This window comes from Ursus arctos, unplaced genomic scaffold, assembly GCF_023065955.2.
Source record: "Ursus arctos isolate Adak ecotype North America unplaced genomic scaffold, UrsArc2.0 scaffold_36, whole genome shotgun sequence".
NCBI lineage: Eukaryota > Metazoa > Chordata > Mammalia > Carnivora > Ursidae > Ursus > Ursus arctos.
This window is the reverse complement of record NW_026623050.1, coordinates 16822769-17348392: the sequence shown is the minus strand read 5'-3', so window position 1 is coordinate 17348392 and position 525624 is coordinate 16822769. Positions and strand designations below refer to the sequence as shown.

General features: G+C 40.2%; 6 protein-coding genes and 1 long non-coding RNA gene across 17 annotated transcripts; 4 read left to right on the top strand and 3 right to left on the bottom strand.

Moving 5' to 3' along the window:
- The first annotated feature begins 7290 nt into the window (after positions 1-7290).
- On the top strand, positions 7291-9248 carry LOC130542517 (uncharacterized). Its single transcript, XR_008957138.1, has 3 exons — positions 7291-7468; positions 8162-8224; positions 8993-9248. It is a non-coding gene; the product is annotated as an uncharacterized LOC130542517 (long non-coding RNA).
- A 37440-nt stretch (positions 9249-46688) lies between these two features.
- LEO1 (LEO1 homolog, Paf1/RNA polymerase II complex component) lies at positions 46689-102086 on the top strand. Of its 2 annotated transcripts, XM_057306334.1 has the most exons (16): positions 46704-46874; positions 55667-56419; positions 58703-58807; positions 62565-62659; positions 63650-63795; positions 64545-64629; positions 70058-70152; positions 70684-70818; positions 71953-72088; positions 74290-74476; positions 76522-76619; positions 92147-92241; positions 92768-92902; positions 95129-95264; positions 96175-96334; positions 101579-102086. In XM_057306334.1, exons 1-16 carry the CDS (start codon positions 46817-46819, stop codon positions 101632-101634), a joined length of 2475 nt encoding a protein of 824 aa, XP_057162317.1. In that variant the 5' UTR covers positions 46704-46816; the 3' UTR covers positions 101635-102086. The 2 variants fall into 2 exon arrangements, with proteins under 2 accessions (XP_026374272.1, XP_057162317.1); XM_026518487.4 differs by lacking the exons at positions 92147-92241; positions 92768-92902; positions 95129-95264; positions 96175-96334; positions 101579-102086 and adding an exon at positions 83733-83972 and having other exon boundaries at positions 46689-46874.
- Positions 102087-105038: 2952 nt separating this feature from the next.
- On the bottom strand, positions 105039-181603 carry TMOD3 (tropomodulin 3). 2 transcript variants are annotated; one of them, XM_026518484.4, is made up of 10 exons: positions 181385-181603; positions 148303-148501; positions 141735-141891; positions 124098-124220; positions 122571-122660; positions 117125-117255; positions 115374-115481; positions 112676-112819; positions 111604-111748; positions 105039-107848 (listed from the first exon to the last, which is right to left on the bottom strand). In XM_026518484.4, exons 2-10 carry the CDS (start codon positions 148426-148428, stop codon positions 107814-107816), a joined length of 1059 nt encoding a protein of 352 aa, XP_026374269.1. In that variant the 5' UTR covers positions 148429-148501; positions 181385-181603; the 3' UTR covers positions 105039-107813. The 2 variants fall into 2 exon arrangements, with proteins under 2 accessions (XP_026374269.1, XP_057162318.1); XM_057306335.1 differs by having other exon boundaries at positions 105039-111748; positions 181385-181587.
- Positions 181604-190220: 8617 nt separating this feature from the next.
- TMOD2 (tropomodulin 2) lies at positions 190221-242693 on the bottom strand. Its single transcript, XM_026518483.4, has 10 exons — positions 242541-242693; positions 229108-229302; positions 227431-227587; positions 222962-223084; positions 219217-219303; positions 215325-215455; positions 213181-213288; positions 205166-205309; positions 199741-199885; positions 190221-197819 (listed from the first exon to the last, which is right to left on the bottom strand). Exons 2-10 carry the CDS (start codon positions 229231-229233, stop codon positions 197785-197787), a joined length of 1056 nt encoding a protein of 351 aa, XP_026374268.2. The 5' UTR covers positions 229234-229302; positions 242541-242693; the 3' UTR covers positions 190221-197784.
- Positions 242694-265677: 22984 nt separating this feature from the next.
- Positions 265678-281723, top strand: LYSMD2 (LysM domain containing 2). 6 transcript variants are annotated; one of them, XM_044391032.3, is made up of 4 exons: positions 265999-266071; positions 269483-269563; positions 279775-280106; positions 281184-281723. In XM_044391032.3, the coding sequence occupies exons 3-4, from the start codon at positions 279775-279777 to the stop codon at positions 281224-281226; spliced, it is 375 nt and encodes a 124-aa protein (XP_044246967.1). In that variant the 5' UTR covers positions 265999-266071; positions 269483-269563; the 3' UTR covers positions 281227-281723. The 6 variants fall into 6 exon arrangements, with proteins under 6 accessions (XP_026374266.3, XP_044246967.1, XP_044246965.1 ...); XM_057306239.1 differs by lacking the exon at positions 265999-266071 and adding an exon at positions 266176-266264; XM_044391031.3 differs by lacking the exon at positions 265999-266071 and adding an exon at positions 266278-266609.
- A 343-nt stretch (positions 281724-282066) lies between these two features.
- SCG3 (secretogranin III) lies at positions 282067-318781 on the bottom strand. Of its 3 annotated transcripts, XM_026518478.4 has the most exons (12): positions 318449-318781; positions 317716-317768; positions 317168-317213; positions 316858-317073; positions 312218-312360; positions 311029-311178; positions 308448-308625; positions 305388-305504; positions 302889-302972; positions 300688-300819; positions 289515-289595; positions 282067-284839 (listed from the first exon to the last, which is right to left on the bottom strand). In XM_026518478.4, exons 1-12 carry the CDS (start codon positions 318537-318539, stop codon positions 284721-284723), a joined length of 1410 nt encoding a protein of 469 aa, XP_026374263.3. In that variant the 5' UTR covers positions 318540-318781; the 3' UTR covers positions 282067-284720. The 3 variants fall into 3 exon arrangements, with proteins under 3 accessions (XP_026374263.3, XP_026374265.3, XP_048075937.2); XM_026518480.4 differs by lacking the exon at positions 317716-317768 and having other exon boundaries at positions 318449-318591; XM_048219980.2 differs by lacking the exon at positions 311029-311178 and having other exon boundaries at positions 282804-284839; positions 318449-318681.
- Positions 318782-381535: 62754 nt separating this feature from the next.
- DMXL2 (Dmx like 2) lies at positions 381536-522995 on the top strand. 2 transcript variants are annotated; one of them, XM_026518476.4, is made up of 44 exons: positions 381536-381915; positions 413069-413194; positions 415709-415780; positions 418877-418955; positions 419816-419951; positions 420617-420683; positions 440473-440651; positions 442365-442548; positions 444981-445155; positions 447506-447745; positions 448240-448511; positions 449154-449850; positions 450201-450322; positions 464434-464523; positions 466665-466782; positions 471230-471349; positions 475065-475292; positions 476919-478595; positions 481532-481642; positions 485763-485932; positions 488860-488957; positions 489382-489547; positions 491456-491720; positions 495206-496287; positions 496934-497125; positions 498865-498941; positions 500751-500878; positions 502806-503054; positions 506345-506523; positions 508513-508643; positions 509163-509248; positions 509668-509869; positions 510652-510769; positions 513949-514011; positions 514801-514887; positions 514978-515099; positions 516260-516398; positions 517073-517133; positions 517265-517392; positions 517913-517990; positions 519353-519444; positions 520094-520146; positions 521212-521429; positions 521582-522995. In XM_026518476.4, the coding sequence occupies exons 1-44, from the start codon at positions 381829-381831 to the stop codon at positions 521789-521791; spliced, it is 9174 nt and encodes a 3057-aa protein (XP_026374261.1). In that variant the 5' UTR covers positions 381536-381828; the 3' UTR covers positions 521792-522995. The 2 variants fall into 2 exon arrangements, with proteins under 2 accessions (XP_026374261.1, XP_026374260.1); XM_026518475.4 differs by having other exon boundaries at positions 500748-500878.
- Positions 522996-525624: the final 2629 nt, after the last annotated feature.

The following is a 525624-nucleotide window of genomic DNA, read 5'->3' as shown; positions in this document are numbered from 1 at the left end:
GGAGGGGGAGGGTGTTTACTGCGCACGTAAGACTCGCAAGCCACTGGGCGATACAAGAGGAATGAACCTTCGTCCATGTGCCCAGGGATGGGCCGGGAACACGAAAGGCTGGGCCTGAAGATGGATTGGCTGGAAGGCAACAGCCGAAGTACCAGGCAAACCGTTGTTAGAGCCAAATGCTAAGAAGGTCATTAATTCTGCCTGAGGATACGGAGGAAGGCTTCTAAGTGAGGTCGCCACTGGTGACCTTTCAGCTGGATCAGAAGGAGCCCAGTATAACCGGAGGAGGCGAGGGGGAGAGGGGAGGGAACTGTGAGAGCGAGAACAGGAAGGAGGAGAGCACCTGGCTCGATGCTGAGCTGGGACTAGGCCTGAGTCGTAGAATTTGGGAAGGGGTGTACTGTGAGATGTAGTGGGAAATGCGGATTGGTGTCTTCTTGGGAGCACTTGGAGGAGAATAGACTTTTTTTATTTACCATGGCTTATTGGGTCCAAGGAGCCTTTCCAGTGTTTATGGGAAATTTATGTAGGTATTTATGAAATTAGAGACGCGGGTCAGCATGTTTTTTTCAATGACTTAATCATTTCTGATGCGAACCAAACGTTTGGCAGTCCCTTATCCATTATTAGGCACATCCTCAAGCTTGAGGCAAATAACCACTTTAAAGATCACATAGTAGCTTGAAGTTACTTGGTTGGGATGGAACTTGAATATTTCCTATTTTTTATATTTAAATAATACCATCTGAGTACTAGGTGTGAAGAGGAGATGGTGAGCAGATAAAACCAAGAGAAAGGGAAGGCCTGGTCCAACCGCAGGATTTCTAATTTGTGGTTGCATCCTTTCTGCAACAAGAGCTCCTTACCTGTGACTACTATAAATCCCTACTGCCCCTGCAATAGGATACTCTCAGATTCCTGAGACACCTTTCCTTCCTTGTCCATCAATGTTTCATCACCAGGAGGAGGCAGGAGGAAAATAAATACTGCATTTTCCCTTTAGAGCTTATAATGTAGTGTCAGCTCCTGACTTCCAGCAAAGACCACCGAAAGAACCTGTTGATTAGACAAAGCTAAGTTTATTGCTTACAACAGCAAGTGATACCAGTGTGTTGACAGAGTCTTAGTAGCATCTCAAAGAGGGAGGTCAAGTGTAGAATAGTTACAAGATTCAGGGCATCTGGTTTAAGACAAGTCTTTCAATGAAAGCGTGATTGCGATTGGACTACATTTGTGATATAATCATTTAGGATGATTACAGGGAGGGGAGAGTTTTGAAGCAAGCCTAGAAGAGTAAACAGTTGTTTGATAAACCCAAGAGTAATTGTGTCGAGGAGCAGGCTTTTTATCCTGATGAAGGCCATGTCAGTCAGTGGTCTATTGTTCAGATAAATAGACTTTGAGGAAGTTCCTGAAACTGCAATTAAGTTATTTGCAACTTCATCTTCTTGGGCAAGAATTTCTTGGAATTCAAGTCATGTTTATGCAAACGGTGGAGTTGTAAAGTCCTGTTACTGTAGTCGGTCTTAGTTCTTAATCCTATTGTATGGCAGTAAATAGTTTCAGTTCTCAGTTTTTCAAACTGCAGGTGATGATCCAGTAGTAAGTAGTGAGTGATTTTGGTGGATTATGACCAGCATTTTTTTTCTTAAGGAAATAGAGCAAAAAACTAGAGAGCATTGCCCGCAATAAAGGGTAAGTATGGTTTTATGAAACTTTTGTTTCCATTATGTACTATATTTCGACAAGTCTGAAATGTCATAAATTATGGCACACCATTACTTCATGTACTATTGTTTGAAAGGGAAAACAACAACAAAAAAGGAAACAAAATTTCTTATCAGAATGTGATACTCTATTGCTATATCCTGATTTCAGAAATATTAACATACACATTTCTTAAACTTGATGAAATAAGGTATATATAAATGTGCCGATTGGATAACAATGTGAAATGTATTTCTACTTATCGCCCATTATTGCTACAAACTGTGCAATTGTTAAAAGAGTCTGAAAGCCACTATTGTAGTGGAGTAATGCAGGAGAGGATCAAGTAAGTACACCATAAAGCAGCATGAGATGAGTGCTTCCAGAGCAGAAATGCAAATTACCTGCTCTTATTGGAAGGAACAATTAATGAGAACATCAGGAAAGATTCAACAGGAAGAGAAAATATCTGAGCTGGGCTTGATTCCATCAGGAAGCATCAGGAAAAAGATTTCTGAATGAGAGAGCAGAACATACAATGGCAGGGCACTTGGGTGGGCTCAGTTAAGCATCTGACTATCTCAGCTCAGGTCTTGATCTCAGGGTTGTGAGTACAAGCCCCACATTGGGCTCCACGCTAGGCATGAGCCTATTAAAAAAAAAAATGTACAAAGGGGGTACCTGGGTGGCTCAGTCGTTAAGCATCTGCCTTTGGCTCAGGGCGTGATCCCAGAGTCCGGGGATCGAGGCCCGTGTCAGGCTCCCTGCTCCACTGGGAAGCCTGCTTCTTCCTCTCCCACTCCCCCTGCTTGTGTTCCCTTTCTTGCTGACTGTCTCTCTCTCTCTCAAATAAATAAATAAAATCTTTTAAAAAATAAAAATAATAAATAATAAAAAATTTTAAAAATGTACAAAGGCTTGAGTGTGCAGGGCACACTTTGGAAATGGAAGAAATCTGACAGGCCTTGGGGAATGAAGACAAGTTAGCACCAGACTGAGAAGTCCTTTTTTTTTTTCTTTTTTTTTTTTTTTAAAGATTTTATTTATTTATGTGACAGAGAGACAGCCAGCGAGAGAGGGAACACAAGCAGGGGGAGTGGGAGAGGAAGAAGCAGGCTCTCAGCCGAGGAGCCCGATGTGGGACTCGATCCCGGAACGCCGGGATCACGCCCTGAGCCGAAGGCAGATGCTTAACGACTGCGCTACCCAGGCGCCCCAGACTGAGAAGTCCTTGATTTTATGCAAACACTTTTGGATTTATGCTAGAGGAAGTATTTGGAGACGCACTTAGATGATACAACTAGTGTTTTAGACAGACGATTCTGGCATATATGGGAAGGGTAGGTTAGACAAGAAACTGGAGACAGGGAGAGGGTAGGAGAATCCATTATTTTTTTTGCCCTGCATCCTTAATCTGATAACAATACTCATGTCCTCTAAGAGCCACCCTTTCCTGAGTAAGTCAGAATTCTGTCACAGGGATGGAAAATCCAATCCAAAGTCTGGTTTAAGCATGAGAGAAAAAGAAAGGGAGAGAATGTGTCTCTACTGGGCACAGAAAGGAGATGACAATACAAGTGATATTATTGGGGCAGAATCACCTGGTCTGGGTGAATGCTCAGATGAGTGACGGGTGAGTCTGGAGTCACCCAGTAGCTCCCAATTCACCTGTTTGGCTTTAAATTCCCACATTAGCTACTCGTTTTATCTTTTTCTTTTGATTACTATCTTCCTATTAAGATACTTGCCAATATCATGATTTGCAAGGTGGAGGGAAAAACAGATTTTGAAAATACAGACCACTAAGCTTGATGCCAGTCCCTGGAAATTTTACGGTATAAATCATTGAACACAGTGTGTTGGGAAAATGTAACCGTTAATAGGAGTCATGGATTGTTTTCAAGTAAATCATTACAAAGAAACACCACTTCCTGGGGCGCATGGGTAGCTGAGTTGGTTATACATCTGACTTTGGCTCAGGTCATGATCTCAGGGCCCTGGGATGGAGTCCCACATTGGGCTCCCTACTCAGCAGGGAGTCTGATTCTCCCTATGCCCCTACCCCCTCCACCCTGGTCGTGCTCACTCACTCACTCTCCTCTCTCAAATAAACAAAATCTTTTTTAAAAAAATCATTTGAAAAGGGCCAGGATTTGGGAGATTCAGCTTGACCTGATACTGTATACAGTAAGTTACAGATGCTCGTGCAGTGTGAGCAACCCCTAAAAATCTAACAATGTAAACGGTGTTAAAGTAAAACAGCATTCAAGTTACAGGGGTACCAGACCTGTGCTATTGAGCTCTGGATTTCTGAACTTAGGTGTTCAAATGTAGATATCACATAAAAAGAGCTACCACACGTAACAAATTAGGATTCATTCGGAAGAGACATCCAGGAAAAGTGTGTAAATCTTGTCCTCTGAAGAAAAGATGAAGGAATTGGGTCTACTTTCACCTGCAGAAAAGAGATCTGATAAAGGGTTCTTACGCAGAGGAGAGAGTTGATTTATTCCATGTTGCTCTGGAGTTCAGATCGAAACCATCAGGCGGGCAATTTCCAAGAGGAAAATCTTGGCTTAGCATAAGAAAGGACAGTTTTGAATATTGGAACTGAGCCACAGTGGACAGGACTTCTGGTGAAGTGAGCTTCATCCTCGTCACTGGAAGCATTCAATCAGAAAACAATGGCCACCTGTCAGGGATGCTATAAAAGGAATTGATGGGGGGAGGTGGGGCCCGCAGAGAGGTGAGAACATCCAAGATCTTCTCTAATGTAAAGCTTCTATGTGTCTATGTTTATACTCTTCATTTAAAATGATTGCTCTCTTAGACTTGGTTTCTAAAAGAACACATTGTCATTTGATTTATAAATAAAATAACTTTCCGCTGAAGAAATTCATTGCCAGGTACAGTTGAATCTTTGTTCATGGTAGCTTTGTTCCATAAAGTCACCAAGAACACTGAATTAGTGACTGCTGAGCCGTTGCTCCTAGGGGAAATACAGGATTAGTTTCCTGCAAGCCTCTGGTCACAACATTTTTGTCAACCGGTCAATATATAATTTTGTTTTATGTGTGTTTATGTTTAAAGACACCTAATTTAATATATAGGGCTGATTCTCATTAATATTTAACCCTTGACCAAAAGCACTGTAACTCATGCTAAATGAAGGTTATGTAACATATTTTCTCTGGAAGACATATCACACCTTTTCTCTCTTACACTTAGGGACGCTACCCACCACATCAATATTATGCTTGGAGGCCATTTTAAATAGCTAAATCACCAACAAAGAAGAAAAAAGGGCAAAAAAACATGGCACTAAATAGACCATGGAAAAGACCTTTGTTTCTAGCATGTGAGTTGAAACAAGAAGGCAGAGTACTGCCTCGTTCAACCTCAGTGGGAACATACACATAGGACAACAAATTTTTCACCACTCTGTGCATGTCAGCAAACGACTGTGAAAATGCTGACTATTGATTTTGCTTTTCTTGTGTTCTTAATGGATTGACATCTGCAGACTCTTTGGGACAAATAAATTGAAACAAGCAGTCAAACTTGCACACAGAATCTGTGAATCTGTGAATTGACTGTAGTTAAAATTATGAAGGGCGGGTACCCGAGTGGCTCTGTTAAGAGGCCAACTCTTGGTTTTGGCTCAGGTCTTCGTCTCCTGGGTGGTGGGTTCAGGCCCTGCAGGGGGCTCCACGCTCAGCAGGGAGTCTGCTTGAGAGTCTCTCCTTCTGCCCCTTCCCCTGTGCACACGCACACACGTGCACTCTCTCTCTGTCTCTCTAAAATAAATAAATCTTAAAAAAAAAATATGGGGGCGCCTGGGTGGCACAGCGGTTAAGCGTCTGCCTTCAGCTCAGGGCGTGATCCCGGCGTTCTGGGATCGAGCCCCACATCAGGCTCCTCTGCTGTGAGCCTGCTTCTTCCTCTCCCACTCCCCCTGCTTGTGTTCCCTCTCTCGCTGGCTGTCTCTGTCTCTGTCAAATAAATAAAATCTTAAAAAAAAAAAATATGAAGGGGGGGCACCTGGGTGGCTCAGTGGGTTAAGCATCTAGCTTTTGGTTTCGGCTCAGGTCACGATCTCATGGTTCATGAGCTCAAGCACCGCATCTGTCTTTGTGCTCAGCAGGGAGTCTGCTTAAAGATTCTCTCCCTCTGCCCCTCCCCCCACCCCTGCACATGCACGCACTCTCTCTTTTTCAAATAAATAAATAGATTTCAGTTTAAAAAAATTATGGAGAATGTTTTCAGTCAAAATCAATTGAAGCTGAATGTAAAGTTCATCAAGAGGCAGATCCGTTGAATGCTCTTTTGCAGTGGGAGACCCCTATAAATGAAAATCAGAGACCCCCCATTTCACTTGGTGGGACAACAAAGAGCTTTCCCCTCAGGAGGATGGTAATAGTGTCATTTATCAAGTTCCCACCAAATAGCCTGTTCCAGGTAAAGACTTCATAAACATTTTATCATTCTCTCAGGCTATGATACATGGGATTTTGTAGAAAAGCTGCAGTAAGCTACTTAAATTTTGTAGACAAAGCCAGGCTTTCTGTGTAATAAAATTGCCTTCTGAAACAAGGATCTGTACACTTCTGGAATAATGGTTATGTAACTAAACAAATGTACTGGGAAATACCTATTGGAGTAATTTTGAGAACAATCCAGGCTTGTGCCACGTGACTACTGTAAATAAAAGGAAAGAATAGACATGATGTCCTTCAGCCCATCCACAGGGAGTGATGAATATTTTGAACTGTGGGAACAACGCAGCTTCCACTCTACAAGGTCATTCTCTTCCCTTTTGCACTCCAAAATAGACGAGCTATCTGTCACTTGGGGAAGAAGGGAATCACTATCTGTAACTCTAAGTAATCTTGTGTGGAAGATTTGTTTACATTGATCATTCTTAGTACTCAAGTTATCAACTAGTTTATAATATGGTTTAGTAGGTCTGCCTTCCACAGTCCTGTCTCTCAGCTTCTGTTTGACTAATATTTTGCCAACTGGTCGTTGCCACTACTGGAATACCCTTTCCCAAAAATGTCATCATCCTTAGAGGTCAGTGCCCACCCCTGGGGTCTTGACTGAAGCCGTTACGGTGTCTAACAATACCCTAGGTGTGGTGTCCTGAAAGGAAAATGCCCAGGCCCTCAGGAGGCCTAAGATGCATCTGCCCACCCTGGGTAGCTCTATCTTGGTGAATGCCCACCCTAGGCTGCCACAGGCCTCCTCCCCCCTCCCCCACCCTTCCCATACCCAGGGCATTATACAGAACCCCACATTCAGAAAGACCCCATGCGGGGCGCCTGGGTGGCACAGCGGTTAAGCGTCTGCCTTCGGCTCAGGGCGTGATCCTGGCATTATGGGATCGAGCCCCACATCAGGCTCCTCCGCTGTGAGCCTGCTTCTTCCTCTCCCACTCCCCCTGCTTGTGTTCCCTCTCTCGCTGGCTGTCTCTATCTCTGTCGAATAAATAAATAAAATCTTAAAAAAAAAAAAAGAAAGACCCCATGCTTGGTTTAATACTCTATTGCTGCCACCTTGGAATTCCTAACAATTTTATCTTTGAACTCATGCTTTGTAGTGCAGTTGGTGAGATAATGGAGCAGGCATCTGGGCAAGAGAAGACACGATATGCAAGACCGCTGTTCCTTGCCGCCCCATTCACATATAGCGTTCTCGGTGCCCCAAGAGCACAGAGCTCTGGTAGACCCACAATGTGCTGGAGCTCAGCGAAACCAAGCAAGTAAGTACAAGGTGTGCTATGCCTACAGCTGAGTAAGTGGGGGTGCTGATAGCTCTGAAAGGCCATGCTTTCCACTGAAACCAGAACTTGCTTTGAACGCAGAAACAAGGCAATGGCATTCTAAGAAACACAAAAGACTGAGGAACCCTATCATACCCTTTCTTTCTTGTGTTCCTTCCCTGTATTAGCCAACGACCTACGCTGAAAACATTTGTTTCCTTTCAGTCCTTTCTTATTCCTCAGTGTGGTAAAGGTAGGCAGTGTTGGTGGAATGTGTGTGTATCACGAAGTGAAATAGTAATGGTTAAGTTCGTTTTCTGCAGTGTTCCCACTGCTCTAGTAAGAAGAAAATGCATACGCATGTATGAACCACAGAACAGAAATTGTGTCATTTCGGTGATTTAACATAGGAGGTAAATGCTCTCGTATTTCAAACTGGCGTTGTACAATAGAAAAATTAACTATGAAACTCAGGCTAGTAACAAAATATTTCCTTACTTGGAATGATATTATATAGTTGTAATAAAATAAAAATTAATAAATAAAAAATATAGTTGTAATAAAATAAAAATAAAATTGTCTATCTAAATTAAAAACACCAGGACAAGTGGAGAGAGAGAGAGACCAGAAGAAAGGAAAAAAGCTTTCTGTTTTAGTACTTTTAGCTGCATTTTTTTTTTCTTTTTGAACAAGAGGCCCCAGGAATTATGGCTTTGAACCCCTCAAAAGAATCCCAACAGCCCTAGTCTGAAAAAGGTGAGTTGCGGAAAGACTTCCCACCTTTCCCCCCACTCCCCTCACTGACAGGCTTAGGGCAGGAGAGGTGAGAGACTATCTCTGGCCAGTGGGTAAAGCATGCAAGGCCGCCACAGTGCCCAGCCACCCACACTAGGAGCTGCATTTCCTGTAGTAAACACAGTGGCTTCATTACTCATGGAGGTAGGAAGTGAGGGAGGAAGGAAGACCTTCTTCCGCTGCTGGCGCACATTTTCCTCATAGAAACAATGTTGTGGTCACACAGTTCTCATCCTCTGGTAGAGCTGCATATGTGCTAATGGGCTCCTAAGAGGGGCCTGAGAGCCTGACCCTGGTGTGTCACATTGTTTCTCTGGGGAAAATGCATTTTCAGTTTCAAACAACCAAGTTAGAAGTCGACTTTTGGGAACATATCTTGATCTTGCAGGGGCTGTCTGTACCTTTCCTAGCTCAGAAATGCTAACCACAGAGGAGGATGGTGTCTGTAAGACTTACGTAAACAACTAAACATTAACAAGAAGGTTATTAAAAGTAATAACTTCATAGGGCGCCTGAGTGGCTCAGTCAGTTAAGCCTCTGACTCTTAATTTGGCTCAGGTCATGATCTCAGGGTCGTGAGATAGGGCTCCACGTCTGCTTAAGATTCTCTCGCTCCCTCTCCCTCAGCCCCTCCCCCTGCTCACAGACAGCATGCTAAGAATGAATGAATGAATGAATGAATGAATGAATGAAAGTAATAACTTCACTTTCTCCTCTCCACGTATGAAGAGTCCAATCCTGCAGATTTGTAGCTCAAACAACTTGACTGCAGGTTCACCAGGGGTGATTGGTCTCGGGAACCAGCACACGCCTACCAGACCCAAGAGACTGAGTACCCAAACCGAATGTCAATGCACTAAGAACACAAGAAAAGCTGTGCTCATCCGGACTAAAGATCCAGCCAGTCCGGTATTCTCTGACAATGGTTATGAACTTCTGTGTTTTATTCATTGTAAACTCGAATGTTGAGCTAATGCCTGAATATCATGTTCTCTCAATAAATGTTTGTAGAAAATGAAGTGTTTTTGAATATTCTAGTTGCTCTCTATGACATAAACTTCAGAAAGGTAAGGATGTTCTCCAAATATCCACTTAAGACTTCTTTTTTTTTTTAAGCAACTGTCTTCTTGGAACGCTATCTGATTATTTTCGTGGCCCTTTACGATGACCTCATGTATCTACTAGGCTCTTTTTTTTTTAAAGTTTTGGGGCAGAATTCGGTGCATGATTCCGGGTATAGCTTCATTATCATTTTGTCGAATGTAAGATAAAACCATGCTTTCAGTTTTATTTTCCACATTCTTAGCAACAAGACCTAGCATTTTAGATGCCTTTAAGCAACAGTCAACAATAACTTATGGTTCTGTTTCTCTCTCTCTCTTTTTTTAAGTAAGCTCCACGCCCAGTGTGGGCTCAAACTTATGATCCCTGAGATCAGGAGTTGCAAGCTCTACCAACGGAGCCAGCCAGGGGCCCCTCACGGTTCTCTTTCTTGAAATAAAACATAGCCCCAGGGGCGCCTGGGTGGCGCAGCGGTTAGGCGTCTGCCTTCGGCTCAGGGCGTGATCCTGGCGTTCTGGGATCGAGCCCCACATTGGGCTCCTCCGCTATGAGCCTGCTTCTTCCTCTCCCACTCCTCCTGCTGTGTTCCCTCTCTCGCTGGCTGTCTCTTTGTCGAATAAATAAATAAAATCTTTAAAAAAAAAAACATAGCTCCAAACTCATCTTCTTTTAAGTGTGCTTCAGACTAACAACCCTAAATACATTGTCCAAAATTAGTACAGAATGAAACTCATTTGCCATGCTTTTGTCCACTCACATAGCTTTGTGCAATTGGTCTTTTCTTCAATTTAGATCCTTCTGCTTGGTATTTACTACTCTGGAGAGCCTAAGGACATCTCAGCCCAGCGACTTTTTTTATATGAGCCTACTTCCAAGCAGTCCCTGCAAGTTTTAAATATGACAAGTCCCCCAGCAGTAATCCCTGAGGGCTCCACTCTGAAATCTGAAGAATCCGTCTGGTGTCCAGGCACCAACAGTAGAAAGCAGACCTGAGTACCGGCCCCAGTTCTGCCAATTATTAGTTGCTAGCTTCAGGCAAATCATCGAATCTTGTTGTTTTTTTTTAAACGTATCAGTAATACCCGCCTCACCTCCCTCCAGGATTGTTCCCAGGATCACCTGAAATAATGTGCATGAAAGCACTCTGAAAATGCTGAACAACCGCATAAGTAAGGGGTGTTATTAATATTTTCATCCAGAAGCTTGCCTGGTTAAAACATGGTTTCCTGAAGTTCTCTCTTCTTTCGTTCAATTCATTCCACAGATATTCTTCAAGTGCCTACTTTTATCCAAGATAGGACTTTCTCCCCACTTTCTTGGTAACTCAGTTGGCTGAGATTTTTTCCCCATTGTTTATTGTGTAAATTGGTAGAAACTTTTTAAAAAGTGCAATGTTCACTGTTTCCATGCTTATTTGTCTCTCAAAGGAATGTGGTCAAATAGGGAAGCAGGAGACGTGCTCAAGCCTGTTGCTGCAAAGGTGGACGGCCAGAGCACGATCTCTGCCTGCACCTCCCCACAGAAAGCGAGAATGCCTTCTCCTGCTCTGAGGCTAGGAGAGACAGAAGGCAAAGCCCAGCGGAGGTTCAGCAGAGGGAACAGTGAAGAGGGCATGAGGAGTAACTGTATCCAACCTCTCAGATCCCAACAATCAGTATTACAATAAATAAATTTACTTACATGAAAGTAGCTTAAGGCAATCTCCTTTAATTTAGCCTGTGGTCCATTCAGCAAAGACAAATGTCTTCCATTTTTAGAAGCTTCTTTTTTTTTTTTTTTTAAAGATTTTATTTATTTATTCGACAGAGATAGAGACAGCCAGCGAGAGAGGGAACACAAGCAGGGGGAGTGGGAGAGGAAGAAGCAGGCTCATAGTGGAAGAGCCTGACGTGGGGCTCGATCCCGTAACGCCGGGATCACGCCCTGAGCCGAAGGCAGACGCTTAACCGCTGTGCCACCCAGGCGCCCCCATTTTTAGAAGCTTCTGATGAAGATTGATAGATACTGTTTCCAAAGGAAGAAATAAAAGGCAAATGATTGTTGGAGAAGAGGGAAAAAGACAAAATTTTAAAATGATTTAGCTGTACAGCAGGTTATGAAGGAGGGGAAAGGAAGAGATTAAAATGGTTCTTTCCCTCCTCCCCCTGTGACTCAGAGATTCATCCTAAAAATAATTTTCATCCCGGTTTGGGGAAGCTGAGCAAAGACTCACATCTTCACATTCCAAGTTCCATGATGGCCTTGGACAGGGAGGGGACAAAAGGAAGATGAAAATAGGAAACAGTAGCTATTAAAGGTAATCTGGAAAAGACTTTACCTATTCAGAAGAGGTGAGGTAAAATTAAAGACCAGGCTAGCTGTGATGAAACAGGCATTTTCTGTTCTTGCCCTAGTCTGAAGTGCGTCGTGTCAGCAAGGATGAAGCCTCAACTTGCCTTTCAGCCCGATTTCCCACCAGCTCTTTTGGTGATCTGTGTTTTACTCATTCAAATGAATTTTTGTCTTTCAACATCATTCCCCTTGCTTGTTTTTTTTTTTAATTTCTATTTTTTATTTTTGTTATTTTTTAAACTTTAGGTATAATTGGTCATTTTCCTTTCTTTGTATCAGCAATAGGGGTGTTTCTTTTTTTTTTTTTTTAAAGATTTTATTTATTTATTCGACAGAGATAGAGACAGCCAGCGAGAGAGGGAACACAAGCAGGGGGAGTGGGAGAGGAAGAAGCAGGCTCATAGTGGAGGAGCCTGATGTGGGGCTCGAACCCATAACGCCGGGATCACGCCCTGAGCCGAAGGCAGACGCTTAACCGCTGTGCCACCCAGGCGCCCCAATAGGGGTGTTTCTTTAGTCATATTTAATTTATAGAAGTATGTCCATTTTCTAAAAAAAAGATTTTATTTTGAAAGTATTTTTTTTGCTTCTTTTAAATTAAACTTACAGAGAAATTGTGCATATAGCATAATGAACTTTTTTTTTTTAACCTGAACAATTTGAGAGTAACCTGACGTGATATCTGTGGCAGACATTGAACTGCATGGACTAGAAGCCCTTCAAGGAAGGACTTACTGCCCAGCTGTGGGCACTGTGGTCAGCACACAGCTGTCAGCTGTCATTTCCTTCCGAGTCGGCTTCATCTGCAGAGAGCCACCTTGCCCAAGAGATGCCCCTTTTCCCAGGTGGCCCAAATTCAGTGGCTGCTCATGGCAAGGAGAGAAAGGCCTGGCTATTTTGGCCCTGTGCGAGACGACCCTGATGGGCCATATCCACCCCAGAGCTCCCAGTGGGGTTAGCTGAGGCTATCAACCTGCAGCTCAGATCAACGTCTTCCTCTGCCCAACCCTGTTTGCTTCCCCTCCCATCCACAGATGTTGATCCCAAGAGCTCTCCCCAATAATTATGCTGAACACCGAAGTCCGCTTCAGAGTCTGCGTCCTAGGAAACCCACACTGCCGTGTTGGAGCCAGGAGAGGTCTGAGAAAGCAGACAATAAAATAGACTTTTGGATCTGGATCACTCGCCACTCAGCTGGTAGGAGGACCTTGTCACTGTGGAGTGCAGATCACCCCTGGCACAAGGTAGTAGCCCAGTTGTTAAGACTTTCACCAGTGGTGAATTGGGATAGTATACCAGTGAAAGGGAAAGGATGAGCTGGTGCACTGCATGGAGGAAAGAGTAACTACAAGGGGATTGAATGGTTATTGTTTAGCTCCACTGAAACTTCAGGCGAAGAAATAAAAAAGCCGAGAGACTGACTAGCCGGCAGCTGAAAGCCAAGTGTGAGAGCCAGAAGGCCTCTTTCATAGCAAGAGGCTTTCATCACCTGCAGTAGGACAGCAGAGAAACCTGAAGACCAGATGGAGCTAAATCATCACGTAGCCAAGCTCCGAACAGCCAACTAAACTAGGTCTGCGATGCTAGAGACGCACCGTGGGTGGGAAAGAATGAGACCCTGGCACATGCAATGGGGACATCTGAGTTGATACCCCCCAAAATCTTGAATTCCCAGATTTCTCTTGACTCTGAGCCTGCTTGTCAGAGAGAGAGAAGCGAACTACCCTTCCCTACTAAGAGCTGCATATTCCCCTTGTTTGAGACAATGCCAAGGGCTCTCGGCAAAACAACACGTCACTGCTCAGGATCTGCCCCCACCTACCCTCCTATCCACTAAATCTATAACTAGGGTTAAGGGGCAGCATAACCCAGCTGGGGACATGCTAGGCATGATAAGGAAGGAAAGAAACCAGATCCCAAAGGAGCAAAAAGATCGAACCAGCACAGCCTGCAGGAGGTTGGGGAATACATGTGGGAATAGATTCTGAGGGCATTTGATTAAAGGGGGATAGAACATGAGATTAGATAACAATTTGTGTGGGCTCTCCCAAAGTATAAAATTTACACCCTGAGAAAGCCCCCAGGAAATGGTGCAAACTTGCTAGTAAGAAGGCTTCTATGAAGCATGGTAAAAGTGATGACCCATGCTAAGGGAAATCAAAATACCATAAATGTCTTGGCAGGTGGTAGAGGAAAGGATTAAAATGTTAAGAGAAATACAGGACGCCTGGGTGGCTCAGTCGGTTAAGCATCTGCCTTCAGCTCAGGGATTGAGTCCCACATCAGGCTCCTTGCTTGGCAGGGAGCCTGCTTCTCCCTCTGCCTGCTGCTCCCCCTGATGCTCCCCCTGCTTGTACTCTCTCTCTCCTTTCTCTCTCTCTGACAAATAAATAAACCTTAAAAAACAAACAAACAAAAAAACCCATAGCCAGCCAAAGAAAAATAGGTAATTTGGACTTCATCAAAATTAAAAGGCTTTGTGCTTTGGAGAATACCATCAAGCGGCTGCCTTTGGCTGGGGTCATGATCCCCAGGTCCTGGAATAGAGTCCCGCATTGGGCTCCTTGCTCAGAAGGGAGCCTGCTTCTCCCTCTGCCTGCCACTCCCCCTGCTTGTGCTCTCTCTGACAAATAAATAAAATCTTAAAAAAAAAAAAAGCATGCCATCAAGTGAAAAGACAACCCACAGATTTGGAGAAATAATTTTCAAATCATATATCTGATAAGAGTTTAATATCAGAATATATATTTGTATATATATCTATATATCTTTACTCAATAATAATAAGAGAAATAGCCCAATTCCAAAATAGGCAAAGAATTTCAAAAGAGATCTTTACAAAGAAGATACACGAATGGACAACAAGCGCATGAAAACATGTTCAACATCAGTGGTCAGTAAGTAAATGCAAATCAAAACCACAGTGAGGGGCGCCTGGGTGGCTCAGTCGGGTGACTGTCTGACTCTTGATTTCAGCTCAGGTCATGATCTCAGGGTCCTGGTTTCGAGCCCCATGTCAGGCTCTGGGCTCAGCCCAGTGTCTTCTTGGGATTCTCTCTCTCCCTCTCCCGCTGCCCCTCCCCGTGCTTGCATGCATGTTCCCTCTCTCTCTCTCTCTCTCTCAAATAAATAAATAAATAAATAAATAAATAAATAAATAAAATCTTAAAAAATAAGCCACAGTGAGATGCCACTTAGCACCAACAGAATGACTATTAGAAAAAAATGGAAAATAGGGGCGCCTGGGTGGCTCAGTCATTAAGCGTCTGCCTTCGGCTCAGGGCGTGATCCTGGTGTTATGGGATCGAGCCCCACATCAGGCTCCTCTGCTGGGAAGCCTGCTTCTTCTTCTCCCACTCCCCCTGCTTTTGTTCCCTGTCTCTCTGGCTGTCTCTCTCTCTGTCAAATAAATAAATAAAATCTTAAAAAAAAAAAAAGAAAAAATGGAAAATAACAAATGTTGGTGAGGATGTGGAGAAATGGGAACCCACATACGTTGCCGGTAGAAATGTAAAATGATGCGGCAAGTTGAGAAAACAGTGACAACTGCTGCAATAGTTAAACCTAAAGTTACTATTTGACCCAGGAATTCAACTGCTAGGTATACCCAAGAGAATTGAAACGTATGTCCCCACAAAAACTTGTACACAATTATCTGTAACAGCCTTCTTTATAAGAGCCAAAAAGTGGAAGGAACCCAAATGTCCATCAACTGATGAACAGATAAATAAAATACGCTGTATCTATACTGTGGAATTCTATTCAGTTATAAAAAGGAATAAGACTCTGATCCATGCGACAGCATGGATAAACTTGGAAAACATTATGCTCAGTGGAAGAAAGCAGACATGAAAGGCCACATTTATGATTCCATTCAAAAGACATGTTCAGAGGAGGCATATCCATAGGACACACAGGAAATGAGGAGTTGCCAGGGCTGTCGGAGGGGACAACGAGGAGTGACTGCTAACTGGCACAGGGTCAGTTTTACCGTGATGAAATATCCTACACTTGATTGTCATGATGGCTGCACGACCTTGTGAACCTATTAAAAACCACTGTTGCATGCTTCAAAATGGAGAATTTGATGCATATTCATGGTACCTCCATTTTTGCAAAAGGGTTCACGGAAGTGGGAGTGCTGGTGCGGGTATATTACATAAGATCAGAAACCCCAGCAGATGACTGTTCCGCAGGAGGACCTTGCACAGCGTCCACCAAAGCAAAAAGAATGTGCTGGTTAGTGGCACCAGGATCACCGTGAAGTCTGGTGGTGGCTTTCTTTTGAAGGCTGGACTTACAGCAGGGCAAGCTGTTATAAAACTGAGCTCCTTATTAGCAATGGAGATAATATAACCCAGAAATAATTGAGCCAGATGGCATCATGCAACTGTCAGAAATCATGTGGATGCAATTATGATAATGAGTGGCGAGATCAAAGTGGCCACCATGAGTCCCTTACCTGCAGAGGATTAAAGAGATGGTTAATAAAACATGGTGTCACTTGCTGACAGTAGATGAGGAGCCAATAAGGGTACCACTCGGTCTGTGTAAGCGAAAGAAAACAAAGGGCGTGAAAGGAATGGAATATTTGGGAGCAAAGTTCTTGTATACTATTGAAATTAAATTGGGATTAATCTGAACTAGGTCGTTATAAATTAAGACATTAATTGTAATACCCCAAGCAACCACGAAGAAAATAACTCAAAAGATAGATACATATGTACTAAATAAATAGAGAGAGGGAAAGAGAGAGAAATGACAAGGGAATTAAAACGGTCCATTGGAAAATATCTTTTTAGCACAAAAGAAGGCAATAATATAGGAATAAAGGAACAAAAAAAAGACATGGCATATAGGAAAGAAAGCAAAATGGCAGACGGGCAAATATAAATCCCACATGTATGAAATGACTCAGCCAGCTGAATCTGCTTCTGTCACTGACCACACCATTACTGGCACAATGGATACATGAATGAAGTGGCCATGGTGACAGAGACTGAGGTCTTTCTGGGTAAACAGCATGGGTTCCTACTTATCAGGACTCATCTAGCTATCGCCACTGCCAAATATCCAACTTGACAGCAAAAGATTGGTGCTGAGCTCCTGATAGAGCATGATTCTTCAAGGAGACCAACTAGGCAGTTGGTGGCGAGTTGACCGCTTCGGGACCTTTCTACCTTGAAAGAGCCAGTAATTCATCTTGATAGGATGAATACATACTCTGGGTAAGGGTTTAAATATCTCATCTTCAGGCATCGCCCTGGCCTTACACAAAGTTTGAGCCACCAGCAGGGGACCTCCCATAACATTGCATCAGACCAAGGAAACCAACTTACAGCCAAAAAAGGTGTGAGAGTAAACTTGTGACACTGTTATCTACTGGTCATATCACTGATTGCAGCACTCCCAAGCTTCTGTCCTGGTAGAGGACTGGAATGCCTTGCTGAAGGCACAGCTGAAGTATTAGCTCAGATGAAATGCTCCGAGTGCCATCTTCCAGGATACGTTAAACCTGTTGAATAAAAGATCTTCATATGGTGCTGTGTACTCAACAGGAAGAATACATGGGTCTGTGAGGCAAAATATGGAAGTAGGAGTGGTCCTGCTAATCATCACTCCCAATGGCCCCTTGGGGAATTTATTCTTCCTGTTCCTGCTATTCTGGACTCCACAGGGTCAGAGGACCTGGTTCCTAAAAGGGGAATATTTCTACCAGATGGTACATCAAGAGTCTCTTTGATTGACTAGCTAACACTGCTGCCTGGGCCCTTTGGGCTCCTAGCGTTCAGGAACGAATGGGCTGTAAGTAGGGGACCAATCTTGGCATGGGTATTTACCCTGATCATGAGAAGGAGTTAGGTTTACTGTCATAGGGTGAGGGTAGGGAGGAATATTGATGAAGGAGAGGTGGAAGGAAGGCAGGCAGGGACAAGGGGTCCCCACCCTAAGAGGAAACCACCCTCGAGAGGATTTTACACCATCCTGGAAGGAGCCCTCCAACCTTTCCCACAGGATAGATAGATGACAGGCGCATGGAGGATTAATCAGATTAAAACAGCCCACCAACAAGCCCATAAAAAACCCCAGACTTAGAAACTTCCATGGCAAGCCTCTCAGGTCCCCTCCCACTTTGGGAGCTTTGTACTATCGCTCAATAAACTCTGCTTTGCCAGCCACCACTCTTCGTCTGGTCTGCCACTTCAATCTTCGAAGTCGGGTGACCAAGAACCATGGGCACTAAAAAAAATAAATCCTGTAACTCCCCAAGACCAGCCGCAGGGGAGGGGTGTAACTAGTCCCACAAACCTTCCTCTTCTAAGTTTTCCCAGGAGGCGAGGCTCATCAGGAGCCTGGAGAAGCCACTCCTCAACAAAAATGAAGAAGTAGATCGGAGAGCAGCACAGGGAATGGACATGGAGATGAGCCACTGAAATTTCCCTTTGCAAGACTTCTTGTCCAGGCTACCTGGAGGACCGTCAGCAGACAGCCTTTAGTTACCAGCTCCTACAGCTGCAGAGAGCTGCCTTATCAAAGCTCACACCCTTTGGGAAATGGCCCATGTCTAACGCATGATCAAGGCCTGATTTAAAGCCCAGCCCTGGCACCCTGGTTTGGGACAATAACGAAGGGCCATTTCAGCTCCAGAGCTCCTCGTGGGGTTAATTGAGGCTGCTGGGCCTTCCTTAGACGCAGCTTGCTTTTCATTCTGTCCAAGCCTGTTTCCACCTCTTCCCTTCCACAGGTGTCAATACCAAAGGCACTGCCTAATAAACATCCTGGACACTAAACTCTGACTCTGACTCAGAGTCTTCTTCCTGCAGAGCCTAAACTGTGAAAATGCCCTGTCATCTCAAATACTTTGGGGTGTGTTTCTTACTAATGAAAACTTTCATCTTGATAACCCCAGTAGAATGATCAAAATCAGGAATTTAACATTGATGTGTTACTATCTAATCCTCAGCCCTCGTTCAAATGTTGCTGGTGGTCCCAATACTGTCCCCCTTTTTTTTTCCAGAGAGAGAGCTCGAGCAAGGGGGTTGGGAGGAGCAGAGGGAGAGGTCGAGAAAGAATCTTAAGCAGGCTCCATGCTCAGCATGGAGCCCGACACGGGGCTCGATCTCACAACCCTGAGGTCATGACCTGAGCTGAAACCAAAAGTTGGACAATTAACCAGCTGTGCCCCCCAGGAGCCCCCCAGTAATGTCCTTCTTAGAGGAAAAGGATCCTGTCCAGAGATTACACATTGTATTTAGTTGTGTCTTCAGTCTTCTTCAGTCTTGCAGAGTTCCCTCGTCTTTACTTTCATGACCTTGACACTCTTTAAGATTACCAGCCATTTTTTTTTAGAATGTCCTTCAATTTGGGTTTGTCTTGAGGTTTTTTTTCGAGACCACCTTCGGGTCGTGCATCACTGGCAGAGCTATTAGAAGAATTGTGCCTTGTTCCCGTCATTGCATCCTACAGGTGGCACATGACTGATTTGTCCCGTCCCTGATGGCGCGATTAAGATGGTGTCTGCCCGGTTTTTCCACCATAAAGCTACTCTGTTCCCCTTTATAATTAAGTATTTTGTGGAGAAGTACTTTGAGGCTATGTAAACATCCCCTTCTTCATCAAATTTCCTATTTCTTCTTTTACTTGTATCCCTATTGACTATGGAAGGAATTCCTATACTTTATTTTGATACTCAAACTGTTCCATATTTGACCAGTGGGAGCCCCTTCAAGTTTGCTCCTTTATCCCTTTGACATGTCTCCACCATTCTTCTTACACTGCCTTGCTTGCTACACAAGATTGTCCAAGCTTATTTTATATTCTCCCTGCCCCAGCCCTAGAATCAGCCATTTCTCCAAGGCGCTCTGGTTCCCTTTGGTGGAGAATGGCATTTAGAAACTAAGATCTCAGCATTAGGTGTGCTCATGGCTATTGAGATGTCACTGTTCTCAGTCCCTTTCAGTGGGCAGAGCTAGGGACTACATGACATACATGTATGTATATACATAAATACACGTGTGTATATCTATATTTATGTTTGTTTACATAAACACACATTTGCATCTATATTTCTGTATGTATACATATCAAAATCATGAGTTTATACTGACACCTCTAATTCCAATCCAACACCAACTAATTCATTCTAATTTTTTTTCACCTTCCATATATTTAACTACCATGTGTACCAGTGAGAAAACTGACTCTTATCATCCCATTTCTACTTGTTTAATCAATCCTTCTGCACATAAACAACCTCCTGTGATTGCTCCTTCCCCCAGTGTGGGCGTGCTTCTCACCCTGCACTGGACTGCTGCTCTGCCCAGATACCTTCTACATCTTGCCTGAGCTCCAGTGCCCCAAGATGGACCACCAGGATGAGGAAGACTACGTGGGCACCTTCCTCTCCCTCATCTGACTCTGACACCTGTGCCAGGTGGCCTTCCTTCATGGATGCCCCCCCCACCTGGATCTCTGCACCCACACTAGTCCTCCTCTCTCCTACTCCGCTTCCCTATTACATGTAGATAGCTATCGTACTGCCCTTGGGCTCCAACACCTGGCACCTGGCTGTCCCACTACAGGGACTCCGTTCTCACTCTGCCCATGATATTACACTGCTTTCCCCCTCCTTATGGGGATACCTTTCTCATCCCAGTTAGGTCACCATCTTACCCAGATGCCCTCCTTTTACCACTTGACCACCATGACTCCACGCTCACCAAAGACATCCACCTTGCTTGGCCTCTGTAATGACTTTTGGACTGACTTGTGCAGGAAGAAGGAAGAGAGTGGAAAAATGGAGGAAGAAGCAGCAGAACATCAGTTCATCTTTTAGTTAATTTTTAATAAAGTAATTTTTCTGAGGTTCACTTCCATTTTAATTTCTCGATAGATCTATTTCTGTCATCGTGTCTGTTAAATTTATATTTCCTGGGAAAGCTGCCTGCTCAGGTCATTCCTTATCTATGACGGTTACCATCTCCTCTTCCAGAAACATTGTAGTTCACACAGGCCAATACATAACTGAAAATCCCCCTCTCTTATCCTTCTTTTCAGTGGGGTTATCAGGATAATACACAGATATAGGCATGCATATTTGAGGGAAGGGCACCTTGTTTCAATACTTTCAACTTCTTTTCCCTGTTTCCTTTTCTCCCCTTCCTAACAGCACTCTGTTAATCTCATGAGGTTCGTTTAAATGGAACCTCAGTTGTTTTAACTTCCTGCTAGAGTTTTTCTCATAGGAGGGTACTTTAAATGTCCTAAAGCTCTATGTACCCCAGATCCCAGTAAGAATGGATTATTCACCTCTCTTCGAATGTGTCCCAAGCTCTTCTACACATCTGCTTTTATCCAGTCCATCCTCTCCTTGTTTTTCCAAAGGTCAAAGCCCCACATCCTGCAAGGTACATTTCACATGCTATCTCCTACCAAAGCCTTTGCCAATATCCCCAATTCAGGACCCCCACAGAACTTTGTATGCATCTGTGATATATATCCTTTCCTGACATATTCTAATCATCATTCTTAAGACACTGGAAACGAGTTCCTTAGGTACAGGCACTGTTAATTTTTCATATCTTTACTTCATGGAGGATTTGCACATAGTAGAGGGTCTATGTATGTTTAATTGAAACATAATAAAGGCTTATATATTTTATATTATTTTTTCTTTACATAGTTCCATCTTCAAAATAATTAAAGTTTCTAGTACTCTTTTCTGGCATGAGACCTAAATTTTCTACCTTATAGAAGAGAAAGATGTTTACTTTCATCATCTAAAGGACAAGAGAGTGAAGATGTTCATCTTTTTTTTTTTCTTTTAAAGATTTTATTCATTTGACACAGAGAGACAGCCAGCAAGAGAGGAAACACAAGCAGGGGGAGTGGGAGGGAAAGAAGCAGGCTCATAGCGGAGGAGCCTGATGTGGGGCTCGATCCCAGAACGCCGGGATCACGCCCTGAACCGAAGGCAGACACTTAACCGCTGTGCCACCCAGGCACCCCGAAGATGTTCATCTTTTTTTCGAACATGACACACTAGGCTGCATTAATGTATCAAGAGATAAAATCTACTCTCAAAGGAAATTCATATAAACCTACGGACACCTGTATTTTTATCCAGCCCAAATGACACTTTAAGTTTTGAAGACTTTTTTTTTTGGAGGTGAAAGCAGAGTTTATTGAAGATATGGAGAGAGCAGGTATAGATGGAGTGTTCAGGAGACTCGGAAAGGAAAAAAAGGAGCATGAGTCTCCAGTTTTAAAGTTATTAAATATAATATTGTCATTGTCTCTAGAACATACGCGTTTGCTTTGCATAGTGAATAAAATCATATTTTCACCTGCAGAGAGATGGCCCCAATTTCTCACTCCCCATAGGAATTATGTAACCACATGAGGAGACCTGCTTCTTTGTGTTGGTCTTAGCCTGGATTCTCATAATCTGTCCCAAAGTAGGGCATTATCAAAAATCTAGGCTACTTTGTTATATTTTTTCCTCCATTTCTCCATTGTTTATTGCAAGGGCAATCATTCAATTGTAAACACTTTAACTCAGGTGTCTTCTAGCCCTTTTGTATTATTTGGTGTATGATAATAGCACATTATATAGATGTGCAATGAATAATTTCGCCAAATTGCTCTCAGAGTGCTTTGCTAGCCTGTCACTACCGATCTTGCTGTGTTCAGTAGCCACAAATATGAACTTTTGGTGTTTTTCTCCTCACGCTCAATCCTACTGGTTTTAGACCTCTCTTCATCCCTAGTGGTCTGACAGCCATGACACCAAGGTTTTAGAGTTGGCAGTTTGAAGAATTTTAAGCTCCTCTTTCTATATCATGCCACCAAATGGTAAGAACTGGGTGAGGAAAAGAGGCCTGGGGTCCACAAAGAGCTTTCCTGTGTACTAATAGGACTCCTTCTAGCAGATACCTGTGGTAGGCTGAATCATGGCACCCCAGAAGACCTCTTCGCCCTAATCCCTGGACTCTGCGAATGTTACCTTGTATGGCAAAAAAGGACTTTGTAGGTGTGATTGAAGATTTTGAGATGAAGAGATTATTCTGGATTATCTGGGTGGACCCTACATGCAATTACATGTGTCCTTTAAATAGGAAGACAAAGGGAGTTTTGACACACAGAAGAGAAGAAGATAATGTGACCATGGAGGCAGAGACTGGTGTGACAGGATCACAAGCCAAGGAGTGTTGGCAGCCACTAGAAACTGGAACAGGTAAGAAACAGATTGTCCCTATGTCTCTGGAGGGAGCACAGCCCTGCTGACACCTTTATTCAACACAGTGGAACGGATGAACTTCTGGCCTCCAGAAATAAGAAGGAATAAATTTCTGTTGTTTTAAGCCACCAAGTTTGTGATGATTTGTCACAGTGGCCACAGGAAGCTAATACTTATAGACTTTGTGTGGGGGGTGGGGAGCAAAAAAGAATAAACATAAACTCCATCCTTAAATATTTAAATTAAATCAGAAACAATTTGTAAAATACATCACCCAGTGGGTGATAAAATGCAAAGATAAATAGCAACGTCAGGAAGTAGTGTAGAAATTCAGAAAAGTGGGGGCGCCTGGGTGGCGCAGTCGTTAAGCGTCTGCCTTTGGCTCAGAGCCTGATTCCGGCGTTCTGGGATGGAGCCCCACATCAGGCTTCTCCACTAGGAGCCTGCTTCTTCCTCTTCCACTCCCCCTGCTTGTGTTCCCTCTCTCGCTGGCTGTCTCTCTCTGTCAAATAAATAAATAAAATCTTAAAAAAAAAAAGAAATTCAGAAAAGTGAGTAATCTTTGGTGAGGAGATGGAGTAGATTAGGTGGGTTTTACTGCATAGGCAGATTTTGAAGGTAGGCACTTAGACAAAAGGAGAGGAGTTTAGATCATCCTCTGGGCAGTGGGAATTCAGTCACAAATTCCCTCCTCATTGTATTTCTTTTTGCAGTAGAAAAGTAATCTAGGTTTTTCTTAAAACATCTCAGAGACATAAAAATTAGAATGTAAAATTCCCCTATAATTCCACTCCTCCCAGAGAAAAGCCTTGCTAACAACTTGGTATATGTTCTTCCAGATTTTTTCTGTATATATATAGTAAAATGTTTATATTAAGTATTACCCAAATGGGATCATGTTGTAAATATCCTTTTGCAACCTGCCATTAAAGACTTTTCAGCAAAATGGAAAGGGAAACCATATTTTAAGATGATTAGTCTTTTGGCAACACACACGTAGATCTCCCTAATCTGTCCTAATTACAGTATGGACTGTACTGAGTGGAGAAATGAAAACAGAGAGAAAGAAAGAGTAGCTAAAGGTTGTTACAATCATCTGGGCAAAAATTAGGGTAGGGTCTGTGGCAATAACTAGTAAAGTAAGGGATTGGGAAATTTTTCTAGTATGAGTCAGGAAATACGTATATGTATTTCAAGATCTTAGGCCACATAAATAAAAAGTAATTCCTCCTTATGCCTTTGAGGGAGAGGAAAAACAGGAAAGATTCCACTTACCCACATTTGAAGATAGTCATATGCTCTGATCGTAGTAATAGCAATCCTAAAGGGAAGAAATTGCTTCTAAGCAGTGATAACAGGGCTAAGTATTTTATATACAGTGATGTGTTTTCTGATTATGAAAGCATTATATATTTACAAAAGCATTTGTAGAAAACATGGGAAATATTGCAAAGTAAAACAAAAAACATAATCACCCAGGGTCACCTGTGTGCTTCAGTTGGTTAAGTGTCTGCCCTCTGCTCAGGTCATGATCCCAGGTTCCTGGGATGGAGCCCTGTTCAGCAGGGAGCCTGCCTCTCTCTACGTCTGCCGCTCCCCCTGCTTGTGTACTCACTCTCTTTCTCTCTCTTTCTCTCTGTTAAATAAATGAATAAAAAAAAGAACTCACACAAAAAAAACCACCTAGAGTTCCATCTCTGAACTATAACTACCATGTGGGTTATAGACAATTTCTTTCAGACAATTTCTTCGGTAAAGGAAGAGAGAGAGAGAGGAATATATATAAAGGATTTTATACATATATATATAAATGAAATAGAGATAATACAAGATACTGCTGTGTGACATACAATTTTTAACTGACAATGTGTCATAAGCAGTTTCCCATGTATTTAAATTAAGTAATTTGTTTGTTTGTTTGTTTGTTTGGTAGGCCAGTATGGAGCCCAGCATGGAGCTTGAACTCACAACCCTGAGATCAAGACCGAAGCTGAGATCAAGAGTCTGATGCTTAACCAATTGAGCCACCCAGGCGCCCCTAACTATTCTTTTAAAAATCTTTGTTTTGGGGTACCTCACCTGGGTGGCTCAGTCAGTTAGGCATCTGCCTTTGGCTCAGATCATGATCCCAGGGTTCTGGGATGGAGCCCCGCATCAGGCTCCCTGCTCAGTGGGGAGCCTGCGTTTCCTTCTCTCTTGGCCTGCCATTTCCCCTGCTTGTGCTCTATCACTCTGTGTCAAATAAATAAAATTAAAAAAAAAAAACAACCTCTGTTTTTCCAAATTGGTGGTGTTTTGTTGTTGCTGTTGATTACAACAGTCCAATTTCATTATAAAAAATGCAAACAGGGGCGCCTGGGTAGCGCAGTCGTTAAGCGTCTGCCTTCAGCTCAGGGTGTGATCCCGGCGTTCTGGAATCAAGCCCCGCATCAGGCTTTTCCGCTGGGAGCCTGCTTCTTCCTCTCCCACTCCCCCTGCTTGTGTTCCCTCTCTCACTGGCTGTCTCTCTGTCAAATAAATAAATAAAATCTTTTTAAAAAATGCAGACAAATGCAGAAGTATATAAGGTAGAATACTGAATGCCTTCTCATAATGTCACCCCCCAGAAGTACAGAGACATGCTGGGCAGTGCTCACACAGGCTCATTGAGCTAACTGTGTGCGTTCCTTCCCAGATCCGTGTTCCATAAGTACAGCTTGAAATCAGCCACGGCAGGAGTATTTACACCATGCAAAGTGGCAAACATCACTTATCAAGGCTTTATGTTTTGGAGAGCTGGATGTTAAACTTTTACCATTACATCACTATGTGTATCTTCTCAGACATTTAGTGCATATTTAAATATTTATTTACATAAACATAGAAAGTATGCAATTTTCTCTTTCCCCCCAGCTTTATTGAGATATAATCGACATGTAACATTGTATAAGTTTAAGGTATACAATGTAAAGACCGATATATGTATATATTGCAAAATGATTACCATAATAAGGTCAGTTAACACATACATCACCGCAAATAGTTGCAGATTGTGTGCGTGCGTGTGTGCGTTTGTGGTGAGAATATTTAATATTTATTCTCTTAGCAACTTTCAAGTATACAATTCAATATATTTTTTAAAGATTTTATTATCAGGGGCGCCTGGGTGACTCAGTCAGTTAAGCGTCTGCTTTCGGCTCAGGGTCCTGGGATTGAGATCCGCGTTGGGCTCCCTGCTCAGCGGAGAGGCTTCTTCTCCTTCTCCCTCTGCTTGCTCTCTCTCTCTCTCTCTCTCAAAAAAATAAGTAAATAAATCTTAAAAAAAAAAAAAGATTTTATTTTTAGGGCAGCTGGGTGGCTCAGTTGGTTAAGCATCTGTCTTCAGTTCAGGTCATGATCTTGGGGTCTTGGAATCTAGCCCTGTATTGTGCTCTCAGCAGGTAGTCTGCTTGTCTCACTGCCCTTCCTCCCACTTGTGCTTGCTCTCTCTCTCTCTCTCTCAAATAGTCTTTTAAAATAACTGTTTGTTTGTTTGTTTTTTAAAGCTTTTATTTGGGGGCACCTGGGTGGCGCAGTCGTTAAGCGTCTGCCTTCAGCTCAGGGCGTGATGCCGGCGTTATGGGCTCAAGCCCCACATCAGGCTCCTCCGCTATGAGCCTGCTTCTTCCTCTCCCGCTCCCCCTGCTTGTGTTCCCTCTCTCGCTGGCTGTCTCTATCTCTGTCAAATAAATAAATAAAATCTTAAAAAAAAAGATTTTGTTTATTTATTTGACAGAGAGAGGGAGAGAGAGAGAGCACACAAGTAAGCAGAGCAGCAGGCAGAGGGAGAAGGAGAAGCAGGCTCCCTGCTGAGTGGAGAGCCCCACACAGGGCTCAATCCCACAACCCTGAGCTCATGACCTGAGCTGAAGGCAGAGGCTTAACTGAATGAGCCACCCAGGCACCCCACAATTCAATATTTTAAACTAAAGTTACCATGCTGTGCATTAAATCCCCAGGACTTACTCATCTTATAAATGGAAACTTGTGGGGCACCTGGGTGGCACAGCGGTTAAGCGTCTGCCTTCGGCTCAGGGCATGATCCCGGCGTTGTGGGATCGAGCCCCACATCAGGCTCCTCCGCTATGAGCCTGCTTCTTCCTCTCCCGCTCCCCCTGCTTGTGTTCCCTCTCTCGCTGGCTGTCTCTATCTCTGTCGAATAAATTTAAAAAATCTTAAAAAAATAAAATAAAATAAATGGAAGCTTGTACCTTTTGACCCCCTTCACCAATTCTCCCCTCCTTACACCCCTCTCCAGACTCTGGCAGCCATCAGTTTGCTCTGTTTCTATGACTTCCTCCCCTCCTCCTCCTCCTCTTCCTCCTCCTCCTCCTTCTTTTCTTCTTCGTCTATAGATTCCACATATAAGGAAAATTTGTCTTTGTCTGCTTTATTTCAACTTTGCACGATGTCTTTAAGTTCATCCATGTTGGCCATGGCAGGATTCCCTTCTTTTTTATGGCTGAATAATATTCCATTGCATATTTACCACACTTTCTTTATCCATTCATCTGCAGATGGACACAGGTTTTGTTTTGTTTTGTTTTCCATGTCATGGCTATTGTAAATACTGCTGCAGTTAATATGGGGATGCAAATATGTCTTTGAGATAGCAATTTCTTTTTTTTTTTTTTTAAAGATTTTATTTATTTATTTGACAGAGATAGAGACAGCCAGCGAGAGAGGGAACACAAGCAGGGGGAGCGGGAGAGGAAGAAGCAGGCTCACAGCGGAGGAGCCTGATGTGGGGCTCGATCCCTGAACGCCGGGATCACGCCCTGAGCCGAAGGCAGACGCCCAACCGCTGTGCCACCCAGGCGCCCCTGAGATAGCAATTTCATTTCCTTTGGATATATACCCAGAAGTGGAAATGCTGGATCATATATTAGTTCTATTTTGAATTTTTAAAGGAACCTCCATACTGTAAAAAAACAAAAAACAAAACAAAACAAAAAACACCATTTTCTAACTGTTTTTGGCAGTCCAACAATATATAATGTTCTTCTCTTCAATACACATTCACCTACCCAATCCTAGCTACTTAGTATTTCACTGTATGACTGCATTATAATTTATTTGAACAATCCTCCACTGATGGGTGTTTTGATAGGTTACAATTTATGGCTATTACAAACAAACTTTCAGTGACTATTTTGTTCATATATATTTGCATATCTGTCATTTTCTCAGGATAAATATCTAGACATTGAAACGTTGAATCAAAGTGTATACCCATTTACAATTTAAATAGATGATACCAAATTGCCCTTTTAAAAGGTTATCTTATTTTTGTACTACCTTCACCAGTATGTGACAATGCCCTGAAAAACATAATTTAAATGATTGTGTAGGATTTTGGTTTATGGATGTCTCATAATTTATTTGATCCTTTCCTACTATGGTGTTTCCAATATTTCTCATTTCTATAAATAATGCTATGATAAATACCCTTATATATTTTCATGCAAATCTCTTATTTTCCCAAGATAAAGTCTTTGATATGGAATTACGGAGTCAAAGGTAAGAATATGTTTATGACATTTCGATACATATTATCAGATTCAGGTCAATATTTGGAACTTAAGGTTTTTAAGAATCTACTTGCTGTTAAAAAGAAAAAAAAACTTCTAATGACTGCTAGGACTACTATTGTTTTTGGAAATAGTCTCGTAGGCTCAAATACCTTTACGCTATTTTCCCTTTAGTTTCGTCTTTAGCATTTTAGACCCAGGATTCTACCCTTCCAAATTTTGTTTCTGTGTTAGATGGCAGATAAAAAGTTATATACATGTGTGTTTGCAAGTTGGAAAATTAGAGGTACCCCTACATCAATACGAATCATTATTAACCTAAAATGTCCCACCCATTTATGGGATTAACCCTGCCTGCCATTTCCTTAATGAGTAAGAAAATAAATTGCAGTCAAGGCAATAAAATCTTTACTGGATTCTAGGAAAATTTCATTTTATGGAGCCCAAGAAAAAGAATGGAAATTTCCAAAAAAGACAATAGTTACATTATTCAAATGTATCACTTTATTAATAGATACATAATAATCAGATACAGAAAGAATTTTCTTGGTGTTTACCAGTCTTAAGAGTACTGCTTTCATTTTTTTTTTTAATTGGGAAAAAAAGAGAAACCAAATGGATAAATACTTCTAAGTTTTGTTAAAGGAAGTGTTTTTATTATTATCTAAAGTTAGCGTTTTTCAAATCTCTTCTCTTCTTCGTGCCACTGTCCCTCCCTTAGCCAATTTTTTACAAGGAGAAGCTGGTAAGCTGGGGGGGGGAGGGCGGGGAGCGGGGAGTGCGCGCGCACCTCATTTTGCTGATGAATGAGGTCTCTCCAGGGTATACCATCACCATCTTGTGGCCTTTTGCCATATTACCGCTAAGGGTTCTAAGACGGGAAAGCATTTTTGCAATTGCTCAAGTGTGAAATACAGTGTATCTCCTTTTGGTAATCCCTCTGTAGATTAGATAAAATACGTTGAGGGCCAGATACAGCCAGGAGGGCCCACTTCAGAGTGAGATGATATCTTTGCATTTGTGCTGTGCTCTCACCTGATTCTAAAACAACCAATTGAATAAGGAAATCTAGTGAAAAGATTGATTAGATTTATTGTAAAGTGACATTTTCAGTTTTGTTTTAGGTTTGAGCTGAATCTGTTTTAGTGGTTCCTTGTGATTTGTAAAAAATACTGGTTGGCAGGGTAGTTTGTAAATCACCTCATTTTTTTGTCTGTCTCTTTGGTTATAACGTTGGGAGTGCTTTCCACGTTTGTTTCAATACGCCCTCCCCCAATCTTAGTACTATTTTATTATGTTCTTTAAAAAGAGCGGTTTTTTTCGCATTCTCTTCTCCTATGGATGCTTCCTCCTTTCCCCTTGTCTCTTTAATCTATTTTTCCCTCTTTTCTCTCCTTCCTTATGCTTCTCATCTTGCTTCTTTGGTATCCTTGCTGCATATCGCTTTACTCACTCGGCTTCCTCTACTAATACCCACAAGCACAGCGCCCCGCCTCCCCTTTCTGTGTCCTCCTTTCTTTGTTCCTTCTAATTCCTTCCCCCGGTAGTCGGTGTTCCGGCTCTTCTAGTGTCGAGTGCATCAACCTCGAGGGCTCGCTGCATAGGTCTTTTAAGGACATAGCTCCCTGGTAACCCTGAAGCTTCAGGAAGAAACCTAAATCCTACCTGTTCAAGAAAGCCGTTCTCTCAACCAACTTACATTCAAGAGGAAAGGTTTCAAAAGGACAACCTTTGTTTCAGTCCTGAGAAATGCATCATTACCTGACTCATTATTTTTCTTCTGTTCTTTTTTATTTTCTCAACGTAAGTGCAAATTTTCTTAGGAAGTGTACTGGGACATTCTCCAAGCTCATATTCGCTGCCCAAATTCTCATCTGCATAGGGAACAATTATTGACTAGTGCTTTGGAGTTGACACTTGAGTCTTATAAAAGTGAGTGAGATTAATAATGATGAGAGGAAAGAGATCTGGGGAAAGGGCTGCTATCATTTTGGAAAACTGCTGAAATTTTATTATGAGATGTGTTTTTCTGTCTTTTTCTTGGTAGCCTGAAAACTCTCCCATGAGGTAATTAGCTTTACATTCAAATAACTTTTTTCTTTTCTTTTCTTTTCTTTTCATTTTTTTTAAAGATTTTATTTATTTATTTGACAGAGAGAGACAGCCAGCGAGAGAGGGAACACAAGCAGGGGGAGTGGGAGAGGAAGAAGCAGGCTCCCAGCGGAGGAGCCTGATGTGGGGCTCGATCCCATAACGCCAGGATCATGCCCTGAGCCGAAGGCAGACGCCCAACCGCTGTGCCACCCAGGCGCCCCTCTTTTCTTTTCTTTTAAGAGAGGGAGAAACTGGGTGTGTGTGTGTGTGGGAAGCATGTACAGAGAGGGAGGGAGAGAGAGAATCTTAAACAGGCTCCACACCCAGCATGGAGCCCAACTTGGGACTTGATCTCACAATGCTGAGGTCATAACCTGAGCTGAAATCAAGAGTTGGACGCTCAACCGACTGAGCCACCCAGTAGTTCAAATGACTTATAACTCCAACTGAGTAAACAGAGCTTCTATAAAAAATTACTTGAGGCCCACTGTGGATTATGACAATAACAATTGTCATTTATTATTAGCCAAAGAACCCAAGATTTATTCACTCTTCAGAATCTGAAGACTTCTATAGTCATAGGATCCTAGACACCGAAGTAGTAGGAAAAATATAGTTAAATAAAGAATGTACTTCCTAAAGAAAGATTTTTTTCCCACTTACTCTGAAACTAATACATGTATATTGTACAAAATTTAGAACACATAGAAAAGAACAAAATACACTAGTCCCTTCATTGTCTGCCCCTAGTGAGTACTAAATATACACTATGACTTTTCCTGTACATCTATATCTATGATAAAATTTAACTTATAAGTTAGGCACAGTAAGAGATTAATAAAAATAACTAATAACTAGCATTATTAGTAACTCTGTAGAATTAAAATATGAAGTTTTGTTTTGTGCTCTTTCATTATTTATTACAACAAATTTTTCCCTGCAGGATGACTGTTTGTAATCTTCAGTTTGTTTACTCATTTTGTTGTTTTGGTTTCTGATCTGTTTGTGTTAATTAAAATAGAATTTTGCGTGAGTAGGGAGTTTCTAAAACAAGTTTCACTCTTCTGACAGCAATAAAACATGTTAGTACAAAGAAATAACTAATAATAGGGGCGCCTGAGTGGCTAAGTCAGTTAAGTGTCTGCCTTCGGCTGAGGTCATGATCCCAGAGTCCTGGGATCGAGCCCCACATTGGGCTCCCTGTGCAGCAAGAAGCCTGCTTCTTCCTCTCTCTCTGCTGCTCCCCCTGCTTGTGCTCTCTCACTCTCTCTCAAATAAATAAATAAATAAATAAATAAATAAATAAATAAATAAAATCTTTTTAAAAAGTGAGAGAGAGAGAAAAGAAATAACTAATAATAATATAGAACAATTATAACAATGTATTGTAATAAAAGTTATGTGACTATGGTCTCTCAAAATATCTCACTATGCTGTACTCCTTCTTCTTGTGAGGATGTGAGATGATAAAATGCCTACACGGTGAGTTAAAGTGAAGCGAATGACGTAGGCGCTGTGACGCAGCCTTAGGCTCCTATTGACTGATGCATCAGGAGGGGGATTGTCCTACTTCAAGATGTGGTTGACTGCGAGTACCTGACACCGTGGGAAGTAAAAGCAAGACTAAGGGAGGACTACTGTAGAACAAAATCTGAGCATCTGGAGTTCACTAAGAAGTACTGACACTTTGGTATCTATCCTCTCACTATTTTTTAATTAAATTTAGTTGAATCTCGAACATAGTCACTGGGTATAAAATTCAAATATTTCGAAAAGTACACAGTGAAAAGTGAGGTTTCTCTTCTCCTCTCTGCCAGTCCCCCAGCTCCTCTCCTCTGTTTCCGCTTCTGTTGCAGTCTTCCGGAGACTGTGTATCCATTTACGTGTTACACACACATTTAAAATTTGATGGTAGCTTTATATACACACTATTCAGAATGTTTTTTCCTCTGAACTCGTGTGTCTTGGATCTTTCTATATAAAAATCCTCCTCACTAAAATTATGAGTGTGTGTGTGACATTTTAGAAGTCAAATAGTACTACTAAACTTAGTGTTTACATAATTATGACCAAGCAAGTCTCACTAGCTGTGTAACCAAGGCCAGAGCCACTTAGGTTCTCTGTGTTTCCTTCAGGTTCCTTATGTATAAAATAGGAATATAATAGGATTGAATACTCAGCTCTGGCCCAGAAGCCCTTATTCACAATTATGAAAACCAAAAAGCTCTGAAATAGAAAGTATGTCACATTTGGTGGCAAATGCTGCCTGGAATTGACCTAAAGCTATTTAAAGTTCTGTTTATCCCTCTTAGTTTGGATTTTTGTACATTTTACCATAGAAATTTAATTTTGATTTTTGGATACTCCTCAGACCTAATTGGATGTTATATATGTGTTTTATTCCCTTTCTAAAATCTGGGGAAATATCTGAATTTTGAAACACATATGGCTCTAAGAGTTTTGGATAAAGGACTGTGGACCTATATAAAAAGCACTCCAAACCGTGCCTAGCACAAGGCATAGGTAATATGTGTTATTTGTTATTATTATTACCAGCTGAGCTACAAAGCACTCCGTCTGTACATTCATTTTCTTTTTCTTGGAGGTGATAATTGCCTTGGTTTTCTGTTTGCTTAGTTTTAATTTGTCAGGTACAAATTTTTCATATACTAATTACAGAAAAATACCCATTCAAAATAGTCAAACACATCAAATATAAATATGCAAAACTTAAAGTGTATTTCTTCATTAATTTATTAGTATATTCCTTTATTATGTCTCATCTTCCACCAAAATGCAAGTTTCTGAGAACAGATGCTTGTCTATTTTGTTTTCTGTTGTTTCTCAAGTGCCTACGATAGTGTCCGGCGTAGAGAAAGCCCTTAAACCCCTATTGGATGAGTGAATGTAGCAGGTCTTCTATTAGCTTCGTTTTCTTCTCAGGCTGTTCTCTCTTGGAGACTTCTGTCCTCTTGCTCCATTCGGGATCAGCAGCCTTCTAGCATAACAGGGATTCTTTTTGCCTCTTTCTTTTCTTTCTTTCCCTTTCTTTTTCTTTCTTTCTTTCTTTCTTTCTTTCTTTCTTTCCCTCTTTCTTCCTTTCCCTCTTTCTTTTCTTTTTTTTTTTTAAGTAGGCTCCACGCCCAACATGGCGCTTGAACTCATGACCCTGAGATCAAGAGTTGGTCCCTCCACTGACCGAGCCACCCAAGCGCCCCACCTTTTGTCTCTTTCCAATCTTGGGCTTCCTTTTTCCCTAAAGCTTTTCTCTTCCTTGGATTAGTTCTTCATTTTGGTGGTCACAATTCATAGATCGTAAAATGTTTGAGTAACTCTTCAATTGCCATTGCTATTGCTATCTAACAAACCACTTCAAAACTTGGTGTCACTCTGCCACAACACCCACACGTTGTATTCTGCATTCTGTGAGATTGGAATTTCAAAAAGGCTCAGCTGGGCATTTGTGGCCTGGGGGTCTCTCACTGAGGTTGTATTCAGATGGAGCTGGAACCACAGGAGTTCTACAGCAGCTAAAGGGCTGGTTAGGTCTCTCTCTCTCTCTTTATTTCTTTGTATGTAACTGAAGTCCTCTCCATTTGGTCTCTCTGTGTATCTAGTTTGGGCTTCTTCACAGCATGGCAGCTTCAGGGCAATTAGACTGCTTACACAGAGGCTGCCTTACATAGAATATCATTATCGTTTCCTTCTACTTAATGATAGGCTGGTGGGTATAGAATTCTAGAACGGATCATTTCCCTTCAGGGTTTTGTTTTTTAACTTTCAGAAGTATTGTTGAGAAGTCCAATGTCATTTTAATTCCAGCTGATTTTTCTCTCTAGGAGCTTTTAAATGTTCTCTTTATCCACAGTGTTTTGGAACTTCATGTAAATCAGGGAATCGATTTAATTAAACCAATGGAAGTAGGTCTTAGTTGAATTTTAGGTTCTGCTCAATTTTATATCCTGAAAACTGGGTTCCTTCTCATTACTTCAATAATCTAGCTTGAATCAACCTGAGTCCATTTGGACTGCTTTAACAAAAATACCACAGACTGGGGAGCTTACATGTAACAGAAATTTGTTTCTCACAGTTCTGGAGGTTGGGAGGTCCAAGATCAAGGTGCCAGCATGACTGCATTCTGGTGAGAGCCTTCTTTTCTTCCTGGTTCATAGCCAGGACGTTCTTGCTGTGTCCTCGCATGTTGGAAAGGGCCAGGGAGTTCGGTGGGGTCCCTTTTATAAGAATACTAATCCTATTCATGAGGGCTCCATCCTCATGACCTAATCACCTCCCAAACTTCCCTGGGAGCCTCTTAATATCATCACTTTGTCATTAGGATTTCGACATGAATTTTGAGGGGACACAGACATGCAGACCAAGAAACCTTTCTGACTAACCACCATTCATGTTGATCATTTTCTGGCTTTCCATTCTTCAGCACCTGTATGTAAAGTTGTTCTTCTTCTTCTTCTTCTTCTTCTTTTTTTAAATTGGGTTGTCTCACTATTATTAGGTTTTAACTTTTTTTTTTTAAAGATTTTATTTATTTATTCGACAGAGATAGAGACAGCCAGCGAGAGAGGGAACACAAGCAGGGGGAATGGGAGAAGCAGGCTCATAGCGGAGGAGCCTGATGTGGGGCTCGATCCCATGACGCCGGGATCACGCCCTGAGCCGAAGGCAGACGCTTAACTGCTGTGCCACCCAGGCGCCCCAAGTTGTTCTTCTTTTTAAGATTTATTTTTTGGAGAGGGAGGGAGGGAGAGAGAGAGAGGGAATGAGCGGGAGGGGCAGAGGAGAGAATCTCAAGCAGACTGTGCACAGAGTGTGTAGCCTAACGTGGGGCTGGATCTCAGGACCCTGAGATCACAAGCTGAGTGGAAACCTAGAGTCTGGCACTCAATGGGCTGTGCCACCCAGGTGCCCCACCCTGTGTGTAGTTTATAATTTACTTCTAAGATCTAAGTTCTTCAGATGTTTTAGACTGTATGTTTCATTTCCCTCAAACTCTTATATATATATATATATATATAAATATATATATATATATATATATATATATGTTTGCACTTATTTTTACATCACTATAGCACTGATCGCAGGGCCCCAATTCAGTAAAGAACATAATAAAGGCAGAGTATGACTAGAATGCTCCACATCTTCCAAGAAATGAGCTGCCCCATTGTTGACGTACTGCTATAGACAGAAACTGCAGGACTTCTCTCTTCCTCTCTAGTTCAGATCAGCCTGTCCCTTTTAAAGTCTAGCTCCTTCCGCAGTATGGGAAATAAGTCACGTGATCGTCCTGTGGCGCAGCTGCTTGCCATAAACGGAGTGAAATTTCAACTAATGCATTGTTAAATCAAGCCTTTGTTTTCCCTCTAAGTCTTTAAGATGTTATACTGTTTTGCAACTTAATGTTAGTATATATTTTGTAAATCTTAAAGTTATTGTTACCTTGTAAAAATGTTTATGATGCAGTAATTGGGTTATGTTATGTAATCCACCTGGTTGAACCTCTGTTCTTTGGGGATATTTTGCTGTCTCTAAGGTCACAATTCTGAGGATCTATCTTCACATTATAAAGGCAGAAAATGGGGGAAAGAGGCAACCTCTTAAAAATTTGGAAACAAAGTAAAGTTGCTCTGCAGTTGTTTTACTTAGTTACACATCTAATAGGTGAAATTCTCCATCCCTGGAAGCACATCAAGAGACAATCTTAACGCTCAAATTTAAATTAATCAAACATAAACCCCATAGGATGAACTTCTCTGTCTTTGGTAGTAAGTGGAAAGATTGTTTTACTACTCTAAACATCAATGAAAGTGACCTGAGTGTAGCCTCAGACAAAGCAGTCCATCAACGACCGTGACTGATTTAGCTGAAATCTAACCGAATATATTGTATTCTGTACAAAGAAAGACAATGAGTAGAAAAAACAATGATCAGCATAAAGTATAACAAAAACAACATAAAATTAAAGAACCGGAAGTTATTTGTTTTGCAGTAGTCATATGAAATAAACACAAATTCTGTTAGGCATGAATACAGGCAAGGTGATTCAGTAGGCCTCATTATAACTCAATTTATTGAGATTTAGTAAGTGCACTTTTCAAAGATGTTACCCTGAACGAAAATGAAATTGAATCACAGATAGAATACTTATTTTTCCAGTATTCCTGAAAGTTTTAAAGTGATCCCATCTACCCAGTCTTACATTTTCCACTTCATGCATAACAGCTCTAGGACTGATAACATACCAGGTCCCACCTTTTGCCCATTTGAACCCTGTCAGGCCCTCTTTTTTGCAACAAAAATATATCTCATAATCTCCAAACTAAAAATCCATTGTTGCCTGTCTAACATCAAAACTCTTATATGAGACTAACCAGATAATAATTTAACACAAGATGTACATTTTTAAAAACCAAAATATAAGCTTTCTAAAAAAGACCTGATCTTTAACATGTGCAAGTCACTTCATTTCTTTAAGCTTCTACAAAGCAAGAGGGTTTACCTAGCACTAACCTATTATGAAAATTCTCTTACGGTCTGATTTTATAACGTTCAATTATAGCCACATTTCCTACCAAAATAAAACTTTTTGCCAGCAAAATAAACACAATGGAACCCTCTGAATAGTGTTTTCCTAGCTGCAGGTTGCAATCCAGTAGTAAATCATGAAAGCAATTTAGTGGGCGTACCACTTGCGGGCATTAGAACCAAAACAAAACAAAAGCTGAAACAGAATAAAAGAGAATAGTAAATCTCAGACTGTATCTTAGTGGTAAAGGAAGTTTTGTTTTGTGAAATATTTATTTCGTTTTATACATGAAGTGTGTACTGGGCTAAGATGGAAAGTTTGTTTGAGATTCAGTGCTCTAAAGCTGCTGTCGTCAAAAAGCGGGCTGAGGAAGACCCTTTCAAGGAGTCTGAGAGACCCTCTCCTTAATTACGTACATATCCGTATGAGGCCAGATTTTCTTCATCCAAATGCCTCAACCAAAACATTTCTCAGCAGATCGAATGTAGAAGTGATGAAATTGGGGAATATACATGAGGTTCAGTGGCGTGGGGTCCGGAGCTGAGGACCGAGAAAGAATTCTTGAGACGTCTTTGGTGCAAAATGGTGGTTTATTAAAGCACGGGGACAGGACCCGTGGGCAGAAAGAGCTGCTGCACCGGGGTTGTGAGGAATGGCTTATTTTATACCCTCAAGTTGGGAGGGGGTTAGGGATAGCGTAAGTCTCTAAGGAATTCTGGAAGCAAGGGTTCCAGGACCTTGAGGGGGCTAGCTGTTGTTGGGAAAAGGTCATTCATTACCGTCTAATAAAACCTGAGTCCTGAGACCCTTCAGATGTATATTGGTGGGCCATATGCTTGGGGGATGATTGCCAATACGTATCTTAGGGGGTTAGAGATAAAGGAAGTTTCCAAAGGAATTTTTATACGTTAAAGTAGACTTACAGGATCTTGGTGGAGGGGAGGGGGTCAGGCTAGGACTGCCTTTTGCCGTTAGCAAAGTATTAACATGGGGCAGCTGAGTTCCTAGAGGAATGTCACCATGGCTGTTTCAAGGACTTGTCAATGGGCTGTAGGTAGTAAGGACTGTTTCTTTGTCCTTTAGGGCAGCCAGGAGTGCCTGAGGAATGTTGCATACATCCCATGGTGGGGGAGGGGGGGGGACGACTTCTGCTTTGTCCTCAGCTTGCCTTCCGTTCCCTCATCATTTCCCCCCTGAACAATTTTGACCCTTTAATCTTTAAGGTTGTTGAAGGTGGAAGGTCTCATCTTCTGTAACTTCTTCCTGCTGAATAGGGGTGTAGAGATGTCCCTACCTATGGGTCAACATTGGTCAGTTGGGGAACATACAGGGGAGTTATGAAAGGGGAGGCCGCTGAATCCAACGTGGACAACATGGATGAACCTCCTTGAGGAGAAGGTATTATCTGTTACCGTGAATTGCGGTGGTGAAGGAGTCTTGGCACTAGGCAGGGAGACATCAGATATGACAAAACAGGGTTAATATTATAAGAAGAGATCTGAAAAAAAGATCTTTGATAGTTGACCTTTGATAATTTTCCTCCAGTCCAGGAGTTTAAAGCAATCACTAAAGGAAAGAAATCATTTAAAGCACCAATTTGAGCATTCATGTCAGGTAGAAACCCAGAAGTATTTTGTGGTAATCTGGACTGTATACACAGCATTGTTTTTATGCTACCACATATTTCACCCTGTATAGCAGTTAAAAACATCTAACATCACTCTATTCTGTAGAGTATCACTTAGGGCTTTGACCATGTATTCAAGAGTTTCCATGTGCCAAACAACATTCTCCAGTCTCAAAGAGGTAACAAAGATAGATGCTAGGTGGTCATTGACCAGTGAGACACAGAACATGTCCACCATGGTTTTAAATTTGGAAGGTTGGCTGGGTTGGTAATGGTTTTAATAATGCATCCATGCATCCAGGCAAAACCCAGAGTACAGTGGCTTATCCAGCAAGGAGGAAGCTATGGACACAGGTTAAGTTGCAGAGCCATTGGGTCCCAGCCAGGAGCCAGTCATGTAATACTGGGCCTCCTTGAAACTGCAGTCCGGATTTCAAGGGCTACTTGGTTTTGGAGGGCCATACATGCAATGATTTCAGGCCCCTATTTGATTGGGGAATTATGGCTTGATAATAATCCCCTTTTCTTCCAAATTGCACCGTGAGCATGGAGGACCAGGGAAATATAATTAAAGTCAGTATAAATATTTTTAAGTCTTCTGCCAATTGCAATGCACGGGTGGGCGTTATTAATTATGCTTTGGGGGCAGATATGTTTGCTGACAGGGCTTTGCCCTCAACAGTCTTGACTATAGCATACCCAGTTTTTCTTACCCCTCTTTTCCATGAAACTATTACCACTGGTGAACCAGTTGTCCTCTGTATTTTCAATAGGGACATCTTAAATCTGATCAACTAGAATAAACAAGATCAATAACCTCTGAACAGTTATATTCTATAGAAGTACGATGGTCAGGTCCAGGCTTAAGGGTAGCTGGGTTTAAAGTTTGACAGGTTCTAAGCATTATTTCAGGCTTATCTATAAGCATAGCCTGGTATTTAATAAGTCAGCCTCCTACCACCTATTGGTGGCCTTTGGTCTCTAAAACATTCTGGACCTGATGTGAAGTCATTACAGTCAGACTGTCCCATAGTGAGCTTTGAGGCTCCTTTTACCAGGAGGGCTGTTGTATGTTCGGCTAAAGCCTCTCCTTATAATTGTACATTCAGAGAGGTGGCTTCTAGGATAAATGTAACTATGCGGGACGAAACCATTAAGAAGTGTGGAGGTCCCTTAAAAAGTTAAAAATTGAGCTACCCTATGACCCAGCCATTGCACTACTGGGTATTTACCCCAAAGATACAGACGTAGTGAAGAGAAGGGCCATATGCACCCCAATGTTCATAGCAGCATTGTCCACAATAGCTAAATCGTGGAAGGAGCCGAGATGCCCTTCAACAGATGACTGGATTAAGAAGCTGTGGTCCATATATACAATGGAATATTACTCAGCCATCAGAAAGAACGAGTTCTCAACATTTGCTGCAACATGGACGGCACTGGAGGAGATAATGCTAAGTGAAATAAGTCAAGCAGAGAAAGACAATTATCATATGATTTCTCTCATCTATGGAACATAAGAACTAGGAAGATCGGTAGGGGAAGAAAGGGATAAAGAAAGAGGGGGTAATCAGAAGGGGGAATGAAGCACGAGAGACTATGGACTCTGAGAAACAAACTGAGGGCCTCAGAGGGGAGGGGGGTGGGGGAATGGGATAGACTGGTGATGGGTAGTAAGGAGGGCACGTATTGCAGGGTACACTGGGTGTTATATGCAACTAATGAATCATCGAACTTTACATCAGAAACCAGGGATGTACTGTATGGTGACTAACATAATAAAAAAACATTAAAAAAAAAAAAGAAGCCTTCTTTGTTTGATGTCTAGCCTTAATATCTTAACAAGGAATCACTGGCGAGTGGGGGGGAAGACTTGTCAAGAGATAAAGGCATCCCCAAGTCATCATCCAGTCCAGTCACAAGGAAAGTGGGGTCATTATCTCCACAAGCCCATAGTTAACCCTATGGAGTGGGGTATGCTCTGGCTTTTAGGGAATGATTTCATCATCCCAGCCACACTGGTCAAGGTGATAGCTGAGTTATACAATCGTTGGGGAATCTATCCCATTTCCCAGTTGTTCAAATAATTAATTATATGCCCATGGGGTCCTGTTATTAGCCCCATAGAATAAAAAGCATGAAGATTATCTACACATGAGCTATTGTATAAAAATAGAGAAAAGCTATTTCTCTGAAGTTCACCTCAAGTTGTCTAGCTTAAGCAAACATTTAAGGACAATCAAATCTAGAATTTAACATCCACAAAGGTGGGTTATTTAAACATAATTTTTCTCTCTAAAATCACCCTCATTCCAGAGATAGCCAAATCAGGACTAATTTGTTTGCAAAACAAGTCCAGTTTTAACAAAGTTGGCCTGATTATTTACATAAATTCAGCAAGAATAGTGACTAATCGCATAGATCTTTTAGAATCTGCTTTGCTGGAACTTTTGTAAGGAATATCCAGGTTGAACTTTTAGTAGCCTTTCCAGGCCAGAAGCCAAGCCAAGTACTTGCCATCAGTCATGCCTGTAATACCTGTAGATTTGGGCAGATTCCTCTCCACGAGGTCCCCAAAGTATCCTCAGGTTCCTGCACCTGCCGGGAAGTGACATTCTTTACTCACCTGGTGAGGCCGCTGGGAACTCTAAGCAAGGTTATAAGGCCATTTCCAGGGGCTTTATGGCTCCAGGTTTCATAAAGTCAACCTTAGCTCCTGAAAGCTGTTTGGTCATATCTGAGTCTATGCATGTCTCTCCAATATGACATTCCAGTCAAAGCCTCATGGTAAAATAACCAATGTTTCCAATGGTGTCCTGTTACAAGGAGAACAATACTTATTGAACTTATGCAAATCATTGTGATTGCCATGGAAGAAAGAATACTTACTGAGGCCTTTTTAATTTCAGAGGGTTCAGGTAGAGAGAAAAGTTAAATGCTTTAATTTGCTTTATTATTATTTCTGTATATCACTGATGTCTTAAGGGAAAGTTTCCTCAATCTGGAAGAGTAAACATTAGAGAATCAGTAATGTTTTAAGCAAGAGTCACAACACTATAATCTTTCAGTTAATTTAGTCCTATGTTACTAATTCTTGTTTAGTTTGAATGCAGCTTTAGTTAGTTCTGGAAATTTTTACCCATTTCAGTTTTAGGATTCCATAAAGATATCGAATACCTGTACCTGTCCTAAAAAGTCCTTTATATGAATCTCTTTGAAGATGAAACTCATTTTGGAAGAGAATAAGAACAGTTACAAATAACAAAAACACAGAATGGACATGGTTAGTAACTGACGAGTTTACAGTATAGCTGGCGAGGAAGTCAGGTTACTTCTGTGACACGCAACACTCCGACAGCCAGAAAAGAGTAATGACGACCTTATATTAAAACATTAAAACTTAAAAAAAAAACATTAAAACTTTAGGAATTGCATATTATCTCTAGAATAGTTACAGAATAGTTACAGCATTTACCCAAATGTAACCTAAGGCTTATCATTTGTTTAACAGTGCTTCCAGAGTAACTCAGCATACCAAAGAAAAAGGCCTAATGAGTTAAAGAGACTTCATTGACAATTTAAATCTTGGTAAAGTTTGTTAAAACGTTAAAATTATAGCACAAGCCTGAATAGAATTACAGATCACTACAAAACTCTATTTTTATTTAACCAAGGTGACAATACGAGATTTGAAGGTAATTATGTAGGGTTCTATAGTTGTCAGCCAAACTTAGCTTAATACGGAGAAGTTTTAACTAAGTAATTGAAGGCCTGTTAATGACAAAACATAGAAACTTTGTTTTCTGGGCAAAGAGAAAACTGTTTACATTTTCTTATCCAGAGCAGATGAACAATTCAAGAAACCTTTGTCTTTCCAAACAGAGAGAAAGCAGACATAGATCTTATACCACTGTATCTTAAAAATCCATTCACTTCCCTCTTAGTCGGTTCTGACTACACCTAAAATTCTGTTCCAAACCTTCTACAACTTTCTTTTGCATTCAGATTTTATCCCATGCCATCTTTCCAAACGACCGTCTTATTTAGGACAAAATTGTCTTCTTTTACCTTCAACAAAAATGCATTCCCATTCCTTATCCTTCTTCTTCCTTATCTCCTACTTTTCTACATACAGAGTTGCTTCCCTTATTTCCATCAGCCTTCATTATGTTTAGCAGAGTTTTGCATATTTTTTTTTAGAAATTGTAGTCTCCAGTGAAAACTAAGTAGTAACCAACTGTGAACTGTTACGCCGGAATTCTTTAGATGGCAAATTTATGAATCAATTAAGCACAAAACGTGTTTACCAACAGATTTAAATATCCTTAGTTTCTTTGCAATAAGAAGTCAAAAGCACAAACCTACATCCAGTACTCAATGCTTCAGCACTGTATTCTATTTTAAAAAGACCTAGATGTCCAACGAATTCAATCCCATTTACCATTCAAGCAATAAAGATTCAGGTTACCGAAGACTTTGAAAGCTATTTTAACAATTACCCATGAGGGGCGCCTGGGTGGCACAGCGGTTAAGCATCTGCCTTCGGCTCAGGGTGTGATCCCGGCGTTATGGGATCGAGCCCCACATCAGGCTCCTCCGCTATGAGCCTGCTTCTTCCTCTCCCACTCCCCCTGCTTGTGTTCCCTCTCTCGCTGGCTGTCTCTCTCTCTGTCGAATAAATAAATAAAATCTTAAAAAAAAAAAAAATTACCCATGAAAACGTTGAGACAGACAATTAACCATCATTTTAGTCATATTTTTACTAACAACTCACAACAGAGGTAACAGAAGTTTGTTTGACCTTCAGTAAACCTCGATAGAATAAAAGTTTTACATTTAGCGCCGATAACTTTAAAGACAGGTCTATCTTAATTAAACCAACAAACTTCACTTAGTTTAAATACTGAATTACATTCCACCTGGGCCCACCCCATTTTCAGTTTTTACCTGAGACACTGGTGGGGAAATCTGGAGTGGGTAACATTAGGTCCAGGGGGTGCTCTTCTTTGCTCCTTGATGGTGAGGGGAGGAGGAGCAGCCATGGTGCCTGAGACACCGAGGATGGTACACAAGGCAGTTGTGCAGGCCGCACCCCAGGTGGTGCAGAAAGAAGAGGGAGGGGGAGACAGTAGAGGCAGAGTGCTGCCAGAAGGCAGAGAAAGGGTTTCCGGTTTTAGAGCTCACCAGCTCCAACAGGAGCAGACGCCATGTTTTCCCGCCAACAAGGGGGAATAGGCAGTCTATGTCGGGCCAGAGAAGACAGGGAATTTCCCCGAAACAAAGGGAGTTTCGGCAGCTGCTTGGGAATATTCCTTCAACTCCCCGTCCCGAGGTAGACTAACCACAGATGGCTCCAGTTATAGCCATTAACCCGGGAAATGAGTGAGGGAGACGCCCCCACATCTGTTAGAAGGAACAGTGAGAGAAGAGAGTCAAGTCCCCTTTGCTAGGGATGGCCTGTGTTTCCTCCAGCAACCTGGGTTAACTCGGAGGAGGCCTATTTAGATAATTATCATCCAGTATGTCAGGAGAGTTTACTAGCTGACCCATTCGGGTGAACACATTCTGCAAGAGGCCCTTATGTCGGGATCCTGGTGTAGAGCAATGAAGGCCTAGGTACGAGCAATGAAGGTAACCTAGGTCCATCTGCCCTGTTCCTTCTGATAGATCCCACTGAGGCCATGCAGTATTACAGGAGCTCAGTGCTTTCCTAAATTTTGCAATCCCAATTGTTTCCAATGGGTTAGAAGGCACTCCAAGGGAGAGTCCTTGGGAACTGAAGAAGCAGCCTATTGAGGCCATGCACAGAAAAGTAAAGAAGGTCCATTACCAAATCCCCCCTGACTCCCGGGTGGCATCCCATGCAGGATATGTCAGAGGTTCCTGTGTGTCAAAAGCGACCGGAGGCGTCCCTCAACAAAAATTGCTATTGATCGCAATCCTGCCTTCCCGTGAAGGCATTCCTGCCATAAAAGGCCCATAGGAGGGATACCGGCGTCCCTCCCCTACCCCATTGCATCCTAGGCTGCCAATGGGTGCCTGGTGAATGGACTGAAATACCATGCCTTGAAGGTCATGCCGTGAAGGTCACGCCTTATTTTGCCTTGCCTTGAAGAACCAGCTGTTTTTAACCCATGGAGAAACCCAGAAAAATTTTACAAGGGGAAATTATCGAATTTTGTAGCCTAAGTAACTAGTAGAGGACATTGACGGAAAACAGTAAGGATAGAAGTCCATCATGGTCTAAACGACATTCCAACACATGTGGTCCTTACAGCCAACTTCCCTAGGAAATGGTCCCTGGTTGGGTTTTAGTTCAATCGGGTACTGGTTTCGGCTGGCTCCGAGTGGAGGTCCCGCGGCCAGAAGCGGCTAGACCAGCAATGTGGAGGGGATCGCATTAGATCCATCAGGAGGAAACCTCACACGGGAGTCTTAAGATTGGCAGCCGTGCTAGTCACTTAGGTGGCTGTCCCATGCCCAAGACAGATGACTTTGTATAAGGACAGCAGTAAAGAGGGGGCATTATTACCATCCCGGCCAGAGTACTAACTTCCAGCCAAAAGGCAGGCCTTTTCCTCCCCAGACAGTAGCCATGGGCTAGAGGATTATAGCCTGAGCAGTCGGCATGAAAGGTGTTCCAATAAGACCGTACTCCTTGAAGAGCCCCAGAAAGGAGAGTGAAGGAAGAGAAGGGAAAGTACTCACCAATTTTGCACGGAAGCTCAATGCCCCACGTTCGGGCGACATTATGATGAAGGTGGGGAATATACGTGAGGTTCAGTGGGGTGGGGTCCGGAGCTGACGACCGAGAAAGAATTCTCGAGACGTCTTTGGTGCAAAATGGTTTATGAAAGCACGGGGACAGGACCCGTGGGCAGAAAGAGCTGCTGCACCGGGGTTGTGAGGAATGGCCTATTTTATACCCTCAAGTTGGGAGGGGGTTAGGGATAGGGTAAGTCTCTAAGGAATTCTGGAAGCAAGGTTTCCAGGACCTTGAGGGGGCTAGCTGTTGTTGGGAAAAGGTCATTCATTACCATCTAATAAAACCTGAGTCATGAGACCCTTCAGATGTATATTGGTGGGCCATATGCTTGGGGGATGATTGCTAATACGTATCATGGGGGGTTAGAGATAAAGGAAGTTTCCAAGGAATTTTTATACGTTAAAGTAGACTTATAGGATCTTGGTGGAGGGGAGGGGGTCAGGCTAGGACTGCCTTTTGCCCTTAGCAAAGTATTAACATTGGGGCAGCTGAGCTCCTAGAGGAATGTCACCATGGCTGTTTCAAGGACTTGTCAATGGGCTGTAGGTAGTAAGGACTGTTTCTTTGTCCTTTAGGGCAGTCAGGAGTGCCTGAGGAATGTTGCATACATCCCAAGGCCCGGGTGGGGGTGGGGGGTGGGGGTGGGGTGGGGGACAAAACTTCTGCTTTGTCCTCAGCTTGCCTTCTGTTCCCTCATCGGAAGCAGCTATGAGAATTGAGCTGTCTTCTTTAAAGTCAGGCATTAAAGGTATTTTAAAACTGTAAATGAATCCGCTCTTATAATTTTTTGGTTTTGTAAAGAATATAGTCATTTAAAATTTTAAAGTGCTATTTATGTAATGTTTGTTATTTAAACACTTTGAATTTAAATTTAATATTTGAATATAATTACTTTAATTGCTTTAATTACTAATACGGTAAATAGCAATAGATATCACCTATACGAGAATCGTTTTGGAGCTCTCAACAATTTGAGAACAGCTGGTCACTATGAAACAAAGGACTCCAGGCCTGACTCGTGGCAGGTTTAACTCGGTCTGAGGCCCTTCAGCGGAGCACCTCAAGCACCACCCACTCCGCGGACACCGAGAGGGGGACGCCCCACCCTCGGCGAGAGTTCTTGCAAATAGAAACAGATATCGACTAAAGGGCGGGATTTGTCCCCTGTGAGGACGTGTAACACTGTACAAGCATAGGTTCCAATTGCAGGGGAAACCAGGTCACAGAAGGAAAGGAGCTTTTTAGCGAATCTTTGCGACACTGTCGCGTTTCATGGGTTCCGTGCCGTAAAAACAGTCGCGGAGCCGCCCCCAGCCGAGGCAGCGGCAGACGTGCGGGGCAATGGCGGATATGGAGGACCTCTTCGGGAGCGACGCCGACAGCGATGCTGAGCGTAAAGGTGGGATCTGTTGGGCTTCAGGGGAGGGGTGCGTGTAGGGGCTTCTGCGGCGGTAGCCCGACGGCGGTCCAGTTCCGGGTCTGCGAAAGCTAAGGCATTGCGGACCAGTGGTGCCGCTTCCTCCACTCCTTCCTCAGCGCCCCCTGCACTCCCGGCGGTACCAGCCTCCCAGGGCTGGCGGGAGTGGAGGGACAAACTGTGAGCCTCGGGGTTCTTGGTGTCCGTGGAGCATGCGGTGCCTGGGAGCGTGTGGGGTGTAGGGGGGCGCGGGACAGGGGTGGCGGCGCGGGCGAGCCTACGCAGCCCGCGTAGGAACCTTGGGGTCCTGCTCTGTCCTGTCTTGCACAGGCAAGCGCAAGTAAGAGCTGTTTGTGAATGAATGGACATTAGGTGCTCGGGAACATGGGGATGAGATGGATGAATTTACAGAGGGGTTCGGAAAAGCCACTTGATTGAAACCAGAGTGTGGCGTGATGCGGAGTTTGAAATGTCTGGGTGAGGAAGACCGGCAGGATACTGCGATAGGGCTATACAGAGGCGTAGTGCTCTGGAGACAATGTGTCTTCTGAGCCTGTGCAGAATTTCTTGAGTCTATAGTATTAGACTGGAGAGCGTATATGAGATTAGTGCTTGGAGAGGAAAGATGATATGTTGATGAAATGAATGATAATTGGTGCATGGAAATATTTCTGGCACAAGGACTGTAGTTTGAGTTTGAAATACGAATGGGCGTTATTTGAAGTGAGAAGGGCCCCAAGGTCAAGTTCAGAATTCTTGCACCCCTCCAGGCTCAAAGTAACGTATCTCCTTTTTTCGTTAGCAAAGTGCGTTATTGTGGTTGCTCTTTTTGCTCCGGCTCCAATTTATTGATACTTTTTCTTTTTTCTTTTTCTAAGAGTGTAGTGAAGGGAGCGCTCGGTGGAAATGTAAAGTGAGGGCTCTACGGAGATGCGTGTCCAGAAGATTCTAGTCAGGATGAGTCGGAAAGTATAAGCCCTGTATACTAACTCTTATTCTATTATCTTTGCTAATGTTTTCATTTCCCCCTCATTTTTACTTGTCTGTATTCCGTTTGCCTTTGAAGGCACAGTGCCGTGTGAGCCCTCCCATGACTCATTGTCATGAAGTTGTTCGTTCAGTAAATACCCAGCCCCATATTTGTTCCAGTTACTTTGTTAGGTGTTGGGAATAGAATGATGAAAAGATTGTCTCCCCTTGCCCCACCGGCTTACACGGATGTTTAATACGTATTTGATAAATAGTTGGATGGGTAGAAGCAATAGTTTATTTATTTTTTTAGATTTTATTTATTTAAACAATAGTAAGTGTACCCTGCATTGCTTTCCTATTGCAAACTCAGTGTATGGGAAGTGATATATGGAGATGGTTGCTTCTCTGGGCTTCATGTTTTACTTTCTTTTGAGTCTGTTGCTGCTTTCTTCCATGTTATCATTAGATAATAGGATGCGGTAGGATTTACTTCCAAATCTGTCCTTGAAGATTGCTATTGGACTTGAAGGTAGTATGGATGTGACAGGGTAATTGCTGTTAGGCCTAGCATATTTCATTATGTCCTTGTACTAAGAGAGTTGTGGAAAATAATTACACCTGACAAATTTCTTGCCATAACAATGGGTTTGTTCTACCTAGGCCCAACGTGTTTCTTTTATGTATAATTGTTCCAGGTGTCTTTAATTTCTTTCAACAGTGTTTTGTAGCTTTGTTTAAATCTTGCACCTCCTGAGTTTAATTTATTCCTAAGTATTTTATTCTTTTGGCTACTATTGCAGGTGAAGTTGTTACCTCAATTTCATTTTTGGATTGTTCATTGCTAGTGTATAGAAATACAACTGATTTTTGTATGTCCGTCTTGTATCTTGCAACCTTGCTGACTGTATTCGCTGTAATTGTTTTTTTTTGTGTGCATTCTTTAGGATTTTCTACATATGAGATTTCATCTACAACTAGAGATTGTTTTACCCTTTCCTTTCTAATTTGGATGGCTTTCTTTCATTTCTGTTTTTTCTTTTCTTTCTTTTTTTTTTTTTTAAGATTTTATTTATTTATTAGAGATAGAGACAGCCAGCGAGAGAGGGAACACAAGCAGGGGGAGTGGGAGAGGAAGAAGCAGGCTCATAGCAGAGGAGCCTGATGTGGGGCTCGATCCCAGAACGCCGGGATCACGCCCTGAGCCGAAGGCAGACGCTTAACCGCTGTGCCACCCAGGCGCCCCCTTTCTTTTCTCTTTTCTTTTCTTTTCTTTTTTCTTTCACCTAAATGCCCCAGCTACATACAACTTTCTGTACAATGTTGAATAGAAGTGGTGAGAATGGACATCCTAGTCTTGTTCCTCATCTTAGGGAGAAAGCATCCGTGCTATCACAATTACATATATTAGCTGTGGGTTTTCGTAGATGCCCTTTATCAGGTTGAGGAAATTCCCTTCTGTTCCTAGTCTGTTGAGTAGTTTTATCATGAAAGGGTGTTGGATTTTGTCAGATGCCTTTTTTGCATCAATTAAGATGTTCACTTTCCTTTATTCTGTTAGTATGGTCATATTAATGTTGAAACACCATTGTATTCCTAGGATAACTCCCACTTGGTCATGGTGTATATCTTTTAATATGCTGCTGGTTTAGTTTCCTAGTATTGTGTTTAGTATTTTTGCATTTGTAGTCATAAGAAATATTGGTCTGTAGTTTTTTTGTGTGTGACATCTTTGTCTGGCTTTGGTATCAGGATAATGCCGGCCTCATAGAATGAGTTAGGAAGTGTTCCCTTTGCTTCAAGTATTTTTTTTTGTTTCAAAGATTTTATTTATTTATTTGACAGAGAGAGACAGCCAGTGGGAGAGGGAACACAGCAGGGGAGAGGGAGAGGAAGAAGCAGGTTCCCAGCTGAGGAGCCCGATGTGGGACTCGATCCTGCAGCAACGGGATCACGCCCTGAGCCAAAGGCAGATGCTTAATGACTGCGCTACCCAGGCGCTCCCTGCTTCAAGTTTTGGGGAGACTTTGAGGATAGGCATTAATTCTTCAAACATTTGATAGGATTCAATAGTGAAACTATCTCGTCCTGGGCGTTTCTTTGTTTGATTTTTTTTTTTTCTTTCTTTTTTTTTTAAGTAAGCTCCACACCAAACATGGGGTCTGAACTCAGGACCCTAAAATCAAGAGTCACATGCTCTACCAATTGAGCCAGCCAGAGATGCCCCACATCTGTTGGATTTTTTTGATTACTGATTCAAACCTTACTTGTTGTAGGTCTTTGCAAATTTTGTATTTTGTCTTGAATCAGTTTTGGTAGTTTTAGTAGTGTTTCTAGGAATTAATCCATTTCATCTAAATCATCTAATATGCTGGCATAGAATTGCTTATAGTATTCTCTTTTAATCCTTATTTCTGGAAGGTTGATATTAATGTCCCCCCGTCAGTAATTTGAGTCATCTTTTTCTTGGTCTGTCTGGCTAAAGGTTTGTCAGTTTTGTTAATATTTCAAAGCACAAACTTTTTGTTTCATTGATTCTTTTATTTTTCTCTTCTCAATGTCATTTATTTCTACTCTAATCTTTATTTTTTTTTCATTCTGCTTGCTTTGGGTTTAGTTTTCTTTATCTAGTTCCCTAAAGTGAAAGGTTACCTTATCAGTCTGAAAGTTTTCTTTTTTTTTCTTTCCTTTTCAAGCTCTATGCCCAACATGGGGCTTGAACTCACGACTCAGAGATCTAAGAGTTGCATGCTCTACTGACTAAGCTGGCCAGGCTCCCCTTTTCTTTTTTAATGTAGGTGTTTACAGCTACAGATTTCCCTTTCAGCACCGCTTTCTCTACATCTCTTAACTTTTGGTATCCTATACTTTCATTATCTGAAAATATTTTTAATTTCCCTTGTGATTTCTTTGAGCCCTTGATTGTTTGAGTGCATTGTTTAGTTTCCATATATTTGTTCATTTTCCAAATTTGCCTTTGGTACTGAATTCAATTTCATTCCATTGTGGTCAGAAAAGATACTTCATGTGTTTTCAATCTTCTTAAATTTATTAAGATTTATTTTGGGTCCTAACTTATGGTCTATCCTGGAGAATGTTCATTGTGCACTTGGGGGGAAGAATGTATACTCTGGTGGAGTGTTCTATTGATGTCTATATAGCTGGTTGGTTAATAGTGTTTAAGTCCTCTGTTTCCTCATTGATCTTCTGTCTAGTTCTGGCTCTTCCCGTAAGTGGGGTATTGAAGTTATTATTTCTGAACTCTTTCTCCCTTCGGTTCTGTCAGTTTTTGTTTTTAGGTGCCTATATGTTTATAACTGTTATTATCTTCATGTCGGATTGACACTTTTTCCATTTCATAATGTCCTTTTATTTCATAACCATTTTGTCTTAAGATTTATTTTCTCTGGGTGCACCTGGGTGCCTCAGATGGTTAAGCATCTGTCTTTGGCTCAGGTCATAATCTCCAGGTCCTGGGATCCAGCCCCGACTTGGGCTCTTGGCTCAGCAGGGAGTCTGCTTCTCCCTTTCCCTCTGTCTCTCTCCCCTGCTCATGCCCTCTCTGTGTCTCAAATGAATAAAGAAAAAATCTTTAAAAAATTTATTTTGTCTGATATTAGTATGACCACTATAGCTCTCTTTTGATTCTTATTTACATGAAATATCTTTTTCCATCTTTTCACTTTCAACCTATTTGGGTATGTGGTTCTAAAGTGAAACCCTTGTAGAAAGCATATAGATGGATCATTTAAAAAATTCTGCCAATTTCTGCCTTTTCATTGAAGAAGTTAATCAATTTCCATTTAAAATGATTACTGATAAGGACTTCTGCCCTTTTGCTACTTTTTTTTCTTAAGATTTTATTTACTTATTTTAGAGATCACAAGCGGGCAGAGGAGGAGGGAGAAACAGACTCCCTGCTGAGCAGGGAGCCCCACGCAGGGCTGGATCCCAGGACCCTGGGATCATGACGCGAGCCAAAGGCAGACTCTTAACCAACTGAGCCACCCAGGCTTCCCCATTTTGCTATTTCTATGTCATATTTTTTTTGTTCCTCAATTCCTATATTGTTGTTGTCTTTTAAGACTGATTTTCTTTTAGGGTACTGTTGATTTCCTTCCTGTTTCTTTTTTTGTATAGTTTTTAGTTTTCTTAGCAGTTACTTTGGTGATAACAATTAACATCTTAATTTATAATCTATCTTGGATTAATACCAACTTAATTTTAGTAGTATACAGAAACATTTTTTTTCTACATAGTTGATCCTCTCTTGCCCTTATGTTGTTATGTCACAATTACATCTTTATACATTGTCTTCCCAGTGATGTGGTTTTATAATTATTGTTTTACATTACTGTGTTTTAAACCTAATCAAAAAAGGAGTTACCAGAAATACATTGATGTTGACTTTTATAATTACCTATTTAGTTACCTTTACTGTTCTTTATTTCCTCATGTGGATTCAGATTACTGTCTGTTGTCCTTTCATTTGAGCTTGAAGGGCTTCCTTTAGGAGGATGGCCTACTAGCAACCAACTGATTTTTGTTTATCTGGGAATGTCTTAATTTTGCAATTTTTTTTTTTGAGGTGAAATTCATATAACATAAAATTAACCATTTTAAAGTGAGCAGTTCAGTGATAGTACATTTATAATGTTTCCATCTTTTGACTGTATACTGCTGCTATGAACATTTGTGTACAAGTATTTGAGTTCCTGTTTTCAGTTCTCTTGAGTATATACATAGGGGTAGAATTGCCAAATCCTATGGTAATTCTTTAACGTTTTGAGGAACAAGTAAGTAAACCATCGTCCGCAGCGGCTGGACCATTTTGTTACTACCAGCAATGTTCAAGGGTTTCATTTTTTTCACATCCTCGCCAACACTTACCTTACTTTTTTTTTTTTTTTTTTTTTAAGTAGGCTCCATGCCCAGCATGGAGCCCAACACAGGGCTTGAACTCACAGCCCTGAGATCAAGACCTGACCTGAGATCAAGAGTTGGACCCTTAACCGACTGGGCCATCCAGGCACCTCCACATTTTTTCTTTTTTTTAATTGGCCATCTCTGTTGGTGTCAAGTGGTATCTCATTGTGGTTTCGATTTGCATTTCTTTTTTTTTTTTTTTTAAGATTTTTATTTATTTATTTGACAGAGACAAGAGACAGCCAGCGAGAGAGGGAACACAAGCAGGGGGAGTGGGAGAGGAAGAAGCAGGCTCATAGCCGAGGAGCCTGATGTGGGGCTCGATCCCAGAACGCCGGGATCACGCCCTGAGCTGAAGGCAGCCGCTCAACCGCTGTGCCACCCAGGCGCCCCTCGATTTGCATTTCTTAATGGCTAATGGCGTGGAGCAACTTCTCATGTGCTCATTGGCCATTTGTATATGTAACTTTGGAGAAATGTCATTTCAAGTCCTTTGTCCATTTTTTAATTGGGTTGCCTTTTTGTTGTTGAGTTGTAAACATTCTTTATTCTGGATACTAGACACTTAGCAGATACATGGTTTGCAAATATTTCCCCTCATTGTTTTGATTGTTTTTTCACTTTTTTTTTTTTTAAAGATTTTATTTATTTATTTGACAGAGAGAGACAGCCAGCGAGAGAGGGAACACAAGCAGGGGGAGCGGGAGAGGAAGAAGCAGGCTCATAGCGGAGGAGCCTGATGTGGGGCTCGATCCCATAACGCCGGGATCACACCCTGAGCCGAAGGCAGACGCTTAACCACTGTGCCACCCAGGCGCCCCTGTTTTTTCACTTTCTTGATGATGTCTTTTGTTGTGTAGAAGGTTTTCTTTTTGAAGAAGTCCAGTTTATCTATTTCTTATGTCACTCATATCACTTTCATTCTGAAGTATAGTTTTGCTGGGAATAGAATTCTTGGTTGACAGTCTTTCTTTCAGCACTTTGAATATATCATGGTTTCTGATGAGAAATCATAGTTATCCAGGATTCCTTGTATGGGACAAGCTGCTTCTCTTGATGCTTTCAACATTTTTTTTTTTTTTTGGTCTTTGTCTTTAACAGTTTGATAATGAGGTATATAGATGTGGATCTCTTTAACTTTATCCTTTTTGGCATTCACTGAGTTTCTTGAATGTCTTTCATCACATTTGGGATGTGTTTGGCCATTATTTCTTCAAAAAATCTTTCTGTCCTTTCTCTTCTTCTGGAACTCCCATTATGTATATGTTGGTACATTTGATGGTATCCCACTGTTCTTTTGGATTATATTCATTTTATTTTATTTTTTTCCTCTTCTGTTCCTCACTTGATCTTAATTGACCTATTTTAAAGTTTGCTGATTCTTCTCCCTGCTTACATTTGCTGTTTAGCTCCTTCAGTGAAGTTTTCACTTCATTTATTGTATTTTTCAACTGCAGAATTTGTTTGGCTTTTTAAAAATATCTTTTTTTGTTTTTTTAAATGTCTGTCTTTTTATTGATATTCTCTATTTGGTAAAACATTTTCATTGTCTGGGCTGCTTCAAGGACAGTTTCTAGCTTTTTTTTCATACGTATGGGCCATGCTTCCTTGTTTCTTTACATTTCTTTATACTTTTTTGTTAATAACTGGCCATTTTGAATATTATAATGTGGCAACTGAGGAAGTCACGTTCTCTCCTCAGGATTTGTTGTTGCTCTTTGTTGTTGTAGTGCTTCTTTTGAACTAATTCAGTAAGGTTCACAATCTTTGTTTTGTGTGGCCACTAAAATCTGTCGCATTAATTTAGTGGTCAGCTTTTGATTGGACAGAGATTTCCTTAAATGCCTAGAACCATAAAACAAACAAACAAAAAAAAAACAAAACAGAAAACCTCCCGGTCTTTGCAGAGACCCAACCAGACAGTTTATACAACCTGTTTTTGCCTTCATTTCTTGCTTGTGCAGAGACTGAAGGTCAGCCAGAAGTGAGAGCTTAGTGCTCTCTGTTCTTTCCTGAGCATATGCACAGCCCTGGGCAAGTGTGTGGCTTCCCAGATCTCTTGTAATATGTGAGAGCTTTTAAAAGCCCTTACTCCGGGGCGCCTGGGTGGCTCAGTCGTTAAGCGTCTGCCTTCGGCTCAGGGCGTGATCCCAGCGTGCTGGGATTGAGCCCCACATCTGGCTCCTCTGCTGGGAGTCTGCTTCTTCCTCTCCCACTCCCCCTGCTTGTGTTCCCTCTCTCGCTGGCTGTCTCTCTCTCTGTCAAATCAATAGATAAAATCTTAAAAAAAAAAAAAAAAAAGCCCTTACTCCCCATATTATGTAATTCTTCAGCCTTTCCTCCCAAGCTTTTTAGTTTATTATTTGCCCCAACTACTATCCATTGTCCCAGGAGCAGGCAACTAATATATTTGCCTGTAAATGTTTTTGACAAACATTCCAGGTGATTGCCTTAGCCCTGGAAGTTCTAAGTTAGCTTAAGTCAGCCCTCTGAGCCAGTCCTTCGGTGATCCACCAAGCAGATCAAAACTAACAACCATGATTCTTTGTGAATGAGGTGCCTCTGCTCCCTCTGATAGTGGCTCATGTACCAGAAATTTGGGCTGTCTTTAAGGCATTATTGAGTTGGGGAGCTGAGGGTTGGGGTGGAGGAACAGGGTAAGTAAGTTAAAACACCACGAAGTTTTATTGAGATTCAGCTGGTTTTTCTTGTTAAGCATTCCCTCGGTTGCCGCAACTTTTGGTTAGTTTCCTGAGCAGAGAGAAAATTCTGACAGTTTTTAACATGTTTTTTCATTGCCTTTATTTTGAGATTGACTTTTGGTGTTCTTTACTTGGCCTTTTTCACTGACATCACTGTGTGTTTATATGATCTCATAGATTCTGATTCTGGATCAGACTCGGATTCTGATCAAGAGAATGTTGCTTCTGGCAGTAATGCGTCTGGCAGTGAAAGTGATCAAGATGAAAGGGGCGATTCAGGAAAGCCAAGTAATAAGGAACTGTTTGGAGATGACAGTGAGGATGAGGGAGCTTCACATCATAGTGGGAGTGATAATCACTCTGAAAGATCAGACAATAGATCAGAAGCTTCGGAGCGTTCTGACCATGAGGACAATGACCCCTCAGATGTAGATCAGCACAGTGGATCAGAAGCCCATAATGACGATGAAGATGAAGGTCACAGGTCAGATGGAGGGAGCCATCACTCAGAAGCAGAAGGTTCTGAAAAGGCACATTCAGATGATGAAAAATGGGACAGAGAAGATAAAAGTGACCAGTCAGATGATGAAAAGATGCAAAATTCTGATGATGAGGAGAGGGCACAAGGATCTGATGAAGAGAAGCTGCAGAATTCTGATGACGACGAGAAAATGCAGAACACAGATGATGAGGACAGGCCTCAGCTTTCAGATGATGAGAGACAACTGTCTGAGGAGGAGAAGGCTAATTCTGAGGATGAACGGCCAGCAGTTTCTGATAATGATGATGAGAAACAGAATTCTGATGATGAAGAACGGCCACAGATATCTGATGAGGAGAAAATGCAAAATTCTGATGATGAAAGGCCACAGGCCTCAGATGAAGAACACAGGCATTCAGATGATGAAGAGGAACAGGATCATAAATCAGGTAAAGCATTTAGGAGGGCCAAAATGGTTTAGTAGAGCACCTCCATGCAGCAGTGGCCCGTTTATTCTTTCTGCATTCCCACCTTTAGTGCCCTGTTTTTCTCTTCCGTCCCTCCATTTCAGCCTTTTCTAAGTATACATTTTGCTTTAAAAATTTTTTTGTGATGCATTTATTATTTCTGTCCCTCTTCATTTGTTAATTCATGATAGGTCAAGAAGAAAAATATTTAAAGAGGACAGCCTTAGAAAAAGATGCATGGTGCTTAAGTAGCTAGATAATAGAGTTGGTTCCATTTTGTTGGGTAACTGAGAAGCGTGCCTCAGGTGAGAATAGATTTGCCTGGGGGAAGAAAAACAGTGCTGTTGAAATGTCTCCGGAGGGCAGCTGTACTGGGATGTAAATACCATGTTCCAGCTCAGTGTTTTGAGATCCAGAATGCGATCATCCAGAAGTAATTACGCTCCAAGGAGTTCACTCAGACTAATCAAATGCATAACAAACTAATTTATAAAAATCAAATTGCAAAATTATTTGTTTCAGGAGGATCAGTTATTTTTCTCTTGTCATTGTATCCTTGCTCTGGGGGAAAATTGACATTGGATGCCAAATGATAGTATCAGGAGATTGCCTGGGAAGTATAACATCCAGAAAATGGAAACATGGCTGACTGACTGCGGTGAGCTATGGTAGCTTGATACATGCATCCTCCTCGAGAGATGTGCTTGGGTCAGAATATTCATTCCTTAGAGGCTACAGGAAACACGTAGCCAGACTTTGGCTTCTTGACCCCCTTTTATAATATCCATTTACACTATTCTTCTCAAGTTAACACATTCTTCATACAGAATATTAAAGAAATTTAGAGGTCTTATTTCTTTATATTGTAAAAGTCATCTTGATTAGGTTAGAATTCTTCCTTAAGTAATTCTTGGATTGATTCATTTCCATAGGTGATTGATTATAATTACATATTGATCCTATCTTAGAAAACTTATATATGGGGGAGGAAGTCTTTAACCCTGTAATACATAACTCACAGGATAGCATTCAAGACCACATTTTGGCATTATTGAGGAGAGGAGACCAGAAAATTTGGAGAGATGGGTATAGATCTATCTAGACTACTGGGCTGCAATAAGTATTCAAAAACTAGTTCTGGGTAGAGTTATTTTTACTGGTAGCAGAATCATTAAGGCTCATGCATTACTTCTCCAATACTAGCAGAGTAACATAAGACTAGGGTTATGGTAGGGAATCTTACAGCTGGTCATTCTGCCTAATTCTTACCTAGATCGACAATGATTTTCTAAAGTTTACAATTAGGTAAACAATTGTACCATTCAGAGATAATGTTATACAGTTGACCCTTGAACAACATGGGTTTGAACTATATGGGTCCACCTATATGTGGATTTTTTCATTAAATACAGTACATTGTAAGTGTACTTTCTCATGATTTTCTTAATTTCTTTTTTCTAGCTTACTTTATTGTAAGACTATAGTGTGTAATACATATACAAAATATCTATTGTTTATGTTATCAGAAAGGCTTCCGGTCAATAGTAGGGTATAAGTAGTTGTTTTTGGGGAGTCAAACGTGGATTTTTGACTGTGTGTGTTTTGAAGGGGGGAGTCTATGCCCCTACCCCCCTGTTGTTCAAGGGTAAAATGTATTTGTCTCTTCCATTGCAATATTTTTGCTTCTCTTCCTTTTTTTGTAATGAGTCCTATAAATTTGGTCATAAGTTTCAGTACTACTTTTCTCATTCTATCAAATTTTTCTGCTTATAGAAACCAATGTTCCTTTAATGAACTTTATTTTTAAAGTAACTGCAGTTTGTATGTGTAAGTACAGTTCTGTTAATGTTAACGCATATGTAGGTTTGTGTAACCACCACCACAAAACAGTTGTGTCACCCTCAAAAACGCCCTCACTTTGTCCCTTTTGTAGTCATATCCTTTTTCCATCCCTGTCCCCTGACAACTACTGATCTGTTTTATCACTTTAGTTTTATTTTTTTGAGAATGTCATTAGAAAAATGAAATCATATAGAATGTAGCCTTTTTTCTTTGATTTAGACTTGTTTCACTTAGCATTATGCATTTGAGATTCATCCAAATTAGTTACATGTATCAGTAGTTCCTTCTTATTTGTTACTGAGTGATTTTCCATTGCATGGCTATACCACGGTTTGTTTATCCCCAGTGTTACTTTTAAAGCACAGAATTCAAAGTTAAGACATGACTGTGGTTATGAAGAACCTTTAATTCTACTCTTAACAGAATCTGCAAGAGGCAGTGACAGTGAAGATGAAGTTTTACGAATGAAACGCAAGAATGCAATTGCCTCTGATTCAGAAGCAGATAGTGACACTGAGGTACCAAAAGGTATTCCAGTTACTTCTTTTACATATGTATGTATATATTTCTGTCTCTCTGCATTTAACTGTAGTGCACTGCTGACTCTGGGCATTTACCCTAGACTGCACGACCCCCCCACAGAGAAGAGTGTGCATATACGTAGCGTACACAGGGAAGTTGTGTGGATATTAGAAACTGTTTATGCTTAATCAGTTGAAGAAGAGCTGCCTCCTTCTTTTTTCTAATGTAAGCTCTTTGCCCAACATGGGGCTCAAACTCATGACCCTTAGATGAAGAGTTTCCTGCTCTACCAACAGAGTCAGCCAGTAGCCCCTCTTTTTTTTCCCCCCCTGCATCATTTATAGGTAGATGAATGTGTTGGTAGGAGGCTGAAGCTCTCGTTGAGGTTGAGGTGGTAACCTCTCTTCTTTAGTTTGAATACTGATAGTTCCAGGACAACTTGTTCTTAAGTCCTTAACAGGTTAATAACGCATAAAGAACTTGATTCTACAAGCTGTGGGTTAGATGAAGAATTCATGAAAACCCAGGGTTAGGTAAGGTAGGTTTGTTGTAAAGATAAAAGATCTACCTATTCATCTCTATGTATGACTATTTTAAATGGCAGATTGCTATACAATAAAGATGTTAGTATAAAAGGTTCTACAAATACAATTTTGATAGTTTGATTATGCACAACCATCATTGTACTGAATGGTAATTAGACATTAATGTTAAATAGCTTATATAAATTATCATAAGTAACACTACAACTAAAGCAAGTAATTAGAGGGTCAACTAGAAAGAAAAGGAGAGAGCTGGCAGAATAGCAAGCTCTGGGATTTACTTAAAGACAACTAGTAATTATGTGCCTGGACTTTGGAATCAGATGATCTAAGTCAGAATTTTCGTGGCTCCACTTTCTAGCTGTAGGAGTTTGGTCAAATTAATTACTTACTGCACGTCAGTTTTTTTTTTTTTTTTTTTTAAGTTTTTAAAATTTATTTCTCAGCGTGCACAAGCAGGGGGAGCAGTAGGCAGAGGGAGAGGGAGAAGTAGTCTCCCGCAGAGCAAGGAGCCCAATACGAGACTCAGTCCCAGGACCCTGGGATCATGACCTGAACCGAAGGCAGACGCTTCACCGACTGAGCCACCCAGGCATCCCTCCATCCCTCCATCCATCCCTCCATTTCTTTCTTTCCTTCTTTCTTTCTTTCTTTCTTTCTTTCTTTCTTTCTTTCTTTCTTTCTTCCTCTGACAAATAAAATATTTAAAGAATCAATTTTCTGATACATAAAAGGGAAATGATGCTAACCATCTTAGAGGGTTGTTATGAGAATTAGATATATTCATTCTTTCATTTTATTCAGTTATTTATTGAGAATCTGTGTAGTAGGACTCTTCTGGGCACTGGGAATGTAGCAATGATCAAAACAGATAAAGACCTTCTTCCTGTAGAACTCACATTCTGGTGGGGTCAGGGTAGGGTAGCGAGACTGGCAATAACACAAGAAGTAAATTAAATTTATAGTATGTCAGATGGTGATAAGAACTAGGAAGAAAATGATTTGGACATGAGGGATGCCTGAGTGGCTCAGTCGGTTAAGTGTCTGACTCTTGATTTTGGCTTAGGTCATGATCTTGGGGTCCTGAGATCGAGCCCTTGTAGGGGCTGCATGCTCAGCGGGGAGTCTGCTTGAGATTCTCCCTCTCTGTCTCCCTGCCTCTTCCCCATGCATGTGCGTGCTCTCTCTCAATTAAGTCTTAAAAAAAGAAAAAAAAGGTGGGTCATGTGGGTGGCTCAGTTGGTTAAGTGCCTTCTTTAGGCTCAGGTCATGATCCTAGGGTCCTGGGATCGAGTCCTACATGGGGCTTCTTGCTCAGCAGGGTGCCTGCTTCTCCCTCTGTCTGCTGCTCCCCCTGCTTGTATACTCTCTCTCTGACAAGTAAATAAAAGCCTTTAAAAAAAAAAAAAAAGATGAGAGTGTTTGTCGGTGGGGTTTTCATTTTGATTTTATCATATAGACAAACTTTCAATACCCTGACCTTCCTTTCCGCCTTTTTGTTGTTGTTGTTGTTATGGCTTGCTTTATTTATTTATATATGTGTATATATACGAGATGTATATATATATATACGTATATATATATCGTATATATATATATACATCTCGTATATATATATACATGAGATCATATATATATATCTCGTATATATATACACATGAGATCATACATATATATATATACATGAGATCATATATATACATGAGATCATATATATATCTCATGTATATATATATATATATATATATATATGGCAGTTTAAGGTTCACTGTGAAATTGGGGGAAGATACAGAGATTTCCCATATACCTCCTGCTTACACACATGCATAATCTCCCTCGTTAACAGCATTGCCCACCAAAGTGGTCCGTTTGTTACAATTAGTGAACCTACATTGATACATCATTATCATACAAGGCCCATAGTTTATATTACTGTTCACTCTGGTTCACTCTGGTGTTGTACATTCTGTATGTTTGGACATATGTGTAATCACATATATCCATTATTAGGTATCATATCTGGCAGCATATGGAGTAGTTTCACTGCTCTAAAAACCCTCTGTGTTCTACCTGTTCTTCTCTCCCTCCCTCTAACCTCTGGCAACTACTGATCTTTTTACTATCTCTATAGTTTTTCCTTTTCCAGATGTCATATTGTTGGAATCATACAGAATGTAGTCTTTTCAGATAGGCTTCTTTTACTTAGTAATATATATTTCCTCCATGTCTTTTCCTGGCTTGATGACTTCTTTTTAGCACTGAATAATATTCCATTGTCTGGATGTACCAGTTTATCCGTTCCTCTACTGTAGGACATCTTGGTTGCTTCCAAGTTTTGGCAATTATGGATAAAGCTGCTATAAACATCTGTGTGTAGGATTTAGTGTGGACATAAGTTTGCAACTCTTTTGGGTAAATACCAAGCAGTATGATTGTTGGAGCATATGGTAAGAGTTTGTTTAATTTTGTAAGAAACTGCCAGGCTGTCTTCTAAAGTGGCCATAACATTTTGCATTCCTATGAGCAGTGATTGAGAGTTCCTGTTGCTCCACATTTTTGCTAGCATTTGGTGTTGTCAGTATTCTGGATTTGGGCCATTCTAATAGGTTGCCTCTTCTTTTTCAGTGATCTGTCCTCCCCCTTGTCTCAGTAGCTCACTCTCCTAGTTTATCCTAGACTATGTCATTGCCAATAATTGTAACTCTTCTATAATCCCAGTTGCAAGCAGTCTACTTTCTGACCACTCTCCTTTCTTTTTACCCCCTCTTCTACCCTACTTTGGTTTATTGGTTTATTACGGATTATTATTGTTTTGTCAAACCTAGGTGAAGTTCTGCCTCAGATGGTAGACCGGAGTCTGCAGTTTTAAAACTTGAGGGAGTATGTAGAGAATAGGCCTGTATTGAGTGCTTAAGCCCCAAATGTGAGTATCTAGACCATAGGAGGGCATTTGGGCTCCTGGGGATTAAAGGAGAACGGAAGAACAAGGTTGCAGTAAATGAAGGGAAAAAAACGTCTCTCGTGCAGTTTTGCCTTTAACCGAATTTGCCCCCTTCCCTCTCCACAGGCACTCTGGTCCTGTCTTTGAGAACCAGGGTCAGAGTTGTGCTTCGTGGTTTCCTGGTGCCTGGTCCAGAAACCTTGGGAATATGTGGAAGTGCTAGCTTTGAAAAGCCTTTGTTATAGATACTAATACTGTGACTTTTCCCTCAATATTAAAGATAACAGTGGAACCATGGATCTGTTTGGAGGTGCAGATGACATATCGTCAGGGAGTGACGGAGAAGATAAACCGCCTACTCCGGGGCAGCCTGTCGTAAGTAAAACCACCAGTGTGAACTGGGCCCTTCCCGAAGGCTAAGTAAATGTTTCAGAGGTTTCAGGTCACTGTTATGCCAAGAAGAGGAAGTTGCTAACTGATCTGCAATATGAAAACACAGGGAACAGATGACTGACTTAGTCATGTAGGAACTCTTGTTTATATGGGGGAGTAGAAATGACTGCCCTGGTGCAGCCACGCCATGGGACACTATCGAGCAAGGGAGAGGATTGACGTATTTATACACATAAGAGCTTGGATGAAATTCCAGGGTATGCAGAGTTAGAAAAAGCCAATCTGAAAAGGTTCCATGCCGTATGATTCCACTGACGTAGTATTTTTAAAATGGCAAAATTACAGCAATGGAGAAGAGATTAACGGTTGCCTGAGATTAAGGAGGAATGAGGGCAAGAACAAAGTGGATGTAGCTATAGAAAAAGGTGATATGAATCTTTCTGCTGATAAAAATGTTCTGTATCTGATAGTAGCAGAGTCGGTTTCCTGGTTATGATATTGTGCTATATAGTTTGTAAACTGTTACCACTGGGAGAAACTGGATACAAAAAGAAAGAAAAGAGAAAGAAGTAACAGCCCAGCATGAGGTTGGTGCCGCACCTGAAGAGACAAGACGGCAAGGATTTGTGATTTGAGACCCATTGATTTAAGTGTTCTTCTTGTTCATGCCAAGAAGTGTGCTGTGTTGAAAATCTCTGATTTTTTTTAATTGATAGAGTGACTTTTGTTGGTGAATATGTGAAACACAGATTTATCACAAAAGAGATCTTATATTGATGCTTCCCAACTGATCTTGTTTCCCTTGTGGTTTTTGGTGGGGGCTTGGGTGGGCTGGGGTAGAGATCGAGGGCTGCGTTAACTCCAAAGCCTCAGTATGCTTCTTGTCTACCTAAGTCATTAAAGTGTGGAGGTTGAGCTAGAATAGACCATTTCTCAGGTTCTTTCAAGCTTTAAAATTCTGACTTTTACTAGGATGAAAATGGATTGCCTCAGGATCAACAGGAGGAGGAGCCAATTCCTGAGACCAGAATAGAAGTAGAAATACCCAAAGTAAACACTGATTTAGGAAACGACTTATACTTTGTGAAACTGCCCAACTTTCTCAGTGTAGAGCCCAGGTAAGGGGGTCAATTAAAAGTGTTTCTAGGTGTTGGATAGAAACATGTGGAATGGTGGTATTTTTCTGATTTTACACGAGGTGACTAATCACAAAATGGAAAACTCACCATGTGTTTCTGAAAAAAATAAATCAAGCGTATCCTGTGATGGAAAAAGTATGGACTATTGGTAAAGGACACTTTTAATGCTTGTAATTGTTTTTAGAAGTTTGATACTTTCTTACAAATTAATAGACATCACAAGCCTTTGGTTGTTTTGACTAGTGCAGCCGTGAAAAGGCTGAAATCCGGAGTGGCGAACTTTGCTAGGGAAACTGCAAACACGCACTGTAGCTGCCATTGCGGATCTAGAAAACCTAACGGTTTGAGACAGTTAGTGTTGATGGCTGTTATTCACTGAGTAACATGCAAGCTGTTGTGAGATTTAAATTTTTTTTCTCCAAGCAAAATGATGTGGAAAGCTAGAGCATGTGTGGCCTGTTCTTTGGAAGACTTATGTAAGAGTAAAGAATATTTTGAATATTTAGCCTTGCCTTTCAAGCAGTATGTGTTAACACCAACTTTCAAGAAGGTATAGTGATTTGAATACTTCCTTAAAGTTGGAACTTGAAGATATTTGACCATTATGACTTTTAATTATGTTATGATTTTTAGTATGATGTTGCCTATTAATAGAAATGTTATTATGTAGGTGTAATAATATTCCTTAAAAATATGATCAGTAGGTTTATTTTGAAAACATTTTGTAGACCTTTTGACCCTCAGTATTATGAAGATGAATTTGAAGATGAGGAAATGCTGGATGAAGAAGGTCGAACCAGGTTAAAATTAAAGGTACTCTTCCGGGCTGTACTCATTTAGTTTTTTCTTTTGTGAAGTAAAACTTGGGGATAGTCACTTGAGACTTGAGCTTTTAAAAAAGATTTTTTATGTTTTTTGTTTTATAAACAAATGAATTGTCTTTTCAGAATATTTTTAGGAAGAAAATATATAGCTTTTTTTCTGTAAAGGTGGCACTTTTCCATCTTTTTCACTGTTACACTATTTTGATGCTTTAAAAAAATTATTAGCTTCTTCCTTCAGAATAAGTAGCATTGTGGTTTGGTGTTTATAATGACTACCTCCATAGCACTGTGGGTTACGTTCTAGCAACTTCCTGCAAGAGGAAATCCTTCAGGTTCTTTGATCTGTCCATAAAAAAATATATATACAAAAGGAGAATCTATTACTAGTGCCTTCCAGTTGCTCTTGTTGACTATTAGAGATTTTTGTTGTACTACATTCCTAGTAATGTTTCTCTTAAACCTTATACTAACTCTCTGTTCACGAAGGGCCTCTAATCTTCCTTGAATCAAGGAGGATGTAGGTTAAGCAGATGCTTTAAAGCTGAGTTGTACCAGAGAATGAGAAGCAGTTGAACTCATGGTACTATAACTGGAGCTATGCTTTTTGAATTCTTTTTTTTTTTAATTAAGATTATTTATTTATTTGACAGAGATAGATAGCCGGCGAGAGAGGGAACACAAGCAGGGGGAGTGGGAGAGGAAGAAGCAGGCTCCCAGCAGAGGAGCCCGATGTGGGACTCGATCCCGGAACGCCGGGATCACGCCCTGAGCTGAAAGCACACGCCTAATGACTGCGCTACCCAGGCGTCCCTGCTTTTTGAATTCTTAAATCCAAAAGATTTCTGTAAATACTTCATTTTTCAGTGGATATTATGTATGGTGTTTGAATGTTAAGAAGTGGCAGTGTGGCATTCTTAGAATTCAGGGACTGAATTTTTAGAACAATTCTATCTCTTCAAGTGTGATAGATCTACAGGTATCTAAAGAACCTCATATGAGATGGTTTCTATCCAAAATGTGTGGGCTTCCAAAGCTTTTCAGTGAAATTTCACTACTCCTTCCTCTTTTTTCCCCCCACTGCTCCTTCCTCTTAATGGAAATACAAATTAAATGAGAAAATAGAAATAGATACCAATAACTTGCTCCAGGACATAGAATTAATAGGCATAGTTCTTAGACTAATATTATTATTATTATTTTGCTGTCCTTTTCCTTGCCTCTTCCCCCGTTAGCTCATCTGTTAATATTTTTCCTTCAAGCATGTGTATTTATTGATACAGAGTTAGCACTATGAATTTTTCTTGCCTGGTTTAGTGCCTCTGATTTTATTCCACTGCTTTTCATTATTTCTCATCATTTATATAAATTAATGTATTTATTTACTCTATTGAATATTTTTGCATTTTTGCCTTACCTTCTATTAGGGTGCAGCAAATATCAGTGTGTCTATTTTCAGGCCAATATCAATATATCTGTTTTCAGCCCATGTAATATCAGACTAGTATAGACATTAAAGATTAAAAATGAGTATTTCTCATTTCTCTCACCAAAACCTTGGTGCTTAGGGGCACCCGGGTGGCTCAGTCGGTTAAGTATCCTGCCCTTGATTTCAGCTCAGGTCATGACCTGAGGGTCCTGGGATTAAGCCCCGCATTGGGCTCCCCATTCAGCGGGGAGTCTGCTTGTCTCCCTCTTCTTCTGCCCCTCCCCCTGCTTACGTGCTCATTCCCCTCCTTAAATAAATAAATCTTAAAAAAAAAACCAAACATCTTGGTGCTTAGAGTACAAAGATCGATGTGTGACAGACTGCTGTTTTTTAAAGCCTTGGTGTATGATGGAAAATAACCCTGGACCCTTTGTTTCTTGAGTGATGTTCCCGAGACTAAGATGATCATTGTTTTGTTTTGTTTTAAGATTTTATTTATTCATTTTTGAGAGAGAGAACACAATGGGGGAGGGGAGGTGGGGGGAGAGAGAGAAAGACTCTGAAGCAGAGTCCGCACTGAGTGCAGAGCCTGACGGGCTCAATCTCACAACTGCGAGATCATGACCTGAGCCAAAACCAAGAGTCAGATGCTGAACCGATTGTGCCACACAGGTGCCCCTAGGATGACCGTTCTTAGAGAGTTGATGGTATAATTAATTCTTTGAAGAATAAGGATCCAGGGTACCTGGCTGGCTCAGTTGGAAGAGTGTGTGATGCTTGATCTTGAGGTCTGGGTTGGAGCCCCACATTGTGTATAGAGAGTATTAAAAAAAAATAAACTTAAAAAATAAATTATAAGGAACCAGGTATAGTTTACGTATCTCTAGGAGGTCCTCCATCTTTAAAGCTACTTCATTGTGTCTTTCATCCCGGTAGGGTAAGACCTAACAGTGTACCCCGTCATAGCATCATTGTAATTTGAATCATTTTATAAAATACCATTTTTCAGAATGGCTTCTCAGTTACTAATGACCTGTATATGTGTGCATAGTTTTTGTGTGAGAGGGAGGGTAGGAATAGTATAGATTGTTTCTATCCTTTTGTTAAGGAAAATTTTAAACACATTACAAGTATAGTGAGAACCATATAATGAACTCTCATGTGCCTGTCTACTCACCTCAGTGGTTATCAGTTTGGACAGTCTTGTTTCATCTATATTCCCTAACAGACCCAGACTTTGGAAACAATCTCAGATATGATATCATATTTAATTAATGAATATTGATTTCTTTCATCAGCCAGCTTCATGGTTATTTTTTTTCTTTTTTATTTATTTTTTTAGTAATCTCTACACCCAATGTGGGGCTCAGACTCACAACCCTGAGATCAAGAGTCACATGCTCTTCCAACTGAGCCAGCCAGGCACCCTCATAGTTGTTTATTTAGTGAGAAATAAAGAGGAAAGGGGAAAAACTGGAGGGGAACCATTAGGACCCTGTTGCAAAGCCAGTTGCAGCTAACAGTGGGGGTCCAGAAAATCTAAGTGGGAAAGGGAGCTGCTGCTTTTCGGCTTGATGGTGGGGAGATAGGCATAGGGAAGCATGGGCTTGGATCTGTCGGTTTTCAAAGTATTGACTTTGTTGTCATCTTGATTTATATTCTGTTTATCCTTGTGAGTGTATCCTTTTTTAATTTCTTCACTGCCATTTCAGTGGGTTTCCCGGATGTAGCAGTGATAAACTACATGCATTTAATATGCTGTATTTTCCTGGTAGTTCCATTTTTTGTTTTTTGTTTTTTTTTAAGTTTTTTTTTAAATTTTTTAAAACTTTTTAAAAAAATTTTTTTAATTTTTAATTTTGTTTGTTTGTAGAGCAATATTGGTTTCTGGAGTAGAATTCAGTGATTCATCACTTATGTATAACACCCCAGCCCTCTTTAATACCTCTCACCCATCTAGCCCATCTCTTACCTCCCTCCCTCCATCAACCCTCAGTTCTCTGTTGGTAAGAGTCACTTACGGCTTCTTTCCCTATCTCCTTTTTTTGTTTATCCCCTTCCCATAAGCCGTCTGTTTTCTTTCTTAAATTCCGCATATGAGTGAGATTATATGGCATTTGTCTTTCTCTGACTGACTGACTTCACTTAGCATTATACACTCTAGCTTTATCCATATCATTGCAAATGACAAGATTGCATTCTTTTTGATGGCTGAGTAATATTCCAGTGTGTGTGTGTGTGTGTGTGTGTGTGTGTGTGTGTGTGTACACACCACATCTTCTTGATCCGTTCATCATGGACATTTAGGCTCTCTCCATAGTATGGCTATTGTTGATAATGCTGCTGTAATTATCATGGTGCATGTGCCCCTTCTATACCCCTTGTATCTTACTTAGTAGTGCAATTGCTGGATTGTAGGATAGTTCTGTTATTTAACTTTTTTAAGTTAAAAAGTTTTCCAGACTGGCTGCGCATTTGCATTCCCACCAACAGTGTAAGAGGGTTCCCCTTTCTCCACCACATCCCCACCAACACCTGTTGTTTCCTGTGTTGTTAACTTCAGCCATTCTGATAGGTGTGAGGTGATACCCCATTGTGGTTTTGATTTGCATTTCTCCAATGATGAGTGATGTTGAACATCTTGTCATGTATCTGTTAGCTATCTGGATGTCTTTTTTGGAAAAGTGTCTATTCATGTCTTCTACCCATTCCTTAACTGGATTATTTGTTTTTTGGGTGTTGAGTTTGATAAGTCCTTTATAGATTTTGGATACTGACATTTATCAGATAAGTCGTTTACAGTTAACTTCTCCCATTCTGTAGGCTACCTGTTAGTTTTGTTGATTGTTTCCTTTGCTGTGCAAAAGCTTTTTATCTTGATGAAGTCCCAGTAGTACATTTTTGCTTTTGTCTCGCTTGTGTTTGGTGACATATTTAATAAGTTCCTGTGGCTGAGGTCAAAGAGGTTGCTGCCTATGTTCTCTTCTAGGATTTTGATGGTTTCCTGTCTCACATTTAGGTCTGTTCTCCATTTTGAATTTATTTTTGTGTGTGGTGTAAGAAAGTGGTCCAGTTTGATTCTTCTGCATGTTGCTATCCAGTTTTCCCAACACCACTTGTTGAAGAGACTTTTTTCCATTGGATATTCTTTCCTGCTTTGCCGAAGATCAGTTTACTGTTTAAAGATTTATTTATTTATTTTAGAGAGTGATTGGAGGGGGTGAGGAGGGGTAGAGGGAGAAGGAGAGAGAGAATCTCAATCAGACTCCCTGCTGAATGTGGCGCCCTGACACGGAGCTTAATCTCAGGACCCTGAGATCATGCCTGGGCTGAAGAGTTGGGTGCTTAACTGACCGAGCCACCCAGGCACCCCACTCCCATTGAGTTTTTAATTTCAGTGGTTTTCGTTTTAGAAACTCTTGAATGTTTTCCACATCCACCTGTTGTGTCCCCTATATGCAATCAAGATAAAGTTATACTCCAAACCTCCTCAAAAACCTGGGGTTTTCATCTTCCTAGGGTGCTGCTTTTTCCTTACCCATATTTGGGGAGCTTCCCTGTTTCCCTGGGCAGGGAGGTTTTTGGTCCCACATTTCTTTGGTTTTTAGGTCTGTAAGAGAACCTGCTTTATAGAGGGAGCCTCGGGTCCACATTGCTACCTCCTGTGGCCTCAAGTCTTACTTCCTGTCCTCATAGCTCTTACTATGAGCTCTTTCTTCACATATCCCAGGGCTACTACAGATTTAGCACTAGCTCAAATCCTCTGGCACTCCACTTCCTTTGTGATTCCAGCATTAGGAGTTCAGAAGTTAAGCCAATTGTTTTTCCTGTTGTTAATTTATTCAGCATCTCTAGATGATTAAAACGAGGGTTTCAGTGTTGTCTGTTTTTCTGTCACTAAGTGTGTGACAGAAATTCTATGATTATATGTCTCTTGAGAAGAAAAGAAGCATAAATTAGAGCATTCTAAGGCACTTGTGTTTTGAACCAGGTAGAAAATACGATAAGATGGAGGATACGCCGGGATGAGGAAGGAAATGAAATCAAAGAAAGCAATGCTCGAATCGTCAAGTGGTCAGATGGGAGGTAAGCCCAAAATGCCTTGAAGAACATTGACATACCTAGAATGTGGCTAGGAGGGGTCAAACTTCAGAAGAAAACCTTATTTGGGGGATACCTCTTATTAAAGTGTTTCCATTGCTTGGTCTCTGGCATTTCATAGAAGACCTGAGAGAAATAGGTAGTTGCGGGTCGGACGGGCTGGTGAAAGACATTATAAGTAGGCCCAAAATGTGGTCATCCTCTCCGGCCACAGCATAGTAGTTTGGAAATGTTAGACCAGCTCTCCTCCCCATTGCAAGCTGCTCACTGTAAGGTGACAAGTTGGAAAACTGAGTACCCGGCAGAGCATGCTTTCCTTCTCAACACGCTTTGTTTGTAAACATAAACATACAACATGTTTTACTCCGTGTAGGTCATTTCTCACCTCATGCCACCTTTTTTCTTTCCTTCTGAACTCCGTGTAGGGAGAGAAAGTAGCTGTTGAATCACAAAGTAAAGTGAAGCGGTAGAACAAAGCTTTATGACTTTAATATGCGAAATGTTCCTTCTTTTCAGCATGTCGCTGCATTTAGGCAACGAAGTGTTTGATGTTTACAAAGCTCCGCTCCAGGGAGATCACAACCATCTTTTTATCAGACAAGGTACTGGTCTACAGGGACAAGCCGTTTTTAAAACCAAACTCACATTCAGGTAACTATTATCAACTACTATTTTTATAGAAAAAGCAGTGACTATATTGTCCAAAATACTTGACTCCTGATTGACATAACCTTCTGTATAGTTCACCAGGGATCAAGGTCTGGTTTTCAGCTCTGAAGCTTCAAAGGCTGTTTTGTCAAGTGCACTAAAAGTTGCTGTTTCACAGGGAACCGGGTCATAATGAGAAAACTCACAAGAGACTGTTATGTGAGCTAGTGTTAATTTATTAATTCCAGTGATGTCTGTAACTGCCAGGGGGCCTAGAATACTTGCTGGTCAGTGTGTCTGGTTTTTTTTTTTTTTTTTAATAAAATTGATCTGGAGGACTTACTGGTAACTGGAGGTTGGTTGTGTGCATGCAATTAGAGGAAGGACAATGAGCTGGGTGTGAAGGCTGGGGTCATCCCATTCTTGAGGCTGCTGTACCCCGTACCTCTCCAGGGATGTGTCCCCCAGGCAGCCCAGGACACTGAGGTCAGCTGGTGAGAGCATTCCCCTTCTTTAGACTGGTAGGCACTACACTGAAATGTTGCGCTTCCCTTTTCTTTATTCGAAGCAGATCATCCTCCTTGGGTAATGTTTATCTTTAGAGAGGGCACAGCAATCTTGGTTATGACTTAGCTTTTCGAGAATTGTAGTGATCAGAAGTAGAGGTTTCAGAATCAGACCTGTATGTCTGTCCCATTTCCCTTTGTGTGACCCTGTGCAGCTTTCTCAATCTCCGCCTCTCTTTCCTGATACGTAAAATACAGTAATTATAGCGTAGCTATGAGAGTGAATCATTTAACCCGTAAGTGTGAAGCACCTCGCTTGGCACTTTGTTTTCAGTAAATGCCCCTTGAGCCTGTGTATTTACTGATTCTGGAGGGTGCTTGTGCCTTGCAGAGACATTTATTCCAGCTTTTGTTTTTTACTTTACTTGTAAGATAAGAATGTTCCAGTGAGCCACAGAATGAAGAAAGTTTGGAATCCCATCACCTAGTATATGCAGTGGAGTGTCCCCACCTATTTTTTTTTTTTTTTTGGAGAGTAGGAAATGATGTCTGGTCTCTTGTTTTTGTGCTGTTGATATGACTGGCTCACAGATGTATGTGGTAAACAGGCATTTGTGCTCATTTCCTGCAGACCTCATTCTACAGACAGTGCCACCCATAGAAAGATGACCCTGTCACTTGCAGATAGATGCTCAAAGACACAGAAGATTAGAATCTTACCAATGGCCGGTCGTGATCCTGAATGCCAGCGCACGGAAATGATTAAGGTATGTTGGCTGAGCTTTATCCTGGCATTTTTGGTACAGGCATACCTCAGAGAAATGGCAGGTTTGGTTCCAGGCCTCTGCAATAAAGTGAATATCGCAATAAAGTGAACCAAATTAATTTTTTTGTTTCCCAGTACATGTAAAAGTTATGTTTACACCATAGTGTGCAGTAGCATTATGTCTAAAAGAAATGTATATACCTTAGTTTCAAACTTTATTGCTAACCATCATCTGAGCTTTTCAGTCGTAACCACTCATCACAGATCATCATAACAAATATAATAATGAAAAAGTTTGGAATATTGGAATAATTACCAAAATATGATACAGAAACGCAGCAAATGATGCTGGAAAAATTATGCCTATGGACTTGGTTGGCGCAGGGTTGCCCCAAACTTTCAGTTTGTTTAAAAAAAAGAAAAAAAAAAAAAGCACAATATCTGCAAAAAAAAAATGAGGTATAGCTGTATGTTAAGAATAGCATTTTCCAAAACTTTGTTTCTCAACTCTTCTGACCCACCTTTGCTCGCGTGCGCCAGTGTGAACACGGAGCCGGATCAATTCCCGAAGCATTTGCCCAACAAGAGTGATGTAGTGATGGTCACAAACCAGACGCAAGGGCTCGGGTTTCTCACCAGGTCCTGACAGTTCAAGAACAAACTGGTGACTGAAGGGATCTGAACCTTGGTATAGAATTTCAAAGATGATTCAGTGAGCTATGTCTGGCTTAGAATCAGTGTCAAAAATTAATAGAAATGCTAAAGATGTAGTCTAAAGTAGAAAAAAAGTAGACAAGTTTGAGTGGGAACATGCCTAAGGAGAGTCGAGCAAAGGTCCATTTATAATGTTCGACCTGTTAGAGTTGCCACAACTGCCAGGTGGGCACAAACTCGTCCTGGGGCATAGTCCCTTAGTGATGGGACTGTATGCTTGTATTGACGCCATTGGCCTTTTTTGCAGCACTTGGCTTTAAGAAGCCGAATGCAGCCGAGTAGTTTCATCCTCTGAAACCTGCTAGGCCTCACGCATTGCCCTGCCTGCTTCATGGGATTCCGTTCCCCAGTGCACCAGGGCACAGTGAGGCGAAGACACTCCGGCTGCTTCAGGGCCTTTCTCACTGATCTCACTGTCGGGCTCTTTTGATGGCCTGGCCCTGGGCCCCTGCTTTCTCTTCCTCCTTATATTTCATTCATGGAGGCAGGTTAACTAAACCAGATTCACAGCAGTGCCTAACCCAGTGGTGTGTAGGCGCATTGGCTTTGGAGCCTGACTCCTTGCTCCGTTTCCCCACCTTTTCTCCTCAAGCGAAGGTAGCTAGAGGAACCTTTAGACTCCGGTCTCAGCATTATCGGAAGAGTCCTCTGGACCACCTTAAACAATCCCCCAAGCCCTCCTCCACTTCCCCAGTTTCTATGGCAATGCATAAGGAATGGGCTAGTTTGTTCTTGATCCCAGTTGTACCAACAGTGATTTTTTTCCTCTATACTCTGCACAACCTTCATGAAAAATTTGCTGCATAGAATGTCTAGCAACATGGAGTTGTGTGCGGTAATACAGAGTAATTAAATGATGAATTCAAAGAAATGCCTTGATATCCCTGACCTCTCATGTTCTGTCTCTACCTTGTAAACGCTTGTGGATTGCCAGGCGGAGGAAGGGTGTGAATGGTCTGCTTTGGGGCTCAGGGACCCTACCCTACCAGCGCCACCTCCTCTGTCATCGGGGGCCATTGGGAAGCTCTCTGGGGTGAGGGGCCCAGACAGGACTCTCTGGGCACCGTCGTAGTTTGGTGGAGCCCGAGTAAGCCGGGTGTCTGTCTCAGGGCTTAGCAGAGACAGCCTCCCTCACGTGTCCACTGGGCCTGGCCGAGGTCCCTCAGGCTGGTTGCTGCTTTCTGGGCTCTGAGTGGCTGGCAGCACGGGGCACGCTGTGGCTCCCAAGGCCACGTGTGAGCCAGTTCTGATCGGGCCGTTAGCGCGAGGGAGCCTTCTGCCTCTTCACCCCGTGTTGCCTTCACACCTTCGAATGAAACTACACAAGGTGACTGCTGTGTGTGGTGACAGGTATGGAAGGGAGAGAACTGCAAAAATAGGTGTTATCCTGGGCTGGGCATTTTCACGTTCTTTGTAGTAAAAGTAGTTAAAGTGGGCCGTAAACGAGTTCATTTTTTAAAGTTCAGTATTTTATTTGCTTCTTTACAGAAAGAAGAAGAACGTTTGAGGGCTTCTATTCGTAGGGAGTCTCAGCAGCGCCGAATGAGAGAGAAACAGCACCAGCGGGGGCTGAGTGCTAGTTACCTAGAACCTGATCGCTATGATGAGGAGGAGGAAGGCGAGGAGTCCATCAGCTTGGCTGCCATTAAAAACCGGTATAAGGGGGGCATTCGAGGTGAGTGTGCAGAAGTTCAGTTTCACAATTTTGGGGTTCAGGAATTTATCTTTGCATTTGGCCTGCTCTGAGTGCCCAGTCACTGGGTATTTTATTTTTTTCGAGACAGCAGGGTGGGGGGAGGGACAGAGGGAGAAGGAGAGAAAGAATCCTAACCAGGCTCCACACCCAGCACAGAGCCTGACCTGGGGCTCTATCTCACAACCCTGAGATCATGACCTGGGCCGAAATCAAGAGTTGGGCACTTAACCAACTGAGCCACCTGGGTGCCCCTGGACTTTTTAGTTTTGAGGAACCAGTGTAAATGAGTGATACATTTCAAGGGCTACTGAACTAGACATTGCAGAATTCTTCCAGGTGAGCCTGAAAGGGTGGGAACTGCTGTCTTGTTCTTATTGAGGGAACAGAGACTTTGAGAGGTGGAATAACTTGCCCAAAGTTGCGTAGTTGGTCAGTGGACAGTTCTTGAACAGGGTCATCTGACTTTTGAGGCCTCTGTCTCAACCACAGTACTGCATCCAGGCATGTCCCCACAGCCCGCAGACTGAACCTGAGGTAGAAGGCTGCCTGGTCCCTGACTCAGTTCTGCCACTCTCTAGTTGGATGACTTTTAGAAAGTTACAATACCTACCTTCTGTTACCCCATCAGGAAAAAAAAACCCAAAAACCAACCTATTAATAATGACAGTACTTACAAAATGAGGTTGTTTTGAGAATTAAATGACGTAACACACGTAAAGTACTTTGCCCTGCACCTGGCACATACGAGTACTAAATAAACATAACCTAAAACCATCATTCCTATTCTTACCAGTCATCAGCTTCAGGAAGTGACTTTATATCTGAATATTGTGTCCCCATCTGTAAAATGAAACTCCAGTCCTCCCTAGATTAACCTGATAGAGCTTTGGGAACCACTGAACAGCGTAAGGTATACCATGGGTGACCATGTAGCCTAGTTTTGTCCATATCGAGTGACAGATTTTCAGAACACTCAAGTTTCCCCTCTCTGCCATCCTATAAAAGTCCTTTCTCCTTTTCTTGCAGTGACTGCATCTGTTCTCGTGAGCTGTTACACCTTCTTGCCTACCTGTTATTTATTTTGGCACTACACTACAGAGACTATTATTTGGTTAGTGCTCATCTCCCACAGAAAAGAGGAACTGTGGAAATAAGCCACATAAAAATGGAATAAAAACAAAAAAATTGAGGATGCTGTTAGGGGGAGAGATACATAATATTCGGTTCACCAGAGATTAAAAACCTAACTGACAAGTTCATTAGTGTTCAGTTCAGTTCCAGGGAAGACTCTGGGTTCTCTTGCGAGAGGGTTGGTCAGAGGTCAGCTGTGCTTGATTCCATCTTGAGTTCACCTGGGCTGGGGCGTCAGTGCAGACTGTTACTCATCTCCATCTCCTTTTGAGATGTCCGTCTGGCAACAAATGGTCTTTACAGCACTGGGAAGCCACCGCTTGCCTTTATCAAGCTTATTTTGAATTAACGGTTATCCCCTTGAAAGAATGACTCTGGTGTCAGTAGCTTGTTCTGGAAGAGAAGTGGTGTTTGTGTCTTTAGTGACCTTGCACACAGCCTTTTAATACTTAAAACTGGTCAGATGAACCATTCTTGTATTTTGAGAGGATAAGTGCTTCACTTCAACATATGAAATCTTACATTTATTATTTATTTATTTATTTATTTTAGAGATTTTATTTATTTATGTGACAGAGAGACAGCCAGCGAGAGAGGGAACACAAGCAGGGGAAGTGGGAGAGGAAGAAGCAGGCTCCTAGCAGAGGAGCCTGACGTGGGGCTGGATCCCAGAACGCCAGGATCACGCCCTGAGCCAAAGGCAGACGCTTAACGACTGTGCCACCCAGGCGCCCCTACATTTATTTTTAAATAAAAAATTTTTTAATGATTTGTTTCTTGAAAAAAGAAAAAAAAGTACAGAAGGAACTAAAGATATTCATCAGAAGAAGAATCCAGAAATGAACAGATCACCCTCTTTGAAAGTTACTCACAAATCATTCCTTTGCTTTCAGAGGAACGAGCCAGAATCTATTCTTCAGACAGTGATGAGGGATCAGAAGAAGATAAGGCTCAAAGATTACTCAAAGCGAAGAAACTGACCAGTGATGAGGTAAAACCAGATGTATTCAATGCTAGGGGTTTACCCTGTGTCCTCGGGTCCACTCCTGGAATGAAGAGTGGCTCCCAGCCCAGGAGCACAGACAGATGTCTGTGTGCCTCACGAAAGTCAGTGAGGTCAACGCAGTGACAGGACGAGGAGTGGCCGGAGGAGGGTCTGACCCCTGTGCTCAGGCGGGTGTTGGAAGGCTGCTCGGAGGAGACCTCTCACTGGGTGTGGAAGACAGTGTTAGCTTGCAGGACACACGGGCCTGGTGGGCGTCCTAGGGGGATGGAAGGGCCTGTGAGAAAAAGTGCGGGGCCCTGAGCTACCAAGGCTTGACTAGAAACTAGAAATCATTCAGTGTGGGTAGATCAGGTGATTTATGTCTTCTCTCTTTCTTTTGTTTTTATTTTCAATATTTTTTTAAATTATAGAAACAATTCTTATGGTAGAAAACCCTTTTTTTTTTCTTTAGATGAAATAGTATTTGAATAATATTGAGTAATTCAATAAATTAAAATTGTGTCAAAATAATACATAATTTCAAAGTAATTTAAAAATATTTTAACTTAATTTTCAACAGTATCCTTTCCGAATGATAAGAGTACAGGTGCTGAGAAATGTTGTCTTTTTTTTTGTGATGTGATTGACATGCAACATTAGTTTTAGGTGTACAATATAATGATTGAATCAGTAATTGTATATATTGCATAATGATCACCATAGTAAGTCTAGTTAACATTCATCACAGATAGTTACAAACTTTTTTCTTGTGGTAAGAACTTTTAAGGTCCTTTTAAGGTCTATGCTATTAGCAACTTTCAAATATTCAATACTGTATTTTTAGCTATAGCCACCATCCTGTACGTTACACCCCCAGGACTTCTTTTAGTTGAGTCTTTTTAGATCTTTCTTTGTCTTTGGTGTTCTTGAGTTGTACTGTGATATCTCTTTGGTATTTCCTTTTATTTTTCTGACTGGGATTTGTTCCTGAATGTGAATTCATCATCAGTTCTGAAAATTTCTCAGTCGTCAGTTTTTTAGATATTACTTCTGTTCTTTCTGTCCTTTCTTTATGAAACTGATTAAATGTTATTCCTGTTCCCTGTTTTTCCTTCTCAGTCCTCTACAACTCTCAGACTTTCGTATCTCCCTTGTCTTGGTCTCTGCATTCTGTGATACTTCTTTAGAGCCTTTTTCTCGCTCACTGCCCCTGTCTTCCGCTGTGTCTCATGTTGTCCATCTGTCATTGAATTTTTATTTCGATCGTTTTAGTTTTCATCTGTAGAGGTTTAGTTTCTTAAATTGGCCATTTAAAAAATGTTTAGTTGTAGCTGCTTTTTCAAAATGGTCATTTTAAAAACTCCTTCCCTTAACTCCTATTTCCAATTTCTCCTTTTTGTCTTTAAGTGTTTTAAACCTGTGTATGTGTAGTCTTTTACGTCAGATAATTCCAGTGTCTGAAATCTTCACATGTGTGATTTTACTGCCCATTTACTGGCCGTTTCTTGATGACTTATTTCTCTGTGTGTCCTGGGATTAAATGATTGATTTACTTATTAGCTCAGATGAATGGGAATTTTTGAGGTGTCTAGATTGATGCGTTCCTATAAAGATGATTTATATTTGCCTCTGCCAGGTGTGTTGGGTATCAGCCACCTTTATCACTTTATTTATTTATTTATTTGTTTATTTACTTACTTACGAGAGGTGGGGGGAGTGGAGAGGGAGAAAGAGAACCTCAGGTAGGCTCCACACCCAGCACAGAGCCCAAGGCAGGGCTTGATCCCACAACCCTGAGATCATGACCTGAACCATAATCAAGAGTCAGACACTTAACCTAATGAGCCACCCAGGCCCCCCAGCCACCTGGGATCACTTTAAAGTATGTTCTTGGAATGAGGTCTTTTTGGATTACCTGGAAGAATTCTGACTTGAGGTTATGAATTTTCCCAGAATTAATTAATTTTTTTCTGTTTTATAATGATGACAGATATTCTGTGATCCAATCAGTGGCTTTATTTATTTTTTATTTTTATTTTTTTTTAAAGATTTTATTCATTTATTCGACAGAGATAGAGACAGCCTGCGAGAGAGGGAACACAAGCAGGGGGAGTGGGAGAGGAAGAAGCAGGCTCATAGCGGAGGAGCCTGACGTGGGGCTCGATCCCATAACGCCGGGATCACGCCCTGAGCTGAAGGCAGACGCTTAACCGCTGTGCCACCCAGGCGCCCCCAATCAGTGGCTTTAACTCTCATTCTGTGAAAGCAGCTTTCTCATACTACTTGGTTCTTGGTTATTTTTTTTTTTCTCCAAAATCCTGTTCATTCTTCAAAGAATTCAATTATACACAAACTTGTATATGTGAGAAAATCGAGAATGCCAACTTTTTTTGTTTTTTGTTTTTTTAAGATTTTATTTATTTATGTGACAGACAGCCAGTGAGAGAGGGAACACAAGCAGGGGGAGTGGGAGAGGAAGAAGCAGGCTCCCAGCAGAGGAGCCCGATGTGGGACTCGATCCCGGAGTGCCGGGATCACGCCCTGAGCCAAAGGCAGACACTTAACGACTGCGCTACCCAGGCGCCCCCCAACTTTTTGTTTTAAGTCGAAGTGTAGTTGACCCACCTCAAGTGTATATTACAGTGATTCAGCCACTTTCTACGTTATGCTTTGCTCATACAAACTCGCTCATGGCAAATGACAGCTCACTAGCCTGCCAGCCGTTTTTTAAATAAAGTTTTGTTGGAAACCAGACATGCATATTCATTTATGTATTGTCTATGAATATTTTTTGCTACAATCGTGGAGTCGAGTAGTCATAACAGGAACCATGTGTCTTACCAAAGCCTAAGACGTTTATTATCTGGTCCTTTACCAAAGAAATTCACTGACTGCTGCCTCAAAGAAGTGGGCCTGGGCTTATTTCTGGTTTGCCTTTATACTTAAGATGTAGTCATTGGGGTCTGCTATTAATCTCCAACTGGCGTTTGTCTCCTGTCCTCGGCACCTGCGGGGCATAAAAGCCACAGCTGATGTTTACAGTTTGGTAAAGGTCTTCAGGGAGAAAGCCTGCTTTAGTGCTCTACTTGCCTGTTGGTTTCACTGAATTTTTGGCCTCTGATTATGCCTCATTTTCTTGCTATCGCTTTGATTTGTTTATATTTTCCCTCCAGGAGGGAGGGATTATTTTGTCACATTGAAGGAAATAGATGTTGCGTTTCTGTTATCCATGGTTTCAATGTATTTTGATCATTTCGGTTTTCTGTGAACCAGAAACTGCTGTGAGGCTCTTACGTGAAGCAGAATTCTGTGCTGCATTACTGTTTGTCAGTCACAGCCTGTCATATTTCCCAGTCATTGTTCGAAGTGGCATGCTATGGAAGATAACTAGACAGAACTTGTCAAATTATTCTGCAACATGTTTGTTTTAAATTATATAGAAAGCATCTTAATGATGGTTTTACAGTGTGTTGCGCTGTTGGCAAACGGGAATCTTCATCTAAGCAGATGCTATTTTATTTCTTGGCAAGGAGAAACTGTGGATGAAAATTAAGATTTGCCATGGAACTTCTGTTTATCTCTAGTATTTTCAGAAATGAGATTTTTAAACGTGATCCATCAAATAGCCTTCTTCTAGGCTGGGAAAACCTGTAACTGCCTGACCTACAAATGCCTCTTGTGAATACCTCCTAGCTGTCTATTATGGGAACTACCCTCTATCTTCCTCTCCCAAATACTCTGGTACGTCTTCCTCGTCCCTTCCCTTCCCCTTTCATGACACCAGAAAAATCTTCTGCCTGGACCTCCCGTCCCCTGGTCACTTTCTTCTCACTACTCAAGTCCTGGCTGTGGGTTGCAGTGGGAGAGAGAAGGTAAGGGGTCACACCTGCTCCAGGTCCCTCTCCCTGTTTGTACACTAAGCCCCATTCAAACGCTATGAGCCTGGGTGAGATGGACGGGAGCTTGCAGATTCTAAGTTCCCAGAGAACTACTATTATCAGCAGAGCTTTCTGTAATATAGGGGGAAAGGGCATGAGTCTAGATTATAATGAACCGGATTATTGGATCATGGCCACTTGTATGGCCTTGATCAAGTCATCTCACATTTCTGTGTCTGTTCCCTCACCCTCATCTCTTCAATGGCATTTATGCTTGCTGCTTTCAGAGTTGTTGCATGATAATAAATGACAGATACAGAAGTGGGTAGCACAGTGGCGTGTGGTATCTGAACAGGAAATGCTAGCTTCCCTTCCCCAACAGGGTCTGAGCTGCAAAAAAGGAGAAAAGTAGCTTTTTTATCCTCCCTTATTTTTGTAAGCAGTAAACTTTAGGAAACCTATATAACTTGAAAGGTAGAAAAATGGGTAAGAGGAGAAACTGGAAAAAGGAAAGACCCAAGTAGAAAGAAACAAGAAGAAAACGGAAAGGAAAGGATCATGGCCAGTCCTCAGCTTTCTTAGATGGAGCAGGTGACCTGCTGAGAAGGATTAGTTAGAAGGTGGTACCCAGTGGTCTGGTTCCTCTCCCAGCTCTCCCTCATGGAGCCTCCATTCCCCACCTTGGCAGTCCTGCCTTTCCTGTTAGAGGTCCTACCTCTGTTCGTGGGACCTTAGGTGACTTGGAACAAGCATAGTCCCAGCTCGCTCTCCAGTATAGGATTTCCCATGATCGGGATTCTGAATATATTTCCCTGGAGGACTTTGACATTCTTGGTGTTGGCCTCTTATACTTCAAGACACTCCTGTTTACATGTATTCTTAGGTATGTTTTGTGTTAAATAAACTCTGAGAGCGGGCTTATTAGTATGAAAAAAATTAGTTAATTTTAAAAACAATTGAAATTCGTTTTAAATTGTTGGAGGACAATTCCTTCAAAACTGGGCTGCCATTCCTATATCTATATGGGCTTGCATTCGTGGCTATGTAGGCAGACTTCGGTCTAATAGGGATATTTCTGTCACTTGTTGCATTTATACACGGCGCTAGGATATGTCCCAGCTCAGTTCAGTAGGGCGGAAGCCCACGTTTTTACTTGCACAACGTGAGCTCTCCGGAAGGCTGCCGTTCACTAAGCCCAGCGTGCCCTTGCTGTGCTTTACTGTGCTTGCCTGTAGCCGCGGGGAAATCAGTCCCGGCAGGGTTTCCCAGGCAGAATTCTGGAGCATCTGACCCTGGACGGTGGATTGGGATCGGTGCCAGCTGGACTTGTTTGGGGAGCCCTGATCGTTTCCAATCTGCTCGGCCGTGTCCTGCATCCTTGAGGACAGGCTCTACCACCTGTTACTTATTTATTTTACAGTTTTTATTTAAATTCGAGTTTGTTAACATACAGTGTGATATTAGTTTCAGGGGTACGGTGTAGTGATTCAGCCCTTCCATACATCACCCAGTGCTCAGCACAGCAAGCGCCCTCCTTACTCCCCCTCACCTTTCTCATCCACCTCCCTACCCACCTCCCCTCTTTGTTGTCTGTAGTTAAGAGTCTCTTTCTTGGTTTCAGGCTCTGCCACCTTTTAGAAGTACCATGCCAGTCCTTTAGTTCACTCAGACTAAACTCCTTAGAGAATTTTAGAGCTGAAGATGTTTAGAGCTGAAAATAAAATGAGGTTTACGTAGGGAAGGTTGCCACAGTGGGCTTGCATGTAAAGTGTTTAAAATAAGACTTTCATCTGAAAATAAATGAAAAGACAAACGGTAGGATTGAATGTCCTCTTTGCCTTTGCTGATGTTAGACTGGGAGAGAAGGAAAGTATCTGGATTTTCTCTAGGCTAGGAAGTAGAAGGGAGCTCTTGTCACACCCTGGAGGCAGGATCCATCTTCCAGATCGCTGTTTGGATAACTTCACTGTTGCCAGCTAGGAAGTAAGTGCAAGAGGACTTCTGAAAATCTCTCTGGATTCATAACTTTCCCCCTGGAATTCTCCTGTGGCACGTCAGGTCTGTGGGGATGCATTTGGGGTGATAAGGCAGGAAACAGGTGTGGGATGGTATCTTGCTCCTCAGAGGGCCAGCCATAGGGGGCATCAGAAAAAGTCGCTGTGCCAGCTTGTGCATCCAGAAACATTCTCTGGTCATAGCAAGAGAGCCTGGCCTTCCCCAGCTTCAGCCTTCTGACTGTTCCCCCTGTTGAATTTTTGGTGAGGAAGCCGGTTAAGGCAGTTCTGGAGCGCCATATTGCGTAGCGATCCATTTTCGCCAGTAATTAATATTATTTAGATGTTGCTATATTTGAATTCTATCTGTAAAAATTGTTTTTAGATAACTTCCTGAATTGTTTGTTTCTATTAGAACATCGTACATGATTTTAAGTATTGCAGACTTGTGTAATAGGCCTTTAATTTCTTCAAATATTTTTTTAAACCTTTATGATGGGAGTTTTTAGTATATCCCAAACAGGAAATCATTATTTTAAAAAATTGATGGGCTTTAAAATACTGAATTTTATTTTATTTTAGTTTTTTAAAGATTTTATTTATTTGAGAGAGAGAGAGAATACGAGGGTGGGAGGAGGGGCAGAGGGAGAGGGAGAAACAGGCTCCCTGCTGAGCAGAGAGCCCAATGCAGGGCTCGATCCCAGGACCCCGGGATCATGACCTGAGCTGAAGGCAGACTCTTAACCAACTGAGCCACCAAGGCGCCCCTAAAATACTGAATTTTAGATAACAAAGAGGTGAAATGCCAAGGAAGCAGAAGAAGAGTTTAATTAATCACCTAATCACAGTAAAAATATTCCACAGGATCAGTGGTTATGCAGGCAGACTTCTTTGGAGAGCCCTGACCCTTCCCAGGCAGTTTCCTGTCTGCCCTTCTCCATGTACAAGGCCTCCCTTTCAAGAGATTGCTAATACTTTCTTAGCTCTTCCTTCCAGTCCTGAAGTTGGGTTGTTTTATAGTTTGTAATTAGCTCTGGATAGTTGTCATTTTTTAATGCTTCTAGTACTTGTAGATTTGGAAACTGGCCATGACCTTCACCACTGGTTTTATTCATTCGATGAATGTTCTTATTTTAAAAATTATTTTGTGTTTTCAGAGGATCATTCAGCTCAGAGCTACTTTTGATAAATCTTCCTAGAAATATTTTCTATTGACTTTCAGATTTTTAAAAATTTTATTTGTTTAGGAAGGGGAACCTTCTGGAAAGAGAAAAGCAGAAGATGATGATAAAGCAAGTAAAAAGCATAAGAAGTATGTGATCAGTGATGAAGAGGAAGAAGATGATGATTGAAGCACAATGTGAAAACATTTTATGTATTTTTTGTACAGTTTATTAAATATGATGTAAACATGAGTTATTTTGATTGAAATGAATTGATTTGCTTTTGTGTAATTTTAATTGTAATAAAAAAAATTTTTAAAGCAAGTCTCTGTTCAGGAAGTCTATTTTACCTAAAGCAAATTGATTCTGTATAAGCCAGTGAATTCCTCCCGCTCTGCCCTTCCCCTGCCGCACAAAGAAGCTTCCCAGTCAGGGCCAGGTGAGGCAAGTGCGGCATTCCTCTGGGGTGCAGAGTTCAAAGGGGCCCGAAAAGAGCTTCTGTAATTGTTGTTTGCTAGGGCTGCCGTCACATAGTACCACAAACTGGGTAGCTTAAAACCACAGCAATGTGTCCTTTTACAATTCTGGAGCCTAGAAATCCTAAATCAAAGTATTGGCAGGGCCAGGCTCCCTCTGAAAGCTCTAGGGGAGAATCCTGCCTTGCCTTGTCCTAGCTTCTGGGGGCTCCTGGCAGTCCTTGGCTTTTGGCAGCTGAACTCCAGTCTTTCCTTGGTCTTCACATGGCTCATTTCCTTTGTTAGCTCTGTGTCTCTGTGTGTCTCCATTTCTTCCTCTCCTTATAAGGACACCAGTCAGTGGGTTTAGGACCAACCCTAATTCAGTGGACTTTATCTTAACTAATTGTATCTGCAGAGACCCTACTGCCAAATAAAGTCACATTCTGAAGTTCTGGGTAGATAGGAACCTTGGGGGGGGGGTGGTATCCCTATTCAGCCCATTATAGTAATCAAGATAAATACTATTGTGATATGACGTTAAAAAAAATTGGGACTAATGCAAAAATCCATGATGAACAGAATGTCAGCATTTTACATAAACAGGATCTGATGGCTGGAATGAGGGTAAGGCAGGTGAGGAGAGTAGCAGAAGTACACAGAGCTGGATGGATCTTTGCTTTACTTAAAATTTTGATATTTTGTTCATGGGGTTTTTCACATGGAGTTTTAAAAAACATTGTATTGCAGTGTCATTTATCTCGATCACTGAGATTTTGACATCCCTTGTATTTTTTACCCAAGGTGAATGTCTCACTTTTGCCTCCCAGTCCTGGCCCTGCTTTCTCACAGCATGCTGGCTGGGGTCCCAGTGAACATCCGAAGAGAGGGAGCCAGGTAAAAGCTGCATTGCCTCTTTGAGGTTTTATGGCTAGCATGGAAAGTCACATCCAAATCCAGTGCCTTCTGTTCATTAAAAGTGAGTCACTAATGTGTACCTGTATTCTGAGGGAGGGATTTGACTCCTATTGATGGCTGGAGTGGCAAAGAATTTGCAGGTATGTTTAATTTTTTTAAAGGATTTCTTTATTAGAGATGGATTGTGCTCTCACAAGTGGGGGGGGGGAGGTGGAGAGGCAGTGGGAGAGGGGAAGAGAATCTCAAGCAGACTCCCCCCCCCCCCCCGAGTGTGGAGCCCGACTTGGGCTCGACTCAGGGCTTGATCTCATGACCCTGAGATCATGACCTGAGCCGAAATGAAGAGTTCAACACTTAACTGATCGAGCCAACCAGGCGTCCCTGCCTGTATATTTTAAATGTACCACACACGTATTTGTCTTTTCTGTGGTCTCCTATGTAGACTAATCTTTCCCTTATGAGTGGATTCTGTCTGCTTCCTTTCTAGTGCTGTTGGTACAGTCTGGGAGTGGTGGCTGTGGGAGGCTTACCTGAACCCTAACGACAGAGAAAGAAAAGTGACATGGAAAAAGAAGGAGGTCTTAGATCCCCAATGTGCCACTTTTCTTTTTCTTTTTTTTTCTTTTTTTCTTTTTTATGTGCCACTTAGCACCAAAACCTTCAGTCTCTTGCTGTTTCTTTGCTTATCAAGTTGAAACTCCTATGCCTGGCTTTTAAGAGCCTTCATCCTGGCTGTCCTTTTTAAGGCAGTATATTTTCTGTTTTGTTTTTTTAACTAGTAGTCATGTGTATCCGTTATTAAGCTCTTTTCGTCTCTAAACCCACCGTTTTATACCAAGCTTTGTGATGCTGAAGCCGAGATTCTGCAAGCATGTTTCATCTTTGCCAGCTGCCCCCTGTTAGGGGGCGCTGGAGGAAGACCGGAAGACTGAATAACAAAGAAGAGATTGCTCCTTCCTGTTTGTTTATGGAACTTTCTGGAAGCTTCCTGTCAACTTGCAGTTTTTCTAAGGGGGCCCACAAACACTTCTTCACCTCAGCAGAGGCAGTTCCTTTCCGCAGCAGCTCATTCATTTTGCAGCTTTACCAGAACTTGGAGAGCCAGCTTCATTGTATCCCCTCTCCGCCCCCCTCCCTGAGGCATCAGTGCCAGCTGGACACTTCTTTTCCTCAGGTATGAGTTTCAGCTCCATACTATAAGTTTTTAAGTTTAATAATTCCACCTCTTCCCTTTGTTCCCTCATTTCTAGGAGTGGAAACTTAAGTAAAAAAATATTTTTAATTAAATTCTGTGTAGACAGCTGGTGTGTTTTCTGTTCCCCAACTTGAACCTGACTGGGTAGTCCAGGAGACAAATCCTTAAAGGTGTGATTTGTAGATTAGTTTGGGTTTGAATGCAGATCTGAGCTCCACACCAAAGAAACGGGATGTCGGCGATGCCCAGAGTGGTGGCATGGCGAATCAGATTATCCCCTCCGGCCAGGGGCTCAAGTGGCTGCTACACTGGTTAGGCAGTAGCGACGATTATGCGGACTACAGTGTGGGGTGGGTACTTCCAGGTGCCTGGGAGCACTTATAGAAGAAAATTACAAACTTAGGTCTTTGAACATTCAGCTCAGGAGGTGGTCAGAGAACAGTGAGCTTTCCTAACAGCCCTAACGAATCTTCTGTCTCGTAGTCAGAGGGCTGAGGTAGCTGAATATTAAACATTCAATTGTGCGGTTGCAGAATTGCAACATTAGTTGAAGTCACAGCCTCTCGAAGGCTTACGTGAAAGGATATTGATAGAGAAAGAAGCTAGGAGTGGGATGTCTGTTCGGACTCAGAAGAAACAGAAAAACTCAATTTCCTAGTCACTCTGAGCCTCCCTTGCCTGGGAGAAGCAGTTTGCTTCCCTGCGTCTGAGGAAACTGGTCTTTCCTTGCTTGAAAACACTGTAACAACGTCACCTGGAGCAGGTTCCGTTCTCCTCAAGACTCAGCCAACTGCATGCTGTCTGACCCACTTGGTACCAGCCACCCCACCGCTAGGATCTCCTACTCTGACGGAGAAAGCACAAACTCCCCACTGAAGAAGAAATAGCTTGTAGAGCAAAGGAACTGCAAGGTTTTGCTCATACAGGGAGAAGCCTAGGGAATATGTGTGGAAATACTTGCTAAGATGTGAGCTGAAGGACGGACTGTAACAATAGCTTGGGCCAGATCGACTGGTTTGCGTGCATTTACGTGTTCAGGGTCCGCTGTGTTAGCACGTACGGCGGGACATGGCTCCGGAGTCGCTGAGCTACAGCAAACTCACTGCTGGCCTCCTTGGAACGAAGCTTCCCTGGCATTATGTGGAGGGAATCCAAAGGCTTAGGGAGATAAGAGTGTTGGATTAAACATATCTTGTGTTACCTGCATACCGCCCCTCACCTTCTCCAGCTACTCCGCTTCTCCCCTGAGAAGCCCGGATGAAAACAACTAACATTTAATATTCCACAATTTCTGAGGGTCATGATTGGCTTAGCAGGGTAGTTGTGGCTCAGGGTCTTTGATGAGGCCGCACTCAAGGTGTTGGCTGAGAATGCATTCTCTACAGGCTTGCCTGGGACGGAAGGATCTGTTTCCAAGATGGCTCACTCACGTGCTCTTGGCAGGAGGCCTCAGTTAGTTGCCACATGAGCCTCTCCATAGCAGTTTGTGTGTCTTTGTGTTATGGCAGCTGGCTTCTCCAGAGCAGATGGCCTAAGGAGAGAAAGAACAAGGCAGAAAAGCGACACTGTTGTGGCCTAGCCTTGGAAGTGAGGTTTTATTCTATTGATCCCATAGGCCAACCATGACACATGTTGGAGGAGCCCGCAAGGGCAGGAGTATCAGAGGCAGGACCCACCAGAACTATGTTGAAAGCTGGCTATCACAGCAGCTTTGCTTTCTACCAACCAACTTAGCCACCTTCCTGCTCCACAGATACTTGTCAGGCTTCTGGGGGCTGGGCTCAGGGAGCCGGTTCCAGGTTGGCTTAGGGGAGATTTGGTTTCTGAATCTTGGGAAAATGTTGAAGAGATGGGCTAAGAACTGTGTGAAGAACCTCAATGAGAGAAATTAATACTGTCATTTTCTCCCAGCATTGAGGGTCACAGTGGGACCATGGATCTGTTTGGAGACATAGATGACATCTCTTCAGAGAGCGATGGAGACAGCGAACAAACTATCCCAGGGCAGCCTGCTGTAAGTACAATCACCTCAACAGGTCCTATTGGTCAAAGAAAGTTTCAAAGGCTGAAGGGTCTGACTCCTGTGGAGAGAGGACATCGACAATTGAGCAGCGGTCTGAAACATCTGAGGAATGGGTGACTTTCTCAGCTATGTTGGGAATTGCAGATATTTGAGGGCACAGACGGAACTGCTCAGAATGAGGTCAGTGCCATACTTTAGGGGCTAAACTGTGAGAACTCATAATTTGAAAACCTGTAAGTTTTTCTTTCTTTCTTTTTTTTTTTTTTTTTTTAAGATTTTATTTATTTGAGAGAGAGAGACACAGAGATAGAGCATCAACAGGGAGGAGAGGGAGAAGCAGACTCCCCGCTGAGCAGGGAGCCCGATGCGGGCTCAATCCCAGGACCCTGGGGTCATGACCTGAGCCAAAGGCAGGCGCTTAACCGACTGAGCCACCCAGATGCCCATTGATTTAAACCAGATGCCCATTGATTTCAGTTTTTTTTTCCTTTTTTTTTTTTTTAAGATTTTATTTATTTATTTGTCAAAGACAGAGAGAGAGAGAACACAAGCAGGGGGAGGGGCAGGCAGCGGGAGAAGCAAGCTCCCCACTGAGCAAGGAGCCAGATGCGGGACTGGGTCACGACCTGAGCTGAAGGCAGGAGCTTAGCTGACTGACTGACCTAGCCACCCAGGCATCCCTGATTGAAGTTTTCCTTAACGCAAACCTGTGCCAGAAGGCATGTGCTGTTCGACTTTCTTCTCTGATTTTAAGTTACTTAGTACTGAGGGGTTGCACATTTTCACAGTTCTGTCATTTAAAAATGTCTTATGAACTAGAATGATCAGTAGGGGAAGAAAGGGATAAAGAAAGGGGGGGTAATCAGAAGGGGGAATGAAACATGAGAGACTATGGACTATGAGAAACAAACTGAGGGCTACAGAGGGGAGGGGGGTGGGGGAATGGGATAGACCGGTGATGGGTAGTAAGGAGGGCACATATTGCATGGTGCACTGGGTGTTATACACAACTAATGAATCATCGAGCCTTACATCGAAAACCGGGGATGTACTGTATGGTGACTAACATAATATAATAAAAAATCATTATTAATTAAAAAAAAAAAAAAAAAAAAAAAAAAGAAATGTGAGGCTGCTTGCCAAGGTTACAGATGTGGAAAATAAACAGTTCCAACTTCCCTAAAAAAAAAAAATAAAAAAAAAAAAATAAAAATGTCTTATGAAACCAGATATGTTGACAGAATAGATATTTTTTCTGGTAATGCAGGCCAACAGATCTTGTTTCCCATAGTGGTATTTTTGGGGGAGAGGATGAAATTTTAGGGAGAGGGCTGGAGGGGTTGCTGACTGTTTTGTTCCTAAAGTGGTGTGTGAATTTATTTTCAGTCACACCTGAATCTCCTAGTACTCTAGAAGGGCTAGAGCATTTTTCATTTCACTTCAAGCTCTCACATCCTGACTCCTCTCTTAGGATGAACTTGGAGTGCCTCAGGACCACCAGGAGGAAGAGCCGATTTCTGAAACCAGAATGGAAGTAGAAATCCCCAGTATCAACTCCGATTTAGGAAATGAATTGTACTTTGTTAAACTACCTAAATTTCTCAGCATAGAACCCAAGTAAGAGGACTGATTAAAGTTTTTTTTTTTTCAAGATATTAAACTAAAATACGTGGAATGTAAATGTTTTTTTCTTATGAGTTGGAGATTCCTCATATACCTCTGGAAAAGTAAATTTAGGATGTGCTGTGGTAAAAACTGATGGGTTACTGTGAGAATTTTATTTGTAAAGATTTTATTTTAAGATTTTGTTTATTTGTCAGAGAGAGAGCACAAGCAGCGGGAACAGCAGACAGAGGGAGCTGCAGGCAGAGCAGGGAGCCTGATGCAGGACTCGATCCCAGAACCCTGAGCCCAAGGCAGACATTTACCCGACTGAGCCACCCAGGCGTCCCTAAAGATTTTATGTATTTATTAGAGAGAGAGAGAGAGTAAACGAGAGGGGGGAGGGTCACAGGGAGAAGCAGACTCCCTGCTGAGTGGGGAGCCTGGGGCGAGGCTCAATCCTGGGACTCTGGGATCAGCACCTGAGCCGAAGGCAGATGCTTAACGAACTCACTCAGCCACCCAGGCGTCCCTTGTGTGAGAATTTTAATGTGAATGATTTTTCTAGCATTTTGGCTCTTATAAATAAACAGACATGATAGCTGATAAGGTGGTTTTCACTAGCGTAAAGCTGAAAAATCAGAAGATGAGATTGAGAAAGTTTACTAGAGAAATCATAAATGTTCAGTGCAAAAGCCACTATGACTGGAAAAGACAGTGATTTGGGACAACAAAATAGTATTGATGGGTATTTTTCATAAAAGTTCATGAGTATAGTTCTTGTGTAATTGAACAGGATACTTTTCTTTAAAAAATAGAAAGATAGACCATTCTTATTTATATTTTAGAAGACACATTTCTTCAAACAAGACTTTGAATTATTAGCCACACTTGGATTTTATTTCAAATAATGTTTTAAAATCAAATTTCAAGAAAGTATACCAATTTGCATACATTCTTGAAATTTTACACGAAGTCATTTGTTTACTGTGACTTTTAACATGGTGTATGTTTTAAAGATGACTATTTTATAAGCATTAATATTCATTACTAAATATGGCTAATATGAGATCAAAAAACGATTTTTAGACCTTTCGATCCTCAGTATTATGAAGATGAATTTGAAGGTGAGAAAGTGCTTGATGAAGAAGATAGAACCAGGTTAAGATTAAAGGTACCATTCTATACGATTCCTTTTTCTTTTTCTTTTGAAATTTTTCGTTAAGTGAAACAGGTAATGATTTGAGACTTGAGATTATGAAATGATCATTTATGTTTAGTCTTCAGTCAATAAACAACTTTAGAACGAGGACTGAAATGTCTTTTCAGAATATTTTTAGGGGAGAAGTTATATACTCTTTTTTTAATCCCTGTAATCGTCACTTTTCTAACCTTTTTCTCGAAGTTGTAATGGTTCAGTGGAAGTAACGATACAGATTCTTGAAAATTGTTAGCTACTTCCTCGAGGATAAATGTAGTTAGGTGTGTGGAGCTGCCTCTGCTTAGATCCCGGCAACCACCCACGGCGGAAACCTCTCAGGCTCTTCATGGAGCTCAGACTCTGCACAAAGAGAGGCCTGGTCTTCAGGCGGCTCCTCTCAGGAAGGCCTGGGACGGCAGGACACCGGTGCTCTCGCAGGCTGCTGTCTTCTTGCTGGGGGTCGTGGACGAGCTGCTGCCGGGGGGCAGAGCCGATTTTTATGCTACCTTTGTGATTTGGAGTTCCCTACGACATGGGTAGGACACGTTTGAACTAAAAAACAGGGCAAAGTGGAAGTCTCCGGTTTTAATTTGTTGTTCATGTCTTCATCGTGTACTCTTTTATATTTTTAATTTAATGCCCAGAGCTTCCCTGTCTTACTAGGCCAGGCTTACTAGTCCCTCCGTCATTGGGTTCGTAGCCCTTCAGGTGGACTTGCTGCCAGCAGAGGTCTCCATTTTAACTGCCTACCCCATGTGGACCCAAAGCGTCATCCTCTCTTCTTTGGAGCTCCGTGTGTGTGTGTGTGTGTGTGTGTGTGTGTGTGTGTGTGTGGTAATACCTCCATCCTGCATCGTACGTGGCTTCTGCTTCCACTGCTATGAACTAGAGCTTAGGAAAGATTTAAACAAAATGGTCAGTTTAACCAGCCTCTGTAGGTATTTGTAGCGGGAGGGTTTCCACGTCTCCTGATGGGCTAGTTCTTTTGGGAGCTTCCTTTATCACTACCTATGAATTCTTGGCACGGGTTATAAGTCACTGGAGGAAAAAAGCACATGCAGTTTAGTTACATTGCTTTTCTAATGCCTTTGTGTTTTGAACCAGGTAGAAAATACGATAAGATGGAGGAAACGCCGGGACGAGGAAGGAAATGAAGTTAAGGAAAGCAATGCTCGGGTGGTCAAGTGGTCTGACGGGAGGTGAGCCCGTAATGTCTGGAGGGCGCTGGAACACCCAGAGGGATGCGGGAGGAACGGAGTTCTCTGTGCAGGACCTTACTTTGGGGCCATCTTTCATCTTTCATTTGGGGTTCTTTGTTAACTTGAGAATTAACAAAATCTAGGCCTCTGGGAGGACGCTTGAGAAGTGGGCCCAGGATGTGATCAGATTCACGGTAGCTGCCTTCTCGGGGGGAAAGCCTAATGCTTAGCTCACACACATGAGGCACTAATGGGCAGTAGAAATCGGTATGCTGGAAAAACATGTTTCTGTCTTATTAATGAAGGGGTCGAGACTGGGAAAATGACAAACAATTATATTCGTAGTTAAAGGAAGAATGAATTTTACCACCTTTTGCTTTAAAAGGGAATACGTTATTTATAGCGCCTCTGAGTTTCTCATGAATGGAGTACGTGGTTCCTCAGCATTTAAGTAAAATCAGGGGAGAACGGGAACTGTAGGATTTGTTCGGTGTCCACCGCAGTACTGAATGGTTTCTCGTTACAGCCTTTCCCTGCATCTAGGCAGTGAAGTGTTTGATGTCTACAAAGCCCCGATGCAGGGCAGTCACAGCCACCTGTTCGTCCGAGAAGACACTGGTCTACAGGGACAGGCTGTCTTTAAATCCAGACTCACCTTCAGGTAACTGTTCACGCCGGCATGTTGCTACTGGTAGTGAAAGAGCGGCAGGGCGGAGTTGGCAGAAAGCCTGACTCAGCCCCGATTGACGTGATTTCAAGGTGTAGCTCGCCAGGGACATGGTCTGGTTCCCAAGCTGGTTTTCCACTTTTACTACAAATCGCTGTTTCTCAGGGAGCCAGTACTTGCTGTCAAAACCAACAGGAGGCCACTGTGTAAACCAGACGACCAGCGAGTGAATTCACATTGGTCAGTGCACCTGGTAGGCCTAGAAGATGGGTCTTTGCCACTCAGTTGGCCCGTGTCCTTTCCCTTCAGTGGCATTTAGCTGGGAGGCTGGCCGATCACGAGCGCGTTGTTGGCGTGTGCAGAGGAGGAAAGGGCTGGATGATGAGAGGGGCTGCGGCCTGACCACACGCGGGCGGTGTTCCATATCCAGGCTGCAGCCTCTTCTCTGGACGCTACTCACTCCCTCCTCCACACACCTGCCCGCTGAGGACACAGTGCTTCTGTCCTTCATGCGGCTCTCCTCAAAGTGGGGCCCTTAACAGACTAACTGTGTGCACAAGCTTTCTTTTTGAGGTCATGGAAATGTTCTAAAATCAGAGTGTAGGGGCACCTGGGTGGCTCAATTTATAAAGATTACAGAATCCTTATAAATAAATAAATGAATAAATGAATAAATAAATAAATTCAGGTTGTAATAATGGTCACACAACTTTATAATTTTTTTTTAAAGATTTATTTATTTGAGAGAGAGAAAGAGCATGAGCAGAGGGAGAGGGAGAAGCAGACACCCCGCTGAGCAGGGAGTCCGATGTGGGGCTTGATCCCAGGACCCTGAGATCATGACCATAGCTGAAGGCAGACACTTAACTGAATGAGCCACCCAGGCACCCAACAACTTTATAATTTAAAAAAATTGTTTAGTTGTATATTAAAATGAATGAATTTTATAGTATGTAAATTACCCTTTAATCTGTTACCCCTTTCTAAGGCTAGACGGCTTTGAGGTGGTACCTCACTTCTGTGTAAGCTTGAAGAAGATTCTCAATCTCACTTTTATTTTTTATTTTTTTTAGAGAGAGTGTGTGACTTGGGGGGAGGTGCAGAGGGAGAGGGAGAGAGAATCTTTTTTTTTTTTTTTTTAAAGATTTTATTTATTTATGTGACAGACAGCCAGCGAGAGAGGGAACACAAGCAGGGGGAGTGGGAGAGGAAGAAGCAGGCTCATAGCGGAGGAGCCTGATGTGGAGCTCGATCCCAGAACGCCAGGATCACGCCCTGAGCCGAAGGCAGACGCTTAACCGCTGTGCCACCCAGGCGCCCCGGGAGAGAGAGAATCTTAAGCAGGCCCCACACTCAGGACAGAGCTCAACACAGGGTTCGATCTCATAACCCTGAGATCATGACGTGAGCTGAAATCCAAGAGTCGGACGCTTAACTGACTGAGCCACCCAGGCGCCCCTCACTCTCACTAATATTTTAGTTTCCTTATCTATAAAGTAGAGATTATATCTACCTCACAGGACATCAGTTAAGTCAAATAATACATAAGACGTCACGCAAGGCAGAGACCTGGCATAATAAATGTTGCTCAAATCCAGCCTCTTACTGAGCTCCTTCGAATGGTGTCGTAAGAGACGAACGATTCTACAGCGTGCTTTTTCCCCTTGTGCTCCGTGTTCCACACGCCTTACGTCCCATCTCTCTCCAGCCTCAGGGACTCTCCCTTTCTTCTTTCCCAAGCACTAAAAACCTGTCTCCCTCTCGTCAGGGCTGTACTACTTTCTGCGCCAGGGACTCCTAGTCCAGCTGCTACTGTCCTGCGCTGTCCTGAGGCCTCCTTGCTTTGACCTTCCTTCTAATCGTATTCAGATGGAGGGACGCCTCTCTAGTTCTCGAATCGAATTTTGACTTTTGGCCTCTGCAGCACCCTCGTGGAACTGAGATTTCATACCCTTCTTTTCTCTCTGACTGTCATGGGGGGGGGGGGTTGGAAAAGCCCTTGACCTTGCTGCCTGCTCTCCTCCTTCTTCCACTTGCCCTTCCCCCCATCAGCTTTCCCTGGAGAAGGGACGGAGGGAGGGAGGAGAGAATGAGGACGCCTCAGAGCGCCAGGACCCGCGGCCCGGCCTCCCTCATCTGCCGAAGGGGAAGTGGTCACTGTCCACACCTGTCTGTGCCCTTGTATAATCGCCTCTCAGTGTTCTTGTCTGTCCCCAGCAGACCTCACTCGACAGACTGTGCCACCCACAGAAAGATGACCCTGCCACTGGATAAGAGATGCGCAAAGACCCAGAGGATTAGGATCTTACCAATGGCCGGTCGTGATCCTGAATGCCAGCGCACGGAAATGATGAAGGTATGTTGGCTAAGCTTTATCCTGGGATTTTGGGGGCATTAAGAGCTGTACTTCCCAGAATACTAATTCACAATTTTGTATTGCCACAACCATTTTATTTCTTGTCGTTATCAGGGAGCCAGCTTAAACCCGAGCCTGTGGTGAACCGTAGTAATGTCAGTGGCTCCTGGTGCGATACAGCAAACCACACACTCACGTGCTCTCTCTTCAGTTTGAGATTTCAGGGGAAATCTGATAATTTAGAAAATGTAACCTTCGACAGAGATCATAAAACTTTGTTAGCCGGATAGGAAATGCTAGAAGGTCAAAAAGACATTCCCGACTCAGTCGACATGAGCTCTGCCTCGTGAACACCAGTGTGTGGATTGCCAGGTGGAGGAAGGGTGTGAATGGTCTGCTTTGGGGCTCAGGGAGCCTCCCCTACCAGCGCCACCTCCTCTGTCATCAGGGCCATGGGGAAGCTCTCTGGGGTGAGGGGCCCAGACAGGACTCTCTGGGCCCCGTCGTAGTTTGGTGGAGCCCGAGCAAGCCGGGTGTCTGTCTCAGGGCTTAGCAGAGACAGCCTCCCTCACGTGTCCACTGGGCCTGGCCGAGGTCCCTCAGGCTGGCTGCTGCTGTCTGGGCTCTGAGTGGCTGGCAGCACGGGGCACGCTGTGGCTCCCAAGGCCACGTGTGAGCCAGTTCTGATCGGGCCGTCAGCGCGAGGGAGCCTTCTGCCTCTTCACCCCGTGTTGCCTTCACACCTTCGAACGAAACTACACAAGGTGACCGCTGTGTGTGGTGACAGGTATGGAAGGGAGAGAGCTGTTCTCTGAAGACAAGAAATTGTCTTCAAGACACTTCAAGTGGTTTAAGTGGATACAAAGATAGTTCATTTTTTCAGTAAAAAAGTTGATTTGCTTCTTTACAGAAAGAAGAACGTTTGAGGGCTTCTAGTCATGAGACAATCCATCTGTGGGAGAAGCAGAACCAGCAGGGGCTGAGTGTCCCCTACCAGGACCCCAACAGTGTCCATGAGGAGGAGGAGGGCGCCAAAGCCATTAAAAGCCATTACCAAGGAGAGTTCCAAGGTGAGCTGGGCAGGCTGATGGGCTTTCACTCCCTTGTCCTGCTGTGATTTACTTAGGACAATAGTACAAATGCCTTTTATTTTTACTATTTTTGTTAGGGGCATTTTCCCCACAGAAAAGCTTAGCTGGGAAAATAAGGTACCCTCAAAATCAAATCAATTAAATAATTTATGTCCTTATGGGGGAAAATGTGTAATGAGCAGCTTGCCTCTTGTGTAATTGACCCAGTATTTAAACTTTGTAGTTTTTAATGTGTGCATAAAACTCTTGGGTGTTTAAAAGTGATGACTTCCTCAGAACAAAACCTCCCAAACTGAAGTCATTTCAGCAGGTCTGAAAGTTATACATACCTTCTCATCAAAACTTTAAAAATGTTGGGGCGCCTGGGCGGCTCAGTTAAGCGTCTGCCTTCGGCTCAGGTCATGATCTCAGGGTCCTGGGATCGAGTCCCACGTCGGGCTCTCTGCTCAGCAGGGAGTCTACTTCTCCCTCTCCTCCTCCCTCTCAAATAAATTTAAAAAAATCATTTAAAAAAATGTTGGCTCTTCAAGAAAAAATGTACAGTGGGAAGCAACAACATTCAGGAGAAAAACTCGGGAACAAACAGGTCTTCATCTTTGAGGGTCAGTCCCATGTCTGAAGTTCCTTTGCTTTCAGAGGAACGAGCCAGAATCTATCCTTCAGACGGCGATGAAGGATCAGAAGAAGAAAAGGCTTAAAGATTACTGAGACCAAGGAAGCCGACCAGTGCTGAGGTAGAACCACGTTTGTCCTGAACCCAGGAGTCCTCTCCTGGAATGAAGAGTGGCTCCCAGCCCAGGAGCACACACCGGTGTCTGTGGGCCTCACTGAAAGTCAGTGAGGTCAACGCAGTGACAGGACGAGGAGCGGCCGGAGGAGGGTCTGACCCCTGTGCTCAGGCGGGTGTTGGAAGGCTGCTCGGAGGAGACCTCTCACTGGGTGTGGAAGACAGCGTTAGCTTGCAGGACACACGGGCCTGGTGGGCGTCCTAGGGGGATGGAAGGGCCTGTGAGAAAACGTGCCGGGCTCTGAGGCACCACCATGCTCGACAGTAATTCAGTGTGGTAGAGCAAGGGGGGTGCCGTGGTCCTTGTGGTCAACAGGCGTCTTTCTTGTTTGGGTGTAATAGTAATTGAGGGTTATTCCATGTTCACATTATTAAAATACTTTCCCTTTATTTTCTTTTCTACTTATGATGTCCTAAGTGCAAATAAATTTTAAGTCTTAAAATACACAGGGAATCACTATATTATTGCCCACACACCATTTACTTGATTCACTGTTTTCTGAATGTTTAACATGCTTTACTCTGGGTTTGGAGTCACAAATCGGAGTAAACGTCACAGTAACAGAAATGTTAAGCATGTCAGTTAAGCACTAGTCACCTAAGGGAGGCATTCATTTTTCATATAAAAATATATATTTAAAACTTCAGGGGCGCCTGGGTGGCTCAGCTGGTTGAACATCTGACTCTTGATTTCAGCTCAGGTCATGATCTCAGGGTCCTGGGATCGAGTCCCCCATCAGGCTCCCTGCTCAGCGGGGACCCTGCTTCTCCCGCTCCCTCTGCCCCTCCCCACCGCTTGCTTGCTCTCTTTCTTTCTAAAATAAATAAAAGAAAATATTTATTTATTTTAAGGATTTTTTTTATTAGAGCAAGAGAGAGAACAGCAGGGGGTGGGGAGAGGGAGAGGGAGAAGCAGGGTCCCCGCTGAGCAGGGAGCCTGATGGGGGACTCGATCCCAGGACCCTGAGATCATGACCTGAGCCGAAGGCAGACGCTTCACCAACTCAGCCACCCAGGTGCCCTAAATAAAATCTTTAAAAAAAATAAAACTTTACAAGTATACTGAGAAAGCACATAAAATGCAAGAAGTCTTTTTTAAAAACCCACAGATTTTAAAATACTGAATTTTAGATAGAAAAAGTGAAATAATGAAGCAGGGGAAGTCATATGATTGGAATGTCAGTATAGAAGGAGGAGGAAGTGTCCCTCCTGCGCTGACCGCTGCCCAGGGGAAGCCCAGGTTTGTGGGGCCTGAGCAGCTAGAGACAGTGTCTGTGGACATGGGTTGCTGCGGGGGGGTGGCCTTTTTTTTTTTTTTTTTTTTTTAAGATTTTATTTATTTATTCGACAGAGATAGAGACAGCCAGCGAGAGAGGGAACACAAGCAGGGGGAGTGGGAGAGGAAGAAGCAGGCTCATAGCGGAGGAGCCTGATGTGGGGCTCGATCCCATAACGCCTGGATCACGCCCTGAGCCGAAGGCAGACGCTTAACCGCTGTGCCACCCAGGCGCCCCGGGGGGGGGGGTGGCCTTCTAATGTGAAGGGCTGGCTCCCCCATCAGCTCAGAACTTTATTTTTTTAAAGGTTTTAATTCCAGTTAGTTAACACCCAGTGTTGTATTAGTTTCAGGTGTACAATATAGTGATTCAAACTTCCATGCAGCACTCGGTGCCCATCACAGCAAGTGCCCTCCTTCATCCCCATCACCTGTCACCCGTACCCCCAGTCCCTCTCCCCTCTGGTAACCATCGCTTGTTCTCTATAGTTAAGAGTCTGTTCCTTGGTTTGTCTATTTTTTTCCCTTTGTTCATTTTTTGTTTCTGACATTTTACATGAATGAAATCATAAGGTACTTGTCTTACTCTGAGTTATTTCACTTAGCATTTTATTCTCCAGCTCCATCCACGTCAGTACAAATGGCAGGATTTCATTCATTTTTACAGCTGAGTAATATTCCATTATATATACACACCACATCTTTTTTTTTTTTTAAGATTTTATTTATTTATTTGACAGACAGCCAGTGAGAGAGGGAACACAGCAGGGGGAGTAGGAGAGGAAGAAGCAGGCTCCCAGCGGAGGAGCCTGATGTGGGGCTCGATCCCAGAACGCCGGGATCACGCCCTGAGCTGAAGGCAGACGCTTAACGACTGAGCCACCTAGGCGCCCCACACCACATCTTCTTTATCCATTCATCTAGCGATGGACACTTGGGCTATTTCCATAATTTGGCTCTTGATAATGCTGCTATTAACATCAGGATGCATGTGTCCCTTTGAATTAGTGTTTTTGTATTCTTCGGGTAAATACCCACTAGGGCGATTGCTGGATCATAGGGTAGTTCTATTTTTAACTTTTTGGGAACCTCCATCGTGTTTTCTAGTGTGGCTGCACCAGTTTGCATTCCCACCAACAGTGCAAGGGGAGGGCTCCTTTTTCTCCACATCCTCACCAACACTTGTTGTTTCTTGTGTTTTTGATTTTAGCCATTCTGACAGGTATGCGGTGATAGCTCTTTGTAATTTAATTTGCATTTCCCTGGTGACGAGTGCTAATGAGCATGTTTTCATGTGTCTGTTGGCCGCCTGGATGTCTTCTTTGGAGAAGTGTCTGTTCATATCTTCTGCCCATTTTTAAATTGGATTATTTGGTTTTTAGATGCCGAGTTGTATGAGTTCTTTATAGATTTTGGATACTGACCCTTTATCAGATGTGTCATTTGCAGATATCTTCTCCCATTTAGTAGGTTGCCTTTTAGTTTTGTTTTTCCTTTGCTGTGCAGAAGCTTTTTATTTTGATGACGTCCCAATAGTTTATTTTTGCTTTTGTTTCCCTTGCCTCAGGGGACCTAGCTAGGAAAAAAAATTGCTGCCTGTGCTTGCTTCTAGAATTTTTATGGTTTCAGGTCTCATATTTAGGCTTTTCATCCATTTTGAATTGATTTTTGTATATGGTGTAAGGAAGTGGTCCAGTCTGATTCTTCTGCGTGTAGCTGTCCAGTTTCCCCAACACCACTTGTTGAAGACACTGTCTTTTTCCCATTGCATATTCTTTCCTGCTTGGTTGAAGGGGACTTGACCATATACTCATGGGTTTATTTCTGGGTTTTCTGTTCTTTTCTGTTGATCTATGTGTCTGATTCTGTGCCAGTAGCCTAATGTTTTGATGACTACAGTTTTGTGATATAACTTGAAGTCCAGAATTGTGATGCCTCCAGCTTTGCTTTTCTTGTTCAGGATTGTTTTGGTTGTTCAGGGTCTTTGGTGGTCCACACAAATTTTAGGTTTATTCTACTTCTGTGAAAAATGCTGTTGGTATTTTGATAAGGATTGCATTAAAGGTGTAAAATGCTTTGAGTATACACATTTTAATAATACTTGTTCTTCCAGTCCATGCACATGGAATGGCTTTCTTTCTTCAATATTTTATCGTTTTCAGAGTTCAGAGTTTTTCACCACTTTGGCTGGGTTTATTCCTAGGTATCTTATTTTGGGTACAATTGTAAATGAGGTTGTTGTCTTAATTTCTCTTTCCGCTGCATCATCGGTGGATCGAAATACAACGGATTTCTGTATATTGGTTTTGGATCCTGTGACTTTACTGAATTTGTGTTATCAGTTCTAGCAGGTTTTTGGTGGAGTCTTGGGCTTTCTATATACAGCGTCATGTTATCTGCAAACAGTGAAAATTAATACTCCGTCCTCACTAATTTGAATGCCTTTTCTTTCTCTTTGTTGTCTGACTGCGGTGGCTAGGACTTCCCCTACTATGTTGAATAAAAGTGGTGAGAGTAGATATCCTTGTCTTATTCCTGACCTTAGGGGAAAAGCTCTGAGTTTTTCTGCATGGAGGCTGATGATGTTAGCTGTGAGTTTTTCACAGGCAGCCTTTATTACCTTGAGGTACGTTCCCTCTAAACTTATTGTTGGTTTTTATCATGAATGGATGTTGTACTTTGTCAAATGCTTTTTCTGCGTCTAGTGAAAAAATCATATGGTTCTTTCTCTTACTGATGTGATCTATCACATTGATTGACTTGCAAAAAAAAATTTTTTTTTAAAATATTTATGTACCTGACAGCCAGCGAGAGAGGGAACGCAAGCAGGGGGAGTGGGAGAGGAAGAAGCAGGCTCCCAGCAGAGCAGGGAGCCTGATGCGGGGCTCGATCCCAGGACTGTGGGATCACGCCCTGGGCCGAAGGCGGACGCTTAATGACTGAGCCACTCAGGCGCCCCGTGACTTGCAAATACTGAACCACCCTCACAACCCAGGAATAAATTCCACTTGATCAGTTGGTGAATGATTTTTTTAAAAAAATACATTGTTGGATTAGGTTTGCTAGTGTTTTGTTGAGGACAGCTCAGAACAATTGTAGACAAAATTTCTTGAAAATGTTTGATATTGAATTTTACATCTTATCTCTTGTATCTGTTCAGGAGGTGAGGCCTCTGGAAAGAGGAAAGCAGTGGGTGAAGAGGAAGAAAATGACTGAAGTATGAAATGTGCCCTCACTGTATGCATTGTACGGACCCTTGAGGAACACAGGTTTGAACTGCATGGGTCCACTTACAGCTTTTTTTTTTTTTTGATAAATATGGTACAGGGCTGTAAATGTATTTTCTCCTCCTTACGGTTTTCTTAATAAATTTTCTCTAGCTTACTTTAAGAATATATAATACATTTAATAAGCAAAATATGTATTAACTGTTATCACTAAGGCTTCTGGTCAGCAGTAAGCTATTAGTAGTTAAGTTTCTGGGGAGGCAACAGTTATACTTGGATTTTCGACTGTGCAGGGAGTTGGCGCTCCTAACCCCGTTATTCAAGAGTCAACTGTATATTGTTTTCAACAGTTTGTTTTAAGGCAATGGTGACATGACTTGTTTTGATTGAAATGGAGTGGCTTTTGCATAATCCTAGTTGTGAATAAAAAATGTTTAGCAGCAAGTCTGCGACTTCAGAAAATCCATTTTTCCCTAACGGGCAGCTTATTTTGGTAACTGTTCTAGGTCTTAGGTTTTTGTGCGTTTTGGCTGCTCTGCCCCACCTCTTGCTCCTGGCTGGGCCAGAGGTGGGCTTCGTTCAGGTCAGGTATTGCTTCTTCGGGGATATCCTTCTCTCCTGCCTGGCTGGGTCTGCAGCCCTTCTGCGCTTTGTTATTTATTTCCATGGGCATGGCACTAACTCCCGTTGACCGCATGGCCCTGTGGTCTCGTCAGAGCAGGCACAGCACGGGAAGGCTCCCTGGACACGGGGTGCTCTGCCAGGTGCCGTACTGGCCCTACCAATTCTTTTTTTTTTTTTTTTTTAAAGATTTTATTTATTTATGTGACAGAGAGACAGCCAGCGAGAGAGGGAACACAAGCAGGGGGAGTGGGAGAGGAAGAAGCAGGCTCCCAGCGGAGGAGCCTGATGTGAGACTCGATCCCGGAACGCCAGGATCACGCCCTGAGCCGAAGGCAGACTCTTAACCACTGCGCTACCCAGGCGCCCCAAGGCCCTACCAGTTCTAATCCTCAGAACGACTTGAAAGGCAGGTGCTGTTATCCCCATTTTACAGACTTGGAAGCTGAGGTTTAAAGAAGTCTAAGACTATCCAGAGACGCCTGGGTGGCTCAGTTGGTGAAGCCTCTGCCTTTGGCTCAGGTCACGATCTCAGGGTAGCGGGGTCGAGTCCAGCACTGGGCTCTGCCCTCAGCACAGAATCTGCTTGTGACTCTCTCTCCCTCTGCCCCTCCCTTCCACTCACGGGCTCTCTATAATAAAATCTTTTAAAAAATATTTTAAAAAAGACTTCTATCCAAAGCTTTTTCCTCCCAAGTAAAAAAAATAAGCATTTAAAAAAAGATTTTATTCATTTATTTGGCAGAGAGGGGCACAAGTAGGGGGAGCAGCAGGCAGAATGCGAGGGAGAAGCAGGCTCCCCACTGAGCAAGGAGCCCAGCGTGGGGCTTGATCCCAGGACCCAGGGATCATGACCTGAGCCAAAGGCAGACACTTAACCGAAAGAGCCATCCAGGCGCCCTGGAAAGCTTCACATTTGAAGGATAAAAGATGTTTGGTGATTTTGGACCCACATGTGGTCGGCCACCCTCATCATGGTCCCTGAAAGAGCAGGGGCCACTGTGCTGGGCACGAGGACACTGTCTCCCCAGGGCCACTCAGACTCACAGGAGCTGGAGCTGCCTGATAGTCCAAGCGCCGGGGCCTCCTTACTTCCAAAGAGGACAGGCCTCCAGACCTCCTGCAGGAGAAAGTAAGCCCGACAGCCATCCCTGGAAGGCCAGCTAACAGTAAAGATGCAACGGGAAGGTCTTCATTCCCCTACATTTCCGAACTCTGAAATTTTTAAATTATTTGGCGCTTGTCCCTAAAAGATTCCTCAAACCCATTAGAACCCATTTCATGGATTTTCTCTTCTGCTTGGTGGCTTTGGGTGACCGGTAAGAGATGTTTTTGCTTTGCTGTAAAAATTATCTCTAGTTTATTAATTAGTAGGATTGACTCTGTTTCGTCAAATTTGTCAACTCACTTTTATGGCCAGACCAGACCTAGTACCGACGGTATTTCAGCCATATGAAATTACTATTTTTAGGAGTTAAAATGGTTAAGTATTGACAGTTTTATATGGCTGAATGTAATAGACTGGACTGGGATAGAATAACTACCGGAAATAAACTTGTTCCTGAAGGGGTTTGTGAGAAAGTTTAGAACATAAGAACTAAAGGGATATTTCAAAAAGTTCAAGTCTACAGAATATTTGATAAACTTTACTGAAATTATTTCAGTATAATGTGTTAAGTTCTAAAAGCCTATAGTACAATAGTCTTCAAAAGAAACTTCACTATTATGAATCAAGTTTAATAATTTATCAGTATATTTAATATCAGTAATATTTGTCAGACTTATGGAGCTGAATTCTAATGCAGAATAGAAGAATGACCAAATTAAAATGACATAAAAATATAAAAAATCTTTGCTTATAAATATTCTCAATGTAAAAATAGTGAAGCATTTCTTTGATAAGCAAGTCTTGTGAGAATGATCTAGAAACATGAATGCTTAGTGAGAGCTGACAGAGAAGACAGTTCGATAAATGGTTAGATCCAAGAACTCACACCCTTGTCCGAGGGCAACAGGAGTTGTTGTTCTGGTTCATCCATGTGTTTGGTTCTCGTGGGTGCCTTGTGTTCAGTTAATACGGTACAGAAGTGAAGTGGCCGTAGAGGCATTATGCTAAGTGAAGTGAGCCAGAGAAAGACAAATACTGTATGATGTCACTTATATGACTATCTAAATACACTGAACTCAGGAAGAGAATAGTCGGGTGGTTTCCAGAGGCAGGGGTGGGGAGTGGAGGACACGGGCGAAGGTGGTCAAAGCTATCAACTTCCTGTTAGAAGGTGAATAAATCCTGGGGACAGCATGGCGACTATAGTTAATACCGTATTACATATCTGAAAGTTGCTAACAGAGTAGCAAGGAAAAATAACTTTTTTTTAAAAACCATGTGAGGTGATGATGGATGTTAACTGGGGGTAGAAATTTCACGCTATATATATATATATATATATATATATATATATATATATATAAAATCACATGTTGTCCACCTTTAATACAAAGTTATATGTTAATTATATCAATAATATTAGAAAAGCATTTTTTTACAAGAGTGGAGGGAAGCTGCTGGGGATCCCGGGAGCTCACCATCCTCAAGTCTGCGGGGAGGTGACTGTGCTGCCTGACCCTGTAAGGGCAAGGGACAGGCCCTGTGAGCACAGAACCAGAACCAGCAGATTTTATGAAACCTCGTGAATCTTTCCATCTTATTTTAATGACAGCAAGGATTAAATATAATGTATAATAGAACATGACTAACATTTTATCAAAACATTTTTCTTTTATAATTTTTATTATGCCATGGAATCCCCTTTTTAAGTGAAAATACATCAGATACTGTCAAAGGAAAAACAATTTACAAAGTTCTATTTACATGTAACTTTTCCAGAGTGCACCTATTGCACGAAGTGAGTACGTGGGTTACTTCATTCAAATAACAGGAATTTGCAATTTAATGAGTGAGATAATTCTCCTTGAAATCTCTAACAATCTGCTGGTTTTCTTCAACACAAAATGTTTATTTGGTCTTCTAAATGACAGGCACCCTTATGAAATGTATTTCGCCTATACTTAAGACTTCGAGATCTAAGCTACAAGTTTATAGCACCAAAATCCATTTTAATATCGGTATTATTGTTGCTTTTTTCAGTACAATTTCATGTAGACATAGTTGCAAAATCAACTTCAAATATGAATGTAAAATTTTACAAAATGGGAAATGAAAAGATTTTAAAAAACAGCAATTTAAAAATGCAAAGAGTATTCTTTGAGTAGATAACCAGGTAAGCATAAATCAGTTAGCCTACGGAATGTTTTAAGGCCTTGGAAAATCTTTGGTTTAAAAATCAAGGCTATTTCAGAACCCTAATCTAGTACAGCATTTTAAAGCTACATAGAAATACTGTGAGTTACTAAAAGGCTAAGAGGTGCCAGAATTTAAAGATCAAAGTAAACATCAGTTTTCTCCCTTATAATTCTTGATTTTCTGATTCAATTGGGTGAATGGTCTTTAAAGATTTTTATGAAAAAATGTTTTCTTCAATTATATAACGAACTGTTGTAGCTCAGAACCGGAATGGTACAAGGAAAACACATCTTCATACCTCGGTAAGTCACAAATGAGAAAGATATGACCCGTGCGTACGATACGCATACTGGGTAGGGCCCCACCTACCTAAATTTTAAAAAACCTTATGGTAGAAGGGGTCACATGCTTCTCAACGCACTGACTTACAGGACAGCGCAAGCCAGAAAGCCTTGCCGTGAGTGTAACGGGGGCTTCCAGACTTGCTGCATGTGGACCCCCGACCCTGTGGCGAGTAAGCAGTCTCTGGAATCGGGTACACTGCCAAAGTTGTACATGAAAAGAAAGACAGAAACACTTGTTAACTTGGAAAAAAAAAAAACCATCAGTGGTCTCTAACTGAAAGGGAAGGGTGCAGAGTCCATCTTTGGCCCCACTAAAACACTGGTTACGGACTCAGAAAAAATAAAGACAACCCATTCTTCCAAGGGAAGCTTTCTTTCGCCTGTTGACAGGCTTATTACCAGAGCACCCAAGATGCTCCGGGCTCGTTCAGCAGACTGTCCAGCCCAGGCCAAGGGAGTGACACTTTGTAATTCAATTTCAAAAACTCTTCTTTAGACCTGTCCCCTACTCTTAAATGGGATTCTTCCCTTTAGTCCCTGTAAATGATCTGGCCAGGCCTGAATCCCGGAGGCCAGGAGGACTCCGGTTCCTCCCCGCCGGTCTCCTGTAGCCGCGCGGGCTCTGCCATCTACTCCAGCGGCCGCCCTGCAACAGGGCCGGATCCCCGTCTCCGCCTGGGCGGGAGGTGGCGCTCACCCCAGTACGCTGTTCCAGCGTTCCCTTGAATACCGTGAGCATGAGCAGGACGAAACTTCTCTCACGAGACATGACTTTTACACAATGTGGACAAAAAAGCATAAGAAGAAAGGAAACATAATAAAAATCGGATTCATGGAGGGCGGTTTCCCTTACTGGCCGGACAATTCGTAGCGAGCGCTGAGTCACGACCGCCTGTGCGATGCTGGCAGCGCGCGCGCAAATTCTCACGCTACTGTGCAACAGCTAATTCACCCCAGGCCAGGTTCTCATGTACAGTAATCCTCAGTTCCAGTGACCGTTTTGCACGTGCCTCAGACTCAAATTCCAGCGCATTTATTATCTTTGATTTCACGTGTTTAATAACAGCCTTTTTTCTCTTTATCTTAAATAACCGAGAGCTGGCTCTAGGTCTTTCACAGGGAAGAAAACAACTGTGAGCTTTCACAAAAATTTAATAATGCCCAATTAAAATAAAAAACTATAATGAACTTAGACATAACGATAGTTTTAAACAAAGTACATAACGTGGCCAAGCTGATGACTTTGTTTAAACAAGTCTAGGTGTTGCTGACTCACATCCATCAGACAAGCGCAGTGGCCTGGAATATGCAGGAGGCCCCTTTCTCTCTCCCAGAGATGGGCTTGTACTCCTGAACAGAGGACCAGATTTTGAGTCATCTGTTGTGAAATTCCGCCATTTTGCTTTCTTGACAGAAACAGAAAGCACACTCTTGCCAATTTCATGTATTCTAAAACACGGAGAGGGCTCCTGCGATGGGATAAGGAAGGTTCTGAGGAAGGTCTTGTACCTAACAGGTGCAACAGCAATTCTCTCAGTCATGTCCCTTTTTGACTTAAAAAAGATTGGTCCTTAAAATGTTCGTATTATTCTACATAAATGATTTCCTAAACTTCTTTCATAATTGTACTTTTTAACTCATGAGTCATCACAAACCATTTAATAAAGCTAAATTAAAATTGATTTTAGCAGAAAGAAATGTTATAAAATATAAAATACCACCTACTATTGATTTTACAGTTTGAAACTGTTAACGTAAACTAGAAAAAAGAAACATGTAGTTAAAAAAAAAAAATTTCCAGTCTTTTCCCTTCTACCCAGGAAAATGTTACATCTGACATCACCACCATGAGCTCTTGGTGACCTCTTCAAGTCTCCCAAAGATTGGATCTTGGTGGACTTACTGGTGGTCTCCCTCCACTCGTCTTTTGCGAACTGTGAGGGGGAAAAAAAAAACTGTTAGAAATCCTGGTTACTTTGTTAACTTGCTCGTAAGGAACGAGTTTCTGTATGATCCAGTTAGAGCCGTACAGAAATGTCTATTTGTTGTTCACAAGGCCATTAAAATAAATTCACATCCTTCATCGTTGCCCTTTACTTGCTGAGAACTCAGGGGCTTCGAAATGTGAACCACGCGTCCTCAGCTCACTGGAGCTCCCACAGGAGCAGGAGAAATCTAAACCACTGCCCCGCATTCACCTTGACGTCACTGCACCTGTCTCATTTGTTACTAAGAACACTGATACCTGTTAAGACAAGGACTTACAAACTACCGTGTTAAATTTTGAAGTCACATTCAGACAGATGGGATTAGAAAGCATCAAAAGTAACAATTTGCATGTTCTCTGACGGGCACCACAACTCATTTCCTTAGTTTGTGAAAGCACATACCAAAAACATTTTTGTCATTTTAAAGGTAAGTGACTTGCTACTGCTTTCCAAATTCTTTTTCCAGGGTCTCCTACAAAATGAACTGGGCTCTGACAAAACAACAAAATACAAGGCAACGAACGCCTCGGACCCTAGTAATGTGCTGCGGTCCTATCTGGTGACCATAATAAACTTCGGCCACCAAAGGGGTCAGGAGCAAAAGAAAGGTGCATGTCTCAGGAGCCCCCAGCCGCTTCCCAGACTGGTGACCCCAAACCCATAGGCCATACGCAGTGATGGCAGGATAGGCTCTTCCAGCAGACATTCAAGGGATGTGCATAAAAGCTCGTCCAGCCATTGGGTGAGTGCCAGCCAGGAAGCAGAAACCAGGAGAACTAGAGTAGCAAGCTCCCATGAGCATTTTTACACTTCGCTAATTAAGTACAACCCTCACTCCAGATTTTAGTCCATGTTAATGAAAAGCAAGTCTTTGCTGAAATATTACGGGAAAAAATCAGAGACCGGAGTCCTCAAATACAAACCTAACTCATATACGTAGATCTCTGAAAAACACAGAAATACTTTCCTGAAAGACAAACCAGATTAACATTTCCAAGAGAATACTGAATTGCAGCAGGGTTTGGTTATTGGAAGATCATTTCAGATGTTAAAATGCGTGTCATAGAAAACACATGTAAAGGAGGTCTGTGACAGAGGGAGCAGACAAAAAAGGTTGGAAATGATGTGGCTAGTGGTGTGCGGACAGTAACAGAGTCAGAGTTCAAGCAAATATTGCATGTGTGCCACGGACCCTCTCTGCTGTTCGCAGCTGGGACGCTTCTTAGCTGGAGAGATGGGAGTAGACAGGATTATTTCCATGAACAGGGAACAATGAGAGGTAAGACATCCGAATCAACACTGAAGATTCCGACGCAGCCCCACGTGCAAGGTGAAAAATAACTAGCTGCCCCGGAGATTCTACGGTTCAAGTTTTGATCTTTGAGCTCTTTCCGGCGTCTATGTGTCAGACTGCCGGTACGCACACGTGCTCCTGATGCCTGCCACCTTGCCACGTGCGCTGACAGCGACGCGCAGGGCTGGGGAACAAGCAGAGGGTGCTGGGAGCACACACGGCAGAAGACCGGGCCAAGAGCCAGGTCGGACTCTTGTTCCTCACTCGGTGCCTACCTGCCACCAGCGATTCCTCGGTTCAGCCCCTAGATGAGAGGCTCATAAATTTGGCCCTACTACCAACTGCCTTTTTAAAAAAGATTTTGTCAGAGAGAGCACCAGCAGGGGGAGCGGCAGACAGAGGGAGAAGCAGGCACCTTGCTGAGCAGGGAGCCCAATGGGACTCGATCCCGGGACCCTGGGATCACGACCTGAGCCGAAGACACTCAACTGACTGGGCCACACAGGCGTCCCACCTATTAATAATTCTTTGGCAATTTCTTTCCAAACCCCACTGCACTAACAAGTTCTCGGTACTTTATGATCAATTGCAAGTAAGTTCTAACCTCACATCCTATCTCTAGAAGAATAAAAAATGGAGTTTTTGAAGTATCGTTTTAATCACGTATTCAGAGGCCAACAATGGCTCTCAAATGCCACCCACAAAAAATCCAAAGAAACTAGGTTTCTTCCCATCTAATTTTAGTGCCTTTTACCAGCACTGCCTCTTAATCTGCTGACGTGACTTCTTCGCAGTTAGCTTCCAGCAGCAAGGACTTACTGCGAGTTCACTCTGGGGGCAGCAGCCTGCAATGCGAGTCCATTCTTACAACCTGCAAGCTGTCCTCAGCATATAAATAACTAGCTTGATGCCCAATTTGAGCTTTTATCCGTGTGCTTCCCCACTCCAGCAATGACCCGATTCTCATTTCATGGCTGAAACTCTGGCTTGGCTCAGAGTGAAACCGCATGAGGTGGGGGTCTCCAGAGCTACCCACACAAAGCTGTCTGCTTTCTCTCACTTCCGCTTCGCATCAGACCACACCTTCCACGTGGCCTCCTCATCCTCTATTACTCGGGGCCACGGACACCTACTCAGCGGCACAGTGCCAACAATAAAGGACCCAGGAAATAATTTTCATGTGTTCTCTCATCGTTTGGCATAGTGTTGTTTCTCGATGTAATTAGCATGACTTTGCAAATTACACTGAGAATCAACAGTACACCAAACACACCAATTTTCTAAAATGCAAGAGGCTGGGGCGCCTGGGTGGCACAGCGGTTAAGCGTCTGCCTTCGGCTCAGGGCGTGATCCCGACGTTCTGGGATCGAGCCCCACATCAGGCTCCTCCGCTATGAGCCTGCTTCTTCCTCTCCCACTCCCCCTGCTTGTGTTCCCTCTCTCACTGGCTGTCTCTGTCTCTGTCGAATAAATAAATAAAATCTTAAAAAATAAAAAAATAAAAAATAAAAAAAATAAAATGCAAGAGGCTAAAATCTATGGGAAGCTAAGTCATCAAAGGAAACAGAAAGGGTTTGAACTAATACTCTTCACTGTAATTTGGGTGGAGGGAAGGAAGCTGTAACTTTTCTGCTTTAGAAACCTTTAAGAATGCAAACTCGAATACGGCGAAGCCTAAAAGAACTGCATCCCTTTGAAGTGTTACTCCCTTTAAGAAGTCTTATTTTAATTCTTGTCTGAACACATTTAAAAATATTTCAATGATAAAACACCAACTTAAAAGAAGACTCAATTACTGGAAACACGTAGAAACAAAATTCCAAGCATCATATTCTTTAATTCAGCCTTGGCTGGAAAACTTATTTCGAATAGAAGCACAAGCCTCAGCAGTATCTTCAGTAAGAACTGCGAAAAGAAACGGGCAGCTGCTGACCTTGACCGATGTGTGCAGCGAGAAGACAAAGTGCCCGGTAATGGCTATGTCAGGGAGACGGATTACGACAGCAGACACGTGCCACACAATACAAAACGTGGATCAAAACTGTAATCCATATTTTATCATATATAAGTGAATTTCTGTCTAGGCCTGTTTGATAAAAAGGCCAAAAACTTTCCTGAAATGTTGAAATCTTCAATAGCTCCAAGAGGAGACTCGTAACTAAGAACAAGATTTTTGGTCCAGGAAGCATTTATATTATGTTTCTGGTAGAAAACTGTTCGCTTAAAGCTGTGAAATGTTTGTGACAGAAGATTTCACCCACAAACCCAGTAATCACTACAACTGCGCTTAAACTGAACTCTAATTCAATCAATATAAAAAGGGCTGTGCAGTTAAAAAAAAAATCCCTCTAATACATTAGCTTAATGATACAATTCAGAGATTTGATTTGAAATGCATGTGTCTTACCTAAGTCATTGTTTTTTGTTACAGCGTTAGCGGCCCTGGTTCGGGGTCCCTGCTGTGTAAACTGATATCCAAATTTAAGGATATTTGTATTTTCCTCAAGCATCTTGGCCATTTCCAATTCTACAGCTGTCCCCAACTGCTGCCTCTGCAATAATTAAAATAAAAAATAGTATTAATAAACTAGATCAAAATACTTTTCAAGGTAAAGTCAAGACTAAGACATTCAGGTAAATGTTGACTCTGCTGGTCTTTTAAAATTTTCCCAATTCTTACAACATACATACATAAGAGAAACAAAATTTTAAAGCTCAGTGTATGTTCATACAGACATAAAAAAACTGGATTACCACAAGGAGATACAACTTCATACCCCTTATTATAAGATGATGATAACCAAAAAGACAATAACAAGTGTTGGCAAGAACGTGGAAACACTGGGAAGCTCACACATGCTGGTACAAACGTAAAATGGTGCCGTGGCTGTGGAAAACAACTTGGCCGTTCCTCGGAGAGTTAAACAGTTACCACGTGACCTTGCTATCCCACTCCTAGGTATATACCCGTGAGAAATGAAAACCTACGTTCATATAAAAACTCGTGTATGAATGTTCATATCAGCATTATTCCTACTATTCAAAAAGCAGAAACAGCCCACATGTAATATTCAGCCATAAAAAGAGTAACTACTGATAGATACTACAGCACGGATGAAACTGCAGAATATTCTGTAAGTGAAAGAAGGCAGACACAAAGACCACATATTGTATCATTCCATTTACGGACAAATGTGTAGAGACAGAAAGTAGATTAGTAGTTGCCAGGGCTGGTGGGAGGGGTGATGAAAATGTTCTGGAATTAGTGGCAATGGCTGCACAACTCTATGAACATGCTCAAACCCATACTCAAAATATTAAGCTAATATTCTGGATGCTTCTGATGTCCTCATCTCCTTTTAGGCCACCACCTTCCCACAAGGCTCCCCGAAAGCCCTCCTCCCACTTGCCTCCTGAGTCCCCAGCCCCTGACGTGGAGCGGACTGTGGCCTCCTCAGTTACTGCTACAGAACACTGACCTGATTGTCAATCTTAAGCTCTGCCAGGGTTTCGTTATCTCTTAAAGCATCCATCAGTGCCAGAATCCCAGCTCCGGTAATAAAGTTGGACTCCATATTTAAGCTCTTCAAATTCTTGTTCACTCTTAGCATATCTGCAAAAGCCTAGAAATTAAAGAAAATAGAGATAAAAACTGACGTACGTATCACATATTCTCCCTGCCATAAACAAATACAATAATCAGAACTGCTCTGGTGTTCCTCATTAGACTGTGGTAGCCTGACAGACCACCTCACAGGCCTCGCGTCTATTTTTTACACAACCCAGTCCCGGTGTTTAGATTGGTCGCATGAAATCCTCTGTCGGTAACATTCTCTGCTGCCGTCCACACCGTATGTTCACTCATACCGCACTCCTCCTTTCTCCCGTGTGTCTCACACTCGCTCTCAGTTCCTGTGTAGGACTAACTTCATCAAGGTGTCTTTGGAACATCTTTTCTTACTCGGGTCTTACCGCAGCCGGGTTACTGTGTGGCTAAAATGAAGATAAATTACGGACTGATTTTCAAGGCCGAGATGGGAAGGGATGCGTGAGGCAGAAGGCCAGAAATGCTCACAGCTTCCCAGAACTTAAAGTCAGGTTAAAAGAGAAGGCAAGAGGGAGCAGAGATACTAGAAAGACCTTGGGACAGCTCTCTATACATGTGTACTTCTCATTAGTGACAGCTAGCTATGTGGAACAAACCCCTCGTCCATCTGTATATACACTTCTCCAACTATTATCTGATTAAGTACTGCGCTGTAGGTTTAGAAATAAAACATACAAGTCTTTGCCTGATGGAACTTACATTCTAGTGGGGGGGAGGGTGGATAATCAAAATATAATGTCAGATGGTAAAAAGAGCTGTAGAGAAAGAAAACACGGTAGACAGCGCTGGGGGCAGGGGTGGTCAGGAAAGGCCTCACCAGGAAGGTGACATTGGAGCAATGACTCAAAGTGGTGACATAAAACAATGTGAAATATCTTAGGGAGAAAGTTCTGGGTACAAAGAGAAACCAGGATGAAGGCCCTGCATTAGGGGCACGCGTGGCACATCTGAGGAAGAGCGAGAGGCTGTACGTCTACAGTAGAATGAAAGAAGGGGCAACAGCGGAGCCTGGCTGGCACAGCTGCCTGAGCGTCCGACTCCTGGTTCAGCTCGGGTCTGCTCGTGTCGTGGGATTGAGCCCCACATCAGGCTCCGCGGCCAGCATGGGAGTCTGCTTGAGGTTCTCTTCTCTCCCTCTCCCCCTCCTTCTCAAATCCATATTAAAAAGAAAAAATGGGGCAAGTAAAGGATTATAAGACCACTGAAAGATTGTGATTTTTATTAGTGAGATGGGGAGCTGCTGGAGGGTTCTGAGTATAGGAATGAGGTAACTAAAGTTTTTAAAAAATCATTTCTGGGGACGCCTGGGTGGCTCAGTTGGTTAAGTGTCTTTGGCTCGGGTCCTGATCCCAGGGTTGGGGGATCGAGCCCTGCTCAGCAGGGAGTGTGCTTCTCCCTCTCCCCTACCCCCCACTTGTGCTATCTCAAATAAATAAATAAACAAATCGCTTTTGATGCTATGTAAAAAAGCTGGCTTGGAGTTGGGAAAGGTGGACGGACACAGGCAGCCCAGTGAGGAGGCTAGTGCAAGAATCCAGATGAGAGAAGATGCTGGCTTAGACCGAACAGCGTGGTAGTTGAGGAAATGGTGAGAAATGCTTAGATTCTGGAATATTTGGAAGACAAAGCTGGATATACATTTACGGGTGTGAGAAAGGGAAATCAAGGATAACTCCATTTCTTTTTGTCTTGAGCAAAGGAAAGAATGAAGTTGTCATTTAGTGAGACAGGAAAAAATAGGAGAGGAGCAGGTGTGGGGTGGAAGCCAGGAGTTTGGTTTGGGACCATATGGGATGTCTGTTACACAGCCAAGCAAGGGGTTAAGCAGGCGGACATAAGCATGGAGTCCAGGAGAGGGGTATGAACAGAGGATAACAACCCTGGGAGTCCGAAGCATGATAACACATAGCAACGAAACAGAGTGACATCACGCAGAAAGTGAGTGTAGACAAAGAAAAGAACAGGACCTAGGACTAAGCCCTGGGCCATTTCAATGCTTAGAGATTGGGAAGATGAGGAGGGACCAGAGAAGGATGTCCAGTGAGGAGAGAGGAGAATCAAAGGGAGTGATGTCCTCAAAGCCGAGTGAAGAAAAAGGTTCATACCATGACTGACTAGGATTTAGCTCAAGAATGCAAGGTTGACTTAATATGCAAAAGTCAGTCAATGTAATACACCGTATTAATAAAGGACAAACCACGTGACCATCTCAATACACACATTGAAAGCATTTGACAAAATCCAACACTGTAGATCCATAAATGGAATCCTCTGCAGATGTTAAAGGAATGGTGTAGAACTTTATGTAGTGATATGAAAAGATCTCTAAGATATATTGTTCACCGAAAAATTAAGTTACAAAACAGCATACATTGTGTGACTTCACTTAGGGTTTTTAAAATTGTAGGGAAGAAATATAGGAAAAAATAAACATAAAAGAGTAAATGCATTGCCTAATGGTGAGTTAAACATCAACTGAAAAGACAGTAAACCTTGATCATAAAATCAACTCGGCCACCTCTGTCACACACCACAGTCACACTTTCTATTCTCAGTAGCAGCTTACTTACAACAGCGACGGGGTCATTGCTCCGCGTGGCCGCAAGACTGAAGTATTTCACGTGTGTGTTGGTTTCCAAAGCTTTTGCAAAATCTTTTAGGGTTGGAACTGGGATGTTCTTGGAAGACAATAATGTGAAGTATAACATTTTAGTTTGCAGGAAATTCGGTCCATTAATCAAATATATTTGTACTTACTTTTTTTCATTAAATGTACTCAGAAATTATATAAACAAAACATTTAGCCTACAAAGGAAAACAAACGGCCTCCTTCCCATCTGTATGATTTCTCTATTACGGTACATTTGCACAAACCGCTGACCGAGAGCAGAGTAGGTATCATTTCTCTAGCATTTTTTGATTAAAGAAACTTTCATTATTCTACACTTAACTATTTGGATTATAAGACATCAACACCTGAGTATTCAAAATGGATCCACTTTTCTACAAAGGGAGAGATGTCACTTAGTTTAAGCTGTGAGATATTAAGAGAGATTAACCCTACACTACCTGAAATATGGAAAGATATAATTCTAGAAGGCACTAATTTCTCCCTTTAGTACCAAGACTACAATTCCCTGTAGCTTAGTTATTTTCAGATCATTACCTATTGATTTAGATATGCGAGGACTGACTTTTTTAAAAATTAAAAATCAGTGATCAACTAGGAATGTTAGCTTTTTCCAAGGCTTGCTTGCTTCCGCTCGCAGGAAGGAACACCTGCTAAAGGAGCACAGAGGTCTTATTCCCTGGGTTCTTATAATTCCCAGATGCTCTCTCAGCCCTCAATTCAGACAAATCAAGATTTAAAACGAGGGATTCTTAAAAATAAAATTAAATGAGGAATTCTTAATGCAGCTATTATACATTGACTAACACTCAAGAGATAATCTAAATTTACTCTGTGGTAATTCATCATCCTATGCCCTCCCAACTCATTTCTTCTTTACTCCAGGGAAGCATTGCATTTTTTTAAGACTCAAGATCCCAGAAAGCCCACTACTAGGTGTTTACTCCAGAGAAACGAAAACACATGTTCACCTGTTCATATGTGTTTAATGGCTTTATTATAATCATTCCAAACCAGAGGGAATCCATACGTCTATCAACTGGTGAACGGATAAACGAATTGCAGCATGTCCAACCAACAACAGAATACGACTCAACAAACTACTGACACATTCAACCACACAGATGAGTCTCAAATGCGTTATGCTAAGTGAACGAAGCCAGACTCAAAAGGCTCGTACTCTGTGGTTCCATTTACAGGACATTCCGGAGAAGGCAAATGGAGAAGGGAAAGAAAACAGATGAGCGGTCAGGGGCTAGAGCTGGGGGCAGAGAATGACAACAAGGGGGACTGACATGTTCCTCATCCGTGGGATGGCTGTACAACTTCTGCACTGCTCAAAACTCATCGAACTGTACACTGAGCAGGCAGAATTCAGTAGGTGCAGAGTTTGGTTCAATGAAAAACAAAAACAAGACTAAATGCTCTCAGAAGCAGGCAGTACTTTGGAAGCCAGAAAGATTTATGCTGACAGCGTGTAGGGTTTACATTTTTATATGATACTTTTTAAAAAGCAAGTCAGAAAAATATTATACTTTAATTTCTAAAATATAAAGGAATCTAAGCATACGGTTTCAAGCAAAAACTTTACCTTTAAGTAGAAAGAATCACACTATATCAAAACTGCCCAACTCTCATCCTAGATCTAACTTAGAGCAAGTCAAAACTTTATTATTTGCTTAGCACACATACCTTTATATTATTCAAATTAACTTCAACAAGACGAACATCATTTTCTTTAATTCTCTTTAAACTCTCTTCAACATTGGTTGGATTTGGTGGCTCATCAAATACTGGAAGAATCTTTTCACCTTTTACCACATCTGTAGTAACCAAAGAAAAGAGCAAGAGTCTCACTGGCTGATACTATTACGGAGAATGCATATATAACTTGATAACGCAAAGAACACGTACGTACACACACGTTCAATACAACTAACCAGAAAACTTTTTCCCCACAATTTCCAAAAGATCCTTTACATGCTGACATATATTGAAAGCATTCAAAATGTTATCCTCTCGTATCATTTTCTCTGAGATTTAACTGGTAATTACTATAAAGGGAGTACGAATCACAGACTTAAAGACACACAGCCTCAGTGAGAAGAGTAAGGTAATGAAGGACACGTGACCTCTTTCTCTTATGGGAAAAGGGGGAGGACGAGTAGGAATAGGAAAGAGGGAGACAGACAGGTAATGGTACACAGAAGAGCTACGGAGACAGAAATCCCCCAAATTACTGCCCTCCTTCACTCCTATCCCCCAATCGTTCACCAAGTATACCATATCCATCTACATGGCCAAAATACAACTAAGCAAAGTTGAAAGAGGACCCGGGAGCCTTGAATCCTCTAATGAGACGTAAGCACACTTTGATGTGTATATGAAGGTCTATGAACACAGGGAACAGGCAAACTTTAATGGATAAATTTTCTGGGGAGAAAACCTATAGCATCAGATTCATAGCAAATGACCAAAACAAGTTAAGAGCAACTGACAGAAAGATTGACAGGGTCATTATCCGGCTTAGTTCTTCCCTTCCCTCTAGCTTTTAGGAACAAAACTCATCTTAAGACAAAGTATACTGGGGGCACCTTCGCGCTCAGTCGGTTAAGTGTCTGCCTTTAGCTCAGGTCATGATCCCGGGGTCCTGGAATCAAGTTCCACATCAGGCTCCCTGCTCAGTGGGGAGCCTGCTTCTCCCTCTGCCTCTGCCCCTCCCCCTGCTCTTGCTGTCTCTCCCATGGTCTCTCTCTTTCAAATAAGTAAAATCTTAAAAAAAAAAAAAAGTCAAAGTATACTGAATAAATTCCCTCTAGGAGTACCTTGTTCTTTTCAAATTTATCACACACATGCACACATAGCATCCTGAGGAGATCAATTTAGACGATGGCCTGAAAATAATTTTCCTGAGGAAAGTGGAAAGATCTGGATATATCTAGCCTGGATGTATATATTAAAAGAAAGTATGCTCATGGTTTTCAGATTTATCCTGCAGAAGAAGAGAGAAATTTCAAGTTCTAAAAGGCTAGAACAGGTAGAGACTGCCTGGAGGCAAAAGAGATATAAGTAACACGCCTGATGGAAAATTTAAAGCAATGATCATAAGGATACTCACTGGGCTTGAGAAAAGAGTGGAGGACGTCAGTGAGACCACTGCCACAGAGATAAGGAATAACACACCACAGATTAAGAGCTCAAAAAACAAAATGAGAAACATGCTTGATGGAATGAACAGCAAGATGGAAGAAGCAGAAGAACGAATTAATGACCTAGAAGACAGAGCAATGGAAAGTAAGCAAGCTGAACGAGAGAGAGAAAAAAGAATTATGCAAAACAAAAACAGGGAACTCAGTGACTCTATCAAATATAACCTACATATTATAGGGTTCCCAGAAGTAGAGGAGAAGAGAAGGGGGCAGAGAATTTATTTGAAGAAATGATAGCTGAAAACTTCCCTAATCTGGGGAAGGAAACAGAAATCCAGATCCAGGGGTGCCTGGGTAGCGCAGTCGTTAAAGCGTCTGCCTTCGGCTCAGGGCGTGATCCCAGCGTTCCGGGATCGAGCCCCACATCGGGCTCCTCCGCTATGAGCCTGCTTCTTCCTCTCTCACTCCCCCTGCTTGTGTTCCCTCTCTCGCTGGCTGTCTCTATCTCTGTCAAATAAATAAATAAAATCTTAAAAAAAAAAAAAAAAAAAAGAAATCCAGATCCAGGAGGCAGAGAGAGCCCCCAACAAAATCACTAGAGAAGGTCCACCCTAAGACATATTGTAATTAAAATATATAGTGATAAATAGTAATTAGTAATAGAGTAATATAGTGATAAAGACAAACTATTGAAAGCAGCAGGACAAAAGACAGTTACAATACAAAGGAAACCCCATAAGGCTGTTGGGATTTTTCAGCAGAAACTTCTCACGCCAGAGGAGAGTGGCATAATATATTCGAAGTGCCAAATGGGAAAAACCTGCAGCCAAGAATACTCTATCCCAGCAAGACTATCACTCAGAATAGGAGATAAAGAGTTTCCCAAACAAAAACTAAAGGAGTTCAAGACTATTAAACTTGCCCTGCAAGAAATATTAATGGGGACTGTATGAGTGGAAAGGAAAGACCAAAAATGACAGTATGAAAGTAGGAAACACAAAACCAGCAAAAATGAATATTTCTGTAAAAAAAAAAAAAATCAGTCAAGGAACATACAAAATAAAAGGATGTAAAATATGACACCAGATACCTAAAACGTGGGGACAAGAGTAGTAAAGAATGGGTTCAAGCTTAAACAACTATCAACTTAACAGAGACTATATGCAGATGTTATATACCTAATAATAACCACAAATCAAAAACCCTTAATAGATATGCAAAGAATAAAGAGAAAAATTGAAATACATCACTTAGAAAACCAGCAAACCATGAAAGACAATAAATGACCAGAGAAAATCTTCAGAAACAACCACAAAACAATAAAAATGGCAATAAAAACATACTCATCCAATAATTACTTTGAATGTAAATGGGCAGAACGCTCCAATCAAAAGACAGAGAATGGATGAAAAAACAAGACCCATCTATATGCTGCCTAGAAGACTCATTTTAGACCTAAAGAGACCTGTACACTGAAAGTGAGAGGATGGAGAACCACTTATCATGCAAATGGATGTCAAAAGAAAGCTGGAGTAGCAGTACTTATACTGGACAAAATAGACTTTTAAAGCAAAGACTGTCACAAGAGGCAAAGAAGAACACTACATAGTCATAAAGGGAACAGCCCGACAAGAAGATATGACAAGTATAAATATTTATGCACCCATATACATAAAAGTCATTAACATGAACTAATCAATAACAATACGATTATAGTCAGGGATTTTTTACACCCCACTTACATCAATGGACAGATCATCTAAACAGATCATCTAAACAGAAAACTGTCAAGGAAACAATGGATTTGAATGACACACTGGACCAGATAGACTTAACAGATATATTTGGAACATTCCTTCCTAAAACAGCAGAATACACATTCTTTTCAAGTGCACACAGAACATTCTCCAGAACAGATCCCATATTAGGCCACGAAACAAGCCTCAATAAATCCAAAAAGATCCAAGTCATACCATGCATCTTTTCTGACCACAATGCTATGAAACGAGGAGTCAACCACAAGAAAAAAATCTGGAAAGACCACAAATACATGGAGGTTAAATAACATGAAAACATGCTCATCAACACTCATCAGAGAAATGCCAATCAAAACTACACCTCACACCTGTCAGAATGGCTAAAATAAAAAACACAAGAAACAACAAGTGTTAACAAGGATGTGGAGAAAAAGGAGCCCTCCTCTTCCACTGTTGGCGGGAATGCAAACTGGTGCAGCCACAGTGGAAAACAGTATGGAGGTTCCTCGAAAAGTTAAAAATAGAACCACCATACGATCTAGCAATCGCACTACTAGGTATTTACCCAAAGAATACAAAAGTGCTAATTCAAAGGAATACCTGCCCCCCTGTGTTAACGGAAGCATATTTACAATAGCCAAGATATGGAAGCAACGTAAGTGTCCATCCATAGATGAATGGATAAAGAAAACATGGTATATACAATACAATGAAATATTACTCAGCCATAAAAAAAGAACGAGGTCTTCCCATTTGTAATTATACAGATGTACCTAGAGGACATTATGCTAAGTGAAATAAATCAGACAAAGACAAATACTGTATGATTTCACTTACATGTGGAATCTAAAAGACAAAACAACAAACAACCAACCAGGCTCTTAAATACAGAAAACAAAGCAGTGGTTGGCAGAGGGCAAAGCAGTGTGGGGACAGCCAAAATAAAGGGAATTAAGAGGCACAAACTTTCAGTTATACGAGAAATGAGTCACAGAGATGAAAAGCAGAGCATAGGGAATATAGTCAATCATACTATAACAACATAATAATATTGTATGGTGACGGGCGATGACTACACGTATTGTGGTGAGCACTGAGTAACGTACAGAACTGTTCAGTCAAGATGCTGTGCACCTGAAACTAATATAACATATGTCAACTACACTTCAATAATAAAAAAGAAAATCATAAGGAAAATACATTTACAGTACTATACTGTAATTATCAAAAAGAATCCATGTAAAAGTGGCTCCACGGTCAAAAGTAATATTATTATTGAAAAATTAAGTTGCCAGAAACAGCCGCAGTATGATCCCATTTTTGTAAAAAACAAAAGACTATGTGTAATGTGTATGTATATATATATATGTATATAACATACGGGTATATATGTATATACATATATGTAATATATATATGTTTGTATGAACATAGTATAAGTCTAGAAGGATATACACCAAATTGTTAACAGGTTGGGCGTGGGGGGAGCAGAAAGCATGACGGCTATGAACAGAGAACTTTCACTTCTTACCTCATTTACTTACGTATTGCTCAAATGTGTTACAAAAGTATGTATTACTTTGGTCCTTTTAAAACATCCTATAAATGAATTTTTTTAAAAGCCTTGCCTTAGGCTATTTAATATCAGTATAAATTAATTTAGGGGTTGAGTTCTGTGGTTTCTCCTGAATCTGATTTTTACAACATAGTTTTTTTTGTCAGCATTGTTGCACATTTCTTGAAAATCAGTAACATTGAGAATAAAATGTCAACAAAAGCCACGTTTGATTAGGTTTTATATTGTTTACCATTAGTATTACTTAGTGAGGTTAGAGTGGTTCCAATTACATTTGCTGACACATTAAGAATAAAATATTTAGGGGTGCCTGGGTGGCTCAAGATGGTTAAGCATCTGCCTTCGGCTCAGGTCATGAGCTCCAGGTCCTGGGATCGAGCCCCGTGCAGAGGGCTCCCAGCTCAGCGGGGAGTCTTGTTTCTCCTTCTCCCTCTGCTTGTGCTCTGTCTCTCTCTCTCAAATGAATAAATGAAATCTTTAAAAATAAAATAGTTAATATTCTATTTTCAATGGTTTTCTACATCAATACTATCTAGCTGGAATCTCGGGTTTCAAGCACATATACAAAACATTTGGTATGCATATACTGAATACATGGAAAAAACAAAATACATTTAACAAAGGATTGGAATTCACAATGGATTGTAAGCACTTACTTGAAAAATGTTCTTGGTCGACACCATTACTACTTCCCACTATATCACATAACTGGGCATTCGTTATCAGGTTGTGCATCCCAAGAATAGCTGTAAATATAGAAAAAGAAAGTTATTTTTATTTTCATCATTTTTTAAACATAAAATTTTTTAAACATAAAAATTTGATTTTTAACATTTTCGGACATTTTCCTACTGAATTAACTATAGATTTTGCAGCCAAAAAAAGGAGACAATGTGATTAAAAAATCACCTACAATCTCTTTCTCATTAATACCCCTATTACTTCCCCCTTTATTTGGAATTTAGATTTCCCCACATTTCTGAATTCAGACACACAACTGGAGCCAGCCGAACCCTAAATGTAACTTAGCTCCATCTGGTGGTTATGAGAGAATACTGAAATGATCTATTTTTGCTGTTCATTCTTCTCATGAGGGTTCTAGAACAGTGTGATATAAGGCAGATTTTCAACTTCACCATTATTTTTACATTTGTTAACTTCATGTTCATTTACATTCATATTTGAGCTAAGAGTAGAATACCAAAAGTATAGCTGAATTCTCATCTTTAAGATTAAAGTAGCATCCCTCAAAAATGACAGGACAGAGAAATTTGGGTTTCAGCTTTGATGCCCTTTTGCACACACGTGTCAGAAGCTACAGTATGGCCCTGGCCCAATCAACTCTGATGACAGCACCACTGACATAGCCAACAGTCCTCAGCGTCCCAGGGAATGAGACACCCGCTCTGGCTGTAGCACCACACGTTGATTGTCCCTTTCCTGGGTCCTTCCCAAAGAACCATCACTCTTCCTTTCAAACATGTTAGCTTTTGGGGTTCCTGTGTCATATTTTTCACCTCGGTAAATGGGTGCACGTACAGGCAGGTCAGGGAATTACTTGTCCAGATAAGAAACCAGCAATGATGAAAATAACAGGGAGGTCTGGAGTGTTCCAGATACACTTCAGAAAGTAGGGAAGGGGGTGAGGATAGCTCGGGACTGTTTCATCTGCTTTCCAGTTACTCAACTTGGGGTCTTCCTCCCCCCCCCAATTTATTTTATTTACTTTTAGTAATCTTGATACCCAAAGTGGGGCTCGAACTCACAACCCCAAGATCAAGAGTTGCATGCTCTTCTGACTGAGCCAGCCAGGTGCCCCTCATCTTGGTGTCTTCTGATAAAATGGGACAGCAGTTGACCCTGGAGACTCTTTCAATGCTTAGATGGGACAGCTTCTAGCTGCACACCAACTGGTAAAAGATTTTTATAAAGACTTACAAATATGGTAACATGGGGAAAGATGTCAAGTAGTATAATACATTCAATTAACATAAAAATCTCACCATTGAGAGCATTTTAAAAAGTGAAATCCTTTATGTCAAATTGATAGTGTAAAAAAAAAGCCATGTGGTCCATTGATTCAGCAGTAGTCTGCTAGGCAAAGGAAGCACCTGTACAGTGTATGTGCTGGCATTCCCCTCCCTCCCCTCCACGCTCATTCACCCATTTGTTTTAGGAGATACCTGCAAGGTCACACAATTCTGTATCAGAAGCACTTGTCAAAGCTTCTTCTAATTCTGGATCAAGAGATACTTTTTCTTCTGTGAAAGTCTGCATAGGTTTCTGTTTAGGGATAAATATTTTCCCTGTAAAATAAAGCAGTTTGTTAATTCTGATACTACTGCTATGAACTAATTCATTACCATTTTACTCTTTTAACAAAAATTATGAAAGGTATGTACAATTGAGGCTGAAGAAAAAGTCAAGATAAACACCTACAATAATGCTGTTTCATCTTCAATATGTATTACAAGTTTCCAGGGCAATACTGGGGTGTACAAGTAGGAATGAAGGAAAAAAAAAATCAATTGAGAAACTGTTCTAGTTGTGAAAATAAAAATAGGCTCTTTTTGGAGTAATTATGAGTTACTCAACAAATACTAAATTAAAAGATGAGTGTAGGAATAAATTTTAGAAATCTATAAAACTTTAGTGATTAAAAAAAACGGAATCCACTTTCTTACTCTTCAGCAACTGTTGGCAGAGATAAAAATCAAGTTTATTATTCCAGAAATTCAAAATCTAATTTCAGAAGAAATTCCTGTATGTCCTAAGGGGTATTCTGAAACTTTAGGTCACCGTTTTTCTAAGCCTCGATGGACGCTAACAAGGTTACCTGTTAAGAAACTAACAGGTTTTTAGAAAACTAAAATCTTTATTATGTGAAAATCAGTATTTTATTACCATATGTTCAATGCAAGACTGAAGACACGAAGGGAATGGAAAATGATAATAACAAGACATACACATGGTGGGGACTGGGTTACCAAGAATGCCCCTGGTTTCTCTCCCAAGACACGTGAAAAGTCTTACTAAATGATCTAGAAAGGTCTACGTATAGGTTCACAGAAGTGCCAATTACTTTCTTTTCTATTAGGAAACTACCGGGGAAATACGCAAGAATATGTAGCCTGATGACTCTATGCAGTGCTCTATCAAAAGAATGTCTGTGGGCTTATAACTGGTACAGCGAGTGTTGTGTACTTCTTTTTCAAGGTACACATCAATCGGGGCAACCAAAAGGAATCCTTCCACAATGCAGACTGCTTCTAGCAATCTGGCCAAAACTGTTCAGCTATTTTCTGCTAAGCCATCTAAAGGATCTTAATTTCTGATATTGTATGTTTTTTATGGTGAGCATTTCCATTTGGTTTTTACTAAAAAAATGGTTTCCACAACTCTGCTGAAATTCCTCATTTGTTTATGCATGCTGTGTACCTTGTCTGCTAGATTCTTGGGCATTTTTTCATAGTTATTTTGAAGTCCCTAGCTGATAACACCAATATCAGGGTCATGTCTAAGTCTTGTATTAACTGGTATTTTCTTGAGTATGGAGAATAGGTGTCTTAAGATCTTTGACTGCATGCTAGGCATTTTTGTATAAAAGTAGAGCAGAGACGGAAAGAAATGGTCCTTCTTCTTAGAAGCATGCCCCCTAGGTCAGGTCTGAATCAATATGCTCTACAGTTCAGCTGAATCTGGGCTTTGTCACAACTCTAGTTTAAGTCAGTTCCTCACTGGCTTCAAACATTTTGACTAGGGGATCAGGACTTTCTCTTCAGTAAGGCCTCAGATTACAACCCTTATGAGGTTCCGGAGATCTGTGTTCCCTCCTTTTTTGAACCACGAACTGTGAGGAATTTCTACTGACATGTAGCCCAGGCTGCCAGCTTTCTGGATGAATAGGGAGCTGCCTTTGTTTTCCAGTCCCACCCCGATTTTTGGGCTTTGGCAGATCTCTCAGGCCCCTTACCTTGTCTACACTCTGTGAAGTTGGGGTTGGCCTGGAAGGGATTTCTCCCAGCCCTCCTGCCTCTCCCTTGGTCTCTCCTAGCTGAAAACCTATGCCTCAGAAATTTTCTCTCCACTCTGCTTCACTGCCTTTGTTCTTCTAGTATCCCTAGCACTAAAGGAAGACCAGAAGGAAAGAACTGGGGGTAATCTCTAAAGCTGCACTGTCCAATATGGTAGCGACAAACCAAATGTGATTATTTAAATTTAATTAGATTAAATTTTATTTAAATTTAAGTTAATTCAAACCAGAACTTCAGTTCCTCAGTCATACTAGGCACATTTCAAGTACTTGATAACTACATGTGGCTAGCATGTAGCTACCACACTGGTTAGCATAGACATTGAATATTTCCATTATGGCAGAAAGTTCTAGTGGAAAGCACCACTGTAGGGCTTTTCTGGATTTCTAATCTATCATCCAGTCCATACACAGTCATTAAAAGTTTGTTAAAAGTTAGGCTGGTTTCTCCTGACTCCTTTCTATGGTGGTTTTCTGCTTCTCCCCACATTTCAGCCAGTCAAGAGAGCAGAAGTGGGTCACTGATCTAATGGAGGGCTTGTCACATACGTTCTAGAGTCATTTAGGTTTGTGGCCTCAAGCTGATAGGTTTTTAAAAACTATAATGCACTTGCTCTGCTTGTTTGGGTTAGTATGTAAGAACAATAGTCTCTTGCAAATTTCTACATCTGAGTTAGAAGTCATTCTGGTCAAGCATTATTTAAAAAATGGCATTTGGTCAATCCACAATGTGTTTGTATTAGTAAGGATGTTTTAAACTGCATATAATAGAATACTCAATTAAAAGTGGTTTAAACTGGTGCTTCTCAGGCTTTAATGTGCACCTCACTCACTGGGTGATCTTATTAAAGTATGACTTCTCATCAGTAGGTCTGACATGGGATCTGAGTTTCTGCATCTAACTAATCTCTAAGGTAATGCCAATACTGATCCACAGACCACTTTTAAAGCAGCAAGAGTTTAAACAATAAGTATGTGTATTATCTAAGTCCATATATAGGTGGTTGTAGGGCTGGTTCAGCAGCTCAGTGTTGACACTGAGGATCCAGGATCTTTCCATTCTTCTCTTTGGCTATAATCAGCATAAAGGCCTTTGTTCTCAGGCCATCAGTCTCAAGATGACTTTTGCAACACTAAGTATCCTCACGCAACTAAGTCCTCATGCAACAAGGTCAGGGCAGGAAGGAGGGGCATAATTTTTATAAGGAAGTCTTTTACAGGGGCGCCTCGGTGGCACAGCGGTTAAGCGTCTGCCTTCGGCTCAGGGCGTGATCCCGGCGTTCTGGGATCGAGCCCCACGTCAGGCTCCTCCGCTATGAGCCTGCTTCTTCCTCTCCTACTCCCCCTGCTTGTGTTCCCTCTCTTGCTGGCTGTCTCTCTCTCTGTCGAATAAATAAATAAAATCTTAAAAAAAAAAAAAAAAAGGAAATCTTTTACAAGGAAAACTGTCCAGATTTCTCCTCAGGTTTCTCTGACCAGCACTGGTCATATGTCCAGCTGCAAGGGTGGCATTCTCATTCCATTCTAGAGAGCAGTTCTGCCAGTAAGGATGAAGGGATTTGTGAATTGTTACTGAACAGGCAACTACAGAGTGTGTTCGATACTGAACTGGATGCAGTACAGCTCTGTGCTCCCTTGATTCCCTGAACATTTTGCTATAGCTACACAGACACATTCCGCGTATTTGTCTGTCTTCTGTGAGTTTTACCAAGGCATGGTTTATGTGCTCTGTTTATCACTACATCCTTGCCTAGCGCACAGCAGGCAAACGAATTTGTTGAATAAATAATTTGGTGATCACCTCCAGTTCAGCTACATTATTTTATAAAGTATAATTTAAATACCCTGGTTCAAAGTTACATGGCAGAGCGAACACTAGAACACAGGTTCCCAAGCTCTCAATCCAATGCTTCTTCCAATAAACTGATCGTTTTCAAACTTAACTTTTTTAGCAGTGGACTTTCCCCCTCAAATACCTATGTATATGATGGTATCCATAACTGATCTTCTTAGTACCAAATTTTGGAGTTCTGATGATTATTAGATAATCTTTTATTATTGGTTCACAAAGGCAAATCCAAATCATTACATCCTGATAACCCCATAGTACTTTCCTCAGTGGTTGACAGTGTAATTTTTTTTAAAGGTTTTATTTATTTGACAAAGAGAGAGAGAGAGAAAGTGCACAAGCAGGGGGAGCGGCAGAAGGAGAGGGAGCAGCAGGCTCCTGCTGAGCCGGGAGCCCAATGTGAATGCGGGGCTCGATCCCAGAACCCTGGGATCACGACCTGAGCCGAAGGCAGATGCCCAACCAACTTAGCCACCCAGCGGCCCTGGTTAACAGTATAATAAAAGTGGCATAGAATTCATGCCTTTAATCGTCATTTCAGGATATTACATTTTCCTGAGCTCAGTCTCACCTGCATTTTCAATAGTCTATGGCAGGGGTTCTAAAGACTGGTGGCACACTGGATTACCTGGGGAACTTTAAAAAATTCTGATGTCCAAGTCCCACCGCAGGGATTCTGATTTAATTGGTCTGGTGTACTATACGAGACATCTGGATTTTTAAAAGCTCTCTAGGGATTCCAATGCATAGCAGTCAAGGTTGAGAACCACTAGATTATGGTATTCACTTACTAAACAAAACTACACAAGCTATCAAATAACTGCCCATGTCTTATTCTAGGGGCCAATGGAATCCAAAGCATTATAAAAATCTAAAAATGTTTATTTTTGTTATCCTCATCTACATTCCATAGAGGCACTATTCATACCTAATTTTTCCCATACATAAGCTTTTGCTAATACTTACAAATACAAAATGAATCTATCTCATCATAAAAAACAACAAAACAACAAAATTTCAAAGGGCTTATGGAAATTTTCCTGTGATACAGAATTTTATTAATTTATACAGCTCTGAGACCATTTGGTATCTCACCTGGCACTCCTCTTTATAATAAATTCTCTGTATACAGGCATTTTTGTTGTAGAGGTATTTAGCCTGTACAATATTTTAACAATATGAAAATTACTTCATATTTCTTCATGGTTAAACACTAACACTGTAACAATGATCTTTTAATGCATATATAAAAAATCTAGTTATAGAAAACAGTAAGGAAATTTAATTTTATAAGAAAAGATAAACTAGGCAAAAACGAAGTTTAATATTATGAGTACAAAACCTAAGGAGACCCCCCCCAATTAATTTATAGACTTAATCCCTTTCAAAATCTCAGCTGACTTTTTTGCAGAAAGTGACAAGGTAATGCTAAAGTTCATGGAAATCCAAGGGACCCAGGACAGCCAAATAATCTTGAAAAAGAAGAAAACTGGACTTACACTTCTCAATTTCAAAATTTAATACAAAGCTACTGTACTCAAGACAGTGCATAAGGAAAGACATCTGGATCAATGGAATAGAACTGAGCGTCCAGAAATAAACCTTTTATGTTTATAGTCAACTGAACGTCTACAAGGGTACCAAGACAGTTCAATGGAGAAAGAACTGTCTTTTCAACAAATAGTGCTGGGAGAACTGGACAGCTACTTGCAAAAGAATGAAGTCAACCCCCTACCTCATACCATACAGAAACATTAATTCAAAATGGATTATAGACCTAGATTTAAGAGCTAAAACTAAAACACTCTTAGAAAAAGCTGTAAATCTCCATGACCCTGAGTTAGGCAAAGGTTTTTAGATATGATACCACAAGCACAAATGATGAAAACAAACAAACAAACGAACTACATCCAAATTTAAAACTTTTGTAGGGCAAATGATATGATGCCAGGAAGAAACTGAAGAGAAAATCTACAGAATAGTAAGAAATTTTTTCAAATCATATACCTGATAAGAAACTTATGTTCAGACTATATAAAGAAAGCCCATCAATATTAAATCAATTAACTGATGTAAAACATCAGGAATTTTTTTTTAAGATTTTATTTTAGCCACTCAGTGCTCATCATAACAAGTGTACTACTTAATCCCCATCACCTATTTCATCCATCCCCCTACCTACCTGCTTTCTACCATTAGTTTGTTCTCTATAGTTAAAAGACTTTCTCGGTTTGTCTGTTTTTTTCCTCTTTCCTCAAAATAGAACTCAATTGTTCTATTTCTTTTTCTTTTTTTTTTTTTTAAAGATTTTGTTTATTTATTTGACAGAGATAGAGACAGCCAGCGAGAGAGGGAACACAAGCAGGGGGAGTGGGAGAGGAAGAAGCAGGCTCCCAGCGGAGGAGCCTGATATGGGCCTCGATCCCAGAACGCCGGGATCACGCCCTGAGCTGAAGGCAGACGCTTAACCGCTGTGCCACCCAGGCGCCCCGATTGTTCTATTTCTTAAATTCCATACATGAGTGAAATCATATGGTGTTTGTCTTTGTCTGACTGACTTATTTCACTTAGCATTACACTCTCTAGCTCCATCCAAGTCACTGCAAAGGGCAAGGTATCATTCTTTTTTATGGCTAATATTCGTATGTGTGTACGAGACATCTTCTTTATCCGTTATCTACTGAGGAACACTTGGGCTATTGTAAATAATGCTGCTATAAACATAAGGGTCCCCGTATTCCTTTGAATTCGTGTTTTTGATTCTTTGGGTAAATACCCAGCAGTGTGATCGCTGGATCATAGCATAGTTCTATTTTTAACTTTTTTTTTTTTTTAAGATTTTATTTATTTGAGAGAGAAAAAAAGTGTATAAGCAGGGGAAAGGGAGAAGCAGACGTGGGGCTCAATCCCAGACCTTGGGATCATGACCTGAGCTAAAGGCAGACACTTAACCAACTAACCCACCAGGCGCCCCTCTATTTTTAACTTTTTGAGGAACCCCCATACTGTTTTTCCACCGTGGCTGCACCAGTTTGCATTCCCACCAACAGTGCAAGAGGGTTCCTTTTTCTCCACATCCTCTCCAACACCTGTTGTTTCTTGTGTTTTTGATTTTAGCCATTCTGACAGGTGTGAGTGATATCATAGCTTTGATTTGCATTTCCCTGACGATGAGTGGCTGATGAGCATGTTTTCATGTGTCTGTTGGCCATCTGGATGTCTTCTTTGGAGAAATAAATGTCCTGTTCATGTCTTCTGCCCATTTTTTAATTGACTGTTTGGTTTTGGGGTGTTGAGATATGTGAGTTCTTTATATATTTTGGATATTAACCCATTATCAGATATGTCATTTGCAAATATCTTCTTCAATTCGGTAGGTTGCCTTTTCAGTTTTGTTGATTGTTTCCTTCGCTGTGCAGAAGCTTTTTATTTTGATAAAGTCCCAATAGTTTATTTTTGCCTTTGTTTCCCTTGCCTCAACTCAAAAGACCTCACAAAGTAATTTTTAAAAACCTAATTTAAAAATGGGCAAAAGATTTGAAGAGACATTTCTCCAAAGAAAATACAAAGATGTCTAACAGCACATGAAAAAAAATGCTCAATTATCATTAGTCATTGGGGAAAAGCAAATCAAAACCACAACACATGACCACCTCACACCTACAAGGATGATTATAATCAAAAGGACAGACAAGGGTTGACAAGGATGTGGCGAAACTGGAACCCTGATATATTGCTGGTGGGAATATAAAATGGTGCCGCCACTTTGGAAAACAGTTTGGCAGTTCTTCAAATTGTTAAACATAGTTACCATATGACCCAGTAATTCCACTCCTAGGCATACACCTGAGAGAAATGAAAACGTGTCTACACAACAACTTGTACACAAATATTCACAGCGGCATTATTCATAATAGCTAAAAAGTGAAACAATCCTAATGCCCATCAACTGATGGAAGGATAAAATGTGGTATATCCATACAATGATTCAGCCAAAAAAAAAAACCCTGAAGCATTGATACATGCTACAACAGGGATAAAACCCCCAAATATTTTGCTATGTGAAAAAAGCCCATCATAAATATATATTGTATGATTCTATTTATATGAAATGTCCACATAGGCAAATTTAGAGAGAGAGAAAGTAGATTAGTGGTTTCTTAGGGCTGGGAATAGAGTGAGGAATGGAGATTGACTGCTAATGGGTAGGTATATGATTCCTTTTTGCGTGATGAAAATGTTCTAACCTGAAGACTGTGGTGATAGTTGCACAACTCTGCAAATATACTAAAAACCATTAAATTGTATACTCCAGGTGGGTAATTTTATGATGTAGATTGCATCTTAATAAAGATGTTCAAAAAACCACTAAGGGGCTGATATATTAAGTACAGGTTTTCTGTCTTCCCAAGTCAATTTATATTCACCCCCTAAAACGTAAAGAAAAAAAGATAATTTTCTGAGACATATTCTGAGTGAGACAGGTTTGTGCTTCTTACCCAAAATCAGCTGTTTTCTGAGAAATACATCAGTAGCAAACTGCTGGATTGATTCCATATAACAGCAAATGCATTTCTAAACATGTGTCCTAATTCAGTCTTTAATCAGTTAGATTTAAGCTAAAAATTTTAATGACTATGAGACATTGACAAATATAATAGATCTTTATAATGGTTAGTTTGGTTTATGCCCTCAGTATCTTGCAGGATGAGTGAAGTGTTAGGCTTCTGTTCCATGCAGAGGTATTTTGTATGGTGGTGTTTTTGCAGACAGTAAGGAAATGCACAACAAATCTGATACTGCTTTTACATAAAACTATTAAACTTATTAGTATTCTACTTTATTATGATCATCTTGATTCTTTTGTGTTTTCTCAAAACATGATTATTTCTTTAAAGGAATCTCCATCTCATTCTGGTAAAATGATTTAACATATATAAAGGAATTGGTATATAATAAACATAATAGATACACATTAATTCTTTATTCTTATTTCCCCTGGAATTTCTTGCATTATGTGTGTGTGACAGACAGAGACGGAGATGGAGTTTTCCACAACAAACTAACAAACCAAGAAGACTGAAAACCATATAGTCCCAGGTATTTTTATCAGTGGTTCTTAAACTCCGGGAATGAAAATAGGCTAGGCGTGGATTATTTTTGAAAAAGCTCCCTGGGTGATTCTGATAATTACCTACTCAAATTGATAACCACTAATCTCTATGATTAGAGTTCTGAAAAGACTAGGATGAGTTACCCTGGACTCACCTAATTTACTTTCCCTCTCCTTGAAATATGGTCAAAAAGCCCTGACATAACTTTTAATATACACATTTATTTGAAATAACGTAACGTCTGAGGAAATAAATGTTCATTTTTGTCCTTCAGTAGACAGCTTTCAATCTAAATGACTTTAATTTCTTAAAAACTGAAATTACAATTCTTTATATTGAAGCAAAATAAGAAAATAATGACTAGATCAGAAAAAAATCTGTCAGACAAGTATGATATGACATGCCCCCCCACCCCAAATGGAACAAAACAAAAAAAAACAGGGCTATGACTCTTGGTTGCTAAGAATGTTAAAATAGTTCAGTAATGTTTACGCAACTACCAACGACAGCTAAGGAAATAAAAGAAACCAAGATAAGAATTCATATAATAGCAATTTAAATGCATGGCACTGAGCCAAACTCCTGTTTGTGCCAGGAAGGGGGGGGGGGAAGGGAAGATCCTGCCAAGACCCTTGTTATTGTCACAAAATCAGTAAGAGATACTGCCAACCATGTTAACAATTTTATTGCCAGACCCCTTCTTTACTAGTCTCCATCTCTTTTGCTATGATATCAGGTTATAGCTACCACAAATGCTATTAAGAGTTATCTTAGTCACAGCTTCCAGCCCTGCTGAGCATATAAAAGGTATAATAACAAGAAAAAGAGATGGCTCTTATTTATTTCATTTCTACAGAGGTGAAAGGCCCTAGCTAATTTTGCTGTTTGTTGTTTTCTGTTCCAGAACAGAAACAAGGCAATCAGGCCACTTCAATCTCCAAAGGGGCTTTGGGATATGCCTTTTGACCAGATGCACACCAACCTTCAATCAACCAAACTAAAGAATGAAGGACAGATCCTGGAAAGGCATTTTTGTTTTCACCCAGTGACACACGATAGCTGCTCAATACTGTAAAATGATCACTAATAAATGCTCATTTATTCAACAGATGTTCAGTGAGTTTGTGTATACTAGATAATGAGCTAGAAAGACTCTGCAAGGAAAATGAGAGATCTTTACTTTGCGGAGATAGGATTCTGGAGACTTCTGGCCAAAGTGAAATAATAAAGACAGGATTTACCCACAAGCCTGAAACCCCAAAATGGACAAAATAGATGAAAGAAGTTTTCAAGACACTAATAATCATCAGGCAACTAAGGACAGTGATCCCTGAGAGATGAGAAACAAAGCGAGCCCTCTGACCGCTCAGCTTCCTGCCTGGAGAAAGTGTCCAGCTGTAGCACAAGGGAGCGGGAACCCAGGCAGGGCCTGCGGAATGTTCTGAACTAAGGAGACAGAGCTGACAGAAAGACCAAAGCAGCTGGCATCTGCAGGACAGAATTCCAGAGAGGAGAGAGTAGCAGAGATGGAGCTCTGGAGATCTGCAGGGGCTGTCTTTTCATCCTCAGCAGAGGACTGCTCAGCACATGTGTGAGGAAACTACCTGGGGCCAAGGAACACACACCTGAGAAGATGCCAGATAATAGTGCCTGTGCTCATGCAGGGCTGGGAGTGAGCCCTGTTCCCAGCAGCCAGACTGTAAAACCTCATAAATCACAGGGCCCTGGGTAGGGAACTCATAAGGGTCTTGCCCCAATAGTAGAGAAAAAATTAGCCCTAGAACACTGCTCCAGTCCCACTTAACAAATCTTAAAAATAAGACCCTAAAAAATTAAACTGCTTCCAAGTAACTTAATCATGTCCCAGAATGAAACTCAAGAATAATTTACAGGGACACCAAAATATCCAGCATGCAACAAGTTAAAATTCATGCCTGAATCCATTAAAAAAAAAATAACAAAAATGCCCAGTATGGTAAGAAGCAGGAAAATTCGATCCAAAAGGAAGAAAAAAGAATCCATCGTAACTGACTGAGCAACAGATGTAAAATTAGCAGGTAAGGATATTAAAAGTTATTATATTCCATGGGTTCCAAAAGTTAAGTAGAGACATGGAAGATATGAAAAAAAAAAAAAAAAAAGGGAGGAAAAGGAGAACAAAGAACTGATTGATGGGACAACAGAAAAGATATACCATCCTAGCACTGATGAAAAGTATGATTGGCTGTATTAGTATTAGACAATGTAGATTTCAGAGTAAAGAATATTTTACCGGGGTAAAGATCACTTTATAACGACAAATGGTCAATTCATCAAGAGGACTTACCAATCCTAAATGAACAGAAACTAATAACAGAGCCTCATAGTATATGATTCCAGAACAATTAACACTACTATTTGACAGTATGTAAATTACATACAAAAATGTTGGAGGGAAAGGAATATTCATTCCCTGGATATGGTTATCCAGGGAAAGTTTCCCATAAAATGAGGTCTTAACACGAGTGATGAATGATCCATCTGACTAACTCCTTACCCAAAGAGTAAAGAGTGAATTGTTCAGAAGACGCAATGACCAGTCTGAAAAGGAGACACCAGCACCCGCATTACTAACTTAAGCAGCCCATTTCAAATACCAGCTTCGGTGCCAGAGAAAACCACTTTTTTAGAGGCCCATATAAGGGATATTTAGACTCATAAGACATGAATACAAAAATAAGAGCCCGTCTGCATCTTGAATTTAGTGGAAACCAACTGCCCGCTGGCAGTTACATAATCCTGTTGATTTAGGGAGGTTATAATCACTATCTTTCTGGTTTACTAAGGGATGAGGCCTGCCTTTTCTCAAGAAATCGTGTACTCAGCAAGGTGAGGGAAGCTTCTTTTAGTTTAAGAGTGACTAGAATAAGTTTTCTGGAAAGCTAATGTAATTGTGAATAATTAACTTGGAAAGTGTATGAGCAGTTTTTAGTTTAAAACAATCTGGTTAAATTCACCTTTAGTAATAAGCAGGGTAAGGCAGGGCCCATGGGATTTGTGGGAAAGAAACCCAAGGGCCTTCCCTTCTCAGGGAGGGGAAGGGGGGGGGCGGAGGCAGAGATGACTCTACCCTCAGGGCTAACAGGAGAACAAGAGGCTTGGCAAGGAAGGGAAGAGCCCCACGTGGTGAGTCAGTGGCTCAAAAGGAACTCCCTGGTGTACCCGAGTATAGTGTACAAGGTGCATGCGGCATGGCTCTGGTCCTTTCGTGAAATAAGGGACACTCGGGGGGAAAACACTTAGGCTAGGTTAAGGGTGAAGTGTGACACCAGAAATGCAGAGGAAGACTCCTGGCAAAGAAAAGCAGAATGAGAGTCAGTAAGAAATATCAAAGACTAGGGCAAATTATTTCTCCAAGTGTCAAATTCATGGCAAAGATCTATGCCTTATCTATCTTGGAGACAGAATATTCAAGATATGTAAAAATATGATGGGAGGGGCACCTGGGTGGCACAGCGGTTAAGCATCTGCCTTCGGCTCAGGGCGTGATCCTAGCGTTATGGGATGGAGCCCCACATCAGGCTCCTCCGCTAGGAGCCTGCTTCTTCCTCTCCCACTCCCCCTGCTTGTGTTCCCTCTCTCGCTGGCTGTCTCTATCACTGTCAAATAAATAAATAAAATCTTTAAAAAAAAAAATGATGGGAAATAATCATCAGCTATATAGTCAGCACTCTGCATTTTCACCATTCTCAAGAGGGAAAAAGAACTGGATGAATGCTCTCCTTCACCTTTGTCCTGGTCTCTACTGCAGTCATGTATTTTGTAGAATTTCAAGGAAAAAGAGGTAAAAAGCTCCCAAACATTATAATATTTTATTTTCAAGTAAAAGGGATGTATATTGGAATTATATTGTTTTAATTTTCTTACACACTTAGTTTTTCAACATTCTGAAGAGTAAACTCCTAAGAAAGACCTTTTTCTTTAATACTTGCCAAGATTCTTGATACCATATCATACCTAGCATGAGCTTATTAGATTTCGATGAACTTAAGAGGTGCATCCTGTGACTTCTACTGTAAATGATGCGCTTAAAAACAATCTTTAATACATCTTTTGTCGACTGCGCCTTACCAGCTGCCTAATACCTTCTTTTTGCTGTTAATAAAACAACAGTATTAAAAGCGAAACATTTTCTAGTGTTGGACAAAATGTTCCCAAAATGCATCTAAGACATAATGCCTTGAATTTCACCTAACTAGGATTAATTCCTCCTTCTCAGATGTTGACATACACTTTCAATTCTGTAAAATATACAACCATAATCATTTCACAAATCACAAAATGAACCTACTAATTTATATATAACAACTCTCAAGCATCCTTTTTAGTCTGTCATGTCTTTTTAAAACATTTTGAGATGATCTGGAAAGACAAAATTTGGCATGAGAATATAGTTTTTGTTCATGGTCAAAAGAAAAAAAATCCCAAAATGTCCGATTTTCAGTTTTATGTGGATTCCCTTCTGTCATACCAATCCTGCGTAATTTTTGCTCCACAAAGAGGGTGTATCTTTTAAGCAAACAATAAGTATAATTAATCATCATTTAATTAGCCTCAGAATATGAGAAAGCAGTCAACTTTAATGACTGGATAATTGTTTTAGTGGTTCCCAATTTTTGGCCTAAAAAAAAAAAAAAAATCAATGGGGGGCCTGGGTGGCTTAGTTGGTTAAGCTTGATTTCAGCTCAGGTCTTGATCTCAGAGTCATGAGTCATTAGTTCAAGCCCCACATTGGGCTCCAAGCTGGGTCTGGAGCCTACTTAAAAAATAAAATACAAAAACAGTGAGTAGTTATCTGTTCAATCTTTGACAATAATTTACAATGTGAGATCACTATGTGATTTTGGCATACGACCTAGAGCTGAGTGACCTTGCTATCACATGCACTGGCACAGAAAGCTAATGCTGTCACTGGTACTCAACTCTGCAACATGTCATCCTAGTGTGACAAAAAAAATTTAGAGACTAATGGCACATCTTATATGTTCTACCTAGTCCAACTACACCAAAAAAGTAGAGGCTTTTGTCTGCAAACTTTTTAAACAAAGAACTAGGAGAACCTCTGCTGCCTAGAAGGCATCCTCAAGCTGAAAGTCTATCTCCTATGTAGTAAGTTAAATTCAGGGCTCAATCCAGGTGTTCAGGGTAAAAAGTCATAGGAGAGGCATTTAAAAAAAACACACACACACACAAATAAACAAGCTTCGGGATTTTCAGAGCTAAGGAGGGGATTCACACTTAGTTCAACTGGGCGATATGCTAATAAGCTGTGGGTGAATTATTCTCAGGACCTTCCTTAATGTGATCAACATCTTGAGGATGAGACCCAAAGAAAGGAAGGCTTATTAAGTGACAAAGGATAAGCAAAGCTAACTGACTTAAGGCTGAGAACCTAGGATGGATTTGAGACCACGAAAGCTGGCTTTTAGCTCTATCTCAAAGTAGAGCTCTACGACCAAAGTTTCCCAACTGTTGAAGATGAATTTGTGCCTCTTCGGGTCTAAGGCACTGTCACGTGGCTTTTATGGCTTGACCTACCCCGTCTAGGGTGGTAGTATTTGCTTCCAGCAGATGGACTGCTGACAGTAGGCAAAGCAGATACTCAGACTGGATGATTCCTTTTACAGAAATTTCAAAACAGGCAGAACTAATTTATTGTATTAGAAGCTAGGATGGTGGTTACCTCTGAGAAGGAAAAAGTGAGTAGGAAGAAGCCGGGTAGTGACTACATGGCTGTGCTCACTATATAATCCACTGAGCTATATCCTTCTGGTTTGTGTATTTTCTGTAAGCATGTTATGCTTCAATAAAAAGTTCGTTATTTTTAAAGATTTTATTTATTTATTTGTCAGAGAGCGAGTGTGAACACAAGCAAGGGGAGCAGCAGGCAGAGGGAGAAGCAGGCTCCCTGCGGAGCAAGATGCCCAATGCAGGACTCGATCCCATGACCCTGGGATCATGACCCGAGCTGAAGGTAGCCACTTGACTGACTGAGCCACCCAGGTGTCCCAAAAGTTCATTATTTTAAAAAAATGTCATAGTCACTACATCATAGCTGCCCATAAATAGTATTTAACAAACATACATAGCTAGAAGAAACAGTAAAAATACTGAATGTATTTTTTTTAAGATTTTATTTATTTATTTGAGACAGAGAGAGAGAGAACAAGCAAGCGAGCATGAGCAGGGGTAGGGATAGAGAGACAAGCAGACTCCCTGCTGCGTGCAGATCCCAACACAAGACTCGATCCCAGGACCCTGACATCATGACATGAGCCAAAGTCAGGTACTTAACAAATGAGCCACCCAGGTGCCCCCCAAATACCGAATGTATTATAAAAAGAAAACCACTAAGGGGCACCTGGGTGGCTCAGTCGGTTAGGTGTCTGACTCTTGATTTTGGCTCAGGTCATGATCTCAGGGTTGTGAGATTGAGCCCTGCCTTGGATTCTGAGCCAGCAGGGAGTCTGCTTGAGAGTCTCCCTCTCCCTTTCCCTCTGCCCCCACATGTGTGCACGAGCGTGCATGTGCTCACTCTCAAAAATAAATAAAATCTTAAGAGAAAAAAAAAAACCACTGATTATGAACGCAAAATTACCTTTTTAACTACTTGTTTATTTCATACCCATCCAAAATCTAAGAAATAAGGTACAATTTAAAGAAGTTATCAAAGGAAACAGAAGCCATTACACTTCAGTTGAAGACAGTGTTTTTTTCCTTGTCACTCATATTCCTTCCTCTATCATTTCTCCCCTCTGATATTTTCTTGTTTTCCACAATTCTTCTCTACCTTCTTTCCTCCTTCCTCTAATCCTCCGAGATCTTTCCCTAGGCAACTGGAGATTATGAAACAAGAGCATACTGGGAAGCCTCCTGGGTCAGCTCAGGACAAACCCAGCTCTTTCACATCTCTTATTTTCTCTTCTTGTCCTCAAATTCCACATTTTTTTTTTCCTGCCATCTCTTTTTTTCACATCTCTCCCTGATTCTACCTCCATTCTTCTTCCTAATTATACCCCTTGAGTTTACCTGAAACACACATAATAGCTAAAGGTGATCAATATTTATTCTCCTGAAATTATGTTTTCCTATATAAACAGGACTGAAGCTATAAACACTGTGTTGTTATAGGTACGGCCATTCAGATGAAAACATAACCAGTAGTTGTTTCTATGAGAAACACAAAGGAGCTGATGCTTCTGCTCATCTTTGGGATTTCCCACACTTCAAAACTATGCATTGGTTTTTAATCCTTTTTCTGGCCCTAAACATTTGAGGGACAAGACAGTCCCATCTTGAACAGTAGTATCATGGTTAACTTTATGAACCAGTTTGGCTGCGTATGGTGCCCACATAATTGGTCAAATATTATTCTGGGTGTTTCTGGAAAGGTGTTTTTTTTTTTAGATGAGACTGACATTTAAATCAGTGCACTTTGAGTAAAGTCGTAAGTGGTGGGCCTCATCCAATCAGCTGAAGGCCTTAACAGAACAAAGACTGATCTCCTCTGAGCAAGAAGGAATTCTACTGGCAGAATGCCTTTGGATTTGAACTGCAACTCTTCTCTAGGTCTCCAGCCTCTGGCCTATCCTACAGATTTCAGATTTAATAAGCCTCCATAACCACACAAGCCAATTCCTTGCAATAAATCTCACCCTCTCCCCAACACAGCCTTTTGGTTCTGTTTCTGTTTCTCTGGGGAACTCAAATACAAGCAGCTACAGTAGTGATGCTGAACTAGAGATAAGGGGGATGTGGGGTCTAGTGAAAGAGCAGAGGAATTGGGGATGACAGATAATTTTTTAAAAGGCTTAATGCAGACCTCATGAATTACCTACTTAAAAGTCATTTGCTAGCCTTCTGCTATTACAGCGACTACAATGCTAAAATGAATTTTCCAGCCTCCCTTGGCACTAAGAGGTAGCCATGTGACCGAGCCGAGGCCGAATTCTTGAGAAGGGCTTCCTTCCTAAGTAAAAGCTAAAGCCTAACTAGGAGAAAGCACTACGCTCTAACTGTTCTTCCTGTCTGGATTACTCAGGATTCAGATGTACAAACAGTGCCTGGAAGAGCCCATGTTCAGATTTTGCAACTGTCGCCACCATTCCCCAGTGTCCCACACCCTCAACAAGAGGGCAAGTACACTGTGGCTTCTCGGGCCAACCTGTACTGAGAGCTGAGAAACTTAACCTACTTCACACTGTGTTCTACACGGAACTTGAAGATATACAGCTGTACTCGGTCTCCACTCAGCTTACCTAATGTCCAACTCTGCAAGGGGAGGGACCTGGACTAGAAACCTGAGAGTAATGGTTACAAAGCGTTGATGACTATAGCTATGAATTACTAAGGAAGGCTGTAGGATATCCTTTAAAAAGAGTCTTTGAAAATATGGCCTGAATTATGTTATGGCATTTCTCCTTCAAGAGAGGGGTTGGAACAGAGCAGTGCTTTGTCATCCTTTGCATTCTAGAACACACTAGTGAGTTTAACATTTTACCTCAGCACACTTTTATATTTGTTACAGTAGAGAACTAGAGTGTTATGTAAAATCACCGTATTATAAGACCTCGCTTACAAATCATCAAAAAGGAACTCACTGGCCAAGTTGATGCAAAATGCAAAAGAAGTGCCAAGTTACCTCACAAGTTTTTAAGTCAACAGTGTCCCATCTTTAAGGCTACGAATGATGCATCTCGAAAAATATTATCTCTCCAGACCTACCCTACCTATAAAAAGAAAAATTAAGTGCTATCGAACCATGACTTCAGAGTTCTATGTTTACCTTTTTTTTCTCCAGTGTAGGGCACATAGTCTTCCCTGTCCTTATGCTCCAACGCCTCCTTCTCCAGGAACGAAAGGAGGTGCTCTCTATCAAACGGCCCTGTGGCAGACTTTGACGTCTGGTTCTTCTGCCGGAACCCTGCAGGCAGAAGGGCATTCTGCCAAAGAGAATGAATCAGCCATTATGACCACCAAGAATGCCAACACTATATGCTTCCACAGATTACCCATTTAAGAAAGGCTTATGGACCGGAATGGGATACAGACATTAAACACTTCATTAGCGGATTTTAGGGCAGCAATGTAAAAGTGTTCCACACAAAGTTTTTATCAGGTAGAATTCAATTACATCACTAAAATAAGCACACACACATTTTCTTCAGAAAGTATTCTACTAGAAGGAAACACCCTTTACTTTCTAAATGTCTTGGATGGTAATTTTAAAAGTTTTCTTTTTTGATTAATAAATGCTCAGCATACATGCATATACAGAAAATATTTCCATTACAAAAGAATGTTCAATGATATATACAACATATTCCATAATGATTTCTATTTCATGTTAAAGACTTTTTTTTTTTAAAGATTTTATTTATTCATTTGAGAGAGAGAGAGAGAGCGCACAAGCAGGGAGAGAGGCAGAGGGAAAGGAAGAAGCAGACTCCCTGCTGAGCTGGGAGCCCGACATGGAGCTCAATCCCAGGACCTGGAGATCATGACCTGAGCCAAAGGCAGACACTTAACCATCTGAGCCACCCAGGCGCCCCCTGTAAAGACTTTTTCATATAAAAACATGTATGCTGTACAGTAAGATATCAGAACGTCAGTGGTCACTTGTTTGTGTTTAAACACACTGTGAAGGGCTCAACTTCTTTGTGCATGCATGCATACACCAGTACGAGGCTGCATCTGCAGCAACCCCGGTCACTGCTACTCAGGCACCGAGGCACGCCAAGGTACTCGGAGCACGAGCTGTATCACTGGGCTTCCCTGTGGGTACAGTACGTGTGAGTGCATGGAGGGACTGAGAGTGGGGAAGGCGGGGAGGCAATGGATTAAAGTTGTCTCTTACAAGAGAATTTTCTGAATTTTTACTAAGTCCAGGAACAATAAGCAGTGATTAGACAACATGAGCTCTATCCTTTTGCTCGTCGAAAGGCAAAGTGGTGATAGTGCTTTGTCTCACTATTCCCAGATACTCTTTTGCTTTGGAAATGGAAGGCAGCCCAAGAAGTCACACAAAAAGGACAGCCTTCTTTTAAACACATCCCCAAGTTGGCAATTATGCTGAATCTCATGGATTTTATAATTTTCATTATAAAGGAAGCTCTTATATAAATAATAGGGAATGTACATTTTATAACGAGAAAATATAGCACTTCCACTGTGGTCATTTGCTGAGATCCATAATAATTTTCATAAAACTCACCTTTGTGTTCTCCTCCTGGAAAGGTAGGCATTACGCAGAAAGCTCACATATAAATATGAAACACAAAGGAGGTCTATTCCTAACCCTGCACTAAAAATGTTTTTGTAACACAAAATTGTGTTAGGGAACATAAATAAAGAAACAAGATTTCTACCTACCAACTTCGAAATAGCTCCCCAAGAAGAATGCACTCCCAACGAACCATCACGTCCTACCCGTTTTTACTTTCTAAAAAACTCATTCATCTGTTTACTTCCCTCTATCTCCACCATCATTACTTTGGTCCAAGCTATGATCAGGCTGGCATGGAATAGTTAGCTTTTCAACTGGTCTCCCTAGATCAATTGTCTGATACTCCAACTCCTACTCTATGATGTTGCTCTAGCCTCACCCATTCTAGCCACACTAGCCCTTCTTCCTCCCCTGTGCTTGTCACACACTTCCTTCTACCAGAAGCCTTCTCTAGAATGCTCTGTCCTCCATTTTTGCTACTCATTTTTAAAAAAGATTTTTTATTTATTCATTTGAGAGAAAGAGAGCAAGAACACCAGCAGGAGGGAGGGTCAGAGGGAGAGAGACAAGCAGACTCCCTGCTGAGCAGGGTGTCTGACGCAGGGCTCAGTGCCAGGACCACAAGCTGATGACCTGAGCCAAAGGCAGTCACTTAACTGACTGAGCCACCTAGGCGCCCCCTACCACTCATTTTTAAGACTGCAGCTCCATTCCCCCAAGGGAAGCTTTTCCTGACCTCGCATTATATGCTCTTATATTAATATGGCACAATTATTTGATTAATGCCTGCCTCCCCCCCCACTCCTGCCAGCCTGCATCATGAGGGTAAAGACCACATTTGTCTGCTTACTCTTGTATTCCTAACCTAGCATAGTACCAGAATCTATTGGTTGCTCCCCAATTATTTATTGAATAAAGATTTGAGAATAATTTTTTAAAAGATTTTATTGATTTATTTGAGAGAAAGAGAGAAAGCACAAGTGGGGAGAGGGACAGAGGGGAAGGCGAAGCAGACTCCCTGCCACATAGGGAGCCTGACGCGGGGCTCAATCCCCGGACCCAAGCCAAAGGCAGATGCTCAACTGACTGAGCAACCCATGTGCCCCCTGAGAATAGTTTTAAAGAAAAATGCTCAGGGCACCTGGGTGGCTCAGTCGGCTTCAGCTCAGGTCCTGATCCCAAGGTCCTGGGATCAAGTCCTGCATCAGGCTCCCTGCTAGTGGGGAGCCTGCTTCTCTGTGTGTGTGTGTGTTCTTTCATCACTCTCTCACCCTCTCTCTCACAAATAAATAAAATCTTAAAAAGAAAATGCTCATTAAGGCAAATTAATAAAAGTCACTTTCCGTTACCATCAATAATGCATACATTTGCTCTTTGATGGTGGTAGTGATGGAGTTGCATTATTCCCGTGCACGCTCAAGCCCATGTGAAACACGTAAGTTTTAAGTGGTATGTCAGTTGGACTCCTGGCTCCTTAAATACAGTTTCTGAACACCTGGCTTTGGAGGCTAAAAACCCATCAACCATGCCTTATTAGAAGTATACTTTAGTCAAGTTAATAGATCATAATTATTTAAGAAACAGGTAAAGATCATTAAAATGATTGCCACTAAAAAGTACATGTTTCTCCCTCATAGAATTTTGTTGCAAGGATATATTCCAAGCCTTGGAAATGAAAAAATAGCTTTTGCCTAGGCTGGCGGGCTGGCTATCTTCAGAGACAGGTGTTTTGAGAAAATGCAGTAAGCTGGTAAATAAATATACTGAATGCAGCATAAAGAAAGTAAAATAGCCCTCCAAAATATAACACAGAACCATATTCAACCTCTATCTGCTCTTCTCTTCTGAGACCTTATAAGTTACAAAGGGGTTTCTCTGCCTGAAGTAGCTGCTACTACCCTTGCTCTCTTTTCTTACCTCATCTTTCACTGGCACTCTTCCCCCAAATTTTACCCAACAAGTGGCATGCTGTCAATAAACATCACTGTTCTTCGAGTCTCAACTAACAGTATCTGAGGTTGGGGGAGCTGCAACTGGGGTTGGGGAACTGGCAAAATACAGCCAGAAGTTAGAACTCAAGCCTCCCCATACAAGAAGCAGGCCATGGTTTTGCAAACAAGAAAATGCAGGCCATCAGCTTTTACAAATGTAGCACAGTGCATTTGTTAATAGGGGCCTCACTGCAGTTCAACGGAAAGACCACTAGATTTTGCTGGGGAGCAATGAGGCAGTGAGGAATCCAGTCTCAGTTCTTTCCCTAATTGTAGTAATTGAGGCAAGTCACCTAACTTTTGTTTTCTATCTATAAAACAGAGGGCAAGTGCTAGCCCGATGATTCTCAATTGAGGTGCTCCCACAGGGGAGCGATGTCTGGCAATGTCTGGAAACATTTTTGGTTGTCAGAACTAAGGAGAGGAAGTTTTTGTTTTTGTTTTTTTTAAAGATTTTATTTATTTATTTGACAGAGAGAGACAGCCAGCGAGAGAGGGAACACAAGCAGGGGGAGTGGGAGAGGAAGAAGCAGGCTGCCAGCAGAGGAGCCTGATGTGGGGCTCGATCCCAGAGCACCGGGATCATGTCCTGAGCTAAAGGCAGACGCTTAATGACTGCACCACCGAGGTGCCCTGGAAGTATTTTTTTTTTAATAATAATTTTTTATTATGTTAGTCACCATACAGTACATACTTAGTTTTTGATGTAGTGTTCCATGATTCATTACTTGCGTATAACACCCAGTGCTCCATGCAATACGTGCCCTCCTTAATACCCATCACCGGCCTATCCCAATCCCCCAACCCCCTCCCCTCTGAAGCCCTCAGTTTGTTTCCCAGAGTCCACAGTCTCTCATGATTCATTCCCCCTTCTGTTTACCCCCCCTTCATTCTTCCCTTCCTTAAGGAGAGGAAGTATTAATCATGTTTTTTATTTTTTGTATTTCATGATGCTTTGCCATCTGTGGGCCCTGCTCATGTTAAGAAAGACTACCTCTCCTGGGGCTAGCTGATTCCTAGGGATAGCAAACAACTCTCCCTGCCCCCACCCAAAAGTGTGCTTTCCATATGAAAACCAACCAATCCAGAGCTTGAACCCCAACCACCTCCTTTATCTCTCTCTCCCACCAAGCCAATTTTCCACCCCCACCCCCCCCACCCTAAATCACCCAGAACCAGCTAACTAGACAACTGGAGACTACTCCTATGGCCCAAAGCCCACTGAAATTACTCAAATTACCCAAATCTAAACTCGCCCAAACTTGCCAACCCTGTCCCACCCATTCCTTCCCTCGGAAACCACAAGAAAGGTGCTGGGCCACATTTGTTCCTTGCTGCTTCTGCTTCCTGACCAACCCAGGTGCTTTCCCAGGCGGCCCCGCGTGCTTCCCGCTCTTGGGAACTATAAGTATTAAGTTCTTTCTCCATGTCTATAATCTTACCACAGCTAATTAAACAAAATCCCAGGTCCATTTTTAAATAGGGGGTGTGCTATTGGCATGCAGGGACCAGGATGCTACTAAATAACTTAAACGCACAGGATAAGCCCCATAACAAAGAATTATCCAGCCCCCAACGTCAGCAGTGTCGAGGTTAAGAAACTCTGGGCTAGATGAGCTCTTCTGCTTCTGCCAGTTCTACAACCACTCGATTCAAACAGGTCTAACAGGGGCGCCTGGGTAGCGCAGTCGTTAAAGGTCTGCCTTCGGCTCAGGGCGTGATCCCGGCGTTCCGGGATCGAGTCCCACGTCAGGCTCCTCCGCTGGGAGCCTGCTTCTTCCTCTCCCACTCCCCTGCTTGTGTTCCCTCTCTCGCTGGCTGTCTCTCTGTCACATAAATAAATAAAATCTTTAAAAAAAAAAAAACAAAAAACAAAAAACAAAAAAAAAAACAGGTCTAACAGGTAATCGCCTATAGAAGATATTGCAGGGACACGATCAAAACAGTACTGTTATCCTCAGTTATCCCCCAGACTCAGGAGTAATGCAAACTCTTCCCTGTGGTAACAATTACGGTCAAGGGTTTTGATCTATGGTATATACACATTATCGAAGTGAAGTAATGCTGAGAAAAGGAGTATAATTCTCAATAAAAATTCAAACACATTCCAGCAGGAAATGTGTTGTAGTAACAAGGACAATTTTATAAAACAAACTCTACCTCAATTCTTAAAAGGCACTAAAAATCAATGTCTCAACATAAACATGTAGTAAGAAGCAGCAGCCTAGCAAATAACCCTTACCTTCAGGTTAAGCAGCTGTAACCTTTGGGTTCTCCCCTCAATGACTCCCGCCCCCCCCCCCCATAACTACCAGGGAATAACAATTCAGGTGTCAAGGGGCTCTACCTTAGCCTTGCATAATTTGTAAGACAAATAACACCCACTGTGCAAATTAAAACACTGATACATATACTCAGGTCTGCTCCACATGGATTGCAGGACTGCTGAGCCTACTAAGATCTAGTCTACTAATGACTGGAAACGTATTCAATTTGGTCCGTATGTTTCAGAAAGGTACAGTTAGATTTAACATCGCAAAGAACCTTCTAGAGCCACTCTACACAGGGCCATTACAGTATAGAAGCTCTGAAGAGGCATAAAGTTGGCATACGTCAAAGAGCTAATCATGTGCTTCATCGCACCAAAAAACGTTCCTCCCTGCCCAGAGAGGAAAAGTTTTGTTTTTTTAAAAGAATTCATTTATTTGTGAGGGAGAGAGAGAAAGCAAGCGAGAGCACAAGAGCAGGGGGAGGGAGAAGCAGACTCCCCGCTGAGCAAGGAACTCAGATGGGAAGCTTGATCCCAGGACCCTGGGGTCACGACCTGAGCAGAAGGCAGACACTTCAACCGACTGAGCCACCTAGGCACCCGAGAAAAAATGTCTTACAGGTCAGACTTCAGAAATTTGAGAATAAGAATGCTGGTGAAAATAGTTCAGAACAGGCATGTCAGTGGAGCCGGGGGCGGAGGGGGGGGGGGCAGAAGTGCGGGAACCGAGAAGAGGCAAAAAGTGCATCTGGATAAAGAGAGAACAGTGGGGGCGGGGAGTGCCAGAGAAAAGTCAAGAGAAAGATAACTGCTCAAAGGAAGTTACTTAGTTTCAAAGGGTTTGAAAAGTTATTTCATCACCACCTACCTCAGGGTCAAGATCATCCAGAACAGTTTCCAGTTGCTTCAGTTCTGTTTCTGATAGATTCCCAAGGAGCTCATCTTCATCTAGGTCCTTGTACTTTTCTAAGTCCTTCCGGAATGGTAGCGCCATGATTTGCAGTAGAGGAAGTCACTTAATTCTGCTGTTTAGTTCAGTCAGGAGTGATTTCCACTTTTTCTTAAAGCTATAGAGAGAAAAAAACACACACATTTCAAATATTAAGTCATCTCCACCTACTTCAATCTATTATTAGGTTGAGTGAAATGTAATTTCCAGCCGTCATATATTCTTTGGCCATCTATCACACACTACCCTTGTCTGTGGATCATTCAATGTCCTTACCTTTTATTTTTTGTTGATGAAAAACAAAATCGACTGGGAAAAATAGGGGGAGGAGGGAATATAAAATTCAAATTTATAAAACAGCCCTATGGTAGAATTGAGAATTTCTGATAACTGAGTTTTAGGAGGAAAGAACTCATGTGTGCCAAAATAAAATCTTTTCCATCAGTGACTTTCAAATTATTGCTACCAGAGTACTTTGTTTAAGCACGTTATGTTTAAGACACATTTGTTTTACTGTAAGTTGTGTAGAACACTATTTTCTGACTCAATAAGGGGGGACGTTAATATACTCCCCCAGTGAGGAGTGGCCAGTTGCCACTGGGCCGGGGGGGGGGGTGGTTCTGAAAAGATACATCAAAAAAAATTTTTGGAAAGGTATTTTTAAAGGGAAAAATGCAGCATTTTGAAAATGTTTCCATAAAATACTCCAAACCATGCTGGGATATGTCACCCACTGACTGGCACGGGTGGTCACAAGGGTCTCATTATAGGAAAGGACCTTCGCCATTTCTTCACCGTGTGGATCTTTCCTAAATGAAGTAAAGCTCAACAAACAGCCTCTTTCCAGGTACAGCAGAACTGTCCCACGGGAAAAGATAGTTCGAATAAATCCCACAAAACATGCCAAGTAAAAATAAAGTATTTCTGTAAGTTCTAGCTGTAAATGTGAATCATTTGTTTCATAAAATGTTCCTATGTGAACAAGAAATAATCCTTAGACTTAGTGATTTGGCTCAATTTTTCTTGGCTGCAAAACACCCAGTACTTCAAAGTCTGGATATATTTCCTTTACTACTGCTTTCTCCCAAGTTTTTCCAACTTAATATTTAAACTAATATATTTTCGTCCTCAAACCAGCAACAGTTTATGGATCCTTTTACATGTTTTCCTGTCCTAAGAAGAAAGGAAGGATCACCACAGGGGTCTGTCAGCTCCTGACCTGACTAGCAGCCACCTGGGTCCAATAACAAGCCAATTAACAGAACTGTGCTGATGCAGATGTTCAACTGCAGGCATTTTGTGTAACTGCCTGAGACAGGTCTGGCTTCCACCTGTTCCACTTGGCATCTCTTCTGGTTTAGCAGTTACCCTGGACTTTTTCAGTGGTTTTTTTGGGTTTTTTTTTGTTTTTTTAACAAATTATTATCGTTGTCATTACTAAGTTTGGTAAATCTCCACTTGATACTTCCAACTTTAAGATACTAAGCTTACGAAGTTTCTTCAGAGTATATTTTCTCAATTAAAAATAATACACTCTGCAGAGAAGATTAAATAGAGAGTATAAGCACTTTCAAATATATTTACCATCAAATGCAATTTTAAAGAAAGTAGCAGGCAATTTTAGGCGGAAAAATAAAAATTGGAACATTTGGGAAAAAAAACAGTCAATTCATAAAAATACCACTGACATGGTATTTGAGACAGATAAGGGTGAGAAATTGATAAAAGTATATGAGCACATACCAAGAGTAATTATTAAGAGTATGCTGTTTTTTTAATGCTTAGACAGTCATTATAAAAAAGTTTTTAATGTGGTTTGATATAATTTATTTTTGAGGTTTACAGTATATAACAAAGCCAATCTCTTAGTCAATAAATTTTTTTTTTAAATACTAATTATTTTGAGCATCCCCTCCCTTTACTCTCAAAAGTGTTCCAGTATGGGCCATAAATTCAATAGTAAGGCACTATAATGGACAATATGATAGGAATGAGATATTAGAGGTGAAGGCAATGCTGTATCACCCACGTTTGGAACACGACGGTCCTTGGAATGGCTAAATAGCTTACTCCAACAGATTGCTCTTTATCTCAGAGTAAACTCTGTCACACAAAGCTTGTTTATAGAATGGCTTAAAAAATAAAATGAACACCCACGAATGCACTGTCCAGCTTCAGAAAGAGAACATTACAAGGACTCACACATTCCCCTTTCCAGCTGCATCTCCTTCCCCCAACGAAGTAGCTACTGGACTGCATTTTGAATTACCCATTCTCTTGCTTTCCTCTACAATTTTACAGTACATGTACCTGTCCTTGACAGGTTTAGGTTTGTTCTTTTTTTGCACGTTACACAAATGGACTCCTACAACATTTATCCTTTGGTGACTTGCTCAACGTTGTTTTGAGTTCGTGTTTAGAGCTGTACTTTTTTCATTTTCATTTTTGTAGAGTATTTCATTGTATAAATGAACACTTGACTGAACTTGCAGTCTTTCCCCTCTGTTTTTCCGCTATAAAACAATCTTGTTACCTATTTCCTGGTATACGTGTGCAAGAGTTTCTCCAAGTTATTGAAACCTAGGAATGGAATGGCTGGGGAAAGTGGTAATACTCAACTTTACTAGGTAATGTTAAACTATTTTCGAAGTGGTTGTATCAATTTACATTCCTAGAAGATTCCCTGCATGACAATTCATGTTGCTCATCCTTGCTAACAGGTTGGCTGTTGGCTAATTGTTGCTCTTAATGGTTCCTTATCTATGTTGCCATTATCCTTGCATATACCTCCATCTTAACCGCAGATTGTACCTAAGTATCTTCAAAACTTTAGGGTTTAACTGATATTTATCAACATACAATGGTAAGAGATGGTTTCCCAAAGAAGTAGATAAAATAATTTACTACTGAATGGTGGTAACGTAACTAAAGAAGGGAGTAACCATGCAAGTGTAAGAAAATGGGGGTCATCAAGCAAGATCTGGCCATGTTCATTAAGTGGGAGGGATGCACGGTGTCCTGACCAGCAGATGTGACTGGCTCGCTCCCAGTGCAATGACAGTACTGGTGTGGAGAAGCAGCAACAGGCAACCAAAGCCTGATGTCATTTGACATTTCCAGGACCCAATCCCTTCCCTTTGTTCTCCATGCTCATCAAGTAATCTCATTAAAACTTGGCTATTCACATAGCTTTCCTCACTGTAAATTACTAAACTGGTATTTTGGCTTACGTACCAATCTTTCATGAATGTGGTTAATATGGGCCACTTTTTAAGAGATCAGGCATCTACTGGTGGATTGAGATCAGGTCTCTCTGAAAGTAAAGCTGAGGACCACCATGCGAAATCCTAAGCATGGACTGGCTGGCCAGCAACTCCTAAAGATACGGATCTCATGTCAAACCAACAGTAACACTGTATTAGAAGTCATCATTCATCTGTCTTCCCTGCTAGACAACGTAAGCGACTAAGAGCAGACATTCCCTCCTATATCTCATTCCTTCTGGGTTGCCATCACCAGGGACAGTACCTGGTGGCAGGTAAATAAGCCAAATTTGATTGAATTAGATCATATATCATCTCCCTTTCCCTTTTTTCCCTTTTCCTCCCCCCAGACACCTACTGTCCCTCTTGTTCCCTAACTCTACTCTCCTTATCGCAATTAAAAAAGCACTGATAATTAGTCTTTGATACTTCTGTTAACCCTGCGCAGCCTCCCCATTACTCACCTTCTCTTCCCTCAGTGTCGACCCATTTGCTTTGATATTGAGAGTTCCCCACTGTCTAATCTTCCCCAGTTAAAACAAAACACATCTGATTGTCAGTCGTAAGAGCTCTGGAATTAAATATAAACCCTGATAGGGGCGCCTGGGTAGCGCAGTCGTTAGGCGTCTGCCTTCAGCTCAGGGCGTGATCCCGGCGTTCCGGGATCGAGTCCCACATCGGGCTCCTCCGCTGGGAGCCTGCTTCTTCCTCTCCCACTCCCCCTGCTTGTGTTCCCTCTCTCGCTGGCTGTCTATCTCTGTCAAATAAATAAATAAATAATCTTTTAAAAAATAAATAAATAAATAAGTAAATAAATATAAACCCTGATGAAAATTTGATTTTCTTTTGGGTAAAGAAATGAGTTTCCTCCTCGGGAGGCACGAGGCCTTATTCTTTAGATATACTAGGCTCAACACTGTGTGTCTTTTCCTCACTGGCTTCTCCTAGGAGCCCTAGGTACTTAACCAAGCTGACCTACCAGATCAGAAAGCTTTCTCTCAAGATCCCAGATGAATATTTGTTTTCCAATATATGTGCTGTTCATTCAACGAGTATTTTTAAGCATCCTCTGTACCAGGAATTGACTTGTTCCAGACAACAGGCATACACAGTATACAACAGAGACAAGTTCCTTGCTCTAATTCATTTTGAAGGTGGCATACAGACAAAAAATGACAAGCAAAGGAACAAGATAATATCAGATAGCAATAAATACTATAAGGAAAAACTCCAGGACAATTTGCTAAGGGGGAGATAAGGGTCAGGAAAGTTACTCTAAGTGGTTCAGAAAGACTGTTCTGAAAGGTGACTTTTGAGCCAGGTCCAAAAGGTCCCTAGCGGCTCTCTGAGGCTAGGACTCTGCTATCTAGGTGAGAAACAATGGTTGTAGGGTTGTAGCTGTGGAGATGGAGAAAAGTGGATAAATGTGTGACATATTTTGGAAGCAAAGCTAAAAGGACTCGCGCACAAATTGGTTGTAGGGGTAAGGACAAGAGATGCACTACGGGAGGACTCCTACGTTAACTTCAGTTAGTATTTAGCATTATTTTTTTGTTCCATGCCTATTTTTTCTGAGAGTTTAATACGGCCCTACAGCACCTCTATTTCTCAGTCTGGTTTCATTTATTTATTTTTAAAGATTTATTTATTTGAGAGAGAGAGAGAATACAAGCAGGGGGAGCAGCAGACAGAGGGAGAAGGAGAAGCAGGCTCCCTCTGAGCAAGGAGCCTGATGTGGGGCTTGATCCCAGGACCCTGAGATCATGACCTGAGCCGAAGGCAGACACCTAACTGACTTAGCCACCAGGTTCCCTCAGTCTGGTTTTTTAAAAAAACGTTTCTTGGTTAATATTTTCATAATGGTTTTGAGACCCACACTGTGAACTGTTCTAATATGACTACTGTTGAGCACAGTTTTGAACAATTTCTGGACAAATTTTTGAAGAATAATAACCAATGAACTAAACAAACCAACCAACTGCAAAATACTAAATAAAATAATGGCTGGCTATTTAATACATTTAATACATTTTTATGCTAAACTAAGGCACGTGTCTTTGCTAATATCATTTCTCGTATCATCCATTGCAAAGAGCTAGATCTAAAAAGTGAAACGAGCAAGTAATTTGTCATGATTCTTTTTTAATGTTACAACTACTCTAATTTATTTTCTTTCAAATATTTTCCATTAGGGGCACCTAGGTGGCTGGGGTCCTGGGATCAAACCCTACATCAGGCTCCCTGCTCAGCAGGGAGTCTGCTTCTCCCTCTCCCTCTGCCCCTCCCCTCCACTTGTGTTCTCTCTCTCAAATAAAATGTTTTTTAAAGATTTTATTTGTTTATTTGACAGAGAGACAGCCCGCGAGAGAGGGAACACAAGCAGGGGGAGTGGGAGAGGAAGAAGCAGGCTCCTAGCGTAGGAGCCTGACATGGGGCTCGATCCCAGAATGCCGGGATCACGCCCTGAGCCGAAGGCAGACGCTTAACGACTGAGCCACCCAGGTACCCCTCAAATAAATAAAATCTTTAAAAAACAAACAAACAAACAAACCAAAATAGTCATTCCAATATTTTCCATGCTTAGAGTCAAACTGTTAAAGAAGAGATGGTCATGAATTTGGCACCCAGCAATCATAGTGATTTTAAGATCTGCACAGCTACCCTTCCAACACCTAGTCTCTGACCTCTCTTCTAATGGTCCAGTCCTCCACCCTACCTCAATCCTACAATCCCACGGTTGTAACCTAATCCTTATCATTAGCAATAATTGTACCATTCCAGTACTCTCAAGAACTTTGATCCTCTCTGTCTCTGAACTCCTCTGGCAAAACCCCAACCCTGGTTAAAACTCTCTTCCTACTCCTCCCCTGCACAGGGTGTCAGATCAAGTGGGAGAAAAACACACATAGTGAAGAGCTGTATTTAACATTTATAAAGAATACTGCCTAGTAATCTTATGGCATGTCCCTAGTCCAGTCACTCTCCCACTCTCTAATAGGACTATTTTGCCTCTTTTTCTCCCTCAAATCTTTAATATTTCTTATTGCTCGCTCTCAAAGACCTAATCCTAATATTTCACTGAGACTGTAGAAACTATCATAAAAGCAGACATCTAAGCTCACACTGCTACACTTACCAGCCTACCTGTATCTATAACCCTATACCTTCCTTTTTGCCTTAAGATTTTATTTATTTATTTGTCAGACAGAGAGAGAGAAAGAGACAGAGCACGTGAGTGAGCACATAAGCAGGGAGAGCAGCAGGCAGAGGGAGAAGCAGGCTCCCCGCTGAGCAAGGAGCCCGATGTGGGGCTCTATCCCAGGACCCTGGAACCATGACCTGAGCGGAAGGCAGACACCTAACTGACTGAGCCACCCAGGAGCCCCTGTCTTTTTGCTTCCATAGATGAACTGTCCATACTCTTATCTAAAGCCAATATCACCTCTTGTGACCACATTCCATCCCTTTTCCTTTATACATGATTGCTCCAGTAATTGTGACCCTTCTTTACTGGATCATGCCCATGAGCATACAGACTGTAATATATCCCCCAAATTAAAAACAAACTTTCCTTTGACTTCATATCCCCCTCCAGATACTACCTTACTTCTTGGTTCCTCTTTATAGAAAATTCCTTGGGGTGCCTGGGGGCTCAGTAGGTTAAGTGTCTGCCTTCAGCGCAGGTCATGATCCCAGGGTCCTGATATCCAGCTCCGTGTTAGGCTCCCTGCTCAGAGGGGAGTCTGCTTCTCCCTGTCCCTCCCCTCATTCATGCTTTCTCTCTCTCCCTCTCGTTCTCAAATAAATAAATAAAATCTTAAAAAAAAAAAAATCCTTGAAAGAAAAATTCATTATCCCTAGACCTCTCCTCTTACTCTCTCAAACCTTCTCCAATCTAGCTTTTGTCCTCAGCACTCGCTCCACCCCCAAATGATCTGGTTAGCAATAATCTGCACAACAGCAAATCCAAGTGTCAGTTCTTACCCCTCATCTTATGGGATCTATCAGCATTTGACAACAGATCATTCCTTTCATCCTCAGTTGGCCCTGGGGACATTATTTCCTCTTGGTCGCCCTTTACCTCTTTGGCTATCCCATCTCACTCTCCTTTACTGGTTTCTTCTCATCTGTCCTATCTTTAAGTGTTGGAGTATCCCCAGGACTTAGTTCTTCAGACAGCTTCTTCCTATACTCACCACCCCCCCAGGTGATTCACACATTGACAGTTCTTGGATTTCTGTCTTCAATCTGGACCTCTCTCCTGAATGCCATACTTAGAAATACTCCTAATTTTCTTCCCTATACCTGCTCCCACTACATTTTTCACCTTTTAATAAGTGGTAACTCCATTCTTTTAGTTGGTTGGGCCAAAAATCTTGGTTTCACTTTGACTACTCTCACACTCTACATCTGATCCATCACGCAAATCCTGTTGGCTCTAATTTGAAACCACCATGTCACGCTACCTCCACTGCTTCCACTCTGGCTCAAGGCATCATCATTTCTGACACGCCTACTGCAACAGCCTCCTAACTGGGGACCATACTCCCACTCTAATGCCCACACAGTCTATAGTCAATCTTCTGCTAAGGTGCCAGGACTAGCTTGTTCTTTGTAACTGAAGTTTTTATTGAGATAATTATAGATTCACATGTAAGAAATAATACAGAGTACACTCTGTCCAGTTTCCCCCAGTGGTAACATTTTGCAAAACTATAATACACCACCATACTGACATTTATATAGTCTGCTGATCTTATTTTGATGTCCCCAGTTTTCTGGTACTCGTGTGTGTCTGTGGGGTGGGGGTGGGGTCCATACAATGTTATCACCTTGTAGGTTTGTATATCCACCACCAAAGTCAAGATACTGAATAGTTTCCACACAAGAAGTCCTCATGTTGCCCTTTTATAACCACACCTGCCTCCTTCTCTAACCCCTGGCCAAATACTGATCTGCCTCTATTTCTAAAATTTTGTTTCCAAAGTGTTATATACATAGATTCATGTAATATGCAACTTTAGGAACTGACATCATTAAACATAAATCTCTAGACTTTCATCCAAGTTGCTGTGTCAATAGTTCATTCCTTTTTATTGTATTCCATGGTATGTATGTACTACAGTTTAACCATTTACATGTTGAAAATGATTGGGAATGATTCCAGTCCTTGCCTATTACAAATAAATTGTCAGTGAACATTCCTGTACAGGTTTGTGATAACTAGTCAGATTGCATTAATTCCACTGCTCACAACCTCCTAAAGGCATCTCATCTCAATGAGAATAAAAGTCAAACGGTCCACAAGGCCCTACAGGATCTCCCTGCAAGCCCCAGCTCATTTCCAAGCATTCTATCCCCTTGCTCACAGCACTTGATATTCTCGCTCTTCCTCCAACAAACTGGGCACATGCTTGCCTTAGGGCCTTTGCACTTCATGTTCCTTCTGCCTAGCACGCTCTTCCCTTACACAGCTGAACCTGCTCCCTCACTTCCTTAACGTCTCGGCTTAAATGTCAACTGATTTGAGACGTCTTCTCTGTTTATTATATATAAAAGATGAACCCCACAGGCACCACCCCAGTGCTGCACAAGGCAACCTCTTCTTACCCCGTATTTCCCTCTATATTACCTGACATTACATATTTATTGATTCATTGTATTCTGTCACTAAAATCTAAATTATATTCAAGCAAAGACTGTTTTGTTCACTCCTGCATCTTCAAAAGAGAACAGACTGTGGCACATCCTAAGGAATAAAAAATAGCCAATATAACTAATTTCAATGCTAACAGTAAATTTATGAAAGTCATATAAGTTAACCTGGAGTCGGGGTGCCTGGGTGGCTCAGTCAGGTTACTGGGATTGAGCCCCATGTCAGGCTCCCTGCTCAGGGGGGAGCCTGCTTCTCCCTCTCCCTCTGCTGCTCTGCCTGCTTGTGCTCTCTCGTCCATGTTCTCTCTCTCTCAAAGAAATAAATAAATAATATCTTAAAAAATAAAAAGATAACCTGGAGTCATTCAAGATTATTGAAACACTAAACCTCTTAACTTTATATGACAGTAACTTTGTTTTAGGATGGTTCTTCCTGGATCATATCTTTCTAAATTAGGAAGCTATTTAAGAAATAAAAAAATCAAGGGGCACCTGGGTGGCTCAATCAGTTTTGAGCGTCTGCCTTTGGCTCAGGTCATGATCCTGGAGTGCCAGGATCGAGCCCCATGTCGGGCTTCCTGCTCAGTGGGGAGTCTGCTTCTCCCTCTCCCCCTCCCCTGACTTGTGCTTGCCTGCTCTCTCAAATAAAAAAAAAAAAAAAAAAAAAAAAAACCCTAAAAAAAAGGAAAGAAAAAAATCAAGAAATGCTTATTTCTTTTTTACACTAAGAATAGAAAACTTAACCCTTGATTAATATGGCTCACTCCATATTCTTAAGTTTTTCATGTAAAATTGCTAGGCCTAGGTTCTTTAAAATTTGCTAGGCCTAGGTTCTTCAAATTTTGCCTTTCAAAAAAAAATGCATTTAAGTAACCTTTACATCCAACATGGAGCTTGAATTCATGACCCCAAGATCAAGAGTCCCATAATTCCCCAACTGAGCCAGCCAGATGCCCCCAAAATTTGCCTTTTTAAAAATAAACATATCTATCTATATATCTACACACACACACACACACACACACACACACACACACACAACCAGCATGGCTAAACTAAAAAATGATGACATTAGCAACTGTTGACAAGGACGTGAAGTAACTGAAACTCTCATGAGTTGCTAGTGGAATGCAAATGGATTCAACCACTTTGGGGAACAATCTGGCAGTATCTACTAGAACTAAACATACTCGTACCATAATAACACAGCAATTTCATATGTCCAAGGGATATTAGTGTTTGTTAAATAAAATAAGATTTACAAAATGTTTAATACAGCTTTATCCGTAATATCCTCAAATGAGAAATGATGCAGACGTCCACTACAACCAGAACACACGAATGAATTGTGGTACAGTCATAAAAGAGAACACTCATAGTAATAAAGTTCTGGACGTGTAAAAACATGAGCGAACTTAACATGTATTATGTTGAAAGGAATATAGAAAACTAGACGTGAAATACATACTGCATGCTTTTACGTATATGAAGTTCAAGAATAGGCAAAAATAATCCTTGGGGATGGAAATCTGAATAGCTATTGGGGGTTACTGATTAGGTATGGACATTAGAGAATATTCTGAGGTGATGAAAATGGTTGTATCTTAAACTGGGTGAGAGTTACACAAGTATATACATATGCATAAAATATATTAAGCTCCCCACTGAAAATTTTCTTCAAGTTACACCTCAAAACAATTAAATATACACTTGCTTTGTGCAAGTAATACATGTATTTGATGTCGAGAATTAAAGTTCCCACACAAAGACTGATTTTTCTGTAGCCACGGTAACTAGTCATCAAAAAACCCAAAAACCAAAAGCAAGGATTTGCCTTTGCAAGGCAATCAATCACCGTCACTTCTCACTTCTGAAGGTCAGCCAATCAGGAAGAGAATCACTCCAGTAAACACTCCTCAGTGCCAACTAATCAACAGACTCACCCAAATAATCATGCTTCTCTGTATGATGTCATTTTGGCCTTGGAAAAGTTTGCCAGTCCCGGAATTCCACACTTTCCCAAAACCCTATATAAAAAATTGCTCTCCTTGCTCAGGCTGTCCCTAGCCAGCATAGCTTTCCCTTACCATAGTATTGTTTAGCTTTGTCTTCTTGTTTCAGATACTGACTACTGACTAATAGTCTGATTATCCTTTCATGCTAAAGAAACTTTTAGTCATTACCTAATGTTTATTTTAAATAAAAGTGTTTCAATGTTGATACATAGTAGATTATAGTTAGGATCAAAATATTCCCTCTAGATAAATACCCATCTAATCATTTGACCTGGATTACAGCTCACCATCTAATAATTTCCTAAGTATCTGCTTCATTTGCTTTCTTTAAAAAAAAAAAAAATTCAAATCAACATTTCTTTTTTTTGTTTGAACCTGGCTTCAGAATTAATCCAGGGGCGCCTGGGTGGCACAGTTGTTAAGCATCTGCCTTCGGCTCAGGGCGTGATCCCGGCGTTCTGGGATCGAGCCCCACATCAGGCTTCTCCACTAGGAGCCCGCTTCTTCCTCTCCCACTCCCCCTGCTTGTGTTCCCTCTCTCGCTGGCTGTCTCTCTCTCTGTCAAATAAATAAATAAATAAATAATCTTAAAAAAAAAAAAAAAAAAGAATTAATCCAGAAACAATTTTAAAGTAAGTTAACTCCGTCTGGAGATTTTAACGTTTAAAGCCTCTAAAATGCTCCCTTATTTAATGCTAGGCTTGAGTTTCATCTCTGCTGGTTTGAGGAACTTTCCCTTTGATGGAGAAGGCAGGAGTAAAAGAGGGTCATCTACTCATTCCTGGCATTATCAAAGCAGAGGCTGATATGAATATCTGTCAGGGACAGCGTGCAGCAGCTTCCTCAACTGCAAGGGAGTTTAAGAGTCCCAGAAGATCATTTCCTTTTCATGGGCTTATGGTTCTAGATAACACTAATTATAACCAAAACATGTACTTCGTGTCCACTGCATCCAAAGCACTATCCACAGTGTTTACCTTCTAAAAAGTAAAACCATTTTATTTTAGTTATACATAATATATATTAGTTTTATAGCAAATAAGACATTTTTTAAAGAGAAAAAAATTGGATGCTAACTCCATCCTTCTGTTCACTACATCTTTTATACAATGAAGCCTAAGAGACAGTGCATTAAATAATTTTGCGGAGTTGCTGTGTTTGACCCAGATGAGGGCATATCTGAGTGAGGTAGCTGCTTTGTGCACAGAAGTTTGAGAAAATGGTAGCTGATTATTCTGTGTAAAAATTCCATGGAAATGAACCAACCCACATACGAGATTAGCTAAGCAGCCCCATCTTTCCTGCCATGGCTACTGACACTGTATCGAATTTTTAAAAATGAGATCTACAGATCTCAAAAGCATAAAGAAAAAAATAAAATCTGAAGACTGAAGGGAACCCAGGAAAACTTGTTAGGGCCAGAAAAAAGAAGAGGTTGAATTAGAAGGTCACTTAGAGCATCCTCAAAGTAGAAAGCAGCCAGATAATTTCCGTGACTACTACAAGAAAATACTTCACAGGTTACTCATGCCACTTCAAAAACCACCTTTCAACAAAACTACGAAGAGGCTCTGTGGCTCCCATGTACCCCATGTTCCTTCTCTGGCTCAAAGCAGCCAAACCAGCTCCCAGTCCTGGCCCACTACCTCTCTTTTTATACTTCTTGGTGGTGGTGTGGCATCAGAGATACAAGGCGAGGTCAGAGAGGCACCCACTCTGTGCACACCACTGCTCAGTGCCAAAACAGCCACACCCTAGCACACCCAGTTTCTCAGAACCAAATGTTTTTCAGTCTTCTCCTTTTCCTCCTCCTTCTTCTTTTCGGTTTAACAGATTGGGTAGGCTAGGAAAGGCTGAAGATTTTTAAAAAATTGTTGCAGACTCAAAAATCTTAAAATAGCAATTACATCATATGACCAAGTCTCTCGGGGTAATAAGGTCACAGAGCTCTTTATCTCTGCTGGTTAACCTAAAAGAGTCTTCGATCAGTCATACTGTGGACAAAACCAAATACGAGATGAGGTAGCTTGGGGGAAGCTTAACAGTGCTCAGCCATCAATCAAAACGCTGAATCCATTCCAAGTATATAATGGAGAGACCAACGTGAGGGCCTTCTTTCTCAGAGCTCTCCCAAAAGAAGGTATCGCTATGACTCATTCTTCCTCTAGCAAGAATTTTCTTAATCCACCAAGTTAGTAAGCGTTGAACTATATACAAAATCTTAAAATAAACTAGGCTAGATCTAAAAGAAATCATGCTGAGAGCAAGCTGAATTTCATGCAGTGAACAAAAGGTGAATGGTAACATCTTTCCTCAGGTTCATCCCTTCTGAATTTCCTGGGCTTCAGACCAGATTCTTTTTTTTTTCTTCATTCTGAAAAGCTCTCTTTTTTCAACCTTACCAACTGCTGCATCTTCAAATCATATATATGTATACATTTATGAAGTGCCTATTACATTTAATGTACTGTCCTGGGGAAGAAGGGGCACTGAACTGGAGGCACAGGACATGGGGAGAGAAAGGGACCATGGGACAGGAGGCAAAGAATTTAAGAAAATTTATAGAACAGATTCTTGGTTTTTTTCTCCCTGCTTTATAAATGCTTCTCAAACTGGAATTTAAGACATCACAGGAATCAAAGATGGTACAAGTAGGAAACAGAGACTATAATAATCAATTGTAGATTTAATATTAAATGTACACACATAGTTAATAGTTTCAATTTTTTTTTTCTAAAGATTTTATTTATTTATTTGACAGAGATAGAGACAGCCAGCGAGAGAGGGAACACAAGCAGGGGAGTGGGAGAGGAAGAAGCAGGCTCATAGCGGAGGAGCCTGATGTGGGGCTCGATCCCAGAACGCCGGGATCACGCCCTGAGCCGAAGGCAGACGCTTAACCGCTGTGCCACCCAGGCACCCCCAATTTTCTTTTGATACACTGTTGCTCTCTCTCAATTTTCAAAAGTGGTGACCAGCAAAGTTGGGTACACAGCGAAAGTAAATCTGATTCTCCCTCAGACCTTCCTGGCCCTTGCCGCCAGAGTATAGCCTGAGTGGCACACTGAAAAGAACCCATCACTGGGATGTCTCTTCTCTTTCTCCACTCCCCCTTTTCATCCATGCGTATGCAGAACACTACCCTCTAGCAACGCTATAAACCAACAACTGTGGCACAACAAAGAGATCACGAAGCAAATTGCCGCTAAACTGAAAATGGGTTTATATAGAAAAATATACTTCTAAATGAGGAAACTATCCTGGGAGAAATCAACAAAATGTGCCTAGATGAAGATATACATGATGGTTTTTAGCAATATCTGCACACCTACTGATTTACAGTTAATAAGGCATCGAAATATTTTGTATGAAAGCTGCCCCTGCATTCTATACACTGTAAAAAGGTAAAATTTGGTAAAACATGGGAGAAAGTGCTCTAAGGGCTTACCACAACTAACTTAAACCACCAAAATAAACCCCCAAGATGTGGAAAATGTCAGAGAGAATACTTTTTATATGAAGATTTCCCAAATCAATGTTTTAAAAAAATACTAATGTACACACAGTATATAGTTACGATTGTTATTTGTGTTTGTTGTGTTATTTGTAATTGCGAAATAATGTACTATCTTGACCAAAATGGCAAGCATTATAGTAGACAAACGTCTAAAATAAAAAGTTCTTGACGTATCTCCCTACCCTGTGTCATGCTGCTAGTGTTTTAATCCTTCATGACCAGATTTTGTTTTGAACCAACAACTGATCTTCAAATAAAATTCATTCTTTCTAAATAAAATTCTACTTTCCCCTTCTTTTTGGGGAGGGTGGGTCTGGTTGGATTACAACGGGGATAAGATAGTATGAAGTTTTAAAAAATTTTAATGGGAAAGCCTTCAGTCTTAAAAATAAACGAAAAGAAAATCCTCAATTTTAGCTAGACTATGTACCTCAAGCCCTTTTTCTCTGCTAGAATAAGGACAATCCTATCTTTAGACTGTCTGATGAATACTTCCGAGTCTTTCCCGAAGATACAACAAACTGTGACAAACTTAAGTACCAGACAGAATTCAATTATTACTCAAGGAGGAAAAACAACAATGAAAAATCCAGAAGGAATATCCGGATTCTTAGAGAGAAAATGCCTAGCACTTAGCTCCTAGCACTGGACCGGGCTTAAGAGCTCTGTGACTATGAGCAAGTCACTTCACCTCTCAGTTTGCTTGGGTAGATGAGGAATAACTAAATTATGGCCTCATTTCTGACAGTGGACTCATCCACGTACACAGCAGACACTGCAAATCAAACAGCCTTTTCCCCAGGGAGCACAGACTCCGCCTCAGTCCTTAAGCAGCCACTACCAACAGATGAGAAGTGGCAAAAGGATGAAGCCTATTCACTTCAGCCCTGGGCTCAAGGGCCTCGGGTTTCTTCCAGCTCTAACAGTCTATCATCTTAAGGAAACACTATTTAACTCAACCTTGGAAAAATATAGTAACTTGCCCTCATCACTGCCAAGTTGAACAATGTATAAGTAGGAAGGAAATATATGAAAGCTGAATCATGCTAGATAAGCACAGAAACAATAAAGTAAAATATTTCAGGAAAGGGACTTGAAAAACCAGAACAGATAGATTAAACAACGAGAAAAGTAAATAATGAAGTCAAACATGGGCCAATGTTGTGTAATAGAGGAAAAGAAGTTAAAGTGGAATGACCATATTAATAAATGCTTTCCTGAAAAGTCACCAAATAAAGCGAATCTCTATCATTTCTTATTTTCCTGTAATAAAATAGAAATGGTTTATGAAAACATGTATTCCCAACACATCAGAAATTATAGGAATGAATGCAAAAAAAATTTTTAATCGCAAAATATAAATTTTATTAATACAGTAAAAATACTAAAGTAGCACATTCATTTCTGCCTTTTTTATTTCATTTTCTCTTTTTAAGTTTAAAAGTATCTAACTATTGTCTCTATTTTTATTAAATTTTAAAACCAAGACATTCAAGAGTAGGACAGTACTGGAAGATATTACCAAAGACTTAAGAGTAAGGAAAATAGGTTAGGAAAATAGATCTGGAATTTAGGAAAGAGACCTTGGGAAACAGGCTTCATAAAGGCTTCAGTTTCAGATGGTGATATTCTAAGGAATTTTAGAGACGTCACTCAACCCCATTATTCATCTGCATCCATTCCTCTAATGTGGTCCACTTCTCTCTTTTAGCACAAGAAGCTTTAAGGGTTGGGGCAACTGGGTGGGTCAGTCGGTTAAGCGTCTGCTTTCGGCTCAGGTCATGGTCCTGGGATCCAGCCCAGTGCGATGTGTATCGGGTTTCCTGCTCAGTGAGGGGTCGGCTTCTCCCTCTACCCCTCCCCCTGCTTGTGCTCTCTCAAATAAATAAAATCTATAAAAAAAAAAAAAATGAAAGAAAGAAAAGAGAAGAAAAGAAAGCAAGCTGTAAGGGTTAACAAATGACTCCTAAGATCCTTCCAGATCTAAGAGTCTATGATCACTCAACTTTTAAAAATAGGTGCCTTGGGAATCACTCTGGAAAGATTCACAAGAACCAAAGACAAACTGGAAAGCTAAGGACACAGGGAGAGTGTCTCTCTCTCTCTCTCTCTCTCTCTGTATATATATATAATCTCCATCCAGTGGTCTCTTTTGAGTTATGTTTCATATGCATTTATTTTATTTTTAAAGAACAAACCTATCATTTGTCGCATCGTGATGCTGTATATGGAAAAAACAGTAACAAACATTGTCTTTGACTTTTGAAATATGCATGGTACATCCAGGAATAGCAAAAATACTATGGTGGAAGAGCAAAACAATAAAAAAGCATTAGCCATCACAGTCCTAGTAAAAGAATTTCAGAATGTTAATTAAGAAAAAACCTAACAATCTATGAGACCAATAGTAACACCATTTAAAGAGTTTTGGGGAAAAGGAAAAAACATCCTAAAGAAACAGCAAGAGAAATAACCAACTTTTCTGAAGTTCTGCTCAGGCCTTCAAAGCCTTGTGTTTTTGGACCCCGCCCCTTCTCAGGAACAATTCCAATACCTAATGAAATTTCTGGAGCCTTATAAAGAGAGGAAGTGAAAACAATGCTTTACCAAACCCTCTCCCCCAGGGACAAGCAAACTCCTAGCTTGACTCCAAGCTCTTGCTTTCCTGCTCTGATGATCTTGCTTACAGTCACCTACCTGACCATGCCTCCTGTAACAGGGCTTTTACATTTCATTCCTTTGCTTAGAATTTTTGATTTGTTAGGTGTTTGTATTTTGACAGTTTTTCAGGTGATTTTGATAAAATTCCACCTTCCTACTTTCACTCAGAATTACCAGGAATCCTCTGCTCTAACCTGGCTGGCTTCCTCAGGGTCTCACAAATAAGTTCACTGCACCCCTTTGCCTCATTTCTTTCCCACAGTGGTGTGTACTTCTCTTCAACAATCCTCCCTACCCCATCCTCAAATTTCACTTCTCCGTTCTATCCAAATTCTGCACACCCTTCAAACACTAGCTCAAGTCCACCCTCTCCAAAACCCTTCCTAGCTCTTCCAACCCTACCTGGTCTCTTTTCTACTCTGACGGTCAACAACGCTCAGGGTGCATCCACACCATTTAGCCCAGTACTTGCCACTGACGCAGGTGTCTGGTGCCCTGACTGGTATGAATGCATGCTCCTCCAGACCATGCCTCACTCCTACATGGTGAAGACATTTCATACACCTTCAAAGAAATAGCACACTTGTGACTTTTAGAGATACTACCTGTTTTACTCTAATTTCAGGAGACTGGGGACATACCAAGCTTTGCTACAGCAATTAAATTAACTTTCAGACTAATATGGAAAAGCAGTTATAATGTTTGAAAAGGCACACACCTACAATATGCATAATGTGTCCTGATGTCTCAAAGGGAAGACGGAGACTAGAGAACCACTCCAAGAGATTGTAGACCCTGGAGTCAGGGTATAATTCTCCTCAAGTGGAGAATATGAAGACAGAATGAGTTCCGTCAGTTAACAGGCAAAAAGGAGCCATTCTTCAAGAAAATGGCACTACCCCCACCCCAACGTTGACCCTGAGTCCCAAGAGAACCTCATTCTGAACAAGTTACTGTAATATTCAGAATGAATCACTGAAGCAATAACCAACAGATGCGGGACCTGTGAGTAAGCACATGGCAGCCAGGAGCAACAACCACACATCCCATCTAAGTGATCTGGGGAACAAAAAGGGAAAAGGGCAAGCTGACTATCATCTTCTAGACCAAAGAGAGCACTGAAGAGTTTCTGATAGGAAAAGTTATTTGGTATTACCGAACCATACACTTAAAATGGATGAATTTTATGGTATGTAAATTATGCCTCACTAACATTGTTTAAAACAGATTTGGTAACTTGAGCTGGAGTATCTGCAGGTGGTGAAGCATTCGACAGTCCAGTAAGGAAAGGGTATCACAGGTTTTTATTGGGGTTTTAAGACAGAAGGCAAAAAACCTCTGGTACAAAAACTGAAATTTTTCATGATACTAAGACAGAAGAGTTCCCCATAAATAATGAAAACTACAAAAATATAACCTCTGAAAAATACATATACACATACTATAAAAATCAAACCACATAAAACTACTGAAATAATGAGGACCAGACGGCTAATGGGAATAGTTTCTGGGAACAGAGAAATGGAAGGAAGTGGGGAGGAAAAGAAAAACTAATATTTAGGACTGATGATAGTAAAAAAAAAAAAAAAAAAAAGCAGAACTGATGAAATAAGGGAAGTCTTAGAAATCATGGCTATTGGCCAGGAAGCTTGGCTGACTGCCCTCAGGGTCATAAGGTTTGCTGAGGCACGGGTTCTTTTAAAAGGGGCTGATGGACAGTTTTCTTGTAATAGCAAACAAGGGGAATCGAGAGAGCCACACAAAAGTAAAGGCAATTTAATGCAGGGAAGAAGAGGAGGTTGCTGCGATCACCCAAAACAAAAGTCCAGGATAATATTTCTCAAATTAACAATTATCATACAAACTGAAAAATAATATTTTTAAGTGCTAGAGTAAGACTGCCTTTATCTTACGTCTTAAAAACATACTTCTTTCATTTACCTGAGTTTCTCAAATTAACAAGGAAGCCATATGCCATATTCTGATATAATGGGGGGGGGAGAATCATCTTTTATCTGCATACCTATTAGATGCCAGGTACTTTACCATATACATCTCTTCATACTAATTCTGCAAAATATTACCATCCCCATTTCATAAATGAAGAAACTGAGGCTCAGACAATAAAGTGCCTGCCCAAGGATATATAACTTCTTTCTCAACAGTGGATGTGAGATTTGAACCTGACCCCAAAATCCATGCTTTTTGGTATATCCATGCTACACTATATCACATTGCCTCTATAAAATACTCACTTTCTACCATGGTTTTACTTTTATGTTACAGCACACCACACATTAACAGAAACAAATTACTGAAGTGACAGTAACTGGCAACAAGAAGCCACAGCTGGAGGCAAAAGAGAAGGACAAACTATAAAATAACTAAAACACAAAAGTGTGGAACAATTTAATGCAATTACCAACAGCCTATAAACGTCAACAACCTCAGAAGGCAAGTCAATAGCACAGAATAATACCCAACACACACAATGAATTCTAAATTCTGTGTCCTCCAAATCATCTTGGTTAAATTAAGTTTGAAGGATTCCATTTAAGATCAGTCATCAACAAATGGTGCTGGGAAAATTGGACAGCTACAAGCGAAAAAAATGACACTGGACTACTTTCTTTCACGTACACAAAATAAACTCAAAATGGATTAAAGACCTGAAACCATTAAAATCCTTGAAGAGAGCACAGGCAGTAATTTCTCTGACATCAGCTGCAGCAACACTTTTCTAGATATGTCTCCGGAGGCAAGGGAAACAAAAGCAAAAATAAACTATTGAGACATCAAAATAAAAAGTTTCTGCACAGCAAAGGAAACAATCAACAAAACTGAAAGGCAACCTACTGACTAGAAGAAGAAATTTGCAAAAGATATATCCAATAAAGAGTTAGTACCCAAAATATATAAGGAACTGATACAACTCAACACCCCAAATTAACAAACAATCCAATTAAAAAATGGGCAGAAGAACATGAACAGACATTTCTCCAAAGAAGACATACAGACGGCCAACAGACACATGAAAAGATGCTCAACATCACTCATCACCAGGGACATGCAAATTAAAACTACAATGAGATATCTCCTCACACCTGTCAGAATGGCTAAAATAAAAACAACACAAGAAACAACAAGTGTTGGTGAGGATGTGGAGAAAAAGGAACCATCCTGCACTGTTGGTGGGAATGCAGGCAGCCACAGTGGAAACACTATGGAGGTTCCTCAAAAAGTTAAAAACAGAACTACCCTACAACTCAGCAATTGAACTACTAGGTATTTAGCCAAAGGATACAGAAATATTGATATGGAAGCAGTCCAAGTGTCCAGCAACAGATGAATGGATAAAAAAGATGTGGGGCGCCTGGGTGGCACAGTGGTTGGGCGCCTGCCTTCCGCTCAGGGCGTGATCCCGGCGTTCTGGGATCGAGCCCCACATCAGGCTCCTCCGCTATGAGCCTGCTTCTTCCTCTCCCACTCCCCCTGCTTGTGTTCCCTCTCTCGCTGGCTGTCTCTATCTCTGTCAAATAAATAAATAAAATCTTTTATTAAAAAAAAAAAAAGACGTGGTATACAATGGAATATTATTCAGCCATATAAAAGAATGAAATCTTGCCATTTGCAACAATTAAATCTCCCAGATGGGGGCTGTATTCTGCCATGCTGGTGGGAACAGATGGTTTCCAGAGGGGTGGTGGGTAGGGGGTGGGGGGATGGTTGAAATGGATGATGGAAATTAAATAGTACACTTATCAGGATGAAAAAGAAGATCAGGAAAAACATAATACATTTTACAAAAAATTACATTTAAAGTAGATTTTAAAAAGATTTCAATCTTCCCACAAAGATTTCAATTTGTAACCTTGGACAAATTTTTGTCCCTCTGTTTTCTCATCTGTAAAACAAAAATAATAATAGTACCTATCTCATGGGGCTGATATATTAATTCATCAGATGAATTAATACAAATAAATCACTTAGAATAGTTCTTGACACACAGCAAGTGTTCACTAAATGTTAGCTAATAAAGTCATTATTATTCTCAAAGTTCATTTTTAAGGAATACTTCATTAGTTCATATTAGGTAAATGAGATATTACTATGCTGTGAACCATATAAGACAGTTAATTGCAGAGACTGGATAAGAGAGACGAAGGCTAAAATAAAGAATACACAAAAGTGAGAGATGTATCTATACAAAGAGAACAGAAGAGGGGTGCCAAGTCACCACCTTGCCTACATTTCTAACAAAATTTATCTCACCATATTATAATCAGTTGTGTAATATGTTTCCTCCATAAGCTGTGAGCACTTTAAAGGCAGCCACTTCTGCATTTTATATTTTATATAATTATTTCATATTATTATTTATATTATCATACCATCATAGTGCCTGCAACATAATAGACACTAAATAAGTGTATAATAAAATAAGTGGGGGATCAGCAAGCTTTGAGATCAATGATGGGAGTACCTGATTTGACCACATCCTAACAGGGCCAGGAGTCAGAGTCAATAAAGACCTATTATCACTTTTTATTCAATTGATTATCAACACTCTATTTCCCTTTTCTTTCTGAACTAAAAAATAAATTTCAAAAATGTTTAAAAAATAGTTAATTAAAAAAAGTAAAAAATAATTTGTTCTAAAATTAGAAATCATTCAAATGATGATAAAACAAATTTCAGTAATTCATATTAAATATTAAAAATAATGTTCTGGGGTCACCTGGGTGGCTCAGTAGGTTGAGCGTCTGCCTTTGGCTCAGGTCATGATCCCAGGGTCCTGGGATGGAGCCCCGTGTGGGCTCGTTGCTCTGCAGGGAGTCTGCTTCTCCCTCTGCCTGTCACTCCCCCTGCTTGTGCTCTCTCTCAAATTAATAAAAAATATTTTTAAAAAATAAAAAAATAAAATAAAAATATTGCTCTGATTAGTCTGTTATGTCCAAAGTTAATTCTAATGGCCAAAAGGTCAGAGAATCATAGCAATAAACAGATACTAAATAAGAGACACACCTACTTTTTAGCTGTTAATCCGCTAGATGCAGTGCAGATACAAAAAAGCAAAGGCACATCACTTACCTCTGACCACAGGTACCAAAACAAGCATGCCTGGCGATGACCAACCCTAAACCCCTTGTCTGGGACCAACCTTACCCCAGGTCCTGTTTAGTATACAGCCCAAGCAACCATCATTGTCCCCTCCCTCACAGATATTTGGTGCAAGGGATATCCCTAGCCTAAGCAGGAGAGATAATCCAATTCTTCACCAAGAATATGGAAAGCTAGGAAACAAAACCTAAATTGAGAGATCACATGTGATTGGGTCTGGGGGCAGCATTACAGCAAGTTTAAGTTACATTTATACTGAAACTAAGGGGAAAGCAAAAGCCAAGAGAAAGCAGAGAAAACCAGTCCAAAAAGGAGAGGATGGAGCTGGGGCTAGGGTGAGGGAGAAAGGCACTTGCCTTGCGTGCAAGATTTAAGAGGGTGCCCCAATGTTCATAGCAGCATTGTCCACAATAGCTAAATCGTGGAAGGAGCCGAGATGCCCTTCAACAGTTGACTGGATTAAGAAGATGTGGTCCATATATACAATGGAATATTACTCAGCCATCAAAAAGAACAATTTCTCAACATTTGCTGCAACATGGACGGGACTGGAGGAGATAATGCTAAGCGAAATAAGTAAAGCAGAGAAAGACAATTATCATATGGTTTCACTCATCTATGGAACATAAGAAGTAGGAAGATCGGTAAGAGAAGAAACGGAAGAAGGAAGGGGGGGGGTAAACAGAAGGGGGAATGAACCATGAGAGACTATGGACTCTGGGAAACAAACTGAGGGTTTCAGAGGGGAGGGGGGTGGGGGAATGGGATAGGCCGTTGATGGGTAGTAAGGAGGGCACGTATTGCATGGTGCACTGGGTGTTACACGCAAGTAATGAATCATGGAACTTTACATCAAAAACTAGGGATGTATTGTACGGAGACTAACATAATATAATAAAAAATATTATTAAAAAAAAAGATTTAAGAGGGTGCCAAAAAAAACCTCAGTAGTCAAGACAGGTAAATACTGTAATGCACGGTGTTCTTAAAAATCTAAATTAATGTCCTACAATGGAGCAGAGGGACCAAAGGAAGCTGAAGAGAGTCTTTGCAAGCTACAGGCAGAGGAGGGAGTACAGGGGCTTTCCAAGTGCCTGCTCTGGGTTCCAGCTGAGAACCCAGCTGTAAGGGAGCTCAGCTGTCTTAACAACAATCCACTACAACTCCCAGCCCTGTTCCCATACTTTCTGGAAGGCTAGCTTAAGTGGGTCGTATTCCGAGATACACTCTATTTGGAAAAATGAGACATACATAAAACTATTTTTTAAAAAATCAAAGCAATATAAAATTAACTGATAAAAGAATGGGACTGGTAAATAGTGCAACAAAAGTTCAGAGATCACTGTGGGTGGTCATGGAAGGACAGATATAGCTAGACAGGAGGAGAAGTATATACTAAGCAAAGAGATCAAAGTACATGCCAGGGGTGGGGAAGGAACAGGAATGGAGCCAGCAAAAGGAGAGGAAGAAAAGTAAAAGGGAAGGAGTGATCTTCACACACCCTGTATTCTGGCCTGAGTAGCACTGTTCCTTGCTTTTCCGCCTCCAACCCTCAGATCACACTGTTCATTATACCTTTTCCCCTTTTCTCGTGTTCAAATCCTTTCACATCTTTCAGGGACAGTTCAAACAACATTTCTTTGAAGAGGCTTCCCTGGTATCCTACTCAAAAGGAGATACACGCCAGAACTAAGGTTTTGCCAGTGGGAAGAGACAAAGAGAAAAGAGGATATGGCAGGGGGGAAGGCTAAGGGGCTGAATACAGTAACAAGAGCTACTCCCTGAAGAGCAAACTACACCCAGGAGTTCACCTGGGATGTAGTACCATGTCTTAGGAGAGCAGACAGATTGTTTGAATAGCCAAACTATGGAAAGAGCCCAGATGTCCATCAACAGTTGAAGGGATAAAGAAGATGTGGCAGGCATGTATATATTTTTACATATATACTCAGCCATCAAAACTCAATATATATATTTCTCAGCCATCAAAACTCTCTCTCTCTATATATATATATATATTTCTCAGCCATCAAAAAAACCATGATATCTTACCATTTGCAATGACATGGATGGAACTAGAGGTTATTACGCTAAGCAAAATAATTTTCTTTCTCTGATTAACTTATCATATGATTTCGCTCATATGTGGAATTTAAGAAACAAAACAGAGGCTCATAGGGGAAGTGAGGGAAAAATAAAATAAGACGAAATCAGAGACAAACCATAAGAGACTTAACTATAGAGAACAAACTGAGAGTTGCTGGAGGGGCGGTGGGTGGGGGATGGAGTAAGAGGGTGGTGGGCATTAAGGAGGGCACTTGATGAAATGAGCACTAGGTGTTAAATGCAACTGATGAATCACTAAACTCTACTTCTGAAACTAATAATACACTATATGCTAAAAAAAAAAAAGAAAGATTGTTTGAAAAAGAGGAATAATAATGGGGACTCAAAGTAGCAAAGCGAAGGCAGGTGTAAAGGTGCTGATGACTAACAAGGCCTTGCAGAGGTGAAAATACGTGTTTGACTTTCAAATAATCACAGATTTATTGACGTCTGCCAATCTAAGCATTCTGCTCCACCCCCATTCCACCCCCACCTACTCCCACACTCCCACTATGCAGGGTATAACACTCCAGTGGCAATATTAAAGAAGAAACAAAGAAAGAGTTCTTTAAGAATACTAACTTGGGTTAATAATCACTCACCATGAACAAAAATAAATCTTGGGGTTATTTCAGATTTTGCCATACCTGCCCCAGCATAAGGGCTGCCTGAATAGATGCCCAACTTACAACGTATACATTTGAGGGGCCTCCTCTCTTTTCGCCATATGCATATCAAAGAAATATTCCATAATGACTCTTCATCAAAAAGGTAACACCACGCCCAGGGAGCCAAAATATTTTGTTGGTTATAGTTTTCCATAGGGATATCCCTTACCTTATAATAATAATTAATAACCTCCTGCTCAAAGGGACTGCTATGCAATAGGCTCAGGAACTCCAAGATTCTACCTGTATGCCTATATGCATATTAAATATGTAAATGCCAGACTGTTGCTTCTGGTTAGAACTTAACTAAAAGCTCTAAGAACTGTCTTAAACACCCGGAGAATAAATAAATTCAACCTGCCATCACACTCTCATTCGCCCTTGTCCCGAGCCCTCATTTTCTCCCACTTGCCATGTTTTCATCCATTTTTCTCACACAGTTCAGGAACTGCATTCGCTTACGTGCACTTGGAGTGATATTAGTTGCTTAGATATGCTCTGACAGGAAACTGTTTATTTGGAAAGGGTTATCTCTGTGTATCAGGTACCTTGGTTTGCAAGCTTGTCTTGGTGTGTTTGTGTTCCTTAGTGAGTAAGTGTAGGTGTTTGCGCATATGTACCTGAGGGAGTGTATATCTTTACAAGTCAATAAGTGTGCACATCTGTGAAGGAAAGTTAATTGTATTTCAATGATTCTCAAACTATTGAGAGTATAAGGGCAAAAGAAATCAGTCACAGAAGACTATATACTGTATGATTCCATTTTGATTAAATGTCCAGAATAGGCAACCCCATAGAGACAGAAAACAGATTAATGGTTGCCTGGGGTGGGTGGGGGGGACGGGAGAGGCTGGGGAAAGCTGGCACCAACTGCTAATGAGTAAGGGGTTTCTTTTTTGGCGTGATGAAAATGTTCTAAAATGGACTCAACTTTGAATATACTAAAATTCACTGACTGGTACTCTTTCAATGGGTGAATTGGATGGTGTCTGAATTTCAATAAAGCTGTTACATATTAAAGAGAGAAAATAAGGAAACCAGAGCTGTCCTGCATTTCCATAGAAACGTAACCTGTCTTTGAGAATATTAACTTTGCTTATATTTTACTGAAGCTTTGGATTCAAGATTCCCCACTGATAAGTCCCCTAACTGGTCTTTTCTCCGTCTCCAGTTTTCTCTTTACTCATGAGGATGGCACACATGTGGGACACAGCGTTTACTGATAATCGCTCAGTGTCTGAACAGAAAAGAACAGCTACGCCATGATTACACCCATATAAAAATATGTATATGGATGAACAAAGCCTGGAAGGAAATGAGGAAAAATTAAAACAGTTACACTGGAGTAATAGTTTGGTGTGGGAAACAAAGACAAAGGAAAAACTAAATTTCCTTACTACCTGAAGCCCATCGACAAGTCCCTGAGACAGGCAGAGTGACATTCCTCTAGAACTCAGCTGCCTGGGATGTTAATGCTTTGCTAGGGGCTAAAAGCATCTTAGCTGGACCCCCAGAATCCTGTAGGGTATGCAAGTTCCTTTGGAAACTTCCTTTATCTCTACCCCCCCAAGATATATGTTGGCAGTTATCCCCCCCCGCCAAGCATATAACCCACTGATACACATCTGAAGGGTTTCATGACTAAGGTTTATTACACAGTAATAAATAACCTTTTCCCAACAATAGCGAGCCCCATCAAGGTCCTGGAAACCTTGCTTCCAAAATTCCTTAGAGACTTCCCCATCTCTAACCCCCTCCCAACCTGAAAGTATATAATGGGCCACTCCTCATGACCCCAGTGCAGCTCTTTCTGCCCACAAGTCCTGTCCCCATGCTTTAATAAAACTTGCACCAAAGACATCTCAACAATTCTTTCTTGGCCATCAGCTTCAAATCCCAACATCTTTCCTACCTCACAGTTGAGGTGACATTCTTTAAAAAATAATATTGTATTGTGTTATCAGTCAATAAAATCTGGGAGAAAAAAATAACCAACCCGTCTTAGAACTTGTTCCAAGACAAATTCAGGAATTGTGTGGCACAAAGGACAGAACTGGACTGACTGTAGTGTAATAGAAAGATGGAAACTAAAACACATGGATTATACAGATTTATATCTATTTTCACCAAATCAATAAACAAGAAAATACAGCTTGCTCTAATAGAGTCCTAGGTGATCTCTCTGGGCTTGAATCTTTCTCCCCAGTATCAGCCTGGCTTATGGGCAGGGTGCCAGTACTACTGAAACTGAGGTTGCCTCCATTACCTCAACCCACAGGAAAGCCATTTCAAATTCAAATTCATTATTGGCATTCCTGCATCAGAAAACATAAAGTAACCAGCTCTGGATCAATCTCAGGATAGATGCAGTCTGGAAGAAATGCATAAAAGTTTGTTGTTTTTTCCTTTTGTTTTTAAAGATATAGGTCCATGCTTAAACTAAAAACAGAAGCACAATGAAAATAAAAAGTAGCTCTGTTGATTTTCAATTAACATACCAAGTCCATCTAACGGAGAAAGGCAAAACTGTTTAACTATGTTGCTGGAACAACTACATATCTGTATGGAGGGAAAATGAACCTACCTCCTACCTCCCATCTTAACAGAAAAATTAATTTGAAATGGATCACAGACCTAAATGTAAAACCTAGAACAAGAATGCTTTGGGGGAAAAAATAGAGAGTATCTTTGCAACCCTAGGGATAGGCACAAAAAACACTAACCATAAAGGTAAAAACTGATAAAATGGGCTTTATAAAAATTAAAAATTTCTTCTCATCACAACATCAAGAAAAGAAATAGAAAAGCCACAGACTGGGTAAAAAATATTGTATATCTGAAAAGGACGTGTACTCACAATATATAAAGAACTCCTACAAATAACAATTAAACAATGAACCAGCCAGTGAAAAAATAACCAAAAACTTTAACAGATACTTTACAAGAGAAGCCAATTACTACAGAGTAAAGCTTTCAATATCCTTAATCGTCAAAAAAAACCTACAAACTAAGGGACACCTGGGTGGCTCAGTCTGTTAAGCAGCTGCCTTTGGCTCAGGTAATGATCCCTGGGTCCTGGGATGGAGTCCTGCATAGGGAGGGCTCCTTGCTCCGTGGGGAGCCTGTTTCTCCCTCTCTCTGCCTGCCGCACCCCCTGCTTGTGCTTGCACGCTCTCTCTTTCTCTGACAAATAAAATCTTAAAAAAAAAAAAAATTAAACCATAATGAGGTACTTTACAGCTTCTAATGTGGCTAAAATAAAAAAGACTGACAGCACTAAAATTCAGCAACATTAAAAATGTGAAGCAACTGGAACTCATATATAAACCATTTTGGAGAACTGTGCGGCAGTTTTTTAGTAGTTAAACATACATCTACCCTATGACTCAGTAATTCCACTCCTAGGTATTTATCAAGAAAAATGAAAACATCTATCCACAAGAGACTTGTAAAGGAAATGCTCATAACAACTTTATTTCTAATAACCCAATCTTGGAAAAAACCAAACATCCATCAAAAATAAAACAGATAAAGAAATTAGGCTATATTCATACAATGGAATACTATTCCTCAATACAAATGTACCAACTGGGGTGCCTGGGTGGCTCAGTCCCTTAAGCAATCTAACTTTGACTCAGGTCATGATCTCAAGATCCTGGGATTGAGCCCCCGCCCCAACCTTCCGCTGAGCCCTGAGCCCCCTGCCAAGCCCTGCGCTGAGTCTGCTTGTCCCTTTCCCTCTGCCCCTCCCCTTGCTTATACTCTTTCTCTCAAATAAAATCTTAAAAAAAAAGTACCAACCAGCAATATAACACAGATCAACCTCAAAAACACTGTATTACATGAAAGAAGCCAGACACACAAAAAAGCATATATTACTGTATGACTCCATTTATGTCAAGTCCAAGACTAAGCAAAACAAATCTATGGTGTCAGAAATACGAAGTAGAAAGTGGTTGCCTCCAGTGGAGGACAGCGAGTGAGGAAATGACTAGAAAGGGGCATGAGGGAACTTTCTACGGTGATAAAAATGTTTTCTATCTTATTCCGGTAGAAGTTACAGTGTATAAAGTTGTTAGAACTCCTTGAACTGGACACTTAACATACGTGCATTTTATTGAATGTTAATTATACCTCAATAAAAATACAAAGTAGCACTTTGCTTCAAGATATGTTAATCATTTTGTTTCAAATGAAATTCTAGAATATGACATAACAGACACCTACATTTTCAATTATTTGCCACTCTGAATAATTCACATTTCTGTTCCTTCGTTACTGCAAATAACCTAATGGATTACAGACATAGATAGTAGAATATGTGTTCATGTTTAATTTTTCATAAATAGCAAATTTAGTTTGATGCTTCACAATTTCAAAATGTACCCAAAGGACTGTTAGAAGTCGAGCAGACTCTTCTGTTTTCTATAGCATTTTCCTCTCAATATGATTTTATAGTTGTGATTTACAGTTGTGTGGGTCTGCTATAAAAATGAGTATAAGTGGGGGCACCTGGCTGGCTCAGTGGGTGGAGCATGACTTTTCATCTTGGGGTTGCAGGTTCAGGCCTCACATTGGGTGTAGAGATTACTTAAAAGAATAACATCTTTTTTTAAAAAAAATGAGAATAAATAAGACATATAACTCAAATGTCTTCAAGGAAAGTCACTGACAGGAGAACAATAATGCTTTAGCCACTATGACAGCCTAGAAAATAATGCCCTCCTCAACTATTTTAATCAAGACAGAGCCCATACATATTTAAATTTAAGAACAATTGAAAAGCATGAATAGTTTGCCAGCTAGGATCTTTAAAAAAAAATAACATGCCTAAATAACAAGACTTATTACATTAGTAATACATATTAGTATATCAGACTGACACCTGAAAACCCACTGAGCCCTTTTCTCCGGTTTCACTAGGTCCTCTTTCGTCTTTCTCTTCTTCATCTTTTCCTCTCCCTCTTTTGGTCTCTCCCGGTATATTTTTATCCCCACTGCCTCTCACTCTCCCTATGATACTGCTAATTGATTTTCACATAGCCGGCTCACCCCAGGTTCCAAATAAATAAATTTACAAAACTGTACCGTATTCTATGTAGATTGGTCACATACTCAAAACAGTATAGAGAGTATAGCCTGGAGGGCGGGGGTGGGTGTTGGGGGGACAGTGATGACCAGTGAGTGGGGAAAAAAAGATGATTCCACTGTTTCCCACCCCACAACTGTAAAAGATCGCTCCTGAATACCTACTGCAAGCTTTCATTCTCTACACATGGCTCTTACAGTAGTGCTCTGAGCTATAAACAAGTACATGGTGCCTAATATCGGAGAAAGTAAGCTCCCAAGCAAAAACCATGTTTTATACGTCTGTATTCACCATGAGCCTAAGATAGTGCCTTGTACAGGATGGGGCAAAACACATACTTGTTGAACTAGTGAATTACTGAATTAACGGGAATGAAAACAGTTGAAGGTGGAAGAAGATGACAGAAAAAAAAATGAGAGGACAAAGCAAAGAGAAAGGAGGGAGGAGACAAAACGGAGAAAGAACAGAAAAAATTTGTGATGGCAATTATTTTATTAGAATGAATGGATCAGGGGCGCCTGGGTGGCACAGCGGTTAAGCGTCTGCCTTCGGCTCAGGGCGTGATCCCGGCGTTATGGGATCGAGCCCCACATCAGGCTCCTCCGCTATGAGCCTGCTTCTTCCTCTCCCACTCCCCCTGCTTGTGTTCCCTCTCTCACTGGCTGTCTCTATCTCTGTCGAATAAATAAATAAAATCTAAAAAAAAAAAAAAAAATAGAATGAACGGATCTTTTTAAAAATTGAGAGTTGGGAAAAGCCATTGCTATGTATCTAATAGCACAGCAATCACACTGGTCATTATAAACACCTTCAAACATCTCTCATCCCTTGATACTTAAAGTAGGAAAGACTACAGCATTCCTATGTGACATGCAGATTCTAGGGACCTTCTTCAAACTTACAAGATCCTGAGTTAGTCTGAAAAGCACCACCCTACACCCTTCAAGTCCTTTCTGTTGTACTGAACCTGTGTTTTATTTAAATGGGCCAGTAGCTGAGACTTGAAAAATCTGATTAGAGTGAAACTGATCATTGTAATGGGATGTGACCTGCACGTATTTAACTTTATGTATTTAACTTCAGGTGAAGTTATTAACTGCAGAATAATCTGGCCTGGAGAGTAGACCACAAAACTTTAGAATTAGTCATAAAAAAAATGATTAAAAGAAATTGAGCACTGGGACAGTAACATCCTCAGAAAATCATTTTTCTTCCTTCAGGCTTACCACAGGGCTTGGAATGACAAATGTGGCCAATGTTTCCTGAATGAATAAAATAAGTGAATATTAAAAATCAGAGATATTTAGGGCTAGAATAATCTGGGGTCATCTGGTCTAATAACCTCATTTTTAAAAAATTTTTTTCAAAAAGATTTGAGAGAGAGAGAGAGGGAGAGTATGAGCAGGGGGAGGGGCAGAGAGAGAAGCAGGCTCCCCGCGAGTAGGGAGCCCATGCGGGGGCTCGATCCCAGAACCCAGGGGCAATGACCTTAGCTGAAGGCAGATGCTTAACCGACTGAGTCACCCAGGTGTCCCTAGTAACAAACTCTGGGCACCCGGCTGGCTGAGTAGAGCGCACCATGCTTGATCTCCGGGTTGTGAATTCGAGCCCCAAGTGAGGTGCAGAGACTACTTAAAAAAATAAAGATGAGCAAACTAGAAATCCTCACCAGATGGAAAGTAAGCTGAAAGAGTCAGACTATACTGGGTCTCGCATTTTAATTCTCTTTTTGTTTCTTTCCTAGAAATGAGTTAGGAAGGAGATTTTAAATATAATGACTTCGGACTCTGAAAGAAGCAATAGGGTAAAAGATGCCAAGGACTAGAAGGAAGAGAGTAGCAAAAGTAAATGAGGCTGGACAAAACTATTTTTCTAAGCCTAATATGTTTTTTGACAGACCAATTAATTAATCAACCTAATCTACCAAAAAATTAATCTGAAGCATTCTCAGAAAAAGAAACATGAGCTGCATGAAAATGTTACAAACCAAGGGAGACCGCACATAACTAACTTAAATCTCCACAGGCTTATTTCCTGTTCAAGTATGACCTCCTGGGATAAGTTTTACTGCAATGTTCATTACCAGACGACTTTTGGTTTTAAGAGAAGCCAAGGGCAAGTTGGAAATGCGATTCTTAACTAAACATTAAAAAAAGAAAAAAGAAAAGAAAAGCGGCTGTTTTCCATTTGTTTGTAATTAGATTGCAGGCTTGCAGAGGAAACACACCAACTTCATAAGCAAAAATACAACGACCCAGTCACGTCCTCAAAGCAAATCAACACAAACTTCACAGCTGGATACAGCTGTGCTGCACAGGAGCCAGGAATTTATTTTAAGGCAGAGGATATAGATCAAAACCGGCAAATCCAAGACAAACCAGATTTTAATCTCCCCCTCCCCTATCGCAAAAGGGTGTGACCTAAGGTGTTGGGTTTTTTTTCCCCTTTTCTTCTAACTTTCAACTAGCAGAAGCGTTTGAAGGAGTCTTGGTGAGAAAACCTTTTTAAGAGGATCGTCCCCCAACGACGCCTCGGTGGAGTGGAAGGGGCGGATAGGCACGGCGAGCTCGCCCAGCTTCTGCAGGCGCGGGCTTCGGCGGGAGGGGAAGGGGCCGGTCCCGAACTCGGGGAGGCCGGGCCCCCGAGTGATTCATCAGCAACCGGGGGTTCGCGCGCCTCCACCGCGGGCGACGCCCAGCGCGCCCCACGGCCCCCACCCGGGCCCGTCTGCCCTCCCCCAACCAACCCCCAATGTCTCCCCGCTCCCCGAGAGACACCGGTAGGTTAGGAGACCGGGGCCGGCAGCGGGAAAGCAGCAACCTCTCCCTCCTCAGCCACCATGGCCGGTGCGACTCCCTGCCTGCGCCCGCAGACGGACTTCCTGGAGAGCACCAGGCTCGGCTTACCTGACTGGGACCCGCTGAGGCCGCCGACCTTCTTCACGGACCCGCGGAGATGGCCTATCCCTCGGTTCCCAGCACCCGCCCGTCTGCCTGCGTCTGCCTCCTTGGGAGTTGCCCGATCCACTCGCCCGCGGCTGCCCCAACCCGACCGCTCTGTCGGTGCGGCTGGTTCCCCCTCCGCCACGGAAGCGCGTGCGCACTCCCATGTCGCGGGGGCATCCTGGGAGTTGTAGTTCCAGTCGGAGGGCGGCACCATGGGCTTTGCAATCCGCAGGATGTTGAAAGCGGCTGCGGATAGTTAGCCTTACTCCAGCCGGGGAGATCTTTACTAGTGGAAATATCTACCCTCGACCCTTTGTGAGCTATAAACAGCAACTCGAGGCTCTTTGGTATAGATTTTCTCTTTACTTTGACTTTTACTAAAGAGGTACACAAGGCAGGGCTTGTACTGTACCCTTGCTTGCTAATGCAAGGACATAACATTGAGCCCTTAAACTCGTCGTGAAAAAGTGATAGAAAAGTAAACAAAGGCAAAGGCACAAAAGGGGCATAAATCAGGCAGATGTCATCTCAAGGGCGTAGTGACCCTAGTGATTTCCTTGGGCATTCAACCAGGGATGATGTCGCAGCGATAGCACCTATATTCCCAGACAGTTTTGGCCCCAAACCATCTTCCCATTACAGCTTCAAGCTCCACACCAGGTGGTAAAGCTGAGCGAATATGAGTGGGAGAAAAAACCAGAAGTGCTACTCAGAGGAGGGGACTGGGACAGATGGCTAGCCTGGACGGGAAGACAAGGAGAGTGGGAACACCTCAAAGGGCAATTCTACAGTGGCCTATGAGATTGTCTGCCTTTTCTGCAGGGCTCTGTGGAGAGGGAACCGCAATGGCCTTCCATTCATTGCCTTAGTCACTCATTGCTAATTTTTCTGGCCTGCTCTTCAAGACTACACCATTCCCAGGAGTCATGCTCAGCTTTGATACACCTTCTTTGAAGAATGCAACCAGGAAGAGGACGAAATGCCTGCTTGAGGTACATTCCAGCTACTCCTAGTGTGGAAACCGACTAATGGTTAAACCTCTCCTGTCATTTACATCTTCCCTTCAGAGCAGGAAGCACCCTAGGTAAACACCCTGGAATTTCATGCAACTAGTACCCATTAATCCCTGAAATGAAAATCACTGATGATTTGGAGTTTTTAAGGAAAAAACCCTTCTAGGTTGCAAGTACTCTTAGGAGACCATCAACATTAAATCTAGTAGCCACTGCATCTAATTTTCTATAGCATTTTAGTGTTTACCGATTTCCAGTATTCTTGGAGATAGCAGCTTTCTGAGAGCAACTTCCTACAGAATTCAGGTTCAACTAATATTGAGTACTTAACCCACACCACACAGTGTACCAGCACTTCATTTATAATATTTCATCCAATCCTCAAAATAACCCTACAAAGAATATATTCATATCTTCCATTTCTACAGATGAGGAAACTAAGACCCAGAAAATTTAAGTGATTTGCGCAAGGTCACACAACCATAATTGGAGATCCAGAAATTAAAGCACGGGTATCCTGATTCAATAGCATGCTTTCCACTGTTGATCAGACTGATGGGTCTCCTAAATCTCATCAAATTCTTAAAAGTAAGACAATCTGTGACCGTGTCCACTGTACATGAAGAAAATTCTCTAACACAGTCCAGAGACATTGTACTCTGACTGGATGAGAGATTCATTTGATCTGGATTCCTTTGATAGGAATCTATATGTCATTATTAATTAATATACAGGTATTTTGGCTTACCAGCAAGTGTCTTATAAATTCCTGTGACACCTGTGGGGCATCACTCCTGGAAAAACTGACAAAACGGAGTTCCTGAACAAGCAAAGCAGAGGACCACAGCCATCCAGGTTTCGTTTATTGTTTTAGGACTAAAGGACTTTTAATTCAGTGTCTGATAATCTATGACAGGCTTCCTCCCTGATCTTCCAATATGGGGTGTTAAGAATACCTTCAATGTATTCTCTCTCTCTCTCTTTTTTTTTTTTTTAGAGAGAGAGAATGTGTGTGCTTGAGGGGGTGGGTGCAGAGGGGGAGAGAGAGAGAATCTCAAGCAGGCTCCATGCTGAGCTGAGCGTGGAGCACGACGGCTCGAACTCATAACCCTGTGATCATGACCTGAGCTGAAATCAAGAGTTGGACGCTTAACCAACTGAGCCACCCAGGTGCCCTTGTATTTTCTCTTTTAGCTAAGCTGTTTATTTTAAATTTTTTCTAACAAATGTCTAAATCTTTTTTTAGTTGCTTTTTCTAAAATAATGTGATTTGGTGCTAGGTTTTTCCCCCTTTCCTCAGACAAATATTAATGTATTATAACCACTAGTCTTGCAGACATGAATCTCCAAAACCCATGTGATTTAAATATTACACACGGTGGGGGGGGGGGGGGACACCTGGGTGGCACAGTCAGTTAAATGGCCGACTCTTGGTTTTGGCTCAGGTCTTGATCTCAGGGTCGTGAGATCCTGAGTGGCGCTCCACGCTGACCACAGAGTCTGCTAAAGTTTCTCTCTCTCCCTCTCCCTCTGCCCCTCCCCACCTCATGCTCTCTAAAATAAATAAATCTTTAAAAAATAAATAAAAAATACTACACATGGGACCAGAAGTGTTAATAATATCCTAATATTGAGTAAAACTGTAAAAAATAGAACCTTCCTAACTGCTTCCACTTCTGCTATGATTTATTCTCTATACTAGCAGTTTCTGATTTAAAAACAAATGAGATCATGTCACCTTCCTGCTCTAAATCAGTCATGGCCTCCCAACACATGTCAAATAAAACCCCAAGTTTCCACCCCTGCACGTTCTTGTGTGACTTTTTAATATCCTACCACACTCACTCTTCTCCAGTACACTGGTTTCCTTGAGGTTTCTCCATACTGCCCAGTATATTCCCACTTCAAGATCTTTGCACTACACAGGAGAATGGTTTTCCTCCCAAATAGTCATGGCTCATGTCATCATTTTAATGAAGGTTCTGCTCAAGTGTCACCTCCTCTGGTCACCTTACCTTGCCTTTCTCCCCTTTCCTTACTGTCTTCGTAGCACTTGTCACTACCTAATATCATCTTGCTTGTATACTCAGTGTAAGCTCACGGAGGACTTTGTGTTGTCTACCCCTCTATCCTTAGCATCTGCAACAGTGCCTGACACTGGCTGGAGATTCAGTAAATATTTGTAAATATATGAATATTGAATCCTTCCCTCCCTTTCCTCTTCTCGATTTAGGACACAGAACAAGAGGTTTGCCTGTAAATGCCAGCCAGCGACCTTATGCAGATATAAACACCAGCTGTGAGAGGGCTGGCTCCGCAGGACAAGACACAGTGAAGCTCAGCCTGAAATGGAGACAGAGCTCTTAAAAGAATGTGTTTTATGGGTTGCCATTATTGGCGTCCAATTAGCAAAATACATTCTTAAAGAGAAAAAAAGGAAAAACCTAAAAATTAGATTGATATAAATAAGTGAAAAGATAAATCCACTGAAGGCCTGTGGAAGATTGAGATACTTTCCCCAAATATTTGCTGTCCTCTACAGGACAGAACAGCCCTACCCACTGCCATGTGACTTACAGTGCCTTCCTGTAGACCTTTTCAGGCTCAGCTATGATCTGGTAATGTGTTTTTCCTTCTTTCTTCACACAGATGCTGTCATACTGTGATCTCAGTGTTTATAAACATGGACCTCGTTTGGGCCAATGAGATGTGAGTGGAAGGGGCAACAGGACAGCTCAGAGTGGAAGCTTTAAGGGTCCTTGGTGTTTCTGGGGCGCCTGGGTGGCTCAGTCGGTGAAGCATCTGCCTTCAGCTCAGGTCATGATCTCAGGGTCCTGGGATCGAGCCCCGCATCGGGTTCCCTGCTTGGTGGGGAGCCTGCTTCTCCCTCTCACTCTCTCTCTGTGATCTCTCTCTATCAAATAAATAAAATCTTAAAAAAAAAAAGTCATTGGTGTTTCCCACTAGGGTGCTTCCTCTCTCTCTCCAGGAGGAGTATGACACATCCCAAATGGAGGCTGGCCCATCTGCCTGGGTCGTAAAATGAGAAGTCACATGGGTCAGTACGTCAGGTAGACACAGGTGCCGACATGTAATCCCACCTTGAATAATGGAAAACAGCACGTTCAGGATACTGCCTAGAACAAATCTGAGACTGTTAAGTAAAATATTTGAATAAGGGACAGAGTAGGGTTCTGACGAGTTTTCGGGGTTTGGTTAGAGTGAATGTGATTGATAAAATGACTCTTAACTCTACTTAATACTGTAAGCCCTAATTACTGTTATCTTTAAACTTCCAGCCAGAGTAACTCATAAAGCATGTCACACTGATTTGCATATGCAAATCAACGCCAGCAGCGTGAGGGTTTCCTTCAGCAAATAACGTCCTTGATAATAAGTACATAAATATTATATATACTTAATATGTACATCTGTACATATAAATATACATATTTATGTGCATACAAACCAGTGTACTGGAGAAGATAAAAGTACATAAATATTATGTACTTTTTTAAACATGTATTTTATAGGAGAGCTAAGAAAACTTAAGCTGAAGACGTAAACTTGAAACTAAAAGGTAAGGATTTCATTCCGGGAGCTTGGAGTTGGTTAAAGTGGGAGGTAGGAATCAGAGAAGACAAACACCATACAATTTTACAGAAAGGATTCAAGCAAACTCTTTTTTTTTTTCCAAGCAAACTCTTTTTTTTTTTTTTAAGATTTTATTTATTTATTCGACAGAGATAGAGACAGCCAGCGAGAGAGGGAACACAAGCAGGGGGAGTGGGAGAGGAAGAAGCAGGCTCATAGCGGAGGAGCCTGATGTGGGGCTCGATCCCAGATCGCCGGGATCACGCCCTGAGCCGAAGGCAGACGCTTAACCGCTGTGCCACCCAGGCGCCCCTCCAAGCAAACTCTTAAGCTTGAAATGTTCTTACCTATCACCCACCTCTGTCGGAAACCTTCTCATGTTTCATTGTCCATCTCAAATGCCTCTTTTCTCACTCAAACTTCCCTAATGCCATCAGCTGGAACTAATTTTGCTGTTCCTCCTATTTTCATATCCTATGAGGTCCTCACTGGAGGTGCACTGAATATACACCTCAGCCAAATGGGCTGAGAACGAAAATTTTCGTTGAAGCCAAGGTTGCTGACAAATATCACTACCAAAGAATAAACTTCTAGAATACACAAATAAACCTTCAATTTTATGCCAAAAGTTAATTATTTTAACATTATTATGTAAAGGGGCGCCTGGGTGGCACAGCGGTTAAGCGTCTGCCTTCGGCTCAGGGCGTGATCCCGGTGTTATGGGATCGAGCCCCACATCAGGCTCCTCTGCTGGGAGCCTGCTTCTTCCTCTCCCACTCCCCCTGCTTGTGTTCCCTCTCTCGCTGGCTGTCTCTATCTCTGTCGAATAAATAAATAGAAATCTTTATAAAAAAAAATTATTATGTAAAATATTAGTGCTAAAATTGTAAAGTTTAACATTGTAGTATAGGAACAATAATTTCCCAGCACTGTCAGCTGGTAAGACTCTTCTACAGACACAGAGTCAAATTCGGGTGATGTACGGGGATGAACAAGATCCATGTCCTAAATGGAATTAGGTAAGAATTAAACTGTGGTTTTAAATTATAAACACTGGTTATACCAAACACTTCCACAAAGAACAGAGGTATAATGTGATGTAACCTCTATTTATGCTTCCTCATATTGTTTAAATTTTTATAAACATTGGTTGACTAAAAAAAAAATTTATTGTCCTTCCTAAGTTATCTAGCTAATGCATTCTCTATATTTGTAGTTACTGTCAAGTTATTTATCTACTTGAAAGTTAATGCTTTTTATTTTGAATTGATTTTTAAATTCGTTTTGAACATAAAATAAACCTTTCACAATCAGCAATTATTACAACATTTTACTTACCAGTAATTAGTACACATTTATACTTACGTAGAATTTTAACAAATAAATAATATAGAGATTTTTCACTCATTGTATCTAGAACACCTGCCTGTATCTGAAAATGAATATTCATATAATAAAAGCCAATCCAAATTACATACTTTGTTCTTATCAGTGATACTATTGACTGATTAGCTATAAGAATAACCTTTATAGGGGCGCCTGGGTGGCTCAGTTGGTCAGGCATCTGCCTTCAGCTCAGGTCATGATCCCAGAGTCCAGGGATCAAGTCCTGCATCAGGCTCCATGTTCAGCGGGAGTCTGCTTCTCCCTCTGCCCCTCCCCCCACTTGTGTGTGTCTCTAATAAATAAATAAAATCTTTAAAAAAATAATAACCTGTATAAACACTTAATACTTACCATGCTAAAGTCAAAGGATGATGAAAATAATATTGAAGCACACATTCCAAAAGCTGAGGCCCAAAGCCCAGGACAAATAGATTTCTTTTAAAGATTATTTATTTATTTGAGAGAGAGAGAAAGAAATAGAGAGCACGAACAGGGGGAGGGTTAGAGGGAGACCCAGAAGCAGACTCCCTGCTGAGCAGGGAGCCGGATGAGGGACTCAATCCCAGGACCCTGGGATTATGACCTGAGCCAAAGGCAGATGCTTAACGGACTGAGCCACCCAGGTGCCGAAATAGAAGATTTTTGGCCAAATCTCAAGATTCTTTGTCTAATGTGACTTAAGATAGAGTTAGCTCTTGGGCAGGACATTCTATTTCTTATTCACAGGTAAGCTTTTAGCCAAGCCCAAAGTCTCTATCCACACAGATGGCAGTTAAGTCATATTTTTCCCATTTTATCTTTTGTAGTTTAATTTTTGGGATTAAAAATTGACAACTATACTGTTACTTGTATTAAATTTTACCTGATTAGATACAGGCTTCGACTTTGGCCTGTCCAGATTTCTGAATGTCTCAAAGAATTCCTCATCCCTCCCAGTGCCCATCAGTTGAAGATTCGGTTGGTATTCTATCAGTATACCTCCAAATTACCCATAAACTGCTGATCCAAATATGTCAAGGGAAGAGTCGTGTGGTGGCTACTAAGCCCTTCTGGTTGAAATTCTTCCATTCATCAGCTTTTACTTATGATCAAGAGTCAAAAAAGATTGTTTAAACCAGTCATTTAACTATTTAGTTTCATCATTACGAAACCCACATTTCTCGAGGATGTTGCAAGACTCTGTCAAATGTCCTGCTGAAAAATACAGTGTGTTCTTTTCCCTGGACTCTCATGATTTTCTATTTTCTCTAAATGAATCTGTGCTGCATCTTAGAGACCCCTGCCTCCCCTCTAAGTGCCTAAAAACCACTAAAGCAGATAAAAAGTTTTCTAAAATTTTGCTCAGGATTGGTAAATGGAGTGGTCTACAATTTGGAGAACCCCTCCCCCAACACACACACATACCTTTTGAGTCATGAAGCTGCCTGATTTTCCTATTTCATCTCCTTAGGTTGGTTGGGCCCCCCACACAGCCCAATCTCATTCAAGCACACATACATCTAATTCCTCCTACTGAGGTCCTGTGACATGTGGGACACTTGCTAGAGACTGTGGACATCTGATCATGTTCCCTGGCTGGTGAGCCACAAGAGGAAGGCTGAATAATCAAACCGAGAGAGGGAGGTCCATCACAGAGTAAAGTCCGGCACAAGACAGTCCCAAAAGTAAAGCAGTTGCTCCTGGAGCCAGACTGCCAAATGCAAAGGAGGGTACCCCGAAAGCAGAGCAGGTACAAACAAGTTAAAACATCAAGGAAGTCATAAGAAGCAGAACTAAATGAGAGGGCATGTCAGGAGTAACTCCTGAGTCAGCTCTGTCTTGTTTATATTCAATTATTGGAGTGATGAGGGAGGGCTTGTTTGCCAGAAGGAATGGACAGTAGAAACACAAAAATCAGTAAGATACGGTCCTGCTTAAATTCCTACATTGTCAACATAAAACGGACAACTTTATTGGCTTTCATATCCATGGATATTTAAGTTACAGTTTAGGATAGTAATACCTAAGTGCCTGCTACGTGTCAAGCACTGTTCTAAGTGTTTTACACATTAATCCTCATAATAGTACCATTGTCACTACTGTCAAGTATGATTATGATTCCTATTACACAGGTGAAGAAACAGAGGCTAGGAAATCTACGGAAAGTTATACAGCTGACAAGTGAGATTTGAACTAGGCAAGTCAGACTTCAAAATGCATATCTGTGGCTTTATTCAGTACAGCCCCATAGCCTGAAGGAATCCTTTAAACAAAATAATTACTATACTTCCTTGTGCACAAGAAGGTATGGAACAGAAAATACAGAAATTAGACATGGGCCCTCTGTGCTTCTTGGACCTTTCCATCAGTCTAAGTGACAAAGAGGGCAGAGTTCAGCAGGAGGGCAGGAAAAATAGGTTTTCTTGTTTTTCCAGGGCATATCTTTACAATATAACTTTGTTATTTTTAGTGTTCTGTGTTATCAATCCCGCATAGCTTTAAAAAAAAAACAAAAACAACTAAATCCAAAGTTAACATAAAAAAATCAAGGTAAAACAATGAACCCATTGGGATTATCTATATTCCTGCTCCCATCTAGTCTAACAATTTTTAACTGTTTAGCCAAATATGTGCGTATTTGTTTTAATACTGAATTCTTTCTCCCTCTGGCTACTTCTCGTTGTCTATCTACTTCTTATCTTTTTCATAATAAGGACACTTTATAGTCCTTTCTGCAAACGTACTCGTCTAATATGAGAACATGGTGCCAACCATTCATTTTAAAAAGATGACGTGTCTAAAAATTAGCCAGATTCAGTCTTTACTTCCATTTTAAAAGGAAAGTTTATTAATTCCTAATGTTCTGTACATTTTCACTTGGAAACTTCATTCCAGGCATAAATGAATACATCATATCTTTGAAAGCAGAAAGATCTTGATGAATTAAAACAGTATACATTCACCTTAGCATTAGGTCTGGCTGGCTAATTCCAAAGGGTCAAACATTACACCTATTTGTGCCCACTGGGATTCCTATTAATTATCAGGGTAAGAGGATTTCACACTTCATACATTTTGCTTTATGACACACTTATTTCCCACAATGTCCACTTTCACATTTAAAAGGCAAATTAGTCTTTAATTCCCTAATGAATGTTTACCTTTGATTGAAAACTTTCGAAACGAAAAGTGAGACTATGTGAATTTTCAATAACTGCTTAGCCAAATAAATGTTGCCAATATAAGTTTAAACAGTTTACAAAGTATTATTTCCTTTGTTCTCTTCAAACAATACAGGTACACATAAGGTCACACGTTACAAGCATCCAAACTGGTAAGATATTACAATTGGTGGCATGCAAGTATTTTACATTTTTAAATGCAATGAAAAATGCTGCTTGTTTTCCTTGAGTAGATGAAACAGAATTAAGATAAAGATTTAATTAAAATATCAATATTATTCCATGAATATAGCGGGTTTTTTTTTTAAACCAAAATGACAGAGATAAGAATTTTAGTTCAGAATAATTTCATTCTTAACTAAAGATTGTCACTGGCAATGTTTGGTACTAAAATAAAACTTCCTTAAAAAGCACATTTTCTATTCATCTCATTTCACCCTATGGCCAATTCCTATCTATTCGCATTTAGATTATCCATGGGAAATTTTAAAACCGCGGCCAGCTTGTCTCAATTACACAGGGTATTTCTGATTGGCTTCTCTCATTATCAATATGTGCTCAGAAACACACGCACGCACACGCACACACACTTTAAGTAAAAGCCTATGAAAAACATGCTGTGTTTACTGTGCTCAGTTTTCTTCTTTGCATTTCCTCCTCTTCTTCTCCACCAATTTTGAGGAGAAAATATTACATATTTTAAAATTTCCTTTTCTGAAGACAGTAAAAACTGCTGAAGAGGAACAGATAACTGTCTGTGGAATGTTCAGACCTCTTCCTCTGGATATAAAACCTTCTGAAGAGGGATGGAGCTGCAACAGAGGCATTGCTCACGCATGCTCAGAGGCAATGAAAACTTCAGAATCACAGGATTATTGTAACGCTTGGGAGCTGGGAAGGTCCTTAGAAAGCATCTAATTCACTCACTTCATTTTACAGATGAAATGAAGACAAGAGAGATGGAAAGTCTTGCCCAAAGTCACACACAGCGGGCATCCAAATCAGAGCTGTTTTCCAAACATCACATGATGACCAATGGAGCATCATTCTTGCGGGGCGGGAGGACAATTCAATTCAAGCAACATTTATGAAGCACCAGATATATACAAAGCACCTGACTAGATGCTACTGAAGACACAAAGCTTGATGAGATGCTCCCTGCCTCCACGCGCTTATGAAGGTCCCGTGACGCCATGTTTTGATATCTTTCTTAGCACAAAAATACTGACAAGGCTAAGGTTGCTGGTGATAACAAGGCAGTTGCTGACCGGGAGAGCTGATCTCACAGGTGACACTTTCTCCCCTTCACTATCAGGGCTAGAGCCTGTTACACAGCTGCTAGAGCCTTAAGGATAATCTTCGCTCCTAGGTCTCCTGTCAGACCTCAAGTCATAGCCTACCCCTGTGGTGACAGAGCCTGGCAGGAGGGCAGCACTGCCCCAGACTCTCCCCTCAATTCTTAATCACTGTTTGCTCCCCCACTTGTGTCCAGCTTTAGACTCACTGCAAGGGCCCTGACCATGTCCTGGGGGTACTGTCAAGATGACCCAGGAAAATGCGCCACCACACACATCACTCGTATACAACACGCGCCCACCCATCAACTACCTCTCCCGTCTCTGTGTTAAAAATGAAATAATTCCAGTCCCCTATGTATGTCATACCCATGCTGTGATTGCTCCTACTCAATGCTCAGAAGAAAATAAAGCAGATTTACGAGGCAGTGGAAAACATTAGTGAATAGATGATGAAAATGGTCTCCCACTTTTGTATAGCCCTTTCCAGTATAGTGTTTTCATCCCATTATCTGGTTATTTTCTCACCACAAATCTGTGAGGTAGTTAGTGAAGATAGTATCCCCATTATAATATAGCTGAAGAATCTTAGGCTTGAGAGACTAAGTGGCTTGCCCCGAAGTCACTCAGCTAAGAAAGCGTGGAGCCAAGTGTCCAGGTGTCTTGACTCCAAATCCAGTGCTCTTCCCCCTATGTAGTCTATAATTGTCAGGCAATTGAATGAATTGCCCATGATCATACACCTGCTAAGTGTTGGTGATGGGATTAGGGGTCAGCCTCTGAGTCCGTTAGTATGGTGCCCTTCCACCATACCGACTAGCAGAGCCAGTGTGCTCGAAATGACCACCACGGAAGACGTCAGAGAGAAGTCCAGTCTCCTTCACCCTCTCCCAAGTCAGTGATGCATCACAAAACTAGCATGAGTTCTGCGAAGTGCGTGGCCTTCCTAGAACAGTACCCAGAGCCAGGGTACAGATTTAAACTTTGAAACACTTCCTCCATCCGTCTCCTGGATGTTTAATCATTACTGTTATGGGTGGATGGAAGGCGGAAGCTGAGCAGAGCTTACTTCTCCCCTTAAGCAAATGGAAACCTTTAATTTCCATCTTCATCCCCACCTCACTCAGCCCCTCCACTTAATAACTTCTGAACAACAAAACAAAATTCGATCTAATCTAGAGATGGGAGCAAGAAAACAATAAATACATTTTGAGGTTCTGGGTACTCTTCTCTCTCAAGCTTGTTGCCAGGAGGCCCGATCATATGATTTTCATCCAGAGGGCTCAGCCTGATGCTGCCAAGCGTTCTCACACCTTGCCTTTGCCTGTGTCCCAGTCCTTAAGCTTTGAGGATGGTCTGGTAAGTGGCAGGGATATTTGAAGTGAGGAGCAATAAGTGGAACCTGGTACTGGAAGGCAGAGCTAAAACATTTCTTTTTTGTTCTCTGCTCATTAAAATGAAAATAGCTATTATTGCATCATTAGTGGAAGAGTGGAAGGAAGCTTCAGGATCCTGACTTAAAAGCTGAAACAATTCCAACCCAGTAGAGGTAACATACCACAGAACCCAGTATTCACAACTTACTGCCCCCTGCCCACTTCCGCCGATGCTATCAATACTCAAACTAGAAAGATGGTATCCACTTTGCAAAAAGGCACTCTACTTCCAAAACCCAGAAACACATATCAAATTGTATTAATCCAGAACTCTTACACTTTCTCTGTCTCCTTTACACTGCCTGGGAGAGGGCTAAGTACATCAAATCCCTGAAAAGAGGAAGTATCTGCAAACTCTTTTGGAAATTTAAACAGCTACCCCACATTTAAACATGCTGATGCTTCATGCCAGTTTCAGATTTGAGTATCTGAAAAGTTCTCATGGTAGTTCTTCAGAGCACACTGGTTTCCCTAATGCTGGTGCCCTGCCAGGGGCCACATTTCTGTCTGGAAGAGAAGCAGCTGTTCTTTTGGTTTGGTGTACCAAGCTTCCCTTAGGGAAATTGTTCTGAGGAGTATAGGCATTGGGATGATTTCTGAGTTTTTAAATGGAGATGGGCTTTTATCGTAAGATGAACTGGTGCTCTAAGACGGGCGAGCGGCCCATGCCCCTCCAGGCTAGTGATTCTCTAACCTAGGCCCACAGCAGCTCCAAGAGGGGTCAGGCAAGAGGGACCGGGAGATAGCATCTCCCTTCAATCCGTCGTCCAGCTTTAGCCAAATACCACTTACAGTATTTGGTGATCTTTATGTACAAAATATTTATATACAACTTACCCTACCGAGATGGAAGGAAGGGGCGTAGTCATGTTGATGAAGATGAAAGTACTTCCATTTACACGCTTGAGGCGTATGAAGAGTTTGGTGCTGGGACAATGATTTCCAGGCTTCTAATTCCCTAAGACTTATCTTCTACACATGCTGTGAAATCTGGTGGTTGGTGACCTAAGCTGCCAGCTCCAGGGAGTGATCTGCATTGAACCTGGGCCTGCAGCAATGCTAAGAAGGACAAGGGAAATGGAGCAGGGGAGAGCGCATCTCCCTTCAATCAGTGGTCCAGATGTAGCCACATACCTCATTAGATAATTAGATATTTGGCCACACACACACACACACACACACACACACACACACACTTATTTACATTATGTCCTACCACGATGAAAGGAAAGCATTTAATTGTGTTAATGAGGATAAAAGAGCTTCCATCGCATGCTTCAGGCAGATGGGGAGATGCAGTGCTGGACTAGTTACGTGATCTCTAGACTTCCAAATTCTCTCCTAAAAAGTCGTCTTCCACATGTGCTGGGATGGGTGTTGGTGTATGAGCTTGCATGTCCTGATGAGTGATATGACACTAGCATGGGCCTGTACAGGTCTGAAAAGGAAAGGAGGTGGTCTGGGGAGAGATTATCTCCCTTCAATCAGTTGTCCAGGTGTTGCCAAATCTCTCAAAACATAGTATTTGGCAAAATGAATACATATAAAAATACTTTATATACATTATGCCCCACCATGATGGATGGTAAGGGGTTAATCGTGAAAAAGTTTCTACTTACACACTTTGGGCAAACAGGAAAATGAAGTCCCGGGCTAATTCAATGATTTATACGGTCCCCAAAATGTAAGTTTATCTTCTAATAGTTATCTTTGATATGTGAATACTCATGGAAATGTCACCTTTCAAGCTACTTTAAAAACACAAGTAATGATAAGATAAACTGATGAGTAATAAAGATTTGATTTTACACATTCTATTACATGTGACCCAACTATTTTAGCTTGTGAAAACAAGCTAAAAACAGGGCTAAATTTTGTTAATAGCCCACTATTTTGCTTTAATACTATCAACAACCACAGCACAGTCACCATCAAATTCTGACTTTTTTTCTTGCTTTCTGCCAGAGTTTGTCGGGAACTGCGTTAGCGCCCAGTCCTTGGGGCTGCAGGGAACGCTCTGTGGGACACAGGATTTCATAGAGGGGAAGGCGAGGAAGACAGCGAGTGAGGAAAGAAAGGAAAAAGTCTGACTTGAAGGGCCTGTCAGGGACTCAGCACTTATAATATATCTACAACAAATCTAAAGAAGGAGAAAGACGCGGAAGAGAAAGGTTCTTCCCTTTGGCAACATGGTAACCAAAACATTTGTATACAAAAAAAGAAATGTGTACATTCTACCCTGTGGTGTGCTGATGAATGTTCATCAACCAGCAACCTGGGGGGGGGGGATGTCCTGATTTGTAACATTTGCTAATTTCCATAATGTAAGTACTGCCATTATCGCCAAGTTCAAATTACCAGCAAGAAGTCCTAAACTTCTGACTTGGAAAGAGATGCCCAACAGTACATCATTATGCAGTATTTCTGTCATACAGACACAATAGGTCTGAATGATCTCAAGAGCAAAGAAAATTAAAAGGTATTTTTGAGTATTACTTTTGTTTTTAAAATAATTTAATTGTAAATGCATGCCATTAAATTTTTAATAACAGCTGTATTTAACAACAAGTTTGCAAAATTCTGGAAAATGTAATAATTGGAAAGCCTGTATGAGTTGGCTTCAACACACCACACCTAAATGAGTAAGGGGGAAGGAAAAACCAACTGAAAACCATCAAATGGTATTTACCATGTTTTTTAGAGAGAGAGATCAAGTCAGAAGCTAATTCAAGGACTGCTAGGACTCGAAATATATCAACATATTCTGCTCATTATTCCCTCAAAAAATGTAAAATATTGTCAAGAAAATGAGACGTTTCAAAGGATTTTAGAGATACGGATGTGAGTTCTTGTAATACAGGAAAATGTCCACTTTTATGAAGGCTCTCTCTCCTAACCAGATTCCATGTGTTTTACGGGCTAACCAGAATACTGCACACAGTGTTTTCCCATTAGCTTGTTTTACTACTATCAAGTGACTCAGGAACACTCAGTAACTAAACAAATGCGGACGTGGGCCCATCTTCTTCTGAGTCAGCAATGTCTTTAGCTCCAGGTGTCACCAGCACAAGGGATGTTGCCTTTACAAGGCTCAGAATTTCAGACAAAAGAAGAGAAAAGAGAAAGAGCTGGATGGAAGGGAGGGGAGAAGAGAGAAGAAAGGGAGAGAGGGAGAGGTGCCTGAGGCAGTGTCAGAGCGCCACCAAGGACAGCCTCGGGCACTGACTGTCATCCAAGGCCTGTGAGCTCGCGCCAAACGCTGTAGTCCTGTGTTTCCTTAGCATCACACTGTCACACGGCTAGATGAAAAGTCACTGCACGCAACCACGCAATCATCTCAGTTGTACGTTCACAGGCTTTGTCCTTGAGAAGACAAACATTTGGAGAAGCGATAAATCACATTTTTCCCCTGATGTCTGCAGAAGTCTGGATAGATCATGCCAGAGGCACAAACGTCTGTATAAGTACCTTGAACATTCACATTTCGTTCTGTGATCTTGTCACACTAAAGATAAAGCAATACATGCTTCTAAAATTTGCCAAAATGATGCAATCATATGTATCCGACAACTCTGACTAAGGTGCAATTACTATTGTTTTATTGAGGAATGTACTGTTTTAAAAGCTGGCCTCTTTCTAAAATTTAAAAATTTCCCATCATGTCCGGAGAAGTTTAAAACAGCTTTGTAAAAAGTTATCTATTAGAGTCATGTTAAAGATCGAATTTATGTTGACTAATCAATAAAGGTAGGTGTGCTAAATAATTTTGCTGCCTGTAAGTCTGCCCTGAAGACTACTCATGGGTTACTATTTCAGACTTATTTGCTGATGCTGTGTTAAAGTATGATAACGCTGCCTTGCTTTCAGGAAGATGATACCACTGATCTTCAAAGAGCGGGACGCGTGCATTCAGAGTACACTTCTTCAAACAGTGGGGCATGTGCATTTAGTGATTTTCTGGAGAATTGGTGCCAAGTTGGTCACATTTTCTCACCCAGTGAAGATTGGCAATACTAACTTCTTATGTGGTCAGAAAAATACTTCTGATGTATTTAGCCTAACTCAAAGCTACGCATGTAAACAGAGATAGGCCTCTATCGTAATCACAGTTACAAATACACGTATATACTAAACTCCTTTCAGTGATTAAAAAAAAAAGTTCATGTAAGAAAGACAGACAACCCAATATGAAAGTGGTTAAGTAATTTTCGATTGCTGTTACCCACTAAGATCTGCTGAAGTCCACTGGTGTGAGTTGCCAGAAGTGCCCGTGAGCAAATGAGACAATTGTATATATTAAAAAATCCAAGATAAATAAGTAGTGCTAAAAAAGAACAAGAATTAAATTATTAGCTGGGTGGTTAACGGAAATGCACAACCTTGGATAAAATGGTCCTGATGGGAAAGGAGAAGAGTTTTTGCTTGCTTATTTTTAAATGGCCACCATGGTGCAACTTTGCCTCCTCTTGCAGAAGTTTACCTTCGGTCTCCTTCAACTCGCTTTTTACGAACTAGGTGAGAAATAAAGACAGGGAAGAAAAACGATAAATGGGAGGGATGGTCCTTAAATTCCAGACAAACAACATTAATCACCCCGAACAGCAATCCCACACATTTAAGGATATAGTTATCTTAAATTTCCATACTCAATTACCCAATACATGGTATAAATGGAAATGATATAATAATCTAGTGTCTTGCGGAATTTGCATTTTAAATAAAGTCATGTCTGATATTTGGGAACTTGAATGGTAGAAATGTCTATGGAGTAGCAGGTCCAGAATAGACCCATGAAACAGTGAACTTCTGAGTATTTCCATGATCACTTACCCACAGCACAGCTCAGCCTCTGTGCAACCTGACCCCTAGCTGGCTTTAACTCCCCAGGATGACACGCTTACAGTCTATGAATTCTGCTTATGGCTTGAAAACGAGGAGGAGCTGCAAACAGATGTTCACAGTTTCTAAACCTGCTTTAAACAACCCCCCCTTGGAAGCGGTGATTCAGATGGCAGGCAAACTCAGAGAGTAAGGTTCCCTTGAGTGGGTACTCAGTACCAAAAAAGTGGCCCTGACTGTCCATTCCCAGTTTCTGCAATCCATTTCCCCCTTTCACCTCTCCACCTGCAGGCCTGGCTGGTGGATAGGAAGAGAGTTCCTCTAACCCTCTTGGATTTGGCAAAAAGGTGCCCTGGCTGGGGTCCTGCCCTAAGTCTCCACTTTAAATAGCCCAGCCCGCAGAAAATGAGACAAAAGCTATAGCCCACAGCTGCCACTCCTGGGCTCATGATCTTTTCCCCATTTACTTCAAGCTTCTTCTTTTTGCCTCTTTCTCTTTTGTCTCCATGTTGTTCAGCTGTGGACTCCCTGCAATTTTCCTAGGTGCCTTCTGACTGCTGCCTCCGCCCTTCCCCAGAGCCCTGTATGCGGGGCTGCCCTCTTAGCCTCATCCTCTACATTCCAACGGCAAGCACTGCCACATGCCTGGCCAGGCTCTGGAGGCCACAGAACCTGCCTCGCCTGGGCCTTAGCAACTTGGCTGAGCATGCTTGGCCAGGGAGAAGGACACTAATCTTTACCTGCCCCTTCCAGTTCCACCTCTTGGTTTCTGTCTTGTCTACGATCTGAATCCTCCCCGTGGCCAGCACTCTACTTGGCGGAACACCGTGCCCAGTTCTCTTGTCCAAGGCCTGGCATTCTGTCCCTGAACCTCAACCTGAGGACCGAGCTCTGCTATTGGCTGGCTGCTTGCCAAGTGACTGTCTGTTCTTGGATGGCCTTTTGCCATGCTGCTTCAGGTGACTGAGTGGTGCCCAGACTAAGCTTTCCCAATCTGTCCTATTCTTTTGCACTGCGGTTGACCAGGATATGCCCCCTCTCATCCTAACAGAAGAAATGTCACGGATCCTCAGCAAAGACTAGGCAGCAGGAAAAATTAAAGAGGGGCTAACTGAAGAGGCTACTTCTAAGTTTAACCTTGATAACATAGCTCCATTACTTTACTTCACATGGAAATCACCAAAGTATCAGACATAACCGCATTCGAACCCAAGTGCAAAAGCGCAGTCAGGGGTCAAACATAAGTGAACTGGGAATTTCCAAGTCACTGCATCCATCTTCTGGTGCAGATAACAACATAGGGTGATTACATGTAAGAAGTAAAGGAGAACCAAATTCATAAAGGAAATCAAGCAAAAATCAAAGGTTGTCCGGAAAAAAAGAACAAACGGTTCTTGAGAGAATGCTACAATAAAATTGAAACACTGTGAAACTGTTGAGAATTCCTAGGATAACGTAATAATGTGCCTTTGATCAAGGGCTGACACCAAACGCCGGTGGAATGATGTCTGTGAGATTCTGCATCGGAAGTGGAGAAATAAACAGTCATCCTGCTCTTCTAATTGCCAACAGCACACGTTAGGGCTGCATTACCCAGGTCATTATTCTTCGTGATGGCGGCTGCCACCCTTGTCCGAGGCCCTTGCTTGGTAAACTGATAGCCAAACTTGAGGATCCTTGAATTCTCCTCGAGCATCTGGGCAATTTCCATCTCCACAGCTGTTCCCAACTGCTGTCTCTGGTTATAGGTGCGGACACACACACGGGACGACCAAGAAGAAAGAGGAAACAGTTACTGGCATGGGAGAGATACACAGCTACTTGCTGGACGAAAAGGTAAAGGGGCAAAAGTATCACATTGAAAGGAATAAAGTCACTTGAGATATTTTCTCCCCGTCACTTGAGACCAACAAAATCCAACAGACAGCCATATCTGCTGGCACACTAAACTAAAACACTAAGCAAATTATTTATGAAGAAAAAGATGATTCCACACGTAAAATTAAAGCAAAGCTAATAGTCGGTGTTTCCAATTTACCCCAGTTTCCATGGTTTAAACAAAGGGTGTTTTTAAGTAGTGAAACTGTCTTACAGCAATCAATCCGATTCCTGAATTTTCTATTCTTGGATCCGTATCCAAAAATAATTAAAGTTCATCAACCAGCTGGCCATTCTTTTTCAGCAGAGTCTCAGTAGGAGATCCCAAAGAAGCTTCATTGTGATTTGAACCATGGCCAAGAGAATTATCAAACACTGAAGGGGTTATTGGGCTATAGAAAAATCCGTTTTTTAAGTTGGTGAAAGAGGTTTTTTGTGTTTTTTTGTTTGTTTTTTAAGTTGAGACAGAAGAAAAAAATTAAAAGAATTTTAAAAAAGGGCATATAAATATAGGAATTTAAAATTAATCAAAATTTAACAAAAATTAAAGTCCAATTTTTCCATAATATATTTATTAAAAAATTTTAAGTTAAAAAGAATAGGCTTATTTAGAAAAAGCACACAAAAAAAGTATAAAATACAAAAGCTCCCTTCCCCCAGTATTTCCATTCCCCATACAGAAAGCCAGTTTGGCATATGTATGTAGTCTTTTAAGACATTTTCTATGCATTCATATGTCTACCTAATATGTACATGTATGCTTTTTTCACATAAATGGAGTATATCAGCATACTGTTCTGAAACGTGTTTTTATTTTTCATTTAATATTAAGAACACCTTTCCATTTCTACTTTTCATTTCTACTATTCCAAACAATGGTGCAATTAATTTCCCTTGCACACACAGTATATCCTAGGACATTTCTGCAAGTTTGCCTGTAGGGCAAATTAGGGCTGGGCCCAAGAGTAAGCATGTTTCAAATTTTGATATATTACTCACTTACCCTCAAAAGTATGACAGTTTTTTACTCCTGCTAATAAGTGTTTGAGATTTACTATTTTCCCTACCCTGGCCAACATGGGATATTATCAATCTTTCCCCCCTTTGTCAATCTAATAGGTGAAGATTTATATTTCACTTGTATTTATTTGCTTTAATTTGCATTTCTCAAAGTATGAATAAGAACAATTAATTTTCTTATGCATCTGTATTTCTCTTTTTGGAAACTACCAATCTCTGTCATTTGTGTATTTTTTTTTTACCAGCCCATGGTTCCTTTTTTTTTTAAATTAATTTGTAAGTTTATTATATATTAGGAAATTAGACTTTTGTCAAATGTGTTGAAAATACTTTGTTCAGTTTGTCTTTGACTTTCTTTTTGATTCTCTTTTCATTTTCATATGGCTAAATTTATATCAATCTCCTAGATTTTATATCATGTTTAGGAAGGCTCTTCTGATTTCTTCTATCAGAAATCCTTTTGGTTTCTTCCATTTTATGATTTCATATATTTTCATATTTATTTATTTTATTTTATTTTTAAAGATTTTTGTTTATTTATTTGACAGAGATAGAAACAGCCAGCAAGAGAGGGAACACAAGCAGGGGGAGTGGGAGAGAAAGAAGCAGGCTCATAGTGGAGGAGCCTGATGCGGGGCTCGATCCCAGAACACCGGGATCACGCCCTGAGCCGAAGGCAGATGCTTAACTGCTGTGCCACCCAGGCGCCCCTATATTTTCATATTTAAATCTTCATTTCATCTGGAATGAATTTTAGTATAAGAATCAAGATAGAGCCCCAACTTCATCTTGTTCCAAAATGCTAGTGAAAGTGTCCCACTATCTTTCACTTTATCTTTTCCTCACGGAGGAACTCTGCTACAAAATTCTCAGGTATACTTGGAGGTGTTTCTGCAATCCATTATTCTGCCAAGTCTATTTCTGTGCCAGCACCATGCAATTTTGATTGAATTATTATATTTTAAAACACATCTTTTAATTTTGGAAAATTTAAGTATCGAGTAGATGAAAGAGAAAGGTTTAGGGAGAAACTTTTTTGTTCTAGGCGAGTCCTAAGGTCTAATTCTTTGCTCCTTTTCTTTCTTTTCACCCAGCAACCTGTCAAACCAGTCTCTCCCCAAGAAATTAACAAAATGTGGTATTTCCAGTCAGACAATAACTCTGGGTATCCAGTGTAGAGATTAGCGTTCTAAGCTAATGGGAGGGAGAGGCAGCAAAAAAAGAGATCCTGACCTCACAGTTCCATGAACAATTTTAGCTCACGACACGCTTTCGAACAGTGGGCTGTACTAGGGATTGAGACCTGAGCTAGGGTTGGGGCCGCCATAGTTATGCCGTATGCCCCTGGAATGAGCCAAGTAGTGCTATCCAAGGGCAGAAGGAGCTCACGGTGGATGTGGCTGATGGGGAGGGATGACATAAAGTCCCTTTACTACCCCTCACAAATCTCACACCTTTGTGTGGTAACATGCTTGGGTAACATGCAGGATGGGCTTGCTGATGGCTACGTAGTAAGGGATGCAGGAGCTGCAGAAAAGCGTATTGCGAGGGGCATAGAAAAGAAGGGGAGAACGTAATGTAACATAGGGCACCTTTCTTTCTCAGCCTGGGTCTTTTTATTTGAGGTCTTTTGTGTTATATAAATCCAGGGCAACAAACGGAGGCCAAAATTTCTTGTAATTTGCCTATGTTTCCCCTTAATAAGTCACTAACTACAAAGGCAAAAGAGAAACACAAGTTTAAGCATACATTTCTTCTGTTTTCTTTAAGTTACCTTTTTTGTTTACTCAAATTTATTTAGCAGTTGCCCATCTGTTTCATTAATATGCATCACCGATTGTTCTTCTCACATGGGGCATCTGATTAAATCATTACCTATTTACCTGGAGCCTAGCCACGGCAGCCCGCCCCAGTGATGGGTTCTCAGCAGGCCTTTGTTTCGGTGCAGCTGTCTGCTGCAAGGATGCTAAATTGGTCTCAGCTGCTGGCCCTGCCTGAGGAAACGGTCTTACAGATTATTTTATCCTTCATTACACAGATGAGGAAACTGAGGTCTACTTCTATGCCTATGAGTCGAAAAACAAAATTTGGATTGAAATCAAGTTTTTACTCTGAATTTCCTCTTCCTTGGAATAAAGCAAAGAATTTTTCCAGTTGCTCTAGAAAGTCTCCATCCTCTTTCTTGTCGCAAGTGTAAAGAAGCTATTTCAGAGGCATACTGGCGAATAAAATGGAAAAACGACACAATTCCATCCCAGATGACCGAAGAGGGGTGATAAGGTTGAGGTAAGGGGAATTTAAGAGAGCAGATTCTGGCTTTGTATTTCAGGGTCTTCTTCACATGCATTATGAAAAGCTGCTCGATACTCAATGTTCAGGATTCCAGCTCATTCACCAGATGTAGGGTTGCCAGATTTAGCAAATAAAAAATACAGGACACCTAGTTAAAATTGAATTTTGATTAATAAATATAAATAATTTCAATAAATGAAAAGAAATATGTATATATTTTAGTATAGCATGTCCCATATATTTCATGGTACATACTTACACTAAAAATTATTTGTTGTTTCTCTGAAATTCAAATTTAACTGTACTTTATCTGCCAGTCCTAACCAGGTGGTATCTTACAAGGAACTAGGAACAGAGTATCTGGAACACTACTTCAGATATGGGGTTTCATAATGGCCTAAACCAACATAAGAGGTTAAATACACTTTGGAATAAGGTATCCACTTCTGTCATAGGTGTCCTGGAAATAATATGCTAAGAGCTCACTTAACTTCTTTCTTATACTAGTGCATTTGGTAAATATTCCTGAGTCATCACTTCTTTTCTTTCAGTTCATATTTCTCTCTGGCTCATTTTCCTACTCTCCCACTCCCTGATGCCTCCTTTTAAATTTACTAGCGGCTGCACACAGCGGCTGCTGTGCATACCCTTTCCCATATCTGCATTTGGGAAAGCTGCTTTGGTGACGTGTCCCTTCTGGGGAGGGCGAGAGTAAAGGAGCACCTGTCTTCTCTAGGTTCCCCTGCTCCCCTGGCAGCAAGCCTCTGGAGGAGTCGAGGGGTGGAGGACCTGCACTGAAGCAGCCCCCATGTCCTAATTAGCCAAAAAGAATAGCAGAGCTGTTCGGGGGACCTGCCGGGGGTTTCCATACTTAAGGAAAAGTCCTGGGTAGAATCCTAGGGCTCTATCAGCTCTTGGAAGGTTTAGACTAGGGAATTTCCGGACATGCAGGGGGCACTCTCAGTGAGCGCCCTCCCCATGGGAGAATGCTCACAGCACAGGTCTCTGTGTTGTCTCCTCTTCCTGGGCCATCGCAGGGCCCCTTCTGCCCACTAGACCGTGTCTAGACCTCTCAGACTCACCGAGTCCCATGGCAGACGGTTCCCTGTACTGAAAGGGGCGGGGCACAGCACCATGCTGAGAACTGAGAATTGCTGTCGGACAGCAGGAGCCAGCGGAAGCCAGCAGAGCAACTGGAAACACAGCAGGCGGATGCTGGGAAAAGGCCTTCAGGGTTCAGGAAGATGTGGCCCTAGAGACAAGCAGCTTGCTTTGGCTGCTGATGGGAACCTAAGAAACACTGCAACAGAGCTGAGACTGATTGCACTGTGGGTGTGGCCTGCTCCTCCAAGCCAGACCATCTTCTAGAACCAGGATTCCTCTAACCAGGCTCTGTGGCCAGCCTCAGGCTGCAGGAGTCCAGTTCTGCTCAGAGCCGGGAGTCTCCCTCTGGGCATGGCCAGTCTGCTTTCTCCTCGCAGCCATAGTCCCAGTGAGACGCAACAAGCAAGGCTGGGACAGGACTGGCTGAGATTCCTGTGAGGAAGCAAGAGTGATGCCACGCAAAGCAGCCGGCAACACCTGCGGCCCCGCCTCCTCCTCACCTGGTGGCCGACTAGCCAGGGCTGGGGCAGAGCTGGCCCTTTCTGTCTTGGGCTGCCTCACTGTACATCGCGTTTGTTACTGACATGCGCTCCCACACACCCTCCACAGGCCAGCAGCTGTTGTAGCTTACAGGAAAGCGGAACATTGACTTGAGTCACAGAACTCTGGCGTTCAACTCACTGCCTTGTGGCCCCCCCCTTCACATGCACCCTGTGAGTCATACCTGGTTGTCAATCTTGATCTCTGTCAGGGTGTCATTCTCTCTCAATGCCTCCACCAGGGCCAGGATCCCGGTCCCAGTGATAAAATTGGATTCGATGTTTAGGCTTTTCAAGGTCTTGTTTACTTTCAGCATATCTGCAAAAGCCTTATTATGCAAAAAAGAAGTAACCATTAATGCTTCTGAAGATTTATTTACTGAACTCCCCAGCCCCAAATTAAACACAGATGTTTTTTGTGTACTTAAAGGAAAACTTAGTCAAATCAAACGAAGAATAATTCAGTCCAGCGGCCCAGACTTAGGAATTTTGCATACCTGTAAAACAAAAACAAAGACAAAAAATCCTGACACAGGATTACCAACTGTGTTAGATAAGGACGTTGAGTAAAATCCCACTACCATCTGTTATCATTATCAGTTTGCTTTGTGTGTGTGTGTGTGTGTGTGTGTGTGTGATTTTGTTTTTGTTTTTGTTTTATTTGAGAAAAAGACATTTCAACATTAGGAGAAATATAGAAAGGACATGATCTCAGAATTATTTTATTTTGTCCCTTTTCCTATGAATGGATAAAAAAACTTCACTGTTGACTTGCATGTGGGCACTACTGATTTAGTCTTATTACTTCAGGCCATCTATAAATCAGAATTCCTCAAAAATAACTTTTGGAATATAACCACCATTCCGAGTGGCAAACCCACGGGGGACCCCCAGTTCAAAATAAGAGATACATACATGCACTTGCCTGTTCCCCTTGCACCCAAAGTTTGCCACTGGCATGAAGAAAAGAGGTCATTTTTAAGTGACTGGAACTCTCACAGTGTAAGAAAAACAAAACAAAACAGAGGGCCATTCCCTTGAAGAATTGCCAAAATAACAACAAAAAAAAGACAGATTGGTGGAGAAATGACCACAAACAAAGCTGTTGCCTGAGATGCCAGAGTAAGTCCCGATTGGGGCATCTCATTAAAGAACTGCCTTAAGAACAGCCTGGGACAGCTAGAGCGGATGGAGAGCACATCGCCCCTCCCTGCAGCTTCCCAGGAAAAAAAAATAACGGGGCCAGCGGCCACAGTCAATGAAAACTTTCCCAGAAACAGCCTCTAGTGAGGCTAGGAGCTGAGATGGAAGCCATGTAGAAACAGAGGCACCTTCAGACCTCCCACCAGATATGGTGTGGGAGAAACCTCAGCTATGTCCAGAAATGAACCCCTCCCAGAGTGAAGCCCTCCTAGCTGTAGACTTGTGCGGGACTCCCAGCCACCTGTCAGCTTCTCATGCACACACTTCAGAGAGGGCTGCCAGTCAATCCACCTGCCTGCTTACAAAAGCATTCATTCATTCATTCATTCAATCAAAAAGGACTATTTAGTGGGCTTCTACAGTGTGCTAGCAGCAGAGAAAACAAAAATCTGTCTTAAGAGGACAGCTGATAAATTAATCAATAAAATACATAGCCTGTTGGATGGTGACAAATGGGAAACAGAAAGGGCCTTCCTTTTGAGGGACAGGTCTGTTGGTGAAACAGATCGATACAACTGCTGCGGAAATGACCCTGGTTCACATAAAACAACCTCCTTCTCTACATGCAAGTCTGGCAACCAGTGACTGCCAGACCTTGTAGGAAAACCAACCTCATGGAAGAGAAAAGCCAAGTTAACCAAATAGGACAACATGACATAGAGGGAACAGAGATTACTCAGGGAACAGAAGCAAATGTAAAGACTCTAATTGTTATTCTCCCTCTTCTCTCCACCAAAAAAGAAAAAGAAAAAACCCCACATGGTATCCATAAAATAAATACTGGACTATTGTGGGGAGAAAAAAAAGAGGACTTTGAACCAGAAAATGTCCTGAAAAGTTTAAATACTACATTGGAATAAAGAAAAGTATTGGACATCCAGAATGACAAAATGAGCATGGCTGAAGACCAAGTTGGTGAGTGTAGACCACAAATCTGGGGATATTCCCAAGAATGTAGAGTCAAAAGACAAAGATAGAAAACAGGAGACAAATGTTGAAAGATATGGGGGAAGATACAGAAGTTCAACATTCAGTTAGTAGGAGTTTCAGAAAGAGAAAAGAGAAAAAAAAAAAGACAACAGAAGGGAAAAAATTAAATAGGAAAAAAATTTCCTAGAGTTGCAGAGAGTTATGAGTCTTCATCTGAAAGAACCCACAGGATGTTCAGAAAAATGAGTTAAGAAGTGGGCACATACAAGGGAAACTTTGGAACTCCAAGGGAAAAGAGAGAGTTCTAAAAGTTTCTAGTAAGAAATGATAAAGTATTTACAAAGCAACAAGACTCAGAGCAGCATTAGTCACTAGACAGCAAGGCCCATGAAAACAGAGATTTATACATTTACACAGCCAGGAAATTGTAAGTACTGGTGAAGAGTTTTAAATGTTTGCAATTAATCTATATACAAAACATAGACTATAATGGCATAAAACATACAAAGCTGAAAGGGGTGAAAATAATGGAATAACTAAAATTCGTAGGTAGAAAAAGAGGAGGGATGAAGGCAGAGTATAGAACTGCTCTCAGTTTTTCTAATGGAGAAACAAAAATTATCTAAGATGATAAATCAAAACCAAAAAAGTATGTATATCAGGGGTTTTCTATTCTGCCTCCATGTTAGAATGATCTAGAAGCTTTAAAATATATAAAGCATTGGGTCTCACCTCAGATGAATGAAATGTGAATCTCAGGCTGTAGCCTGGACTGCTGTAGTTCTTTTTTTAAGATTTTATTTATTTATTTTAGAGAGAAAGAGAGAGAGAGTAGAAGCAGAGGGGAGGGAGAGAGACAAGCAGAATCTATGCTGAGCACAGGGCCCAACACACAGCTCCATCCTACCACCCCGAGACCATGACCCGAGCCAAAACCAAGAGTCGGGACACCCAAACGACTGAGGCACCCAGGCGCCCCTGGACCTCTGTATTTTTAAAAAGCTCTCTGGGTGATTAATGTTCACCAAGATGGACAACCATTTTGACTAAAGTCATAAAGACAACAACTAGAAGAATGAAAAACAGGGGCGCCTGGGTGGCACAGCGGTTAAGCGTCTGTCTTCGGCTCAGGGCGTGATCCCGGCATTATGGGATCGAGCCCCACATCAGGCTCCTCCGCTATGAGCCTGCTTCTTCCTCTCCCACTCCCCCTGCTTGTGTTCCCTCTCTCGCTGGCTGTCTCTCTGTCGAATAAATAAATAAAATCTTTAAAAAAAAAAAAAAAAGAAGAATGAAAAACAAATTGCTTATACTGATTGTTCTGGGGAATGGAACAAGGAACTTCTTAATTATTTTAATTGTTTTTATGGTAGAAAACACAGGAAGAAGGAAGAGAAGGAATCTAACTTGGGACCAGAACAGGATTTCTCAACCTTGGCACCAGTGACGTTTGAGGCCAGAGGATTCTTTGTTGTGGGATGTTGTCCTGTGTCCTGCAGGACATTTAGCAGCTTCTGAGACCCAGTAAATGCCAATAGCACCCTTCCTGGACATGACAACCAAAAAATATCTTCAGACACTGCCGAATGTCCCCCAGAGGGCAAAATTACCCCGGGTTGAGAAGCACCAGCCTAGAAAAATAATCCTGTGTATTAGTCAAGCAGTTGCTTTAACTGCAAAGAAAGCTGGAAGATTTGGACTGACATTATTGTACGCCACGTAAATCAAAGTGCATTTATTCACTGCTAGGTCCTTAATTAGGATTAAACGTACACATTTTAATTAGAGCATCAGGAGGAAACGCATCAGGCTTTTCCTTCTGGACGCTCCCGGCTTCAGGATTTACGTTCATTATCAGAATAACAAAATGTTGGAGCAATTAGGCCTTTGTAAAAAAAAAAAAGTTGCAGGACTTCCTGGCAAGTAGCCAGGATCTTGCCACTTTCTTTTAAACTTGAGAAAACACTTTTCTCATTCTGAACAAAACAGGGGAGACCCAGCCAAACATAACCCTGGGCTGCAAGCCCAAGTTAATTTCAGTTCAGCAAATATTTAAGCTTCTATTACATGTGCTGGGGATAACATCAGTAAAACAAAGACTAGATTTCTTAAATGTTATATAGTTACAGTGGAAATACATTTTTAAAGAGAAGGGTTTGCTTTCTGTACTTTACAGGATTATATGGAAATCCAGTTCCCTGCATTGTCCAAACCTGCACCATCCAAAGCGTAGCCTCAAGACACATGTGGCTCTTAAGCCCTTGGAAAATGGCTGGTCTGCATTGAGACGTGCTGTAAATGGAAAACTCATACTGGATTTCAAAGATGCGGAATGAAAAAAATAATGGAAAAAACCTTATTACATTTTCAAATTATATCTTGAAATGATAATACTTGGGACATACTGGTTTAAATAAAATATAGTATTAAAATGAATTCCATCTATTTCTTTTTTTTTCTGAATGTGGCTACCAGAAAAATATAAAATTATATATGTGGCTTACATTTGTGACTCTCATTTTATTTGTTAGGGACAGTGCTGTCCTAAACTCTTGACTTTTATGTGGCATCATTGTTAATAGTAAAAGTGTTTTTTAATGTATTTGGACTTTCTCTGGTCCCTGCTAGAGATGTGGTTCTATGGAAGTGCTGGGGGCACGGTGAACTGAACTTGATTATAGGTCACTTAAATGCACTTCCTGGCTCGTCTACATGCTGTGTAATCTTAGTGAAGTTACTCAAATTTTATCAGCCTCAGTTGCCTCATCTGTAGAATGGGGATAATGCCATGTCACATACTCACAATTTGCCTACGTTCACAATAATCTCACAAGTGCCTCATTGCATGTTTCTGAACTTTATTTTCTGTAGTTTTTTAAAAAATATTTTATTTAATTTATTTGAGAGAGAGGGAGGGGCAGAGGGACAGGGAGAAGCAGGTTCCCCGCTGAGCAGGGATGCAGGACTCCATCCCAGGACCCCGGGATCATGACCTGAGCCAAAGGCAGATGCTTAACCAACTGAGCCACCCAGGCGCCCCTCTGTTTCTGAATTTTAAAAAAGAAAAGTTTCTGAAACTCTTGGCTTTAACACTGATCTTTAATTCTTTTCTTCTCTCTTTTTTTAAAGTAATCTCTGCACTCAATGTGGGGCTCAAACTCACAACCCTGAGATGAAAAGCCTCATGCTGTATCAGCCAAGCCAGTCAGCCAGGCAGGCGCCCCCATCTTTAGTTCTTTGCAGCGAGTTGTTTAGTCATAATCACCGTTTGAAGATCTCTATTGCCTCTGGGGTAATCGACCGATTTTCAACCTACAGAAAAGTTCTTTCTCGACTTTCGTATGGCTGAAAGGAGAACCACCTGAGGGCAGCCAGGTTGAAGGCTGGACCATAGGAAGCCATCTAGGAATCAGGCCAGAGAAGCTGGTCTCTTCACACCCAACTATTCCTTCCAATTGTGTGGTGGGCTTGTCACGTGGTATGCAATCAACACATAGCTGTTGCATTAAAAAGAGTATCGAAGAGTTTATTAGATTTGGAATTTATTTAGTCCATTTAGCAAGCTATCTATTTGACCGGGTAGAAGAGTTGGACTATTTGCTAGTGGTATCAGCAATGGACTATAACCTATTTCCATCCCTGCAATTTTACTGTAATATATTATACTGAAGTGCCAAATAATTCCCTCATTCATCCCTTTAGTCACTCACATACAAAATGTACTGTGAATATTTCGCTTTAGTGAAAACAAATCTGAACGACAGAGATTATAAAAATCATATACTGATAAAAATCCTTAAATTGTTAATTTCACCTTTCTGCTCTTTTTCTATTTTAATGATAGGTTTCAAATTCAAAACCGCTTTCAACTTACGCATTTACATATGTAATAACTGTTGGTGAAAACATCAATTCTGTAGCTTAGTACCTCTTACATGACTACTTATTTTATATATGCTATGGTCAGCATAGAAATATTCTTGATTGCCGAGAGGTTGGAGGTCATGTTCATTCATTCATTTGACAAGTGTTGTTCAAACATCTACTCTGTGTCAGCAGTTGTGATAGGGAGTCATCACTTTCATGTTGTCTGTCTTTATTATTTTATTTTACTTTATTTTACTATTTTATTTTATTTTATTTTATTTTATTTTATTTTATTTTTTTAGGGGTGGAGCAGAGGGAAAGAGAAAGAATCTTTTTTTTTTTTTTTAAAGATTTTATTTATTTATTCGACAGAGATAGAGACAGCCAGCGAGAGAGGGAACACAAGCAGGGGGAGTGGGAGAGAAAGAAGCAGGCTCATAGTGGAGGAGCCTGATGTAGGGCTCGATCCCATAACGCCGGGATCACGCCCTGAGCCGAAGGCAGACGCTTAACCGCTGTGCCACCCAGGCGCCCCAAAGAGAAAGAATCTTAAGCAGGTTCCACGCCCAGGGCAGAGCCCGACTCAGGGCTGGATCTCATGACCCTGAGATCATGACCTGAGCTGAAATCTAAAGAGTCAGATGCTTAACCGACTGAGCCACCCAGGCGCCCTCCATGTTACCTGTTTTTCATGCCATTTTAGGTCTTCCAACAGACATGTTACTTTCAATCACATCATCAAGTCAAGAAAACTTGTTTGTCTAGCTTCAATCAAGGGCTGAGCATTAGAGGCTGCAGAACCACAGGCTGATGTTCAGGCTCCCCAAATTGACATATTTTAGCAAATGTATGACAGGCAGGCTCTGTGTACAAATATAGCAGAGCTTGATGGCTAAGCCATCCTGCTTGTAGAACCAGAAAAACCTGGTGGTGCCACTTACTGGCTGTGTTAAGCTGGAAAAGAGAGTTAACCTCTCTGAGCCTCAGACCACTCATTTGTTCAAGTGGGAGCTAATAATAGTACATACCTCATAGTATTACAGTGAGGATTAGGTGAGCTGATATGTGTAAAGCACAGAGCTTACTGCTGGCGTTTACTAATTACCCAAGAAATGTTAGCTATTAATAGTAATAACATCGACGGTGGTAATAGTTGTAGTACTTACTTGGGCCCAGGGGCTTCCTTATGTAGCTGAATTACCTGAAATGCGTGGAAGGAACAGGGCTTTTGGTTGGTTGTTTTTTTTTTTTTTTTTTTTCATATTCTGGTTAACGGTGTCAAAAAAAGGTTTTAAAATCTGGCTGTTTAAAATATTTTTGAAACATACTAATCCATTTCAAAGGTTAAAATGAAATATACTTTTATATGTGCTGAGCTCCTGTAGGACTTGGGGGTCTTATAATAACCGTGGACTGTGACAGAATGTTAATGTAGATACAAAAGTTTCAGAAAACTTGTACTAAGCACAGAGCAAAATCTAAATATTTATTTAGCTCAATGACTAATCCAATCTTATTTCTTTCACTTAAAAGTGTAGTGCTCACAAAATTTTAGTTAATTCAAAGTGCCTGACATTTGGGTTCTGTTTTATTGTCTCAGTATAACTGATTCTGTTTAACTGTGTAGAAAATACATTTGCCAGGGGCGCCTGGGTGGCACAGCGGTTAAGCGTCTGCCTTCGGCTCAGGGTGTGATCCCGGCGATCTGGGATCGAGCCCCGCATCAGGCTCTTCTGCTATGAGCCTGATTCTTTCTCTCCCACTCCCCCTGCTTGTGTTCTCTCTCTCGCTGGCTGTCTCTATCTCTGTCGAATAAATAAATAAAATCAAAAAAAAAAAAAAAAAGAAAATACATTTGCCAGATTTAAAAATTGTTAATTGGTAAAACAAATTAAAGACAGTTTCTACTGAATTAAATACTTTCATGTTATATTTATTTATTTATTCATTTATCTATTTGTTTATTTATTTTTTTAGAGATTTTAGTTATTTGAGAGAGAGAGAAGGAGAGAGAGCACGAAAAAGGGGAGGGTCTGAGGGAGAAGCAGACTCCCCACTGAGCAGGGAGCCTGATGCCCGACTCAATCCCGGACTCCAGGATCATGATCTGAACCAAAGGCAGCTGCTTAACCAACTGAGCCACCCGGGTGCCCTCATGTTATATTTCTAAAAAAATTTTTTTTTCTAAAATTTTACTCACAATCGCGACGGGGTCATTGCTCCGGGTTGCAGCCAGGCTGAACTTCTTTACGTGAGTGTTGGTTTCCAGAGCTTTTGCAAATTCCTTCAGGGTTGGAATTGGAATGTTCTACAACGGGGAGAACATACACAGTTGATAAACCATTCTGTAGCTCCTCCTACCCCAAGTCGAGGACTCACAGCTTTTCAATACCTTATGGGTTTAGACGGTTAAATGCACGACATTCTTTCTAAAAGACTCGTTAGCCCTCGGCCAGCAACCAAGCCATCCTGGGCCAACAGCACCACTTACTGTCTAATAAGGGAATCTAACACAATCCGACATTCTGGCATCACCTTTCTGTTCACTGTAGCCAAGAAATTATGCACAAACCAAACTTCACGCCTTTTCCCTTTCATTCTCTATACTCTAGCCAGACTGACCCACTTGCCATTCTTTAAACATATCATGGTCTTTCTATCCTCCATACTCTTTAGGTATGCTTTTCCCTATGCCTGGAGATTCTGATTAATTCCTACTCATCTTTTAAGACCTAGCTGAAATATCACCTCCTTTGTTTAGTGACTCTCCTAGGCAAGATGAAAAATTTCCTTACCTGCAATTCCATAACATTTGGGGGTTTACAACATCATGTTGTAGTTATTTATTTACTGTTTTCCTCCTACTATACGTTTTTCAGAATAAAGACCAAATGAATCTTATTCCCTCTTCCACAGCACTCGGCACAGTCCTGACCACTGGGAGGGAGGCAATATGGGGTGCCCTAGAGGCTGGCATGAATCCTGGATGCACTACAGACTAGCCCTAGCTCTGTGGCCATGAGCAACTTCGCCTCTTTAAGAGTGCCACTAAGGATTAAATGAGATACAGTAGTCTCCCTTATCCATGGGGGATATGTTCCAAGACCCCCATGGATGCCTGCAACCACGGAGAGCACTGAACACTATATATAGTTTGCTTTTTTCCTATACATACGTACCTATGATAAAGTTTAATTTATAACTTAGGCACAGTAAGAGATTGACAACAGTAACCAATAATAAAATAGAATAATTGTAACAGTATATTATAATAAAAGTTATACGAATGTGGCCTCTCTTTCAAAATACAGCTAAACTCATCCTTCTTCTTGTGATGACGTGAGATGATAAAATTCCTGTGTGATGGGGTGAGGTGAGGTGAGGTGCATGACGTAAGCATCGTGGTGGAAGGTTAGGCTACTACTGATCTTCTGACAGTATGGCGGGAAGATTGCCCACTTCTGCACTGTGGTTGACTGAGGGTAACTGAAGCCACGAAAAGCAAAACCACAGATAACAGGGAACTACTGTAATGAATTTCAAGGATTTAGCAAAGGGTATGGCCCATGGTGAGTACTCAAGCCAAGTCAGTTATTATTATTACATGGCAGATGTTGGCCCAAAAAGAAGTAACAAAATAGATGCCAGGCGATGTTCTTTCTCTCTCTCTCTCTCACACACACCCTTCCTTCCCCTCCCTTTGAGAGTAACATGACTAATTACCAAATAGAATAAAGCAGAAGTGACAATTGTGACTTCAGAGAATAGGCCATGTAAGGCACTGTGGCTTCCTGCTTGCTCTTTTTCTCTTTGACCACTTGCACTGGGGGAAGCCCGCCATCATGACACGAGGACACTGAGGCAGCCCTATGGAGAGACCCATGGGGTGAGAAATTGAGGCCTCCTGCCAACAGCCACGTGAGTGTGCCATCCTGAAAGTGGATCCTCCTGTCCCAGTCAAGCCTTCAGATGACTAGCCCTTGGTGACAGCTTTACCAACAGCCTCACTTGGGATCCTGAGCCGCAACTACCCAGCTAAGTGCAGATTCCTGCTACTCAAAAACTGCGTGACATAACAAATGTTTGTTGCTTTAAGGCTCTAAGTTTTGGAGTTATTACCCAGCAGTAGATAACCAATATGCTGTATATAACGCAAACACTATGATTCTTCCCAAAGAATTCCAGAAATCACTTTTTAAAAATTTCTTCCTTTGAAGAGGATATCTTGTCTTAAAATCAGTGACTACAAGGGATTGGAAACAGGTGTGAAAGCAGGCAACCGGTCATCGCCATTAAATTTTCTCATGATAAATGAAGCGACTGACAATAATCATAATGAAATACCTTAATGTTGTTGAGGTTGACTTCTTGCAGGCTGGAATCATTGGCTTTCAGCTGCTGCAGACTTGTGTCCACATTGGTAGGATTGGGTGGTTCCTCAAATATTGGCTTGACCTTCTCACCTTTGACCACATCTAACACACACATTTTAATTTAATTTATTATCATTATTATTACGTTTACAAATTCTAATTTTAAAAGCAAAAATGTAAGGGGTCTCCTGCCAAAATCAGAGATGACTTCCTCAAAAATGACCTTTCCTTCCCATGCTCTGATTCTAATAATACTCTAATAGCAATGATAGTAAAGCTTATTCTCAACTAAGCAAACATGGGAATGGCATGGTTCTGAGTTACAGTTTCAAAGGTTGATGTTTCTCAACTGCCACGAGAAGAAGGCTCAGCAGCTGATGTACATGGAACCAAAAGTTCAGGGGGCCCTATATCAAACGCCAGCCACCCCACCCCCAAATCCACGGGCAGTTATTGCTGCTGCATATGGACCACTTTCAGACTATACTAATCAAACTATGGGATCTGAGATGCAAAAAAGAAAGACAGTCTCTTCATTTCCCAAACTAGACTATTCTTCTGGAATCTTTTTTAAAATTAATTAATTAATTATTATTTTTAAGTAGGCTCCACATCCAAAGTGGGGTTAAAACTCATGACCCCGAGATCAAGAGTCGCATGCTCTACTGACCGAGCCAGCCAGGTGCCCTCTCTGGCCTCTTGACCATACCTCACCCTTCTCTGATATCCATTTTGGAGCTTTAATTTTGACAATGATACGGGAAGAGAAAGGGACAGAAAGGCAAAACGGAACAATTCTCAAAAGCAGTTAACAGAAGATGTTTGCGGCATATATTTAACACACACAGTGTTAATATCTCAATGTCCACAGAGCTCCTACAAATCAGTAGACAACCCAACTAAAAATGAACAAACAAGATGATCAGAAGAGTCTCTGCCACTCAATCAAAAATATAACAAGTCCTTAATAAATGAAATACCTTTCAACTAGCAAACAATTGTAAAAAGAGATAACATGTACCACTGGCAACAATGTGGAGTACAATGCATTATCTTATGTTGTTGGTGAGAATGTAAGCTGAAGCGAACTTTTTGGGAGTCATTTGGCTTCACCTATCAAAATGTAAAATGTGGGTACTCTCTGACCCAGTAATTATGTATCTAGAAATCTAATCTACAGGAAAAAATAGCCTGGATACATAAAGACATATTTTCAGGGATGTTCACTGAAGTATTACTTGTGACAAAATGATAAAACGCCCATCAGTGTGAAAGTGGTTAAATAACTTATAGCATAATCACATAATAAGTTGCTACCTATTCATTAAAAGAATGAGGCAAACCTACACGTACTGATAAAAGAACCACCATTTGAAAAAAAAAGTTAATGGAAAATGAAATATGTATAAATATAACAAAATACGTACAAGACCTGTATGAGGAAAACCACAAAACTTTATTGAAAAATAATAAAAAAGAACTAAATGGAGAGACATTGGGAGAGACTAAACAATCACATGCAGGAAAAAAAAAAAGAATCTAGACACAGACCTTATACCCTTCACAAAAATTAAGTCAAAATGTATCACCTAATTGTAAAACGTAAAACTAGAAAACTCCTAGAAGATAACACAGGAGAAAATCTAAATAACCTAGGGTTTAGCTGTGACTAAAGTTTAGCTACAACACCAAAGGCTTGGTCCGTGAAAGAAAGAATTGATAAGCTGGACTTCACTAAAATTAAAATTTTCTATTCAGAAAAAAAATTTGCAAAATACATATCTAATAAAGGATTGTTATCCAAAATATACAAAGAACTCTTAAAACTCAACAACAGGACGACAACCTGATTAAAAATTAGGCCAAAGACCTTAACAGACACCTGACAAAAGAAGATATGCAGATGGCAAGCAAGCATATGCAAAGATCCTCCACATGATATGTCATTGGGGAAACCCAAATTGAAATCACTACTACACACTTATTAGAATAACCTCAATCTGGAACACTGATAAAACCGAGTGCTAGCTAAGAGTGGAGCAACAGAAACTCTCATTCTTTGCTAGTGAGAACGCAAAATGTTACAACCACCTTGCAAGACAGTTCAGTGGTTTCTTACAAGACCAAACATACTGTTATCATACGATCTAACAGTCACACTCCTTGATGTTTACCCAAAGGAGCTGAAAGCTCATATCCACGCAAAAACATCCACAAGGGACGGTCACAGAAGCTTTATACATAACTGCCAAGACCTGGAAGCAACCGTGATGTCCTTCAGTAAGTGAATGGATAAATAAACACATCCTTACAATAGGGTATTTTGCAGTGCTAAAAAGAAATGAGCTATTAAGCCTGAAAAGGCACGGAGGAAACTTAAATGTATATTACAAAGTGAAAGAAGCCAATCTGAAAGGGCTACACACTGTCTGATTCCAACTACATGACAATCTGGAAAAGGCAAAACTATAGACACAATAGCAAGATCAGTGGTCGTCAGGAGCTAGGGAGAGAGAAAGGTGACTAGGTGAGCAGAGAGGACTTTTAGGACGAACTACTCTGCATGGTACTCCAGTGGTGGACACACATCACTCTACACTTGTCCAAACCCACAGAATGTGCAACCCCAAGAGTGAACCCTAATGTAAACAATGGACTTCGGGTGATAATGATGTGTCAGTGTAAGTTCATAAGTGTAACATACGTACCACTCTGGTGGGGCATATTGATACTGGGGGAGGCTGTGCATGAATTGGGGGCAGGGAGTATATGGGAAATCTTTGTGCCTTCTGTTCAATTTTGTTGTGTACCTAAAATTGCCCTAAAAAATAGTCTTAAAAAAGTTAATGATACGTATATGCACAAAAGCCCAGAAGACGATGCAGCAGACTTTTAATAGCAAATATGCTGTCAGAATGTTACCCTTTGATACCGAAGTAAAAAAGGATACTCATTTTTTCATTTGCACGTATAAAAAGCCAAAAAGAAAAAAAACAAAAGTAACATTGCTTATTGTCTGGATAAATAGCCCAGTATAAATGATGGTTTGTAAATATGCTACTCAGACTAGAAAGCACCTGCTCGAACTCCTTCAAAGAGAATAAAATACAATTAACCTAAGAAAAGCTGTGATCTTCTATAAATTTTTACAGCACCTGGACCACACTGTAGCAAAATTACCTGATTATTGCTCCATCCTAACCCTGGATAGGTAAGTTCCTTTGGGCAGAGACCATTTTTTATCTTTGTACCTAAGCCTAGAACATTCCTGACACATAGCAGGTATTTAGTAGATGACTAATGAATGAGTCAGTGAGAGAGTCTAATACTTCTCCAGGAAATGCTAATACAGAGAATTGTGGTCTCGAACTTTCTGTGCCAGTAAGTCTATGCTAGTGTGTCTTTCCTGCTCTCTGGGGGAGGTGGGTATTCAAATTCTAACGACCTGCGTCCATTACTGAGACAAAAAGACACCCAAATAGAGAAGGGAACTTGTCAAAAATACTATAGTTGATTAAAAAACATCATTAGGAACATGAAACTCTGTTTGCAATCTGTGCTATGTCACCTTTTTATCAGCAATTTTGTATTCTGACTGACCAGACCCAAGAGTATGTTCTGGGCAAAACACACCCAATTGGTACATTATGCTGCAAAACAGAACTTTGATAATTGGCTTCCCTGTTCTGGTTTGATTGCTCAGAGCCCAGTGATAGATCCTTGGTGAACAGACAGAATCCACCTGCAAAGTCTGCAAGATAGAAATCTGGATTCAACAGGCACCCCAGTCAATGGCCTCCCTCTTATCGACAACAACCTGGAGCTCCCAAGTTTCACAAACCACAGATTCCACTTCAACTTACTTCTCACAGGCACTTTGCCGCCTTTAGTGCTGGCCGTTTCTTCATCAAACTTCGGATTGTTGAGTAAGTTGTGTACTCCAAGAACAGCTAGAAACGAAGATCATCAGTAAACATGTATTACGTTTAGGAAGGCATGTTAGGATGCCCACAATGTTAATTTGCCCCTGGAAGATCAATTCTTCATATCATAAAGTAAGTCTCCAGAACCCGCTTGCCTTGCATAGTGTGTGGGACACAATGTAGTGTTAAATAAGCTTACATATTTTAAAAAATCCAATCCTTTTCCATTGCCACCAGCAATTTTCCTATGTCTCTCTGTGACTAAACACGTAGAGTCATTTAGGATCTGCAGGACAATGGTCTAGTTATGCCCCCAAATTACTGAAAACTTGCTTAGACCTCCTAGTTAAGTAGATTCAACCTTTCTGTTTTCTCATCCGTAAAATGTGAGCATGGAACGGAGTCTAAGGATACTTTCAGATCTAACATTATACACATTACAGCAAATGGCAGAAAGAGCATGGGCCTCTTTCAGTGAAAGCCACCGCAATCTCTCAGTACCAACGGCAGTTGTCCTCTCCAGGTTAGGGCATCCTAGGATGGGAAATAAAAGAGACGTCAGCAATAAAAGGTCGGATAAGCATACAGATTTTGCGGGGCACCTGGGTGGCACAGCGGTTGGGCGTCTGCCTTCAGCTCAGGGCGTGATCCCGGCTTTATGGGATCGAGCCCCACATCAGGCTCCTCCACTATGAGCCTGCTTCTTCCTCTCCCACTACTCCTGCTTGTGTTCCCTCTCTCGCTGGCTGTCTCTATCGCTGTCAAATAAATAAAATCTTAAAAAAAAAAAAAAAAAAAAAAAAGCATACAGATTTTGCATCTCCTGTATTACGGGGAGCTTACACCAGGCGGCAGCAAAGGATGCAAGAAACAGCCCTGGGCCAGGATGAGCTCTGGGCAGGCTGAAAGGCAAGTGCCCCCTTTGCTAACGAAATTATACGGGTGAGACCGGCCACCTGGAGAAGGCTTCCAGAGCAGGGAGTCTGTCAGCAGGAGGCAGAGGAATCTCTCAGAGCTCCTCATCAGTTGTACTGTAATCTACACAACAGGAGGAGGGAGGCAGCCAGCAGTAGCCCAGTAAAGGGCAAATATTTAGAGCCAACGAGTCCAGGGTTAAGAGTGGCACTCAGGAGCCGTCGGCCAGCGCTGGAATCCTGGTTCTGTCCCATACTACCTGTGTGACTTAGGAAGTTACTAAAGCCCTCAGAGCATGCCTCATCATCAGTAAGGTAGGGATAATAATTATACTTTCAGTGTTACAAAGGTTAAATGACTTCTCATGTGTCAGACACTTTTCTAAGTGCTTTACATGTTCTTGTTAAATAAATAAGAATTTGGCGCTATGTTTCTGGCACTGCCTAGGGAGAAGACGCCCTGTTTGATAAACAGACCACGGATCATCCAAATATATCTTGCTTTGGCCCCATGTTCACTAAGCAACTTCTAATTATAATTTGGCTCCCACTGCCAAGTTTTAATTTTTGTTTTATCTGTTTCCTGTGAGTCTGGCTAGTGGATCGGCCCCAGACTGACGGCTCCTGTGTGCACTGACAAGATCGAATCTCTAGGCCAGCAGAACTGGTGACCATGCTGAGATCAAGCTGCTCCAGAAAGGGCTGTCTTGGAGGTCAGCTGTGCTCCCTTGATGACTGTCTTTCTGCTGTCTACCTGCATAGGGCATTGATGCTCTTTCCTATCGAAACCTCACTGGCTGTCAGCCCATCCGCTCATGGGGCTGCTCTTGACCTTCCAGAAAGGTCCACCCCCAAGAAGAGGCTGTCACCCACCCCCATGTGGGCTTCCTCCTGAGTTCTGAGGGAGCACCTGATGAGGGAGTGAGGTTGAGTAGAGATGAACAAGACAGTTTTTTATCTGGATTATTCCCCTGGTTTTATTGTACGAATTTCAGAATCTAGATTCTTCCAGACACTTGGTGTTTTTCTCTTTCTCCTTTCTTAAGCATTTCCTGGGAATTCAAGTCTGGCCCTGCATTCTCCCTTTGGGCAATTCTAGTAGAAACCACGAGACAACCCTTGAGAGGAGCAGTAACCATAAGAGGATCCCTCCACAGCAACCACAGGGCTATGAAGAAAGGTCACCGCAAAGCACCTGCTTAACTGTGTGATGCAGGTGCCTCAATTCCTGGAGTGATTTTTTTTTTTTAAGATTTTATTTATTCATTCGACAGAGATAGAGACAGCCAGTGAGAGAGGGAACACAAGCAGAGGGAGTGGGAGAGGAAGAAGCAGGCTCATAGCGCAGGAGCCTGATGTGGGCTCAATCCCATGACGCCGGGATCACGCCCTGAGCCGAAGGCAGACGCTTAACTGCTGTGCCACCCAGGCACCCCCCCTGGAGTGATTTCTGAGAGAGGTTCAAATATGTGAGCTTAGTATTGACCACTGGTATCATCACAGGAGGAACAAAGATGTAGCTGAGATGGTAGGTATGCTGGTTCTCCTGGGAGGGGGGATGGATTATTATTACAAATGTCTTTCAGTGGAATAAAGATCTGAAGATTCTTGCTAAGGCTTGTGAACTGTTTTTTATTTTTATTTTATTTTTTTAGAGATTTTTTGATCTTTAAGAGAAAGAGAGCACAAGTGAGAGGGTAGAGGGAGATGGAGAGAGAATCTCAAGTAGACTGCACACTGAGGACAGTGCCCAACTCCAGGCTCGATCCCACGACCCTGAGGTCAGGACCTGAGCCGAAATCCAGAGTTGGACACTTAACCAACGGCACTACCCAGGCGCCCAAATATGGGCTGTTTTTTAAAGCACCTTTATCCTCTAGTGAGCTAAAAACCCTAATAACACAAATTTACATCCCACTTGGAAAAAAACGCATCCCATTCATGCACAAATATGCTGGTAGACGCATGGAATCTTTCTTGAAGGATATAGTAGAAAGGGGAGAGGACTTCACGAGGGTGAGAAACTTACTTTTGTGACATATTCTTTTGTTGTCATTGCTATGTTCCAATAAAACTTTATTTACAAACACAGGCAAGTCACGGTTTGCTGACCCCAAAACTACCGCCGTCTTGACTACTCGTTCTTTAATACTATGTGTGTTTTGTCTATCTGTATGTAGAACCAATTCAAATCATAACACCAATGATTATTTTGTTGCTACTGTTAAGAAAACTAGACAAAGATGAGCAGATCGGGCTGAATATGGCTTTAATTACTGTGTGGGTGTAATGGTAAATAACTGCTGCTCCATGGTTAGGCTAACAGACCTCTTCGTGGCAATCAAAATGCAACAGTGACCTGGGGGAGGGGGTGAGGGCAAGAACTTCATGGACACTTTATGATGATAAAATGTGATAAAACGCCAAATGTGAAAGCCAAATTATTTCACTGTTTAAGTTCTCAACACTCCTTTAGATTCTTTCTCTTTGGTGTCTCAAACTCTTGAGTTTTGTAGGAAGGGTGTTATTGGGATATTTTATAGCTGAGATAGGAATGTGTATCTTACAGCTGAGATAGAGCAAAGTAAGACTGGCTCAGAGAGGTGAAGTCACTTGCAGCGAGTCTTACGGCTACATAACAGCTGAAGTCGTCCTGGTACTGCAATATTGGTCAGTAGTTACTGAGAAGCGCAGAGGCTGCTGCTGGGTGTGCCGTGTGTGCCTGGAGCTCCAGAACCAGACAATGAAGCTTCCCAGGGCTGAGGACTAACCTGCAAGATCATAGAGCTCGGTGTCGGAGGCGCTGGCCAAAGCTTCTTCCAGTTCTGGGTCAAGGGTCACTTTTTCTTCTTTACGAGTTTCTATGGGCTTTTCTTTGGGGATGAAGACTCTTCCTTTAAATCAGAAGGAAAACAAAAACCATTGTGTGCTGCTGACCAGGGTAGGGTAAAAGGACTGACCAGACAATGCAGCTTGGCCACTGAGAGCCGCATCATTAAGCCACTGCACACCCAACTGGGATTCCTTCATTGCTGGGGTGATGGTGGTTTCATTAATTCACCATTAGAGGGAAGGAACATCAGAGGAGGAATCTGGCATTCTGCAACACAGAGATCTGAGGAGCCTACGGTCCTTAAATGGAGAAGGAAACCATGGTTTCTACTACCTCTCTGCCATCGATCACCAGCATTGTCCTTAGACCTGGGCAAAAGAGGCCCTGCCATGGGCCCCACGGTTTACAGAGCCCACTCTGGTCCTCCTCTCCTGCAGTCTTCCTCCTCCCCACATCAAGGGAGGGGGTTATGGGGCCAAAGGGACATCCCCATCCAGAATCCAGGCCACCTGCTAGGCCACGCTCCAGGCATCTGGGAGCCTGGAATTCCCTGCTCAAAGACACTGCACTTGCTTCCAGGGCCTACATGCAGCCCTTCCCCATGTCCATCCTCCTGAAGGCACGTCACATTGCTGGAGTGGGCACCCCCAGGCCAGGAGGAGGCTATTTGTGGGTGAGTGTGGATGAAGCTTGGATCTGTAGGCTGGGTGTCAAATATGTGTGAGGCCCTAGCAGTGTAGGACAGACCCATATGCTTGCATGGAACTTCTGGAAGCCCAAGAATTCTGGGCTTCTAGGCATATTTTAAGAGGATAGAACATATTTTAACAGTTTGTTTGCTTTTAAATATTTATAAAAGATGGCACATGGGCTCCTATTTGTGTTCTTGCCTTGAACCCTGCAAATATTGGAGGCAGAGTCACCCAGACAGCCCCAGGGGTTCCTGAGGGACAAACTAGCGCTCTGCCAGAGTTTTCCTCCCTAGATTGAGACTGTAGACCACTAGGATGCTCTATCTGGGGTCACTTGGAGGAGTGTAGTACCCTGGGGACACAGCTACCTGTCTAGACATACCAAAGGAAGTCAGATTTAAAAGGAGAAATCAGGATTGACATGTTTAGAAATTGTGGAGGTCTGTGAGCAAGGTTTTCCGTGCTTCCCACATGCGCACGCTCTGCCATCATCTCCTGCTTCATCCTCACAATCAGATTCCATTTGTTTTGCCCTGACTCCCTTCTGAATATGCCAATACCCATGCCCTACCTCCTCAGCCCACCTCTGGACTGAAGATCACATCTCTGGGAGGAGGACATATTACCTGTTCCTAACTTCCAGCCAGCTCAACGCACCCACATCCCACGCATGCAATGACTCATAAGGGGAACCCCAAGACATTCCAGAGCTGCCATAGCAATACTCCAGACCTACTTACACTCTTTTTCAATTCCTTCCAGCTTTTGACTCTTGGTTTCTTTTCTGGAGCTGCTCTTACTTCTTGGCATGATCTTTGAAATTGGTCTCTTCCAATTTGATCTTCGGAGTTCCCTAAAGACTCACCCTTCCACTGCTTTCTCTTTGTCATCTTGGGTAGAACAGAGAGCTGGCTCCCGCTTCAGCCAATGGAGACCAACACTGCTTCCAGGTCTCTCTGGATAGCCAGCCCTTCCTCACTCCCATTGGAAAAGTAAGGGTCGGTAACTCTCCTCCATAAATCCTCTCCAAGAGGTGTCCCTGGTTGCAGGGGCTGTGGACTTCCTGATAGTTTACCAGATCTTCAAATGATTGGATATGAAATCAGGGACCAGGCAGCACTGCCCACCCTCAAGAAACACCACTGCTTGTGGTCAGTCTAGGGATCCTGGCCACAAGGTCTCCACCACTCACCATCACCCTCCTTCCTGCCTCCACATCACATAAGCTGCCACCTTTCCCAGAAAGGAGGAAAATACACTGGAACATGATGAAAAATACAAGGAGAATGGCCAGAAGATAGAAAATGAAAAAAGAAAATAACCAGCCAATAACATCTCAGACACTGGGGTTCATCCCACACTTATTTTTCATAGTATCTGTAACCTGAAGCATTTTCTTTGTGGCTCAGATGATCCTGGTTCCAGAGTCAAATAGGCTTCTACATTCCTCCTTCTTGCTAGTGTTAAGGATTACCCTCAAAGCCACGTGCACAGGTGGCCCACAGCTGTCGAACTTTAGGACAACTGCTCCTGCACATTCATTCCTGGGGGGTGGGCAACCAAACAAGTTCTGAGCGAATAAAGCTACTGCCGAGAGTGAAACGTGGTCCAGGAACCCAAGGGCCCAGGGCGTTCGGAGCTGAGGTTGTCCAGCCCCTCTCCTGAGGCCTTTACGGCAGCCTCCACCGCTTCCAGACCATCCGCTGGTCCTCCGGCTGGTCCTTCTACTCTGTTCCCTCCGCTCTGTTTGGAAAGCTTGCTCTATGCTCATTTTGCCCAGCCGTGTTCCCACTCGCCTGTGAATCCCCTGCATGCTCCTCTGCATCGAGACATAGTGCACCACTGGTGCTCCTCGGACCTCTACTCTGAGAAGAGACCACAGCTTTCCTCTTATTATTCTGTCACTACCCTAACGCTGGACGTTAATTCAGATTTTATTGAAGATTTGACGTTGTAATTTTTCTTTCACAATGAACTTAGTCCAATAGTAGCGATGCTGCCATGGAAACAGCTCCATATTTCTACGGGTATTTGCCCAATTTGTCACTGTCCAACTTCGCTTTCTTAATAAATTGACACAACGCATCGTGGTGCCCGATCCATCAAATGAGCACGATCCAGAGGTAAGCCAGGACCCAGATGCCGCGGGACGGGAGGCAGCAGCGCTCTGACTCACGCCAGCTGAGGAGGGGCGCTCCTGCTGCCCTGGCCCTGTACAGAAGCTCCCAGATGGCATTCGTCCAAACCTGTATTTATCAAGTGCCTCCCCTGTGCCAGCTTCCATGCTGGGAGGCAAGAGACACACAGTCCCACTGTGGAGATCTCATCGAAGGGGGGAAACACACAAAACCCAAAGTAAATAAATAAAATGACGGACGCAGTGCTATCAAAGTGACACGAGTGTCACGGCAGAGAGAAGGGATCTGTTTTAGACAGAAGGGTCGGGGAAAGCCCGAGGCCCTGACGTTTAAGCTGAGACTTTTAGAATGTGAAAAATGGGGATGTGGGCCGCAAGGAAGAGGTCATGAGTAGATCCTGGGATGGGAAAAGAACTCAGCAGTTTGGGGAACTGAACGCAGACAGTGGGGCTGAGGCTCGGCAAGGGAAGGGGAAAGATGATCAGAGAGGTGGGTAAGGTGAGGTCTCCCAGGGCACTGAGGACCACAGTGAGGATTTGAGACTTCAAGCAGGGAAGTGACATGATCTGATTTGCATTTTAAAAGGACTGCAGTTGCCATGAGGTTATGGATGATTCCATCAGTATCTGCGGGCCCAAGTCCCTATCTGTAGCTGAGGAAATCACACAGTCTGTTGGTACCCACATTTCCTCCAAGGGGAGCCTGGGATTGGGAGCTAAGGAGGAGGGTTTTCCTTGTCTTGGTTCTGAGCTCAGTCCTGGCATGGAGGAACATCCCTTTGCTCCTCAGAGCCTCACCAGGACCATCACAGTACTTCTCTCACTAGACCACAAGCTCCCTAAGGGCAAGGTAGGGTCCTGTTCACTGTGGGGCCAGCATGTGGCACATGGCTCTGCACAGAGCGGGTGTTTGGTAAATGCTGGATGAAGGAATGGTTGACTGCACTGGTCTCTCACGGTAGCATCTTAGGTTAGAGGTCTGGTGACAGAGCTATCCTAGACACGGAACAGAAAGGCCTTGAGGGGACGTCTGCGGTTGGTAAAGCCCCAGGCTAAGAGAAACACACCAACGCCTATAGGACCTTTTTTCAGGTACAACGCTATCTCACACTGCCAACGATTTTTCTTTGGGGCTTAAGAGATTTTTTTATAGAACTAATTTGAGTACCTTTACACTCTATGTATTAATTTAATACCTATTCTGCCATAATTTTTTTGTATTAATAAACTTTATTTTTTTGGAGCAGTTTTAGGTTTATAGAGGACAGCACAGAGAGTCCCCATATACCCCCCCGACAATGTCCTACAGCAGAGTGGGACATTTGCTACGACTGATGCATCTACTTTGCCGTCATTACTATCCAAGTCCACAGTTTGTATTAGGGTCCACTCTTGGTGCACATTCTACAGGTCTGGACAAAAGTATACTGACATGTCTCTACCAGCCACGATTCTTTTTAATAACGAATCCAGTTCTCAGGCTTCTTTCCCGCTCCCAGATCAGCTCCCCTGCTGGACCCCCCGTGACAAGATATGAAGAGTACCTTTGTCGCAGGATGTGACACCTTGGGACCTTACCTTTCTTTTCTCCAGTGAAGGGCACAAAGTCTTCCCTGTCTTTCTGTTCCAAAGCCTCCTTCTCGAGGTACATAAGGAGGTGCTCGCGATCAAATGGGCCCGTGGCCGCTTTCTGGGTCTGGTCTTTCTGTCGGAATCCAGCTGGTAGCAGTGCGCTCTGGTGAGACAGAGGCGTGAGCAGGATGGTGTTTGCCCTACTGATCCTCGGTTACTTGCCCCCCAGCCCTGCTGTCTGTGGGGAGGCAGGGAGAAGGATACCTGTCCAGAGATGCAGGTGGGCTCTGAAGGCTGGGGACTCTGGCACGTCTCTGAGGCCCTGCCTCTCTAACCTGTGTGCTGAGAGGAAGGCCCCAGTGTGCACAGGCAGAACACAGACGGCTGGAGCCCCCTCCAAGCCTTCTGCACCTGCATTCTGGAATGTGGTAGCAAAAACCCAGGCACCTTTCACGGACTCCTTCCTTGTAGATCACACTTAGGTTTGGCCAGGTCTGTACCTGAGGTGCTCCCCAGCAGGCATACAGAGACTCACAAGGAGCCAACATGGCTATACTCTCTTATTTCTAGCCTCTTTCCCGGGAAAACATCCAAGCACGTAAGCAAATATTAGGGTAGATGCTCATACCTGCTTGATTAAGCTAGTGATTCCTTCCTTAAGGTTCAAAAACAAAAACATTTCCTTTTTAGGGCTGTGTTTTGGGCTATTTATTTATTTTTAATTTATTGTGGAATCTAAATTCAATTAATTAACATATAGTGTATTATTTGCTTCAGGGGTACAGGTCTGTGATTCTTCAGTCTTATATAATCCCCAGTGCTCATTACAACACATACCCTCCCCAATGTCCATCAAAAATAAAAACATTTTAAAAAGTAAATATAATATCCAAAGTGTCTGGCATATCGGAATATCATATAAATAATTTTTAGTGACTTTTTTCTTTATAGTAAAATCTCAATTTTGCATGCCTCTGATTTTAAGAAAACACCATCAGCGCTAAAGAAAGTGTTTGCTAAACAAACACTGTAACAAGCTACTTTGCTTTCCAAGAGCTCATAAAAATATTAGAATCTCCACATATATTTACATGATATGATGGCTATAATAATTCAAATCTATCCATTGTTGTGAGATCACCAAAGATTCCAAGTTATTTATGCATTTTTAGAAAATGAGATATAAAAAAGATCTGTTTTGGGGGTTAAGGGCCTGGTTTAAATACCATCTCTAACGTTCACTAGTACGGGATCTTCTGTAAATTACCTCTCCTTGTCTGTCCCCCTCATTTATGAAATGGGAGTAATATAATTTATCCTCAGGGCTTCTGTGCCCGGTAGAGTGAATGACCTCACAGAAGAAATCTGGAAAGATTTGTTCCCTTTTCCTCTTTCTTTTCTTCTTCCCTAAGTCAGAGTAGTCCTTTCTCAAGCAATGGAAAATATTTTTACCATTTACATTAAATTGGTTTTTGAGAAATACATTTGCCATATCATATTGTAGGCAGGGCTACTGAGGTTCTTTATGAATCCGGCAGAGTAAGTGACCCAGACCCAATAAGGGGAGGAACACAGAATTTGTAGTTGGAGCTAAGGGATTTCTACACTATTGTTTAAGGACCAAGCCACACCATTTATCCTCTACTACCCTTAACCACGCTGCTTCAGTTGCAGGTCACTAACCTTGGGATCTAGGTCATCAAGGACATTTTCCAACTGTTTCAGCTCCTCTTCTGAGAGTTTGCCAAGAAGCTCATCTTCATCAATGTTCTTGTATTTCTCCAGCTCTTTTTGAAAAGGGAGTGCCATGGCTTCTTATATGCCCTTCTCATGGGTCACGAACATTTAAACAGGCCAGCTTCCTGCGACTTCAGAATACTGCCAATAAGAAAGAAACACTGTTATCTTATTCTGCAAACAGGACTTATCCACAGGAGATAAGGACTGTGCTATCTGCCAATGGGGTCTTTATTGGACGAATAATTCCACGAAACGGTAACATCACCTCCATCTGCAGAGCAACCTGACAGCTTACAGAGTGTTTCCATATGCATTCTTTCACTTATTTGGATCTTTACCAACAACCCAGAAAGGAAGCCTGGACAGATACTAATATCCCATTTGACAGAAAAAGATTCTGAGGCAAAGGTGGCTAAGTGCCTTGCTCGAGGCTCTGGAGCTGGGATGTGCCAGGCCTCCTGATTCCTGGTGCGGGGCGGGAGGGGCTTTCCAGCACGCTACTCTGCCTCCTCCAGCTTTCCATAGAAAACAGTGACAAACAATGAACGAATTGTAAGGCAGTCGTAAGAAGCATACTTGTGTCTTTTCAGGGAGAGAGTGATGTGAAGAATACAAAATGGGGTTCATTCAGGAAAGAGAGTTTGGAACGTCTGTGTGAGAAAGCATTGTCCAATAACTCCCTGCAATGTATCTCAGTAAGATTCTAACATCCTGACTACATACTCTCTCCACGTTTCTCCTCTCTTTTTTTTCTTCTCTCATCTCCTGTTCTCTTTCTAGTCCCATTTCTTTTTTGTGTCTTTACTCACACTCCCTAGTTCGTTAGACCTCTGGTCCCGTTCTCCTTTCAACACCTTCTTTTGTACTGCCTCACTGCTAAACTTCCACTCAGGATGTCATTCTTACTCAATCCCATCTTTCTTGCAGAGGATTTTCCATCTCTCCTCTAGAGAGATAATAGTGCATTCAGGAAACAGCAAGGTACTTAGCTGATTGTGTTTCTCCTTAGGTAGTAGTAAACTCAATCGGATCTTTCAAGGCAATTAATATTCGCTGTGCACCTTCTATCTGCCAGGCACACGTCTAGAAAGCAGGAACACAAAGATAAACAAGATGTGACCCCTTCTTCAAGAAGATCACAGCTCGGTGAGACACACAAATAGAGATAATGCCACTTGATAAGTGTGATAGCAGAAGTAAAGTATAAAATAGGCTTAAAAACACACGAGGAAGTAATCACCCGGTAAGGGAGGGGGGGATTGAGGGGAAAATGTGAAAAAGAGGTTGCCTTTGAGCCTTGAAGGAAGAGACCATAGGCGGATGTGGGTGGGGAAGGGCTGTCGCAGAGAAAAGGAACAGCATGAACAAAGGCACAGAGGTAAGGAGGTGGATAATGGTGTGTTGGTGAACGGTTGGCGTGCTACAGGGAGAGGAAAGAACTGAAGGCAAGAAAGGGACATGTGTGAAGGGCCTTCCCTGTCAGTGCTGCCAAGGAACCGGGGCTCTGTTCTGTTGGAGACGGGAAGCCACCACAAATGTTGAAAGTAGAGGAATCATCCGAGAGGCCCTGTTTCTTACATAAAGTAATTCAAAAGGTAGGAATCAAGAATGGGTTGGCAAGGGAAGAGACCGGTGGTAGGTGAGCCACTAAAGAATTATTAGAATGTTGCTTCCCTCTCTTACTAATTCAGCTGCTCACCACATTCAAGTTTGTGGCTTTCTGTTTGATGTCTTTCCCATGTACAATGTAGCTCTTTTCCCCATTAGCCAGCCTTCTTTTAAGCTTCCATTGCTATAGTACAGTAAAACAAACGAACAAACAAAACACTCCCCCAAAAACCATCCCACTAAATTCAGAGACCAATTAGATCATAGGTACTTTGTTTTGGTCCCAGCTACCACTAATTTATCATGTGACGTTGGGCACAGATCTAAATCTAAAGGAACTGGTTGAACCATCCTTCTTAATGGACTTGAAGTCACAGTGTCCCACATTTACCATTCTGAGATTCAGATGTGTTTTACACTTGATGATCCTATGACTGCTGCGGGCCCAGCAGCAGTCAAGACGTACTTGACATTGCTTACGAATGTGTAATATCAAAAGCACCAGCTTCAAAACTAGAAGAATGGGTGTCAGGCATTTGGGGGGAAAAATCCCAGGGACTTGTAAAAATAGTGGACTGCTCTTTTAAAACCTAACAGGGAGGGAGGGAGACAGGTGGCAACTCAGGCATGTTTAGCAAAGCTCCCAAAGGAAGATGCATGTTAAGCTCATTCCACATAATTACAGAGTGGGCTTAAGAGCCCAGCATTAATGGCTTTTAGTTCTTTTACAGGTTTTTAAAGAAATTACCACTCTGGATGGCAGAGAGGAGATACTGAGTGGAAAAAAGCAGACATTAGTGATTGTGAATCAAAACGTGATTCGAAAAGTTACACTCTAAACGTGAAGAAGTTTTTAAAGAATATTAACTAATTTGTTTCAATTGCATTTTCCCTTTTTATGCCCGGGGTGAGCTATAATTTAAAAAAAATCTATTCAGGGGTGCCTGGGTGGCACAGCGGTTAAGCATCTGCCTTCGGCTCAGGGCGTGATCCCGGCGTTCTGGGATCGAGCCCCACATCAGCCTTCTCCACTAGGAGCCTGCTTCTTCCTCTCCCACTCCCCCTGCTTGTGTTCCCTCTCTCGCTGGCTGTCTCTATCTCTGTCGAATAAAATAAAATAAAATATTTAAAAAAAATCTATTCATAGAAGCTTTATATCAATTAGCCAAAAACTGTAAATAAACTGAATGATCATTGGTAGGTGAGTGGATAAACAAATCCTGGTATATCGACATAATGGAATCTATTCAGAAGTAAAAAGGAATGAACTATTGAAACACACAACAACATGGATGAACATCACGATGATTATACTGAAGGACAGAAGCCAGACCCAGAAGAATGCATAGGGTATGACTCCATTTATCTAAAATGCTAGAGACTGTAATTTATGTGACAGAAAGCAAATTCGTAGCTGCTTGGGGATGGAAGAGAGAGAGATAGGGAGGGGCCGGGAGAGGGATCATGGAGGGACATACGGAAAATTCCGAGTTATACATATGTTAATTCACTATCCTGACTGTGGTGGTTTCACAGGTGCATGCATATGTTAAAACTTAGCAAACTGTACACTTCAAATATATGCAATTTGTTGTATGTAAGTTAAAAGATTTCAAAAAAAGTCTATGTGTAAGTCTAAAACTGTTCCTTCAATAAAGTGAAAATTATGTTTTTAAGGGAGCATGCATCATATTTTAGTTGGCAGCATTTTTTCCCTTAGTGGTACATAAAATATTGATGTGTTTTACAATTGGTGATATCTTATAAATATCTGTTTATATTTCTGGTCCAGCATTCTACAACTATACTCCTAACTTCACACCTTCCCATGAAACTGACTTGCTCTCCTGATTTTCTAGATCATACCATTAATCTACCAGTCTTTCACTTTAAAAACGTGACCACCCTTTGATTCTCCCCCTTCTTTCCATGGCTACTGGTTTAGCACCTCCCGGAGATTCTGACTGCACAGAACTGTGCACACCACCCCTTCTTCCCATCACTCTTTTTTTTTTTTTTAAGATTTTATTTATTTATTTGACAGAGAGAGACACAGCGAGAGAGGGAACACAAGCGGGGGAGTGGGAGAGGGAGAAGCAGGCTTCCTGCTGAGCAGTGAGCCCGATGCGGGGCTCGATCCCAGGATGCCGGATGCTGGGATCATGACCTGAGCTGAAGGCAGATGCCCAACGACTGAGCCACCCAGGTGCCCCTCCTCCCATCACTCTTGTTTGGCACCTTTGTCCTTTGGGCCTGAACTACTCTAATGGCATCTTGAAAGGTTTCTGTTCTTCCCTCTAAGGCAACAGAACACCACAATAGGGTCATCTCTCTTTACTGCTAAAAAGCCACTTCTCTGGGTAAGGACTTACAATGGCTCTCTCTTGTCTACAAAATGAAATTCAGAGAGTCTAGCATCTAAAACTTCCATAATTTGGCTTCAGTTTGCACTTTGTGCTTTCTGTCTTCATTACTTTCCCAGGGACTTACTCTACTCCAGCCAAAAGGCTTATTGGCTCCCCGTGATAGGCAGAATGATGACCCCCTACAGATGTCCAAATGTGAATCCCCTAGGACCTGGGAATATGTTACTTTACATGGCGAAAGGGACCAGGTGGGTTAAATCAAGGATCTTAAAATAGGGAGATTATCCTGGATTATCTGGGTGGGTCCAACAGAATCACAAGGGCTCTTGAAAGATGCAACAGGAAGGCAGGAGAGCCAGAGGAGATGTGATGACAGAAACAGAGGGTCAGAGTGATGTGACTGCTGGCTCTGAGGACAGAGGAAGGGGCTGAGAGCCAAGAAATGCGGCCGGCCTCTAGAGGCTAGGAAAGAAAAGGAAATGGATTCTCTTCTAGAGCTTTCCGAAGGGAGTGCAGACCTGATGACACCTTGATGTTAGCCCAATGAAACCTGTCTGAGATTTCTAACCTCCAAAATCGTAGCATAATAAATCCTTGTTGTTTTAAGCCACTGAACTTGGACCAGCAGCAATAGGATACGAATATACTCTTACCCATATATTTCCATTTTTCAAGATAATTGTTATGGATATCTTCTGTTTGCCCCTCTAAATCCACTCTTCACCTTGCACCGTGCCCCAGGAATGTAATGTATTTACACTGCATCCATGGGCTCTCTTGCTCTCAGGCTTACGTTAGGCCAACAGCAGGCCCTGGCAAGATTGGAGGGCAGGGAGAGAGGGGGGTTGGTCCAGAAGGTCACATCTCCTCTCAGGCAGCTCTTTTATATTCAGGACTTCAGGCCTTGGGGTGGTGAAGAGTCTCTGTTGTGGCTAGTGCCAGATTTCTGTCTTATTGGATTCCTTAAACCCACCCTACATCTGTGTAAATAGCCTCTTTATTAAAACTTCTTCAAATTATTCAGTTTGAGTGTGTCCTCTGTTTCTTGTTGGGGCTTTGGCTGATATAGTAATATTCCTTGGAATGCCCTTCTCTATTCTCATGGCCCAGCCATGCACTCTGCTTTTGTGCACAGCTCTGCGGGACTGCAGCATGTCAGAGCTGACTGAGGCCTTAGAGATCATCCAGTCCAGCAACAGAGATGGTTTTTCTCTCACTTCCCTGGTCACTCCATCTTGGTGTCTTTTGGCAAGTCCTCTTCCTCCCCCTTAAATGCTGGAATCCTCAATAGTCCTGTTTTAGAACTTCTCTTCTCACACTATCATTCTCCCTGGGGGAACTCACTGCCTCCTAAGTTTTAACTATAATCCATATGTTAAAGACCCCAAATTCCATATCTTTGTCCTAGACTTTGTTCCTGAGGACTAGATCCAAATATTTCTAACTGCCAAACCAACGTCTTTACTTGGCTCAAGCACTCTCATCATTTGTCCTACCAAACATCTTCTCCTACTCTAGAATTTCCAGTTGGTGCCAAGAAACCAGGGAGCCATCCTTGACACCTTCTTTTCCTTGTCTCCTCCCCACCCATCAATCACCAAATCCTGACCTTATCTAAACGTGTTAGAATCCACCTACTGGACTTGTCTGCACTGCCACATCCAGCCTTACCCACTCTCCATCCATGCTCCAGACAAATGGCCAAAGTGATCTTTTTAAAACTCTGCTCTATTACTTAAAATTCTCCAGTGGCTTCCCATTACCTTGAGGATAAGAATCAAATTCACAGTCTGGCCCCTGTCATCCTCGTCAGCCTCATCCTGCACCACACTCCCCATCTCGTCCTGGCTCCAGCTTCCTGGACCACTTCCAGGTCCTGGATCGTGCCTTATGCTGCTCGCTCTGCTCAGAGCACTAGTTACCCCACCCTCCTCAGCTGAAGGCTGTCTTATTCATCTTCTGGTCTCATAGAAGCTTCAATTCCTCACGAAGGCCTTGTTCAGACACCGAGACAAGGTCTGGGTCACCCCCTCTCCCACGGCATATCACTGATCACAGCTCTTGAGTTTGTTACCATTGCTTGTTTTATCTCTGTCTTCCTTGCTAATATCTGTGAGGATGGGGACTACATCCGTTTTATTCACTGTTATAATCCTGGTGCCCAACACAAGTCTTGACCCAAAGTAGGCATCTAACAAATGCAAATGAAGAAAATGAGCACAGGGGCGCCCGGGTGGCTCAGTCCATTAATCGTCTGCCTTCGGCTCAGGTCATGATCCCAGGGTTCTGGGATCAAGCCCCATATCGGGCTCCCTGCTCAATGGGGAGTCTGCTTCTCCCTCTCCCTCTGCCTCTCCCCACAGCTCGTGCTTTCTCTCTTTCTCTCAAATGAATAAATAAAATCTTAAAAAAAAAGAAAGAAAGAAAATGAGCACAGAGGTAAAGCGACCCACTGGTCCAGAGCTCATTCCACTACATGCAGTGCCTCTACTCTCTGTCATGGAACTTTCTGAGGCCACCTAAAACCGCCGAAATTACTCCTCTTCCTAAATTCACATTGCTTATGTCCCCAATCAGGTGTTCATCTTTTGCTCTCTCTCGTTACCTTTTCATGTTTGTTACACACAGGGTTTTCTCTTCAACTATACCAGGAACTCCCCGAGGACAGGGACAACGTTGTAATTCTTTATATTCCTAGGCTTCTCAAGCTCAGGTTTATATATTCATTCAACAAATATCTACTGAAAGCCCATTGTTTCCAGATACTGGTGGGACAATGGCAGTGACCAAAACAAATGATATCCTGTGCCCCAACCAAGCTTACAGGTTAGCAGGGCAAGTAGTTACAATAACATGTTAATACTGTGTAACAGTACTTGTTAAGACAAATTATATATGTTGCATAAATGAGGGGGTGTCAAAGCCAGAGGAGAAAAAAAAAATATTGCATCCTCCTGGAGCACAGCTTTGACTTGAAGATTTGGGGGAGAGCCAGTTACTATTGTTTAATACAAAATACAGATACACTGTGGAGAAGAATGCAGGATTCACAGAGCTTTTAAGGTCAAACTGCAGATTTCTGGCTCATGGCTGGCTGGGCTGCTTTAGCCCCCGCCTGGGCCCCATAAGGGTTCACATCTGTTCTCTCCTGTCGGTGATGCCACAGTGGAAAGTCTGCAAAGCACTGCAGCAGCCTCGCCTCCGGCAGAGTGTCTGTCCCATGGCAAGCACTCAACATGCAACAAGATACTGACGTGCATGAGGGAATGAAGCAAGTGCCCAGCAAGGCTTCCTGGAGTCCAGGTGGCACCGTACACCAAGTCAGTAAGGAGCGTGGAGAACAGGAGTAAGGACTGGAGCTGAAGGAAGAATGCTTGGGTCCTCCAATAATTCTTCTATTACCCAAAGACACAGGCTCTAGGAAGGAAAACAAGGGGCGTAGCTTTCTTTGCTTCTCTTTCCACTACCTTGTTCGTATAACTGCGGTATGAAAGAGGAAAATCAGATACCATACCAAGTGCCCAGCCTTTGGCCCTGCCTCACACAAACACTTAGAACCAAAGCCAAAAAAAGCAGCCCTATTTATTAAATCCTGTCCAAACCACAGATTAATTTTTTGCAAAAGAATAAACAAAAAATACTCTTAAAAACCTAGTGGAAAGTTTTTTCAACAGGCAAAACAGTGCCATAAGTTATGTTGGAGGACATACACTTCTAGGAAAGCTACACAGGACTGCTCATGGAAAGAGCATACACCACACTGGGTGTGTGGAGGGGTGTTGCCTGGAGAAGGGGGGCTCGGGCTTCAACTATAGTGGTGATGACTTATTTCCAAGTAGGGGTAGAGAAATGAGAAGTTATTATTCTCTATTATAAATTGTCAATATTCCATAATAGTTTTAAAATAATAAATGAACCAAACTGCATAAGGGCCAAATCTACATTTTCTAAAATTAGTAAATTAGAAAAAAATCAACATATCATCATATCCTCCAACAAGACTTGAGTGGTTCCTATATATTTAATTCCTTTCTAGCTGTGGGCAAATACAAAAACATGTGCAAAACACATAGCCTGTGTTTTCAAATCTAGCTATTTGGGTTTTTTTTAATATAGATTTTATTTGAGAGAGAGAAAGTGCACATATCTACAAGCAGGGGGAGGGGCAGAGGGAGAGGGAGAAGATGCCCCACTGAGCAGGGAGCCAGACATGGGGCTCCATCCTAAGACCCTGGGATCATGACCTGAGCTAAAGGCAGACGCTTAGCTGACTGAACCACCCATGTGCCCTGGAATCTAGCCATTTGAAGATGGCCCAGTCATGTCTGTTTTTTCCTCTCTCTGTCTTTTTTTTAAACAACCAAATGGCTCCTGTCATATTCTGGGAAATACTTGCAGGGGATGAAGGACAGAGAATGGGGTGAGATAAGGAGGAATTTCAGGCAAAAAGTGTGACAGGGCAATTGAAGGGAACAAGCTGAAAGGGGAATGAGGAACAGATCTTACCAGACTGAAGAGTTTCTATCTCAGACTATTTCGTCTTAACTTCCCAAACTTACCACACAAAAGTTGCCATAGCTCAAATTTTGCTTGAAAACAGTCTCTTTTTAAAACAATGTGCCCTGGGATGCCTGGGTGGCTCAGCCGTTAAGCGTCTGCCTTCGGCCCAGGGTGTGATCCCAGGGTCCTGGGATCGAGCCCCCCATTGGGCTCCCTGCTCTGCTGGGAGCCTGCTTCTTCCTCTCCCCCCTGCCCCCGCTTGTGTTCCCTCTCTCACTGGCTGTCTCTCTGTCAAATAAATAAATAAAATCTTAAAAAAACAAAACAAAACAATGTGCCCACCACTCAACCACCCCCCTCCAGGTTCAGAAGACTTAAAGGAGGGGCCTTGGAGTCAACCAGCCCTGGGTGTGATCGTTACAGGTCTGTGTGTGAGTGAAACTTCTCCAAGCCTCTGTTCCTTCCTCTGTAAAACAGGCAAAGAACAGTATTTATCTCAGAAGGTGGGGGTGATGCTTAATGTGATGATGTGTGCCTAGTACACACACATACAAACCTTCAGTCAAAGCCATTTTTCTTTTGTTCTTGGTCTGGGAATAGTCTTTTATTTGGGGTATCTGCTCCCTCTGTTACCCTTGGCAGGATCTGTTGGGTATACCCAGGCGGTATCTTCTAAGAGTCCTGGCTCAGCGTTGCCAGGTGTCGTGAGCCACCAGGTGGAGGCTGGCCAAAGGAGGAGATAGGTTTCCACCTGGGCAGGAAGCAGCCAAGAAGCTTCCTGGCTGGAGCAGAAGCTCGTTAGCCTGGAAGTCTTAGACTCTGTCCAGACTGCTACCTGGTTTCTAATTCTCTTGGCTGGTCCTACTTCCTGCTGCTGCCTCATCCCTTTGTCTGGCCCTATTCTCTGTTTTCTGAGGAGTTCCTATTTCCCGACTTCCATCTCCATGCCTTGCATGTGGGTATCTGTGTCTGTTGGTTCACCTTGCCTTCAGGAATTGATGGCTTCTCACTTCCTGACTCGCACTATGGGTTCTCTGCTTTCTGTCTTTTGATTCCCGTGCCCCCCTGGCTCCTGCCTGCTTTGACTCCCCGATCTGATCTCTCACTCTGGCATCTGTATTCCAGGCAGGTTTTGATCAATGTTTCGTTGTGCTGTCCTGGTACTATGTGCACCTTGACTCATGACTGCTTATCCAGTTGATATGCAAAATGCTTAGCGAGTGGTATGGAATGGGCACTGCCCAGTCAGAATGGTTGTCAGCTCCAAACAACAGGGATGGCTGTCCCTGCACATACTGGCGAAACAGTAGCCTAGCTTACTAGACTCTAGACCCCTCCAACCGCTCTGATGAGAGGCTTTGTAGAGCTGGTGCCTCAGATTTGCTCCTTACTCATCTCCAGGCTCGGCACAGCTGGCCTTGTGCCTTGTTTTATGAGCTCCTATTACCCATGATCCTAGAACTGACCTTCTCATTACCACTCTATCCAGAGGTCCATAGGGGAAACCTAATGACATACTTAAAGAGATGGGGTAGCACTGATGCTGAAACAGGAGGCAAAAAAAGCAGAAATATGTATACTCCAGGTATAGCAAAAGGCTCTCTCTTTTTTTAAAGAGATTTTATTTATTTATTTGACACAGAGAGAGAGACAGCCAGCAAGAGAGGGAACACAAGCAGGGGGAGTGGGAGAGGAAGAAGCAGGCTCATAGCGGAGCAGGGAGCCTGATGCAGGGCTCGATCCTAGGACCTTGGGATCAGGCCCTGAGCTGAAGGCAGACACTTAACGACTGAGCCACCCAGGTGCCCCTATAGCAAAAGTCTCTTTGCAGCAAAAGGCTCTGTATAAAATTGTGTTGTATCTTAAGAGTTGGTTTTGTTTTCCTGGCCTGGCAACAGAAAGTCTTTTCTGCACACGCCTTCTATGAACGTGTTTGAACCACTTATAGTCCATATGAAACCATTTGATTGTATGTGATTTACAAATAAAGAAAATGAGAGGAAACCCTATACCTTCGGTTACATCAAAAGGCTGGAAATGTTCTTTCCCCCAACACTCCCCTAACTCAAAATAGAGCCACTACCGGGAACTTCCCTCTAAACAGACGTAAGTCTTGAATGGAGAAAGGAAAGGGACAGTGCTTTCAGGATGGGTCTTGAGTAGAGCTAGCATTTCAAAGGTATGGGAATTATTAATACTTTGAGGTTGGAGTAAGGGGAAGATGCAGTATCTTTTTTTCTCTCTCCTTCTTTCTTTTGTTTAAAGTAGGCCCCACGCCTAATATGGTGCTCGAACTCACAACCCCAAGATCAAGAGATGCATGCTCTACCCACTGAGCCAGCCAGGCGCCCCAGGGGCTGCAGTATCTTAAGAATAAATGGTTGTGGGACTCCTGGGTGGCTCAGTTGGTTGAACATCTGCCTTTGGCTCAGGTCATGATCCCGGGGTCCTGGAATCGAGCCCCACGTCAGACTCCCTGCTTGGTGGGGAGCCTGCTTCTCCCTCTCTCCCTCTGCCTGCTGCTCCCCCTGCTTGTGCTCTCTCCCTCTCTCTCTGTTGGATAACTAAATAAAATCTTAAAAAAAAAAAAGAGAGAATAAATGATTGACAGTAGCCAAAACAAACCAAGAAAGGGAACTTGCCCTGAACCCACTCACACGTCCAACAGGATTTAAATCCTGGAAACTAGAAGCCACAGATTCACTGCAGCTGTGTGTCACTAACCAACCAGTTCTCCACAATCCTTTCTCTGTATTTACTCTTTAATTGCATTGCTCTGTCCCACTTTAATTTAAAAAGTCCACACTTACAGAAAAGGTAAAAGAACAGTACAACAAGTACCTGGCTCTTAGATTCACCATCATTTTGCCACATTCCTGACCTTGCTCGCCCACCCTTAGACTGGTTGCCCCTGAACCAGCTGAAAGTTGCAGATATCATGACACGTCTCCTCGAATACCTGCACCTCGCACGAAGGACAGTGTCCTACATAAGCACAGTACCACTACTGCGCCTAAGAAAGTGAAAAGTAATTCCATATTATGTAATATGCAGTCCATGTTAAAATTTTTCCAGTTGTCTCCAAATCATCTTTTAGCGCTATTTTTAAAAAATCTGATCTAGGATCCAAAGTTCACACATCTCAAATGGTTGTTACATCACTTGAGTCTTTTAATCTACAAAACTCCCCACCCTCCCATACCCGACTTTCCAGTCTTTTTGGCAGGAACACTGCAGAGGCAAAGTCATGATCTCACTGCATCCCAACAGGAGACTCTTAATAGATGCTGGTAAGCTTGATCACTAGGCTGAGGTGATGACCTCCTCCTCTTTCCATTAAAAGGACCCATTTTCTCGAGGTAATCTCTGGTGAGATAATCCTACTCTCCAACAAACTCTCACTCAAATGTTTTGAACCCATGGATGATTCCTTGCCTGAATCAGTTATGGTAGGGTTTGCATAGCACTGGTTTTCTGGCTCTTGTATTCCTTTCATTGTGTATTATTCAAACAATGACCCATCAGTATCCATCCTCTTTCCTCAGTGCATACGCTCTCTGGTTACTTCTTGCGGGGGCTTTCCCCCATGTCCTTGCTGACCACATCAGCCCAGACCTGGGGAGCCCTTTGCTTCTCCCTTTACCTGCCCATCTCATGACTTCACCTTCAGCAAATTAAAAACAAAAACAAAGAAACACATGTTGCCTACCAATTTACAGCCCTGCAAAAATTAAAGTGGCCATAATACATATTTATTAGGTTAAACTGAAGAAAATACATAGAGAAAATCAGTTTTATTTTTTAAAAAATCAGATTGCCTACGCCCTGAAAAATCTTTCCTCCTCTCTAGGGTAGAGCCACTTGCTCTGTCACAATCAGGCTTCTTGTAATGGTGTTGAACAGAAGCAACCTCATCTCTTCAGTCTCCTGATAGGAGAATCTTGGAAGAACAGAGGTTTAGAAATGTAGCCCAAACGCCCCATTTTACATGGATAGAGAGACTCAGAGAGGTGAAGGGGCTCGCCCAGAGTCCCTCAGCTCCTTAATGGTAGAGCTAGGACAGAAACCTGATTTGAAAAACACCTCCTCTGATGTTCTTTTCGTTCCCTTCCCAAGTGTCTTGTGATTCGGCTGTTTAATGGGCAAGATGAAGCCGTAGTATTCACGGCCTCCTTCATTGCTAATCTGCATTTTGCCTGCATCACCTTCCCACCTTAAAACGCTTTAAGTAAAAATTCCCATTAGGAGCCTTTTGTTAATAATATTATTTTAAAATCCATCTTCATTTCTGCGGATCAACAGGGAAAATTTAGGAAGACTCAGAGAGCACATGCTACCATTACTTTAACCGGGAAAAAAATAAAGGTCTCTAGGACCTGCATCAGGCCGCTCCCTGAATGCCGCTTTCCCAGAGGCTGAAACGCCCTGCGGGTGACAGCTCCAGGGATCGTTAAGACGCCAGCCGAAATGCACCCTTACCCGTCGCCCGCTTTGACGATGCAGTGAGAGGCACCGGGCTCCAGGAGCTTGTCTAACGTTCACAGGATAGGGGAAAGCGGGGAACAAAGCCCAGCGTGGAAAAAACCAGCCCCGCAGCGCGAGGAAGGCAGGAGACCGCGCCCTCACTGCAGCGGCCCGGCGGGCTGCCGAGGCTGCGGAGCCGCAGTGCGGAGCGTGGGACCCACACCCCGGCGGGCACCTCCCGCCCGCGCCGCCCCGCACAGCCCGGCCGGCCGCCGAGGCTACAGGCGGCCCCGGCTCTGGGCGCCCGCCCGGCCGAGCGCGGACGCCGGGGAGCATCCTCCAGCCCGCTGGGAGGGCGCCGCCACCCCCGCGCCGCGGGCGGGGGTCTGCCAGACCGCGGCTCGCCTCGGCCGCCCCCGGCCCCCCGCGCGCGCTCACCCGTCCGTGCGCCCATCCCGGAGCCGGCGGTGCGGGCCGTCCGTCCGTCTGCCCCGAGGTAGCGGGGACCGCCGAGCAGGGGCGGCGCCGTGGCCGGGGTGAGCGCGGCGATCAACAGGAGGCTCCCGGCCGGGCGCGGCGCCGGGGCGCGCTGCGGCAGCGGAGCAGCCTGGGAAGCGTAGTTCGCGGTGGCGCGCCGCGGCCGCGCGGAGGAGGGACCCCCCGCCGGGTCCTCCCCTGCAGGTGTCCTCTTCCGGAATCTACGTCCCGACCCGTCACCGCTCTGCCGGCGACGAGGACCTCAGCCTTGGGAAAAGGCTGTGCAGGCTCTTTTGAGAAGCTCGGGGCTACGGATAGGGTGGGTCGCAAAGGTTTTTCCAGCCTGTGAGGAGCAGTTGGGTGAGTGAGCATCTTTACGCGGAAGCCTTAAAACCTAGTTTTTACTGGCTTTACTGGGGCCTGGGGCGGGGACGGGGGAAGGAGGAGTAGCTAGAGTAGATACCTGCAAGAAGGGAGGTAAGCAAGTGGGGTTTAGCGAGGCTTATTTAAAGTTTGGGGGTTAGGGTATTGAAGAGCTCATGCACACGCAGTGGCTTTTTATTAGATGTTAGACTGGACAACGCAGCCTATCCCGAGTCTTTGCATCCTCATCTGTAAAATAAGCTTAAAGCCTGAAGATACATTGTGAGGACTAAACCCATATTAGGTGCATATATGAAAGCACCTGTGTTGGGGCACTTAACACATCCGCAATAAAGGTTCCTTTCTTAGGAGTTGCAGGGGTGTTCCTGGGCACACTTCTTGCCTGGAAAGTCCTACCTACACTAAGTTAAAAGTAGGTGAGCCTCATTAGGCTGGGTAGATAAACGTTAAAACCCACCTCGCTTGTTATTGTCAGCCATTTAGCCGGTTTATTTCATCCTGGAATGTACTGAAATGTCCTCTCTTCCAGCTTCTTTGAAAGCTACAAAGACAGAGAAAATATGATCTTGTCTCTGAAGCATGAAAGTGGGGTGGGTGATATAGGAGTAAAACCGAAATTACTAAAATACGTGGCATAATGGGATTATCTTCCAGAAGCTTCCTCTAATTAGACGTGCTCTCACTCCTGTTTGAACCCTTTTTGCATACTTCTAGTGCAACTCTTGTATTTATGTGGACAGTTTAAGTATGTTGAGTTTTGTAAGTAGCTACTATGCAGTATTTCACCTTTTGGTGAGATTTGCATCTTAGGGATGTGATGGAAGGAAAATAAACCAAAGTGATGGATGTAACATTGCTGGTGTAATCTGCCTGAAATAGTCAAAGGGTGATTGGAGGTGATACACCATCATAATCTGGCATGACCTGTGCAGTTATCATGTGGCAAAAATAAAAAACAAAAATGAGGAGGAAATTCCATATTTGAAAATAATAACACAATTTTACATTTGTGAAAATACTTTCCTATTCATGTTCTTACTTGATTTTGGCAACAATCTGAGATCCAGAGTAAGGCTTTGCCCCAGGTTTCTAAGAGGCACAGAGAGGTGATATGACTTCCTCAAGGTCCTCTAATTGATGATTAAGCCTATCTTCTCTCCTTCCAGCCTGCACGTTCTCAGCCTTCCCCAATGAGGCACTCTCAGCACTCTTTCCTTTGTATGTTTCAAAACAGGGCCATGCCTTCCCCAGAAGGTGGGCTGAATCAGAAAACAGTTAATTCTCTAAGGCTCTTGGAACTAGTCAGGTGAACAGTGGCACACAGGAGGTGCTGACTGAGAGACCGGTGTGATTTCCACTTTCAACGGTGGCAATGGATCGTACCCTGGACGTCCTCACCAGATTGATACAACTGATCTGGAAATAGTGAAATGAAATGGAGGTGTGACCAAACGCATGTAAATCACGTTCCCAAGTTTTCCTGTCATTTGTTATTCCAAATGTCCTGGGAGACATGGTATCTTTGACTTTTTTATGTTGTGCATTTATCACAAATCATAGCCTCTGTTAAATAAGAATGGGACTGCTTACGAATCAAGCCAGCAGTTTCCCCAGAGAAAGTTGATGGTAGGCATAAGCTGAAAGTAATAAAGCAATTTTGTTCAGATTGGAAGAAAGAGTAGCAAAAGTTTGATATAGCAACAATACTCAGTGGTGTACCAATTTTCTCTTTGGTTTTCTTGTGGTTATGCCTGTGTGTGATGAAATGAATGGAGCGTTACTTCAGCTGAAGTCTGTGAAAGGTAGCAAACATAGAAATTATTTCTTAAGTTAAAGTCATAGTTGGCAGCTAAAGCAAAGGTACAAGAGCTCTGTGACAATCCCAGAGCCGTGTGTGAGCTCTAGAAGGACGCGGACACCGAATGAAAGGAAGTAAGTTGTGAAAAAGAACTTCTAATCAAACCTCAGTCTGTACCATGAGGGCTGGAAGCTAGTAGATGTTAACGAAAGAGGCAGGAAGGTAGAACACGTAACCTTTCTATTTTTAATGTTAAAACTTAATGGAAAGATATGATCAGTTCTCAGTTGGTTTGGTTCTTTAACACCCATGTCTAAACCTTTTCAAGGGAGAGAAGGATGTCAGCCATGCCTAGGACTTGTCAGCTGAAACCCATCATCATTTCTGGAACATATCTTACAGGTTTAATTTTTCAACTTGCTTTTTCGAAAATGAAAATGGAAAATGGAAACAGCTCGAACTGGAAGGGACCTTACGTATAATCTTATCTAGTGTCTTGGTGCAGGCAAGGAAGCTGATAGGTCAACAGTAAATGTCTCTTGATTAGAAAGTAAAAAATTCTGTGTGGCACTTATAATGAAGTATTTGCATTACTCACAATGGAGTATGTAGCATAGCTCATTAGAACGTGGAGCAGATGCTGTTGCTTGCCTACTCAACATCCATTCACCCCTCTTCCTCCCTCTTTACAGAAGCCTGTCTAGGTGTTCACCCGCTAGGGCAGGTGACCCTATTACCGTCTCAGAGGTACACTCCTAAACTATCATGGGCAAGGGGAATAAGATCCTCTTGACCGGCCAGTGGGAGGTTAGGGGTGGGCACGCAAGCCAGTTCTGTCAGTGAAACCTGAGGAGAGGTCTGCTGAAAGCCTTCTGGGAAAGATTTTCTTGCTCTTAAACGGAGACATACAGGGAAACATGCCGCCATCTCCACTGGATGTTGTTGCATCTGGCTGTGTTACCTGAAACCTGACCCTTAGGACAAAGCCAACACATCAATGATGGCAGAGTGAAGAGAATGAACCTGGGTCTGTGATGTTGTTAAGTCAGCAAATCAATCAGACCTGCTGCTGTCCCACTTCTGGATTTCTTTTTCTCTTTTTTCTTTTTTAAGATTATTTGAAAGAGAGAGCGTGCAAGCAGGGGGAGCGGCAGAGGGAGAGGGAGAAGCAGACTACCTGCTGAACAGGGAGCCAATTTGGGGCTCGATCCCAGGACCCCGGGGTCATGACTTGAGCCGAAGGCAGATGCTTAACCCACTGAGACACCCAGGCGCCCCTGGATTACTTGTTATAGGAGATAATACATATCCTTATTGCTAAGTCAATTTGAGACGTTTTCTGTTACTTGAACCTGAAAGCATCCTAGGTATTACAGATGAAATGTACAAGAAGTTCTTTGGATGGACCGAAGGACTACTTCTCAGAGTTTGTAAAAAACAAACAACAGGGGCGCCTAGGTGGCGCAGTCGTTAAGCGTCTGCCTTCGGCTCAGGGCGTGATCCCGGCGTCCTGGGATCGAGTCCCACATCGGGCTCCTTGGCTGGGAGCCTGCTTCTTCCTCTCCCACTCCCCCTGCTTGTGTTCCCTCTCTCGCTGGCTGTCTCTCTGTCACATAAATAAATTTAAAAAAATTTTTAAAAAAAACCCAAACAACAACCACAGCCACAGGCAGAAGATGGGGATCTTATCATGTAATGGATGGAAGTATGGGTTGTAACATCAGACAGACCTGGGTTTGAACCCAGGTATTTACTGCCTCAGGGGTTGACTGTGACCAATTTTTTTGAACCTCTCTAAGCCTCATTTTCTTTATCTCCAGACTTGAGATAATAATTCTTACCACATGGGGCCGATACACAGATTAAATGGGATAATTTGTGTGAAGTACGCTACAAAGGATCTGGTGCCTAGTAAGCACTAGGACGTGGCAACTATGTTGATGAACTATGAATTAAGTCACATTTATAGTGTACTTGGCAGCAAGCATCTGAAAGTGAATAGTGATCGTGATCTGATAGCGATCTTGTTAAATGACATCACAGTAATGCAATCAGCAAAATGCAGAATGTGGGAAACTACACAATATTTCTCCAATAAATAAATTGTAAGAAAAATAAAAGGGGGAGAGAAATATGAGACAAATAATGAAATGCAATGTGTAGCAGATCTTGATTTAAACAAAGCAGCTACTTTAAAAAATCACATTTATGAGACAATTGAGGGACAACATGAGAACATAGGGTATTTGGTTATATTAAGATATTTTGAATTTTTTTAGATGTGATAATGGTACCGTATTTTTTTTTTAAAAAGAGTCTTTTTCTTTTAAAAAGATACAACTGAGTATTATTGAAAACACACTGACTATTTGAAGAAGAAATGATATCTGGGGTTTGCTTTTGAAAACAAGCCAGTGTTAGAGTGGTAGCTGGGTGGCAGCATCGAGGTATAGATGAAAAAAGATTGGTCACAAGTTGATAATGGTTGAAGCTGGGCATTGGACCATTATTAAACCATCCTCTGTACATTTTTCAAAACAGTTTCATTGAGATCTAGTTCATATATCATAAATTCACCCTTTTAAAGTATACAGTTGAATGGTTTTCAGTACATTCACAGAGTTACGTAACTATCACCCAATCTAACTTTAGAACACTTTCAAAATCCCAAAAAACAAACCCATACACATTGGCTCCCCCTTTCCCCCATACTGCCAGACCCCGGTGACCACTAATCTATTTTGTCTTCTCTGGATTTGCTAGTTCTGGACCTTTTATGTAAATGGGATATATAATAGGCAGTGTTTTGTGACTGCCTTCTTTCGCTTAGCATAACGTTTTCATGGTGCATCCATGTTGCAGCATGTATCAGTACTTTCTTTCTTTCTTTCTTTTTTTTTTTTTTAAGATTTTATTATTTGACAGAGACAGCCAGCGAGAGAGGGAACACAGGCAGGGGGAGTGGGAGAGGAAGAAGCAGGCTCCCAGCAGAAGTGCCTGATGTGGGGCTCGATCCCAGAACGCCGGGATCACGCCCTGAGCCGAAGGCAGACGCTTAACGACTGCGCCACCCAGGCGCCCCAGTACTTTATTTCTTACGGCCAAATAACGTTCCATTGTATGGATATGCTGCATTTTCTTTGTCAGTTGATGGGCATCTGGTTGAGTGCACAGTTTCGTTATCACGGATAACGCTGCTCTGCATGTTTGTGTATATCTTGTACGGACATGTTTTCCTGTCTCTTGGGGTCGTACCTACACAGAGTAGTGGTAGGTCGGTATGGTAACTCTATGTTTAGCACTCTGAGGAACAGCCAAACTGTTTTCCAAAGTAGCTGAACCATTTTACCTTTTTACCAGAAATGTATGAGGGTTCCAATTTCTCCATATCTTTGCCATCACTTCTTAATGTCTTTTTTGTTTTTATTGTAGCCATCCTAGCGATTGGAAATGGGATCCCCTTGTGATTTTGATATGCGTTTCTCTAAAGGGTAATGATATTGAGCATTTTCTCATGTGCTTATTGGCCATTTTTATATCTTCTTTGAAGAGGTGTCTATTTAAATCCTTTGCCCAATTTTTTCAGGTAGTGATTTGACAATTCTGTACATGAAATGCTCATCACAAGGGTAGTTACCATCTGTCACCATACAACGGTATTACAGTGTTATTGACTATATTCCCTACGCTGTGCTTGTTGTCCCGGGACTTATTTATTTCATAAATAGTAGTTTGTACCTTGTAATCCCCTTTACATGTTTCACCTATCCCCCCACACCTCTCTCCTTGGCAAACATCAGTTTGTTCTCTGTATTTATGTCTGTTTCTGTTTTGTTTTGTATTTTAGATTCCACATATAAGTGAAATCATACAGTATTTATGGCTTCCTTCTGAAATATTTCACTTGCCATACTACTCTCTAGGTAGGCAAGGTTTCATTCTTTTTTATGGCTGAGTAATATTCCATCATGTATATACACCACATCTTCTTTATTCATTCACCTATTGATGGATACTTAAGATTGCTTCCATATCTTGGCTATTGTAAATATTGCTGCAATAAACATAGGGGTGCATTTTTTTTTGAACTAGTGTTTTTGTTTCCTTCAAGTAAATACCTAGTAGTAAAATTGCTGTATTGTGTGGTGTTTCTATTTTTAATTTCTCGAGGAATCTCCATATACTGTTTTCCACAGTGGCTGCACTAATTTATATTCCCACCAACGGTGCACATGTTTTCCCTTTTCTCCACATCCTCACCAGCACTTGTTATTTCTTACCACATGGTTTTTTTTTTTAAGATTTTATTTATTTGAGAGATGGTGAGAGGGAGCACAAGCAGGGGCTGGGAAAGGGAGCCTGGTGAGCCTGATGTGGGACTCAATCCCAGGACCCTGGGATCATGACCCGAGCCAAAGGCAGACACTTAACTGACTGAGCCACCCTGGTGCCCCTTTTCCTTGTCTTTTTGATGCTAGCCATTCTGACAGGTGTGAGGTGCTCCTTGTGGTTTTGATTTGCATTTCCCTGATGACTGGTGATGTTGAGCATGTTTTCATGTGTCTGTTGGTCATTTGTATGTCTTCTTTAGAAAAATGTCTCTTCAAGTCCTCTGCCCATATTTAGATCAGATTGGTTTTTTTTTCTTCTTTTTGGTGTTGAGTTGTATAAGTTATTTCTATATTTTGGATACTAACCCCTTATTGGATATATCATTTACAAATATCTCCTCCCAATCAGTAAGTTGCTTTTTTGTTTTGTCGATGGTCTACTTTGTTGAACAAAACCCTTTTAGTGTGACGGTAGTCTCAATGGTGTATTTTTGCTTTTGTTTCCCTTGCCTAAGGAGACAGATCCAGAAAAATATCGCTAAGGCTGATGTCCAAGAGTTAATTGCCTATTTTTCTTTTAGGAGCTTTATAAGCTCAGGTCTTAAATATAGGTCTTTAATCCATTTTGAGTTTATTTTTGAGTTTATTTTTGAGTGTGATGTAAAAAAGTGGCCCAAGTTCGTTCTTTTTTTTTTTTTTTTTAAGATTTTATTTATTTATTCGACAGAGATAGAGACAGCCAGCGAGAGAGGGAACACAAGCAGGGGGAGTAGGAGAGGAAGAAGCAGGCTCATAGCGGAGGAGCCTGACGTGGGGCTCGATCCCAGAACGCCGGGATCACGCCCTGAGCCGAAGGCAGACGCTTAACCGCTGTGCCACCCAGGTGCCCCCCAAGTTCGTTGTTTTGCATGTAGCTGTCCAGTTTTCCCAACACCATTTATTGAAGAGACTGTGTTTTCCGCTTTGCGTTGCATATTCTTGCCTCCTTTGTCCTAGATTAGTTGACCATATAAATATGGGTTTATTTCTGGGTTCTCTATTCTGTTCCATTGATCCGAGTGTCTGTTTTTGTGCCAATACTACACTGTTTTGATTACAATAGCTTTGTAGTATAGCTTGAAATCTGGGAATGTAGATACCTCTAGCTTTGTCTTTCTCTAGATTGCTTTGGGTATTTGGGGTCTTTTGTGGTTCCGTACAAATTTTAGGATTCTTTGTTCTAGTCCTGTGAAAAATACTATTACAATCTGATAGAGAGTACATTGAATCTGTAGATTGCTTTGAGTAGTATAAACATTTTAACAATATTAATTCTTCTAACCCATGAGCATAACATATCTATTTATTTGTGCCATCTTCAGCTTCTTTCATCAAAATGTGTTATGGTTTTCAGAGTACAGATCTTTTACCTCTTGGTTAAATTTATTCCTAGTATTTTATTCTTTTTAATGTAATTGTAAATGGAATTATGAGATTATTTTCTTAATGTCTCTTTTTTTAAATTGTGTTTTCTTTTTATTATTGATCTATAAAAGTTTTTTTTATATGTTCTGGTTATATCTCCTTTATCAGATGTGTGATTTGCGTGTATTTTTTCCCATTCTGTGGATTGGTCTTTTTTTTTACTTTCTTGATGGTCTCCTCTTATAGGCACCCTTTATCAGTTTGAGGAGGTTCTGTCTATTCCTACTTTTTTTTTGATATTTTTATCATGATGAAAGGGTGTTGGATTTCATCAAAGACTTTTTAATGTATCTGTAAAGATGATCATATGGAGTTTCCCCCTTTTTTCTATTACTATGGTATATTACATTGATTTTCAGATGTTCAATTAACTCTTCACTCCTAGGATAAATCCCATCTGGTCATGGTGTATAATCCTTTTTACATGTTGATGGATTTGGATTGCTAGTATTTTGTGGAGAATTTTTGTCTCCATATTCATAAGAAATGTTGGTCTGTAGCTTCCTTTTCTTTTGAGGTCTTTGGCTAGTTTTGGTATCAGAGTAATATTGACCTTATAGAATGATTTAGGAAGTGTTCCCTCTTCTTTTATTTTTTGGAAGTATTTGTGAAGAATTGGTATTAATTCTTTAAATGTTAGGTAGAATTAACTCATGAAGCCTTTTGGGCCTTGGCTTTTCTCTGTTGGAAATTTGTGTTTTGTTTCTTTGTTTGTTTTTTTATGATTAACATATAATGCATTATTTGTTTCAGGAATACGGGTCTGTAATTCATCAGTCTTACGCAATACACAGTACTCACCACAACACATACCCTTCCCAATGTTCATCACCCAGCCATCCCATCCCTCCCACCCCCTCTACTCCGGCAACCCTCAGTTTGTTTCCTGAGATTAAGAGATTCTTACAGTTTGTCTCCCTCTCTGATTTCATCTTGTTTTATTTTTTCCTCTCTTCCCCTGTGATCCTCTGCCTTGTTTCTCAAATTCTACAATCAGTGAGATCATATGATAATTGTCTTTCCCTAATTGACTTATTTCACTTAGCATAACACCCTCTAGTTCCATCCATGTCATTGCAAATGTAAGATTTCCCTTTTTTGATGGCTGCATAATATTCCATTGTATATATATACACCACATCTTCTTTATCCATTCATCTGTCATTGAACATGTGGGCTCTTTCCATAGTTTGGCTATTGTGGACATTGCTGCTATAAACATTGGGGTGCAGGTGTCCCTTCGGATTACTCCATTTGTATCTTTGGGGTAAATACCCAGTAGTGCAATTGCTGGGTCATAGGGTAGCTCTATTTTCAACTTTTTGAGGAACCTCCATACTGTTTTCCAGAGTGGCTGCACCAACTTGCATTCCACCAACACTGTAGCAAGGTTTCCCTTTCTTCGCATCCTTGCCAACATCTGTTGTTTCCTGACTTGTAAATTTTAGCCATTCTGACTGTTGTGAGGTGGTATCTCATTGTGGTTTTGATTTGTGTTTCCCTGATGCCGAGTGATGTTGAGCACTTTTTCATGCGTCTGTTGGCCATTTGGATGTCTTCTTTGTGGAAATGTCTGTTCATGTCTTCTGCCCATTTCTTGATTGGATTATTTGTTCCTTGGGTGTTGAGTTTGATAAGTTCTTTATAGATTTTGGATACTAGCACTATATCTGATATGTCATTTGCAAATATCTTCTCCCATTCTGTTGGTTGTCTTTTGGTTTTGTTGACTGTTTTCTTTGCTGTGCAAAAGCTTTTTATCTTGATGAAGTCCCAATAGTTCATTTTTGCCCTTGCTTCCCTTGTCTTTGGTGATGTGTCGAGGAAGAAGTTGCTGCCGCCAAGGTCGAAGTTGTTGCTGCCTGTGTTTTCCTCAAGGGTTTTGATGGATTCCTGTCTCACATTTAGGTCTTTTATCCATTTTGAGTCTGTTTTTGTGTAAGGTGTAAGGAAATGATCAGTTTCATTCTTCTGCATGTTGGCTGTCCAATTTTTCCAACACCATTTGTTGAAGAGACTGTTTTTTTCCATTGGATATTCTTCCCTGCTTTGTTGAAGATTAGTTGACCATAGAGTTGAGGGTCCATTTCTGAGTTCTCTGTTCTGTTCCATTGACCTGTGTGTTTGTTTTTGTGCCAGGAAATTTATTTTTTTAAAAGATTATTTATTTATTTATTTATTTATTTATTTATTTGTCAGAGAGAGGAAGGGAGAGAGCACAATCGGGGGGAGATGTAGAGGGAGAGGGAGAAGCACACTTGCCATTGAGCAGGGAGCCCGATGCAGGATTTGATCCCAGGACCCTGGGATCATGAGCTGAACCAAAGATAGACACTTAACCAACTGAAACACCCAAGCATACTGTCTGTTGGAAATTTTAAAATGAATAATTCAGTCTCTTTGCTTTTTCTACATATATTCAGAATATATATTTCTTCTTGAGTCAGTTTCATTAGTTTATGCCTTTCTGGGAATTTATCCATTTCATCTAAGTTATCTAGTTTGTTGGCATATAATTCTCCATAATATTTATCATGCTTTTTATTTCTGTAAGGTCAATGGTGATATCACCTCTTTTACTCCTAATTTTAGTATTTGAGTCTTTCTTCTTTTTTCCTTGGTCAGTCTAGCTAAGGTTTGTCAATTTTGTTGATCTTTTCAAAGAACCAACTTTTGGTTTTTTTCATTTTCTCTATTGTTTTTCTAGTCTTCATTTAATTTATTTCTGCTATTGTCTTTATTAGTTTTATCATGGCCCAGATGGTTTCACTCTGAATTCTACCAAGCATTTGAGAAAGAATTGATACCAGTTCTCTGTAATGTCTTCCAGAAAATAGAAGCATGATGAATACTTCCTAACTCGTTCTATTAGGCCAAACATCATGACATTAAGAGAAAGGAAAATTACAGGCCAATATCTTTCATGAAAATAGATACAAAAATCTTCAACAAAATGTTAATAGATTGAATCCAACAATGTACAATAAGAATTATGCATTACGACCAAGTGGGATTTTATTCCAGGTATGCAAGTCTGGCTCAACATTCAAAAAATCATTTAATGTAATCCATTAAATCAACAGGCTAAGGAAAATTAATCATATAATCATATCAGTAGATACGGGAAAAGCATTTGGCAAAATACCACATTCATTCATAATAAAAAGCTCCCAGCAAACTAGGAATAGAGGGGGAACTTACTTAATATGATAAACAACAGCTATAAAAACTCTACAGATGACATCACACTTATTGATGAGAAGGGAGATACTTTCTCCCTAAGATCAGAAACTAGGCAAGGTTGTCTCCTCTTGCCATTTCTGTTCAACCTTGACTAGAAGTCGTAGTTAATGCAATAAGACAAGAAGGGTTGGGGGAAGGGTGTATACAGATTGGGAAAGAAAAAGTAAAACTGTCTTTGTTCATAGATGGTATAATTGTCTATGTAGAAAATCCCGAAGAATCATTGAAAACAAACAAACAAACCCTGGAACTACTAAGTGATTATAACAAGGTTGTAGATACAAAGTTAATATACAAAAATCAATTGGTTTCCTATAATTGGAAGTTGAAATTAAAAATGCAACACCATTTACATTAGTACCCCCTCCCCCCAAAAAAAGCAAAGAAAGAAAAAAATATTTAGGTATATATAATAACTATATGAGAGGAAACAATGAAACTCCAATGAAAGAAATCAAGGAAGATCTAAATAAATGGAGAGATAGTTCATGTTCATGGATAGGAAAACTCAATGTTAGGATGTCAGTTTTTCCCAACTTGATCTATAGATTCAGTGCAATCCCAATCAAAATCCCAGCAAGTTATTGTATAGATGTCAACAAACTGATTTCAAAATTTATATGGAAAAATAAAAGACAGAATAGCCAATACAATACCGATGAAGAACGAAGTGAAAGGACTTACACTACCTAACTTCAAGACTTACTATAAAGCTTCCGTAACCAAGACAATGTGGCATTGGTGAAAGACAAATAGATCAATGGAACAGAATAGAGACCCCGGAAATAGACTCACACAAAAATGACTAACTTATCTCTGACAAAAAAGCAAAGAAAAGTTGATGAAGAAAGGATAGTCTTTTCAGCAAATGGTGCTGGAACAACTGGATGCCCATGTGCAAACAAGTGTAAGTTCAGACTTTTTGCTGTTCACAAAAATTAACTCAGGATGGATCCTAGACCTAAATACAAAACACAAAACTACAAAACTTCTAGAAGATAACTTAGGAGAAAATCTAGGTGACTTTGAAATTGGCAAGGGCTTTTTAGACAACACCACCAGCAAATCCATGAAAGAAAAAATTGGTAAGTCGCACTTGATTAAAGTTGAAAACTTCTGCTCTGAGAAAGCCACGGCCTGGGGAAAAATATTTGTTGGCAACGATGTGGGGAAGTTGGAACCCTCACACATTACCAGTGGGAATGTAAAATGGTGCAAGAGCTATGGGAAATAGTTTGGTGGTTCCTCAAAAAGCTAAACAGAATTACCGTGTGACCCAGCAATTTCACTCAAGTATTTGTCCAAAGAAATTGAAAGCAAGAATTTGAACAGATACTTATATATCAATGTTCATTGCGGCATTATTTACAATAGCCAAAAGTTGGAAACAACCCAAGTGTTCACCAGTAGATGAATGGACAAACAAAATGTGATGTATCTATACAATGGAATATTATTCAACCATAAAAATAAATGAAGTTCTTTTAAAAAATTTTTTATTATCAAAATGTAGTTGACAATGTTATATTAGTTTCAGGTGTACAACATAGTGATTCAAGAATTCTATACTCAGTGTTCACTGTGAGAAGTGTAGTTACCATCTGTCACCCTACAACCTTATTACGATTTCCTTAGCTGTATTTCCTATGCCGTATTTTTCATCTCTGTGACTTGTTTACTTTATAACTGGAAATTTGTACTTCCTAATCCCCTTTACCTATTTACCCATCCCTCCACTCCCACCTTTCTAGCAACCACCAGTTCTCTATTTATGAGTTTGTTTCTATTTTTCTTTTAAAGATTTTATTTATTTATTTGACAGAGACAGAGACAGCCAGCGAGAGAGGGAACACGAGCAGGGACAGTGGGAGAGGAAGAAGCAGGCTCATAGCAGAGGAGCCTGATGTGGGGCTCGATCCCAGAACGCTGGGATCACGCCCTGAGCCGAAGGCAGATGCTTAATGATTGAGCCACCCAGGCGCCTGTTTCTATTTTTTTAGTTTTGTTGTTAAGATCCCGCATATAAGGGAAATTGTATGGTATTTGTCTTTCTTAGTCTGACTTATTTTACTTAACATAATACCCTCTAGGTTCATCAGAATGAAGTTCTGATACATGGTACAATATGGATGAACCTTGAGGACATTATGCTAAGTAAAATAAGCCGGAAACAAAAGGGCAAATATTGTAAGTTTCTACTTATGTGAAATATCTAGAATAGGCAAATTCATAGAGACAGAAAGTAGATTAGAGGTTACTAGGGCCAGGGGAGGCAGGAATGGGGAGTTATTGCTTAGCTGTTAAGTTTCTGTTTGAAGTGATGAAAAAGTTTTGGAAAAAAACCAGTGGTGATGGTTGCACAATATTGTGATGGTAATTAATGCTACTAAATTGTATATTTAAAGATGATTAAAGTGGGAGCACCTGGCTGGCTCAGTTTGTAGAGCATGCAACTCTTACCTCGGTGTCATGAGTTCAAACCCCACATTGGGTGTAGAGCTTACTTAAAAATAAAATCTTTGGAAAAATGGTGAAGTGGTTAATCTTGTTTTTATATATATTTTATCACAATTTAAAAAACTAGCGTAATATTAATATACAAAGAAACATTGAATCGTATACTTAAATGGATGAATTGTATGGCATGTCAACTTTTTTCTCAAAGAAGCTGTTCAAACTATGCAATTATAGAAGTACAGCACAATTTATTTATTCTGCTTTTGGTGAATAATTGATTGTTTCCAGTTTTTTGTTATTCCGAACAATGCTGCAACGGACATTCTCACACGTTTCCTGGTGTGTAGGTTCAAGGTTTTCAATAGGTCATGTGCAGTTTCTAGTACTGAAATTTCTGGTTTGTAAGAATGAGTGTGTATAGTTTTGCAAGATAATGCAGAGTGTTTTTCAAAGTAGTTGTACCAATTGTCCTTGTCCCAGTACTGCATAGAATTCCTATCTTCACCAATAACTGGTCTTGCCAAACTTAATGTTTTGCCAACCTGGTGAATGTAACCTGGTTACTTTTTGTGGCCTTAAGGTGAATTTTTCTGATTATTATTGAGGTTGAACATTTTTCATATTTTTATTCACCACTAGGATTTTTTTCTTCTATAAAATTCTCGTTTTGCCATTGGGCTATTTGCTTTTCTCTTTTTGTTATGTAGGAATTAGCTTTTCAAATATTCCAGATATTAATCTGTGGTTGGTTGTGCGCGTTACTAATAAAACATTCTTTGTTATCAGCTTTTGAATTCAGATAGCTGAGTTAAAATAATAAAGAAGACCTAGATTTCAGAATCTGGTTCCTGATTTTCATATAAAAGTTAGCTGGAGTTTGAATGATAAAGTATAATTCAAAGATTTCATTCAAGTGTTCTTGTTTCCTGGGATGCCTGTATCTTCTTCTGGTTTCTAATTTAATTTTTCTCTAAGGTATCTTTTTGTTAGCAAAAGTTTTTTTTTTTTTTTAAAGATTTTATTTATTTATTTGACAGAGAGAGAGACAGCCAGCGAGAGAGGGAACACAAAGCAGGCGGAGTGGGAGAGGAAGAAGCAGGCTCCCAGCGGAGCAGGGAGCCTGATGCAGGGCTCGATGCAGGGCTTGATCCCAGGACTCTGGGATCACGCCCTGAGCCAAAGGCAGATGCTCAACGACTGAGCCACCCAGGCGCCCCAGCAAAAGTTCTTAATTTTAAAGTTGTCGTGCTTACCAATCTTCTTTCTGAAGAATGCATTTTTGTCTCGGTAAAGAAGTATTTTCTTATCCTGGGATCATAAAGATATCTTTCTATATATTCTTCTGAAAGTTTAACGAGTTTTATCTTTCATTTTGAAGTCTGTAAATCCATTGGAAATTAGATTTTGTGTATGGTAGGAGATAGAGATCTACCATGTGGATGACCAGTTGTCCTGACATCATGTATTTCATACACCATTCCCCAGTGATCTGCAGTGCCCCCTGTGTCATGGATGAAATTCTCATACATTTGTGATTCTGGTTCTGGGTGCACTAGTAGTATTCATTAGTCTCCCAGCATGAATAACACCCTATCCTAAATATTATAGCTTCATAATAATTCTTGATATCTGGTAGGGCAGTTTCCCTTTCCCTATTCTTTTTTTTCCCCTAAAGATTTTATTTACTTATTTTTGTGCACATGGGGGGCGTGGTGCAGAGGGAGAAGCAGACTCCCCTCTGAGCAGCGAGGCCGATGCGGGACTGGATCCCAGGATCTGGGATCATGACCTGAGCAGAAGGCAGATGCTTAATCGAATGAGCCACCCAGGCGCCCTCCTCTTTCCTTATTCTTCAGAAGCATCTTGGCTGTCTATGGGTCTTTGCTCTTCCATATCAAGTTTAGAATTAGCCTGTCATGTTTCTTGCAAACCCATATTGGGATATTAATTGCTGCTGCATAAAATATACAGGTCAATTGGAAGAGTATTTACATTTTTTTATGATTTTGAATTTCTTTGTCTATAAACATGGCATAGTTTTTTTCATTTGTCTTGTATTTTAATAAAATTAAATTAAAATTTTTTTTCTTTATAAAGGTCTTGCTCATTTTTTCTTAGATTCATTTGTTGGTTCTATCTATTCTATCATATAATCTACTAATGTTTTAATAGTAAGTCACCCTTGAATTTCTAGGATAAAGTCATCTTGTTCATGATGGATTATCTTTTGTATGTACTGCTAGGTTTGTCTTCACAATATCTTAAGATTCTTACATCCATGTTTCTTTTCTTTTTTAAAGTTTTTATTTATTTGAGAGAGAGAGAGAGCAGGAGTGGAGGGGTATGCGATAGGCAGAGGGAGAGGGAGAAGTAGACCGCGCGCTGAGCAGAGAGCTGTACACACATCGTGGGCCTCAATCCCAGGACCCCGGGATCATGACCTGAGCCTAAGGCAGCCACTTAACCAATTGAGCCACCCAGGCGCCCCGTACTGATCTGGTTTCTTTTTTTTTTTTTTTAAAGATATTATTTATTTATTTGACAGAGAGAGAGAGACAGCCAGTGAGAGAGGGAACACAAGCAGGGGGAGCGGGAGAGGAAGAAGCAGGCTGACAGCGGAGGAGCCTGATGTGGGGCTCGATCCCACAACGCCAGGATCACGCCCTGAGCCGAAGGCAGACACCCAACGACTGCGCCACCCAGATGCCCCTGATCTGGTTTCTTAATGGTTATTGGAACTATTCAGACTTTCTGTCTTCACATATTAATTTAGGCAAGGTATTTATGGTTCTAGCTTTCAGGTCCCTCTTGTTTTGATAAATAAGGCTGTCCCTTTTTTAAATTGCCAGCTTCATTATGAATTTCATTTTAAAACTTAATCTAAGTTGAAAATACTTGTAATAGGAGGACTTCATGTAAGTTTAGACCCTCTAGCTTGCTAGAACCAGAACTCCAATATGTGCTTCTCCAACTTTACTAGATATTGTTGCATAGCTCTTTAAAGTGGTTGCACCAATTTACATTGCCAGCACTGTCTGAGATTTCCTTTTGTTTGATAATCTCACTAGTACTTAGAATTGTCCAGTTGTTTAATTTTTGCCAGTCTCGTGCCTATGAAATTGTAGTTTTAAATTGAATTTCTCTGCTTATTGGTAGCATTGAGCATCGTCCCCTAGGTTTGTTGGCCATTTGAGTTTTATTTTCTGAAAAATTTGACCATTCTTCTAGTGTTTGTCTTTTTATAACTCATAGGCATCTTAATATATTCTGGATAGTAATATTTTGGCAGTTATATGTATTCAAATGTATTTTTTACATTTTATACCCTTCTATTTAAATTTTAAGGCACTTTTTATTTATTTTTATTTTTTTATTCATTATTTTTTTTAGCTTCCAGTGGATGTATTTGGATTCTTTTTTTTTTAATTTTAATGTTTTTTTATTATATTATGTTAGTCACCATACAGTACATCCCTGGTTCCCGATGTAAAGTTTGATGATTCATTAGTTGTGTATAACACCCAGTGCACCATGCAATACGTGCCCTCCTTACTGCCCATCACCGGTCTATCCCATTCCCCCACCCCCCTCCCCTCTGAGGCCCTCAGTTTGTTTCTCAGAGTCCATAGTCTCTCATGCTTCATTCCCCCTTCTGATTACCCCCCCTTTCTTTATCCCTTTCTTCCCCTACTGATCTTCCTAGTTCTTATGTTCCATAGATGAGACAAATCATATGATAATTGTCTTTCTCTGCTTGACTTTTTTCACTTAGCATTATCTCCTCCAGTGCCGTCCATGTTGCAGCAAATGTTGAGAATTCGTTCTTTCTGATAGCTGAGTAATATTCCATTGTATATATGGACCACAACTTCTTAATCCAGTCATCTGTTGAAGGGCATCTCGGTTCCTTCCACGCTTTGGCTATTGTGGACATTGCTGCTATGAACATTGGGGTGCATATGGCCCTTCTCTTCACTACGTCTGTATCTTTGGGGTAAATACCCAGTAGTGCAATGGCTGGGTCATAGGGTAGCTCAATTTTTAACTTTTTAAGGGACCTCCACACTGTTTTCCAGAGTGGCTGTACCAACTTGCATTCCCACCAATTAAGGCACTTTTTAAAACAAAGATTTATTTATTTTAGAGAGGGAGGGGAGGAGCAGAGGGAGAGAGAATCTTAAGCGAACTCTGCGCTGAGCGCGGGGCCCAACATGGGGCTCTGTCTCATGATTCTGAGATCATGACCTGAACTGAAACCAAGAGTAGGACATTTAACCAACTGTGCCACCCAGGTGCCCCTAAGGTACACTTTAAGGCACAGAAATTTTTAATGTTGATATACAGAATTTACCAGTCTTTTTTTCTTTGTGGTTTGTAATTTGGTATTTTGCTTAAGAGATCTTTTGTTATCTGAAGGTTATAAAGATATTGTTCTAAAAGTGTTAAAGTTTGTTTTTCCCAACTATACCCTCAATCTGTAACTGATTTTGGTACATGGTATGATATAGAGATCTAACTTGATTTTTTTTTCATATGATAACAGTGCCAACGGCATTTATTACCATAGCTTAACTTTCTCTGATATGTATGGGCCAGTTTCTGGGCTTCCTTTGTGGTCCCTTTGTTATATTTGTATATCCTGGCAGTATTACTGCCATGGTGTAGTTCTCATTGCTGCATCATAAGTCTTGATGGCTGTGAAGGTGGCTCATTCTTTTTTTGTTTATTTTTTATTTTTATAACATTTTTTTCCATTTAAAAAATTTATTTATTTATTTATTTATTTATTTATTTATTTATTTCTTATGATATCTTAGTCACCATACAGTACATTATTAGCTTTTGATGTAGTGTTCCATGATTCATTGAGAGCAATCTGGCTGCGACATCTGTCACCCCATTGATTGCCGGGGTTGATTCAGCTGATCTGGCTGGCTAGGCAGGTGTCCCCTTCCTCCCTTACCACTCCATGTGCGTCCCTCCTGCTTCCTCATTCTTCTTCAGGAAATGTCTTGCTCTTCTTAGCTCTCGATCTTATTTTAAGATAAGACTGTTATGTCCTTTGAAGACTCCTGCAGGGATCTTTTTCAAATTTCAATGAGTTTATATATTTGTCTGGGCAGGAAATTATATTTTCATTATTTTTCATCTTCCCATCCATAACCATGGTATATTTCTGCTTTTATTTGCATCTTCTTTTGTATCTTTTAGTAGAATTTTATAGTTTTTCCATGTAAAGCATGTTTTCCTTTTCTTTTTTTTTTAATTTAATTTAATTTTATTTTTTAGAAGATTTTACTTATTTATTCGACAGAGAGAGAGACAGCCAGCGAGAGAGGGAACACAAGCAGGGGGAGTGGGAGAGGAAGAAGCAGGCTCTCAGCGGAGGAGCCCGATGTGGGGCTCGATCCTGGAACGCCAGGATCACGCCCTGAGCCGAAGGCAGACACTTAACCACTGCACTACCCAGGCGCCCCACATGTTTTCCTTTTCTTAACTTTATTCCTAAATATATTTGGGGAGCATCTAGATAATCTTTTCCACAATTATATTTTCTGACTGTTGCTGCAATTGATATTTGCATATTGATCTTTCTGTCTTATAACTTTGAAGTTTGAATAGTTTCAATGTAGACATTATTTGTACTGCCTGTAAACATTTCAGTGTTGTCTATTATCAATAAACAACAGTTTATTTCTCATCAATCTTCCTTTACCTTTCTCCTCCTTTTTCTTATTGCATTGGCTAGGGACTCCAGAATAAAATTAAATGGAAGCAGTAATAGAACGCTTCCTTTTCTGGGGTGCCTAGGTGGCTCAGTTGGTTGGGCATCCAACTCTTAGTTTTGGCTCCGGTTCTGATCTCATGGGTGGTAAGGCTGAGCCCTATGTCAGGCTCTGCACTCAGTCTGCTTGGCGTCTGCTTGGATATTCTCTCCTACTGCCCCTCCCCCTGCTCGTGCTTTCTCTCTCTCTCTCTCAAATAAATACATCTTTTAAAAAAAGGCTTCCTTGGGGCGCCTTGCTGGCACAGCGGTTGAGTGTCTGCCTTCGGATCAGGGCGTGATCCCGGCGTTCTGGGACCGAGCCCCACATCAGGCTCCTCCGCTATGAGCCTGCTTCTTCCTCTCCCACTCCCCCTGCTTGTGTTCCCTCTCTCGCTGGCTGTCTCTATCTCTGTCGAATAAATGAATAAAATCTTTAAAAAAAAAAAAAAGGCTTCCTTTTCTTATTCTTGACCTCAAAGGAAATGCTTCTTTTTAAAAAAAAATTTAGATTTTATTTATTTATTTATTTATTTATTTATTTATTTATTTATTTTTAAAGTAGGCTCCATGCCCAGCATGGGGCCCAATGCAGGGCGTGAACTCAACCCTGAGATTAAGAGTCAGACACTTAACCAACTGAGCCACCCAGGCACCCCCAAAGGAGATGTTTCTAATGCTTCACTATTAATTGTGAGGTTTGCTCTGTGTTGTAGGTACATACACAAAACACCAATATTGAAGTTCTGGTTGAAGAAGAAGAAATAAATATAGAAAAAGTTCATTCTTGGGGCTCCTGGGTGGCTCAGTCAGTTGAGCATATGCCTTTGGCTCAGGTCATGATCCTAGGGTCCTGGGATTGAATCCCACATTGGAGCCTGCTTCTCCCTCTGCCTGCTGCTCCCCCTGCTTGTGCTCTCTCTCTGTGTCAAATAAATAAATAAAGCCTTTAAATTCATTCCAAGCCATAAATTGTAGATATTAACTTTTATTATTTAGTTTATAGAGAATTCAATATAAAGCTCACAGGAAGATTAAATATTTGGAAATAGCCTCGATATCTAAGGAAAACCCCCCCACAAAGAACCCTAACTATAAAGTATCAAACAAGTATTAATTCAAGCTGATTAAATCCTGAGATCTACAGAAATTCTAGTGAAGATCACAAAAAGGAATCATGGAGAAAATTCTGAGAACCGTGTAGGATTTATTTCAGAACATTTTATAACTGTTTTGGAGGTGTTTTGTGATCCAGGATTTCTTAGGGCAGGAGAAGTTGAAAATAACCTGGAACAGCTTAGAAACTTGCCCTTATGAGAGGGGGGTGGGATGGCTTTTGAATCTCTCCGCATTTTTGGTGATACTATTTTTTTTTTTTTTGCATTTTTATAGAGGTCTTGGTCGTTTTGTAAAGTAATTAAGTGATCATCACCTAGCCTTTTTCCTACTTGCCTCATTTCCTGCCCCTTATTTTAGGTACCAACTGTTCTATCTTTTGGTATTCTCTAGCTTTTCCAAGTCATCTTCCTGGTTTCTTATTTAGGCCTTTCACCCCTTTAATTTAGCACTTCCCAAACTGCTGAAATTCTGAGAAAGAGGGGTTCTGTGGTTAAATGAGTTTGGGAAATACAGTGTTAAGCCAAACCCCATAGCTTACTTTACTGCAGGCCTTCTAGAACCTTCAGTATTCTAATGTGCATTGTGAATCTCCAAAAGGGAAACATAGCTCATAGTGTTTCCCCAATTAATTGATCAGTGAACTTTTTCCGAAGAACACCTAATAACACCTCATATAACCCAGTTCATTACTCTTCAAATAAAAACTTCTAGTTCTTGTAAACTTTTCCTTACTGGAAGACCTGTTATATGCTCTCTCACTACTAGGTTGTAAATTCTTTGAGGACAATTTCTTGAAGTGTTTCCTGATCTCATGATATATTGAAACTCTGGCATTCTTCTTCTCTTATAGTTCCTGGGATGGGCATAATGGATACCACTCAAGAGTTCATGTATGGCACAGTCTTGCTAAATAATCCAATTTAGCTTTCAGGATCTTTTTACTACACCTCAATTCAACTACTTTTGATGCTTTATTGAAGGCTCTGAGCTAGGCACTGCTCATGCTAAAAAGATGAGTAAGATCTAGTTATACCTCACTGGAGAACATGTAGAGGAAATAAGTACGACACAAAACACAAGTTAAATGCTAAACAAGAGGTACAAACTACCTTGGGGTTCAATGGAGACACAATAACAATTGGGCAGCGAGGGGAGGGAGACACATGGGAAGAGTCAGAAAAGATTTCTTGGAGGATGTGTCATTTGGGATGGGCCTTAAATTTTTTAAAAATACAGATACAGTATAGAAGAGTGGCATTACAGGTGGGGGTGTATAACATATGCAAACAGGAAGGTAGGGAAGAGGGGCAAGTTCAAGTGGCTCTGTCTGGCAGGATGTGTACAGGATAAGTTATAGACCGGATACAATCAGAGCGTGGATAATAAAAATAGAAACAATACTTAGGGCGCCAATGTGAGTTATGTTAATGCTGCTGTCCACATGGAGCCATTGAAGAATTTTTGAGTGGGAGGGTGATGTGAGGACCACTTGCTCCTCTCCTACCCTTTGTGGTGTCTCCAAGCTCTAGTGCCCTTGCCTCTGTCCAGCTCAGGGACATATAGAAACTTCGGCCAATGAATTAAACTTCCAGTGTCCTGACTTGCATATTGGGTGCCTCGTCTTGCAGAGCTGTCCAGAGTACAACAGAAATCGTGGCAACGGACTCTAGTAAATGCATACGCACTCTATTACTGTCAGAAGCCAGCATGTTGAGGAGAGAGTGTTCAGATGAAGACTACAGATAAGAGGTCATCGGTGGATTTAATGATAATACTTTGTGGAGTTATGATTTCAGCGTCTTAAAGAGGAAACTGATAAGAAAAAAAGGTGGGTGCAGATAGTAAATTCTAAGTAGTGAGCCGTGAGAATGGATGTAGCTAGGGAGCCTGTGGAATTGACTGTAACTAGTCACTCTTTCCAGGCAGCTCAGGGCTAAAATTGGCACGGATGTGCAGTGCAGAGTGAAACCCAAACAACTGGAGAGTTAGTTTGAGGTCACCCACCTGGTGTAATGTTCAAAGGCCTGTCCCTCCTGCTGCAATGTTGAAAGGCCCGGACCCTCCTGGCTGTTGAGATGGGCCTGGAGAAACTGTGTGTGTTTAATGGCCTTAATGTTTTCTGTGACGTGGACTTTGAGGTCATCAGGGGAGTCGGGTGGGGGGAGGGAAGTACCCTTCATGGGAGAGCTTGGAGGTCTGAGAAAGCTGGCGCCTGCTGGGGAATCAAAATAGGAAGCAGAGCAAAGCTTTGGTGTTTTGCAGCGGTCGGGGCAGGGCTCTCACTAGAATCGCCGGCGCGGAGGACGCCTGAGGATGGGGCCCTCTTAGCCCCCGCGGCCGCGGGCGTTAGTGCGCCCCGCTTCCTCGCACCGCAGGGCCTGGCCCGCACCGGCGAGCAGGGTGGAGCCGCGGCGCTCGGCTCGGCGGCTGCGGGATCTCGTCTCGCTCTTCCGCTTGCAGGTGCGCCCGGGGAAGGCGGGACGCGCAGGAAGGGGGCGCCCGCCATGCCCGGCCCGCAGCTCCCCGTCGCGGCCTCCAGCCCGCCGCCCCCGCGAAACGGCCGCCCGCAGCCCCTGTGAGGAGGAAGAAGAGGCGGCGGCGGAGAAGGCGCCGCCCCCTTGGCGAGCTTCGCGACCTGGCGGCCTCCGCAGGACCCATGGCGGATTCCTCGCCCGCGCTGTCCCTGCGGGAAGGCGGCCCCCGGGCGGCCCGGCCCTCGGCCCCTTCGCCGCCGCCGCCGCGCTCGCGCTCGGGCTCCGAGTCCGAGGAGGCCGAGCTGTCGCTGAGCCTGGCCCGCACCAAGACCCGCTCGTACGGCAGCACGGCCAGCGTGCGGGCGCCGCTGGGCGCCGGCGTCATCGAGCGCCATGTGGAGCACCGGGTCCGCGCCGGCGATACGCTGCAGGGCATCGCGCTCAAGTACGGAGTCACGGTGAGCAGGGCGCGCCGCGGCGGCGGGGGCCGGCGGCACGGGCGGGGGCTCGGGGCGGGGCCCGGAGGACCGGGGGTCGCGCAGGCGGCCGTCTGGCCCCCGCCGCTCGCTCCGCGCGCTCGGAGGGCCGCGGCAGTGGTCGCCGGAGATGCTCTGTAGCCAGACGGGCAGGCCGCCGAGGCTCCCTCCCCAGGTAGGTGCATCGAGTTCCCGGTGTCCTGCCCAGACTCGGCCCAGATCCGTGAGGAGGGCCAAAGACGACCAGGGAGCCACGTTCACCCGATACTCAGCCCAGATCACACTACCGTAGCGCATATTTACTCAAAGCCGAGCTGAGGCGTGGACTCAGGCAGAGAATTTTGTGTTCTCTGTAAACAAGCGCTGTGATGAGTCAGGGATGGTACAGTTGTTTCCGCAGGATGGTTCTGGTTTTATCGATTATGCTGCTTTATTTAGAAGTGAAATGACACTCCTGGGTTCACCGGCAACTGTGAATGTGACACCTGTCGCTAAGCAGCAGCCCAGAACTGGGTTCTAGGTGAGCTGGAGAGCTGTGTTTATTATAAATTTATAAGTGTGTGTGTCCTAGGTATATTGCATTACACCTCTGGGAAGAACATGGAAACCTGAGGGAGCATATTGTCTCATTAAAATTACTTATAGTTAACTCTGAGCCATGTGATGGCCTTTTAACATTTGAGTTCTGTATCAGTTTTCCGTGTTCTGTCCTGAAACACCTTAGACACTAATGGGAAGAAAGGCAATCTTACCTGTATCTTTCTCTTAAAGTGGAACTCTTTCTGGCCCTTCCCAGAATGACAGAGGCTAATTGCTTTTGCACCTTCGAGTTGTTACTGTATGTTTACCTAGTAGGTCTTACCATTTAAACATTTTGAGACCAGGGATCTTGTTGTGCAGGCATTTACTGATATTATCATGCCATGGATAGTCCCTTTCCATCTGCCTGGGGGTTTCTAATTGTGAACAAAGAACTGCAATTCTATGTACATCAATAAGGCCTGGTTTGGGTGAGGGCCAGAAGAAAGCAGAGTCGGGGAATATCAGTAACTACCTTCTGCCGAATGCCTGCTGCTTGCCAGGCATTACATTTGTCCTGTTCCATCTTGTTTTTATCCCATTTGATTTTCCTAATGAGCCTTGGAGGTAGGTGTAATTCACCTTTTTATAGATGGGAAGATGAATGAGGGGTAAGGATATTATCTAACTATGTTTATTCGTTGAGAGCAGCTTTGAGAGCAGTGCAGTGATAAAGCAAGCATTTGCTTTTATCTAGATATTACTTCTGATTTCCGCCCTTATTTCTATCCTAGTCTTATCAAGAGCTTACCAAGAGCTTAGCATCTTGGTTACTGAAGAAGAAAGGCCTCTTCTGTATGCTTTCTATGTGTCATACCCACTGGGCCAGGGTGACTGCACCAGGACTCCATGATATCCCTACCCACAGCAGTCTCTCCAGCCCAGTGCCCTCCATGGCTGCACTTGAGTGGCTTAGAGCTTCTAAACGTCTGCTCACAACTGTTCTCTGCCTTTGATCAAATGCTTTCTAATCTATGTTTTTGCTTACCATAGCTCCTGTTACTTACAACCTTAACACCCCTTCTGGTTAAAGTGTAAACCAGATTTTTCACTACTTTCATAAAGACTTGAGATGTTAATGAATTGGGAACTATAATGTATGACCACAAATAGTCTCAGCTACAGCACTATTGATACTATGGACCCCGTAATTCTTTGTTGTGGGGGTTGTGCTGTGCATTGTAGAATGTTTAATAGCATCTCTGACCTCTGCCTGTTAGATGCCAGTAAGACCCCAACCCCCACTGCCCATGCAGGCGTTGCCAAATGTTCCCTAGGAAGAAACTCATTCTTCGTTGAGAACCATTGGTTTATTACATGTGTATCATTTGCTTTAGGCCCTGAACTATAGTTGATGACATTTTTAGAGACTCTTGCACTGAGTCTGTAGAACCAGAGAAAGTGATCATTCTTATTGTAACAGTGAAGTGGTATTACTGCTTTAATTAACATAGGCAGATATTAATTAGATTTACTCATTGTAAATTGAGATTTTAGGTGGAAGCTAAAAAGGCAGAAAAGTTTTTTTCTTTCCCTGACTGAACAGAAAGAAGTTGAATTGGTTAATTTCTAGTATTGACTGCCAAAGTCATAAGCATATTTAAATTATTGTTTAAAGGAGTCAGTGATAATATGTTGGAGCTTCAGAGACCCAGGGCAGTGCACCTGGAAATTAGGAATCAGTCCAGGCAAACATTTGACTTTAACATCCCATGTCTGGCAAGAGCCGAGAGAACAGGAACTCTCAGGGAAGCCTGTCTGCTGATGACAGCTCTCCAGCCCCCCAGGTGGGAGTCCAGACAGGACTCCAGTCCCTCAGCACGGAGAGACTGGTAAGAGACAGTAGTATTCTAGGTACAGGGATGTTCCCAGAACAAAGACTGACAGGCGTGAAGGTGGAGGTCTGGTTGTCCACCCTGGGTTTCCAGGGGAACAAACTGGAAACTGGTTGTCTGAAGTGGTGCTCAATGGCTAGCAGCAGGGTACATCCCAAGATGTGGGGAGAGATGTGTTCCCCCAACTTGCCTGGCTAGGAGAATGCCCTGGGGCAAACTGAAAATAAAGAATCCTAACTGACCTTGAGCCTACTGAATCAGAATATCCAGAAAAGGAGCCCAGGAATCTTCCTGTTTTACAAGCATGGCCTCTTTCTTGTTCCCAAAGCACTGTCCTTCCTGGGGTCTTGGCACTGCTGTTCCGTCTGTATGGAACACTCTTTCCCTGATAGCTGCGGGGAAGGCTCACTTCATGGGTGTATGACCTGTGCGGTCACACAGGGCCCCATGCTTAGAAGCCCTGCACCTGGTGTCATGCTCTACTATTGCCATCTTGGGAAAAAAAATTGTTTAAAGATTTTATTTATTCATTTGAGAGAGAGAAAGAGAGAGAGAGAACATGAACGGAGGGGAGAGGCAGAGGCAGGGGGAGAGGCAGAGGCAGATGGAGAAGCAGACTCCCCGCTGAGCAGAGAGCCTGATGCGGAACTTGATCCCAGGACCCCAGGATCATGACCGAAGGCAGACGCTTAACCAGCTGAGCCACCCAGGGGCTCTGCCATCTTGAAATCTGTAATACTTTGTGAACAAGGGCCCCAGTTGCGCTTTTCACTGGGCCCTGCAAATTATATAGCTGATCTTGGTTGGCTGTGTGACCTGCTCCCTCACTGCCTTCAAGTTCTTGCTTACATGTCTCCTCCATGAGGCCTTCCTGACTACTCTCTGTCCAATCACAGCCCTCCTCCATACCCCCTCTCCCCTTCCCTGCCTTGTTTTCCCAACAGTATTTATTGTTCATCTCATTTTCCTTTTTTTCCAGCTTCCATCTTTTTGGTGATACATTAGTGAACAAATAGAAATCCATGCCCTCGTGGAGCTTATATCTTAGTCAGTGGAGACAGTAAGTAAACAAATGAAATACGTTACATGTCAGGTATTGATAAGCAAAATGAAAGAAAACTAAGCAGGGAAAGGAGAGAAGGAGAGCTAGCGGAGGTGGCCGTAATTTAAAATGGTGTGACCACAAAGACCTCACTGAGGAGGCAAGGGGGTGGGGAGGCGTGCAGATATCTGTGAAGAACATTCCAAGCAGCAGGAACAGCAAGTGATGCAAAGGCCCTGAGGTGGGAACATAATTGGCAAGTTCCAGGAATAGTGTACCTGGTGCTTAGCATGCAATAGGGTGTATTTGGACCAGATCATTTAGGGCCTTGAAGGCCGTTGTAAGAACTTTGGCTCCTTCTCTGAGTGAGTTGGAAAGCGCTGGAGGAATTTGAACAGAAGAATGACATGATCTGATTTGTGCATTAAGAGGATCACTCTGCTGCTTTGGGAACAGGCTGTAGCGGGGCAAGTGCCAAGGCAAGGAGACCAGATAGGATGAAGGCTTTGTAATAACGCCAGTGAGAGGATGGCAGCTTGGACCAAAGCAGCAGAGAAGGAAGTGGTGGGAAGCAGTTGGATTCTAGATGATTTGTTGATACGCTATCTATTTTCTGCTTATTTGCTTACTGTTTCATTTGAGTATCTCCACCTTAGAGATGGGCCCAGGGATTCAGGAGGTTTCTCTATAGGAAAGAAGAACATGGATGTTGGAGAACCTGGCCAGGCCTGATGCCTGAGGACCCCAGTTCTTCTGCCAGTGCCTTAGAAAATATTTGAAGGACCCTTCCCACATCCCTTTTAAAGTCATTATTAGTTGTTAATAACTGGCACTTTTTATTATTATTATTATTTTACCTGTTTTTATTGAGCCTGGTTTGTTTGAGTTCCTGTGCTGAATGCTGGGGCTACAGGATGATACATGCTTTCCTTTTGTTATTCATGGTGAGTTTGTCTACACCACTTTTCACTAGCCTGTAGCTACTCGAGAGGCCAGGTTGCTTGTCTGACTCATCTCTGTACATTCTGTGCCGAGCCTGAGTCTGGCACATGGCGGCCCGGTGTGAAATCACTGGGCCCTGGAGCTGAGCAGACCCTGAAGACAGAGCACAGGGTAGGGGTTGAGTGACTGGAATTACAAAGTGTGATTTGAGGCTGGCTCTCCAGTCTACAGAAGGAATGGTGCTGATTTTCTCCCCTTCTACCAGCAGGGAGTCTTGACGCTGAGTCAAACGTAGGTTTACATTTGAGCATCTCTACCAGAGAGGCATTTGAGGAAGTGGTCTGGGAAACTGAAACTATTTGGGCTGAGTTGAGAAACCATTAAATACAGTGTAGATCTCAGACTTGAATTTGCTTGGGCTGGAATTTCCCTGGCTGTGTCTATCTCTACTGAGACATTAAGGTCCTTTCCCTAACCCAGTGTCTAGATGTAGCTATGGCCTTCGTGGTGATCTTAGCTCCTTTCAGTTGGATGTAAGCTTCTGGAGGAAACTCACTGGCTCCAGGCAGCCACTATGAACTTTTTGTTTGGAAACCCTGGAAAAACATCCAGAGAACAGTGTACAAACTAAAAGTGAGCAGGAGGCGGTAAGGGGACCTATTATTTGCATAAACTTTTTCTTTGTCTCTTTGCTTCCTCCTGGTAGCCTGCCTGTCCTCTTCCCTCTCCAGTGCCCTCAATCACTTCCTGTCCGGTTTTATTCCCAGGGTCTTCTCACTTTCTTCCAGGGAGCTGCTAAACCTAGTCGCCTTGCTGAGAAAAGGTGAAATGATTGTCATTTTAGGGATAACAAGTGTTGTGAATTAGAAATGTAAGTATAGGGGCGCCTGGGTGGCTCAGTCGTTAAGCGTCTGCCTTTGGCTCAGGGTGTGATCCCAGAGTCCTGGGATCGAGCCCCACATCAGGCTCCTCCGCTGGGAGCCTGCTTCTTCCTCTCCCACTCCCCCTGCTTGTGTTCCCTCTCTCACTGGCTGTCTCTATCTCTGTCAAATAAATAAAATCTTAAAAAAAAAAATGTAAGTATATGTAAATCTTTTGTGTTCATAACTTTAGGCCCTGCTGCTGGTAGAAATCGTTGATCCTTGCTAATCGGAGGCAAGAGAACCACAAATAAATAGTGCAACATGTAGTGAGAAGTATGGTAAAATAGCCTTTAGTAGCTTGGGGTTTAATAGAATCTCATGTATTCTTTTATATTATTTAATTTAATTTAATTTTTAGGGGGGAGGGGCAGAGGGAGAATCCCAAGAATCCTTATGTATTCTTTTTTTTTTTTTTTTTTTTTTTTTTTTTTTTAAAGATTTTATTTATTTATGTGACAGAGAGACAGCCAGAGAGAGAGGGAACACAGCAGGGGGAGTGGGAGAGGAAGAAGCAGGCTCACAGCAGAGGAGCCCGATGTGGGACTCGATCCCGGTACGCCAGGATCACGCCCTGAGCCGAAGGCAGACGCTTTAACGACTGCGCTACCCAGGCGCCCCTTTATGTATTCTTTTTTAAAAAACAGTTCCATTGAGGGGCACCTGGGTGGCTCAGTCGGTTAAGCATCTGCTTTTGACTCAGGTCATGATCTCAGGGTCCTGGGATTGAGCCCCACGTCAAAAAAAATCTCTGCTCAGCGGGGAGTCTGCTTCTCCACCTCCCCATGCTCTCTCTCTTTCTCTCAAATAAATAAACAAAATCTTTAATAAAAAACCAGTTTCATTGATGTATAATTTACATACCACAAAATTCACCCATTCTAAGTGTACAATTCAAGGACCTTTAGTGAACGTACAGAGTTGTGCAACCGTCAGCACAATCCAATTTTAGAACAGTGCCATCACTCTGAAAAGATCCCTGTGCCACTGACCATACTTCTGTTTCCTTCTCTAGCCCCAGGCAACCCCAAATATACTTTCTGATCTATAGATTTGCCTTTTCTGGGCATTTCATATACATGACGCCCCATATTTCTTCCGAGATAGCATGGGAAAGAAGTAAATCCTTTTCCCTATTAGCACATGGCAGTGAAGGAGTCTGATTGTCACCAAAACCTAGGACTTAAGAGTGAGAGTTAGACGGTGGCATGGTTGGTGAATCTAGCACTTACTAGAAAATGATCTTAAGAGAGTCCTTTAGTATAGAAGTCTTTTGTTTTCTGTAAAATAATAATCAAATGAAAGTTACGTGTATATATGAGTATATTCTGTAAGCCACACAATGCTGACTAAATGTTAGTCATTATGTATCTGGAAATATTTTTGGAAGGGTTTGTCTTTCTTAAGAAATGGAGAGGAAGAAACAAGTTTTGAATGTTGTTTTCACCGTTAGGCAAGTGGCCTGGTGAAGCTGATCAGAGCAGCCTTTGTGGAGAGTTCCCGGCCGTGCCCAGCAGCTGCTGTTGAGATACTTTTTGGGGGGGAAGTTTTGTGAGTTCCCTTCAGAGTCAGTTCACCTTTACAAAATGTATTTACAGGGGAATCATTTTAAAGAACTTGTTTTTAAGTTATCGATGGTACTCGTTCAACCTGATGTCACGATGGTTGATCTTGTGGTCACCTCGTTAGCTCTTACTTAATTATTCTGTAATCTGTTTCTTGGGGACCAGACAGTAAATTTTCTTGAGTCATGCTATTCAATCCTGATCGAAAGAGACTTTCGAGATGAAAGCAATTTGATTGCTATAGGTACCCCTGCTTATCTGCCCAAAAGAAATAGGTCGGTGTTGCTCTAAAAAGGTCATATTTTCTGTTCTCAACATTAATTGGGTGTTAGGAAATGTTGGACAGAAGGGCGGGAGAAATAGGTGAACTTTTTTTTTTTTTAGTTTGAATAAATTGAATAATACATTTTTTAAAAAGTCCAAGGCGTTGGGTTCTATATAGAAGGCAGCATGGTTTCCCCAAAGGTAATCCATTCTCCACCATCCACCCAAGGCCTGCTATGATCCAGTCTTGTTTTAGAAGGATAATTCTAGCAATAGAGTGGAGGAAAGAGTATATATATTGGGGAGGATGGAGAAAAGGGATCATAATGTCTTCCAAGAGTTCTAATTTACTGTTCTCTGCTTTATGTGTTCCGAACACAACCCAGGCCTGCGTGGTGACAGCGCCAGGAAACTGCAATTTTCAAAGCCTGTAACAAAATGAATGCTTGTGATATCCAACACTTGAAGCAGCTGTAGTTATTCTATATATGTTTTTAACAGCAAAACTTGATGGCCTTGTATAACAACTGCAGTGAAGCGTGCTAGACTTGAACACAGTGGGACGTTTACCATTAAAGTAATCATTTAGCCTCGGGCACGGTGGACTTCCACGGTGAGAGCAGCTCCCGAGCCTCAGTGTGGAAGTTATTTCTGTAGCGCTCCTGACAAGTGTGTGTGCACTGGATGAGATTTAATGAGGGCTCTTCTTTATTTCTCCGGGAAGCCTATTTATTCACGGAAGAACTCTGCTAGAGACCTCTTCCTTCCTTGTATTGAAAAATTTTAACTTTTTTTTTTTTCTTGAGAGAGAGAGAGAAGGGGGGGCAAGGAGGGGCAGAGGGGGAGAGAGAATCTCAAGCAGGCTCCACACCCAGCACAGAGCCCAACACGGGGCTCGATCTCACGACCCTGAGATCATGACCTGAGCCGAAATCAAGAGTTAGACACTTACCCGACTGAGCCACCCAGTTGACCCGAAAAAAATTTAACTTTATAAAGCATCTTTCAACACCAGGTTTCTAGTTCTATACCTAGGGGACAAAAGTTCAGAGGAATTTCGCAGACTTTCACAGGACAGCATCTGAGCTACTTCTGTCCTTGGCTAAATAAATAAATAATAAAATAAAATAAAATTGGGTATTTGGAAATGTTGAACAGAGGGCAAGTGGGAAAGTTGTAGTTTTCCAGCTCTTCCTTGGGTTGGATCATGACTTTTCTGTCATGATCATGACTTAGCTTTATTTGAGGTGACATTCCCAGAACATCAGACCCATCTATGTTCAGATAAAAGTATAAAACTTTCCTAAACATCATTGCACTGTTTGGGATTATCTCATCTCTTATCCGTGCTGGTGAGGTTTTCTCCATGACTAGGCTTCCTGTTTCCGCTAATGCCTCTTTCTTGCTAATCCATGTTCCCCAAAGCTGCCCGAATGATCTTTAACTCTAATCAGATTGTGTTGCTCCCTTTCTTCACCCTCCAGTAGCTTCTCATCACATTAAAATAAAATCCAATTTTGGGGACGTCTGGGTGGCTCAGTTGGTTGAGTGTCTGACTCTTGATTTCAGCTCAGGTCATAATCTTGCGGTCCTGGGATTGAGCCCCAAGTCAGGCTCCGAGCTCGGCGGGGAGTCTGGGATTCACTCTCCCTCCGCCCCTCCCCACCCTCACGCATGCACCTCTGTTTCTCTTTCACACACACACACACACACACACACACTCTGTCTCAAATAAATAAATAAAATCTTAAAAATAAATAAGATAAAATGCAGTTTTTTACCTTGGCATCCAGGGCCCTATGTGGCCTGGGGTTTTGCTCTTTATTCCTTACACTTCAGCCACACTATTTTTTCCCTGTGCTGGGGTCTTGCATCTGCCCTTTCTCACTGGAATGCTGCTTCCCTCCCCAGCCCCCCACCCCGCCCTTGGCTTTTTTCATGGCTGGTTTATTCCTTAACTTTACTACAAGTCCAGAGTTTGCAGCCTGCTCAGTTGGTTCAAGCCACTACTTGTACAGGAGAACAAGTTAAGATCAAATTTATCACCTTTAGGGTGGGGGGAACATAGAGCACACACCTCAGGGCAGTGACAACATTAATGTTAATTATCTGGGCTTGGTTTTATGAAATTTTTTTTATATATTCTTTGTAGGAGAAATATTTTTTATCGTGAGAAATTCTTACCTCCTTCCTTCTCATTTGCTAAATACATGTTAAGATCTGCCCTTACTTGTTGCTTTCTCACTTTTAGCCAAATTTAATAATAAGATAGCAACTATTATTATCATTTTTGAGGGCTTCCTGGGGGCTACGCATTATCCTAAATACTTTACATGTGTTAATTCATGTAACCCTCATAATCCTCATAATGATCGTACTGTGTGGAAGGTACTGTTATTATCCTTACTTCACAGAAAAGAAAATGGAACAGTGGATGATTAGAAAGTGGCAAAGCCAGGATTTGAACCCAGAAAGTATGGCCCCAGAGCCCATATTTCTAACTACTCTCTTGTATCAGGCTCATTTCATCTTCAGACTCAAATCTGTCAGTCCTTAGATTGGTCTCCACCTTGATGCTGACTACGTCTGGATATCCCGGATATCCTTGATGCTGTATCCCTTCTAGACTATGGGACGGATATACCCCTTAAATGCTTGCCGATGACACTGAGGTGGAGACAGCATAGTCTCTGGCTTCAGGAAGCTCATAGGCTAAAGAGGCACTTCTATGAGTGAATCAATGGGATGATAGACAAGAACAAAGGAAACCCTGCCCTTCATTCCCTGTGCTCCTTGACTACACCCAGCTGTTGACTCAGTCACTTTGTCTTCTGGTCCCTGCCATTGGCCTTTTGCCTAGCTGTGATGGGCTGTCTTGTTTCGAATGATAGATGTGTGGGTCAGGGTTCTGACAGGAAACAGATAGTGGGCACAGGGGGTGTGGCCAAAAGAGAATTTAGTGGAGGAACATTTACAGAAGTATGAGCAGGGTTGAGGGAACCAATCAGGGATGGTGAAGCACCTGAGACCAACAATAGCAAGGAGACATTACCCCAGGGCTTGAAGGGCAAGGGGAAGAAGTGGTGTAGCCCACGTGAGGAAGGCTGGAGCCTTGGACGAGGGAGCGGGCACCTGGCAGGAACTCTGCCATAGAGGAATGCAGCCACTGGAGTCCTGGTGCTCTATCTTTCTGCTGATGACTTCCTTTGGAACACCCACTGGAATTCCAAGGACAAGGGGCATAGGTAATGTAGGTCTTAAGAGGTCAGCCTCCTGGGGTTCAGAACAGGCTCAAGAAGAGTTGGGGATGGATTGGGTGGCGGGGGTGTATTGCAAGGGAGAGTAACTAACACAACAGATGACTTATTTTCCCTTTCTGGTTACTTCCTTGGATTCATCTTCTATGCCTGTTTCTCTGACCTGTTTTAATTAATTCATCCATCCATCTATCCATCCTTCTGTCCTAAGCACTTAGTGTTACAAGGTCTTTGTTAGCTTCAGGGAAGATATAGAAATAAAAGTGCTGGTCCTGAAGGAATTCACAGTTTATGCTTGACGTTCTCAGCCCTGCCTCGGCAATCAGATCCGGTGTTCCTGTCAGTTTCTGTCCTCCATCATTATGCTCAGAAAATAACAGGCCCCTGCCAATAAGCGCTTCAAAGGGCGCTGAATCAGTGAAGGTTCTTTGATTTACAAGTGACAGAAAACCTAACTCAAATTAGCTTAAGCAAAAAAGAAACAAAAAATGGGTTTATTGGGTCATGGAACTGAAAGGCCCTAGGGTATTCTGGCTTTAGGCTTTGATTCAGAGGACTGATTGCTCTCCTCCCAGATGGCCTCAGGTTCCATGAGGTGAAAGGATGCCTGCTCTTTTCAGCAGAAAAAATAGAGGATCTTTCCCCTCCCAGACCCAGCAAAAGTCTCCCTGCATCTTTGGATTGTTCCAAGATGGAACTGTGACCTATCATGAAAGCTAGGACACCGTGACACTCCAAAGGGCAAGAATGAGTCATATGCTCATCCTAGAGTGTGTGTGTGTGAGGGGGTGAGTTGCTCAGGGCCACTGGAAGCCCACATACTAAGCCGGAGGAGGTGGATGCTAGCTGGTAAAAAAAAAGAAAGAAGAAAAAAAGAGGGGTATTAAAGGCATGGTAGACTCTACCTAAACCTGCTATGGATAAGGTATTCAAGTTATTTAAATCTCTCAAATCAAAGCCTGAACCAGACCAGAGATACTTAGGATTTTCAAATTTTAATTCTGTCTCCTAAATGCACCTGCCTATTCATGCCTCTCTTCCTCAGCCTTACCTTCTCTCCTTTAATCAGAAACTAGAACACAAAAGACTACCCCACTCTACACAAGATACTTTGATGTAGTATCTTTAAAAGAAAAAAAAAAAGCTTTAAGTGTACCATTTGTATAGATTCAGCTTATAGTGAGAAATCAGGGTTCATTTAATAATCAACTATTGTTTTTTCAGTCTCTTTCATGTAGAAATCTAATTTTTTCACTCACAATCAATTTGGCATTAAAGGATCCCATAATTTGGTCCCTCTAGTCACGCACTTCTATCCTGGTGTTGCCTGGACTTCAGAGTCAGACAGAAATCTCGGCTCACACTTTCTATTTTTTATTTTTTTAAAGATTTAATTTGTTTATTTGAGAGAGAGAGAGAGAGAGAATGAGGGGGGAGGGGCAGAGGGAGAAGCAGACTCCCCACTAAGCTGGGAGCCCAAGGTGGGGCTTGATCCCTCGACCTGAGCCGAAGGCAGACGCTTAACCTACTGAGTCACGCGGGCGCCCCTCCAGCTCACACATTTTTTAAAGAGCCGTGGGCGCTTGGTCAAGTCCGTCATCTATTGTGTGCCTTAATTTCTTCATTGGAACATAGTGTCTGCTGCCAGGTGCTCTGCGAAATATTCTTTCTCTCATATACATCCTATCTATGTGCTGTCTGCCTGCTTACCTACCTCCCCCTCTCTATCCCCTCTATGCAAATATGCGTGTGATCTCTCATTGCATCTTTCCGCCAACCCTGTGCAGCGTGGGTGACACCTGTTTTACACACGAGGAAACAGGCTGAGGGGAAGAAGTACGAGCTCCCGTGGAGACGGTTGGTGTTGGCGGAGCTGGGGTTTGAAACCAGGTCTGTGTGTCAGATTCCCAAGCCCGCGCGCTCGGCTCTCTTACCAAACCGTCGGGGGTCCCTGGCTCACAGGAAGGAGCCGTGCGGAGATTGAGGAGGCGCGGGGCAGTGCGCCGAGAGGTCCGCAGACGCGGGGCGCGCCGGGGAGGGGCGCACGCCGTTCTCCAGCGCGCCGGGAGCCCGCGGACGTGGAGTCCTGTCTGCGCTCAGAGCGTCGTGGTCTTAGGCGTGCCTCTTACCTCTCCGGAGTCTCCGTTTCTTCATTTGCAAAGACAGTGCTGGAGGGCAGAGCTGTTGTGGAGGTTAAATGAGACTCCACGTGTAGATTCCATTCTCCCTTTCCAGCCCCACCTCCCATTCCCATCTCTGCGCGCTGCGGGAGGCATCCACAGGCTAGGAAGGAGTTTGACGGTATAGAAATTGTATTAAATTCTAGCTTCTTCATCTGCCAGTGTACGACGGTTCCATGGTCCACAGATTCTCTGAGTTTTGTTTCTTTTATTTGTAAAGTGGATCTTCAAATTCTTGCTCCATAGGGTAAGAAATATGAGATAATTATGTAATGTGCTCGCCACCTCCTTTCCTTGCCTGTACCCCCTCTACCCGCTCTTCAAGGCCCATCTAAAGTCAAAAGAATGAAATCAGAACCCCACCTTCTCTGTGAGCTTTTCTTAATGCCTGCAGCCCCAGTCTACACCATTCTTGCAAATGCTCGTTGTATTTATCCCTATACCAGCTCCTGTATCCATTATATTTACCAAACACAATTCCAGAGACACGGGAAGCGCTCCGTAACTAAAATACAGTACTAGTTTTTTTTTTAAAAAAATCACATAATAGATGGGGCGCCTGGGTGGCGCAGTCGTTAAAGCGTCTGCCTTCGGCTCAGGGCGTGATCCTGGCGATCTGGGATCGAGCCCCACGTCAGGCTCTTCCGCTGTGAGCCTGCTTCTTCCTCTCCCACTCCCCCTGCTGTGTTCCCTCTCTCGCTGGCTGTCTCTCTGTCACATAAATAAATAAAATCTTTAAAAAAAAAAAATCACATAATAGAAATGTTAAAACAAGAATAGAATTTATTAGATAAACTAAAAATTCTACATTTTTTAACTTTAGGGATTTAAGGCTGCTTTGTAAAGGCTGCCTTGTAGGGGAAATATTATAGTGGGAGAAAATTAGTCTTTCCTTTTTTAAAGTTGGGAAACAATTCCCTGACTACTCTTGAAATAACCAGGAGTACCTGGGGAAGTAACTAAACTCAAATTGAGAGTCTTGAATCCAGAGAAAGTGTTGCACATATTCTGAGCCTGGATATTTTTAGTTCTGTTTGTGTAGTAAACCTTATTAATGGATTTATTTATATATAACTCTGTGTTTCCTTTTTTATATTTTAGATGGAGCAGATTAAAAGGGCAAATAAACTGTTTACCAATGATTGTATATTTCTGAAGAAAACTTTGAACATCCCAGTTATATCAGAGAAACCTTTGTTGTTTAATGGACTTAACTCAATAGATTCTCCAGAAAATGAAACTGTCGGTAGCAGTTTTTCTCACGAGGAAGAGCCAGTAGCAGCTGGGGAAGACCTTTCTCCTCCCAGTCCTCAAGAATCTGATGTTAAGCCCGTACAGCCTGAAGAAGTGTCAGCCAGAGATTTCCTGCAGAGACTAGACTTGCAGATTAAGATGTCAACACAGGCAGCCAAGAAACTAAAAGAAGAGAGCAGGTAAAAATACACTGGTAAAATGTCAGAGGCTGAATAAATTACTCTTACGATGTCCTTGCTTTCCTAAGATTTTGTTTTGTTTTCTCTTCTTTGCTCCTCTCTTTCCTTTTTTTTTTTTTTTGCTTTGAAAACTATATATTAATTCTAGAAAATCATTTTCAGTATATGAAGTGTAAAAAGAGCTCCTGCATTCTGCTAGGGCTTTACTGTTGCAGTATACTTGCTTTTGTCTCTGTTATTTAGTATAAAAAGGCTGCTTGTTTCCTTTAGTAGCGTAACTGTCCAGCGAGCAATTGTGGATAGCAGCCAAGCAGAAACATCTAGTTTATCCCTTCAAAGGAAGGACTGCCCTGGGAAGTACTTGTATAATACTGATCCTAATGCAATTGTCAAAGACATTGTCCATTATTTGTTACTGGGTGCTTTTCATGTGAGCTTTTTTCTTTGTTCTTTAATTTGGTACAAGGGCAAGTCTTTCTCTCTCCTACAGAATTGGTTTTCTTTTTCCTTTATGAATTCAAGAATGGCACAAACTATTGTGTTTCCTTTTTTGCCCTGGCTACCAGGAAGCTCGCAACTAAAACTGATGTTCAGTTCAACTACTACAGTATTTCTTATGGTTAATATATTCGTACTGTTCTCTTTTCCTTAGTCCTGATTTTTTATTTCTATCTAATTCATCTTATTATATGTATGCTTTTTGTTGTAGGCACATCAAGTCCTTTTGAGGAAAAGGTGGATTATAAAAAATATAAACAAATATGAATATAATCATTTTATAATTTAATGTTTTATTTAAATGTAATAAAAAATGGAAATATATAAGAATATATATTCTTTTTTTATAAGTACCCTTCTTTATTCCAATAACTGAGATGTCAATAAAATGCAGATAATAAGGTATACCCTAATGATTATTTGCATTTCATACAACTTCTAGGACATGCAAAATATTATAAATCGATATACTCCTGCCCTTCTTTGGCAAGTGGATATTAACTTGTATAATAAGTATATGTATTAATTTTCTGAATGTCATTTTTAAACACTGATTTATGCTGAATTTCTTTTTTTCAGAGATGAAGAAAGCCCCTATGCAACTTCCCTCTATCACAGTTAGATGATCGGGGTGATAATCTAACCTGGATTAAGAGATCGTTGGGTCATAAAGAAACCAACAACTGAAGATAAAAAAGCATACGTCGTTAAATCACAGTTTAGTGGTTCCACCTACTGCAGTTGCACTGACGTGCTTATTTCTCTCTGGCTTTCTATAATTTTAAGTCTTTATTATGGCATGAGAGCAAAATTGTATCCTAAAGCTCATCACTTTTGTAGGTGATGGTAGTTTTTAGACTAGTTTTGTAAATACTAGGTAACATAAAGCATCAAAGACTATATACATATTCAAGCTGAAAACAATGTTGATCTTCTGAGAAATCCTAATTATGTGAAATATATGGTTGCTGTTTAAGTGATGCTGATTTTGCTATGTGTTTATAACTTAAGTGCTATATATATATATTTCGATATGTATTACATATTCTGTATTAATATAAAGAACCAAATTTTGTCTGCTATTTTGTAAAAAAATAAACTACAAAAGCCTGAATGAGAAAATAAACTATGTTTTCATATTTGAGTCTTTAATTTTTTTCAACAAATGGAAAAATAAAATTGATTTTTAAATTATTTTTGAAATGGTGGCAGCTTCTCCTCCATTTTAATTGCTTTTATTATTATAATTGGAATTTTGAAAAAGTTTCAGTAATCTAAAAGCAAATTGATTATGGTATTAGTAACCTTTGCATTTTCATAATATTTGACCTGATATGTTTGAGATATGGTATAAACATAGAATATGATCAGGAGAAATTAAAAATACCATGCTCTGACACATTGGTGAATTCTAGTTGAGATTTCATTGACTCACTTTATAGAGTGTTTCGTAGGCATTGTGCTCATTTTAACCGAGGGTCAAGTTTTTATTCACATAATTTGTCTTTTTTCATATGTACAATTACAGCCATAAATCTTAAGCCAAATATTATTTATAGGTAGACTGTTTTTGGTCTCAGTTTTTATTCAAGTACCAGGTTAAAGAAATCTTTAAGCTTCTACAAAAATTCCCCATATTTTCCCCTCCCCTGCATCCCCAAAGGAATCTGCTTTCTATGGAGCAAACAGGACTCCCATCATTTTCTCTTCCCCATCTCCCTCCTCCAGGTCTTCCATTAAGCAGGAAACAGGTGCCCTTAGGCGTCAATGTGGCAGAGCTTGTAGAACCAGAAGGGCACATCTCCAGCCCTGGAGGGTGACCAACAGGTGCTTGCATGGGAAACAGTAGTCATCTGCCCTTGTCTCGAATGTCTTGTTTGTCCATGACATACATACTCCCTGATGTGTTGGTTATTTTCTCATGCTGTTACCGTCTTTGATACAGGGTGATGTCTTGATCATGTTTTGCCATTCCCTGACTATGGGAAGTTAGTTGGAAGAGGAGAAAACAAAAAGAAAACAAACAAAGGAAGGGAAACTGTTGTGTAGCCTCTCTGGAGGCACAAGAACTTTAAAAAATGTGAAGTTATCATGCTGTTTAACATAACATGATGTGAAATTTGAGAGTAATCCAAAAGACATAAATCCAAAAATGCTATCCAAAAGATGTTAATACAAGCAGATACGTAAAATTAAGACCACAATCTTAAGAATATTCTTCTGAGTATTTCTTTGTTGCCTAAGGTCTACTCTTAGTACTTTCTGGCCAAGACCTCTCTCTCCGTCAAGTTATTCAAAACTCTGGATTTGTTGTGGCCACAGTTGAACTGTCTTGGACCAGAGTACTTTAGTACAGCCTTGGAGGAGTGGACTGAGCCACAAGAAACCAGGTTCGAGGCTGTTTTAACCACTTCCTGGCCATCTGAGTTTGAGCACACCCTATGCCCTTCCTCTTGTGAACAGTTTAGTCATTTCTAAAACAGGGCCGATGATCTCCCTTTTCTTTTGTCTTGGTTACTGCTGGGAGCTAATGAATGTGCGTCAGAAAACTACAATAAAGTCCCTAAATAAATGTCTTATTTAAAAATAGACTGCATAGATATCTAGATAAATTATAGACAAGTGAATGGATAAAATGTTTTAATTGCAGCCAGCCTTTTTTTTTTTTTCCTGTTGTGCAAGCAGCCTATTTGGACTATAGGACATGGGTGAAATAGTCGATCATGTTATCAAAGATGACATTAATACAGTCTGACTCATTGTGTTTGGCAAGGATAATTTGGGCACAGGTGTTTTTAGTTCCCTCATACTGCTCACTAGGGAGTGCTGGCCTCTCGAGAACATACCGAGTTTAGTTTTTGTGGGTGTCAGGCTTTGGTTTTTGTTTATTTTTACAACCCTAGAGAGGATGGGGAGGAGCAGCAGTGGTTTCCTCCCTGTGAAAAATAACCTCTTAACATTTTCCCTATAAGTTTCCCAGCCCTCACCAAAAAGTAGATACCAAGTAGGAGCATTCGAGACAAGTATCAGAAGGCCGTTTGAAGTCATGACAGCTAATACACAAAACATTGTATTATTTTTAAGATTTCCAACTGAAATAGAAAAATATGTTATCACTTTATGCTGAATAATGCATTTTCAAAGCATTCTTTGGTTTGGGAGCATTGCGCATTAACATTTCAGGAGGACCTTGGGCCACTGTGTGTTGTTTCCAGGGCCGTGTTTGCGATGGCAGCTGAGGAAGACCCCAAGTTCATTAACCTTTTCTTCCAGGAAAGCTCATTTACCAGCTTTGGTCCACAAAGAAGGGAATGACCGTTTTCTCTATTTCTGTCCTACTGCCTGGCCCTCTTGCTCTCTGTTGTGAAACCTTGGCCTCGAATAAATCCAGTTCAGATAACTCAGGTCTGGCAGACATTTTTACTTTGCTTCTGTAGTGTTTATGACCTCATTCTTCCCCTTGGAGAGCACATAGTTATCCCTATTAATAAACAAACGCGATATCTGGAAATCTCAAGAGTGGGGAGAAATTGTTGATGAATCCAGCAAACCCTATGCTTATCTTTCGGGTTCCTTCTTGCACCATTGGACCCGATAAAGAGGCAGCAGGAACAGCCAAAAAAGCAGAGAGTTATCCTTTAAGCTAGAGAGGCTTTGAGGAAATGTTAATTTATTTTAACTCCCCAAAGGGAACTGGTAGTGGAAACGACATCTTGTAACAGACATATTCTATGAGGTGCTTCGGTACCCAGCATGCCTTGAAAACAGAACCCCCTAATTCTTCAGGGGGGTGCCTGTGGGTGTGACACGGCAGGAAGAAGCTTCAGTGTTAAGTTCTGTCCATGACAGGCTTTCCAAAGCAACATATCTCTGATTATAAAATGTAAATCTATAAGGAAATAAGGATTCTATATACAAAATCACAGCTTACATACTTTACTTCTCAGACAGTTTTTATGGCAAGAAAGCTATGTGTAACCACTTCTAAAAGGTTAACTACTGCAATTTCATCACTTTCTAATAATCCTTGGGTCAAATAACTTTAATGACAGAATTAGAAGGGTTTTAAGCTATGGTGACTGAAACAGTCTAAAGACCCCGGATCTTCTGCCATTTCTACAGGCTGCTGTAGATACGCTTGATGGCATCAGCTTCTTCTTTATCAAGGATGCCTTTCTCCACATAAGCATCAGCTTGTTGGTTGATGAAGTCCCTCATCTTTGAAAGGTCATAATCTGGAAAAAATCGTTAGGGTATCATGAGCAACGATCAGGAAAGAGACATCCCATTACAGTGATGACCATTAACTAAGAAGCTTGTAATGCAACAACCCAACTACCATTCCATCCCTGTCTCTCACACTGGAAAACATAGTAGGTCTTGGCATTGGCTCAGTCTTTAGAGTTAAAAATCATGTTTATGTGTATGATATCTCATTTGCTGTCCATCATCACACCTGTAAGGTATTCAGGTGGGGCGTGGGGGGGGGGAGTACCACCCTCATTTGACCATAGAGGGAACAGGCTCATAGACCAGGGCTTTGCAAACAATATTTATACCAAGCACCCGGGGCTCTTGCAGGTTTGTATTCAGTAGGTCTGACGTGGAACTCTGAATTCCGCATGTTAAATAAGCTCCCAGGGAGATGTTGGTGCTGCTGGTCCAGGAATCAATCACACCAGGGTAACAAGATCCTAAAGCTTTACTACCTTGCTCAGGATCACGTGGGTAATAAGAGTTACAAACAGAACCAGGTGTTTTGGTTTTCTGCAATTGTTATACAGGTTAAGTCACTGTTGATGTGACCCCCCCACTTCCTTTTTTTTCCAAATTAACAATTACCATGGTTTTTCATATCATCTGAATTATATGCATGGAGCAAAAAAAAAAAAATTATATGCATGGAGCTTTTTTTTTTTTTCTGAGAAACCTCTTTATGGCTCTTCTGTCCTACTTAAACAAAAAACCTGTGTAAACCATCAAACCGCCCATCAAAAACAAAGAGATCCTCAAGTAAGGAGGCTGCCTGTGGCATTTTTCTGAAGGCTTAAAGAAAACCCACATCCTCCCTTGATGGTTATTGTTTTAAAAAGCGGAAAACACAGAAACACGAAAAAAACATTTAAATCACCTGAATTCTATTAATCATAAATAACCACAGCTGGTTTTGTGTTCTACTTCTTTTGCTTTTCAAATGTATGTGTCTCAAGCCAGAACTGAGATCACAGTATATACACAACCTTGTTAACGCGCTCCTTTCACTTTGCCCAGTGAGCAGCAATATTCCTCAGAAACACCGCTTTTAATGGCTACCTACAGTGCATCCTATGGTGGTACCAACATTTAGCACTGACGTCTGTCAGGGCCGGACATGTGGGTCTTCTACACCCCAGCATACTTGGGGAGACCCCCCCCCCCGATTTTGAGTTGCCTGAGGCTGAGTTCCTTGAGGACAGTGCCGTTCCCCTCGGCTATAGCAGCCCCTGGAACACAGCCCTGTCTTCGGTCAGTTTGTAAAGGAGAAAAAAAAGGGAGGGAGTGGGGAACAAAAGCTCAGAGCACCCCTGAAAGGAAAACTATGAAGAACATCTCTGTAAGTGCCAGGTGTTTATCATATCAAGTGAGCCGGAGGCTTCTTCGAGGCTTCGAGAAAGCCTGTTTCCTCTCGGAGAAGAAAGGCATTTGTTCTCCTCCGGGCTTGGCCATGAAGATTAAAGAGACAACTGTCAGCCCTGGGCACTTTATGACTGTCATCTGACTTGCTCCTGGCGAACTTCCATGAGGTAAGCATTAGTAACGCCATCTTGAACTTCCATGAGGTAAGCATTAGTAACGCCATCTCGAACTTTCATGAGGTAAGCATTAGTAACGCCATCTTGAACTTCCATGAGGTAAGCATTAGTAACGCCATCTCGAACTTTCATGAGGTAAGCATTAGTAACGCCATCTCAGAGACAAGACACAGGACAGAGGGGGTAAGTCACTTGCTTGGGTCATGGCGGAGTCGGGTTCTGAAGCCCTGTCTGATTTAGTCCCTGCTCTGGCCATCTCCGGCCTCGAAGGAGGGAACGTGAAGCGACTAACAGGTGTAGAACCACTGCTCCGTAAGTGCCTGGGCCTGTTGTTGTTGTTGTTGTTGTTGTTGTTGTTGTTCACTTCCCCTTACTGTCAGGACAAAACAGAATCGAGCTGAACGTACATTTTGTGCGCGCCTCACCAGCCCGTTCCTGACTGGCTCGTAGGGCACAAAGGGGCGCCTCCTGATGATACTGGTTCAGATGAGCTCTGGCTCTCCCGAGGTGGCTGCAGGGTCAACACCTTTAGTGGGACGAAAGGCAGCCCAAGGGCAGATGTGGAGAGGTCCGGGTGTTTGGAATGGACAAACAGGAAAATCTTCTGCTTTCTTTTGAAATGGAGGAACTATTGCTAAGACATAGCTGTCACTGTGTGCCCTGGGAGAACAGCATGGTGCAGTAGAAAGGCCACTGGCTGCCTGTGAGAGCACACACGCCAGGAGCCACCTTGCCAACCTTAAGAAGGTTTTAAGGTTGTTAGGCTCAAAAGAGAAAAGGGCTGTGATTCACTTTTTTAAAAGCACAGACTTTATTTTGAAGGGTGCATAAAGTTTTTTCCTCCTCAGTATCACATCACACGGACCTCCCTTTTCTGGATTTGGGAAGCAGACGCAGGTCACCCAGTCCCCTGCCCAGCAAAGGGCATCCGCAGAGGTTAAGGAAGGTCAGAACTCATAGAGCAAATGGACTTGCTGCTCGCACAGCTGCAGCCACTGCAAAGCCCCAGGAACTAGACGCCCACAGGCTTTAAGGGATGAGCTAGGTCAAGCACGGCACATACAAAGGCAATGGAGGAAAAGCTCTCCGCTTCTGCACTCGGCAGGGCATTCTGCCTGTCACCCTCACTGCCTAGAGGCAGAGGGGAGCATCGAACTCAACACTGTCATTCTGAAATTTGCTCACAGCGCCTTCGAGCTGCAAGCACTATTGTTCCCTGCTTCGCTAGGTTGGCCATTTCTGGAAGTGCAGATTAAATGGCAGGGTGTTGCGGGTTATAACCAGGAGTCGGATTCATGTTAATCAGTGAAAGAAAGAACATAAGTACTCCCGATTGTTGGACCATAAAATTAACACGGGTTTCAGAATACATTTTGATACCTACTGTATGACGCTGATGCTAAGATCAACATTTTTTTACAATTTGAAAGTCTTCACAGTGATGGCACGTTATAATTTTTCTTCCTTAGTGGTATATGAAACAGTGGTGCATTTTCTAATCAATGACAGATTTGATGAAATATGGTGCATGTGGGTTTGACTGGAACTGACAGCCTGGAAAGTCACATCATTTTGAATCAAATCAAATCAAAAATATGCGAAAAGCTGATAACTGTTTCCATCTTACTCGGTTTAACAAGATCACAGGCTAAAGAGGGGCTAAAAATACCTCTTTCTCCCATCGCGCTCTCAGTGATTCTCAGACTTGGCTACACAGTGGAATCACGGGAGAGGGGTTAAAAATACTGATGGCGGCATCCTTCCTCTTGAGTGTCTGATTTAGTGGCTCTGAAATGCGACCGGGGCATCGAGACCCTGAGGAGCTCCACAGGTGATCTGAATGCACGTTCAAGTTTGAAAACACCGCTCATCTCATTTTAAAAGCATCACCTGACAACTGCTTGGCCAGATTCCTGGGAGTCATAGTGGACTCCTCTGTCTCCACATTGCTCTTAAGTTTCTCCCTTCTTTGTTTCCTCTGCCTTGCCTTGGTTTAAACCCCAACATTTTTGCTCCAGATTCTTGCCTCCAATCTCTGTGCAATCCTCTGGGGTCCTATTTCTTCAATCTGTAACCACACTGCTGCCAGATAGATTTCTCATTTCTTAACCTAATAAAGCCCTAATTTAGGCGTTTCCAACTAAATCTTATCTCCTTTGCAGGGTGCACGAGCTCCTTCCTGATCTGGCCACAGGTCCTCCCCACAGACACCCAGTGTTCCTGGGAAACCGAGTAGCTCCAGTTCCCAGAACGCATGACTTGCTTTTTGTCCCTTTATGTCTTGGTACCCAGTGTTCTTTCTGCTTCCATCTCTTGTCACTTAGCTTTCCAGCAAAAGCTTTTCTGCAGACCTTTCTCCCAGTGCTCTCCCTCCCTCTAAAGAGATGGGCTCCCTACCTTTGCACCACTCCACCTGTCTGTGATAGCCCTGAGCGGGGCCAAGTGTAGCTTGAGTGATGCTGGGAGCTCCTTGGGGGGCCAGGGAGAACAGGGGGAGGCTGCCTCTTCCATTTTCACATGTTTGGTACTCAGAACAAAACAGTCTTGTTCTGTTTTTTTGTTTTAAGTAAGTGAGTGACAGCTTTTGTGACTGCAGGGTGCATCTAATATGTAGTAAAAAATGCCTTTGTTTAAAATACTCCAAGGAGAAGCACCGGGTGGCTCAGTCAGTTAAGCGTTTGACTCTTGATTTCAGCTCAGGTCACGATCTCAGGGTCATGAGATCAAGCTCCGCATTGGGCTCTATGCTGGGTGTGGAGCCTGCTTAAGATTCTCTCTGTCCCTCTCTTTCTGCCCCTTCCCCTCTCTAAAAAAAATCAAAAATTTTTAAAAATTAAAGAAATACTCCAAAGAAAGGGCAAAATGTTGATAATCATTGGAGGTGGCTGATGGATACACGGGGACTCATCGTACTAGTGTTTCTACTTTTGTTTGACATTTTTTCATAATGCAAAAGGCCTTTGCTTGAGAGGCTGCTTTGAAAAAGAAGAGAAATGGAGATTCTATTCATTCCTGCATCAGCATTCCTTTATCCTGGAGTCTTTTTAGACCAGTTTGATTGTAGGAAACTTTAACAAACGGGTGAAATTGGCAATTTACAACCATACTAAATCCTTACCTTCTTTATTTCCTTTTTTGTTGTGTTTCTTCAACCATTCAATATTTTTTCTGATGGCTTCCAAATAGGCTTCTGTTTTCCCTGGAAAAGGGAAAAGAACCCATGTCAAACACTCATAAAACATCACTGCATTTCTTTTTAAAGACCACAGTCTTGTCTAGAACCATAAACGCTGGACTCGTCGAGCCCTTGTGAGGTGGTGTCCCTGATGAAGTAGTGTGTGTACTTGTGTGCGTGGTGGTGGGGGGCGTTGTTCAGGAGAATGGGTAGTGACAAGATTCCAGGAGACAGGACCAGGCTAGTGTCAAGGAGCCATTACACACACACACACACACACACACACACACACACACACACAACTGCAGTCTGTTGTCTTAGCAGAGAAGAGTTTGGATTCAGTTCACTGGATAGGTAGGTCCCTTCATTTCTCAGACCGCATCATTTCTGGTTAGGAATGCTTCTTCCAAACTGAGGAGTATTCTCAGGTCAAAACTAAATCGGAGGGGCGCCTGGGTGGCACAGCGGTTAAGCGTCTGCCTTCAGCTCAGGGCGTGATCCCGGTATTATGGGATCGAGCCCCACATCAGGCTCCTCTGCTATGAGCCTGCTTCTTCCTCTCCCACTCCCCCTGCTTGTGTTCCCTCTCTCGCTGGCTGTCTCTATCTCTGTCAAATAAATAAATAAAATCTTTAAAAAAACAAAAAACTAAATCGGAGTGATAGATACTGAAAAGACTCCATCACCAAATAAATAACATCCAAATGTGTGACTTTTTGTAGGTCGCAATACAAATCTTCTGCCCAATCTGGTAGGGAGTGTGTAAAGACTCAGATGAAGAGGTGACCCAGGCCTCATTTCAAGGTTTTGGATGTGAACCTTAGAACTCATTCCAGTAAAGCTCCCCCGGATGTAAACATTCTCCCGTGGGCCTCAGGTGTGGTGAGAGGAAACGAGGCATCACTGAAGCATGTGCTCCCTGATGCCCTTTATATGCATTGTGGTCTGCAAGTGGGTATCAGCACCCACTTAGAGCTGAGGAAACTAATGCTCAGAGAGGCTAAGAGACTTGGCTGAGACCACACAGGAAATAACAGAAGTAGAATTTAGACTCTGGTCTTACCAAGTTTCTGCTACCTGTACTCTCTGAAAGAAAAGATCTGTCTTCAGACATGGACACCGATGTAGCCTTATTCTGTGTCAAAGAAATTAACCATACCTGAAAGCAGATGAGTCCCTAATGCTCAGAGCGTCTGCACCCAGGGACCAGGTGGTCTGGAGAATTCTGGATGGCCTGAGAAAAGAAGCCTTCAAAGTCTAGGGACTCTGCAAGAAGTAATGGCTACCAAAGCTCAATGGTGACCACCCATTCTGAGCCCCGTTGAGCCCTGTTACCTCTAGTGTACTGCCCACACTTATTGGTTGAGTTACCTGTGCTGTGTGCTTAGGATGTGCCGAGGGCTGTGCTTTGTGCTCCAAAATGCAGTATCTTTTACTATTCACAACAACCTCTCCAGGTGGTCCCATTTCATCCCCATTTTACAGATGAAGAAACCAAGGCACAGAGAGACAACGTAATATGCTGAAGATCCTATGGAGCCAGGCTTCAACCGCAGTGCATTTGACTACAGTCCATGAATGATAACATTGCCTTAGGGTCTGCTGATGTTCCAGTTTCCACTGCTGCATTTACCTAAGTGACCTCCTGAGTATCTTTCTTCCTGATCTTGTAAGCCCAAACTTTTGCCTCACCCCTGGGGCTCCATGTTATCTGGACCCCAAAGTAGCACAGAGAAGCTCTTGTGGAAAAGGGGTGAGTGGACAAGAGAAGAGAGCCACAGTTTTCAGCCCTAATTCACTGCAATCACCTGTGCAGAAAAAGTCTTTGTGTCAGTGCTTTGTTTTTAAGAATGCTGGAGCCTATGAAAGACCGAGTCCTCCTGGCTGACGCTGGAACATCGCAGTACAATGAACGTAGTGATGCTCATGGTCTGCTGCCTGTTCGTGGAGAAGGTCAGTCGGATTTGGTGACATACACACAGCATTCTCTCAAATTAACTCAGAAAAGTCACTTTGAGGGGCGCCTGGGTGGCACAGCGGTTAAGCGTCTGCCTTTGGCTCAGGGCGTGATCCCGGCGTTCTGGGATCGAGCCCCACATCAGGCTCCTCTGCTATGAGCCTGCTTCTTGCTCTCCCACTCCCCCTGCTTGTGTTCCCTCTCTCGCTGGCTGTCTCTATATCTGTCGAATAAATAAATAAAATCTTTAAAAAAAAAAAGTCACTTTGAACAAAGAAAGAAATCTTAGTGTAGACGATTTCTAAAGAATACAGCTTCATTGTTTCTAAAGAGTTTAAATCAAATTAGTGGGTCTCATAGGGCCTTAACAAATAGAGAATTTGTTGTCAGCACATTAAGTAACTAGGGCTTCTGAAACTTTTAAGAATGTTTGAAAATGGTCTTGTTCTTTAAATCATGTTATGCAGTCATCGCACAATCTTATTTATGATATATCATAATGTGGAAAGCTTATTCAAGAAAAAGAAAGCCTGAGCTTAGTCTCTGTGTAAATACTGGGTTAAAAATTCTGAATTAGGAGGGGCGCCTGGGTGGCTCAGTCGGTTAAGCATCCTGGTTTCAGCTCAGGTCATGATGTCAGGGTGGTGAGATTGAGCCTCGTGTTGGGCTCTGTGCTTGGCAGGGAGTCTGCTTGATATTCTTTCCCCCTCCCACTCTCTCCTCGTGTGCTGTCTCTCTCTAAAAATAAAATAAATAAATAAAATCTTAAAAAAAAGCATATCCTTATTTTTTAAAAAGTCTGAATTAGGAGACTTAAGAATAAATATGGGCTCTTTGCCACAGCATAGCATAAACTGGCTTCTCCACCCTCATGTCTCCCTTACTCCAGATATGCTAATAGAAGGGCCCTCACCTGATGATGGACAAAATCAGTAGGTAAATACCCAGTTTCCTTTTGCTTTAAGAACATTCCACACAGCCTCCCAGAGATCCTCAGTGGGACTGAACTGAAGTCATCTTGTGAACCCACCTTATATGGGCTTCTTTCTTCTCCCTGTCTCACGTACCTATCCCCCCAGTGGTATTTCCTGGAGTCATCTTCCAATTAAACTTGACCTCGGGGGCACCTGGGTGGCTCAGATGGTTGAACATCTACCTTTGGCTCAGGTCATGATCTCCGTGTCCTGGGATCGAGCCCTGCATTGGGCCTCCCAGCTCAGCGGGGAGTCTGCTTCTCCTTCTCCCTCTGCTTGCAGCTCCCCGTGCTCATGCTCTTGCTCTCTCTCTCTCTCTCTCAAATGGATAAATAAAGAAAAAAAAAACTTAAAAAAAAACCAAACTTGACCTCAAATCCTTCTCTCAGGGTCTGCTTCAGAAGGAACCTGACCCAAGGCAATTTGAAATAGAGGACTTGGTATCATCTTGTTAGTGCTTTTCACTCAGGAACCAATTTCCTAAAAACGTTAAATTTTAAAAAGTATGAAATGCTTGAAAGTAATTTTATTCACTATATTAATACTACCAACCCATAACAGAGAATGAGTTTACTGCAGCTTAAAAGAATCTATACTGCAATCCATTAAAAAATTAAACTACTATCTTGTGGATCATAGCAACATATGATTAGGGCGGTTTCTCTAATTTATTTAATTATTTTTAAAGATTTATTTATTTGAGAGAGAGAGGGATCAAATGTGGCAGAGGGTGAGGAGAGAGAGAGAATCCTCAAGCAGACTCTGCGATGAGTGCGGAGCTCAGTGTGGGGCTCGATCCCACAACCCTGAGATCATAACCTGAGCCCAAACCAAGAGTCAGATGCTCAGCTGACTGTGCCATCCAGGTGCCCCACAGTTTTTCTAATTTAAAATAGGCCCCCCTATCACCTGCATCCCCCCCCTTCTGCTTTATTTTTGTCCATAACACTTAGCACTTTCTACCAAATCATATAATTTAGGTAAGTTTATTGTTTGTCTTCCTCCTTTAGAAGTATTTTTTGTTTGCTGATAAAGCCTGATACATAGTAGTTTATCAATAAATATTTGTCAAATAAGTGAATGGATAAAGGCTTCATAGATGCCAAATTGTAATCAGAAGAATTTAATTTTTTTAAAGTATAAATGGTATAGATTTTTTTAACAAAAAATGAATTGTTTATTTGAAAGAGTTGAAGTTTAATGAATTCTGAATTGAAATGATAGTTATAGCAGAAACAATTTAAAATATCTACAAATATGCTGGACATAGTATATCCATATGTCATTTAATCTTCACAGAGCTCTGTGAAATTAGCATTATCATCCCCATTTTACTCATGAGGGAACTAATGCTCAGAGAGGTTAAGTGACACGCCCAAGGGGACACAGCTGAGTAAGGGTCAGAGCCTGGTCTTGAGCTAGAATGAATCCGGAGCCTCTACTGAGAGTACCTGGGTAAAATTCAGCTTTTAGACGAGAACAATTTAGTGCCTGTTGTTACCAAACTAGCCAACAAGGCAGCGGTTCTCAAACATGGCTGCACAGTAGAATCATTTAGGGTAGATTTTAAAAAATCCTGATGCCAAAGTTACTCCTCATACCAATTAAATGAGACTATCTGGGGGTAGGGGCCAAACATTCATTAAAAAAAAAAAAAAAAAAAGGTCCTGAGGTGATTCCCATGTGGGGGAAGTTTGGGAACCACTGCCACCAGCATTGAGCCCTCCACACATTTACTGGAGCGCTGGTGACAAGGTGAATAAAATCAGGTGTCCCTCTGCTCTTGGAGAGAAGCAGCTGGTTCCTATTTACATTTTCTCTTCTGGGGAGCTGGAAAGCAAATCTTTCATTTACACAGTACGCAGTAAAAAGCCCGTGAGAGTCCACTTTGGAAAGCTGGACTATTTTTTTCAAATTTATTTCAGTTTCCTTTGGAAAAAAATAGCTCATGGCTGAGGTAATATGGCACAATCTTTAAAACATATGCTGAAGCAGATGGGAAGAGGGCCAGAATCAAGACGCAGCCCTGCTTTTCTGGCTGTCCTGGTTTTCAGCACTGCAAAAGAAATACCCCTTTTTATACATGAATTTGTCCTGACTGTGATATATGCTAACCTGATCTGTACCCCCAGCCCCATAAAAACTGCAGCAGCAGCAACAACAACAACAACAAACCCGTAGAAATCAATAGAATTAACCTATTGACTACTGGACATTGTAAAGATACTAGATCTTAAGAGTGTTTATAAAAATTAAGTTTTGTACCCTTAAAATTCTGTGAAGATGACATGACTACAATTTTGAACGGCATAAAACAAAGTCAGTGATAATGGTATCACGGATGCCAACATGGGCCTCAGAGCCACTCAGTTCAAGAATTTTTGTATAAGGCTGACATTTTGCCTGCCCAAAAGAAATACTCAGATGAGTCCTGATTAGGAGTCAAGGGACAAGGGTTCAACGCTTGGTTCTGTCCCTCTTTGGCTAGGAGATCTTGGGTGTGTCACTTCATCTTCTGAGACTTGATTTATTTATTTATAATTTAGGGATGAATTCTAAAAAGAAGATTTATGGTTTCTGCAGATGGAAAGATATTCTCCTTTGCTATCCTGGAAAAACCCATGTTGATGGGAGGTCTCCTGTGCCTGCGCTTAGCTCCTGGCATACTTGCTGATTCACGGGGAGAAGACTGGACTTACTATTTTTGGGCATTCTTAGCAGAATGCCTTGGGGCTTGAATAAAGGCACAGATTTTCTCCTCTTATGTTGCTTTAAAAATAACAGCATCCGCATGAGGTAGCCAATTTAATAATTAAACAGGCTGCCTTCTCTTTTCTGGTTTCTGTAAGGAAGATAGGGGAATGATAGACTATTTTGGTGAAAGGTATCTTAGAGATCACTTTTTTCACCTATTTCCATTATCTGGTCATAAACTTGACAAACGATAGCTTTGGAATGAGTTTATGGGTTTGATAATGATTATCTTATCCCTTGGACAATTAAAAAAAAGGATTTTCAGTGACTCATAGAGCAGAAGTGAATGAGTAAACATAGAACTGGCAAATAGAACTACACTGAGATCATGGAATAAAGTTTTGAAGTACTTTTCTTTAGTCTCCAGAGAGCAATTTACTTGAAAAATTAGGTAACTTTATAAATACGGTTGAAATCAGAATAAATTTGATTTCATCGGCATATCCCTAAATTTAGGAATAATTACTGAATCATTCAAATGATTGCACCAATTAGAAATCAGTATTTTAAAAGATTATTCTTAATGTGAGTCCCTGTAGAATATAAGAGTTTAAATAGTCTAACTCGACTCTATTCAAGGGTAGATGTGCCATTTTTCATCATCGATAATTAAATTGGATTTTTTTTTTTTTACATTAAACCTAAAAAGAGAGCCATGGAAACATGCTCTGTAAGTTGAAGGGTGATATAAATTTAGGGTATTGTTATTATTATTTCTATTCCTCACAGGATCCAGCATATGCTTGGCATGGTTAGTAAATATTTGCTCTGGTTTGATGGGGCCATCACGCCACATCGCCAGACCGAGACACACTCTTTACAGATATTCCTGACAATGTGTTCTGCTTATAATTATTTTTTAAAGTGGTTTTAGCTGGACCATTACCTCATTCTTTGCTCTGCCCTGTAATGTCTTCCAACTTTCTCTCTGTTCTACGTATTCCTGACTCGTCAATCAGGGAGATATGTGCACACGTATGTAGTTTGTGTGACACCTGCCTGCATGTGGGTTAAGAACCTTTCTCAAATCATTTCGAAGCTGGCTTGAGTCCTCAGAGGTAAGCATTAGTTCTTATATGACTTCTATAGGTCTGCTTCCTGAGCATGGGGCCAGGCACACCCTCAGAATAAATATGTATTGATAGCTGAATAAACGTCTCAGGAAACCCAGTAAACCCTGCTTTTTCACCCACATGGATGCTTTTATTTTTCTGTCTGGAGACGATACGTGTTGTCTCAGTGGGCTTTATGATAGAGAAACAAAACCGCCTCTGAACAAAGTGCAAGCAAAGCAATTGTCAATACAAAGGTATATGACATAATATGCTCTTTGGGGGATTATATACATTTCAAGAAATGTTGGCCCTTGGCTTAAGCTGAGGTTGGTGTTTTCTAAATTGTACTAAAATTAGTTTTCCTTATCTCAGAGGAATAGGAGTCAGGGGTAGCGTGAATAAATTAAATCTCCAAATAATGGAGAAGGAGCTAATTTTAGCCCCCAATCCCTACCCTTTTCCTAATGTTTCAGGAGAGCCATTACAAACAATAACACAAAATAGATGGAGTTTTACTCTCCTCTCTCCCTATATAGTATCTGATGGAATTCCTAATGAGAAAAGAAATCTAACCTCATCATTAGTCTCTAAACACTCACATCCTAAATAGGAAGAGTAGGCTACCAAGAATCAACTCCTTCATATTCCTTTTTTACACAATGTTTTCCTAAAATAAGAAAAGACCCCTGTCAGCATCCATTTCCATGGATATTTGCATGGTGGTGATAGAAGGTGTTGTCTTAAGGCACCGAGATGCTACCTCTGCAAGTCAAAGGTCTTAGAGGACGGCTTACGGTCTTTGGGAAATACAATCATTACACATGGGTAGCTCCCAGAGGAGATGACCTAGGCATGCTGGTTTTCTGTGGGGGTGAACAGCAGTGCTCTGTGCTGCCCAACTCCTGGCTTTCTATCTTAGGCCACAGGACCACTCTTTTCCTGGTTGGCTATCTTTTCGAAGTTTATCACTCCTCTTCCATCTCACATCCATTAGTGTCTATGAGGATGTGGAGAAATTGGAACCCTTGCACACTCTGGGGAGGAATGTAAAAACGTGCAGCTACTATGGAAAACAGTATGGTGGCTCTGGAAAAAATTAAAAGTAGAAGTAACATATGATCTAGCAATTCCACTTCTGGGAATATTCCCCCCAAAATTGAGTGCAGGGTCTTGAGGAGATATTTGTACACCCATATTGATTGCAGCATTATTTATAATAGCCAAAAGGTGGAAGCAACCTGGGCATCCATAGATGAATGAGGAGATAAACAACATTTGGTAGATAAATGCAATGGAATATTATGCAGCTCTAAAAAGGAAGGAAATTCTGACACATGCTACAACATAGATGAACGTTGAGGGTGTTAAGTGAAGTAAGCCAGTCCCATATTGTATGAGTCCACTTAAATGAGGTACCTAGAATAGGCAGAGTCACAGAGACAGAATGTAGAATGGTGGTTGCCAGGGGCTGAAGAGGGAGGGGAATGGAGAGTTTTATTTAATGAGTATAGGGTTTCAGTTTTGCAGGATGAAAAGAGTTCTGGAAATGGATGGTAGCAATGGTAACACATAATATGAATGGACTTAATGCCACTGAACTATACACTTAAAAATGGTTAATGTGACCATTTTTTTATGTTTTATGTATTTTACTATATTAAAAAAAGCATTCAAAGGAGTTTGCTACTCATCCAAAGTAGACCTAGGAAAGTATCAAGGCAGTGTGACTGACTGGTCTACAAAGTCAGCAAACATGACATGTATATTACTAATTTCCCCTTCTTATGCCCATGACAAACATTAATTAATCATTCCCAAGTTCTTTCCTCCTGAGCCTCATAACCTTACTCAACACAGGCTACTGCATCAAATGATTAGTGTTGATATGTCAGCTGTGCTGATGTAGAAGGAAATTGTGACGGTCTATGAAATCTGTGCTAGAGAAAAAAATACAATAATATAAAGCCTCATAAGATAGGAAAAATCAACATGAACTTGATATATTAAGAAAAAGATTATTTTTCCTGTCTCAAATAATTGAACTACAAGCAGTACTTTTGGCCCATATTACTACTCATTTGAACCCGTATAACCCAGATTCAGGTCTCTATATTCTCTACAAAAAGGAACTAGAACTCTTTGAAGAGGAATTGATTTTAAATCTTGGGATGAGAAAATTCAGTAAGTCAAGAATATCCTGTTGTTACCAGGGAGCAAAGATCCTTTAAAAACTACTGGGCACAGTACTAAAAGGATAAAGGAGGAACAGGGGTCGGGGCAGGGGGGAGAACTCCTGCAGCCCAAGCTATACAATTTAACCATAAAATCATCATCATCATCATCATCATCATCATCGACATCGTCATCATCAAGGTGAACATCTTGCATAAATGGAAAAGGCTGGTATTAAGTCTTAACAAAGGGGGCGCCTGGGTGGCACAGCGGTTAAGTGTCTGCCTTCGGCTCAGGGCGTGATCCCGGCGTTATGGGATTGAACCCCACATCAGGCTCCTCCGCTATGAGCCTGCTTCTTCCTCTCCCACTCCCCCTGCTTGTGTTCCCTCTCTCGCTGGCTGTCTATCTCTGTCGAATAAATAAATAAAATCTTAAAAAAAAAAAAAGTCTTAACAAAGGTAGTTGTGATATAAATGGGAAATAGTTGGTAATTGTTTTCACTGTTAATAAGTTAGAAGATATTAAATATATAGCTAGTTTGCTTCTTTCCGACTTAATATACAGACATTGTTAAGCAGGATCTATTATCAAGTATGAATGTGAACTCGTTTCCATCTGTATGAGCAGGAGAGACTAGAAACCTGTAAGTAGGTCAAGCAGTCCCTTCAAAATTAAGAGCTATACCATGAACATGATCCACTTTTGTATTCTCATATCATCCAGAAAGGGAAAGTAAAGCCCATCAGTTCATTGCCACTAATGATTATACGTAATAAGTAGTGAAAAGAGAGCCTAGTGGTGTCTCTTCAGACGATATAGGAGCTGAATGTCACACCTCCCCTGCCCCCAAGAGAGAGCACTGACCCACTCTCCCAGTTTCTATGGAATGAAACCTCTAGATGACCCTACTAATGAGACACTGATAAGACCCTACTAATGAGACACTGATTAGAACATTACCAATGTTCTAATTATACCATAGAGGTCAATATATCATAATGACAGAAAAATAAGGTAGTTAGTTTAAGCCATCTGTTCACAATTTCAGGTAAAGACACTGAGTTTCAGAGAAAGAATATCTGAGGGGTAGTTACATTTTCCATGATATAACTAGCACACATCATAATAAAAGGGTTTTGAACCACCAGACTGGGCAACCAGATCTCACATCCTGACCTGAAATCAAAGGGTTAGCAACTTAGAACTTGCATCCTCATAGGGCCTATTTCTTTTTTCTTTCTCCCCATCACCAGCACCCCCTGCCCCCCAGAGGGTCTTTTTCTTTAAGGCTGTAGTGAAATCTCTTAAATCTTAGGAAAAAGTAAATTTTATATCACATAGACTTACTAAGGCACAGTAGAAATCAGACCACAGGACTGTGTAAGAATAAGGATAAAAATATAAGTTTTGTAATTATTGGGTTAGTTTAATGTGTGCTTTTGTGTTTTTTAAGGTATTCAGGTTATTTAAGGAAATTCAATATATTGGATTTATGATTTTTAATCAGGTCCTTAAGAGTGCTTGTCTCATTTCAATCACTGTAAATGATTAAGGAAATTTGCCCTTTTAAATCCATAAATTCTGATGACTTTGTTGAATAAGTAGTATATGATTATTTAGAGGAATGTTAATTATGTTTAAAGAAATATTGTTTAATAAATTATAAATTAGACATTAAACAATGGACAAGCGGTCATAAGTATTCCTCTCCAAGTACAAAAGTCCATTGGACAGTAAAGACCATCAGAAGACGAGACCAATTTGCCATTCCAGGAGACTCAAGACCATTAAAAAAGATTGCTATTCCAGTAAAGATACCATGTGCTGAATCTTTTCTAGATACATGGTGCCAATCTGTCAGATTTGGTGGGGCTTGCATTTTTTTCTTTTTAATATTTTCTCCTGGGATAATTCTTTTTTTTTTTAAAGATTTTATTTATTTATTTGACAGAGATAGAGACAGCCAGAGAGAGAGGGAACACAAGCAGGGGGAGTGGGAGAGGAAGAAGCAGGCTCATAGCGGAGGAGCCTGATGTGGGGTTCAATCCCATAACGCCGGGATCACGCCCTGAGCCGAAGGCAGACACTTAACCGCTGTGCCACCCAGGCGCCCCGGGGCTTGCATTTTTGATCAGCGTGTGTGTCGTGAAAATTTTTGCTTCCCCAATTTCACTGCCAACCTAGAGCTGTTATTTCCATACCTTTTGGCTCCTCTGTCTTTCCTCTTGGGTTATCATCTTTTGTGGAATCTTTCGAGGTTCCATATTCCTTTTCCATCTTAGCAGCTTCTTCCTTGGTACTATCTGTTTCTTCATGACTCTTCTCTGAAGGTGCTGTAATCAGATTAGGCACTATTGTTATCACCCTATTTCCTATCTATTAATTAATTAATAATGTAGAAATAAACTTTATTGAAAAGGTACAGTTTAAGGTCAGATCATTTTTCTTTTTTTTTTTTAAAGATTTTATTTATTAATTTAACAGAGAGAGAGAGACAGCCAGCGAGAGAGGGAACACAAGCAGGGGGAGTGGGAGAGGAAGAAGCAGGCTCATAGCAGAGGAGCCTGATGTGGGGCTCGATCCCAGAACGCTGGGATCACGCCCTGAGCCGAAGCCAGATGCTTAACGACTGAGCCACCCAGGTGCCCCTAAGGTCAGATCATTTTTCGAACTGAAAGGGATCTTAGTGTTTATCTAGTCCAGCTTCCTCCCCCCATTTCACAGAAGAGGAAACAGAGGCCCAGAATGAGGAGAGATGTGCACTAAGTTAGCAAAAGAGCTGGGTCAAAGTCCCAACTTTTCAGGTTTCGGTTTAGTGTTCTTTCCCCTCTGCTACTGTGTCACTAGAGCATAGACTATTTTCCTTACTATAATCAATGTAGGCAATCAAGTAGGACATGTCAGGTCCCAAAGTAAGTTTGAATCTTCATTCCAAAGTAAAATAACTCTGTAGTTGTTCAATCTCTCCATGATGTACTGTTGAAGAACTCTGTATAACTTGGAGGAGCACCTAAGAATTTGGGGCTCTGGCAGGACTTTCCTTTTGCCTCTTTCTTCATTCTCCCTTATCCCTGGCCCCTAATGCAAAGAAGAGAACTGGACCCTTGCTGTCAGGATGGGATCATCTTTGTTCACTTGTCACTTAAAAATAACTGATTTCCGTATCAATTGTACTTTTAAAAAACGTGAGGGGACAAGAGTGGAAAAAAACTATATTTCCTTCTAGCAATCTTCTATTGAATTAGAAATGTCATGTACCTTAAAGTAGCTAACCACGTGAAGACAGTTGTGATGCATCCCTGTTGTAAATAAAATAGGAAACGTCAAGCAGCCTAACAATAAGTTTTGTTTTTTCAATAAAAGGGTTATTACTATAAAAAAAGAGGAAAGAAGAAGTCAGTTGTTAACCTCATTATGAAAACATCCACAATTAGTGCTGTGGTCTGTATGTATTTTTTTTTAAAGATTTTATTTATTTATCTGACAGAGAGAGAGAGACAGCCAGCGAGAGAGGGAACACAAGCAGGGGGAGTGGGAGAGGAAGAAGCAGGCTCCCAGCAGAGGAGCCTGATGTGGGGCTCGATCCCAGAACGCCGGGATCACACCCTGAGCCAAAGGCAGATGCTTAACTGCTGTGCCACCCAGGCACCCCTGTATGTATTTTTTGATGTGTAATTTTTTTTCATAGCTGCAGTACGATTTTGTTGCTTGCTTTTGTCATTAACATCATTAAAGAAAGATGTTCCCAGGTTATTAAAAACTACTCGGAAATATCATTTTAAAGGGCTGCATAATATTCCATCAAATATATGTACATAACTTCCGTGACAGGGGCACAGAATTAGGCATATGAACCTGTGATCTTTTTTCTTTTGGTTCCTCCCTCCCCCCTCAAAGAAGGCTCCTTTGCATCACTTGGTTCCATGGTGTGATGGCTGGAGATTCAGAGAGAAGAAACCAAGAGGAGGGGGAAAAATATCACACTACTTAGGGGCCCAGACTGTCTCAGAGGAGAGAGGAGGACTTGCTAGGGGAGAACTGGTGGAGGGGCAGCAGAGAGTGGACAGGTGACCAGGGATAGTGCTCTGGAGAAAGGGTGATCTCGGGAGAGAAAAAAAATGCCTAAAGGAGAACTTCAGGAAGGATAACTCATTTTGTGATAGAGTCTCCTCCCTTTCCCACCAGCCACCTCCTAAGAATCTTCAGGGAAGATTTGTATTTCTTTTCAGTGCTCCTTGGGATCAGATGTCTATGCTGAGACTAGCCACAAAATAGCCTATGGTTGGATTTCAGATTTTAAAACTTTTGAAATCTATAATTGCTGATCGTTTATTGAACTCATTATTTACCAAGCAAAGGGTGATTGTGCTAAAAGGTAGAAAAATAGTGAAATAAGTCATACCTGGGAAAAGCTTGCTTTTATTGTCAGTAACGTTTTTTTCTAGCTTGTTCTTGGTTTGAAGAGCAATAGTTTCATCCAAGTTTTCTGGAATGAGGAGGGGAAGAAATATGAAATATAATTTTATTTCCTGAAAGATGATATCAAACTTTTACCAAAACTGTTTAAACCTCCCCAGAAATCTCACAAAGCAATTCCACAATATTAACACTGTGATTAAGATGCTTTGACATGGATCTTATTTCTAGGAATCTATTCCGTGCTATTTGGGATCCTTAACTCAGCCTCCTAGTCAGTCAATTACAGAAGTCTCTTCCACATCTCTGGGGCCACATGTCTGGGGTTGAAGCCTTTAATGGACACATGTGGTTTGGGCTTCCTCAACACTTTCTGGAAACTACACTGAACCCAGGCGATTTCCATTCTCAGAACATTTGGCTCAGGTGGGGCCTAATAACCCAAGCCTGGCTCCTCAGGGTCTCCACTGCCCAGGCTGAGTGAATGGTTCAAAGAGGAGCCCGTGATGCAAGCCAGGACCGTGAGATTCAATGCCAGGGCCACTGGGGAAAGAGGATCTTTTCCTGCCAGGACTGCTGTACTGTGAGGATGGAGATTGCCCACCATCTTTTTCCCCATAATGGAGCAGCTTATCTGGAATGAATCAACACATGGAAAGTCAGTGTCGGGAGATGGGGAGGGATAGATTCCTCATACTATTGGTGGACTCTACAAACCCAATGTTAGACTACCCCCGCTCCTGGACTCCTGAGTTACATGAGGCAATGAATTCCCTTTCCACTACTACACTGGATAGCACAGCTATGAACAGTAGTGGAAATACTTACTTTGCACCTAAGCCTTGTGGCATTTCTAGTCTAGTTCCATTGGATAAATGACTTAAGTGTGGCATTTGAGTCACAGGGTATTGGTATGAAACAGTGATTGATCTGAAACAATGCCTTTGAGCAACTGTTGAGTAAAGTAGGCCACAAAGCATTATGTATAATGTGAGCCCATTTTTGTTAAACAAGAGAAAACAAAGAAAGAAACAACCAAGATATATATGTGTGCAAACACACAGACAAAAATCTGGAAGTATATAACAGAATGTTACCTGGATGTCAGTATTACGAGTGATTTTTTTATTTCTTCTTCTTCCTCTTTTTTTTTTTTAAGATTTTATTCATTTATTTGACAGAGAGAGAGCACAAGCAGGTAGAGTGGCAGGCAGAGGGAGAAGCAGGCTCCCTGCGCTCCATCCCAGGACCCTGGGATCATGACCTGAGCCAAAGGCAGATGCTTAACCGACTGAGCCACCCAGGTGCCCCTTTTTACTTTTTTTTTTAACATCATTTTGCATTGACTGATTTTAAAAAATAAATATGCTCTTTCGTAATCAGAAAAACTAACAGCAAAATTATTTTTCATGTGGAAAAAAACGGAGCTCATGGAGAGTAATTCTGGATTATTCTATCTTATGAGATTTTCTCTTCTAATTCTTCCTCCTCTGTGAGAGATCAGAGTAAGGGGCCATGAGGTCATCTTACTCAAAGGACATCAGGGATAAATGGTATTTGTTGATTAAGCAGGAAAACCAAAGGTGTTTTTTTTTTTAAACAACCTGTATGAATGGAGAATGTTCAAGCTTATCTACAAAGTTCAAGGAATCAAAGGCCAGCGAACTTTTTCAGTAAAGCGCCAGATAGTAAATACTTTGTGGACCATCTGTGGTCTGTGTTGCAACTTCCCGACTCTGTTGCAGCCACAGACAGCATGGAAACAAGTAAACGTGGCTCTGTGCCAATAAAACCTCACGTATGGACACTGCAATGTGAATTTTATATACTTCTCTTGTGTCACATGATACGATTTTTCTTTTGATTTTTTTCAACCATTTAAAAATATAAAAGCAATTCTTAGCTTATGTGTTACACAAAAATAGTCAACGGGGCGGATTTGGTCCATGGGCAGTCGTTTACCAGCGCCATCATTGATCACAAAGTCCTTTATTTTATAGATGCAGAAATGAAGGCCAAGTAAGGTGAGTGCCTTCCCCCATGGGACGGAGCTTGTCTGTGGCCGAGCTGGACCAGGGGGCATCATTTCTGCTGCCCACTCCAGGGCTCTTTCCTTCCCACACACACAGATCTCACTGGTTAAAATCAACTCTTTTAATCCTGACCATCCAAACACAATTGGAAAAAAAAAAAAAGAGGGTCAAATTTTAATAAAATTGTCTCCATGGAGATATTTAGAAAATGTTAGTAAGAAAACATGTAATAAATGTGAAATGTTTGTACTTAAGCTGTATCTGTAAAGAGTTGAAAACTTCTGGTTAATTTTATTTGTATGCATTATCAAGCTGGTCAATTCCCGTTACCCAGGTGCTTTGGGCTCTTTTGGCATAAATGATCAAATTTGTGAGGTTATTATTGCCAAATCCCTATTTCACTTTGACAATGAAAACTATTACAGTAAAAACAAAACAGAGAGGACTCTCACCGAGGTAGGAAACGCCTTCTTCTGGAGATATTGTGCCATACTTTACCATCATCTTCACAAAGTCAATCAATGTTTTCATGATAGTAATCAGTGTTTCTTTCTCTTTTGCCTCTTTTTCTATATAAAAGAACAGAATAATTTTTTTAAAAAACTAGTGGAGGATAGCTTCCTCTTTCAGTGCCAATTTATGAAGAATGACATTTTTTTAATAATTTTTTATTATGTTATGTTAGTCACCATACAGTACATCCCCAGTTTTTGATGCAATGCTCCATGATTCATTATTTGCGTATAACACCCAGTGCACCATGCAATATGTGCCCTCCTTAACACCCATCACCGGCCTATCCCAATCCCCCACCTCCCTCCCCCTCTGAAGCCCTCAGTTTGTTTCCCAGAGTCCACAGTCTCTCATGGAAGGGAAGAATGAAGGGGGGGGGGTAAACAGAAGGGGGTATGAAGAATGACGTTTTATTGAAATATTTCTCCCTACCTTTATAGCTGAAACCATATATATATATATTTTTTGAAGATTTTATTTATTTATTTGACAGAGACACAGCAAGAGAGGGAACACAAGTAGGGGGAGTGGGAGAGGGAGAAGCAGGCTTCCCGCTGAGCAGGGAGCCCAATGCGGGGCTCAATCCCAGGACCCTGGGATCACGTTCTGAGCCAAAGGCAGATGCTTAACGACTGAGCCATCCAGGCGCCCCTGAAACCATATATATTTAATTGACAGAAAGCCTAAGACTTGATTTGGAATACAGGATAATGTATAGGTATACTGAACTTTTCCAGAAATGGGCAATTATAACTTCTCCAAAAAGATTTACTTTAATCTAAAATACTTTATTAATAGAGTAGATGATAGTTTGCAACCTGAGGTAATAAGAACTCAAAAAGAAAGATTTGTGACCCAACAATTTTTCTTTACTCATGTAAAGATACTGTATGTTTTTCAGGGCAAGAATGACCTGTTTTCATTAATCAAACTTAATATTTGAAAATAAAAACACACATGTATCTTTTTTTATAATGCAAGGTTGTTCTTTTAATAGTAGTATATATTGCTTTCTAAACTTTATTTGAAAGAATATATGCGTATGGTAAAAATATTCCAACAGTACAGAAGTAAATAATAGTGAAAATAACATTTTCTTCCTACCCCCCCAACTCCTACTCCCTATAGGTAACGACTATTAACAGTTTCTTGGGAACTCTTCATATTTGATATACTGTTCTACATCTTGATAGAAAAGGATGGCTTATGATTCCATAGTCATTATATAAAATATATATATATATATATAAATTCTAAAATTAAAAAAAGGTCTATTTCCATTTTTTAAGAAAGGTGCTAAAGGAGAGCCCATTTTCCCTATTCTTTTAGCTGCCATGAAGGATTTCTTCTAAATACTCCTGGCCTTTCCCCCTCCCTACAGATGAAGTTGGTAGGCAGTGGCCATTAGTCTATATTTCTTGACTGAGAGGGATTTGGAATCTTTCTTCTTTTTGCTCCCTTGGAACAGTGGAAGGCAGGGACCTGAGACAAGTGCCTGCTCTGTAGAATCCAATGATCCTTGGTATTGGCTGTTCCAAGAACTAGACTGAGGACAAGGAGTGAGCAAGCCCATTGTTGGATCTCACACTAAGCTGCATTCTACAACACTTACAACCCAGACTATATCAGTATCAGAAATATTTTGGTGTTTCACCCATCTTATTATTTCTCAGTTGGTTCAGACCTTGGGTGAGACAGATGGGTATTATCAAAGACCTTAGTGTAAGGATTTAAATTAAAATTCTATAAAAATAAAGGAAATAATGGGGTCAAGGAAACTGAAAGATAAAAACAAATAAAATAAAAAACATTCCCATACAGTGGAATCTTTCAAACATCATCAAAGTCCCAAAGTTTGGAGAGAAGAAAGGTGAGAGAGGAAATGGGGAAGAGATCCTGGAAAAGCACCAGTAAATAACTTCAGCCATCACATTATTTGTTCAAGGTCACATCTGTGTAGGTATTTGGTGTCATGCTGATGTTCTTCCCTGACAAGAAGTGACTCACCAAGATGACAACGGTTCTGAGCTGGGCATTTGCCATCCAATGGGGCAAGATGGCTGAGAATGGACCCTCAAGATGTACCAGCCCTGCAGACACCAGCAGAGGGGCTGGTGCCATTTGGCCAATGTCTGGTACTGAAGGACAATGGAAGTTCCCCAGAAATGACAGCTCACTCTAAGTCACTTCTTGGGGAAATATTTATTACAAATGTTCAATCCCAGGCTGAATCTCTGAACAGTGAGAGGAAAAGCCATAAAGCAGTGCAGAGCATCTGTCTGGATAAGAACAACAACAGCAAATGTGCCCACTATTATCTTCTTTGAAGATCAATCAAAATGTGAATTGAAATCTTCAGCTAACCTATTTTGGTGTACAGATAAGAAAAAAGGCACATTAAGGACTTTGTTTTTAAAAAAACAAATCATTCTCCAAGTGTGTTTAGGGCTCCTGACCTTCTGTGGTCCAATGTTTAGTTCATTTGAACTCATTTCAAGACCAAAGCTGAAAATGACTAAAAAGCAAAAATCTGAATTATTTTTAAAAGGATAAATTATGTTATATGCACCATTCCCACTAAGAGGGGAAATGAATACAGCCTTAAAAAGAAAAAAAAAAAAGATTTGCAATAAGATATGAGGCTGAGCAAGTCAGGCAGGGACACTGATTTCTCTCCTCATCCGCACAGGGCTCACCTCTATGTCCCCAAACACCACACTTGTCCAGTAACTGTTTGTTGAACAAATAAATGAAAGCTCTGTTAACACGAAGATTAAATTATTCAGAAACTCCACCTTTCCTGATTATCCTTTCCTAAATATTTTCATGACTAGTATACTTCTTTTGAAAAAATTGACGTGAACTCTTTTCCCCAAGGCCACAATATATGTCATTGAAGGCTGCTTTTAGAAACTGAAAACAGGAAGAAAAAAACCCCACCCATACATTTCCTGGAATTACTGTTTCTATTCCACATGTTCAGAAAACACAGTGTTTACCTGAATCAATACTTTTCAGCAGTGCGTAGAAGTTTGGGAAATATTGGAGTTCCTCCAAGTTGTCTTCATTGTAGATTTTAGTTCTCCTTTCCAAGCCATTTGTCAAGGTTAAGGTATTAGATACTGTTTCATCATTTTGTCCATTAGTAAAACCATCTTGAATTGCTGCCATTGGAGTCTTCCATTGGGGGGAAAAATCAATAAAAAATAAACATTTTGTTAGAACTAATTACGATCCAGCTTGATTCTTTCCTCTGTGGTACCCTTGAATGTGAAGTGCAAGAATACCTCCTCCTTCGCAAGCTCCTGCAGATTCAAACCCTTTCCCAGGCATGTGGGCATCTAGCCACATGGAAAGGTCATTGGGGCTAAGAGACATATGCTTCACCTGAGGACCCTGGCTCCTGCTCCTGGAGAAGAGACAGGGAATTTCTAGGCTCCTACTTGGCCAAGTTCCCCTCTGTCAGTTCTCATGAGTGTCTCCTCATAGAAATGCCTTTTACCGAGGAGGGGAGCTTTGAAGTCATAGAATTGATGACAGGATACAGGAAAGCCTGTCAGAATATCTAACACCAACAGAACAGTCACACCTTGGGCACTTCTCAGTGAAATTTTCAGGGCTATCTGGAAAGGTACACAGGACACTTTCTCCCAGACCTGATCCATTTCCAGTGTTCTGCATCTTAGTTAATGATCCATTATACATTCAGTGGACTAGACAGAAATTTAAGAGACTTTTTGTCTCTTCCTCTTCATTTCCTTCATCTGATCCATCCTTGTTGGCCCTACTTTCAAAATCTATCCCAAATTTGTACACTTCTCTCTTTCTCCATTACCTGGCTCTAGTCCAGATACTTTCATCTCTTACCTTCTAACCAGTGCATCAACTACTTCTAATCTATTCCCAACACTGCATTTTCCGTGTTGTAGCCAGAGTTATCTTTTTATGATCATGTAACTTCTTTGCTTAAAATCCTCCATTGTTTTCCCATTGATCCTACAATAAAGATCAGAATCCAAGGCCTTGCCTGGTCTGCCCTGGGTTCACGTTCCCAGGATGACCTCTCATTGCTCTGTGTGCGAGCCACCCTGCCCTTGTTGCAGCTATTTGGATACTCCACACATTCTTCTCTACATACTGGGTCTCATATTCACAAGTTAACTCCTATTCAGCCTTCAGTTATGGCTCAAGTCACTTCCTCAGGGAAGCCTTCCCTGAGCCTAAGTCCAGAAGAGGTTCCTTTTTAACGAGGTCTCATAGAACCGTGTTTCTTTCCTCAGAGCACTTAAGGCAGTTGTAGTTAAAATAGGTGACTATTTGAAGACCATCTACTTCTTCCATTAGACCTTAAGCTTCATGGGAGCAGGGATTCTATCTTTTTGAATGAGCATTACATCCCCAGTGCTTGGTTCATAATTGGTACCTCAATAAATATGTATTGAATGAATATTTCGAATGCATTAATGCATTTAGATGACATGAGTGAACAGGTCAAGTATATGGATGTTTTAGAGATGGGTGAATAAGGAGTACAAGATGTGAGTGAAAGATCAGGAAAATATAGTAGCTGTGTCACTTTCAGTTCAGAGGGGGGCTTGAATGAATGTCATGAGTTCTTTGATAAATCAAGAATGTTTTGAGTGGATCTTTAAAAGCTGTTTAAAAAAATGAAAGCTGGTGGAGATCGGAAGTAGGGAGACCAAAGGGAGCTGTTATGCTCTCTAGTAAAAGAAAAATCCAGACCCAGTTTCTGTTTTCTAGTCTTCTCCAAAACAGGACCATAGGCCTATACACTCTTTTTCTTTGTATTTGGGATACAATGTTGGAGGGGATGAGGAACCATGGGGTCTGGGTGCTCTGGTGGAGAGGTGAAGAGTTTGATATTTTCTTATATCCCTCTGTGTCAGCTCCATCTAGAGTTTTGCAAGGAATTCAAAGAGGGGAGAAAGATTTTAGTAGCTTGGTGGATGCCAAAGAAAAGATGAAGAGGCACAGAGTCCAGGAAGGGGAAGGAAGGATGAATGACTAGTCCAAGTAAAGGATGGTTCCAGGCCTCTGAACCAATGAGAAGAGGAAAGAGCAGGTGGAAGAGCTCAGGATATAACAGAGAGGCAGTATCAGGAGACTAGCTCTGGGGAACACAGGCTGGTGTGGCAGAGGATCAAATCAACCCGAGTTTCTTTTTTTGGGTTCTGGAGGCAGATGATGACATTCTGTGAACAGAAGTTGTATACTGAAAGAGCTGTGAAATATTTGGTTCCAGTCCATACAGTTGTTATGTGGAATGGTTATAACATTTCCACCTACCATTATGGGTTAATTTACTGTGGAGTATAAGATTCAACCTTTACTGTGTAATATAATATAACCTGTATCTTCATTTTCAACATAGAGTTGATTTATATTTTTTAACTTATTGGTATTTCGTGAGGATATATTTTAAGTGGGTTAAACGTGTCACATATCCCAAATCTTCTTGAGCACCAAGTCGGATATTAATTACATACAAATACAAGTAGACATAGACGCACATGCATATTCACACATCCATGACGTGCATATGAGTTCACATATACATACCACTTTCTCTGGTATTTTTCCAGCCTGACTCTCAGTCACACTTGTCGGTTTATTGAGTTCCTCCTCATAAGTGTTGGCTTCCTTTGAGATCAATTTTTGTAAAACCTCTGCTACCTCATCTTCTAGTGTGTGTGCTTGGCTTTCTGTGATCTGTTATAAAGAGTGAAAACACATATAACTGGTATTCTCATACTTGTGATTAAAAAATCTAGACTAAACTCTGTAGTTGAATACATTTTTTAGAAGATGAGAGAATCTTTTGGTCCCTCTTTCTAGACAACCCTTGTTTATGCCTCTGTTAGTTGCTGGCCATTCTAGTGCCTGCCCCAGCACTCCTGGAGAAAAGTGCTTGTGGGCCACACAAGTAATCAGGCCTATCTTTGGGAATCCATGGAATCCTTATTTTGAGAAACATCTTGAGGGTTACTTCTCTCTCTTTTTAAAAGATTTTATTTATTTACTCATTTGAGAGAGAGAGAGAGAGAGATAGTGAGAGAGAGCACAAGCAGGGGGGAGAGGGAGAAGCAGGCTCCCCGCCGAGCCAGGAACCCAACATGGGGCTCGATCACAGGACCCTGAGATCATGACCTGAGCCGAAAGCAGACGTTCAGCCTACTGAGGCACCCAGGTGTCCCTCGAGGGTTATTTCTCAATACTCAGCTGCAAGTCATGGCCAGGTAACCTCTGAAACAGGCAAATTTATCACCCTACTAGAGCCTGACAGGGCTGTACAACGCCTGGGAGCCAGGCTGAGGGATGATCCGATTAAATTGCATTCAGTTTCCCAAACATTGCATGTCTTTGCACCTATTACTCTCTTCTCACGATTCACGTATCTTTTACTGCTGCGCGTTAAATTCTAACCATCCTTTTAAGCTGACCTCAAACACCTCCTTCCCTGAAGCTCTTCTTTATTGCCCAACTGTAAATGACCCATCCTCTGACATGCTGAACTGCTTTCATGGTTTGGATGTCACTTGCATTGTGGGCATGTGTATGTTTGTGTAGTTCCTCCTGTAGACTATAAGCTCCTAGAAGAATATTGTCTTATTTGTCCTCAAAACCTACAGAGACTAATATAAAGTAGAGGTGTTATAAACATTTGGCTACAACTTGGATCATGTGACTTGGCTTCTTAGCCAATTCCAAACTGTACTAAGAAATGGGTTAATTGTCATGCAGGACTTACGAGGCCAAGATTCAGCAGTTTAGAAACAATCTTATCAAATACTCCTCTGTCATTTTCCTCATAAATCCTGGTAGCAATTTTCTGGACGATGTCTTCAGCAGTTAGAGGAGTTCCATCTAGTTGATGAAGGCCATCTGGATCATCTAGACAGAGCAATCGCAGTTCCATATCATAGCTGTCATAGGCCTATTTCATGGATCATATTATATTTACAATCTGTACCTTGCTCTGGTACACTCAGATATGTTTGGAATGCATTTATGGTGTTGCTTGGTCCACATAAGCCCTCGGTTTGAAATAAAATTTTACTTAAAGGTGAGATGCTAAGAGGGTAATGGAAATTCTGAAAGCTACTTATGTCATGGTAAGAGAAAGGAAGATCTGAAGACAACACAAAAGGCCTCTCCATTTTTTATTCTCACTAATAAAACAAACAAGGTTGTTTTTTAAAATTTTACAGTGGGCCATATTTATGTAATGTGCCATATTGTCCAAAACACCCTTCTATATATTATATAATTTGGTATTCCATTTCCATATAAGGAGTAGACTGGTAATACCTGCACACGTATTCCTTCTGCTGGCAAATTCCTGGGCTGAGGGTGGGGAAACCTGCCTCCCACCCAGAATCAGAGAGGGTGTACTGAAGATTTGATGACTTATTTGGAATAAATATTTACTTCTAACTGAACGTGTGTCAGAACTCCTTTATGGAAGACAGCTTAATGTGATAAGCCCCTTACTCTAGAGAACAGGGAACTTATTTTATGTGTCTGAAATTTAAACTTTTTAAAATGAGACAACAGATTTGTATAAAGCAATATGTAAATCTATGTAAATCTCTGCAGAGATGCAAATATGTACCCTTGGCTTTCCTGGCAACACATGTGGCAGCACTACTTCAGAGTAAAGCAAGAGCCCATCCTGAGGGAAAGGCACAGTAGGGTTGGTGGCAAGGAAGCACTGCCCCAGGTCCAAGACAACTCTCAGGTGTCAGTTGGTCTTTTCTAACCTAGACCACATCAATCAATATATTAATATGTGCAAATTTACAAGGCACTTACGTCTTCCTGTCATCTCTAGACAGATTGGAAACATCAGAATTTTAGCCCATGACACCACTTGTTATCTATATATCCTATATATATCTATATCTATCTATCTATCTATCTATCTATCTATCTATCTATCTATCTATCTATATCTATATATCTATAGATATATCTATATCTATATCTATATCTATATCTATATCTATATATACACACCACTATACCACTGTAAAGGGAGATAATAGGATTATCTGTTTCATGGGATTATTATGAAGTTCAGAGGGAATAAGATGTATATGCACCTTTTAAATTGCAAAGTACTATATGAAAGCTAATGTGCAGTATTATATGAAAGCTAAAAATTATTATATATAGTGGATTTGTACCAACTGCAATTACCTTCTAGAGAAAATGAAAATTGAGTCTCTGGTCAAAATCTGCCTAAATAATTCTGATCATATTTACTCAAAGAAAGAAGAGCCTAGTATTTCTATTTTTATTCTGTCTTTTTCTTCCATGACTTTGAGGATTCAAACAAGAAAGTTCTCTCACAACCTTTCTTCCAGAGTCTGTACAGCTGAAGATATACGTTGCCTTAGGCAGAACATTTTCTTTTTGTTTGAAAAGAAGCTTAGGAAACTGAATAGGGTGATTATACATGGAGGACTAGAAGCTTCCTGACCGTATATTATTGCTGAGCTGTGAACCAATCCATTAGCTAGGAGCCCTTTGATCCCTCTGTATCAGAGCAACTAATAAACAGAAAACACCCTAAGAAAAAACCCATAAAACCAGTTCCCCTCCTGACTGACTGAAGATTGGGTTCTTAATCCATGTTTCTCAGGAGCAGAGACTCACTGTTATTCAGGTCTGATTCTTCCATTTGTGGGTTGCAAGACAGACTCTAGGGAATATGTGGAGCAGAAACTACACAAGGTCTATGCAGAGGTGGAAAAATTTATTTCCCTTCCCACTTAATCCCTCAGGACCTGAAATAAAGGAAGAGTACTGGTTGCCTGCCAGAGCTGGAAAATAACTGAGATGACTGTTTTTCAGTTCATTTACTTCATAACAGGGAGAACATAAGCAACACTCGGAAGAAACAGCCTCTTTGCTCTGCTGCACTGCTGCATTCTCTTGAGCCAGGAGCTTAGGACTCCCCTAGCAGACCTTTGCTAGATGGGGTTAATAGTTGACCACTTGGGCATTGCTCCTTACCTTCCACTGATTTTCCCTGACTTCTCTAAAATGGAGAGAATTACTCAGAGTGACTTCTCTACTGCTCACGAGAGCGTATTTCCCCCTCCTGTATATACCCTCAGAGGGAAAGCAAATATGAGGTCAACATCCGTAACACTTTTTAAGCAGCTACAACATTCTAAGGGGATGTAAAAGGACCATCTTCTAAGTCATCATCTTCCCAGATTTTTTGAATCCTTTGCATCTATTTGTGGTACCTGACATTTATTTGTCCAACACATTTTTATTAAAGTCTTAATATGGGCCAGAACTGGAAACAGACTGATAAATAGTTCAGGCATGATACTTAATGACACAGAGCTCATTGTCTAGTTCATAGTCTGAAACATAGTAATTGCTCAATGAATATTTGTTTGGTGAATACACACAGGGGCCCCAAAGCACTACTTCATAAAAGAAACTTGGAAAAATTCTGAATCACATATACTGTAGAAAACATAGAAAAGGAGACCTGATGAGTCCCACAAGCCCATCTGGAGGCTTCCTAAAGGTGTACAAGTAGCCTGCAGAAGTTCACTCCCTCACTCTCCCTTCTGGGATGTAAGTCTGCATGCCTCTGAGGTTCCAGTTAACTTGGTGGTCCCAAACCCACCTAGTTCCAGGATTTCCAAGGTATGAGAGGAGACCAGTAATTCACTCATCGACCATTCTCTCCAAAAGCCTTCTCTGTAGTCTCAAGTGGACTTGAAATGACTCCTAGGGTAAACCTAGAGCCATCAGGGCTAGAACTTGGTAGTTCTGAACCCGTTTGGGATGGTAATAAAATGTTGAACAATTTAAAAATAAGTTATTCAGGTTAGTGGTCAGATCACAAACAGATCTATGCCTCTGCCTGCACATACAACCAGTTTGACCAAAAAAATGTAGTCAAACAAACATTAGACTATTTTTAAAAATTTTGTTAAATCGGATGGTCAGTTAATCAAAGTAGTTGAAACTGTTTTGTATGCAGCTATATCCACTGCCCATTTATTTCTAGTCTAAATATTGTAGGTTAAAGAGTAGAATTCAAGAGAAACACATTTCTGTGAGTAGCACACAATATGAAATGTTTCAAAATATAAACAACCTCCCCTACCCCAGTCATATACAAAACACTTCTGAATTTTCCCCAGGTTGTGATATCCAATAAAAGTTATATTTAATCAGTAGTTGTTTTCTGGCAGAGATAACCAGCATAATTCTCTTGTGGCCTTGGAGCAGAATAAAAACATTAAAGAAAATCTGTAGTCACTCTTAAGCAGTGGTCCTTAGCACAGAAAATACATTCTCCTCCTCAATGCTCAGATACAATAGTTCATTTATTCCCTGGTGTATTATTTTATTTGCTCATTCATTCCTTTATCCATCTACTCATGCAGTGAATTCATAAGCATTCAGACACTGGGTATACAATGTTTCTGTTCTAGTGAAGTTTTCAGTTTAGTTAAGGAGAAAGACATAAGTAGTCACACTTAGGAATGTAAAATTACAAATTATATTAAGTGTCATGAATGGAAAGAACAGGTTTCTACCAGATCATGTGTGCTAGATGAACACAGGAATCTGTCCTTCTAGGACTATGGAAGTCACATTAAGGATTTTGGTTTTTTTCCCAAGAGGAATAAGAATCTACTAATGGGTTTTATGCAAGAGTGACAAGTTCATACTTGTGTGTTGACAAGATCACTCCAGGTGCTCTGAGTTGGACAAGGGCAGAGTGGATGTTGGAAGACCATTAGAAGATTTTGCTGTAGTTCAAGTGAGACATGATTAGAGTTTGGACAAGGATGGTGGTGATCAAGGATAGAGAAAAAACTATTTTATATATAGGTAATATATATATTTCAGAGAAGGAGAAGTGTGGGCTAGTGTTACGAGACATCAGGCTATAGATGATAATTAAAGCCATGGAAAGGTTAGAATGACCTAGGGAGAAAGATACGACTAGGAAAAGAACACTGAAAAGGAAGTAATGGATATTTCAGCTTTTGTGAGGAGTATTTTATTGATTTAATTATTTGAGAATTATGGTATTTCCTTTGTACTAATAGTTAAAATAAATCAGAATGTTAAAATGAATTCAATCACATAAAACACAGATAGCAGATTTAAATTGTTTTCAATGCATCAGTAAAGGAATCTTAAAATGAGAAAATAAAATTTGGGCTTCTGTGAATCTGATGCCTCACACAAAAATTTGGGCTTTGTCTTAATATTGGTCCTGACTAATACAGGACTACGAATATACAAAGGCTGTTTTTAAAACATAAGACTTTCTCTTAACCCACAATGGGAAGACTCCATGTTAGAGAAAATAGGAAGCAAAAGTTCTTTTTCCTCATTTACCTTGAAATTTATGATTCAGTCCACTCTTAGTAGAATCATAATCATCAATCAGTCTTCGATTTTTGGTTGAATCAACATCTTCCACATTCAATTTATTATCATATGGGGAGCTTCTAATAGATTGTCTTTCTTTCTCAATTTTTTCCTTTTCTGTTATTGCCTTTAGCAGGTTCAAGTTATCAACAAAGGAATAATTGCTTTCACCTGGCTTGTTTTCTGGAAAAAAAGCCCCCAAGCCCAACACATCCATTTTAGTTAAGAGTTCCATAACCTACATTATTTAAATTATATCAACATAATTTATTTTTACCTGGAGGGTATGTTTTTTTAATCTTGTCTGCTTCTGCTTCAGCAATCTGGGAAGTAAATCGGAGATAGACCCGGTTTTAAATCATTGCTCCACTACTTACCAAATATGACAGCTAAATGATTTAATCTCTGTAGGATTTAGTTTTCTTATTTGTAAAATGTAGATAATAATTTCTATTTAAAAGCATTGCCATAAGGATTAAATGAGATAAAATAAAGGGCAGATGGTCTACAAATATTAATTCCCTTCTGTAATATTGGTGAAAGATAAATCTGATAAATTAAGCAGTCTTAAAATAGAGTGGATGTGATATTGGGCTTACTGGGTTATTATATGGTCAGTTCTATGTATTATACAGAATTCTATGTATGTAACTGTTAAGACATACAATTTCCCAAACTATATTTTCCATCCTAATTTCTGTCAATTTACTATTAAGCTCCTGAAGTTTGTGAATTCAAAATGTCTAAAATGTCATGTCATAATTACATTAAATATAATAACTAAAGTAAAATGAAATAGCATTTATAATTTTACTTTTGACCTACCTGTTCATTCAAAGGTCTTTCTGCACTTAATTCTCTATTATGTAGGGGTTTGTCTAGAATAACCAAACACAAATATAAATTTAATTGTGCAGTGGAAAGACACAATATGTCTCTTACTACATAAAGTCTCCAAAAAAGAAAAACAAATATTAGGAGAAATGTTTTTGGATGACTGTGAAACAAAAATATGTATTAACAAAGATAATCAAGATTATACACTAACGACGATTATCAACGTTGCCTTGCTTATTATCCTAGTGTACTTTCTGAGTTAATAGAATTACACTTTCATTTTTCTGCCCAGAAATCTAACATTTAGTTCTAACACTTCTCTTACCAGCTGTTTCCAGCTAGATAGAGCGTAATTTAGATTGGCATTACTGGCACATTAAAAGCTCTTTTATCATATGCTGCACATAGTATGAATAAAATATCTGAGAAAGGTTGTAAGACAACTAGAAAAAAATGCCGCTTTTTAAGGCGGAAAAACCACCCCCCTCGCCCAGTTTCAAAATATTTCAAAACAACCCATGTTATCACTCTATCATTCAAAAAGTGTGGGGGGAAAAACCTGTCTTCCTGTTTCTAAATTCGAACTGATTTCTCTATCAATACGCACGGATACGGTCTGATCAGAAAAGAGGCAAGGTGATTTACAATTCACGGGATTCTGCCAAGCTTTACCTCTTCGTGGCGAAATAAAAGGGAGGTGGGAAGAAAAGTGCCCACGTACCTTGACCGCCTCCCGGCTTGGGGAAAGCTTGAATTGGGCTGCTTTGGAGCACCAACACCAGAATCCAAGTGCCGGTCCAAAGGAACCCCATTCTTCCACGCTTGGCTTCTGAAACAGCCTGGCACCGGGTTCCCAGAGCTGTGGCTTTTGTTATGAATGAAAAGGAGGAGTAAAAACAGGAAGAGCTAGGAGGGCGGGCGAGGGGAGGGAGAGTGGCAGGGACCCAGCGGCCGGTGGAGCTCCGCGCGGCTACCCAGTAAAGGGATTAGAAAGGCTCCAGGCGCTCGGGAGTCAGGTCCTCAGGTGGAGGAGAGCGCTGTCCGCCCCGTGGGTGCTGAAGTTCCTGTGACGCGAGGCCCGCCGCGGGTCGGCTAGGGCGTAGCCTTACTCTCTCCCTTCTGGAGAGGAAGTGAGGAAGGAGGCGCATGCTCCCTGAGAGCCAGAGGCGGGAAGGGATGGCGTCAGCGACCCCAATGCTACTCCAATCTCCCAAGAATGCTAGGGGGAGGGGCAACTGGCAGGCTAGCGTATTTTCTGTGCCGCAGTCCTACGGGTGCTTCTGCGCTCAGGGTCACCTGGATTGCTATAAACTTGGACGTCATTGTCCTAACTTCCAAACCAAACGCTATCTCAAGGACCAAATGCCTTCCCTGCCCTTGCACCTGTCAAGGAAATCTAGATAACCTTGTAAGAAGGTTTCTGTCTTGGGATAGTTTTGGGATATCTGCTCCAGAATCCCTTCTTTCCACTCCATCTCCTGAACCCAAAAGGTATATATTAATTCTTACATCCTTAGAAAAGCCCTGCCTTTGTGATTTGGGTTGACATACAAAACATCCCTCGTCCCTCGGTGCTCTTATTTCTGTCTTAGCTCTATGCAGTCTTTTGAATTGGGAAATTCAAGGAACGTTCTTTCAAGTAGATTGCTGCTACACATTCTGACTCTCCTAGATGCTGAAGTAGAGCTAAAAAAAACTGTTACTTATTCCCCCAAACATGGATGTCCTCATCAGTCCGGGCTAAGTAAGCATCAAGGGCCAGTTTCATTGTAAAATTCCCCCTTCCCCACTAAGGGAAAAGCTCCCTCTTCATCACCACCAGCACCACAAAACAAACAAACAAACAAACAAACAAACAAACAAACAAACAAACAAACCTGCATTTCAGTAAAATTCTTCCCCAGGATTCAATTGTGCCTAAGAGCCTGGCTGTTCCAGAGGTCTTTGAAGAGAGGGAATAGTCACAAAAAACATTTACATCATAACTAGGTCAGGAGGTGTTTCCTATGTTCTGAGAAAATTCCCCGAAGCCTAATATTATTGCATAAAAAGGGTTATCAGAAGACTTTTAAATGATGAATACAAGCAACAGTAATGTGAGCAGGATGCTGAGTAAGCTCTTTAGTTTCTGATTTTTAAACAGAGCTTGGAACCTTTCCTTTGAACTGTGGCATTCTGGGAACCAATCTGAATAATGACCAAACAGAAGGATTCAGCACAATCAGGCCTTTGATTTCTGCACCCTTGCTTTCCAAGGAGCAAGTTAGTCATTCAAGTACCTAAAAACAAACAAACAAACAAGCTAACAAACAAATCTCCCTTGTTCTGAAGGTTTTTGAGTTTGGAAGTCACTCAAATACTTCCCTTAAGAATCTGAAGAGTACTTTCAATCTAACAGCTATTTCAAAACAAATAGTTGTTTCTTGGCAGTGATAACATAGCATTATTATCCCAGTATACTAGTATACTCCATTAAAAAAATTGTCACAATTTAAGATCCCAGCTGAGTGAAGGGTCAATTTCCTTACAATCCTCTTCTTTAAACAGAGATGACGCACTCTGTTTACCTCATAATGTCATTGTGGGGATCAAATGGTACATGTTTTGATCAAGTCATTCTGATGCCAAGAATATTTTGACACAGCCTAAAAAATAAGTCATGAAATGTTTTCAGCACTAAAGAAACATTACCGAATATTATGTGAAATAGCCATTCACCAATCCTGACAATCTATTGCTTACATGATTCCTCAGTCTCACACTATTTTTTAAGTCATTTCCCCCCATTTTTAAATTAAAATATAATTGACATGTGTAACATTAGTTTCAGGTGTACAACATAGTAATTTAACAACTCTATACATTATGCTATGCTCACCACTAGTGTAGTTACCATCTGTCACCATACAACACTATCACAATATCATTGATTATATTCCCTATGCTGTGCCTTTCATCCTGGTGACTTATTCATTTCATAACTAGAAGACTGTACCTCCCACTCCCTTCACCCATTTAGCCTCACTCTTTTATTTGTCTTGTTTCTGACTCACTTCTCCCCTGGATGTATGTTTGCAGTTGAGAGAGAAGCTCAGGGTGGAGTAAAGGTAAGCAATGGCTACTGAGCACATTGTATTGCTTCCCAAAAAAATTTTTAAAAGGTGTTTGACCTTTCTCTGCCATTTGGACTCAAGGTCACGGTGTTAAATGGACACTGAATCTAGCAACATGTTATGTTTCTGATCAAATGAGCTGTGGAAGACTGAGTAAACTGTAAGGCATGAATTAGTTTACATTCCTCAGTTTTATGGATATTTCTGCTGGACGCAGTGTAATTCTGAATGGAGTGATTCTAAGTTTCATTTATTCATTAGGAAATGTTTATCAAGCACTTGAAATGTAGCAGGTACTGAGACAATTGCTGGATATACAAAAATAAGATGACTACTGCTAGTCTTATAGCCTAACAGAGAGAAAGGACTGTGATTATAACAACAACAACAACAACAATAAACACAACTATTTACTGAGTGGTTTTCATGTCCTACACATTGATTTCATTTAAATATAAGTGAACAAATAAGCACAAACGTGTGTTATGGGTCTTCTCTTTAATGTGCAGAGTTCAGGTGGGGTGCAAATAATGGAATGAGTGGTCAGGCAAGGTTTCAAAGAGAAGATATCTCTTTTCTTAATAATAAAAAGATTAAAATATTTGATTATTGTATATACATACACTATAAACATTGAATAGTGTCAAAAATACATGTTGAAATTACAAGTGTCATTGACACAGATCAGATGATCATAAAATAGACAACATTCAATGTACAGGTAATTTGTCAGTACTTCTTGTGTGTAGGTGAACACAAACATGGATTGCTTGTCACGCTCTCATTCTCTGGTGGAGAAGATGACTTTTGAGCTGAGTCTTGAAGATAGAGATATTTGAAGGATGTTTTTATTCATTATTGAAAAATCATTATATTAATTATTGCATATTTTATGATAGGAAATTTCAAACAAAAACAAAAGTAGAGAAAATACTGAAATTAACACCCATGTGTTCATTACTTAACTTTAATGGTCATTAACTCATGACTACTCTTTTTATTTTATATTCCCAACCACTTTGCACCCCCAATGGCTTATTTACCTGTAAAAATCCCAGACTTCATATCATTTCATCCATAATTATGTCAGTATGTTTACCTAAGAGATAAGGATTCTTTTTTCCTGACATTACTGTTAATACCTTCAGCATACGTCATAATAACAATACTACCTTAGTATCATCAAATTACAGTCAGATTTCAAACTTTCCAACTTGACTTATAAATATTTTGACAGTTGGTTTGCTTGGACTGGGATCTAAACAAGGCCATGTATTGCATTTGGTTGGCATGTGAGGGACACATATGAATACAAGATTGGAAAGGTACATGATGCAAGGTTTTCTTTGAGTTCCCCAGATAAGTTAATTTCTTCCTTAGAATATTGTGCACACTTTCAATGTAGCATGTAGCCCATTATGCCGCTTTTTGAACATGCTTCTTTTTCCTTATTTCAAAAGTAATAAATATACATCAAAGGAAAATTCTGAAAATACAGATAAGCAGAAAGGGGGAAAAGATCTGATAGAGATAACCACCAACTTTGGTATATGACCTTTTGGTGCATGTATTTTTCTTAGAAAATATTTTATATATATCTCTATAAAATTGTTTTTCATACTATAATTATCTGCTTATATAACTTATACCACTAGCTATTTATCCCACTAAACCATGAGATCCTTAAAGGGAAGGATCTTGTCTTACTTATCTTTCATTTCTCAGCCATCCTTACAGCATCTGGAAATCCATCTGCTTAAATAAATGAATAAAATGACAAGGATTATCAGTTCACCTTCAGTCTTCAAACACTGAGACTATGATGGCTGTTCCATGTTGGAAGATTATATAGTCTTAACAGTGCCAGGAACTGCCAGTTCCTTAAAGAGCTGTTAGCCCCTCAATCAGTATGAATCTCCGCTCAGCACTTTTTTTTTTTTTACACAGAAGAGTAGTCTTGCAGAAGAGTTCATGAAAGGCCTAAGAATAGTGATGCAGAGCTGGCAAAGGCCCTCACAGCTACAGAGTTATAGGAATGAATGGAGAAGTAGATGTGAATCTGAAAAATCACTATGGGAGGAAAGTTGAAATAACCAAGGGTAATGGAAATGAGCAAATAAAAAGACTAAAATAGTCAAAGAAAATGAAGTCATGGAAATGAAAAAAAGAAAAAGTGGGCCCACATGACAGGTCACCTACAGAGTAGAAAGTGCCAGAACTGAATCTGAGAGTGGGAAGGAGAAGGTAGCTGAATGGTAAACTATTCTTCTTGTTCACTTACTTTGGTTGTACCATGGTTGAACCAGATTGGGTCAGTCACCTGCTCAAGGGACCATGGGCAAAAGGTATGAGATGCTATAATGGAGGGCTCCCTTCAGAACTACAAGGGTAGAGCGGTTTCCCAGAAGGAATCAGGGTGAGAGCATAAGACAAACACTACTCACTACATCATGGAATATAGTATTTAATATGGGTTAAACAGTATTGAGTGAAAAATAGGTTGCCTGTTAGCAGTATGATTCCTATTACAAAAATTGTGCATAAGTGTGCCATATGTGTGTGCACAAATAGAGTTATCTGAAAATTTTATTTCCCATAATATTTACAGTGGTTTTCAGGTAAGAGTTTTTTCTTTGTTGATTAGGTAATTCTGAATTCCTTGAATTTCAACGTAAGTATGTATTGGTTTTATAATTAGAAAAAAACCCAATGCAATCTATATAAGTAATAGATTACTACTATATACTATACACTTCATGATGTTTCGGATAGTTGTAATGAATTATTTTCTTCTAGGATGTAAGACTATATTATGATAAGATCAGCTGAGAGAAAAATTAAAATCTGGTGGGATTTTTTTTGTTTGTTTTGTTTTGTTTTTTGGTCTTCTCTGACACTCTGCTGTCACTTGAATGCCATTCTAAACAATTTCCACAGATTTCCACAGTGCGTTGTCATTACTTATATGTCTTTTGATTGTGTCCCCCACTTGGGAGAAGAGGCTGGTCAGGATTCATCTTTTTAACTCAGTGCCTGGAAAGAGTATGGTAAAGAGGTCAATAAATGTTCTTTGAATAGAATTTTATCATCTTATGAAACTATAGCAGCTCTCTTACATGAGACTTGGCACCTTTTTCCAAGCCACAGGTGTATTTCAAGTAACCAAATTGCACCATTTCTCCCCATCAGCCCTGCCCATCTCCTCTCTTTCCAGGCGCAAAACTGCTAGGTGGTCAGGGGCATGCTTGAGAGGGCTAAGTCTGCCCAAGGACTCCTCAGGTTAGTGCACACCCTCAACCCTACCAGGCCCTGCAACTAGGCTTTTGGGCACTGGGAATTGGGAATATTCCAGTTCTTCCTGTTCAATAGTGGAGGTATGAGGGTTGAAGGCAAGACAGATAAAGGGTACAAACTGGGGTTCCTTTCTGTAGGGTCTAGCCTTGGAGGATTTGCCAAAATACTAATGACATGGTCTCCCTTGTGGATTTTCGCAAGGTATTAGCTATGCAAAGTATGTTCAGCTTGCATGAGTCAAGGCCATTCTTGACTTTCTTAACTAGTGTGGTAGCCAGGCTGGCCATGAGTGATCTAAGGATTTTAAATCCTTAGAAATGCTGAGTAGGGTCATCTAGGTTTCCCTAGAGGAGAGGGCATACATCAGAAGCTTGCCCTCTAACTGCAGGAAGACACTCTTCCCAAGTTTGTGCAGAATAGCAGGTACATCAGAATCATCCTGCCAGGCCTCTGATGTCAGGTAGAAGACAAGGTTGAGATGGGTACCACTCACCCCCTTATGCATGTCCAGGAGGCCGTGCAGGGTGTGCATTAGTAGCAATGGTGCTAAAGGAGTCAGTGTCTCTGTCCTAGGTAATTGGGCTCCATAAAATCATCACCATCTGGGTCTCTTCTGACTATTCAGTGTGACAGAAATTAGAATCCCTCTCTCATTAGGTGTGGTGGGTTTAAAGATGAGTTGTTTTTGACCCACAGTTACCATGAGTGGAGATGATGGACAAGTACCACGAATCATGTCCTAAAGGAGGTCATGATTAGAGTTGTGATAAATAGTATAAGTCAAGTCACCAATCTGAGGGATCCAGAAACAGGAAACAGAGCTCAGAGCTGAAAGGGGGAAGGAATCTCAGAGAACTGATGAATCAGAGTACTAAGAAGGGGGCCAGTCTGGAAGAAATTCTGACATGGCCTATAGACACCATAGTTTTTTATGCAGTTATTTTTCTTGTTTGCCTAGTTGTGCCAGGTGAATTAAAGGAACTAAAATGGACTGAACAGGGATATGTGGAAGTGGGCACTAGTCTTAACTGTCATCATAGAACTCATGGCAGACCTTAGCTCTCCATTATTCTTCTTTATGAACAAGATGAGAGGGATCCACAGTGCAGAAGAATTCCCATTTTAAGTTCTCATCTATTCTAAGAGGATTCTAAGAGGGTCTAAATCTTCTAAATATCAGGCTCTATGATGAAGTATATCCGTTAGGTCCTTATCGAGGGCCCGGATGAGAATATTCCAAGAGATCTCTCTGTAGGTCAGCCAAACCATGGACAGTAGAAGCAGCTTCTACCAAGTTGTATCAGCATCTGTTTGACTGTGAGCTATCCAAGGGACTGAGGAATCAATGTCCAGACACAGGTAGTCCACTCTCCAATGAATTAAAGAGACAGCCAGTTCTATTTGTTCCTTGCCATAATTCATGTTGGGTTGCCCTACAGGGGCTTCCAAAGACTTTTTCTAAGAAAAATGGTGGCTTAGAGATTGGTGGAACCTGGACCCAGTAGAACTAGAGAGTCACTTACAGCTGGGTTCTCATATGTCTGGTAACAATGGGTTAGGACCCCCTTCTAGGTGTGGTTGGGGGCTTCCTTGCTGCTTGTGGTTTAATCCATTTTTATGACTCATGCATTTGGAAGGAGATGAGGACAACTGGAAATCTTGCCTAGAGAGTTGAGTCTTTTGAGGCAGCTTGAGAGAGAAAGGAATGAGAGAGCTTTTTAAGGAAATTCTCAAGCTCTCTACTTTACTCTGAGAAAGAGCCAAGTCCTTAAATGGCCTTTATATATGTCTCTACACTATTTGGCTTCCCACCACATCTTTGATCTCATCTTTTGTTATTCTCCCTTTACTCTTTCTAATCTAGCCACATTAGAGTCCTTGCACAGCAGGCCCACTTCTGCCTCAGGGCCTTTGCACCTGCTCTTCTCTATTCCTGGAATTCTCTTCCTCCAGATATTCCCAGGGCTCAATCCCCTATATATAGCATATATATCTAAGAAGTCATGTTCTTAGGCCTACTTTTCAGGTGGGATTCCCTAAGAAGCAGACTCTGAAGTGGAGTTTAGCAGTAGGAAGTTTATTTGGGTAGAGGTTTCCCCTGTTCTCTGAAAGTAGACCATTCCTATGAAAACTTTCATAAGCTGAAATGGCATAAAGCAAAGAAGTAGTTACCATAAATTTATATGGAAAAAATTTTGAGCATTCCCAGACCTAAAAAAATAACCTCTTTGAGGCTTTTCTCATAATTTAGGACACATCTTGCTAATGGATACATGAGATAAATTAAGATGAAGCACAGATGCTCACAGACACAGCTTGATGTGGAGATGCTGAGTGTAGTTCCTGGGGTAGGAGCTTGCTGGTGCCCTGCTCAGGTGGTGTTTCCTCTATAATGGATCCGTAAAACAAACACTGGATGCTAATTTCACTTTTCAGCTTTGTGTGTGTGTGTGTGTGTGTGTGTGTGTGTGTGTGTGTGAAAGCAAAAATCCTCTTTGGATTTCTTTCAGTTAGCAAAAACAGGTACAAATGTAGGTCTTTTATAAAAGTGAACTGGCATAATGTGAACTTTTGAAAAACAGGGGATACCTGCATGCTTTTGAATCAATATCCATGGAAAGGAAAGAATGGGGAGGATACAGGGTTTGCCAGAGGGAGCAGTTGAACTGCTACAGTCTCAGTGGAAGCTTTAGTCAATTCTACAAGGAGTTCTAAAGTTCTAAAGGAGGTGATCCTTCAGAGCTGTCCTGAGTTGGGGAGAGAGGTGGAGGCCTTTATAATCCTGCATAGATCAGTCGTTGGGTATAGGCATCCCCAGAAGTAATCATGACCCTGGATGAGATGGCTCTTTCCAGCATCTGCGAGACTAAGTCCTTTGGTCCTAAAAATGGGATCTGAACAGTGTATCCCAATGTTCACCACGTGTACCCTGACCCCTTATTTAAAGTTGTAACCCCTGCTCCTGCACTCTCTCTCCCCTGCCTTTTATTTTTCTATTCTACTGTACATTTCACTTATTGATTTTAGTTATTATCTCTCTTCCCCACCTAAACTGTAAGAGATTTTTGCAGACAGGGATTTTTTTTATCTACGTACGTTTTTTCCATTGCTATATTCAGAGCATCTAGAATAGTTTCTGATATATAGTAACTACTCAACACACATTGATGTATGGAATACGCTTTAAAATACCCCAGGAAAAAATATATAACTAGACAAATAGAAAAAATAAAATTGGCCATTTATAGATAATTATCGAATCTGGAGGTTGACTATATGGAGATTCAATATATTATCTTTTTAAATTTTGTAAATGCTGGACATTTTTCATAAAAAGCTTTAAAAGAAAAGGGTTATTTTAAAATTTACTGTCCACCAGTAGAGAGAGTAGTAAGAGAAACTGTTTTCCTTTCTTATTTCTCCCAAAGGTATTCCGAAAATGCGATTAAACGTCTTCTTCCATGGAACAGAAAATCAATCGCTTTTCTCTGGTCCTCCAAGGCCCATCCTCCAGCCATCCCTGTAGGCGTGCTGCTGTCATGGGGACCCCAAGCCATTTAGCTACAAATGTCCCTGCAGGGTTAGTGGTGCAATTTCAGTCCTCTTCTCCTAGGATGGCAACATTTTACAGATATTAGAGAATTAGGCCAGCACTTCTTGCTAGTCACTGCACAGAAACAATTAGACAGGACAAATGCATTCTGAGAAACTAAGAGTGATTACTGGGCTTCCCCTCCCATCAGTCTGGGAACAGTGGCCAGACGGAGGCTGTGAGAGAATGCTCAAGTACACACCTCTCCGCAAAGTGGAGGGTGAGTTGACCCGCACAGGCAACCAGTTCCCTCCTCTCTATTGCCTCTCCTCCAAACAAATTCCCCAAAAGGTGTCACGTGACTTGTCTCCTATGGCCTCTCTGACTTTTTTTCCCACTCGTTGCCAGGCCCCTGAGCTCCGGTTAAACTGGCCTCTGCTGCTCTTGACTCAGCCAGACATGCCTTCCTATTGGTGCTTTCCCAGTGACCTCCTCCTCTGCCGGGAATAGTTTTTACTCCCTCCCCAAACCTTAGCTCGAATGTCACCTTCTCAGTGATGGCTTATTTCAAATTGTGCGCGTGGGTCCTGGGATCCAGTCCCGCATGGGGCTCCTTGTTCCTCCAGGAGTCTGTTTCTGTTTCTCCTTCTCCCTCTACATCTGCCTCTGCCCCTGGCTTGTGCTCATTCTCTCTCTCCCACTCTCTCTCTCGAGTAAATAATAACATAAAAAATCAAAAATGAAATAAAAAACCAAAAACAAATTTGCACCCACTTCTGCCACTTCTGTATTCTCAACCCTATTACATTGCTCTACATTTTCATTATTCCTAGCCACTATCTCTTTTAAACATACTCTGAAATGTGTTTATTTCTCTATCCTGAGTGCCTATAATAGTGCCTGGCGCATAAACAGTTATTGAAAAAAACTGAACAAATGAGTGGAACTCAGAGTCCTGTGTTTCTCAGGCAGTGTCCATACATTCAAGATTTTTCAAGTCAGTCCTAATTTTAACTCTGTTGCTGTCACGATTGTGCTCCCTTTCTCTTATCCTTTATCTCCATCCCTCCAATTTATACTTTAAAGCAATCAGATCTTTTAAAAATGTAAGTCTGATCAAAGGTAAGGGTGGAGCAAAGCAACCTGGAAAGTTGCAGCACCCTGTGCCTAGTCATAGGTGGGAGTCATTACCACCCAGCCTGAGCCTGGTGTGAGCAAGGTATAGCCTTCAGTAGAGGATGCAACCAACAGGAGACAACCTAATAGGGAGGGAGCCAGGGAAATAAATCTCCTGACTCCACTCTCCTCTCTTTCTCTCATCTCCTGCCAGTGGCCCCTTGTGGCTGACCTCAGCCAGAAACCAGAAGACAAGGGAGCCGTTCATACAGTCCTCTGAAGTCAGCCTTCTTGGGCACAGGGTTGGGTGGACTGTTCTTGGGCACAGGGTTGGGTGGACTGTTCTTGGGCACAGGGTTGGGTGGACTGTGGATACGGCAGGAGGGAGAAAACAGAAGATATCCACTTTGTCTCTTCTTCTTTCGTGTGGCTCCGGTCTCACGTCTCTTCCTATCTTTCCCAGAAAATGACAAGCTTTCTTCCCACTCAGGGCTTTGCACCAGCTCTTGCTTTTGTCTGGAGAGCTCCTTCTGCTAGCCCTTTCTTTCTTTCTTTCTTTCTTTCTTTCTTTCTTTCTTTCTTTCTTTCTTTCTTTCTTTCTTTCTTTCTTTCCTTTTTATTTTTTAAAGATTTTATTTATTTATTTGACAGAGAGACAGCCAGCGAGAAAGGGAACACAAGCAGGGGGAGTGGGAGAGGAAGAAGCAAGCTTCCTGCTGAGTAGGAAGCCTGATGCGGGGCTCAATCCTAGAACGCTGGGGTCACACCCTGAGCCGAAGGCAGATGCTTAACGACTGAGCCACCCAGGCACCCCATGCTAGCTCCTTCTCATCCCAGTCAATGCCCCCTCCTCAGACAGGCCTCCTCTGACCAGTGTCCTCACTCAATTATCTTCTATCACTCTTTCTTTCTTTTTCTTTTCTTTTCTTTTCTTTTCTTTTCTTTTCTTTTCTTTTCTTTTCTTCTTTTCTTTTCTTTTCTTTTCTTTCCATTTATCACAACCTTCAATAAATATGTTTTATTGTCTATCTCCTCCTACAGATTATGCAAGCACTCTAAGAGTAAAAACTTTGTCTTTTTTTTTTTTTAATTCCAACACCTGGAACAGAGTCTGGTATCTAGTAAGCATTCAATAAATATTTTTTGAATAAATGAACAAGTACATGAATAACCAAAAAAAAATTGTTAAAGTAAGAGAAGGGGAATTCCCTACCAGATATTGTAAAGCTACAGTAACTAAAACATTGCGACCCTGCACAGGAAGAGAATATCATAGTTCAGAAGTAGAACCACTGCAATGCCTTCCTAATTGGTTTTCCTGCAGTGTGGTGACTTAGTATATGATAAAGGTGGTATTTAAAATCAGTGGGGATTAGAGGGGCACCTGGGTGGCTCAGCTGGTTAAGTGTCTGACTCTTGATTTTGGCTCAGCTCATGGTCTCAGGGTTGTGAGATTGAGCCCTGTGTTGGGCTCCATGCTGGGTGTGGAGCCTGCTTGAGATTCTGTTCCTGTCCCTCTGTCTCTCCCCCTGCTCTCTCTCTCTCTCTCTCTCTCTCTCTCAAAAAAAAAATCATTGGAGATTAGATAATTAACACCTAAATGATGTTGGGATATTGACTAGCAATTTTGTTTTATGATGGATGTATTCCTCATACCTTCGTTGAAATAGACTACATATGGATCAAAGATTTAAATATGAAACCATGATAAATTGTGTGAATACTTTTATGATCTTGAGAAAAGAAATGCTACTCTAAACATTATAGACAAAGCAGAAAACATAAAGAAAAGGAATGATATATTAACTACCTAACATTTATATTTAAAAAATGGTCAAATGTTATAACAAGTTGGAAAAACTGGGAAAAAAATCACCAATGTTCACAACCACCAATAATCAAGAATGCAAGTAAAGTGAATACAAAATATCACTTTTGATCTTTCAAATTAGCAAAGATTAGAAAGATTGACAATACTGAATGATGACCAGTGTATTAATTTCTTATTGCTATTGTAACATATTATCATAAACTTAGTGACTTAAATTCACAAACTTTATTATCTTATAGCTCTTTAGGTCAGAATTATGCCATGGGTTTCACTGGGCTAAAATCAAGATATCAGCTGGGTTGCGTTCTTTTTGGAAGCTCTAGGGGAGAATCCTTTCCTTGCCTTTTCCTGCTTTTAGAGGCCATCACATTCCTCGGCTCATGCCCACTTCTTCCACCTTCAAGGCCAGCAAGATTGCTTCTCCCTCTGAACCTTCTTCAGTAGTCAGGTTGCAATTTTACAATTCCAGAATCAGGACGTCACCACATATTTTGTGATTCTATGGATGTACATGCAATGTTTAGAATAGACAAACCTATAGGGGCAGAAGGTAGATTACATGCAATGTTTAGAATAGACAAACCTATAGGGGCAGAAGGTAGATTACTGTTCGCCTGGGGATGGTGGGGATGGTGGTTGGGAATTGGGGGTGACTGGTAATAGGTATGAGGTTTCTCTTTGGGATGATGACAATTTTCTAAAAATGATTATGGTGATGGTTATACAACTCTGTGAATATACTTTAAACTACTAAATTGCACGCTTTAAGTAAATGGTATGTGAAATATACTTGAATAAAACTAATAGAAAACGAAAGAATCAGGCTGATGTTATCCAAATCCAGAGATAAATCTTAACATCACGAAGAGTAGAACAACCAAACATACGGATATTCTGTTCTCGTGCAATTTGAAGTACTTCTGAAGTAGTTTTGACAAAGAATAAAATGTTTATTTGAATCTAATCAAGACTTTAGACCTAAATTCCAGGGTACTTTAATTCCGAGAATAAATTCTGTTTCCATGAAGAAGCAATGAGACCAGAAGTTGGCAAATCCTACCAGACGACTCTTCTTCTAGCCTTCTCAGGAAATCACTGTCATGGAAGGAAAAGTGTGGATAGAAACAGTTCCAGATTTCACAAGACTTAAGAAATATAACAAATGCAATGTGTGGGCCTTGAGTAGATGTTATTTTCAGCAAACCAACCAGAAAGGACATTTTTAATACAATTGGAAAATTTAGATATGGAATCAGTATTTTATGATAAAAGGAATATTGTTAATTTTGTTAGAGAGTATAGTTATATACCTTTAACTATTAGAGATCTTCACTGAGCAAAATGTCATAATGTCTATAATCTACTTTAAAAAAATCAGGGGGCGCCTGGCTGGCTCAGTCAGTGCAGTGCATGATGCTTGATCTTGGGGTTGTGGGTGCAAGCCCCACATTGGGTGTAGAGATTACTTAAAAAATATAATCTTAAAAATAAATTAGTTAAAAAATAAAAAATCAGAAAAAATATAGACGAAGCATATGTGGCAAAATGTTGACTATTGTCAAATCTGGGTGTGTGTATAGGGGTCCATTTTACTAGCTCCTATCTTCTCCACATGAAAATTTTCATTATAGAAACTTTCAGACCCAGGAAATTGTAAAATCTGTAATGATAACTGAAAAGAATTATCCAAAGAGTTTTCTAAGAGATGTTTGAATAAATTAAGGAATATAAATAATCTTTAGCAATTCTGAGTTCTATATTAAACTGCAGGTGCTATCAGCTTCTACAGTAGACACATATATTACAAAACGACAACCCAAATGTTACTGAATTTTGTATTGCATTTGATAGAACATTATCCTTTTTTAAATAAAGGGAATTAAAAAATATATATAACTAAATAGTTAATATCTATACCTAGATAAAACTTTTCATGAATATAAATTTAAAAAACAGGAAAAGTCCTTTATTACATTACGATCCCTACATTGTGATCACAAAATATGGCCATTTTATCCATATAGAAATCTAGAAACATTGTATTCATGAAATTCCAGCAGTAGTCAACAGATAACAGTAAGAAAAAAGGAACTAGTTTTCAATTTCCTGACATGTTGATCTAGCGTTCCTCTGTCCAGTTGCGTCTCTCTCTCTCCCTTTTTTTAAGATTATTTATTTATTTATTTATTTGACAGAGAGAGAGAGAGAGAGCCAGCGAGAGAGGGAACACAAGCAGGGGGAGTGGGAGGGGAAGAAGCAGGCTCCCAGTGGAGCAGGGAGCCCGATGCGGGGCTTGATCCCAGGACCCTGGGATCAGGCCCTGAGCCGAAGGCAGATGCTCAACAACTGAGCCACCCAGGCGCCCCTCCAGTTGCCTCTCTTGTCCTATCCACTCAAAGTTCTCTATGTCATTTCTGGAATTTCTTATCATTCAGATGATCTAGGAAACAGAGGTACGTAGTCAGATTTTCTCAACAGGATCAGAGGCAAGTCATAGACGAATGGTTATTTTATCCTACTTCTGGTCGAGCTGTTGTTTGCTACATTCAAAGACAGATTTATGGTGAAGCTAATGAAATCTACTTGTACAAGCCTCTTCCAAGTGCCCAGGAAAAGTCCTAGCTATTGTTCACATAGCCAGATGCTTTTGTAAAATCTGAAGATTTTTTTTTTAAGATTTTATTTATTTATTTGACAGAGATAGAGACAGCCAGCGAGAGAGGGAACACAAGCAGGGGGAGTGGGAGAGGAAGAAGCAGGCTCATAGCTGAGGAGCCTGATGTGGGGCTCGATCCCAGAACGCCGGGATCACGCCCTGAGCCGAAGGCAGATGCTTAACCGCTGTGCCACCCAGGCGCCCCATATCTGAAGATTTTTTAAAGCACAAGTGGTAGGGGTGCCTGGGTGGCACAGTCGTTAGGCATCTGCCTTCGGCTCAGGGAGTGATCCTGGCGTTTCGGGATCGAGCCCCACATCAGGCTCCTGTGCTAGGAGCCTGCTTCTTCCTCTCCCACTCCCCCTGCTTGTGTTCCCTCTCTTGCTGGCTGTCTCTCTCTGTCAAATAAATAAATAAATAAGTAAATCTTTAAAAAACAAAAAACAAACAAAAAAACCCACAAGCGGTAGACTTTTGTCTTTGTACTCCAATCTCCCACCAAACTTTCCTGCATGTTAAATGTTGGATGCATAGCTATTGGCATTTCTGGAAGTCAAATAAAGGGAAGTTGAGTTGGGGATACATCGGGTTTAGTTCATAATATAATTTAAGTGGTTCATAATTTAAGTGCTTCATAATCATGTCTGGGTAAAGTTATTGCTAGTCTGCTGGATATACGAATGGATCCCAGGGACACACCTACCACCATCTGTGCCAACTCATGTCCTGGCATGAAAGTGCAGAGCTAGAGGTCCCACCACAATATGAACATGTCCTAAGCTTACGGCACCAAAGTATGTCAATACAAAGTCAAGGATGCGATGGAGTCACTGGGGAATGATCAATGCAGCTGCAGAGAGAACAACAGGAAGAACAAGCAAATGGACTATGTACTCTGATAGAAAGACAAAGATGATCAGACTGGGTGAAAAAACAACCCAACTATTCACTGCTCCCAAGTACATACTTTAAGTAAAGACATAGAAAGTTTGAAAGTAAAAAGAAAAAAAAAAAAAGATAGAACCAACTGAGCCAGAGTTGGTATGTGGAAAATTCTTCTAGTCACCAGAAGTGTAAACCTGTAAATGGAAGACTCCCCCCTAAGGTGGGAAGGAGCTTGGTTAGAGCTTGAGAAAGAGAAAGGAAGCCTGTGCGGCTGGAGCGGATAGGGAAAGTGCCAAGAGATGAGATAGAAGATATTGGCAGGGATCAGATTATTCAAGGTCTTCTAGGCCATGGCAAGGAGTTTATATTTTATTCTTAAAAGTATGGGAAGGCTTACAGTGTTTTTAATTTAAAAAAAGAGATAAAACCTGTTAACTACCTTGAGCTACTAGTTAGCTCCAGCTTTGCACTAAGGTGCCCAACAGAACTCACAGGATATTTTAAATTTTAAAGAAAATATAGCAATACATCTGTCAGATACCACTCTAACTGGTAGCTCCAGATGGTTAACAACTTCAACTTTAAATTGAGCTACATTCAATTTGGTGATGTCATATCCTTGGGAATCCGGATTTTCAGCACAGCTGTGATAAAAACACAAGTACCACATGAAAATCATTGTGCAATAGGAAATAACCGTGGTAGCATGCAATCCAGTTGCAAGGTTTGGGAAACTGAGCAGTGCCCAAAAGGTGCACACCTCTCATCAGTGATTAATTGCAAATACTTAAAAAATAAGTAAAAACAGTTTTCTTTTACGTAAGTTTGTTGTGTTTTCAAAGAACCACTAAGTTGTTAGAATAAAAAATTATGAAGTTATTTGGACCTAACTTACTTAATAAATGGGACTATTCACTGTTTCCAGAGGCATTGTGAAAAAGTCACTGAAACACTAGGGTACTGTAAACCAAGTAAGTTTGGGAAACTTTTTTTTTTTTTCTTTCAAGCTTTTATGTAAATTCTAGTTAGTTAACATATAGTGTAGTATTAGTTTCAGGGGTAGAATTTAGTGATTCATCACTTGCATATAACACCCAGTGCTCATCCTAACAAGTGCCCTCCTTAATGCCCACCACCCATTACCCCATCCCCCACCCACTTCCCCTCCAGCAACCCTCAGTTTGTTCCTTACTGTTAAGAGTCTCTAACGGTTTACCTCCCTCTCTGTTTTTATCTTACTTTATTTTTCCTTCCCTTCCCCTTTGTTCATGTTTTATTTAGTAAATTCCACATATGAGTGAAATCATATAGTATTTGTTTTTCTCTGACTTATTTTGCTTAGCATAATACACTCTAGCTCCATCCATGTCATTGCAAATGGCAAGATTTCATTCTTTTTGATGGCTAAGTAATATTCCATTATATATGTACATATATAATGGAATTATATATATACACACACACACACACACACACACACACACACACACCACATCTTCTTTATCTATTCATCAGTCAATGGACATTTGGGCTCTTTCCATATTTTGGCTATTGTGGACAGTGCTGCTATTAACATTGGGGTGTATGTGCCCCTTCAGATCACTACTTTTGTATCCTTTGGATGTGGATGTGGAGAAAGAGGAACCCTCTTATACTGTTGGTAGGAATGCAAACTGGTGCAGCCACTCTGTAAAACAGTACAGAGTTTCCTCAAGAAGTTAAAATAGAGCTACCCTACGACCCAGCAATTGTACTACTGGGTATGTATCCAAAGGGAACCTTCGTCTTAAGCACAATTTTAGATTGATGAAGGAGGCCAAGGAAACCCAAGAGTGGGGACTAGAAGGGATGGAATCATTTGCACAAAGGAGTTAGCTGTGGAAAGGAAGAGGTATGTTATTTTCCTCTAAGGCAGGAATGAGTTAAATGAGTAAAAAAGAGGTGAAGGCGAAGGCATAAGGGTAAAGACAAAAATGTGATAGACAAGAGAAAAAAGCTGAAGGAGTTTCCTCTGTAGGGCCATGGTTTTCTTGGTGTTATCTGCAAACAATGGGGGAGTTCCTAAGGGCTTTAGAGCATGAGGAGGATTGGATACAGAAGACAGGGAAATCTCCGCATTTGAGGTACCATGTGGTTTGATTTTATTCTCTCAGATTATTTATTAAACATAAAAATTGTACTGGGATGTACTGTATGGTGACTAATATAACAAAATAAATAGTATTTTAAAAAAGAAAAGAAAAGAAATTATACTAGGCAATGCTATTTTTCCTTTCTATTTTTTTTATAATTTTTATTTTGTTATATTAGTCACCATACAGTACATCCCCAGTTTTTGATGCAATGTTCCATGATTCATTATTTGCTTATAACACCCAGTGCACCATGCAATATGTGCCCTCTTAATACCCCTCACTGGCCTATCCCAATCCCCCAACCCCTCCCCTCTGAAGCCCTCAGTTTGTTTCCCAGAGTCCACAGTCTCTCATGGTTATTTTTTCCTTTATTTTGTTCTTTTTTCCCAGAAAGGAGATATGCCCATTTTCAAAAAGTGTTTCTATTATGAACATTTTCATACATTCAGAAATTTGAGAATAGTAATAATGAATCCTGATACACTCATCATCTAGTTTTAACTATTAACATTTTGCCATGTTGGCTTTTTTTTTTTTGCTAGAGTATATCAAAGTAAACAATAGTCATCGTTGTATTTTATATCTAAGCACTTCAGTAAGCATCTCTGAAATGTGAAGACATTTTCTTACGTATTGTCAAAAGATGAGACCATTACTCAACATTTTAAATGCAAAACTAAATCTATTACTTAAGTAAACAAGTGGTATACTGGGCAGGGCAATCTATGTGTAATTTCTTTTTAAAGATTCCGTAAGTGAGATTATACAGCATTTATCTTTCTCCTGGCTTATTTCACTTAGCATGATGCCCTCGAGGATGTTGCAAGTAGCAAGATTTCATTCTTTTTTATGGCTAAAGTCCATTGTATATTTTCTTTATCCACTCATCCATTAATGGACACTTAGTTGTTTCCATATCTTGGCTATTTATAAGAAAATACTAACTCAGAAATTATATTTTCAAATAATTTCCAATCCAACATGGATCAGTATGTTTGTAAAATAAACTAAAAACAAAAATTAATATAAAGTTTAAAAAGTAATATCCTAGAAGGTTCTGGTTCAAGATGGTACTTTCTGAGTTAGTATTTTCTGAGTTTGTATTTTCATTTTGTCAGATAAACACACAGAAGTAGAATTGCTGGGTCATACAATAGTGCTATTTTTAGTATTTTGAGGAAACCCCATACCATTTTCCATAGTGGCTGCACTAATTTACATTCCCACCAAGAGCGCACAAGGGTTCCCTTTTCTCTATGTCCTCACCAACACTTGTTATTTCTTGTCTTTTTATACTATCCATTCCGACTGGTGTGAGGAGATATCTCCTTGTGGTTTTGTGTTATTTCTCTGATGATCACTGACAAGCATCTTTTCACGTACCTGTTGACTCTTTTTTGTACTTCTTTGGTGAAATGTTTATTCAGATTCCTGCCCATTTTTAAAATCGGTTTGTGGTTTTTTGCTGTTGAGTTTTATGAGTTCTTTATATTTTTTGGATATTAATTCCATATCAGATATATGAATTGCAAATATTTTCTCCCATTGAGTGGGTTGCCTTTTCATTTTGTTGATGGTTTCCACTGCTGTGCAGAAGCTTTTTAGTTGGATGTAGTCCCACTTGTTTATTTTGCTTTAGTTTCCTTTGTTTTTGGTGTCAAATGAAAGAAATCATCATCAAGACTGATATCAAGAAACTTACTGCCTACATTTTCTTCTAGGATTTTTATGGTTTCAAGTCTTACATTTAATGCTTTCATCTATTTTGAGTTAATTTGTGTGTGTGGTGTAAAATAATGGTCCAGTTTCATTCTTTTACATGTGGCAGTCCAGCTTTCCCAACACTATTTACAGTAGAGACTGTCCTTTCACTATTCTTTTTTTAAATAATAATATTTTTATTATATTATCTTAGTCACCATACAGTACATCCCTAGTTTTTGATGAAAAGTTCCATGATTCATTACTTGCATATAACACCCAGTGCACCGTGCAATACGTCTTTTCCCTATTCTATAGTCTTGCCTCCTTTGTCATAAATTAATTGACCATATATGTGTAGGTTTATTTCTAGGTTTCTGTTCTGTTCCATCAATGTGTGAATCTGTTTTTTTTGCCAATATCATACTATTTTGAATACTGTAGCATTGAAATATAGTTTGACATTAGGGAGCATGATGCCTTCAGCTTTGTTCTTAAATAAAAAAAAATTAAATACAATTTATAAGAAAATAAAAAAACAGCCAATATCTAGGGATATACCTAATGAAATGTGCAAGATCCCTCTGCTGAAACTGCAGTACATTACAGAAAGAAATTTTAAAAGATCTAAGTAAGTGGAGAGGAAGGGCATGTTTGTGAATTAGAAGAATCAGTACTGTTAAAGTATCCATCCTGCCCAAATTGACCTGTAGATTCAATGCAGTCCTAAAAAGAATCCCAGCAGCCTCTTCTGAAGAAATTGATAGGCTTAGTTGACGATTTATTTGGAAATGCAAGGGAATCGAATAGCTAAAATCATCTTGTAAAAGCACAAAGTTGTAGTTCTTACACTACCTGAGTTTGAGACTTACCATAAAGTTATATAATCAAGACAGTGTGATATTGCCTTAGAGATAGATAAATATCAATGGAATAGAGTAGAGAATCCAGCAGAAGTCCCACAGTACCAAGGTAATTCAATAGAAAAATGAAACTTTTTAAACAAATGGTCCAGAAACAACTGGATATGAGTATCAAAAAAATTAAATCTTAACACTTGTCTCACTCCATACACACAAAAAAATATTCAAAATGAATTAGAGACGGGGCGCCTGAGTGGCTCAGTTGGTTAAGCATCTGCCTTCGGCTCAGGTCATGATCCCAGGGTCCTGGGATCGAGTCCCTGCATCAGGCTCTCTGCTCAGCGGTGAGCCTTCTTCTCCCTCTGCCTGCTGCTCCCCCTGCTTGTGCTTGCGCTTTCTCTGACAAATAAATAAATAAAATCATAAAGAAAGCAAAACAAAATGAATTAGAGAGGGTATAGCTCAGTGGTAGAGTATTTGACTACAGATCAAAATGTATAATAGACCGTAGGGGAAAAGCTGGAACTCTGAGACCTGCACTGTTCGATACAGTGGCCACTGTGACTACTGAGCCCTTTGAATATGGTTCGTCCAAACTGAGATGTGCTGTAAATGGAGAAGACACACTAGATCTCAAAGCCTCTGTATGAAAAATTGTAACGTTAATCAGTTTTTAATAATGTGTTAGATAAGTTATGTTGAATAAGATGTATTATTAAAATCAACTTCACTTATTTTGTTTTACTTTTCTAAAAAAGAAATGACCAGGACATTTAAGATGACATAGATCGGATGTGGAAGCAATGATACTCTGGTAGTATCATTGCTCAGGTCTGGTTTTCTAATTCTTCAGTAAAGAAAACAGGGCTCCTCGGAGAAGTAGGGGATTCTTTTTTTTTTTTTTTTTAAGATTTTATTTATTTATTCGACAGAGATAGAGACAGCCAGCGAGAGAGGGAACACAAGCAGGGGGAGTGGGAGAGGAAGAAGCAGGCTCATAGCGGAGGAGCCTGATGCTGGGCTCGATCCCATAACGCTGGGATCACGCCCTGAGCTGAAGGCAGACGCTTAACCGCTGTACCACCCAGGCGCCCCAGGAGAAGTAGGGGATTCTAACACTGGGGCAGGAAATATACAAGATAAGCCTGGAGCATTTTATAGCGCTAGAAAGAAAGAAAATGCTCAAATCAAAGAAAAAAATATCTGCTTTGATGGGACACACCAGAGACAGAGGAGCCAACTGAGAGCTCCATTGGCCAAAGCTGGAACAATTTGAGCAACAAAATCCAAAGTATTAGGTTATAATCAGAAGTATAGGGGCACCTGGGTGGCTCAGTCGGTTAAGCAGCTACCTTTGGCTCAGGGTCCTGGGATCGAGTCCCACATCAGGCTCCTCCTCAGCAGGGAGCCTGCTTCTCCCCTGCCTGCGGCTCCCCCTACTTGTGCTTGCTCTCTCCCTCTCTATCTCTCTGTGTCAAATAAATAAATAAATAAAATCTTTAAAAAAAGAAATATAAAATAAATATCAGTGAGCCCATACTGATATAAATGATTAATTGAATAAATAAATAAATAAATGGGAGAGATGAGACAAATTTCTCTTGCAGAAGACTTCAATAAATTTCACGCAGATACTCTACCTTCAAGGAGAGGGGGCATGACTCCCCGCTCCTTAGATATGGGCCGTACATAGTGACTTAACAAGGAATGGATTATTTAGTCAGGAAAACGAATCAAGTACTGACATAAAAACGTGGATGAGCCTTGAAAATATTATGCTAAGTAAAAAAGTCAGAATGAAAACACCACATAGTGTATAATTCCTTTGATATGAAATGTCCGGAATAGGGAAATCCATAGAGACAGAAAGTAGGTTAGCGGTTGCCAGGGACTTGGAAAAGGGCGCTATTGGGGGTGATTGTTAATGGACACAGGGTTTCTTTAGGTGTAATGATAATGATCTGGAATTAGTGTGGATGGTTGCAAAATGATGTACACATCCTAAATACACTGAATTGTACAATTTAAAAGCATGAATCTGACGCTGTGTGAATTACATCTCAATTTATTAAAAAGTTTAGAAAATGCCTGGGCCCCATCTTAGCCAACTGAAAATAAGCTTTGGGGGTGGGCCCCAGGCATCTCTATTTTAATTTTAATTTATTTTTTATTTATTTTTAATTTTTTAAATTTAAATTCAATTAATTAACATGTAATCTATTATTAGTTTTAGAGGTAGAGGTCACTGATTCATAAGTCTTATATAATACCCAGTGCTCATTACATCACATGCCCTCCTTAATGTCCATCGCCCAGTTATCCCATTCCCTTCCCCCCTCCCCTCCAGCAACCCTCAGTTTGTTTCCTTTTTATTCATAATAATAATTTTTTATTATGTTAGTCACCATACAGTACATCCCTAGTTTTTGATGTAAAGTTCCATGATTCATTACTTGCGTATAACACCCAGTGCACCATGCAATACGTGCCCTCCTCCAGCACCGGCCTATCCCATTCCTCCACCCCCTCCTCTCTGAAGCCCTCAGTTTGTTTCCCAGAGTCCATAGTCTCTATTTTTAAAAAGCCTCCTTCAAGTAATTCCAATAGACAATTAAAGATGTGAACTACCAGTTTAGACCAAAAATATTCACATCAGAGCACTGGAGGTTAAAAAAAGGGGGGTTGCTAGAAAGCAGGTGGGGGAGGAGTGGCTGCCAGAAGGCAACCAACAGTATCTGCCACACTGGGTAGTAACTTGGATTATGTTTCAGGTAGAATTTCTCTCTCTCTAGGATATCTGAATATTTATTGAGCACCTACTGTGTGCTGGTGCCGAGTGAATGGTGGTGAACTCAGCATGGTCCCTGCCCTCATGGAGCTGAGTCATGGGGGTTAGCAGCTCTAGTGTGGAGAAGTGTTGCTAAGGTAACGAGGCAGGAACAATTCAAGAAGTGAGGGGGCTGGGGGTGGGTATGTCCAAGGCAGTGAAAAGGGGATGATTTGGCCATTCTTGGGGCTTAGGACCTCGGGGCTTAGGCCTGGTCAAATACCAGGCCACCTTCCCTCAGTACGCATATGCAAGGAAGTCCTGAGATGGTACCATAACTCCAATTACAAAATTAAGATCTAACCTTCTATAGTACTCATGGACAGTATCTTTAAATTAATTCCACAAGGTAATGTTTAATTAAAGGTGTTTTGCTGCCTTTTGTTGATATATAGAATTCTATGTGTTGTAAGTGTTTATGAGGCTGCCTGGAGTTTGCTTTACTGTCTCTGAGGCCGTCCTTTATACTTCAAATATTTATCATGACCATTCATGTCATCATTAAAGAAGACAGAGTAGCAAAGATAGGCTTACATTTGGTAAATTCTTAGAAAACTTATAATGGACAGCTACCTACGTAGGATTAGCCATCCTAAGCAATCTCCCAGAAGAAACTCATTTCATTCACTAAATATTTATTAAGATTATACAATGGAGGGGCGCCTGGGTGGCTCAGATGTTAAGCGTCTGCCTTCGGCTCAGGGCATGATCCCAGAGTCCTGGGATCGGGTCCCACATCAAGGTCCTGTGCTGGGAGCCTGCTTCTTCCTCTCCCACTCCCCCTGCCTGTGGTCCTTCTCTCGCTGGCTGCCTCTCTCTCTGTCAAATAAATAAAATCTTTAAAAAAATTATACAATGGAAACATGCGTAAATATGTAATATATTGGTTATTGCTATTATATTATGAGATACAATCTTATTTATATTTCTAGACTTTAAGGTTATCTTCTGTATTTCCATTCCTGATCACTTCTCTGACCTCATTTCCAGATGCCTACTTGCACCTGAATGACCCACAAGCGTCTCAGAACCCAAATGAAACCACTCAAGCTCCTTCTACCCTCATTCCTCCTGTTTCTCCGGCGATGTTAGCCAAGTGTCCGCTGATACACTGAAGGTTATATGTGACTCCATCCTCACACCCCACAGCCTACTGATCATTTTTATTCTCTTTGTCCAATCCGTCTCCCTCCTCACCATCCCCCCATTATTCAATTCATGCATTTGTTAATTTAGTAAGTATTTTTTGAGTATATACCATGTGCATTAGTGTTCTAGGCTTTGGAACAAAGTCTCAGTGACCAAAACAGTCAGTGAACAAAACCAACAAAGACCCTGCCTTCATGGAGCTTACAATCAACTGGAGAGAGAAAATAAATAAAATAGATACGCAAAGTATACATTGTTAGAAAGTAACTGGCACTTAGGAGGAAAAAGAAAGCAGGAAGAGGGATATGATGTGTTGGGGTTGGGACTCAAGAGTTTCAATGAGAAGGTGACTTTTGAGTGAAGACTTGAGAAGAAAAGGAGGGAGCTAGTCCTGTGGATACTTGGAGGACACCTCCAGAGGAAAGAGTACATGAAAAGGTCCTGGGGTAGGATTGTACCTGGTCTGTTTCAGCATGGCAAAGAGGCCAGTGTGGTTGCAGGAGAATGAGCAAGGGATAGCGGAGTAGAAGGGATTGAAAGAAGTGGGAGAGTTAATAAAGACAAGATCCTGTAGGTCACAGCAAGGAGTTGGGGTTTTGTTCCAAATGGGGAGCTATCAGAAAGTTTTGAGCAGAGGAGTGACAGAATCTGACTTACTATTTTAAAATAAAAGAATCACTTCAGTTGCTACCTTGAAAACAGACTGAGGTGGGGAAAGAATAGAAAGAGGAAGAGAAGTGAAACTATTTGAGTAATCTACTAGGGAGCTGATGGTGGCTCGCACCAGTGGGGGAGCAGTGGAAATTATGGGAAATGATCAAATTCTAGAGCCCCAAAAACATGATGATTAACCAGATGTGGGGTGTGAGAGAGATGTCAAAATGACTTAAGCACCTGAAAGGATAGAATTGTCATTAGTGGAGCTGGGGAAAACCACAGGGGAAACAGGTGTGTGTGTGCGTGTGTGTGTGTGTGTGTGTGTGTGTGTGTGTGTGTGTGTTAGTGGTGGTAAGTGGCTTTCAGGAGCTCAGTTTTAGACATGTTAAGCTTGAAATGCCCAGTAATTATCCAAATGGAGGTGTCTAGCCAACTCCTGGATATATGAGTCTGGAGTGCAGGGGAGAGGCCTCAGCTGGAGATGTAAATTTGGAAGTCAGTTAAATAAGGATGGCATTTAAAGCCATGAAACTAAATGAAATCAGCATCTCAATGAGGGCGGGTTGAAAATGAAGAGACTCAGCTCAGCACTGGGGCCTTCAAACAGTTAGAAGCGAACTAAGGCAGAACCAGAACAGAAAGGGCAGCCAAAAGGATAGGAAGAAAGCCAAGTAAATGGTGTCCTGAGAACAAAGTGAAGAAAATATTCCGAGGAAGAGAGGGAGCGATCAACTAAAACAAATGTTCATAGTTCAAATAAGATGAGGTCAGAGAAACTAATTTAGGTTTTAATAGCATGGAGGGCTTTGGTGACCTTGAGAAGTCTCAGTTTGGGTGCTGGGATCAAACCTGACTGGACAGGTTCAACAGGGAACAGGAGGAGAGAAATTGGAAACAATGAGTATAGGCATATTTTCCACTGAGTTTTCTTGTAAAGGGACAGAGGAGAAGGAGTAGGAGCTGGAGAGGGAGTTGGGATTAAGAGAGATCCTTTTAAGATGGGACAAATAATACATATTTATTTGTATGTTGATGGGAATAATCCAGTAGAAAGCAGGAAAAAAAATTGATGTAGGACAGAGAGGAAAGGATTGCTGGCAACTATGTTCTTGAGTAAGTGAGAGGGTTAAGATCTAAGTAGGGCACAGCAGACAGGCTGGTCATAGCATGGTCACTCCATCCGCAGTAAGGGGGGGCGGGCAAGTGAGTGCAGTTCGGCGGGGGGGCAGGTGATAGATGGCTTGTGGAAGTTCTCTTGTAATTGCTTACATTTTCTCAGTGAGTAGGAAGCAAGGTCATCAACTGAGAGTTGAAATAATATGCCTATAAACAATTTAGTTCCTGCCTTTTAAAATACATTTATATGCCTTTCTGTCGGGGATACATCTAGAGGTAGAAATGTTGGGTTATATAGAATGCAAACGGAACCAAATAGGATTTTTAGGATTAATTTTTTCCCCCTGATTTTAAAAGTAGAAAACACAAAATTGTTTAAAAAAGCAAATACTGATAGAACCCACAACCACCTCTCCTGGAAACACGTGTTATTAACATTTTTATGTATTTTATTTCAATATATTAATTTTTCAATGTGATTAATGTTAGGAGGAAAATGAAGTCAATTTTATGTACAGTTTGATTGCAATTATAAAAATATGCTTAGAGGAAAAAGGACCAGAAAGAAATATAATAACATGCTAACAGGGTCTATTAATAAAAATAAATTTCTTTTCTCTATTTCAAAAAATTTCTGCAATCTGGTATTTTTTAATGAGAAAAATTAACATAAAAATTTTAAAACAAGCTATTTGTTGAAGCAACCCTCACAGAAAACTTCTAGAATTACCATAGAGCTGTAGTGACCTAGTAAGTATTTGCTGTAGCAATCCTACCTCTTTCCATTCAGGTGACATTGGACATCACTTCATAGGATTGGGTTTACATGGAAAGTACTCTTGAAATAACAGAAGGTACTTATTTTCGCCTGATATTCTACCCAATATTTAGGAAATACCGCCACCAAGTGGATAGTAGGAATTTAGTTTGTTTCCTGTTTTCATTCCGTATGGAAAAGTCAGAATAGAGCGGACAAAAGGTGTGTGGGAGGGAATTTGTGGAAACGTTGGGCAGTTGGGTTGAATCAGGAGAGTTAACTCAGATAGCTGCTCATGTATATGGGAGCCAAGGAGGAAAGATGAAATCCCAAATAGGAGGGAAGCTGAAATGGAAATCTTCAAGACACTGACTTGCACATCGAGTAGGCTGAGTCCTGTGTCCTGATTCTAATTTTAGAATCTATCCTAAGGAAATAAACATAGCTGTGCAAAAATATAACAATGTTGCAAATACTTAATGCTGGTGTTTATCATGTTTGTTTGTTTTATAACAAAAAAACCAAAAATGTAAATTTCCAGTGATTGAGGATCAATTGAATAAATGATACATCTTTACAAGTAACAGTTCCAGGTATTTTTGCTGCAAGCATCTTTGTTGTAGCCATCTTTGCTGCAAACATTTTTGCCACATAACTAGTTGGCCATAATGCTATTTTATTTTTTAAGATTTATTTATTTAGGGGCGCCTGGGTGGCACAGCGGTTGGGCGTCTGCCTTCGGCTAAGGGCGTGATCCCGGCGTTGTGGGATTGAGTCCCACGTCAGGCTCCTCCGCTATGAGCCTGCTTCTTCCTCTCCCACTCCCCCTGCTTGTGTTCCCTCTCTCGCTGGCTGTCTCTATCTCTGTCGAATAAATAAATAAAATCTTTAAAAAAAGAGATTTATTTATTTATTTATTTATTTGTCAGAGAGGGAGAGAGAGAGCGCGAGCAGGGGGAGCGGCAGGCAAAGAGAGAAGCAGGCTCCCTGCTGAGCAAGGAGCCCAATATGGGACTTGATCCCAGGACCCTGGGATCATGACCTGAGCCAAAGGGCAGATAGATGCTTAACCGACTGAATCACCCAGGTGTCCCCATAACACAATTTTTTTTTTTTTTTAGATTTTATTTATTTATTTGACAGAGATAGAGACAGCCAGTGAGAGAGGGAACACAAGCAGGGGGAGTGGGAGAGGAAGAAGCAGGCTCATAGCGGAAGAGCCTGATGTGGGGTTCAATCCCATAACGCCGGGATCACGCCCTGAGCCAAAGGCAGACGCTCAACCGCTGTGCCACCCAGGCGCCCCCCCATAATACAATTTTAATATAAAAGATAAAATCATGAAAAATTAAAAAAATAATAAAATTATTGTATTGTGGACACTTTCCACACTGTTATTTGTTCTTGGCATGTTGTTACATGTTCGTTGATAGTCGTTTCAAAGTTCTATGGGAAACATGAAAAAACTGCAATACTGTAGCCCATTTGTAACTGAGCCTTATAATCTTTGTAACTGACATGTTGTTATTTTCTGGTGTTGTATAGTATGCGCTCTGGCTTTACATTTTTTTTTTTTTAAGATTTTATTTATTTATTTGACAGAGATAGAGACAGCCAGTGAGAGAGGGAACACAAGCAAGGGGAGCGGGAGAGGAAGAAGCAGGCTCCCAGCAGAGGAGCCTGATGTGGGGCTCGATCCCAGGACTCTGGGATCACGCCCTGAGCCAAAGGCAGATGCTTAATGACTGAGCCACCCAGGCGCCCCTGGCTTTACATTCTTATTTCACACTTCCAGTATTTTCTATCAAATCAATAAAAATAGCTGTTATCATCCACTATCTTAAGACCACCATGTATACTCATCGCTTTATAGACCATTATGAGGGCTGGCTACCCTTTAGATAGACCATTAATTATGAGGGCTAGCCGAGATTTATGTAATATAAAAATGGGAACTTTGTTAATGGAGAAATGAAACCTAAGTGATAGCTAGCTTCAACACATTAGCTCCACCAAAGGTGGTTGATTCATCAATGAAGAAATGAAATGAAACTGTCAACCAGTTATTTTACCTTTTATGGCAAAATTGGCTATGGCTAATTAGTTATGCAGTAAAAATGTAGCAAAATGCTTGCAGCAAAGATGTCTACTGCAAAGATGCCTACCGTGGTAATACCAGACACAATTAACTACTCTTTGACCATTAAAGTGATATTAAAAATATGTAGTGACAAGGAATGATGTTTGTGATATATTTTCTAGGGAAAAAGGCAAATTACAAAGTAGCATATATCACACACAGCTAAAAGACCAGAGTAGTATCCACTAATATGTTAATAGTGACAATAATAACATATATTCAGTGCTTACTATGTGCCAGATAGATTAAAATAGCTATCCTACACCCACCTAGTACTCTCTTCTCTAACTTAGTCCTTCTAATGCTTCTCTTACTCCCCCATTCCTAGCCTTTCTGGGACCCCAGACCTCTTTGGCAGTCTGGCACGCACATGGAACCCAGAAGGGTATTTTTAAATACACGAAGTAAAACACAGTGCATTAACCAAGAAACAAATTACATTGAAACACCACTATTAAAATGTCTAAGAAACCAAATTTGTGATGTAATAATACGTATGTAAAGTCCTTCATTAATTCATTAAATAAGATATAGTAGAAGGTGCAGTAAAGATCTCTCTGTGATATTAATAAGTGATATTTCAAGATAATTGAAACAACTGTGATATGATGAAAATATTTGTGATTTCTATCAGTGACGAAGGCGCTGTGTTTCGTTGGCTGTGTTCATAACTGAATAGTGTTAAATCGCAGCTACAATTTGGTGACGATATAGATGGGCATGTTTTCCTACCCATGGGCTCTAGGCTAAGAACCACTGCCCCCCAGTCTGTAATCCAGCCAGCTGTCTGATCATGTCATTCTCTTTTTAAACCCCTTAAATGACTTCCCATCTCACTTAAATCCACACCCCCTGAAGATCTGGCCTGCAGTTCCCTTTCTGATCTCATTTTCTACCATTTCCTATCAGCCCCCTTCATGCTCCCTGCCTCCAGCCACACCGCCTTCTGGGCAGCTCTTTGGACACAAGCCAACCACAGTCCTGGCCTTTGCTCTTGCCATTGTCCCTGCCAGAACACTGCTCCCCTGGATACTGGCAGGGCTTGCTCTCTCGTGTCCGGGGTCGACATTTCACATAAAGGGCCAAATAATAAGTATTTTAGGCTTTGTGGGCCATATCGTCTCTGTTGCAACCATTCGACTCTACTGTGACAAAAGCAGAGACCGTACATAAATGAATGGGTGTGGATGGGTTCCAACAAATATTTTTGAACACTGAAATTTGAATTGTATATAATTTTGACATATCATGAAGTATTAATCTTCCTTCAAAAAATTTTAAGCCACTTATAAAAGCAAAAAATCATTCTTAGCTCTTGAGCTCTACAAAAACAGGCAGCCGGTCAAATTTAGCCCACAGCCCAGTTTGCTGACCCTGCTTTGTGTCATTCAGGGTTCTGTTCAAATGTCACTCTTTGGAGAAGTCTCCTTTGGCCACTGTATCTCAAATTGCCTTCTTTTCTCTCTCGTCTCCTTTGCCTTGCTTAATTTTTCTTCAACAAACTTCTCTGGACCCAACATGTATTTTTATTTGCTTATTTTCTCTCTTCCTTCTGGAATGTAAGCACCATGAAGCGGAGCCTTAGTCCTTTTCCTCACTGCTATACTCCCACCAGTATGACAGTGCCTGCCACAAAGTAAGTACTTGAATATTTGTTGAATGAAACTTATTGCTGGTGGGTTATTGTGATTTGTAATAAGAAATATATATTTGGTTTTCATTCCTGTGTCCGGCACAAGCTTTAAAATCTCTTTAGAATTTCTTGAGTGATAAGAGTGATAGAGATACCAAAGCAATCTACATATTTAAAGCAATCCCTATGAAGATACCAATAACATTTTCCACAGAACTAGAATAAATAGTCCCAAAATTTGTGTGGAGCCACAAAAGACCCCGAATAGACAAACCAAACTTGAAAAAGAAAAGCAAAGCTGGAGGCATCATGATTCCGGACTTCATGTTATATTACAAAGCTGTGGTGATCAAAACAGTATAGTATTGGCACAAAAATAAACACATAGATCCATGGACCAGAATAGAAAACGCAGAAGTGAACCCATAAATATATGGTCAATTAATCTTCCACAAAGCAGGAATCCAAATATATATATCCAAAATATATAAAAAACTTAGAAACTCAACACCCCCAAAACGAATAATCCAATTAAAATATGGGCAGAAGACTTGAACGAACATTTCTCCAAAGAAGACATACAGATGGCTGACAGGCACAGGAAAAGAAGCTCCACATCACTCGTCATCAGGGAAATGCAAATCAAAACTACGATGAGATACCACCTCACACCTGTCACGATGGCTAAAACTATACAAGGAGGATGTGGAGAAAGGGGAACCCTCCTGCACTGTTGGTGGGAATGTAGACTGGTGCAGCCACCGTGGAAAACAGTGTGGAAGTTACTAAAACGTTCAAAATAGAATTACCCTATGATCCAGTAATTGCACAACTAGGTATTTACCCAAAGAATACAAAAATACTAATTCAAAGGAATACATGTTCCCCGATGTTTATAACTATCTACAATAGCCAAATTATGGAAATAGCCCAAGTGTCCATTGACTGATGAATGGATAAAGAAGTGGTGTATATATAATGGAATATTAGCCACAAAAAAGAATGAAATTGTGCCATTTGTAACGACATGAATGGAGCTAGAGAGTGTTATGCTAACTGAAATAAGTCAGCGGGAGAAAGACAAATACCATATGCTTTCACTCATATGTGGATTTTCAGAAATAAAACAAAGGAGCAAGGGGAGAAAAAAAGAGGGAAACAAACCCAGAAACAGACTCTTAACCGTGGAGAACAAACTGATGGTCTCCAGGGGGAAGTGGAGTAGGGGTATGGATGAAACAGGTGATGGGGATGAAGGAGGGCACTTGCTGTGATGAGCACGGGGGGGGGGGGGGGGGTTGTATGGAAGTGTCGAATCATTATACTGTACACCTGAAACTAATATAACACTATAAGTTAACTAACTGGAATTTAAATAAAAACTTTTAAAAAGTAAAGCATTTTGATAAGCTAAAAAAAAAAAAAAAGAGTGACCGAGGTGTCTTTTGTGATGATAATGAGGTAACACTTGGACATAGCCTAAGGATGGGGCAGATTGCCAATGGACACAATCATGTGATTAGAGGATTGGAACTTTCAGTCCCCCCCTCCCCCCCTTCTGGAATGGAGTTTGGATCTCACGTTAATGGCCAGTGAAACCTCCATAAAGCCCAGGAGTTCAGAGACTTCTGGTTTGGTGAAATGTGGAGACTAGGGAGAGTGGTGGCACTGGGGGCCTAGAAGCTCCACGCCCTTCCCCCATACCTTGCTCTGGGCATCTCTTCCATCTGGCTGTCCCTAAGTTACAATCCTTTTCTAATAAACTGGTGATCTAGTGAACAAACTGCTTTCCTGAGTCCTGTGAATGGCTCGAGGAGATGAACAGAACCCAAGGAGGGGTTTGTGGGAACCTCGGATTGATAGCCATTCAGTCTGAGGCACAGGCGACAACCTAGAGTTGCAGTTAGCATCTGAAGTGGGGTGGGAGGCACAGTTTTGTAACACCAAGCCCTTACCCTGTGGGATCTGCCACTGCCACCAGGTAGACAGTGTCAGAATTGAATGGAATTGTAGGCCACGCAGCCAGTGTTGGAGAATGGCTTGGTGGTGTGGGAAAAAGCCCCCATACCTATTAGAATTGGATGCAGAACCCTTAGCTGGTCATCTCTTTATGAATTTCTTTATCAGAATTAGAATTTCTCTTAAATTATGGTCGCTAGAATTGAAGAGTATTGCCTGATACAGCCTGAATCAATGCGGAATAAAAGAAAATTACGCTCCTGTTAATACTGCAGTTTTTACAAAACATGATTATCAAATGGAAATTTTGACAAATCAGATTTCTCCAAACCTATACTTGTGGTTGATTTTTTTTTGAACCTATGTCTAATTCTCTATATTTATATTGTTGGCTTGGCTCTGTGCTTTAGTCTGTTTAAATTATTTTGCATTTGATTTTGTTATTTCCCACATCAGTTTTCCTGGCCATCTGTGTATTTAGCAACATTCAATATCTTCCTCCAAACTTTCCAGGGTAAGGCAGAGAGGGGGACTGACTCCCCCTGACTCCTCCAGGTGGCTGAAACACTACTAACCCACACTTATGGGATACATACTGTAGGTGATCCTTTTGGCCAAGGTAACAGGGAAGTCCCCCACACAAGAACAGGGAGTTGCGGGAAAGGCGGAATTCAGAAAATTCAATTTAAAATCAACAGCTGGGGGCGCCTGGGTGGCACAGCGGTTAAGCATCTGCCTTCGGCTCAGGGCGTGATCCCGGCGTTGTGGGATCGAGCCCCACATCAGGCTCCTCCGCTATGAGCCTGCTTCTTCCTCTCCCACTCCCCCTGCTTGTGTTCCCTCTCTCGCTGGCTGTCTCTCTCTCTGTCAAATGAATAAATAAAATCTTTAAAAAAAAATAAAATCAACAGCTCTGATACTCAAACTGTATTCTTCAAGAGGGCGATGACTGAGATTTAATTGCCTTAAGAGAGGATGTGTCCATATTAAGGGTATGAAATCAGCTGTGCAGAAACAAAGGAAAATCCCTGAGGTAAAATATTGGTCCTACTCAACCAGCCTTATGTCAAGCCTCTCGATAGAAGAGCTCTGTTGAGAGTGGATATTCGAATCATCTAACAAACTTCCTTTGTTCTGATTCCAGACTCATACAGACAGTTCCTGAAAATTCAGCTTCCATGTAATGAACCCGCAGGGAGAAAATAGGTTGGTCAGATTGACCCCACTGTCTGGGCCACCAGCCTATTACATTTCTCACTGAAAATTAATAAAGTGGTATGTGTTTCAACAAAATATATGACCACTGATGTTCCAACAAAGGATAGTGTCATCAATAAATTATATAAGCTGTTATATTAATACAGTGGAGCACTGCTTAGCAGTAAAAAAAAAAAAATGATGAACTGGTCGTATAGGCAACAGTATGAATGAATTTCAAAGCACAATGTGAATAAGAAGCCAGATACAAAAGAATCCATGCTGTAGAATCCCGTTTATGTAAAGTTCGAGAACAGGTAAAACTAACCTATGCCGGCAGAAATCAGAATAGGGGTTGCCTCTGGAAGGTGGAGTACTGACTGGAAAGGGGAATGAGGAAGTTTTCTGGAATTATGGAAATAATCTCTATCTTAATCTGATTGATGGTTATATAAGTATATATATATATATAAATATATATATATTTTAAAATTCACCAAGCTATACAGTGAAGGTGTGTGTTTTTTTCTTTATGTAAATATATTTCAATATAATACTGTTAACATGTTAACAAGTATCTGGTGTTAATTATTAGTTTCTTATGGATTTTGGAGTCATGGGGAGATTTGAGTTTCTGAGCTGGCCAGACTGAAGGTCAGAGTTTCAACGATGGTGAATTTACCAAGGGTTCTGCCATTTTGTACAGGCAGCTGGGACCTTATTTAGGTGTGATAATCCAGTAAGGATATTGTCAGATTTCTCACCGAAAGAAAAGAAAAGTTGTCTGTGGCATTAATTATGCTATTGAAAATAGATGTGAAGTAAATCTGATATGATTTGTTCTCAGGGTGCACTTGCTGGCTCCTGGTAAATGTAGTCCTTTAAAAAATCGCCACAAGATGTGTTTCATTACCCATCAAGGACTTTCCCAGGTTTATTAGTGTGTAGTTTTTGGTATCCCACTGTTCTTTCTAGAAAATTAAGATAACATTTGCCTGCATAAAACCTCCCAGTACCTCTCACTAAGGAGCAAGTTTGAGACACAAAATGTATTTGCTTTTTTATGAATTAGAGAGAAATGTCCTAGAGAAGATCATTAGCCATCCAAAGAACTTTCTTTGAAGGAAGCAAAAGAATAGTAATCAGTACTTTTGCTTCCAAGTTAGACACTTGGTTTGACTCCTAGCTCACAGATAATGTCACCTTAGGCAAGTTACTTGACCTCTCTAAACCCCATTTTCCTAACCTACACAAGGGAATTGCCACAGTGATGATGAGATTTTTATAAAGCACTTCACACACGTTTGGCACACGGTACCACCACCACCATCAGCGTTAGTGGGAATACTAGCTAGCCACTCATGAATTGGTTTCCTAGGGCAATCAGTATCTTGTGAATCTCTGTGGAATGCTTCACAGGCCAAAACTTGACCTTTCTGCCCACTTGGTGACTGAGTTCAGAAGGATCAACTCACGTACACACCAGTTCATAGGAAACCCCCTATTTATGTCATCACAAAAAATAGCTGCGTGAGTGTATTCTTTCCTTCTATATATAATTGGGAAGCCAACTTATCTGCAGGGAGATAGACCCATAGACCTCAGTGCTTGGTGTAAGTGATTTCTATAGGTAGTTGATCTTAATCCATGTTCTCTTTTATACTTTCATTTTCAGAGGAAATCTTATCTCTAGGCTTTGGGGGTACATCGCTGTCTTTAATTATTCATACCTTAATTTGCTTTTAAAGCTCTGAAGATCTGAATTTTTGAAATGCTTTTTGTGGGGCTAAAAGCAAAGACTGTTCTTTCTGGAGGCTCTAGGGGAGAATTTGTTCCTCGACTTTTTCACCTTCAAGAGGCTGCCCACATTCCTTGGCTCATGGCCACATCATTCTGACCCTGCTACCATTTTAATCTCTCTGTCTTGGACCTTCCTGCCTTTCTCTGTCTTGTTTTTTTAATGCATGAAAACCTCAAATCATGAAAAAGATACGCAAAAAACCCAACAACCAATCAAAAAAACAAGGTCACTATAACTTGACATGCTTATAAGTGGCGACATTTTATTCCTACTGACCTATATATAAACCTCTAGCTCTGAATTTCATCACTTCCCTACAAAAGGTAACTGAACTACCCCTGCATTTCCTTTTTTAAATTTTTTAAAAGATTTTATTTATTTGTCAGAAAGAGCACACAAACAGGGGGAGAGGCAGAGGAAGAAGAAGGCTTCCTGCTGAGCAAGGAGCCCAGTGCAGGACTCGATCCCAGGGCCCCAGGATCATGACCTGAGCAGAGGGCAGATGCTTAACCAACTGAGCCACCCAGGTGTCCCTACCTCTGCATTTCATTAGCACTACAATGCCGTTAAAGAACAACATGATTGGGTCTGTTGTGTAATCTCCTAAACCTACACTTGTGAAATAATATTTATTTTTTATTTTTAAAAATGTTATTTGTTCAGGGCGCCTGAGTAAGTCAGTCGGTTAAGCTTCCAACTCCTGGTTTCAGCTCAGGTCATGATCTCTTGGTTGTGGCGTTGAGCCCCATGCCCAGTGTGGAGTCTGCCTCAGATTCTTTCTCCCTCTCCCTCCCCCTCTGTCCCTCCCTGTCCCCCCCACTCTCTTTCTAAAATAAATAAATGAAATCTTTAAAAAAATGTTATTTGTTCTTTTTAATGTAATATAATTAACATACAGTATTATATTAGTTTCAGGTGTACAATAGAGTGATTCAACAATTTTTTTTCAAGATTTTATTTATTTATTTGAGAGAGAGAATGAGAGAGAGAGATAGCATGAGAAGGGGGAGGGTCAGAGGGAGAAGCAGGCTCCCCGCTGAGCTGGAAGCCCCATGCAGGACTCCAGGATCATGACCTGAGCCGAAGGCAGTTGCCCAACCAACTGAGCCACCCAGACGCTCTGATTCAACAACTCTATACATTACTCAGTGCTCATCATGATAAGTGTACTCTTTAATTCCCGTCAGCTATTTCATCCCCCCACCCTCCCCGCAACCATCAGTTTGTTCTCTATATTTTAGAGTCTAATAGTTTGTCTGTTTTTTTCTTTGTTCATTTGTTTGTTCTTAAATTCCACATGTGAGTGAAATCATATCATATTTGTCTTTCTCTGATGACGTATTTCATTTAGCATTATACCCTCAAGATCCATCCATGCTGTTGCAAATGGCAAGATCTCATTTTTTTTTAATGACTGAGTGGTATTCCATTGTGTATGTATACCATAACTTCTTCATCCATTCATCTACTGATGAACACTGGGTTGCTTCTGTATTTTGGCTATTGTAAATAATGTGCAATAAACATACGGGCCCTGGTCCCCACTATCCCCTAAGTGAGAGTTCCCTGGGCTCCCCAAATTCCCTAAGGTACACATTCTTGGGTCCCCAACACCTAAGGTAGAAATTCCAGGACCTTCAATATATCTAAAGGTAGAATTTGGGGAGGGGAGTTTTACAAAAATCACTAAGGTTTACTTCCTGTCTCCCTCAAAGACCTGGGGTCAAGTTTTCTAGGCACCCACAATCACCTAAGTTCTAGTTTTCTGCCCCTTTCTTCCCCCACGTCCCATGAAATATTCTGAGTTGCAGCTGTCTGGACCCCCTACAATTGCCTAAGGTGAATTTCTTGGGCCCCAACAATTAATCAACGAAGCTGAGTATGTCCTGGCTCTCCAGAATTACCTAAGGTAGTGTTTTATGGGCCCCCAATGTTCTCCTAAAGTAGTGTGTCCTGGCTCTGCACAAAATCACCTAAAGCTACAGTCTCCTGGGACCCTCAATTAATCTGGCAGAATTAGCTTGGATACAATCATCTAAGGTCCAGTGTCCTCCTGGGCCCCTCAGTTGCCTAAACTAGACATAGCTGGGCCACCACATCATCTAACACAGACCTCGCGGGGCCCCCCCAATCACTTCTATAGTATTTCTAGATCTACAATTCGTAGGGTAGTGTTTCTTGGGGTCCCATAACACCTAAGGGAGAATTGCCTAAGCCCCACACAATCACTAAGGTATGGTTTCCTGGCCCCCAAAATAGAGTTTTCTTGGCACCTTCAATCACCTAAGGTAGACATTCCTGGGACTCTACAAACATGTCAGGTAGAGTGTTGGGGGCCACCCTATTCACATAAGGTACATTATCTTGATCACCCACAATCATATAAGGTAGAACTCTAGTTCCTAGGCCCCTGTGTCACCTAATATATAGAGAGATTTGTGAGCACACACACCACCTAAGTAGAGAGTCCTAGTATGTACTCTTGAAATCTGGGATTCTGATACCTCCAGCTTTCTTCTCCTTTTTCAAGATTGCTTTGGCTCTTTGGGGTCTTTGGTGTTCAAGTCACATTTTAGGATTATTTGTTCTGTGAAAAATGTTGTTGGTATTTTGATAGGGATTCCATTGAACCTGTAGGTGGCTTTGGGTAGTATCAACATTTTAACAATATTTGTTCTCCTAATCCATGAGCATGGAATATCTTTCCATTTGTTTGTGTCACCTTCAATCTCTTTCATCAGTGTTTTATAGTTTTCAGAGTACAGGTCTTCCACCTCTTTGGTTAAGTTTATTCCTAGGTATTTTATTCTTTTTGATGCAATTGTAAATGGGATTGTTTTCTTAATTTCTCTTTCTGCTGTTTTGTTGTTTATAGAAATGCAACCGATTTCTGTATATTGATTTTGTATCCTGTGACCCTACTGAATTCATTTATCAGTTCTAGTAGTTCTTTGGTGGAGTCTTGAGGGTTTTCTATATATAGTGTCTTGTCATCTGCAAGTAGTGAAAGTTTTACTTCCTCCTTACCAATTTGGATACATTTTATTCCTTTTTCTTTTTTTTTTTTTTAAAGATTTTATTTATTTATTCGACAGAGATAGAGACAGCCAGCGAGAGAGGGAACACAAGCAGGGGGAGTGGGAGAGGAAGAAGCAGGCTCCTAGCGGAAGAGCCTGATGTGGGGCTCGATCCCAGAATGCCGGGATCACGCCCTGAGCCGAAGGCAGACGCTTAACCGCTGTGCCACCCAGGCGCCCCCTTTTATTCCTTTTTCTTGACTAATTTCTGTGACTAGGATTTCCAGGGCTATGTCAAATAAAAGTGGTGAGAGTGCTGGTGAGAGTTGTCTTCTTCATGATATCAGGGGAAAAGCTCTTAGTTTTTCATCCTTGAGTAGATGTTAGCTCTGGGTTTTTCAGAAACGGCCTTTATTATGTTGAGGCATCTTCCTTCTAAACCTACTTTGTTGAGAGTTTTTATCATAAATAGATGTTGTACTCTGTCCAATGTTTTTCTGCATCCATTGAAATGATCATATGGCTTTTGTCTTTTCTTTTATTGATGTGATTTATCACACTGATTGATTTGCAAATATTAAACCACCCTTGCATGCCAGGAATAAAACCTACTTGATCATGGTGAATGATTTTTTAAAATTATTCTTGGATTCAGTTTGCTGATATTTTGTTGAACATTTTTGCATCTGTGTTCATCAGAGATATTGGCCTGTAGTTCTTTCACTCTCTTCCTCTCACTTTTGTGTGTGTGTGTGTGTGTGTGTGTGTGTGTGTGTGTGGTGTCTTCATCTGGTTTTGGGATCAGGATACTGCTACCTCATAGAATGGATTTGGAAGTTTTCCTTCCTGTATTTTTTGGAAGAGTTTGAGAATAGGTATTAACTGTTCTTAAAATGTTTAGTAGAATTCACCTGTGAAGCCATCTGGTCTTTGACTTTTGTTTGTTGTGAGTTTTCTGATTACTGCATCAATTTCATTGCTGGTAATCAGTCTGTTCAAATTTCCTGTTTCTTCCTGATTCAGTTTTGGTAGGTTGTATGTAGGAATTTATCCATTTTTTTCCTAGGTTTTCTGATTGTTGACATATAATTTTTTATAGTATTTTCTTGTAATCCTTTGTATTTCTGAGGTGTCAGTTGTTATTTCTATTGTTTAATTTTTAATTTTGTTTATCTGAGTCCTCTTTTTTTTTTTTTTTTTTGATGAGTCTGGCTAAATGTTTATCAATTTTCTTGATCCTTTCAAAGAACCAGCTCCTGGTTTCATTGGTCTGTTTTTTGTTTTTAGTTTCTATTTTGTTTATTTCTGCTCTAATTTTTATTATTTCCTTCCTTCTACTGGTTTGGGGTTTTGTTTGTTCTTTTTCTAGGTCCTTTAGGGGTAAGGTTAAGTTGTTTATTTGAGATTTTTCTTGCTCCTTAAGTTAGGCCTGTATTGCTATAAACTTCTCTCTTAGAATAGCTTTTGCTGCATCCCAACGATTTTGGACCTTTGTGTTTTCATTTTCATTTGTCTGCTTGTATTTTTTAAATTCCTCTTTGATTTCTTGGTTGACACATTCATTGTTTAATAGCATGTTATTTAATCTCCATATATTTTCTTTCTTTCCAGATTTTTTCTTGTGGTTGACTCCTAGTTTCATAGTGTTTTGATCAGAAAAGATGTGTGGTATAACCTCAGTTTTTTAAGAATTTGTTAAGACTTGTTTTATGGCTACCATGTGATCTATTCTGGAGAATGTTCCATGTGCACTTGAAAAGAATGTGTGTTCTGCTGTTTTAGGTTGGAATGTTCTGAATATATCTGTTAGATCCACCTGGTCTAATATATCATTTAAAGCCACTGTTCCTTGTTGATTTTCTGTTTAGATGATCTGCCTATCAATGTAAGTGGGGTGCTAATATCCCCTACTATTATTGCATTACTATTGATTACTTCTTTTATGTTTGTTAAAAGGTGCTTTAAGTATGTGGGTCCTCCCCTGTTGGGTGCATAAATATATACAATTGTCATATCTTCTTTTTTTTTTTTTTTTTAAAGATTTTATTTATTTATTTGACAGAGACAGCCAGCGAGAGAGGGAACACAGCAGGGGGAGTGGGAGAGGAAGAAGCAGGCTCACAACGGAGGAGCCTGATGTGGGACTCGATCCCGGTACGCCGGGATCACGCCCTGAGCCGAAGGCAGACGCTTTAACGACTGCGCTACCCAGGCGCCCCAATTGTCATATCTTCTTATTGAATTGTTCCCTTTGTGATTATGTAGTATCCTTCTTTGTCTTTTGTTACAATCTTTGTTTTAAAGTCAATTTTGTCTGATGTAAGTATTGCTACCCTGGCTTTCTTTTCACTTCCATTTTCATGACACATGTTTTTCCATCGCTTCACTTTCAATCTGCACTTTCAGTCTTTAGGGCTGAAATAAGTCTTTTGTAGGCAGCATATAGATAAGACTTGGGTTTTTATCCATTCCATCACCCTATGTCTTTTGATTGGAGCATTTAGTCCACTGACATTCAAAATAATTATTGATCGGTATGTACTTACAGCCATTTTGTTACTTGTTTTATGGTCATCTTCTCTGTTCCTTTCTTCTCTTGCTCTCTTCTTTCCTGTTTGTTTGGCTTTCTTTATTCATATACTTGGATACCTTTTCTTTATTTCTTGTCTATCTATTACCAATTTTTAAAAAGATTTTATTTATTTATTTGACAGAGAGAAACAGTGAGCATAAGCAGGGGGAGCACCAGGCAGAGGAAGAAGCAGGCTCCCCGCAGAGCAAGGAGCCCAAAGCAGAACTTGATCCCAGGACCCTGAGATCATGACCTAAGCTGAAGGCAGACGCTTACCTGACTGAGCCACCCAGGCATCCCTCTATTATCAATTTTTTGATTTGTGGTTACCATTAGGTTTATAAATAACATCTTGTGTAGATAATAGTCTATATTAAGTTGATGGTCATATAAGTTTGAACCCATTCTAAAAGCACTAGATTTTTACTCCTCTCCCACTTGAGTTTTAGGCATATAGTATCATACTTTACATCATTTTATTTTGTGACTTCCTTGACTGAACTTTATAGATATACTTAATTTTACTGCTTGTGTGCTTCCTCCTTTCTTACTCCTGCTTATGGTCTTTCCTTTCCACTCAAACAGTCCCCTTTAATTTTTCTGATTTAGTGGGAAACTTTTGTTTGTCTGGAAAACTCTTTATTTCTCCCTCTGTTCTGAATACTAGCCTTGCTGGATAGAGTATTCTTGGTTGCAGGGTGTTTTTCTTTCAGCACTTTAAACATATCATGCCACTCTCTTCTGTCCTGCAAAGTTTCTGCTGAAAAATAAGCTGATAATCTTATGGGATGTTGCTTGTATGTAACTATTTTCTGTTCTCTTGCTGCTTTTAAAATTCTCTGTTTATTACTACTCTTTGCTATTTTAATTACTATGTGTGTAGTGTGGACCTTCTTTGGTGATTTCCTTGGGAGTTCTCTGCGCCTCTTGGTTCTGGATTTCTGTTTTCTTCCCCAGATTGGATAAATTTTCAGCTATATTTTTCTTCAAATACATTTTGTGCCCCCTTTTCTCTTTCTTCTTCTGGTATTCCTATAATGAGAATGTTGTTATACTTGATGGTGTTGCTGAGTTCCCTAATCTAGTCTCACTCTTTATTAGTCTTTTTTCTCTCTCCTGTTCAGCTTGATTGCTTTTCATTATTCCGTCCTTCAGGTTGCTGATCCATTTTTCTGATTCCTCTAGTCTACTGTTTATTCCCTCTAGTGTATTTTTAATTTCAGTTATTGAGTTCTTCATCTCTGATTGGTTCTTTTTTATATTTTCTACCTCTTTGTTGAGGGTCTTACTGAGATCTTCCACTCTTTTCTCAAGTCCAGTGAGTAGCTTTATGATCATTACTTTAAAGTCTCTATCAGGCATATTACTTATCTACATTTCATTTAGCTCTCGTGCTGTGATTTTGTCCTTTTGTTTCATTTGGGACATAGTCCTCTGTCTCCTTATTTTGTCTAACTCTCTATGTCTGTTTATGTGTGTTAGGAAAGTCAGCTATATCTCCTGCTCTTTCAGGTGCTGACCTGCAGTGCCATGTCCCCTGTGCTCCAGAATGTGGTGCTTCAGGAATGTGTCCTATGTGTGCTGCATGAGCCCTTCTGTGGCACATTTGCCTACAGTGCAGTCATCTGCAATGGCTTTCTTTGCCTGTTGTGGGTAGGGTTTGGTTCCTGTGTTGTTAAGGGGCCAGTGTGGAGCCACTTTGGGCTTGAGTTGAGTCAGGCCAGGCATTTGCCAGGGCTGCGGTCACACTGAACAGCAGGGTGCTCTCCCTCTGTTGTTCCCTGGGAGGTTTTTGTTGGTGAGTGGAGCCTGCAATCAGATAGATGTCTGCCACCAGCCCACTGCTGGAGCCACAGTCAAACTGGTGTGTATAGCTATCTTCCCCTCTTCTCAAGGCAGGAGTCACTTTGGACCGCGTTGTGCTGGCCACTGTTGGAGCTGGTTGTACGATGCCAAGATTGTGGTGCCGCTTTGGATGTACTACGACTGAGGCCTGGTTAGAGGGGGCAGGTCTGCAGAAGGGGGGAGGGGGCTGGGTGGATGACGTTAACAAGGTTTGAGCAGGTCTGCTGCAAGAGGAGGCTTGGCACCCATCTGGAGCGCTGCAGATGCCAGATTGGAGGAGGCAAGTCTATATGCAGAAAAGCACAGGGGAAGGGCACACCATTGCAAGCTAATTGGAGAGTGTTGACACTGTGCTGGATTCCACAGGTGTCTGTGTATCTAGGCTGGAGGATGGGGGAGGGAAATGGTGTCAGCCAGCTCTTTTGTTCTTGCAGACCTCTCCAAAGGTCCCTGTCCCTCAGTACATGCTCTGAGATTAGTAAACAGATCTCCTTCCTGTATACCCTAGGTGTTTTTCAAACTGCTCCTTCTATGCTGTATTTCAGAGGGGCTGTTTGTTGTGCTATCTCTATAAGGGTAGGGACTCAATTTCCTATTGCCCTCTGGCTCTCCCAGAGCCCGGCCCACTGATTTTTAAAGTTCCAAGTGTTAAGCCCCACTGATTGTAAGAACTTGCAAAGTGAAGCCCCTCTGGTTTTCAAAAGCCAAATGTTATGGGGATTCGTCTTCCCAGTGTGGGTCCCCCATGCCTGGGATGTTAGTGTAGGTCTGCTCCTCTTCCTTCTCCATGCTTGTGGTGGCTCTCCCTCCTGCCGACAGTCTCATGGGTCAGCTTGGTTCCCAATTGTGTCTTCACCCTTCCTCCTGTTTTCAATGTGGCCTCTCCTCTACATTTAACTGTGCAGAGTCTGTTCTGAGTCTTTGGGGGCACTTACTGGGCTATTTACATCGATGTAGGTGTTATCTAGTTGTATCTGTGGGATGAGGTCAGTTTAGGACCATTCTACTCTGTCATCTTCCCCAGAAGTCTTTGGAAAACAATATTAAAAACAAAATACCTACATTTCATTCCAAAAATTAACTAGGAGATTTTATGCCTAACAATACAGTGATATGATTTCCACGGAAAGAAATGTTTAGGTTTTTAAAAAATAAGGTAAATATGTAAGGCTAAAATAGGTCTTTACCTACAATGTAATTTAGAAGGCAAACTAGAATCAGAGGATTCTCCTTGATGTTTATGAGGTACATTTAAGAGAAATAAAGGAAACACCACAGATGAAATGAAAATAAAACAACATAGAAATGAGCAAAAACAAAACGGCCCGAACCCAAAGCCAAAAACGAGGTCCTTGCCTTCAGCAGCACTGGGTCCAGTAATGGGAATTGACCCTTATTTAAGAAAACTGGATAATGAATCATCGAACTTTACATCGGAAACCGGGGATGTACTGTATGGTGACTAACCTAATGTAATAAAAAAAATTAAAAAAAAAAACTGGAATTGTGACTTCTGATCACATGCTTTATTAAGTGAAGTTTTACCATTATAAAAGATATATAGTGTTTGCCTGAGAGGGCTTAGTGACCTGGACACCTTTTCTGCTGATTTAATTAGGAGGCAGGAACCAGATTATAGCTTCATGATAAATTTCTGTTGAATTTTCCAAACACACAATGCAAGAGATGCCATTTTTTGGGCACCTAGTTCACAGTAAACGTTCAATAAGTGGTCTTTTGGTAATTTTCACCAGTACTCTCACCAGGCTTTATCGTGTTTCCTTAGTGGTACACATGTATTTGTTAGGTGAAGTTTCACAATAATAATTATCTTTGTTATTATCATTACATTTGACCTGAAACACTTACATAGCACTATTCTGTGATCTGCAGTGTCCTAGGTATTTTATATGTGTTAATTTATTTAATTCTTACAACAAGAAGAGATAGGTGCTACTATGACCCCCATTTTACAGATTAGAACACTGGGGTATGGCATGGTTAATTTGCTGAAGATCACCTAACTAGGGTTTGAACCTAGCATGTTTCACTAGTCTTTGTGCCACATTCCTTCCCGCTTGGGATTTTGTTCATTAGAAACATCAGGGGAAACCCACATCAGCTTGCTAAATAATCAGAATCTCTAGGAGTAGGACCCACATGTTGGATGTTAACAGGATTTCCAGCTGCTTCTACAATTAGGACAGCATCAGTCAATGGACAGACATTAAGGAACTAGAGCCCTACGTTCCTCTTGCTTCCTCTTGCCACTGTTGCTCGGGCAACCATCATGACAGAGTTGTCATTGCCTATGCATGTATGTCAGTTCTTTAGAACGGGTGTCAGAATCTTGGAGAAAATCCCAGAGACAATAACGAAACATTCCTTAGGAATTCTGCAGCATTAATGCTTTTGATCATTCAGAGAATGACATGGTGGGGAAAGACTTAACACTGACAATTCTGAGTTGAATAGTGATTCAGTAGAGCTGAAGTCCAAGTAAGAGCGAGTTTAGGAAATTTTGACCCATTTACTTTGTTTGTTTCTTTTTCTTCCTTTCTGTACATGTGTGTATAGTCCAAGAGCTAAATTTGATAAAAATCAAGAGAACTTTCAATAAATTTAAAATAAATATCCCTGGTAATAAGAAGGCAATATTGCACAGTTTAATTGGCAGTTTTTGTTCTTTCTGTTGGTCTATAAAATAATGATAATCTTAGAATTGGTAGCATTTTAGAGTAGAGTAGTAAACAGATGCTTCTTTAGTCTTTCAGAATTATCTTGTGGTTCCTGATAAATGGATGAGGTATGTAAATTTCTTCTCCGCAGACTCGGATTCTCTTTTGGGAAGAACCAGAACAGTGCACTACAAAGTGAAAAGAAATCTTGTGAACCCAGTGAACTAGATGATAGAATCCAGAATAAACTCTTACCTAGACCCTCTTCTTTCACATAATTCCAATTTGGTTGAGATGTTTGAGATGGGGGTGGGGTGTGGTGGAGGAAGTTGAAGGCAAAAACAACACTGGTTGAGCTGAAGCGTTATGTACCACGGGTGTAGATAATTTATTACAAGAACGGCATGATTTGGGGATCAAGGTAATATTGGCCTCATAGAATGGGTTTGGTAGCTTTCCTTCTGTTTCTATTTTTTGAAATAGCTTTAGGAGAATAGGTATTATTTCTTCTTTGAATGTTTGGTAGAATTCCCCAGGAAAACCTTCCGGGCCTGGAGTTTGGTTTTTTGGAAGGTTGTTTATCACTGACTCAATCTCTTCATAATTAATTGGCCCGTTTAAAAAATAAATTTCTTCCTGTTTCAGTCTTGGTAGTTTATAGGTTTCCAGGAAGGCCTCCATCTCTTCCAGATTGCTTAATCTATTGGCATAAAACTGTTGATAAAAGTTTCTAATATCCTTCCAGTTTCATTGGTGTTGGTTGTGACCTCTCCTTTTTCATTCATAATTTTATTAATTTGGGTCCTTTCTCTATTCTTTTGGATGAGTCTTGCCAGTGGTCTGTCAATTTTGTTGATTCTTTCAAAGAACCAGCTTTTAGTTCTGTTGATCTGCTCTACTGTACTTCTGGTTTCTAATTCATTGATTTCTGCTCTAATCTTGGTCAGCTGCTTCCTCGTGCATGGATTAGGCCTGTCCCTCTGTTGCTGTTCCAGCTTCTTGAGGTGAGAATATAAAAACTGCATTTTAGATTTTTCTATTCTTTTGAGTGAGGCTTGGATGGCTACGTATTTCCCCCTTAGGACTGCCTTTGCAGTATCCCATAGGTTTTGGACCATTGTGTTTTCATTCTCGTTGGTCTCCATAAATTGTTTAAATTGATTTTTGATTTCCTGGTTTATCAAATCATTCCTGAGCAGGATGGTTCTTAGTCTCCAAGTGTTTGAGTTTCTTCCAAATTTTTCTTTGTGGTTGAGTTCTAATTTCAAAGCGTTGTCGTCTGAGAATATGCAGGGAATAATCTCAGTCTTTTGGTATCGGTTGAGACCTGTTTTGTGTCCCAGAACATGGTCTATTCTTGAGAATGTTCCATGGGCATTAGAATAGAATGAGTATTCTTTGGTTCTGGGGTGTAGTGTTCTATATATATCTATGAGGTCCAACTCGTCGAGTATGGCATTCAAAGCCCTTGTTTCTTTGTCAATTTTTTGCATGGGTGTTCGGTCTATTTCTGATAGTGGAGTGTTGAGGTCCCCTACTATTAACCTATTTTTATCTATATGTCTCTTTATTCTGGTTAAGAGTTGGCTTGTGTATCTTGCTGCTCCCCTGTTGGGGGCATAGATATTTATAATTGTCATATCCACTTGTTGGATACATCCTTTAAGAATAATATAGTGCCCTTCTGTGTCTCTAACAATAGTCTTTAGTTTAAAATCCAATCTGTCTGATATGAGAATTGCTACCCCAGCTTTCTTTTGAGGTCCATTGGTGTGAAAGATGGTATTCCATCCCTTTACTTTCAGTCTGAATGTATCTTTAAGTTCAAAATGAGTCTCTTGTAGACAGCAAATGGATGGGTCATTTCTTTTTATTCAATCTGCAATCCTGTGGCATTATGGGAGCATTTAGGCCATTTACATTGAGACTGAATATTGCACTACTGGGTTTTTACCCCAAAGATACAGACGTAGTGAAGAGAAGGGCCATATGCACCCCAATGTTCATAGCAGCATTGTCCACAATAGCCAAAGCATGGAAGGAACCGAGATGCCCTTCAACAGATGACTGGATTAAGAAGTTGTGGTCCATATGTACAATGGAATATTACTCAGCTATCAGAAAGAACAATTTCTCAACATTTGCTGCAACATGGATGGCACTGGAGGAGATAATGCTAAGTGAAATAAGTCAAGCAGAGAAAGACAATTATCATATGATTTGTCTCATCTATGGAACATAAGAACTAGGAAGATCTGTAGGGGAAGAAAGGGATAAAGAAAGGGGGGTAATCAGAAGGGGGATGAAGCATGAAAGACTATGGACTATGAGAAACAAACTGAGGGCCTCAGAGGGGAGGGGGGTGGGGGAATGGGATAGACCGGTAATGGGTAGTAAGGAGGGCACGTATTGCATGGTGCACTGGGTGTTATACGCAACTAATGAATCATCGAATTTTACATCGGGAACCAGGGAAGTACTGTATGGTGACTAACGTAATATAATAAAAAAAAACATTAAAAAAAAAAAGAATGGCATGATTATCCCAGGGTGTTCAGCTCACCACACTGGCTCTTTTTAGAGTTCAGGCAGGGTCCCATCACATTAATATCATCAAGTTCCATATGAGATAATCTCAAAATAACATTACTTTGCTCCTATATGCACAATTAATTTCATAAACCCCTGCTAATATTTTAGCCAGACTCTAAGCGAAACTATTTTTTAAAAAGATTTTTATCTATTTATTTATTTATTTGAGGGGGGGAGAGAGAGAGAGAGCACAAGCAGGGCGAGAGGCAGAGGGACAGGGAGAAGCAGATTCCTCACTGAACTGGGAGCCCAACGTGGGGCTCGATCCCAGGACCTGGAGATCATGACCTGAGCCAAAGGCAGATGATTAACCATCTGAGCCACCCAGGTGGTCCTCTTAGAGAAACTATTAAAAAACAAGAGCAAGGAAAGTGTTCTGAAGCCAGCCAGTGATCAACTACTACAGAAACTCACTCAAAGATTAAAACAAAAAGTACAAAGCCACGAGAGGCTCTTAATGCACAGAAAGCACCTTACTGGGAGTGTGAAGGGGGAGAATCTGAAGCCAGGTTTGGTTTTGTGACTTGAGGATGGGTAGTAAGTGCCCCACAGAAATTATTGTCCACAGGCCAATGGCCGAAGCTCTAAGAATTATGTTTTGGTTTCATAAAAGTAATGTGATTTTATTCTTTAACTGAAAGAGTGTTTGGGAATTATATTATGACTTTCCTAATTTAGAGTTCTCCCTGCAGGTGGCCAGTGTTATTTAAAATTTAAAACCATCCAATGTGTGTTAGAAAACATGGTGAGTGAAGTTACAGTTCATATGTCTATCCAACCAAAGCTTGTGTGGCCTGCTAGCTTTGGACTTGGTACTCTTCATGCGTTCAACTCACATCAGTGTGAACGTCACTCAGCCAGCTTGGAATTAGGCGTCCACGTGTGCAGAAGCCCAATCGTACCGATCTCTGCTACTCTGTGTGCTCTACTTTGTTTCCCGCTTCTCTCTGCTGCCCAGCCTTTTCTGCTTATGTAGGGCTCCTCTGCTGCATCGTTTTGGCTTCTCTTGTGCTCACTTGAATCTAATCTTTACAAGACCTTTCAAGTCCTACACCCGCCATGATTCAGCTGAGGGTCTCTGTGTCCCAGTGTCATATTCCCAGCTCAAAGAAGGATTGGTTCAGCTGGCCTATATGTTGGTTCTCGATTGAATAGTTGTATAGCCCTGATCCAACCAGCTGATGCAAAACTTTGTGGGGTCAGATGGGGCAAACATGGTTAGGATTCCCTTTTTAGATTGGAAGGCAGATGGAGGCAATTTGAAAGAAAGGGGCATGATTTGGTTTGGCATCCCAGAATGCCTTTTATATGTGGTAGAATTAATCATTACTCTGTAGTTCTCAATACCGTGATTGTATCGTATTTGACTGTGGTTTTTGGGTTTTTCCTATTTCATTAGACTCTCAGCTCCTAGAGGGCAAGATTTAGCGTTGTATGACCTCAATGTGCTTCTGTTTCCTAACTTATAAAAAGGATCTATAACAGCATTTAGATAATTAGGTGCTTGCAAGCATGAAAGGTAATGCACTCAGCAAATAGTAGTTATCAATGTTATTTTCTCTTCTTCTTTGTAGCATAATTTAGTCTTCTTGTTCCTGACATACCAATAGTGAATGGCATTCAAAATTTGTGTGTGTGTGTGTGTGTGTGTGTGTGTGCGTGTATGTGTACGTGTATGTGGTTGAACTGCATTCTCAGTAAGTCATGAGTGGGTTTGGCCATAGGGGTGTGTGTGGGATCACTTCTTTCCTAAGAATAATCCTGGGGTGCCTGGGTGGTTCAGTCGTTAAGCGTCTGCCTTCAGCTCAGGGCATGATCCCGGCGTTCTGGGATCGAGCCCCACATCAGGCTCCTCCGCTGGGAGCCTGCTTCTTCCTCTCCCACTCCCCTGCTGTGTTCCCTCTCTCGCTGGCTGTCTCTCTGTCACATAAATAAATAAAAAATCTTAAAAAAAAAAAAGAATAATCCTAATTGTCCTCTCTCCCCCAGTTCTCTCACTATTCCATTATGTGAGTGTCGCGGGTTAATCTCCCTAAGTCCCAGCTCTTATATATTGTATATAAATGATTTGTTTATATACCTTTAATATATACTAAATATGTCCCTGTGATCAGAAAAGCTATTTTTCTACCTTTGTATGTTTGTATCTTCTAGAATCTTGCTTGCAGCCTGGCATGAAGGAGCTCAGGTTTTTTTTTTTTTTTAAGATTTTATTTTTATGTAATCTCTACACCCAATATCAAACTCATAACCCCGAGATCAAGAGTCACCCGATGTATACCAACTGAGCCAGCCAGGAGGCCCTGAAGGAGCTCAGCATTAAACCTTTTTCTGGAGATGTGGCTTTGAGTGCATATTCTCGCAGAAATAGATATCCAAGCTATAAAACATCAGGAAATATTATACAACATTCGGAAATGGGCAAAAGAAATTATTGGATGTGCCTTCGTGAAGTATTGGGCATCGCCTGAGGGAAATTTAGGGATTATCTGATTCTGTTTGATTGATTTGCTATTGATGAGGCTATATATTTTTTTAATATTTTATTTTTAAGTAATCTGTGCACCCAGTGTGGGGCTCAAAGTTACAACCTGGAGATCAAGTCTCTTGTTCAACCGACTGAGCCGGCCAGGCGCCCTGAGGCTATTTGACAACTGTGAGAGTAGAAGTTAAATTTTAGAGTAGTGATAGCATACAAAGAATTCATGGTCATAGCAATGCAAAAAAGCTTTCTCAGAGAATATAAATCTGTAAGTCAAATTCTCACTTGAACTAGTTTTAACATCTTACTGGTTTCCTCACTAATGAGTTGAATAAAATCTTTGGCACAATTTCATTTTATATTTGCTTTTTAACTTTTCAAAAAGTATAGCTTGATAGAAATCTGCAGCACACCCCCCATGCATGCTCTCACTCTCTCTGAAATGAAAAATAAATCTTTAAAAGAAAATCTAAAAAAAAAAAAAGGAAAGAATGTGATAAATCCTATCATGGAGGCACAAAGATTTGTGGAATCATAAGGTGGGATCAATTTATTTGATATCACTGGGGTGGGAAGATTTTCACCCAAGTGGTGATTTTTAAGCTAGGTTTGAAGAAAAATTTGAATTGATATGTGGTTGTGGTGCGAGGAGAGAAGTGAGCAAAGAAAAATCAACAGTCAAAAGCAACTACAGATATGTGGATCTGTCTCTGGCCCCCACTGTTTAAGGAATATGAGTCTTAGAACTACCACTGGCTCCTCAACCACTTTTCAAGACGGTGAGATTTCGGGGTTAGGCCTCCTGATGCTATTGCAGAGCTATGGAAGTCATCATCAACTCTGAGGTCAAAGGCCCAGTAGGCATCTGACCCCTTAAGGTATCCCAACACATACTCTGTGTAGGCTTATTCACGGTATAGAACCCACTGAAATTTTAAAACAAATTTAGGCAGGGCATTTGCATTCATATTTGAATTCTGTATATAAGTGTGTGCAAATGATTGGATTTTAAACGTAGTAAAATATATTCCATCAATCTCTTATATTCTCATTTAAAATCTAATTCTGCAATAGGAAAACTGACATAGATTACATATTAATCGTGAGCAAGGTTTTTCCTAGTTTCTTAATTTAACCTTTTCGTAGACTTGAAAGGCCACCCTTTGTTTAAAAATATAAAATCATTGTACGTTTTCTCAGTATAAAACCAATGTATATATGTTCATTGTGGAAAAACTGGAAACAAATGTGCAAAAAAGATTAAAATTAAACTTGTTCATAATTCCACCAACTAGACACAGGACCTGTTAAAATACCTTCCAGATTTTTTTCTTTGTACTAGTTTTTTTTTTTAATTCACAAAATATGGCTGTTTCTTTTTTTTAATTGACGTGAAATTCATATAACATGTGAACAAGGAAAAGTGAACAAGTCAAGGGTATATACTTCCAAAAACATTTTCATCACCACATAAGGAGACCTAGTACCCATTAAATATGTACTACCCATTTCTTTCATTCCCAGCTCCTGGCAACCACTAATCTGTTCTCTGTCTCTATGAATTTACATATTCTGGATATTTTGTATAAACGGAATCATACAACATGCAACTTTTGTGTCTGCTTCTCTCACTGAGCATACTTTGAGGTTCAATCATTTTATAGTATGTATCAGTACTTCATTCCTCCTTATGGCTGAATAATATTTTATTTACATATATACCACGATTCATTTGTCCATTCATCCATTGATACACAATGATTTCTTTTTGACAATCTCTTTTTTAAAAAATACAGTAAAACCTTAATACATCCTGAACATTTTTTATAATCTTGCTTCATACGCGGTCACAGGAATATGCCTGTACAAATGTGCTTGCAACATTTAGAACTAGATTAAAAGGAGAGTCAAGTTAGAACTTCAGTTTTTTTTGTTAACACCTAATACATGTCAGCACACCCCCACACATGTACATACGTGCCATCACTACCATCACCACTGGAGGCAGACCCTCCTGAGCTTTCTCCTTTCTGCCCCCAGAAACCCATTTTATCTTACAGGAAGGGACAGCATGAGGAAGTGTTGATTCCTGTCCCCTGTCACCTCTCATTAGGGGTGTGGTGTTGGGGGTCCAGTCCTCTGAGCATCTTAGCCATGCCTAACAGTACTATACTGTACTTGGTGATCTCAGTAGCATACAGCCTGGTCTCTCAGCAGTAAGAATGCTAAGTTCATTTTATTCTGTAAATCTAGGACAAGATTAATTTATTACTCCCTATTTAAAATGTTTCTCAAGCACCATGCCAGCAAAACTAATTCATTTCTCCAGAGGCATAGAGTGGTCTGTTTACTACTCGGTAGGCCATACCTAGCTTTGATAACTAATTCCAACTCTGTTTAGTTCTTACCCCTATCTTAATGCCACTAGCCCTCTATTCCCATAACCATCGTCTACCACTCCCCAGAGGATGCAGTGTTTTGTTTTCTGAGGCCTTGGGAAGATATGAGTTCTAAAATATTTGTGATTTTTACTAACTCAATTTACATAATGTACCCCCAATACAGTTAATAACTACTTGGCTTAATAAACATTTCTTGAGTTCCTACCATGTTCCAGGCACTTTGCCAGGCTTTAGAATTAAAAAAAAAAAAGCTAAAAATGAATTAGGATCAGGAACAATTCTAACAGAGACACAAAAAAATAGTGGCTTAAACAAGACAGAAGTTTATTTCTCTTTCATGTAAAAATCTAGATGTAGAAGCCAGTAAGGGCGCTCCATGATTGTCGGGGACTTAGTGGAAAGCTTCCAACTTTCTACTGTGCCATCCCTAGGAATGAGCCTCATCCTTGTGTTCCAAGACGTTGCTCCAGCCATCACATTTATATTTTAGAGAAACAGGATTAAGGAAGGATGAGGCATAAAGAGTGCCTTTAAAAAAATTTTTTTTCCAGAAAGTGCTATACATTCCATCTTCAGCTAACATCTCATTTGTCAGAACTTAGCAACATGAACAAATAGCAACACATAGGCTGGGTGGGAAATGTAGTCTTTATTCTAGGCATCTGTTTCCCAGCTAAAAACTGGAGGTTCTAACAAGGAGAGAGCAGATAAGGGAGAAGGCAATCAACAGCTGTCATCAAGACACAGTCCCTGCCCTCCAGACAGATATGGGAAGGAAATACCTGTAAGAATGCATAACAGGGCATCTAATTCACAGTGGCCAAAGCTATCCAGAGATGGGGCCTTCTGAACTGAACTTTTAAGAAAGAGTAGAAATTAGTCAGGCAAAGGGCATAGTGGCTGTGGTGCTGATGGTGGTAAGGGAAATCCTACGTAGGGGAAGTAGCAAGTTTCCAGAAGTTGAAATCCCAGAGGAATTACTAGCACTTCAGTGTGATCGGAACATATATTTAAAGGTCAGGAATACTGAAAGATGAAGTTGGAAAGATAAGCAGGGGTCAGTTCATGTCAGATCTAATCTACTCTGCATAAACATTATTTAAAGTGACAAAATATTTAAAAAAAATTAGTTCCCCCTTAGGCTCTCGCTTAAATGTTTATGAAACCACTAAACATTGATAGTTAAGAAAATCAGTTACATTTGTAGAACGTCTTACTTTTCACAGTATAATCATAAATAGTGCCTGCAAAGATAGGAGCCCTTGGCTACAATTCCTCTATGATGATCAATGTTCTCAGATTCTCGCAACAAAAGAATACAACTAGATTCAAACTTACCTTATTCACCGGCTTTTAAGATTCATAAAGATTCATTTCTGCCTCCTCGAAAAAGTGTTTAAAAATTGCCCTCTGTTCAGTGTATCCATATTAGAGACAAAAAGCTAAAAAGCTTAAGGTGTGAGTTAAATAGCTAAGATTCTGAGTTGTAGTCGCCAAGAAGACAATAACTGGATGCTGCCTGTAGCAGAAAAGGACAGCCTTTTAGGATTCCTGGACTCAATTCCAATGCCCCACCCTGCCAACCCCAAGCAATTCTCAGACACCAGCGGGGTGTCTAAGAATTCAACTCCATTCTGACACTATCTACCCAGAGATAGTATCAGATTCTACAGGTTAAGGATTGTCCTGAAAGACTGCCCTTCACTCCCCACTTCAAATGCCAGTTGCAAGCCCCAGGCTGTTACCTGTGCTTCTGAACCAACCGGCTACTGATTAAAGGTTCCAATGACCTCCTCCTTAGGTCAGATTAATTTGTTAGAGGGACTCAAAGAATTCAGGCAAACATTTACATTTACCAGTTTATTAAAGGATACAAATCAACAGTTAGATGAAGAGATACATAGGGCAAGGTCACCAACAGGAGAGCATCTGTCTTCGTGGATCTTGGGGCCCAGCTTGACGGTACACGGGAGTGTTCTGGTTCCCCAAGCATGGCAGCTCTCCAAAAAAGGACCAGCGATCTGCCTTCTTGAGTTTTTTAGGGAAGCTTCATTAATACTCGTGATTGTGTAAGTCATTGGCCGTAGGCTGATTTGATCTCAAGCCCCTCCCCACTTGCTGGAGGTAGGATAGGGGGAGGAGTGGGACTGAAATTTCCAACCCTCTAATCACAGGTCTGGTTTCCCTGGCAATCAGCCCCCATCCTCAGGTGGGGTCCAAAAGTCACCTCCTTAACATAGCAAAAGACATTTTATCCCTCTCAGTACTTAGAAAATTCCAAGGATGTGGGGGGCTGTGAGCCAAGAACTGCAGACGAAGACCAAATATATATGAGAAATATATATTTCTTATAAATCACAACATTGCAAACATCATAGTAAATATATAAAAATTGTCATCCTATAAGTGCATTCTTTTTTTTTTTTTAAAGATTTTATTTATTTATTCGACAGAGATAGAGACAGCCAGCGAGAGAGGGAACACAAGCAGGAGGAGTAGGAGAGGAAGAAGCAGGCTCATAGCAGAGGAGCCTGATGCGGGGCTCGATCCCACAATGCCAGGATCACGCCCTGAGCCGAAGGCAGACGCTTAGCCGCTGTGCCACCCAGGCGCCCCCTATAAGTGCATTCTTAATTCAAACAAAGCAAAAATAATAAGTCAGTGGCCATGGAGATGATCAGAGGTAGAGTTTGGGTCTGTGATAAAGACTGTTTGCAAAGATGGCTAGGATAATTCTTCCTATATCCTTTTGCATTATGACTTTTCTGTTCCTCCCATTGAAAGATGGAATTATTTCCCTATCTCTTGAATCTTGATGACCCTGTGACTTGTTTTGACCAAGGAACATGGTGGAAGTAACTCTGTGCATGACTTTCAAGACTGGGCCTAAGACCGGTATGGAAGTCTGTCTGGCCTAGGGAGGATGAGAGGCCATGTACAAGGAAACCAAGACACCCCAGCTAACAGCTAGCATCAACTGCCAACCATTATGCCATCTTGTACCTTCTACTCCAAGCGACCCCTCCAGCTGAAAGCAACCCCATTGGTGATCCCAAGTGAAACCAGCAGAACTCTCTATCCAATGCACAGAGCATAAGAAATGATAAATCATTGTTGTTTTAATCTACTAAGTCTCAGAGTAGTTCGTTACATGGCAATAGATGACTGAAATAGGATTGTTCCCTTGACATTTTAGATTAAAATACACTACCACTATAGCTTATGACTCAAAAGCAATCAAAGGCAGGGGGGCCTGGGTGGCTCAGTTGGTTAAGCATCCGACCCTTGGTTTCAGCTCAGGGCATGATCTCTTGAGTTGTGAGATCGAGTCCCATGTTGGGCTCTGTGCTCAGCGAGGAGTCTGATTGAGATTCTCTCTCTCCCTCTCCCTGTGCCCCTCCCCTCCATGTTTGCTCTCTCTAAAATAAATAAATAACTCTTTTCAAAACATTTTTTAAAAAAGCAATGAAGGCATTGCTATTACATCCATTTCAGGTTTAGTGTAATAGACTTTGCAAACTGAACTGGTAATACAGTCAGGGTGTTCGTTGTTAACAAATGAAGAAAACAGCCTCTTAAAGCATTAGACATCTGTAAGACAACTAAAAGGTCTCCACAACTAGAGGAAACATCTACAAACATGGGTATTAGAAATAGAAAGCAGAATCAGACTTATACCATATGATCTCACTCATATGTGGAACCTAAAAAATAAAACAAGTGAATAAATAAACAAATAAAAACATGGGTATTAGATCCCTGAAACAAATAAATGTACTCACTTGGGAAATTCAATATTTAAAACATATAGCTAGTTCACCATTAAAGAACTGATAACAGATACATCAAAGATTAGCATTATGGCCTTTTATATTTATAAGTAGAAATTCCAGTGACCTGTGTAGGTAGGAATAAGAATGACAGAAATGATGCCCCTTGAGGCTTGAAGATAAAATCCTTGAGTTCGGTGGTTTGGCAGTTACCTTCCAAGAAAGCCTCCAGTAATTCTCATTTCCTGGGACTCACTCTCTTGGGAAATATTCTCCCTAAATCAGGGGTAGCTTGTGTATCCCGCAAACTGTGGTGGAAGTAGTGGTGTGTGACTATAAAAGATATTGCAGTTTCCCCCTTGATCTCTCCCTTGGATCACTTGCTCTCGGGGAACCACCTGCTAAGTCTCGAGTAGACTCAAGCAGCCCTATGGGGAGGACCGCATAGTGGGGAACTGAGGGCTCTAACCAGCCACTAGGATCAACTTGCCAGCCATGACACTGAGCTGTCTTGGAAAAATGTCTTTTCGTTCTCAGTCAAGCCTCCAGGTAGATGACGGTTGTTCTGGCCGACATGCCTCATTAAGACAGATTTTTTTGAGGTTACAGCTTATTTACCATAAAATTCAGTAATTTTAAGTGTACAATTCAATGATCTCTAGTAAATTTACAGACTTGTGCAATTATGACCACAATCTAAATTTAGAATATTTCCATCATGCCAAAATATATGCCATGCCCATTAGAGTTACTTCCCTTTCCACTACCAGCCCCAGGCATCCACTAATGTATTTTCTGTGTCTATATATTAGCCTTTTCAGAAAACTTAATCTAAATGGAATCATGCAATATGTGGTCTTTTGTGTCTAGCTTCTTTTTAGTGCCTAGCTGACATTTTGAGAGACTCTGAACTAGAACCTCCCAACTAAGCCACTGCTGAATTCTTGATGCACAGAAACTGTGTGTCTTTGGTTGAAGTTAGCCACTACTTCTGGGGGTAATTTGTTACACAGTAATAGATAAGTAGTACACAGGAATATGTGATTACTGCTGGAAACTAAGTCCCTCTGACATCCAATGTTCCATTAAACCCAACCCCAAAGGTACAACATTTGTTACAATTAAAACCTGTGGACATGAGAAATTATACCTTACAGTTGTATTGGCATGTTCTGTTAGTGATACAAAACTGACATTTCCCTAAGTTTTAAAAGAAAGTCACTTCCAGATCAGAAGAAAAAAATCCCTACTTTATTTTTAGGTCTGCACAGAAGGCTGGATGAATGATGAAGAAGTGAATTGTGGACAGTTAAAATGTGGTGGGTGGGCTACTAAGGAAACTTGCCATATTAGTCTGGAAGGAATTTTGGTCAGATTGGACAAGAAAAGGCTCAGCTGTAATTCCAGGACACTTAACTAGCCAGTTGTACACCTGAGATGTTCTATCAAGAAGTCATGTAGGGGTACCTGGGTGGATCGGTTGGTTAAACAATGGATTCTTGATTTCAGCTCAGGTCATGACCTCAGGGTCTTGGGATCCAGCTCCGCATCAGTACGGAGTCTGGTTGAGATTCTCTCTCTCCTTCCCCCTCTTCCCTCTTCCCTGCTCATACACACCTGCTCGCTCGCTCTCAAATAAATAAAATCTTTTTAAAAGAAGATTTATTTGAGAGAGAGTGAGAGCACGTGAGAAAGAGAGAGAGAGCACAAGCATGGGGAGGGGCGGAAGGAGAGAGAGAAGCAGACTCCCTGCCTAGCAGGGATCCCAAGACTCCTGGGATCATGACCTGAGCCGGTCAGATGTTTAATTGACTGAGCCACCCAGGAGCCCTAAATAAATAAATCTTAAAAAACAAAAACAAAAACTGGGGTGACTCAGTGGCTCAGTTAGTTAAGTGTCTGCCTTTGGCTCAGGTCATGATCTTGGGGTCCTGCTCAGAGGGGAGTTTGCTTCTCCCTCTCCCTCTGTCCCTCCACCCATCTTGTGCTCTCTCTCTCTTTCTCTCTCTCAAATTGATAAATAAAATCTTAAAGAAAAAAGTCATGTAAAGGATTCAGGAGGGAAGAGAGGACAAGTAGATGCAAGCTCCAGATTTTGAGTTGATACCAAAAGGAAGAAGGAAGAGGTTTACAATTTTACAACTGTGCAATGGCTCAAAACTTCATGGAATGCTGTAAAACTGGAGGCAATTGTGAAATGGTTTAAATAATAGTGAGTTAATAATGCTATTGACAATATGAGTATAATGTATTGTTTGATGATCGTTTTTACTCAGCGTTTCTAACGCTGTGAAGGTTGAAGATTAAGAGATTCATCGAGAATCCAATAGTAGTAATGGTTTTAAAACTTAAAAAATATTTAAGTTTGAGGGTGAAGATAAAAATCTTTATGACACTTAGAAACAGTGTTCATTTCTTGTTATGCGACTATTATTCACTAAAATACTAGCTTCTATAACGCATATTCAATTTTCCCGTAATTCAATGTGTATTACTGTTTAGTAAAATATTTGCCTTTACTCTAAGTATGAGCATGATGTTGAAATTTCTTCAAATTTATTATTTTGCTGTATGTTTTGTTCCAGATTTTACGGAAATGTTTGTCTACATGTATTAAACCTTTTTTTTCTCCCTAAAGATGTTATCTATTTACTTGAGAGAGAGAGAGAGAGCAAGTGAGAGAGAGCACGAGCTGGGGGGAGTGGCAGAGGGAGAAGCAGACTCCCCGCTGAGGCAGGGAGCCCGACGGGATCCCAGGATCCTGGGATCATGACCTGAGCCAAAGGCAGACGCTTAACCGACTGAGCCACCCAGGCACCCCTGAGATCTTGTGATTCTACTTTTATTATTTTTTTTAAATTAATTTATGTTTTAAAGATTTTATTTATTTATTTGACAGAGAGAGAGAGGCAGTGAGAGAGGGAACACCAGCAGAGGGAGGGGCAGGCAGAGGGAGAAGCAGGCTCCCCGCTGAGCAAGGAGCCCATTTTGGGACTTGATCCCAGAATCCTGGGATCATGACCCGAGCTAAAGGCAGACGCTTAACTGACTGAGCCAGCCAGGCGCCCCTAAACTTTCTTATAAAAGAAATTTATTTGAATTTGTTGTATTTAACCCTGCTTGCTTTACACCAATTTTTACTGATACGTGCTGTATATGTATGAGTTCTCTCAAATTTATTTGCTACTGTGGCATGTTTTTCAGTGGCAAGTACCAAGACGTAGCACCACTATTTGCCTTCATGATACTTCATGCACAACATGGGGCTTCATTTACTGAATATTTGTGTGTGTGTGTGTTTTGTTGTCTGCTGTATTTTCACTATTTTTTTTAGCTATGTGACTTAGTACCTTTATTTATGTTTATACTATCTAATTAAATATATAAAACCCGTGACTTCCTAGAACTTAGTATACTGTACATTTTATACAATATTAACACGAGCACGTAATACGTCCCTCCACAAAACCACTGTAAAGTCATGTAAACACTTTCATAAACACAAATATGTGTAAAATGAAAGGTACTTATTTCCCCCATAAATTTTCCTAGTAAGATTGGGTGTTCTTATCCACATTCAAATCGTGTATTTAAGCAAATACAGTTGACCCTTAAACAACAAGGGTTTGAAGTGTACAGGTCCACTTATACATGGAGTTGTGGTTTTCTTTTTTTTTTTTTTTTGATAAATACATTTCAGTACCGCAAATGTATTTTCTCTTCCATATGATTTTCTTAATAGCATCTTCTTTTCTCTAGCTTACTTTATTATAATACATATAACATACAAAATATATGTTAGTTGACTGTTTTTGTTACCTGTAAGTCTTCCTGTCAACAGTAGGCTATTAGTAGTTAAGTTTTGGGAGAGTCAAAAGTAGTATGTGGATTTTTTACTGCACTGGGGGTTGACTCCCCCAACCCCTGCATTGTTCAAGGGCCAACTGTGCTATGATCCAGGTGCTGGGAAACAGAGAAAATAAGATACTGATCCTGACATAAAATATCTAAGACTCTAGTGGAAGAAACAGACACAAAACAATGAGTGATATGTGTGTTTCAAGAGGAGGAAGCCTCAAGGTATTTGGGCGTGGATTAGGAAGGCTTTATTGAATAGGTGACTTTTAAACTAAATTGTGGTGTATCAGATCAATAAAGGGAGGAAGGGCATTCCAGATGGAGCAGAGAGCACATGAACCAAGACAAAGAAGCATAAAACAACATAGTATGCTCTGGAAACGGCAAACAGCTCAGCGCGGCTGGAGAATAGTGGGTATGAGGGAACATCCTGAGATAAAACAGGAAGATTCCACAGAAGCCAGAATGAAAGGGTCTGTCAGCCAAAGTAAGAAGTTTAGACTTCAACCTGTAAGGAGTGGGGATTTTAAGTGGAGGATTTTTTTTTCCTTTAAAAAGGTTTCTCTGGCTGTAGTGTGTTGGAGAGCAAAGAGGTGGAAGGCTGTCAAGCTAGTTAGGAAGCCATTATGGTAATTAAATGAGAAATGATGAGGTCTGAAATGAAAGTAAATAGCAGGGGGAAATGCTCAGGGTCATGAATTAGGGACCTTAATAAGGGACCCTTAAATTTGGGCTTGAGAGGAAGAAGCCAAAAGCGGTTCTGCAGTTTCTAGTCTGGGTGACTGGGGGGGAAGTTATGGCACTAAACAAAAAGGAAAATGCCCTAGGTCGTTGGGAATTATCTTTGACTCCTCCTTCGCTTTTCCACCGAACATACTACCAATCTCTGCCAGGCCTTTGCCTCCTATCTTTCCCACCCTTCTAATTATCCTTCACAGTGCTACAAAGTCATCATCCTGAAGCAGCTCTGATTGTAGAAATTTCTGCTCAGAAACATTTGATGGAGGCCCCACTGCATGCAGAATGAGATCTAAGCTTCTTAAGGGAGCATTCAAGACTCTCCTTGTACAGGCAGGCCACACGCTATCTCTTGGATACCTTTACCTTGCTAAGTATCGTTTCCTTTCCCCACCCTATATATCATCTGCTCCAAACATTAATCTAATCTTTGTTCCCTAACGCATCCTGTCATTTTATACCTCTAAGCCTCAGCTCATGCTATTTTCTCTATTTGAATGCAGTTTCTTGTCCTTCCCAACCCGCCAAAATTTTACCCTGAGTTTACGTCATCGTCTCCATTACACTTTCCCCATCCATCCCCTTCGTCAAAAGTATTCTTCCTTTTCAGTGGTGCGTAGACTTTTGTGTCTCAATCACAAGACTTTTGGCGTTCTGCCTGGTTTTTTAGGTAGTTCTGTCTTGGAATCCCTTCTACTCCCTTGCCCTAGTGACTTATACGCAGTATAGGTTCAAAAATTGGTGATGGATTTACCTGGAACAGGGATCTGAGTTCTGTATCCACCACCGAAAGTTTAGCGTATAGTCTGGAAAAATCAGACGATTCTGCGAATCCATGACATCACGCATGAAAAAGGAGTCACCTGTCTCTAGGGGGCCCTTTCGCTATCTCAAACATCCGTGACAAAAGGTGGGTGCACACCTTCTGTCAGGGGAGTACGCCTTCTCCAAATAGTTGCAAGATGCCTTGTTTATGTGAAATTAAATACCTTACGTGTTGTACGGTACAAAAGCCGTACGGGATCTAAGATTTTCCGAGGTGGAATTTCCCGGTGACTGTCGTCCTCCTGAGGTCAACTGCCCTGACCGTCACACGCTGTACTCTGGAGTGGATCAAACACTCATTTAGACAGAACCGAGGAGCGTCCCCAAGAGAAGGACTGCTGCGTGCCCCAGAGCGGCCTCTGCTGCGCCCCGCCCCACTGCCCGCAGCTGGGAGGCTCCGAGGGAACTCCCGCACGTCTGCGCGCGCAATCCCGGGACAAGGGTCCACGCGGCGCGCGCAATTGCCCTGGAAACCACTGCGCGCGCACGCGCAAACGCGGGGCGGGGAGCAGGAGTGAGCTAAGAGCCTAGCAGCTGGAGGAGGGGTTTACCCTCCCACTCTACTGTAGCTCCCTCGAGGGTGGGCGCGCGCACCGCCCTTCTCCCTCGGGCGGAGCGTCCTTTCCAGCACGCTCCCGGCTCACGCGCTACCCCGGCCCCCCCCCCCCCCCCCGCGCCTCACACGCACCCTTGCGCTCCTCCCGCATTTGTGCGCCGGTGCAGCAGGCTGTGGGAGCATCCGGGCATTTCCGCAGCCGAGCGGCGATCCGGGCGGCGGCAGCGGTCGAGGAGCTCCCATGGCAGGGACGAGGAAGGGGGAAGGCAAGAGGGGGGCGAGGCGTTAAGCCGGAGCCGCCGCGGGGTGGGTCCCGAGGGAGGCGGAGGGGGAAGCGCTCTCGCGGTCGGGCGCGGGGCTCGTCGCTCCTCTCGCGCAGTCCCTTGCCAGCCCGGGCTCCGGAGATGCATCTGCATCAGGTCCTCACCGGGGCTGTCAACCCTGGAGACAACTGCTACTCCGTGGGCAGCGTCGGGGATGTCCCCTTCACGGTGAGCGGCGTCCGGGAGCTCGAGGGGGAGAGACCGGGAGCCGAGATCCCCGTCCCGGCCCACGCCTCCCCGGGGAGGCTGTGAGGTGCTGGTGGGCCCCACCTGCGCCCCTTTTGCAGCTCAATTTCGGGGGGCGGGCGTGGGACTGTGAGTCCTGCGGCTGGTGTAGGAAATTACCCTTCAGGGAAAAGGATTAGGAATCCACCGCACTGTCCGCCCTCAGCAAACGGGCCCCCGGGGGTGACTGGACTGGAAGGTTCCTCTCCTAGGGCGGCCTCGGGTCTGCGGTGGAGGAAGATGGTTGCAGATCGCCAAAACCCTGAGCGTCCGTTTCGCACCTGCTCTCGGCGTGGAGGCGAAGACTTGGTCTTGTCTCGGAGCATGGAGGCGATGCTGCACCTGGCTCCTCCTGCCCGCCGCGTTAGGGCAGCGAGGAGCGCTGGAGCCTGTGGCTATAAACCCGATACGACCCGACCTTCTTTATCTCCTGATGCAGAGTCTTAATTCCAACAAGGAAATAGAAAATTTAAATCTTTGCCCCCGAAAAATCTAAATGGAAGGGTTAGAGTGACAGTGGCCTGGAAAGCTATTTATCACGGGATCAGTTTGGTAAACTTCCTAGGTAATATTTAATCCGTTTGCAAGGTAGGCTGGTTTATTTGTTTTTAAACTAAGGGAATGCGAAAATTTTATAACTGTTTTTTTTTTTTTTTTGTGCGAGTAAAGTGTGTGTAAACGATAACGTGTTAGAACCGCTTTCAAATCTCCATGAAAAAGACGTTTTCTGAATGAGCTTGGACGGATCATTCCTTTTGGAGAATGGATGTTGTTAGTATAGCTAATTCAAACTAAGCCCTAGAGCTTCTTTTTACCCAGAGATAGACTCCCATGGATCAACATGAGTTCCTTTTCTGTATTAAATTTATACAGGGTCCTCCTTCGAAGGCACTGTAGGCAATAAGATCTTGATTAAATACACAATGTTATTGATAACTTATGCCTGATAAAACTGGAAATAGCATAATGGTATGCTTTTTAGACAAGGAAAACACTTTGGTGTCTGCCTTCCAACAGCATGTTTTTAAAGCTGCAGAAATAAGAAAAGCTCCAGCAAAACTGCAGAATCATTATGTAGCACAGTGCATTCTGGAACAGAATTTATCTGTCATTATGATACATTAAAAATAACCCCATAAGATTGTCTTTTGGCGATTTTAGTTTTTAAATGTAATCAACTTGGCTTTGTTTCAGTTTAGAATGAACCTTTAAGGATATAATTTGCCTGACTTATATTGTTACACATGACCCTATCAATGGTGTCATCTGTGTTTTGTGTCCACGTGACTTAAAAATCCATATAGAGTTCAGCTTGAACTTCATATGTATAGAGACAATTTGGGGCATAGAAAAAATTCCCCTTTCCCTAGTTGTGTAGGTGGGGAGGAGGTTTCCTAGCTTAGAAGTGTAGGCTTTCTCCATCGAGGAGTCTGGAACCTTAGGTTATGAGGTTATTTCCATACTATCATAATGGTGGTAGTTTTTTGTTTCCATCCGAAGTGGAGAAGTGCCTCGTTGTGGGAATGAAATGAATAGAGCTAAACAGGTTCAGATGCAGTCTGGAAAAGCCAGCGCGAGAACTGTTAGCCTTGCACAGGTGTGGTTATGCTGTAGGCCATCCATGACCAGGTCCTTGAAATCATTTTCAAATCTTTTACCACCTCCCTAGTTCAACCTATCGCCAGGGGTGACTGACTCTCAGCAGTATCTATCAGATTTATTCCTTTTCTTCCTTTCTTTTTTTCTTTTTAAAGATTTTATTTATCTATTTGTCAGAGAGAGAGAGGGAGAGCACAAGCAGGGGGAGGGGCAGAGGCAGAGGGAGAAGCAGGCTCCCTGTTGAACAAGGAGCCTGATGTGGAACTCGATCCCAAGATCCTGGGATCATGACCCGCGCTGAGGGTAGATGCTTAACTGACTGAGCCACCCAGGTGTCCCAGATTTATCCTTTTTCGTCTTCTTAGTTACCACCTTATTGTAGAACCTAAATTATATTACTTAATATAAACACTTCTAAACTGGTTTTCCTCATACTCTTTTCTGATCAGTTCATCCTCCACACAGCTGCTGGGATAATTTTTCTCAAATACCATTTCACCATATCATTCTTGGCTCGAGAATATTAAGTTGTTCCTAATAGATATGCTATGAAATTTAAGCTTGTCAGATATTCTGCCATCTTTGACTTTATATTTGATTATATGTTCTCCTCATCTTGGCCCCTCTGCTATAGACCTACTAATCATCTTACTCTATCCTACATTAAAAAAAAAGATTTATTTAAGAGAGAGAACAAATTGGGGGGGGTCAGATAGAGAGGGAGAGAAGCAAACTCCCCACTGAGCGCGGAGTCAGATGTATTTAGGCTCCATCCCACAACCTGGAGATCATGACCTGTGCTGAAATCAAGAGGCAGATGTTTGAGCCACCCAGGTGCCCCATATCCTACATTTTTATGTTGCAGCACGAGAATCCTTGCTTTTTATTTTCCCAAATATGACTCAAAATTTACTTGGTTTAGGACGCCTGCCTGTGATCCTGATTATTTTGGTCCTTTGGCATTTACAGACCCATGTTGCACACCATCTCCTTTTAATATTTTAGTTTTGAGTGCACTGATGCAGTTATAATTTTGTCATGAACTAGAAATGACCTTTTGGACTCTAAGAACAGATTCGCTTAAAAAAAATTGAGAACAAGCTGTTTTCAAGTTCTCTAGAATCGACTAAGAATTATTTGAATGCCTACGTTAGTATAGTAAAAATAAAACCCCCCCACAAAAGTAGAGCTCCTTTACATAGGGTGTGCCATTTGATTCATACAGCAGTCAGACGAAAAACTTGAGTTCTCGGTCAGATGACTAAAAAGGGGACCAGCCAGTACTGGAATGGAGGTCCTGTGACTTCTCATCTGGTAGGCTTTTCTCTGTAGTATATTCCTTTCCTATCAGAGTGCTTGCTTTGGAGGGTGTGTGTATGTTTGGAAGGCGTAGAAACGTGGCCAGTGTAGAAAGAAAGACTGTCTTGCAGCTAGACAGTGGTTTTCAGCGAATGGTGTCTTTCATGATAACCTGAGGCTCTTTTCAAAATAGGGCAGATCATTTATTTCAGAGTCTATAAATCGTAAGTTTTTTTTTAAAAAGGAATTATTTTCAAAGGATTTTGAAGTGTTCATGGCATTGCAATGGGAAAACAGTGTGTTATATATATTGCACTGTGCGTGGTGTGTAGTGGGTGGTGTGATCATCTGGGTTGTGAATGACTGCTTATGTCACCATGTCCCAATCATGCTGTGTTGTCACGATGGTGCAGTTTGTAGTGGACAGTCCCAGTGATGTGTGTATCTGTAATGCTAACGCGTGCTATGATGGTTCTCACTTATATTTGGGCAGTTAGTGGTTTTTAAAAACAATTGTGATGTTATAAATGTAGTAGTATGTATCGCTTTTGATCGTTCTGTTCTTTTCAGTGTGGGAGCTAAGTTATGGGAATACTGTTATCCTGTAATATATCAGGTCCCAGATAGTCCAAGGAGATGATCTTTTACTATGTATAAGCTTTGTTGTACTTTGTTTTGCCATTAAGACATTCCTAGCTACCTTCTTATCTATAAGTGAATGTTTTAAGGCTTAATGTAACAGATAGTGTAAATTTTCCTTATATATGTTTTTTATTGCTTCTCTGAAAAATAGACTTTAGTTTTTAAAAAATTTTTCTGTAAGCATCAAAATATCAATTTAAATAATGATAGTACATGATTGCTAATATAATTTTTTTCACATTTTGGCCTTAAGGGGTACAGACTGTATTTTCAGGAGTATAAGGACAGTTGATGTTATTCCAGTCTGATACGAATTCAACACATTTATTAAAGTTTACAAAAATTAGTCATTTCCACTCAGGGAGCTTATCATCTGGTAGAGATTAAAAATGATGTACATAATTATAATGTAAGGCAGATGAAAGATCACATATAGTTGGGAAGACAAAAGATTCCACGTAAGACTGACAGTTGTAAAGATAGGTATTAGGCCTTTCTGAATGGCAAGAAAAGCAAAAGCCAAGGAATAATGTGATATAAAGGATAAATTATTGGGTGAGTGTTCCTTCACAAAGCAATTTAAAAAAACACAAGACTTCCTTATTAAATAAGAAAACACCCTCAGAATGTTGAAAAATATAATTTGCAAACATTACCCGTAACTTCTTAGGAAAACGTGTTCTGACATTTCCTAACTTTTATTGTTTTGTTTTTTCCTTAAAGCACCACCCGACAGTTAGTAATGAATGAGAAACTCATTCAGAAGTTCGAAGTTACTGTTATAGGACCTCTTTTTCTGGGGGGTTTAGATATATTTTAATTCTGTAGTAGAATAACATTCCAGTCCTAGAATTATGGCAACACCGAACTTTGAAAATGATCAGCCTGTTTATATATTTAGCACATGTTTGTGGAGCACATAGGTGTGTCAGGCTCTGTGGAGATTAACAGCAGTGGCAACAACAGAAGAACAAAAACACATAGTACTGATTTCAGGGAGTTTATTAAAGAAGTATAGGAACCTGGTAATCTACATGGAGAGTTAAGACATGTACTTAACCACAGCCAGCTGGCTGCGTGGTGTTGTGAGGCACTTAAATTCTTGTGGGAATTCAAGAATAAGAGATCACATTTGGCCAGGAAGACGAGAAGTTGGACAGAAAAATGCTTCTTGCTGGTCAGTTATCGATGCATATTAACAACTCATACCGCTATTGACAGCCTGTGCTGATAGTAAAGGGAAAAACAATGGTCAAGAATTTAGAATGGAGTTGTTTTCCAAGAGAAATTGGCTTGTTTCTGGAGAGTAGCTTCTTGTTTATTTAAATTGATATCTTTCAGAGTTTGTGGGCTTGTGTTTAGTGTGAGTCTGTAGGTAAATACGAGGTTATGTAAGTTCTTATTTATGCCCCTGTATAGATTGTTAGTTAGCCTTCCTCCTTCTAAGCCTATAGTACTCTTAGCAGGTACGCAGAAACTCTGGTACAAGTCCCAAATAATGCCTCCTTGGAGATGAGAAGAGACCAACTACTTCTATGACCCTGGCTAACTCACTTAAACTTATTTTCAGGTTTTTCATCTATAAAATGAGGTTCTCAAATTAGGTTCTTTTTAAGTATTAAGACCTTAAATGAGCATTATATGGACTTCTCTAGAGATTTGCAAGAGGCAAAAGGGAAAATGGACCAGAAACATAAGGTGATTGTGGTGAAGCGATAGGTCTGGAGTCTGTTGTATATTGCCCCTCCGCTGACATGTATAGGATTGTTCGTCTGACTTTACAGCTAGGGAGTTTGACCTCCGTTCCGGCTCAGAGAATAAGCCATGCAGAGTGTTTATGAAGTAGTGCATCTTCTTTGGGCCCACAGTCGAGAAGGTGGCTCTTGTTCATGATTGTATCTTCAGCATATAGTAGGTGGTGGTTGCCTGGAACTGTCACAGTGCAGTATGAAGTGGAAGATGGGGCCAGTGTGATTGTATTGATGCTTTCCATGCTCTAGATATACTTACTCCTCTACTTTATCTTCTTAGGATTTGGGGTCTTTAAAAGACGACTTTCAGAATTACAATTGGTATCTTACCTTGGGTCTTGGGAAATTTTTAGAACAAATCAGAGTCTCAGTATTTAATTATCAAAAAGAGCACAGGGTGTTGGGTTACAACCGCAGTGGCACAGTGGAAAAACAAGTCATGCCTGACCAATTTAATTTCCTTCTATGATAGAAAGCAAAGCAGTATTTAAAAGGGGATAATGATAGAAAATATCTGTAATTCACATTTAATAAGGCTCTTCAAGCTTGTGGGTTATTTTTTAAAACAAGTTTGGAAGCCAAATATTTTAATAGAAATTTTAGGGTTTTCAGTCTTCTTAAATTTGTAGAATCCTTTTGCATTATATTTTTGCTCTGAAACAGTAATTCATTATGTAACAGGATATAGAACCTATTATTGAGGAAGCAGGTGCAACTTACACAGGTGGTATGACTGTATTTTCTTTCTTAGACATAGTTCATGTTATCCTGGAACTTGATGTATAAATGTGAACCCAATTGCCCGGGCTTTTTATTCTCAAATCTTCTCATTCCATGATTGCTAAGGACTTGTTCAATAACCCCCCCTCCTTCTAAGCACCTGCAAAATAAGATGGTTATCTCCTATCCCTATGACAGAGAAGTCAGTAGGTACAAAAGGGTCAGTGAACACAGTGAGACTCCTTTAAATGCTACATGGTAATTTGGTGGAATGATTTGAGAACCATAAATAATACCCTCTTAGATTGTCATTGAAGATGTTCCATTAGGGCTGCCTCCTCTAAAAAGTGAGCCTTCTCAGGGATAGTGACATTTAATTAATTAATTATTTTTTAATTTTAACTAGGCTCCACACCTAACGTGGGGTTTGAACTCAAGACCCTGAGATCAAGAATTGCATGCTCTACTGACTGAGCCAGCCAGGCGCCCCTAGTAACATTTAATTTAATTTGCACAAAGCCGTGACGTTTTCATCCTGTGACTTTAAGAGAAACCCAGGAAACTTGAGACTATGTGGGCATTATGGAAGGGGGCATGGATGGATCCAAAAAATACATAGAAGTTTTGGCTTAGATTCAGTTCAAAGATAGACATAGCTTCTATGTTAGCTATAGTTCAAGAACAAAATACTAACATTTTCCTTGGAGTGGTGACTTTGGTTTTGTGATATGCTAGCAATTCCTCATGTTTCCTCTGGCCTTGACTATGTGTACACTTAGGAGGATCTAATCAGAGGGAGATATTCAAATTATACTGTACTCTACCCAGAGCATCTTCTATCCTGCCTTTAATGTACATGAATTGTCAGTATTTCCAGCAAAGGCCATTTCCTCCACTTGTGGTTTTAAACTGGGAGTGATTTTGCTCCCTAGGGGACATTTGGCAATATCTGGAGACATTTTTGATTGTTGTGACAGGGTTGTTGGGGGAGGACAGACATCTATGTGGGAAGGCTGCAGATCCTGATAAATGTCATACAATGCAAAGGACAGCTACCTCCACCCCCCCCCCCATGTCATTACTGTAGAAGTTTTGAGAAATCCTGATTGATACTCTAGTTCCTATCTTCTCTTATCTACTCAAGGGCATTGTGCTAGCAGTTTCTCTTTTTCTCTTCTGTAAAATTGCTTTTTCCTCTTTATTGAAATACTTTCTTCGATAGCTCTCTTGGTTTTCCTCTACTTCCCTTACCTGCTCCTTCTCAGCCTGATTCCAGACTTCTATATCCAGCTATTTCTTTGTCATCTCCCTCTTGAATGTCTAATAGCTATGTCAGAATCCCTATCCTCATAACATTTTTCTTCTCCAGCCTTCCCTAAATCAGTAAATGGCTACTTCTCTCTCTCTCTCTTTTTCAGTTCCCTTGAAATCTTTCACTCTTCTCTTTCATTTACACCCTGTATCTAATATTGGCAAGTTCTGTTGGCTATACATTCAAGGTGCATCCAGAATCTGACCATTTCTTATCTCATCTGTACTGCTACCACCCTGATCCAAGACCCCAGCATCTCTAGGATTATGGCAGTACGTTCCTAACAGGTCTTCCTGCCTCATTTGCCTTTAGTCTTATCCTCCTTCAGTTTATTCTCAGTAGCAGCCAGAATGATCCTGTTAAAATATGAATCAAATCTTATTAATTCCATGCTCAAAACTTTTAAATGGCTTCTTTTTTTTCACTCAGAAAATACCTGAGTGCCTTAAATGCCCTTTAGTTTTATTTCTTTAGCACCTAGAACAAAAATTTATTGGGTACAAGAAGTACCCAGTACAATAGTGAATGGAAAGGGTACTTAGTGTAATACAGAACATGCTTGTAGTAAACATAGTGACCACTTTTATAATACTGTTTTTTTTTTTTTAAGATTTTATTTATTTGACACAGAGCATGAGCGAGCACAAGCAGGGGGAGCAGCAGAGGGAGAAGGAGAAACAGGCTCCCTGCTGAGCAAGGAGCCCAATGCGGGACTCAGTCTCAATCCCAGGACCCCGGGATCATGACCCGAGCTGAAGGCAGTTGCTTAACCGACTGAGTCACCCAGGCGCCCCTATAATACTGTTTTTTGTAATATCTTTTGATATAGGATGGCATTTGGCCATGTTTAGATAAATGAATTTTATAGGATGGGAGCAGGGAGAGCTGATAATTACAATACAGGTATAAAGCTTTGCTGGTCTGCTTTATTTATTTATTAATTTTTAATTTTTTAAAAAAGATTTTAGTTATTTGTCAGAGAGAGCGCAAAGCAGGGGGAGCAGCAGTTATTTTTCTAAGGATTTCTTCTTCTTTTGTGTAGATTTGCAAATTTTTCATATAAAATTGTTTGCAGCAACCTCTTACTATCTTTTTAAGGTCTGTATTGCTTCTTTTCTCTTTTCTGCCATTTATTATTTGTGCTTTCTCTTTTTCTTCAATAGAAGTTTATTTACTTTATTAATCTTTTAAAATAACCTACCTCTACATGTACTAGTTTTATTACATATTTATTTTCTATTTCATTAATTCTTATTTTTAAATTATTTCCTTCTCTCTACGTTATTTGGATTAATTTTGCTATTTTCTCCCTAACTTGTTGAGATAAATGCTTAGCTCATTTCAGTCTTTCTTTCTAATAAATGCATTTAAGAATGTAAGTTTCATATTCTTAATAATCTGCATACCACAAAGCTATTTTTTAAAAGATTTTATTTATTTATTTGAGAGAGACAGTGTGTGTGTGTATTGGGGGGGGAGGGCAGAGGGAGAGGGAGGAGCAGGTTCCCTTCTGAGCAGGGAGCCCAATGTGGGGCTTGATCCCAGGATCATGACCTGGGCTGAAGGCAGAGGTTTAACTGACTAAACCACCCAGGCGCCCCAACACAAAGCTATTTTTTAATTACTAACTTATAAATAGCTTGGCATATGTTTCTAAATTTCCAAATATATGGAACTTTTCTAGTTGTAATTCTGCTTGCTAATTTCTAGCATAGCTGTATTGTTTAAACAATATACAACATGTACTCTTTTTAAGTTGTTGAAATGTAAATTGGTCAGTCTTTATGAATGTTCCATGTATGCTTAAATGTGTGCTCTGCAATTGTTAGGTACAGTGTTCTACATATGTCCTTTAGGTCATTTGTTAGTAATGTTGTGTAAATCTTCTGAAACTTTACTGTCTGCTTATTCATTGTCTTACTGAGAGACGTGTGAAAAGCAACTATGAGTATGAATATATACGTTTCCTTGTATATTTGTCAATTTTTGCTTCATTTGTGCTTACAAATTAAAAAAAAATATCTTCCTGGTGAATTGACCTCTTTATCATTATGAAATAATCCGCGCTTTTTAAATCTGTAGTAATTTTTTTTAGTCTACTTTAGCTTTCCCAGCTTTCTTTGGGTTAACATTTTCAAAACTTACCTTTTTCATCCTTTTACTTTGAATTTCTCTACGTAGTTATATTTCAGAATTGTGTCTCCTAAATATCCCATAGCTGGATTTTAAAGATTTCTGTGTTAACTAGAACTTTTAATTCACTTATATTTAATGTAATTACTGACACATCCATGTTTAAATTCACCATCTTACTATTTATTTCCTTTGCTCTTTGCTCCCTTTTTCTCCTTTCTTGTCTCTTTTGAAATGAATATTTTTTTCATTCCATTTTTTCCCTGTAGTAGTCCTAAAGTATATTCTCTGCTTTTACCCTAGAAATTATTTAAGTTAGTATTTAACTTGCCAAAGTCGGCTGAGGCTTTATAGTCCTTCAAGCAATACAAGAACCCTTTATATTGTTTTTTACTCTCTTCCTGCTTGTAATCTATCCTTCTGTGATAAGTCTATTCATGCTTATAAATCCTGCAAGACTGTAGTATTATTTGATATAGTCAGTACTTATTTACATTTACCTATATATTTATTATTACATTACTCTTCATTCCTTCCTGCATCTTTCACATTCCATTTGGGATCATTTTCTTTCTTCCTGGAGAACCTTCTTTAGAATTTCCTTTGGTGTGGATCTCTTGGTGTTGCAATGTCATCTTTTGTTTGTATGAAAATGTATTTATTTTGTTTCATTCTTGAGAGAGACTTTTCCTAGGTAGAGGATGACAGTATTTTCTGCACCTTCAAGATGGCCATCCACTGTCTTCTGGCCTCTTACTGTTTTGGTTGAGAAGTCAGCTACCAGCCTACTGGTTCTTTACAAGTTGTATTTCTTTTTTCTCAAGCTGCTTTTAAGATTTTTTTCTTTGTCTTTCTGAAGTTTTAGTATGTTGTGTCTAGTTGTGTGTATATTTTTTTCAATCCTGTTTGGGGCTTTTGAGATTTTTGAATCTGTGAATTAATGTATTTTAGCAAATCTGGAAAAATTTCAGCTAATGTCTCCTAAAAAATTGCCTCTACCCCATTGACCTTATGAGACTAAATATATTGGACCTTATCACTTTATTTTTGTGTCTAGTATCCTTTCCTCTGTATTTTCTTTTTATCCTTCTCTTCAGCATTCTGGATGGTTTCTTCTAATCCATTTGCTAATCCTATTTAAGTCATGTCTAATTTGCTTTATTGTACTTACTATATTGACTAGTACTAGGTTTTGTTTTTATAGACTATGTCCTTCATAAGATTGAGCAAGTTTCCTTCTATTCTTTTTTTGCTGAAAGTTTTTTTTTTTTTTTAAATCATGAAGAGGTCTTGAATATTGTCACGTTTTTTCTTCACTGATTAATATGGTCATGTGGTTTTTCTTCTTAAGACTGTTAATGTGGTAGATTACATTGACTTTTGAAAATTGAATTAGCTTTGTATTACTGGTATATTATCCTTTTTATGTATGGTTAGATTCAATTGGCTAGTATTTTATTGATTTTTTTGCATCTGTGTTTATTGGGGATGTTGATCTATAGTGTTTTTTTTATTTTAAGATTTTATTTGAGAGAGAGAGAAAGAAAGAGAGCACATGAGCGGGAGGCAGAGGGAGAGGGAGACGCAGACTCTCTGATGAGCAGGAACCCTGATGCGGTGATGGATCCTAGGACCCCGAGATCATGACCTGAGCTGAAGGCAGACGCTCAACAGACTGAGCCAGGCACCCCTATAGTTTTTTTTTTCTTGGCATTGTTTTTGTTTGGTTTTGATATCAATGTAATGCTGGTTTCAAAAAATGAGTTTGGAGGCATTCCTTTTCTATTTTCTGTCAGAGGTCATGTGGAGTTCATGTCATTTATTCTTTAAATGTTAGTAGAATTTTCCAGTGAATGGCTTGGAGTTGTGGGCGGAGTTTTCTTTTTAGAAAGTTTTAAACTACACATTTGATTTCTTTAATAGTTAAAGGACTGCTCAGGTAATATATTTCATCTTGGGTGTGTTTTTGTAGTTTCTGGTTGTGGAGGAATTAGTCTTTTTCATCCATTTCTTTGTCGTATTTATGTGTATAGAATTGCATATAGCATTTTAGTATTATCTCTTTATTGTCTGCAAGATTAGTACTGGTATTCCCTCCTTTATTCCTGGTAATTTGCTTCTTCTTTTTCTTTGTCTTCCTAGAGATTTATACGTTTTATTGTTCTTTTTCAAATAACCAGCTTTTGATTTCATTCATATTTTCTATGATTTTTCTGTTGTCAATTTCAGTGATTTCTGCTCTTTATTATTTCCTGCCTTCTACATGCTTTGAATTTGTTTTGCCTTCCTTTTCTACTTGATTAGGATGGAAGCTTAGATTACTGATTTGAGGGGCGCCTGGGTGGCTTAGCCGTTAAGCTTCTGCCTTCAGCTCAGGGCGTGATCCCGGCGTTCCGGGATCGGGCCCCACATCAGGCTCCTCCCCTGGGAGCCTGCTTCTCCCTCTCCCACTCCCCCTGCTTATGTTCCCTCTCTCACTGGCTGTCTCTATCTCTGTCAAATAAATAAATAAAATCTTAAAAAAAAAAAAAAGATTACAGATTTGAGAGTGTTCACCTGTATCTCTTTGAGCATTATTTTAGCCACTTTAACGTTTTTGTCTGATAATTTCAGCATATGGGTCTGTTGATTGTTTTTTCCATTGTGAGTTGAGTTTTTTGTTGTTGTTGTTTTTTTCTTGAGAGAGAGTGTGTGAGTGTGTGTTTGGGGGGACTGCTGAGGGAGAGGGAGAGAGAGAATGTTAAGCAGACTGAATGCCCAGCGTGAGCCTGATGCAGGGCTCAATCTCACGACCCTGAGATCATGACCTGAGCCGAAATCAAGAGTTGGACGCTTAACTGATTAAGCCACCTAGGTGCTTCAGATTTTCTTAGTTCTTTGTATTGCTGAATAATTTGGATTGTAACCTGGACTTTTAAAAACCTTGTGTTATGAAACTCTGGTACGTGTGTAAATCCTACAGAGAACGTTGATATTTTTGTTTTAGCAGGCAGTCTACCTGTTTGGGTTCAGGCCGAAAGTTCTGACCAGCCTTCTATGGTTGTCATTTCAATGCCCGTTCCATTTTTAAAGCCTTTATAGTCTTAGTTAAATATAGCCTGTGTATGTTCCACCTTGTGGCCAGTAAAAGACCTGGTCAGTGGCCTCTCCTGTAGTTCATTCTTCAGGTTTTTGCTCTTCTGTTTAAGGTATGATCCATGCATGTGCTGCCTGCATATGAGCCCAGGAGTTTATAAACAAAGTTTATAGGCTCATTTTTCTGAGCTCTTTCCTTTCTGTGATTTCCCTGGTACTTTCTGGTTTTGGGGGCTCCCCTTTGTGGTTCTTTGGCTGCAAAGTTGAGACTCTAGTTACTCTGCACTATACTTCCTGGGAATGTACCTGTGTTCAGCGCCAAGTAGCAGTAGGACAGGGAAAGGAAGAAAGCAGTGGGGGTTCACCTCAGTCTCTGGGAATCATAGCTTCTCATATGGGAGCTGTGGGATTGCTTGGGGGTGGGATGTGAGAAAATGGAGAAAGGAAAAAAAAGGATAAATGGAGAATTCTCCATCCCTCTCTTTGAAAACTAAGTCTCTTTCCCCACTTCTTCAGCCAAAAGTAAATGGCTTCTTTTCGGGCTCTCTCCCTCTCTCTCTCTTTTTTTTTTTTTTTTACTTCTTGGTTTCGTCCTAACTTTAAACTGCGCTGGTACAGTGGACTTCAAATTCTGATATTTTTTCCTAATTCACCCGCTATCATTTACTTTTCAGAGTCCTCAAATGACAGTTTCATGCATTCTGTTCATGTTTTATGGCTGCATTCAGTGGGAGAGACATAATTTATTGCAGTTCTTACTTTGAACTGGAATGATGAATACCATTTTTCATACCATTACAAAATATCAAGGACCTAGCAGTAAGTCTAATCATACATGTAGAAGACTTCTGTGGGCAAAATTAATAAAACTTTAGGGAGATAAATTCCATATTTATGGATTGGAAGATTCACTACTGTAAATACATCAATTCTTTCCAAGTTTATTCATAGCTTTGATGTATTACCAGTCAACATCTTATGAGGATTCTGTGAAATTTGAGAGAATGATGCTAAATTTTATGGAAATAATTGGGGCTAGGAATAGATAAGGCAATGTTAAAGAACAATAAAATAAGAGGACCACTTTGACCAGCTCAAGACTTAAAAGTCTTGACCATTAAGATAGTGTGATGGCAGCCTAAGAGCAAATACACCAAAGTAATAAAATAAGGCACCAGAAAGAGACTTACACATTTATTGATGTTTGATTTATGTCAAGGATGACATGGTAGAGTAGTACAGAATAGTTGATCTTTTTTGATCAGTGGTGCTGGGACATCTTATCTATATAGGAAGGAAGTAAAACTTGGTCTCTATGCACTGCATATACAAAAAAGAACTCCAGGCAGATTATAGATGCTGATGTGAAATATAGAACAATAAAAATTTTAGAAGACAATATAGAAAATTTATTGGTGTTGAGTTGTATAAGTTCTTTATATATTTTGGATTTTAACACCTTGTCAGATATATTGTTTGCAAATGTATTCTCCCATTTAGCAGGTTGTCTTTTGTTTTGTTGATGGTTTCCTTTGCTGTGCAAAAGTTTTTTATTTTTATGTGGTCCCAATAGTTTATTTTTGTTTCTGTTTCCCTTGCCTTAGGAGACACATGTAAAAAAATATTTCTAAGGCCAGTGTCAAAGAAATTACTGCTTATGTTCTTTTCTAGGCATTTAATGGTTTCAGGTCTCACATTTAGGTCTTTAACCTATTTTTTCTTAAAGATTTTATTTGTTATTTGAGAGCAAGAGAGTGAGAGAGAGAGCATGAGTGGGGGTGGGGGAGAGGGAGAAGCAGACTCCCCACTGAGCAAAGACCCTGATGTAGGGACTCTATCCAGGACCCTGGCATCATGACCTGAGCTGAAGGTAGACACTTAACTGACTGAGCCACCCCAGCACCCTTGTATTTAATCTATTTTGATTTTTTTTTCTTTGTGGTGAAAGAAAGTGGTCCAGTTTCTTCCTCCTCCTCCTCCTTTTTTTTTTTTAATATAAAGATTTATTTATTTGAGAGAGAGAGAGAGTTCGGGACAGTGGGCAGGGGCAGAGGAAGAGGGAGAGAGTCTTTTAAGCAGACTCCATGTCGAGCATGGAGCCTGATGCGGGGCTTGATCCCACGATCCTGAGATCATGACCTGAGTTGAAACCAAGAGCTAGAGGCTTCACTGACTGTGCCACCCAGGTGCTCCCAGTTTCATTCTTTTGCATGTAGCTGTCCCATTTTCTCAACATCATTTGTTAAAGAGACTGTCTTCCCCATTGTATATTCTTGCCTCCCTTGTCATAGATTAATTGACCATATAAGCATGGGTTTATTTCTGGGCTCCCTATTCTTTTCCATTGATCTGTGTGTCTGTTTTTGTGCCAGTACTGTATTGTTTTGATTACTACAGCTTTATAGTATATCTTGAAATCTGGGATTCTGATACCTCCAGCTTTCTTTTTCAGGATTGTTTTGGCTATTCTGGGTCTTTTGTGTTCTGCACACGTTTTCAGAGTATTTGTTCTAGTTCTGTGAAAAATGTTGGTATTTTGATAGGGAGAGCATTGAACCTGTAGATTGGGTAATATGGACATTTTAACAATCTTAATTCTTCCAATCCTTCAGAATGGAGTATCTTTCTATTTATTTGTGTCATCTCCAATTCTTTCGACAGTGTTTTATAGATTTCAGGGTACAGGTCTTTCACCTTGGGTAAGTTTATTCCTAGGTATTTTATTGTCTTTGGTACAATTGTAAATGGGATTGTTTTCTTATTTTCTGTTTCTACTACTTTGTTATTCGTGTATAGAAACAACTGATTTCTGGGTATTTATTTTGTATTCTGTACCTTTACTGAGTTTAGTTACTATTTCTAGTAGTTTTTTGGTGGAGTCTTTAGGGTTTTTTGTGTAAGGTATCATCATGTCATCTGCAAATAGTGACAGTTTAACTTCTTCCTCACCAATATGAATACCGTTTATTTCTTTTTCTTATTCGATTGTTGTGGCCAGAGCTTCCATACTGGTTGGATAAAAGTGGCAAGAGTAGACACCCTTGTCTTGTTTCTGATCTTAGAGGAAAAGCTCTGTTTTTGCTATTGAGTATGATGTTAGCTGTGAGTTTTTCATATATACACTCAACACCAAAGAAAATCTGATTAAAAAAATGGGCAGAGCCTTGAGTAGACATTTTTCTAAAGAAGAGATACAGATGGCCAACAAACACATGAAAAATGATCAGCGTCACTAATTATCAGGGAAACACATATGGACTACAATGAGGTATCATCTTATACCTGTCAGAATAGCTAAAATCAACAAGACAAGAAATAACAAGTGTGGGCAAAGATGTGGAGAAAAGGGAACCCTCATGCATTATTGGTAGGAATGTATATTGGTACAGTCATTGTGGAAAACAGTTTGGAGGTCCCTCAAAAAGTTGAAAATAGAGCTACCCTATGACCCAGCAATTGCACTACTGGGTATTTACCCTAAAGATACAAATGCAGTGATCCGAAGAGATACCTGCACCCCTATGTTTATAGCAGCAATGTCCACAATAGCCAAACTATGGAAGGAGCCCATATATCCATTGACAGATGAATGGATAAAGAAGATGTGGTATATATATATACAATGGAACATTAAAAATGCAGCCATAAAAAAATGAAATCTTGCCATTTGCAATGATGTGGATGAAACTAGAGGGTATTATGATAAGCAAAATAAGTCAATCAGAGAAAGACAATTATCATATACTCTCACTCATATGTGGAATTTAAGAAACAAAGGATCACAGGGGAAGAGAGGAAAAAGTAAAACAAGACAAAACCAGAGAGAGAGACAAACCGTAAGAGACTCTCAATCATAAGAAACAAACTGAGGGTTGCTGGAGAGGAGGAGGTGTGAAGGGATAGGGTAACTGGGTGATGGACATTAAGGAGGGCATGTGATGTAATGAGCACTGGGTATTATATAAGACTGATGAATCACAGGCCTGTACCTCTGAAACCAATAATACATTATATGTTAATTAATTGAATTTAAATAAAAAATGTTTAAAAACAAAGTTAAAAACAGAATTACCATATGATCTAGTAATTCCGCTACTAGGTATTTACCCAAAGAAACCAAGAACACTAATTTGGAAAGATAAATGGACTCGTATGTTTACTGCAGCATTATTTAGAATCGCCAAGATATGGAAGCAACCCAAGTGTCTATTAATAGGTGAATGGATAAAGAAGATGTGATATATACAAATGGAGTATTACTCAGCCATAAAAAAGAACGAGATCTTGCCATCTGTGACAACATGGATGGACCTACAAGGTGTTATGCTAAATGAAATAAGTCACAGAAAGCCAAATACTATATGACTTATATGTGGAATCTAAAAAACAAATGAATAAACAAATAAAAAGCAGAATCAGACGTATAAATACAGAGGACAGACTGATGGTTGTCAAAGGGGTGGACAGAGATGGGCAAAATGAGTGAAAGGGAGTGGGAGATACAGGCTTCCAGTTACAGAATGAGTAAGTCATATAAAATATAAATAAAAGGTACGTCATAGAGAATACAGTCACTTGTGTTGTGATTGCTTTGTATGGTGACAGATCTTAGCTACACTTGTGATAAGCATAGTGTAACACAGTTATTGAATCACTATGTTGTGTACCTGAAACTAATGTAATGTTATGTGTCAAAAACCAAATACATAAAAAAATTTTATTCATGACTTCTAGGTTGCAAAAGGTTTCTTAAAACACCAAATATACTACAATTGCAGATAAATGAATGTATTTTGTATGATGCGAGCCAGGTTTCCCATTATTAAAGAGGGAGGTACAAATATGGAAAGTAGGAAGTCTAGAATGAATCATGTGGTGGAAATAATCAGGTTAGGGGCATTAGTGTGACCTCATATATATGTGCATAAATCCAGGTGTTTATCATGTGCATATGTGTGTATATATATATTTAGAGAGCTAGAGAATAATGATGTATAAGTACAGAGATACATAGATATGGTAAGGATGTATGCGTGTTCTGGGTATAATTGCTTCTAAGCCTTTCAGTGGAGAGTTGAAAATGAGTGTGAGTGTCTACATACACACATGTGCGTGCACACACACATCTTTTTCCTAGTCTCTTCGCTGAGAGGGCCTAAAAGTAGTGATACCCCAGTAGCAGTAAACACAATTGGCGTCTAGATCTTGGTTTCTAAATACCATTCTCCACTAAAAGGAAACAACATTTCTTGGAGAAATAGCAGATTCTAGGCCTAGGCAGGGAAATCACAAGATGAGCCTAGAATGTCTTATGCCAGAAAGTAAGGAATTGTTCAAAGGAGATGAGAACATAGGAAAAGAACGTGGGAGCTAGCTTGAAGAGTCCTATTAGCCAAATCTGAGACAATTTGAGCATATAAATAACTGATTATAACCCTTTGAATGAGATAAGATTCCATGACCCTTACTAATAAGTACAGAAATAAAGGAAAACTCTTCCTTACAGAGGAAAGCCAACCAAAAACAATGAAATGACAGAATTAGATAATTGCCATTTGGCAACTCTCATAGTAGTAACTAATCAGGCAAGAATTGTCCAGTAGATACTAAAACTAGTGGGTAAATTTTGATAAGTAACAAGATATTTACATAGCCTCAAAATATCTTTCCACAAGATACTTAGCATTTATGAAGGAAAAAAATAATTTTATAGAGGAGAAACCTGGCAGACACCACCCTCTATCAACCGGTCAAAGTTAACATCACCAGAAATGGGGTAAATTGACAGTTGTGCCTCTTGATGAAATGCAATAAGAACACCACCACATTTCTGTGATACTCCTGCTCAAAACGCATAACCTGAATCTAATCATGAGGAAACATCAGACAAACCCAACTTTTGATTCTACAGCATCTTTTCTAGAAAGCTTTCAATTTACTTGGCCCAGATCCATCAAAGGAATCACCATCTACGGCAGCTGTAGCCTTATGAAACGTATTTCTTAAGTAATAGGACTTGAAGGTCGAAATTCCTCCTTGATCCATGGGCTGCAGAAAGGATGTTGTGTGAGCCAGCACGAAAGTAACACTGATGTCGTTGTACGTCTCCCATCAGCGCTCTTGGAGGACCGGGTGCACCGACAGTGAGCCGTCATATTTTGAAAGTAATCTCTGTTTCTGGGCAGTAAGACTCAACAGTGGGCTTAAAATAATCAGTGAACCATGTTGTGAAGAGATGGGCTGTCATCTACACTGTATCGGTCCACTGATAGAGCACTGGCAGAGGGGATTGAGCATCATTTTTTAAGGGCCGTGGGATTTTCAGAATGGTAAGTGAGCACTGGCTTCAACTGAAGTCACCAGCTGCATGAGCCCCTAACAAGAGAGTCAGCCTGTTCTTTGAAGATTTGAAGCCATTGACTTGTCTCTAGCTATGAAAGTCCTAAACGGCATCTTCATCCAACATAAGGCTCTTTTTCAAAGTAGATCTTCTGGAGAACTTCCTGCAGCTTCCACATCAGCACGTGCTACTTCGCCTTATGTCATGGAGATGGCTTCTTTCCTTAAACTTCACGACCCAACCTCTGCAAGCGCCACACTAACCTTCTGCAGCCTTTTCACCTCTCTCAGCCTTCATGGAATTAGAGACAGTTAGGGCTTTGTCCTGGGTTAGGCTCTGGCTCAGGGGAATGTTTTGGCTTCTTTGATCTTCTATCCAGACCACTAAAACTTTCTCTGCATCAGCGATAAGGCTGTTTCACTTCCTTACCATTCACGTGTTCACGGAGTAGCACTTACAATTTCCTTCAAGGACTTTTCCCTTGCATTTACAACTTGGCTGGCCGTTTGGCACAAGAGGCCTACCTTCTGGCCTGTCTTAGCTCTAGACGCACCTTCCTCACTAAGCTTAATCATTTCTAGCTTGTGATTTAAAGTGAGAGACGTGCAGCTCTTTCTTTCATTTGAACACTCGGAGGTCATCATAGGGTTATTCATTGGCCTAATAGTAATATTGTGTCTCAGGGAACAGGGAGGCCCAAGGAGAGGGAGACAAGTGGGGGAATGGCTGCTCAGCGGAGCAGTCAGAACACATACAACATGTATTAAGTTTGCGTGGTTTATAGTACTCCAAAACAATTACGATGATAGTAAAGATCACTGATCACAGGTCACCATACCTAATATAATCATAATGAAGACGTTTGAGATATTGTGAGGATTGCCAAATGTGACACAGCCATAAGTGAGCATGTGCTCTTGGAAAAATGGCACCGATAGATTTGCTTGATGCCGGGCTGCCACAAACCTTCAGTTTGTAAAAAAGAGTTTCTGTAAAGTACAGTAAAGCAAAGCACGATAAAAGGAGGTATGCCTGACATATTCTAGATCCCAAGGCATCATAGGTGACTGCTTTGGTAACTATCTCTTTTATACATGCTGTTTTGCTAGCTTTCCAAACTAGCATCCTCACTGCATTCCTTACTCTAATCCCCTAATCTAGCCAATTCCATATTTTCTTCGAAGCCCTGCTCTGCGTATTCCCAATCTTTGTACCAGTTTTGGTTCTAGTCAAGGCAAGGGACAGGTGAACTGAAGTAAAAGCCAGGTTTTTGTCAATGAACCATCAAGAAGGGGCAAGTGGGCTTCAGGGTGATTGGGACTAAAAAGCTGGTAGAATCAAGCCTGCCTTCTCTTTGGGGTTTTATGTACTAGTTTTTTCATGAATTCTTCATTTTTTGGATATCTGATCCATTTAGATCATTTTTAAACTGGTGGTTTCAGTTTCAAATTGCTGATTTATCCCTGAACATTTATGACTTTTCGACTTAACTTTTTCATGCTAACTCTGGGTCTTTTGGTTTAAATTCTTCAGAGTAGACTTTGCTTGGCCTAGGCCTTCTCTTTCAGCTGGCTGGTAGCCACTGTTCATTACTCTGAACCATCCTCATATCCTGTCAGCTGTGAGTAAGGGAAGGGGTTACAACATGAAGACCATTTAGCTGGGGCTCTATGCAGAATAGTGCACTATTAAATTAATTTTAAAAGATTATTTAATTTTTTCATCAGGACTTTTTGAAGCAAATTTGTGCACAGAATTACAGCTTAAAAATTGAAAGGGGTCTCAGAAGCGATCTAGTCACAATCTTTCATTTGACTGATGAGGGAAATACCTATAGAGATTGTTATAGTCAGTATTAGCACTCTAGATTCTCGAGAATATATTCTTTCCGTCATATTGACAGTATTGAGAGTTTAATTATAATTTAAAAGTTTAATCATATCACTTGGGAAATATTTTTTGGAACACTGTCAAGACCATCTCCCTCAAAATATCAATATTTAGGTTAAATGAATATCTGGAAATTTCCACTAGTTACAAAACAAGTGGAAGTTGTCAAATATTACATATTAACATTGGTACATATTACTTAATGTACTATTAACTTTAAATTTTTTTTTTTTCAGTGCAGAAAGGTGGTTTTATTCAAGCACGGGGACAGAACCTGTGGGCAGAAAGAGTTGCCAACTGTAAAATTCTTTAGATGTAAAATGTATAACAAAGTAAGGAACAAAATATTGAGTCACTTATTTTCTGTATTTCTCATAATTTAATGTCAAAAAATTATTCTATTTCTTTAAAAGTAGCCATTTAAAAAAGTAGTCTTTTCTTCATTATTCTTTATGAAGCAAATTGTTATATATCCCAAGCTTTAGAGAACAATCTGAAGCTGAAAGGTGGCTCTAGGTTTTTATACATGTTGGCCAGTCCATGGGACTTACTTTTACCAATATTTTTGGTAAGTAATACTTTGAATGGTTTATTCTTAGCACTGACATATTTAGAAGAGATGATATTTGATTTCTACTTCCAGACCTACTTTTTAGTGAAAATGTATGCAAGCTGGAGATAGAGCTGATTTTGTAATAGTTAATTAGAGCAAAGTAATTACTGCATATTTCTCTTTACAAGGTCTCATTTGCTTTTCAGATTATTTACTAGCATCAGTAAATTTTAGAAAACCCATGTTTTTGTTCTTTGTTCAGGGCCATAGAAGTAGACTTAGCTTGTACTGCAGGTGTCTCTTTCTCTTTAGCTTTGTATTTAGAAGTTTGTTATATAGCTCCATCTATTTTGTCGGTAATTATCAAAATTGGTTACTTTCTGACTAATACTTAAGATTGTTCTTTTTTAAATTTAAAGTTTTACTTTTAGATCTATCGCACCTTTGAGGTTGTTAGGAAGAAAGTAAAACAAGAATTATTTTGTCTCTTACCATTTAATCACAAACACTTGTAATATTTCTTTTTTTTTCACTCGTATTTCCTAAATTTTCTTCTGTTTATTTCAGCCATAAATTTTTGTTTTTATATATTATTAAGTTTTATGTTTCACTCAGTATACCACTTGCAGCTTGGCTTTTTTCTACTACTATAAGTAGTCTGTTAATTTTGCATTTCCTGACGTGAGTTGTTTCTAAAAGGAACAATCCCCTTTGGTTACCGCACACGTAGTTATTATTATATTATTTCTGACGTTGTTTTACCTGTCTCTTGACCTAGGGTAATTTTTTTGCTCTAAGCTTTTTGCATACTATTTAGTTTCCTTCTCATTTATTTATCCTGCTCATGCAGCATTCTTTTTTTTTTTTCCCCCTCATTCAGCATTCTTTGTGGACTTTAGGCTGTTAGGGTGATTGAATCATATTAGTAAAGTCTTTTCTTAGTCATGTGGAAAGAAGAGCTGTTTGTTGAAATACTACTCTCTCCCCCTTTTCTAACTGTAGTACGGACTTCGGTAGTACAGACTGGCAGGGGTCTTATCTCTTTTAAAAATAGTAATGGTAGGGGCGCCTGGGTGGCACAGCGGTTAAGCACCTGCCTTCGGCTCAGGGCGTGATCGCGGCGTTACGGGATCGAGCCCCACGTCAGGCTCTTCCGCTATGAGCCTGCTTCTTCCTCTTCCACTCCCCCTGCTTGTGTTCCCTCTCTCGCTGGCTGTCTCTATCTCTGTCAAATAAATAAATAAAATCTTTAAAAAAAATAAAAATAAAAAATAAAATAAAAATAGTAATGGTAGGCAGCAGTTGATAATGGTTAAGGCTTTGATTTTAGGTATAGAAACCTATAGAAAGGCAAATGAGGCTGATTGAATATATCGCTGATAAGTACTGTTATACTATAGACTTAAATTTCATTTTGAAAAATCTCATTCAGTTTGTATATATATATATATATATTTTTTTTTTTTAAAGATTTTATTTATTTATTCGACAGAGATAGAGACAGCCAGCGAGAGAGGGAACACAAGCAGGGGGAGTGGGAGAGGAAGAAGCAGGCTCATAGCGGAAGAGCCTGATGTGGGGCTCGATCCCAGAACGCGGGATCACACCCTGAGCGGAAGGCAGACGCTTAACCGCTGTGCCACCCAGGCGCCCCCAGTTTGTATATATTTTATATGTAAATGTATAGTTTCCTGGTAATCCATAAATTAGGCTTTTAAAATAGTCCATGGCCTATTGTGATCTTTTTATAAAACTTTTCAAATTGGAATTGTGTATTATATAAATATACTATTTCAATGAAAAAAATAATGTTTTGTCCTTTGCTTAATGTATTTTTAGTTCAGGCATTTCATTTTTTTTTAACTTATTGGCTATATATGACAAAGGGTGAGTTTCCATAATCTATAAAGAGCTCTTATAAATCATTCAGAGCAACAATACTAAAGACTCAGTTAAAAAATGGACCAGTACCCTCAAGAAGTTAAAAATAGAGCTACCCTATGACCCATCAATTGCACTACTAGATATTTACCCCATAGATACAAAAGTAGTGATCTGATGGGGCACCAGCCCCGCAATGTTTATAGCAGCAATGTCCACAATAGCCAAACTGTGGAAAGGGCCCAGATGCCCATTGACAGACTAATCAATAAATAAGATGTGGTACACACACACACACACACACACACACACACACACACACAATGGGCTATTACTCAGCCATCAAGAAAAGGATGAAATCTTACCATTTACATTGATGTGAATGGAACTGGAGGGTATTACGCCGAGCGAAATAAGTCAGAGAAAGACAATTATCGCATGGTTTCACTCATATGTGGAATATAAGAAACAGAACAGAGGATCATAGGGGAAGGGAAGAAAACTGAATGGGAAGAAATCAGAGAGGAAGACAAACCATGAGAGATTCTTAACTATAGGCAACAAACCGAGGGTTGTTGGAGGGGAGGTTGGCGGGGGCATGGGGTAACTGGGTGATGGGCATTAAGGAGGGCATGTGATGTGATGAGCACTGGGTGTTATATGCAACTGATGAATAACAACTCTACATTTGAAACTAATGATGTACTGTATGTTGGCTAATTGAATTTAAATAAAAAAAAATAGACCAATAACAGGAATAGTTTTCAGAGAACGAACCATAAGTGGTTGATAAATTTATGAAAGATGCTTAACTTTCTTCCTAATAAAAATACGAATTAAAACAACAGGGAGATGCCATGTTTTGTTGGATTTGAAAGATAAAAACATTTGATAATTATCAGAGTTAGCGAGGAAGGGGAGAAACAGGTACTTTTCTACATATGGGGAGTATAATCTTTTCGAAAGGCAGTTTGCAGGAGTTACTGATTTTAATCACTCACCCAGCAAATTATGTCTTAGAATTTATCCTTTGGGTATACTCGCACACATATGTGTGATATCATAAATAGGTGTTCACTGAAGCACATTTTGTGATACTGGAAGACTGGAGACAACCTAAATTAATTATGGCAAAGCCCCAAAATGGAAGATTCTGCAATTATTAAGAAGAATGAGATCATTCTTTGCTGCTAAGGAAAGTTCTTCAAGATAAATTGTTAATTAAGTGGAGGACAAGTTGCAGAATTGTGTATAGTATAATCCCTTTATGTAAAAAAAAATGTTTACACATAGATACACTTACATATACACTAAATATTTCAGAAAGGGCTCATAGGTAACTGTGAAGTGATTTCTCCTTGGGAATGAGGAGGAGTAGTCAAGGGTAAGGAGAACTAATTTTCCTATTTAGTTTTTAAATTAGCATATGTTGCTTTTTCTATAAGAGAAGAAAATCTTACTGAAAATATTAAACATTTAAAATGGTTTATTTAACTTGTGGGTGGCCTTTATGGATAACTGATATATGAAAATTCTGGCTTAATAAGGGACCCATTCAAAAAGGAAATCTATTTGTTTTAGAAGTTAATTTTTTTAAAGTAATCTTTAAGAGCAACATGGGGCTTGAACTCATGACCCCAAGATCAAGAGTCATATGTTCCACTGACTGAGCCAGCCAGGCACCGCTAGAAGTTAATTTTTAATTCTGAGGAGCAGAAGCAGTTTAGGTGTTTAATTACAACTAAAATGAACAGGGAAAGGATGTTTTTTTGGGAAATTTTTGTTAATCTGTGATTCATTTTCTTGATTGTTAAGCTTTTTCATAGGTCAAGACTGGCCTCTTCAGACTTTTTCTGTAGATAACTTGGTACAAACAAGTGACCATCAAAGTCGGACAACCCTGTCTTCTTCAGCTTTTTGTTTGTTACAGAGCAAAGATCACAGCAGCAATGAAGAATTTAACTGAATGTATATAATTAACCAACCAATAAGAAGAACAGAAATTTGAGCAATAGAAAACAAAGTGGAAGGAGACGGTCATTAGTGAAGTGCATAAAACAGTGTAAAGAGACCTGAATTTGCCTCCCAGCCTTGTATTTACCTTGCTACTTAAAACTTCGATTAAATCCAATGAACTTCCATTTCCTCATATTAAAGTAGGATTAATAGCTAACTTGTAGGATTACTGCAGTCTTGAAAAAGAGACTAGGAATGTAGAATGCGTGGTATAATATCTGTTACCCAGTAGTCTTTCAATAAATGGTACCTCTTAAAATTCTTAATTATTTTTTTTTAACTCTTAATAACATGTGCCCTCATTTGTAGAAGGGTGAACATACTTACATGAGTCAAAATTCACTCTCAGGGAGAGGTGGGAATTTAACAGTAACACTCAGTAGAGTATTCTTGGTAAGACCACAGCACCTTGTTAAATTAGATAAACCTCTCAGCATGCTTGATACCTCTTAATTCACTAGTGCTTTTCTTCTTTTAAATTTAGATATGTGTGAACATTTGTCAGTGACCTCAAACTTTGACCCTGTGACCACCAGGATGTTAAAGCATCCAAGTATTCCATAGAAAATGCCACTGTAGTTCATCTATTTGTATTTTATATTCTCCTAGGAAAATTCATGTTTGTGTAGGATTTTTTTTAAAAAAAGTATTTCTTTACACTCTAATTTATCTAAGACTTAAAGGAAGTCTGAATAATTCGAACAGTTTGTGGGATATGAGTATTAGTTTGGTTTTCTGAAAATAATTTAGTTAAGGCAATTATATATAAAACTGAAGTTAGGACAATGTGTTATGTCATTCAGATACATGTAATCACAATGACATTAAACCCTCTAGAGAAGGTAGCAATATCTTTATTACGATAATGACAGTATTTTAATTCAGAGTACTTTATGACTTTAGAAGATGATATTTAATTTTTTTCCTCAAGTGAAATTTTGATAGGGTCAAAGAAGAGGGTGACTTTTTCAGGCTCAACTAATTGGCAAGGCTCTTCTGATGAAATTTTGGATATCACAACTAAAAAAACAAAAAAGAATCTTGGTAATAACAAATACTCAAGTTTTCAGCTTCCATAGAATTATTGTGGGATAGACAATATGACACACCATGCACTTTGTCTAAGTAGGAGATTCTTTTAGACAAACTAATGAGATCTGTGGATTCAGGAGGACAAGAACATTCACATGACTTTAAATATAATTTCCAGGAGTTCAGAGACCATCTGAGACCATCTGTGACTTCCATCCATTAGACTCGAGGTTGGAAACTCTTCGTTTCAATGCTCAAAGCACAGACCATTTTTCTCTTTGCTATAAGGATGGATTTACTGTCCAAAACTAAGGTTAAAACGAGTGAAGATTAATATATTTAAAGCATGTCTTCGACGTTAGGGCCTGTGCTACAGAATTATCTCTTGTTAGGACTTATTGTCAGCCGGTTATTCTTTATCATAAGGACAGTTCACTCCTTCCATAAAAGAAATCCTCCCACATGAATGGATGGAAAGTGTGTTTTTCTAAGATGCTTTCTTTTTTCTTAGGCCTTATCTATGTGTTGGGGCCAAACCATATCCTTGACTTTGAGATAAAAGATTTTATAGGTCAGTACCGTCGTAAGTGCAGGACGCTGGTATGCGGTGCTGTGGCACCGGAGTGGTTCTGCCAAGAACCCAAGGGAAGAAGAACCTGGTTAAGGGATTCCATGTGCTGCAGAGAAGGCTTGCTGCCCCTTTTCCTGCTTTCCAGTAATGATCCTGTGGCTTATGTCCCACATGTGGAGTAGTTCATAGTCTGCTAAATCAATGATACTTCATTTACCTAGTACAAAGAAGCCCACTCTGTATTCTCTGGGTTCAGTTTAGTATTTGTGCGTAGTCTCAGTGAGTACCCTCTTTTCTTTCTGCACTATAAATTCTATGACTGAATTCTGAAAAAGAAGAATGGGAACAAAATTGCTTTTGACCAAAAATTGAGAGACTGGGAATCTCTTGAGTAGTTACGGCTTCTGTATAAATGCTTCTAAGCAGTTGGTTTTTACTGAGTACTTACTCTGTGCGAGGTGCTGTGGTAAATACTTAGGATTGCAAGGATGAACATGGGCCTTCTAGCTCGAAGAAGACAGGGTAGATGTGGCGGGAAAGAGCAGGGGCTTTATTACAAGCAAATGAAACCTCACTCCATGAACCTGGGCAAACTACTTACCCTTTTTGGGCTTCAGTTTCTCCATCTATAAAAGGTGGCCTGTGAAGAAGATACAGTGTTCATAAAGACCTAGCAGATGGCCTCATTATAGTAAGTATTCAGTAAATGGTGAATTATGAAGGAGGGCTTTGGTAGATTCCCTTCTGGAAGGTCTTCTAAATCCATGATACTGTTAGGCTGAAAAATCAGCCAAAATCTTTCCTTGTGTAGCTGCTGTTGTAAATTTGGCCAGATTATTAGCAATGAGGTTATGTCATTTGTCTGAACTCTTTGACTAGGTTTCCAGGTATCGAGACTTCTGGAGCCAGAAATTAGGAAGATTTGGGTCATTTATTTGTTGTACGTGTATTTATTGAATAGCTGCTTATGCTAGGTGCTGGGAGTGCAGTGGTAAACAGGACACGGTTGTTTGTTTTGGTGGACATTCCAGAGTGGTGGGAACCTGACAGATATTAAACACATGTTTATATAAATTATTAAGATCTTGTGAGCCTTCAGTTATAGAATGCATGTGATTCAATCTTGACTGATTAGGAGGCCCCTGTTTTTCCCTGCTTTAGACTCTTTAGATAAAGAGTAATAATAGTCTTCCTCTGTATTTTTGCAAGCTGTTTGTGTGCAGTAGTTTAGGGGGTTCTGTTCTAGCCGTGACCATGGATATTGTATAAAATTGTAGGCATTGCCTAGTTGTGGATCCAGGAATCCAGTACTAGACACACTTGTTCCATTTTGTTGGGAACTACTAGTTGGATGAGGAATTTGAGACCATTTTAGACTAGTGGCCTCTCAGCTTTTAGTAGCTGCGTAGTGTTCCAGCCTATGGATATTGAGTAATTTACTTAACCTCCCCTACTGATGGACAGTATGATTATCTTCAGTTTTTGCTGCTATAAATTATAAGGCAGTGACTATCCTTCTACATATATTTTGGGAAACTTTTGTAAGTATGCTTATAGGGTAAAATAAAGACTTGTTTGATTGAAGGGTATATTGTATTTAAAATTTTGGTAGCTATTGTCAAATTCTTTTATCCATGAAGATTGTGATTTGGTAAGTCTGGGGTGGGACTAAGCAGTTTGTATGTTTAATGGGTTCCTTAGGTGATTTTGATGCAGCCAGGGTTGAGAACTATTGCAGGACCAGAAAAATGGCAAGATTCCCTACAGCTAAGGAGTATAGTGCATGTCCTTTGGAAAAGATCTAGCAATTATGAATATTTAGGAAAGAGAAAACATCCATTTTGGTGACTGAGCAGTAAAAGCCTATCTCTGTAGTAGCATTTGCTAGGAATGGCCCATCTTTAGAGAAGCAGGTATACTAATACTTATCTGGAATACTTTAGGTGTCTTTGACGTCTAATGTAGGGGAAAATAGCCTTAAGAATTTTAAGGACCGGAGTTTGAACATCTTCTGCTTACTGACTGTGTAATCTTGGGCATATTAGTGAACTTTATTCTTTATACAATGTTAATGATAATATCTTCCTTTCAGATTTGTTGGAAAGATGAAAGGGGGGGAGTGATATAACATTTATTGATTACCTTCTGTCTTCTGCTGGTATTTTGTGGGTATCTCTGTCATGGCAGTTTGTCATTTAGTTGTGACTGGTGATTCACTTGGTTATCTTCCTGTTAGATTCTCTGGAACCACATCTTGTGGTTGTGTATTCCCCGTCCTTAGCACAGGCTTGGGACATCATGCTCTGTTGTTTATTTTGTTTTTCTTAAATGAATGACGTGTGCTAAGCACTATGCAAATAGATTTTCTACTTTAATTTTCATAATTGTCCAAAGAGGTTAATGTTATTCCTTCCATTTTAGCACAAGTAAATTCTCAGACAGCCTGAGTAGCTTACCACTTAGTATGTCATAACCCAAACTGAAAACCCTGCATACATGATTTCAAACTAAAGTTTATGCTCTTTTCATCAGTTCACTTTGCTGGGATAATACTATAAAGCACTTTGGAAATTTTGAAATATTGTTCAAAGGCAGGATTATTTTTGTCATTTTAATATATTTTTTTCTATTGAGGTATAATTGACATATAACATTATGTTAGTTTCAGATGTATAACATAATGATTCGATATTTGTATACCTTGCAAAATGATCACCACAATAAGTCTAGTTAACATCTGTCATCATACATAGTTACAGAATTTTTCCTTTATTATGATGAGGATTAATAATATTTTAAAAATTAGCAGGGTGACACAAGCATTTCTTTTGCCTACACTCAATATTCCCTTTCAGTTTAGCTTTCTTGAATGCATGGAATAGCAAATCTGCCTTGTCCGTAAGAATATAAATAGTTATTTCCTCCCATAAGTGATTTTTTTCCATATTTCCCTTGCTTAAAATTCTTTGTTTTTCTTTTGGTGAACTTTCTTATATTTATAAACACATGATTGAAGATGGTTGATAGCAGTTACAGAGGGATTTTGGCAACGTTGGAAGTTTTAGTAACCAGTCGACAAACCAGTGTTTGTCTTCCTGCCTGCTCTTTATCTTCATTTCCCTCTTTCATTAGCAGCCGTATGTGGACCTCTTCAGAGGTTAGGTCTTCACATGTCAGCCCTGGCTGTTGGATGTCTCTGTTTTCTAGGACAGGACCGGATTGCTTAAAGTTGCAGAGATAGTAGAATAAATTCATTTTAAATTATTTTTTTGGTGTATATACATACATGTATATATAATATGTAGCTTTTAATGGGGCTTTTTCATTTGAGAATTAAATTGTTAGGTTGTTTAGAATATTTAGTCATAAGTTGAGTTCCAGAGAAAAAGGAAAAGTGTCCTCACTCTCTCCCCTTATGTCTTCATAAAATTCACAATGTTGCAAAACAGGAATAACATACATCAAGAAGTGTGGCAATAGGAAGAAACATTTGGTTTTACTCTGAACAAGGGAATTTTCCAGGAACTTAATTTTGTGTTTCATTTTGCAGACTGTATAGTTATACAGTTATACAGTTAACATTTTATATAAATCAGTTTATTTTAGAATTAAATTAAATTTATTTTAATTAATATTTTTGTGTGTGAAGCCACTCGGGTTATTTTTGTCTCCCTCACACCTCATAAGGTTGAAGGGAGGGGGGCAGGCAGGCTGTTACTCACTGTTAGGCAGTTGGTGAGTTTAAGTTTAGTCTTTGCTTTAGTGCATGTAATTCTGCCTTGGGGGTTCATGTCTATTTCACTAGCTCTTTAAGCCCCCTGGATTTGTGTTGGAAAATGCATCTCACTTCTTTCTTGATCTTTCTCATGCCTGGTTTGAACTGTGGGAACACAATTGCAGGCTTCACTGCCTTATTACCCTCAGATGGAGGTTTTATTCTTTAGGATTTACTAAGATGAGCTTTGGAGGGAACCTCTGAACAGAAAGATTTATGGCCTGCAGGCACAGAGGCTGCAGTGTTTAAGAACTAGAAGAATCCTTTCTTTGTTAGTACTAGTTGTTGAAAGATAACCATGGGATGTCATCATCCTATTTTTTTTTAATGTGACTATTTATTTATTTATTTATTTTTCATGTGACTTTTAATGTCTTATTTGGAAATTGATATCTTAATATTTTTACATTAACTGTTGTAAAATGTGTCAAAGTATGGTGGCAACGAGATCTGAGGTATAATTTACAAGTTTCGTATCTTACATACTGTAAAACTTTTCTCTTTTAGGCGTACGGATCAGGCTGTGATATTGTTATTCTGGCAAGTGACTTCGAATGTGTGCAGATCATTCCTGGTGCTAAGCATGGAAACATCCAAGTCAGCTGTGTGGAGTGTTCTAACCAACATGGAAGAGTAAGGGATTTAATTGCTTTGTTAAATGTCATCTTTTAATGTATTCTTATCCTTTTCTTCATGGGTTGCCTACAATTTCTTACTAATATATACCTCGTTTAGGTGGTTATTGATAGGAGTGGATAAAGTGATAGGATGTCTACAAATTGTAAGGAGCCATTAAGCTGATAATGTGATAATTATTCTACCTGTGTAGGTGGTCTTGAAAGATCTGTAGGCCTTACAATCCTGTGCATACTGACATTCTGCCAGTTGATAATTCTAGCAACTATTAAGCCAATAGTAGGGAAGTAAACCTCTATCTTCTCTGTGTAGTATCCCTTATCTCACCCAAATTATCATAATATCAAATTTTTATCAAGAAATTTAGCAAGTTGTTAGTGTCTAGTATAATATTTGTCATGTAACAGCTGTTTGTAAAGCTTCTGTTAATTTAATAAATGTTTATATGTTGATGAAGAATCTTAAGGTCCCTTCATTCAGACTTTCAAATAGAAGGTTTATTTTGAAATAGTTCATATTTCATCATATGTACCTCCACCCCCAAATATACATCAAATGTAATATATGTCAAATTCTGGTTATATGTAGAGTAAATATAGCATATTTGCTGTATACTCTAATAGTTCAGTAAGGTCAGTGTTGCGTAGAAGAGCTAAATGTACAATATAAAAATGAACTTTTCTTGCAATAATTGTAATAATTTAAACAGTCTTAGTGTTCTAGAAATTGTTCTTTACTAAGAAGTAGCAAATTCTATCAAGGATATGTTAAACCAAAATTTTATGGTGATAAAGAGTAATGATGCATATTTATGCCAAATAATAATTTATTATTATATTATTTTTTAGTGTCCTGCACTGCTGTTTGTGTCAAGCTTTAGTATTTGTGTAAATGTGGCATGATATGACAGTTTAGTGATATCATTGATCTACTATTGAAACACTGAATTTCCTGGTGTTTTTTCATACTTATTTCTTGCTTTTCTGATTTTTTTCCCGTTTTTCCCCCCTAAGCATTGCTTACTCTTTAAAAAGCACTGAGAGTGCCAGATTTCTTTCATTAATTTTTCATTGCTCATCTCCCTAAAGCCAAGTAAGGTATCTTTAAACCTGCCTCGAATTGTACGATAGTGGTCTGAGATGAGTCTTAATAAATTATTTATGTGTTGGTAACAATCACAATAAAATGATCTGGGAGAAAAGTTTCTTTTCATATGTAAGTCCTTAGCGTTCATAACCATGTTTCTACTTTTCCTTACTTACCTGGTTGAAAATAAAGAAGACAAAACTGACACCTTTGGTTTATTGTCTTCTCCTGCATTCTTCTTTCATTTCCCTCATTCCCAGTCCTTGTGGTGATAACTTTGCACTGATGACTTTATGTCAGGTAATTCTAATCATTCATTCTTCAGTTGACATGTTGAATGTGATCATTCGTAACTTTTTTTGCCCAGGTGTTTCCCTCAGCTGGGCATTGTAAGTAGCTTCCTCCCTACTGTTGTGGATTAAAAGCTTTTTCTTGGAAAGAGTGTTAGATATTAAGTAACAGTTAAATCACCTTTTGGCGTGAGAGAGCTCTGAAATGACAGTAGGCCTTTTTGGCTGGCCTTAAAAGAACATACACATAGTTTTGTCTTACAGGTTAACCTTTAGGTCCAGAGGCGTCAGCAGGGATGGGTTTTGGTCTGTTCCTTGTAGTTGATTCCCTCTTGACAAGAGGAGGATGAGCTGGGAATTGGCTCTCAAGGAGTTATTGTAAAGCAGGTTGTGGTAGCTTCCAGGGACAGAGAGATTTATGTCCCTTTTTATCAGGTATGTGACCTTGAAAAAAGTCCTCCCGGCCCCCCAGTCTGTAGCTTCAACCCACGTAGATGTCTTCGTCAGCTCTTCCTCTTCCACTTGAGTCTGATTTCTTCTCCTTAGTCCATTTTCTCTGTTCCTCCTTCTAGGTGGGTTTCCCCATTGGTATTTTTTGTTTTATGGTATAATTAATGTCATTTTATTTGAAATATTTTGAATACCTGTTTAGTACTTTTTTGATGTCTTTTTCTATTTCTCATGGTTTTTATATTATTTTCACTGGATTATGAAATTTCTGACAGATGCACCATTGAAATGTATCTTTGTTAATAAAGTTATTCCTATGTTAAAATAATTCTTTTTTTTTTAAAGATTTTATTTATTTATTAGAGGGAGAGAGAGTGTGTGTGTGCATGAGTGGGGGGTGGGGCAGAGGCAGAGGGAGAAGCAGATGTGGGACTCAGTCCCAGGACCTTGGGACCATAACCTGAGCCAAAGGCAGACAGAAACTTAACTGACTGAGCCACCCAGGTGCCCCCAGAGAAGAGATTCTTAAGTCCAGTACTTTTTCAGTTATATTTATGGAATGGAATAAATCATAAATACTGTATCGGGATTGTATTATATGTAATTAGTTTATACGTTATTGTGAAAAGGATGTTGTCTTTCTTTTCTTTTCCTGAATGTTAATGCTTTGTTCATTTCTTTTTAGATTGCAGCTTCATATGGTAATGCTGTTTGTATTTTTGAACCCTTGGGCATAAATTCTCATAAGAGAAATTGTGTAAGTATTAAACGGTAGTAGAAATTTTTTAGAGTTAAATTTAGAATCCAGTTGATAGCAGTGAAGAGCTCCTTGGGAGCTCGTGCTGAAGGTGGTCTGGAATGTCCGCGTGAAGCTGGTCTGGTGCTTTGTGGTGAGATCTTTTACATCCACTGGGAATATATGCAGACATTTTAGAAGCCTAGTTTTCTGCAATATTGCTAATTGAGATTTACCTTGTAATCTTCCTTAGTTGAAGAACTATTATTTCTTGTCTAGATTACTAGAGTAATCTCTGATATGTTTTATGTCCCCCTCCCCCTTCTCTGTTCTCGATAGCAGGTCATGACATACTTCTCTGCTTAAAATTCAGTATTTCTCCTAGACTCAAAGCCAAAAAGCCTTAAAATAGATGGTAGCTTTTCTTCCCTCCAGTACCCCCTTACCACCCCTCAGAGCTCAACTCCTACTATTTTTGTCCTCTCTGATGTCACTCCAGCCACACTGGCATTTTTACTGTTCTTTGAACAGTTACTTTCTATCGTAGGGTCTTAGTATTTTTTTTTTTCTCTTGTCTGGAATGTTTTTCGTGTTTGTAACTTTCTCTAGATAGCTTTAGGGCCAGCTCCTGCAGATCCTGTAAATCTTTGCTCAGTAATACCTTCTCACTGGGGGTCCACTCATTTAAAAAATTGCCAGTTGCTTCTACCACCTTTATTTTAACCGCCATCCTCCTATTTTTAACTTTTTTTCTATAGCGCTTTTCTTGTTTATTTGTTATTTACTGTTGAGAGTGGGAGCCCAATGAGGGTGTGGATGGAGCTTTGTTTCTTTTGTTCACCAATGCATCTGAAGTACTTAGAACAGGATCTGGAACATAATAGATGCTTCTAAATTTTTTTTTAAGATTTTATTTATTCATTTGAGAGAGAGAGAGACAGAGAGAGAAAGAGAGAGAAATAGAGCACAAGCAGGCGGAGAGGCAGAGGGAGAAGCAGACTTCCACCTGAGCTGGGAGCCTGATGGGGGGCTCGATCCGAGGACGTGGAGATCGTGATGTGAGCCGAAGGCAGACGCTTAACCATCTGAGCCACCCAGGCGACCCCTAAATATTTTTTTAATGAAGGAGTTAGGAACTTAGATAAAGTCACTTATCAGCTAAGTGGTCTAGCATATCACCTCGAGAACTATTCAGATTCATTCTGGGTGCTATATTTTATTTTACTTAAAATTCAGAAAACCTTGTATGGCTAGAATTGTTAACCCTTTTAAAAATTACTATGTGCATTAAGACTCCATTATCACCCACAAGTAGTCAAGACTGCCAGTGTGAAATCTGAATGCCAAGAGTATATATTTAATAATTTTTAAAAAGTGTATTCTTAAATGCATTAAAAAAGTAGATTTGATATTTTTCATTAAATATATGTACTTGATTACTTCTTTTCATATTTCAAAAAAAGTGCAGATTAAAATATGATAGCATTAAGAAATAGATATCAAATTTGAGAGTGCTTAAGAGTCACCTAGGGTACATATTAAAATTCAGATTCCAGGCCTCACCCTCAAAATTTCAGCTGCGGAGTTGGCGCACATACTACACTGTGAGAAATACTAAAGGAAAGAATATTAGGGATGTCTGTAGTTTTAGGAATGATTTGATTATTACTCTAAAATAGATCTATTGGGCAATATTTAAAGTACTGTTTTGACTTTTGTTTGATCAGCAATAGTAGGGTTCAAAAAATTATATTAAAAATATTAAATTATTTTTCGATAATGAAATTCAGATTTTGCAGTTATTTTATTTTGAATGAATTTTTGTTAAGTATTTAGAAAACATAGAGAGGGAATTGCTGTGTATTAAACTATTATTACTTGCCAAGCAATTAATGTATAACTTGCCTAAGGTGACATGGCTTTACGTCGTCACAAAAGGACATTTTATATTTGTGTGCTACATAGAAATGACAGTACAAAGAAATACAAAGAAAATAAAATCTAAACTTTTTTTCACGTTATTTCATGGCAAAGGCCTTTGACTTTTATACTTTGAATCTTCTTTCTACCTTTTAGTATGAAAATGGTAAGAAAAAAGATGGAAATTACTCAAATGAATACAACATATGTAATACAGGTTTATGAACTGTATATATTGTACAGTTCAGATCTGTTGACTTTGGGAGATGCATCTAGTTTATTTTAGACATTGAGTCCATAGGATTATGATAATTTGCACTTCTTTCTCATGTGCACTTATTTTGTTTTCACAAACATCTATTGAGTGTCTGCATATGTTCCAGCCATTATAGCACTCAGGACACAAAGCTTCTGATGGCATAATTGCTGCCCTGAGGTGTTGGAGTTGAATAGGAGAGTCAGACATATGAACGAGTAATACTCCAGTGTGACCACTGTTAGATGGTAGGATGTAAAGACTGCTCTGAGTGCTGCCAGGATGTCAGAAGAGGCCCCTCTGCAGAAGGGATGATGTAGCTGGGTCTTGATGGAAGCAGTTTGCAGGTGAAGAAGAGAGAAACAGCATATCCTGAGTATGAGAATGTGTTCATGGACGTGGAAAGAAGCCTGGGAGAATATGCTGTGGCAAGTGGCTTGGTATGGTAGAATAAACAAGTGAAACTATCAGAGGTTATTTTAGAAACAATATTTTAAAAATAATAGTGGAATATTTACATCTTTGTTTTAGATCATGAGGTCTTAAGTCAAAGAAAATGATAAAATGGTAGTATTTATGGATGTTACTTTAAAAATTATATGATTTCTCTCATCTATGGAACATAAGAACTAGGAAGATCGGTAGGGGAAGAAAGGGTAAAGAAAGGGGGGTAATCAGAAGGGGGAGTGAAGCATGGGAGACTATGGACTATGAGAAACAAACTGAGGGCTTCAGAGGGGAGGGGGGTGGGGGAATGGGATAGACTGGTGATGCGTAGTAAGGAGGGCACGTATTGCATGGTGCACTGGGTGTTATACACAACTGATGAATCATCGAACTTTACATCGGAAACCGGGGATGTACTGTATGGTGACTAACATAATATAATAAAAAAAAAAAAAAAAAAACCAACCTATGTTTTTCTTTTTTCTATGTTTCAGCAACTCAAGTGTCAGTGGCTTAAAACTGGGCAGTTTTTTTTGAGCTCTGTGACATACAATTTAGCATGGGACCCTCAAGGTATTTAGTGATTACATTCAGAAATTATGAAGAGTAAATATTGGTTTTAAAATGTATGATTACGATGTGAAATAGTCTCTCATAATAAGAAAGTGATCCGTAGTATATTTTCTTTTTGCTAGTGGATGAGTGTATATATTTTTTGTTGGTAGACACTGCTTTGTACAGTGCTTAATTTACTATTACTTCTGTGCTTTTCTCCCCCTGCGTTTGAATGTCTTATTCCAAGAAACAGTGGTGATTTGTTTCCTTAGTTAACGTGTGTTGACCTTTACTGTTACTGTATTTAGTAAGAAATAAAATCAGAAATAGGGCCTAAACCCCTATCTTGTTTTATTATTTGTGTTTTAGGAAATTATTGTCTTTAAGTTTGAAAGATTAGAAGTCTCTAATGATAATAGCTGTTGCCCTTTTTTACATTCATGATTAATGAAGGTAATTTTAATATTCCATGTAGAAAACCAAAATGCCTTGATCTTTAGTTAAATTTTATATCCTGAGAACTTTCTGTGTTTATATATCAGAGCTTTTGGGGTTTGTTTTGTTATTGTACGTTTGCATTTCTCTTCTTTTTCTTTCTTTTCTTTTTTTTTTTTTTTAAAGATTTACCTAATACACAATAGCTCTTTAGCTCTTTGCCAGTAAGGTTTTCTTTTTTGTTCTCAAGTCTCTCCTGAGAACTACTCTCTCTTGGATAGTGGATTCTTAGAACTTTGAAATGGATATGCCCCACGTATTTTTCATTGAAAGTATTGCTTATTTTTCACAGAATAGTTTATAGACCTAAATACAAGCCCACATACGCATTTCTTTCTCCAGATAATCCTTGCTTATTCATGAGAACTCTCTTTAAATTTCAGATAACAGATTGTTGACAGCAACTGATTCTATTCAGTTGTGGGCTCCTCCAGGAGATGACATTCTGGAAGAGGAGGAAGAAATCGATAATAAAATCCCTCCAGTTTTAAATGATTGGAAGTGCATCTGGCAATGCAAGTTAGTATCTATGTTGTTCTGCTCATTAATTTAAAAAAAAGCTTCCTAAAATATATTCCCTTTCAGAGTGATCTCTATTTTTTGATAGGACCGTTGCATTTAGAAGCTTAGAAAGTGGACTTTTTCTAACCAAAACCCATTATAATATTACCCTTCAGTCTATCAGTTGATCGTTTAAAAAAAGCAAAAATATTTTCATAGTTATAACTTCAGAACTTGGGTAGATAAGGTTGACACAGGGGAATCACTCATTAATGGATGAGATATGGATGGGGACAGGGAAGATGTGATGAAAGTTACCAGCCACTCTTAAGTAGGAGAATGGCTGTACCATTGACAGTATGGATTATGTGAAGGGGACCAGTTAGCCAGGAAAAATGGTAAGCTCAGTTTTTAACATGTTATATTGAAGATGTTGGTTGGACATATAGGTGAAGATACCGTTTATGCATGTTGATTGCATTCTTCTTTGGATCCCCAAAGTGAGCTTCAGATTAGTTTTATTAATTAATTTGTATTTTGGGGGAGGTGAAATTTTTAATTTTAGAAAACACTCTTGTTATGAAAATCTTATTTTGACCATTTATATATAAATTTTGACCATTTATATATATACAGTGTTCCAGATTTTAAAAATGCTGACTGTTTAACTTTGTTTTTTTTAGAACCTCAGTATCTGTACATTTGATGGAATGGTCCCCTGATGGTGAATATTTTGCTACTGCTGGAAAGGTAAAGGACCAAATAAAACATAAACAAAACAGTTGAAAATGTTCCTTTTTCATTCTCATTTTCAGTTTTCTCATCTGTAAAATTGGGGTAATCCTACTCTGCAAAGCTGGTCTGAGGAATAGTGATAGTATTTGTGAAAGATCTGGTATGTTCCCCATTGGTCGTAGGCACTTGAGAAAATAAATGGCTGTTGTTGTTGTTATTATTATTTGACCTTCCTTTAAAACTTATAATTTTTAAAATTAATTTTTATGTTTAAAGAATAGTATATGTAAGTAATTTAAAAAGCTAAATAGTACTACTGTAGATTCACAATGAAAAGAAGCACCCTTTCACCCCGTTCTTAATTCCTGTGTCCTGGAGGGAATTATTCATCAGATTGCATATTTTGGTATTTCCTTCCATGTTCCTAAATAACTTGCTTATCCTCCCATCTCTTGACTTTTTTTCCTTCGGTTTTATGTATCCTCTCTTGCCTTCCTACTATGGAAGCTGAGACTTGAGTCCTCCAGCTGCTGTCCCCAGCCCCATCTCCACTTCTACCACATACACGTGTTCACTTTCCTTCCTCCTATCATCCTGCTGTAGATAGCTCATAATATTTGGGTTAATGTTCACATTATTAAGATTGTGTAAAATACTCTTCACAGAATAATTATTTTGGAGTTACCAGTTACTTTGTTTTATTCTTTGCTTCATTTTCTACGTGCCTAATTCATCCGCAAACCTCTGGCAGTCTTTGGATCTCCTCTGGGTGTAATCCCACCTAGGAGGTGTCCTGAAAATGTGTGCTCTCTTTGCCCCACTCTGGCTTAGTTGCTCTCCAAGCCTAAAATAGCAGAGCTATCATTTTTGAATTTTCTTTTACCAACCTCAGGAGATTCTCTTTGCCGTTTCTTAGCATCATTCATCTTCTTTCCTTGATCTGATGGAGATACCCTCTAAGTAGGTTCCTGAGAAAGGTGAATGTGCAAAAAAATTTTTAAGGCATTGCAAAGCCTGAACAGTTATTCTTTTTAATGCTTGATTTGGCTGGGCATAGGATTGGGTTGAAAATTTTCTCTGAGAATTTTTTATGTCCTGGTTCTCTTGCCTTCTAGCTACCAGTGTTGCTATTTGAGAAGTACAGTGCCATTAGGACCGCACTCCCCTATCTCCAGCTTGTAGAGATTTAAAAAATCTTCCCCTTATCCCTGGTGTTCTGAAATTTCAAGGTGATGTCGTGGTACGGGTCAGTCATGTATAAATACTTTAGTGTATACCTCTAAGGGAAAAAGACTTTTGTGTTCAGGCAGTTTGGTGGGCTTGTTTAATCTGAAAACTCATCTTTTGTTCGGGAGATTATTTTGTATTACTTCTTTTGTGCTATTTCCTTCCCTTCATGTTCTCTTTTTTCTCTTTCTGAATTTTCCCTTACTCAGATATGGATAATTTTTTTATCGATCCTCTAATTTACCTTTTCTCTTCTCTTCCAGTTTTTCAGTTCTTCATCTTTTTGTTTAAATTCTGGGTGATTTTCCAGCTTTAACTTTAAAATAATTTTTTTCCTATCTCATTTTTAATTTTCAAGAATTTTTTCTTATTCTATGAATGTTCATTTTTAAGTTATAAAATATTGATAACATATAACATAAGTATAAATGAATATATTTGAAATATATATTTAATATATATATAGTAATATATATTACTATATTACTAGTATAGTTTTATATATATATGTATACATATATATAGTATAATAATACACATTTACCTACTACCTGATTTGGCACAAAGAACATAAACTGATGGGTTCCTTATCTTCCTGCTTGTATCCTCTCCTTCCCTTCCCACCCAGACAACCAGAATCCTCAATTTTGTTTTATTTCTTTTTTTTTTTTTTTAGTTTCACATGTATAAATTCCCAAATAGTATAATGTTTAGTTTTGCATGGTTTGGAACTTACAAAAATTATACCATAAAGTTTTTGAAATACAGCTTCAAGATATTAAAAAATAAATTTGTGATAATTGCCATTATGTACTTCTTGGTCAATGCTTCAGTAACAAAAAATTATATTTAAAAATCACAAGGTGAAGTTTTAATTGTACTTAATTGTTGTATATGGAATTAAAACTTTGATATTACACTACAAGGCAAGAAGAGGTTTTCCAAGAACACCAGAATTAACCCTTTTTGAGTTAATCTCTAGTTGTAAACCACTCACCTGTTTTGTGGCTGAGTAATGAGTTGGCCCAGAGACAGTTGCTCAACAGGTGACATCGTAGACAGGAAGACTGCAGCCATGTGCGGTTCAGTAGTTACCTAATAACTAACAATTTCAAAGTAGCAAGGAGTGTCAAAAACATTTTGAGATATTTATAGCAACTGTCATGTAATACTAAAATATCTGTGGTTTCTGTTAGAGATAAATTCATAGGTGCCACTAATACTATTTTGGTTTGTTGCTTATATTCGTAACTGAAATTTAGCATTTCCTTCAGTTAGCAATTATGAAAATAGAGAAGTAATTGTTTTTCACCACTCAAGTTCTTGGTAACTGGTGGGTCTTAGTTGTCTTGGTTTCTCAAGAAGCAGGTCCTGAGACAAGAATTCCAGTATAAGTAATTAACAGGGGGAATGATCACCAAGAAATATACTGGATTTGAGGGAGAGAAGGGAAGGTGCTTCCTAAAGGGCACATAATCATGCAAGTGATTCACAAGCACGGAACTCTGGGTAACTCTGGGAGCCAGTGTTCTTCACAGCATCGCGTTCCTCACTCATGTTCCTCTTACACATCGGTTGTTGGTTGGGGGCTAGTTAGGGCGGGGCATTAATTCTCAGCACTCAGAAACAACTTCTTGGAAATCTCAGGCAAAGATATGTAGATGCTGTCAGTTAGAACTGGCACACTAACCTACTAAGACATGAGAGGAAACAGGATTTATCAAAAATATCTTTTATATCTTGAATTCTTTCCATAGGTCCCTTGAGTTAGGAGACCTCAGGTAAAGAACCTGTGACCTAAAATCTGGACGTTTGTTTGTTTGTTTTTTTTTTTTTTGTCTTCCATATTTATGTCTAAATTTCATGTAGAATAATCTTTGGATATGGTTTGAGAAAGAGGTCAAGTTTGATTTTTTTTCCTCTATGGATATCTACTTGCCTAGCACAGTTTATTGAAAAGTCTCTTCTTTCTTCATTGCTCTGTATTACCACTTTTGTCATAGAATCCAGTGTCTATATTTGTCTGTTTCTGGGTTATTTTCTCTCACTGGCCTTTTCTTGTACCAGCCACCTGTCTTAATTGCTATAGCTTTTAAATTGCTTTGATATCTGGTAGAGGATATCCCTCTAAGCTTCACTTTATCTCACAAGATTTTTTTAATTCCCTAAGTTTTTATGTGTATTATTTTCATAATTATTCTAAGCATACATTTTTCCAATTTTTGTTGTGATTCCTTTTTTGATCCATGAGTTTTCCAGAGAATGGGTTAGAGTTGAGTTCAGTTATGTTGGGGGTGAGGGTAGATGGTGCAGGAGTACTTCGTGGGTGGTGACAACTTTTATTTTCATTATTAAGTAAAACTTGCAAGTAGTTTGTAATTAGGATAATTACTACGACTATTATGACAGCAGCTACTAATGATTGAGTGTTATATGTGCCAGATCCTATGCCTCCACAAAGCCTATGGGACAGGCACTACTCTCCTTGATCTATAGAGGAGGAAGCTGCAGCTTGAGAACTTCCTGGAGAAGTTAGAACTAGTCAAAAGGAGATCTGGGGCTTTAGCCCAGGTGTATTGGGTAGCAAGGCACCATACCAGCTCACTTTGTATTTCACTGAGAAAATGTTTATTACAAGTGCGTTTGTGATTCTTTGAGCCCTCGATTGACAGTGCCTTCTTTTAGCTTCTGCCAGGCACCTGGGGGGAAAAACCCAACTCAAAGTAAATTCTCAGCTTGGAGTTGCTGTGCCGTGCAGGTAGTGTGAGTTTGGGTCTCGTGGGGCCTGCCTTGTGGTTGTAAACGCCCAGCGGAGCCTCCCTTCTCCACTCACTCTAGGCGTAGGTACAGCCTTCCTTACCATATCCCTTTCCAGAGGTTTTTTTTTTCCTCCCTCAATTTCACCCTTTCACTTAGGGATATTCCTTCGTGGTCTTCTTGGGGTTATGCTGGTGCCTCTGATGGGACTTCTCACCTTGCATGGACTCTATGCATTGTCTCCGTGTAGCGGTTTGAAACTGTAGCTCTGTGCCATTGGGTGTTGGCAGATTCCCTTGTGACAGTCCAGTTGCCTGCTTCAGCATTTGTTTACTGTGGGTTCTTGCCTGAGAAAATAGATGCGGTTGGAAGAGAAATTTGGTAAGCTCCTACCATCTGTCTGTATCTGTTCACTTCCCGACATCGGGGCCTATATGTACTGCCTTCCTGGATGTTGCCATGGCCGAACTGTCTGTGTTTTTTTTGTTTTGTTTTGTTTTAAGAGCATACGAGCAGGGTGTGGGGTGGAGAGCAGAGAAAGAGAGAGAGAATCTTAAGCAGGCTCTTTGCCAGAACCTGACATGGGGCTCAATCTCATGACCCTAAGATCATGACCTAAACCGAAACCAAGAGTTGGACGCCCAGTGGACTGAGCCACCCGGGTGCCCCACTGTCTGTGCTTTGTACAAGGCCATTTCTTTCACTTGTTTGCTAGATCCCATTTGCTCTTGCTTCCTCAGAGACATTACTATTGCAGTTGTCTCCTCTCTTCTGCACGAGTTTTCCCTTCTCCACTGGGTCATCACATTGGCATATGTTACAGACTGAACATGGCCTCCCAACCCCCATTCATATGTTGAAGCCCTAACCCCCAATATGATGGTGTTTGGATATGGAGCCTTGGGAAGGTACTTAAGGTTAGCTGAGGTGTGGTGAGCATGGCCCTCACGATAGGAATAGTGAGTACTTTTATAAGAAGAGACACCAGAGAGCTTGCCCTCTTTCTGCGATGCGAAGACACGGCAAGAAGGTAGTCAGTCATCTGCAAGCCAGGAACAGAGCTTTCACCAATCTGACCATGCTCGCAGCCTCATCTCAGCCTCCAGGCCTCAGAACTGTGAGAAAGCACATTTGTTTAAGCCACGCAGTCTGCGGTGTTTTGTTATGGCGGCCCAAGCTCACTAATGCGGCGTAGCATGCCAAACATGCTGTAATCTTGCCCCTTCCCATTCTGAAACAAACAGCCACAGTACCAAAAACCCTCCTTCGACCTCTTCTCAGGTCACGTTTCCTTGTCCTCTGTATGACATCTTCAAAGAGTTGCTTATAGTTGCTATCTCCCAGTTTTTTCATTTTCTGTTTTGTATACTCACTACTGCTCTTCTGAAAGTGTCATTAGCAAGTTCCTGTTACTGAATCCTGTGGTTAGTTCTTACTTACCCTAATGGCATGATTTAACAGAGTTGGTTACTTCCTCCCCTTGAGCACTTTCTTTAGTTTACTTCCAGGACACCGGACACTCTTGATTTTCTTTTTAACTCTCTGGCTGCCCCCCATTAGTTTGCCAATATAATCTTTACTCCCCTACTTTTAAATGTTGGAGTTCCCCAGGGCTTATTTCTTAGACTTCTCCTCTGACCATACTTACTTCTCTGACAATCTCATCTCATGGCTTCAAGTGCATTCGGGTTTGTATCTTTTGCCTTTACCTCTCCTCTGAACTCCAGGGTTATTGTTTATACACACACACACACACACATATGTATTTATACATACACACATACATGAATACATATATACATGCACACATCTAACTAATATACGCCTTGAAGTAAGCATGTCTAAAATGGAACTCCTCATCTCTACCCCCTGCCCCCTACTCCCCTGATGGCACTACCTTCAAAATACATCCACAGTCTGCTCACTTCTGTATCATCTGCATTGTTATAATCTGTTTGAAGCCTCCATCACTTATTACTTGTATTATTGTATTAAATTCTTAATTGGTTCTCCCAACTTGTGCTGTGCTCCTGTACGGTGTATTTTCAAACCAGTGGCTAGAGTGATCTTTTCAAAGTGTACGTCAGATAATGTCACTCCTCTGTTCAAAACTGTCAAAAGGCTTCCCATTTCATTCATTAAAAAAACAAGTTTTATGGCAGTTTTTCAGGCCTGCCCCATGCTTACTACATCTCCCATCACTTCTTTGACCTTATCTCCTGTTAGTCTCCTCCTAGAAACCTGACTTTAGCCATATACCCATTGTGATTTTTTCTAAAAATAGCTTTTGCACTTGTTTTTCCCTCCCCCCAGAAACTCATCCCCCCAGAGACCTGCATGGCTTTTCCCTTTAATGTCTTCAGTGTCACCTTCTCAGTGAGGTGCTTCTTAAGCACCTTTTTAAAAATTGTATCCCACCACCCACTCTACTTTTTATTCCCCTTTCCTGTCTTACTTTTGCTCCTACCACTTATCACTAGGAGTCGGTACTAGTTTTCTGTTATTGCATAACAAATGACCACAGACAGCAGCTCAAAACCACACATTTACTGTCGTAGTGTCTGTGGGTTAGGTGTCTGGGTGTGGCTTGGATAGGTGCTCTGGTCTGGGACTCTAAAGGCACCAGGTGGACTGAATTCTTACCCGGAGACTTGACTAGGGAAGAATCCTTTTCCAAGCTCACTCAGGGTGTTGGCAGAATTTATTTTTTTGAGGCTGTGTGACTGAGGGCTTGGCCTTTTCCTGACTCTTGGTTGGAGGCCTCCTTCAGGCCCTAGAGGCTGCCAGCAGTTCCTTGCCATTTGGGCTTTCTCTCTCCCTTTCCCTGCTTTTTCTTTCTCCCCTCTGCTTCTCCTTCCTCCTCTTCTCCCCCCCCCCCACAGATAACAGGGCTATCTAAATGATTTGGCAGGGTAGATTGTAAGAAACCAAAGGCTAATGGGGGAAAATAAATAATGGTAAATAAATTAGAAGGAGAAAATTAAAGTAGGTTTTAAAAACAAACACTGAGAAACTTGATAAGCCAATTAAATCACCTACAAATAAAAAAACCCTAATATTTACTATTTCTAGGTAGAACGTAGAGATGCAAGTGGAATTTTCTGTAATGTCTGGAAAGCGTGGTTAAATAAAAGGAAAACTTACCAAATCACAGGCAAAATAATTGAAAAAATAATAGAATTCTTGCCTTTGATCTCGAAAACTAGGCAGTCACTTTTAAAAAGCTTTGATCTTTAAAAACTAGCATCCCACTACTCCTAAAACTTGACTATGAGAAAACCTGCCATACTCACAGATTTGTTCTTTTTGTTACTCCTGTTTCTCCCGGATGATTAGTAAGGTTAGTCATCCCTTTGAGTCAATGAATCTATCACAGGTGAGGCCGTGATGATTTAATATAGGACCAATTCGGTGTGATCAGAGAGCTACTCTAGTTCATACTGGAAGGCAGCTGTGTCATATTCCCAGTCAGTCGTTGCCCTGACATCAGCTTGGGCATTGTTGTGCATCCTATGCTGCATTCAAAGCATGTTTTCCTATTATCCTCTTTCAAAAAAAAAATTAATGGCACTATTGTATACAGTCAGGTCTTCCTTAAAACATGTATTTTGACATATATATTGTCTAATGTACCTTTTATCATAGAAAATTTATCAAAGAAAATGCACTTCAGAATTCCGGTAATTCATATTTGCAAAGCATACAAGAATCTTTTCATAGTTGTATTCACGTCATGATAGACTCTCTCATATTTATGTATATTTTATATATGCATATATATATATATATAAAATTTGTCTTTCTCCGTTTCATAGTGCAGTTTTGAAGAAAGGCTAATTTAAAATTTTATTTGAAATTAACGACCTTCACGTGTTTAGCATATATTTTTTTGAACCCCACACGCCCTGAGCTGTTCTACGTGTTGAGAGTCTCGTGATGAAGAGGATAGACAAGATTGCTGTGTGCATGCAACTTAACTTGTAGTGAGGAAAGACAAAGGAATCATGTATTCATAAATGCTATCCAGAAAATTAAGACAGGATGATGTAGTAGTGTGACTTGGTGTCTGTTAGAGTGGATAATCTTTAAAGAATGCTGTTCTGGGGAAGTAACTTTAAACTGAGAACTGAATAATTGGAAGGGGTCAACTGTATGAAGTTCCGAAGAAAGGGTATTTTTGGCCAATGGGACACCAAATATAAATGCTCTGGGATGGGAATTAGCAGGGCTTGTTAAAATACAGCAGATGCTGGAGTGTAGTGGCTCGATCAAAGTATGCATTTTGGTTAAGATATCACATAGAGTAAGGTAGGAGTTCCCTGGAGAGGTCAGAGTTAGGGATTCCAGGTTTGAATTCATTAGGCAAAAAAAAGATGGTGTTTAAGTTATGGGGCTGGGTGAAATTAACTAGGGAGAAAATGTATGCTGGAGAAGGGAATGAAGTTTAGGATGAAATCCCAGAATCCTCAAACATTAAGAAGTGGAGGAAAAAATGGGGAGAATCCACTGAGAAGGAGTGGCCAGTAAGATAGATGGAAAACAGGAGAATGTGACACTAGAGAAATCAGAAGGAAAAAAAAATTCAGGAAGGAGGCAACAGTTAATTATGTCAAATGACCTATAACATGGGGAAGACAGTTTAGATATGCATAGAAAGAATGGGCCTACCTGTATGTGCATATATCAACATATAAACTTATATACACTTTTAGCATCATAGGATTCTAGCCATCTTTGAGATCATAGAAAGAAGTTGAGGTCTTTAGGGGTGAAGTCCATTTTTCTGTTCCCCCACTGCCTCTAAGCCAAGTTAGCATTTTCTTGCCTCTGGAACCTTAGAGGCGTCTGAAACTGCCCTCTAATCCTGTGTTTTCCCAGTGGCCAGAGTCCCCCAAATGTATTACTTTCATAAAGTTTTCATGACTCCTGTTGCTCCTAGGATAAAGACCACAGTTCTTACCATGGCAAGGCTGTAGGGTATGGCATGGTGTACCCCCAGCTTGTTCCCACCTTAACACCTATCACACTGATGGCTTTTTAGAGCCTTGAATATCATGCCAGGCTCTTGACTGCTTTAAGCCTTTGTGTGCTCTCTAGGGAAGTATCTTTCTCTATTCTTTCAATGGCCATCTTCTATGTGTCTTTCAGGTCTCAGTTTAAATACCACTTTTTAAAGGAAACCTTCCAGGCAAGGTCAGACCTCCCAAGGAAATGCTCTGACAGCATGCTTTTTCATTTGTAGTGTTTATCATGATTGTATTAAAACAATAATTTGTATCTTTATTTGCTGTTGTCTTCTCTTCTAGCGTATAAGCTCTGTGCAACTAGGAAATATATTTTGTTGTCTCTGTCTCTTCCTTCCCTGGTCCCAACTATATCCCCTGCAGTTATACAGTGCATGCCTGCATTCACTAAGTGTTTATGTGAATGAATCATGTGACCGTTCTGTAGTATATAAGCAGTTAATAGCACCTCATAACCCATTCGTATGTTACAGACTAATTTTAAGTCTGAAACAGTTTGAAATCCATTGAATTTTCTCAGAGTAAAATTTAGCTGTTTAACAATCTGTATCTGGACATGATCAAATGAAATATAATTCTTATAAGATATATTTTAAAATGAATGTAATTTAATTGAATTAAGAATAGTACATTAATACAAATTTCAAGATGCCTACCCTTCTCTAAATGAGACAAATGAGCCGTTAAAATTATTTATAGAAAGGATTGTTTTGTAGCTTCTTCTCTTCTTGTAGTTGATTTCCTTCATCTGTTCTTTTACCAACAATTGCTATGTCTTGTGTTTTTGATTTTAGCCATTCTGACAGGTGTAAAGTGATATCTCTTTGTGGTTTTGATTTGCATTTCCTGATCATTAGTGATGAACATTTTTTCATGTGTCTATTGGCCATCTGTATGTCATCTTTGGAAAAATGCATCTGGCACGTCCTCTGCCTATTTTTTAGTTGGATTATTTGGGTTTTTTTGTGTGTTGAGTTGTATAAGTTCTTTATATGTTTTGGATATTAACCCCTTATCAGATCTGTCATTTGCATATATCATTCGGTAGGTTGCCTTTTTTGTTTGTTGATGGTTTCCTTCACTGTGCAAAAGCTTTTTATTTTGTTATAGTTCTAATAGTTTAATTTTTGCTTTTGTTTCCTTTGCCTCAGGATACATAGAAAGTGTTTCTATGGTGGATGTCAAAGAAATTGCTGCCTATGTTTTCTTTCAGGAGTTTTATGGTTTCAGGTCTCACATTTAGGTCTTTAATCCATTCTGAGTTTATTTTTGTGTATGGTGCAAGAAAGCGGTCTAGTTTTATTCTTTTGCATGTAGCTGTCCAGTTTTTCTAGCACTGTTTGTTGAAGAGATGGTTTTTATTCCATTGTATATTCTTTCCTCCTTTGCCATAGATTAATTGACCGTGTAAGCATGGGTTTATTTCTGGACTCTCCATTTTGTTCCATTGATCTATGTGTCTGTTTTTGTGCCAGTACCATACTGTTTTGATTACTACACCTTAATAGTTTGTCTTGAAATCTGGGATTGCAGTACCTCCAGCTTTCTTCTTCTCTTTCAAGATAGCTTTTTTTATTCAGGGTCCTTTTGTGGTTCCATGCAGGTGTTAGGATTATATGTTCTGGTTCTGTGAAAAATGTATTTTGATAGGGATTGCATTAAATCTGTTGATTGCTTTGAGTACTATCAACATTTTAACATTAATTCTTCTAATCCATGAGCATAAAATATCTTCCCATTTGTTTGTGTCACCTTCAGATTTTTTTTATCAGTGTTTTTTGTTCTTGTTTTTTTAAAGATTTTATTTATTTATTTGTCAGAGAGAGAGAACAAGCAGGGGGAGAAGCAGGCTCCCCACTGAGCAAGGAGCCCGATGCAGGATTCAATCCCAGGACCCTGGAATCACGACCTGAGCCGAAGGCAGACGCTAAACTGAGCCACCCAGGTGTCCCTATCAGTATTTTATAATTTTCAGGGTATAGGTACTTCACCTCCTTGGTTAAGTTTATTCATATGTATTTTATTCTTTTTGGTGCAATTGTAAATGGGGTTATTTTCTACTTTCTTTTTCTGCTACCTCATTATTAGTGTATGGGAATGCAACAGATTTCTGTATATTAATTTTATATACTGTGATTTTGCTGAATCCATTGATCAGTTCTAGTAGTTTTTTGGTAGATTCTTTAGGGTTTTCTGTAGATAGTCTCATGTCATCTGCAAATAGTGAGAATTTTACTTCTTTCTTACCAATTTGGATACCTTTTATTTGTTTTTCTTGTCTGATTGCTGTGGCTAGGACTTACAATATTATGTTGAATAAAAGTGAGTGGACATCCTTGTCTTATTCCCTGTCTTAGAGGAAGATCTCTCAGTTTTTCACCATTGAGTATGATGTTAGCTGTGGGTTTTTCATATACAGCCTTCATTTTGTTGAGGTGTGTTCCCTCCAGACCTACTTTGTTGAAGGTTTTTATTGTGAATGGATATTGTACTTTGTCAAGTGCTTTTTTGCATCTGTTGAGATTATCATACGGTTTTTATCCTTTCTCTTGTTAATGTGATGTATCACATTGATTGATTTGTGAATGTTGAACCACCTTTGCATCCCTGGGATAAATCCCACTTAATTGGGGTGAATGACTTTTAAGATGTATTCTTGGATTCAGTTTGCTAATATTTTTGTTGAGGATTTTTACATCTGTGTTCATCAGAGATATTGGCCTGTAGTTTTCTTCTTTTGTAGTGTCTTTATCTGGATTTGATGTCAGGGTAATGCTGGCTTCATAAGAATGAATTATCCTTCATCTTTTATTTTTTTGGAATAATCCCTCATATAATCTTAATGTGTCTGATTATCTCTCTTTGCTTACTCAATGTGTTATATTTGCCTCAGCTATGTGTCACAACTGGCTGAACTTTGAGACTGCTTTAGGATGTATGGTCTTTTGACAGGGTCATGTGGTACATTAAAAACTATTACGAACCCATGTAAAGTGATTAGTATTCATTGTTTGAACATCTACTGAATTTGAACTCTCGTCTCTGATGAATCCAAAAGATGTCTTTTTACTTCAAACACAACTGAGTAATAAGACTAAAAGCACATCTTCTTAAATGGGACATGTAGATTTTAAGCTCCTTGAAGGCGGTTCTATTTGCGTGTTCCATAATGCTCAATATCTTTTCTTTGAATTTTTATTACAGTAGCTCTAGCAATTGACTGTTATTTTTCCCCAAGTATTAGTCATGTTTTCCTTGCATTAAATTCTTCAATTCTTCTAAGAGCTAAGTGTTCTGTAATTCAGATGGAAAGATAAGAATGCCTTATTGGTAAGGATACTTTGGAGGTTAATAAAATGTGTCACGGGTTTAAAAAGCTTATTTCCTCACATTTTTGAGAAGATACTACATCTAATTAGGATCTTCTTGAAAAAAGAACAGAAAATAACTTTGTAATGTTGGCATTCCCTCCACCCCCCGCCACAGTCTGTTCTGTTTCTGTTAATAAAGCCAAGTCTGTCTGACTTGATGAAACAGATGGCAACTGTGTGATCTACCACTAGAAGGCATTTTCCACCGCCTCTGCTACAGATGACAGGACTTCAGTTCAGGTGTTGTGCGACTCAAATTCAGTTACCTTCAGGATTTTTAATATTTCAGTTCGTTGAGCACTTTTGCTGGTAAGCTCTACTTTTTATGAGTGTGGTAAATTAAAATTTCTTGGGCTTAGTATTTTAAGTTTTTTTAAAAAGTTAAAAAAGTTAAGTATTTTAACTTTTTATCTGAGCTTTAAAGTCTTACTTATTAAAGAGACTTTTCCCCCCACAAGGTATACCCTATTACATCTTCAACTCAAGAATTGTTTTCTTCAGTTTGTTTGCTGTATTTATTTGAATTGTTTATAAAGTTTATATCTGAACACTTTCTATAACAGTTGGTTATTTTGTAAAATTTGAAAATGATTTAAAATACTATTTTCTTGGGGTGTCTGGGTGGCTCAGTTGGTTAAGTGACTCTTGGTTTCAGCTCAGAGCATCTCACGGTTCTGAGATCAAGCCCTGCATCGGGCTCTGCACTCTGTGTGGAGTCTGCTTGAGATTCTTTGAGATTCTTTCCCCCTTCTTCTCCCTCCCCCTCTCCTCCTCTCCCTGTTTGCATTCTCTCTCTCTCTCTTTAAAATAAATAAAATCTTAAAAAAGTTAAAAAATAAAATACTATTTTCTTCAGAAACATTTTTTTTTAAATAGAGGCTTATGCTTTTGAGTAAAAAACTGTTTTTTTTTTAGGGCTCGGATAAGAATTTTTGAGGAAGGTGATTTTGGCAGGGAGGAAAGGAGAAGCCTACAGAATGTTTCCAGAAGCTTTCTTCCTCTTGAAAGCACTTCTCTGTTCCTAGATTCATTGTTTTAGTTATTTAAGGATTGGCTTCTTAACCTTTTTCGTTCTTTAAAATAGAAATATCTTTTCTTTTTAAGCATGATATGTATTTATTATAAAAAAACATGCAGAGAAAATGAAAATCCTCTGCCAAATAGTCTTACCTTCAATAAAAAAGGTCACTGTTTTCTGTTCAAAATATATTTTTCCACACTTTCTGATGTCTTTGTAAACCACACACATACGCACACATACTCAAATTAGGTCATATTCTTTAAATTTTTTTTTTCATTTAATCTAGATTGCTTTGTCAATACACATGTATATGTATTCTTTTTAAAGGTGACATAATTTTTCACTAAATGAATGTACTATATTTTAACTTAATCAGATAACTATTAATGAACATTAAGTGGTTCTTATTTTTCTATTGCTATTAAAAATGAACATCCTGGTACATATATCTTGTCCTGTTGCTTCCTTTTTACAATTAACTTTATCAAAATATAATTGAGATAAAATGTATATTTTAAGTGTATATCTTAATATACACCTAATATATTTTATATAAATATACTCAATATACTATATTAATATGCCATATTAACTATATTAAGTATATAACTATGTATATATTAGCTATATGTAATTAATATGTTAATTCTATATAGATAATTATATCTTCTATAATTATGTAAAATATATTAATATGTAATTAACTATATTAATATAGTATATTAACCATATTAATATATTTTATATTAATACACTATATTAATAAATATATTATTAATACACTTGATATACACTTTAATATATATTTTATTTAAATAAAATGTATATTTTAAGTTCAGCGAGCCTTGACAGATTTATAGACTTTCTCAAGATTGCTTTGGCTATTCAGAGTCTTTTGTGGTTCCATATAAATTTTAGGATTTTTTGTTCTAATTCAGTGAAAAACACCATTGGTATTTTGATAAGGATTGCATTGAATTTAGATTGGTTTGGGTAGTGGAGACATTTTAACAGTATTCTTCCAATCCATGAACATGGTGTATCTTTCCATTTGTTTGTACCTTCTTCGATTTCTTTCATCACAGTCTTATAGTTTTCAGTGTGCAGGTCTTTCACCTTTTTGGTTAATTTATTCCTAGGTATTTTATTCTTTTTGATGCAGTTGTAAATGGGATTATTTTCTCAGTTTCTCTTTCTGCTATTTTGTTATTAGTGTATAGAAATGCAACAGATTCCTGGATATTGGTTTTGTATTCTCCGGCTTTACTGAATTCATTTATTCTAATAGTTTTTTGGTAGAGTCTTTAGGGTTTTTTATATGTAATATATCATCTGCAAATAGTGACATTTACTTCAAAATGCCTTTTCTTGGGGCGCCTGGGTGGCACAGCGGTTAAGCGTCTGCCTTCGGCTCAGGGCGTGATCCCGTCATTACGGGATCGAGCCCCACATCAGGCTCCTCCGCTATGAGCCTGCTTCTTCCTCTCCCACTCCCCCTGCTTGTGTTCCCTCTCTCACTGGCTGTCTCTATAGATCTGTCAAATAAATAAATAAAATCTTAAAAAAAAATGGCTTTTCTTTCTTTTTGTAGTTAGGACTTCCAGTACTATGCTGACTAATAATAGTGAGAGTGGGCATTTTTGTTTTGTTTCTGATCTTAGGGGAAAGCTTTTAGCTTTTTACCATTGAGTATGATGTTAACTGTGGGTTTGTCATATATGGCTTTTATAATGTATGTTCCCTCTATACCACTTTGTTTAGAATTTTTATCAGGAATGGATATTTGTCAAATGCTTTCTCTGCATCTATTGAGATGATCTTAGGAATTTTATCCTTCATTTTGCTAATGTAATGTATCACGTTGATTAATTTGCATAAATTGAACCATCCTTGTATCCCTACAATAAATCCTACTTGATTATGGTGAATGATCCTTTTAATTTGTTTTTAAATTGGTTTGCTAAGATTTTGTTGAGGATTTTTCATCTATGTTCATCAGGGTTACTGCTCTGTAATTTTTTTCCCCAGAGTTGTATAACTTTATTTTATTTTTGTAATTTCCTTTGTGAGTGATTGAGTGTATGTGTGTCTTTGTCTGGTTTTGGTATCAGGGTAATACTGGCCTCATAGAATGATTTTGGAAGGATTTCTCCCTGTCCTATTTTTTGGAATACTTTGAGAAGTATTAAGTATTTGGTAGAATTCACCCACGAAGCCATCTGGCACTGGACTTTTGTTTATTGGGAGTTTTTTGATTACCAGTTCAACTTCATTACTGGTCATTGGTCTGTTCAGATTTTTCATTTCTTAATGATACAGTCTTAGAAGGTTGATGTTTCTAGGAATTTATCCATTTTTTTCTAGGTTGTATAATTTGTTGGCATTAATTTCTCTTTCATTTCTGATTTTATGTCCTTTGTCTTTTTTTCTTGATTAGCCTGGCTAACGGCTTAATAAGTTTATCTTTTCAAAGAACCAGCTCTTAGCCTCAATTGATGTTTTCCATTCTTTTTTAGTCTCTGTTTCATTTGTTTATGCTCTGATCTTTATTATTTCTTTTCTTCTACTCATTTTGGGCTTTGTTCTTTTTCTAGTTTCTTTAGTTGTAAGGTTAAGAGATTTTGATTGTTTCTTGAGGTACACTTGTATCTCTCAGACTTCCCTCTTAGAACTACTTTTGGGGCATCCAGCAGATTTTGGACCATTGTATTTCATTTTCATTTGTCTACATGTATTTTTTTTATTTCCTCTTTGATTTTTCATTGACCCATTGGTTGTTTAGTAGCCTGTTGTTTTGTCTTCATGTGTTCCCCCTCCCCCAGGTTTTTTTTGTTTTTTGGGGTTTTTTTTTGGTAATTGATTTCTAGTTCATACTGTTGTGGTCAGAAAAGATGCTTGATATGATTTCAGTCTTCTCAGATTTATTTAAAAACTTGTTTTGTGGCCTAACATGATCTATCCTAGAGAATGTTCCCTGTGTACTTGAAAAGAATGTGTATTTTGCTGTTTTTGGGTGGAATGTTCTGTATATATCTGTTAAGTCCATCTGGTCAATGTGTTGTTCAAAGCCACTGTTTCCTTATTGATTTTCTTTCTGGATGACCTATTCATTAATGCAAGTGGGGTATTTAAGTCCTCTACTGTCATTGTATTATTGTCGATTCCTCCATTTATGTCTGTTAATATTTGCCTTATATATTTAGTGCTCCTATATTGGGTGCATTGATATTTACAATTGTTATATCCTCTTGTTGGACTGAAACCTTTATTATTATATAATATTCTTTTTTGTCTTGTTATGGTTTTTAGTTTTAGTTTTAGTTTTTGTTTTTTCTTTGAGAGAGAGAGATCATGTGAAGGGGGTGCAGAGGGAGAGGGAGAGGGAGAGAGAGAATCCCAGGCAGGCTCCACGCCCAGCATGGAACCTGACATGGGGCTCAATCTCACGACCCTGAGATCATGACCTGAGCTGAAACCAGGAGTCAGATGCTTAATTGGCTGAGCCACCCAGGCACCACTATAATTTTCTGTCTTCTAATTATAGCCTTTTCTTTCCACTTGAAGTTTCCTCAGTATTGTGAGGCCAGTTTAGTGGTGATGAACTCTTTTTTAACTTTTGTTTGTCTGGGAAACTTTTTCTCTCTCCTTTAATTCTGAATAAACTTGCCTGATAGAGTATTCTTGGTCGTATCTGGGTCTTTCACCACTCTGAATATATCATGCCACTTCCTTCTGGCCTGCAAAGTTTATGCTAAATAAGCAGCTGATAACCTTATGGGGTTTCTCTTGTATGCAGCTGTTTTTCTTTGCTGCTTTTATGATTCTCTCTTTATCTTTAATTTTTCCATTTTAATTGTTATGTGTCTTGATGTGGACCTCCTTGGGTTCATCTTGTTTGGGACTTTCTTTGCTTCCTGGGTCTGGATATCTGTTTTCCTTCACCAGGTCAGGGAGGTTTTCAGTTATTATTTCTTCAAAGTCATTTCTTTCCAGTCAAGTCTCTGTCTTTCTTCACTTTTCATTGTGACCTGCTCTATGATTAGCTGCAGAAGTTCTCAAGTTGTTTTTAGAGTTGCTGTACATGTAGTTGTTGCTTTGGCATGTCTGTCAGAGGAGGTCCGCTCAGGACACCATCTTCCCTACTTTCCATAACTTTATAGTAAGTTTTGAAATTGGGTGGGGTAAGTCCTCTAACTTTGTTTTTTCTTTAAAAATATTTTTGGTGGGAGTGCCTAGGTGGCTCAGTCGGTTGAGTGTCCAAGTTGATTTTTGGTTCAGGTTATGTTCACAGAGTTGTGGGATTGAGCCCCACATTGGGCTCCCTGCCCAGCACGGAGTCTGCTTGTCCCTCTCCCTCTTTTCCTCCTCTCGCTCACTCATGCTCTCTCTCTCAAATAAATAAATAAATAAAATCTTTAAAATATTTTTTTTTGTGGTATTGTTTCTTTGATGTCATAAAAATTTTAGAATAAGGCAGTCAATTTCTACCAAAAAACTTGCTGTGATTTTGGCTGTTTTTACATTAAATCTCTATAGATCTGTTTGGGAAGAATTGGATCAGTAACATTTGTATTTCAGATCCCTGAAGGTGGTATGTTCTCTTTTTATTTAGCTTTTCTTTCTCTTAGCAGTGTTTTGTAGTTTTTAGTGTACATGTCTTATACCTAATTTGTTACCTTCCTAACGTAAAAGGTATTTAAGGAAATTACATTTCCAGTTATTGCTAACATGTAGAAAGAGAATTGCTGTTTGAGTTTTGATCTTTAGTCTTATGATCTTGTTATCAGGTGTAAGTCTTTTTTTTGTATAGATTCCTTAGGATTTTGTGAATAAAGACAATATTACTTCTTTTTTTCTAATTTGGAAATTTTCTAGCTATCTTACTGTTAACGATTTCTAATTCACTTTTGTGTGGTTTTAGTTTAGGCAGTAACAGATGAAAATGGGACTGCTCCAGTTGAGTGAGGGGCTACTGGTGGAATGGGAGAAAGGTGCTAGAATGCCACCTGTTCCATGGAGGCACTCTGCGTTTTCTTTATGAATGCTGAGGGGGCTCTGAGATGCCTCTATCGTTTTTATGGTATGTGGCCTGAAACCACTACTGTAGGTTGTGCACTAAATTTGGTTAGGTGAAAATGATGCTAAGTTGAAGAAGGTACTTGGAGGAAAGTAACTAGTACATTGTTAAGTGTTTGTCTCAGACTAAGCACTTAAAGAGACTTGCTGTATAATTCAAATATCCAAATAAATGAGACCTTAGTGGAAACATACATTATGCAGTATAAATTGAAAATAAGTACCAAGATGGTAAAAAACAGAAATGTTTATCTAGTCTACATGATAGTATTTGATCCTACATGCACTTTCCAGGAATATATAGTTCCGTTGTTTCATAGAGTGAGATTTTTGCATGAATGGTATCATTTTATTATTTCCCTCAAGACTCTCTTCACTTTTGAGGATAAAGCACTACAAAGTAGATGCTTTCTGTTAAATAAGATAAAATTATTTTGGCCTTTATTTTTTTTTTTTAAAGATTTTATTTATTTGTCAGAGAGAGAGGGAACATGAGCAGGGATAGGGGCAGAGGCAGAGGGAGAAGCAGGCTCCCTGCTGAGCAGGTAGCCCAATGCAGGGGACTTGATCCCAGGACCCTGGGATCATGACCTGAGCCAAAGGCAGATGCTTAACTGACTGAGCCACCCAGGTGCCCCTATTTTGGCCTTTAACAAAATTCTTAGAACTGAGTAAAATGATAAAGTCAGTGCCTATTGTTATACTTGTAAGTAACTTATTTAAGTGGACATAGAGGTGATTCCTGACTACTACCTAAGTGCCTTCACTTCATTTAGAGTGGGGATCAGAAAACAATGGTTTTTACGTTCTTAAAAGGTTGTAAGAAAAAAAAAAAACCAAGGAGAATCTGTGTCAGAGACTACTCGGTCCACAAAGCCTAATAACGTTCATACTGTCTGGCCTTTCACAGGGAAAGTTTGCCGATTCCTGACATAGAGTCTAAGAAGCAGTTCATATTTAAAAAGGATTGATTTCACCCTTACAGATATCTTCAAAAAAGGAGAGAATGTTAACAGTGACTAATAACATGGCATATTTCTTATTTTATCCAAAGGCATCTGGTTTCAGAGTCTTCTCTACAGTGACCCCTACATGTTTAAAGGAGGGAATTTGAAAACCACCATTATGCAGAGGAGATTGATAAGGAGAAAGCATTTCTTTTTCAAGAGTAGTATTCTTTAGTGTAATAAACATTTTACACTTGAGTTTGTGCTATATAAAGCCACGTGTTAGTTTTTCAGAGAGCTTGATTTTTGAAGGTTCTCTAAATCACATTTTGAATTGTGTATGTTCAGATTAATTTTATATTGACCTGTATATTTTTGCAGGATGATTGTCTTTTGAAAGTATGGTATCCCATGACTGGCTGGAAATCCTCAATTATACCTCAGGATCATCACGAAGTGAAAAGGAGACAGGCGTCCACCCAATTTTCCTTTGTTTATTTGGCACATCCCCGAGCTGTGGCAGGTTTCTCATGGCGTAAAACTAGCAAGTATATGCCCAGGTTAGACAAATGTGTCCTATAACGTTGGTTTGTTTACTTATATATTTGTAAAAATAATGAAAGCAAAAGTCTTTTTAGTGCGTTGACTTGGTGGAAGTGAAGAGCATAGGCGCTCTGGTTGTTAACTGCCTGAATTCAGATCCTGCTGTTGTTACTCACTTTGTGAGCTTTTGCCTAAATTTCTTAAGCTCTCTGTGCCTCAGTTTTCTTTTCTTAGGTAATAGTACCTACGTCCGAGAGCTGTAGTGAGACTTACTATGTATGCTACTGCATGTAAATATTTCCTGCAGGCCTTTGCACATAGTACGGGCTTAGGCTGTGTTAGCTGATATTGTTAGTAGTAGCAGCAGCAGTAAAAGATTCCAGGAAGGAAGTGTTTGCAAGTAACAGGAAAGCACACACTGAAGGAAAAGAAAACATAGTAATAAACTATCAATGATACACGTGGTGGGAAAGCCTATCATACACAGTGAATCAAGTCATCAGGTTTTTTTGAACTTAGGGCCATCAACAGAACCTTCTCAAAGAATTCATTGTTACAAGTTTTTCCTCATTGTCCAGCATCTCTTAAAAGTATTTAGAAGATTAAACAAACTACAGAACATCTCATACCAATGATTCCTATATCATATATATAGTTGTAAAAAAACTTGCTTAGAAATCTGTATTTATTTTTGAGAGGTTATTTCATGTGTGAACTGTTCACAACTGATAGGAAATACAGCACACGTTATAGAGGTGCTCAGTAAATGGGAAATTCATTCATTTTTAGAATCTGAATAAGAAGTTTATTCTGCTGAAATTATTTGCATCTATTGAAAACATTTGCAAAATACTTTGAGTCGGATTCCATGTAAGCGTTTTTTTTTTTTTTTTAAGGGAGAATGATTTTTTTCTTTTATAATGAGTGTTAAGTCATCAGCTGCTTGATGCTGTAACATTTTTCCTTATTTTAACTTAACGGAAATTGACTTATAGTTTGAGATTATATTCTCCTTGCAGTTTTATTTTGAAGATACTCATTTGTTTACCTGTTTATAATCTTTTAGATTATAAGAAGGAAGATACAGGATGACACAAGTACTGCCATAAGCCATGCAGTTTAATTGCATTTATGAATTTTTATTATGGTGATTTTGTAATTTGCAATGATTAGGTTTTTTTTTTTGCTCTTTAGTTTGTTTAGAAGATACTAATATTCCCACAGAGCCTAGTTTCCAAGCACCATGTGTGTAATCGGGCATAAATTTCTGTTCCCTTTGTCAAGACCGTTTCCTAGTTTTTATGGTGTTCACGTTCTTAGTGATACTGTGTATGATTTCAAGCTCTTTGATCGACCTCTTTCTCCATATACTGTAATTTCTAAGCATTGGAAGCATATACTGTCGTTTAACTGAGCTGTTCAAGGCATGATTTTTTAATGAATCAAAGTGTCAGGGACAGATAGGTTGTTCTATTTTATGGTAACTGATTGGGCCCTTTACTGAGCCTGCCCTTGCAAGTATGAACAGGTAGTAAATGGGGTTTGGGGAGAGTGTGAAACAGCTGGTATAAATCAAATCTCTTACTGTTACTGGAAAAATAAGTACTCTCGGTCATACTGTTAGTTGTGCACTGATGCTGTTTTTATATGTGAAGAACAAAATATTAATAGTCTTTAATCAGTGGCACTGACATTCATAGTAACTTTTGTTTATTTCTCTTTGTCATTAGAGGTTCTGTCTGTAATGTGTTATTAACTTCATGCCATGATGGCGTCTGCCGACTCTGGGCAGAAACCGTATTACCAGAAGATTGCCTTTTGGGGGAGCAGATCTGTGAGACGACCACTTCTAGTGTTGCCAGTCACCTTACTCAGGCTGGAAGACACAAAGACAGAATACAACATGCTCTTGAGGTACTATATTATTTAAAATGGTAATAAATTTTGAAGATATGTGAGTTTGGTGGGAATTTATAAGTTAAGATGCACATAGTGCACCTGGTACATGTAATGATGAAATTAGTAGCAAGTAATTCTCACTAATTTGTTTTATGCTTGTAAGACTACTCATTTTATGCCACTCAGAAGCCAAATACAATAGTAATGATCTCAGACATGTAGTCTAGGTAAGTAGTATAATTTTAATTTTTTCATTTTGCGTGTCAAATATGAAAATCTATAGGAATAAGCAGCTTTGATTAGTAAAACACATAAAGGACCCTGAAACTAGTTGTAATTAAAAATTATACTTGTGAGTTCTAATTAAAAATGACTATTTTGATTCTTAATTAAGAATAAAGATACTAAAATATTAGACACAAGTCAACTTTTATATAATTGCTTTATAATTTCCAAAGTTTAATATTTGGAAGGCGAACTAATTTTTCCAATTTTAAATGTAATATATATGAAATAAAAGTGCTTCCTATGAAATTAGATTGTTTATAATATAAACTGTTGTGTCCATTATGGGAATAAAATGAGATAAACACATTTTTGAAAATTACCAGAAATTTATTAAAGCAAACCTAGATTGCTAATTTTCTTCATTTTTCATGTGACTTCTTACTACACAAAGAATATGTGCTTTTTCTAAAATTAGATTAGAAAAAATATGGAATTTATAATCCAACTCTTCCAGTTATGTGTGTATGTGTATTTTTTCTTTTTTTTACAAGATTGAGATCATATTATGCAGTAATGTTTTGTAACTTGCTTTTTATACTTAATGTGTTATAAACATCTCTCTACATTACTAATTATGTTTTTACATCATACTTTTACATTAACATTTTATGGATGCATAGCCAGAATGTTTTGCTGTTTCAGCAAGCAGAATTATTTTCTGGGTTTGGTAGGCTGAAGATGTGCTCCTTAAAAGTTTTATATAAAGTAGGCTTCGTCTGATACTATCTGTGATTGGGCACTGTTTATACATTTTTCCCCCCCAAATTTAAAGTATAAATGAGATTAAAAGCAGAGGTCAGAACTGTTAAAGTTATAATTTGTTTTAATATTTGTTGAAATTTAGTGAGACAAAGTACTTAATTTTGTACATGTTTACAGTCATTTTTATATACTTATGTGACATTTTATCTTCAAATTACATATGAGCTTTTGGAGACAAAGTGCTTTGAGACATCTTTGTATCCTCAGTGGTACCTAATATATTGCTTTTCATGTATTAAATTGAATTACTAATTGTTACATAAGATAAAAAGCAAAAGTTATAAGTAAACATATAATCAGTGATTTGACAAATGTTTGCTACCTTTTAGTGATCTTATTAGTTAATAATGTTAAAATTGTTTTTAATAGAACAAGCCTAATTGTCTGATTTATAAACTGCCTTGCTTTTTAACATCCTATTGTCTGAAACTCCTAACTGTAAGGTCTATATAATTCTGTACATACTTATACATTTTGTTCCTAGGAGAAAACAATCAGCCAGTATTACACCAGCCTTGCCAAGATAATTTAAAATAATGATAAATGTCAAGATCGAACGAAAATAATTTTATAGGCATTGTGGTGCAGGAGGTCTTTAATATATCCATCTTAACCCTGTTATCAAAGAAATAAGCAACTCTGTAGCAGGGAGACCAGAGGTAGAGGACAAGCCATAGACCTGATACTGTTTTCCATATGAAAAGGAATAGAGGAACAAAGGAATAGAATGGGAAATTATTGTAAAGCATGGTATTGGGGGTGGGTTAAGTCACAAAATAAGGAAGTGCTGTGAGTTGGGGTTATGGTGTGGAGATCTTTTCTTTTTAAAGTAGTTCAGATCATTCGATATGCTAGTGGAGAATTTATATCCTATAGACATACGTCAATTTAAACAAAATAAGTCAGTACTTTCATGGCTCCTCTCACCTACATAGATTCCCCTTACTCTGTATTTTTGTACTCTGTTTTTCTTCTTTATAAATAAAGATCATATATTATTGAGCTGTAACTGTTTAGTTGTAAGTGAGAATTTTGGGGAGAAATACTCTTCTTCCTGGTAGGAAAATTCAGGAATTTTTTTTACTGTTATGGCTAGTAAATTTCATCTCAGTAGTGGGCTATCCTGTAAAACCTAGACTTTGGACTCCTAATCTTAATAGGAGTTTCTATAAATAATGAGTTATTTTTGAGCAACTGCTCCTGCCTTAAACTATAAAATTTGCAGAAACTATGGAGAATATAGTCAGAATTGTTCAGTTGAAGTTAAGGTCTTTCCCTTTAAAATATTCAGATTTTGCAGAGAGGAAAATTATAAAATCCTTAATAATCAAAAGTATTCGGATCAGCATTTTTTAGACTTTCCAGAGTTGGATTTAGCAATTATTTTTCTATTTTAGACAATACACCATTTGAAAAATTTAAGAAAAGGACAGAGGAGGTCTTCTGTTCTTGTAACTCACACCGAATTAATGCCTGACCAGACGGCAACGCATGAAGTTCAGAGACACATTTCCCACCATGCAAATGCACTGTGTCATTTCCACATTGCAGCAAGCATCAATCCTGCCACAGGTAAAGGGTAGTAAAGTTTTAGTTCCTATAAATATGCTGAAATAAGATAAAGAAATAGATAAGTGGGACTACTTATAGAACCTGTTTTTCATTTTATGTTACTATTCCATGTTCCTTTAAAAATACTTGTTAATTCAAATAGGAATATAATATAAAGTACCATTTCTTAAATTGAGACTATGTGATTCTCAGGGAACAACTGCAGATAAGTATTTCTGAGGACCTCTGTCTAGTATATAGCAAGGTTCTAAGTAAATTAGAGCTTTAGTTGAACTTTGAGTAGAATATAATTAGTGATAGTATGCGGTGAATTCAACACATATTAGAAAGGTTGGCTTTTTAACTGTATACACTATGCTAATCAAATGGAATAGGTTCACAGGCTTGTCCCCTCTGGATAAGTACTCTGTCACATATTTGAGTCTAAGTACTGCATATGTTCTTGTAGCCATTAGCCTTGTCTTTCAGCATCTTTATTAAATAACCTTCACCTTTTAACCAATTTTATCCATTTTTACTGTAACTTACTACATACTATTTTAAAAATCATTTCATAAAAATATTTAACATCATGTATTTATAGGTCCTGTATGTAAATATAATACATATAGTTTGACCAAATTCATTGCTAGGTGCAAATAATTTTGTATTGTAGGACTCCTCCTCCTCAACTGTTTTTCAGGATACTTTTTGAATCTACATTAAAGCTGAAAGCATAATTCAACGAATACCCGTATAATGTTTACCCAAATTCACCAGTTGTTAGTATCTTGTCCTGCATGCTTTTATTCTCCCCTTCTGCCCATGTATGTTGTCTTTGCTTCCTCTTCCCTTATTTTTGGCTGAGCCATTTGAAAGTTGTCACCAACATTAGCCTTCATTTCCTAAATATTTTATGACATTATCTAAATATTTCAAGTGTGTCTTCTTATAAAAAGGGTTTCCTCCATTACCACAATACTGTTATTGTATGTAAGGAACACGGAAAATATGTTTAACATATAGTTGATATTGAAATATAGATTCTTTCTTTTATGCATTTGATTGTCATTTCTTTTAAACTCCTAATCTGTAATAGTCCTCAGTTGTCAAAAAAAGGTCCCTCAGTATCAAAGAACTTCTCTCTGTTATCTTTTAGAGCATCTTGCAGTCTGAATATTTGTTCGTGATAAGGTTTAGGTGAAACATTTTTAGCAAGAGTAGGGGATGTGTTGTTTTATAGTATTCCTAATTTACAAATCCTATTTTATATGATTTGTTTTATTTTTATCAGAAAACTAGGACTGTCATCCAGGAATTAGAAACAAAGAACAACTTGGAACTTTATTTAACACTGATACATAGTAGCAGAACACCACCAGAATATCCTGTGCATTTTATCTTTAGGTTTTCATATCTTTCTGCAGAGGACAGTGGTTTTTTTGTTTTGTTTTTGTTTTTGCTTTCTGTTGAATGGATTATTTGTAATATGAATTGGGATTTAGGAGATTAATTTTTTTTAGCTTTACTATTTTACATGAGCTAATCTATGTTGTGAATTTCAGTTACCCCAAATGGAGGAAACCTGCTAATATACTTAAAGTTTGCTTGTCTTCCTATGTTCTTCTTCAGCATTATTATTCCCAGCTTTTTAGTTTCAGACATTTAGAAAGGTTGGAACAATACCACAGTGAACACTCATGTCTTCTACCTTGAGCAACAGCTGTTAACATTTTGCCAAAGTTGCTTTATTCTCTCTGTATATACCTGTGTGTGGGGGTGGGGTGGGGTGGGCATGCGTGAGTGAAATTCTTTCTTTTGCGGTAAGTTACATATGTCATGGCACATCATGCTTACATACTTCAGAAAGTATCTCCTAGGAATAAGGAAATTCTCTCACATGATCGCAATATCATTATTATACCTAGGAAAATTAGAAGTAATTCCATAATCTCTAATATCCAGTTCATATTTAAACTAAATTTCTCCAGTTATCTTAGATGTCTTTTATAGCTGCTTTTCTGTTTTATTTTTTTGTTCCTCCATCCCCAAACCAGCATTTAATAAAGGTTCATGCATTTGGTGTATTTGGTTTTTAAATTAGTAATTTAATTCCATTAGTAATTTAAGTCTGTGCCATTAATTCTTAATATTTACTTTTACCATTAAATTCAGTTAAAGTTTCTACAAATCCTGCTAGAGTTATGTTGACCTTTTCTGTGTAAGTATAGAGTTAGTCTTTATAAAGACTAACTTATAAGTTAAAAGTTTATAAGCACTTGGTAATCCTTTTAAAGGCATGAAAAATTAAAAAAATAAAAATAAAGACATGAAAAATTCATATAGAAATCTTACCTTTTTTTCCCCACAGATATTCCAAATGTCTTGGTTGGCACTATATTTAACATTGATGATGGAAATGGGGGCTTTGTGGTTCATTGGTTAAACAACAAAGAGTTTCATTTTACATCATCTACTGAAATATTTATGCAGCAATTACGAAAACTTTCTGAGAAGCAGATAGATCATGAAAGCGACGAAGGAGATAGAGAAGATGAGGAACGTTCGCAGGAGGAGAGAGAGAGGGGTTTACATATGAAACTAGACCATGGTTAGTATTCCATGTTCAGATTTTTCTTTTTGGCAAGTCAGCAGCTTTTTTGTGATACCACTTTTAGTTTATAATCCTTCCTTCCTGCTCTTCTTCTTCTTTTTTACTTTCCCAGTCATTTATTGACCATCTACTATGGACCATCTACCATCTAGCTCTATATGCTTTGTTATACACATTGCTTTGAGTAATGTATTGCTTTGGAAGCCATGTCTTTTTTTGGGGAACAAGTTTTGATAATGCTAATGCTAATGTGAATGACATTTTGATTTCTTTAAAAGTAAGAAATAATAGTAATTTTCAGTTCAGATCAGAAAATGATTTTCTTCTTTTTTATCCTTCCCTCTCTCCCCCTGGCCATAAATTGGAAAAGGAATTTATGGTTTCTTAAGATAGTATGCTCTTGATAGTCCAGTATGTAAATGAATTTTTATGGTATTATTAGTATGTACTGATAAATTAGTATGTACTGATCAATTTATTTTCTGATTCAGAATTATCCCTGGATAGAGAATCTGAGGCAGGTACAGGATCGTCGGAACATGAAGATGGAGAAAGAGAGGGAAGTCCCAGAACCTTTTCACGACCTAGTGTACCAATGCCGCTGCCCACAGTCCTGCTTGACCGGAAGATTGAAATGCTGCTAACTGAATGGAATAAGAATCCCGACATGCTTTTTACTATCCACCCTGTAGATGGTACCTTTCTCGTGTGGCATGTAAAGTATTTGGATGAATATAATCCTGGAATATTTAGACAAGTCCAGGTATATTTTACTGATGAAGCAATTATTACATTTATTAAAAAAAGAAAAGATGCTATTCAGATTTACCATGTTTTCAGAGATACTCAAAAGATTTTGTTTATGAAAAGCAACTGAGAAGAGAATACTTATTCATGTTTTCGAAGGGGAATCAGTGACCCCAAATTTTACAAACCTGGTTCATTCAAAGTGAAATGAATTCGGCTTTGAAGTGTGGTATTGAATATTCGAATATATGTGCATTGGCTTTTTTCCCGGGAATTCACAGTATTTTGAATAAACTTAAGAAAACTACCCTAAAAATGTGACTCAGGATTCTGTCCCCCCTCCCCATGTTTTACTAACTAAATCTAGCTACCTTTATCTGTTATCTTTCTGAACTTCACTTCTATTTAGATTTGTGGTTGTGGTCATTTAGCTGTACAAGTAAGGCACTTGAAATTTTTCTTTTTTCAGGCTTCTCTTTGGCCTCAAATAGAGATACGATATTACATAAATAGAGGAAAGGGATTAGACTGTAAAGAGGTTGAAAATGATAGTTTTTTCTGGGAAACTGAGATTTCACATTTTGAAAATGGAAGTGATTTTGGAAGACTTTTGAGAGGAGGAAAACTGCTTACATTGAATTCATACTGTGTTTTTCAGGTTTCTTTTTCTTCACGGATTCCTGTTGCTTTTCCGTCTGGTGATGCGAGCTCTCTTAGTAAAAATATCATGATGTATGCCTGCATAAACGCTACGAAAGATTCTCCCCATACTCTGTTACACCAAGAGATGATGGCTGTAGGCAGTTCTCACGGATCACAGCCATACTCCAGATCACACACAACAAATATGAACATTTTAGCTCCTACAGTAATGATGGTCTCCAAACACATAGATGGTTCTTTAAATCAGTGGGCTGTCACTTTTGCAGATAAGTCTGCCTTTACCACTGTTCTGACTGTATCTCACAAATTTAGATACTGTGGTCATCGATTTCACCTCAATGACCTGGCATGTCATTCAGTTTTACCATTGTTACTGACATCCTCTCATCACAATGCTCTATTGACTCCTGAATTAGACTGTCAGTGGGACTCAGACAATAAAGTAAGTAGGTTGATGGATCCTGTAAGACATATAAAAGGCTCCTTGAAACAGCCTCTTAGAAATGCAGCGACACGTACATTTCATGACCCGAATGCAATATACAGTGAACTTATTCTGTGGCGTGTAGACCCAATAGGACCTTTGTCCTACACTGGAGGAGTATCAGAATTGGCTCGAATTAACTCTTTACATACATCAGCCTTCTCTAATGTGGCTTGGCTTCCGACTCTTATTCCCAGCTATTGTCTTGGTAAGTGTTTGTTTTAATTCTGAAATTAATAAAAGCTTTTAAACCGTCTTTTAATACACAAAATGGTTTCTTCTTGTCATTATTAGGAGGATTTTTAGTAAGTATTGGGGATGTAGACATCAGACTTACGTTTAGAATTTCCAGAAGTTTGTTTTTAATTTTTCCCCCTCTCTTAACATATTTTCTATTGAATTCTTTTATTAATAATTCTATATTCATTAATTTTATCTTTTAAATTATGATTCCGGACCATGGTTGTGCCTAAAAAGAAAAGTGTTACTAGGTTTCTCATACTCCAGCCCCAGATAAGCACAAACTACGTATATAACGCGAAGCTTTTGCTCTCTCAGGCACGTACTGCAATTCTGCAAGTGCTTGCTTTGTTGCTTCCGATGGCAAAAATCTGAGACTCTACCAAGCTGTGGTGGATGCCAGGAAATTACTGGATGAATTATCAGATCCTGAATCTTCGGTGAGCATTTCCTAATCTTTATTAAAATACCCAGTCTGATAAGGAATTCTCTTTTTACTTTGGGACTTTTAGTTGGTGTTTAGGGAGTGAGCACATGTTCTGGGCTCTATACGACAAATTTACTGTTTCTTAATTTGTGTTTCAAGGTACATGGGTCAGTATCACACATCAGTACATTCTACACTTAAAGAAATAAATATGACTTTTCCCCTAAAATATCCTGATTTCTGCTTGACCTGTTTCACCCTCTAGTTTGGTTCTGTTGATCTTCCTTTGCTCTAAGGCAGGTTTACCAAGCTCTTTGTTTAGGTTGGAAAATTTGAGCTTTTCTAAGCTTCATTGACCATTTTAAAAAATCCTGTGGTTAGAATATGTTCTCAGTGGGTGGCAGTATCTTACTCTGGTAGTTCTGTAGCTGAACTGGAAGTCAGCGTATATTAGTTACTATTCAGATTTGAACAGTGAATTTTACCTTTACCTATGAAAACCTGCCTTTTTATAAAACACTTGTCCTAACAAAAATCTGTCCAATATTGAACACCAAAGATAATTTTGAGTGTGTAGTATGTGTCCTTCAAAGTGTAGGGGATACAGAGCATAAGTTTCAGAGTGTGGCTTTAAGGAGCTTTTAATTTAGTGGAGGAGAGAAATTATTAATAAAAGGTTAAATAACAGTTTAAGCCAGAAACAGTGTCTGAGGGTAGTGTGTAAGTAATTGTCAAACAGATGGTACCAGAAGTATTCCATAATCCAGACGAGAGAGAGATCAGAGGAGGGTAGGCCTAGAAGGCTTTAGGAAGGACGGTATTTAGGTTTGTTTTTGATGGGTGGACAAGAGTTAGAAAGACAAATCCTTTCTCTTTGCCAGAATGAGAGAATGGCCTGCAAGTGTGGATATGGGAAAGTACACGTGTAGGTAAGGCTTGTTCCAGGTACAGTGGGAAAACCATGTGGACTGGAGCCAGAGGTCTGGTGTAGAGGGAGTAGCATCTTAAAATCAAGGAGTTGGAAGATACTTTATAGGTCACCTAGTCCAAACCAGCCATGTGATGCTTTATTCCCTCTACCACATTCCTGCCAGTCTGTCATCTGGCCTCCGAGGCGGGAGCCTCAGTTCTGAATGCAGCTCATGCTGCCTTTATGTACCTTCACTGTTATACTGAAATTAAATTTGTGTTCCTTAAATTCTGCTTGTTCGACCTGGTTCCATTTAGAGTAAATCTAATTTTCCTCACATGTGAGATCACTTCAGATAACTGAAGATGACTGTATTACAACCTATGAAACTTTTTTCCTCAGGCCAAACCTGCCCCCCTCCACCAATAAATTAATTCTGTTTTATATTTGACCCTGGTTACTCCTCTTAGCAGTTTTCAGTTTCTATACTCTGGGCGTTGTAGGACCACTAGAATACTGGCAATATTATGGCCCCTCTCATTAGATTTTATTGTGTTTTTGGTAGTCATGCCAGATTCTTTCTTTGTAATTGATTCATCCTGAGCTGACTCTCATTTAAATATCCCAGAGTCTCTTTTTGCCAGCAAGCCATTCCGTAGTTGTGCATTTGAGTTGTGGCCCAAATGCAGGCCTGTTTTCACTATTACATTTCATCTTGTTAGGTTCAGTCTCTCTTTTTGGATCCAGATTCTGTTATTCGTGTTATTGCTTTATGACTTATATCACCAGTCTGGTTGTTGAACGTTATTTCCACATCTTTATCTGAGTCAATTATAAAAATGTTAAACAGGGTAGGACTGAAAAAAGACCCTAGCAGTGTACATTTGAAATCTTTTTCCATTTTTATTGTCTGAAATATTTCTTCAGCTTGTCCCTAGGATTTCCAGGAGGCAGCTTGTCATGCGCTTTGCTGAAATAAAATACACCCTGTCTGCCAAATATTCTGCCGTCGAAAGGAAGTCAGATCTGTCTGAGATGATTGTTTGAATGTATAGTAGGTTAAATGTACCTACCCTGATGTCTGTTGTTGACTAAAACCTTGTACTAAATAGCCATCAAGCTCTTTAGTTTGTCTTATTGAATTATATTGTTTTCCTTTTCGAAAATTGGAACGTTTACCTAATGCTAGTATTTTGGCTATGACATTTCCCATGATTTCTCACAGAACGTCTTCTATAGTTATTGAACTTATTTGCAAAATTTCCCACTAACCCAGGCATTACTTTTCCAGAAAATATAAATTTATGTAGAGCAGTTAGATACATTCTTGGAATTTCTCAATTTATCCTGTCTTCTACTCGTCCCCTTACCAATGTACATTTTTTCTTAAACCTATTTTCATTAAATTTTTTAATGTTAAAAAGTAATACATATTCATTGTAGAAAATTTTTGTTTTTTTCTGTTTTTTGCAAGCTAAATTCTTTTTTTTTTTTTTTAAGATTTTATTTATTTATTCGACAGAGACAGAGACAGCCAGCGAGAGAGGGAACACAAGCAGGGGGAGTGGGAGAGGAAGAAGCAGGCTCCCAGCAGAGGAGCCTGATGTGGGGCTCGATCCCATAATGCCGGGATCACGCCCTGAGCCGAAGGCAGACGCTTAACCGCTGTGCCACCCAGGCGCCCCTAAATTCTTTTTTTTTAATTAAAACAATTTTTTAATTTTTCTATTGTGCGTGTTGGGGGAGGAGCAGAGAGAGAGAGAGAGGATCTTAGGCAGTCTCCACGCCCAGCTCAGGAGCCTGACTCAGGGCTTGATCTCACCACCCTGAGATCATGACCTGAGCTGAAATCAGGAGTCTATTGCTTAACCGACGGAGCCATGCAGGCACCAACAGGCTAAAATTCTTGAAATGGAAGACCAGAGACAAAGTAGGAATTAGGAGTTCTTATTCTCTGCATCTTTATTAACATTGAAGTATCATCCTCTGTTAATGAGCTCATCTTTTCCTTTGTCTCTAGACTCTGAAAATAATTTATTGTTACTTAATTTTTAAAATAAATTTTTAGTTTTTGGATAGTTTTAGATTTACAGAAAAGTTGCAACAGTAGAGAGTTCTCATCCACCCCACAGCCAGTTTCCCCTATTGTTAACATCTTCTATTACCAGAGTATATTTATCACAACTAAGAAACCGTCGTTAGTATGATATGACCAATTAAACTCTAAACTTTTTAAGATTTAGCCGATTTTTCTGCTAATGTCCATTTGTGTTCTGAGATCTCACCCAGAAAACACATTATATTTAGTCATCATAAATCCTTAGCCTTCTCTGATCTGGGACAGTTTCTTCGTTTTCTTCGTTTCTTTCTTCCTCAGTATTTTCTCATGACTTTGACAGTTTTGAGTAGTACTGGTCAGACATTTTGTAGAATTTCCCCTTGATTTGGGTTTGCTGTTTTTCTCATGGTTAGACTGGAGTTACGGGTTTTTAGGAAGAATACCCCAGATGTGAGGTATCCTTCTTTCACATTATATGACGGGTACATGCTATCAACATGGTAATTAGTGCCTTTCCTCTCTGTTTCCAGTCTTGCTACAAAGTTGTTAATTTTATTGATATTATCAAAGAATGAGCTCTTTGTTTCATCGAATTCTATGTTTTTGTTTTTGTTTTCATTTTCATTAATTTCTGCTCTTTTATCAAGTTTTCTTCTTACCCTTTTTTGGGGGAAGGGGAGGTTCTTTTTCTCGGTTTCATGACATGGTAGCTTAGAGTCTTGTTTTGAAACTTTTCATATTTTCTAACATATGCATTTAGTACTACAAATTCCTCTCGCAGCACTGCTTTGGCATTTTGGTAAGTAGTATTTTCATTTTATTCACTTCACTATATTTTAAAATTTTCCTTGAGGATTCTTGTTTGACGCATGGGTTATTTAAGAGTGTGGTCTTTAGCTTCCCAGTAAATCCTGGGAAGAGATTTTCCTGTTATCATTCTGTTACTGATTTCTGATTTAATTCTGCGGTGGTAGGAGAACACCCTCTATGATTCCAATCCTTGTAAATTTACTGAGGTTTGTTTAATGGCCCAGGGTGTGGTGTATCTTAGTATGTCTTCCACGGCACTTGAACACACTCTGCTGCTGTTGGGTGGGATGTTCTAAAAATGTCACTTAGATATGTTTTCATTAATGGGGGCGTTGAGTTCCTCCAGCTCTTTGCTTATTTTCTGTCTAGTTCTACCAATTCCTGTGAGAAGGGTGTTGAAATTCCCAACCATAATTGTGAATTTGTCCATTTCTCCTTTCAGTTCTAGAGGTTTCATGTTTTGCATATTTTGCAACTCTGTTTTTTTTTGCATACACATTTAGTCTGAAACGAAGGTGCTGGCAGGATCGTGCTCTTTCTAGGGGAAGATCCTTTTTTGCCTCTTCCTGACTTCTGGTTGCTGCCCCCAGTCTTCAGTGTTCCCAGACTTGGAGCTGCAGCACCGGAGTCTGGCTCTTTCTTCACATGGCCACCTTCTCTCTGGTTGTCTCTACGTGCCCTCCCGTCTTCTTAGAAGGACACCCACCCTAATCTAGTATGACCTCATCTTAAACAGTTTAGATCTGCAAACATCCTTCCTCTAAAGAAGAGGGCATTCCGACATTCTGGGTAGACGTGGATTTTGCTGAGACACTAGCCAATCCCTTACACTAACCACCTTTTTTTTTTTTTTCTCATCAGTTGTGTTTGCAGTTACGTAGTCAGGAACCTCCAAGTCCTGACTCTCTTAAGCCATTTTGACTTTCAGAGTCATATGTTATAAGGGATTCTGAAATTTTTACCTTTCTGAATGATAGACTATAGGGTCTTGCTGTTATTATTGATCTTAAACTCTTAACATAACATGATTGCTCCCTGTCAAGTTCCCATTATTTTTGCTGATCTTTTTTTGTTTTTTTCTATGTCAGAGCAGCAGTTCTCCTAGTTACTTCCTCTACTGATTGTGAGTTGAAATATGGCAAGGAGTTGTCACATGCTGTCCTCTTCCTCAAATGGGATTTTCAGTAGGTGCTGGGTAGAGGCTAGCTTTTTTTTTTCCCCCCGTAAGAAACATCTGAAAACATTTGAATTTTATTCTGGAATCAGGAGATGGATTTAGGGGACAGTAAACTTTTTAGGGAAGTAAAGTGAGTTTGCAGGATGAAGTGCATTTGGTAGGCACTGGAAATGTTGGAGATAGCTGGAAATCGACTGAGGTCATCAAAGCATGTGGTAAAATAAACCTGAGCTCGAGTGGGATTTGGCAGATATTGAGAAAGCGTAGGGTAGGGCTTAGTAGTTGCTGAATATGGATACAAAGGAAATGATGCTAAGGTTTCAAGTTCGTGACAGTGGATCCACTAGCAGTGGTTAGATGTTTGTGAGGTTGATGACTTCAGTTTGAGGTACACCGAGCGTGAAGTGACTGAGGTTTTAGGTAGCAAAATGTAGTTTAGATAACTATTTTGCAGACATTTCAAATAAATTCCTAATATTCCTTCTCAGATACCAGTGTACATTTGGTACTTATCATTAAGACAGAACTTGAGGTCTTTAGACTTTTAAAGGCATGAGTAATGTTAATTTTCATAAATGTGACTCTGAGTCATCAAGAAGGGATTTCTGTTGACCAAGCTGTTTATGAAGGCAGCGATTTAAAGATTCTATTTTTAAGTAGTCTCCAACTCATAGCCCCTCACAGCACACTCCACCAGCTGAGCCAGTTAGGTGCCCTGAAGGCAGTGATTTAATTAAAATTTAAAAAAATATCCATTCAGAACACTGAAGATAAAATTGTTCTAGTGCTTGGTGTAATGTCCTCTAAGTTTATCCGTGGTGTAGCAAGTGACCAGATCTTTTTCAAGGCTGCATGATATTCCATTGTATGTGTATACCACAGTTTCTTTATCCACTCACCTGTCAGTGGACATTTGGGTTGCTTCTGTCTTTTGACTATTGTGAATAATGCTGTGATGAACACAGGTGCCCGAATGTCTCTTCGCAATTCTGCTTTTAATTTTTTGGGGTATATACCCAGGGGTGGAATTGCTAGATCATGTGGTAATTCTATTTTTAATTTTTTTGTGACCCTCCATACTGTTTTCCATAATGGTAACACCATTTTACATTCCCTCCAGCAGTGCACAAGGTTCCAGCTTCTCTGCATCTAGTCCAACACGTATTTTCTATTCTTTGGTAGTGGCTGTTGGGTATGAGGTGGTACGTCATGGTGGTTTTGATGTGCGTTTCCCTCGTGATTAGTGATATTGAACACCTTTATCATGTGCATGTTGGCCGTTTGTATATCTTCTTTGAAGAAATGTCTGTTCAGGTCCTTTTGCTTTATTTTGTTGTTGAGATGTAGAAGTTCTTTCTGTATTCTGGATGTTAATCCCTTATCACATATCTGATTTGCAGTTACTTCCTCCATTCTGTAGGTTGCCTTTTCACTGGGTTGGTTGTTTTCCTTGACATGCAGATGTTTTTAAGTGTGGTGTTGTCCATTTGTCTATGTTTTATTTTGTTGCCTGTGCTTTTGGTGTCATATCCAAGAAATCATCGACAAAACCAGTGTCCTGAAGCTTTCCCCCATATTATCATATGAATTTTAGGATGGTTTTTTCAATTTCCGCAAAATACGCCACTGGGATTTTGATAGGAATTACATTGAATCTGTTGATTGCTTTGGTAGTATGGACATTTTAACAATACGAAGTCTTCTAATCACAGCATGAGATGTCTTTGCATTTATTTATATCTTCTTTGATTTTTTTTAGCCTTGTTTTTAGTTTTCAGTGTGTAAGTCTTTCATCTTCTTCGTTCAGTTTCTTCATAAATCTTTTATTCTTTCTGATGCTCTACTAAATGGGATTATTAGTTTCCTTTTGGACTGGTCATTGTTAGTGTATAGAAACAACTGATTTTTGAATGGTGATTTTGTATCCTACAGCTTTGCTGAATTCATTTATTAGTTCTTTTTTTTTTTTTTAAAGACTTTATTTATTTATTTAACAGAGATAGAGACAGCCAGCGAGAGAGGGAACACAGCAGGGGGAGTGGGAGAGGAAGAAGCAGGCTCCCAGTGGAGGAGCCTGATGTGGGGCTCGATCCCATAACGTCAGGATCATGCCCTGAGCCGAAGGCAGACACTTAACCGCTGTGCCACCCAGGCGCCCCTCATTTATTAGTTCTAACAGGTGTGTGTGTATATGTGTGTGTGTGTGTGTGTGTGTGTGTGTGAAATTTTTAAGGTTTTTTGCATATAAGATCATGCCATCTGCAAACAGATAATTTTATGTCTTTTCTAATTTTTATGCTTTTTATTTTTTGTCTAATTGTTCTGGCTAGAACTTCCAGTCTGTGTTGAATAGTAGTGGTGAGAGTGGGCATCCTTGCCTTGTTCCTGATCTATCTTAGAGGAAAAACTCATGAGTCTTTTCCCATTGAGTACGACATTAGCTTCGAGCTTTTCATATATCTCTTATTATATGGAGGTGGTTTCTTTCTATTCATCGTTTGTTGAGTGTTTTTTTTTTTTTTTTTTCCATGAGAGCATGTTGAATTTGATCACTGTTAAATCTGTGTCTCTGTTGGTCTTGGACTTCCTATTCTCAACAGAGAAGTCAGAATGGTACTTTTATACTGTGATCTGTTTGGATCATGTCACTCTTTTGTCTACAGTGAGCTGTAATACTGTACAGACTCGACCTCTCACCCCCTATCCTGCCTTCCTTCACTTCTTTGATACTGTGTTTTTCTATTTTCCCCTCCCTCATTTTGGCTCCAGCCATACGAGTCTCTTTACTGGTCCTGGATCGTGGCCAACAGTTTCTCATCTTAGTGTCTTCTACTTACTGTCCTCCCTGCCTGGAATGTTCTTCCCTCATAACACATGGCTTGTATTTTTGCCTCCTTTAGGCCTTTCGTCAGATGAGGGCTTCCTGACCACTCCTGCCCAATACTTCCTGTCCACATACCCACTTTCTTCCCCTTACCACTTAGTACCGTTTCGCAGTTGGTTTTACTCACTTATTTGTGTGCTATTTGTCTGTCTTCATTTGAATGTAAAATGAGGGCAGTGCTGTATTCCCAGTGCCTGAGAGCTGATAAACACTCTATAAATATTTGTTGAGTTAATGAAGAAGTTGATGAATATCATGCTGAAGTGTTTTATTACCTTGTGAGGGCAATGGGAAGCTAGGTGTTCTACCAACTTGTACTTCATCAGTAAAGTACGTGAACAGAGGTTTTCTCCACCCTCTCGTTCTTTCTTCTGTCAAAATCTTCACTATTTTGAACTGATATCTATTATTTTGACTTGTGCCTTTTTTCTCATTGAAGAAATGGAATGGTTTTTCTTTTTATTGGCTATTTGTGTTTTCTTTGGAATTGCTCGTTTATGTTCTTTGTGGGATCGTAGTATTTAAAGGAAGATCATACTAAGGAGGTGAAGCTACATAAAGATCTTCCTCTGCATTTTGTGGGGAAGAACACATTGGTAACTGTTGCACTTTTTCAGGGAGAGACAATCAGAACCACCTTGATTTAGTCCCTGTGTCAGTCAGGGCCGAGGTGGGAAACAGGTGACACACTTATAAAGGTTTAACTGTTGAAGAGTTTAATGAAAGAACTCCTTATAGAGGTGGGCACATGGTTGACCCACAAGTGATAATGCACTCAGAGTCTAATAATGGTGATGCCGTCATTACCATTATCAGAACAATGGTCCCCCCAAATGTTCACGTGCTAATCCCCAGAACCTGCAAATTTGTTACCTCACATGGCAAAAGACACTTTGCAGATGTGAATAAATTAAGGACCCTGAAATGTGGAAATTATCCTGGAATATTTGAGTAAGCCCATTGTAATCACATGAGTCCTTGAAAGCAGAGAACCTTCCCTGGCTGTGGTCCAAGAGGGAGGTGAAAAAAGAGGAATGGTCAGAGAGATAGTATTTACTGGCTTTGGGGGAGGAGAGGGGCCCATGAGCCAGAGAATATGGATAACCTCGACAAGCTGGGAAAGGCAAGGAAATTGGACTCTCCCCTCGAGTCTCCAGAAAGGAATGGAGCCTGTTGACAAGTTGGTATTAGTTCAGAGAGACCCATGTCACACTTCTGACCTACAGAACTGTAAGATAATACATTTGTGTTGTTTTAAACCACTAAGTTTGTGGTAGTTTTTTGCAGTGGCAATAGAAAAATATATCCCTGTGCCTGAAGGGACAAGAGAGCAGTAACAGTGTACCAAAGCCTGGGGAGAGCTAACGCCATGGAAAAGGAGCTGCCTGTTGGGAGAGGTGGCCACACAGGAACATCGCCACTGCCGGCACTGTGGGGAGCAAGGGGGCACATGCCTGACTTTCTCTCCTCTCCAGTCTCTGACCAGTCCCTCCCACTCAGTGAATTCAGCCGGCTGAAGCTGAAGCCGGCTTGCGAGTGAGGTGTTAGGGTGCAGAAGTTAACCTCTTGGGGCACAGAACAAGGCAGACAGGAGTGGAGAATCCATCAGGGTTTAGATGGAGATCAAGGGTAGCCAGCAAAGTCCACTCTTTTTGCCCCCTAGCATCGATTCCTGTTCTTTATTTAGATGGAGAAACTTTTATCTCCAGCATGGGGGAAACACAAATTCCCATGTGGCCTCGTGTCATTGTGTAATGATGCCAGGTTAGTCGTGGTCCTACTTGGAACCTGAATTGAAGTTGTTGCACTATCGGTACTTGTCACAATAGGGAAATAGGGAAAAAGAAACAACATAGAGGAAAGCTGTCAGAGCCCTGCTTCTACAGATAGTCACAGAGCCTGAATTCAATAATCGTAGTCTCCTTCTCCCACCACCAAATTCTGCATTCCCTCACACCTTTGTCAGCACCTTGGGTGTTTGCCTTTTTTTCTTTTTAAACCTGGTGGGGTGGCCCAAACATTACTGTTCTCTTTTTCTTTGAGTAAATACCCAGTAGTGGAATTACTGGATTGGGTGGTATTAGTGCCATATTGTAGACAGTAAAAATTAATGCAGAAAAATCCTTGATGAACAAAATGCCAAAATTTTAAATAAAGACAGATCTAGCAGTGCCATGATGAGCCACATTGAAGCCTGGGGCAAAAGGAAGAATGTGTACTCTAGAAACATATGTTCCTGTAATTTTTTAATGGTTGATCGAGTAAAAGTGGAGAAGATTGTGGGCACCTGTATTAGTTTCCTACTGCTGATATGACAAACAATACATTTAAAACAATACATTTATTATCTTATTGTTTTGGAGGTCAGATATTCCAAAACCAAAATGTTGGCAGGACCATATTCCCTCTGGAGGCTCTAGGGGAGAATCCATATTCTTGCCCTTTCTAGCTTCTAGAGGCCCCTGCATCTCTTTTCTCATGTCTCCTTCCTCCTTTTTAAAGCTAGCAGCAGAGCATTTTCAAATCTCTCTTTTTCTGGCCTTTGCTTCTCTTTCTCTGAATCTGACCGTACTTCCTCCCTCTTGTAGGGACCATTATGATTACAGTGGGCCCTTCTCCCTAATCCAACATAATTTCCCATCTCCAGACGTTTAACTTAATTATACCCACAAAATCTCGTTTGCCATGTAAAGTAACATACTCACAGGTCCTGGGAATTAGGATGAGGACATTTTTGGGGGGGCCATTTTTCTGACTACCAACCATAATAATTTCACATTCAAAATGGAGGTATGAAAAATTAACTGAAGTGCTTTGGATTTTGGATTTTCAGCCGGAGAAATGTTACATGGATAATCTTGTTTACAAAATACAGCCACTGACTTGGCTCTTAAATATTTTGACAATTTAAGTCTTGTGAAAATTTATCTGAATACTTCTAAGTGTCATGAGATGTCCATAATCTGTAATATAAAAGCAACATTGTGTTTGGATCTTTTAAAACTGATTCATAGATTTTGTTTCGTGTAGTCTTATGCAGATTTCGAAGTGGACTTCAGAACTTAAAAAAAAAAATACCAGTCGCAGTGTTGTCCTGCAAAAGAAATTTCAGTAAGCTGAAGTTAATTAAAAATTATTTAAGGGACACCTGGATGGCTCAGTTGGTTAAGCGTTCGACTCTTGATTTTGGCTCAGGTCATGATCTCAGGGTCGAGCCCTGCATTCACATTGGATGTGGAACCTGCTTAAGATTCTCTCTCCTTCTCCCTCCACCCTTTCCCCTCCTCCCTCTCTAAAAAAAGATAAATTAATTTAAAAGATTAAGATTGTCACTTGGTCAAGGGGTGCCTGGGTGGCTCAGTCGTTAAGTGTCTGCCTTCGGCTCAGGGCGTGATCCCGGCGTTCTGGGATCGAGCCCCACATCAGGCTCCTCTGCTGGGAGCCTGCTTCTTCCTCTCCTACTCCCCCTGCTTGTGATCCCTCTCTCACTGGCTGTCTCTCTGTCAAATAAATAAATAAAATCTTAAAAAAAAATAAAAAAGATTGTCACTTGGTCAAGACACTGTCAAACAGGGAAGTTGTTAATATTGAAAACAAGCAAAAAGTAGATTTTAAAAATATCGACAAGTTTGCTTTCATTAAAGCCAGGAAAGTAAAATAATAATTAATCTTATTTTGGTATAAATAAATTTAAATATAAAATAATATTGTGAGTTTTAATATGCTTTCTTTTCAGTTTTTCAATAATTTTCTTCTTTTTTTAAAAATTTTTTTTATTATATTATGTTAGTCACCATACAGTATATCCCCGGTTTCCGATGCAAAGTTCGATGATTCATTAGTTGCGTATAACACCCAGTGCACCATGCAATACGTGCCCTCTAGTTTTTCAATAATTTTCAACTGCTTTAATGTTCTGGAAAAATATTAATCATTAAATATATAAAAACATATCTTTGAAGTTTTGCTTTTGTCTCAGGCTTTAATATGGCTCATCAAGACATTTTTCTTTTTAAAGTTTATTTAACTAAATAATCTCTACACCTAATGTGGGGCTTGAATTCACCACCCAAGGTCAAGAGTCATAGGCTCTTACATCAGAAACCGGGGATGTACTGTATGGTGACTAACATAATATAATAAAAAATCATAAAAAAAAAAAGAGTCATAGGCTCTTCTGACTGAGCCAGCCAGGCACCCCATGACACTATTGAATCCTGTATTTAAAATTTTGATATTTTGTTCATTATGATTTTTTTTTGCATTAATTCTAAGTTTAAGAAATACTGCATTGGGAGACGGGGTGGTTCAGTTGGTTAAACGTCTGACTCATGATTTCACCTCAGGTCAGGATCTCGTGGGTCATGCATGAGATCAGGCCCTGCCTAGGGCTCTGTGCTCAGCTGGGAGTCCACTTGAGGTTTTCTCTCTCCCTCTGTCCCTCCCTGACTCGTGCACATGTGCTCTCTCTCTTTCTCTCTCTAGTAAATAAATTTTTTAAAGATTTTATTTATTTGAGAGTGTGAGAGAGAGCGTGTGTGTGCGTGTGCAGTGGGGAGAGGGAAAGGGAGAAGCAGACTCCCCGCTGAGCAGGAACCCCGATGTGGGGCTCGATACTAGGACCCTGGGATCATGACCTGAGCCGAAGGCAGATGCTTGACTGACTGAGCCACCCAGGTGCCCCAGTAAATAAATCTTTAAAAAAAATACTGCATTAAGATATTATTTGTCTTGATTATTGAGTTTTGGGCACCCCCCCCTTAAATTTTGCACCCAAGGTGAGTGCTTTATTCACTTTACCCTAATTCTTGCCCTATCTTCTGCTATAAAAAGCGTTCCTTTGTGGGAGGTAAAGTTGAGAAGCATCCTTGTAGTGTTGAATAAGGCATTTGGTAAGGCCTTAGTCACAGTGCTAGCAGCAGAGTTGTGGGCAGGGAAGGCAAACCCTTACCTGGAATGGGTATCCCTACAAGGGGATGGCAACCTTGGTTGCATGTCAGAAGCACCTGAGGAGTCTGTAAAGTGCCTGCGATCAGACTGTATTCTAGACCAATAAATCAGTCTCTGCGAGTGGGACCTAAGCAGCAATGATTGTTGAAGCTCCGCGGGTGATTCAGTGTGCAGCCAAGGCTGAGACCCATTGATCTACATTAGTACTTACTAAACTTTAGTATGTACACGAGTCACCTAGAGGTCGTGTTAAAATGCGGATGTATTAGCTTTTGGGCCGGAGAGTCGCATTTATAAAAAGCCTCATGATGCTGCTGTTGTTGCTGGTTCACTGACCACACGTGGGTGGCAGGGGTTCATGGTGTGTTAGAGGTATTCCAGTGTTTTAACCTCACCATCTGTAGGGTACAGTTGCATCCAGATTTCAGTTAACAAACCCAGGAGACCCTACTTCCAGGTGTCCGAGCTAACACTTTAAATCCTGAATCTTGGGCAAATATACTCATAACAATAAATTCGGCCGTAACCAGCCACATATTTTGTCCTCCTTGGTCTAATAAGCCTCGAATCTGTTCCTAACCATGTCTCTGGAATCTTGCTGATACAGATTGAAAAAGTGCTACAACCCCAGTGTACGTGCTGTTTTCCCAGAGGCCATCTTGTATTTATATCCCTGGGCTAAGCTGGGATCTAACCCCTCTTAGTGGCCTGGAGGTGATAAGAAGTAATGGCGGTGATGCTGAGGAGAATGGGCATCTCCTTGTGACGTAACTGCTTCAGGTGAAGTTACTGAAAGGTTTTTATACAAGGGAAGCCTGAGTGGAAGGAGGGAGAAGGGACTGCTCTTTTCAGCAGAAAGGCTTGGGAGTTTGGGGGTCCAAAATTTGACTTCCCGTGTTAGTTCAAACATCCTCATCTCAAAATGCAGAGTCCCACTTCCTCTCAACCATTGTCGGTACCTTCTCACTGGCAGGGTCGTACTTGCACGTGGCATTGCAGATCTGTAAACCATGCACGTGGGTGTGGGGCCACATCCTCAGCCAGGTCTGCCGTGGAGCTTTAAGATTGCAGAATGAAGGCATGTTAGAAGAACCGGATGCCTTCACATTCTACACTACTTAGCCAAACACTATAGAGTCTTCTACCTGGTTAGTTCATTTAAAAAACGAGAATAAGAGTGAGTACAGCAATTGGAAATGATTCTTTGAATGAATGAATCACCATTGCCAATCATTGAATATTTAGAGGGTCTTCAAATGCCTGAAATGCTGTATCATACTGACAGTAGATTCATACATTGTCGATGATTCACATTTTCTGTTTTTTATTCACAGAAACTTATTGGAGAAGTGTTTAATATCGTGAGCCAACAGTCTACTGCTCGACCTGGCTGCATTATCGAACTCGATGCAATAACCAACCAAGTAAAAACATGCTTGTGAATTGGGGGTATTAATATACTTTATCCCAGAGTGTTTTATGTGCATGTGTTTCATGGTCAGAATAATTCTCTTGTTTGAGAATACTAAATACAGCCAGCTTCTTTTGATTTTCACGGTGAAAATCTAATGATTTAGGAATTATTCTCCAGCTGAATTATATCTGTAGCGTTATTTCCTGTTTAAAGGTCATTCGATTCAGTCAGGGAAACCATGAAGGAAAATACAGTTACAGCTGCATAGGGGCTTGGTTTGTGGTTTCTCTTTTTATATTATTCCTCATTTCAATTCAGTTGATAGTTCAGCTTTAGAGTGTTTACCTTGCTAGGCTGAATATTAGATATTTTTACAATATCCAGTAAAATGCAGATGAAAGTAGGATCAAAGGATCCTACATTTACTTTCTAATCATAGGTCTTTTGTATAGTCAGTGTTCTTCCCTGGCAACTACCTAGGAAAGAGGGAGAACCCTTCTCCCTACAGAGAGTTTGTAAATCCCTTTCTAGTCCTCAAGATGTTTGTTCCTTGAGGATCATAGTGATGGACTAAGGGATAGAACTAATATACTCATTCCAAATAGGAAAAAAGATTGTTTCGGTGAGGAAGTTACCAATGTCTTCAAACAAGGAAATGAAGAAAGAAAGAGCTAACCATATTTAAAAACAAATATAGCTGTATTATTCTTTTTTTCCATGGTGCCCGGTACATTCTGTTGGGGAAAATGTAATAATTTCCACCAATGTAGAGAAATTACCATGTCAGCTCTTGGCAACAGAAATGTGGCTGCCAGACTCAAATTACTAATGCCTCCAAGGAAATCCCTAACCTGGTGGTTTCCTTATTCTCCTCCATAGGGATACGGGAGAAGAGTGGATTGTCTTCATTCCCATAAAGGTCTTCATTTTTAATGGGCTGGGTGTTAAATTCATCTCTCACTGTAGCTTCTCTTCACCATGGGGTATCAACAGAGGTCACTCTTACTGAGCATTATGCTTCTAACTTCATACCCATTCAAGATTTTTTTCCCCCTGTAGCTGTGACTATCTTTAACGCAAAGGCTGGAAAACTGCAAGCACTGATAAATGGCTTAAACTCATTCTAGGTTTGTTCCCAATGTGCTGTATGATTTCTATATCCATGAAGACCTCACCCTTCCCTCTTCATTTATCTTTTCATTTGGGGAGGTGACCATTTTCTCTATGTGAAGAGATTTTTGGTTTCTATGTAGAGAGACCTAAAAATACCATATCACTTCCATAAACATTCTGTGGGTCATCCTAATATTATAGTCCTTTCATTTCTGTGTAGTTTGTAAGGAGGTTGATCTCTGTTCTGTAAGATTTAGCCCACCCATCCATGCTTCCCTTCCTTGAAATCTGTGGGGCAGCCACCTAATTGTCTTGACACACTTCCATCATAAGATTTTGTTTGGATTTAGTTTTTCCTTGAATTTCAGCTCCCTTTTGTGATTATAAGTAGCCATTTGTATTATTTTTACTCTTCTCCTCTGCATTGTTAAAAAACATGCTCACGTCGCATAGCCGTAGCAGCTGACAGTGATGGCTCATCCATCCATTTAGAAATGCTAGTTACTTACGTGTGAATACATTAATCCAGAGGTGTGGCACCCAGCTGGCTGTCATAGGGCCCCTCATAATTCCCACTAGACAGACTGGGAATACTTTGAGGACGTTCCTGGTTTTCCTATTTTTGGTTCCCAAGTGGAGTTAAAAAAACTGAGGGAATCCGATACTAGTCGTCTTATTTACATAGTCAGCATAGCCTTCTCCAGCCAGTCGTGAGACCTAATATTTTTTAGCTCAAAGTGGTGTGGATCACTTATGGGTCTGTGTGTGTGTGTGTGTGTTTTGAGAAGCAGATCTGTTGATTTGTTTTTATTAGAGCTCTTGAATTCCGCTATTAGCTATAGCATCTTTGAAAGCAATTTTCTCTGCCCAGGTGATTCTAATGATTTTATTTTCTGTTGCTTTTTCCTTTCTAATTTGTCAGTTGATAAAGAATAGAAATTGTTAGATTTATTTCTTCTACATTAGTGTTCTTGGGGAGGTGGTGGGTGGAAGACAGGGAATTTCAAAGATAAAACTTCATTTTTTTCATATTTGTAGTGTGGCTCAAATACACAGTTGCTTCATGTGTTTCAAGAAGATTTCATTATAGGATACAAACCACATAAGGAAGATATGGAGAAAAAGGAAACAGAAATATTTTTTCAGCCATCGCAAGGTACTTTTAAAAAGTTGTCTTGAGTTTGACACCTTAATCTTAGAAAAGAATCTCTAAATTTTTATTGAGTATGGATCTTTATATCAAAACTCATCACTCTTCTAATTTTTAGCAAATAACACCAGCTCTATAAAAATTGCTTGTTTGTATATAGAGAAGGTAGTGGGTGAAAATTACATTTTGAAAGACAGTTTCAACCAATGGCATAGACTTTTGCCAGGAAAATGTTATTTATGAATCTTAGTTTAATTGTTTTAAAAAGTAATTTTAATTATTCAGTTCTACAATTAAATTACTTTGATTGGTAGTAAGTTCCCTGTATCTCAAGGAAACCAATTAATTTCAGTGTAAGTTTTTAAAAGTCCCCAATACATTGCTGAAGACCATTGATGAATATATCAATATAAGACATTGTTTTGTATGGTATCTCAGGAACCTCAGGTACACTGTGAATTAAAGGTACCATTTCACAGTGTTCCCCTATGACACGTAGTATTTGTTTTTTGCGTGTGAAAGAAAGTAGTTCTCCATAAGAGCTTTCAAGAATAGACCCCATATGATGTTTAGTTTAAACTTTACTATTTGGTTTAGAATGTTCCCTTTAAAAGTTCTAACTTTGTGCATCTTGTTTCTTATATTAATACTTTCCTTCTTAAGAAGTTACTCAGTTGTCACATGGTTTTATTTTACTCTCAGTAGGGCATAACAGGACTGCTTTATAGATTTAAAATGTGCTTTTCCATATTTCACCTTTATCTGCGTTGAACATTTTTATATGCTTTGCCACAAACCTAGGTACTGTTTATCATTCTACCTCTAACAAGAAATTCATACCAACCTACTAGAAACAATGCTTATAGAAAGTCAGTATTTTATTATAATATTTTTTATTGAAAGACTTACATTTAAAAATAATTTTTTATTTCCCTCTTTTGATATTTCTTTACGTCATTGCAAAATTAAGCCAGAAGATTTTCCTTTAGATTTTGTGCAGTTTCTTCAATTTTCTTCTTGATTTTATAGCTATTTTCTTAAAGGACTTGATAGGCATATGTTCTTTCTTCCCTGCCCCTGCCTTATCTTGTACTTCCTAAGTTTTAATTAAAAATTAACTTCTCTTTAATTTTTTTAAAACTTTAAAAATTTTTTTTATTTTAAGTAGGCTCCATGCCCAACATGGGACCTGAACTCATGACCCTGAGGTCAAGAGTTCCATGGTCTACCAGGCACCCCTCTAGTTTCTCTTTTAATTAAGAAAAATGCCAGTTACAGACCAAAGTAGAGTGCATGGTTTAAAGATTTTAAGATTTTGTTTCACTTGCTTTATCTATCCTATTTTTTATTTTAATTTTTATTTTTTTAATAATAATTTTTATTATATTATGTTAGTCACCATTCAGTACATCCCTAGTCTTTGATGTAAAGTTCCATGATTCATTACTTGAGTATAACACCCAGTGCACCATGCAATATGTGCCCTATTTTCTTTTCCTTTTTTCCTGAAAAAATTTTTAAAAAGATTTATTTATTTTATAGAATGAGCAAGAGGGGGGAGGGGCAGAGGGAGAGAAAAAATCCTGAAGCAGACACCCTGCTGAGCTAGGAATCTGATGCGGGGCCAATCCCAGGACCCTAAGACCATGACCTGAGCCCAAATCAAGAGTGCCCCTTCCAGAAATATTTTAAAACAAATCCAGCCATCATGTGATTTCACTCCTGTATACTTCCACATGCATTTCTAAAAATGACTTTCTTAAATGAGTGCTATTATCACATTGATAAATAACAAAACTCCTCAGAATTGTATAATAACTAGTCCATATTTACTTTATTCAGTTGTCTCAAAAATGTCAAAAGTTATTTGGTTTTCATTTGTTTGGATCCATATCCAAAGTCGATACATGGTGTTTCATTGTTTAAGGGTCTTTTAGTCTAAAGTGACACTCCCTTTATACTCTCATCATGCCACTTATTTGTTTTAGAGGAAATTATTTTATAAGAATTTCCCTAAGTAGTTACTTATGGTGTTATTCAAACTTTCTCCTATCAGCAGATTACCTATGTACATTTTATTAGATCAGGGTTCAACTTCCTAGGTAATTCCGCGTCCTTCATCGAAGGACGTAAGGAAGAACATCACTTAAGGTTGTCTCGTTTTTAGTGATGCTAAGATGCAGAAGATTCAGGAGGTGGTTCCAATGTAATGTTTGCTACAATCTGCTATATCATGGTTTCTTCAATTAATGTTGTTTCCGAATCTATTATTTCATTAAAGATTGCAAAATTATAATTTTCCTAACTTTATCAGTTCTCATTTATTTATTAGCTGGAAAGTATTTGTAAAGAAGAGCTTTCCCTTATCAACCAGAGCTATTTGGTTACTTTGAAATACAGAGTTATTTTTAGGAAAGGCAGGGTAAGTATTTGGTTCCTTCCCTTTAATGACCGATTTCAGAGAAGGGAGTTTGTGCCCAAGTTATGAACAGGGTGATGAATATATTATTGTTGTTGTTTAGCTTTCTTTTGAGTATCATTATGAAACCATTTTTTGAAAACTCTTTATTGAAGAATAATATGGATACAGAGAGGTACTCATCACTCATGGATTTTTATGTACTTAGCATATTTCAGTCAGTTTTCAGTCATTATTCATTTTAATGCTTACATTGTCCTATATTAGGCTAGAGAGGACCCTTTCAAGTTGGTCCTGAGTCCTTTTGACACAGCCTTATTATTCTTACTATTTTACTTTCTTTCAGGCACCATAAGTTATCCTAGGCTCATGTTGTAGGCATCCTTTGCAAGAATGGAGTCACCACTACAGACTGTTCTTGGGGGTGTGGTATTCAGACACAATTAGAGCTCTAGCAGTGCTCATTGCCAATGAGTTCTCATTATGGGTTTTCATCTTTAAAGAAAGTTTTTCCTTACCGCCATTCATCAGGGAAATGCAAATCAAAACCATAATGAGATATCACAGATTACATCTGTCAAAGTGGCTAAAATCAAAAAACATGAGAAATAGCTAGTGTTGGCAAGGATGTGGAGAAAAAGAAACCCCCATGCATTGTTAATGGGAATGTAAACTGGTGCAGCCACTATGGAAAACAGTATGAAGGCTCCTCAAAAATTTTAAAAAGAACAACCTTCTGATGCAGTAATTGTACTACTCGGTATTTACTCAACGAAAACAAAAGCACTAATTTGAAAAGATACATGCACCCCTATGTTTATTGCAGCATTATTTACAATAGTCAAACTATGGAAGGAACCCAAGTGTCTGTTGACAGATGAATGGATAAAGAGGATGGGGTACATATATACTATAGAATATTATTCAGCCATAAAAAAGAATGAAATCTAGTCATCTGCAACAACATGGATGGAGCTAGAAAGTATAATGCTAAGTGAAATAAGCCAATGAGAGAAAGACAGACACCATGTGATTTCATTTGTATGGAACTTAAGAAACAAACAATTGAACAAAGAAAAAAAAGAGACAAACTGAAAAACAGACTCTTAACTCTAGAAAATAGATGGTTACCACAGGCGAAGTGGGTGGGGGGATGGGTGAAGTAGGTGAAGGGGGTTAAGAGTACACTTATCATGATGAGCACTGAGTAATGTATAGAATTGTTGAATCACCATATTGTACATCTGAAACTAATATAACACTGTATATTAACTCTACTAGAATTAAAAGGAAAAGAAAAAACTACAAAGTTTTTGTTTTGTGTAGATTTCATTTTCGTATATGAAAAATACAATTGTCAACAGGGAAAATTATATCCACGATGTCTTTTAATAAAAAAAATACATGAAATTTCTAACAAGTTTCTTCTGTACCACTGCTACTGCCCTTACCCCATGACTTTTAAATTAAAAAAAAAAAATGCTGTTTTCGTATATGAAGGAGGATCAATGGCACTTCAGTTTTCCACGTGAGGAGCTCGTGTCCCAGTTACTGAGGAGCACCCAGTGAAGCTGACTGTGCTTTTCACACTCTCTTTCCCTCTCTGTCTCTCCCTTCCTCTCTCTCTGTCTCTCTGTCCTTCTCTGTTTCTCTTCCTTCTGTTTTTTCTTGTCCTTCCTTTCCTTTTTCTCTTATGTGCCCTCTCTTTCTCTTTCTGTATTTTTAGGATTTCATGTTTTTTTTATATAGTCAATATGTTTTAATAAATTGTATTCATTTTTATTCTTTGACACTCAGAATATCCCCTCTTTGACCAACAGGTGTACCTTCATGTTGGCTTTTGTGTACTTTTGACATAGTTCTGTTAGTCTTTGATAGCTACCTAATTTTTGGCACAAAAATTACATAAAACTCCTAAATATCTTTCCCTCTTCCTCCCGACTTGTATACACATGAAGAGAAGTTTTTTTAAAAGTGTCTTTCTTTTAACCCAATACAAACATAACTTAAATACACTTTTCTTTTGAACAATAGGATATCGTCCACCACCATTTTCAGAAAAGTTCTTTCTAGTAGTAATTGAAAAGGACAGCAATAATTACTCTATTCTCCATATGTGGCACCTGCATCTTAAATCTGTACAAGCATGCTTAGGTAAGTAATTATAATCTTATGCAGAGATGATGTGAAATAAATTCATTTTACTGAATATGTTTTAGGTTGGTTAATTCTTTAAAATGTAGATCCAGTGAACTATAAATTGAGTTGCTGGATTGAAGAATGGATATGCCAAGCTTTTAATTACAAGATCATAAATAAATGATGAAACAGGTTAATCTAAAACCAAACCAGTCTGTGGGCACATTAGACCTATTTTTTTAAAAGTTTGATCAATTTATTTTTTCAATTAATATTTATTAAATGCTTATTATGACTCTGTTCTAGACACTATGTCTCTATAAATCTGTTTTGCCCATAGAATTAATATTGTACTTTCCTGTGGATTAATACACACTTTCATCTGACATACTGTACTTAGCTTTAGAATCACTACATTGACATGGATGGAGCTAGAGGGTATTATGCTAAGTGAAATAAGTCAGTCAGAGAAAGACAATTATCATATGGTTTCACTCATGTGGAACATAAGAAATAGCACAGAGGATCATAAGGGAAAGGAGGGAAAACTGGGAAGAAATCAGGGAGACAAACCATGAGAGACTCTTGATTCTGGGAAACAAACTGAGGGCTGCTGGAGGGGCGGTGAGTTGGGGGGATGGGGTAATTGGGTGATGGGCATTAAGGAGGGCACGTGATGTGATGAGCACTGGGTGTTATACGCAACTAATGAATCACGGAACACTACACCAAAAACTAATGATGTATTATATGTTGGCTAATTGAATTTAAATAAATAAAAAAAAAGAATCACTAAGAGAAGATTTGCTATTTATAAAAATACGATTGAGCATCTGAAGCTCATAAATCGACTATTTGGTAGACTATTAAGAAATCCAACAGTGATAAGTTATATTAGCCATGCTTTTGCTGTACACATTCATATTGATTTCTTAGCAGATTAGAAAATCTGTAGTATGAAGCAAAGAAGTTGATCATGGGTCCTTCTTTTTAGAACGAACTTTAACTTTCTGAGAGATAATTGTTAAAATAAACTGCACAGATAGCCGTATGAAACTGAATCTGCTTTAAACTGGTTAACTCAAAATATCTAAGTTTTTAAAAGATTTTATTTTTTCTGGTGGTTATATAATTTAACTGATTTTATACACATTAAACATTTAATACAGTCAACTAATACTTTTTCTGTTCCCTTTGTAATTCACATTATCACAAAACTCTGTAAACAGCAGTTTTAACTGGGCCATGAACTCAGGTTAGAAAAGCCAAATGATTTGATAGAACATTTACCTGTGCCTGTTTGAGCCTAATCTTCTCGAAGCAGCAGGAATCCAAAAGTTCTTTCAAAGCCTTGGAAGTTCGTTCTTGGTGTTACATGTTGTTTCACAAAAATGCAAGAGTAGAGCGATCTAAAACCAGCTTGTCAAAGAGAATATAGTTTTTTTCTAGGGTTGGACACAGAGCAAGGAACGGTTCTGAAGAGATTAATAGAGGTAGTAACAGATCCTTGTGGTAGGACCGGAAGAATATGATACCTTCTGTCCCCGCTGCTTGTGAGGGAGTTTCCCACTGCTGTTCCCCTTGAGCCAGGGCTAGTGTAGAGTTGCTTGCTTTCTCTGTTTCTGATAGCAGTAAAAGGTCACAAACAGTAGGACAGTAGAAGCAAACTAATAATGGGCTCTCTTCCACTACGACAGAAAGCCTCTATCTTTTGGTTCTAACATTCATAGCAGATTTAGCATAGTGTATGCTGTCATTCACAACTAATACTTGAATTTATCAGTATGTTGAAAATCCTGGCAGAGAATGAAGTGATAGGCTTAAATTTGGATGGGGAAGGAACATGTGACTACCTTTAAGGTGCCAGGCACTGAGATAAGTGCTCTATACACGTGAGACAGACATTATCCCCAGTTTACTAATGGAGTAATATTAAGTAACTTGATCAATTCCACATCTAGTTTGTCATAGGACCAAGTTTCAAAATCAGGTTTTCTGTCTCTTAAGGTGTTTGCCTTTTCCCCCTGCTCTTATTTTCTTTCTTAGCATGAGATATACATTAGAAAATGCTTGGTTTTCAGGAAGAGAAGTAATATAGTTTAGCCTTGTTTTGCAGATGAGAAAATAGCCAGAGATGGTGAAGTGCCTTGCTTGAGGAGACATACCTAGTTAGTGATAGGGCCAGGAAGAGTACTTGTTTCTGCTGAGCACTGATGCAGGTTTGCAGTCTCATTCCATTTTGTGGAAAATGTTTTCATATTTCTCATCTTGTGATCTGCCACTCTAAAATAGATGGATATATTTAACATCCACCAGAAGCAAAAGGGGATTACCCAATATCTCTTAGTATTCTGATGCTTCTTGAGATATACAAAGCAAGCATCATCCTTTCCCTTGATAAATTCACAGTCTAATGGGGGGAGACAGGCCCACAAATAAATAAATGTAATTCAAAGTATCCCTCAAATGTAGCAGAAGCACAGATAACTGAATCTCCTTAGAGATTTATATTCCACTCTAATGTGAAAGCTGGAACTATTTTGGGAAGAAGATCAGGTCAATACCCCCCCTTTTTTTGTTTTTGGTACAAAAAGATGATTTTATTACAGCATGGAGAAAGGACCCATAGGCAGAAAGGGCTGCCCTAGGATTGTGAGGAGTGACTGATGATATACTTTAAGTTTATGGAGGGAGGGGTGATAGAGATGAAGTAAGTTTTTAAGGAATTTTGAAGCAAGGCTTTTAGGACCTTGAGGGGCTAGCAGCTGTTAAGGTTAGTATTAGTCTTTAATAAAATGTAAATGTTAAGGCACTAAGGCAGCCATGAGTTCCTTGAGGAAGGTCACACTCTGCATGTTTCAGGTATCAGTGGGCTGCAAGCCAGTTGACTGATACTGTCTTACATTTGTTTATCACTTTTATTTTTTTGTATTTGTTTTTGAAATCATCTTGTTTCAGTGCTTGGTAGTCAAGAGGCTGGTATTTAAGTGTCTTCTTTACCACTAGCTAGTTATATGACTGTAGGAAAGTCATTAAGCTCTCTAAACTTACAATTCTTTCATCTACTATGTGAGGCAATACCTTGCTATTTCTCAAAGTTTGATTCATGATACTCTGTTTCAGAAACACTTGGGCCGCTTATTAATGCAGTTTTCTGGGTCTACCCCAAAACAACTGAATCAGTTTTTCTGTGGTGAGGCTCAGGAATCTGCATGATGACAAGTTTCTCCTCAAGCTTTTGATACTTTTTAAGATTTATTTATTTATTTTAGAGAGAGAGAGAGCGTGTGCCTGTGAGTGTATGAGTTGGGAGAGGGGCAGAGGGAGAGAATCCCCAAGCAGACTCCCCACTGAGCACAGAGCCTGACCACTGGCTGGATCCCATGATTCATGAGATCATGACTTGAGCCGAAACCAAGAATCAGACACTTGACCGACTAAGCCACCCAGGTTTTGATACTTTTTAAAGGCCGAAAACATTGGACAAAATAACTTGAGGGTTTTTTTTCTAGGTTTTACATGTTGTGATTAATTATCTGTGATAGAGTTGGTGATGCTAAGAATAAAATAGGAAAAAAAAGTTTGTCAAGGGAACTGAGCGGAAGTCTGAAAATTGACCTTGTCTCCAAAGTAGTTTTAAAAAGCCATGTTTCTTAAGTGATAACAAAGTATTATTCTCGCTAATGTATATAGTGATGATAGTAATGTAGTTCATAATTTATCTTCAAAGCTAAAGCTTCAGAAGGCATTTCATCAGACAGTCTACTTTCAGTCCCTGGACAGAAGAATGTAGACTCTTCTCCAGAAACTTCTCCTAGTGTGAGCCCCATGCCACACTCTGCATCAATTGCCAATCTTCAAACTGCTAGTAAACTTATTCTGAGCTCTAGACTGGTCTATAGCCAACCTCTTGATCTCCCAGAAGGAGTTGAAGTAATAAGAGCAACGCCTTCCGCAGGTAAAGTAACTTGAAGACTGGGCATTTGTAGCTCAGAGTGGCCTTCAGTGAGTAAAATGGACGAACCCTCCTGAAATATGTGTTATGTGGACAATTGTAATTTTATAGTAATGATGTGTCTCTTTAGAAACATGTCTTTATTGGAAAGTTTCCTGTGATAAATGTAATCATCCTGACAGAAAATGGTATGTTTTAATGTGAAGTTTCTTGCCTGCACTATGATTTCCTATAAATAGGAATAATATGATAGTACAATTATAAAGAAAACATGTGTTCATTTGCAAATCATTAAACCTTTTTTTTTTAACTGAGGCTGTTCGTCCACGTTGTGCTAATCACCTTTATTAAATGTATCACCTTTATTAAATATGTTTGAGCAAGAGTTGGGAGGAAATATGTAGGGGAAAATATGTAGGATACAGGATTATAGTTTGGCTAGCCTCGAATGATACCGAGTTTAACAAGGCGGATAAGATAGTTTGGAGGGCAAGTATATTTAAAATGATCTGTCACTTGTAGAGCTGTAATGAAAGAGTTCCTAGAATAGTATTTTTGGGAACTGAAATTGGAGGTTAAGACTGCTAATTACTGGTGAATGATTTTGAGTATGAGGGTTCTTTTATTCATCCCTAAGATAGGTTTGAATTCAGAGTTGGAAAGACCACATTAACAGTTTACTCTGGGCCGTCGTGGCAGGTGCAGATCTGAGCCAGTTTTTAGTCTTTTCAAAGTATTTGGAAAGTTTGGCGTATACACAGGTTTATCAGAATTGATAATATAATAAGTTATATTTTGCAGAGGCTTTGTAAAATGCTTGTAAATGTGTTACTTAGAGTATTACTCCAAGGGAAGTAGTAACATGACCCCTAATATTTAGATGGAAAAGGCTCAGATGTTGAAGCGGCTTTCCCAGTGTTTCAGAGTTATTGATGGACTAGAACTTGAATCCAGGTCTTCTGACCCCAGTCCTAATCACACTTACTCCTCATGTTGTAGTTGACAGTGGATGGGCGGTGTTGGTCTTTGGCAGTCAGGAATAAATATGAGGATTCTGGTTCAGTGTTAAGAGAGTTCAAATTAGCCTTAGTAGAAACGGTGAGATCTAGCAGTCTGTTTAGCTGTCTGAAAACACTTTGATGGTAGGGGCAGATTTAGGGTCTGGATTATTCAGGGTGGGTTAGGGGCATTTGTATGGGAAACTGTAGTGATGGCTTAAGCTTCTCTGCTGAAAGTGATAACAAGCAGAGACTGAAAGTCCAGCGAGGTGTGTGGTGAAGGCGTATATAAATTATAGCAGGTAACGGGTTTAGTGGTAACGGGTTCACTTGTTTGTGTTTGAGTTTTATTTTAACAGAATATTCACCTCATTTAAACTTAATCACCTAAAAACTAATTAAGTGATTATTATTGCATATTTTGATTTCACCAGTGGGCCATTCAGGACTTGTATAGATATCTTGGCCAGTGGACACTTAGTGTAAAGCACTAGTTAAGGGGGGGTTTGGTTTGCAGAATTATAATGAAGAAGCTTATAGTGGCTTTGGATTTGTCATATTGTAGAACTTGATTATTAGCATTTTATTTTGTGGTTCTATTATCATGACTCTCTGCCTTTTCTTTTTTAAGGCCATCTGAGTTCTTCTTCAATTTATCCGGTGTGCCTTGCACCTTATTTAGTGGTTACAACTTGTTCTGACAATAAAGTACGCTTCTGGAAGTGTAGTATGGAAACCAGCCTACAGTGCACAAGTGATGAGAAGGAAACTTACCATTGGAGGAGATGGCCCTTGATGAATGATGAAGGAGAAGATAACAGCAGTACAGTGAGCATTGTGGGAAGACCAGTTGCTGTTAGCTGTTCATACACCGGTCGCCTTGCCGTGGCTTACAAACAACCTGTCCACCACAATGGTTTTGTTTCTAAAGAATTTTCCATGCATGTTTGCATCTTTGAATGTGAATCTACAGGAGGGTCAGAATGGGTTTTAGAACAAACAATTCATCTTGATGATTTGGTGAAGGTTGGGAGCGTACTTGATTCAAGGGTCAGTGTTGACAGTAATCTGTTTGTGTACAGCAAATCAGATGCGCTTTTGAGCAAGGATAGATACCTTATTCCAAATATCAAACATTTAGTACATTTGGACTGGGTATCAAAAGAAGATGGCTCCCACATTCTCACAGTGGGGGTCGGTGCTAATATCTTCATGTACGGGCGGCTTTCAGGAATTGTGACTGAGCAAACCAATAGTAAGGATGGAGTAGCTGTCATTACTTTACCACTAGGTGGTAGTATCAAGCAAGGAGTTCGGTCAAGATGGGTTCTTCTTAGATCTATAGACTTGGTGTCTTCTGTTGACGGTACACCTTCGCTGCCTGTTTCTCTCTCCTGGGTGAGAGATGGGATACTGGTGGTAGGAATGGATTGTGAAATGCACGTGTATGCACAGTGGAAGCATGCTGTCAAATTTGGAGACATTGAAACTGATAGTCCTGATGCAGAAGAGGCAGCAATACAAGACCATTCTGCCTTTAAATCTAATACGTTGTCAAGAAAAAGTATTGTTGAAGGCACAGCTATTGCTGATGATGTTTTTTGTTCACCAACTGTAGTTCAGGATGGAGGCTTATTTGAGGCCGCACATGTACTTTCGCCTACTCTCCCGCAGTATCATCCAACTCAGCTGTTAGAATTGATGGATTTAGGGAAAGTTCGAAGGGCTAAAGCCATTCTCTCTCATTTAGTAAAATGCATTGCAGGTGAAGTTGCAATAGTTAGAGATGCTGATGCTGGAGAAGGAACTAAGCGACATCTTTCCCGAACAATTAGCGTAAGTGGCAGTACAGCGAAGGATACCGTCACCATAGGAAAGGATGGTACTCGCGATTATACTGAGATAGATTCTATTCCTCCACTACCATTATATGCATTGCTTGCTGCAGATCAAGATACGACCTACAGAATTTCAGAAGAAAGTACAAAAATACCCCAGAGCTATGAAGATCATACCAAAAGTGAACCAGAAGATCAGTATTCAGAGCTGTTCCAAATCCAGGACATAACAACAGATGATATAGATTTAGAGCCGGAACAGAGAGAAAACAAATCAAAAGTCATAAATCTTTCTCAATATGGACCCGCTTACTTTGGCCAAGAACATGCCAGGGTGCTTTCAAGTCATCTTATGCACTCAAGTCTTCCGGGCCTTACCCGTTTGGAGCAGATGTTCCTTGTAGCTTTGGCTGATACGGTGGCTACCACTAGTACAGAGCTTGATGAAAACAGAGATAAGAGTTACTCAGGTAAATATCCCCACTAACATTTACAAAGTTATCACGAATAGAACCCTTTGTATAATGTGTATAATGATTCACATATTAAACGGCAGTCTTTCTTTAAACCTTGCAATGGAAAGACCTCTCTAGTAGACAGTTCCTGTTACATAATATGATTAATTGTGAACGTAAAGACAGCGGGGCAGGCTGTGACTTGCACATATGACTTCATGGATTTGGGATATCTGTGTGCATTCTCACATGAGTTTTTACATGGAAAGCTTTGTGTCACTTTAGATCTATGTGGTCTTGTTTCTACGAACATATTGATTCCTATGGCTTATTTTAATTTTTATTTTACTTTTAGTAATAATGCCCCCTTTGGTAATTTTACTATTGAACCACGAGGCTCATAGGGACCTCATAACCTCAACTTGTTCATCTTCTCATTTCTAGGTATAAATATTTTTTTACAATTACCTAATTTTCCCTGAAACGTCTCTTGAGAAAGAAGTTCTAATACATTTTACTATAATACGTGTCTTGATTAATTTGCTCTGTAACCAGAACATTTTTGGCTGTCTCCTAAAACGAGATTCCATTCTCTTTCATGCAGATAGTTGAAGGTAATGGTGTTGATTGTAAATGATGGCATTAGCCAAGGAAACCGAAAATTATTGATCATTCATTCATTCAGTAAATATTGTGGAGGAGTGAACAGTTGCTATGTGCCAGGCACTTAATGTACTTTATCATACGTAATTATCACAACAATCTCCTGGTAGGTAGCTATTATTATACTAAATTTTATAGATGAAGACACTGATCCTTAGGGAGATTAACTGACATATAAGGTCACACAGGTAGTAAGTGGCAGAACTGGGGTTTATATGTGAATACATCATTGCCTCCCAGCCTGTACTCTTACTATTTCACAAGACTTCCAGATTTGAGGAAAAAAGACTGTTCCTCAAAGCTTCCTGGAATATATCTCTTCATACACATTTATATACTTATATCCCCAAAGTTTTCTCTTTGTAGATTCAGATAACTAGGGACCTCAGAAGTTTTTGCCTATGACCTATTTTCTAAACATGTTAATTAAAACAAATCCTAATGATTATGAGGTGTGGCGTGCAATAGAGCAAGATTCTCCCCACAGCAGTCTTCAGCCTTTTTTGAAAACTAGTTTTTACTCTGGGATATTAAGAGAATAGGCCACAATCCATGCAAAATAGTTTAAACTTTCTGATTCAGAACTATGTGATTGGCCGGGCAGTATAAAAATGGCTCATCCTGGTCACAGTGCCCTGTCATGGGGTAGTTACGGCAGGAGTTTATGTCTCCAGTTCACAGGTGGGCAACTGAAGCTCAGAGCCTACGTAGGTCGCACATCTCAGTAAATGGATTCTAAGTAAATGAATTCTTCCCAGTGGAATTAAAGGCATTCCTGTCTCTGCATTCTCTCACACCCCATATCTGGTCTTTGGACAAATGCTACCAGTTCTCCTATATCCAGAATCTAGTCATTTCTCGCCACTTCTCCTTTTACCACTCTGGTCCCAGTCACTGTCACCTCCTGCCTGGTTATCGACAAAGTCTCCAAAACTGCTTCCTTCTTGTCACCTCAGTCTGTTCTCCATGTAGGAACCAGTGATTAATCACATTTATTCTCTCTCTGCTCAGCATACACCAGTGGCTTGCTGTCTCACGTTAGAAGCCAGTTCCTTACGGAGGTGCACAAGGCCCCGTGTGATCTGCGTTCATTTTCACTCTACTACACTGGCCTCCTTGTGTCCCAGAAAGACACTAGACACACTCCTGTCTCAGGGTCTTTGCACATTTTGTTTCCTCTGTATGGAATGCTCATTTTCCAAATTTATGCCCTGCTCATTCCCTTACCTCCTCAGGTTTCTGCTGAAGCATCATCTTCCTGGAAAGTTCTTCCCTGGCTATGCCATATAAAACAAGAACCTCTTGTTCCAGGACTCTCTGTCAAGCCTGCTTCTTATTTCTCTGCATAGCATTGTTGCCACCAGACACATTGCTTGTGTGTTTGTTGTGTTTTTGTCTCCTAAAATGTCAGCACCGTGAGAGGAGAGGTTTTGTCTTCTTCGCCGCCAAATCCCCAGCACCTGAACTGTGCCTCATCTGCAATAGATGCTTGATTTGTTGAATCAATAAATGAATGAATGGATGGACGAAGATAGCTGATGGGAAGTAGAGCTGGAACTTGAACTTTGAGAATTTAAAACATTTTATTTTCTCCTAGAACATATGATTTGATTTAACATTCTTAGTACTTCCTAAGTGGCAGTTACCGGGCTGGTGCTGTTCATGCTTTTGCGTTGCTTTTCTCCCACAGTGGCTATAACTTTTATTAACTCACCACACTTCATACCTCTGTGCAGATTTAAACGGGAGTAAGTTTGTGAAATTAGGTTAAGGTTCAACCTTAGCTTTGTAACACTAGCCTAGAGAATCGTATTTTTAATCTTTCATGGTACTATGTATCAGTTGAGCTAACCAGAACTAGAAAATACTACCTTTTTAATTAATAATAATGATAATAAATGATTCCATTTTAGATGTGTAATTCCTGTCTTTTAAATCTCATCCGACTTCATGTAGGAAATGCTTCTTAAAATTGTGCCTAGCTTACTATGGTTAATATATTTTTTATTGAATTTCAAGATTTCATTTATTATGGGTAGCTGTTAAGTACTGTTATTACCTGTACTAATAATTATATTTTCCCCGGTCATTTTTCACTTGGGAGCTTTAGTATTTACAAATAATTTTGTAAAGATATATTTTTTATAAAGATATTCAAATGTTGACAAAGGAATACACTCAAACATATATTTCATATAAATTGTTATGATTGAATTGAATGCTTATTTCCTAATTTTTTATTGGTTTGTGACCTTTTTCTTGAAACATACTTTCTGTTTTCTTTACAGGAAGAGACACACTGGACGAGTGTGGTTTGAGATACTTACTAGCTATGCGTTTGCACACATGTCTTTTAACATCGCTGCCTCCTTTATACCGAGTACAGCTACTTCATCAAGGTATTTGACTCCCCGTTTGAAACTTTGCACAACTTTTATTTCATACTGTAACGGAATATTTGTATTTATATTTGTGGAAGAATTAGCTAAGTCCTTATATGCATACTTATCATTAGCCAGAAGGTCTTCTTGTCATATAGTACCCACTCACCCTTCTTCTGGGCCTCTTTCCACCCTTTTTGTGACTTTGGCTCTTCTCTCTCAGTTTCTCAGACTTTACTCACTGAAGTCATACTGGCTTATAGGTAAACCTGGTATACCTAAGGCCAAAAAAAAATGGCCCTGAATTTCTTCAATGTCTGATATTTTTTCTTTAAAACTTATGTATTATTATTTATGTTTATTTTAATATAAGCATTATGTTATAAGTCATATACTCACAAGTAAAGCTGATGTTTTGGGAATATCTGCCAGATAGTAATGCAGTAGATTTGCATACTTGTAGCATACTGCCACACACCCTGATTTAAAATGTAAGGATTTGGGGCGCCTGGGTGGCACAGCGGTTAAGCGTCTGCCTTCGGCTCAGGGCGTGATCCTAGCGTTCTGGGATCGAGCCCCACATCAGGCTCCTCCACTGTGAGCCTGCTTCTTCCTCTCCCACTCCCCCTGCTTGTGTTCCCTCTCTCACTGGCTGTCTCTATCTCTGTCAAATAAATAAAATCTTTAAAAAAAATAAATAAAATAAAATGTAAGGATTTATGTCAGCCTCCTAATTTACAGATTAGAAAACTGAAACTAGGGGTACCGGGGTGGCTCAGTTGGTTAAGCCTCTGCCTTTGGCTCAGGTCATGATCCCAGCGTCCTGGGATTGAGCCCCACATCAGGCTCCCTGGGAGCCTGCTTCTCCCTCTGCCTCCCTCTCTCTCTGTGTCTGTCTCTCATAAATAAATAAATAAAATCTTTAAAAAAATAAAAAACCGAAACTGTAATGTGACTTGACCAAGATATAGGGCTATTTATTAATAGAGTTGGAACTAGAATCCCAGCCCAGTGCAGTCTTCATTAGACTATGTTCCTTTTGAAACCAGCATCCTGGACGCAGCCCCATAAGTAATGCTTTAGTGTAGGAACTAGAATACCAGGCTTTATAATTTGTTCTTACCCATAGCACTTACTCTTTACCGTCATAAATGTTCTTTGAAAATACAGTTCTAAACAGCTGTCTGATATTCTGTCATGTTTCTAAACTACCTTTCATCTATCCAGTCCTTTATTTTTGAAACAGATTTTGCTGGTGTTCTTTTCTATTTGAATGACCACTGTAGTGAATGACCTTATAACTCTGCATATAAATATTTATGTATATATCTGATTATTTCCTCATGTTACTATTCCAAAAGTGGAATTACTGAATCAGAGGGCTTGAAAAATTCTTAACTCTTTTTTTTAAGGTAGTTATTTTTATTTTTAATGTTTCAGTCAACAGTTTTCAGTATTGCCAGGTCAGTATTCTAAATTCTGAATGTAACTGTATCTTAGTATTTTTTAATTCAAGTATAGGTAATACACAGTGTTAGTTTCAAGTGTACAATATAATGAACCATTAATTCCGTACATTTTTCAGTGTTCATCAAGATAAGTGTACTCTTAATCCCTGTCCTGTTTCACCCATCCACCCACCCACCTCCCCTCTGGCAACCACCAGTTCTCTGTATTTAAGAGTGAAATTCTTAACTCTTGATAAGTATTGTGCCAGACAGAAACACTGTACTCACTTACATTCCCGGAAGCACTGTTTGATAATTCCAGAACTTAACCCATTGTCGACACTTGATATTATCATTTTAAACAATCTGTGCCATTTGGTTAGGTTTAAAAAAATGATATCTAGAGGTTCTTTCACATTTTAGTTTTAAATGATAGTCAGATGGTAATGAATCACTTAATTACAGTTGTGTAATTGAAAATTCCATTTTCCCTTTGATACAGTTAAAACGCTGGACATAAAAGTGACTGGTATTACAGGTGATATCTTAGGAACAGTTTTCAGGAAAAAAGTTAAGCAGCTGGTATACAGATAGGAAGGCTAAGAAGAACACAGAAGAACTGCAAAGACTAGCCCACTATTGGTAGACAAAAAATAAATAAATAAAACTACCGTTGGTGCCTCTGTTCTCTTTCTTCTTAATATCTTTTTTTTTTTTTTTTTTTTTTTGGTATTGAGATATGGGGCAGGTCAGCTTAAACTCTGTAGCTATGATTTTTTAATCTGTAAATTAGGGGGCTGATATAAATCCTTGTATCTCAAATCAGGGTGTGTGGCAGTATGCTACAAGTATGCAAATCTACTGCATTACTATCTGGCAGATAGTCCCGAAACATCAGCTTTACTTGTGAGTATATGACTTACAACATAATGCTTATATTAAAATAATATAAATAGTTAGGCTTCCAAATATATTCACTGCTCTTTTAATCTTGCCTTCTGAACCTAATTCCCTTGACATACCCGTGTTTTTTTGTTTGTGCTTAATCATACCAAAAATTTAATCACATTTCATTTAAGGGTATAGAATGTAATATATTTTACATTATTCTTTATATTATAAATTTGCTATTAGCAAAGGTATACTGTCTGCTTTTTTTTTTTTTTAAAGATTTTTATTTATTTATTCGACAGAGATAGAGACAGCCAGCGAGAGAGGGAACACAAGCAGGGGGAGTGGGAGAGAAAGAAGCAGGCTCATAGCGGAAGAGCCTGATGTGGGGCTCGATCCCGTAGCGCCGGGATCACGCCCTGAGCCAAAGGCAGACGCTTAACCGCTGTGCCACGCAGGCGCCCCAGTAATAGCAACTTCTAAAACAAAGCGTCAGTTATTTGATGTAGTGATTATTTCTTAAATCAGGCAAAGATTTAAAAATTAATCTGCTTTTTAGGTTCTGAAAAACTACAAATTTGTGTTGGTAAATTTTGACCATTTCCCCCTAAATTTAGGGTGGCAGTCAAGGCTTGTTGCATTGATTTTTTTTTTTTTTTTTTTTTTTTTTTTTGGTGCCGTGATTTCAAGCACAGTAGTATATAAATGTTAGCAATGGGAAATTTAAAAGATTATTATTCAAAATGGTCATAATTGTTTTTCCTTTTACACTTTCTAAAGGAACCCTTTTGAAGCAGTAATGATTAGAAAGGCTTTAAACTATACTGGAAGGCTATATAATAGTTGTTAATGAAAAAATTATACATAGTAACATTGATGGTCTTCTAGCATTGAGAAGCCTGTGCTGTAACGTGACTGTCATTGACTTTAGATGTGAGGTCCAAAATGGGTCCGTATAGACAGCTGCTTTGCACAGTCTGGCCCCTTTTCTCTGGGCTCCTCTGGGCTTTTCCTGGCCTTCCCACTATCTGTCATCATGGTGTGTGTGTCATTTCCCTCATGTTTCCTCTTCACCTGCTCTAAGTGGAACAAAGTGTTAGTAGTTAAACTGTTGATAAACTCCCTCGTACTCCCAAGTCTGATGGTGTTGCCTCTAAATACAGCCCAGATCCCTGTCAGTCTTGTACCAGGGTAAAAAGGGTTTGCATATACCATCAGTATTAGGTAGCTTTAAACTACTTTTAACTGGGATGCTGAAGGCAGAGGAATGTGTCTCCTTGGCTGTTGCTACTCCCTGGAACTGCCTTGAAGTTTAGACCTTACTGTGAAATGATATTCAGCTCCTTGGCCAGAGGGATGAATGGGGCAGTTTTCAGTACTCAGTGCTAAAGGATATGGTCTGAGAGCAAGTGACTTGCTGTGAAAAAACACCCAAGGACATAAGCCAAGATAGTTTGAAGCTATCACTGTTGATAAGTTTGGTGTGTGTACGTATAAATGACTCGATGTTCAAATATCTTTCCAGTGATTAAGTTTTAGTGTCTCTATTTTTGCAGAGAAAAAAAGTGAATACTTTGGAAAAAAGATAAGAGATTTTTGGTTCTGTGTATTCTGCCACTGCTTTTGTATTTAGAAGCTTATAGTGTAAAATCCTTGAATGACGAAAGACCTTTTACCCTTTTATTTTCTGCTTGAAAATTCTCTCCAGAATGAACGAATAAGTACATGACTATGTGAAAAATTGTTTTGTTCTTTTTTGATATAATTCTGAAGGTTATTATTTTGTATTTCTCATTTAGGTGTGTCTACCTGCCATTTTGCCTGGGCTTTTCATTCTGAGGCTGAAGAAGAACTGATGAATATGATTCCGGCCATTCAGAGAGGGGACCCTCAGTGGTCTGAGTTAAGAGCTATGGGAATAGGTTGGTGGGTCAGGAATATTAATACTCTTCGAAGATGCATCGAAAAGGTAACTTTACTTCATTGGAAGCTTAAGTTAAAAAAAAATCTTTAAAGGATAAAAGATACTATCTTCCAGAAAATCTGTAGTGGGAAATTAGTTTTCACATCTTGAGATCTTGAGAATTTCTTAAATAAAAATATTTGGAGATTCCAAAAACTTGTCCTTTATAAAATGTATGTGTAGTATATCAATTGCCTTTTGCCATATATACTGAGTTTATAATATTTATGGAATTGCATGTTTTCTGCTAGCAGTTCAGGTGTGTCCTAGTTTGAGGAAAATCAGAAATCTTCTTTTAAAAATAACTGGAAGTTTGTCATGGATATGAAAAGTACAGTACAGGGAATATAGTCAGTAAGGTTGTAATAACACTGTATTGTGACACTGTTATTGTGTTGAGCGTTGCATAATGTGTAGTGTTGTCGAATCACTGTTACACACCCGCGACTGTTGTAACGTTGAATGTCAACTCTATTTCAATAACAATATTTACAAAAGAAAACACACAAATCTAAATTTAGAAAGCAAACTTCAGTTCTTATCAGATATGTACATTATAGATATAAAAATTCTTTTTATATAAAGGATTCTCTGGCTATGTTAATAAATAGCACACTTAAAATACCACTCAGTAAAAGGTTTTGATTTGTGTACACTTGAATATATCTGTGGCAGCAAATTAAACATGCTATAAAATTTTTTATGACAGACTTTTGGAATCCGTTTTGTGGTAGTTTCCCTTTAGAAAAAAATGTGTTCAACAATTTGTTGGTGGAAGCTGAAAGTTCTTTCAGTGTTGCAGGAACAAGGTGTTATTGAGCACCTACTGTGTGCCAGGTTGGTGCTAGTTGCTGTTAATAAATTATTTCATATAATCATCTTATTGGCCCTGCGTTACCATCTCCATTTCCACCCGATGGTAACCTGCCCAAACTCCTGGCATTTGTAAGTGTTAGACTGAGTCTGTGCCCTTTGTACTCTCCTGGGGTTAGAAAGGTGGACTTCTCATTGTTCACTTGTAGGAGCTCTTTGAAATTCCCACAAGTACAATTAGTGATACTACATTTGTGACATGCAGCTGTATTTCTCCCAAGAGGAATTCATTCCTCTACAGTAGTGGTCATCAAATTTTAGTGTCAGAAGAATCAGCTGGCAAACTTACTTAAAATGCACATGCCCCAGGCCCATTTTCATTTGGTGGGTTGAGGGTGGTTAGGGATGTGCCGTCTTCATCTCAGCTAGCATCCTGAGATTCTCGTGCTCCTCGTGGCCTCAGATCAGTTTGACATGTGAGCCCAGAAGTGTCATTTTCCCGCTACGTATAAAGTTGCCAATAAGGTATCAGTGTTTCTCTCCTCAAAATAGGCACAAATGTAAGAAGGAATTTATTCTCACACCAACCAAGTAATGTAGTTTCTGGTGTATAGGGAAAGTTAATTGTTACAGCAAGTAAATAACACAATATCTACATTAGACTTTTATATTCTAAAGCAATGGAAAAAAGAGGACATATTTTCTCTGAAATGTTTCAGATGTTGTCTACAAAGATCTCTATAAGTTCTTGTCAACAGTCGGTTGTGTCATGTAATTATTTCTGATATGTACATACGATTTAATTCCACACGAAATCTGTCTCTTAAAATTGTATCAAAGAGATGTGAATTTTTTGCTTTGAGATATATATTATAAATCCTTAGCTAAAAATGAATAAAAATTTCTCTAAAAATTATTAAACATCAAAGTACTAAGTTAAATGATTGAAGGCAGAAGAAATACTAAAAAGGAAGAGAAATAAACAAGTATTGAGAATACAGCATTTTCGTGATGCTGTTTCCTCCTCTCCCAGGCCTTGGACCATCAGTCACTGTGAGCTAATAAAACATCTGTTATTTTTATTGTTCTGTCTCTCAACTTAGTGATTTGCAGAAGTTATCTAAATGTCTTTGAAAAATTAAGATACTGTCGGTATGGTAATTGTGTTCAAAACAATATAATTATTTACAATAAGGTTATTGGCTTAATTTTTAAACTTAACACTGAGTTGATTTCTTCTGCATGAATTCAGCAACTTTGGCTGAAGCCCCGAGGAGATTATCAGTCATGTGCTCCTTAAGACTCTTTCTCATGGAATTTCTAAGAACTGAAATTTGTAAGCTCTTGAAGATAATGGAGCTTCAGCCTTCTGTATTTTAATTACATGCCAGAAAGAAGGTGTCAGTCCTTTAGAATTGTCAAAATTTGATTGGAAAGATATCAGAAAAGAATGTTTTTTACAAATATGTTTAAAAAACACTGGAACACTTATTTTTGTCTGTAGTTGTTTAATGTGTGTGTGTATAATTGATATTTATTCACAGATGTCTGTATCTGTGTGAGTTGAGAGAGCTTTAAATTGTGAAATCACATCGACTAGGGAAGTTAGCTTTTAGCTTTTACAAAACATTAAGAAATGTAACATCTAATTTTCAAGAAAAAGGTCACATCTATTGAATATTCTGCCTTCTGTTTTGTTTCGTATGGTAGACAGTTTTATTACTACCTGGGTTCTAATACCTTTTCTACCCTTTGCTGCGTGACCTTAGGCAGTTCACTTTAGCTCTCTGTGTCTCCGTTGCTGCCTATGTAAAATGGGGCTAATCCTCATGGATTTAATAAGATAAATAAAAGGCACTTAGTCTGGTGCCTGGTACACAGAAGTAATCAGTAAAACTGCTAGTTGCTATTATTATTTTTATTATAATTACTGGCATACAAATGGTTGTCTCTCAGAGCATATATTATAAGCTACTGGAGATTGTGAAATAGAGCCAACTTTTCTCATCTCCATGGTTACTATCAGCCATTTAAGAGCAGGAAAGCATTAATTGTTGGTAATTCATTATAATTCTTTTATCAAATAGTTAATTTAATAGAATATTTTATTTACCATTTAGGTTGCCAAAGCTTCTTTTCAGAGGAACAACGATGCCTTGGATGCTGCATTATTCTACCTTTCAATGAAGAAGAAAGCTGTAGTGTGGGGTCTATTTAGGTAAATGGCCTCAACAACGAACAGGATTTAATAGAATGAAGACTGTACTGCAGGTCTTCTGATGCTGTAATGCTCTTGAAAGTACTTAGACATATGAGCTTGATTAGATGAGCTTACTTTTTTGTATCTTGGTTCCTTTATCTGCGAAAAATGGGTATAATAGTGGTTCAACCTAACCTAAAGGGTGGGATGTTGTTAAAAAAAAGTTGACAGAAGCACTTTGAAGAGGAAACAGTGTGTCCTATTTATGTACATACAAGGACTTTGAGCTTTCCTTGTTAGACGTGAAGAGAAGCTTGATAACAGATACCTATTACTGAAGCTATTTCAGATGGATGTTTGAGGTTATTTTCACATATTCTGCAAAGGATTCAAAATATTTTAGATTTCCCTTAGCTGTTGATATTTGTGTTCTGTTTCCCAGGTCACAGCACGATGAAAAGATGACAACATTTTTCAGCCACAACTTTAACGAAGATAGATGGCGTAAAGCTGCTTTGAAAAATGCGTTCTCTTTACTTGGAAAACAACGCTTTGAACAATCTGCTGCTTTTTTCTTGTTAGCTGGTTCACTGAAAGATGCCATAGAGGTACAAATATGAAAACATGCTGCGAAATACTTGAAGGAGACTGAAAACCTGAAAATGTTGTAGAGTAGACTGTAATTTTCCTTTCTTTTGTTTTTTGTTTGTAATACTGAAATTTATTTTATTACTTGCATTATAAATTATTTTATTTTATTTTATTATTATTTTTTAAAGATTTTATTTATTTATTTGACAGAGATAGAGACAGCCAGCGAGAGAGGGAACACAAGCAGGGGGAGTGGGAGAGGAAGAAGCAGGCTCATAGCGGAGGAGCCTGATGTGGGGCTCGATCCCAGAACGCCAGGATCACGCCCTGAGCCGAAGGCAGACGCTTAACCGCTGTGCCACCCAGGCGCCCCTATAAATTATTTTAAATCAGAAGACTTGTGTGTAAGAAATTAGGTTACAGATTTGTGAAGTTCATAACAATGTAATTCTGCATACTGAATTGCCTTTTTTTTCTTTTAATTTTCAGTTAGACTCTAATTTTCTGTCCTATGTTTGTAAGGACAGAGAATAACTACAGAGGTCACTGAACTTAAGTAGTGGTGTGGTGATAAACGAAATTATAAATCAATTCAGGTGTGAAGTCTAAACAAAAATTTTATATAGGGTATATTGCATTTCAAGTATATATGTATCAAAAAAATGGCAAAAACTGGCTTATGAATATTTTCTTCCTAGCCATCTTACGATTCTGAACTATTTGAACTGTGTATAGGTCACAACCTCCTTCTCTGGGGTAGACAGGCAGCTACTTTAAGTTCTTTTTCTTCTAAATGAAATTCATGGACAAGGAACTGAAATTGCTGTTTGTACTGTTTTGTAATATAGTTGTCGTAGGTATTGGAAAATGAATGAGGAGGTAAAACTTCGCATTTTTTCATCTATACACTTGGCAGCTGATTAAGAGAGAAATTAGATTTAGATTTAAGTCATGATTTAGATTCAAGTCATGATCTCGGTCCTGAGATCAAGCCCTGCATTGGGCTCCATGCTTAGTGAAGAGTTGGCTTGAGATTCTCTCTCTCCTTCTCCAAGCTCTGACACCCCCCCCCCCACCGCTTGCTTGCTCTCTCTCATAAATAAATAAATCTTTAAAAAAAAAAAGAGAAATTATGAATGTTACTGTTTATTTATGAGATCTTCCTCCTAGGATACTTATTGTCATTATGAGCAATCCAAACCGGTGAAGGAAAAACGGAAATAATTGGAAATAATACATGAAAGAAGAAATAGGAAATAGCCAACAAAAAGAAATTCTCTACATTTAGAATTAGCCATATTTTCAAAATTATCTCTGGTGTATGATTTTTTTAAATAACAAATATTTGTGATTTTGAAAGGGAAGTTTAACCTAGAAAGTAATCAGGAGAAGAAGAGAGATGTTGATTGAGAGATGCTTTTATTGCCTGAATGACCTCAAATTCTCTATAGGAGTAATTACATTAGGATATAAACTTTCAGAGAGTAAAAATAGAATATGTGGCTTTGTTTCATATGTTATTTGTTATATAATTAGAAGGTTCTTTTAAAATAGTAATAGTTATGTTTATGTGGAAATGTATTTGGAAATTAAGAGGAACTGATATATACAAAGTCAAATATAAGTATATTTAATTTAAAATGAATATTATTAATTTAAATTGACTTAAGTCTGAGATGATGTCGAGATTTGTCTTATGCTTATTTTATAAATGATCTTTCTAGGGCAGAAGCTGCTAAGTTCTAGTTTCTTCTTCTTCTTGCTATTTCTTAATCTCCTATCAAGCAGTCATTTAACTGCCTTACTGTCTCAGCCTCTAGCCCCCTCCTACCACATGAGAATATAAATGGTAGCTTTTAGGGTATCAGTGGAATATTTCATATCTCTAAGTAATTATAAGTATTTCTTAATATGTGAATTTACAGGTATGTCTTGAAAAAATGGAAGATATTCAGCTAGCCATGGTTATTGCCCGTTTATATGAATCTGAATTTGAGACTTCATCCACTTACATATCCATCCTAAATCAGAAGATTCTGGGTTGCCAAAAGGATGGCTCAGGATTCGAGTGCAAAAGGTTACATCCTGATCCTTTCCTGCGTAGTCTTGCCTATTGGGTAATGAAAGATTATACCCGAGCTTTGGACACATTACTGGAACAAACACCAAAGGAGGAGGATGAACATCAAGGTAGGACATTTGTGGGTCTCTCTCTCTCTTTTTAAGATTTTTATATTTAAGTAATCTCTACACCCAAGGTGGGGCTCAAACTTACAAAAAGAGTCACATGCTCCACCGACTGAGCCAGCCAAGTGCCCCTATTTTTCTTTTTTAAAAGAAAGCTGTTTCTGAACTTAAGTTTTATGCGGAAAAAAAAAACACAAAACAAAAACCAATTAAAGTGAAGCATACGTAATGTTTACACACTGTATAGCTTTTTCCATATAATCATACAGCCAGTGTTTTCTTATTTAAGTAGAAATTTTGGCTGTTGCACACACTGGTTTAGTGCATGAACCTTTATTCTTGTGTGATAAGCTTTTTTGCTGGTAGTTATCCCAAATAACTTAGATTTTTTAAAAAGTGTCTGGGGAACATTTATTAGCAGTCTTTGCAATAATTTTTTTAAAAATTGAACATTCTAAGTGTTTGTCGGTAGGATAGTTAAATGAATGATAGCATATCCATACTACAGAAATAGTGTGCCATTAGACAATGAGGTAGGTGGATGTATGTTAATATGTGCTGTATTATTCAGTGAGACAAGTAAGATGCAGAACGGTGTGATTCTTGTTGCATTTTATTTACATATGCATGTTGCAAATATGTGTGTGCGTTTACATCCTGGGTCTAGTCTCCCTTTTCCTCTCCCTTTGTTGTTTTTTGGAACAAATAAAAAAAACTGAATACTGGGGCACCTGGGTGGCTCAGTCAGTTAAGCCTCCAGTGCTTGATCTTGGCTCAGATTGCGACCTCGGGGAGGTGGGATTAAACCCGTGCTGGGCTCGGTGCCGGGTGTGGAAACTGCTTAAGATTCTCTCCCTCTCTGCAAACCCCCCTTCCTCCCTGCCCCCCCCCCCCACCGTGCTCTTTCTCGCTCTCTTAAAGAAATAAAATTAAAAAAAAAGAAACTTAATACTGGTTACTGGTTACCTTTGGGGCATAGGTGTGGGGAGATCCAAGTTTTTGCTTTGCATTTTGTGCTTTCTGTAGTTGTAATAGGGTGATGAGTGATACTTGAACGGTGCTTGTTGTAATGAGCACTGGGTGTTATATGTAAGTGATGAATCACTGAATTCTACTCCTGAAACCAATATTACCCTATATGTTAACCAGAATTTACATAAAAACTTGAAAAAATATTTTTGTTATGTTTTATTTTTAATGCAAAAAAACTTACATGGATAAAGAGATTAGGGACCCATTTTTACTTTCTTCTTTATAAAGGAGATATTTTAATAAATAGTATTAAAAATTTTAAAGGAAAGGAAATAGAACCATGAGAAGAAAAATAAGTATCTGAGTTTCTCCAGGTAATTTTAATAAAATGTGAACATTTTTATAGAAGGAAGGTTCTTTTTATTTCTTAATGTTTTCTAGGTTAATTTTTAAAAACTTGTTATTGTGGAAACTGCAAATATATATAAAAGAGTGAATAGCGTATTGAAAGTCTGTGACTCCGTCACCGACTTCAGCAGTTATCAACTGAAACCACCTTTGTGTCATGTATACACCATCCTTGTTACCTCTTCCCATTCTCAACATCGATTTATTTTGAAGCACATTCCAGCATATCTTATTTCTTTTGTAAATATTTCAGAATGAATCTCCAGAAAGTAAGGACTCTTAACACATATCACTGTAACAAAATTCGATTAGTAATCACGAAATGGGCAATGTTCAAATTTTCCTGGTTGTCTCATAAAATTTATACAATTATTTTGTTTGAATCAGATTCAAGCGAGGTATATATGTTATGATTGGTTGAGGTGCCTCTTGTCTACTTTAATCCATAGTTTTCCGTCTTCCTTTTTCTTGTCCCTTGCAATATATTTGTTAAAGAAGTCAAATTGTTTCTTTTGTGGTTTCTCACTTTTTAGAATTTGTTGGTTGTGTCCCTTTTGTGTCACTTCATGTGTTTTTCACCCCGTGTTTTCTATATTTCCTATACATTAAGGTAATTAAGATTCTAGATGGTTTTATTAGATTTTTGGCAGAAATATTTTATGGTGGCGTGGGGTACTTCCATCAGGGAATGCGTAATGTTTGCTTGCTTTGCTTTTTGTTATATTAACAGCCATCAGTGATCACTGCATAGATCCTTTATTTCCTTAATGTTTGTAAACTGATGATATTCTGATTGTGTCTTTTATTCTTCCTTTCTGAGTTGGAATACTTCTCTAGAAGTACAGTCTTCCTCAGCCGTTTGATGACTCGGAAATCCAGTAGTATACGCAGTGAAAGGAACATGAATGTTTGATTCTTTCTCTGTACCAGTTTTCAAAATGATAGTTTGGTTCACTAACATACTACAAAGGCGACTACTTCGCTTTTATATTTGTTTGAGTTATTTGAACTCACAAATTTAGATAGACTTGTGTTTGAATCCATTGTAGTTTATTATTATGGATGCTCGGATGATCTCATTTTTAACCAGCAAGAGCTTCTACAAGTTCTTGGATCCTTTTGATATTATTCCTTGATAGCTTCTTTGCTTTCTGTTACGACATGATATTTCAGGCTCCTCTTGTACATTGCATGCCCCAGGCCTGGAAATGGCCATCCTTCCAAGGAATCCTAGTTCCTTTTAATGGGGGAATAATAGAGACTACAGCCTGGGTATAGGGATCCTCATTTGCTGTTGGTTTGGTCATTGTGTCTAGGCTGTTTTAATGAATGGAGTGAGGATATCATATATCATATATATATATATATATATATATATATATATATATGAGACATATATATAGTATATATATTTTTTTATCTTAGAATTCATGCGTTCACACTGAAATTTTTAATTCAATATAGATTATAGATATCTTTTTAGATTTCATATTTTGTCTTATAATGAAAAGCTTGAATTCTCACAGCATGAACATATTTGTTATATGTATATGATAGCTTCAGAATAATGATGCAAAAATTTTTCATAGCAACATGATTACTGAGAACAGTTTAAACTTTTTTTTTTTTTTGGCAGTTATTTTTGTTTTTATGGTATATCCCGGTAAGGATGTGCAGCCAGATTACTTATTTTAAAGTCACTTTATAGTTCCTCTTTGCGTGGTTATGCTACCAGCTTGACATACAGAATCACTGATTTAATTTTGCCGTTGCTTTTTTGTGATTTTTTTCAAATTTAGTTTTTCTTTTAAAATTATATAAAATGTTGACATGACTTTGAAATAAAATATATAAAACCAAGGTGTTTTCAGAGAGATCTAGCTTCTTTCCTGACCTCTCTATTTGTGTTCTCTCCTTTTTTAGAGAACCAGTTAATCATTTTTTAGGAGTTTTCTCTCCATTTAGAAAATATAAGCAATATTAAAAATAAATATATAAATAATATTTAAGTATCCTTTATTTTGAGGAATTGCTGACCTATTTTATTCTTTTGTAATGTAAGTGCAAATTAACATAATACCTTGTGATTCTGTGTTTTACTTCTATAGTTATCATCAAATCTTGTAACCCAGTGGTGTTTAGTTTCTACAACTACCTTCGAACTCATCCTTTGCTGATTCGAAGAAACCTTGCCTCCCCTGAAGGAACTTTGGCAACCCTTGGTCTCAAAACTGAAAAAAACTTTGTTGATAAAATTAATCTTATAGAAAGGAAATTATTCTTTACCACCGCAAATGCTCATTTTAAAGTTGGATGCCCTGTTCTAGCCTTGGAGGTACTCTCCAAAATTCCAAAAGTTACCAAAATATCTGCCTTACCTTCAAAAAAAGGTCAGCCTGATTCAATTCCTAAAAAGACAGATGACGTACCTTCAGAATCAAAGACCGTGAGCCTTGACAATGGTAGTTCCAGCATCGATTGGCCTCATGTAACTTCCTCACAGTTTGACTGGAGCCAGCCGATAGTAAAAGTTGATGAGGAGCCTCTTACTCTTGACTGGGGTGAAGAGCATGATAGTGCCTTAGAAGAAGAGGAAGAAGATGACGCTGTTGGTTTAATAATGAAAAGTACAGATGCCAGGGAGACAGACAGACAAGATCAGAAAGCCTCAGACCCTAATGTATTATTGACTCCTCAGGAGGAGGACTGTCTGGAAGGCGATACTGAAGTTGATGTGATTGCTGAGCAACTGAAATTCAGAGCTTGTTTAAAGATCCTTATGACCGAACTAAGAACACTGGCTACAGGTTATGAAGTAGATGGTGGAAAACTCAGATTTCAGCTCTATAACTGGCTTGAAAAGGAAATTGCTGCCTTGCATGAGATATGTAACCATGAATCAGTTATGAAAGAATATGCCAGTAAAACACATCCCAAGGTAGAGAGTGAGCTTCTGGACCAGGAAGAAATGATGGACAAACCAGATATAGGATCCTATGAGCGCCACCAAATAGAAAGACGGAGATTGCAGGCAAAACGAGAACATGCAGAAAGACGAAAGTTGTGGTTACAGAAAAACCAAGATCTCCTGAGAGTGTTCCTTAGTTACTGTAGCCTTCACGGGGCCCAGGGGGGTGGTCTGGCCTCGGTAAGGATGGAACTCAAATTTTTGCTACAAGAATCACAGCAGGTATGAACTTCACTCTTGTTTTCAATCTTGGTTATTTTAATAATTTTAAGAGCTTTTTTTACTAGTTAACCTAACTATGTCCAGCTCCTCTGATTGTAGGGGGCAGATAATTTATGCTCTGCATGGCTCTGTGGAGATCAGAGCTTTAGTGATGATGAGTGGGCTTAGCTGCTTGAGAGCACAGCTGGGTCCTACTCGTCTTTCTATCTCCTGCATCTCACAGAGCAACTGGTGCAGACGGTGCTCAGTAGATTTTCGTAGAACGAGTGCATAAATACATACTGCTTTTATTCCTGCATCTCACAGAGCAACTGGTGCAGACTGGGTGCTCAGTAGATTTTCGTAGAACGAGTGAATAAATACATACTGCTTTTATTCCTGCATCTCACAGAGCAACTGGTGCAGACTGGGTGCTCAGTAGATTTTTGTAGAACGAGTGAATAAATACATACTGCTTTTATTCCTGCATCTCACAGAGCAACTGGTGCAGACTGGGTGCTCAGTAGATTTTTGTAGAACGAGTGAATAAATACATACTGCTTTTATTCAGTTGTTCATCACCAGTATTTTTATCATGTAAATACTAATTGATTTTTTTCTCCGTTTTACCTACTCTGAAAAAAAAATAACCCACGGTAACCCACAGGAGACTACGGTGAAGCAGCTCCAGTCTCCACTTCCGTTGCCCACCACCCTACCTCTGCTTTCAGCAAGTATTGCTTCAACAAAAACAGTCATAGCTAATCCTGTATTATACCTGAATAATCACATCCATGATATACTTTACACTATTGTTCAGATGAAAACACCACCTCATCCCAGTGTTGGAGATGTGAAGGTAATGTAAAGTGGATGATTGGTTGATATTGTACACATTGAGAAGGTAAATACGTTAAACTCGTCTTCCAGTTGGAACCTGGAGGAAATATTTTAAAGTGCTCTTCATGTGCCACTTCCCCAATCCTGATCCGTGGAAGGCTCTTTATGGAAAAGTAATTTGAGACAGGCGAACGCTTTTTTTGATGATAAAATTTCCTAGACAATATTCTTGCCTCTTAATATGCTTTTAAATCCTCCATTCCCCTTAAATGAACCATTAATTTAGAAATGTTTATGACTATATGCCAGGATATTATGAAAATATAAGCTCAGGGAGTATCATGGAGAGAACCAGGACTGATCAGAAATATCCCAGAGAAAGTATTCTCACTGCTATTTCCCTGATGATTGTGTGTGTTGGAGGCTCTGCAGGATTAGGGGCAATCAGGGTGTTGACAGACTTACCCCCAAGTGAAACCCCATACCCTGTGCTGAAAACCTAAGAACAGGTAGATGCCAAGAAAATACTAGGAAGCTTGGCAGGATTTGGAGTTGATCAGACTACCTCTGTGCTAGGCTGTGTGTATCTGTGCTCTGCTTTTCCAATTCCAGCGGCTGATGTCATTTCGGGTCCCCAATATTTTTGGTTATATCTTTCGTTTAAAAGACTATGGACTCTGGGAAACAAACTGAGGGCTTCAGAGGGGAGGGGGGTGGGGGAATGGGATAGGCTGGTGATGGGTAGTAAGGAGGGCACGTATTGCGTGGTGCACTGGGTGTTATACGCAAGTAATGAATCATGGAACTTTACATCAAAAACTAGGGATGTACTGTATGGTGACTAACATAATATAATAAAAAATATTATTAAAAAAAAAAGGCACGTTTGACCTCTGGTAGTGCATTCTTCTAAAGGACCCATGATTTACTGGTTACACCAACCTATTAGAGACTTCTAATCCATAGCATGAATTAATCTGCATTAGTGTTTTAACAGAGATTTCTTAAATTATTTGTTAGGTGAATAGAGACACTTAGAAAAGGCATTAAATGCATATAAATTCTAAGTAAATATTTCCAGTTCCTAGAAATTTAGATAAGTCTTTCGAAGAATATGGGGCTATTTCTAAGGTCCCATAAAATTTAAGATTTTATGAGTCTGAAAATGTTGATTCAGAATTTTTTTTTAGGATTTAGTTTTTATATTGATAATTTTTAAACTTTCTAAATTCAAAATTCTAAGAGTATGCACTACTCATGAGTACTAAGTAAACTACTTGCTTTCTGAAAAATCAGCCATTTCACATAGTGATTGATATAGCTAAACATTTATAATTCATTCCTATTGATAAGATCAAGTATTTATTTTCACCAAGGGGAATTTTGTAAGGCAGTTTAAATAAAAGCTTAGAAAACTGTATACTTACTTTGGTTCTGCTTTTTTGGAATATTAACCTTTAAGCTAACCGTCCCACTAACAGATGAACATTGGCGCTTTGCTCAGAGCCTGGTAAATGGCAGGCTCACAGTAAGTAAATATTTGATAAAGATGTGTCTGAATCCGTTAGCTTTGTTGTGGGCATGCATCTTAAGTTGGGTGAGTGTTATTTTAGGAGTTTTAAAGTAGAGTTAGTAGTCTTAGGATCTAGTCTTATTTATGATATTGATAGTTTGCTGGGCATTTTCTAATATTTAAGATACTACTGTTGTATATAGAAATGTTAGTATAAAATGTAACTGTGGCTGTTTTGGTTTTAGGTGCACACACTTCATTCACTAGCGGCGTCACTTTCTGCATCAATTTACCAGGCATTATGTGACAGTCACAGCTACAGGTAAAAAAAAAAAAAAAGCTAAATTATTAATACAGTAAAAACACTAAACTGTTCCTGAGTTATATGAAAGTTCTATTTCCTACGGACGGAAAAATCCTCAAATGTGACTGCCACGTATACTCTAATAGATGAGAGAGAAGGAGAAATAAAATAACTTTAATTTAGCTGTCACCTAGTAACAACAGAGGCATATAGAAAATGATAAATACTAAATGGAAATTATTATCATCACTGTCTTTTTTGATTTTAAAGTAATTTTCCAGTCTTCAAAATAATTTCTAATACGAAGTTTTCTAATTTTTTTTTTTTCCATAAGAACCATTTCTTTTAGCATTGGATTATCTCCTACTTGTTTGGTTTTCAGTTGAAAGAGGAAATACATTTAAAAAAACTCAAAAACTACATTTCTTACATAGAATTATTAAAATCAATTTTACTTGCTCATTTACATATACTATAAAAATCTTTGGAAGTGGGGGCGCCTCGGTGGCACAGTGGTTGGGCGTCTGCCTTCAGCTCAGGGCGTGATCCCAGAGTCCTGGGATCGAGCCCCACATCGGGCTCCTCCGCTATGAGCCTGCTTCTTCCTCTCCCACTCCCCCTGCTTGTGTTCCCTCTCTCGCTGGCTGTCTCTATCTTTGTTGAATAAATAAATAAAATCTTAAAAAAAAAAATCTTTGGAAGTGATACCTATGAGAAGTAATGGTTTAAATTTTCCTATAGGAAATTAAAACCTTGCGTTTTAATAATGAAGGCAATGTAAGTAAGAAATTGAATCACTTGGAAAGATGACCCAGATTTAAATGAATCACATTAATGAAAAGTTTGTAAAATAAATAGAATCACATTAATTTCTATTAAACATATGTCTATGTTTTCTCCTTATAAATTCAGCAGCCTTTTGTGGGAAGACTTGATATTACAAAAGGAATTACTGCCTTAAAATAAGGCTGGTACTCTGCTTTTAGTCTAGTGAGGCCACGTCTAAGTAACTACAGAGACTTGGAAATGTAAATAAGGAAAAAAGAGTTTATGTAATTGACTATGGTCCTCTTAATGATCAAAAACCACTTGTTGACATCACTCACTGGTTAAAATGGCACCAAATGAGAATCCAAATGAGTGTTTTTAAAATGTGTATTTTCTCATCCTTAGGCTATGATTGACTCTGAAGGGAGTTAGCTTTACTTTCTGCTTTTGTATTTTCCCCAGCTCCACAAAGATGAGGGAAATAAATATTGAGGCACATTTGGCTTTAGGATTAGATATTTCTAAGCTATGATTCTCCACATTTTAGTTCATGTTTTAATTCAACTTTGCAGAGTTAAGAAATGCAAGAAAATAGTGTCCTGAAACTTGCTAACATATTCTAGTACCAACAGTAGTCTTCTTACTCTCAGATTCTTATTTTTAATAAAAATGGGTGAATTTAGAAAAGATTTTCAATTGTTAATGGCATCTAAAAAAGATTTGAAAAAGACTAAATGTCATATTCCTGAAAGCGATATTACACCATATATGTTAACCAGCTAGAATTTTTTTCTTCTTCTTCTTTTTTTTTTTTTTTTAAAGTAATCTCTATGCCCAACATGTGTGGCTGGAACTCATGACCCTGAGATCAAGAGTCGATGTTCTACCAACTGAGCCAGCCAGGCGCCCCTTAACTAACTAGAATTTAAGTAAAAACTTGAAACATGGAAAAAAATGACTCAATGTCATTATAATCATCGAAAAGAAATATATATAAAGTGCAATCGCTTATTAGCTCTGTCAGGACGCTAAATAACTGAGCCGTATTTGTATTAGCAGTCAAACAGAAGGAAACCAATTTACTGGAATGGCTTATCAAGGACTTCTTTTAAGTGATCGTCGAAGACTGAGGACAGAAAGTATTGAAGAGCATGCAACCCCAAATTCTTCTCCTGCTCAATGGCCTGGTGAGAATTTAAGTGTTTTTGTTTATTTGCTTTTGTTTTTTTTTTTTAAATCTTCTATTTGGCAATTCCATTTAAAAAAATTTACTAACTGGTTTCCTGATTGTTGTTCTTTGTGGATTTGGTGAATGGTTTTTTTATTTGTTTGTTTTTGATGATGTTTTCTGCCATGGATTAGGAATTCTTAAGTACTGTAATGTTGTCTGAAGACTCAGAAAGTTAAGGCTTCAAAACCCAGCTGTGTTGACCAGAATAAAAAAGCAAGGTTTAACATCTTTCATAAGGGTGAGCACATCCTCTTCCTTATCCTTAGAAATCCTAAATTAGAGAACAGTATCACAGAGATATTTTCACAGATGTATCAGACTACAGTTATTCTCCAGTGTAAATTTGTATGTTGGGATAAGAGTGACCGTTCTGTGGCACTTCTGTCATGCTGTCAGTCAGTCCTTCTCTGGTCAGCTCTCTTTCTCATTCTCCACATCAGTTATTTCAGACCACCTCCACTCTCTTCATACCTTTTCCTGGTCTGCTGTGTCATTTAGTTTTTACTCTACTTGCTTTATAACTCTGACTTTATTTGTTGTGAAGAGTGGCAGTAGAAACAAGTGACAAACTCAAAGTATATATTTAAAATTCACTTACACCTAACTTTCTGGAAACATTGTCTTCACTTTAATTTTTTATTGAAATAAATGAGGCTTACAAAAAGTTGCAAAAACGGTACAAAGAATTTTTGTATAGCCTTCACCCAGATTCTCCAAACGTTAGCATTTTGCCATACCTGCTTTACCATTTCATCTGTCTCTCTCTCCCTCTCTCTCTCTCTCTCTCTCTGTGTACATATGTATTTTTTCTGAAGTATGTGAGAGGAAGTCGCACACATGATGCCCTTTTACATCTAAATATATCAATATGTCTTTCCTAAAAACAGACATTTTCTTACACAACCATAGCACAGTTTTCAAATTCAGCATCTTAACATTGATACAATATTGTTCTTCTAACCTGTAGACCTTACAGAAATTTCACCAATTGTCCTACTCGTGTCTTCCATGTAACATTTAGTTGTAATGTCTCATGAGTCTCCTCTGATATGGACTAGTTGTTGTTGTTGTTGTTGCTGCTGTTGTTCCTCTTCCTCTTCTTCCTCTTCCTCTTCTTCCTCTTCTTCCTCTTCTTCCTCTTCCTCTTCTTCCTCTTCTTCCTCTTCTTCCTCTCTGTCTTTCATGACTGACAATTTTGAAGAGTACTAGCCAGTTATTTTTTAGAATGTCCTTCAATTCGGGTTTTCCTGACCTTCTGTTAGTATTAGACTCAGGTTATGTATTTCTGGCAGGGATACCACAAAAGAGATCCTGTGCCCTTAGTGCAGAGTGTCAAGAGGCACATGATCGGTTCCATTGCTGGTGCTGTTAACTTTGACTGCTTGTTAGGGTAGTTTTTGCCGGATTTCTCATTTGTTAAGCTACTATTTTTTCTTTGCAATTAATAAGTCTCTTTTGAAGAGATAGTTTGAGACTGTATAAAATATTATACTTCTACCCACTTTTAGCATACAGTGATGACACTCGCCTGAATCAGATATTCCTGTGGGGATTACTGGATGGTGATTTTTTCTGATTTTATATCATTCTTTCTACTTTTAGTTGAAATTGTACTATGAGGAAGAGCTTTCCTGTCTCTCCTTCTTATTTATTTATTCACTCATTTTTTAGTATATAAACTTATACTTATTAGTTTATAAACTAATGGGTCTTATTTTATTCCATAGGCTATAATTCATTTCTGTCATTTATTTTGTTGCTCAGATTATGGATATGATATATGTTATATAATATAGATACAAAATTTTGGTTAAGTTACCAATTTGGATTTTTTTTCTTCTGGAGCTTTCTGCTGATATACTTCTTATTATGTACCCTTACAGGTGTGAGCTCACTCATTAATCTCTTGAGTTCAGCTCAAGATGAAGATCAGCCAAAATTGAACATTTTGTTGTGTGAAGCTGTTGTTGCCGTTTACTTAAGTTTACTAATACATGCTCTAGCTACAAATTCCTCCAATGAACTGTTTCGACTTGCAGCCCACCCATTAAATAATCGAATGTGGGCTGCTGTTTTTGGAGGAGGTGTGAAACTTGTTGTGAAACCTCAAAGGCAATCAGAAAATATTTCAGGTAAGAAATATTTGATACCAATAATATTTGTAAATGTAAATAATTTCCAGTGTTAAAAGATTTTTTTAATGTTTTAAGAATTTTTATTTTGAAAATCAATGATGTTTAAAATATAATCACTCTGGTTAGCATAACTAAACTCAATGTTTGAATAAAAAATATAGTTTCAGTTCAACATTTTTTGATAAACCGGGACAAATTTGAGGAGGATAAGAAAGAAATAGAGGACAGGTAAAGATAAGTGAGGAGAATGTTAAGGGATGGAAAGGGAAAAGGATAGTTATTAGAGAAGGAAGATTTAAATAATCTTTATAGAATATGCCAGCAATAGGCTTCAGATTAGGTCATGGTCATGTGCAGGATAGACTTTCCAGTCATGCATATGGTTTTTGAAATTCCATTTTATTTTTTTTTCTTCCCTCATGCACTAGAATGTATTTTTCTTTTTCTTTTTTTAATTTTATTATGTTAGTCACCACACATCATTAGTTTTTGATGTAGAATGTATTTTTCATTCCACTTTTTAAGATGGTAGGATATGGTGAGGTGTAGGCCGATGCCATAGGAAAGGTTTCCATCTTGGTGCTGAAACATCTTAATCTACCCTTAGAAATTATCCTATTACAGATGAGGAATCAGTGGCACAAAGATTTTAAATGGCACTGGTTCTGATCTGTTCTTACTGCCCAAGATTGAATTATTTTTTTTTTAAAGGTATTTGTTTGAGAGAGAAAGAGACAAGGTGTGTGCAAGCGGGGGAAGGGACAGGGGGACAGAGAATCTCGAGCAGACTCTGTGCTGAGCATGGAGTCTGATGCAGGGCTGGATCTCATGACCGAGATCATGACCTGAGCCGAAATCAAGAGTCGGATGCTTAACCGACTGAGCCACCGAGGCGCCCCTGCCCAAGGTTGAATTAAAGGTAAATCTGTGAGTCGCAGTAGGGAAGGAGACCTTAGCCACTTTCATTGCTTTCAGTCCCACTATATGTGGGTGACTCTTCCTCTAGTTCCTACCTTGTTGTAGTCCACCTCGAATTTGAAAGTTTTCCCCTTAAATCACTTCTTTCTCTTCCTGAATTTTCTGTTATTTTTTCATGGTTATTCATTCGTCAAGTCATCCATGCGTAATGCACATTCGTGTTTGCATTCACTTAACACCTACAATATGCCAAGCAGTGTTCTAGGCTTTGGGGTGAAATCCCGTACCTTCATGGAGCGCACATCTAGTGGAGGTAAACACACAGTAAAAAAATTAACAAGTAAATAATAATATTTTGGTTATGATAAGAACTGTGATAAAAATAAAGCAGAGTAGGTGGAGAGTGATGGAGGAAAGCATGTGGGAACAGTCTAGAGTGGTCATGAAACACATTTCCAGTGAGACTGTTTGAACAGAGTTCTGGAAAAGTCAGGGATCATACCATGCAGGTATTTGGGGCCAGAGCCTTTCAGGCAGATGGTTAAGGGAGTGTCCGGGTCATGAGAGAGGAATGAGTTTGGCCTTTTCCAGGAACTACAGAAGAGGCCAGAGTGGCTGTCTTGAGCTGGGCAAGTTTGGACAAAGATAGGGTAAGACAACAAGCTGAGGGTGAGGTCATTTAGGATTTCATGGATCATGGTAAAAACTTCAGTTGTTTTAAAGAAAGACAGGAAATTACTAGCAGGAATGACCTAATCTGATTTAAATTTTCATGGGGTCTACTCTAGCTGCTGTATGGAGAATAGACTGTACAACAAGAGTAAAAGAGGGGCTATTGTAACAGTCCACTTGAAAGAAAATTGTGGCTTACCATCAAGAATGAGTGGATACACAAAGTGTGGTATATACATAAATGGAGTGTTACTCAGCCGTTGAAAAGGAACAAGTGCTGATACATGCCACAAGCAGCATGAAGCCCAAACATGTGCTAAGTGAAAGAAGCCAGACACCCCACCCATCGAGGAGTCTGCCTCTGCCTTGCCCTCTGCCCCTCCCCACACTCGTGCATTTTCTCGCTCTCACTCAACTAAATATATAAAATCCTTTAGAGTTATGATTTTCTGTAATGAGTTTTAAGAGAGGAGTGGGTTGACTTCTACTTTCTGGCCTCCCCTACGCTGTTAGTTCCTGAATCCTTTTGGTGTTTGTCTTGTGTATTCCTCATGTCTAACTCTTCTCAGTCTCGACCGCCCACCATACTAGTTGGCCCTCCTGAGGTGATCGTCCCCATCTTCCCTCCCATCAACCAGGCAGACTGCACCTCACCCTGTGGCTCGCTCAGGAAGTGTTCGTGAGGATCGCCCCTAGACTAAGCTCCCAGCTCCCCATCCACAGCCCCGTCCTAGCCCAGTTCTGGACTTGTTCTCGTTATTCCCCTCCCTGCTGACTGGCAACGGTAGTTTACACCTTGTCAACCAGGGGGAAAAGAAAGACAAAATTGCAGCTGCAAAATAAAATCTCTGCTGTTTATTTGGGGACTTCGGGGTTGCAGTCTGGGAGACACAGAGTTGACCGAAATTGAAAGCATGCTCTGGAGAGACAAAGGAGGCTACAGTTTTTAGGGAGGAAAGCGGGAATTTACATAAGTTGTTTTGAAGGAGATGTGATGGTACTGCTGTGGCTACAGTTACCCTAATCTGTATGTGAGTGGTTGCTACGACTAGTGCTAGGTGAAGAAAAGTCCGTTTATGTCCATTCTAAATGCAGCAGATGCTTTGGCTTTTAGTGGAATCCAGAAGCAGTTACGAGAGTTGGAGACAGGAGATGCATAAACCCCCACTTCCTCAGTGTCCTCCTGGCTCCATTTAAATAACCCTCTTAGCAATGCTTCCTCCATTTTGTTCTCTCTGTTCTCATTCATCCAAACCCTTAGTCACTGGTTTCTGTTGTCCCTTCTTTTCACACTGAGCGTCTGCCTTCTTTATTTAAAGGCATGCTTTACATCCGGCATCTTCAGTGAAACTTCCTTGAACAGCATAGCCAGAAACACTCACTCAAGCATTAATGGAGATGCCATGTATTTGATGCATTGTGCCTAGAATACTCTAATCCTAATTCTGTGTAGCGCATAGGCTACTTCATGGCAGGATATTCTCTGATGCTCTGTCCTCATCTGCGTCTCTGTCCTCATCTGCGTCTGTGCCATGATTGCTGGAAAACGGGTGCAAAAGCTTAGAACACAGATGGAAGTAATTTAGTCTAAAGTAAAACATGGCAAAAGTAGGTTGAAAAGAAAAGTTAACGTTAACTCTTTGAATTAATAATGGAAGATAAATGCTGGGTTTTTTCCCTCTTCTGTCTTTATTCAGCACCTCCTGTTCCTTCTGAAGACATAGACAAACACCGTAGGAGATTCAACATGCGAATGCTAGTCCCCGGAAGACCTGTAAAAGATGCTACCCCCCCGCCAGTGCCTGCAGAGAGACCGTCTTACAAAGAAAAATTTATTCCTCCTGAACTTAGTATGTGGGACTATTTTGTTGCAAAGGTAAGCGGTGTGAGGAGCACAAGTTTTGTATGTGTTTATTATATTAATTCTTATGTATATATATCACATAAGAATCCAGAGGCAGCTTGTCATTGAAATAACTACAGTTTATTTTTATTTATTTATTTATTTTCAATTTTTTTTTTTTTTTTTTTTTTTGAGAGAGCAGAGTGAGCAAGAGTGCGTGAGTGGGGCGGGGGAAGGACAGAGGGAGAGGGAGAAGCAGACTCCCCACTGAGCGCAGAGCCCAATGTGGGACTTGATCCCCGGACCCTGGGATCGTGACCTGAGCCAAAGGCAGATGCTTAAACGATTGAGCCACCCGCGTCCCAAAGGACTACAGTTTGGATATTTATTCTCAAGTCCAGAAACCGAATAGTCATTCAGGAATGATCAGATACTTGATACGGATGAAACGAATGAAAGTCGTATGGGATTTAGATCTAAAACAGAAGTCAGATTTATTAACATTTAATCAGCGTCATGGTTTTCTAGTGACTGGAATACTTGTATCTGCCGTCCAGGTTCCCTTTATCTCATTATCAGTAATTCCTTTAGTCACCATGAAATTAGAGCGAGTGGAGATGGATGGATTTTTTTTTTAAGATTTTATTTATTGTATTTATTCATCAGAGAGAGAGAGAGCACAAGTCGGGGGAGGGACAGAGGGAGAAGCAGACCCCCTGCTGAGCAGGGAGTCCCATGCAGGGCTCCATCCCAGGACCCTGGGATCATGACCTGAGCTGAAGGCAGATGCTTAACTACCCAGGCGCCCCCCCCCCAAGGGAGAATTTTATTGCGATTAACTTAAAAGCTATAAATTAATTTGTAAAGAATTATAGTTTTACATGTCTCAGTCTTCTTATATAGCTTTTAGAAGAATTTGTGTTTTCCTTCACTGTAGCTCTCTGACAGTTTTCATAAAGTTTTTCCTTTGGTATTTATGTTTCTTAGTGTATACTTTTTCTTTGGACTTCTAACTAGCTATGTTGATACCTAAGAAAAAGGCTTGATTTTTAATGTTTCTGTGACATGTGTTTTATTTTTTATTGAAGTGTAGTTGGCATAGGAGGCTCTATTAATTTCAGGTGTGCAACACGATTCAGCAGTTGTATCCACTATGTTGTGCTCACCACAATAAGTGTAGTCATCAGCTGTCACCATACAACATTATTACAGTATTATTGGCTATATTCCCTTATACTATAGTGTTCCTCCCCATGAATTACTTATTTTATAGGTGGAAGCTTGTACCTCTTTACCTGCTTCACCTATTTGCCCATCTCCCCCGCTCTGGCAACCCCCAGTTTGTTCTCTGTATGATTCAGTGTCTGTTTTTCATTTGTTTTTTATTTTTCCTTATTTATTTTTTAAAAGGTTTTTATTTATTTATTTATTTATTTATTTATTTATTTGAGAGAGAGAGAGATTGTACATGAGCAGAGGGAGGGGCAGAGGGAGAAGCAGACTCCCTGCTGAGTGGGGCTGGATCTGAGGACCCTGAGATCCTGACCTGAGGCCAAGTCAGCCGCTTTACTGACTGAGCCGCCCGGCACCCAGTTCGTTTGTTTTTCAGATTCTACGTATGAGTGAATCATATGGTGTTTGTTTTCTCTGATTTAGTTCACTTAGCGTAATATCCTGCAGGTCATCCATGTTGTCACAAACGGCAAGATCTCATTCTTTTTCATGTCTGCGTAATGTTTCTCTGTGTGCATGCCTTATCGTCTTTATCCATCCGTCTATCAGTGGACACCGGGTTGCTTCCATAATTGTTGTAATTAATGCTGCAGAGGTATTTCTGTTGTATCCAGCTCTCAGTTATTTTATGGAATCGGAAAGTTTTTCCTAGTTTTCTTGACTCATCTAGGTCTAGTATCACTTGTGAAAGGAAATTTTTACTTAGATACCACTTAAAATATTCAATATTAAGTTACGACAAAAACAGCCCAATTATATATCTACAAATAATTTTGCCTTTTATTGCAGCCATTTCTCCCCCTGTCTGATAGTGGTGTTATCTATGATTCTGATGAAAGCATTCATAGCGATGAAGAAGAAGATGACGCCTTTTTTTCAGATACACAAATACAAGAGCATCAGGATCCAAATTCTTACAGGTAAATAAGGATTTTCTCTTTTTTTAATTAAAAAAATCCTGATGTTAGTAATTTTAAGTAATATTATCATGAATTTATATAAGAACTGACTTACAGCTTCAGGTTAGTAGTTCTGTACCTTTGAGGTACATTTCGAGACAGCAGAGTATTTCTTTACCATCTAGTTTTAAAGAGTAGCTTACATCTAGAGTGGAAACAAACATTTTTAGTGAGGGAAAAATACATAGTTTATTGCTGTGCTATTAAAACTTAATATATATTCACTGATATGCTGTTAGATTCCATGTGACTGTGTGGTAAATCTTTTTCCATTAGGTAATTTTCAGATATTGTAAGTGTGATATATTGTTACATATTTTGTATTTTCAGAGACTACAAAGGTTCAAGTTGTTAGAGAAAAAGAGCTTTTTTTCCTGGGTTGGAGATTGGGTTAAACAATTGACAGGAATCATCACTGTGCTTCTCTCCTGATGTTATTTTCAGTGAAGGAGAATTTGTTTGTTTGTTTCCCTTGAACAGCTGGGCTCTTCTGCATTTGACAATGGTTAAGCTAGTACTTCACAACGTGAAGAATTTCTTTCCCATTGCTGGATTGGAATTCTCTGGTAAGTAATTAATGTTGTTAAACATAATAAATTAGCATTGAGTTTGTCTTCATGAAAATCTATAGAAAAGAGCATTTGGTACTAAAAATTAAAGATTCTATGAGGTCTTGTGTTTTTTTTAGGCCCCAGTCTGTGATTTTAATTCATAGCAGGAACCCCTGATTACCCAGAGGCTGGAAAGAAAAAGCAAGAAATCAGCCTAGAGAAGCTACACATTTTCTCAGTTCGTTTTAGAGAGCTGGCCTTCTGTTTTGTTAAAAGCACTAAGAATCCAAGTGGTAGAAGATTAACATTTTCAGGTGTATTTGTGTTTTCAGCGGTTTGGGCTCTAAAAATTCAGATTTTTAAAGCATATGGATGATGATCACCTTTTTTTTTTTTTTTATCAAAACAAGATGACATTTTCTGTCACTTTTTAGAGTTGCCTGTGACATCACCGTTAGGTATTGCTGTGATTAAAAACTTGGAGAACTGGGAACAGATCTTGCAAGAGAAAATGGATCAGTTTGAAGGACCACCCCCTAACTATATCAACACATACCCAACTGACCTTTCAGCAGGAGCAGGACCAGCTATTCTTCGAAATAAAGCAATGCTAGAACCGGAAAATACTCCATTCAAGTAAGGACGCTGTCACAATGCTCATGAAAGTGTAGCCTGGTTTAAGTTTCCCGGGACATAGTTTGGCAAAATATACCCATATTATGTTTATATAAAAACATTCATAACTTTGAACCTGCAGTTCAATTTCTAGGAAATTGTTTTAAGGAAACAATAATGTTTTAAGGAAAAAATAATGTTTTAAGGAAAACATTAGAAATCTAGATAGAAAACATTTCCCCCACTATTACCTATAATTCAATAGACTTATTACTTTTATAATTAGAAAAAGACATTTATTATATGTTAGCCATTATTTTAAGAACTTATACAGAAATATTTTGGAAGAAGAATCTACATAAGCAAACAAGGTGCTGCTGACATTTTGGCAGTAATTTTTGTGAAGCATTTGTCCCATAATTAAAAGTATTCCAAGCTTGAAAGAGAAGGCTTTTTAGGTGGGCTATTAAAAATGAAATCTGTGACCTTATATTCATTGGTGGTGATATGTAACCAAGAGAACCAACCCTACAATATAATTTAAAAAGAGAATAATAAGAACTTCTTTTGACTCACAGCTCAACCTGTTCATTCAGAGAAGCTGTAATTAGAGAATTAATTTCTAGATGAAGGAATGATTTTTAAAAGAACTAAAAATTAAAAGAGAAATTATAAAATTTTGTTGAGCTTAATAATGTTTATTTGCAATAGATAATGGAGAGGTGTTTTTTTTTTAAAGTTTCTGCAAATATGAAGCCTATTTTCTACAGAGTAAAAGAAGATATGTTAATTTTTTCTAATAGATCCCGGGATTCTTCTGCACTTCCAGTCAAACGACTTTGGCATTTCCTCGTTAAACAAGAAGTCCTTCAAGAGACATTTATTAGATACATTTTCACAAAGAAAAGAAAACAGAGTGAGGTATTTTGAAAAAAAAATTTCTGTTGTAGTTTTTCTTTAGTTTTAACATTTCTAACGAAGTCAGTGCTTGATTTACTTTTTGATTGGAACTTACTATCTTTCATACCTTATAGGTACTAGTTTACCAGACTACAGTGAATTTCTTCTATAAGATAAAATCTTATAATTTTCATTTTATAACAATGAAGCCAACATAGGTCCCTTGGTGAATCACGTATAACCAAGTGAAAGTTGGTCCTTCTTTTGCAATACTTGCTGTTGGGCTTTTACAAATAATAAACATGTGATGGATGATTTGGGTAATTTAATATATAAATGAATGTACTCAATATTATGATTCTTTGAATATCATGTATTGAAAATCTAACATAGCCCTTTAAAAGCATCTTATTTATGTAGCATTTAGAAATGAACGTGATAACCTTTAGAAGCAAGAAATTGAGGATGATTTTGTGAAAGAGAATAAACTACAGAAATACCAATATGAGATGAAGGAAGTTTGCTTTTATAAAGTGAGGCAGAGGTATTTTTAAGTGAATAATGTAATGCCATACAGGGTTCAAGAAGAATCAGGAATTTGGGAGACTGGTACTTTAGAGCTGGAAGTTATCTCTTCCTTATAAAATGAAGGGTGCACAGGTCTGTTCTATGAGCATGAGTCCATTTGGCTACTGAGTGAGGTAAGGAGCAGTTTGGAGAGTGTTCAGAGTAGAGTATCAGATGAGATTAAAGATTTGGCAAACACAAGATCTATGAGAAAAGAGGAATGAATTAAATTTCACTTAGAAAAGTGAAAACTGAGAGGGACAGTTTACATGGCTCAGTTTCCCAAGGTAAAACATAGAACTGCGTCTCCATTTTCTCCTCTACCTGGAGTAGCAGAACCTACCCGACTCTTTCTTTCATTAGTCACCCAGGTGTAGATGGTAACTGTGGTCAGCCCTTGTGAATAGTCACTGATTTTCTGTAGGGATTTAAAATTATGTACCTAAGTGAAGAAGTAGGGGAAATGAGCTGTGGGGATTCTCTGGAGTCTTAGAAGCTTTTTTTGATAACAAAAGATCCAGATGGTATTGAAATTATTGGTGTGTAGGGCGGGTTAGGGAAATCACAGAGCCAGATTCTTCTCCTCTTTCATTCAGTCCGCTGTGTACAGTATTCCCTGTAGTGATGCTGAGTCCAAATTCTGTAGAATAAGATCTAGAAATCTAAGAAATAGACTTAACATAAGATACTTGCTCAGGTAGGATTCTCTCGTTCCCAGGAAGCCAGTTCACTGAAGGATCGATTTTTTTTGAGTGTTTAGTTCTTCAAATTCTTAAATGTAATGATTTATTGAAAATATACTTTAATTATTCATAGTTTGTAGTGGTGGTTTGGTTGTATCGTCAGAGCCTCAGAGGCTGTGGGAAGCCCGGGGTCTAGGTTGCTGGGACCCCCAGTCTTGTCCTTCAGGATCTGTTCTCTCAGGTTTCTCTCCTCTTTAAGCCTCTCCCTCTTTCTGCCCCTTGGTCTCCGTGTTCTTGGGATCAGCAGCCCATGCTGTGTGTTGTCTTCAAATTTTCTACCAGCAGAGGGTCTCCAGGAAGAGGGAGGTAGGATAGAGATAAATTGAACATTTCTTAAAATGCTGTGTAAGTTGGTTGGCTCCATGGATGGGAAGTACATGGTGGGAGTTAGGATGGGAAGAATTTTTATCCTGTACCCTTTTTTGTACCTTTTGAATTTCAAATTACGGAATGGAATTATTATCTTGTCTAGCGCTATCCAGTAGAACTTTCTGTGATAATGGAAAATTTTATCTTTTCTACACAGTAGTTAGCAGTCACATATGGTTACTGGGCACTTGAAAAGTGGCTAGTGTGACTTAATTTTCTTTAAATGGTCGTACATGGTTAATGGCTATTGTACTGAGTAGACAGATCTGAAAATTTGTTTTCATTAAGGAAAAAATTTGAAAAAATGTTAAAGCTGTTAAGACAAAATAAAAACTGGTCACTAAGCTCAGAAATATGGAACAATTATCAAAACTACCCATTCAATAAGTGTTGTTTATCTTTTGAAATCGTTAAATAGGATTTTGGCACTCGTAAATTTGATAAATTCAGTGAATTGACTGACAAACTAATCCTAAAAATTCTAAAATTTTGCCTCATTTTAAAAAATTACTTAGAAAATTCTCTTGACAAATGCTGAAATTTTAGATATATTCATAAGATATTTTTACTCATTGAACATATTAAAGAAAAATATTCCATAAGACAGTTTTTTTGCGAAATCAATAAATGTTGCAAACTCAGCGACTTGATTAAAGGCCAAAAGGTTCTTCAGCAGTTTGGTTTTTGCAGAGTGGGCCTTGCACACATGTACCTTTCTGTCGTTGTCCACGGCAGCAGCCCTGGGCAGTCGCCGAAGGCATGTGCAGAGAATTTGGCCCTTTTGGCTAAAGTGAAGCAGTCACTCCAAGAGGTACCAGGAGGAGTGTGTTGCTCGGATCAAACCTTCACAGGTTTCCACAGCAGAGCAGAACCGTCATTTCTAATTGTAGCCATCCCTAATGACCCTGTCATCAACCAGGAGCAAGCTGTTGATGTGATTTCTTTCCTGTGCCCCATTTGATCAAACATTTCTTTACCTGTAAGGAGAAAAATTTGATTATAATAAAACAGTTGATGGGAATTCTGATCCCTGACTCCTCCTTCATGGATATATTTCTTATGAGTAAGAGTGAAATAATTATCAGTACTTTGAATCTGTGTTCAGAAATAGTTTCAATTTGTATTTGAAATGACCCCTGTAGGATAGGAATCTATGTAGTATAGAATGCACCCTCTCATTCAGGCAGCTTTTATTTTTAGAGAGATTGCAGCTTAAGTTAGGATTTTTAGTTACATTACTGGTATGCAAATAATTTTTATTCTGAAATGGTCTTTTACGCATGGAATAGTTACGTTACCTTGAATTTCACTTGCTTTGCTTTGTGTTGTGTTCATCTGAGGACATGATATTTCACTTGGTTTTTCCTTTTTGATTTTGTGCTTTTAAAAGGAAAAGTTGACACATTCGCTTTTACCGCCTTTAAGTTATGGATTGACCATTTCAATTTGGAATGTTTCATTCTCCTTATAATTTCGTTTCATGCATGTGTTTTGTGTTTGTGACGGTGTGGTGTGATTTAGTCTGTGGAAGAACATGTGGAGCAGGTCAAACAAAACTGCATAGCAGAGGATTCCCGCAGCAAGGTAGTGTCCCGTGCTCTTGTCCTTGGCTCATTCTCCGAGTTCAGGGAGCTAACCTTCACCGCTAACACTAACCACGTGGGCTGATCAGAACACTCGCGGCTCCCATACACGTCAGTGGTGTAGGGTAGGAAATCCTCCACCGTTTCCGACCTGGTCTTCCTCAGCGTTGATGCTTCTCTTTCCTTCTTTCTGTTGCGTCTTCACGTCTCCCCCTTTCCAGTCTGTTTTTAGACATGGTTGTTTCATCTTCCCACCTTGATTCTGTGTATTCTTTCCTTCCCGTTACCTTTGACCCTAAGCCAGTGCACCTTCCTTTCATCCGTCTCCTTTGTCCCCTTCTGACTGTTCTTTCCAACTTTCCTTATTCCTGTCTTAGCACCTCACCCTATTTTACAATGTTTACTTTCTTATATGACTCCTTTGTCTGACTGTCTTTTTCCTCCACTCTGTGCCTCTTGATGCGTACACATTCTTACCGCAGTGTCTGCACGCTTTTGCAAGAGATGCAAGGGGCCTACTGCTGTTACAAATGCGAATGAAAACTCTGCCAGCCATCTATGACGGTTAACCAGTATCCTCTTACCCCAGTGGAAGTCTGTTAACCAGGGTGATTACAGGGCATCAGGGAATTTAAGCTAATTCCAAAGCTAAGTCTCAGCATACTAAAATTACTGGTACCTTTTTTCTTGCTGCTGCGGTTATGTTTTCTTATCCTCCTTTTAAATTTTGTGGAATGTTTGTGTCTCACATGTTGCTACACGACTGAACCTGCGGATGAACATTTTGTAGGTTGAAGCTGACCTGGGCTACCCAGGGGGGAAGGCGAAAATCATTCATAAGGAATCAGATATGATCATGGCGTTTTCCATTAATAAGGTAAAAGCTATAGTCATTATAAAGATTGCACTTTTTTTTTTTTTTTTTTTTTTTAGTGAAATTGCTTTAATTCCTGACTCTGCTTTATAGGCGAACTGTAACGAAATTGTCTTGGCTTCAACACACGATGTACAAGAACTCGATGTTACTTCTCTGTTGGCCTGTCAGTCATACATATGGATTGGAGAAGAATACGACCGAGAATCCAAAAGGTTAGTCTGTCTCGTGTAGTATCTAAAATGAGGTCTTCTTTAAAAAGAACCCACTAAATGGTTATGCACATGATTTGAATTATCTTGAAAAGTATATATGTTTCTCTCTTTACTTGGGTAGGAGACAAACATAATTGGCTTAGCTGCCAATAAAAGGTTCTTCTTACATCAATGAACAAGTTAACTGTACTTCCTCCATTAGACATGGAACTAACTATTCATAGTATTGGAGTCAGAATAATCTCCAATACCAAAGCCTAATGCCATAACGATAGCATTGACATTTAACCCCAGAGAAATGTCAGGAATTACATAGTATTCAGTAAATTCAGCTGATGTGGATAATTAAAAAGTAGAATACACTAATATATTAATTAAACTGATAGGTCACATTTACTGGGTGATTTTCAGTGTTTCTTCTTGATTAACACCTGATAAGCATACCTTTTTTACAGAAAAAATGTAGACAACTCTACTTTCAGTAATGCTATGGGAACTGCACCAGCAGTGTTGTGCAACACCTTCCTCTTTGGGGTTCCTCCTCCATGCTTGCCCTCCGTCTTTTCTCCAGACTCTTGGATATTTTATTTGCTTGGGAAATGGTGCATCATAGCCTCTCTCCTTGTTCTGTTGGGTTTTCTGTTTTGTTAGCATATAATATTACCTCAGAGTTGATGTCAGCATATAATATTACTACAGAGTTGATGTAACCATGTAATATGATACAGTCCATCATAAACATTACTTTAACATTTTTTTGTGATGATTACTAATACTTGAAGAAATATTTAAACTGAGATTTCTCTAAAATGTGTATGAATTTGATACATGGGATATCTGTATTTGAAGAGACCTTATAACCTTTTCTATACATGATAAAAAGAATATTTGTGTTAAATCCTTCAAAGCAGACATTTGTTCCAACTTGTGCCAGCAGTAAAATTGCCCCCAGACGACATTAAATTTATAAATTTTGTCTAAAGGGGAAAAGTTAACCAGTACTAAAGTTGCCTATGGTTAGGAATTACACCTACATTTTTCTTATGGATACTTATTCTTTATAAGTACAGCCTGTCCTGTGGGTACGTAAGCAGCTCTGTAATTGGAGTTTGAGTTGGGACAATGGAATGTCCCCATTAACACACGGATGTTTTCCACAGTTCAGACGACATCGATTATCGTGGTTCCACTACGACGCTTTACCAGCCCAGTGCGGCACCGTATTCAGCAAGTCAGGTGCACCCACCTTCCTCTCTGCCCTGGCTGGGCAGTGGGCAGACCAGCACCGGAGCCAGCGTGGTGGGTTACTTACTATTACGTATGGCTTCTGCACATGGACTCACCCAAAATAAGTTGAAATCACTTTGACTCAGGAACGATCCTAAAGATCAGGGGCAGTGACCTGTTAGTACCCGTAATAATAGTAGCTAAGATTGCGTGACTTCCTTTGTGTCGGGTACACGCTTTCCCTCACAACAGCCCGAGGTGGTAGGTGCTTTTATTATCTCCCATTATCGTTTGATAGGTGAGCAAACCGAGAGGCACCAGGTGGTAAAGCAGAGACAAAGAGGAGTTGTGGCTACTACAGGTGTTCGACCAACGTGTCTGTAACGTTGGTGGTGGTTGTTAGTCACCGGTTGAAGGGGTCCCGTTCTCTCGTTCTGCTCTGAAGAATCTGCAGCTACTCCTCCTTGTCCGCAGGGAGGGCACTTGGAGGACAGTCTCTTACTCACTCGATGAAGCCGCTTAGTGCCTGGCCCCACGGGCCAGGGCTGTGCCAGTGACTGCTTCCATGGTCTGTTCGGACAAGTGTCACATGTGAAGTGGCTCAGAAAACCCACAACAGGGCGTATGCTAGTACTAATGCAGCTGTGAGAGGAATAAAGGTTATAAAACTTAAGAGTTGGGCTGAGGCATATTCTTGTCTCTTCTGTGATGTGCAAAATGAATTGGGCTTTTATCTTCCTTTAAAGCTTATGAAAAGGAATCTACACAATGTTAAGAGAATGACCTCCCACCCAGTCCACCAGTACTGTAAGTGTTTTATTTGTGACCCAGAGCTTTGTAAATGGCCTGTCTTTTTGAAATTCATTTATAGAATGGGAAATATTGGAACTCTGTAGCTTCTTCATTTCTTATTTTCTGCTTTCCCTTTTGTGTTTCAGATCTTACAGGTGCTCAGGATGGCAGCGTACGAATGTTTGAATGGACACGACCTCAGCAGCTTGTCTGTTTCCGCCAAGCCGGCAACGCCAGAGTTACCAGATTATATTTTAATTCACAAGGCAACAAGGTTGGCTCTTGGGGCTTACTGCTAAATTCATCTGAAAAAGATATTTATGAGTAGATGGTTAGTAAAACTACATCTAAAATAACCAATTCAGTGACCTGGATGTAAGCTGGGCAGGCAGTTTACTGGTGTCTGCTTCTATACCCCCCCCGGGCGCCTAGTAGAGGACAGGTCTTCAGAATTTTATATGGATCAATCATCCATCTAAAGATATTAAATACTGTGAAAGTAAAGAGCGCTCTGTTGAGTGTACTGGTGCCTGTAAGCTCGATCAAGCACCTGAGAGAAACCTTCTAGTTTGTTACTAAATTATCTTAGAGATGTTTGGAGGAAAATGAAACAGGTATGGAAAAGCATTTAAAAGGTTGCAGGATATTTATAGTGCCCGACTTTCTTAGGAACTACAGTGATAGAAATAGGCGTAGGCAGAACGTTAAGTGAGGTTTGAGTGACTCTCCATCAGTGATTTTGCTTTTGATATGCTTACTAAGAAGCTGGTTTAATATTCATGCCGTTCTTACAGTGTGGTGTTGCAGATGGAGAGGGTTTTCTGAGTATCTGGCAAGTAAACCAAACGGCATCAAATCCTAAACCGTACATGGTGAGTACCATTCAGCATTCCCAGAGCACAGATGGAGGCTGCTTTGTTTCTGCAGTGTCTGTTTCACACGCTAAATCTCACTGGAGATTCACTCATTGGATCTGTTGAGGAGGGGTCCCCTCTGCCCAGCAGCACAGCACCCGTTCTTGCCCTGGTTTAAACCGAAAGGACTAACAAAAAACTTCACTTTTCAGAACTTGAAGGATGACCATTATGTTTTAAAATGTTCAGGGGCTTTCCCTGTATGTGGTCCTACTTTTTTGAAAACTGACTTCTTGATAGATTTTTAATATAGTACCTAAAATGAATCACTAACAGGTTCTGTGCATTCTAATTTGCTCTAGAATTCTTACTAAACCAATTGCAATAGATCACGTCATTAATCCAAATCATACTAAAACATTGGGTGATGCAGACATATCTTCACTCGGTGGGGGCTCAGGTGGGGTAGGAGGGCTGGAAGGTAGTGCTGTCCTGTGCTGAACTTCAGGCTTCATATATGTTGATTCTAGTTTTCTTTTCTGGACTACATATGTTTTTAATTATGAGACAAGATATTTCTCTTAAATTAGTGCCCTATCATAAATTCTTTACAGAAATGGAAGTGATCTTGAATCTGTCCGTTTGCCTTCACTCAGATCAATACCATAATTCCAAACAGAAGAATGCCTATTTTAAAATACCTGGACACCCTCCTGGGTCTTTGCCTCCAAATTTCTATTCATTCACCTGATCCAACAAGAAAAGTCATGCCTGGCTCAGTAAATGGTTTCCAGTGGTGCTGGAATATCCTTAGGAGTGGTTTGGGGCAGCCTTCAGCTTGTGGATAACTTGCAGGACCCTTTGACCTTGGCTCTATTATTGCTAAAGGTCTTCACGTGGAAGGAGGGAGATGGTAAGGAAGGTGGATGTTTGCGGTTAGGTTACAAAGTTCATTTGACTTGAGCTCTTCACACTAGTCTAAGACTACTAGCTGGGCATGTAGGGGTTTCCCTCCTTGGGTTATTAGTGTTTATTATGATTTATATTATGTAAAGTTTATTAAATGTATTTGAGATCATTAACATGGAGTTTGGTTGGGCTCTTAATGTAATTAAATGGCTTGGGTAGGTTCATCCTATTCCTGTTAGATAATCTTTAAAAAAAAACCCTTTAATTCCCTATTTTTACTAACTCTTCCAGAGTATCATTGGATAAATAATATGCAAATAATAGCTAATCCTCTTATCACTTATTCTTTATTCTGGATGTTTAACAACTGTTCTTAGTTCATGCCTGTACTGCTAGCAGAATTGGGTGTGTGTGTGATTCTGGATCGCCTTGGACTCCTAGGTAACATCATCTGCATTTTGTTTCTTGTAGAGCTGGCAGTGCCACAGTAAGGCCACAAGTGACTTCGCATTTATCACCTCTTCAAGTCTGGTTGCCACATCCGGACAGTCCAATGACAATAGGTAGGTTGACAGAAGCATAATAAGAAGCACATTTTAAGCAGAAAGGTATTCTTGCTGCAAAGTATGGACTTTTTTACTTAGTAGAGTTTTTCCACCTCATGAATACAAAAATTTTGTTACGTAATTCTTATCTCAGTAGTTTTCTTTATCAAGAAGAGAAAAACAAGTATTCCTAATGTAGGCTCTCAGTAAGCATATGTAATTATGTTAAAGCTTCCTTTCCCCCCCCCCCCATTAATACTGTCGGGTTCTTGGGACGCTGTAACCCTGATACTCAGTATTTTCTTTGGCCTGACACTGCTTTCATTGGCAGCACATGCCACGAATAATGTCTCTCATTTCCTGGCAGTGGTTACCCCTGGGTTCAGAAACATCCCTTCTCCTCAGGAAACTGTGTCTCCGTTTCCCTGGAGTGGTAACGGGGAAGATGAGGGGTTGGGAGATGAGATGGCAGAGACACGTGAGACAGAACTCTGCGGTTAGGAAAGGATAAAAACTCTTAGGTGTATCCCTAGCTTCTGCCCTCGTCCTAGTTGAGAATCATTGCTTTATAAATATGAGTGAGCAAAAAAGATGCAATGAATAAAAATATTGGACTTGAAGCCAGTAACAAAAAGCACATCATGAACCATTGTGTTTTCTTCATCAGAAATGTATGCCTCTGGGACACATTGATATCACCTGGAAACAGCCTCATTCATGGTAAGTGAGTTAAGATCTGTGATTTTTAATACATTATGAAGGAATGCTTTCCTGGTTTTATTCTAGCCGGTGAGTGTTTGTTCATGGGGTATAAATGAATATCTGGTTATCTTGCTGAGGTAACTATCCAGCTAGCATAGCATAGTCTATTTTGTATTCTATTTGGGAAATATGGAATGGAGATTAGGGCTATTAATAAAGCTTTTTAGGAATTAGTTGCAAAGTATTTGAGCTCAGTAGGAAGGAGGTATTTTAAAGAATTACACCTAACTATAAAAAACCTTATAAGAAGAACAAGAAATATGAACAACGCCACTTAAAATATTATTCCTTTTAAGACCATTTTCCCAACTGGTGTCCTAAAGATCCCTTTTTCACATGACACTGTTGAGAGAAGGCTCTATGCTCCAGTACATTTGGGTTAAACATAGCCGGGTGGATTCTTTGACGGAAAGAGATTTCAGTTTTGTTATCCTACTGATACACCTTTTGAAAGTATAGTTATTTCTCAATTTTATTTGATTGCACATTGTTTTTCTGAATAATTAACAGCTCTTAAAGATTTACCACATACTGGCTTAAGGCTTTATTAAAATGCAGAGAATTCTGGGAAAGCTAACTCCGTACCTTGTAGCTGGTCATTGTCACACAACCGTAGTTGAGTTTGTTACTTACCTGACAGGAACTTGTGATGAGGCTGTATGGGCGGGAACTAAGAAGGGGTAGATGCTTGTCATGGTGGGCATGAATGTGGTGGCTGAGCGGATCATGGAGAAGCTTGGTCTCCTCTGCGCTTGTCGCTTCTACAGGCTTCTTACGGGGCAGCGTAACTTGGTTTGGGCTTAACATTTAAACTTCCTGCATGTGTTTTCATATTGAGATTGTGAATAAGAACGTTTTTTCTGTCACTGCTTGGGATCTTTTTTAAATACTTGGATCATGATTACAGAAATTGAAATGAAAAATTTGTCAGTAATTTGTGGTATTTAAATGTGCATTTAAACATTACCTGAACTGGCAGGCTAGAACTGTCTGGGAGAGACTTCCGGTGTTCTCCTTCTTCAGGTTTCACGTGCCACGATCACGGTGCCACGGTCCTTCAGTACGCGCCCAAACAGCAGCTCCTCATCTCCGGAGGTAGGAAAGGCTACGTCTGCATTTTTGACATCAGGCAAAGGCAGCTGATTCACACATTCCAGGCCCACGACTCCGCTATTAAGGCTCTGGCTCTGGCTCCCTGTGAGGAATATTTTACTACAGGCTCAGCAGAAGGTAACATAAAGGTGAGTCGGTGCAAGACGTTGGAATGTGCTATTAGCCGTCTATGCTGTCAAGACTGGGGAACAGAAACCCCACCGCACTCTTTGATCTTTGGTCTCTTTCTTTCTCTTTTTTAACGACTTACCCTTTGTGTTTTTACTCTCTTTTCCCCCAGGTTTGGAGACTGACAGGCCATGGCCTGATTCATTCATTCAAAAATGAACACGCTAAGCAGTCCATATTCCGAAACCTCGGGGCCGGCGTCATGCAGATCGACATCATCCCGGGCAACCGCATCTTCTCCTGCGGGGCCGACGGCACGCTCAAAACCAGGGTTTTGCCCAGTGCTTTTAACATCCCCAACAGAGTTCTCGACATTCTGTAGAGTTCAAGATTGGGGCTTTATTTTTATAAACATTTCAGTTAAAATACACTGTAGTAACGGATAGGCGTTTCTGCTTGCCAAGCAGCTGTTCCCACACCGGAAACAATGCAGAGAATCTCTGTGTCGAACGTGAGGCCGCCCCCAGCTAGCGTTGCCCGTACAGGCTGGTGGAGTGACTGCGCATGCACCTTGCTACCAGGCTGACGTACTTCAGAACCAAACCCTAGTGTTGTATGAGGGTAGCTATGCTTTACAGCATTTAGCAGACCTGATTCAGAAACCATTGCAGGTAGAAGTTCGCGCGGTAGTAAGTTATAATAACGGGAAGGACCTTCGTACCAAACTGAGGAGCAGAATGTTGCAGAGTCGGGTTTTTCTTCCTCGTCTTTCCACTGGTGGGAGCGTGCGCGCAGGCTCCTGCGTTCAGGGAAGGGGAGTCCCCGGGCGCGAGCCGCTCTAGAGGAGCGGACACCCTTTCCGAGCCGTGGCGAAGCGTGCAGTGACTAGTTCTCTGCTGGGAGAGGTCATGTCCATTCCTTCCTGCTGATTCTTTTTCCTGTTAGTGTTTTTACTGAGCTAGGACTGTAACTTGCAAATGAGTGCAAATTTAAATGCAATGTTTTCCTTACAATTTGCACACTCACATTTTTTGGACTGCTAGTTTTTCTATTTAATTACCTGCCTCCATGTTAGGAATGTAACACGTGAACCTGACATATTTGTAGTTGACCAGACATACCAGTTCAGTACTTTTTTCTTTCAGGGTCAAGCACCCACCACATTTAAGGCTATGTTGAAACTACACTGATAGAGCATTTCGTATCATAATTTAAATGAATGTTAGGCTTTTCGTGGCCAGTTAATAGTTGATGAGATTGGTGATATTATTTATTACCACAGCCTATTGTATAAACTATGCAGAGTTAAAATATTATTTGCTTATAAATTATTAGCCAATGTTGTCATATTTTGATGTACCTCCTTGGTTATGACCAAAAAATGTTCTTGAGGTATTGAAACCAATGTGTGTGTGTTTAATGTTTACCAGCAAATTGTCTCATCATGTTAATGAGAATGTTTAATGCCTGTGTGGTAAATAGTAAAATATAATGGCATAAAAGCACCTTTCTCTGAAGGCGATGTGATGTTCAGGCTGTGAAATACATATGTAAAAGAAAAATAAATGTTATTTGTTAGAGTTTTACCTTAGTTTGGTCTCGTCTTCTTTAACAGTATTTTTTAACTACTCATCATTTTAAATTTGAGTAAATGCTTGACTGTTAAAAGAATGTTTAAGCTACTCGGCTCTTCACTGACTCACTGATATTTACTGAGTACTTCTGTAGCAGAAGCCGTTCTAGGAAATGGGACACAGTGGCGAGCCGGACGGAAGGGCCTCAGCGTTGGGGGTTAGTTGGGTAAGATCTAACCTGACTACCTTTTCTCGCCTGTTGAATTAAATGCTGATTTTGGTGCGGACCCTGGTGAAGGAGCGGAGCCGGGAACAGTGCTTCTGTGGAGTCAAGCTGAGGAAGGAGGGTGTCTGAATACATAGAAACACAGATGTGACAAGAATCACGAATCTAGCCCTACACTCACCGCAGCTCAGCACACAGGAACCCGTGCGTGCTACCGCTTCTCCGTCTTTGTATCTGTCACACTGAAGCAGTACCAGCCGATCCGGTCCATCTGCAAGAGAACAGAATTTTGAAACAAACTCAGACGTTTGCAGTAGCTCCATCTTCTTGGAGCTAGTGCTTTACAGTAATCTGCCACATGTCATACTAATTTGTTTTTAAAAAGTTTCAAAGACATGTTTACAAGTTTTAGGTTTCCAAAACAGTGAGCCAACACTAGGGTTTCCAGTTACTCCCCTCCCTCCCGGTTTCCCTCGCCAACACTTGGCGTTCGTGTGATATTCGTTACTGCTCAGGAACCAGTACGGGGGCATTAACTCAAGTCTCCGGATTCTATTACGGTTCACCCTTTGCGCTGTACGGTTCAGTGGGTTTTAGCAAACGTGTAATATCATGTACCCATTACAGAATCCTACAGAATATTCTCATTGCCCTGCAAGTCCCCTGTGTTCACCGCTTCATTCCTCCTGTTTCCCCCAGTCCCTGGCAGCCCCCGGGCTCTCTGCCGCCTTTCCCGCAATGTCCTGGAGTTGGAATCCTACACGATGCAGCCATTTCAGCTTGTCTTCTTTCACCGAGCAGTAGGCGTTACAGTTGCTTGATAGCCCGTTTTTTAAAATCGCTGATTAGTCCATCTATGAAGATCCTGGTTTCTCCGTTCACCTTTCAAGGACATCTTGATCGCTTCCAGTTTTTCGCAGTTAACAAATAAGGTGCTGTAAACATTCGTCGGCAGGGTTGTGTGTAGACCTAAGTTTTCCACTCTGGTGGGTGAATACCCAAGTGTGAGATTGCTGGATCCAATGCTAAGACTGTTTAGCTCTGTGAAAAACTGCCAGACTTCTCCAAACTGCACCAATTCGTATTCCTACCAGCTGTGAATGAGCTCTGTTGAGAGTTTGTGAATTCTGAGAGGTCCCGTTTGACCTCCTCATCAGCGCTTGGCGCTGTCAGTGTTTGGGACCTTAGCCATTATAGACGATCTTGTACAAGGACACCTCATTGTTTCAGTTTGCAATTCCCTAATGATACAGGATGTTAAGCATCTTCGTATCCGTATATTTTCCTTGGTGAGGTGTCTCTCTAGCTCTTTTGCCCATTTTTTAATTGGGTGGTTCTCTGTTGAGTTTTAAGAGTTCTTCGTGTAACTAGAATGCAAATTATTTTATCGGATATGTGTTTAGCCAATATATTCTTCCAGCCTGGGGCTTAGCTTTTCGTTCCCTGAGTGGTGTCTTTTGAAGAGCATAAACTTTAAACTTTAATAAATTCCAACTCAGGTTTTGCTTTCATGAATTGCGCTTTTGCTGTTAGGTGTAAAAACCCATAAAAACCCCCCCGAAAAATGTCAACTGGAGTATCTGCTTTCTCATCTTCTAGAGTTTTACATTTTATATGTAGGTCTATGATCCATTTTGAATTAACTGTTTTTAAAGACCTGTGTCTAGATTCATTTTTCTGCTTGTGAATGTCCAGTTGTTCTCACACTGTTTTTTGGAAAGACTAATCTTTCTCCACTGAATTGTTTTTGCTCCTTTGTCAAAGATCAGTTGACTGTATTTGTGTAGACCCATTTCTGGACTCTGATCTGTTCTTCTGCCAGTACCATACTGTCCTGATTACTGTTGCTGTAGAGGAAATCTTTTTTTTTTTTTAATTTATTTGACAGTGATAGAGACAGCCAGCATAAGAGGGAACACAAGCAGGGAGAGTGGGAGAGGAAGAAGCAGGCTCCCAGCCGAGGAGCCTGATGTGGGACTCGATCCCAGAATGCCGGGATCACGCCCTGAGCCGAAGGCAGACGCTTAACGACTGAGCCACCCAGGTGCCCCGGGAGAGGAAATCTTGAAGCATTTTCTGCATCTATGGATTTATCCGTGATTTTTCTTCTTTAGCCTACTGATATGATAGATTACAGTAATTTTTAAACATTGAACCAGTCTTACAAAATAGAATAAACCTCAGTCATGGTTTATAAATCTTTGTATGCGTTTCTGGATTCAGTTTGCTAATATTTTATTGAAGATTTTTTGCCTCTATGCAAAATAGAGAAATCGGTCTGAGTTTTCCTGTCTTGTAATGTCCTTAGCTGGTTTGGGTATTAGGTTAAGACTGGCTTCGTAGATGAGTTAGGAAGTAGCTCTGCTTCAGTTTCTCAAAGATTTTAAATAGGTCTCATTTCTTCAAATATTTGGT

What these genes read in the sequence shown, in the direction of transcription:
- LEO1 (XM_057306334.1), top strand. Translation starts at nt 46,817, where the DNA reads ATGGCGGATATGGAGGACCTCTTCGGGAGCGACGCCGACAGCGATGCT. An exon ending in CTACTCCGGGGCAGCCTGTC is followed by an intron (nt 62,660 to 63,649) that starts GTAAGTAAAACC and finishes GACTTTTACTAG; the next exon opens with GATGAAAATGGATTGCCTCA. An exon ending in AGCGCACGGAAATGATGAAG is followed by an intron (nt 95,265 to 96,174) that starts GTATGTTGGCTA and finishes GCTTCTTTACAG; the next exon opens with AAAGAAGAACGTTTGAGGGC.
- TMOD3 (XM_057306335.1), bottom strand. Translation starts at nt 148,428, where the DNA reads ATGGCGCTACCATTCCGGAAGGACTTAGAAAAGTACAAGGACCTAGAT. An exon ending in TGGATGATCTTGACCCTGAG is followed by an intron (nt 141,892 to 148,302) that starts GTAGGTGGTGAT and finishes TCTCTTTGGCAG; the next exon opens with AATGCCCTTCTGCCTGCAGG. An exon ending in CTACACTGGAGAAAAAAAAG is followed by an intron (nt 124,221 to 141,734) that starts GTAAACATAGAA and finishes TTTATTTTACAG; the next exon opens with GGAAAATATTTATCCCTAAA.
- TMOD2 (XM_026518483.4), bottom strand. Translation starts at nt 229,233, where the DNA reads ATGGCACTCCCTTTTCAAAAAGAGCTGGAGAAATACAAGAACATTGAT. An exon ending in CGAGCTCTATGATCTTGCAG is followed by an intron (nt 219,304 to 222,961) that starts GTTAGTCCTCAG and finishes CTTCGTTTCTAG; the next exon opens with CTGTTCTTGGAGTACACAAC. An exon ending in CGGCAAAGTGCCTGTGAGAA is followed by an intron (nt 215,456 to 219,216) that starts GTAAGTTGAAGT and finishes TGTGTGTGTTAG; the next exon opens with ATGTGGTCAAAGGTGAGAAG.
- LYSMD2 (XM_026518481.4), top strand. Translation starts at nt 265,796, where the DNA reads ATGGCGGATTCCTCGCCCGCGCTGTCCCTGCGGGAAGGCGGCCCCCGG. An exon ending in CGCTCAAGTACGGAGTCACG is followed by an intron (nt 266,072 to 279,774) that starts GTGAGCAGGGCG and finishes TTTATATTTTAG; the next exon opens with ATGGAGCAGATTAAAAGGGC. An exon ending in AAACTAAAAGAAGAGAGCAG is followed by an intron (nt 280,107 to 281,183) that starts GTAAAAATACAC and finishes TCTTTTTTTCAG; the next exon opens with AGATGAAGAAAGCCCCTATG.
- SCG3 (XM_026518478.4), bottom strand. Translation starts at nt 318,539, where the DNA reads ATGGGGTTCCTTTGGACCGGCACTTGGATTCTGGTGTTGGTGCTCCAA. An exon ending in CAAGCCGGGAGGCGGTCAAG is followed by an intron (nt 317,769 to 318,448) that starts GTACGTGGGCAC and finishes TGGTTATTCTAG; the next exon opens with ACAAACCCCTACATAATAGA. An exon ending in GCTGAAAAGTATTGATTCAG is followed by an intron (nt 305,505 to 308,447) that starts GTAAACACTGTG and finishes TCTTTTATATAG; the next exon opens with AAAAAGAGGCAAAAGAGAAA.
- DMXL2 (XM_026518475.4), top strand. Translation starts at nt 381,829, where the DNA reads ATGCATCTGCATCAGGTCCTCACCGGGGCTGTCAACCCTGGAGACAAC. An exon ending in CAGAGATAAGAGTTACTCAG is followed by an intron (nt 478,596 to 481,531) that starts GTAAATATCCCC and finishes TTTTCTTTACAG; the next exon opens with GAAGAGACACACTGGACGAG. An exon ending in TGGCGTTTTCCATTAATAAG is followed by an intron (nt 514,888 to 514,977) that starts GTAAAAGCTATA and finishes TCTGCTTTATAG; the next exon opens with GCGAACTGTAACGAAATTGT.